The 438,813-nt window shown below is 40.5% G+C and overlaps 2 protein-coding genes across 2 annotated transcripts; one reads left to right on the top strand and one right to left on the bottom strand.

Annotated features, from left to right (window-relative positions):
• Positions 1-688: 688 nt before the first annotated feature.
• SLC25A21 (solute carrier family 25 member 21) lies at positions 689-356,348 on the top strand. Its single transcript, XM_089523558.1, has 10 exons — positions 689-841; positions 209,524-209,572; positions 257,134-257,217; positions 317,368-317,434; positions 327,401-327,460; positions 335,376-335,483; positions 346,651-346,815; positions 350,983-351,164; positions 353,064-353,116; positions 355,061-356,348. Exons 1-10 carry the CDS (start codon positions 775-777, stop codon positions 355,120-355,122), a joined length of 897 nt encoding a protein of 298 aa, XP_089379684.1. The 5' UTR covers positions 689-774; the 3' UTR covers positions 355,123-356,348.
• A 13,034-nt stretch (positions 356,349-369,382) lies between these two features.
• On the bottom strand, positions 369,383-419,967 carry PAX9 (paired box 9). The gene is made up of 5 exons (XM_089523160.1): positions 419,758-419,967; positions 419,474-419,522; positions 416,879-417,508; positions 405,352-405,485; positions 369,383-369,637 (listed from the first exon to the last, which is right to left on the bottom strand). Exons 1-5 carry the CDS (start codon positions 419,965-419,967, stop codon positions 369,383-369,385), a joined length of 1,278 nt encoding a protein of 425 aa, XP_089379286.1.
• Positions 419,968-438,813: the final 18,846 nt, after the last annotated feature.

Genomic DNA, 438,813 nt, shown 5'->3' with positions numbered 1-438,813 from the left:
ACGTATTATTTGTTTTGTATTCTTGTTATAAAACAAATAAAAACAGTTAATTATAAAAAAACAGGGAGAACTTCTTTGCATCGTCCTATTCAAACATATAGAAACTGAGAAAAACACAAGGGTCAACCATATATTAACTGTGATACAAATCTGTATCCTTAGCAATACATTTATAAGGACAACTAAAAATACACAAAAATCATTTGGCATGTTTTTGAAACTAAAGCGTCTCCATCCAGCAAAAATATTTGGAAGCAGGAGGAAGTGAGTGTTAGTTACTCAAAGCTGTGGTCCTTAGACTAGTATTAGGTCCAAAAACACATTGCACCCCCCCCCCCCCCACATTGCGGTGCCTTGTCCTCCAAACAGCATCTGAGGAAGTAGACTGAAGCCTAGGAAAGCTCCTGCTGCCAACTTCTTTCTTTCAGTGAGTCCCAAAGTGGCTACATAAGATCTCTCTGGAGTTGGAAGTGAGGACATATCAGGTCACTCTGCCCAAGTTTTGGCTCTTCTTCCTGGGGCTGCTTTTGGCGGGGCTCCCAGCCCTTTAGCAGTCTAAAGGTTGTTGCAAAACAAGGCACAATAACTGAGGAGGGAGATAAAAGAAGAGAAAGCAAGAGTGTGAAGTCAAACCCTTGTCTCTCTCGACCCTCCCTTGCCTTTTCCCGCCCAGTCGCTGTTTCCCAACCCAGGGCCTTCCTCCTCCCACTCCCTCCCCAAGCACGGCTTCTCTACACGGGTTTGTCTGGCATTCCCACGTACACGTGAACCACCATGGCAGGAAAACCTCGGGGGTTTTGGCAGGAGGCATCCCAACAGATTGTGGCCGGTGGCTCTGCTGGTGAGTCAGCTCTTTTCTCCTCTTCAGGGTGAATAATGTGCGGTTTGTTAGTGCTTTTAAGTGGCATGGCTCCATGTGGCATGCCTCTGGCGCCCCAACAAACTACCATTCCCAGAATTCCATAGCATGGAGCCATGCCACTTAAAAGCACTAACAAACCGCATCATTTCCTTCCTCTGGAGTCAGCCCTTCCCACTCTTGGAGCTTCAGGAAGTTCTCTTTGGCTCCTCCTTGGAAGGCAGTGTTGTTGTCGTTGTTGTCGTTGTGTGCCTTTCCCTACTACACTCCTAGTCCTACAGTGCTGCTATTCCACTTTCGACTGCTCTGGCTGCCTCCAGTTGCATTTTGGGGTTTGTAGTTCAGTGACACCATAACATTAGCAGAAGACTTTGTTCAGGAACTGGAGGCTGAGAGAGTGTGGCTATCCTCAAGGTCACTCGGTGGGGGTTTCATTGGTTTCTTTTCATGGGCAAGATTTGTTCAGACTGAAGTTGCCATAAAATGTTGGACATTAAAATGTGGATTTGTGGATTTTCTATTTTCTCCTGTTTGATTTTTAATACCTTTTCCTGGTGAAGAAGCCTGTGGAGCTTCGAAAGCTTGCAACATAAATTTTATGCATTTCGGTTGGCCCCATAAAGCTATTTTTTATTGATTTTGGATGTTGTTAGACTTAAGTGTGTTGTACAGGAGCTGCTTTATACTAAGTTTGGCAGACCATTGGTCCACCTGGCTTTGTACTGCCAACAGGAACAAGGATAACCATCTGTAGATCCTAGCACTTATTGTTGCTAAATAAGTTTTTAGACCACAGTGTTAAAATGGCAAATAGGAATTCCAGAGTCAGAAGCCAAGTTTCCAGTATCTGCTCCCTTACACATCTTTATCTTTACAGTGTGAGATGTAAGGTGTGTAAATTCAAATAGAAATAGCTATTAGTTCCTACAAGTATTTTCTAATTTATATTAAGTGGTGGGATGAATGTATCCCACTCTGAACAAGTGGTGCTAGTGGCAACTAGTGCTGAAGATACTTATGAGATGTAAATTCTATTATAATCAACAGGACTTATTCTGAATATACTGTACACATTTAAAAGTGGAACATAGAAAGATGTGGTTACTCCTGTAGTAATCATAAGCAATACATCATGGCCTTATAGGCAAATGCACATTCCCATTTGTTTTCAAAGGTGCATCCAGGTAGCTAAGAAGTGCAGCCCTCCTGTTGTTGTTGGACTACAATTCCCAGCATTAATCCAGCAACATTTGGGGAGGTGCACTTGCCATCCCTGTGGTATGGAAATGGGGGTGCATATGCTGGTTGTGGGATCAGCACTATACACAGATGTCTCTTGCTGAATCAGGTTCAGAGCAATGATCCATCTCACCCTGAGAAGCTAGAGTGATGAGTAGACAAAGCATGACTTTCTCTCTAGCAGCAGCTTAGGTATGAAACTTCCTCTCAAGGAAAGGCTGACTGGTTCACTCCCTTTTGAGTTTACGGGGATTGTGTGGCCTTGGTCTTTGGTTTTTGGAACTGGTGTTTTTTCCAATTAAAAAATGTTTTGCTTTTTTAAAAAGAATACCCCAATAAATACAATAAAACTTTTTGGCAGATTATGAGGTCTGAACTGATCCTAGTGTGAAAGACCTCTGGTTACTGAGAAGGTTGTTCAAATACCATTAAGGATGAAGCAAACTGAAAAGATGATTGGCAGCAAAAATATTTCTCCTCTGTTTTAATTGCTTGAGAACACTCTGCTCAATCACAGAATCCTAGAGTAGGAAGAGACCGCAAGGGTCATCCAGTCCAACCCCTGCCATGCAGGAAATCTCAATCAAAGCATACCCGACAGATGGCCATCCAGCCTCTGTTTAAAGACCTCCAAGGAGGGAGACTCCACTACACTCCGAGGAAGTGTGTTCCATTGTTGAACAGCCTTTACTGTCAGGAAGTTCCTCCTAATGTTGAGGTGGGATCTCTTTTCCTGCAGCTTGCATCCATTGCTCTGGGTCCTAGTCTCTGGAGCAGCAGAAAACAAGCTTGCTCCCTCCTCAATATGACATCCCTTCAAATATTTAAACAGGGCTATCATATCAGCTCCTAACCTTCTCTTCTCCAGGCTAAACATCTCCAGCTATCTAAGTTGTTCCTCATAGGACATGGTTTCCAGACCTTTCACCATTTTAGTCGCCCTCCTTTGGACACGCTTCAGTTTCTCAACATTCTTTTAAAATTGTGGTGCCCAGAACTGGACACAATATTTCAGGCAGGGCCTGACCAGAGCAGAATAGAGTGGTACTATTATTTCCCTTGATCTAGACACTATACTTCTATTGATATAGCCTGAAATTACATCGGCCTTGTTAGCTGCCGCATCGCACTGTTGACTCATCATCAACTTGTGGTCCACTTGGACTCCTAGATCCCTTTCACATGTAGCCTCATTCAGCCAGATGTCCCCCATTCTATATCTGTGCATTTCATTTTTCTGCCCTAAGTGCAGTACAGTGGACCCTTGTTATACACTGGGGTTTGGTGCCAAGATCCCCCATGCATAACAAAATCTGTGTATGCTCAAGTCCCATTAAATATAATGACATAGCAAAATGGTGTCCCTTATAAAAAAAATGGAAAATCTTGGTCTGATATTTGAAATTTATACTTTTTTTGAATATTTTCAAACCATGGATGCTTGAATCCATGTATAAAAAATCAGTGTATAAGAAGGGTCAACTGTACCTTACATTTCTCCATGTTGAAATTCATTTTGTTAGCTTTGGCCCAGCTTTCTAATCTAGTAAGGTCATTTTGAATTAAGATCTTGTCCTCTGGGGTATTAGCTACTCCTCCTAATTTGGAGTCATCTGCAAATTTGATAAGTATACCCCCAATTCTCTCATCCAAGTCATTAATAAAGCTGTTGAATAGCACTGGGCCCAGGACAGAGCCCTGTGGAACCCCACTGGTCACTTCTCTCCAGGATGAAAAGGAGCCACTGTTGAGCACCCTTTGGGTTCGGCTGGTCAATTACAAATCCATGTAACAGTTACTTTGTCTAGCCCACATTTCTTGTTTGCAAGACTGTCATGGGGAACCCTGTCAAAGGCCTTACTGAAATCAAGATATACTATATCCACAGCATTCCCTTCATTTACCAAGCTGTTAATTTTATCAAACAAACAAACAAACAAACAAACAAAAAACAGATTAGATTTGTCTGGCATGACTTGTTTCTCTGAAACCCATGTTGACTTTTTGTGATTATGGAATTGCCTTATAAATTTTCACAGACTCTCTGTTTAATGATCTGCTCCAGAATCTTTCCTGGTATTGATGTCAGACTAACTGGACGATAATTGTTGGGGTCCTCTTTTCCCCTTTTTGAAGATGGGGACGTTTGCCCTCCTCCTGTCTGCTGGGACTTCTCCTGTTCTCACTTTTCAGGAGAGCAGATACCTTGATGGCTGAGCCGTTAAGTTAATCACTGGCTCATTAAGAAGGAAGCCACATCTGTTGTCTTCCTTGTAGAGGTCTCTGCGAATCTGGTTTTGCAACTCCCAAAACTTCCTCTGAAAGGCTTAAATCTTTTTTCTGAGATCATGCCTTGGCAAAGCAGCTGGCTATGTGGTCTGCTTGCTTTTAGGTTAATGCCGGCTTGCTGCGGGATCAGTCAGGGGTCATAGCTTCAGACCGCATGGCATCCAAAATTTTATATAAAACTTTTTTTGAATATTTTCAAACCATGGATGCTTGATAACACCACCACTTGTATTCCATTAACTAGGTCATCCCTGTTGGTTAGGATCAGATCCAAAATAGCTGATCCCCTTGTTGTCTCTTCCACCTTTTGGACAATAAAATTGTCTTCAAGGCAAATGAAGAATTTGCTAGACCTTGAGGATTTCAAGGAAGAGTTCTGTGTAGTTCAAGGGCTTTTATCCATACTCTGAATACTGATGGTTTTGTCCTAGTAGATCAATAGAGTTCTAGTGGATCATTAAACAAATCTATATATATACTGGTTTGCCCTTCTTGTCAAACACATTTGTCTCTGTGCCTGCTGCTGATATTCAGTGGTATCATTTTTAATCACATTGCATTTCTTGACTATTTCTGAAACCTGGACTACCTCTTATTAATTCCCAGATACTGTAGTTATGTACTCTGTTGCAGCAAAAACAATGAACAGTGTTAGTTTTTTGTGGGGTTTTCGGGCTATGTGGCCATGTTCCAGAAAAGTTTCTTCCTGATGTTTCGCCAGCATCTGTGGCTAGAATCTTCAGAGAAATGAACAGTGTTATGGCACTCTAAAGATTTGTGCCTTAAGCTTCATAAGATGCCATCCAGTTAATCAAATACAGAGAGTGAGGTCCACTTTATATATATGTATGCGCATGCAAAGGTGTGGATGTGAGAAAAAGAAAATGCTACCAGCAATTAACATCCTGTACAGATAAACAGATTAGATTATGTATGGCAACGAAAAATCTTTTTTTAAAATAGTAGTAGACTATATCTTTCATTTGATTGTAAAAGTGATAGGTGCCTCTCAGGCAGCAATCTAGTATTTTGTTGTTTCATTGATTGGAGAATCATTCTCTGCACCCCTAGAGAAGAATGCAAACAAGACAGAAGTTCATGATCTTTCCATTTTGGAAATATTTCCTGTGCTTGAAGCAGAGGAGCTAACTATACACAGGGTGTACACAGCTGTGGGTTGGTAATGCTAGAAGATACTCTGCAAACAGAGTGAGGGGAAAGAAAGATTGCTGAGGGTGAAAGTAGACTGGCTTTCCAGAATCCTGTCATGTAGACCATGTAATATCCCCCTATCTCTGTTTTGCAGATCAGAGGTGACACAGGCTGAGGCTCAAGTCCATCTATGCATGACTAAGTCTGGGTTGTATCCATTGTAGTGCAGCCACTTGCATCCAGAACTATTGTGCGCCTACAGTTTACAGCTCTAAGACCACAGTGGTGTGTTTGTTTCCTTGTTTTTAATAAATTAGGATGAAGCAAAAGAGGTCACTACACTCATTCAGAGAGGCAGGACATTTCAGGATAGTACTACAGCCAACAATTAGAGATCTAGATAAAAGAACAAATCTGAGGCTTTTATACTTGGCCCTCAAACTAGCTGTTGCTTGTAACAATTTATGTTATGCATGCATACATACATCAAACATTTTATGTACAATGTACTGCAATGTAGGAGAACGCTATCTGTGGACCTCAGCTGCTTTTTGTGCAGCCCTCAACACTGACAGCATCCTTGTTTTCCTGCAGCCCAGGAAATTACTCTTCTTTGGCTTTTAAGAGCATCATTTGCCCATCACTATCAGCAGCAGATAAACAGCAGTCTTAGTGGAAATGGCTGGGGAATGGGAGTGCACTGAGGTATGCGCCACAGGTGTCACTAGGGATGTGTGAATGACAGCCTAAGGAGGTGACACTGCTGCTCTCCAGACATCTGCCTTTTTGGACAAATGGGCTGTGACATTCACCTGTGACAGCGAAGAGGTGGTGTGAGTGAGGCAAAGCTCAGTATGAGGAGAAAAATTTTAAAATGTTTTTAAAAACTTTGGCGGGTTACAGACCGCCATTAAAGTACGGACTCAGTCCGTACTAGGGTTAGGAAGGTGCGGTGCTTCCGTACCCCCCTAACCCTAGTACGGACTGAGTCTGTACAAAATGGCGACTCCCCTTCCACAAGGGGGCCGCCATGACGACGTCACGACCGCGCCGCCTCTATATGGGGCGGTGCGGACGTGACGTTGTTGGTCCGCGCCAAGGCGCCTAGGGCGCCCTTTCCGCGGACCAGGAAGGAGCTCCGAAACAGAGCTCCTTCCTGGTTTGCGGCGCCGCTTTGCTTCGCTGGGCGCAGCCTTCAGACGGCTGCGCCCAGCGAAGCAAGGGAGAAAGGGGCCAAGCGGCCCCTTTCTCCCCCTCCCCGCTGCCGTGGGGTGTCCTTGGGGTTTGAAGCCCCAAGGACACCCCTTTCCAGGCTGCGGGGAAGGGGCCTTTTGCCGCTTCCCCGCAGCCCGAAAAGCGGCGGATCGGGGCCTCAACGGCTGCCGCTCTGCACGCTGAGGCCCCGATACAGCATGGAAAGGGGCGGGTGCAGCCCGCCCCAAATGGGCGGTCTATAACCCGCCATAGTTATTCTTTTTAGATTTTCTTTGAAAACATCACATCTTACCAGACTTTTATTGTAACCATATGTAACTATGCACAGTGGGCCCTTGGTATCTGTTGGAGTTTGGTTCCAGGACCCCCCTCCCTCCTGTTTCAAATCTTTCTTCTACCATCGATTCAGAAGCTGGCCACTTTCACTTTCAAACAATAATAATAATAATAATTTATTTCTACTCTGCCTTTTCCTCATGGAATCAAAGCAGATTACTAGAGCATTAGATACAAAAAATAATGATACAGTAAACATAAGCCAGAATACAAAACATAAACCTAATGTCTAAAGCAAGGAATATATATATATATATATATATATATAGAGAGAGAGAGAGAGAGAGAGAGAGAGAGAGAAATACAAAGAACAAAATCTATAATATCAACATAATAAATTAAAATATACCCTAAAATAATTAATCTAACTAACAGATATCAGTTTTCCCCTAGCAGCAAAAAATACAGTTCAGTACAAATACTAGGACAATAATAATACAATAGCAGCAGGAGACCATGTAATATTCCCAAAACATTACATAATAATAACATATTCCCCTAGCAACAAAAATATACAGTTAAATGCAAATAATACAAGCCACTTTCTTCTCAGTCTCACCCACCTTCACCCTGCACTCTAGATGGTGACCACCAGGTAATGGACCTCTGGGCTGGGTGCTGAGTTCTGGCTATGCCAGTGTCTTGGAGGTCCATGTAATGGTGATGGAGGTTCCAGTGCAGGGGGGCAATGGGGGCAGGTGGTGAAGGGGAGGAGACTGGGCCAGACTAGCACTCCAGCTCTAGGGTTAGATAGCAGTATGGGTGGAGAAGGAAGGCAATGTTGAGAGGTTGTTGTCTGAGGGAGGCAGCGAAAGCCCTCTGGGAAGCAGCATCCGGAGCAGCGTGGCCTGCGGGACACCCTTGTTCTTGCTGCTGTGGAGCAGGATGGCATTGACGTGGTCCAGTCCCAGCGTAAAGAGCTTCTCCACCACTTCCAGGGCCATGGACGTGGTCCCAGTTGAGGCCAGGCCTTGCCATTGAGAACAATGGGGCTTGTCATCTGTGGATGCTCAGATCTGAGGTGGCATGCCTATGGATGGTGAGGGTCTGCTAATATTCATTCCATCCTCCTCTTCTGTCTGATGCTCTTCCTGGTAGAAGGATAAGTGGCAAAGGATCCTTGAGGGGTGAACGTTTGCCCATCCTCCTCCACCACCCAGTTCTTTCCTGGGAGAAAGCCTGGAAAGTGGGGGAGCCTTGAGGGTCACCCTTTTGCCTATCTCCCCCCTTCCATAGTCTGGGTCTTTCCCAGGAGAAAGCTGGACAGCTGGGGAGATTTGCAGGGTGAGCATTTGTCTGTCCTCCTCTTCTGTAGCCTAGCTCTTTCCCAGAAGAAAGCTGTGTGGCAGGGGAGTGACAATGGTGCACTCATGGCATCTGCTGCATGCACCAAAAAGAACCTGCTTTCAGCGGATTCTTTTGGTGCAGAGGGAGGCCACATGGTTTGGCTGCTGTGGTGTTCCTCAGGGGCAAAAACAAGCGCCTACAGCCCACCCTTTTTGGGGCGGTCTGTCGAGCCCCTTAGGGCCAGGTGCCAAGATCTGACAACCTTAAACTAAAGCAATTATATGGATAGAGGGGTTATGCTTATGCCTTCCTTTGTTGCTCTCCTCATACGAAAAATTACTTTCTGAAAATAAGCGCCTCCATATGTGGAGACTTTCCAGGCAAATGGGAATGCTGGAAAAACTAGGGTTCACAATCATGTGGAGAGTCTCCATGTTAACAAGAGATTTTATAAGAGGATGCAGAATGTGATAGTTGATGGGGCAGCACTAGCATGCTTTACTTCCTTGCATGATGTCCTTACTTTCATCAGGATTAGTGTTTGCTGTAGACTGGGAAGAGTAGCTGAGGTTCTCAAGTGTTAAAGCAAATGAACACATTGTCTTAGAATTCAGAATAGATGGCATATCGTACAAGAAGCTGGATGCCCTTATTAGATTTACTTCTGAGTAGACACTGTTACCTGCTTGAGGGAACTGGTTTATTGCACACCAACATATACCAACACAAAACAATATTGCTTCAAAATACATATTCTAGTTTGGCCACTAGATGGCAGTACGATGATACTCTAAATATATTAAGTAAAAATGTATGAAAGAAACAAATACCATATTCTTCTTTTTTTTAAAGTTGCTTTTACAGGTGAATATCAGATTTGTTTAACTTGGACTTAAAAAAAGATTGTAGTGGTGAAAAAGAGACTTCAGAGGGAATTTGACATTTTTATGGAGAAAAGGCTATGTTTGTTTATTAACTTTATTTAGAACATTTATATCCTACTGTTCTGGAAATATATTACTCTGAGGCAAATCACAACAATAATTAAAAACAATTTCAATAAAACAGTACCAAACGAAAATAAAGACATTGCCATTGTCACACAGCTGCAATAAATTACAAGTAAAATCATCTCATATTTGATCATGCCCAAGCCTGAATGGAGAAACTTTTCTTTCCTCTAAAACATTCATGACAGGTATCTAGTGAGCAGAAATGGGCATCACTTGATGGGGTCATTTCTCAGAGCCTGCTTCTGTCTGTATCACTACATTGGCACATCTTTAACTGTTGAGGTAGGAGGAAATGCCTTGGACAGAGAGGCATTTTAACTTACAGCACGCCCGCGCCATACATGGACGTGCCATATGCAGCTTTAACCTTACGTGGAAGGTTAAGCCGCCAGGCAATGAATGGTTCATGTGGCCATGGCACGTGCACTGCGCCGAACGCAGAAGCGCTCCCCCATTGCAGCCAATGGGGGTTGAGCTTACGCACTTTTTCCCCTACACAGAGGGATCCAGAACGGATCCCTGCGTATGGAGAGGGTGAACTGTATTAGGATTTTATCATATGGGGAAAATCAGGGGTTTAAACAGACATTATCCCATGAAAATCACGTGATTGCATTGAAGATTTTTACACAACGTTCCAATTAAAGAGGACTTATTCTGGTTATAACCAGGTAATAACCAGAAGCAAATCATTCTAGGGAAATCCCGTGAATGATTTGTTGCTGGTTATTACCTGGTTATTGCTAGGATAAGTCCTCTTTAATTGTGAAGTGTGTGAAAATCTCTAGTGCAATTGTGCAATTTTCATGGGATAATGTTAATTTAAACCCCTTACTTCCCTCCCATTTCCCCCCTGCATGATGAAGTCCTAAGTTAGAACGAGGAAGTGTGCGATTCAAAAGGTGCATGGGGACCAGTGTGGTGTAGTGGTTTGAGCATTGGACTATGGCTCTGAAGGCCAGAGTTCAAGTTTCCAGCCCCAGAAACCCCCATGATAGATTTGCCTTGGGTCATTAGCTACAATAATAATAATAATAATAATAATAATAATAATAATAATAATTATTATTATTATTTGTATACCGCCCTCTGGCAAACCAATCCGGGCGGTTAACAACAGTAAAATATAAAATATGACAATTAAAAACCCTTTATCCCTCCCCCCCTTAAGACAGTATTAAATAGTATAACATATTAAAAACACAATATCAAACATAAAAACAGCAATTAAAACTAAAAACCCTGATATCCCTCTGTTGATCCTCAACCATCACTAAGATGGGGCCACGGGAGGAATGAGGGAATCAGGGAACCTAGGAACCTGGGCCGGGATGGTTAATCTGGAAAGGCCTGCCGGAAGACATCCGTCTTGACCGCTTTTTTAAAGCTGTCTAATGATGTTATCTGACGGATCTCATCTGGCAGGTCGTTCCAGAGTTTGGGGGCGACAGCAGAGAACGCCCTCTGGGAGGTCGCTGCAAGCCTAGATTTTAGAGGCTGCAGTAAGTTCCTCCCAGAGGACCGGAGAGCGCGGGGAGGATTGTACGGGAGGAGGCGGTCCCTAAGATAGCTTGGACCCAAGCCATTTAGGGCTTTAAAGGTGATAACCAACACCTTGTACTGGGCCCGGAAGCTGATAGGCAGCCAGTGGAGGGACCTCAAAACTGGAGTAATGTGGTCCCTCCTAGATGTACCTGACACAAGCCTGGCTGCCATGTTTTGAACCAGCTGTAATTTCCGAGTCAAGCACAGGGGTAGCCCCATGTAGAGTGCATTACAGAAGTCAAGGCGTGAGGTTACCAGCGCGTGCACAACCGTGTCGAGATCCCTTACTTCCAGAAAAGGGCACAGCTGGCGTATCAGCCGAAGCTGATAACAGGCACTCCTGACCGTCGCATTTACCTGATTTGTCATCAGGAGCGACGAGTCAAGGAGCACCCCCAGACTGCGAACACAGTCGCTGGAGGAGAGTGTGACCCCACCCAGGACTGGAGGTTGCAACCCAATTCTTGGTTTCGGGGCCGCTACCATGAGCACCTCCGTCTTGTCTGGATTCAGTTTCAATCTGTTTTTCCTCATCCAGCCCATTACCGCCTGAAGACATTCATTGAGAGAAGAGATGCCATCGGAATTCGAGGCCGACGAACGAGATACGGAGAAATAGATTTGGGTGTCATCAGCGTACTGATAACACCCAGCACCATAACTCCATATTATCTCACCCAGCGGCTTCATATAGATGTTAAATAACATCTACAACTGATTTATAGTTAAAAATAAACAAATAAACTCTTTACCCAGTTCTTGTGTTCTATAGGATAGTTGTCAACACAGGAGCTGGACACAAATTTATGCTCTTTTCCTTACCACCCGAATATACTTAACATCTTTTTGGGTGCATAAGGGATGCAACAGACATGAGTCTGTTCTTAACCGCTGTAAAGTTGATTTCGACTTATGAATGAAAGGCCTCCAAGTCACCCTATAATCAACAGCCCTGCTCAGATCTTGCAAATTCAGGGCCGTGGCTTCCTTGATTGGGTCCATCCATCTTGAAAGATTCTTCCTCTTTTCCTACTGCCTTCTGCCATACTAAGCAGTACTGCCTTTCTAGAAAGGGCAATAGTGCCTGCGAAGGTAGAAGGCAGTAGGAAAACAGTCATATCTTTTTATATATCCAAATTATGACAGTCTCAATTTAGTCATCTTGGCTTCTAAGGAGAGTTCAGGCTTGACCTCCTCTAGTACCCCATTTGTTTGTGTTTTTAGCTGTCCACAGTATCCGTAAAACTGCAGCACCCCCTTTCAAATGAGTTAATTTTCTTCCTGTCAGCATTCTTCACTGCCCAACTTTCAAAGCCATACATAGAAATTGAAAATACCAAGTAGAAAATACCATTATGGTATATGTAAAATCTTGAACTATTACATTGTTTTCATTATCTGTGATAAAGTTATGTAAATCATCTATGCTCTATGGTCATTATTTTTGTTTTCTTAATGTTCAACTGTAAAATTATATATTTAGTTGTTTATGTGATTGGTATAAGTCATTTTTCTATAACTGGGATTCAGGCATACAACAAATTATATAAAAGGGAACAGATAACAAGGGGGCAGAAGAAAGGGGCAGATTGCCCACTCAACAAACAGAGCTTGGTGCCTCTTTATTTGAGTCTCCTGCAAGCTCATCTTTGCAACTGCTCAGCAAATTTACCTTTAGGATTCACAAAAGAATAATACCTATATTGGCCAACCAAAATGCACAAAACACATCATGCAAGTTTCTTGTGGGTTTTTTTGGGCTGTGTGGCCCGAAAAAACCCACAAAAAACTATGGATGCTGGCCATGAAAGCCTTTGACTTCACATCATGCAAGCTTCCAAAGCCCTACTGTCTTGTTCATCAGGCCACACACACACACACACACACACACACACAAGCAAGCAAGCAAACAAACAAACAAACTATACAGGCAAAGAACAACTCCTCTTGGGATCCAGGGTGTCTCTGTTTTTTGTGAAGCTGTACGCCCTTTTCTTAGGAAGGGACCACTCAGTATCTCAAGTGTCTCTGTACTGCTACATCTGGGAAAAATGCATATGAGCTGTATAGGTAAAACACAATCAATTATAGCCCCCCCCCCCAAATGTTTTTCCTTTGTTGGAGATAGAAATTTCAAAAAGTTGAAGTCCCAGTCCTTATTTCCCAGCCCTTGATCCTCCTGTTGTGCCTAAATCCCAAGATGATCCTAAGAAGAGTTACTTTACTGCTGTTAATGGAGTTTAAAATTTTGGCAGTGTTTGACTTCCAACAAATATCGGAATACATAGTTGATATCCCCATAACTACTATGTCTCTCCTTTCTGAATGTATGGTTATCAGTTCCAAGAAGGCATCATCCAAGCCCTAATTCTGGCTTGGTGGTGTGTAGTAGACCCTTACAACAGCATCCCTGTTGTTTCTCTGCCCCTTAATTTTTAACCAGATGTTCTCAACTGGCTTCCAGGATTTAAGTCATGGATCTTTTCTCAGATGTAAACATCCTTGACATATAATGCTCCTCCTCCTCCCTTCCTCATTGCTCTCTTGCTCTGAACTAGATTATACATCCCCCCCATTACTACATTCCAGTCGTGAGACTCATCACACCAGGTTTCAATGATGCTTATTAAATAGCTGTGCTGTGTTAATAGTTCAAGTTCATTTTGTTTATTTCCCATTCTCTGTATATTAGTGTAGAGACATCACAGACCATGGTCATTTCCCCTATTATTATTATTATTATTATTATTATTATTATTATTATTATGTACACAGAATATATATACCCAAGTCCTTTCCAGGCAAACATTCTCTGAAGATGACAGCCACAGATGCTGGTGAAATATCAGGAAGAAACTCTTCTAGAACATGGCCACATAGCCCGAAAACCCAACAAAAACTATTATCATATTTATTTGTATCCCACTCTTTTTGCAGGACTGGGGCTCAGAGCGGCTTCACAGCATTAAAGACAGTACAATTAAAACATTTTTTTAAAAGTACATTAAAAAGGAATTAAATTATTACGGTATTAAAACAGATAGTTATTAAAAGAATAAAACATATTTTAAAAGGATAAAACTATATATAGAGAAAAAACTTTTTAAAATGGTCCAACATCCCAGCATGTCCTTATAGCAATTCCTTAAATGCCTTTGTCAAAAGGTAGGTCTTCACTTGCTTGCGGAAGGCCATAAAGGAGGGAGCCATTCTGATCTCCCTGGGCAGGGAGTTCCAGAGTCTAGGGGCAGCCACTGAGAAGGCCCTCTCTCGTGTCCCCACCAACTGTGTTTGCGATGGTGTTGGAACGGAGAGAAGGGCTTCTCCAGAGGATCTCAGAGTCTGCGCCAGTTCATACCAGGAGAAATGGTCTGCCAAATAGTGTGGACCTGAGCCATGTAGGGCTTTATAGGTAATAACCAGCACCTTGAATTGTGCCCGGAAACAAACTGGCAGCCAATGAAGCTGTTTCAACAGGGGCATTGTATGGTCTCTGTAATCTGCCCCTGTTAACAGCCTGGCAGCAGCTGAATTTTCCAAACACTTTTTAAAATTTTTTTATTGAAATACTACAAAAAAGTACATTGTAAACACACTACAATATCATACAAAAGACAGTAATAATACAATAATAACAATAAAAATATAGACAAATATATATACATAAAAACATCACAACATGAATACTAAATCGTTGCTAATAATAGATAAGCACTTCCATTAGACCTTATAGCACTTTGCGTACTTAACTTAATTTGTTACCCTCTAATTATCTGTTGACAACTAAACCTCTGACCAATAAATAAATATATGTATCTTTGTCTTATTCTATGGTCTTTCAGCGACATAGGTCCTAGTGACTCCAAGTTCTATATTTATACTATTTCACATTGAAACAAAAGAACAAAAAAACAAACCAAAAACCTATAAATCATACCATTTTGTGGTCATCTTAAATCTTTATAAACAAAGAAACTCTTACTCAGATGCCTTTAAATGAGATACAGAAGTGATGAAGGTTATCCACTCACAAATCAAGTCATCCTATTCATATTACAATTCTATACATTCCCCATTCTTTCTGAATTATATCCATGTTAATATCTTTTAAGCTAGCTGTTAGAATATCTAGTGTCCTTGTTTCATTTAATTTAACCAACCACTCCTCTTTTGGGGGTATAAGTGGATTTTTCCAGTACTGAGCGTACAGGATTCTGGCCAGAGTTAACATATACAGTATAATACGTGAATATTTTTGACCGTGTTTAGCATCCAGTACCGCTACCATGTTCAACAGAAATAAATGCGGATCTAAGGGAATGTCAACCTTCAAAATATGTACCATTAATCTCTGGATTCTTTCCCAAAACAGAACAGCTTTATCACATTCCCACCATGCATTAAAGTAAGTGCCCTTCAATCTCTCGCACTTCCAACATTTACCATTTTCTGCTTTATAGATCTTATTTATCTTAACCGGTGTCATGTGCCATTTGAAGAACATTTTGGTATAGTTTTTTTTGTGGTTTTGACATAAAGTAAATTTCTTGGTATCCTTCCATGATTGTTCCCAAAGTTCAATATCTATTGGTTCACCTATATCCTGCGCCCACTGTATCATAGTATGTCTGATATATTCATCTTCTAGATCTCTCACATTTAAGATTTTGTAGTAATTAGACAGATGCTTTTTATCTGAATGACTTTATCCTTAGCTGCCTATTTAATTTTTTTGCTTCCCACTGTTGGGTTCTTGCAATATTTGGCTTGTCCTCTGTATAATAGTGGAGGTATTATCTCCAGCACTTGGTTAACTCTTGGCCTCAAAAATCTTTTTGCTGATGGGATGAGTTTCAACAATTCAAATGAACATGCTGCCAAGAATGCTCTACCTCTTCCAGAACTTGCCAATAATCACCAACAAAATGACAAGCCATTTGTTCAATGAAACAAGGAAATATCTAAATTCATGTGGCAAAGGAAGAAGCCCAGAATTAAACTCAAAATATTACAAGTTAAAAAAGAAAGAGGAGGCATGGGATTACATAACATGAAAATATATTATCACACTTGTGGTATGTCTTGGGTAAAATAATGGATAACGTTAGATAACGAAAGACTACTGCAATTAGAACGTTTCAATGTAGACCTTGGATGGCACACCTTCTTATGCTAAAATAAATTGAAAATGAGTAAAGAATTTGAAAATCATGTAAGGTGAGTATTACTGAAGATATGGATGAGATATAAAAAATGCTTGTGCCCAAATATACCGCTCTGGGCTTCCCCACATGAAGCATTCCATAAAAAAAAAGAAAACCTACACAGAGACAATTGACTAACCTACAAAGTATTACTAAAACAAAAATAAGGGAAATACCAAATGAAAACAAAGGAGGCGCTAAACCAAGAAGATGTAATATGCCACTAGTTTCTGTACTGCCAACTAAAAGAAGGTTTTAATAGAGATGAGAAACCCGAAGGTATAGAGACAAGCAAAACAGAATTAGATCAGTTACTCGGGTCAGAAAACAAACAAACCATAAAAAAATTCTATAAATTGTTAATAAGATATGGAAGAAGAAACGATAAAAAACAATAGGGTAAGATGGGCACAGAATGTTGGCCATCCGATACATTTAGAACAGTGGATTAAATCTTGGCGATTAACCAACAAGTTCACCAAAAGTAACGATTTAAATTAAAATTATTATAACCTTTTCTATAGATGGCATCTAACATCAGTGAAGACAGCTGTATAACAAATTAAAAAAAAAATTGACGGAAATGTGGGCAAACAAATGGTACCTTCTATCATATGTGGTGGAAGTGTGATAAGGCTAAAGAATACTGGAGGGAAATACACAATGGAATAACAGAAACACTAACAATTAATTTCCCTATAACCCCACAAACCTATCTATTAAATATGCTAACCAGTTTAGAAAATCAGACAGAGAAAGTATATGGGTGAATATTGCTATATGCAGTAACAGCTGCTAGACTGGTGTATGCTAAGAGGTGGAAAGACAAACAAACCCCGAATATAGATGATTGAGTCTAATGGAAATGGCACAGATGGACAAATTAACAATGTACCTGAGTAATAAGACACTGCAAACCTATGAAGACGAATGGGAAAAATAGCTAATTTATGGGGGGAAAGGATGAAACAATAATAAGAGAAATACTTAAAGTACCTTATGGATAAACAGAAGTGTATACTAAAGAAAACAATAACAAGCGATTGTGTAAGATTTAATAGCAGATGTTAATATAACGGTATGAATATAGATATGTAATATGGTTGAACATTATTTTGTTGTTGTTACCTTTAATACTACTACTACTAATAATAAACAGAAAAAAGAATCATTTTGCAAAAGATTATCCCAGTTGATAGGTCTACAACCATTTCATGGTTCAAAAAGCCTCTCTAACTAATGCTGTGGCAGTGGCAGGGTGAATTGATCAGAAATGTGAGTCTGCAGCCTCCTACATGCTATTGGACTCCCTTCTCCTCATACCTTATGTGAAGATCCCTGGTACTTTTGGTGATCTCCAGTCCAAGCAGTAGTTGTTTCTGATCCTGCTTTGCTTTCAAAAGTTAGATGTGATTGGGTTTGTCCAGTGTGGTGTATTAGTTCAGCCATATCATTATTATCCTTGAGAAGGGACTTCCGTTCCAGGGGAAGGCGGGATAGATGCATCATATCTATCTCGCCTTCCTGTCCCCCTCCCAACCTGAAGGACCTGAGGGTCTCTCCAACCGTGCCACAAACCCTGTCGCTGCTCCTGTGCAATGCCAGGTCCATTAATAACAAGACCCACATCCTCCAGGACCTCCTGGAGGACTCTAAGTGTGACCTGGCTTGCATTACCGAGACCTGGCTGGGGCCTGAAGGGGATGCTGTGTGGGCTCAGGCCCTGCCTGCCGGGTACTCGGTGAAGGACCAGCGCAGGTTAGGTGGGCGGGGGGGGGGTGTCGCCTTGGTACATAGGAACACCATGTCCCTCACCAGGAACCACCTCCGACAGACCACCTATATCGAGTGTATTTACCTGACCCTAAAGGCTAGGGACAGTCTAGGGATTCTGTTAGTGTATCGGCCACCCCGTGCATTAGCGGACTCCCTTAACGAGCTGACACAGCTGGTTGCTGAGCTGATGTTGGAGACGCCCAGGCTTCTTGTCCTGGGTGACTTCAACATCTCCCTCACGGCCAGCCTTGTTCCATCTGGTGCGGCTCGGGGATTCATGGAGACCATGACGGCCATGGGCCTGTCCCAGCTAATACAGGGTCCTACGCATTGTGCGGGTAATACTCTCGATTTGGTCTTCTGTTCGGAGGCGGAAAATCCGTGGGTGGAAATAGCCAATATTTCCCCCTTGTCATGGACGGATCATTTCCTGGTAGAGGTGAAAATCAAGGCCTCTACCCAGATCCCCCCCGGGGGTGGTGGACCTATTCGGATGGTCCACCCTCGAAGGCTGATGGAACCTGAGAGGTTCCAAGAAGCCTTAGAGGGGCTCACGGTTGGAAATGACGGCGACTCTGTTGATGCCCTTACCGGTATCTGGAATACCGGTCTTTCGGGGGCTATACACAGAATCGCTCCCAAGCGCCCTCTCAGGCCCGCTTCCAAACGTAAGCCCTGGTATACGGAAGATCTCCGGGCCAGGAAGCGGGTCCTGCGACGGTTAGAGTACCGTTGGCGGAAACACCTTTGCTTCGACGACAAGACTCTCCTAGACCGACTATTAAAGGACTACGGAGAGGCAATACGAGCAACAAAGAATTCGTTCTATGGTGCTCGTATTGCGTCCGCGGAGTCGCGTCCGGCAGAGTTGTTCAGGGTGGTCAGGGAGCTAACTCAGCTCCCTCCCACCCTGAACCAGATCCTTGAACCTTCTAAGGCCTGCTGTGACTTGTTTAACGACTTTTTCGTGGATAAAACTTCTCGCATAAGCGAAGGTCTGAACGCCGACGTTTTGGCAGAACCTAGGGTAGAAGTGTCCAGAGCCTCTGTGGACTATCTTATACTGGATCAGTTTGAGTTGGTGAGTACCGAGGATGTGGACAAGATCCTCGGAAGTGTTCGGAAGACGACCTGCTCTCTCGATCCCTGTCCCTCATGGTTAGCGGCCCAGGGGGGACCGGCGGTAACGTCTTTGTTACGCCGGATAATTAATACATCTCTCAGGGATGGGCGATTTCCATCGGATCTTAAATTGGCCATAGTAAGACCGATCCTAAAAAAGCCCTCCCTCGACCCCCTGGTTCATAATAATTATCGGCCTGTTTCGCTGCTACCATTTTTGGGAAAGGTGATCGAGAGGGCGGTTGCGATCCAGCTTCAGGCGGTCTTGGATGAAACGGATTATCTGGACCCATTTCAAACTGGCTTCCGGGCGGGTCACGGGGTTGAGACGGCCATGGTCGCCTTGGTCGATGATCTCCGTCTGAGCATTGACGGGGGAAGCGTGTCCCTGTTAGTGCTCTTGGACATCTCAGCGGCTTTCGATACCATAGACCATGGTATCCTTCTGGGGCGCCTGGCTGAGGTGGGAATCGGGGGCACTGCGCTCCAGTGGTTCCGCTCCTACCTCTCTGGGAGGTCCCAGATGGTGCAGCTGGGAGACGTGTGCTCCAGCGAGCGGGCCCTTAAAACCGGGGTCCCTCAAGGAGCAATTCTGTCTCCCATGCTATTTAACATTTACATGAAACCGCTGGGAGAGATCATCCGGAGACATGGGGCGCGGGGTTATCAGTACGCTGATGACACCCAAATTATTTTCTCTATGTCTCCGACTGATGCAGTGACCGGGGATGGCGTCTCTCCTCTCGTGGCCTGTCTAGAGTCAGTAATGGGCTGGATGAGGGAAAACCGACTCAAACTTAATCCAGAGAAAACGGAGGTACTGGTGATAGGTTCCCCTGGTCCAGGAATGGCGGTGGTTCCACCTGTCCTGAATGGGGTCACGCTCCCCGTGAAGGACTCCGTGCGCAGTCTGGGGGTGCTTCTTGACTCGTCCCTTCACCTGACTGCTCAGGTGAATGCGACGGTCAGGAGTACCTGTTATCAGCTTCGGCTGATTCGCCAGCTGCGCCCATACCTGGCCCAGAGGGACCTTGAAACTATCGTACATGCTCTGGTAACTTCGAGACTGGATTTCTGCAATGTACTCTACATGGGGCAACCCTTATACCAAACTCGGAAGCTGCAAATGGTGCAGAACATGGCAGCGCGGCTGGTCACTGGTGTCCCCAGGACCAGCCATATAACACCTGTGCTTAAAGATCTCCATTGGCTGCCCATCCGCTTCCAAGCTCAATATAAGGCGTTGGTTATTACCTATAAAGCCCTAAATGGCTTGGGCCCAGGTTTCCTGAAGGACCGCCTCTCCCCGTACATTCCGCCTCGCACCCTCAGAACATCTGGGCAGCAACTCCTGAAGGTGCCTGGGGCCAGGTTGGCTGTTACTGCCAGAAGATCCTTTTCCACAGCTGCCCCAGCCCTTTGGAATACGCTGCCCATGGAGCTCCGCTCATCTACCACCCTGGCCCAATTCAGGAAGGGTCTTAAAACCTTCCTATTTAATCAGGCATTCCCCGACTAAATATCCTATGGGCCTCCCTCCTCTCTCGTGGCCGTGAGGTTGGGCTAAGGGGCTTTTTATTGTTTTTAAGGATTGTTGTTATGTTTATGGTTTTGGCTGTTTTTAACTTTGTATGATGTTTGCACTTTGCTGCCTTTGTAAGCCGCCCTGATCGTTTGGAAGGGCGGGGTATAAATAAAAATTTTATTATTATTTATTAAGTCTGTATAATTCCCCAGTCCATATCACTGATAAAGAAATTTGTGTGATTAACACATTACAACTGTATCTAAAGTTGAGACCCTGCCAGCATGGACAGAGGTGAGGGATTATTGGGGATGCAGTCTATAAGCATCTAGACATCTGCTGGGCCATATTTACTCACATCTGGTCTAAATAGTATGGTAGAAGAAATAAGAAAGTTGAGATGGTGCTACTGGTGCTACTGGAAATGTGTTGTGTATTTTTTATAAAAAAAAAAAATCTTAGGCCCCACTGATTGTACAGGAGCATTCACATTAGATAATTATACCACTATTTTTCACTTTAATTGCTATAGTTCCATGCTATAAGATCATGAGGTTTGTACTTTGGTGCAGCACTGAAGTACTCTGGCTGAGAAACCTAAATGCACCTTCCTAAACTGCCAATCCCAAGATTCCACAGGATGGAACCATGGCAGTTAAAGTGAAATAAGAACACTATAATTGTCTAGTGTGACTGGGTGCCAGGTGTAAAATCATTCCATGTACAATAGAATTAGGCAATGAACAGAAATTATTGTACAGTGGGTCCTTGGTATCCCTTAGGGTTTGGTTCCAGGACCTGGCGTGGATACCAAAATTAGTGGATATTCAAATCCCATTAAATGTAATAGATAGTAAAATTGTGACCCTTATATAAAATGGCCAAATCAAGGTTTGCTTTTAGGAGTGTGTGTGTGTGTGTGTGTGTTTCAAGCTGTGGATGCTTGAACCTGTGGATGAGGAATCCATGCATACTGTAGTTGTGAAAATGTTAAACTTTTATGAATGGGAAGAAAAGTCCTAAATGGGATTGAAGGGGACATTTGAGGCAGCACAACATCCCATTCAAAAGTGAGCAGATGCAAACAGGGACTGCTGATTTTTCTTCCAGAGCGTGTCAGTTTTTAAAAGTTTCCCTCCTATTGAAATTGTTGGCGAGAAATACCTATACCATGTTTATGCTCCTTAGCTAAGAAGTCCAATCCTGCAACCTCATGTGGAAACAGAATGGCTTGGATCCAGTAGATTCAAACAGGTTCCCATATTTCCCTTGAAACACTCTGTTTAGGGGCCCACTGCTGTTTATAGCAGAGGCATCCCTGCCTCATCCAAAATCTGTCCCCCACCATCAAGTGTCGGTTAACATTTTACTCTTAATCTCAGAGTCTAAATAAATGAATGAATGTATCACCATTATACAAAATTAATATAGCCCTCCCCTCATATATTAAAATTGTCCAAGAACAGATTGCTCCTCAGGTATCAAACAGTGGATATTATTCAGAGTAAGAGTAAATATAAATCAGTGTCATACTCTTGGTATGAAACTATTTTAGTTTAATGTCAATAAACTTTAAATTCAGACTTTTCTTATTAGAATAAATGTTTCCTCTTAAAATGCATGATAATCATAATCAAGACTAAATTTGTTCTGTTATTTATTTTCTAAATGATTGTACATGTTTAGCAGACTTTTGATTTAAATCCCTATGGATATATTGGAGACAGATGTTTAGATGACCTCATGTTTAAAGTAATGTTATATTTGGACACCAGATTAAATTTTCCTTAAAATCTTTCCTTATAAGTGAGACTGTTGGGGTGCCGAAACTAATCAATGATTTAGCTTTGCAACATGCCACTTTGTTAAATAGCATTTGTTACATTTTGTAATTTTTTTAATTTTCTGCAACAATCTATATTATAGAAAAGTTCTTGTTGTGCAACAGTTGTTTACATATGAAAATAATGTTTTTGGCTGGAATGTTAAATGAGAAACAGATTTTTGAAGTCACTTGAATTTGAATGCAAATTTGCCATGTCATATAAACTTTTCTCCCTCTCCCTCACTAGTAAAAGATTTCAAGACCGTTTTCATAGCACTAATAAATATTTTATATTTAGGTTCTCTGATAAATTTTGTACATTTCACTTCTCTGACTAAAGAGAACAATCCTCTGTCCATTTGAATGATGGCTTGGATGATGCCTTCTTGGAGCTGATGACCACACATTCAGAAAGGAGAGACATAGTAGTCTCTGACTTTTTTTTGTGCAGCACTGGATTAAGTACCAGGCAGCAAACAAGAAAGTTAGTGGGAAAGGATTAACACATTAAAGGTTAATGAGCTACAAAATTTCATGATATAAAGGAACTTTTTTTGCAATTCAATTAATTTGAAAATAGCTTTTACATTTATTTTATGACAGTACACTAAAACCCTTAGCTTTACAACAGTCCCCCAGAGATGCAAAGAGAATCCTCCCCTTCCAAGATGCACATACTAGATATGACTGAAACCTTGTACAGTACGCCCGTGCCATACGTGGGCTCACCATATGCGAACTCAAGCTCATGCAGACTGCGAGCCCTAACAAGGTGAATGGGTGCGCACCACGCCACTTGCCACAGATGTGCGCCCCATTCAAGTGAAAGGAGCTTGAGCACATGCGAGATTTGCCTTACGCCGGGGGGTCTGCAGGGGGAGGGGGTCTGAAACTGATCCCCTGCGTAAGGCGAGGGCACACTGTAATTTCCCAATCCTGGGGGGAGGGGGGGAGGGAAGGAAGAAAAAAAGAGGGAGGGAAGTAAAAAACACTTTTGCAAAAAATTAAGTGAACTGAACTTCAAATATAAATCAATGTAAAAAAAGTAATGTAATACGGTATGCCCGCATTATAGGCGGGCACACCATATGTGGCTTCCAGCATATGCTGGAAGCCATGTTGGAAAAACTTTTCTCTCGCCCCGGAAGAAGTAATGGGGCACACACCTGCGGCGCACTACGGGCATGAGCCCCATTACTTCTAACAGGGCTCGAGCATATGCAGTTTTCCCCTTATGCCGGGGGGGAGGGTCCGGAACAGATCCCTGCGTAAAGGAAGGGGGTGCTGTAAAATTTTTGTTTTTTATCACAGTAACTCATTTAATTAATTAATAACTTGATAATGGAGAACTTAATTCATTCATTATAGTTTTCAAATATAATTTAGAGGCTGAATACAAATTTGAATGCAAATTTGCCATGTCATATAAACTTTTCTCCCTCTCCCCCACTGGTAAAAGATTTCAATACCGTTGAAATTGGGGGTGTGGTGTTTAGATGACACACGCCCCCAGGCTGGTGTCACGCCACCTGACTGCTCAGACAGCGGGCAACATTGCGGCACTCTACCAGCACAGTGTTCTGATGCCACACGCTGCAGGAGCGCAGAAGAGCCACCACTGCGGCAGAAAGGGTGGTTTTTTTCACCCCAAAAAGAAGTGCTTCTTTTTGGGCCGAAAAATGCCAGATTGATCCCATGGCACATGGTTGCAGCCCCGATCCGGTGCTCAAGGGGGCGGCATCAAGTTGCCCCTTTAGGGCCATCTTACTGGCCCTTAGTTCCTTTTTGCATTGGCAAATTTCCAACTCAATTAAAAACTTAATTGGTTTCAATTAGTTAATGTTACTGGACTTTAAGTATTTGCAATACTGAATTTAAGTATTAAAACACAAGACAGTTAACAATAGTGGTTTTTATAGAAACTCATCATAGGAGCTGAAACTTACATAATATCAAAAATTGAAATGTATTATTGCCTATATAGACAGTTCTGTAAAAAATGAAATAAGTGTTAACAGAACATGTTATTGGTAGTTATAACTAACGTGTTATAATATGTTTCACAGTTCATATGAATGGAATGTAGGCATCTTAGTGGACCATAAGCTGAACATGAGTGTGATGCGGCAGCCAAGAAAGCCAACATGATTCTTGGTTGCATCAACAGGAATATAATGTCCAGATCAAGGAAAGTTGATAGCATCTCTCTAGTCTGCTTTGGTCAGGCCTTACTTGGGATACTGGGTCTAGGTATGGGGACCTCAAATCAAGAAGGATGTTGAGAAACTGGAGCATGTCCAGAGCAAAATAATGAAAGGTCTGGAAGCCATGCCCTATAATGAGCGGCTTAGGGAGCTGAGAATGTTTAGCCTTGATGAAAAGGTTAAGAGGGGACATGATAGTCATGTTTAAATATTTGAAGGGATGTCATACCAAAGAGGAATAGACTTGTTTTCTATGGCTGCAGAGACACTAGGACAAAAACAATGGATTCAAATTACAGGAAAGGAGATTCCACCTAAAACTCAGGAAGAACTTCCTGACGGTCACAGCTTTCTGACGGTGGAATATATGCTGCCTCAGAGTATGATGGAGTCTCCTTTTTTGGGAGGTCTACATGGGCACCACCATTTTGATGTGACGGACACCTAGTGTCCACACGTTTCAGCGTGCTTATGATGCCGCAAGTGCGCCATTGGCGCATTGCAGCGTCACAGGCACACTGCAAGAATCCGCTTTTTGCAGGTTCTTTTTGTTCCGCAATGGAGCCGCGCGGTTTGGCTGCTGCGGCTCCCTCACAGAGCAAACTAGGGCAGCAGGAGACCGCCCTTTTTGGGCAGTCTGTATCCCACCATAGTCAGAGATTTTCTCTCATTGCTGTTAATGCAGTTCAAGTCATTATTGTATTTTGTATTAAATCTTTGGTTTTGGGATTTGTCATATTTCTTCTGTATTATTACAGCAAAGTTATAATGATACTTGTGGATATCTAATGTGAATATCATTGTTTTTTATAGTAATAAAGGTTTGTTTGGAGAAAATATAATTTCATGACAGAGCTACCAAACAACATGTTAAAAGTAATTTTTCCTATTATTAGTTTTGGAAAAATCTGGGACATAATAATGTTCCTTTTGCAAAGAGAACTAATGACTTGTAATGTGATTGCTGTTTTGTGTTACTCATGTTACTTTTTTTCATTACCTTTTAGGGACAAAAAAAAATCATTCGGAGAGCATTTGGATAGGATTTCCCAGCCCCAGATTTTAGGGCATTTTCTTTTTTAAATGTATTTTTTCCCAAAAAAGGGGAACTAAAACATTACAAATTATTTAACAGACAATGTATAGCCTGAGTCCTTTTGAAAACATTTTGTAAAAGGGACTTTGCTTGCTCTGTTTTGCAGGTGAATAATCTTCTGCTGAAGTGAATGTCCTTTATTTCTCTATAATCAGTTTTGCTATCATTTTAAACATGCTGGATTTAAAGCAAAATATTTCACTTGTGCTCTTTTTTAGTCCCCTGTCCCAGTGTACTCTAGTCTTTTTCCTTTTGTACTCAATTAATCAGCATTTTGTGACCACTGAGGATGTTCTGTTCTTTCTGTGATGTCTTTGGCGCTCACTTTAGAGACTTTTCTTTCCTTCTGTGTATTTTAAAAGGTTATTTTATAAAGGTTTCTGGAAACCTCAAGTTTTTCCCAAGTCTGCTGATACTTCCCTCTTCTCTATGAGTGATGCTGTTTTTGGAAAGACTGGAAATAATATAGACAAGTAGTTATCAGTGCTATTCATTTGTTTTTTAGACCAAATCTTGCTTTTAGAAAGCCAATATTCTGTACAGAAGCAAGAAGTAGTAATGCATACTTAGAATTTCTGACTATATTCTGACAAAGGAATTTGGAGCTTTAATCAGGGTTTTTAGTTTTTAATTGTTGTTTTTATGCATTGATATTGTGTTTTAATATGTTATACTGTTTAATACTGTCTTAAGGGGGAGGGATAAAGTGTTTTTAATTGTCATATTTTATATTTTACTGTTGTTAACCGCCCGGATTGGTTTGCCAGAGGGCGGTATACAAATAAATATTATTATTATAAATATTATTATTATTAAAAAACAAAATATGTGAATAATATCTTGTATGCTGAAATCAAACACCAGCACTATCTTGCATTTGGTAGAAAAAAGATATTCCATACTTAAGTTGATTTAGTGCTGACTGAACATGCTGCCTGACTAAATGGTCCCTGATATGATCTAAGGCTGCACTCCTACATGCTGTGCTAGTAGAGCAAGGTGTGGTTTGGTATCTCATAAAAACAAAATGTCAATGTATCTGCTTCTTACTTCCCTGGACACTTCTTTGCATTATATCTTGGCAGTGCTCTCTCTCTCTCTTTCTCTTTCTGTCTCATAACCAAGGCAGCTGTAATTCTATTTGAGTTTGATTAGCTATAACTCCAAGTGAACAAACATAGCTTTACTTCTCAATAAGCATGTATAGGACTAGGCAACAAACAGCGTACTAACAGCTCAAACTATGATTTTCTATAAATTTTGGCAACACCCCCAAATAACACACACAGATTCAGATTAGTAAAATATACTACAACCATCCTGATCATAAAATGGTTTCTTTTTCAAAAACAATGAGGTTGAGATATTCTTTAAATGTCAGCCTTCAAATGTTAGTCTGCAGTTCAGCTTCAGTGTTTAGTGGTAATTTTGACATGGCATTATGTAAACTGGGCAGCATTTTCTAGCCAGGTAAATTGTTCAGTAACTGTTACGTCCATATCCTAGAAAACTTGAATACTGCAGTTGAGCGGGGACTTTGCTGTAAGCAGATGTGGGAGGAGATGGATAAGAAATATACTATTTTTCTAGTATGCTTAATACTATTTTTAATGCCAGGTTTTCCCTCGTGGAAGAACTTTCAAATAGGCAAAACATTCTGGTAGATTCAGTAAATTTCAGTTTGCACCTATTATTGGATTTACTATGCCTTGACTTCTGATTATTTAGTGTGATTGGCTTATACTACTTGGAAATACAAAAGGGCTGAAGGACTGAATTCAGCAAGAATTTATGTGTATTTTGAATCCCTTCATTCCAGTGGGGCCAAGTGGGGTTACTCCAGCATTACTGTTTTGTGAATCACACTTGACACACTTTGATTTCATAGTGTTCTGGGATAAATTTAATGTGTTTTTTGAAAAGAAAATTCTTTACAGCTGTAGCCTCTCACTGTACATATTAATTCTTAACTTTAAAAATAAGAACATGCTCTTTTTTTATTAGAAGGATATGTTCTTGTGACTTTGAAATGTATCACTTTTAAAAGTTTCACGTAACGAGAGCATAACTCCAAAAGCAATGTCAGATCATGAGCAAGATTACCTAAAAGACTGAATATTTTAGAAATGTTTTCAATGCCGACAATATACATGATTAATGCAGTGCGTATTTGTGAAATACCTTGCATGTTTAGAGTCAGATATTAAAAAAAAAACTTCCAGTGGTATCAACTGAAGCAATAAGAGCGTAGCCCCGAGTGATTATTCGAACAGTTTATGTTACTGCCAGAATTTGCTTATTTTACCTTACAAGTGAAATCTTTGACACTTACAGCATTTTTGGAGAAGTATGCAGGCCTGAAATAACATATGTAAGGTATGTTTTTGTTCAGTTTATACTATCTAGTTTTCTCTAGCAGCTGAAACGTTATTTATGACTGCAGGTGTTCATGCAGGATATGCCTCTGAATAATATTGAACTGAAACTTAACAGGTGAGACCATTTTCCTTTCCAACTTCTTTCATCTTGTGCAGGGCCTTTTAAAGACACTGAGAGGCCCAGGGCAGAAGGGGCAGTTGAGATCCTTTTCCTGCAGTTATTGTGGTTCAGTAGTTAAGAGTGTTGGATTGGGATTCAGGAAATCCAGGTTCCTGTCCCAACACAGCCATGAAGCTCACTACAAGATTTTGGGCCAGCCATTGACTTTTAGCATAACTTCCTCACAGGGTTGTTGTGAGGGTAGAATGAGGAGGAAGAACAGTATTTGTAAGCCTCCTTGGGGTTCTTAGAAAGAAAAAGGAGTGATGTAAATACAGTAACAAACAAATGTCTGAATAAGATTTAGGCTGGACTGCTAATTTTCAGTCCTCTAGTTATTGTCATCTTGTTTACGCTGCTGTGTCAAAAAGACACTGCCACTAGCAGAGTTTGTTTTGTGATTTTTCTCATGACATTTACCCTGCTCAAGTTAGTGGTTTTCCAAAAGAAATGAGTTTGCAACAATGCAGAAATGTCAATGTTGATGTGGGCCCCCCTCTATGTGTGAGGCCTTAGGCAATTGCACCTCCTATGCCACCATGTCCCCAAAATGCGCTGATCTCATGGTTCTCAGTTTGAAACTGGAATTTTCTGAAATGCCTTGCTTTTTAAAGAACAAGACTCATTCAAGGGACAGGACACAAGCACATTTGAAATAAACATATGAAACAATGTGTAAGTCTTTTCTTCATTTCAGCCTAGGTTTAGAACTTAGTTCAGACTGCTGGACTTTCCATATATGGTACTTTTTCATTCTGTATAGTTTTTTTACATGGGAGATGGCAGACACACCGATGCTGTTTTGTAAATTGTGTATATCAAGAGAGTAAGACATATGACTGCCACATACACACCTTCAATTTTCAGCATTCATAGTTGTTCATTATCTGTAGTGATTTACCAGTGTTACAGGCTGAGCTTGAATTTGAATATAGATTTTGCAGATATTAAGCCTGAATATTAGGAAATAATCATGTCTACATAGAGTAAGAAACCAAATGTTTGTGTAAGAAATACAAGCTTACCAAGCCTGCTTTTGACATTTAATTCCAAACAAAAATGTAAGACAGCAGTCTTACAGAGAAATATTAAACAAGTGACCAAACTATAACTAAACATGTACTGGATAAGTACAGTACTTTTAATTGGTTGATGCAATCACCTGCAAATAGGCTGCAGCAATCTGATGCAATCATCGGATGGCAGACAGAAATAGTGGCTAGTGACAGTTTCAGAGAAATGGTCCCTTATGTGGCCTCTTATGTGGTCTAATATAAATCTCACTTTCCATTGGAGGGGAAGATTATTGTTGACATTCATGGGGATCAGTTAGATTTGTCTGATTGGACAGAATCTGAAGATGCTAATATGCTGTAAGAGTGATGCTCATTGGTTCCCAAACTTTTTTGAGCTACTGCCCCCTTTCCTCTAGGGTGACCATTCTAGCATCCCCCCATGCCTATTTCCGGATATTAGGTGTACTGTTAATTGCTGAAAATTCAAAACAACCAATCTCAGATACTGCAACCTTTCCACCTGGTAACCCTAGGAGCAGCAACCGAGCAGCTCTTTGAGCAGTGACCGAGAAGTCTCTTGCTCATGCTGGCCTTATGGTAATGCCAACATGGGCAAGAGGCTTTCAGTCAGCTGTTTGGTTGCTGCACCCTAGGTGACTGGGTGCAAAGGGAGAAGCTTCTCTATAGTGCGTAAGAACTCTCAATCCTTCTTAGCTGGAGTGAAGATAGGTGCACACAGCTTCCCACTTTTTCCTCCAATGTGGAAGGACTCTCAAACCTTCTCTGGGATGGAGAGAGGTGCAGCTGGGGTGTGTGTAGGGCACACCTGCACAACATGGCAGTAGGTAAGGGCCAAAATTAAAATATATACAGATAGGTTTTTAGTGACTCACTTTCCAAGTAAAGGTATAATAAATGATTCAACTATTTTATTCATTCATTCCTTAATAATTAATTATATTATATTATTATTAATATTAATTCCATTCTCCTGCTCCTCTGCCTGGACAGGTGGCGATGAATCCTTGAAGTTGTTCCACATTCTCATGGGCTGCCCAAAATCCTTTGGGGGGCAGCAAGCGGCCCATGGGCCATATGTTGTGCATGTCTGGCATATACAGAGGCTACATGCTCTGGAATTAAGGCTGGTGTGGATGGGGAAAGGGAGAGATTTTAACTATGGGAGCTGCTCCAAGGAATCTTTCCAAGAATCAACCCTGGATACTCCTCACCCTCCTTCCCCAGACATGTGCATTCCCCACACAGCTCCAAGTCATTCCCCTCCCTAACATTGTTTCTTCTGCTACCTCTTCTCTCACCCTGTCTGACAAAAGAAAGCACAAGCAGAGTGAAGCAGCTCTAGGCTTCCAGCCAAATCCTGGCAAAGCTCACAAAGCTTAAGTAGGATCCCAAGTTTGAAAGCATATTTTTGCCACTGCTTCTCCCCTGCCATCATGTGCTCTAACTCCTCACTACAGTCAATCAGCCTGTCCCAAAATGGTACCACTCCAAGCCACAGTGATGCCCTGATGCCCAAGCATTGCAAGAGTTTCCTAACCTCTACCACCAGTATTAGTGAAAGATGTGGCTAAGGGAGTGAGCTTGCATAGACAGGGAAAGAGCAGGAGACACTACCACACAAAGTGATTTGTGAGGCTGTGTGGTGGTTTTAAGGCACCCTGAAAATATTTATTTATTTATTTATTTCATTATGCCACCTTTCTCCCTGAAGGGACCCAAGGCGGCTCACAGATTTAAGAAACATTACAATAATTTTTTTTTAGAAAGAGACAGTTCATGAACCCCTCATTTCCTCCATGGTACTAAACGCTGGTGGTTCCCCTTGTCTTATCTGTGCTCCAGTACTCTGACTGAGGGCCCTTTCTATTGCCCCCTTGCCACCCATGTTTCTCTCACCAACCCTCTGGATTTTTCTACCACTCTCTGAGGTGATACTGCCCATTTTCGGAATCACTGCCCACTTTGGGAATTGCTGTTTTACATGGAACATAAAGTCTCTAAATAAGACATGTGTCCAGATAATGAGAAATCTGTACTCCTGCCCCTCCAGGGGAGTAGTAGGTGTGTATGTGTGTATGATTGTCCACTTTAATATAATAGCATAAAAGTTTATTATGCTGCCTGCTCATTCTCCCATGTCTTGAGATTCTAGTACTTAAGAATGCTGAAGGGAGTGTTGGTGCTTAATCTGCCTGTTTTGACTATATCATTATTCATGAGCTTTGGGAGCTCAGGAAACCAGACGGTGGCAAGAGGGATTTCCAAACAGGTACAGATTAGCTGACAAACAGCACACACAATTTTTTTTAAAAAAAGAAATAGGTATAGGGAACCATCCCTTTTTCATCAGCTGCACCTCTGATCTTGTGTTGAAATTAATGTGAGCTGTGGTTTTATGCTGGTAGATTTTATCAAGTATTTTTAGATTCTCTTATAATAAGAATGCTATCTGTCTGTCTATCTATCTATCTATCTATCTATCATCGTCTGTCTGTCTGTCTGTCTGTCTGTCTGTCCATCTTCCAGGCAAATATGGCCCATAACAGATGGGCAGGAAGGAGTGGTTTCCAGCCACTTTGGGGCAAGGTGCACGCCCATGGAGCATCTGGAAGCCAATTCACAGCCACCTAAGGTAGTCCGAAGCCAGCCAAAAAAGGAGTGCAAAAAAGCACTCCTTGCCGGTGGCTCATTCAGGGCTATGACAGCGGCTGGCTCTGGAACTGCTCCAAGTCGCTGGTCTGCTTCACCCCCATAAAATCAGTGATGGAATGAAGCATTTCATGCAATTTCTTCTTCAGAACAAGAAGGAGTTGTTGAAGTTGTCCTTTAAACAGTTTACCTCTTAGTAGTAGTAGTAATAATAATAATAATAAGATAGTAGAGTATCTTTTGTTATATTCTACTATATAAAGCTGATTTCAGCTGAAAGAATATTAATCAGGCAATGGCTTTCCTCTGTATACTTTATAGTCTATTCTATTTATACAGTAATCTGCATCCTGAATCTTTTAGCTAAACAAAACCCCTAGAACTCAATAATAATACAATAACAGATTTTGTTCCAAAACCTGTCAGTTCCAATCACCACCCAAATTATGTCTTGATAGCTCAGCCAACCCACTTTGGCACTGACTTTCCCCACAATATTGAAACATCAGAGACAGAACTTCAGGGACAGGCTCCCCACTACAAAATGGAATTAGAGAAACCTTCTAGAACAGTGATTTTGACCTCCTGTCACCCTTACAGATGACATTAGTTGTAGTAGTCATATTGTCTTTCTGAGTTTATATATAAATTCTGCAAATGAATGTCAAATGCCCTTGGTTTAGTCAAATTGCTCACAGCCCTATTAGTTGATATTGTTGTGAATCTCTAAAAACATAAGCCAAAGCTGATGTTGAAAAAAGAAAAAGGAAGCATCAGTGGGCTCAAAACAGTGCAGCCAGGCTGTTGACTGGGCCTGTGTACAGCATCATGTGTGTTGAAACAGTTGCACTGACTGCCAGTCAGATTCTGGGCAGAATTCAAAATGCTGGGTTTTGACCATTAAAGCCCTGGACAGCTTGGGTCCAGACTATTTGAAAAGCCATATCTCCTCCATATAAGCCAGGATCGCATCCCCACTACCTTCACAGGTGCAGTTGGTGAGGACAAAAGCCTTCTCTGCTCCTAATCTGTGATCCTTACTGAAATCAAGATAAACTACATCCATAACATTCCCTTCATCTACTAAACTTATCACACAATCAGAATGATTAGTCTGGCATGAATTGTATTTGAGAAAACTATACCTAATAAACTTGGAGGAAACCATACAAAGTATACTATATAATATAACAACTAAAGTACATAGGAACAGTAACTACTAATAATCTAGTGAACTAAAATAACACAGACCAAAAAATATCAATTATATAACCATATAAAGAAAATAACAAATAGTGTTTTGCAAACTGGACTTTATTGACAAACAATACTTAATATACCAGTACTTTTATTTGTACTTTTAGTTTTTTGCTGCTGTTGTTCATTTTTTATATTATGTTTGGTATCTTGTATGGTTTGTCCTGAGTTTGTTAGGTGTAGTTTTAATTTTGAGGCCCTCCTGTGTTTCTTGTGTTTGTTTTTGAAAAAAACACCATGTTGACTTTTTGTGATCATGGCATTCCTTTATAAGTGCTTACAGAGTGTCTGTTTTATTATCTGCTTTAGAATTTTTCCTGGTATCGATGGCAGTCTGAATGGGTAGTAGTTATTTGGGTTCTCTTCCCTCCCCCCATTTTTTTGAAGATGGGAACAACATTTGTGTCCCCCCATCTGCTGGGACCTCCCCTGTTGTCTAAGAATTTTCAGAGATTGTTTTTTGTGGGGTTTTCGTACTATGTGGCCATGTTCCAGAAAAGTTTCTTCCTGACGTTTCGCCAGCATCTGTGGCTGGCATCAGATGCCAGCCACAGATGCTGGCGAAACATCAGGAAGAAACTTTTCTGGAACATGGCCGCATAGCCCGAAAACCCCACAAAAAACTATGGATGCAGGCCATAAAAGCCTTCGACTTTACATTTTCAGAGATTAATTGCAGTGGTTCTGATATTACTTCTGCCAGTTCTTTTAATACTCTTGGATGCAGTTCATCTGGCCCTGGAGACTTAATTGGTTTAGAATAGCCAGGTATTCCTGTACTACCTCTTTACCTAGTCTGTGCTGCATTTCCCCATCTGCACCATCTGCTTCATGTTCCCCAGGCGGAGCACTGTTCTCTTTTCAGAGAAGACTGAGGCAAAGAAAGTGTTGAGTAGCACTGTCTTTTATCTGTTCCCTGTTAGCATTACCATCTTCCCCATGCAGTGGCCCTATCATTTCCTGGTTTTTCTTTTTGTTATAGACACAATAAAAAAAGCTCCTTTTATTGTTTCGAACACCTCTTGCAAACTCAATTGTGTTCTGTGCTTTAGCTTTTCTGACTTTCCTATGTGAACTGGCTATTTGCTTGAATTCATCTTTGGTTATTTCTCCCCTTTTTCATTTCTTGTACACCGACCCATCAAAATAGCCATTTCATACAACCAAGAAAGTGACACGTGGTCTCAAATCTTTTATTTTTAAAATAACGCACACACGCGCGCGCACAAACACACCCATATCTACCTTCCCAAACCCTATTTAGGATTCCAGGGTAGGGCACTATCAGTTGTATCACATGGCAGATACAGTAACAGAACAGCTAAAAATGCTTAAACTAAAATTAAGAATACAAGAAATTAAAGTGCTTGGATAAATAACATTTTTGCCTAATGTCTAAACATAGCAGTGCAAGCATCTACAGAGCCTCTTTAGAAAGACATTTCATAACCATGGTGCCAATGCTATTGATGGATCATAATAATAATAAAATATTGGATAATTGATTAGGTAAACTAGTCTGCCAGTGCTAAGAAAGATATTTGTCCATTCTAACTAGTCTTATGTTTGATAAGGGAGACATCTGGAGAATGGTCTCAGCAGAGATGCCCTGCATGGAGTCTACAAGTAACTTGTAACAAACATCTACTTAATTCCATTTACTGATAACAGTTATGATTGCAATTTAACAAGGGACAGCTTCATTCCTCTAATGTAATATTTTAGTTACTTTCATTGTTATGAGGTAGAAGCAGGAATATCACATGATTCAAGTGTTGGCTTCAGTTGTAACACTCAGATGTCTTTGGTTTTTTAAAACAACAGAAAGTATTTACTTAGTTGCTTTTAGAAACTAGAGAATAAAACATTACTTAGAAAAAGAAATTCTGGCAAGTTACTGAGCATCACCCACTGTTAATATTGTAATACAGTATTAGCCCAGGTGCAGGGTGTGATGGGAAAACCAGTGGTCTTTTTTGACCCTTTGCTCTCCACATATGTTCGTAAACAAAATCTTCACCAGCCACATATTATCCTTGCTGGCTGGAAATGAAGAGAACAGTAATCCAACACAGCTGGAGAACAATTTTGGGGAAGGCTTTTCAGTGAGTACTTTATTACACTTGAAGTAAATTGTCACCTGGCCTGTTGCAGTGTCATTGAGAGTTTCCGCATGCATTCGTGAAGATATCTCTGTGTGACTGGCATACACACGCACACACACACACATACACATCTCCACATCCCTGGATATTCCCAAATGAGAAGTATATTACAAGTACTGTACTGGAATTATCAGGACAAAGCATATTGTCATGGGGATCATATCATGTGTAGATTGATCCTAGTGCTGGCACCAGACACTTTGCTATCTGCATTAGACCCTGAATGAGAAAAGCAAAAAGCTTTAAAAAGTCTTGTACTATCCATCCCATCCATTTTTACCCATAGCTACATGATGGTGTTATTTCAAGCAAGCCACTTCACCCTGTCAGGGATAGTGCTGGCTTGCCCCCAGATGTCAAGCATTCCAACTTTTTCATAAAGTGGGCTACCATGTGTGCTTCTCTGAGTGTTGATCATTTTCTTGAAATGAGTTTCCAGCTCCTTAGCAAGTCATAACTCACCAAGGTATTGGATTAATTGCTCCATGTTATCCTGAAGTATTTTGATAGCAGACTAATGTTTTCTTTCCTTTCTGTTCTGCTAAAGAGAACAGAATCTATCTCCTAATTTGTTTTTCTTACATAATTATTCAATCCATCAATTTATTTCATCTTAAGGAGTGTGTGTGTGTGTGTGTGTGCACGCGCACGCGCACGCGCACCATCATAATGGGCAGTAGAAACTTGTCACATGGGCTGACAGCCACACAGATATATCCCATATATCAGGGATGACAACTTATTGGGATCAGAAAAAATATACTTTAATTCCCAGTCTTCTGAAATTACACTGGCCAATACTGGCACTTTTTCTACTTCAAGTTTTTCTTTGTCTTACTCTGTCATTACAAAATAATGAATTGCCTTCCAGTACAGCCAGACATCCCAGTATGCTGTGTGGGTAGGTTTGTTGTGTCTATTGACATTTGTATGCAATGCAAATCCTCTCAACAGCATGGGATCTCAGTATCTTTTGGATAAATGCCCTGATTACTGTGCTTGTCCCCTCCTGCTGATTATGTCCCCTCCTGCTGATTATGTCCAAGTACAATGAGCCCTTGGTATCTGGTGAGGTTTTGTTCGAAGACCCCCCATAGGTACCAAAATCTGTGGATAATCAAGTCCCTTTATATACAATGTCTTAGTAAAATGGCATCCCTAATATAAAGCGGAAAACTTGCTTTTTGGAATTTCCCCTCCTGAATGTTTTCAAGCTGTGGTGGGTTGAATCTGTGGATGCAGAATTCGTGGATACAGAGGGCCAACTGTAACTTTGGGATGAATATCACACAGAGAACATAATGTCACATGGCAGAACTTCAAGCCCTAGTTTCAGACTATGCTAGCTCAGAGTCTGTGCTATGCTAGTTCAGAGTCTGGGAGTTGGAGTCCCCCCCAAAAAGTAAATTTTCTATGTGCTGATGTAATGGTGCAGGTGCATAAATTGTCTTTCAGGAAAGGATCTGGAGCAATAACCCACCATACAGAATGTTGCTGATTGTGCTTCAGTATTGCTTCTTTGTTCTAGCAAGACTTGCAAGGTCTAAAGTAGTGATTTCTGAACGTTGGTCTTCCAGGTGTTTGGGACTACAACTCCCAGAAACCCTTGAAAGACTGGCTAGCATTCAGGAATTCTGGGATATTTCACGTTGAACATCCTCATATTTACCTCCCGTCTGCATTCCATTCCCCAAGAAGCCTCTATTCTAAACTGCATACACAGCAAAAGATAACATTAAGTTTCATTTCATCTACGTGCTGCTAGCTTGCTTATGTTAGTGTTGTTATTGTATAAACAGTGCCTTTCTTTTACCCTCACATTTTAATCTGCTAGTTGGCAAGTTTTTATCTTCCCATTTTTTAAAACAGAGTAGCTTGTTATATGTGTTATTAATTGGACTGTCCCTGCCAAATTGGGACAGTTGGAGGGTATGAAGGTAGCAACTTAGCAGTGCCAGCCTGCCATTTTGTAGTTTGTACTTCATTACTTTCACTGGAACAGGCTAGTCACACATTCTGCTAACTCTTACGATGGCCTGTTACAGACAGCCAAAATAAAGCTGCTTCGAGTCACAGTGGAAGTATGGTGTTTCAATGATGCATGCGTCCTAAGAGTCCAGAAGCCGCACCAAAGCCACGCTCGAGTTCTTAGGGCTGGAGCGTGGCTTTGGTGCGACTTCTGGACTCTTAGGACGCATGCATCATTGAAACACCATACCTCCACTGTGACTTGAAGCAGCTTTATTTTGGCTGTCTGTAACAGGCCATAATACATTTCTTCCCATACACACTAAATTAATCCCCACATTTTGACCAATTTGTGTCAGAGCTTAGAATACAGCAGAGCCATTGACTTTGCTATCTGTGAGACTCTGGCAGTGATGTCTACAAAAACAAGTTTTCTAAAGTCCAACTTTGGTGTAACTGCATTGAAAACAATAATGGATTGCATGACCTGTGAGGATGGTATCTAGGGAATCCTAGGATTATGTTTATATAAGATTAGATTTTTGCCCTTCATTTTGCCTGAAGAATGAAAGCTGATGTTCACTGTGGAAGGAAAGTTATATTAAGAAATAGGCACTGTCCCAAGGAGATGAGCAGGGATTTGAAATTGGATCTTCTCATCCAGTACTCTGACTACTACAATGCATTGGACCTGGATTGATGTTGAATGGAGGAAAGAGAGAAGTATAAGGTGTAAAAATGAAAACAGCAGTTAGCATTCTCAACAGCAGGCCAGTAAATTTTAATGGCCTAAAAAGAAATGTCTGTTGCTGAAAGATGCAATACAATAAGAATTTTGCTCATGACAGTTCTCATACCCACTGAAAAGTTCAGTTGTTGGCATGTCTTGCTCCACAATAATGAAATAAACTGCAATAACATTGTGATGACAAATGTTCCCAGGGTTTGTATGCTTCTGATTATATTGATGTTTATTATTTTCTTTTTAAGGAAAACCAAATGCATAAAAGAAGATATGGATGGACATACTAGCAAAACACATTCAAATCATATTTAGTACCCCATTGAACCTATGTCAAAAAGGGAAATAGTATAACTAAGACCAGTCTATTAAAATTGAAGTGTTTAAAACAATAGAGAAAAGAGAAATTAGAGGTTGTATGAGAATACGCAGAGCCATTGTATGAGAATATGCGGGGGGGGGGGGGGCACATTATCCAAGTGGCTGTGAATGAGCAAATATTTCAATATTTTGAATTTATATCAGTATTTAGTCCAGTGTGAACACTGGATGTCCATATCAAAGATTTGCAATGTTTGCAAAATAAAAGAATAATAGAGACCAATTCTAGTTTTTCATAGTTGTTGAAGCATAACACTGGCAATCAAAAGCAAAATGCAGATTTTCAGTGACTATGGGAATGTTTTGAAATTCAAATTTCACTCCTAATTAACAACAGTTTTCCCCATCAACATTTGTACTCTTTGCCTTATCAGAGATCAAAGCAGAGTGGAGTAGGAGAACTTTTACTTCTTCTTCCATAGTACTAGAACCTGAGACTATGCAGTGAAATTGGATGGTCAAGAGAGATAGTGACACTACTTCTCACAACAGCAGTAGCATTTACATTTCTATACCACTTATCAGTGAACTCAGCACACTCCAAGCAGTTTACAGCATTTAAACAACTGCCCCCAACAAGCTGGGTACTCATTTTACTGACCTACGATAGGATGGAAGGCTGAGTTGACTTTGGAGCCCTGGGATCAAACTCACAACCTTGTGGCTGCAGTACCAGCATTTAACAACAGTGCCACCAGGGCTCCTTAACAGCACATAGTTAAACTATGTACTATAAGTCACTACCATAAGAGTTAGTGATGATCACCAATATAGACAACATTAAAGGGGAATTAGATAAATTTGTGGAAATTAGACCATGTAGTGAACATGGCTATATATCACCTCCAGTATTGGAGGCAGTGTTCCTCTATATATTAGTTCCTAGAAAATGTACAATGGAGAGTGCACTTGCTTTAGTGTCCTGCAAGCCAACAATACTATGCTATTGTGGGAGCAGCACACTGGATTAGAGAGGGCATTGGTCAAATCTAGTTGAGCTCTACTTAAATAGTTATTGCTTTTCCATTAGCTCTTTTAATATTCTTAAATAAATAACAGGACAGGGCATATTTTAATTTAAAGCCTCTGGTTGGCATGGCACAAGGCTTAAAAAATTTCTAAAATTCATGTAACTATTTTTTCATGTTGAATTGTATATATACTTTCATTTTCAGAACTATGCACTAACTGTTTGTTTTTTAAAACATAATACTTTTCAGTGTTTTAAGGAAATATATATCACTGTTGTGCTGAATATAGCTAGATTTGAATAGAACAGTAAAGCTTTTTGGGATGTCTTGTGGTGTACAATCTGATTTATTTATGTTTATTTGGAAGTGTATCTTCTGGAATTCAGTGACAGTAATTTCCATGCAAGTGAGCCTACATAGTCAAGTGCACTTATTTTAGATTACTGAAAGTCAATGGGACCTCCTTTTGAATGAAATATGCATAGGATAAGGCTACAGATGTGTTGTTAGCTGTTCCTTAGGAAATTTCTGCAAGTAAAAGAAAAAACAAGCACCAAGTAATGGAAGCAGACAGGAAATGAGAATGGTTACTCTCCAGAGAATGATTAGAAAAGATTGCAGAAATTCCCTGATGTTCCCACAATCAGAGTCTTATGTGAAAACATATGAACACAAATAAGCTTCCCCATGTACTGGAAAGTTCTTCATGAAAAGATAGAGCTAATTTAAAAGCAGACAAACTGATTAATTACAATTATAATCAGCAGTAGACCCATGAGATTGTATTCATATTCTTCTTGGGGGAAAAAACCCCATATTTTAGAGCTTCTTACTCATGAATTACTTATCCCAGTGCTCTTTAAACTGTTTGTTACATTTCTTTTAAAAAAAATCTTCCATGAGCTTAAGGTGGCTTTTCTCCCATTTTTTTATAACAACAACACTCTGAGGTCAAGGAGGCTGAGAGAGACATTGAGTGGCTCAGATTTACCCCGTGAGTTTCATGACTCAGTGAGGACTAGAACTGGATCTATCAGTAGTAAGTCCAACTCTCTAACCAAGTACAATGCTTTGTAAAAGTACTTTTAAAATTTTCCCTTCAGCCTGCTAGCAAGGGAACAAGAGGAAGAGCAAGAAGCTGGAAGAGAGAGTTATGTTCTAGCTATTTGTTTATTTAATTTATTGTTTGGGGATTGTCCCTTAATATTACATCATTAATTCTAGAACTATTGTTCTAAATTGCCCTTGAATTATAGCACTATAGGATTCTAGTGCTAAGACTTGGAAGAGGAGCTCTAAAGGATAGGATCCTCAAGTAAAAAAGTTATATCATTGAATACCAAAGTCAGGATCATCTTTGCCACAGATTCGTATGTATGGTTGTAATACCTGGACAGTGAAGTAACCTGTTTTGTTGTTATGTGCGTTCAAGTCATTTCCAACTTGTGGCAACCCTAAGATGAACCTATTCTGGGGTTTCCTTGGCAAGATTTCTTACTCTGAGGCTGAGTGAACTTGCCCAAGTTTATCCAGTAGGTTTCCATGGCCGAGCGAGGTCCAGTGCTCAAATGACTACACCACACTGGCTTGAAGAAAACTGACAGGAGGACAATTAATTCTTTGAAATATGGTACTGGAGGAGTGGTATGGATACCATGGACTGGCAAAAAGACAAATAAATGGTTCCAAGACTGGATCAGACCTGAACTCACACTGGAAGCCAAATGACTAACCTGAGGCTATTATACCTTGGGCATATAATGAGAGAACATGACTCATTGGAAAAGATGATAATGCTCAGTAAAGCAGAAGCAAGTAGAAAAAGAGGAAGACCACTCTAAAGTTTGATTGACTCAATAAGGGAAGCCACAGACCTGAGTTAACAAGACTTGAGTTAACAGAATCTCTTACAGTCTTTTCATTCACAGGGTTGCTTTACGTTGATGCCAACTTGGTGGCACATAACAACAAATTCTGCTGGTAACTTTAAGGTACTCTTGAAGTGTACCTGTTTGCGCTCCCAGAAATTGCTCCATATACTCATGTATAAGTCTAGAAATTTTAGTCAAAAAACTGATTAAAAAAACCTGGGTTGACTTATCCATGGGTCAATGTAAGTATTGTACTTTAATTCTTATCAAAAAAAAGAACCATGCCCTGGTAAAATGTGAGAGCTTAATCTCTTTTTGGAGCACCTAAAAGAAGCATCAACCCCCTCTACTATCTCATTCATCCAGTCTTTAGAGTGAGCACAAATAGTTGTGCCTGTCAAAACTTTTAAAGATCTTTAGCGTCGTTTTCCTTTACTTCAGCCTTTACATCCTTTGTTACATGCTGCTAAGTTTTACCCTTGGCTTATCCATGGGTCATATCAAAATCCATAACTTTGGCCCCAAAACCTGCCCTCTACTTATACATGAGGTTGACTTATAGTCAAGTACCATATATACGGTACATCACAAATGTTTCTCAGAGGTTTCCCAGAGTGCTTGTAGCCTTTTGAAGAAGCCACATGTTTGCCACATGGGCCGGATTTTTGGTTAAAAGAAAGGGGGGAAAGAAAGAGGAAAGGTTTTTTTTAAGAATAGGGAAGAAGAAAGAAAAGTTTGCCCTCAACATGAAGAGAGGATGATCTGCAAAACATAGTGTGGTGTCCTCTTCTTTCTCATTATGGGGGAAGGAATGTCCTCCTCCCACAGTACGTGTCTCATGAAAAGAATAAAGTGAAAAATAACTTGTTACAGGGAACTAAGCTATGTGTAACTTGTTACCTCCCAACTCTGACTGAGACATACATTGCATGCAGAGTATCTATAAGGCAAATTGCCATTATGGCCAATATAGTTCAATATTGTATTACAAACAAACTCACTGAAGCAAGAACAACTTAGTTTCAAAGCTAAAGATATTGTTTGGTGCCGGTTCTATGAAGAGCAAAAAGTTCAGGAGCGTGATGTGAGGTTATAGAATCTCTTACACACAAATGCTGTATGGAGAGACCCATTTAAAGTATTAATGCAAACCCCCTCCACTGCTATCTCCTGGAAGGACAAGGAGGAGTCCATCTGGACAGGTCTTCCATCATCCTGCTGATTATCCACATATTTCCATTGTCTTCATGATATAACTCAGCCAAATAAAGGCATGAGATGGTAATAATCTTCTTGTTTATTATGCTTCTGCCTGTGCAAGATTACTCTCATTATCATGATTTCTAATGTGTGCCTAAAATGTCCCAAGTGACAAAGATTTCACCACTTCCTTAACAGACGACTTCACACTCTATAGAATTTACTGCCAGGAAGCTGTTGCTGATATTTAGCCTGCTTCTTCAGCTTAAAGTTGTCTTTTCATCTCATCTTCATGCTGTTGAGTAGTGTGGTATGCCAAAACAAACCGAGTGCTGGTGGCCAGACGTAAAAAATTTATGGCAAGGATACTGAGAAATATTTCATCAGCAAGCATGTTTAATAATAATTCTTACAAAGCTTTAAAGTACTGCAAGATAACCATCCTCATCATCAGTGGATTGGGGCCAGATTTAGTCATGGGCAAGAGGTCTAACAGAACAGAATAGTTTGTGTTAAAGGAGAAGGAGAGAACTGTTCGATTTTCTGGAATCTCGTCTCCATGTGCTATAGCCCGGTCCATTTCTCAGGTTCCCTCAACTTCATTTGTAGCATTTTCAGATTGTTGGGAGGACTAGACAGGGGTCTGGGGAAGACTATTTCCTCTTGCCCTTCTGGATGTGCCTAAATTCAAATCCAGCCCAGTTATTGATGATGATCATGATCAGGGGTTGGCAACCCCCCGCCCGCAGGCCGGATGCAGCCCGCGGAGGCGGCAGGACCGGCCCCAGCCCGGTCCTGCCACTGCCACCACCGCCTCCTCCTCCTCCACCTCCTCCTCATCCTGGGCCGCTTGGCCGCGCTGCCCTCCTCCTCCTCCACGGCGTGGAGGAGGAAGAGGAGGGCCGCATGGCCTGGGGCAGAGGAGGCAAAGGGGGAAGCCCTGTGCCGCCCTCCCCGCGCCGCCCTCCTTGCCTCCCCGCACGGGCCCACGCCGCCCACCTCCTTCTCCTCTGCCTCCTCCGCCCTGCCCCCAGGCCACGTGGCGCATGGAGGAGGGGGGAGAAGGAAGAGGAGGAGGGGGAGGAGGAGAAGAAAGAAGAAGAGGAAGAGGGGGAGCAGAAGGAGGAGGAGGAGGGGGAGCAGAAGGAGCAGAAGGAGGAGGAGGAAGAGGAGGAGGAGGGGGAGCAGAAGGAGGAGGAGGAAAGAAGAGGTGGTGAATGGCCAGAGCCCTCGAGGTTTTTTAAATTTTTATTTTGGGTGCTTTTAATGCTAACAAGTCTCCCTTGGTTTGGCAATGATAGTGCGATGATGATGATGTTGTTGATGATGATGATGATGATATGAGTCAGCTTGAGAGGCATGCAGGCACTGTTTCTTAAGCCGAGAGAGTGTCACCTTCCAAAGTGTGTTTTGGGTGCTTTTAATGCTAACAATTCTCCCTTGTTTTGACAGTGATAGTGTGATGATGATGATGATGATGATATGAGTCAGCTTGAGAGGCATGCAGGCACTGTTTCTTAAGCCGAGAGAGTGTCACCTTCCAAAGGTTGTTTTGGGTGCTTTTAATGCTAACAAGTCTCCCTTGTTTTGACAGTGATAGTGTGATGATGATGACGATGATGATGATGATGATGATGATGATGAGAGTCAGCTTGAGAGGCATGCACACACTGTTTCTGAAGCCAAGAGAGTGTGACTTTCCAAAGTGCCTTTTCTGTGTGTTTTTGGTTCTTTAATGGTGATATTGATATCAGAAAGCCTCTGAGGCAAGGCCAATGTAAATTGCTGTTATTTTTACAAACTCATGCGCAGTGAAGAAAAACCAAAGTCTCTTGACCAAGTACACACTTCTGAGAAGTACACTTGGTGCAAGATCTGTGAAACCACCTTGACATGTTCAATATGCATAGCCATGTGAACCCATGTTCAGTGTGAAACCCAAAGAGTTTGGTTATGCAATAAGCCTCTGAAATATGCAAGAGGCCATCTTAAGTAAAGCCATGTTCAATGCCCAAATGTGCTGTTTGGAATGGGGGGAGGGAGGGGGGGTTGGCCAGAAAGGGAAGTCCATTTCTGCCATCTGTCTAGGAATAATGCCCAAATGTCCTCCATTTTGATCATGCCTAAGAAACATGCATTTATATTACCATTTTTAAAAAAATCATCCAATTTTTTGGCATGTCCTCCATTTTTAAAAAATGTGTCCTACATTTGAAAATGTTGTCCTATATTATTTAATTATTTAATTGTTTATTTTTTGGCTCCCCCCCCCCCCCCCCCGTTGTCTTGGGGACACCAACCCGGCCCCCGGCTCAAAAAGGTTGCCTACCCCTGATCATGATGATTTACATTGCTATTGCATTATACTTCCCGAAAATAAAAAGGTGTCGCTTTTGTCCCTTTTACATTCACTTTATTTTCATGTTATTTTTGGTTTGCAGAAATGTTGTGTGAAAAATTTCTATTTGAGTTTTTTCTACTTTAAATCTACTTTAAATGCCATTTCTGAGAGGGATTTACCTAGTGTGATAAGGTCCCTAGACATGCAAAAGACCTAACATTTGTGCCCAAATGTATAGATGGTTTCTTTACTGTTTCATAAAACCCACAAAATATCTGCTCCTTCAGAGCAGCAACATAAAGCGAATTCAACTTAACAATTGCTGATTTGATGTCCAGGGTGGGGCATTTATATCTTGCTTATTTTATTTTCCCAGTCTTCTTGTTCATCATCAGTACCCCCACCACCCCACACAAACTAATTTTAGATAAGGCAGCGTTCCTTTCCAATAAGTCATTTTATGTTGGTTTCATCTTGCCCGTTTGTTAATAGTAAATCTAAAATTTCAGATTTTAGACAGAGGCCTATCTTAGTCCTTTCAAAAGTTAAAATAAAAATATTTAACTGTATAAAGTATTGGTAGTTAAACTTTTTTTGAAGTTGTGGCCAAATGTTTTCTTTAGTGGCTACCACCTGACTGTGAAACTCAGACCTTGGGCTAGCTATTCCATTGAAATCCACAAACACCTAGACACCTTCAACAGGAAAGAAGAAACCCTTAAAGTGAACTAAGGTGTGGTGGATTGGGGCCAGGGCAGCCTGTGGCCCCAATCCACCGTTTTTTGAGGCCAAAGAGAAGCAGAAAATGCCACTTCTCTTTGGCCTGGAAAAGTGGTGTCCTTGGGGCTTCATGCCCCCAGGCACCCCTGGTGCTAAAGAGGAGAAAGGGGCAGCCACTGCAGCCCCTTTCTCCTCTGCATCATTGGTGTGGCCATTTGGTTGCCATGCCAATGATGCGGAGGCCCAAAAGGAGCTCCGTTTCAGAACTCCTTCCCACATCTCCGCCAGGTTGCTGTAAGTGGCCTGGGGTGGCACAGAGACATCATGCACGCGCTGGGCTGTTTGGATATGGCATGTGCGTGAAATCATTGTTAAACGTGCCGCATATCAATGGCGCCGTGCACACGTACTAGGGTTAGGGAGCATGCAGTTGTATCAGCGGGAGTAAGCCGCTTTATGGCGGTCTGTACCGCGCCAAAATTTGGCTATCAGTCCTGAAAAACAACAAAATCAAGACCCAGCAAAATGCTAATGAAAACCAGCCATGGTCAGGGGTTTTCCCAGCAGACAAAGATCACTAATTAAACAGACACTAATCCTCTTTGCATATCCTCCCACCCTGAAACCTTGCCATTCAACACAGAACAATACAGAGATTAACATGGAAACCACTCCTCCCAACCCAGGTTTTATGCACACACACACGACTCTCTTCCATGCCAGCATTCTCTGAAGATGGCAGTCACAGATGCTGGCGAAATGTCAGAAATGAACTCTTCTAGAACATGACCACATAGCCCGAAAAACCCACAAAAAGCTATGGAAGCTGACCATGAAAGCCTTGCACTTTACATTGTGATGAAATTGCCTCTAAAGGTAATTCCTGCTGTCTTTCCACCAGCAGGCAAATATCTTTTTATTATGGTGGGCTTTTAGCAATTGACTGGCTGCTGAAAATGGAGCATTTAACAAGTGAATGCTGCACATGTTCAGTATCCTTTATCTAGAATTCTGAAATCTGAAATATTCCAGAATTGAAAACTTTTTGGGCTATGTATCTGTACAGTATTTGCAAGCCAGAAACAAGACATGGCTGAGAGATATGGGAGGATCTGTGAAATGGCAGGAGGCATTGATTTGCACCCAGCACTATGTTTGAATTCCCTCCATTTCACAGATCCTCAGCCTCTCTCTAGCCTCACTATGTCTCATTGTGTATATGCAAATACAAATATTGCAAAATCAAAAATATGCAACACTTCTGGTCCCAAGCATTTTGGATAAGGGATATTCAACCTGTATTTTTCTATTAAATAAGTGAAAACCCATTTTAATTTAACATTGTTTTAAAGTTATAATTTGTTTCTTTGTGTTTATAGTTTCTTTGTGTTTATACACAGGAATGCCACATTATTATAATGTATATCCTATTAGAGAAAAAAGCAAAGTAAATGGGGAAAATCTCACTGGAGGCAATGCAAGATTATTTTCTCTTAAAGAGTAAAATTCCAGTTTTGGAATTTGCTGCTTCTCTTCCACACACATTTTTAAGGAGCAGATGGAATAGAGGAAATAACACCAGTCAAAGAACCAAATGGCTGAAGTTATAAAGTCTGGTGCATTGTATACATAAAAGCATATGCTAGGGGTTTGTTCTTTGTGTAGTTTCAAAGATGATGTAGGATTCCTTTATGTCTTCAAATGGCTGAAGTGCCTTCCACCAATCTTTTTATTTTTTTACCATGAATACTGAGCATCCTCCCACAGTTTAGCAACATCTAGATGAATAGATTTATAATGTGATGTAGTGGTTTGACCATTAGACTAATCTCTTGTGATCAGATTTGATTCCCCACTTGAATATAAAAACTCACTGGCCAAGTCACACTCTCTCAGCCTCAGAGGATGGCAATGGCAAACCGCCTCTGAAGAAACTTGCCAAGAAAACCCTATGATAGGTTCAGCTTAGGGTCATCATAAGTCAAAAGTGACTTGGAGGCGCTCAGCAAGAGTAATCATCACAGGGACTGAGATGATTTGAGATTATTGCCTAGCCTGTAATGAGGGCACCAGACTGGGAAGGGCTGTCCTAGATGCATTCAACAGAGGTTAGAAACAGTGAAGGCATTATGCCAAACCAGACATATACATTTTATTGAATCCGTACATACCAGTTTGGCTGTAAGTGAGGTCTGCCTTTTTTTTTTTTTAACCCTAAAGGCTGGGGATGTTGGTTCAGGGGTTGGGGACTGCATATGTGCACATATTACACTCAGCCTCTTCCCTACTGGGATGCAGTGGCCTGTCCCTCCCCCCCCCCCAACCACCACAGAAATATATTTTAGCATAGATTTCTGAAGAATGGATAAAGAAACCTTTCTCCACTAGCAACCTCAGAGATCCTGATTGAGATTGCTTTTTCCTTAGTGTTAGCAGAAACAAGGAAAAAGTGATCTGAAAGAAACAGGTACATTGTGACTTTGGGTGGTGGTGGCTGCCACCCCATGGGAGTGTGTTTTAAGCATTGCTATCAACTATGTGTGTATGTTTGTGTATAAAAGTATGGGGGTGGGAGACCCTTTTCCCTGTGGATTTTTGGTTAGACCTTTTCCCTGTATTACTTTCCTGTTCTTTCACTTGCAGATATTTTTTTCTTTAGCTTTACTTCCTTTCAGTATGGGAGCTAGGTAGGGGCAAACAGCTTCAATAAAAGGAGAAGGGGAAGGAGGTTGATTTTGCTTCTGTCACCTGCCAATTCCCTTTAGTGCAAAAGTAATTCTCTCCATACTATCCAATTTATGTATTATATAAATTATATTATATATTCAGTGTGTGTGTGTGCATGCTTAATAAATGCATGCATACCTTTTGTTCTTGTATGGCTCTTTTCAAGTCATTTATAACTTCTGGTGACTCTAAGGGGATCCTAACGTTTCTGGGGCTAAGAGTTTGTGATTCATCCAAAGTCACTTAAAATTTCCATGGCTGATTGGGGAATTGAATCCTGGTCACCAGAGTCATAGTCCAGTGCTCAAAGCACTATATCATTCTGGAGTTCAGCTCTTAGAAAAGCATTATCATGCGTTTACTTGGTAGTTCATTTGCCACAGCATTAACTCTGGGGATTTGGACATATCTCTACTAAAATAAATAATGGTAGGAATGGGGAGAAAAAGACAAATGAGTATGTATCACACACACACACACACACACACATACACACACACACATGTTCATGTCAAGATTTTAAGCAAATTAAGGAACAAAGTAAGTCACTTAGAGGTTTTCCAGTACAAAATACATTAACACATATAAACAACTACATTCTGTGATTTCCACTCATTTAGCAGATTTTACAAGAAGATTTCCAGATGGATTGTGTCCAAAGAGTTAGTTTGTCCAATTAGTTACACAATAACTAAGGCAGGAGTTTTCATTAGATTTTAAAAGAGTTCTTGAGGCAGGATTCATCTTGCCTGATTGTAGTTTTATCAGGATTAATTATGAAGCAACTGCATGTTATGTAAAACTATGTAGTGTGCCGTTTAGGATCACTTTTGCATTCAAGTAATGGCAGTACATATGGATGCATCCTTTACGGGTGCTTTTAAAAAAGCTGCCCCTCACTCCTGGAACCTTCTTCCCCCACAAACAAGAGCCATCACTTCTTTAACTAGCTTCAAAACAAAGTTGAAAACCAAGCCTTCCCAGGCATTTCATAATTGTCGCTTACTATTTGATGTTCTTTTGGTGCCTGTTTATCAAACCATTTCCTGTATTGCTATGTACTGTATATGCATTATCCTACTTGAGAGTATGTATTTTCCCTGGAAAATGATTAACCATCCATTATGAAGCCAAGCCCTCCCTCCAGTCCATCTGCCTTGGTCCAGGCCTTGGAGGTAGAGAGGAACTGCTGGACCTCTTACCCTTTCCCTCCACCACTCCCTTCTCCTTCTGTGTCATGTCTTTTTAGATTGTAAGCCCGAGGGCAGGGAACCGTCTAACTAAAAAGATTGCATGTACAGCGCTGTGTAAATTTACAGCGCTTCATAAATAAAGGTTAATAATAATAATAATAATAAATACCAACACCATACCTTCCATTATTTCACAGATGAAAACTGGGATACAGGTGGCAAAGCAGCGTGTGGTCTAGAAAAGATTATTACGGAGGAAGGAAAAAGATAAGATCTAAAAGGTTATTAATGAGGAAGGACATAGCTAGGAGAGGGTGCAGAAGTTTTCTTTTGCCTGACCCTACAGAGTCCCCTCCTACCCAAGTTAACTGAATGTAAACTACTTTTGAACTTGAGGCTCTTTCACATGGAGGAGGCAAGCGTCATTAAAACATGAATAAATCGTGGTAATAGCACAATAGGGGGGAGATTATCACCCCCACACACTTTCCCTGTTTGTGTCCCGTGAATAAACAGTAATTATTATCATTAACATTTATTTATAGAGCACTGTAAAGTTGGTAATGGATGCATCATTGGGTAACAACGGGAGTAAAAGCAAGGCTTCCCGTTTGGAAGGGAGTATGTGACTTCCCCTCAGTAGGGGAAAGTTTAGAAACCTTCCACACCTGTGTGTGAAGCTCATATGCCTGACCAGGGATGCAGACTTTTACCTGAATGGGGGGAAAAAAGAAAGTGATCCTAAATGGCACACTACATATTTAACACAGTGCTCCTCCAGATGGGGCAAATGTGTTGTTTTTTGTTTGTTTTTGTTTACTTTAAAAACAAATAACATTACTGTTGTCCTTGACTATTTTCTGGCAGTTCCCTTCAATCTTTTATTTCCACCTTTAGGTGGGCTTCTTTCTAATTCAAAGACATATCGAAACAAAAAAGGATCCTTCATTTCTTTCCCTTTTACATTTTTTAAAAAAGTTACAGTGTATCAGTGAAATGGCACTTTTCCAATATAATGTGTAGTTTTGTCATGAGAATTGGATCCATTACTTGGGCTCTGACAGAGATTTCATGCTATTTCTTCATCCCCAATTGGTTACTGTCTTGTTCTGGTTGCCTCTCTGATGTATGTTGCATCGTTCTTTATGTGTAACAGCAAATAAACCACAAACCATTTATAAAGCTGAAGCCTGTGATGAATGAAGAAACCTTGAAACTTGGTGTGATAATTAATGTTGTTTAATACAATGCTAAGTGAACAGGCCTCATTTAGCTCCATTGTTTCATCATTTTGTTTTAAGTGTGTAACATCCTGCCTGCAATCGGTATGCTGACGGAAAACTGTCACAACACTGATCCTTGCAAGCTGGAAGTTAAATTTGACTGAAACATATGTCTTCAATTTTAATAGCTCAGCTTCCCAGATGCCCTAGAGGAGAATATTGCCTGAGAAGGAGCTTTTCATGTAAGAATAATTTGTGTTAAGTAGCTCAGTGATCTGTTTGTTAGGTTAGAGCTGACAGTTTGTTTATATTTCTAAAAGGGTATGATGAATGGGGGAGAAGTTGATGCTAATTAGCCTAAATTGTTCCTAAGAATGCAGAACACTTTGCCAGTTTCATTGTTCCTGTTTCTTTGCACTTTTTCAATAATTGAATGGAGCTCGGATCATTCATCATAATTTCAGGCAACATGGAAATAAGTGAATATAGCACGGGCCTGCTGGTGCGATGCGAGATGTCACCAGGGAGGTCAATTAGGTAAGACATCAACCTGGGACTAAGGCTGCATGTTGTAGTAAGTGCAGCAAGCAGGATCATTGCCCCCAAAGCAATTACTTCTGTCATTAGGCACTAGCACAAGGTGTTGCTGCTACTTTGAAATCTTATTTATATGGTAAACATATTACTTTCTTTATTCGTAGATATTTACACCGTAACATTAGGCTGGTGACATTCTGTACTTAAAACGTTTGCTACTTATCAGCATGCATATAAAAGGCAATTTGTGGTACAGTAAACCTGAAAGATAAAATCTCTTGAAAGGGTACATTTTGGACTGCAATTCCCAGAAGTCCTCTGATAACATGGATAGTGATCATAACTGCTGGAGAATTGTGGGAGTTGTTCAAAACTAAAATTTCCAGGCTGTGGAATGAAATCCCTTCTTTGATGGCAGTGGATCACAGACATTATAAAAAAGGAAGGAAAAAGTAGTCTTGAGGCACCTCAAAGACTAAGCAGTTTATTCCAGCATAAGGTTTGTGGGCTACAACCCACTTCTTCATATGCATGGAGTGAAATAAATTGCATACATTTCATTTTAACTTTTCTTAGTAATAAACAGTAAATGCATAAGCAAACTCGGACAGTTATTAATCCATGTTCCATGAGCAATTATATATTATATTTAGTAAAGTCAGTTCCCAATGTGTGTTGAATCTCATCACTCTATCTGGAGGAGACACTATCTGTATCTCTTCACACAATCTGGAGGAGACCCAGTCCAATAACGCCATGTGTACCAAACAAGATGAATGGATGATGGATTGCAAAGAAAGAATCTGACCCTCTTGAGATTGTTGATCTGTTTATGTTTTGCCTAAGTGTTTTTGATTGAGCAGTTTGTCCAGACTCTTTCCATCTTAACTTAAGTTGTAATGGTGGTACAAGACTACTATGTCCTTCCCTTTCTATCTAGAAATGGATTAATATGGCTGCCGCCTTGAAAATATATACTCAAACATTGTGATTGTAAAATGGTCAATATGCACTTCTGGGTGCTACTGTTATGACTACTGAACCCTCCTGACAATCCCCAATAGTTCTGAACCCACACACTTTTAGAAAGTAAAAATTAATGTGATTTTTGGCCAGTTCCTCCATACCATGTAGAAAATCCTCCCATGTGTATGAAAACACCCTTACACCCCTAAGAACCCCAGAATTTGGTATTGTCCTGAAATACCTCTGTTTTCATGTGCAATCCCACTCAAAATTGCATGTACTCACTTGTTAATGTCTTGAAAGTGATTGAAGAGGAAAAGTGAGGTATTTGGACATGATATGCAGTCATCGTTTCATATCCATGGATTCTTTATTCACAAATTTAAACATCCACAGCTTGCAAATATTCAAACATATATGTAAATTCTTTAAAAACCCTCTGATTTTGCCACTTTATATAAAACACACAATTTTCCCATCCACTGTATTTAATGGGACTTGAATATCCATGGATTTTGGTATCCACGAGGTTCTTGGAAACAAACTGTAGCAGATACCAAAGGCTCACTGTACAGTAGCCCTTTGTATCCGCGGACTTGCCACCCATGGATCCCAGAATCTGTGGATGGCAATCATGTGGCAGGGAGGGAGTAGAATGAGGAAGAGGAGGAGGAAGGGGAAGAGGGAGGGGGAAGGAGGCACTGAAAGTGGTGGCGGGAGAAGAGGATGAGGAAGGCCATGTGGCTGTACCACCATTGAGGACAATGGGACTTGAGCAGCCACGGATTTGAGAATGGATATTGTGCATTTTGGTTGGTCAGTATAGGTATTGCTCTTTTGTGTGTTGGGGGGGGGGTTGTTGAGGCAGGAAAACTGGCCCCAGCCCCCACAAAGTTGCCCACCCCTGATGTAAAGGAATGGATGTTTTTAACAGAATGCCAAAATGAGATGAGGGATGTCTATGGGAGGGGGATCGTGGATTGGATGAAAAGAGGCCCAATTTAAAATCATTATTTAGCACCAATGATCAGAGCCAGCTTGAGCTAGTTCTTATCACAAGTCTCGATCTAATTCAGATTGTTGTGAGGATAAAATTGGGGGCAGGGGTGAGAGAGTTGAGCTGAATCCAGTTGTGCCTAGAGGAATAGAAAAGGGCAATAGTTTTTACAGATTTATCCTTCCACCTACATCTCCTTGGAGCTCCCTGGAAAACTTCTCTGTGAGCTGGAGGATCCTGTATTTTCTCAGTCCATTACCATTACACCACTCCAGCAAATCTGATGTATTTGATGGCCATTTTTTGGATGAAATGTCATAAATAAAGGTTATAAGTTCTAGTAATCAAACTCAAAATGGTATCTTTATCACTTACTCTTTCTCTCTCTTAACACACTCAGAGGGAGAGAGAGACAGAGAGACTTCATGCAGGAGTTTACTGCATCTCCATTTAGTACAAGAATAAATCTACACATGTCCAGGTCTTACTCAAAACCATTCTTTTTTAATTTATGCAGCATATAGGATCACAGGAAGCGATGGAATAAATTTGTGGACTGTGGCGAATGAGAGAACATTTTTAAATCAGGATCTTTAAACGGGGTGAAATTTGAGTATGATTAAGTTAGGAAAAAGACTCATTTACAGCGGAAGTCAGAGACACTGTATACATTATAGGCATATCATACTCCCCTTTTCTTTTATAGCTAAATTAGGCTTTCATACAAATTATGAAGGAATTTGCAGTCCCGAGAATAGAATTTTCTGTCTTTGTAAGCTTTTCTAGAAGTGCAAAACATAACAAAATACAAAGACAAATAGCAATTAGTACTTAGTATTCAGATCAGGAGCTTGCTTTAGGGCAGACTGGTAGTTTATACTGCATGGGAGTCCTGCTCACCACTAATTTTCTCGGAAGGAAATGATCCCATGGCTTATGCTAGCCACGTTTCGTGCATATTTGCCCTATAATTGGCATTTATTAAAGAGACTTTTGGTTTGATGGATGACTGTCAGGGTACAGGCCGCCAGCTTTCATGCAAATTGCTTTTCTTTTACATTAACTCATTAGAACTCTGCTCTGTTTCAACATGTTCTTTGTTTACCCTGTGATAATTAAGTTTTTTTTTTAAAAAAAATCCAAGATTTGAAGAGAATTAGCAGAATTTTATTCTGTTATTTGTAATAGTAACTTTGACAGAAAGAAACTCCATTAAAAGTTATAGGGTTAAATTCCTTGTATTTAACCTTCCTTTAACACACACACACACACATACACACACACAAAACCCCAAATAAGACACAGTTGTAAACCCATAACATTGCAGGTCTGGATCCAATGCTATCATTTTGCTGACAGAAGCAGTTCTCTGAATGCAAGTGGGGAAGGGACGTTTCAGGCATCTAGGACACTCCTCATAACAGATATCTGGGTCTTGTAGATTATTGTATGAAGGAGGAGATATTGAAACAGACCCGTTACATTTGCAAATGTACAATGGCACTCGGTTAGATTTAATTTGGAATGCTTAGCAATATTTTCACAACAGGTTTTAAACCCATGATAATTTAGTCAACCCAGATTTAACACCTTACACACAATAAGACTCTGGACAGGTATAAATTTAACTCTTATGAGAACTTGTGCAATATTCCATGATATAGAAAGAATAAATACAATAGTTGATTATTTCTTTATAACACTAATGTTGAACAGCTTACAATCCTGTATATTTATTAAATTTATATACAACTAAAATAACAAATGCTCTCAGGGCAATTTACACACATTAAATAGTAAAGTCAATAAAATGACAGTCAAAACAAATGTCAGCCAGTTGATTCAGTATCAAAATTAGGATGCTGAGAGCAACTAATAAATCTTAGTAATTAAAACAAAAAAGTAAAGGCTAAAAACCTGCTGCAAGGTCTGATCACCAAGTGTATGCAATAAAGAGGCTTTCCCCACTTGTAACCACCATTTCATCATTGTGGATCAAAGTACCCTTTCAGTATGCCAACTACTGAACACAGATAAAAGGTTGTTGAACCCTCCATCCATGTGTGCTTCATAGGCTTAAACACAGTGGGGAGCATCAATGGCACCCTGAGAGGATTATCCAAAGATTATTTTAATAAGTGGACAGGAACATAAGTAGTGAGAAAGAATGCCCTGTTTGGGTAGCTACTTGTCTTGCAGCCAGCAAGCTTGTCATTCCCATTTCTGCTGTTGACATTGCATAGTAAGCTTGAAAGTTCCCTGAATAAAAAAATGAAATGCCCTGTAGACTTTGGTTGTAGCGACACTACACAGTTATAGCAGTTGATACTGATTTTATTGCTATGCCTCCAATCTTAGGAGTCATGGGATTTGAAGTTTGGAAGCCAGTGTGGTGTAGTGATTTATTGGACTATGAGATGGGGATCAGGGTTTGAATCCTGTCTTGGCCATGTAAACCCACTGGATGACTTTGGGCAAGCACATTCTCTCAGCTTCAGAGGGTGGCAATGGCAACCCCCCTCTCAAGAAACTTGCCAAGGAAACCCCATGAGAGGTTCACTTGAGGGTCTCCATAAGTCAGAAATGACTTGAAGGCAAGCAACACACATAACACAAGCTACGTAGACATCACTGTTAGAGAGAAATCTTCCCAACATTTCTTGAACAGTAGCTCCTGAGCAAATAATTCTAAAAACCTGAAAGCCTTACAGATTCCCAGATTCCAAAGGATGGAGCCACAAGAGTTAAAGTGGTTTCAAGCTGCTACAACTGTATAGTGCAGATCACCCTCTGAGAAGTCACTAAACATTTTTTTTTAACTTTCTAGAATGCCTGGCTCATCCAGAATAGAGCCAGCAGTGGCTGCAAAAAGAAAAAGAAAAGAAAAAGCTCTCACATCTTGGGAGCAGAGAGTCCTCAAGTGCCTTTCCTCAAATATAAAATATATGTAGCTTGTCAAATTCTGCCAAAGCAACCCCCTTATTATGTTTATATTATTTAAATTAAGCAATGTAATGTTGATTGGGCTGAGGAAAAAATGCAATTGGAGTGGCTAGATGGTGTGGTTAGATAGACTTTCACCCTTGGGATCATTAATTTAAATTCCACATTGAGCCTGAAAAGAGACTATGCTTGGTGGTATCCTCTTCAGTCCCTGTTGAGGCACATTATGAACCCACCAGATAATTTGGCATGGCTGCCTGCCTCTCATCAAGTGAATCAAGGAAAACTGAAACCATGTAACTACTTTCTATATAGAAGATGAAATACATCTGAGCTTGTTCCAGTTCTGAAGACAACTGTGGGCAAACTCCTACTTTATAACCATTCAGTTTCAAGATAAAAGGTTTAATGTGCCCCCCACATCATGTATTAGCCCACCACTCTGTCCTTGTATTATTTGTGTGTGTGTGTGTGTGTGTGTGTGTGTGTGTGTGTGTGTGTGTGTGTTTTAAGAGATATTTTAATTGTACATGTTTAATCCTGTTTTAAGGGGGGGAATTTGGGACATAATTTTGTAAATGTGGATTTAAATATGTTGTGAGCCACTTTGATTGTCTTGTAACAGAAAAGCGGGATATAAATAAAAGTTTTATGATTATTTATTATTATAAAGTTGTATCATTTTTATTTCATTTTTTCTAAATATAGGCTTCTAAGGCTACTACCTAAAATCAGAAAAACATCAGTAGGCCAAATTTTGAAAACACAAATTTTGAAAATAATTGAAAACCAATAACAGTAAAAGTTAAATTTGTTTCCATGCAGCAGTCCAATAAGTCTGTTAGGAGAACTTTGTACTGAAAAAAATTCATGCAGGGGAAACAGACGGCACACGCCGCAGCCCCACTCTGTCTTGAAGATGGCTGAAAAAGGAGCGACAAAGATCTGCTCCTTTTTTGGCCAGGAAAAGGTCATTTTTCCTGTCCTACTGCAGCTTGAAGCTGGCTGCAAGCCACTCTGGTGGCATGCAGTGTATAAATGCTGAGTTGCCAGAGCATCTTGAAGCTGCCCGGCAGCTTCTGGGTGTCATTAGAGCATGTAGCGTGTAAATGCCGCACTCTGATGATGCGCTGGAGGTGTCATTTATGGGCCATCTGTTCCAGTCCACAGTGGCATATACATGTTATGTAAATAAAATTTCCAATACAAGTATGGCATAGAACCAACATGGTGTAGTGGTTTGAGTGTTGGACTAGGACTCTGGACACCTAGGTTCTAATCCCTACTCAGCCATGGAAGCCCATGGGGAATGCAGGTCACATTCTCTCAGCCTCGGAGGAAGGCAAAGGCAGCCCACTCTGAACAGATTTTGCAAAGAAAACCCCATGATAGGTTCACCTTAGGGTTGACATAACTCAAAAACAACTTGAAGGCACACAGTAACAACAACATTTATGGTCTGTCCTGCCTTTTAAGTTTTAAATATTCTGATAGCATATCTTTCAACTGTTCTAATTTCATCTTCTGCCAACCCACTTTTTCAGCTGCTTTTAAAATGTCAAGTTTCTCCCTCATCCTATTTTCTTCCTTTGTCTTCAGCTTACCTCAATTGCTGCAAAACAGAAATTTACACTCAATTAATTCAGCAGAAAGGGGGGGGGGAGGAATGGGCAAATCTTGTTCGTCTCAGCAGGATTATGTAAAAGCAAACAGTGTTTATAAAACAAACAGCTTCGTTTATATACCGCTTCATACTGAACTAACAGTGTCTAAGTGGTTTACAACTGTAAGCTAATTGCCCCCAACAATCTGGGTACTCATTTTTGTGACCTTGGAAGGATGCAAGCCTGAGTCAAGCTTGAGCCCTTTTGCTGGTACTGAACTCGCAACCTTATGGTTTTGAGTGAGTGGCTGCAGTACAGGCATTTAACCACTGTACCACCAGGCAACTGTAACAGTCTGTATGAGTAAACAAGGGATCTTGTTGCACCTTTGAGGCTGAGGGAAAGAAATTTGTAGCACAAGCTTTCATACTTCATCAGATGCATTTCTGAACTGTTTTATGAAAAGGACAATGGTGCAATAATTTTGATGGCAGTTGCAGGTTGTAGCTTTAAGTTATATGGGAACTGTGATAAACTTTGAGAAGATAATGCTATTGAGTTACTTTTGGCCACATATATAAAACTAGAACTGAGTGATGGGAGAGAATTACAGTGGGCCGTTGGTATCCACTAGGGTTTAGTCCCAGGATCCACCATGGATACCAAAATCCATGGATGATCCAGTCCCATTAAATACAACAGATAGTAAAATGGCATCCCTTATATAAAATGGCAAAATCAAGGCTTGCTTTTTGAAGTGTGTGTGTGTGTGAATATATATTTTCATTCAAGCCATGGATGTTTGAATCCGTGGATATGGAGGGCCAACTCTATTGCCTAGAAAAGATTAAATGGGTCTAATTTGTAACATTTTGTTGTTTTGCTATGAATAAGATCTGAGACAAATATAAGGAAGCAGTTTTAAAAGTGTTTGGAAGCATTTTGCATAAAACCATTTTTAACACACACCTAATGTTGGAAGGGATGTATGGGAGAGGGTACAGATTACCACTTATAGTGATTATGCCCAGTTTCCTGTGTATATTGGCTAAGTAGAGTGGCAGCTGGTGCTTCTCACAGTGGGGTGATGAAGCTGCTCTGGCTTTTATAATGAACTTTAAAACATCTGTTTAAGGGTGTGTGTGCGTGTGCTTGCGCTCGCGCCTGAGGTTGCCTATCAACTTTTGGTGAACCCATCAATTTCATAGGGTTTTCTCAGGCAAGGAATACTCAGAGGTGAGTTTGCCACTTCCTTCTGCTGAAATATAGCCTACAGTACCTGGTATTTGTTGGCAGCCCTCCATCGAAGTACTAACCAAGGTTGATCCTGCTTAGCTTCTAAGATCAGATGGAATCTTCTGCCTTTAGGGCATTTAGGACTTTTCTGTCCAAGATACTAAACCCTATTCCCCCAACCAGAATGTATTCACTGTCCCACTGACATGGGGCCATCAACTGCTCCTAGCTTAAAAATACTTTGTTGAAAAGGATTTTTAGCTTGTGTTCCACCAAGAACCATCATCTAGGGGACTAAATATATATTGAAGTGTTGAATTCTAGTAGGAATTCCCTTTGGGCTTCATCCCAATTTTGGAATTATAATTGTTCTTATGTCCCTTCAGGTCATTTCTGACTTATAGTGAAGCTACCATGAGATTTTTCATGGCGAGATTTGTTTAGAAGAGGGTTGCCACTGCCTTCCCCTGAATCTGAGAGCAAAGTCACCAAGTGGGTTTCATGGCTGAGCTGGGAATCGAACCCTAGTCCAACATTCAAAGCATGGGGAAGGGATCAATTTAACATCACAACAATTAAATAAATACATCAGTGTTAACCAAGCAATTTGTTATGGTAACAATTGATTCTTCCTTTTCTTTTCCATCTTATATTTCATTCACATCCCATTTTAGTAGTTGCTAAAATCATAAAATAACATTAAATATTTAAATAATATTAAATAAAGTCAGAGTATGTTCTACAGAGCAAGTTTATATCAAATATGTGCAATACTTCACAAAGATTCAAAAATTTATAATATAAAATAATGGAGAATTATATTACAGGTTAAATCTTATAGAAATTTAGTTAGCATGGAGAATTCTGTGACTTGCTCTTATCTCATAGGTCTGTTTTTTCTTGTGGTCCAGCCATCACCACTAGTTGTTGTTGTTGTTATTGTTATATGCCTTCAAGTTGTTTCTGACTTATCACAACCCTAAGGTTACCATATTATAAGGTTTTCTTGTCAAGATTTGTTCAGAGTGGGGGTTGCTTTTGCCTTCCTCTGAGGTTGAGAGAATGTGACATACGTCTGTTCTGGTAGTCAAGGTCTGCTGTTTCAGCCCAGGATTTTCTCTGCCCTGTCCCAGCTTCATCCCTTTCCACTTGCTGCCCCTTACTCCTGGAACCTGCTTCCCCCATGAACATGGCTCATCACTTCTTTGATCAGTTTCAAAACTGAGTTGAAGACCATCCTGTTCAGGGAAGTGTTCCCAGGCATTGCGTAATTGTTATTTGATGTTTTTAATTAGTTGCCTGCCTTATTTCATTGAACCCTATCCTGTATTATTATGTATTATTTATATGTATTATGCTATTATTTCCTAGAATGTATGCCATGGGCAGGTTTAATTTTTTATTTATTTTACTAATTGTATGTACAGTGCTGTGTAAATCTACAGCACTATATAAATAAAGCATGATGATGATGATGATGATGATGATGATGATGATGATGATGTCACTGAGCGGGTTGCCATGGTTAAATGGGGATTTGAACCTGAGTTTCAATAGTTGTAGCCAAAGAATAGTTGTAGCCAAACATTCAAACACCTACACCAGGGGTCGGCAACCTCCGGCCCGCGGGCCGCATGCGGCCCGTGGAGGCCTGGCGGCCGGCCCCTGCCTCCCCTTGCCGCCGCCGCCGCCGCGGCCGCCCGTCGCAGCGTTTCGCTGCTCTGGGCGCCGCCATTTTGGGCGGCAAAATGGCGGCGAAGTCTCGCGCGACCTCCCTCGAGGTCGCGCGAGACTTCGGGGCCATTTTAGCTGAAAAAATGGCGGCGCCCAGAGCGGCCTCTGGGGCTATGGGCGCCGCCATTTTTTCACCCAAAATGGCGGCGAAATCTCGCGCGACCTTGGGGGAGGTCGCGCGAGACTTCGCCGCCATTTTGCCGCCCAAAATGGCGGCGCCCAGAGCGGCGAAAAGCCGCGATGGGCAGCCGCGGCGGCAGCGGCGGCGGGCCTTTCAGAGGCCCGCTGCCGTCCCTGGGGCCCTCCAGCAGGGCTCCGAAGGCGGCAGTGGGACTCTGGGAGGCCCGCTGCCGTCCCTGGGGCCCTCCAGGAGGGCTCCGAGGGCGGCAGGGGGCCTCTGGGTGGCCCGCTGCCGTCCCTGGGGCCCTCCAGGAGGGCTCCGAGGGCGGCAGGGGGCCTCTGGGGGCCCTTTGCCGTCCCTGGGGCCCTCCAGGAGGGCTCAGAGGGAGGCAGGGGGCCTGCTGCCGTCCCTGGGGCCCTCCAGGAGGGCTCCGAGGGCGGCAGGGGGCCTCTGGGGGGCCCTTTGCCGTCCCTGGGGCCCTCCAGGAGGGCTCCGAGGGCGGCAGGGGGCCTGCTGCCATCCCTGGGGCCCTCCAGGAGGGCTCCGAGGGTGGCAGGGGGCCTCTGCGGGGCCCTTTGCTGTCCCTGGGGCCCTCCAGGAGGGCTCCGAGGGCGGCAGGGGGCCTCTGGGGGACCCTTTTCTGTCCCTGGGGCCCTCCAGGAGGGCTCCGAGGGCGGCAGGTGGCCTCTGGGGGACCCTTTGCCGTCCTTGGGGCCCTCTAGGAGGGCTCCGAGGGCGGCAGGGGGCCTGCTGCCGTCCCTGGGGCCCTCCAGGAGGGCTCCGAGGGCGGCAGGGGGCCTCTGGGGGACCCTTTTCTGTCCCTGGGGCCCTCCAGGAGGGCTCCGAGGGCGGCAGGTGGCCTCTGGGGGACCCTTTGCCGTCCTTGGGGCCCTCTAGGAGGGCTCCGAGGGCGGCAGGGGGCCTGCTGCCGTCCCTGGGGCCCTCCAGGAGGGCTCCGAGGGCAGCAGGGGGTCTCTGGGGGACCCTTTGCAGTCCCTGGGGCCCTCCAGGAGGGCTCCGAGGGCGGCAGGGGGCCTGCTGCCATCCCTGGGGCCCTCCAGGAGGGCTCCGAGGGCGGCAGGGGGCCTCTGGGGGGCCCGCTGCCGTCCCTGGGGCCCTCCAGGAGGGCTCTGAGGGCGGCAGGGGGCCTCTGGGGGACCCTTTGCTGTCCCTGGGGCCCTCCAGGAGGGCTCCGAGGGCGGCAGGGGGCCTCTGGGGGACCCTTTGCCGTCCTTGGGGCCCTCCAGTAGGGCTCCGAGGGCGGCAGGTCGCCTCTGGGGGGCCCTTTGCCATCCCTGGGGCCCTCCAGGAGGGCTCTGAGGGACGGCAGGGGGCCTCTGGGAGGCCCGGTGCTGTTGCTGGGGCCCTCCAGGGGGCCCTCCAGCGCTGGTGGCCCCCACCAGCTTTTTTGCCGGTCGCTGACGGGGCCTGGTGCCCCGTCAGGGGCCAGCAAAGGTGGGGAGGCCTGGCCCCCGGAGGGTGGAAGCTCCGCCCCCGGCACACGGCCCCGCCCCGGAGGGTGGAAGCTCCACCCCCCGCACGTGGCCCCGCCCCGGAGGGTTGAAGCTCCACCCCCGGCTTCGGCCCCCCAGTCGCCTGAGGGACACCAACCCGGCCCCCGGCTCAAAAAGGTTGCCTACCCCTGACCTACACCATCCCAGCTGATGTTACTCCCCCAAAATTTATTTGAAAATAAAGTATGTGGGGATTGTGCATGTTATTTAAAAAGCAGAATTTAATCCTGGAAAGCATCTATTCTGCTTTCAACAAAAGCACATGTTTTTAAAGGGAAATTCTTAACTGTCCCAAATGCCAGGTAAGTACAGGGGCACCATGATGGTGCTGTTCTAATGTATCACTGGGTGCACCAATACAATGTACAGATAGTTGATCATGCATTCAAATGACCAGTCATATGGGTCGTTCAATGGACTGGTGGCTGGGCACATGCGTTTGCGATAGAACGGAAAAAAAATAATAGTGCAGTACAGCTTGTAGTCATGGGTTCTTACTTGCAGGAGGACGGCAGTATTGACTGCACATACATTTTCAGGCTGTTGTGGGAGCTGGCAGTGTGCTCAGTAGGTTCTCCCTGAAAATTGGGAAACCCTAGTGGTAAGCTGGCCTTTTCCCCTCTGTCTGCTCCTGGCCCAACTAGAAGGTTTTTTTTTTTTTTTTAACCAGCATCAGCACTGAGAGGTTGGTGGAAGAGGGCTGGTGAAATACTGAGTTTTGCTGTCTCCAAGAAAGTCTGAGTTGGGAAAGAGTAGGGTTTGATTTTAGTAATCCTAATCCTGCTTTAGTAATGTTCACCTCTTTACATGAGGCAAAGTAAGCAGCAGCTGCCAGCAGATAAGCATAATCTGTTAGTTTGGTTACCAAAATTGATTTCTTATAAAGGTGGAGGCCAGTGAAAGAAAACCTCATCCATAAATGGATTATGGGAGACGCTTTCAAGTGGTCTGTAGAAGTTCAAAATGTTTTTGTTTATTTATGTAAGGCTTATCTGACCTATTTGTTTAATTTTGCATGTGCATATTGTTAATTTTTAATAAAAAGTTTGCTGAAACATTTTGAAATGCTCTTTTTGTTGGTGATATAGGAACCTACCCCTATGCTTATATCCTGTCTTTCAATGTAGTCTAAATAGTTTCTGCTCTCTATTTTGTTTTTAAAATGGATTTTATTATTCTTTTATTTGAAATGGTTTTGAAGTTGAGATCAAGGAGCATCCTCTCTCCCTATGAGATGTCCCTGTAAAAGTTTTCTTGAGATTTGATGATCCTTTGGATTCTGGCAATTACATCCAAAGAAGTAACCCATTCAATATGGAAGGCAGATTCAGATGGAATATGAATTACTTTAAATTGTCCAGAGTCACTTTGGGCATGAAGAAAGTGCCTCTACCTGATTTGGGCAATTCCCACTTGCTATGTTCAATTTTAGACTTTTGAAAGAGACCCCCAGTCACATAAGTTATGAGAGGATGTGGGGTAGGGTGTGAGGGTATGGAACAATTCCTTTCTAGGAACTTTCACTCATTCATGGATCCAGTCATCAAACATTCAATTCTTTTTTTCACTGTGTCAAGGATTAAAAATTTAAAGAAGTTTACTCATACATGTTGTCTTAGTTTTAAGTAATCTGTAGGAATGTGATCCATACTCTAAATCCAAAACAGGAGGTATGCGGCAAGTATCTGGTTCCATTTCACTGATGATTTGTGTGTGTTCTTAATTCTAATGAATTACTTGCAACAAGTGAAGCAAGATGCTCTATAGCGGTTGTCCAAAATACAATATCATGATTATATGAAATAGATCTGTTTAATGTACATGTATTCTATCTTGTCTTTTGTCTCAGTTCTGGTGAATACCAGTTCTTTGAAAATACGGAGCTGTCTCAAAGAGTGCCAAGACAGACATGTATTTGGATTAAATATGCTGATTTTTAAAAATCCAAATACCATCAGTGAGGTGGGGTAGAGGAGGATGATTATGTGAATCAAAGCAGATGTGGTTATAGCTCTTCCCGCTGCTTTGGTCTTGAAGAATATTCATCTTTTGAAGCCTGTATTTACTTTGTTTGACTCTCCGCTCCTTCTTTGAGGTCCCTATGCTCTAATCCCAAATCTTTTTTGGACTGTCATGTTCTAGACAATATCCTATAGGTATGAAAAGAAAAGGAGGAAGGTGAGCAGGGAAGAAATCTCTCTCTGTGTATGTGTGTGTATTTGCATTCAAGTCACCTGTTTCCTTTTGGCAATCCTGTGAATATTATAGAGTTTTCTTAGGCAAGGAATACTCAGAGGTGGCTTTGCCAGTTCCTTCCTCTGAAATATAGCCTACGGCACCTGGTATTCATTGGCACTTTCCCATTCAAGTACTAACCTAGAGGAATTTTAAACTGAAATATTTTAACTGAATTGCTTTAGCATGTGTTTTCATGGATTTTAATCCACTTCTTCAAATGCATTGATAGACTACAGTCTTCAAGCCACAGGTATTTAAGTACTGTATAGTTGCACAGTTGTGGCAGTGGAATTAAAACAGGATACAGTAAGGTACAATTGTGACACTGGATATAAGTCTTCAATGAGATGTGCAATTTTATTTGGGTCTGTCAAGCAGCTACTTGACCTGTTAGTTATCTCTGAGGTGTCACAGAAATACATTTAGTTTATCAAAATATTAGTTCTATAGAAGTAAGAGATTTTTTTTCTGAGGAAGCTTCTTTTTGGTGATACATACCACTGTAATGAGAACCAGCATATTTATAGCTGTAGTGTACAAAGAAAAAATGAAAATCTTCTCTATGAAAGCCTGAAAAGAGGAGGCAGACATTACTTCTATTTCTTCTGTTCCTATCTGTTGCCATGTACTTTCAAGACATTTCTGACTTTTATTTTTGTAAGATTTGTTCAGAGGGGTTGTACCTGAGCTTTGCCCAAGGCCATCCAGTGGGTTTCTATGGTTGAGCATTCTATTCAGATTATGGCCTCCCAGAGTATTAGTCCAGTACTCAAACCACTACAATATGCTCACTCTCTTATCCCTGCTTATATGGGTTCAAATGTTACTGCAAGGATTGACTAGAGGTTCTATTCGCAGTTGGTATAACGGCAGTAGAGTGCTTTGTGTGATCAGAGATCCTGTTTTATTAGGGTCAATGGTTGAACCTCTGTTTCAGACTTCTGAAAAAAAAAGAGGATATAGATAATTTGCATAAAATTCACTGACACAAGATGTAGTGAGTCATTAGTTCAGATGGAAAAGTGGATTTTAATCACTGACTATTATTAACTATGGGTACCTGCAATCCCTAGGTTCAACTCCATTATGCTTCTCAGTTCTAGTTGCTGGGAATATCAGAAAGGTCTACAGTCTGTAGGTTTCCTATCTAGTGGAATATCGTGGATGTTGGACTAGATAGGACCTTGGATCTAATATGGCTCTTCTTAAGATGCAGTAGCTGTTTCTTTGTTTCCATGTTACTTGTCTTGTAAATTTCTAAATAAAACTAAAATATCATTTATACTTAATAATATGTAGCATCTTATTGCGAACTTTAAAAAAAGATTTTCTTGTGGAAAATGGAAGGCTATGTGTGTCTGTACAGAACATAATGTGAAGATAGCTGAATAGGGTAGTAGACAAAAGGAAGGGGGTGGGAGAAACACATCCATTTGAAATCCAGAGACCTTTACAATGCTTCAAGTAAGTAAAAGCAGATGTTGTAAAGTTTAGAAAATCAAGACATTATTTTCCTGTTTCCATTGAATTTTTCTAAACACATTATAAATAAGCTTTGAAGTAATACAAAATACTCTGTTTGTTTTGCTGATAGCATCTTTTTGTAAAAAACTTTATCAATGCTTGTTTAAGTTATAGACTAAATGATACCTTAGTCAGCGGTTAAACAATTAACTTTATCCCTTAACAAATACAATGCAGAAAGTCTGGCAAGGTCTTTGATACTAAATTGCAAAAGCCTATTGGAATGGTTTTGAATTTAACTTTGAGGAGTAAGACTATTTTGCCTGTTTTAATATGCAAAAGTTATGCTGATTTATAATTGACTCAAAATACCAGGACTCCCTTTACAGTTTTAAAATAGGTTCTCCTTCCTTTGCCACACACACATACAAAATATTTATGGTTGTTTAATTGCTTGAAAACTTTCCTAGCCTATTCTTTCTTGTTTTGCTTTGGAACAAAGGCGTGAAGAAGCTTAGTAGTGGAGGAAGGACAGGTGAAGAGCACTGATGTCTTTTCTCCACTGCACACTTTCCAGCTAAAAGTTCCCCCATTCATTTATTTTTCTCACAACCACTTCAACCCATGTATCTTTGAGAGGGGCAATTCTGGGATGGAAAATTGCCAGCCCGGGAAGAATTGATAGTCCCTTCCTCCACTCTACTGCAGCCTCCAGTGATGCTTTTCATTTTTAAAAAGTGAGCAGCAGCAGAAGGTAAGTTACACTGAATTCCATTTCAGTAGTTCAGAGCTCAATAAACAAACAAATATCCCCTTAACATAGAGCTCCACTAATTAAAATCCACCCATTCTGATTAAACAGCTAAAAGCTTTAGCTGATTCATCTACTGATTAAATGAATTAAAGACTGCTGTCTACATCTTCCCATTTTGTCTGGGGTGGCATGACACCAGCCTATTGCTTTTTCTAAGATGAAACCTTTGGTTTGCCTCATTGCTTCCTAAGGTCCACAGTTCCTAAGTCAAAGAAATCAAGAACCTGAAAAATTAGGTTGCCACTGTGGAAGAGTATATCCTGCATGAAAAAGTGAAACATGACTGGTGAAATGCAATGATCTTTTGTTAAGAATATCACTGATGTCTAGACATTTTGTGATATGCTTTTCATTAGGAAAAATCTGGGTCTCATCAAACAGTAAGATAAATTGATAAAAACATGCAGTAAATTGCCCACCCATTCTTTTTTATTCACTTCCAAGCAAAGAAAAAATGGGTCACATGTCTCTAAATTATTTTAATTTCTCCCCTTCCAGAATCCTAATTTAGAATTCATTAGTAGCAGGGGATACATTCTTAGGTTTTGGGCCTTATCTCCATGTTGAGATAGTTTCCAATAGCATGATATGATATCAGAGATCTGTTACATGGAGGAACGAAAAATACTTTTCAACATACAAAATGTATAGGTAGCTATGTGAGTTCATTAGAAGGATCAAATACTTACAGTAGGGTAATATCTTTATTAGAACCAACCAAAAGGTCACAAACTACTAGATTCCCTAGCTGGGTTTTAAGCAAAAATGTAGAGGGGAAGTAGGCTTGGATGCAAAGGCCTGAAGTGTGTAGTTTCTAACAGCCTTAAGAAGTTAGAGAAAGAAGTGCTAAAGTAGTTTTGTAGATTCTGCTAGGTACTAAACAAGGAATGGGGATGTTTTTGGTCTATAGCTCTGGTCGGCTTTCACTCTTGCCCATGATGTTTAGGACTGATGAGAGGTGAAGGCCCACAGACAATGCATCTCTCATCCTGAATAGGTTCCAGGCCATGTTAGTCTATAGAATCAGTATGTAGAGAGAGAGATAGCCGTGTTAGTCTATAGCAGGGGTCGGCAACCTCCGGCCCGCGGGCCGGATGCGGCCTGCGAAGGCCTGGCTACTGGCCCCCAGCTGCTGTTGCCGCCGCCGCCGCCCGTCACAGCTTTTTGCCGCTCTGGGTGCCGCCATTTTGGGCAGCAAAATGGCGGCGAAGTCTCGCGCGACCTTCCCCGACATTTTGGGCGAAAAAATGGCGGCGCCCATAGCGGCCTCGGGGGCTATGGGCGCCGCCATTTTGCTGCCCAAAATGGCGGCGCCCAGAGCGGCTGCTGCGGTAGCGGCGGCGGGCCTCTAGGAGGCCTGCTGCCGTCTCTGGGACCCTCCAGGAGGGCTCCCAGGGCGGCAGGGGGCCTCTGGGAGGCCCACTGCCGTCTCTGGGACCCTCCAGGCAGGCTCCCAGGGTGGCAGGGGGCCTCTGTGGGGCCCGCTGCCGTCTCTGGGGCCTTGCAGGAGGGCTCCCAGGGCAGCAGGGGGCCTCTACGGGGCCCGCTGCCGTCTCTAGGGCCCTGCAGGAGGGCTTCCAGGGCGGCAGCGGGCCTCTGCGGGGCCTGCTGCCATCTCTGGGGCCTTCCAGGAGGGCTCCCAGGGCGGCAGGGGGCCTCTGGGGGGCCCAGTGCCATTGCTGGGGCCCTCCAGGAGGGCTCCGAGGGCGGCAGGGGGCCTCTGGGAGGCCCGGTGCCGTCGCTGGGGCCCTCCAGGGGGTCCTCCAGCGCTGGCAGGGCCCCCCCAGCTTTTTTGCCGGTCTCTGACGGGGCCTGGAGCCCTGTCAGGGGCCAGCAAAAAATGGGGAGGCCTGGCCCCTGGAGGGTGGAAGCTCCGCCCCCGGCATGCGGCCCTGCCCCTGGAGGGTGGAAACTCTACCCCCCAGCACACAGCCCCGCCACGGAGGGTGGAAGCTCCACCCCGGCACGTGGCCCCGCCCCGGAGGGTGGAAGCCCCACCCCTGCCATGTGGCCCCGCCCCGGAGGGTCGAAGCTCCACCCCCCGGCTTCGGCCCCCCAGTCGCCTGAGGGACAGCAACCCGGCCCCCGGCTCAAAAAGGTTGCCTACCCCTGGTCTATAGAATCAGTATGTAGAGAGATCTTGTAGCATCATTGTTTTGTGGGGAGGAGGAAGAAGAGATGTGGCATACTGTCACTTTGCTGGACGTTATGCTACCTGTCCCTGTTCCAGGATCTTGAACATGATCTGGTGGACCATGACAGTTCTGATGAAAGTACAAAAGGAAAGAAGACACTGGAAAGGTAGATCTTGTAGCACCTTTGAGACTAACTCACTAACTGAAAGAAAAAAGTTGGCAGCATGAGCTTTCACAGACTTAAGTCTACTGCCTCAGATGCATTTGGTGGAGTGGTAAGACAGAGACAGACTTATATATGCCCTAGGTGTGTGAGAATGTCAATTTGAATTCAAAATCCTTTGTGTATGGAAATGAAGTGGCAAGCCCAGTTTTAACTAAGGTTGTTTGTGAACAAAGGCTTGTAAACTAGCATTTGTGTATGGAAATGAAGTGGCAAATCTAGTTTGGCAATGAAACTAGCCTATGGTGAAGAGAAGAGATGAGTGTAGGAGATCCCCATGAGGATGGGGTGAGATAATGTTGAAATGTGTGTAATGTGCCAGAAAGCTGTTATCTTTGTTCAATCCATTGCTGAGGGACTGTAGTTTGTGGATGAACTCCAATTCTGCTGTTTCTCTTTCCAATCTATCTTTGTAGTTCTTTTCTTCAAGAACCGCTGTTCTGAGATGGAATGCCCAAGGAAAGAGATACAGCAAAATTAGAATTCATCCACAAATTACAGTCCTGCAGCAATGGATTCAACAAAGATAATGGCTTCCTGGCATATTACACACATTTCAACACTATCTGACCCCATCTTCACAGGGCATCTTACACTCACCTAGTCTCTTCAGCACAGGCTAGTTCCATTGCCAAACTGGATTTTCTACTTCATTTCCACACACAAAGGTTAGTTTACAATGCCTTTGTTCACAAACGACAATAGTTCATAGAATCATAGAATCCTAGTGTTGGAAGAGATTCCAAGGGCCATCCAGTCCAACTCGGTGCCATGTAGGAAATCACAATTAACATATCCCTGACAGATGGCCATCCAGCCTCTGTTTAAAGATCTCCAAGGAAGGAGACTCCACTACCCTCCGAGGAGCGTGTTCCACAGTCAAACAGCTCTTACTGTCAGGAAGTTCCTCCTAATGTTGAGCTGGAATGTTGTTTCCTGTAGAACATTGTTCTGTGTTCTAGTCTCTGGAGCAGCAGAAAACAAGCTTGCTCCATCCTCAAAATGACACCTCTTCAAATATTTAAACAGGGCTGTTCTATCACCTCTTAACTGTCTCTTTTCCAGGCTAAAAATACCCAGCTCCCTAAGTATTTCCTCATAAGATATGGTTCCAGACCCTTCACCATTTTGCCACCCTCCTCTGGACACGCACCAATTTGTCAACATCCTTTCTGAATTGTGGTACCCAGAACTGGATACAGTATTCCAGGTGTGGCCTGACCGAAGCAGAATAGAGTGGCTCTATTACTTCCTTTGATCTAGACACTATACGTCTATTAATGCAGCCTAGAATCGCATTGGCCTTTTTAGCTGCCGCATCACACTGTTGACTCATGTTCAATTTGTGGTCTGCTAGGACTCCTAGATCTCTTTCACACATAATCTCATTGAGCCAGGTGTCCCCCATCTTATATCTATGCATTTCATTTTTTGCCCTAAGTGCAGTACCTTACATTTCTCCATGTAGAAATTTATAGACTGGTCCCAGGACAGAACCCTGTTGCACTCTACTAGTCGTTTCTCTCCAGGTTAAAACTAGGTTTGCCACTTCATTTCCATACATAAAGAATTTTGAATTCGAATTGACATTCTCATCACTAGGGCATATATAAATCTGTCCCTGGTTTACAACTCCACCAAATACATCTGAGGAAGTAGACTTAAATCTGCAAAACCTCGCGCTGCCTACTTCTTTCTTTACTTAGTCCCAAAGGTATTCCAGGCTGTAGGCAGAGCTCCTGAAAACCCAAGAACTTGCCTACAGCTTGGTAGTATATTGGTTGTTGCTTTTAATGCTATTGTCCAACTGACCCATTTTCAGTGTATCAAAATGATAGAACTGAGACCCTGAAAAAGGAATTAATTTCTCTCTCTCTTTCTTCTCCATTTCTATTGTAAGTAATTGTCAGGGTTTGTCCATCTCATCCCTTATTAAAATGCCTCATAAAGACTGAGGTGCTAACATTTTAAAATGCTGAAAGGTTTTATATTTGCTCAATAAGCAGGTTCATAGGTAATTGAGACTGGGCACGTGTACATTATAGAAGGGAGTGTACCATGTGACAGATTTGTACCACAGTGAATGTTGGCATATTTTGTCTTGCTTTTAAAAACAATCTACCCTTCAGCTTCCCTAAAGCTACAATGATCCTTGACTAGTATTCTGACCTCCATAGTCCACTTGGAATAACATACATCTTTTTCCTGGCCTTTCGTATCCTAGCTAGACAGGAAACCTTTTATGCAAGAAGTCGGAGAGAGATGGCCAATGTCATCTCCTTTTAATTAACAGGGTATTCCAAACCAAAAAGTGAGGAGAAGGAACTTCCTGTATATATGTCACATGCCTGATTGGGCAGCCAAACCTTAAAAATGTGGGATACATTCCTTTTCTGTTAGATCACACTTGATATCCATCATCAGCCGAGGATATAGTATGTGTTTTAACTCTCCACGTAATTCCCCAGTGTTTTGAGTATTTTACCTCAAGGAGTTTTAGTACAGGTTAACAGTTTTTAAGCTGGCTTATTCCAAGTTCCTACATTGCTTTCCCTTTTTTTCTTTATCGTGATGACCACAGGGTTCTTCCTGTCAAAGGTTTGACGTTTTTCTTTTAACCCTAAAACATCTTTTTAACCCTTGGTCCTGCTTCTGGCCCCAGTTATTTTCCTATTACACTTTCTTAATAAATGACTTAGGGGGTGGGCTTCCAGTATCCTTATTTTATATGTGTGTTATTATTTTGTTATCATGTTTATGATGTCTCTTTTATAAATTGCCAAGCCACTCTCCTTTTGAAACAACTAGAAGTATTCACTTTATTTACAGTCAGATGTTAAACTTGTATCTTTTTACAGTTGGCTCATAAATCATATGGTTAAAATATGTACTGCTCTTTACTTGTTACAAACGATTTCCTTTTCAGAGATGTAGCCCTGTTAGTCTGTAGAATCAGTACGTATAGAGATCTTGTAGCACCTTTGAGACTAAGGAGTTTATCACACAAAGGAGATCAGGATATGGACGTAGCTAGGATTTTAGGAAGGGGGGGATCCAGACTAAGTGCCACCATTATAATGGGGCTTGAGTGCGGCGGCACAGCAGCACACACCATTCATTTTTCTAATGGAAGGAGGGGTCCGGACCCCAAGAACCCCCCCTTGGCTACGTCCCTGATCAGGAGTTTATCCTGTGAATATCCTGGAAAAAATGTGTAATTACACAAAATAATTTCACATGGCGTTGCATGAAATCCGCCATTAAAGTGGCCACAAAGAAGCATTAACACGCATCTTTTTACTTTTGGGATTTCAGTGACAATGCATTTCCAATATCACTTTATTTGCACAATTACGGGTGATAATGATTTGTGCAATTACTCACCATTTTTGTTTATTTGCAGGATGTTTTAAATGAGCTTTAATCTCTTTTTAAAAACGAAATCAGCCCCAGTGTGATAAACTCCTAACTGAAATTCCAAATCCTTTGTGTATGGGAATGAAGTGGCAAGCCCAGTCTTAACAATGGTCATTTGCAGACAAAGGCTTTGTAAACAAGCCTATATGTGTGGAAATGAAGTAGCAAGCCCAGTTGTTTTCAAAGATGTACATACTCTGCATACTGTTGTATGGAAGGGAGAATGGCTCCAAAGTAATGATGGGCATATTTATTACTATTTTCCAGATATGTGCCATCTTGGACAATATGGAATTCAGAGAAATTGGAATCAAAAATACCATAGTTCTTTATTGCAACACAAGCTCTGTATAGACAGACATTCTTTGTTAATTTATATTACAATTTATGGTTAAGAAACTTAGGATAGTACAGTGGATCTCAAACTGTGGGATAGGACCCCCAGGGGGAAGCGCAAGTGTTGCTCAAGCAGTGAATGAGACTTGGAGGTCCTGATCCCTCTTGCTCCTCCTCCTCTTCATCTTCTGCTTTCCAAACATTTTCTGTCCTGGAGCGGAAAGGAAAGACAAAGAGGGTACCTGAACCCTCTGCCTAAGGGAGGAGGAAGAGCGCCATTGCCTTATAAAATGTTAAAATATTTATATATATGAATGTGTGAATGAAAATACAAACAAAATATGAAATGCAGAGGAGAGTATGATCAGCCTTCCAATCACAGATTCCAAACCTCTCAAACTAAGAACTATATTTTCATACTCTGGTCCTAGGATTAAAATAAAGTTCAACACAGCCATATAGAATCATGCATATGATTTGCTGTGGATCATATTCAATATTTATACCACACAGAGAGTCAATCAAACGGAGAAGGAAATTGGTATGCTTTCTTCTGCTGATGATTGAAGGTCAAAATGGTGCTGAACATGTTGTCCTAGGAGTATGGCAAAAAATATAAAGATTTAGTGCTTGTTAATTCATATGGGCCAATAATTTTTATCAAATTTAACAAAAAGATGTTAACTAGATTATTAGGAAATAGTCTGAAAAACACTGAGTACATTAATGTAATTTAAGCATTTCAGAGAAAATATAAAAAAGGATTTTTATCTGTGACTGGCTGCATAGATAGATAGATAGATAGATAGATAGATAGATAGATAGATAGAGATTTAAAAAGTCAATGTAAGATTTATAGATGCAGTAGGAATGACTGGGCTGAAATTCTAGTCAGGGGATGCAACAACTAATGAAAACCATTATTGCAGCCAGCCATTGTAATTACTGTGTTGCCGTTACTTATTTAATAGTTATAGTAAGATACAGGTATTCATGGTAAGGATGGTGGTAAGGAGCCTGTCCAGAGGAGGGCAATCAAAATAACGATGGGTCTGGAAACCATGCTTTATGTTATATGAGGAGAGACTTAGGGAGCTGGGTATGTTTAGCCTGGAGAAGAGAAGGTTGAGAAGTAATGTGATAGCCCTGTTTAAATATTTTAAGGGGTATCATATTGTGGCTGAAGCAAGCTTGTTTTCTGCTGCTCCAGAGAATACGCCCTGGAACAATTGGTTAAAACCAGTGGTGTCATTGGGGGATAGGGGTGCAGAGCGCACCAGGTAAACACCACTGCACCTCAAATACCTACATTTTGGCAGAAACAGGCTGTAACATTCATCTGCTTCCCTTAAAAAGCTTTAAGAGATGGTGGCAGTGAGTGGGGGGAGCTCATTAGGAGGAGAAAAGAGTCGCCCCATAATTTTTTTAAATTAAATTTTTAAAATTTCAAAATTTTAATTTTTTTTTAAAAATGAAAATTTTGAAATTTTTATTCTTTTTAAATTTTCTTTAACAACATCACATGTTAAACAAATCTACACTCTGTACATGTAAATACATTTAGGTTGTGTGTATGATACTGTAATTTGAAGTTATAATTTTAATTTTGCTAGTTGTTTATGTCAGAACTATTAGCATTACATTCAGTGACATATGGGAATTACGATTTATGAGTAACATGAGTACAAAAAAAGCATTACAAAGGATGGTGTGAAATGGGAGGACAAGGGCTGGTGCAGGGACGTAGCCAGGATTTTAGGAAGGGGGGGGTCCAGACTAAGTGCCACCATTATAATGGGGCTTGGGTACAGCGGCGCAGCAGCACACTCCATTCATTTTTCTGATGGAAGGGGGGGTGGTCCGGACCCCAAGATCCCCCCCCCTTGGCTACGTCCCTGGCTGGTGACATGAGCTACTGCACCGGGTGACACCAACCCTAGTGACGCCACTGGTTCAAACTACAGGAAAAGAGATTCCACTTCAACATGAGGAAGAACTTCCTAACAGTAAGGGCTGTTACGACAGTGGAACACACTCCCTCGGAGTGTATTGGAGGCTCCTTCCTTAGAGATCTTTAAACAGAGGCTGGATGGCCACCTGTCTGGGGTGCTTTGATTGTGCGTTTCTGCGGCAGAAATGGGTTGGACTGAATGGCCCTTGGGGTCTTTTCCAACTCTACATTCTATCCTTCTATGATTCTATGATTTTCACTGATGGGGACACCTCAAATATATCTTGTTCAATTAGTGCTCTCTTGTTGTTTTAAAACTCTAACATGTTACTTTTATTGAAAGTTATTTGTCAAATTACTTCCCACCTCACCTCCAGTATTACTCATTATTGACAAAAAAGAAGTCACCTGCTGCTTCACTCTTTTGTAGAAATAATGTTATGCTGTTGTGGTCCCAATATGTAGATCTGTGTTCTTATGAGCTTCTGACTGTATTTCTCAACCTAAAACTGATGTTATGCATTCCTCTAGTTCATAGCAGATGACCAGTCATAAGGAGAGCATGAACCAAAACTGCAGCTGTACTTGAGTATGTGTTTTATGGATTGTTTGCGTATTTGCTACTGAGGAGACCTGCTAAATGAGTTTGTATTTTGATTATGAAAAAATTAAAGTGGCAGTAAACATTGCAGTGCTTTGGGAAGGGAGCCTGACATCTGTTCTGTGAAGAGCTGCCCAGGGAATATGCTGCAATAATATCAGCTTTACAGTCTGCAGTACATTTGGCACAACATTTCTTATTTGACAGTGCAAATTAAGTGTATCGTATAATATTCAATAGCCACCATTACTTCTCAGATCTAGTTGCGGGCCAAAAATATTTCATGGTAGCTTGCAAAGAATATATGCTAATAAATTAGAATAATTTCATTTAGAAGAGGGATGGAGCTGACCTTTGAACAAGTAGTTAGCACTTCTCACATTTTTACTTGGTCACACCCAGAATGTGTGAGCACCCCCTCCTGCGTTGCCTCCAGCTGTTATGTGAATCCCTTCCCAGATGTGTACAATCCCTCTGATGTCACTGGAGATACTTGGATCAGAAAGTAGTAAACACAAGTGAGTCCAAATTTAACTGCAGAAGCACAAGCAAACATATGGCTAACTTGCCAAATTGTTGTGCTTGCAATGACAGATGCTATGGAAAGTATGATTTATTAAAAATAAGAAATTGGCATAAGAGATGTTTTCCTGAAAAACCACATTTTAAAATGTTTCCTTTTCAAGGCTTATTTTACCTCCTTTCCCATTATAAATGTGAACATATGAAGATCCTAATGACTTATACTGAGACAGACAATTCCCTGTCTTTGCCCAGTTTAGTTTTCTTTGAATGGCAGCATCATCCATGATCTCAAGATATTTTCCTACTATCAGATTTCCTGTAACTAGAGGTGCTGGGGATGGGATGTAGACTCTCTGCATACAAAGTATGTCTCTGTTTAGCCTTAGCCCTCTTCCAAGGAAGGAGGGGGAAATGAATGGCTATAGTTCAGCAAACTTTAGCTTTGTAGAAGCTCACTGTTACTATGGAATATTCCACCTTAATATGAGGAAGAACTTCCTGACAGTAAAAGCTGCTGGACAGTGGAAGACACTGCCTGGGAATGTGGTGGAGTCTCCTTCTTTGGGGATTTTTAATCAGAGGCTGGATGGCCACCTGTCAGGGGTGCTTTGATTATGAATTCCTGCATGGCAAGGGGTTAGGGTGGATGGCCCTTGTGGTCTCTTCCAATTCTATGATTCTATAATTTTATGATTTACCCAGATCCAAAGAATTACTCTGGGCAAGCCCAGTTTATGAAAAACTAATTGCAGATGACACCAAATTAGGAGGAATAGCCAATACCCCAGAGGACAGGACCAAGATTCAAAATGACCTGAATAGACTAGAAAGCTGGGCCACAGCTAACAAAATGAAATTCAACACGGAGAAATGTAAGGTATTGCACTTAGGGCGGAAAAATAAAATGCACAAATATAGGATGGGGGACACCTGGCTGAATGAAACTACGTGTGAAAGGGATCTAGGAGTCCAAGTAGACCACAAGTTGAACATGAGTCAACAGTGTGATGCGGCAACTAAAAAGGCCAATGCAATTTTAGGCTGCATCAATAAAAGTATAGTGTCTAGATCAAGAGAAGTAATAGTGCCACTGTATTCTGCTTTGGTCAGGCCCCACCTTGAATATTGTGTCCAGTTCTGGGCGCCACAATTCAGAAAGGACATTGAGAAACTGGAGCGTGTCCAAAGGAGGGCGACAAAAATGGTGAAGGGTCTGGAAACCATGTCCTATGAGGAACGACTTAGGGAGCTGGGGATGTTTAGCCTGGAGAAAAGAAGGTTAAGAGGTGATATGATAGCCCTGTTTAAATATTTGAAAGGATGTCATGTTGAAGAGGGAGCAAGCTTGTTTTCTGCTGCTCTAGAGAACAGGACCCGGAACAATGGATGCAAGCTACAGGAAAAGAGATTCCACCTGAACATTAGGAGGAACTTCCTGACAGTAAGGGCTGTTCGACAGTGGAATGCACTCCCTCGGAGGGTGATAGAGTCTCCTTCCTTGGAGGTCTTTAAACAGAGGCTGGATGGCCATCTGTCAGGGATGCTTTGATCTGGATTTCCTGCATGGCAGGGGGTTGGACTGGATGGCCCTAGTGGTCTCTTCCAACTCTACGATTCTATGATTCTATGATTCTATGATTCTAATGCAATGTTAACTTCATTTGAACAGATATCTCCCCATGCCACCACCAAAGCTTAAAAACATTCATTTTTTTAAACTCTCAGAATTCCCGTTCTGCAGCTTGTAGCCTAACAGAATAACTTCCCAAGTTATTCACCTCTTTTTATGCTTCTCTGTGTAAGTATAAATGTAAGTTTCATTTGTGCATGTGTATATCTCTCTTGCTTCTAAAGCATTGTAAAATATGATTTGTTATAACTAGCCCACATGATTTTAAGAGACTCAGTCATGGTCTTTATATGCCTTGTTGTCAGTTGTGTAGTGTCTAAATCCCACATTATAAAATAAAGACAGAGATTATTGTTAATAGCAAAAACTTTCCTTTACATCTAGAGCAAAACAAAAAATTGCTTTCATATTGAGGGGGAAAGTTCATATAAAATATCTTCAAATATATTTCAGTTATATTGAGTTCCAGCAGTATTAGGCTGTCATGTATAGGCTGACCAGAAGTTGACTCCTGCAGCTGGAAAAAAAAATAACTGAAGAAAGAGTAGCTGGCTGCATTTGTGAATGCCCCAGCTCCCTGTTATGTCCCTTTCCACTCAACATACAAACATGATGCCAGAGTCAAAATGGGCGCTGGAAGAAACTGTGGACTCAGTACATATATTGCACTCAAAACAAATTCCTGGGTGCAGAGTTCTTTAATTATAAGTGTACATTTTGTGTATCAAGTTTTAGTGGGGGAAATTTCAGGATTCTAGTTTTTAAAAGGAAGGAGATCCAACAAGCATAACATCTGGTTATTGTAGAGAATGGCTATAGTGGTGGAATTTAAAGTGTTTCTGTGAACATGTCTAACAATACTGATCTTCCAAATTAGGGATGGACAACTGTGGTGAGTATAGGGGATAATTTTCTGTCCCTCTGGACAGTAGCATCATTGGGGTGTGTGTGCGGGGTTGCGGACCTCGCCAGGTGACACCCCAGAAGGGGATGACACCCCAGAAAAAGGGGGTGTCACTCAGTCGGTCCCTGGCGGCTCTCTCCAGGGCCACGCAGCTTCTCCCCCACCCTCTCCAGGGCCAAGGGACTGCTCCCTGGGCCCATGCGGGGGCATCTCTGGTCTCATGGTGGCATTTCCAGCTGCACATGCACACTCTCACATGCACCAGAAGTCTGTCAGAAGTCCCGCCCCTGGAAGTCCTGCCCCCCATAAGTGATCGCACCAGGTGACACCAACGCTAGGAATGACACTGCCTCTGGAGATCGCACACACTGCCAAAAATGCTCCAAAAGGTTCTGATGGAGTTTGATGTTAAACAGTGTGGGGCATACAACTTTTTAAAAAGGCTAACTGCTTCTCTTGGAGGCTTACCTCCTTTTTTCTGATCAGATGGTCCAGGAAGCCTGGAGGGTTTGAAGGCCACAAAAACAGCTCTAGGGGGCACATGGAGTCCTAAGGCCACAGTTTTCCTATCTCCCATCTACATGGTAAAATCTGAAGGGCGTTCACAAAGAGTTTCAGGGCCTCTGAATCTCTTCCTTTCAAATTTCCTCCCATTCATGCAGCAGCATTATCACCACCACTAGCATGACATCCTTATATCATTATCAGTGTTTTGCCCATCATGGAAGGACAGCAGGGTTAAACAAGAAAAGAACCTACTTGGTGGACATCCTTATACTGCATTTTAATATTTACCTGTTTTATTAAAATATTTGTAACACCCCCCCCCCCCATATACAAGGATCTCTATGTGAGCACATGTGTGTGCAATAAAATCAATTTAAACAGTCTAAAACGATTTAAAACAGTAGAAATAATTTAAAAGCTGAATGCATATTAAACACTTGAAACTGGACAGTTTAAAAGAAGTCAAAACAATTTTAGACTACTCATCTGAGAAAATTTGGATGAAATCATTCAGGAACTGGAATACTTTGTTCTGTGTGGCACAGTTCATCCCCCTCCTTTGCTGTCTTCTGCCAGCTGTTGAAAACCTTTGGTTCCAGCAAGCTTTTATTCTGTTGACCTTGACTTTTACACTGCTGTTTTATGAAACTTAAAATAACAGCTGAGTGGTGCATTTGCACAGGAAAAGCAGGATATAAGTAGATAAATATAAAATTGTTATTATTACAGGGATTTATATTACATATTTTGCCCCATTGATGATTCTCCCTACGTGGCTCACAATTAAACATAGGGCTTGAACAGACAGGCCAAAATAAAGCTGCTTCGGGTCACTTTGGACGTATGCCAGCGGTTCCCAACCTTTGTTGGGCCGCGACCCCCACTGGGGACGAAAGTCCCGCCTGCAGCTTCCCTGATAGGTTGGGCGGATGGGAAGGGGCAGGACTTTCGGCCGCCTACAAACCCCAGCAGGTTTTGCAGCCAGAAGTCCCGCCCCTTCCTGCCCTCCCAACCAGTTAGGGTGGCCGCTGAGGAAAAAGGGGCAGGACTTCCGGCCGCAAAGCCCGCTGGGGCTTGCAGTCCCATCCCCTTCTCCGCGCGGTTGACTGGTAGCCACGGGGAGAAGAGGAGGAGGCGGCCCCCCGTCCCTCCTCACGGGTGTCTGCACCCGCAGGAATGAAGGGAGAGGAGGAGGCAGCCCCCTGTCCCTCCTCACGGGTGGCTGCGCCAGCACTGGCACTCGCAGGGAGAAGAGAAAGGAGGGAGCCCTGCCCTCTCCTCTTTTCCCCACGCGGTGCCTGCTCCAGTGCCAGCACCCACGGGGAGAAGGGGAGGGGGAGGCAGGGGGATTCCCAACCTGGCGACCCCCGAGAAAGGGTTGCACGACCCCCAGGTTGGGAACCCTTGAGGTATGCTGTTTAAATGACACACACATCTTAAGAGGCCAGAAGCTGTGCCAAAGCTGCAGTCCAGTCCTTAGGACTAGAGCATGGCTTTGATGTGGCTTCTGGCCTCTTAGAACACATACATCATTTAAACAGCATACCTCCAAAGTGACCTGAAGCAGCTTTATTTTGGCCTGTCTGTTCAGGCCCATAGATAATAACAAAATGTACTAAAATCAAAGCATTTAAAACTACACAATTCATAGATATAGAAGCTAACACATAATTAAAACAAACAAACAAGAAGGCAGCAAGATGAAAACTAAACACAGAAGGGCATTTCCATAGGATGTTCTCACATCCATTACTGAGTGCACTTTTGGGGTGGATCCAGATGAATTAATATTGATAGAATCATAAAATTGGAAGGGACATCAGGTATCATATAGTCCAACCCCTGCTATGCAAAAAAATATAACTAAAGCACACTTGAGTGATGGTCACCCAACCTCTGTTTAAAGTCTGCCAAAGACAGAGTCCACCCTCTGGGTCATCACCAATGTTGAGCAGCTGTTACCATCAGGGAGTTCTTACTAATATTTAGGTAGAAAACATCTGCAACCTCTCCTAGCTTTTATGTTCTTCCTCACTTTTGCTATCTTGACCACACTCTGATGTTGCTTGACAACATGTCCAGTTTTCATCTGTAAAGTGCTGTATGGTGTTAAATACATAGTGTACTGGTTTGAGGGATGGAGTACAACTCTGCAAACTAAGATTTGAATCACTGCTTGGCCATGGAAACTCACTGGGTAACTGTAGCCAAGTCACATACTCTCAGCCTCAGAAGGAAGCAAATGCAACCTCTTCTTCTGCAAAAAAAAATTGCCAAGAAAACCCTGTGATAGATTCTCCTGAGAGTTGTCATAATTTGGGAACAACTTGAAGGCAAATAACAACAACAGCAACAAAATGCACCGATCAGGCTGCTGCCACACTGCAGAATTAATGCAGTTTGACACAGCTTTAACTGTCATGGCTTCATCCTAAGGAATCCTGGGATTTTTAGTTTGCTGTGGCACCAGAGCTTTCTGACAGAGGTTAAAGACCTCACAAAACTACAAACCCCAGAATCTCATAGCATCAAGTCATGTCAGTTAAAGGGGTGTCAAACTGCATTAATTCTTCAGTGGAGATGTAGCCATCGAGGTATACGATACAGCTATGACAGACCATGTCAGATATAATAAATCTCTGCCTGTCAGTTTCACCCTTATAACTTAACTAGGCAAACATGTTCTGAATGTTCATGAGAAGAGGCTTTACTTATTCTGTGCTGAAACTCCCCTTTTCTGTCCTCTGCTCCATTATCCTCAGGTTGAGCACCCTTTTCCTTTTCTGAGAAGACTGAGGCAAAGAAGGTGTTGAGTAATTCTGCCTTTTCTCTGTCCCCTGTTAGCATTTTGCCGTCTTCTCCATGCAATGGCCCTACCATTTCCTTCTTCTTCCTTTTGCTGCGGACATATCCATAAAAGCCCTTTTTATTGTTTTTAACCTCTCTAGCAAAGCTGAGTTCATTCTAAGCTTTAGCTTTTCTGACGTTACCCCTACATGTGCTTGCTATTTGTTTGAATTCACCTTTGGTGATTTCCCCCTTTTTCCATTTCTCATACATGTTCCGTTTTAAACTTAGCTCAATTGAAAGTTCCTTAGTCATCCATCCTGGTTTCTTTAGACACCTCCCATTTTTCTTTCTCACAGGAACTGTTTGAAATTGTGCTTTCAGTATCTCCCTTTTGAGAAACTCCCATCCGTCCTGAACTCCTTTATCTTTTAGTATTTCTGACCACGGGATCACCCTCAATACTTCTCTAAGTTTACTGAAATCCGCTCTCCTAAAGTCTAGAATGTGTATCTGACTATGCCTGGCTTCTCCTTTCCATTGTATAACAAACTCCAGGAGAACATGGTCACTTCCACCTAATGATCCCACCACTTGCACCCCATTAACCAAGTCATCCTTGTTGGTTAGGATCAGATCTAAAATCGCTGACCCTCTTGTTGCGTCTTCCACCTTTTGGACAATGAAATTGTCTTCGAGGCAAGTGAGGAATTTGCTAGACCTTGAGGATTTGGCTGAGTTTGACTTCCAGCAAATATCAGGATAATTGAAGTCACCCATCACTACTACATCTCTGAGTGTGTAGTCATCTGTTCTAGAAAGGCATCATCCAATTCCTCCATCTGACTTGGGGGTCTGTAGTAGACTCCCACCATAATATCCTTGTTGTTTCCCTCCCCATTAATTTTTATCCAGATGCTCTCCACCTGGCTGCCAGTATTGATGTCCTGGATCTCTTCACTGGTGTAAATGTCCCTGACATATAGTGCTATTCCTCCTCCTTCCCTGTTTGGTCTATTTCTCTTAAAAATATTATACCCCTCTATTACAACATTCCAATTATGAGACTCATCCCACCAGGTTTCAGTGATGCCTGTTATATCATATTTGCTTTGTTTTACTAGGAGTTCAAGTTCATCTTGCTTATTTCCCATGCTCTGTGCATTAGTGTAGAAATATTGCAGACCATGGGTCCCCTTTACTTGCTGCCTGTGCATGTTTTTTTGCCTCCCACTATTGGGTCCTTGTGCTTTTTGTCTTGTTTCCTCTATGTCAATTTGACTATTTTCTCCATCCCTTTTGCCTTCCTTAATATTGTCTCACTCCCCCACGGAACTCAGTTTAAAGCTCTCCTGATCAAATTCTTGAGACTGTTGGCAAAAATATTTCTTCCAACTGGCGTGAGATGCAACCCGTCCGTTGCAAGAAGTCCCTCCTCATGGAACCGCAGCCCATGACTGAAGAATTCAAATCGTTCTTGGCGGCACCATCTGCGGAGCCAGTTGTTCACATCCGCTATTTTCCTCCCCCTTCGTGCCCTTCAACTGGCAGAAGAGACGAGATGACAACTTGTGCATCTATTTCTTTCAGCTTCCTACCAAGCAATCCTCCATATTGTTCATAACAATGGCTCAGCAGAAATGTTCTTTAAAAAGAAAAAGTAAATATTTGCTATGTTCTCCCTTAGCCATGTTCATTTATTAATTAGATATCTGGGATACACTACGGGCAAAAGGTATTGTTTTTATTAGTTCAACCTACCCTTTCTGTCTTTCTTTCCTCCTCTTCCTTCTTCTTGGTTTTAATATACACTATAAATTTGCCAGAGCTTTATGAAGTCACATTTTAATTCATAGCTTATTCTGGTCAAATTGCTTTCTTTCTTTTCTAATACTGTACACAACAGTATTTTTAAAACAACAATAACAGATCTCTTCAAAACAGTTGAAGCTATCCTTGGAATCAGAACTGGCATCTAGTTAGTTTGATATGTTTTTAACCTGCCATATGGCAGGAGAAACAAGGATATTTCATATTCTACATTCAAAAACACTTCAACAAGTAAGAGAGATCAAATTCACATGTCTCTTTTTCCAGGGCATGTCAGGGTTACCCAGAGATTATTAGGAAAGAAAAAACAAGCAAGGATAACACTGTTTTGAAAAGCAGTTCCTTAGCACCAAAGCTGATGTGAATCTTTCCTTTAAAAACATATTTTCTTGCCACTGTGGGTTATGAGAATGCAGACTTAGTGAGTATGGTTTTCCTGTAATACAGTCGGCCCTTCTTATACACTGATTTTTTTATACATGAATTCAAGCATACACAGTTTGAAAATGTTCAAAAAAAGTATAAATTTCAAATATCTAACCTTGATTTTCCATTTTTTATAAGGGACACCATTTTGCTATGTTATATTTAATGGGACTTGAGCATACATTGATTTTGTTATACACCGGGGATCTTGGAACCAAACCCCAGCGTATAACAAGGGTCCACTGTACTTCAAAGTCTACAACTAAAGTTAATATAATTTACCTTAACTATAATTCACTGATCAAGTATTTTTTATTTGGATACTTTTCAGCAGCATTTTAATTTAATGTAGTAAAACATATTATAAAATACATCATAATTATTTTGTAAGATAGGAACAAGCTAAATGCTATTTCAGAGATCTGCTTTCAACACCATTTTATGAAGTACGCGCAAAACAGGCTGCTTTTCTACTTGATAACTGCAACTGAAGTCCAGTGCCCAGGGTATTTTCCTTGAAACTCACTATGTACTAACTGTAATGTCTTTTGACCCACTTTTGGATCAAAAGACAGATCTAATGAGAAACAGGATATATAAGTGCCATTGATATTGTTACTGTAATAAAGAGGAAGTTTATACACATACCTGTGCCTGTGTCATATTTCTAACTCTGAGTTTATTGGCGCCAAGATAAAAATCTCCCTCTAAAATCCCCATCTTTAAATTTTAAAGATATTTTTGTTTCATCAGATATTGGCCTAAATCTTGTTCTTAGCCCCAACAAGAACAGACTCATTGAAACAATGGGATTTCCCTATATGTTGACTCACCACTCAGTTCATTGAATGGATCTATTTTAGCTGAGAGTAAACATTAGGATGCTAGCTATTAAGAGAAAATAGTTCATATCACATAATTGGTACCGACATTTGAAAGACTTTTCAATATTTTATAATTGGCATTTGGTTGCACTGATGTCACTAGGCTGATATGCAATGGTATATAAATATATCATAGTGAGAGTACCTGCTAATTGGCAATTTAGTCTGCAGTCCTGCACCTACTACAAGTAAATAAGCTCTATCAAACCCAGCAGATATACTTCAGAGTAAACATGACTAGACAGAATTCAGTTTTCACCTGTGAGCTTCCCACACGAAAGTAGTTGACCATGATGTAAATAAAATAATGGCTCAGATATGCCCTTGGACTGATCCAGCTTGGTACTTTGTATATTTTTATGAATATATAAACCAGCATTATATTAAATAATCAGTGCTTGATTTCTTGACAGTGAACAGATTTTGTGAAGTTGAAGGCTTTCAAGGACAGAATCCATAGTTTTTTGTGGGGTTTTCTGGCTATGTGGTCATGTTCTGGAAGAGTTTATTCCTGATGTTTCACCAGCATCTATGGCTGGCATCTTCAGAACATGACCACATAGCCCAAAACCCCCACAAAAATCTATGGACAGAATTTGATTCCATCTTCTCACCCCAATTTAGAATCATAGAATCATAGAACCATAGAGTTGGAAGAGACCAAAAGGGCCATCCAGTCCAATCCCCTGCCATGCAGGAACTCTCAATCAAAGCATCCCTGACAGATGGCCATCCAGCCTCTGTTTAAAGACCTCCAAGGAGAGAGATTCCACCACATTCTGAGGGAGTGTGTTCCACTGTTGAACAGCCCTTACTGTCAGGAAGTTCCTCCTATTGTTTAGGTGGAATGTCTTTTTCTGTAGCTTGCATCCATTGTTGCGGGTCCTAGTCTCTGGACCAGCAGAAAACAAGCCTGCTCCCTGCTCAATATGACATCCCTTCAAATACAGTCTGCCCTTCCTTTATGCAGGGGATCTGTTCCGGACCCCCTGCGTAAAGGGAATTCCGCCTATGCTCGAGACCCATTTAAATGAATGGGGCTCGTGCATGCGGCGGCACGTGCGCACCACAGGTGCACCCCATTATTCCTTATGGGACGCGCTGCCCCTTCTCCCAGCATGGCTTTCAGCGTATGCAGGCACACGGTATTTAAACAGGGCCATCATATCACCTCTTAACTGTCTCTTCTCCAGGCTAAACATTCCCAGCTCCCTAAGGCGTTCCTCATAGGGTATGGTTTCCAGACCCTTCACCATTTTAGTCACCTTCCTTTGGACATGCTCCAGTTTCTCCACATCCCTCTTGAACTATGTTTGCTGCAAAGCTAGGGTTTTTCTAAAAATGGACTTCCATGTGGACAAAGAGAAATAATGGTATATGCTTTCCTTCCTTAAAATCTTCTGCAACAGAAATCTATTTTTATACTTCTGTTTCATCTTATGCAAGTGTATTTATATTACCCATGTATGGAAATAAGTTCATAATAGACCCATCTGTTAAAATGTTTGGAAAAAATCTCAAACTATGACCTGAACACAATAATACGAGAGAGAGTTTAAAAAAAAACTCTTAGCAGAAGGATTGTGGACATAACAAATTTTTAAATAGCCGTATTTTGATATTTTTCTTTCCTTTTTGCTATATCCATCTTTCGCAAAGTCTTTGTATTGCTTTGTAGTAAATAGTGTTTGTTTCAAATGTTAGCTCCATGCCAGGAAAAAAAGGTGTTTAAAAAGGATTCCTGGTATTCCGTATCTAGAAATATCTATAGCTCTCCACTCATCACTCAAGAGTCCCTACATCAGCCTTTCCCTTTATCACCATCACTTTGAAAGCCATATGAAAAATAGTGATGGCCTTCCATTACTAGTTGTATTCTAAGTCAATGTGTCACTTCTCCAATCTTCTTGGAACACAAAACAAATGCCCCTTCGTGGTCAGCCCAAGGTTGTAAGGAGAGGAGTCTTTGACCCGTTACAGATGGGAGTAATAGTATGGACTGGGTCCGTACTACGGTTAGAAAGGGGCGTCCCTTCCGGACGCCCCTAAACCTAGTACGGATCAAGTCCATACAAAATGGTAGCACCCGTTCCACATGGGGGCTGCCATTGCTATGTGACCACCGTGCCGCCTCCAAACGAGGCTCCAAAACAGAGCTCCTTCCGTGATTTGCATTGCTGGCACAGCCTTTAGATGCTGCGCCAGCAACGCAAGGGAGAAAGGGGCCGAGCGGCCCCTTTCTCCTCCTCCCCTCTGCCGTCGGGTGTCCTTGGGGCATGAAGCACCAAGGACACCCCTTTTCAAGCCGCGGGGAAACGGCCTTTTGCCGCTTCCCCATGGCCTGGAAAGCGGCAGATCGGGGCCCCAGAGGCTGCCATTCTGGCAGCTGAGGCCCCGATCTGGCGGGGAAAGGAACGCTTACAGGCCGCCCCAAAGGGACGGTCTGTAACACGCCTTTACTTCCTTTTGGCTTGAGACATATTCAATACACAGATGCCTCCACTCACTTCCTTTCTTGTAGGATGTGTTGACTTCTTCCCCACTTCCTGCCCTATTGACACCTTCTCTTAATTACTTTCCTTTTCCTGGTGGCACAGTGGTTAAATGCTGATACTGCAATCTCATTGTTGTGAGTTCCATCCTAGAGGAGGGCTCCAAGGTCCACTCTTTTTTCATCCTTTTTTAGGTTGGTAAAATGAGTACCCAGCTTGTTGGGGATGATTGGCTTACACAATGTAAACCACTTAGGCAGTGCTAGTTCACAGATAAGTGAAATAGAAATGCACTTGCTATTGCTGTTTTTTTAATCTAGTACTTTTGCCTCTGTTTTTGCCTTATATTACCACTTTAATTGTTCTTTTTCAAGGGTTTTCGCAGGCTGTTTTAAGCATGCTTTTTCGTGTCCTCTGTTAAATAAACCTTCTCAGGATGCTTAGGTTTTGTTCCTTAGTTAAAATTATATTGTTATTATTTCCACTGTGAGCTACCTTGGGTCCTACTTCAGTAGAAAGTTAGGATATTAAATACATACATACATATTCTTGACCCATTTCAGTCAGGGTTTCTTATAGGTCATTCTACTGAAATGGCTTTGACTCATGTATTAAATGCCATTCTAGTGGCAAAGTTTCAGTATCAAACATCTGTGTTGACCCTGTTGGATCTTCTTTAGCCTTTGAGTCATCAGATTTTGCTATTGTGGTTGGCATAATTGGAAATAATAGGGAATGCTTTGCTCTGGTTTAATTTTTTTGTCTGACCATTCTTCCTCTGTTTCAGTTCTGGGATCTGTCAAAATATTTCCTTATAACTACTCGGGGATCCAAAAGATCAGTCTTGGCTCTTCTTCCTCTTTGTCTTTTCACTATATACACTTCCTCTTGTTTGTTTGTTTTTTAATTTCAGATTTGAGTTTTGAGTAGCGCATGTAGATAATACAAGGATTTTTCAAGGTTTTCAGTTATTTGATGCCTTTGTGTGGAAGCCTGTGATAGACTACTTGTTGAGCATTTCTCAATGGATGACCACCTGCCATCTTAAACTGAACATGGAAAGAGGGGCTAATGGATGGTTAGGCTGAAACTACAAGATCTGTTTTTTCCATGTTCAGCATAAGATGGCAGGTAGTCATCCACTGACAAATGGAGTCACAGTACAATCCTCTAAACACAGTGACTCTTTTCTGGTTGCCAGGAACCTCTGAGTCTTGCTGGATAATAATTTGTTCCTGTGACCCTTTATCAGGTTGACAGCAAAGGCATGTAATTTCCATCTTTTTACCATGCATAGGTTCTTGATCAGACTGCCCATCTGTTTGTCCAGGCTTTGCTTATATCACACCTAGATTAGTGCAGTAGCCTACTGTCTGGTTTGCCTTCTTGCTTTCTTCTTCTTCTGGCTTGAATTCAGAACAGTGTCATCCAGGTTGTATTGAACCAATGCACATTTTCACATATACCCCCATAGATCCCTTCATATAACAAACATAATATTTACACCAGAAGGGGTAGGATGATGGGAAGGCCATGCAAGCCCAAATGCCAAAATAGCTGATGGTGGGGAGCTTATAGTCCTCCCTGCCACACATGAGTAGGAGCCTACTGCCTCAACATCTGGCAAAACAATGTCCCACCCTTTTTGGTTCCTCACACTGACCACTTTTCCCAGAAGGCACACAGACATCTGGGAAAAAGACAGGCACGTTGACAGGAAAATGGCAGAACCCCCAACTCCCACAGCCCACTACCAGGCTTTTCTGGTGAGTGGGTGGGCCCTAGCCTGCAGTTGCAATGACTGTAGAGGTGCTAAAATAACATTTTTTCCCTTTCTCTAGTGCTTGATCTTTCATTTTCTGCCCTAAACATTTAACATGTTCAGTGCTTATATTCTATGCACTACTATAGATATGATGCATTGATACTTAGCGAAAAACTGTAATATACTTTAATTTCAAAGAAAAAAGAGGGACCAGAGGATGGGACAGGGCAAATATATATGATGTGTTAGTCTGAAATTAAAAAAAAATCCAGTTCTGATTTCCCTGCTCATTCATCTCTTAAATTAAAATGTAAATTTGGGAATAAAATTATTGTAATTATATAACAATGTTTTTTGGAGTATCCTCACTATTTTGTTTTGCATATCAGTGTTTAATGTTCTCATTGGTAGGGGAATCTTACCCAGGAACAATACTGGTGCAAATTTTACTGGTGAGATGGGAATACAAGCTGTAAACCTCTCAGTTTCGTGGTGCTTTATAAAAATAAATAAATAAATAAATGTACCGTTTGGCCAACAGGAATGAGTGCAGAAGAGCCAGAGGTTTTTAAATTTCCCCTTAACATCTGGGTATATAGCCGTGTATTTTTACTCCAAGCACAATAAAACAATCCTACTTGCTGGTGGTATATGACATAATGACCCAAATATGTTTTTAAAAAATCATTTATTGCTGTACATAAACAGCTAAGTTAGCACTAGGGATGATAAAATAACAGTGGTAATTCTTCCTTAAGCTGAGAACCATTGGTGGCCTATTAGGATTCCAGATGTGGCTGTGTGTGCTTTCCCATTTGTTTTCCAATGTCTAGTGCTTGGACCTTTGGTATCTTGGCTGTGGTTGTCAGGCATGTTGGCTTTTCAGCTTGAGGTCTTCCTGGAGCAACACACTGGCCTAGCTAATAGCTATAAAGCAGCTTATTGTCTTGGGCCTAGTTTGTTAGGAAAAGTCGGAGAGAGGGCAGCCTTTTGTCAAAGGTCAAACACCAGCTTGACCAGGTTTTTTTGCATGAAGGGGGGGGGGAGGCAATAGGTCTGTAAAATGAAAGTGATATTTCGACTGGATAAAAAGTCAGAGGCCTAGTATCTGTGGCTCTTTAAAATCATAGTCTGGATAAAACTACTTTTTACTATTACAGCTCTCAGAACCCCACCACTAATATTGCTGCTAGTCATATTGGCTGAGAGAGAAGACAGTTAGAATCCAAAAATAATAGTTTCTAAACACTGTTTAAGATTATGAACTCTACAATCCTAACATTTTTACTCAGCATTAAATCTTCCTGAGATTGATTGAATTTACTCCTGAGTAAGTCTGTCTAGAATGGTAGCCACAGTATCCTATGTGTCAAAACAACAACATCCTACATTTTTCCTGACTATCGGATCACAAGGCAGTTCACAAATGAGTTAAGACAAATTATTAGTAACAAAAGTTAAAACTCCATTAAATCAGATGCCATATTAAGGCAACACTTTAACACAATATAAAATCATTTAAAACCATGATAAAAATAATAAAAAAACCCACAGCTCACACACTCCATAATATGTTCTACACATGCTCCTTGTAAGTACTTTACAAAGAAAATAATGTTTTAGTAGAAATATTTGTACCATCAGTTGACAGAGAAATAAAGGAGGGCAACAAAGAATAGAAAATCAGTTCTTTTAAAGCAGACATCATGTGCTGTTAGCATGCCAGTCTAGTTCATTAAACAGATGTGATAAATATAATTCCAGCTAATATGCAATCTTTAATTCATTTGAGAGCCATTTTTCACATGGATATTCCCAGTGAAACTATTGGGCCCACCCATGTAAGTACTCACCAGAGGAATGAAGGAATTCCATTCCAACACTCTTTAGTGAAACACAGTTAATAGTGTCATTCAGGATGAGTAATGATTTCAGTAACAACAATGACATAAGGAATCTAAACAGTTATTTAATCATATATGTTCCTTAGTGAATTGGATGATCACGAAAGCTCATTTTAAATAAGTTGAGTGTGTCAGTCTTTCAATACCTCTGCAGTTTGTTAGTGCTGAACTTGAGGTAGACCTGCCTTTGAGTACCATCAAACGTCTTTTTACTGTTGTGATATTTTTCTATTGATGACAGTCTTTGGTGTATCCATATGGACTGTTGAAGGATGCATGCACAACTATTTCTTTCTCTTTTTATTTTATATCAAAATGAAAAGGGAAAAGAAATGGTTGTGTAAACTTACTTAAAAGACTTCTTTACATTTAGAAATGCACATTCTTATCACCTCAGTTACATATTAAATAAATAGCCTAAAATGTAGCCTGATTGACTGATCCATATAAACAAATCAATTCTAACATTTTTTATCTCCATCAGGAGCTGGTCTTTCATAAGGTTAAAAGCTCTTAATTGCCTATTCAAGACTAATAAGTTTATCGCATGGGGCATAAACCGTTCCCCAGCGCGTTCTAACGGGGGCGAGCGTGGGCGCGCACGGAGCGCAATGGGCTCCGGATGGGGCCCAAAACGCGACTTTATCGCACCGGGGGCCACCGCCGCCGCGCGTTCCCATCGCGTCCCAATTTGGTTCCAGAGGGCGCCATTTCTGGGGAACAGTCCCCAGAAATGGCGCCTTCTGGAACCGAATTGGGACGTGATGGGAACGCGCGGCGTCGGCGTCCCCCCGTGCGATAAAGTCGTGTTTTGGGCCCCATCCGGTGCCCATCGCGCTCCGTGCGCGCCCACGCTCGCCCCCATTAGAACGCGCTGGGGAACGGTTTATGCCCCATGTGATAAACTTAAAAGCCACACTCAGATCCCTTACACTACTCCTTACATTACTGCTCTTGTATTCACTCATATATATATAAAAGACTAAAATGAGAATCTACTCAGTGGTTGAGGAGGAGGGTTAATTTTTATAGCTTCACAGAAAGAAAAGTGACTAAGGAGGGATAGTGGAGCTGGACATCTTTTTATCTGCTCCATTTCTTACCCCTTTAGCACTACCATCTGGCTTAGTCCACATGGAGATCAAGAGGTAAAATCAAAAGGCATGACCCTGTCGCCTCTATGTACTACTTATTATAAAAAGAGCACAAAAATCAGAATTACTGTTTCCTGAATAGTTCAAATACATTCTGGTTTTGCCAGAATATAGTATCATTGTAAAGTTACTATACTATACTATAACAAAAAAGAGGACACTGTTACTGACTCACTATTTCAAACTACCCATCAATATGATAAGTCTCACTTTAAATACCCTGTAAGCTCTGGACAATTGTAAGAGGAGCCACTGCTCCTCAGCTGATTCAGTCTAACAGACAAGACAGATCTCCTTTGTGGCTGAGCACTGTTCTGGCAATGGTATTAGGGTGGTTTTCTCCTTTCCACCATCTTCTTTCCTCTCAGGAAGCTGCTCCAACTCACCTGGAAGTGGATAAGTCATTCAGTTAACTCCTATGAAGCTGAGGCTGGATTCTTTGGTGGCTTCCACCCTCCTGCTTTAACCTGGCATGTTCCCCTGCAACCCCTCTGAGCAATGCTGCCTCTAGTCCAGACCTTGTCAGAAAACCAAAATATTTGAAAAATCTGATCAGACAAAATATTTAGCTCTAAAAACTGTCTGAAAAACTGGAGAGTGGGACTTTTAGCTATAAAAAAGCGGACATGTCCTGGAAAAGTAGGATGTATGGTAACTCTAATTACTAACAAAAATAAACATCCGTAAATGAATGACCACAGAAGAAATACATAATTTCAATCTAGACATAAAGGAAATTGAAATAGAGAATTCCCATACCTAGGACCAAACATTGACCAGAGTTGTGACTGCAGTCAGGAAATAAGATAGGTAGGGCAGTTATGAAGGAATTAGAAAAGATCTGAAAAGCAAAGATATACATCTGAGTACTAAAGTCAGAACCTTCCAGGCCATTGTGTTTCCTATCATCATGTATGGATACAAGAACTGGACAGTAAAGGAAGCAGACAGAAAGAAAATCAATGTATTGAAATGTGGTGCTGGAGAAAAGTGCTTAGGATACCGTAGGCAACCAAAAAGACAAACAGATGGGCCCTTGAACAGTTCAAACCAGAACTCTCTTTGGAGACCAAGATGATCAAATTGAGGCTGTCATACTTTGGCCACATAATGAAAAAGCATGGATCACTAGGAAAAACAATAAGCTAAGAAAGATAGGAGGAGGAGGAGGGGAAGACTGTATGCCAGATGGATGGACTCAATCGCGGGTGGGCGGGCACAGGCTTGGGTTTGTGGGGTCTGAGCAGAGCAGTGGAGGACAGGGGAGCCTTGAAGGTGTCTCATCCATAGGGTTGCCATAAGTCGGAGTTCACTCAAGGGAGCTAACAACAACAAATGAAGAGTCAGACATGTTTCCCCCAAAGGTATTATCCTGAAAGTTTTTGAATATGAGAAACAGTACTACATATTGATGTCTTTATAGTAGCAGCCTTTTATTAAAATTCCCTGGAATACAGAAGCATATCTAAATACAGTACTACTTCTCCTAAATGAATATGAGAAACAGTACTACATACTGATGTCTAGGAGTGCTCTGGCCTCTGAGGAGGTCATATAGGACCGGACGGTTTCTCCTAGATTTTTTTCCAAATTGAAAGCATTCCTGTTATTTCAGCCACAAAAAATGCTTCCACTGAGGTTTTCTGGCCTGGATCTCTCTCTTAAAGGTGCAGTATATAGCAAAGCTCTCGATCCACTCCTCACGGCTGTACATGGAAACCCTGAAAGACTGGACTCAATTCTAAATGATATTATTATTCACCCCAAAGTATGAATTGGTTACTGGCAGGATGTTTGTCACCCAAATAATGAATGTTCTGCAAGAACTCCCTTAAACATGTTTTGTACAGTTTTAGGTAATCAATTTCCTGTGTTTTAAAAATCACCACTCTTGGCCTGTAGATCAATTTATGGACTTCAATCTTTTCTGCTTGGAAAACAGCTGACAAATGATTTGAAGAACTCCAGTCTTCTGTCAACTCCTTGGCTGGGTCTCATTCTAACCATTAAATTCCTAAATCATTTAAGACTGGATTACCTTAAGGACAGCTTGTTCCTGTACCTGCTCAGGAATGAAGATCAATGTCCAAGGCCTTTTTGATACCAGGATGGCCTTTTCTTGATATTGCATCCAATTCATACCATCCAGCATTTTACAGACAAAAGCTTTGGCCAAAAAACATTAGAATGTGGTCAATATTGAAAAAATTATTAATGAGGGGAAACAGACAAGTTAGGAGAGGATGCAACAGTTTGAATATAATTGAAAACTGAAGCCAGTGTCGTCCATGCTATTGTATTTCTGTGTAAAGTTTGAAAGCTGGAGAGTGAAGAAAGCTGATACAGGTTGAGTCTCTCTTCCGGAATTCCAAAATCCAAAGTATTCCAAAGTATTATTAAAATAAATAAATGATGGGGATGCTTAGTTTGGAACGTTAGGAAAGTAAAATCCTAGATTGTACAGAGAGGCCCCGACATACTTGAAGTGTTCAAGATCCTTGTAGGCCTTCAGATAGGTTTGTGAAAATTCATGGTATCACCCTCCCATGGATCTCCTCCCATATCACACCATACTGAATCTTTTTTTTTTGTATTAATTTTTTTGTGCTAATCTTATAAATTAAATTACAATATTATGCACACACCTTAAATGTATTTACATGTACACAGTTTAATGTGGTTAAAGTGAAAATTTGGTAAGATGTGATGTTTTTAAATAAAAATTTAAATGAATAATTTTTAATTTTTTAAAATTAAAAATTAAAATGTAAAAAAAAATAGGCCTGTGGTCTCTGCTTTCTCTTTTCTCCTTCCACTGAGCCTCTTCCCATTCAAACCATCTCTTCTGCATTTTAAAGGGACACAGATGAACGTCACAGTCTCTTTCTGCCAAAAGACAGATGTTTGGAAAGCAATGGCATTATCCCCCCCCCATTAGGATGTCACCTGGTGCAGCTCACACATCCCACACTCCCTGGTGATGCCACTGCACATTTGTAGATCTTCCTCCCAGTAATCACTATATAATATGTTGCATGCAGTACATGGTTTAAATATCTGCATGCCTCAGTTATTCTCCTGCAGTCATATTGTCTCAGAATGCTCTGAGGGGTGCATATTTGAAGATTCATCCATCCCAGAAGCCCCCTGCTCATGAAAGATAGAGAGAAGGATCAGGATCTAGTCTTCTTTCTCATCTTACTGTATATTGGTTTTCACTGAGCAGAAGATTTTTATTATCTGGTGAAGTATTTGCACTTGTGTTTTTGCACTTGTATTTTTGTGGTCCTAAAAAGACAGTGCCACATGCCATACCTCTATATATTATTCAGAAGGAAATAACAGATACTTTGTGTATACAGTTCTATGTGTGATCAAGAACCCTGATGCAACTTATGTTTCTAAGATTGATCTCAAATTCAGATGCCACACACATGTGTTCACAGAACTGACTCTTGCCTTCTATTAAATGCATGGAACAGACTTCCTCAGCCTTTTTTTACTCCGGAGGAATTCTTGAAATAATTTTCAGGTCTCATGGAACCTCTGCGTAAAAATTATTATATGTACAGCTAAAAAATTGTGTTTTCCCCCAATTGTAATCTCTTGTGGAACCCCTAGTGATCTCTCTTGGAACCCATCCCTGTTTAAGAGCTACCCATATTACCACCAGTTCTCCTTCACCTTCATGCCAATGAATGTCAGGAGAACAACTTAAGCAGTTAGAACTGTACTATTGTCATGAGGAAGCCTGGGCTCCCAGGGGAGAGACTGGGTTATAGGATTAGAGAAGAATTGCATTGAACATTGCTTCCTATATTCCACTACATTCGATTTTGGGGGATAGTTGGCTAAGAGCTTTAATCCATGACAATTTGATAGTGAGAGCATCATTTTTGGCCTTTCTCCCTGATGTATTTAAATAGCATGAATCTGGGAATCATTCCCACATTGAGAACCATGCAGAGAGGGTTTCAGATTAAGTTTCCATTTCAAAACAGTAGAATGTAGCCCTGTATATATTTAACAGTAAGATTATGATTCATTTCAAGAGAATTTGAGTAAGAATTAATGTCTGATCCATTTTAATAACCTACAGCGTACTGGAATCTCCCCCCCCCTTTTTTTTTCTTTCTTTTTCTTCTTCTTTCTTTCTTTCTTTCCATGAAACACTTAATTGCATTATTGGAATCTAAAACATACATGCTAATTCACCACACAGTTAGAATGCAGGCTCATTTGTCATAGGCTGTGTTGAAGAAGAGGAAAAATGGTTTGCCTGTTTTCCCCTGATGTTTTGTCTAAGTAGAAATTATTTGAAAGTATCAATGCAGGAAGAATTAACAATACTGGAAATGGAGGAGAAAGATGTATTGGATGCAGAACAGAAAGGCATAATCTACTTGTAAGTAGTCCCCTGAACCATTCCATCCTTCAGATTTGCTCATGGATTGATCTGGGCTGGTTGTTTACCATTCATCTGAGTGCAGTTTAGTGGCTAAGAGTCCAAACTATGGATAAAGAAATCTCCACTTCAAATGTTATACTTCCAATGAATACAAATTTATTCAGTGGCCTTAAACAACCCACTCTCTTTTATCTTCTGTCCCACTGCTGATTGTGAATATTATACTGGTCCATCATATAGAGTTGTTGTAAGGATTTCAAGGCAATGTATGTGAAAAAAAAATCTAAGAACTGTGGGCAGTTGTGAAATTTCATGTTTCAGAATCTTTCAGTATTAGGAGAGGGCAGCTCTCTCCCTCTCCACTGCAGCCCCTCTGCATGCACTATCATGCACAGAGCCCTGGTGGTGCAGTAGTTAAATGCCTGTTCTACAGGCCACTCATAGTCACAGGTTGTGAGTTTGATCCTGCAGGGCTCCAGGGTCTACTCAGTCCTCCATCCTTTAGTAGGTTGGTCCCCAGCCTGTTGGGGGCAATTGGCTTACACATTGTAAGCCACTTAAGGAGTGCTGGTTCACTGATAAGCACTATAGAAATGTACTTGCTATTGCTATGAAACTGGGTTCATAAGGCTGAGAATCCTACTTTAGGCCAGTATCTGAAAATCTTACTTTAAGTCAATTGTGGAGGAAAGGGAGTGGGAAAAAATATGTAGTACTCATTGGATGATATATGTAAACCTATACATATTTGATGATGGTAAATATATCATGCAGATCCTTTGACCTGGATGAGCATTTCATTCTGGAATTAATTTTGCACCTGTATATTCGATAAACAACTCTCCAAATTACATTAGGTAAAGACAAAGGTTTCCCCTTCGAAATGATTATCAAATCGTGTCCAACTGTAGGGGCCAGTGCTCGTCCCTGGGAGCCAGCATTGCCAAAGACAACTCTGTGGCCATGTGACCAGCAAGACTGCATGCAACGCTGTTACCTTCCCACTACTTGCACTTTTACATGCTTTCTAACTGCTAGATTGGCAGAAGCTGGGACTAGTTACGGGAGCTCACTCTGTCACTCAGCACCCGGGTCTTGAACTGGCAATCTGCCAGCCTTGTGATCGTCAGAATCAGTGTCATGTCCATCATGTCCATGGAATTACATTATATGTATTTAAAATGAATGCTAAACTAAAGATAATTCGAAATCTGTAGATGATATGAGATGTGGCTCTAAATTCAATTATTAGTCCCAATTACAGTAGATCTACTGAAGCAAATAAAACATACACAAGTGTTGTCTTACCAGTGATATGGTAGGTCTATTTTAGTTGGGTGTAAGTGCTGGAACCAAATGGTTTGTTTACAGAACTGAAATTCCAATAGAGTAAAATTGGAATGCAAAGTGTATAATAATAATTATTATTTTATTTTCTTATATCCCACCTTTCTCCCAATATAGGGGCTATATGTAAAGAGCTATCTCAAGGCAATTTTCTAGATTCTGTATTTCTTTACTGTTTAGATTATTAATGGGCTAGGATATTATTTATATAAAATTCCACTTGGATTTCATCATCACGTAGCATCTAATAAAGCAAATAAAATATCTAAAGGTGTTAATATTTTTGTTTATTAGAACAGCCTGAATATTGATTGTGAAACATCAGACATTTAGTACTATGACTCACTTTACAGAAATGCCATTTAACTTTTTAAAACAGCCAAAAAAAAAAAAAAATGGATTGCCAACTTTGAATTCTTTTATAGTTTCTAATCTTCAGCTTCTGTGTGCATGCTATCCTTTAAAAATGTGAATCACTCCAGGAACCAGTGTTGTTTTTCCTCCAGAATTAATGTTGAAAGTAGGTATTCAATCACTAGTTTGCAAAGTTGAGCTAGTGTATAATTTAAAAAGTGATTGTCTATATGTAATATATAATGTCCATATGAGGGGGGGGGGGAGCCAACTGGAGAGTCTTAGCATTTTAGACATAAAATATAATTTCCTTTGTTCAGATATTCTACCTGAGTATGACATAAGTAAGTGTTGTGTAATTGTGTCTTGAAAGGCAAAGTAAACTGGCATTTAGAAAAGCCTATAGGTATACCAATAGATGATTATGTTTCTAGATATTTTATATACATACAGTGGAATTTCTGATGCTACAATAAATTAAGAAGTTGGATGCTTTTCATATGCTATCCTATTTCAGTAACACAGAACAACCTTGAACCACACTAGAGCAATAATTACCTAACCTAAATCAGAGACATGCCCAGCCAAGCAGCTGTTTTTAGTTTGTTAGGAGATCCATTTGATTTACTCTCTTGGTCAGCTTTCATTACTGTATAAGACAAAACTTCAGTTTAGTTTTTAACCCTGAATTCCCAGTCTTCTTTGCAGGCTGCTATAAAATTGCATGCTTGAACTGTGAGAGCCATTCAGCATGCTAGAGAGCTACTGTCGTGTTTTGTATGAGGTTTGATTTTTAGAAGAGAAACATTTAAGATACTAGCTGTATAGGCAAAACCAAGCTTTGATCCCTGTATTACCTCTAAAAGAAAATTGAAAATTCGGCTTAAAAAATAATCAGAGTTTGGAAAATTACTTTTTTAGTTATAGCTCTCAGAGTCCTGGGAAATTCTGGGGTTGCAATCCCACAAAGATAACTTTTCCAAGCTCTGCTATTAATTCAAATTTAAAAAAAAATGCTAACTTCAATAGATCCCTTATAAGAGGAGCACAGAACTCATAGAGACTGACCAGATGTCATAAGGAGGACAAGACACTGTGAAAATTAGGACATTCAGGAAGAATGTAGGATATTACAAAATAAAAGCTAAAAGCACTCATAGAAATATAAATTCATGCTCCTTGGTCATGCTGAAAATGGAGGAGATGGTGGAATTCCTCCTGGACAGAAGGTTGAAATGTAGGATGTGCCTGCACCTAAAAGAACCCATTTTTTCTGGGTTCTTTATCGTGCAGAGGGACGTCACATGGTTTGGCTGCTCTAGCGTTCCTTGGAAGCAAAAACAGGCGGTTCCAGACTGCCCTTTTGGGTCGGTCTGTCGAGCCTCAAAGAATCACCAACAACAATGTCCGCAGCAGCCACAGTTTTGAGCTGGCAGCAAAAATTATCGCATGGATGGTGACAATTACACCTTTGTGCAGAAGGTACTCCACAGATAGGGGACCTCCTTGACACATAAGGAATGTGAGAGGAGAAGCCTCTACCCCTCAGACAGAGCTAGACATGGCTACATATGCAGATGCACCTCTTAATATTTGAGTCCCATGCAATTCAGAACTTCACCAATAAGCACCAATAACTCTAATTAGACCCAGAAGCAACTAGTCTATCTCCCTTAGAACTGGTGTAATATGATATTATTCAGCCATAGCCATTAATGTTCTCGCTGCTTCATTCTGCACTAGTTGAAACATAGCCACATAAGAAGAACACGGTTGCACCAGACTAATAAACCTTGTCAGATTCAGCATCCTGTTCACAAAGTGGCCAGTCAGTTACCCTTGGGGATTCCATATCCCTGCTGAAAAAAGGGTTCTCTGCACTTTAGGCCTTTTGCAATGTCATTCCTTTGTTGCAGTGAAGATAGGGTTGCCATAATTTGCTACCATCAAACTGGGACAAAACGTAGAAAAAATGTAGGGTAAAATGTAGGACAAAATTTGCCTGACAATGTAGGACATTCAAGAAAAATGGAGGACACAGCCATTTAGAAACCAAAAACATTAATTATTTTTTTAAAAAGGCACACAACAGTAGAATTCAAAGATATCGAGATCGTGCCTGAGACTGATGCATCTGAGGAAGCGGACTTTAGTCTAGGAAAGCTCATGCTGCCAACTAGTTGCTGCAGCGGCCCTGCACAGCTCCGCTGCCACCGGAGGAGGCCTTGCCATGATGGCCTCCTTTTTTGAGGCCCGGCCGGCCAGCTCAGGCTCCACGTAGCTCAGCTGCCACCGGCGGAGACCTTGCCATGGCGGCCTCCTTTTCTTGGGGGCTAGCCAGCCAGCCAGGCCCCTCATGGCTCTCCTGCCACCGGAGGAGGCCATTCCCATGGCAGCAGCCTTCTTTGGGGCTTAGCTGGCTGGCCAGGCCCCTCATGGCTCTCTGGCCAGGCCCCTCATGGCTGCCAGAGAAGGCTGTTGTCACAGCAGCAGCCTTGTTTGGGGCCTGGCCAGCTAGCCAGGCTCCTCAGCTCCATCACAGGTGGTGGAGGCAAAGAGGAGAAGGAAGCCTTGACGCGGCAAGGCTTCCTTCTCTCCCTCGGCTTTATCGCAGCTGGCAGAGCATCAGAAGGAGGCCTCGGGTTTCGGCCGCCACCACTGCCGCCACCAGTCTGCTGCCGCCTGCGAGTGAGCTGTGGCAAGGCCTCCTTCTTTGGGGCCTAGCTGCCCGGCTAGGCCCCTCCTCGCGGCTGCAGTGGACTGGTGGTGGCGGTGGCAGCAGCGGCCAAAATCCAGGAAATCTTGGAAAGCCGGGACAGGGCTTGCTTAAAGGCCCCAAACCCGGGAAAGTCCAGCCCAAAAGCGGGATATGGCAACCCTAAGTGAAGATGCAATTACTGTAGACCTTGTTATTATTATTTCTTGATGGTTATCTTGCCTTGTTAGATGATGACCTGGTTGCTTCCAGATTATCAGATTATTAACAAATTATTTTCCTTTGTCCACAGAATAGAATGAAATAAATAATCTTTTGCAGTGAAGAAGAGGAAAATATAAGGGCATCTTACCAATAACAAAGCTGTAGCAGTTTTTTTGTTTTGTTTTTTGATACACACTGTGCTTGATGCCACATACAAAAATGTCCTGCAACATTCCAAAAGATAACATGCAAATGAAGGAACAAACAGCAAAGCCAGTATGTTTTTGGATGTTACTTTCTTAATATTGCACACTCAGTGCTGAGGAACACATGTACCCAAAACCATGGTTTCCATTGAGGCTATAATTCTAAAAAGAAATATTAAGAACCATAGCGTAGTGGTTCATTGTTGGGCTAGGACTCCAGGAGACCAGGGTTCAAATCCTCACTCAGCCCTGGAAGCCTAGTGGGTAACAAAGCAGTGTGGGAAAGCAATGACAAAGCTTCTCTGAATCAGTCTTACCAAGAAAATGCTATGATAGGGTTATTATAAGTCAGAATTGACAGCAAAAACAAGATAGACCAGTAGGGGGACATCCACAATTTCCTTTCAGGGTGCATTTTCTTCTTTAACATTGTTGGTAGGCAAAAGACCAACTATTACATGCCTCCAAATGGTATGTTTCTAAGACACTTTGGTGTAAATTTAGAAAGTGACATATGCTTGTGGAGTATTTCTTTTGCACATGGTACAAAGAACTCAACATTGTGCACTGAACAGATTCAGCAGGAAATTAAGGAAGTGAAGGACTATGAAGCATGAAGATTTGAAACTGGCAAATTCAGGCGAAATTGCCAGAAGCACTGTCATACAACCAGTGACATTGTGTATTCAGGACTCAACATCAGAAGTATCATAGTGCAACCCACAATATTGTGTGATGTCAATAGCCAGCTCAACACAATGTGCATGACAGGTGCACACAGTGCAACAGGTGTGATTTGGCTGTTGTGCAACTCAAACATATATCTGTGTGTATTACTCTATGTTGCTATTCTGCATGGGCCTTGGATAGCATTGTGATGGTGTATGTTGGCATGCACTTCTTTATGCTACACTAAGGGCTTCTTTATTGAGGTTTGCATGTATTATTTCTTCTAGTTATCATTTCAGTAACTATATCGATATATGAATAACAATATTAATACCAGAGTGCTTGGTGTCTTATCCTCCCCTACATTGTACCTGGAGACCCATCAGTTCAGAAAGATAGTGTCTACATAGAAATGTTTCATATAGTGTGTGTGTGTGTGTGAGAGAGAGAGAGAGAGAGAGAGAGAGAGAGTGAGTAGTAATCACCAGAGTAACCAAAGTCAAATAGGTGACCTCAAGAAACAACTTTGGTTCAATGAATGTATACCATTAAAATGAAAATTTAATTATTTGTCCTAAATTTGTACATCTGGGAGCTTACTGCCAGACCATGTTAAATAAATGTATTACTTCCACTTCATTTAACTATTGGGTTATACTGTGACAAATCTGTTTTATATCCTCAATCAACAGTTGATTGTATTTGGTAATAATTTATCAAGAATAAAATCTGTTTTTGAAACTAATCGCCTCATGTTAGGTCTGCCCTTTTTCAAACCCACCATCTGATATTCATTTTGCCAGAAAGGCAAACATACTGTTGAAAATGCATATACCACATCATATGGATTGTGAAATGAAACTTCTTGCCCCTGCCCCTAAACATTTTATATTTTTTGTGACACATGGGGAAAAAATTCATATTGAATTGAAGGAAAATTAATTTTGCATACTCCCTTAAACAATTATGAAACCAAAATTATGAAATTCTGATTAGTCTTGTATCTTAGATTGTTGCAGCCCACTTCCAGGATGTTAAATCTGAGGAACAAAACTATTGCCCTTTCTAACTTCAACCAGAGATTTTCTCTGTTGATCAAAGAAAAATCACCAGCCACAAGATTATTTGTTAGATAGTGAACTTTGCAATCATTGTGAGGTATGTACTGTTCTCTTCAGCAAATTATAGTATTGTAGAATCCTGAAAAGCGGGTGCACAAATTTGCAGTTTCCATACTCCTATATTCCTGAATTCCCTCCAATATTTACTTTTCAGAAATGTCCCATATCAGATAGTGTTCATATTAAAAATTAAATCTCCTTCTCAAATTGACCAAAAAAAATTGAGATTAGGCATGAGTATTTCTGAAAATAAACATGCTTTTTCCTGAAGAAAATATAGTACTTCAATGAAAGAAATAATATCCCTCACCAAAACCCAGTCATAGACTGGTCTACATACTAGATATGTAATATATATTTATTCAATTTATATCCTATCTAGCTCCTACCAAGGGACCCAAAGTGGCTTACAAAATCTGAAATGGAAGTTGGCTCAAAAGTACATTATAGAAATTAAAAAATATTTAAATAATAATTCTATTAAAAACAGATAAAGACAGTTTAAAATACATTAAAATGTAATTAAAACAAACAGGATATCACTATTCTATCATATAATTTAAAAATTATTGTACTATTAATTTTAATTCACCTTAGCACTATCTTTCTGGGGTAGTGAGACTATATACCTCCATGAGGTAAGAGGCTGTGCTGATGGTAGCATTGCTACTGGCAGGGTCTCCCAAATCAGAGAGTCTTTGTCTGTCTAAAGGAGATAGCACTGTTCAGAAGAATGCAAAGGCAAACTGCTCCTGAATGCCTTTTATCTCAAAAGCTATATGATAAGACAATCCAAATGAACCAAGAGATTAAGAGATTTTAAAAAATGAATCAAGAGCTAGCGCTGGAAGATGAGGTTCTCAGGTCAAAAGGCGCACAACCAGCTACTGGGGAGGAGCAGCTATGAAGGAATTATATATCGCCCTCAAATGTAAAGACACGTTATTAAATACCAAAGTTAGAGTCATCCATGCCATAGCATTTCTGTGTATGGTTGTGAAAGCTAAATGGTGAAGAAAGCTGATAGGGAAAAAAATCAATTCATTTTTAATGTGGTGATAAAGGAGATTTCTGCAGCTACCATGGACTGGCAAAATGACCAATAATTGGATCCTAGAGCATATCAAGCCTTAAGTCTCCCATGAAGTCAAAATAACTAAACTGTAACTATCATACCTTGGGCATATGACTCACTAAAAGAGACAGTGATGTTTGGTAAAGGTGAATATAGTAGGAAAAAAGGAAAACTACATTACAGTTGGATAGACTCAGTCAAGAATATCACTGCCCTTAGTTTGCAAATCTTTAGCAAGACTGTTAATAACAGGGGCTCTTGGACATCTCTTATTCATAGGGTCACCATCAACCAAAGTTGACTTGATGGCAAATTGCCACAATGACAAAATAATTTTTTAAAAAGTATTATCATCTGCTTTGCTTTGATGGAAAACTGTGTTTAATGTTTTTTTTAAGAGTCAAGGGAGTGAGTAATTGTCACTGCTAAAGACACCAAGCCTGTAGCTTGTGTATTCTAACAACTATTAGCTGGTCAGAAATACCACCTTCTTAGGTCAAGGTGAGTAACCATATCACTCTGCTCATTCATGAGTAAAACAGAAAAATATTGTTTGGATTCATTTCGGTTTGATTTTAGGTCAGCTTGGGCACAGAAAATTCCACTGGAAACTGATGGATGATCTGGATCAAAACCCTGCTAATACTCGTGCATCAATTGGCATCTTTCTATATAATCAGCAATGGCATCCTTCTGACTAGGATATCTGGGTTGTGAACTGGGAATGCTGTTATTCAGTGTTTTTACTTTTACTTGAGTAGTTAATTTCAAATGGTGATGGTAAAACATTATCTTTATGGCATTTATGGGATGTTGGCATTCCCAACAAGACAAGTATGTTATTCCCCAGACGTTTTATGTTCTGCCTGAAATCACAGAACAAGGTCATGCAAAGTTGGAGTGAGGTGGCATCACTATGCTGGTGAGATCCCACTCTATTTTTTTGTTTCATCATATTGAAAATTGAATATGGAATGTGCTAAATCAGTGTACAGGATACAAAAGTAGTATGAGAGCCGCCCTAGCCCTAGCACTAACCACTTTTTGGGATCCTGGGGGCAATTTGACTGTTTGGGGGGTTCTCTGGCCTGTTTTAGGTTCAGGAGAAGCTGTTTACCCAATCAAAATTTAGAGATATAGCTGTATTAGTCTGGAATATTAGTATGCAAAGGGATCTTGTAGCATCTTTGAGAAAAAGTGTGTGAAAGAAGTTGTAGCATAAGCTTTTGCAGCCAGAAGTCTACTTCTTCAGACTAATGAAAGTCTATGAAAGCTGATGCTACAACATCTTCCAAACAGTCTCAAAGGTGCTACAAGATCCCTCACAAACTCACTCTGGATTTGGGAAAAAGTCCTGCCTGGAGTCTGAAATGACCTAAAATTGTCACCATGGACGTTAAAGGGCATGGAAAGCCTTTTCAGCTCCATTTTTAAAATGCATTTGGGAGAGTTATGGGCCACACTGGGACTTGCTGGCTCCACTTTGCTCACTTCTATCTTAGAAAAATTGGAAGAAACATCTGGCTTATACTCTGCTGTCCAGTCACCTTCAGCTACCCTAAGCATGTGAAACCTCCAAGAACCCCGGTCATCAACTGTTCCAGTAAGGTCTTGTAACAACTTAGGAACAATTAATTTAATCAACTGTTCAAAGTTTCCAGGCCTGGTGCAGACTTCTGCTTCAGAAGCTTAGAAACTAGCTATTTTTGGGCGAGCAAGAAATCTTATGAAACATAAAACCATCTCTCAATTTGTATATTTTGGGAATAAAATCTTTAAGTGTTAATTTGAGGCAATTATCAGAGCAGTATCATGATATTTAGTAGTGGATTATTGTATTAACACTTGCTCTGAAAAATCTAAAAAATCCAGAATATTTCATCGGTTGATGCCAATATTATCTACTGGCTGTGATACTGAACAAATTCTTCCTCTACCTACTTCAGCACTGAAAACCTGGGATTGATAACTCATACTCTAAATAGATGGTTGGCATTTTCCAAATGGACAGTCCATCAGGTTGTTTCCCCAAGTAACATTGTTTTATAAAGTAGTGGCCTTTATTTTCTACAATTCACTAATAGGAAGCTTTTACTAACTGTGGGATAGGAGTGAAGTGGAATTTCCATCTTTACCAGTACTGGAAACAGTGGAGGATGTATAAGGCACTCAAATCAGCACCATGCAAGTACATGGGCCTGAATCCAGTTGTTAGTTCTACCAGAGTAGATCCACTGAATCAATTAAATTTATTGAAGTATTGACTAACCTAGCTGGAAATCATGTTTAGAGCATGGAGGCTGGATTGTAGGATGACTTACACTCTCCTCCCTCTTGATACCCCCCACTGTCCTCATACATACAAACATACAAATGAATTGCTGGTCCTTCTTTTTCTGATTTTGTTAATACGCTGACCACCTAGCATTAAAGAGTTTCTTGGACAGAGATATGCCTTAAAAGTTGTTTTGGAAAACAAAATTCTGGGGGGGGGGGGGGGGAGATGAAATACAGCTGTTTTGGGAAACAAAAAGCACACAAAGCTTAAAATCCTTTACACTGATTGGCTGGATTACTTATAGTGTGGGTCACTGCTTATAATAATTGCCAGTTATTTTCCCCCAGTTAAAATGAGCACCAACTAAATATTAGAAACAGCCTTGAAAATGAACTGGGAATGTGGATATGCCTAGGGCCTCTATTTTCATTGCCTGCATAATAAGAGGATCTGAGAAAGCAACATTTCACATGCTGTAATGTCTTTTGTTATATAATGAAATGAAATGTAATTTGATTTTCCAGCATAGGGAATCCTAAATTCAAGTACAAGGAATAATACTATCCTATATTCCAGATAAAAGCTTAGTGGAAGATAGGTCAGAGTCCTTGTCTAAAATTCCAAAATGATGGCATTCTTAAATATCTTGTTAAAAATGACTTCTAACTCTTCAGGCTTCTCCATTTGCCTAAAATGTGTCCAAGTATTTTTATTTGTTCTTTCAAAAGTGTGTTCCTAAGGATAACATATTTCACCAATAACATTGATTGAGGATTAATAACTATTATATAATAGACATGATCCAGGCTGCAAACTAAAAGTGTGTGTTTTCTACTACATTATGTCTGCATTCAGTTGTTATTCAAGCATCTTGAATAGACATATGAGGAGAAGTATGCTAGCCCTGGTTCCTTTTGGCTCCGTCACCCCACCTGCATGGAAAGTGACAGACTGCATCATGGGTGAGAGGGTGATTAAATAACATGTTAATAGTCTGCTATGATAACTGACAAAATCTACTGTTAATTTTGCCTTCTCGTGCAACATATAATAAATTTGTGTTAGTTTCACCACTTTATTTCACTTTTCCATGTAAGACCCATAGAGGACTTGCAGACTCCTCAAAATTCCCAAATGATAACTGACACCATATTTAATGACTCTAAGCCTCTGGTATCTTTTGTCATATCAGTCACTCTTATCAAAGAGTGCCCTTCCCATCATTGTAGACACAAAAAGTCCACTTTTTTCTAAGAGAGATGCTTATAGGTTTACATTTTGTTTATAACTCTATCAATTATGGGAAGATTTAAGAGATAAAAATGGCAGTACAGTGCGCCCGTGCCATATGCAGCCTTGCCATACATGGACTTGAGGTCACGTGGCAAGCCCTAATATGGTGAATGTGGCATGCACCCATGGTGCATGCTGCACCACACTTAATCTTAGGCAGAATTTGCCTTATGCGAGGGGGGGGGGGGCCTGGAATGGATCCCCCATGTAAGGCAACAGTGCACTGTAGTATTCCTCAGATTAAACACAGACTCCTCCAAAAAGAAAATTGTAATGTAAGTTGTGTCTCCTTTATCTAAAATGCTTGGGACCAAAATTGTTTTGGATTTCAGATGTTTCCCCCCAGGGATACTCAACCTGTACTATAATGTATTAGCATGTACAATTTATGTTGAGCACATAGTTTACTACTGTAGTAGCTATAAAATACACAAAGACAAACTAAAAATTGCAGCAGTGTAATATTATTGTTCTGACACTGTTATAATTGTTCAAATGCCTGTATCACTTAGAGTACTTCTATGTCCCAAGGAAGATATATGGACCACTGGTTGAAAAGCATGACACTAAGGAACATTTAGTGATTGTGAAGAAATGGAGACCAGATAAGCACAGAGGTGACCTCTAACTCATTTTGTGGGCATCTACCAGTTCAGCTTTGTTTGCCCACCCCCAGGAGATGTAGCACAACTAATCATAATCTTGATCAAAGTGTGTGTGTGTGTGTGTGTGTGTGTGTGTAGCCAGTAAACTGGTTTTGGATACCATAAATATCTAATAGCAATCTAATACTGTAATTTAGTTGGCTAGTTGTGGGATTGACTAGACAACTGTTCCTCTGGGAGTAATTTAAAGTTTAATTTCAAGGAATGTGTCCTGTTACAGGTTAAACATCTGTATACAGAGGTTGTATCTTTGTGGTTTGTGCTGCACATATGCACTGCCTCTTTCCATATACATTTTAAATTAAATCTGTGTTCTATGAAATCCACATATTGCCTTCAGAGACCACCTACATCAAAACTCTGACATCATGTTTTCTTTGAGATTCATTGTGGTAAATTGTACAGATCATGCTCGCCAGCCCTTTACTATTGTTACAAGTGAGCAGTTTGCTAATCATGCAGAAGAGAGGTAATTGCAGCCCTGCTTTCTGGATGCACATTTGTTTATGCTTTCCAGAGAATAGAAAGAATTAATCTAATCTGTGTATAGCATATGTGCTGAATGCGCAGGGGATTCATCTGTTTGACTTCAATGTATCTATCAGTCTTCTCCATGACTATTTTGACTTAATAGCTTGAATCTAATGAAGTTTAAGTAAGTTTCCTTAGATTCATCTATCCTTTTGCACTATTTATATTTCAGCCTTTAATCCTACTAGCATTTAATAAATGCCATTCAAATATGCCCTGAAATACCAAAACTATCAAACTTGATTTTATGATTACTGTTATTCACTCTCAATCCAAAGTACATCTTTTCTTGCTCTAATCATAGGTGGCACTAAAACAGGAATTCAATCAGCTCTTGTAGTATTTACATAATAAAGATAATCTAACAGACATTTTGCTTAAATTCCTGCAGTCTATTCATCACAGTGGAACAGAATGGGTTGCATATATTTTTTAAAAAACACAAGGGAAGAACATGCTTTCTTTTGTATCATTATTAACTTCTGTAACGAAAAAATAGTGGAATGTAAATGATAATTCCTGAATTTTATGTTTCCCTGTGCTTTATAATGTTTAAAGAAGGCCAGTGGGTACAGTTGTTCAACAAAGATCTGATATGTTAAAGTTTATGATATCACATCTTTGTTGAAAGTCCAAGTCCAAAAAATTAGAATAAAAGCATATAATTGAGGTAGATAATGCACAAACATGGGAAGAATTGGTATCATGCCTGCTGGACTCATTTCTAATTCCATATCCAGAGCTAAATTGTTGTTGTTGTTACTGTACTAATAACAGCTCACAAAATCCCCTAGCCAGCAGGCTGAACAAGTAACCTTCTCCAAATTCTTAACCCAGAGCATCCTTCCACTGCTCAGTTAAGCATGAGTTCAGCATGTCATATTTATTTTTTACTCAAATTAATACCATTGCCTGAAAATGGTCTTTGGGACATTTCCACCCCTCATCTTAGACCATTATTTTCTCAGAGGTGACAGCAAGGAGGGAAAATGAAGGGCTAAAAGATGGAGAAATGAAGGGGGAAACAATAATTTTCTTTTTAAAGTGGCACCCCAAAAGTGTTCATGGGATTGGAATGTTAAAAAACAACAACAAACCACCTCCTGGTGAGTTGTATTAATGGGCAGTGGTGCAACCATAGGTATCACATACCTTTTCAGTTTATAACTATGGCCCTTCGAAATGTATGTTGAGGAAGAAAGAAATACAGTCAGTATCCACAGATTTTTTTATCCACAGATCCAAGCACCCACAACTTTAAAATATTCATAAATCCCATAAGCAAACCTTGGTTTTGCCATTTTATATAAAGGACACCATTTCGCTATGCAATTGTATTTAATGGGACTTGAGTATCCACAGATTTTGGTATCCATGGGGGAGGGGGGGCTGTTCCTGGAACTAAATCTCAGCGGATAACAAGGGCCTAGTTTATGTGGTTGTGGTCTTAGCAGTGGTCTGTGGAGCTCTTGGAAGAGGGTGCTTCTTGGGCACAGAGGTCCCATTTTTCAAATTCTGCAGGTACACAGAAAAGAAATCCTATTATAGATGATATTTTCTAAGTTATTATTTACATCTTAACTATAATCAGTGACTTTAGTTATATAGGCGGGATACAGACTGCCCAAAGCGGGCGGTCTCCCGCCACTCTAGTTTGCTCTGTGGGGAAGCTGCAGCCTCCAGACCATGGGGCTTCCCTGCGGAGCAAAAAGAACCCTTAAAAGACGGGTTCTTTATGCAGCGCACTTGTGATGCACAATGGTGCACTTGCGGCATCACAAGCGCGCTAGAATGTGTGGACGCTAGGCGACCGTCATATCAAAATGGCGGCGCCCATGTAGACAGGGTGCCGCCATTTTGACGTCCTGGCGACGTACTAGGGTTAGGGAGCATCTAAAAACTACGCTCCTGGGCAACTCTAGTACGTCAGCAGGATGTACTAAAAGGCCCATGTAAACAGGGCCACTATTTAATAATTCATGAACATAAATGGACTATGAGAAGTGGAACACAGAATATGATAAGAATAATCAAGAAACAATGAGCAAATCATGTCAACAGAAACATTTGTTTTTACCATAATTCATTCATATTATGTAGAATCAGAAGCAGTTGTAAACTGTAGTAATCTGGTGTCTGCTTTGGTGTCTGTGTCCTTTGTTTTAAATGTACTACTCTTCCTGATCATCATTTCCAATTGTAAAGAAATAACAGGATATGTGCAACAGTAATTGTTTGCATTTCCCCCTACCTACTGTTTCTTGCTCTTTCCTCCTTGTATTATTATATAAATATTTTTATAGTTCCTTGAGGCCAGGGGTTTATCATTCTAGGGTTTTTTGTGTATTCTTTTAGAGAAAAATTACTTTTGCCAAAATTTGGGTTAAGACAGTTGCCTCAACAAAGCATGATAATCTGGTGAGGATTTTTCAGCCCCTATGCAAGATTTTGGGTGCATCTGACCTGTAGAAAAGCAGTTTGACACCACTTTAGCTACTACGGTTCCATAGTACAGAATCCAGGGATTTGTAGTTTTGTGAGGCACCAGTACTCTTTGGCAGAGAAGGCTAAAGGCCTTGTAAAATTACAAATCCCAAGATTCCATAGGATGGAACTACAGCACTTAAAGTGGTATCAAACTACATTGTTTCTACAAGGTAGATGTACCCATGGTCACCAACATAAGTTTGAAATACAAGGCAGTTTTTCCCTGTCATTATGAATATTTGGTACAAAGTGTGTCTTTTGGGGTCATGAAAGCTTTACACACACATGCCCTGGAGAAAATGAAGGACAGACCAAGCCTTTTTCAAGACTCTAGCCAAAGCTTCAGGAATATGTCTACAGCTGATTCTTGAAGCTTCACTCACTTACCTCTTCCTGATTGATCACGGGATGGGAAAAACTGTACACTATTATTGCCTGTCTAAGATTGGAGAGAACACAAAGATTTCTCCCATGTGCTGTTGGCCTTACTATTGTGTTCAAGCAAATGATGAGATTCCAGTGCACAATAAGATAAGCCAGATAGTTCGGCAGCTGGAAGAGCTGTAGTTGCTTCAACAACAACATATTGACATGAATTACACACACGCCCCTCCACATGGTCACATTTCATGGCCAAGACTACTACTCTCAGGCTGTACCTCTTTCCATAAAGTGGGGAGCCTTTGGTCGGAAGCCTGGCGTGTGTCTCTCTAGGATTTCAAGCTTGGTATTCATGCACTGACATTGGTATATAGCCTTCATGGTCTGTGGAGCTCTTGGAAGAGGGTGCTTCTTAGGCACAGAAGTCCCATTTTTCAAAATCAGTGATTATCATCCTCCAGTGGTGCTTGGGGCTAATGTCTCCTAAGTTGCTTCACTGGTTCCTCAGTCTCTGTGTGTCGAAGCTACTACTGTAATCCTGGGTCATGACAGTTCCCATTGGGGATAGTGAGCAGTGCAGTGCGGGAATCCCAAGTATTCCCTCCAATACTTGAATGGAAAACAGTTCTCCATCTGTAATTAGGAGGGTGAACAGCAAGGTGGGAAATTCTGAGAATTTGATTTTGGGGTAGAGAAGGGATTTGAGGAGGCATTGGGAACACTGGGCAGGCTAAATTAGGCCTATAGGCTTGAAGCTCCGTTTCCCTGGGCTAGTCAGTACTGAACTGGATGAACTAATGGCCCATTTCAGCTTCTTATGTTTATAAGTACTGTAGTCAGTTTTGAAAATAATTACTTTTGGAAAATTCCTTATAGTTTCTTTGGTGAGGAGAGATTTTATTTTAATAATGCATTCAGTTCTAGTATATCTTTTTTGGATTTTTCCCACACAGAGTTTGGAAGTAGCTTGCCAAAAGTAACATCGGTGGGGTACAGACAGCCAAAAAGAGGCATCTCCTTGGCGCCTCTCTCTATGCGCAGGAGCACCACAGCATACAAATTGCACAGCGCTTTGTGGCGCCTCAAACAGGAGCCGCCTTTGGGAGCTCCTTCTTTGCTGCGCAGCAAAGAAGGAGCTCCCAAAGGTGGCTCCTGTTTGTGGTGCTGCAAAGTGCCAAAGACGGCGTGGTTTCATCACAGCTGCGCAGCACTGTTTAGAGGCCACTCAGCTGCGATGTAATCGTTGCGTGTGCCGTATGTATGGTGCTGTGCAACTGTGGCACATGCATGACATACTAGGGTTGCGGTGTGTGTGCACGCGCCACCCCAAGGCAACCCTAGCACACCGTGGACGTGCCGCAAAGGGCCCATCTGGACAGGGCCATCATTACTTTTCCCCCTTTTGTAATGTTGTTACAATTAAAAAATTGATTTAAAATTTTTTAAAATTACTTTTTGAGCAATTATGGGGGGGGGTGACTTGGGGGCATGTTTTACATTTTCACAGTGAGTTTTATTTTTAAAATTGATTTAAAAGTGTTAGTAAAGCATTACAAAAAAAGTGTCAATGCATGCCACTCAAATATACCAAGTAATAACTTAAGACTTGGCTATTTTCAATTCTATTTTCAACATATTAAGGTTTTTTTTCAGTAAAATTTTCCAACTTTCAATTTTGCCAGAGTTGTTTATATTAATAAATGTTTGAGTATGGTGCAAAAAAAAACAAAAAAAAAACCACCCTGTGAAAAATTTAAACATCACATTAAAAAAAAAGAATATATATAATTCCCCACAACAATAAATATGCAACCAGCCATTCTAATATGTTTGCTTGGGTATATATATATATATATATATATATATATGCATAAGTGAGTAATTAGATAATTGCTGCCTTGATTGAGCTTAATAGGAAACATTTCAATTAGGCTAAAGCTACACTGAGAGGAAGTAGGCTTTTACAAAGAGAAACATGCCTTGTCATGCAACTGTCAGCTTTTGCCCACACTAAGAGGTGGAATTAAGTGAATATATGCAAAGGGGGGCAAAAGGGGGGGATGATTGCAGTAATTAGACATAGTTGAACAGTTAAAAGCTAGACGTATTGTCAAACTGATATAATGTCTTGATGATTCCTTTTTTGATAATATTGGTCTTATAAAGCATCTGTCTGTAACAAATCAGGATATTTAATCCATGAGACTTGTTAGTTTTCTCCTTGATGGGAAAGAGGGAGGAGGGAGAGAGAAACTAATATTAGTGGGGGCGTTTGCAATAGGACTTTTGTGAATTCCCAAGTAATATACACTGGCAATAAACAAATTTAAAAAAACACTTACCTGTTAATATATAATTTTAATTACTTGTTGATAATATGTTTACTTAATAAATTGTTACAAGATTAATGTATCCAGTTACATGTAACTATTGTTTAAACATCCTAATAGACGTTTTATGAAGGACATGCTCTTCCATCACCATATTTGAGACAGAATATTTAAGGTCATCTCTTTTCTGTGGGCCCCTACATCCAATCTAGTGACCTGCACGGTTTTCCCATGTCATCTGTCCTGGCTAAGACTGTAATGATAAGCTCACCAAGGAAATCAGATAAAAGCCCTGTGCTATTGCTGGCGTGAACGTATCAGTACTGAACATATGAATCTGCATGGAATCCTGACACTGAGTCAGATCCTTAAACCATCTAACCCAGTATTGGTAGTTCTAGCAGCTCTGCTGGGCAGCAGCTCTTCATCTAGCCCTGCCATTAGAAAGAACAAGGTGATTGCCTTGGGAATCAGATTTGGGTTTCAAGAAAAAGCAGCTAATTGTTCATTATTTACTGTATGTACTTATATATAAATGTAGAAATTTTATTCAAAAAATTGACCCTGAAAAACTGGGTAGACTTATCAATGTAAACACAGTATACAAAAGGCTCTTCTTATCTGTGGGGGCTCTGTTCTAGAATCTCCCCCCACAGATGGCAAAACCCACAGGACCTCAAGTCCCATGATATTCCATGATAGCTCATGCACACATAGCTGCTCTCCATGGGCCATGTGCACACACAGTCATTGAAATCAATGGGGCTTGTCATTCATGGATGCTCAAATCCATGGATGACAAGCCCATGGTTGGAGTGGGCATAATGTACTGTACTTTAAGTCTTATCACAAAAGGAACCATCTTCTTCTCTGAGTAGAGTGGCAAAAGGAGAGAGCTTTGTCCATCACAGGAGGACATAAAAGAAGCACCAACCCTATGTACTCTTTTGCAGTGCCAATTCTGGCCTTTTTAAATGCCTGAGTGGAAAGACGGTTGCAGTAGCAGCTCTTTGGCACTTTCCTCCAAAGGAACACCAAAAGGAATTGGGCTTTGAAGAATCTGAATGAGACATTTGTGTATGTTGGCCAGCTTTTCTAGGTTAAGATCAGGCAAAATTATTACATTAAAAGCTATAAACACTGCTGACATGGTAACCATTTTCTTTGCTTTGCCTTTTCATCCATTTTGTCATGTTATTTTCCTAGCCACTTACACCTGGTCAGCTCCCCCACACATAACACAACCATGTTGTAGTTCCCTTCTCATCCCTCCAGCCTTTAGGGTGATCACAGTTATGCCTGCTGGAATTATGCTTGCTGGAATGCCTGCAGGAGCCCTGGTTGTGCAGTGGTTAAATGCTTGTACTGCAACCACTCACTCACAAACCATAAGGTTGTGAGTTCAGTACCAGCAAAAGGGCTCAAGCTTGACTCAGGCTTGCATCCTTCTGAGGTCACTAAAATGTTGGGGAAAATTAGCTTACATTTTGTAAACCGCTTAGGGAATGCTTAAGTGCACTAATAAGCGGTATAGAAATGTACTTGCTATTGCTACTGCTATAATTTTCCTTTGCTTCATCTTTTACATCCTTTGTAACATGCCCCTATATTTGACCCTTGGCTTACCCATGAATCATATCAAAATCCATAATTTTGGCACCCAAATCTGCCCTTGACTTATACATGAGGTCTTATAGTTGAGTATATACAGTAATTTGGTGTTATTGTATTTTTATTGCCATATTCCTGGGGGTTTTCCACCTCACATGTCAGAATGACTTGGCTGGCTTATTTTGAGCTGGATGTATGTATTTAGGGGTGTATTTGGTGCTTTGTTTCTGGCAGCAAAATATCTTAGACCTGAAGCAGATGGGCCAAAGGGACTGTGCTGGGACCGCACCAGCCTTGATCACACGGGAACTGTGGTAACTGCACTGGCCCAGTCTCGACCATGACAGTCCTGAACCAAGCTGCTGGAAGGAACAGATTATATCTGCTCCTTTTTGGCCTGGTTCTTCTCACTTCCAGCCACAATCAGGGCATGTGGTCTAAACAGTATGCTCCCGATGCAGCCCAGAGCTGTGTTATTTTGCTTGTTTTGTTTCAGGCGTTAGTCGGGCTATGTTTTCAAGATCTCAGATAGAAGTATTCCTATCTTAACAATCTTTAAGGAGACACAGTGGGGACTAAACCAATGAATGTTTGCATGCAAAGTTAGTTCTCTGCACAGAATTAGAATTCTTTCTGTCAGAGCCAAAATGACTGCAATTTGTATGTGCACCATTCTTAAAAAAAAAAAAAAATCACAGAGCAATTAACTTTAAAAATCATGTGTAGTATTTCTTCTTCCTCACCATTTTTTTAATTGAAGAAAAACAAGGCCATTGTAATGTGCAATCTTTCCTGTCAAAGTGTATCTGGGAGTGCACTGAAAGAGAGAAAGAGAGAGGGGGTGGCTGAAAAGTTTTTTTTAAAAAATACAAAGTACATTGAGCATGAAATTGGAGAGCTCAAGGGAGGGTTTCATTTTCCCTTCTTAAAATCAAAAGGAGACCTCCTGGCCCCTGATAATAATTTTAACAACAAAAAACAGACTGCGAATGATTTTTGGCATATTTCTTCTTCTCAATAATTTGAAAAGTGCTCCTCAAAATCCTATTTTCTAGCATTTCTTAAAAGTGAATGTGTTGCATGTATATATTGATTCATATTGTGTAGCCAGGAATGTCCCTTTTAAGGATCTATTAAACCCTGATGTGGAGTTTGTTTAGCCTGGAAATATTTGGCCTGAGGTAAAGAACCATTGGAGGTTTGCATATCCGCAGTTATAATTTTAGTCATTTGTGTTTGGATGGTGTATGACAATTTGACTAATGACTGCCCTGCAGAGGAATGCCTACCAAGTTGACGTTTGGAATGCTGTATTCTTCAGTCAGTGCTCAGGTGTGTTGTCTGCCACTGCTAAAGGACAGAGTGTATTTTGCTGGTATCTTAAACTTTGTATATTTTTTCCTCTTTGAATTCAGTTTGTCATCTTTGCTGCAGGAGCTAAATTTGGATGAAGTTCTGTATTCTGACAGAAGCTTGACAGGCTGCCAGAAAAACTGGAAATGGAGGCAACTTAAAGTAAATAGTGATAATATTTCTCTCTCCCTTTCTCTTACTCTTGAACATTTTTTAATAAAAAGGAAAAGCATATGTTCATAGCCTAACTTGTCCCAATAGAGGGTCAATTACAACCATTTGGCTGCAAATGCAATCCAAGAAAAATACCCAGTAAAGAAACAGCAACAGCAGGTACCAAGGGCCCCCACTACAGTCAGATGTTCTCAGTACATGTCAAATGTGAACATAAAGCCTATGGGTAAGATATTTTTCATCCTTTGGTTTCCCATGAAAGTCCAAAATGAATCAATAAACCAAGGAGACATTTTTGCATGGTTAGGTATTTTCCTGGAAAGCCCTATAAAAGTTCACAAAGATGTGCATTCTTTTAATGGGGTCATGAGAAGAATAAATTGATGTCAGATTTAGACAAATACTGCCTGGCCAGGTATCCATGTACAGATGCGAATACAAGTTTATTGGGGCAGCACATGTTCAGATACAGTTCAAATGGTGACCTTTCTTTAACTCATGATATGACTAGTCACTGAAAAAATGATAGGAAAGCACCTGATGCCATTCAGTCTCTAATACTCTGTGAACAGGGAGTGGTTTGACATCCACACTTCTCATTTACATCACACACATGTACAGTTCTGTGATGTTGGAAAAAAGCAGGGACATGGCTGTACCAGTGACTATACAATGTAATAGCTGAACAACTAAGACAAACCCATATATACTTACTTTTGAGTAAGTGCCATTGTGTAGGCAGTTCCATAATCGCTTGCACATACTCTTCGCACAACTGTTTGAGCAAGGATGTAATCCAGTGCAATTGAGTAAATACAGATTTTCACTCCACTGACATTAATCTGGATTTAGGCCACTAGGTCTTACCTCAGAGTAGATTTGCATAAACTTGCTGTATAAGTATCCAAAAACATAGTTTAAGAATCGTAGAGTTGGAAGAAACCTCAAACGTCATCAAGTACATGCAGGAATACACAATCAAAACACTTCCTACAGATGGCCATCCAGCCTCTTTTAAAAGAAGACTCCACCACACTCTGAGGCAGTGTATTCTCATCACCAATAGGACATGCTTTCAAATATTTAAACATGGCTATTATGTCACCCCTTAACTTTCTCTTCTCCAGGCTAAACATACCTAGCTGGATGAGGGAGAACAAACTCAGTGTGAATCCAGGGAAAACGGAAGTACTGGTGATAGGTCCCTCGGTTCCGGGTGGTGAGATTTGTCAGCCTGTCCTGAATGGGGTCACGCTCCCCTTGAGGGACTCGGTGCGCAGCTTGGGAGTACTCCTTGATTCGTCGCTTCATCTGACATCTCAGGTGGACGCGACGATCAGGAGTGCGTGTTATCAGCTTCGGCTGATACGCCAGCTGCGCCCCTACCTGGGCCGTCGGGACCTTGAAACTGTTGTACATGCTTTGGTAACCTCTCGATTGGATTTCTGCAATGTGCTCTACATAGGGCAACCCTTGTACCAAACCCGGAAGCTTCAATTGGTGCAGAATATGGCAGCCAGACTGGTCGCTGGTAGTTCCAGGACAGACCACATAACACCTATTTTAAAAGATCTCCACTGGCTACCCATTCGCTTCCGAGCTCAATACAAGGTGTTGGTTTTGACCTATAAAGCCCTAAATGGCTTGGGCCCAGGGTACTTGGAGGACCGCCTCTCCCCATACAATCCGCCCCGCACACTCAGAACATCTGGGACCAATTTGTTAGAGGTCCCTAAATCCCATTTGGTGAGGACCTCACAGAGGGCTTTCACTATCGCCGCCCCCTCATTGTGGAATAAGCTCCCTGTAGAGCTCCGTTCCTCTGCATCTTTAGTTTCTTTTAAGAAACAATTAAAAACGCATCTATTCCAGTTGGCTTTTTCACTTTAGGTAATAGTGTTTTTTCTCTGCTCCTTGCCCTCTGTTCTTCGACCCCGGATTAGTGCAATATATTGTCTTTTTCTTGCCCCTAGTGAATTGTGATTTGTATAGATTCCCATTCCTACCCCTAGTAATGATGTTTTTAAACTTTTTATATTGTGATGTTTTACTTGTATTTTATCGTTTTTTGTCTTGTAAGCCGCCTTGATCATGCAATTGGAAAGGCGGGATATAAATAAAAATTATTATTATTATTATTATTAGCTTCCTAAGCTACTCTTCACAGGACATGGTTTCCATAGCTTTCACCATTTTGGTCACCCTCCTCTAGACACACTCCTCCTTGTCAACAATATTCTGGATACAATATTTAAAGTGAGGTCATGTGTACAGTCATTCATGCACTAGTTATGTATCAGTTTGCAAAAAAAAAAAAACCCTACAATTTCTGCTAAAACAAATTGTCTTTTCAGATATGCACTCTTGTGCACATTGTTCTCTGAAATATGCATTTTTATAAATTTTCAGCCAATATTTGGATTGTATATCTTGGAGATCTGTGCAAAGAAAACTGCAGATGGTTTAAATATTAATTTGGGAAGTGCTAATTTAAAAATAAAGGCCAGATAAAACCTTACAAAGAATAGCTATTAGCTGTCTTGAGCCCTGTTAATTTCAATTTATATAAGTTGTTGTTGTTGTTGTTGTTGTTGTTGTTGTTGTTGTTTATAGCCTGATATTTCCCTGAAATTGGGACTCAATGCAGCTTACAATTGAAAAGCACAATACAATTAAAAACATACAGAGGTGACTATTCAAATAGAATTAAACTATTACAATATTAAAACCAATCATGTAGCAAAAAATAGAATACAATTTAAAAAGCTAAAAGCAATTAAACGTTAATAGCACTGCAAAGCTGCATTTGAAACTGAAATAAGTATTCCATGGTTAAAATTTCCAAATAACTTTTCCTCCTTATTCATTAACATTTAGAACAGTTCTGAAATGGATACATAGGTGGACATTAGACTGAAGTATTTGAAATTTTATATTTGTGTACCTTCCATATGGAAGGTCTTCATCACCTTTTGAACTAATGTTATAATTTATTACATTCCATCAGACTGTATTTTTCTTTAAATGCTGTGATACAGTTTTAGGCAGTTTAAATGTATAAATTTATCTAATTTTACATTTGGAGTCTGAGAGAAAATGTATGTTTAAATAGATAATTTGAGACAATTAAAATGATATTTGAAGATTAAAGCAAATATTGTACAGAACATAATGGAATTACTGTTAAAACATGCAAAAGAGATATGGACCTGAAATTCACCTGTCTCTAGCTTGAGGGCACAGTTGGTTGAATAATAGAGAGTAATTTTTTGTGTGAAATGTGCTCCTGATACTTCAATATAATAAGTGAAAGGAAGGGAAAGTGCAAAACAGGGCTTCAGTCTTGCATTTGCATTTTGTGGAAGAGAGTCCTTCCTTCCTTCCTTCCTTCCTTCCTTCCTTCCTTCCTTACTTACTTACTTCTTTCTTACACATCCAACTTTTCTTCTGATACAGAAGAATATAGTAAAAAGATACAAGCATAATGCACTTCACTAAAAGACCCAGTAAGTTAATAGCCAAAGGCTTGCTTAAATAAAAAGATATTTCCTTGCAGGCAGAAAGAGAGCAGAGAAGAAGCCAACTAAACCTCCATGAGAGAGAATTCCATAATTTGGGAGCAGCCACCAAGAAAGCTGTCTCCCATGTTGTCTAGTTTAAAAGTCTGTCTCTGGGAGACGTCTCTACAAGTCTGACCAGGCAACAGCCAAGATGTTTCTCTTCCCCGCATCATCGACTTTGGCTAAACTACAGGAGAAGCCAAACCCTCCCACACCAAAAATGTTGGGACAGACTTCAACCTCCATACTGATTGATGAAGCCTTGATATTGATGCCTGCAGTATCAAACAATCAGCCCACAGCCTACTGTGGCACTGGTGGTAGGGGTCTCTATAATGGTGGCTGCTTCTGATCATCAGTTCAGTACAAACGAGAAGTGTTCAGACAAAACATGACATAAGAAGGAGAAATGGACCAATAAAGAGTCCATCGACTCAACTTCAGCTGTAGTAAAATTTCAGATACCATCAGTTCCAAGTACTCATATTTGTCCAATCTTACCTATAACTTCACCTCAATTGACTTTGGTCCCAAGCAGCGCTATGGATTGACAATTGCCTTCTCCTTCACATCCAGGTAAATGATCAACTTTTGCTTCCATCTTATGTAGATTTCTTTGCCTGCTCTTCTGTCCCCTGAATGTCATAGATCATCCTATAGAGATCCCATCACTCACCACAATGACATTACCATGATTACGGATACCAGGAGGATTCCCCATTTACCTTTGTATCTTATATCAACCAGTACAAACAAGAACATCTTTGTAGGGAGGCTCAGAGGTCATATATTTCCTATTCCCCATCACCTAGGAGTTTATCACACTGGGAAAATTGGAAATTTAAAAGGGTCAGAATCCACAGTTATCCAGCATCTTAGGCACAATTGCACAAATGGTTTTCAGATGATGTTATGTGCAAACCACTTGGAATCTGACAAGAAAGTGACATGAACCAGGAAATAAGCATTTTCGGGAAAATATCGGAAATTCATTTCCATTTCATTCATGAATTTGCTTTTTTTTTGCACAATTGATGTAGGGCGAAGCTACTTCATTTGTGGTTTATTCATAGGATTCTCCCCATTTTTGTGTTTGTTGCCAGATTTCCCATGGGTCTTTGGGGTGAGTTTACTTCCAGTGCCAAGGCACGGCCTCTGTAAGGACTAAAAAGAACCCACTGAAAGTGGATTCTTTTTAGTCTGCACAGCGGGCGCCATGAGTGCACCAATGGCACACTCGCACGCAGCAATGTCACACGTGCAGCGATGCAACATTTAGATACTGCGCCACACTTGTGTCATTTTGGCAGCCTCCATGTGGACAGGCACGAGCCATGATGGTTCCGCCGGTGTGCAGTAGGGCTCGAGCGCATGCACTCACTCTGCATTCCCAGGCCTTAAAATCGGCCCCAGACCACTGCTTTCCAGCAGTCTGTACCGGGCCTAAGTTTGCAAAGAACAAACTGCTGGTTTCACAAAATTTGATGTCATTCTCCTGCTTCATTTCTTGGCTCTAGGGCCAAATTCTCCAACAATGTTTGGTTTTGTTGTTTCCTTCTTTTGCATTTTATAATGTCTATGATTATCAATATGTCCTGTTTTGGTGTGTGATCAGTTTCCTCCTATGCTTCTACATGTGATCTTTCCAGTTCTTCCTCTCTTGCCTATATAGTTGAAGCATAAACTTGAATTATGATTATATTATAGATCATGTTTCTGATTATGTTGTTGTTGTAAAGTTTCTGATTATGTTGTTGTTGTTGTTATTCTACAAGTCCTTTCTCATTTATGACGACCCCAAGATGAACCTATCATGGATTTTTTGGCAAGATTTATTCATTTATTCCTCTGTGACTGAAAGGGTGTGACTTACCCAAGGCCACCAATGGTCAAGAGAGGATTTGAACCCTGGTCTCCAGAGTCATAAACCAGTGGTCAAACCACTATATGGTTATACAAATAAATCAATAATAAAATATTTTAAAAATATAAATAAATAGTAAATGAAAACTATTATGAATTATGGTTATAACTGAAAAGTATACTTTTTACAAAAAGTCATAAAGTTAAATAATAAAATCAATCCATCAAAACATAAGACAACTTTAAAAACAATTAAAATACATCAACATAGGAATGAAAACAGAACTCCTCTGAACTAACTGTTTCTTTTCCAGCAGCCTACCTGTGGTCTGCTTGAATAAAAAGGTGCTTGTCTGCTGATGGAAAAACAACAATGGGTAGAGATGCGGTGCTCATAATTATCTTTTATTTAAAACCAACTCATAGCTATGCTGTTGAATAATAATGGATGTAGTGGTTCTGGACAGGATCCCACAGTGTACTTCAGCATACTTTTCCTCCCCACCCCTCTGCAGCTCTAGTGGGTTTTTGATCCATCTGCATCAGGCAGAAGGTGTGGGATCCATTGGAAGCACACCATTGGATCCTGGTCTTGTATTTAATTGCAAAGGGATCTTGTAGCATTTTTGAGAGTGAGTGAAATAAATTGAGTAAGAGAAGTAGCATAAACTTTTGTAGACAAAGAGCTCAAAACATCACCTTCACAGCAGCTTAGGGGCATGGTGTACGCACGACGCATGCCCCAACACTGCCTAGAAGCCACTGGACTGCCTACACATGGGCCAGCTCCACAGCGCTCCATCAGGGCAGTTTTTACACACCATATGTTGTAGGAGTACCGTAAAGCTGCGGCAGGGAGGGAAAAGCTGGCTTTTTGCCTGCTTCTTTTTGGGCCTGCAAAAAGCCGGATTGGGGCTGCAGCATGTGGTTGCTGCGGCCCCAACCCAGCTCTCTCAGGGGTGGCTTCAAGCCACTCCTTTGGGGTGGTGTGTTCCACCTCAAAGTCTACTTTTTCAGGTGCATTGTATTTAATTGTTAGACTAAAACAGTTTTAATGGATGGTTGTTTGTTGTTAACTGCTTTTGAGTTATCCCTGACTCATGGTGGCCCTATGCATGAGACATCTCTAAGACTCTTTGTCCTCCACTGCATTGCTTAGGATTCAGGCCTGTGATGTCCTTGGTTGAGTCCATCCATCTGGTGTGTTGTCTGCCTCTTTTCTTCTATCTTCTACCTTTCTTAGCATTATTGTCTTTTCCAAGGAGTCATCCCTTCTCATTATGTGGTCAAAGACAGACAGACTTTCATAATCTTGGCTTGCACAGATAGTTCTGGATTGATCTGTCCTAGGACCCATTTGTTTGTCTTTTAGGCTTTGCACAATATCATCAGCACTCTTCTCCAGCATCACATCTCAAATTAATTGATTTTCTTCCTGTCCACTGTTTATATTGTCCAGCTCTCACATCTGTAACATGGTGATGGGGAATATAATGGCTTGGATTGTTCTAACTTTAGTGTTTGGTTGTATATCTTTATACTTCAGGATCTTGTCTAGTTCTTTAATACTGCCCTTCTCATTCGTAGTCTTCTTCTGATTTACTGGAGACCCATGGTTTTATTTGGTTGCAAAACCTTTGATGCCGTACTTATTTTGCCCCACTGATATGGTGAATGATTGCCTGAGGTGTCAATATTTTGCCAGGTGAAAAAGTGACAACTCTGTTAAGAGAGAGATACATGAGTCAAGCAGTATGACTTGGTGGGAAAGGATTGCAGATTGGCTTTCTAGAGATCTGTGTTTTAGATTTGTGGTGGTCTACAGTTCCCTGTGCTACTGAAAGTTTTGGTTCTGAAATTGCAGCTGAGGTTTTATTTTGAGGTGGGCCAGGGCTGGGGTTAAGATATCAATACATTACTTTTCTTTGAAGGTAACATATTTCCCTCATAAGGCTAGGCTCATTCGATCTCACTCTTTTTCTTATTGATGGAATGGCATTTGACCTATCTGCAGCAAAACATTGCTCTCTCCTGCCTGTCATGTTTTTTTTTTCTCTTGTGGAAACTTCACTGATGAATAATTTTTAAATGTTTATTTATTCTTTTTTAGAATTCACCAGTGAATAAGACTGTCATTCTTGCCTAGTTTCCCCATCAGTGACTTCTATAAGGAGTTATGGAAGAGCTGTTTTAATACAGGAATAATTTGCTCAAAATAGATAGAACCAGCCAGAACTTAAAGAAAAAAGACATTACTCAGCAAAAGAGCTGGCTTTGCGGGGGGGGGGGGGGTAACATACTTTGATCTTATAATATCTAAGCGGAAAACATAATGGAACATTCCTGCAATCTTTACACATTTTCATCAGACATCCTTAGTTGAACTGGAATCTCTTCTGGTTTTGATTTGGACTAATCTAGCTGATGAGTTTTTCTAGTTGTGGAGTATTTTTGCGACTGAGACACACATCAGAAACTTTTTATTAGAAGCTATTATTTATTTATTTATTGGTTAAGATATTCTTTAAAAAACTGTTGGATAGACTTCACATGTTGGATAGACTGTTAATATCTAAAGACATACATGTAAAGATTTGAAAAAGCATATCAATGTATGGTGCTTTTGCAAAATCCAAGACAGCTTCTTTGGGCTGAGGTGGTTAGGCATAATAGAGTTGGGTGTCATCCACATATTGATGATATCAGATGCCAATACTCTGGACACCCCCTCTCAGTGGTTTTATGTATATATTAAATAGCTTGAGATATAAGACAGAATCTTCAAGGACAGGAGTCCTCCAGCACCACATTGTGGGTCTCCACCTCCAGAAAGGAATGGAAACATTATTAAAAAGGGATATAATCCCCCTGTCCAGTATCCAGTGTGGATTATCCACCAAGATAACCAAAGCAATCTCTACCCCCATAGCTAGGCCTGAAACCAAAGTAAAATGGATCTAGATAATCCATATCATCCAGAAAACCCTGAAGTTGAGTGGCCACCATACACTCCAGTACTTTGTTTAAAATGGAATATTGGAAACTGGCTGGTAATTGTCCAATATGTGGGATCCAGGTAGGACCTTTTCAACAACAGCCTTATTATAGCCTCCTTTAGCTATCATGAAATTGCATTGGCTTTTTGTCTGCTGCATCACACTATTCACTCAACTTCTTTCTTTCAGTTAGTCCCAAAGGTGCTACAAGATCCCTTTGCACATTGGCGTCAGTTAGGGGGTGAGGTGCTCTGGTCTGCACCAGATGACATCCCAGAAGAGGGGTGACACTCAATCAGGCTGTCTTCTCATTGGAGGGAGAAGCAAATGCCACACGGTGGCAGCAGCAGTTCTTCAGGATGAACCGCTGCCACTGTGAGGAAGGCCAAGGTTAAGGCAGGGGGTTGGACTGGATGGCCCTTGTGGTCTCCTCCAACTCTACGATTCTATGATTCTAAGGCACCCAGCCCTGCATTTCTGCCACCATGGCTGTTCCTCAGGAGCAGTTACTGCCGTGACAGGGAATGAGAAGACCAAGCACCCCTAGCCCTGCTTCCCTACTGTGATGGTGGTTCCTAACCACCACTACAGGGAAGAAGAAGGCCAAGTTTCCCTGGCCCTGCTACCCTGCGGCAGCAGTCTTTTCGTGAGGAGGCTGCTTCCACCATGGCAAAGGGTGGGTGCAGCCTTTTGGCCATGCCCCCTGGAAGCCTCTGGCTGCTAACGTCACTACCTTTGCATACTATTCACTCACATTTAGCATGTGGTCCATTAAGATTGCTAGATCCTCTTCACATGCACTTTTGTCAAGCAAAGTGACACCCATCTTGTATTTGTGCATTTCAAATTTTCTGCCTAAATGTAGTATATTACATTTATCCCTATTGACATCCAATCTGTTAAGGTCATTCTGAATCCTGATTCCATCCACTGCAGTATTGGACACCCCTCTTAATTTAGTGACATCTGCAAATTTGCTAGGCATTCTCTCAACCCATGCAAATTATTGCCCTCCGTTAATGAGGACAAATATGCAAGTACTAACAACTATGTCAGTGATACTGTCTATGTACTACTTGTGTAACTTTTATGTACCATGTATTTTCTATATTAATATGTTAAAATAAGGTAAGTTTGTATATTTTAAAAAGTTCTTAATAACCCATAGACACTGAATGTATATTTTGGAGTGGGGGTGGGGGTAAGAAAAGAAAATTGGATGTGCAAGGTTTATGGTGTGTTTATCACAGCAGCTCCTCCAGATGAAGAGGCAGATCCCTTTTTAAAAATTGAACAGTGGCTTCTCTCCTCAGCAACAGAACTTACTATGAAAAAAGCCCCTTGAAAGACAGCTCTGGCAATCCGAATTGTTCTTTTTTGTATTCATTTAGAATAGATCATGGCCGGGGTATAAGGTATAACCCCCCTTCAGGAACAAATTTCTTACATGAAGCTCTGATAGCCAGAGAAGTACACTTTCAAAAAGCTGACAAGGAGTTAATTCTTTTCTTGCACTTATTCTGCAGTTTCTCTAACACCATTTCCCCTCCAAAAAACTGTATATGCAGATAGAAAACTGTATACACTGATGCCTAACATAGCTCTGAGTGAGAACTGAAATATCCTCCTGCTGCATAATAAAAGGAAAAGACAACCAGTGAGTGGTTATACATATGTATACACACTGAGGTTACGCCACTCAATGGGATGCCGGACCCAGACTTAGACCTGGATAGGCCTGAATTGCAACATTCCTTTCCCTCCTCCTTCTTTTGCTTTTCCTTTGCTGCACTACTGGTGGTCTGCTGTACTATGTGCAGATGTTCCTCCCATGCTATTTCATGCTTACTTTAAAGTGCCTGTTTAGGAGAGGAATGGAGGATCAACACGTGAGGGACCATCTGCTCTGATGGTGTTTCTAAGCAAACAGCAGATAGCACTGCTGTTGTCTTTGATCCCGTATCACTGGTTTTGGCTTAAGTTTCAGGCTGCTGGGCAAAAGTGTGTGAGAGCCTGGGCCTTCTGCCCTTTTCTTCACAGTAGCAGTACTTACAGATATTTGCTCTGGGACCTTATAATCCAGTAGTTTTTTTCTGTCACTCTGATGATTGTTGAATTATTTGGTCTCCACTTCCCTCCTCAATTCTTCTTTCCTTCCTGTCTCTGAAGTTCTCCTAGAGATGGTTGCAGTCAAAGGTCTTCCTTTCTTTGTTATTTTTGCTCTACTGGAGGACCCTGAAATGCATCCAGGCCTCAAAGAAGTTACTCTTTTGGACTACAACTCCTAGTATCCACCAGCCAGCATATCCAGCATAGTTGGCCTCTCTGCCGCTTCCCCCTTCACTCAGCCCATCCGCAAAGAAAGGCAGCATGAGCTGCACTTTTTGTGTTATGTTCCTTCAAGTTGTTTCTGAATTGAAATGGCAACCCTAAAGTGATGAGGTTTTCTTGGCAAGGTTTATTCAGAGGAGATTTGCCATTGCCTTCCTCTGAGGCTGAGAGAATGTGACTCACCCAAGGTCACCCAATAGGTTTGATGGCCAAGTGGGAAATAGAACCCTGGTCTTCAGAGTTGTCTAAAAAAAAAAAAAAAAGAAATGTCCATGAGCCTCTCTGCACTCCTCCTGCCTCCCCAGCCCTTCCAGCCCAGAGATTATATGACTCCATCCCAGAAGGGCTAGGAAAGGTGAGAGCAGCATAGACAGGTTCATGCACCCTTCTTTTTTTGTTTGCGCCACTCAAGACTCTGACTATCACTAGCACTGGTGGGGTGACCATCTGAGACTGAAAAGGAGGGGAAGGAGCTCCGCCAGTGAGCAACTGGTTGCGCCATTCTCTTTTCCCAAAGTCTCACACCCTCCCAGCTCAAAACCTGGGGATTGTTGTGTGTGGGTGTCAGTGCAAGTCAAGAGTCCCCACCACCACCACCACCATCCTGCACCTCCATAGCCAATTTCAGACTTGCAGATGACTGTTGAAAGAGAAAGCCAGTGGCAAAGTTCATGGCACCCAAATAAGAAGAAAATGGCCAATCACGAGAGCAGGAAGGAAAAAGGAAAGGCACCGGAGCAGCTTTTTCTCTCTCGCTTTCCCTTCTTTTATCTTAGACTTTTAAAAATGTTATGAACTTTTACAGTTAAAAGCTTTAAATCTTAGAAGACTGGGGCTGCATCTACACTGCGAACATAATCCAATTTGACACCAATTTAACTGCCATGACTCAATGCTATGGGATCCTGGGATTTGTAGTTAAATGTGGCATTAGAAGTGTCTGACAGAGAAGGCTAAATGTCTCACAAAACTACAATTTCCAGAATTCCATAGCATGGAGCTTTAAAAAGCTGTTTCAAATTGGATTATTTCTGCAGTGTGGATGGAGCCTTAGAGCTGAAAAAAGCTCATGACATTTCTTCAAATCTTTGTGAACTCCCCTGTGATGACATCACACACCCTCGTGGGTCTGTGGACCACAGGTTAAGAATTTCTGGTCTAGTTCAGTTGCTCTCCTAAAGCTTCAGAACACTGTATACTTCCTTGGGCATGAGCTCCATTGAACTAAGTGGAATACAATTCATAGAAAACATATATAAAGTAATTCTGCCAATGAATCAAGTTCATTCCAGAGCTCTGTATCAGGCCAATGCTTATGCAAAAGAATTATCTGTTCTGTCTTTATATCTTTTGGAGGAGATTAATAAATAGAAAATTATAGTATGCCTTTTTCCTCCTACAGACAATTGGAAATTTCTGTGCTGCTGTTCTATTTTCCAGATGTGGAAAACAGCTTGTCTTTCTCCTTCCTGTTTGAGAGAGGAGGTTAGTCTAGCTGAATTTATTTCAGATGGCAGTGAAATTAGAGGCATACATAGCTCTGGCAATGTTCATTTTTTTCATTAACCCACTAATTAATCAAGAGTGATGAAAAATCAGCACAGATCTTTAGTCTTTACCAGCTTTTTAATCATGTGAAACCCAGACACACTGTTACTCCTTTTAAATGTCTCAGCCTGAACCTATTATTTAGTTCATTCTGGTTTGCACCTCCATCTGAATATTGTGTGAAAGACTGTATTTCACTGGAAATGCATAATTAAGCATAAACACATTCAACTTTAGTTGTTATGAATGAAGAATCATTCAGTAGCGAGCAACCGATTTCTCTCCAGATATTGCTGGACTCCACCTCCAATCAGCCTCAGCTCCCAGTAGTAATTGATGATGGAAGCTGTAGTCTGACATCTGGAGCGTTGCCTCAGCAGATATGTCTATTCCTGTTAGCATTAAGCACAGATCTTGTATAGATACTTTTTTGGACTACAGATTTCATTATCAAGAATGGTTCAGGAGGCAATGGACATGTGGCTAGGGTATACTGAGAGATGTCTTCCAAAAAGGTAACTTTTGGACTCCGATAAAACAGGAAATGCTGAGTAGAAAACAGATCTGCCCACATCAACTGCATATGTGTGCGTGTGTGTGTGTGTGGGGGGGGGGGGGTTTGGAAATAAAATAATCATTTCTTTACCTCACTGTCATACCACCATTTCTCATTCTTTTAAATGATGTGTTGGACTACAACTGTCATCACCCCAGCAACATGGACTCCTGGATGAGGCTTGTGGTAGTTATTGTCGAACACATCTGTAGGTCACCATTTTGGGGCAAGTTGCCCTAGACACTGATCATTGTGTCTTTACATTCCACGCAATTTCATCCTATCTGTATCTCATCATCACCTGATTTCTTGTAAAAGGGCCCTTTCTCCACTGAATGTTAGGCCTGCAGAAACAAGATTATGAAGAGGGAAATCCAGGGCATGTCTAAATGGGCCAAATAAAATGGTCTGACCAAATTTTCACAGCAAGCTGTCCAAATGACATACAGGACAATTGGGGTCAAATTCCTGGCCTTTTCATCAATCCAGAGAAACAAAAGTGGGGATTTATCCCAGTTTTGAGTGGAAAATCCAGATATTTGCATGTGTGTGGACTGCACTCCATAACGACCTAGGTGTGAGGTGGGGGGTGGCAGCAAAAATACATACATCTGCACGCATGGAAGTGGGAATTGGAGAAAATATTGGAGTGGCTACAGCCATGTAGCCAGAAATACTGCTATTTATTAAACCAGGGTGTGTTTGAAAGGGAGAACTTTGTGGACAGTTCTGAACTTGCTTCAGTATGTTATTAGGTGTGGACAAGTCTGTGGTTGCTGCAGATCAGGGTACACTAAGATGCACAACTATTATTTAAAATGTTTACATTTTAATGTAAATGATCTCATTGACTTAAATAAATCCCTAGACAGTGGGGCACTTTCTTCTGGTGCTCACCCAGTTCACTCTCCATTTTTCTCAATATTTGCATGGAGCTCTTTCACACTGAAATAATGTTTTTGCTTGAGAAACAGAGTTGCTTATCTGGGTCAGTCCCTCCACTGAAACATACTTTTCATGAGACTTTTCCTGAATTTTAGCACACATTGAATATATTAGTGAGTGTTTTTTGTCAAGCTGCTTTCCCTAGACACTGTATCTACAGGCTTTTTCCACTTGCTTTTTACAGAAGGGCATATAAAGTTGCAAAATTAGACTTTTTACTTTGAAAAATCTTGTGAAATCATCTGCTTAACGGCTAGTCTAGCACTGCCAGGTTTTCAGGGCAGATGACAAATGTGCAGTTTTAATCCAGTGAAATTATGGCGCTTATGGGGCATAAACCTACTGATTGTAAATTCTGCTTTCATCTTCTGGTGATGGTTGTTGTCTGTGCCTTCAGTTTAATAATATAATTCCATTTTGTTTTGGAAGAGAAAACAAAGGAAAATGGAGTGAAACAGTCTCGTATTTACATTGATTAAAGAAAACAATTTATTTTCATATAGTCCAGTAATGAAGTGGCAATAAGGCCACCGTACAGGTACCACTAATTGAAAAAAAAATTGTGACAATGTTTTTGTTGATTTTTTTTTAAAAAAAAATCAGGATGTTTGTTGGCAGTCCGCTCCCATGTTTCAAAAAACTATATTAGATATAAGTTCAGATGTTCATACAGTTCATCTTTTCATGTTTAAAGTCTGCTTGAATATGTGTGTGTGTGATTACAAAGTCACCAGTTTGGGGCTTTACATCAGTCACTCTGGCTGAGACAGTAGAACCAATGATCTAAAGCTGTTCAATTAATTTAAAGATGTATGGATGATGATGATGATGATGATGATGAGATGACTTTATTTTCTCCAAAAAATTGGGACTCAGAGTGGCTTAAATGACAGAAGATAAGCAAAGAATTGGGCCCTGAATAGCCAGATGTAGATACATGATCCAGAAGATACTGAATTGAGATGGGAGAAATTAGTCCAGGGAGAAGTGAACCTAGGTGAGTGGAAAGCTACGCCCAACACCATCAGGCCTTCCCTAAAGAAACTGAGCCCTCCCACAAGGCATCTGACTCCATCCTGGCTTCTGAGGAAGAGGAAAGGTAGGCCCAATGGCATCAGGCCTTCCGTAATCGGTCCTAATCAGAGTAAGAAGAAGGGCCCTCTCTCCAGTCCATCTGCCATGGTCGAGGCCTCAGAGGGAGAGAAGATCTGCTGGACTTTCCCCACTGCCATTCCCGTCTCCTTTTGTGTCTTGTCTCTTTAGATTGTAAGCCTGAGGGCAGGGAAATTTCCAATTAACAATTTGTAAGCCGCTCTGATAGCCTTTTTGCTGAAGACCGGGGTATAAGTGTGTGTGTGTGTGTGTGTGTGTGTAACCGAGCAATTAAGAAAATGAAAGTGAGTTATGCAAGATTCTCTAGACAACTCTAGCCTGGAAAATTTAACCCATTATAAAAACTGAATACATCCTCAAAAAATCGGGGCAAAAAGGCAAACCAATGCTCCAGAATAATTAATATATGCAAAATTAAAATAAGAAAAAGAGAACAAAAAGATAACTCCTCTTCCAGGAAGAAGCTGCTTTTTGATCCACTGACACTCCAATTTTTTCTGTCCTCAAAGTAGTTTGTTTTCCCTCATCACAAAAAGTCACCATAATTCTGTAGGGTATCGATAGATGGCAGGAGTAGGGACACGGTGGCTTAGCGGTAAAGATGCTGACTCTGATGACCGCAAAATTGACAGGTTGGCAGTTTGAGGCCCAAGTACCACATGACGGAGTGAGCTCCCATCACTAGACCCAGTTTCTGCCAACCTAGCAACCTAGCCTATAAAAATGCAAGTAAATAAATATGTATCACTTTGGTGGGCAATTAGAAGCATTCTGTGCAGTTATGCTGGCCACAAGATCAGAGTTGTTTTTGACAGTGCTGGCTCTTTGGGTTCGTAACGGAGATGAGCACCGCCCCCTATAGTCAGACACAACTTGACATCCTTGACAAAGAGGAAACCTTTGCCTCTTAGGAGGGAAAAAATCATTATGCTCCTTTTCTTTTTACTGTTCAAAACGGCATCCTTTTTTTCCTGGGACAAATATTGTGATTCTATGGTCTTAGGATACATTCTAGGCTGTGGTGTCACCAGGGTTGGTACCATGCCATATGGAATCCCTAGTACTAATGTTGCTCATAACTTGTAATTCCCATGTATCACTGAATGTAGTGGTAATAGTTGTGACATAAAACAACTAGCAAAATTAAAATTATACTTTTAAATTACAGTATCATACACAGAGCCTAAATTTGTTTACATGTTCATAGTTTCATGTGGTTAAAGTGAAAATTTGGTAAGATTTGACATTTTTAAGGAAAATTTACAAAAAAATGATTTTAATTTTTTTTTTCTAAACCTGAGGACTCTCCATTCTCCTCCCATTGAACCTCAGCTCACTCACACCATCTCTTCAGCATTTTAAAGGGATGCAGGCAAACTCCACAGACCATTTCTGCCAAAAGGCAGATGTTTGGGGAGCAGTGGTGTTGCTACACTTACTTGTTTGTTTGTTATACTTCTTAGTTACACTTATATGTTTATTTGTTTGTTTGTCATACTTTGGTGTGCCCTGCACTCCCTTAGTGGTGCCTCTGATTCTAGGCCAGTGGTTCTCAATCTTTGATTCTTCTAATGTTTTAGACTTAAACTCCCAGAATTCCTCAGCATTGGCCACACTGGCTAGGGCTTCTGGAAGATGAAGAGGCTTTTCAGACTGCCCCTGTACGACAGCATGCAGCCACCCCTTTCCTGGCTGGATCGGGACCATGGCAACCTTATGCCACAACCCCGATCTGGCCTCTGGAGAGCACAAAAAGGAGCTGCAAAAAGCGGCTCCTTTTTGCGCCCTCCAAGGGGCACCATAGCCATGGCGGTGTGGCTTTATGACATCCCTTTGGTGCTGCATCATGTGGATGCAACACCAGAGGTGCGGCATGATGGTGGACCAACACATGCCAAAATGGCACCATGGGGGCAGAGTTAGGGCATCTAGTGTCAGGATATTGCACCCTGACTTCACCCACAAGCCAGCACAAAGTGCTGGTCTGTATAGGCCCGAAGTCCAAAATATCTGGAAAACCACAGTTCTAGGCACAGAGCCTCTGAAACAGTCATAGAATCATAGAATCATAGAATCGTAGAGTTGGAAGAGACCACTAGGGCCATCCAGTCCAACCCCCTGCCATGCAGGAAATCCAATTCAAAGCATCCCTGACAGATGGCCATCCAGCCTCTGTTTAAAGACCTCCAAGGAAGGAGACTCTATCACCCTCCGAGGGAGTGCATTCCACTGTCGAACAGCCCTTACTGTCAGGAAGTTCCTCCTAATGTTGAGGTGGAATCTCTTTTCCTGTAGCTTGCATCCATTGTTCCGGGTCCTGTTCTCTGGAGCAGCAGAAAACAAGCTTGCTCCCTCTTCAATATGACATCCTTTCAAATATTTAAACAGGGCTATCATATCACCTCTTAACCTTCTTTTCTCCAGGCTAAACATCCCCAGCTCCCTAAGTCGTTCCTCATAGGGCATGGTTTCCAGACCCTTCACCATTTTTGTCGCCCTCCTTTGGACACGCTCCAGTTTCTCAATGTCCTTTCTGAATTGTGGTGCCCAGAACTGGACACAATATTCTAGGTGGGGCCTGACCAGAGCAGAATACAGTGGCACTATTACTTCTCTTGATCTAGACACTATACTTCTATTGATGCAGCCTAAAATAGCATTGGCCTTTTTAGCTGCCGCATCACACTGTTCACTCATGTTCAACTTGTGGTCTACTTGGACTCCTAGATCCCTTTCACACGTAGTTTCATTCAGCCAGGTGTCACCCATCCTATATCTGTGCATTTTATATTTCCGCCCTAAGTGCAATACCTTACATTTCTCTGTGTTGAATTTCATTTTGTTAGCTTTGGCCCAGCTTTCTAGTCTATTCAGGTCATTTTGAATCTTGATCCTGTCCTCTGGGGTATTAGCTATTCCCCCTAATTTGGTGTCATCTGCAAATTTGATAAGTATGCTCCCAATTCTGTCATCCAGGTCATTGATAAAGATGTTGAATAGCACTGGGCCCAGGACAGAGCCCTGTGGGACCCCACTGGTCACTTCTCTCCAGGATGAAAAGGAGCCATTGTTGAGCACCCTTTGGGTTCGGCCGGTCAACCAATTACAGATCCATTTAACAGTTTCTTTGTCTAGCCCACATTTTACAAGCTTGTTTGCAAGAATGTCATGGGAAACCTTGTCAAAGGCCTTACTGAAATCAAGATATACTATATCCACAGCATTCCCTTCATCTACCAAGCTGGTAATTTTATCAAAGAAAGAGATTAGGTTTGTCTGGCATGACTTGTTTCTCTGAAACCCATGTTGACTTTTTGTGATTATGGCATTGCCTTCTAGATGTTCACAGACTCTCTGTTTAATGATCTGCTCCAGAATCTTTCCTGGTATTGATGTCAGACTAACTGGACGATAATTGTTGGGATCCTCTTTTTTCCCCTTTTTGAAGATGGGGACAACGTTTGCCCTTCGCCAGTCTGCTGGGATCTCTCCTGTTCTCCAGGAGTTTTCAAATATGATTGCCAATGGCTCCGATATTACATTTGCCAGTTCTTTTAATACCCTTGGATGGAGTTCATCTGGTCCCGGAGACTTAAGTTCATTTAGATTAATAAGGTGTTCCTCTACTATCTCTTTACTTATTCTGTGCTGAAATTCCCCTATTCTGTCCTCTGCTCCATTATCCTCAAGTTGAGCACCCTTTGCCTTTTCTGAGAAGACTGAGGCAAAGAAGGTGTTGAGTAATTCTGCCTTTTCTCTGTCTTCTGTTAGCATTTTGCCATCTTCTCCATGCAGTGACCCTACCGTTTCCTTCTTCTTCCTTTTGCTGCAGACATATCCAAAAAAGCCCTTTTTATTGTTCTTAACCTCTCTAGCAAGCCTGAGTTCATTCTGCGCTTTAGCTTTTCTGACTTTACCCCTACACATGCCTGCTATTTCTTTGAATTCCTTTTTTGTGATTTCCCCCTTTTTCCATTTCTTATACATGTTCCGTTTCAAACTTAGCTCAGTTGAAAGTTCCTTAGTCATCCATCCTGGTTTCTTGAGACACCTCCCGTTTTTCTTTCTCACTGGAACTGTTTGAAATTGTGCCTTCAGTATCTCTCTTTTGAGAAACTCCCATCCATCCTGAACTCCTTTATCTTTTAGTATTTCTGACCATGGAATCGCCCTCAATACTTCTCTAAGTTTACTGAAATTCGCTCTCCTAAAGTCTAGGATGCGTGTCTGACTATGCCTGGCTTCTCCTTTCCACTGTATTACAAACTCCAGGAGAACATGGTCACTTCCACCTAATGATCCCACCACTTGCACCCCATTAACCAAGTCATCCTTGTTGGTTAGGATCAGATCTAAAATAGCTGACCCCCTTGTTGCCTCTTCCACCTTTTAGACCATGAAATTGTCTTCCAGGCAAGTGAGGAATTTGCTAGGCCTTGAGGATTTTGCTGAGTTTTACTTCCAGCAAATATCAGGATAGTTGAAGTCGCCCATCACTACTACATCTCTCTTTTCTGACTGTGTGGTCATCTGTTCTAGAAAGATATCATCCAATTCCTCAGTCTGACTTGGGGGTCTGTAGTAGACTCCCACCGTAACATCCTTGTTGTTTCCCTCCCCTTTGATTCTTATCCAGATGCTCTCCACCTGGCTTCCATGATTGATGTCCAGGATCTCTTCACTGGTGTAAATATCTCTGACATATAGTGCTATTCCTCCTCCTTTCCTGTTTGGCCTATTTCTCTTAATAAGGTTATACCCCTCTATTTCCACATTCCAATCATGAGACTCATCCCACCAGGTTTCAGTGATGCCTATTATATCATATTTGCTTTGTTGTACTAGGAGTTCGAGTTCATCTTGCTTATTTCCCATGCTCTGTGCATTAGTGTAGAGACATCGCAGACCATGGTTCCCTTTTACTTGCTGCCTGTGCAAGTTTTTTTGCCTCCCACTGTTGGGTTCTTGCACTGTTTGCCTTGTTTCCTCTGTGTCAGTTTGACTATTTTTGCCATCCCTTTCGCCTTCCTTAATATTGTCTCCCTTCCCCTCAGAACTCAGTTTAAAGCTCTCCTGATCAAGTTCTTGAGACTGTTGGCAAAAACATTTCTTCCAACTGGCGTGAGATGCAACCCGTCTGTTGCAAGAAGTCCCTCCTCATGGAACCGCAGCCCATGATCGAAGAATCCAAATCCTTCTCGGCGGCACCATCTGCGAAGCCAGTTGTTCACATCTGCTATTTTCCTCTCCCTTCCTGGACCATGCCCTTCAACTGGCAGAAGAGACGAGATGACAACCTGTACATCCATTCCTTTCAGCTTCCTACCAAGCGCCTCGTAATCCCTTTTGATGTTCTGAATGCTGTGTCTTGCAGTATCATTAGTTCCCACGTGGACCAAAAGGAAGGGGTATTGGTCAGTAGGCTTGACCAGTTTTGTCAGCCTCTCTGTCACATCACGGATCTTTGCACCTGGAAGACAACACACCTCTCGAGACATCTTGTCAGGCCTACAAATCACTGCTTCTGTACCCCCTCAGCAAGGAGTCCCCCACTGCGACCACACGCCTCCTCCGAGGCTTAGCAGCGACTGTTCCCTCGGGTGGGACTCTCAGGCTCCCCTGCTCCGTCCCTGAAGTCTGTCCATGCTGCTCTTCTTCATCCTCCTTGATAAGGGAAAGAGCTTGGAATCGATTCTCTAGCTGCAAGCTCCCAGAACAATTCCTTCTTGGCTTACTTCTCTTTGTGACATTCCTCCAGCTGTCTGCCTCCTCTGTTTGGCAAGTGACCTCTTCCACCCTAGCATCTTCCTCTGCGTGGTACTCATCCAAGATGGTTAGTTCTATTGTGTCCAGGAAATCCTCTTGTTCCCTAATCTGCTGAAGTGTAGCTACTCTGGACTCCAGCTGCTGCACTTTCTCCTCCAAGAGTGCTACCAACTTGCACTTGGTGCATGTGAAGTTCTCCACTTCTGTAGGCAAGAAGAGAAACATCCCACAAGAGTTGCAGGTGACTGCAGCAGATCCCTCGTTGTCCATACTGCAAAGTCTTTAGTAATGAGTATAACAGTCAATCTACTGGGAATACTTCTTTAAAGGAATGTACTGGCTGCTATCTTACACATTACAAAATATCCAACTTGCTAGCTTCTTCATAATTTTCCATTGTCTCCTTGACCAAGGCCTTGTCACTGCAAAATCCAAATATACATCTTTATATTCATTCCAGATTCCAAAAGATCCAAACTGAGACATCTCTCCTCTCGTTTCCCAAATAAAGGACTTCTTCCATTTTGTTCCATAGCTCCATAGTACAGTCAGCCCTCCTTATCAACAGATTTAACCATCCACAGAGTGAAAAAAGTTATATTTATATCTGTGTGTGTGTGTGTGTGTGTGTGTGTATTTTGCCATTTTATACAAGGCTAACCATTTTACTAGCCTGTTGTGTATAATGGGACTTGAGCTTCCACAGATTTAGTATCCATGGAGGGTGCACCGGTGGTCCTGGAACCAAACACCAGCAGATACCAAGGGCACATTATACTTGCTTCCAGTATCCAAGACCCCCAAACTAGAATGCAATTATTAATAGATCTCAGGAAAGTTAAATTTTTGTTAATTAGCTAGAAATAAAGGGGTGATGGATCCAAGGCTCAGCTATTATGGATACCACAGCACAAATAAAACACAGAGAACTTAAGTAGCTCATACCACAGCATCTGGACAGTTTGTGTAGGTCATACCACAGCACGTGGTGATGGCACACAATCCTTTTCCAAACCTGATGGAGAGTAATCATGGTCTGTATCAGATCAATTTGGAATGGCTAACTTTCTGGACCCATTTGAGGATGGAAAAAAGAGAAAGTAACTACTACTAAAATATTGCTATGGTCCATGTTGCCAGCCAGCTTTCTTTGCTTGTCCCCCCACCTCCTCCTTCTCCTCCTCTCCTTGATGCCACTTGCTTTTGAGGCAGTTCTTTTGCCTCTGTCCCTCCTTTCTGGTTTGCCCTTTAATGGCTTCTAGCAACCAGAGGAGCAGCAGCTCCCATCATGTTTCATTATGCCCATGTTCTGGCATGACATTAAATTTATAATGCCATTCTAATTCGAGGGATGCACTGAGACAGAAACAGTCACTGTTAATTTGAAAAGGACAATTGCATGTATTCATTACATCAGCGGGAACCAACAACCTAATGGCAAACACATTTTTCATACAACCAGAAAGAAGGTTATATACATGGACATCACTAGAGGGCCAACACAAAAACCAAATAGATTATATAATTGGAAGTAAAAGATGGTGAAGCTCCAAGATGGTGTCCAAGACTACACCAGGTGCCAATTGTACGCCCGCTAAAGGGTGCCATAACTGCAGCAGCACAGCATGCCGTGCGCCATCTGCAGCAACCCACAGCATCATAACGTCCTGGGCGCAGAGTCAAGGCATGCGTCATCAGGACGCTGCACCCTGACTCTGCCCACAGGCCAGCCTTTCAGGCCGGTCTGTATAGGCTCTCAGACAAAAGCAATCTACTAAAAAGCAAACTCTCCTAGCTTGGCTTTTTCTCTTCCATTAATAACTTCTGCCATCTTGACCACACTCTTATGTTGTTTGGCCACAGGTCCTGGTTTTCATTTATGAAATGGAAGAGGGGCTGGGACTATGATCTTGTCCTTGTGCCCATCCCCTTACCTGATTGTGCTTATTTAAACCCATGCCTTAACAAGGTTGTCTGCAGTGAAACAGCCAGAATATAGCTCCATGTGTAGGCTTCCATGTAGTTGCTTCTGCTCCCGTGCATCCTTTTTTATTTCCCATGCTGTAGAAGACCACACTAAAATGTAGGTCATCCTTGGCAAGGCTCTAGGGAGCATATCTGACTTTAGGAGAAAAGACAGCAGCACAGTCTCATTCTTCACGACCTGCATGATAGCTTGACAACTGTTCCTTGTTTTCACTACTTCAAGAATAAAACCCATGGAACGTATTAACTGCTAATGCTAGAAAACGTGGGATTAATTAATTGGTTTGTAAGATGCTAATCAGCAGCAAAAAAGTCGGGCTGGTGGATCCAATACTCTGCTGTTACTAATACCACACCACAGATGTAACACACAGAATACTTTTTTACATATATTGTATCACAGAACATGGAGAGTTTACACAATGGTAATGCCATCCAAATTTTTTCATGATGGGGAGTATCCACACAGTGAACCGCTGTACCCTTTAGTGCCACTGTGTGGAGCAATCAGTACATTGAAGTATTTTGAATAGGCACTCCTCTTGGTGGTTGCATTGTGAAGATATGCAAGTTGAAGTTCATTTTTTAAATAGAGGAACATAATTAGTCTTCTCTTTTGGTATGAGGACTTAATTTAAGCTTTTAAAACTTTTATGGCATTTTTCCCCCTGTAGGGCTTGGCATAGGACATGCAGATGCAGACCCTGAGGTCTTCAAAGAGTTTTATGGAAGACTTAAATATTCACCAAATGTAATTTTTCCTTCCCAGTGCTTTGGTGACACAACTTATTTCCCCTTCTATTAAGATCTTAAATGGTAAAGGATGTAGAAGCACCATCTGGCGTTGTAACAAACTATGTACATTGCTGTAAGTTTTCATGACAGAGAGCAAAATGCTACTGTCTTCTTTTTTTTTAAAAAAATATCTTTTGTTTTGCTATCTAGAAAGAACATTCCATGAATAGTGGTAAATGCAGTGTGGCATCAGGTCTCTCTGCTGGTGCTACATGGAAAAGATAACATCACTGAAGGCTTTAAATCCTCTGGTTGTTGTGGCTTCTTAGTTTTGTCAGGTGCTATGACTTGGTTCTAACACTGAGCTTGGAAGACAAAACAGTTGGAGGCCTGGAGAATGGCACTAAGGGTCAGTGACATTACTAGGGGCAGCTGCTGCTTCAAAGCAGCTCTCTGTGCAGAAGCCTATTAAGAAGTAGTAGGTTACTTTCCTGAGTTTCCCCAAGCATGATGGATGATGTTCTGAAAAGTGAAAGCGCTTCCTGTGCCATAGAGGATTCCCACTCCCAGATAGTGAGCTGCAAGATGTAGTTTATCAAGATGAATTTCCAAACACTGAATGCCACTGGGCTATTGGGTATTGCAGGTTTATCAAGATGAATTCCTAAATACTGGGTGCCACTGTGGTGTTGAGATTTGCAGTTTTTGCTCAGATCATTTCTGGCACACTAGCATTGCCACTTGTTCTTGAACATTGATTTAACACTTCTAATCCCTAACATGGTTCTTAAAGCTAATCAATAAAATTAATGACAAGACGTCAGTGTATAAACCATCACTATCAGAGACGTTCAACTTTCTGATAGCTTTTATGTTTCCAGATGTTACATGCCTGCTCTAATTATGTTGTGTGTTGGAGTTTTAGGCTAAAACAGTGGTTCCCAAACTGTGACTCTGCAACATCACTGCTTGGAGGCCAATAAGATAAATTCCATCAAAGCAGAGTTACTGTGGGTAGGTGGTCTCTGAGAATTAGTGGTCTGCTCTGGGGAGAGTTGCTTCTACCCACACTCACCAGAACTAGGAGCACAATCTGAGGGTCCACTTCAATTTTCCTTTTTCACTGGAAGCTACAGTGATGCAAAATATCTTTTCCCAGCTCTAACTGATTGACCAACTGTGCCCCTCCCTAAAGAAACACAACTTGGCCATACAATTTCAAACCCCTGTAACTCACACATACTGCAATGAGCTCTGTCTTGAAGGTGGACCAGAGATTACAGCATGAGCAAAAGACTGGTCTGTCCATGGAGGAGGAGGAAAATGGTAACACTGGATCCCTCCCCGCCATCACACCAGCTTCCTGCTTGTCTCCAACCATAATTCAGAATATCTGTTTTGATTTTAAAAAAGCACCTCTCCTTTTATATTCCTGCCTATGTAGTGAGATTGTGTTATTGTCTTGATCATTTACAAACCTATTTGGAAGAACCTCCCTCTCGTTGTTGTGTGCCTTCAGTTTGTTTCCAAATTGGTGAGCCTAAAACAAACCTATCATGGGGGTTTCTTGGCAAGATTTGTTCAGATGAGGTTTGTCGTTGCCTTCCCCTGAGGCTGAGAGAGTGGGTTTCATGGCCAAGGTCACCTAGTAGGTTTCATGGCCAAGCTGGGAATCGAACCCTGGTCTCAATAGCCATAGCTTAACACTCAAACCATTATGCCATACTAGCTCTCCTCTCTCTCGCGGTCACTTCAAATTGAGGTAAGATGGTTGTCACCACCCACCCATTTCCATCTATTTCTCCCGATATAAACAGGTCAGTTAGAATGCTACTGAGCTTGACAAAGATTGTAAGTAATGGATAGACAATCTGGTGTTTTACAGCTGTTTTAGGCTACAGCTACCATTATCCCTGGAAACTGGCCATGGGAACTGTGATCCAAAAAAACTAGAGAACAGCAGGCGGGCCTAACCCTGTCAGAGGTGAATGTCACTTTCAGTGCACAAAAATAATAGAAATTGGCTGCCTGTTACTGGTCTCCCTTCCAGTGTCATGAACACAGGTGAAATCTTCTGCATTTGTTTTATTTTGCTTTTAGGATTCATATTAAGTGCTAAGTAACTGGGCTAAAATCTCATGCATAAACCTCTACACCCAGCTCCAGTTGCACAATCTGTAGAAAATATGCAACAAGTCTCCTGTTTCCCCTCATCCTCATGCTGAGTTCCCTGCTACCAATGCACATTATGTTGCTTTCCTCCACCCACATAAGGCAGGGCAACATCCGGCCCCTGAGTGAAGAAATACTAACAATAAAAGTACAAAAACAATGTTCCAAAAGTGATGTCCAAATAACCAGATTTAGTGCAGTTCTTCCTATCTCTTTTGGGAAAGAGCATCCACACTATTAACTCTGTTTCCAGGTTTTTCTGGTCCTAAAATGGTTCATGGTTTCTTTCTTTGAGTCTTGTCTATTATTATCAAGAATTAATTTTCTTGTTGCTGGAAACTATTAAATTTTTAGCAGAAATTAGATTAGGCAAGAGAGTGTGCAAACCTGTGTGCATCTTTGAGAGAGTTATTACAAAAACTAGTTTCTAGAATTGTAACATCTCCCAGAGGGTGAACATCTGGACAGATCTGGTAACAGATGTCTTAGTTATCCCCTGATCAGAATACTCTAATGCACTCTGTATGGGGCTGCCCTGGAAAAGTGTTTGGATGCTGTAACTAGTACAAACTGTGGCAGCCAGATTTGTATCATATAACCAGATTGGTGACCATATAAAACTGGTCTTACACAAATTGCACTGGCTCCCAATTTGTTTCCAGGCTCAGTTCAATGTACTGGCTGTGACCTACAAAACACTAAAGGGGCTTAGTGCTAGAATATCTGAAAGACTCCCCTCCTCCTGTAGGAACCTGCCTGAAATTGGAAATCTTCAGTGGAGGCCCCATATAATCCTGGATGCCTCCTGTGTTGTCCATGTTTGTAATTTAAACAGGTAGGTTTCAAAATGGGGTGAAACCACATCTTATCGCTTGTGCGGACAGCCCAGGGTCTCACTAGGTCAGTTAAAGGGTTCCAGGGTAGAGTGTGTGGCTTATGAAGTTTTGTTCTTCAAAAGAGAAGCCATGGGCTCAAGAGGAACAATTGCCATGTCTGCCCTCCAAATCTAGTACCTGAGGTGCTTGTGTCACAGGGCTGAATGGTATGGAAACTCCAGTCTAAAGTCTTTCTGGTGATAACAAGGAATGTATGTTTTAATCCAGCTACCTCATTAAATAGCTCAGACACAAATAAACCCAAAAGTTGTGTGCACAGACATTTTTTAAAAAGACCTCAAGGGCAATTAAGCTTAATAATTCTTATAAATATGTCAAGGGAACCACTAGTTTTGTCTAGCAGCCATGTGCTGGGACATTATATGAGTAAATATTCCACAAACACTCTCATATACACCCAGTTACTAAGAAATCAAAATGCAGTCATTAGTCTGAATCTCTTAGCAGCCATAGAAAGATTGGGTTTCTTCCAGATTCTGTGAATCAAACGGCAGGGGTCCATTTTGTGAAGTGAGCTCTACAGGATTCAAACAGCTGTAGAGAGAAAACAAGTATCTAATCCATCTGGACAAAAAAAATCTGAAGGCCAGTCAAACCACAAAGCTTGCTTGCAAAACTTTTGTTTTCTGCTTTTAATGTTCATATATTGTATTGATTACATGAAAAAATATGGTTCTCTTGCCTTCTCTTTACTCAAAGAGATTAATAGACTCCCTGTCTTATTTGCATTTAATAACAGTATAGCACCAGAATGGAGAGTAACAGTGTACTCTCGATTGTTTCTTTTTTTAAATATAAACCAGAACAAAACAAAGAACAATAAAAAATATGCCTCTTACTCAAACTAATTTTCAGCAACAGTGCTCAAGCCACTGGGGCTCTGGCTTTAGTGCTCCATGTCCTGGTAACACCAAGGATAGTTTACTAAAATGTGTTATATCTACGGCTTTGAAATGGTTACTTTTTGGACTACAGCTCCCAGAATCCCCCAGTCTGTATGGAGATTCTGAGAATTTTAATCCAAACAAGTAATGCTACCAAGTTCAGTTTGTGGAGCTGCTCTTAAGAACAGAAACCTTATCTTGTACCAAAGTGCTGTCTCTGTATCCATGTTGCAAAGGTCTTGGGCTGGTATAGGCACAGGCCTTGTTCCCTGATCCTTTCTTGCATTTTGTCCTCTGCTTACAAAGCATTCATACACCCATAGACTGGTTATTGTTGCTTTCTCTGGCTATTGGGACAGATCTATTAGCTGTGTGAAAGCAAAGGAAAAAAGAGTTCGCCATGCCCGGCAGGACAAGCTTTGAGACTAACTAGTTAGTCCTTGTGTTTTGTCTTGTCTCTTATTTGATAATGTTGCAGTATTGTCACTAATGGTTGTGAATAGTTTTAGTTTGGTCTCTTAGTTTGAACAATCATTCAGTGCACGTATTGTGAATTTCTGCCAGCCTTTGAGTAAAGCTGGAAAAGATTTACATGTGTCTGAATCAACAGAGAGAAGTGCCTAAGTTCCCATAGTAATTCTCCTAACATACATACTCAGTAGGAGCTTAATTCAATTTTGTGACATTTGGAAAACTGCTATTTTTTTTAACAAGGGTTTATTCTGACAGACAGACGGTTGAAATAAAAACTTGAAAACATATTTTACAGGTGCAGAGAAAATTCATTTATAACAACTAAAAAACTTGCCCCCAAGGCTGACATCATGTTGGAAGGAATGTTTTATTTATATACAGTGCTTTCATTTAAGGACTACTATCAAAGTGTATGACCAAATGGAGATCCCCCCCTTTTGTTTTTCTTTTGGAATCATTCTCTTTAGTCCCCTGATCTCCAGCAGGTTGATTTCTGTTATTGCACAGTACTATTATTTCCAAATGAGACAATGGCCCTGTCCAGACAGGCCATTTTGTATGTACTCCGTATGTCCTAGGTTTGCCTTGGGGTGTCTCTTTTAGATGCCCGCAACCCTAGTACATATGGAGTACGTACAAAATGGCGGTGCCCTGTTCACACGGGCGCCACTATTTTGACGTAATGGCCACGTCGTGTCCAAGTGGTGCAGCGCGGCTGTTACTTCTTCGTGCCGCTGAAGGGCGCTTATGGTGCCCTTTCAGCGGCACCAGACGGAGCTCCGTTTTGGAGCTCCTTCTGTCGGATGTATTGCTGGTGCGGCCTTTAAACGGCCGCACCAGCAATACAGAGAGAAAAGGGGCAAGCAGCCCCTTTCTCCCTTTCCCCGCCACTGTCAGGGTGTCCTTGGGGCATGAAGCCCCAAGGACACCCCTTTACAGGCTGCGGGGAAGCAGCATTTTGCCGCTTCCCCGTGGTCTGGAAAAGCAGCGCATCAGGGCCTCTGGGGCTACCGCTGTGGCAGCTGAGGCCCCGATCCATCGGGGAAAGGGGCAGTCTGTACACTGCCAATATTTCTTAAAATGAAGAGCAAAGCAGAAGTTGTATGTTTTACAAAGGCAGATGTAGATCAGATATTTTATAATAGACTTACAATATTGCACCTAAGATGATGATGATGATGATGACGACAAAGCATTTACTAGTGCCATTACAGTCACATGTCTGAATGTGTATAACTGGGTTAGCTTTTGTGTGTGTGTGTGTGTGTAAAAAAAAGAGCTGGCTGCCAGATGGAGTGGCAAGCAGTAGGGAGGGGGAGTGTCAGCTGGAGTGCACAGCTGGAGTGATGTCATCACTCAGCACCAAATGCACAGCTGGCTGTAAATTTGGCATGAAGTGTTTGGGGCTCGGGGAGGGAAAGATGAGAGACTGAGGAGCAGTAGCCTTGGCCCTGCCAGTTCTTTGTTTTACGCCAAAGATATTCCGCTTTCTTTTGTATTGCCATTGGGCAAATTGGGAAGCAGAACAAACAAGGAAATAGTAGAAACCAGTCCTCTTTGGCAGTACATTAACCCCACACTAGATACACAGTTAAAATTGTATCTTGCTAGATCCTTAGAGACATGCCACATTGATTCCAGCCTCTCAGAACGAGAATTACAAAACAAATGAACAAAAGCAAGGAGAGGCCTCTGCTCAATTTTTGTTTGTTTGGTTTTTGCTTCAAATTCTTGCATCAGATTCTGAATCCTTGCTGGCTGTGACCTATCAATACTTCTTGTCCTACTTTTCCTCTGTGTCTGCATCCCCTCCAACATTTCACTTCAGTGTGGCAAAGACAGCAAAAGTTATTAAGGAGGAAAAACACACAAGCTAAGAGGGGTTGTAGAGATTTGCAAGATTCCACCCACTCCCTTATTCTTATTCTGCTATATTAATTGAGTGCAAACTGCTTTTCATTTTGAAGTCATTTTTCAGCAATGGAAGTAAACAAAGGAGGAAAGTGGGAGGATGAAAGAGAAACCAGGACATTTTAAAAGGAGATGAAAAAGTGGGATAGCAAGAATTAATCAGTGCTGCCTCTACAAAATTGGGACAGTTTGAAAATATGGTGTGTGACGCTAGAAAAGTTGCCTTTCTTTTTTGGACTGCATTCCTTGAATCATGATCACTAATCATGACTAATCAGCACGACCACCTTACCCTAAATTCATTGTGAATTTCTTCCCAATCCTGTCTGCATGCTTGCCCTTTGCCAATCTATCCTGTTTTCTCTAAAACAGATCTGGAAAAATGTGCTTCTACAGCACTGAGTCAACAAACATGGCTTACACCATGGGCAGTCTTGTAACACATGGCTAGGAGTCAATGAGATGCAGCACCTCCTTCAAAGTTAACAAAAGTAGATTTGTAGTGAAGAACTGATAATAAACATGTGTACCAAAGTGAAAGAAATCTTACGTTCATTATAAGAATACTTTTGGGGGGTCCTTTCTTTATACTGCCTGCTTAAGTTAAAGTGACATTCATTCATCTCCACTTAAATCTGTAGGATGAATGGATCCATCACTGCACAAGGTAATATATTTTGCACAGGTTGCCCAGAGTTTGTCTAACAAATTGATGAAGGGAGAAAATGATATATGGCTAGGTGCTTGGCTCTTTATGGCACATACATTAAAAACATCATCAGGTGTGAGTTTGAGTTCTGAAGACATTGGGGGACTTTTTGGAAAACTCTTATGTCATCATGCATTTTAGTGTAGACCTGGTAAATCTATTCATCATGAAATGAAGACCACCACTGTGTTTGTAGAGCTAAAAGCTAGCCTTTCCTTTCTGGATAATAAATGATCACAGCCCTGGAAGTGAGTCAGACTAGCCAGAAGACAAACTATCTTTCATACCAGTCTTTTGGATTCACCTGTAGACATTCAGGTGCTCAGCAAAAACAAGTTTTGTCTTCAAGGCTGAAAGACCCCTTGGTTTAATTTAAGGGCATTTCACTGGATTTCCCTGAGAAAGTAAAATAAATTTGCTAGTGGTTACAAGTTGTAAAAAGCTGTTAAAATACACAGGTTCTGCCTCATTTCCAGTGAAATGCTGTGACTTAAGAACACTCGTTTATTGTTACACACTATGCTGCCAGACTGTCCAGGTAGATGAAACTGGAAACCCCTTCATATTTCTTTAAGCATTTCATTATCATTTACAGTTTCTTTCAAAAGACAGGGGAGGAGAGGAACCCAAAACCAAGGTCCTTGGTGGGATATATAAGCTAACTATCAGCAATGTGCAGCTGAATGCATTAAGAAAGAAAGGAAGAATAAATGGACTACATTTGACCTTTGACCCAGAAGGGCCTTTTGGTTTTCTGTTACTAGAAAAACAGGTTTCCTTAATGGCAGCCCCATTAGAGGTGAGATGAGCAAAATAAGCTGTTATGTAATGAAACATGAAGAGACATACATGAAATATTAAAAACTTGACTGGGCAAGTCAGCCTGTGTCAACAATGCATTAAGAACATCTATCATAGTCTGACTGGGACACTTACACCCAGATTGGATACCCTGACTACACATTAGGTATGCCATCACTAACCAGGGTATGAATTATGAACTGGGTGTAGATAACTGTCCGTGGCCAGAGCAAAACCCCTTGACTACCATTAGGTTTGTGCAGCATTTCTATTTTTATAGAATATTTATTGGCAATCATTTGATTTTCATTTTATTCTGCATGGATGGTGTAAATAATGTCAGGTGACCATTTTTTTATCATAAGCTTGATCTAATTGTGACAATCTCAGATTTCATATAAGAGGCTCAGAGCATATATGAAATTGTTACTGTGTTGTATTACCATGTTGTATTACCAAAGGGCTGCTCATCTTTCTCATCTCCATCACTTCAGTCTTTTTAAGTTCCTGGAAATCTTTTCATAAGGTCCAAGAGAACCTCCTAAAAGTGAGCCTTAGAGAGAGGTAATCACCTAAAATTAGATGTATGTATGTTACATGAACAGAAGATGGGATGGGACAGATCTTTGCATAAGCAGAATTTCATCTATGCAGAACCAGTCCATATTAATCCCATTGATTTAGATGTGTCACCAGTGAATGAATGAGGCCAATGCATTTTAATTTTAATTTAAAATAATGTATTTTTTATATTTGGATGCCAAGAGGAGCTGCCACACTTGCAGAGTTGACATTTGAAGTAAACTCCACCCAGGTATTTGCCAGTTGTGACATTTCATCTTATCCCTTTAAACCCTTTAATGGGTACTGGTCAGATGTTTGTGAAGTGAATATGACTCTAACAGGGGAAGAATGAATTTAATCAACTATATGAGCTTTAGCCCTAAGTGGAACCAAAAATTAGTGGGCAAGTGTTTTGCTTAAATAAACTTAATAAAAAGTTGTTTCACTGAGTATTCACAATAGGAATTTCCCCCTAGTTTTTGGAATGTTAAAAATATCCTTATTTTATATACCTAATATTTCTTTCTGCATTTCTAGTTAACATTAACAGCATTTTAAGGCAGCTGTATGAGTAGGGATAGAAATGAACAAGAATAACAGATAAAACCTACTTATTTCAAAGCCAAGAGATAATTATTCAGGAACTGGTTAGGCCGTAGGCTTACAGGAACAGTAAATTCTTCACCTGACATCTAAAAGTCATTGGGAAGCACTACTTCCCAATGACTTTTTCTCCCTGACGAGCTCCGCTCGGCCCCCTCCCTCGAGTCTTTTAAGAAAAATCTCAAGACTTATCTCTTCCGCCAAGCTTTCCCACACATGTCCTAATCACTATTCTTCTGCTGTGTATTGTGTGTATTGTATTGATTGAATTGTCTGATTGTTTTTTAACTGGTTTTAATTATTATGATTGAATGATGCATTTTAATTGATGTATTGTACTGTTTAATATGGGGGACTTTTGCTAATGTAACTTGTATTTTTATTATTCTGTAAACTGCCGTGATCGAAGGAACGGCGGTATATAAATAAAGACTCATTCATTCATTCATTCATACTTGCAACATTAATGTTTAAAAGTAATTTGTTCTGTAATTCATTATAGTATTTGAGCAGTACTTTATTTTTGTTATTAGTGGCATTATTTTAAAAGTAACTCATTGTGTTACATATTGTATTACTCTTTGCTATTTCAGTTATGTTTCATTACTTTTGTGGACTGATACAGGAATGGCAAACGTTCCGGTCTCCAAAAATGCCATCAAAAGACTTTAGAAAGTCTTTTACATTTGTTCCAATAACAAAATTTTCTAATTAAAATAAAATAGAATCATAGAGTTGGAAGAGGACCACAAGGACCATCCTTGTGAAATTATTTTCTGAAGTCTTCATTCATACCTATTGTGCTACTTTTCTGGTATAACATTGCTATCTGAAATTTGTTATTTCAAAGCCCTGTTAGGGAAGAGATCAGTTGGCTCTCCCAGGACATGGAGCTTTGCTGGGCCTGTCTCCCACCAATGGTATCTCTGATCCCCTGATAATCTTATAATATGGGAGGAGGCCATTTTAAAAAAGCCTTCTGGCTCCACTTCCATGTAATGAGATAGATCAAGAGAAGGTTGAACAGAACTCCACTTACTCTGAAGGTCATTGAACAGTCTGGAGTGGCCTGGGCTAGGAGAGGGGCTTTCGCAAGTAGATATTTTCCCCACTCATGCACGTCATCCATGGATGCAAGCCCATGATTAGAATGGAGGGGAGAGAGACATTGTACAAACATAATGAATTATTGTGCAATTGTACAAGCATAATGAATTATTGTGCAAAGTATCATGATATTTTTTAAAAAGTTCATAAAAGGCAAAAAGAATAAAAACAGCTCTCCATTATATACAGACAGTCAAGCTCTGAAATCTTCAGAGAAGATCTGTTTCATGTAATGGAATATCACTTTCTGAAACAGATGCTGGCGAAACATCAGGAAGAAACTCTGCTAGAACATGGCCACATAGCCCGAACCCCCCCCCCCCCCAAAAAAAAAGAACCTATTCTCCATATACTGTATGGAAAGCAGAAAGTGTGATTATTTTTTAAAACTTTCTAGAAATAGATTTGTTCATACCAAATTTCTGTGATTTATAAAAGTGATTATACACACACACACACACACATGTTTAAGCTGTACTTTTATAGCATTTTTTATTTACCAGTAATTTGAAAGGTAACAACCAGACACAGACTGAAAGATACTGAATCTGGTATAACAACTGAGTTATGTACTGCCACAAAAATCAAAAAACAAAACCACAACTCCTCAGCTTGTTTTGCACTAGGTAAAATTTATGACCACAGCCTACAGGGATGCATGCAGCCTACATACTCTTTCCATATAATCAGTTTTGCAGATTGCATGAATAGGCCTCTTGCCATGCAAATTTAATACAGCTCTGTGCAGAAGAGTCATCTGTGCAAAGAGGCTGGGGGTGAAAACAGCCAATATGACCAGTGGCAGCTGGTGGCTTTCTGTGTCACTAGGCACACAGGTGCTATCCAAATATGCTTAATCTTATCCCCAAAATAGGTTTAGCATCATGGTTGGATCCTTTAAAATTCATACTGAAACCCAGAATGGATTAATTGCCCCCTGTTATGGGAGTCACCAGCTGCCATTGGATATTATCACACACTCCTATGTTTTCATTGTATGTGCTTTGAAAATGCATAAAAAGAGTGCAGAGGTGTATTTAAGTAGGGTACACATTAGCTGAAATTAATGTTGAGTAACTAAAAAGATTGTCTGTACAGCGCTGTGTAAATTTACAGCACTATATAAATAAAGGTTAATAATAATAATAAGTCCCATTTAGTCTCTGTCAAATGTGTTGACTTACCTTGCATGCTTCTTCTCTGGAATTATTGGTATTGAAAATGATATTATTGAAAATAACCTATATTAAGTGTTGAAATCATATAAGGTATAAAACAGAAATAGTGCAAATGTGTTTATGATGGGGCAATATAGTGAAATAGTGTTTTGAGCATTGGATTAGGACTCTGGAGACCAGGGTTTAAATCCCTGCTCTGCCATGGAAACCCACTGAGTGACCTTAGGCAAGTCACATTCTCTCATCCTCAGAGGGGAGGAAGCACTGGCAAAGAAAGTTTGGCAAGAAAACCCTGGCTTGCCATAAGTTGGAAATTACCTGAAGGCACACAACACAACAATATTGTTTTCATCCTTACAGAACACAATATAACACTATGTATTCAGAAATCCTTTCAGATAAATTTTTAAACATACTTTTAATTTATCTTTTCAGCAGCAGACATCTCTGACATAAGACACCTTTAACAGCATGTCACGCTTCACAATAGGATCACACCTACCTCACATAGGTTATAGCAGCAGCTTCCCTTCCTTTGCTGTTGCTTTAGGTGATTTTTACGAGGAGAAAGATGAGAAAGAAAGAGAGATGGAAAATTCTAACAGTATGTCATAAATTATCCAATTTATGCCATTTTAATTTTTTAATTATTTTTTCTAAACATCTAAACTGCTTTATTCTTGCCACATATTGAAATGGGGGGATCTTAAAGCATTTAAAAGATAGATGCCTTTGAGAAATACAGCACACTGCTATGAAACTGATTAGGAAGGAAGAAATTACATAACGAGAAAGAAAGAAAGAAAGAAAGAAAGAAAGAAGAAATGGAACTAGAGAAGAGCACTTCCATTTATATATACAATTGTAAAGCCACAGGAAGCAGAATACAAAAACATATAGTTAGTAGCAATAAAATTAGGGTAAATCAGTTCAAGAATAGCTTCATTTCACAAACTGGAATACATATAATGTCTCTATGTTTGCTTATATGAATGGAATTCAACTTGCTCTGTGTTTCTTGTTAGTGAAACAATTGTTTTCATAACCAGCTTTATAAACACGTTAGTCCATTGCATTTTCCCCACTGAACTGAAGTTATCCTTCCTGCCTTCACTAACAAACCCTCTTTTGGGAACCATTTCCCCCTTTTATTCAATTTCCCTTCTGTTATTTTATGCAACCTCTGTAGAGGCTACAGTTAGACAATAAAGCAGAACATTGGGAATGTAATTATTCATTTACTTTGTTTTTGCTTCAAGAACAAAGAATTTTAAACGTTTTCTCCCTGTGGGCAAATTATAAGATTTTGGGGGGGAATTTGTGCCTATCTGCTCAGCTTCCTTGAGAGCTATGTTTGAGAGGAAAATAAGATATAAAACCAAGAAAAGAAAAGAAAAAAGAAAATTTGAATTCAGACTGGCTGAACAAAGAATAGTAGAGGACGTAGAGCTAGCCACCAGCCACTCTGCCTAGTGGTCTCCTGAAACCAAGCAACATCACTATTCACATTTGTGCATGTGCAATACTGATCAATCCCAAATAAATAAACTCTGATCCAGAGAACCATACCCTTTCACTCCACCTCCACATTGCTCATATAGGAACTCAGATTATTTGTGCAAAGTTCTTCTCAACCACAGAGAAAGACCTCTTACCAGCGATGCTGCTGTTACCAGACTTGTTTACATGGATTCAAGAAGAATGCTCTTGCACAAGCAGGCCCACTGTGAGAAAATACTACAGTCAGAAGCTATTCTGTGAATGCATATTGCCCTTTTTCCAGACTTCTTTTATTAGATATACATACTACTTACTAGTCTCATCACACTTGTTTAAATTTAGCCTTTACTTAATGGACTCATAAAGTGAAACTTTCTGCTGCCATGTTATGTAAATTATAAAGACTTATTGGATTTTTGTTCTTATATTGCAACGGCTTTTGGCTGAATCAAAAATGAATTGGTTTATCTAAGGTGTCTTTCCTCCTGTGGCACTTACATAACAGTATATTTTTATTATCTTGCCATATGTTATTTTTGAATATTCTCCCATACTGTAATTTGTTTTATTTTCTAAGAGATAACTAAAATATCAGCAGCAAGGCCCTAAGAATAGCCTAATAAGACCACATTTATTTTGACAGAGAGACAGAGACAATACCAACGGAATGCTCGCATTAGGATGGCCACAAACAAGAAATAGATTCTATAAGAATCAAATGAACTTGACCAAGGTGAATTATCTTACTTTCAGAAATGTCATATACTTATCCTTCCTTGTCTGATTTCCTTGATGTCAAAATGTAGAGAGTTTTTTTTGTAAAAAAGAAAGAAAGAAAGAAAAAGAAAAAAAGAATAATCACCATTAATTATCCCACCCAGACAATCTGTCCACTATACACAAGAGAATTTCACAAGGTTAGCTTACTCTGTAATATCTGAAATAGCTGGGTTGACTGGAAATAACATATGTGCAATGAAAACTAATTTGTACTTGATAGTGGTGGTTAACATACCAAACTGCTAAAGCTAATGAGACCTAGAATAATCTAAAGGATTAATGTTAGTTTCACAATTGGAAGCTACAGCACTTGAGACAGCTGTAATTTAAGTCACTAGACTTTATCTGGGGAAAAAGGGTGGGTGGGTGGAATTATGTATAATTTTCATTCCTTCACAGGGAATGAAGCTAATTTCCCCAGATGAAGTATATGAAAATTAGAGTGAGGTTATAGTCACTTATAACTATGCTATAGATGATAAAACAAGAAGCCACAGTAAGACTGCATATATATATTTTTTTTAAAAAAATTAGAAGGTATGTAGTGGTGTCAAACTTGTTCCACGAGTGTATTTAGTACAGGGAAGTAAAGAAAACTCCAAAATTTCCTTAGGTTTCTTTTTAAACAGAGTCTGAATGATCATTGTGGGGGTGCTTTGATTGTTTATTCTTGCATGATAGGGAGTTGGACTTGATGACCTCTCCCAACTCAGTGATTCTATGATTCTTCACAGAAAGGCTCTCTCTCCTGGCACTCTGAGACAACCTGTTGAAAAATAATCATCTACCATGTGATTTTACCTGTTTAGGATCACCTTTTGATGGGGGTTAGCAAACATTCATTTGCAAAAAATAGCTGTTTTGCACAGGAAAAAAAAAGTGCTTTCTTCTGTGCAAAGAACAATTTACCCTTCCAAAAGTTGCAAAACATTTGAAAAATCAATCCCTGCTCAGTCCCTGAGCCAGCACAGCAATGGGTGGGTGTTTACACCCATGTTACCATTGCATGCCCCTTACATTCCTCCACCATTGCCTCTAATGAAAAGACCCCTGTTGTGACCTCTGATGTGGAAACAGGATGCCTAGCTACACTAATATTAATTACTATTCCAAGTAATATATTTCCAAGTAATAATTTTCACATTGCTTTCTTACTTCATGCAGAATGTTCTGAATTTGAAAAAATACCTTTTGGACAATAATCCCCATACTCTTCAATGACCATTATGACTATAGTATTCTTGTCCGAAAAAATAACTTCAGCAGCCAAGTGCCCCTTTTCCACATCAAAGACTGTGATGGAGATCTTCTCAGTGGAGACAATGGCGGAGGAAGGTAACAGGCATGTGGCGCCATCCAGTAGCCCGGCTGTTTCCACAGTTTCCTAGAAATTCCACAGCAAGCAGTGCGTCTTTTTGACCCGTGCTCAGGCCCCTATGAGCTGGGATCAAACCAGGACCACTGGATTACTATCCGGTCTGCCCAATCCTAGCATAGGGATATTGGCCTTCGTCATTGGAACAGGACAATTCCAGGCTGGGAGGAACACAGGCTAAGTCCCAGTTTCTCACTCCTCCTCCCACTTTCCCCCTTTGTCCTCAGCTTACTTCACTTGCTGCAAACGCTGAATGTTGGCATACCAGTTCTTCACAGCTAAATATGATAGGCAGTTGTCACTCAGTGTTTGCAATATACACTCATGAATTTTCTTTGGAGGTTTTTTTTTTCTTCCAGGAAAAGGAACTTCATGATGGCCTGGAGTTCAGTACTTGAAAATTCCACACTTTTTGTTGACACAGTTCTATCAGTGATCTGAAAAAAATCAGAAATAAAGCTATAATCTTGCAAATTGGCAATTTAGAATATGAAAGAACACTCGTTCAAGCTACAGTGACAAAATTATACTAGGAGTTTGGGAAGTAGGTTGGGCCAAGCACTTTTCACCACCCTCTCATACTGAGATGTCAATAAACAATTTAACATCCACCCTCCCGTGGAGACTGTATATGCAAAAAGAGGTGAGAACTTTGTGCGCCCTTGGCTACCAGGCATGCAACCTTGACTTTAAGCTGGGTATTTCAGCATAAATTCCTATCCAAGTAGATACCATTCATAGGATTTCTCTACTTAGATAACCTCCAGTGAGTGAAGACTACTTCGTTTGGAATTTGTCTCCATTTTAAGGTATTAACATGCATAAACAGGGAGTGTGGAACCCTAGTACTGTTCCTTGTGTGTCTGACTCCAGTCAATAATATCTATCTATCTATCTATCTATCTATCTATCTATCTATCTATCTATCTGTTAGGGGCCCGGTACACATGAGCCGTTTGTGACGCCTTCATCACGTGCTAGGGTTGCCTGGGGTCAGAGTGCCCACACGCCCCACAACCCTAGCACGTGATGAGGATGTAATAATGACGGCGCCCTGATACATGGGCAGCGATTTACACTGCCACCATGGCATAAAAAGAACCCACTTTTCATGGGTTCTTTTTCCTCCACAGGGAAGCCACGTGGTTTGGTGGCTGCAGCTTCCCTTGTGGAGGAAAAACAGGCACTGGCAGGCCACCCGTTTTGTGCGGTGTATACCGTACCTTATCTATCTAATATTTATTTTGCACTTTTCTTCCACAAATTCAAAGTTTTTTACGTGCCTCTCCTCCTCCCCATTTTATCTGCACAATAGTCCTGTGAAGTAGGGGATGAAACACACAGGCAAAATAAAGTGGCTTTTAGATGCTTTGGAGGTGAGGCATTTAGATGACACATGAGGCAAAAGTGGTTGAGAAGTGAAATGAAGCTGTGCTCTGGAGCTAAAAAGTGGAGCAAAAAGAAACTGGGATACTCTGACTCAAGACGTAAAATGTGCATCCTTGCACTGGCATTTAAATTGACCAGTGAAAGTGCAGGACTGCGACAAAGCAAAAAACATGATCATGAATGCGACAGTTCAACAGGGGGACATGAGGTAAAATGGGGTGAAGGGGGCATGTGTGTGGGCCCCCCATGATTATGCTTTGCCATTGGGCACACCAGTGCACATTAGGAGGAATAGCTAATACCCCAGAGGACAGGATCAAGATTCAAAATGACCTGAATAGACTAGAAAGCTGGGCCAAAGCTAACAAAATGAAATTCAACATGGAGAAATGTAAGGTACTGCACTTAGGGCGGAAAAATGAAATGCACAGATATAGGATCGGTGACACCTGGCTGAATGAAACTACGTGTGAAAGGGATCTAGGAGTCCAAGTAGACCACAAGTTGAACATGAGTGAACAGTGTGATGCGGCAGCTAAAAAGGCCAATGCAATTTTAGGCTGCATCAATAAAAGTATAGTGTCTAGATCAAGAGAAGTAATAGTGCCACTGTATTCTGCTCTGGTCAGGCCCCACCTAGAATATTGTGTCCAGTTCTGGGCACCACAATTCAGAAAGGACATTGAGAAACTGGAGCGTGTCCAAAGGAGGGCGACAAAAATGGTGAAGGGTCTGGAAACCATGCCCTATGAGGAACGACTTAGGGAGCTGGGGATGTTTAGCCTGGAGAAAAGAAGGTTAAGAGGTGATATGATAGCCCTGTTTAAATATTTGAAAGGATGTCATGTTGAAGAAGGAGCAAGCTTGTTTTCTGCTGCTCCAGAGAACAGGACCCGGAACAATGGATGCAAGCTACAGGAAAAGAGATTCCACCTCAACATTAGGAGGAACTTCCTGACAGTAAGGGCTGTTCGACAATGGAATGCACTCCCTCGGAGGTTGATAGAGTCTCCTTCCTTGGAGGTCTTTAAACAGAGGCTGGATGGCCATCTGTCAAGGGATGCTTTGATTTGGATTTCCTGCATGGCAGGGGGTTGGACTGGATGGCCCTAGTGGTCTCTTCCAACTCTACGATTCTATGATTCTATGATGCACTGTACAGGCAGTGCATCACAGGTGCAACTGTTTGGCCGATCATATGGTCCAATTTCAACTAGTGACCTTCATGACTCAGTGGGAAACCTGAGCACTGAGATAGGCAGTTTCCTCACATATTATCAGGCATACACAATTCTTTAGACTATCACTGTTATGCATGTAGAAGTGGAAGGAACAAGAAATCAAGTTTCTCTTTAGATGTTCCTTCCACATTACAGAAAATTTGTGCAGGATAGAAGGCAGATTATGAACCAAGCAGGTGCAGAGAACGTTGCTGATATGCTATCTGCCATTCCTACTACATAATTACTTATTGTACGTTGTGTAACATTTCATAATAAAGGATGAATAACCATACTGTAGATTGAAGGTGAACCTGTCAACCAACAGAACAGCAATACAGCCAATATAGTTAGGCCATCATAAATTTTCCCTTGCAGTTTAACTGCTTCTATAAAGACATTAACTTGACATGTAGTATATTTTTAACTTTTTAAAACAGGAATAAGTTGCAGAAATGAAATGCTAACTAGATACTTCTACTACCTTTATCCACTAGGTGACAGTACAACCCTTTAACCTATTTGTTATTAGACAAAGGTAATGGAAGTAAAAGAAAAGGTAACTGAAACGAAGCTTTGCTGAATGTGTGCTGTCCAGTTGAATAAATATTATGTAATAAGTGTATGGGAATTCTCTTTGGCTTACACATTACTGGGAGGATATATTTCTCTTGGAAAAAAATTTTTGGTTGATTCACACAGTAGATATTTAAAATAATAATAAAAAAGCCTATCTCTTTCTAAAAAGATCCCTCTCCATAGTATCTTATTGTAGACCATTAGTGAAAGAATACCTAATGGAAGCTAATGATGGGAATTAACCATACTTAAGGTAAGAAATATAGAATATTTGAATTTTGGATATTATTACCAATATATGAGAAATGGTAAATAATTAAGCATCTTATGACAAAATTAGCAACATGTGAAATTAACATTTTAAAGAAAACATGTCATTTTTTAGTATTTTAGTATTTTGTTATAATATTATATTTGTTATTTTTTTCAGAGTTTTGACATAATTAGAATGGCTATTTTATTTATTTATAAGCTTCCTCTTTGAACATGAGCATATTTATTCATACCTGCTGTGCCCCTAATAAGTATGTTTTGGATTACAGTGTCTGTCCCATGATACTGGGTTTAAATACTTGAATATTTGATGAAACATTACCCTCCACTCAAGAATTTTTATCTTGCTATTGCAATTTTGAAATAAAAAATATATAAGATTTGCAGGGTTAAAAGTAATACTGTACACAAGTACAGGAAAATAACATACTACACCCCATCCCATACATCCCATGACCAGTGATTATGGAAGTTGTCATTCAAAACTGGAGGGCTTCAGGTTGATTAGCAGTGGTAAGACTAACACTCAGTCTTTGTCATAACTTAATGTATGTATTATCAGTATGGAAAAGGATCTTGTGGCACCTTTAAGACTGAGTGAAAAGTTGTAGTATTAGCTTTTGTAGACTTCAGTCTACTTTCCCAGAAATAAAATAATTAATCTGGATTATAATATATAATTAATGCATTATTCTCAGTGCTTGGAAAAGTTACTTTTTTGGACAAGAATTTATACTATAGCCATAATGGTCATCGGAGAGTATGGGAATTATTGTCCAAAGGTTTTGGATTCCCCCCCCCCCCCCCAAATTCAGAACATTTTGCACATAGTAAAAAAATTGTGTAAAATTATATATAATGCACATACTACAGTTGCTAGTCCCCACTACCACTACCGGTTGAATAAGTGGAGCTTACATAGATGTTGATTCACCACTCATCAATTGATTCAGTGAGTCTAGCTGGGACAAGCAATAGGATTTAGACCATAGCACCGATTTAGGGGAACAGTTGACTGTTGTAAATTTAAGTAAAATTCTAATTAGTATGATCTACAAGTACAGACTATGCTCTTACAAATTTTTATCAAGACATTGCAATAAAAGAAGTCCTGTGTCTTGTATAGTACTTGGTAGAGCAATGCCATCTTTATCCCACCCATGGATCGGCCTGAAGGAAGGTAGAAAAGTTAGCCCCTTGTTTGTAATTGTTCGGGAACAGACAACTATGCATCATTACATAGATTCCCTTGTCCATGCTGAGAAATATATTATCTGCATCAAAAAAGCAAGTGCAATCCTTGGATTGCATAGTGCATAGATCTCTCTTTTGCGACTTATTTTAGTGTGTTTACATATATCTAGTCCTTTCACATTAAACATAGTTCATGTTATCAGGTATCCTCTTATTTGAGGATGAGAAAGTTTATCCCTTATAGGGCTGGCAAGTGTCCCTTATTATAAAGGATATCCCCTATTTGAAATTTGGCAAATTGTCATTTGTTGTAAGCGATATCTAGTAGCTTACTGCGGTGCTATATTGTCACATATGTAGGAAAGTAGCCTTTGCCCAGTGAGAGAGAGAAAACAAATCTATAAATTGGTCTGTATGAAAGAAAAAGTGTAACAACTTCACATTCATGGAACAAAATATATTTTTCGAAGAGCAACTTACTCATAAGTATGTACCTCCTTTCCCAACATAATTTTTATGTTGTAATTTTAAGAGAACTCGCATTAAATTGACATGCAGAATTTTGTCAAAGGGGGTTGTTTTTAATCAAATGTGGCCAATTATTGCATACCTGTGAATGTCTTTAATTTCCTTGTAGTTTGTAAGGGGAAATGATTTCCCTGTTAATTTTATAAAGGCTATTAAAAGATTGTAAACCTAAGTGGAAGCTTTTGTTGTGATTGATCCAGCTGCAAGTGTAACAACACTGTATAGTTAGCATTGTCATCTCCGCTACAAATTTTTGTTTTTAGATGTTTCCAACTAAATCCATCTCTTTTAGTGGCAAGAGAGAGTTACTCAAACAGGCCATAATTTCTCTCCTTGGCAATGCATTTATAGTTATTGTGTGTATGTGTGTGATTTTCATTCATTCTTACATAATTTATACAATTATATAATTTTAGCATGCTTGGTGTTGTTGCAAAAAAGCCACTGTATTGTAATGTCGGCAATTTTTTTCAGGAAAAAATATTAATAATTCATTATAGATAATCAGTTCTGACAGAATAAATCTATGGAATTTGTAGAATAAAGCAAATATTCTGTACATGCTGTGGGATGGGGAGGGGGGGTTCTTTCTTCCAACATTGACTTTATGCTATAGGGTGTCAGCAGATCTTGTTGAGCTTCACTATTCCTATTAATTTTTAAAATTTATGAATATTTACCAGGGCAATCCCCTTGTATACATGGATTATAGTTAAGAATTATTATTCTTTTTAAAAAAGAAAAAAAAAGGTTTCCTAGAAAGATGTGCAAATTAGCCACAATTTGTGCATATTGACAGGGAAACTGAATGTTAGTGTCTATCCATATTGTTCTTGCAGCTTGATCATTCTTACTTGAAGTAAATCCTGTTGATGCCATAGGACTTACTTCTGAGTAGACACATATAGTAGCTCCATACAGATTTTTTCTGTTTACACTCTAAAATATACTGTTAGATAACAGAATATCTTAAATGGTTAAGAATGCCTTGTACATACTTGGGGTTTTTTTTTACACCTGCAAGTATATGTGTGTTATCTGTATATACAGATATATCTACATGGGTGTGGGTGCATTCAAATTTGCATTTGTATATTTATAGTAAGCAAATGTTGACATTTTAATTTTTATTGGTAAGATGGTATTCTGTATATTATGCCTTTAATTACACGGAGAAAATAGTTGTGACAATGACAGGTATACAGTAGACCCTTGTTATACACTGGGGTTTGGTTCCAAGATCCCCCATGGATAACAAAATCCATATATGTTCAAGACCCATTAAATATAATGACATAGCAAAATGGTGTCCCTTTTAACAAATGGAAAATCAAGGTTTGATATTTGAAAATTTACTTTTTTGGAACATTTTCAAACTGTGGATGCTTGAATCCATGTATAAGAAGGGCCAACTGTATTACAAAATGAGTGGGTCCAAGTGTAGCCATTAGTTTGCATATTCTGATTGCATGAAAAAAAAGATTTAAGGGGCAGGCATCAAAGAACAGCTGGTTGGCATATGGCACTTTCTATTATATTGTATCACAAGGATGGAATGTTTCCTTGCAGTGAAACCATTTAAATGAAATATTCCTGTGTAAGTTTAAAAGTTGAACAACAAATGGAATTTTCCTTCCTCCCTATCTTTTGGGATGAACAATTTTTAAATTTAGCTTGGCAGTCTTGCGGACTAGTAACACATTTAAAATAAACAACTGAACATTGAGGATAACACATATAAACATATTCATAGGGTGTATGGAAGTGGCTTTCATGGATAACATGCAGCTCAAAAGTAAATGTTGTCTGCTTTTAAAATACACAAAATGAAGCAAACTGATATAGGATGGAGAATAAAGTACAGTAAGAGACAGGGAAGATCTTGTTAGATACCAAATAATAACATATACAAGGTTTAACCACAGCTGGTTCTGTAAAGTGATCCTTCATAGAATTTTGTAGTCACCAAATTGGATCAGTAAAATGGTAGCTTTTCAATCATTCACCTTTTCCACAGTTACTGAACTTATATTTGTGCTCAGTTTATATTTGCACAATGACTCAAGAACAAGTTGTTATTCTGAGATGGATCTTTTCAAGAGTGAGTAGACAAGGAATGTCCCCAAACAACTCCACTTTGTTATAAACATGCACTTTATTTGCAGATGAGATGGGGGGGGGGGGGTGATGAATCGTGCCCAGGTGTAAAAGAAGCAGACACGCCAAGGAGTAAAAATGTTCACTGTCTGTCCAGAAATAGCCACAACATTTTATTGGGTACACCATTAAATAGCCCCAGGTTTTCAGCAACAGTGTTATAATGCAAACAAATATATAAATTAGAAGATGGTCAATACATAGCATTAACACTGGTGGTGTTTGTCTTAGCAGGATTTCATTTTTATGACTCTAAATCTAAAGCTTCCTTTATCCATTTTGCTGCAGTGGTTCAATTTCATTACCCCCAGCCTCAACCACAGATTATATTCATTTGCCAAAAAGAATTAGCTGTGTTTTTGGAAATTTTCAGATTTTTCCCATCAGCCTTTTAAATGCCTCCTCCATATTTCATTTGTACATTGTTGGCAGAACACTGTGGGCAGTGAGTGACTGCTGTCCTTTTACACTAGAGAATCCTGCCTGCAAATTTGAGGTGAATTTGTAGATAAAATGTTTGCTGTATGCTAGGTACTTGTGTACAAAAGAAAACATTTATTTTCCTTATAAAATTCTTTCAAAATGTCTGCTTTAGACTTGAAAAACATTGTATATTTTCTCATGGTTTCCTTTTACAATGCACTTAATTTTTTTAAAATGTGTAAGGGACCACTTTTTTCACTGACATCAGTAAAATGAGAATAAACCAAGAGTGCAATTGGTATTCACTTTCTTTTCAGTCATTTACAGCGCTGTACTATAATGTTTAGTCTGAATGAACTCTTATTGAATTTAATGAGACTGATGGGCTGAATAGTGCCCCGATGTGGCATTTCTGCAGTGCAAAAATGAGCCACAAAAAGTAGCTTTTTTTCCGCCACAGAAAGGGCGCCTTTGCCGTGGCGGCAGCACTTTCTGGCATTCCTTTTGGTGCTGCATCATCTGGATGCAGTGACAAAGGAGTGCTGCAACACCGCCCGCTGTGCATGTCGTGATGGCAGCATCAAGGTAGTACTAGGGCATGTGTTGTATGGACACCATGCCCCCACTCTGCCCTGAGGCGGGCATATAATGACAGTCTGTACAGGCCCTTACTCTCACATAAATTTGTAAAGGATTGCAGCTTCAGTAAAATAGTACTTAAGACTGCAGAATCCCATAACTATTTCTTTTCATTAGACAAGTAATGTGTCAACAATATGTTAATTGTGTGTGGGGTTTTTTTACAGTAAAGTAAGGACACAGGAAAAATAACAACAGGAAAAGGGGGTATTTCTAGTGTGAAAGGCAATTTTTAAACAAAGAATTAAAATGCAAGTCCTCAGGAATAGTTTCAAAGTTCTTTTTGTGGGGTTTTGTTCTCCATAAGTCGATACCAACTTTGCAGTAATTAACAACAATAGCAACAAGATATAATACTTTTGTATTACAAATGGAAAGCCCTATTCCTTTGTTAGACTCTCTTACCATTTAAGTAACACATTTGTTAGCAGAAATACTGCCAACCCTTTGTTACAAAATGAAATAAGGAAGCAGGTTTGAAAACATTACAAAAGGAAATATAAAAATTGGTAAATTATGACCTTAAATTCTATAGAATTTAAATGCTTTACATAACTTGAAATTACAGGCTTCAGTAGAATGATTAGAATTTGTTTTCTTATGCAACTATAGCTATATACAGTTTTGCTCAAAAGATTAGTTTTGTAATTCGTATGATGAGTTAGTCCAGGAACTAAAAATGAAGTTTTTCTTACATCAATTCTGTACATAATTCTGTGTGGCTTTTTTGTTTCAGTAATTTAAATGAAATGTTATTTACTTACTGAATATTTGGTTGGGGAAACATTGGTCTACACTAAATAGACACATTCTTAGTTTCTGATATTATTCATGAAGTGAATTATTTTTATGATTGTGAGCAGGTAGTGAACAGAAAGCCTATGGTTGCCATCTTAAGCACACATCGGTTGCAAGCTGATTCCCATTTACCTGAGAATAAGTCACATCAAAGTCAAAGGAACTTAGTCCTGAGTGTACTACAAGATTGTTTGAAGAAAATTTTCAATGCAATAAATGAAAATTCCTTCCAAAAATGCAAAATGCAAATAAAATAAAATAAAATAAAATCAGGTGACTGGCTATAGGCTGGTTATATATATCAAGCTCTGCATTAGAGAACATTTTCTAAAGATTATAACCCTTACTTAAGTTGTTCTTAATTCAACACCCAGTTGTTTTTTTTAAAGGACCCACATTCCATTTGTTTCCAATTCGAATAACACTGATAACTGTGGTTGTTTAGATAAGAGGATTAGGCTTTTTGTAGTTTTCTTCTTCACACTCTTCACTAATAATGCTTTGGTGGGGGAGAACAATGAAGCAATGAAATGAAGCAATAAAATTAAGTGCTTAAGACTAATTTATTATAACATTAAATTTGAATTAGTTTATCTTTTTGTTATATTCAGGCCACTGTCTCATCACCCTCTTTGATGCAGCATTTTTTTTCTTATCCTTTTCAGACAAAAATGAAATTTAACATATATTGATAACCTACATCAGGATAAATAATGTTAAAGGTTTGAATGTCTTTATATTCATTCATTTTGCTGTGAGCCTAGACGTTTCAAGCTCCATCCCTTATTTGCAGTTATCCAGCACTTCCTTTAAAGCATGCTAATATAATTGTCTTATGATGCAAGTTGCCTGCCATAAAAGTAACAAGAGAACTAAAGACCAGACAACAGGCAACACAGAAAAAGGGGAAAATGTTCTTTTAAAAGTTTTTTTTTCTTTTAAAAGAAGCATTCCAATCCATTTAGCAGCTTCACAAGTCTTAATGAGAAGATAACTCAACAAGTCAGGTTTATTTGTTACTTTCAGGAAGTACACCTCATGTAAATGAAGGAATTGTTTGAAGAAGGATCATAGAAGGGTGGGGAGTGTTTGTGATTCAGCTTGGTAAAGGCTGATACAGATTTACTTTGGTGTCTAGTAACCCACTAGAATTGGTTCCTTCTGGTGTGGTTATCTAGTCTTTATCTGATGTGATTCATGGCTTGTGAATTGAGAAGATGGAAAACACTTTAGAAACTGATACCTTCATTCCAACAAATAAAACTCAGTGTACAAAAGAGTTACTTTTTATTTAATTTAAGAGACAAAATGCATAAAGAGTAAAAATGCCTGATAATTACTGTTCATAACATTGCCAGATTACTATGGATCTTAACTGTGTTCAAGTAAAGAAGTATTTTGATCCGTAGCAGTATGGTAAACAAGATGGTGTATTTTTTAACATTAACTAAAATACAACAATATTATTAAACTTTGTGGAGTACTGGTTTGATTGTTGGACTAGGACCTTGGGAGAACAAGATTCAAATCAACACTCAGCTGTAGAAATCTATTAGGTGACTCTGAGCAACTCACACTCTCTCAACCTCAGGATGGCAATGGCAAACTTTCTGAACAAATCTTAACAAGAAACCCCCTTGATCAGGTGACCTTATAGTAACCATAAGTTGAAAATGACTTGAAGGCATGCAAAAACACAAATAATATTTTAAGATTGGCTATGTGTGTGATTTACAGCATTTGCATCCTATTCTTCCACATACTGCCTTCCATCCTGGGTAAGGTCGTTTTTTTATCTTTGGTTTTTGTCCTCAGAACATCTGTGTGAATATGCTTGTAGTATAGTACAGGAAGAAGGACCCAGTTGTCAAAGCACTATCATGGAGCTGCTAGTTCACTGTATTTAACTTGTATTGTCTAGTTTACTATCAAGCTTCTGTAAAATCCACCTATACATGCAGGTACTCTAGGAAACATCTATTTCATACAGCTCAAACTAGGCTGACAACTGTTACTGAGAGGACTTTTGCTTCCACCATCCCCACGTAGTGGAATGTCCTGCTTGAGGAGATTTATCAACTGGATACACTGTCTGCACTTAAAACAGTAGTAAAACCTGTCTGTTCTGGCAGGCCTAGCCAGATTGTTTTTAATCTGGGGGTTGGGGCCAGGAGAGGTTAAGTACACTAAGTAGCTGATACAAAATACTGGGTGTTGTTATTATTTGTAGTGTTGAGCACAGAAAAGACTGTGAGAAAGTAGTCCATTTTATAGTTACACATGATCCATAGCAGATTCAAGAAAACTATAAGTGGTGGCCTATTCATATGAAGTTCTAACAGTGGTGGCCCTGACAGAAACATTGAACATGTTGAGTTAGGAGATCTCCCCACCCAAAAGAAGAAAAAAAGCTTCTACACACATTTCCTTGTCTAGAAATAGAAGCCAGGAACCCCAATAAAATAGAGTTACCAATTGCACAAAGGATTCTGATGTACAGCCCACCTTCCTTATCAGTGGATTTGCCATCCTCACATTTAACCATCTGCAGACAGAAAACCCCCATTATGCTTAATGGCAGTGTGGGCATGTGGATGGGCTAGCAGGCACATGCACGCCATGTTGCCATTAATTTTAATGGGATTTGAGCATGCACAGGTTATGGTATCCGGGGGGGTGGAGGTTCAGAACAGAGGCCCCACAGATACAGAGGACTAACTGTATTCAGGAAAATAGGGGGTAACAGCCTCTTTGCAATTTCCCACTCAAAATGGGAAGGTTGGAAATTGACTAGCTAGGGCTGGCAAAATTGAGGGGCTGTGTGTGTGTGCATGACCCATCGGTAGCACTCTTTGAATCCTTATACTGTATAAGCAGAGTGAACACCCTCCATAAGAAAATAGATTGCAGAATTCTCATGAGGACTCTTTGGATTCTCGAAAAGATGCTTCTATCTGGTTAGAAGCAGCAACTTTAGCATGTCTCAGTAGTTAACAGTTTGTATGTCTAAGTAGTTAGGCATAACATGTATTCCTGTCATTTCCTGTTTGGTTTGATTCTAGTCTCTTCTTGCATCAGTTAGTCCTGGCTTGATCATCTTCCATTTTGTGATTTGCAGTTCTGTATCTCTCTTCTGCATTTGAAGAGCACATTACAGAACCTCTCACCATATGAACTCCTTAGTATTTTAAAGTAAACCAATGTCATACATTTTTACCAAAGAATACAAAAGCTAATTTCTTTGCCAGACTCTGGAGTGGTATGTGTCATATGGTATTGTCTGTTCTCACCTTCTGCTTGAATATTTTAATTGCTCTACATATGAGATATAGTGCTATGTCACACATTCCCCAACAATCTGGCACCTACTCGCACAAGCAGGGAAAGCAGTTTGCATTCATTTTCCCTCGCACCATCTGAAAATATTTCTGGAGGATTGTTGCAGTTGTATAATAGCAAGGAAGTTGATGTGAGGGACTACATCCTGTGGTTGCCATCATAAGCACACATAGGTTGCAAGTGGATACTATTTAAACAGAGAGTATGCCCCATTAAAGTCAATGGAACTTAGTTTTGAGTCTACTACAAGATTGGCTGAAGAAGATCTTCAATGCAATCAATGAAAATTCCACACACACACCCCAAAAAAGCAAAAAAAGTGATTACTAAGTAATTAGGTACATACTGTAGTAAGTTATTTCCTTACAGTATTGTCACAAGTTTGGCAAAAATCACCCTCCTGCTCAGCTTTTGTTGGACCCTCCACTGGACTGTTCACAGCAGGAATCCAAGATGGGTGGTGCAGGGAGGAGAGAGTTTATCACATGTATTTTTCAGCTCAATCTGGGCATGGGAGGGGATCGGGCTGGAACAGGGGGAAATGGGTTTTATTGCACACAAAATTGCTGCTGCGCTGCTGCGTGACCATCACCCATCCATCAGCTGTGCTCTGCCAGCTGCTTTTGGTGGTATGGAAAGCTTCTGTGGCGGCAAAATCGCCGGAAGCAGCGTGGCTAGGTACGGGTGATGGTCGGGCAGCAGCGCAGCAGCAATTTTTGTGTGTGATCAAACCCATTTTTCTTCGTTTCAACCCAAGTAAATAAAATTATTTGTTTTTCAACATTTCATATTAGATTTGCTAGTTTCCTGAAACAGTTCATTTGTTGAAAAAAAATTGTTAGATTAATTATTGTGTGAACCCTGTTTAGGCATGATGCCATAGGATCTATTTCATCACTTTTGTTTTACTTCCTGCAGATAAACTCTTGTTTGGGTAGCTTAGAAAATGGCTTCACTTCCCTCCTTGAACAATTTTTAATCAGAGAAAGGGTACTTTTCAGAAAAAGCATTTTATTTGCACAAGGTACAGTCTGATGGATTAGCCAGATGTAGAGGAATAGACATTAGTACTTAACAGGGCAGCTCACTATTCTCTGCTGGATTCCACCTTAAGAGACCAAATAAAAAATGCAATTAACCAGTTGTGAATGGATGACTCTGTAGCAAATGTATATAGAGAGTTTCTAAATATGTTCCTTTGGGAATTGGGTATCTCCACCCTTTAACATATGAGAGATTCTACCATGTGACATATTTCTGAGGGAAAAGTTTGCATACCTGTTCATTGAATGAATATAAGTGACTATATCGGTAACCATCTAGGAATTCAGTCATCTGTAAAGCTCTTTCAAACACTAAAAGAGAATTTAATTACATATCAACACTTTGATTCAGATTCAGAGAAGGTGCGGTGGCAGGATGTTACGAGCAATGAAGTGGTTACTAAGTGGTTATGTGCACACTGTAGTAAGTTACTTCCTTGAAGTATTGTCTCATTTGTGTTACACTGAGGCGTTACAAACCGCCGCTGCTCTTTGCTCCGCGAGGGAGTCGCAGCATACAAACCGTGCGACTCCCTCGCGGAGCAAAAAAGAAGCTCCAAAATGGAGCTTCTTCCTGCGGCGCCGTTATGATGTCGCGAGGCGCCCATGGCGCACCCGCGACGTCATAACCGCCGCGACTCATCTGGACGCTATGCGTCAAAGACGTAAACATGGCGGCGGCCGTGTGGAACGGCCGCCGCCATTTGTCACGGACTGAGTCCGTGATAGGGAAAGGGGCGTCTAGAAGAGACGCCCCTTTTTTAAAATGGGACGTCCTGAGGACGTCCGAAATGGCGGTCTATAACCCGCCTCTCACTAGTTACTTCATTTACTTCAAAACCCTACCAGCAATACTACTGCATTGCCCTATGTCCTATGCTGCTTTTATTAAATTTATTAAAAACTATTGGCCCAGTCAACAACAACAATCAGTTCTTATTCTGTCTTAATTTTTTTATAATCCACCTTAGAAATTATAATGGTCTTTTATATTAATTCATAAACATAATACTATGTTATCCACAGCAAAACTAGCAATAAATAGTAGCTTAAAACCAATAGCAGCCCCTGCACACACAGGTGTATCAGCATGATGTTATGATATTCTGTAACTTAATTTTTCATCTTCTCAGGACCTTTTGTTATTGGTTTTTTAATTATTATTTGAGCTTGCATGTAACATAATAAAATAGAATGTTCTGCTACGCAAAGCTTGGAAGTAACAAGTTACAAGTTACCTGTAATGAACTTTAATCTTCAGTTTCCCAGGGACTGAGAAAATAGATTTCTTGGGGCAGAACTGCACATAGGTGAGGAATCAAAACACCGATGGCTTTATCTGCTACACAAAACAAATGGGTAGAATTGAAAGATATAGCCATGTTAGTCTATAGAATCAGTATGTAGAGAGATCTTTGCACCTTTAACACTAACTGAAAGATAGAAGTTGGCAGCATGAGCTTTCATAGACTAAAGTCTACTTCCTGGGATACATTTGCATTTTCATAAAACAAATATGTGTCTGTCTGTGTGTCAGTCTGTGTAATTTTAAGTGAATGTGGCAGGTGGAGGAGCAATTAGCTTCCCCTTTCCCCCACATCTCCTTCCAGCTACATTGCCACTACAGGGTTCCAAATGTGTGCTTACCTAACAACTACACACCTGCAACCTAGTGGGAGAAAATTTGCGGAAAGTTACAAGAGAAAGGGCACCTTTCTGCTTCAAGCTGCACTCTCAAAGCAACCATAATGGTTATATTGCTTGCAGTAACACCCAGTCTTGTAGCAAACTGCAATAAGCACAAAAGGAAAGTAACTTTCATTGATATAGGGGGAGGTACAGCAGTACATATGAATGCAGGCCTGTAGCCAGAAATGTTTCAGTAGAGTTGAGTGATGATGGATACTCAGGAGTGTCTGACTCACTACAGCACAGCCAGAACATAAATAGCTTAATGTTTGAAGCAGTGAAAATTGTATTTATTACATTGCAAGCCTAGTCCAAAGAACCCCTTTTGAATTTATTGATTATATTAAGAAGTAAATAAGAAAGGACAGCTCTTGTGTTTTGATATCTCATCCTAACACATGATGCCAGTGACAATTCAGGTATTCATATGATGCATATGGTATAATCCTTGTGGATTGTGCATATTAAAAAGGCAAGTAAATGTTTGTATGTTTGAACACAACAAAAATACCTTGTACTTGGCTTTCTTCCAGATATGCTTGGTTTGTTTATGCATTCTACTTTAATATAAGGGACACTGAAAAGTGTTGTCCTACATTGTCTTGTCTAAAAGCCCCCCATTCTCTCATATGAGCCTGTCTGGATTTTAAATTCCTCAGGAGAGGTCCTGCCAACATCTGAAACAGGTTGCTGGGAGCTCCTTGGTGAATGAAATATGCTCAAACATGATATTGAAGGGAGTACATATTCTCTATATTTGATGCATTTTCTTTCCCCCACATATATGTCTTCAGCAAGCAGACTTACACATTAATAGTAATCAGCAACATCATTTTATAGAAAGGCAGGGTATTATATTAAGTAACTAATTTTAAAAAGTAATGATACTTTATTATTTGGGCTGCATCAATAGAGGTATGGCCTCTAGATCAAGGGAAGTAATAGTCTAGAATACTGTGTCCTGTTCTGGGCACCACAATTCAAAAAGGATGTGGATAAGCTGGAGTGTGTCCAGAGGAGGGTGACTAACATGGTGAAAGGTCTGGAAACTATGCCTATGAGGAACGACTTAAGGAGCTAGGTATGTTTAGCCTGGAGAAGAGAAGGTTAAGACATGATATTATAGCCTTGTTTAGATATTTGAAAGGATGTCATATTGCGGATGGAGCGAGCTTTTTTCGGCTGCTCTGGAACAATGGATGCAAGCTACAGGAAAAGAGATTCCACTGAAACATTAGGAAGAACTTCTGAACAGTAAGAGCTGTTTGACAGTGGAACACACTGCCTTCAAGAGTGGCGGAGTCTCCTTCTTTGGAGGTCTTTAAACAGAGGCTGGATGCCATCTGTCAGAAGTGCTTTGATTGTGAGTTCCTGCATGGCAAGGTGTTGGACTGGATGGCCCTTGTGGTCTCTTCCAACTTTATGATTCTATTTTTCTTAATAGTTGGATATCCTTTTAATAATTTTAGATAGTGTCATGTATTTATTTGCATCTGGCATTTTCCCCATTATAAACCTTTACATATATAAATCATTATTTGTCTTGTTTTCCATTATGCATAGCCATCTTTCCATGCTGAATGTATTAAAAACAGCTAAGCCATAGTTTTATTATTTGATATTTACCACAATATTCATAGGATAAAACTGTAGCTGTCGAACTTCATTAATGTCTTGGATTATTAGCGTCTTGATAATATCTCCTTAAACTGACTCTGTTTGGGAATTAAAGAACTGACCTATTGTCTTTCCCTTCCTATAATCCTTTTATACAGATGGGCTTCATTAGTTCATCCTGTCAGGCTTACCAGGCTAGCATTGATAAATTGCTCTCCTTCTTCACGTGATGGAAAGGGAGAGATTTCAAATGTCTCCATGTTGTTTTATACTTAAAACTCAAAAGTAAAGGGTGAAAAAGCCTTTTACAATTTCACTCACAGAGAAGTTTAAGGGTGTTTCCCATTAGATATTTTAAAAGGTTGTTAAAGGCATGAGACAAAGTATTAGGCTGTTTTCACAACTGTTTTTATATCTGCTTACTTGAGGGGTTGACTATAAATTCTACTTTTTAACAACTGGCATTTGGTTGTCTAGAATGCTATAAAATTACACACTGCAGACACCTTCCTCCCTGCTCCTGGGAGGAAAGAAGAGGTCATAGCTACTTTGTCACCAGTACAGAATTCTTTTCTGTGTTAACCTTCATCAAATGATTTCTGTTACTTTTGATATATTTTTCACTAATATGGCCATGTGTGTGTACTTGTTATAAGGAGGGAAGGACATTCTCTAGATGATACCTCGAAATCAGATTGTATCTGTAGTTTTATTCCTGCATTAGCTCCACTCCAGTGCCAACTATTCTTTCCTCACATAATTGGGATTCAAAACTCTCTTTTGAATTTAGCAAATAGTTTTGGATGAGTGCCGGCTTTGCATAACATAAGACTGCACAGGCAGCAAGGAATTTAAACAATGATTTAAAACCTCTACAAGTTGAAACATGAAAATGTTCAACTAAAGTACTCTGCCTTGCTACTTGCTAAACTTTAATTCTCAGATGACCATGTTGTATGTAGGCTACCGCCAGAGATGATAGCACCTAATCTTTTATTCAGTCGACATGGACACTAGCGGGAAGATGTTTTTTTTAATCTACCTAGTCCATTTGCAAATGAGTCCAGAAAAAAAAAATAGCCAAAGGGCTCTAGAGAATTTTTTAGTGACTGACCCAGATGCCACTGGATTATTTATTAATTTTTTTGGGGTGCAAAAGGATGCTTTCTTAGTGGATGCTGTTGTCTCCAGGATTGCATGGTTTTATATTTTAGCTTATATTTCTGCCCTCAAAAAATGTTGAAAATATCTGACAAATTAAAAAGAGAGTTCAAAATAACCCAAAGCTCATGTTGAAGGAGTCCCTTCAATAGCAGACTAGCTTACATGTCCAAAATCTGCTTTAATTAAAAAAAAAAATCCATGTCCACCAGCAGAAAGACAACAGAGAGAGACAGCCAAGGTGGGTTGCATCCAGACTGCAGAAATAATCCAGTTTGACACCACTTTAACAGCCATAGCTCAGTGCTATGGAATTCTGGGAACTGTAGTTTGTTGTGGTACCAGAGCTTTGCTAAAGTGGAGTTAAATTGGATTATTTCTGCAGTCTGGATGCAGCCATAGTCTCCCACATCAGGGAGTTCCAGAGTCTGGGAATGGTCATGAAGATTCCCTACTTTTACATCTCCATCTCATCTAGAGAATTAGGACCTCAAGAAAACTGTGGTGTCTACCTACAAACTCCTCATTCATGAAAATCAGTGTTCCTATAGATCCCTGCCTCATTGTGTTGTGGAAGAACAGCCATTATATTTGCATATCAAAATATTATTAAACTAATACAAGAAAATTGTTGAAACACAAATTGAATTACAAATTAATGATACTATTAGGGTATATCCATGTTGAGTCTGAAAAAACTATCAATTTTCTTTGAAAATGAGAACTATAAACACTTAATTCTTATTGATTTATTAAAGATATTTTTTTAAAGTGTAGAACATCCCTGAAAGATATTCCTGCATTAGTCTTTCTGTTTTTACAGAACTTGACTCCATTCTTTTAGTTTTAGCTTGAAATTCCAAATTATTTGAATCCAAATGCAAACAAACATTCTTAGACTCATACATTTGGAACAGACCACAAGGGTCATCTAGTCCACCCGCTGCTATGCAAGAATACACAAGTAAGCTCTCCCACATGATGGTTATCCAACATCTGTTTGAAGGCATGAAAGAAGGAGTGGCACTGTATTCCATTGTTGAACAGCTCTTGCTGTCAATATCTTCTTTCTAATGCTCAGGTATAACTTCTATTTTTGTAATAAATCCACTGGTTTTCTGTCCAATCTCTGAGGCAGCAGAAAACAAGCTCACTCCATCATATTTTCTCTACAATAGTTCTCATCATACCGGTGTGTCTCTGTTTCCAATTTTTGTCCAATGTTAAAGAAAGCAATAAAATGGAAGCTGAATGAAAGCAGTTCATTGAAAAGCTCTGAGTCAGTCTGTTGCTGGCTACAGTGGTTTATCAGTGTCAAACTTTTTAAGATGGGATGGGTTGGGGAGGTTAACCTAGAGAGTTAGCCATGAAGAACTACAAGGAAAAAAATTTGCAACAGAAATGTTGGGGAACTTTGAGGTTTTGCTTGTATCTGTGTGAGAAGCATTCATAGCACATATTGTTATGACTTAGGTGTTCTGTTCATGGAAGATGGACCAGGATTTGATTTTGGTTGACTTGGTAAACTATTTTTAAAAATGTAAAATACATTAAAAGTGAGATTGAGTCACCAAGATATTTCCTTGCCTGAGGGAAAGAACAAGATGCTTCTTCCTCTCTCCCTTCCACATTCAGAAGCTGAATATATATATATATATATATATATATATATATGTCCTATTAGTGCACGCATGAAAAATACACAATTTCATTGCTTCTTGGACTTCCATGTATATTTAATTTTTTTAAAAAAAAGTTTTTACTTTCTCACATTTCTAATTCTACAAATTGCTATGAATTTTGCCTATACTCAGTTCACAGTACTTAACGGCCTTTGGATACCTATGGGAAAATATTTTGCTTGGTGATTCCTAACACTGACTCATAATGCTCTCATGTTCATCCAAAACCTTTCGCCAAGTTTCACTTGTTAAAATTAATGGAAAGGCTTTTACTAATACCAGAAGCTGGGTGAAATCTAACAATCTTGTCCTTAACACATTTATGCAAAAGGAGAACTCCACTGAAAACAATGGAATTTAGCTATCAAGTGAGTATGTTTACCGCAAGTGCTACAAGTGCAGGGGAGGAGTTAGAAACTTCTGAAGTTTTTGACACTGAACCCAACCCCCCCAAAAAAACCCCAACATTAGTCCTACCAAGAACAGACTCATTGAAATCAGACTTATGTTAGTTGTGACTGGTGAGTCTTACTCGTTTTAGTGGGTCTGCTTTAGATTGCACAAATACTTCATTTTGCCCACAATATGGAGGCTGAAGCAGACCTAGGTGTTCACTGTTACTAGGTGGTGTCATTTGGTAGAACTAGAGGTCCTAGGATGACTTCTGTCCTCTTTTAGTAAGTTTGGAGAACAGAAATTGGTAAAATTTTCTGAACTATAATGTATTGAGGAGTTGTTGTTGTTGTTGTTGTTGTTATTATTAGAAATTTCATTGTTCATATAATAGCATAACCATTGTGAGAAGCACTCCCTCAAATAACATAACTAATAGAAAGATGGAACTGAATTCCCTATACAACAGCATTTAATGCTAATAAGGTGTGAGTCTGGTTATCTTTGGTTGCATCGACACTGTAGAATTAATGCAGTTTGACACCACTTTAACTGCCATGGCTCCATGCTATGGAATTCTGAGGTTTGTAGTTTTGAGAGATATTTAGCCTTCTCTGTCAGAGAGCTCTGGTGGCACAATAAACCTCATATCCCAGGAGTAATAGGATGCAGCCATGACAATTAAAGCAATGTCAAACTATTAATTCTGCAATGTTGCAGTAGCTTTAGTGGGGCAGAAAGTTCTTTTTCATATCAAACATCACTAGACTCAGATGTGCAAACTATGCATTCAGCAGGAAGTTCAGATCTCTGACAAGTATATGCATGAGATAAGTGATGTAGAGGTGTAACCCCTGTGAATTATTGATTTGGCCCAATGAGTGGGGAAAACCTACTGAAGGGGCTTTACTTACTAGCTGAATTCAGAAAGAGAGAGAGATGGAGATGGAGATGAGCAAACCTCTCGATTGCATCTGTATCTATTTGATATATTTTTATTTAGGACTTTAAGGTTGCATCCAAAGTTGCAATACAGCTGAAGAGCACAGGCAGAAGAGTCCTTCAGTCCAAATTCTGCACTGGCTCCTCACTGGATGCATGAAACTTTTGGGACAGCACATACATTTTAAATTTAATATTAAATCTGTTGTATGGTATGTATATGTATATGCATGTGTGGGGGGGAGGGGAGAGAGAGAGAGAGAGAGAGAGAGAGACTTACATTGTGATTGTGTTTGCAATATTCAGTAGTGGTTGGCACCATAGAAACCAGAAAGTGGTACAGAAGCACACGCAGAGAGATGTTCTTTGTGGCTTCTATCCTGACCCTAAATCCAGTTGTTCATTCCTTAGCTAGAATAAATCCATTGAATTAATGGAATTTATCTACGTGTTGACATATGATACAGCAATTGATCAAGGCCGAAAATAGATGGCCCTAAAGAGGTGGCATCACGCTGCCCCTTTGTATGCTGGGTTGGGGCTGCGAGCCCACAAGGGAGTGGCAAAATACCACTCCCTTTTGGGCTGGAAAAGAGGCACTCTTTTTACCACCGCTGTAGCTTTTTTGTGCTCCTGAAGCATGTTGCATCTCGCTGCTCCGCAGGAATACCCCAACGCCACCCACCATCTGGTTGGGCAGGCAGCATGATGCCGGATTGGGCATGGAGTCGGGGTGTGTGGTGCGTGGTCACACCGCCGGGAAGCCAGATCAAATTGCCAGTCTGTTCAGCCCCTTAGTGAGTCTACTCTAATTGCAACGAGTAACTGGGTTTAGATTAGGCCCTAGTGTTTAAATGTTCCTTCCTAAATGTCCTTGGAAATTTGTGCCTAGGAATTTTGAGGGAGCAACACAATGTACTTTTCGTTATGTGCATGTGGTGTATTTGCATATATCTGTTTATTACATTTAACTACACATTTTTAGGTTTGAATACAAAACAATTGTAAATATCTAGATAAAGACTGCATGGATGAAAGATTTCACAGGGCTGCAAATTAGTGCACCTACTGCCACTGTCTATGTTGTCCTCTTGCTTTTGTGGCTTTGTTTTTCATAATCTTTTCCCCTTGCCACGAAAGCAAATTCCTCCTTCTCCAGTGTATGTATATATTTTTCCCTGAGGCTGGTAATCTGCTGATGTGGCATAGGTGCCAAAAGACAGGCTAATTCTAGAGATGGTTCTACATGCTGACATTTCCCAGTTAGCATACAACTCATGTTAGATGTCTGTTGAAATGCTGCCATGATATGCTGCCAGCAAATGGGAGTGGTGAAAAATACTCGGAAGACCAGCAAAGGCTAAAATAACACAAAATAATAATGCTGTCATCGCTTGTTTCCACAACATGGTATTCAGCAACACTGTGTGCAATATGAAGATCCCTGAACAGCCTTGAATAGTTGCCAATCATCCTCAGGATTTAGTCCTTTTGTACTCAGTCTGTCAATATATATGAATGTGGGATTGGTTACTGCATTAATATACAAGACAAGTTTCTCCTTTTCTATATGTATGTCTAGTTGCGCTGTATGTGTACCTTCCATACTCACACATACACACACACACACACACCTATACATGCCCTCTAACTACTTGCTGCACAACATTCCTTCCTGTTGTCAGCTGGGGGAAATTGTTTGATAGTTCTTTCTTTCCATCAAAGAAGAATGTGTATTGGTACACAGAGAGGCATTCTTGGTGGCCCCTTTCCTGGCATTTAACAACTTATTCCTAGACAACTTTGAAATCCATGCCTCAACATTCTGCTGAGGCAACAAAATTTTCCTTTAACAAGTTTGTGGTGGCTAGCGGGAGGAATAAAGCTATTGCATATTTTTGTTTGTAAAAATAAAATACTAATTACCGTGAGTACATATGGTGCTGTTTGACTATAGCTGTTATATTGTTTAGGGTGTAACGTTGCATTAAGGATCATGTTCAATAAAACAGCATGCAACTTTATGAATGAAATTCTGGTGGAAATCAAGTGACTTAAGTGGTATGCTTTAAACCCTTACCATAGGCAGTTGAAGTGCTGGACAAAAAAAAAGATTATTTCATATTATGAAATCATTGTTGATGAACTACAACATTTTATCAGAAAGGTAACTCTATGTATGGGCTTATTGTGGAATTCAGAATTTGCCAAATCAAATTGATTGTCCTGATATAGCAGCTATCAGAGTCTAAGCACTTCAATGCAGTATACAACGTTCATTCACATCAGTAGCATGACAGCTCAGTTTGTGCCATGTGATGTGTTATAGAAAGTTTGGAATGTGGTTCTCATATTAATTATTATAAAAGTGCGACATTAACTCCTACCTACTGTATGTAGTTAAAACACTCTTTTTCTAAATTCAGAAACGTTGAGGTGAACAAAAACTGTGGACATTTCTACAAAATAAAACAAATATAACTGTTTGCTGTGAGTACAGAATTCAATCTGCTTGTGTCACTGCTTCAGTGTGATTTTTTTTCATTGCTCCAGTGCAAGTTGTATGATTCTTCAAATTTGAACATGTATTAGTTCCCTGAATTTCAAATAAAATGTTAATATATCTCCCTCATTCAAATCACTGTGTTTGCCTACGATTGAATTTTGTTGTTTGTCTTTGTGTCATTATTAATCTTTACAAAAATATAAAACTGTATTTTAGCATCAGTATATGTGAAAATACATCAGTATATACATCAGTATCAGCAAAACTAACAGATATTAAGGAAGTACATAGAGGAGAGGTTAAAACAGTGTAATGTAATTCTAAATTTGCCTCAGTGTCCATGGAAATTGCACAATGTACCCAGATACTACGTCTGTAACAATAAACAATATAAATTCCAGAAATCAAGTCTAATATTAAATAAACTATGCCTTGGCTCAAAAGTACAGGTCTTACTCTTCCACACTCTTGTGTTACAAATCCTAATCACAATGAAAATGTTCATTGTAATGTTCTGCATTTGTGACGAAAGTTGTTGGTTTTCTGAGGGTTTTTCATGCTATGTGGCTGCGTTCTGGAAGAATTTATTTCTGACATTTCCCCTGCATCCGACATCTTCAGAGGTTGGTGGTGTGGAAGAGTGTGAGGTATATATACCTGTGGGAACTTTGTTTGGGAGGAAGCGGTTTACATGTTAATGGTGGAGTTACTTTGTGTGTTGTACTGTGTTGAATGGCACAGCCTGGAGGCGTGTTGTGGGGGAGTATGCAAGGGTGTGTGTGTGTCTATGAACTGGTTATCCATTGTCTGTAGGAAAACCCCTTGATCCTTTGACTTCACATTGGTGTTGGTTCTTTTACAATTTTTCCCTCCTTGTACACATAACCTTTCACCAAATTGAATATGTTTTACTTTTTTGAACATGTGTATTTATGTACCTATATGGGGGGAGGTCAGTTTGAGGTAAGAGGAAAAGGCTTTTTCTCAGGAAAAGGCAGTTATTCCATAGATTTTCCTATAAAATAAAATAAGGAAAATGTCATTGCAGTCTGGCACTAGAGCAGTTTAAGAGAAAGAAAAGTTCAGTCTCTATTTTTGCACAATCTGCACACTCAAGGAGCTGCAAATAAGGCTGCTCAACAATTGAAACATCCATCTGGAAACAAGCTATTATATGTGTGCTGGCATGACTTACCAACATTTTATATCTTTGTGGTAGAAATAGTTTCCCAAAGGAGAGGCTACAAAATGTTTGATTATGATTTTAGGTTAACCCTTAGCCTCATTGCCACAAAGGAAGCCAAAGCAGAGTAGGTATCAGTCAAGTACAAGGCCTGCTACGGACATCTTCTCACCCCCCCCCCCCCCGGCATGTAGGGGTTGAAAGTTATCATTCAGCACCACCTTTCTAGAGGGACCAGGCTGCCTATCTCTCATCAGTTCATCTACTTTTCTTCTGACCAATGAAAGGATAGCATAAGGTGACTGCCAATGACATCTCTTTGAAAAACAACTATAGACCTTTCTGTGAGACTTACAACAATGGAAAGACTGGGAAAGAATTTTTTCTGAAGCCTGGAGAACTGGAAACACAGTGCTGGGCTAAATGGATCAATAGTCTGTCTGACTGAATATAAGGCTACTTTTTATAAAACAGAATGATATAGCAATACCTGATTTATACAGGAAGGTCTGTGTATTTTTGTACTTAACCCAATGAATTAGTATTGTAAACTGATCTGAGATACATTGGGGCATGGCAAGCCACCTGTATACTGTGTAAATAACAAATTAAAAACATGGATATATTGTGTCATTTAGTTCTTCCCAGGCTGCACCACTTGAGATTATGGGTGGGATTATTTTGTTGTTGTTGCTGTTGTTGCATATTTCTTTATTTCTGATAAACTTATCCAACCTTTCCATGATAAGATCAGAGTGTAGCTTAAAATAAGACATTGAAGGGGGAACTGACATAAACAGTTTTCAAAATTGTTACAGTAAAATAGGAATAAAAAGAAAACATAGTAAAGTAGCATAATAACATTTATTCCAGCTACAACAGATTTAAATGCATTATCATATTACTGATGCACACAACATGGTAACGTAAGCCTTGCTATTATTTAAGCAATTATTAAGAGCGTGGTGTAACTGGACTGTGCTATAAAATCGTTATCCATTTGCTCTCAGTAGAAGATTATCAATTGCCTTCTCTCTTTTCTATTCAATTACAGCAAACAGGACATGTAATCTTGTAGTCCATCCAGCAGTTTGTCAGTAGAGATATAAGGGCTGTTCCTGAAGGAAATAGAAATGATCCATTTTAAAATATTACAGCCATTCAAGAAGACCATAGAAGAGACCAACACTGTGAGAAGAATTATGAGATTCATCTCAAGGACTTCTTCTTTGAATTTCATAAGAATATTAAAACATAAATTATGGGGAGGCGTTACAAACCGCCACTTTGCGGCGGTCTGCCGGTGCTGCTCTTTGCTCCGCGAGGGAGTCACAGCATACAAATGGAGCTTCTTCCTGCGGCGCCGTTATGACATTGCGAGGCGCCCATGGCGCACACGCGACATCATAACCGCCGTGCCCCGTCTGGACGCTATGCGTCCAAGACGTAAACATGGAGGTGGCCATGTGGAACGGCCGCCGCCATTTGTCACGGACTGAGTCCGTGATAGGGAAAGGGGCGTCTAGAAGAGATGCCCCTTTTTTAAAATGGGACGTCCTGAGGACGTCCGAAATGGCGGTCTATAACCCGCCATTGTGTTGTTAAATGAAGCCACTGGATTGCCTAAGACATAATATTTTTTTATAAATTATTTAAGTGAAATACATGAAGAAAAGAATTATTAGGAATTATTTGTTATTCATGTTTGTATCCTATTGCAGCCATGGATGGGAGGTCCACTGTTTCATTTGAGTGAACTCCGTCTAACTGTTATTGAATAGTGGGTTACAGTAAGGCATGATCATATTCTATGAGTCTATGAAATATATTTTTTCATGAAAATTGTCATGTGAGATGCCATTAGTTGCATAAAGCCCTGTAGGTGACAGTTTAATGTCTACTAGTAAAGAATCACAGACAGTAGGCACTGTGACACTAAAAACACTATTCTCGGTTGTCATGAATTTTGTTGTTGTTAACTGCTTTCAAGTCGATTTTGTCTCATGGTAGCCCTATGAATGAGAGACCTCCCAGTTCCTCTGTCATCAACTGCCCTGCTAAGGTCTTGCAGACTCAGAGCTGTGGCTTCCTTGACTGAGTCTATCCATCTGGAATACAGTCTTCCTCTTTTCCTACTGTCTTCTGCCTAACAAGCACTATTGTCTTCTCATGACATGACCAAAGTAGAGCACACTCAGTTTAGTCATCATGGCTTCTAGGGAGAGTCCAGGTTCGATTTGCTCTAGGGCCCATCTATGTTGCTTTTTGTCTTTTTAGCAGTCTATGGCGGGTTACACACCGCCATGAAAGTACGCGCGGAGCACGTACTAGTGTTAGGGAGGTGCGGTGCTTCCGCACCTCCCTAACCCTAATACGCGCTCTGCGCGTAAAAAATGACGGCGGCCGTTCCAGATGGCCACCGCCATGAGGACGTCACGGCCACGCTGCCTCTATACGGGGTGGCGCGGACGTGATGTCCTCGCTCCGCGCCAGGGTGCCTAGTGCGCCCTTAGCGCAAACCAGGAAGGAGCTCCGAAACGGAGCTCCTTCCTGGTTTGCGGCGCTGCTTTGCTTCGCTGGGCGCAGCCTTCAGACAGCTGCACTCAGCGAAGCAAGGGAGAAAGGGGCCAAGCGGCCCCTTTCTCCCCCTCCCTGCCACCGCGGGGTGTCCTTGGGGCTTGAAGCCCCAAGGACACCCCTTTTCAAAGCGGCCCTGAAAAGCGGTGGATCAGGGCCTCAGCGGCTGCCGTTCTGACCACTGAGGCCCTGATACACCGGGGAAAGGGGCGGGTACAGCCCGCCCCAAATAGGCGGTCTGTAACCCGCCTATGGTATCTGCAGATAAAATTCCAGCACCATATTTCAAAGGAATTGATTTTCTTCCCATCAGCTGTCTCACTGTCCATCTTTCACAACCATACATAGAAATGGTATGTACAATGCTAATTTTAGTATTCAATTATGTATATTTACATTTCAGGATCTTGTCTGGTTCTTTCATATCTGCCCTTTCTAATTGTAGTCTTCTTCTGATTTCTTGATTGCAGTTTCCATTCTGATTAATGATTGAACCAAGGTATGGAAAGTCTTGAACTATTTCAATGTCTTCGTCATCTACTTTGTTTTCTTACAAAACATGAAATTATTTTGTACATTATTTTGTTTTCCAAATGTTCAGCTTCAGACATGCCTTTGAACTTTCTTCCTTTACTTTGCTCAGTCTTTCCTATTTTCTGCTGGTAGTATGGTGCTATCTTAAACTGCTCCCCTCCATTGAGCCTAATCTTGTTTTACGTATTATACTGTATGTTCAGTGTACAAGTATATTGAATGTTTCTAATCTGTGGGTCATTGTTTTCCATATCTGTTGATAGACCATTGTTTCATTTTCCATATTTGTTGACTGATTTTAGTTAGAGCTAATGTAGATTCTGTCTTTGTAAACTGAAGCAGGTCTATTGTTATGCCATCTGCTCCTGGTGATTTGTTTCTCCCAATTGCTATGAGTGCAACTTCCACTTCATTTTTTGAAATTGGAGGTTCATCTTCATATGGTTCTTCTTGAAATGTATCATCATTTCATCTCTTTTATAAAGTTCTTCCATGTATTTTTTCTGTCTTCTTTTTATTTCCCCTTAGTTACAGAATGTGTTTTTTTGTTGGTGGTAGAGCATCCCTAATTTTAGATTAAATTTCCCTTTGATTGCTTGGGTCTTGTGGACGAAGTCTCTTGTTCTTCTTTTTTCATTGTCATTTTTCTATTTCTCTGCATCGATTGTTAGAGTAGTTCTCCTTGTTTCTGTACATTAGTTGTTGAACAGTTGCATTCTGACTTTATTTATGTTACCTTTTACTTTTGCTTCTCATCTGGCCTTAAATGATTGAAGATTTTCAGCTGTTAGCCATTGAGGTTTCCCTTTCTTTTTGGCTACTGATAGTGTCTTTTTGCATTCCTGCCTGGCAGTGTCCCTAGCTTCAGTCCAGAATTCATCTAATGGCTCCTGGTCATTAGACTTAATGATGCAAATTTATTTTTCACATTATCCTTAACAAGGGATGTTCTTCAGATTGTATTTTGGGCATGATGGCTGCCTTAATATTCTTTAACTTTACTCGAACATTTGCAATTGGTAGTTCATGGTCTGCACCACAATCTGCTTCTGGTCTTGTTTTCGCAGATAGAATGGCACTTAGCCACCCTCAGCTTTCACTTATATAGTCTATTTGATTTCTATATTGGCCATTAGCTGCTTGTCTATGTATACAGTCACTTTTTGGGTTGTTTGAAGAATATGTTTGTAATGAACAAATTGTTGGCTTCATAAAATTCCATCAGTTGTTTTCCTGCTTCATTGATCCTAGGCTGAATTTCTTTACAATCTTTGATTCTGCTTCTTTTCCTAGTTTTTTGCATTCCAGTAATCTATGATTGATAAGAACTCTTATTTTGGTTTGTGATCAATTTTCTCCTGGACTCTAGCATAAAATCTTTCAATTTGTTCTTCTTGTGCATCTGTAGCTGGCATAAACAAGGATTATGGTTATATTGATGGGTTTTCCCTGAGGCCTTATTGACATGATTCGGTCAGACTTTGCTGTATCCTGCTTTTGCTACATCCTTCCTCACTATAAAAGCCACCCAATTTCTTCTTATTTTTTCATTTCCTGCATAAAACGCTGTGTAATTATCTGACACCAAATGTCCCATTCCTGTCTATTTTAGTTTACATACCCCCAAGTATTGCAATGTTTATATGCTGCATTTCTTGTTTTCCTACATCTATCTTCCTGATTCATGCTTCTCACATTCCATGTTTCTAAAATGTGTGTTGTGTAGCTTCAGACTTTCTTTTCACCTCTGTGCACATCTGCATCTCAACATTCTTTCGGCTTGAATCTAGTTGTGTCATTAGCCACAGTGCCACTCATACTTGTCCTCTGCTGTTCCCTGGTAACCCAGGGAATCTCATCTTCTGGTGCTATCTCTTCTTTCATTGTGGATTGTCTCATCATAAGGTTTCCATGTTAAAAGATATTCAAAAGGATCAAGCCTCCCTCTGCACAGTACTAACATATGTTGTCTGTAGTGACACTGCTGTTGTCTCTGAGAGATCCTCCACCAGTGTTCCTCTCTACTACTGCTGCTGTTCAGTAGCTGTTTTACTTACCAAAAACATATCACTTGATGAGTGCAACATCCAAAGATGCAGACTTTCTCTTAAGTGCATATGATGTGTGACGAGAAGAGAAGCAAGTTGACTAACTAAACTAGACATGTTTGCTTGCAGTAATGTATTTTAAGAAGTGCCAGAGAAGTTCTTTCTTTTTATTTTTTCAGAATTCATTGTTTTCTTTTTGATCACATTCCATTGAATTTAATGGTGTATTTAATATCAATTTACATTTAATAGAAACAGTTTATTCCCAGGGAAGGAACAATCTATCTCTGCATCCTGGAATCTTCTAATTAACATTACAAAGAGATTTTAGTTTTTATAAATACACATTTCCATTTATGCTGTGACAATTGAATTCTGACAACATTTCCATGTCATAATAAAGGATTTTTACATAAATGTTTTTATTATAAAACTTCCTAGTTCATTTGAAAGGTCATGATCTTATATTCTTAATAAAATTTGGTTTTGATTTGGAAAACTAGGAGGGTTGTTAGTCCCAACCACAATAGCCCCATACAATCCATGGGGATTTAATTAATCAACACTTATATGAATTCTGTTAATTCACTGGGACTACTCTAGTTGCTAGTGTGGATAAACAGTACTTTTTGCTGACTAATGGTGCAATACTAAATCAAAGATTTACCAGCTGTAAAGGGTTAAGATTAGGCACACGCCTGCTTACAAAAATCCCTCCCTGACTTCAGAAATGCTCATCTGCTGGCAGACACTCTTCTACAATGTGATCTCAGATTTCTGTGTGATGTCAGACCTTTGAAGAGATCCAAAAAAGGGCCAGTGAAAGGGGTTCTCAAGGGGAGGAGCCAATTCCACTCTGGATTTTACCTCCACAGTTACTTGAAGTTGAACTGGACCTCTGCTGATGCTGAATTAGGATCTAGTACCTGTAGGCTTGATCATCAGTACCCTTTCAATTCAATAGTAAAATCTAGAATGCAGTAATGGATCCACCAGCCACTCATGGCAGAGAAGGGGTGGGCTGAAGGGTGTTCTACTCCAGATTTAAACCTCCTCCAGGCCAACATGCCAGCACAAAGTAAGGCCAGGGCAAGAGTAGTCCTAAATAAACAGTTTCCAACAGTGCTAGGCTGGAATGAATTTGGATTCAGCTAGCTGCCTAGCTCAGCTAGCCCTTGGCCAGTTTGTCCAGTGACGATTGCATTAGAACATTCCATCAAATGGCCTGGAATAATGTAGACAGTGATGATCTTCCCACTTTCCATTCCATTCCATTCCAAGTTCTAGAGAGTAGGGTTATTCTTGAACACTGACAGACCTTTTAGCCAGGTTCTTATGATGCAGGGCAAAGGGAAAGTGCTTATGTAAGAAGGTATTGGATACATACATGTCCTTATGTGTGAGTTCAATGCCAGCCAGGAGCTCAGGGTCAACTCAGCCTTGCATCTTTCTGAGGTCGCTAAAATGAGTACCCAGCTTTGACACTGCTTAGTATGGTATGAAGTGGTATAAAAATGAAGCTGGTGGCATAACCCAGTGTTGCTCTGATATAATATTGTGCCAGCATGTTTACTCATTGTGAGCCACCTTGAGTCCTGTATAGTAGGAAGAAAAATGTGATATTAAATACATACATACTCCAAAGGGATTTTGACCTAAACATTTAAAATTAAAGAAGAACCAGGGTTAAACTGAAAAGACTTGCTATTTCATGCTTGCTGTAAAAGCTTTCCTACCATATGTGAAATAATAATGAAAATATTGATCACAGTCTATTTTAAGTCACTGTGATCTTAATAGCAGGGATCTAAATGTCTGCCTAACATTACCATTGAAATCCATGGGATTTAGGAGAACTTAAGTTTAGTAGGATGGATACCCAGAGGGTTATCTTCAGTTATGTCCCTCTATAGAAGATTCATTTGATATCATGTGGGATTCCATTAATAGAAAGGGGAAACTGAATTTTTCTGGTTCTTCCTTATCTCTAAGGGATGTGATGCTCTCCCCTCCCCACTCAGTGGGTTAAATGATCCTTTTACAAGAATTGGTGTGGGGTTCTTCAGGGAAAGGGGAGATGAGCAAATTTTGTGTCTTTCTTCCTTCCTTTCACAGAAATGTCAGATAGACTAAAGAGCCTTTGATGAGTAGAAGGCATTATTGGGAACAAAGCAGAATTTAAAGGGCCCAAAAAGACAGGCCAAAATAAAGCTGCTTCGAGTCACTTTGGAGGTATGTTGTCTCAATGACGCACACATCTTAAGAGGCCAGAAGCTGTGGCAAAGCTGAGTTCCAGTCCTTAAGACTGAAGCATGGCTTTGGCGTGGCTTCCGGCCTCTTAGGACACATGCATCATTTAAACAGTATACCTCCAAAGTGACCCAAAGCAGCTTTATTTTGGTCTGTCTGTTCAGGCCCTCAGTTTCCTCGCAGGTAGTAGCATCTCATAGGGATCCATAAGAACTCTACATATTTTCTATGAATGTATTTCCAAACCTTAAAATGCATGAATTGACATTTATGCGCAGAGTAACTTATTCAGTCCTGTAAACAAACATTCTCACTGTAACATCCAAATTTTTGTAATGGTTGTAATATTTAAAATGCTTGGTGCCCCAAATGTTGACTCAAGTATGAGTTTGACAGGCTTTAAGGTGACTTTGCATTTTGCAGCTAGGGTGCTAATAGCATCAACTTACCATTTTCCAGCATAAACCATGCTGAAGGTTATTGGTTCTGAAGCAGCAGCAAGATTTCTTCCTTTTGCAGTATTTAGTCCAAAGATAGTTTTCAGATTTATATTTTGTTGAAATGTGTGCAATGGCACAGTACTTAGGAGCAGGTCATAGGGCTTATAGACTGTTGAATATGTGACAAGGAGGCTGTAAAAGATCTGGTCAGATGAAGTTAATTAACGGCAAATGAAGGACAGCTGCTTTTTATGTGTGTAGGACATCTTTGATCTGCTCTACCCTTCAGACCTCTGTGGACAAGGTAGTTAAATACAAACTAGGAGGCCTATTTTAAAGACATTAAGGCCCTCTGGGGCAGGGAGTGACAGTCCATGCAGCCATGAGCTGTTAGCTTTATTCATTAGAGAACTTTAAACATGTCAAAAAATAGAGTAATGTCCTTACACTGAGTTCAGCCTGAATACTGAAGATTACCGCAGCTTTGGGACATTTGAGTGGGTCAGTGTCAGAGAAGGGTTGGTTATAGAAGCAAAGAATGTTACATATACTGTGACTCTGTCTAGCCTTATTTAGGTATTACTCACCTCAGTTTCTTCAATACATGAGCAAAGAAGCTTCTAATTCTTGTCCTCTCCCTCACTGATACTTTCCTCATATGGAAAGCAACACATCTGAGGAGGAGAAGTTTCTGTTTGTGTAAAAGCTTTTCCATAGGTACAAGAGCTCTGATTATCTTGGATTCTTGCTCCAATTGAGCACGTCCTTGTAGAAAAGAACAATATTCAGATATTTTGTTTTCCACATGGGGAAAGCAATAGCAGAGGGGATGATTATGTGCTTAAAATGTTGAGAAATATATGGATGAAATATAAAGATAAGATATATAGACAGATCCCAGGATGGGTGTCACCCCAAGAGGCATTTTTGAGAAGAAGGAAATTGGAGGGAAAGGATTGGTTGAGATATAAGATTTTGCTGAAAAAAGAAAAAGGTAAGCTATGTATGAAAAGCAAAAAAGAATTAGAAATTGAAGACATAAGATTAAATTGGTTCCCATATAGACAGCTATTAGAGAGATATAAAAAAGATGTAATGCAAGAAGGGATTACGTTGGAAAAAACAGAATTAGACAAAATAATGAGCAACAGAAAAGGGGGAAATATTGCAAGATTGTATAGAATGTGTTTAAAATTAGAACTAGGAGAAGAAACAGTTAAAAACTGAATGATAGAATGGGCAAAAAACATTGGGAGAAACATACAACTTGAAAGATGGGAGAAGGCGTGGGGGAAAGATTTAAATTTCACCTGCTATATGGATATGAAAGAATATTTTATGAAAATGCTACATAGATGGTATCTACCATCCTCAAGATTAGCAAAAATGAAAAAAATAAGTCAGAAACATGCTGGAGATGCATTACAGTCATTACAGTTCTTTTTATCACATGTAGAGGACATGCCCTTATATAAAAATGTTTTGGAAAGATGTCAATAGAATAATCATGGAAGTATACAAAATTAATGTAAGATTAGAACCAGAAATAATTTTGTTAAACATGGTAGAGGGGAAAGAACTAAGGAAACATTTAAAATTAATTTTGTATTTAATAACATCAGCAAGAATTATAGTGGCCAAAAATTGGAAAATGTTTGGAGAAATATACATTGATGAGTGGTTAAATAAAGCACCAGAAGCAATAGAAATGGACAAATTAATAATGTTACTGCATGAGAATGAAAACTATGTGAGATAAACAATGAAATGTGTAAACCTTTGGTAAAATATTGCGAAGGAAGATAGGGAAAATATACATGATGTATAAGAGATTGATAAATAGGTAACAGTGGCTGAAAGAATTTGTTATAGAGGTCTTCTTAATAACAGTATAGCTAATAGGAGGAGAAAAAGATAAATGCCTTCATCAAAAAGGAAATGAAAATACTGTAGGACGATACTATATGAAAAACAATACATAGACTGAATTAAATCGGAGATGCCTATATATAATAGAGCGAGATGTGGACTTGTTAGAAAACTATGTACAGAGGAATATGTTAGAAAGAATGCTGTTTATTTTTTCTTTTCTTTAATATAAATGAAGAAGATAACAGTTGGGGAACAGAAAGGGGAGTAACTAAAGGGAAAACAGAATTGTTGAAGCTAACATCTTAGGTGTTTTATGTGTTTATTTCTTTTGAGTTTATTTCTATGAGTTTTTGATTTATGTAAATGGAATGTATATATGAAATAAAGTATTTTAAAAAATGTAAGTAACAAGTGAAACAGGCATAGTTTTGAATTTGAAAACCCTTTTATGCATTAAGGCTGTATGTTTCTTTCCATATGCACCTAATATCTATCTACATAGATATGTAGAGGTACATATCAGGTAAGGTACAGTGGTACCTAGGAAAAGGGCATTTTCAGGACTGGCATGGAATTTGTCCCTCAGAGCAGTTTGCTTACTTTCTCCTTTACTGTCCTAAGCCTTGTCATGTATTTTAGCCTCATATCTGATTTTTATCTTCTTCATGGGCTTTTATATTGTCCAGTGATAATTGATGCTTTACAGTTTGTGCAACCTAAGGATGGGGACAGGATGCATGGAGAGGCAAGCATCATCACGTGTGTCCTAGACACATTCTGATCTTTGCTTATTAAATAAGCCAGATGAGGGCTAGGTGAGTGGGTAATGAGAGTGATTAATGTATTTTTGCAGCAAGGCAGGGTCCCAGCATTCCTGAAGATGGCTTTGGTAAGACTTCTAGGCAAACCTTGGAGCTTACTATATTGAATATTTATCATCCATCTTCCAATATTACATTTTTGCTCAAAGTAACAGAGGCCCCATTCCCACTGGCAGGTTTGCTCCTGAAGGAACTGGGCAGATTCGGGGGGGCGGGCCTCCTGAATCTCTCTGTATGCGAGTGCCCACTACAAATTGAGGGGCATTTTTACCTGAATGCCTTCTTCAGAAATCGGGTTTAACCTGTTGTCAATCAAGCGATCGTCATAGGTGACATTTGCAGCACTCATTGGGGCATTGGAAGTGTGCTTCCCCCCTTCTTTTTTTTTTTTTTTAACGAGCCAGGCACCAGAATGCGCAGATTCTGTCAAGTTTAAAAACCTCTTTGTGTGTTTTGGGTATTTGGGTCAGTGCAGGTTATGATCTGCCCTTGGCCCCATTTTCAACCCCAAAATGAAAGCTAATGCATCCTGTATCCCCCACTCCTTGCCACCCCAGAATGCCTTAGACATGTAATAATAATAATAATAATAATAATAATAATAATAATAATGATAATAAATTCCTCACCTCGGAAATGCCAGAAAAGGCTGCGATTGCCATGCATTTTTTTTTTTTTTTTGCCTCTTAAAAGCAATTCAGGGCTATCCCTGAATTCCTTAGAGACAGTAGCAAAAACATGTATCATTTTGCCAATTGGCCAAATTGACAAGAGCAACAAATGTAACATTCAAATTGTAGCATTCCATTCGCAAGTCTTGCCCATTGTAACATATCCCCTTTGCTGGGAGTGAGCAAATGAAAGGGAAAGTGAACCAGCAGCAGCTACCCACCTTCTATCTATCTATCTATCTGCCTCAAGCAAAAAACAAAAAACAAAAACATTTGCATATTTTGTCAAAAATAATTTTAAAAAATGAAAAAGGGGGGGAGGTGCCTGATGGGAGCTCTGTTCGTGCCCTGCCTGTGACCTGAACTGAATGACCCCTTTCCTCCTGCTACATTCTCTTCAGAGGAGCTTTACCATTGCCTTCCACTGAGGCTGAGAGAGAGTGAACTGTCATTTCTAACTGATCCATGGAATCAATTGGGAATAAAAGGGAAATGCAGCGCAGGCATTCTGACTGTAGCATCCGCATATAACACTAATAATAATAATAATAATAATCCAGGAGCAAGAGGAAATGAAAGTAGCACAAGCAAGCACACAGACAAAAAATCATGCGTATAAATTGTCAAAAATAAAAGCCTGATTTTACAGCCTGATTTCCCTACATCCCTCCTCCAGCTTGGCCCCACAGCCCAATTTCCCTTGGCAATCCTTCTCCTCCTCTTTCCTTCCAACCCTCCCCTCCCTCTGGGAGCTACCCTGGCTCCTCCATCCTCCTCCTCCTGCTCCATGCCCTCCATGGCTCCCTTCTTCCCACGGCTCCTTCCTCCTCCTACTCCTCCTCCATCATCACTTTTTCCACTATCCCCCTCCCCTTTGCAACCCCTGTCAGTCACCCTGATTTCCCCTTTTAGCCTTTGCCTTCAGATTCCCCTTTTTCCTTCGGCTCTTTCCTCCTCCTCCTCCCCCTCCCCTCCGATAAGGGGAGGGAATGCTCTGACCTCTGCCCACCCTCTGACCTTAATCCCTCCCTGAATTTGCCCCGATCATGATCAAGGGCAAGTTCATATTTCGCGGAACCCGGATCTTTTCAGAAAAGATGGATTTTAGCCCGAATTTCGATAGCCCGCGCTAAGGGGCATTTCCTTGTGCAAGCCTCAACATGGATTGTGACAGAATCAGGCCCAATATGAACTTCACGTGGAAGAATCAATTTCAAAACCGGGTTAAAAGGTAGTATGAATGGCCCCAGAGTGTGTAGGGGGCCTTTCAGCTATAGGGGTTCATGGATGGTGCAGATTATCTAGATCTATTTCAATCTGGCTTCAGGCCTGGTTATGAGACCTTAGTGCATTATTTATGCTGGAAATGGACTAAGGGAATATTCCTTGTTGGTTTTACTGGACCTCTAGACAGGTTTTGATATCATCAACCATAGTATAGCATGGTACTGGTGGATTTCTGTTTGATTGAGGTCTTTGGCCTCAAGCTTCTGTTTTGTCTCCCGTGCCATTTAACATATATGTGAAACCACTGGGAAAGACTGTTCATAGCTCTGGAGTCAGGTGTCACTAGGATGCTGTTGGCACTCAACTCAATTACCCTTTTTCACCTAATTCTAAGGAAACTATTTCCCTGCTAAGCTAGTGCTTAGCATATGTAATGGACTTGATGAGGGAAAACAAATTCAGGCTTAATCTAGACAAGAGAGAAAGGTATATCTGGGAACTGGGATTCAGTCTGTGCTAAATGAGGCTGTACTGTTCCTGAAGATACAGGTTTGCAGTTCATATGTACTCCTATATTTAGCCCTGATGAGCCTGAAGGCCTAGGTTTCAGCAGTGAGCAGGAGTGTATTTGCACAGTTAAAGCTACTGTGCCAGCTCTACCTGTCCCATAGATGTTTGATCTAGCCATGGTGGCACATATCTTGGTTACATCCCATTTGGATGACTCTAATGCACTCCACGTGGGGCTGCCTTTAAAAAGTGTACAGAAATTTCATTTGGCCACAAGAGCTGCCGCCAAATTGTTAACTACCAGAAGCATAGTTGCAGCAGTTCCGTTGCAGCCAGCTTTCTATGGAAAATTCAACATGCTGGTGATTACCCATCAGGTCCAGGTTGTTTGAAGAACTGTATCTTCCCATTGGAGTCTGTTTGAGCTCTAAGATCTTTGAAAGAGGGCTTCTCTCTGTTCCACAGTTTTCCCAGACATGTTTGATGGGAACAAGGAAGGATGCCTTCTTTGTGTCTGCTCCCAGACTTTAGAACTCTTTCCATAAGGAGGCTAGGATGGGCCCCTCCTGCTCTCCTTCTGTCATCAAGTTAAAACTTTCCTATTCTGCTAGGATTTTAGGAATTGACCATGATATGGTTTCAATGGCATACTGTTTAGTTATTTTTTTTAAAAAAAAGTCTATCTTTTAATCAATTTTAAATGGTTTCAAGTTTATAGATTTTTATTTTTTAAACAAATAATAGATTGCTCAATCAATAGATAGACAGACATTTCTGTCCATTTCTAGTATGTACTGATTTTAATAATTTGTAAACCACCCTATTAAAAGTGGGGTGTAAGTAATGATGATGATAATGATTAGTGCTTGGAAAATTTATCTGTTTCAACCCTACCTCCCAGAATCCCTCAGACAGTGGCTATTCTGGCTGGAGGCTTGGGAATATATAGTGCCCAAAGGTTACTTGTCAAAGGTTTATGCATTACTGAGTTGGGATCTTAAGTGATTCCTTTAGTCTTACAATATAGTGAGATGACCCTTCCTTACAGATAGATTGAAAGAATGTGTGGTCTGTGAATGAAAGCAAGCTGCATGCAGTGCTTTTTTAAAAATGTAGAATTAATTGGAATTACAGATTCCATTTCACATTTACAGTGGTTCATATGCTTTCAAAAGGTACCTTTTCTACATGGAATTATTACATGCTGAATTATGAAGGGGGTCATTAGTGATTGTAAATAATAGTAATAATCCTTTGTTTGTTGCAACAATGAGTCTGTTCCCTGTCAAATAATAGTACAGAAACAACAAGATTTTCTCAGTCTTGATGAATCTTTAAATCCAACCGTTTATTGTGTTTCTCATAAAGTTAATTAAAAATATACTAAATCATGTTAAAAAGACTTGCTCTCTATATGTTATGGAGGGATGTACCACCTAAGGAATATTAAATAACTAACATATTCATTCTTGATATGCTAACTTAACAGGAAGCTGATTTTTCCTCTGTCGTTTTTGGCACTGAACCTATTCGTCCATAGTGCATATATGGTGTCATATTCTCATTTGTGATATACCATCATCTCTTAGGAAAACTACAGTCAGGCAGCCTGTCACAGTTGAACTGTCAGCACAACATAGAAATGTGGTTAATCTAACTTCTGAAATAAAGATGTCAACCAGACAATGGCTTTATTTCATAAGTGTGGACCAGAAATGAGATATTATTCACAAAGGGCCTACATTTAGCAGCAGAGAAGGGGCCGAGCATCCTGATCTTGGGTGGCTCCGCCCACTTGGCTCCTGGTAGGCAGGTAGGGAACAAAAGAGACAAAAGGTATGACCGGGGCCCTGGCCCCCCGCCCTTGCAGGCGGAGCTACCCAGGAACCCCAGTCTTCTTCCTGCCTCGCACCTGGTAGGACGTTTGTTTTTTGTTTTCCCATCCATCTCCAGAAGCTCATCGCTAGCTCCCTGGACTCGCCTGGCTCCCTTTTCTCCTCTCTCTCCTCTTCTTCCTTCCCTCTCTCCTCACCAAAAAAAAAAAAAAAGAAAAGCCTTTCTCCTACTGCTACCTTTGCCCTTGCCGCCTCCCCTTCCCCCCCCCCTTTTGACGGACATGGCGGCCGACAGGGAGACCAGAGCCACAGGAGAGCTTGCTTCCACTTTGCCCGGGCCAGCCCCGGCTTTGCCGGCTGCTCGCCGAGCGGCATCACCAGCGGCGCCCCTGGACGTGGAAGCGCGCCCGCAGCGGCCGGAGGAAGCCCTCCCTTCCGCTGCAGGCTCAAGGGACTCCCAGACGACCCATGGCTGGTCTGAAGAGGGAGAGCCCTCTCTTAACAACACCGGCGAGGAGGACGTGAGTAACTCCCCCCCGCCGCCACAGTTGGTGAGGTGGTTCAGGGCCTTCCTCGACCAGGAAGCTTCCTCCTCCACCGGGGCAGCCCAGGGAGGGAGCGAAGGCGCCGGCCTGCACAGCCGCGAGCCCAGCGCGGCGCCTTGGGGGGCTACTTTCCCGGGGCGCGGGCCGCTATTGATGTGGCCGGGATCCATGCTCCCTCAGCCCTTCTTCCCCAGCGGCTCCTTTCCGGGGGGGTGGGGGATGACCCCGGGCTTACCCCAGGCCATCGACGACCAGGGAGCCCATGGCGGGCGCCATCTTGGCCGGGCGGCGCTCCGCCCACTTCCGGACGACCCGGAAGTGCCCCAGCGGCGCCATGCGGCCGCCCATGGGCGCCGCCATCTTGGCCATGCGGCAAACCATGGGCGCCGCCATCTTGGCCACGCGGACGCCCATGGGCGCCGCCATCTTGGGCGGCCAGAAACCAATGCCCACAGTCACCCCAACCGCGCGGCGCTGGGATCAGGCGCCACCGCGCCGGCAAGGGCCCGCTCCGGGGGGATAGGGGAGGTCCCCGCCACAATAAGCCAGTCCCAGGCCCCAGGCCAGGCCAGGGAGGGACAGGGACACAAGGCTACCAGAAAACGGGGGCCCCCGGCCAGAGGCACACCCTCCCCCAACCAGACTCCTTTAAGCCACTCAGGGGCCGCTGACTCAGAAGGGGAGGATGAAGGGTCTTCAGGCTCCTCCTCGGGTTCGGAGCGCTCTTTCCTCCCTCCAGCCAAGCGCATCCGACATGACAGGGCCTCTACTCGTAAGCGGCCTCGCGCTGCACTGTCCTCCGAGGACGAAATCTCGGAGGACACTCACAACCTCTCAGCCTCTGAGGCAGAGGAGGGCGAGCTGTCACATGATGAAGGGGACACCAAGTTAGACCCCCAATTGTCCTCTCGCCTGTTTAAACAGGAGGACTATGCGCCACTGATAAAAAAGACTACCAAAACCTTAGGCCTTACCACTCCTACAGACCAGGCCACCCCTTCCCCAGACTCAGACCTCCCTAAAATGAGCGAGGATTTGTTCCCAGTGCCGATCTCCCCAGTCCAACAAATCCCATGCCCACTCAACATCATGCAGATTATTAGAGACGAATGGGCAAAACCAGCCTCGGCCAGATCCAACCACGGCATTACCCGCAAGTACTATGTACTTCAGCCAGCCGTCATGGACAGGCTCAGGGTCCCATCCGTGGATGCCCCTGTGTCGGCGCTCGTCTCATCAGCAGTGTTCAGCAGGGATGGTGAGGACACCCTCAGAAATCCAGAGGACCGTAGGGCCGAAGGAGCACTCAAAAAGGCCCATGAGGCCCTGTCCATTGCCATTAGGGCTGCGACCACCGTCTCAATGGTGATGCGAGCCAGCCTCCAGTGGTCCCGTCAACTCCTGGACATTCTACCCAACCCAGATACCAGGGTCAAACAAACCGTTAACAAAATTGCCAGGGCGGCAGCCTTCGCGGCCGACGGCACCCTCGACACCATCCAACAGTGCGCTAGAGCCCAGGCAGCGGCCGTGGCAGTCCGCAGGCAGTTCTGGCTTAAGAGCTGGAATGTGGATTCAAAATCCAAGCAGAACTTAGCTTTCACCCCTTTCCTCGGTTCCAAGTTGTTCGGGGAATCCTTAGAGCCAGTGCTAGTAGAAGGCAAGGACAAGAAAAAAGCCCTTCCCACCTCCAGAAAAAGAGACGATAAGAGGCAATACAAAAGCCGCTCTTCCTTTCGCTCCCAACCCTCCTACCCCTCTTCCTCCAACTCCTTTCGAGCCAGGGAGTCCAGACCCAACAGATCAAATTGGGGAGACTCAAGGTCTAACAAACAGACAAAACCCTCTTTCTCCTCCAAGGAGGGAGCGGGATCCAAGCAGCCCCGCAAGAATAACCCCCAATGACGGCGCCCCCCCAGTAGGGGGCAGGCTGCAGGGGTTCAGCCACATCTGGGAGACATCCACCTCGGACAAATGGGTCCTGGATACCATTCGACAGGGCTACAGGATAACGTTCCACCGTACGCCCCCAGACAAGTTCATACCATCTCCCAGATCAGCCGATCCCAGCAAGCACCTCCTCCTGCTGGAGGCCATCAAGCGCCTGCTAGACATCAAGGCCATCGAACCCGTTCCAAGACGAGAGAGGGGACTAGGTTGCTATTCCACCTTCTTCCTGGTTCCCAAGAAAAACGGATCCTGGAGAGCCATCTTGAATCTCAGGGGGGTCAACCGATTCGTCCTGAAGAAAAAGTTCAGAATGGAGACTCTCAAGTCCATCCTAGACGGTCTACAACCAGGAGACTTTCTCTCGTCACTGGACCTTCAAGATGCTTACCTACACATTTTGGTGCACCCTTCCTCAAGAAGATTCCTCAGGTTCAGATATGGCAAACGCCATTATCAGTACAGAGCTCTCCCCTTTGGGCTAGCCTCTTCCCCCAGGGTGTTCACCAAAATCATGGTGGCGCTGGTTGCCAGGTGGAGGAACCAGCGATTACACGTCTATCCCTACCTCGACGACCTTCTGATTCGGTCGTCCTCCAGGCGACAGGGGACTCAAGACGTCACCTGCATTCTCAGGTCTCTGCAGGATCATGGTTTTCTCCTCAACCTAGAGAAGAGCTCGCTGCTCCCGAACCAGCAGATCCACCATCTGGGAGCCATAATAGACACCCAGGCAGGGACGGTGCGCCTACCTCCAGATCGGATCCAGTCCATTCAGGAGGCCATCTCAAAGGCCCTGACCTCCAGGCGCCCCAGCCTTCAGCTCTTGGCTCGCCTCCAGGGTCTCATGATAGCAGCTATCCAGTGCCTTCCCTGGGCGAGATTCCACTCGAGACCGCTGCAATGGCTCCTTCTGCCACACCAACGGGCCATTGCCCTCAAAAGACACAAGACGATACAGCTCTCCAGCGAAGCAAGGGAGTCGTTTCGCTGGTGGATGTCCGATGCGGTTCACCAAGGCCGCCTAATTTGGGGGGCCCCGAGTGTCCAAATCACCACGGATGCCAGCCTTCGGGGCTGGGGAGCGGTCTGCGGAACACAGCTGGCCCAGGGCAAGTGGACTCCGGAAGAACTCACGCACAGCATCAACTGGCTGGAGCTCCGAGCAATTCACTGCGCTCTCCTCGCCTTCAAGCAGACGATCCGTCAGAGGTCAGTGCTGATCAGAACCGACAACACCACGGCCAAGGCTCATGTCAACCGACAAGGGGGAACCAGATCCAGGGCCCTGATGAGCGAGGCTCAATCCCTTCTAACATGGGCAGAGTCCAATCTCATAGCCTTGGAGGCAGAATACCTTCAAGGATCCCTAAACTCAAAAGCCGACTGGCTGAGCAGAACAGACATAGATCAAGGAGAGTGGAGCCTCCATCCTCAGACCTTCCAGATCATCGTCAGCAGGCTCGGCCAGCCCATCCTAGACCTGTTCGCCTCCCCCGCCAATGCCAAGACACCCAGGTTCCTCTCCAGATTCCTAACGGAAGGGGCCGAAGGAATGGACGCCCTCAACTACCCCTGGCCACCGGGCCTCCTCTATGCATTTCCCCCGACTCCACTTCTCACAAAACTCCTGGCCAGGATACGCAGGTCCAAATCGCAAGTTATCCTGGTAGCTCCAGCGTGGCCGCGGCGACCCTGGTTCTCAGAGATCCTCGCCATGGCGTCGCAAGGCTTCGCCCTTCCACTAAGGAGGGACCTCCTCGCTCAAGGACAGATCCATCACCCGGACCCAGCCTGGCTACGGCTTCACGCCTGGAAATTGAACGCCACATGCTAGGCGGCTACGGATACTCCCCAGAAGTGGTTGACTCCATCCTCGCATCAAGACGCCAATCTACGAATAGGATCTACGAATACACCTTCAGGTCGTTCAGAAGGTGGTGCAAGCGCAAGAACAAAGACTTCATCAAGGTTTCTGTTCCGACGGTGCTCCAGTTCTTACAAGAAGGCTTTCTCCAGGGCCTGCGGCCCAACACTATCAAGAGACAACTGCCAGCCATCACCTCCATCCTGCCCCATAAGGCGGCGGCCAGGATATCCCAACACCCCCATGTCCGTAGATTGCTAAAGGGGGTCGCCAACAAGGCGCCCCCAACCAAACATAGGTTTCCTTCATGGGACCTCCACCAAGTCCTAAAGGCCTTGACCATCTCGCCTTTCGAGCCGCTGAGGGAAGTAGCCCTCAAGTTCCTGACCTTCAAGACGCTGATGCTGACAGCACTGGCATCGGCTAGGCGTGTGTCTGAGATCGGCGCTCTCTCCGTCCGCAAGGAACTGCTAATCATCAGGCCAGACTCCGTTCTCCTGAGACCGGATCCAACTTTTATCCCTAAAGTCAACTCCGTCTTCCACGCCACTCAGGACATCGTCCTCCCCTCCTTCTGTCCTCGGCCTACAACTGACTTGGAGAGGTGTTGGCATACTCTAGATGTTCGCAGGGCCATAAAAGTTTACCTCAAGAGAACGGCCACATTTCGGAAGTCTGAGGCGCTATTTGTCTCCTTTCGACCTAGCTCTCAGGGCAAAAAAGTGTCGGTGTCTACCTTGGCAAGGTGGATCAAGCAGTGCATAGTCCAGTGCTACAGGTCACTCAACCTACAGCCGCCGGGGGACATCACCGCTCACTCGACAAGGAGCGCAGCTACTTCAGCGGCCCTATCCACCAACGCTCCGCTGGCTGAGATTTGCAGGGCAGCCACTTGGAAGTCCCCATCTACCTTTACCAGACATTATAAGCTCGATCTCTTCCAATCGGCAGAGGCGGCCTTTGGCCGGAGGGTGTTACAACAAATAGTGTCAGATCCGCCCTCCGCACCAGCCAGCCCTCCCTAGTATCTGGTCAGCTTTTTTATATCCCAAGATCAGGATGCTCGGCCCCTTCTCTGCTGCTAAATGGAACGTTGGACTTACCTGAGAGACGTCCCTTTACAGCAGAGAAGGTCCGAGCATCCTCCCCACCCTATCTGCCTACTGGCGCGGGTGGGCGGGAGACGAGTTTCTCTAGACCTCAATTATCCTAGGGGGCGTTCGGCTTAAAATCGACTGGGGTTCCTGGGTAGCTCCGCCTGCAAGGGCGGGGGGCCAGGGCCCCGGTCATACCTTTTGTCTCTTTTGTTCCCTACCTGCCTACCAGGAGCCAAGTGGGCGGAGCCACCCAAGATCAGGATGCTCGGACCTTCTCTGCTGTAAAGGGACGTCTCTCAGGTAAGTCCAACGTTCCATTTTTGTACTTTCTGTTTAGAGCAGACTATAGGGTTTGATTGCTTTTCTTTTCAGCTCCTAGCATCTATCTGATTGCCTCTTCTTTTATTTTGATTTTGCAAATTAGGATAAGTGGCAGTGGGGTGCCTAAGGCCTGAAACATATGGGCAAAAAGTGCCAGCTTCTGCCTGTGTTGGGGGGCATGGTTTTTAGACAACGCATGCCGGAACATGGCTGGAAGCTTTGCTGATGTCACGCCAGGCAAGAGGAACCTGGCCAAAAAGAAGTGGACAGCCAGAGTCCACTCTGGCCAGAAGTAGATCATGACTGTGTTAACTGCATGGCCTGCTTCCAGAGCGGCCATAGCCATGGGACCCAACTTGTGCATGAGGAGCCAAATTATTCTGGCTCCTGTTTGCTCTGGTCAAAAGGACTAGAGCGTGGCATCAGTACGGCCTTGGGCCACTTTGTAGGCATGCGTCGTTTGAATGTCGTGCCTCCAAATCATCCAGAACCAGCTTCATTTGGCCCATCTGTTCCGGACCTAAGAGCTTAATTTAAGTGCTGACTTTAGACAAAAAATATACTGCTATACATACATGCTGGTATGGACGAGATGGTTTTGTTTAAATGACCCCACAAATTGTCATAAGAAGCAGAATAATAGAATATTTCCTTTCTTGCAATCTTCTGCCTGTTATATTTTGGTAATATAATGTATTATTCTGCTTGCAAAGGGACTCTTGAGTCTGTCAGACTTTTTGTTGAATTTGAATTTTGTGGCTGGGGATTTAATGAATGCTTGCCAATAGGGTTTGCCATACTGGGACTAGCACAGCTCAAATTTAAGAGGGGAAAATTCAGCAGCACTGTTGGATGTACTGGTAGTCAGCATCTACTCTCTTAATCTCCACCTGACTTTAGAAGAAGAGCAAAATAAATTAAATGCAGTTGATTTATTTTTGCTGCCACTTGGATATTACTTTCAATAAAAGGGCATTTTAAATTTACAATGTTTGTAGGCAAATAATTTGCCAAAATATTGATATATTTATAAATTCTTATAGCTTTAGATCTGATACAATTTCATACTTGCAGGCTGGTACTTTCAAAGACCTGTATGAATGTTAGCAGAGTAACTTGTAAAGTTTTCTTAAATATTTTGGGGACTTTTCACAACCTACATTAGACAATATTGTAAAGAATGTTGTTAGAGCCATAATAGCTGTGTTTTCTTTGGCCGTTTCTCAAATCATTACAATTGGTTTGTTTGAACCTGTCACTTAGATTACTTATAGTTGCTTATATTTTTGTTACTGTGAAAAATTTAACAGTATACCTAATCCAGCATAAAATAAAACTAGCATAAGAATAAGGCATAGCTTGGTAATGAGAAAATAGTGTTTTCTTTTATCACAATCCTAACCATGTTAAATCGTGTATTCAATATATTTCTAGAGAGTGTGTTTACAATTCCATCCTATTTAAATTTTATAACTATCTAACCCAAACAGACCTATCAAAAGGAGCAAATTTATAAGAATTTCAGATGAGACCATATAGGAAAAATGCAACTTAAATGAATTAATCTATTGACTCATTTGGTCTTCATAAGTGTTGGTTCTCACTGATTCCATAGATCTACTCTGACTTGGACTAAGAACTTGATGTAGGCCTGGAACTATGTAAGCTACCTATATACATGTATATGTAAGCTACCATTATACTATGTAAGCTACCTGTATACTATGTAAGTTACCCTATTGCTCCCTTGGGAGTACCATTGAGAGGATATAGGATATTCAGAGCAGAGGGGGAGGTATGCAGCTGGCTGGCTTCCAAAACACTTCCACTGCCTCCTGCTGTGATGGAACATTCTCCGTAAGTGTCAAGGTAGTTCTCTGGATTTTCTGGGTCATGGATCTGCAGGATCCTGTGCCCCCTCATTGCCCCATCACACCAGCAAACAGATCCAAATCTATACAAGCCTTTAAACTAAAGTGGCTCATACACTCACATAATAATACACTCAAAGCATGAAACAGCAGAGGAACATTTTTTAAAGCCACCAGCAATGAAACATTTTTAAAAAAAACATGCCTTTTCACTTCCCAACCTAAGTACTGTTCTCTTGAAGGTATCTGTGTATGATGGTCCTGTAGAAAATATTGGCAATCTGGAGGGCCTAAGGTAACAAAAAAGAATGGGTTTTGAAAGACTTCATGTAGCCCCAGGGCCACACTTTGCTGACTCCTTGGGTGCACATGTAGCTTAACTTCATCTCTAATACTGTAAATAGATTTTACTAGTTTTTACAATATTTAAGAAATCTGCAATATCTGCTTTACCAGAGGTAACAGTGGGACAAGAAAAATAAGGATGTATGTCATGTCTAAAAATACTGTTGTTTTAAATGTTTGAAATATTGCAATGGTGCTACTTGGTCTAAGGACTAGGAATGTTTTCTGCTTAAACACTTCAGAAACCCAGTCCTCTCCTCACCCACCCCAAGCCCCACAGCTCCTCCATACCTCTCTCATTTCCTCTGCTCATCGTTCCTTGGCAGTTTCCCCAGGAAGAAAACCTTTTCAACCATGCACCATTACAAAATTTCATGTAGACCAAATCCAAAAGATGTGTGTCTTCATCTCTAACTCTGACTCTGTTTTCTTCCCACAGCTCCTCCAGTTCACTTTCTCTTTGAATTCTGTGCAAAATGGAGAAAGAGCTGGGAGCAATCTTGGGATGGAAAAAGGCTGCGAGGCAAAGGGTGAAGCCTCCTCCTCCTCCTCCTCTTCCCCTTGCTACTGTCACTCCCACTTCCACAATGTCTCCACTCAAAATACACTACTTTAAAGGAAACTGGGACTTTTGTCACTGTCCATACAATTAAGAATTAGGTGGATGAAACCCAAATAACATCAAAACATCTCAAGGGATAGGATGCTATGGCATAGTTGCCCAGTCCACAAGGTGCTTTAGTTATATCTCTGTCCAGATAAAGGCACCTTGAGCTGGGTTTTTGTTTGTTCTCCACCTAGCAGCATGGATTAAAGAGGCTACAAGAGCCTTATGTGATCTGTACTAACCATGTGTTCCATTGGCACAATGTCAGCAGTCAGTTCTCCCATATTGTTCTATATCTACCTGGATCAGAAGACCTTTCAAACAGCATTAATGATGTTGTTATTGTTGTTGATGCTAATGATATTTCATATCCACCTCTCCTATGGACAGAAGTGGGAAACAACAGATTAAAATACAACAACAGAGGGACACATGAAGTCAGTTTAAAACATGTAACAAGAATTAAAAATCAGTTAAAAGAGCATAACACCATTTAAAAGAGCGTACATATTAACATCAATCAATACATAATTTTAAAATCATCTGGATTGGTTTTCTGGAAGAGATTGGTCTTTAGTGCATTTTTAAACTCAGAGTATCCAGCTGTCAAATCTCCCCACTCAAGGGGTTTCTGGGTGAAATGGATTATCTAGATCCATTTCAATCTGGCTTCAAACCTGGCTATGGATGGAGACAGCTTTGATCACCTTGGTGGATGGCCTATGCAAGGAACTGGACAATATGTCCCTGTTGCTCCTGCTAGACCTCCCATCAGCTTTCAGTATCATTGACTATGGTATCCTTCTGAGATGGGACTCGGGATCACTGGACTTTATCACACAGGAGGCAAGTGTCCTCCTCCCATGATTAAATCACCATTAAATCCTGTTAATAGCGCAATCGGGGGGAAGATTATCATACCCCCATGCACTTCTCCCATTCTTGTCCGATTTGTAAAGAGTAATCGACGAGTCATTTGGTATTAACAGAAACTCCCATTAATACCAAATGATGCCTCTATTACTCTTTACAATCAGGACAAGAATGTGAGAAGCACACAGCGGTGTGATAATCTCTCCCCCCCCCCCCCCCGATCATGCTATTAACAGCATTTAATGGTGATTTCATCATGGGAGGAGGATGCTTCTTCTGGTCTTTCTTGGAGGGACAAACTCAAAAGGTGGTGTTGGAAGACTCCTGTTCAACTCCTGGCTGCTGGCCTCTCGGATCCCACAGGGTTCTGTTTTGTCCCCCACATTATTCAACATCTACACAAAACCACTGCGGAGAGGGGTAATCCAGAGTTTGAAGGTGCTGTGTCACCAGATAACACCCAACTCTATTTCTCCTTTTAATCTGATTCCAAGGAAGCTGTCTCTGTGCTGAATCAGTGTCTGTTCTCAGTAATGGACTGGATGAGGGCAAACAAACTGAAACTTAATCCAGACAAGACAGACATGCTCTTGGTCAGTTATAGGGCAGATTTGGGAATAGGGACTCTTTCTGTGTTAGATGGGGTTACACTTCCCCTTAAATATCAGACTCGCAGCTAGGGTGTGCTTCTGAACCCACCTCTGAGCCTGGATGCTCAGGTTTCAGCAATGGCCAGGAATGTGTTTGCACAGTTAAAACTAATGTTTTAACTGCACCTTTTCCTTGAGATGTATGACCTGGGTTCAGTGACACATGCTTGGATTACATCCCATTTGGACTATTGTAACTCACTTTATGTGGGGCTGTGTTTGGAAACTGTTCAGAAACTTCAGCAGGTTCAAAATACAGCAACCAGACTGCTGATTGGGGCCAGTTATAGGGAACATATACTGTAGCTCCCTTGTTGAAATGGCTTCACTGACTCCCAGTTCGTTTCCAGGCATAGTTCAAAGTGCCAGTCATGACCTATAAAGCCCTACATGTCTGCGGTCCAGACTATTTGAAAAGCCATATCTCATGCCAGAGTTTTAATATCATCAGAGAAATGTTTTCTGTTGGTCTGGCCACCATCACAGGCTCACTTGGTGAGGACATGAGAGAGCGCCTTCTCAGTGGCTGCTCCCATCCTCTGGAACTCCCTCCTCTGGGATGCTAGGCTGGCCCCCTCCCTGCTTTCTTTTTGCTGGCAAGCAAAAACATTCTTATTCAAGCAAGCTTTTTAATGCTTAAGAAGGGAAGGGTTTTGTTTTTTAAAATGAAGATGTATGTTTTATCTGTTTTTAAATTTTATATGGTTTTTAATCTGTTTTATAGTGTTTTAAAGTGGTGTTTTTTTAAAAAAAAAATTGTCTTGTACCTGTTGTAGATGTTTTTAACATGTTATGGAAGTGCCTTGGGTCCCGGCCTGGAAGAAAGGCAGCATATAAATAAAGTAAATAAATAAATATCTTTTGGGAAGTCATTCCATAATTTCAGGGTAGCTGATACCCAGTTGCCAGCCTAGTCCTGGCTGAATTTTGAGGTTACAACTGGCAGACTCTCCCAATCAAGCTACTTTTCCATGCTCTCGACTTAGAATTGCAAATTACTTTTAGAAAAGTGATCTGTAATTCCATTCAAAGGTTTGAGCTCTCAGTCTCATATGCACTCCTGTACTCTGATGGAGCTCCCATGGTGTTTGGAACTGATTTTCATGGGGATCTATTGAGCAAACACATATGAAAGTATTATGTTTTCATCAAAAACATCAGAAAGTACAAAGTTTATAGGTACAGTATTATCTAAAGCAAATGCTGTAATTTCAATATGCTATCTGCAAGTCGGACTGCAAGACTGCAGCAAGACCATCTGACTTCCTTGGCCAATTTTTTTGCAAAATTCTGTAATCACCTTACTACTATTGGGGAAATATATGCTGCACTTATGTGTTCTACTGTTGCTGCTGCTGTAACAGCAGTAGAGGAGGAGGGAGAGAAGAGAGATGATGGATGGTGGCGGCACTTTTGCATCTTTTGTTTCTTTCCATCCCTTTTTCATTTCTGCATATCCTTTCCTGGCTATTATGCAGAGACTGTTGCCTTGGGAAATGAACTAGCCATGGAAACCTACTGTATAATTAAATGATGAGAAGAAAAGATTTTTGTTCCTTAGGAAATGCAGAAAGCTACTAATAGAATCTCAAAGTTAACAAAACATATTTTTTGCCAGCAGAAGTGGAATTCATCTGATTTCTTTGCTGGAAAAATGCCTGTCTCAAAAAATTGTCCTGTAGAGGCCAAAATTAAAATTTAGTACTGCACAAAATTTTTATGTAATGTCATTTCTGATATAAAAAGTGAGATTTTGGAGATTCCAATCACTGCTTCATTTTGCCAGGCTTTGGGTAAATTTGGTGTCCATTGCTCATACAGTTAGACAGAGGTCCGAAGGGCTAGAGATCCCCAGTATAGCTAGGGACAGGCTGGGGGTGGTGGCATTAGGTTCAAATACAGAAGAATCAAGAATCAATAAACAGAGATGTGGTCACAAATAGCCAGGTTTAAGATACTAAATCAATAGGAATGAAAGAGGAGGAGTTTATATTGCTAGTAAGCGTAATGACTTCTTCAACTATCGCTTCTCTGCACTGCATTGAATAGGATGAGATGTGCCTTTAGCTGCTCATTCAAATACCCATTCCAGTTACCTTGTGTCCCAGGAGGAGGAGGGATCAAGGCCTCTAAGGCCCGTTCTAGACGGGCCTTTGCGCCGCCATCATCACGTGCTAGGGGTTGGCCGAGGACCTAGCGTCCATACCGCCCTCACCCCTAGCACGTGACGAGGGAGTAAAAATGGCGGCGCCCTATACACATGGGCGCTGCCATTTTTACGTGCTGGACGCTTAGCGTCCGCACGTCGCCCTTGCCTTACAACGTCATGAGTGCGCTATTTGCGCACTCGTGCGTCGCAAGTGCGATGTGAAAAGAAGCGGCCTTTTGCGGCTTCTTTTTCCGCCATCGGGAAGCCTCCCTGTTTGGAGGCTGAGGCTTCCTGACAGCGGAAATGGAGGCGGTGGCAGAGTGCCCTTCTTGGGTGCTCTGTAATGCGCCTAAGTCTCATGCCCCTCCGTGAGCAATTCGCACATGCCCCTGGTGTTTCCTACCCCACAGTTTGAGAACGACTGGTTGAGTTGCCTTTTTCATGCACCCAGTTGCACACTAGAATCCTGTCTATAATGCTTACCTGTACAGCAGTATAGCTTTACTCAAAGAACTACTGGCTGCTTTAGGAGTGATACTAGCACACCATTCCTTCACAGCTAAAATTATCCTGTTATTTAAGGGCTGTTTATAACTTGGCGTATAATCAAAATATAGTACAAATCAAAAACAAATTAGGCAAGAGTTGCTGTTTTTAATAATCATAATAATTTTTACCATTTCTTTTTTACTTTTTGGGTGTTCCATGCATTCCCCACAGGAATCATTACATTAGCGCTTTGAAGTAGACCAGCATTTTTATTCCAACATTGCAGATGGGACACTGAGTCCGAGAAATGTTGTTTCACCTTGAACATTTAATGTCAGAAGTGACATTTCTATATTATTGATGGGATTTGTCAAGCCCAATTTTATACATTTTCTTAGGAGCTTATCAGATGAACTTTAAAACCGGCTCAAGCATCCCGGGCTGCAGCTGCGATGCGGGATAGGGGTGAGGACTATCACATGCTAAATCGCCATCTAATCACCTCCCGCCATCAGCCCGGGTCCAACCCAGGTCCCAGCCACACTCCACCAGCAATTTTTCTAAGTTGGAAGCTTTCTAGCTTCAAAAAAGTGCTGGCGGAGTGTGGCTGGGATCAAGGCTGATGGCGGTGGCGATTAGGCAGCAATTTAGCATGCAATAATCCCCAGCTCCATCCTGCGTCCCGGGCTGCAGCCCAGGACACTTGAGCTGGTTTTTAAGTTAATGTGATAAGATCCTAATTCTAACACTGCTAAATTTGTTCTTTGCAATTTCCCCTCTGGATTTCAAATTACTATTATTATTATTTCTGTCTGCAAATATATATTTGTGTTAATGTTTCAAACATATATATCTTGGTAAGCGTTTAAAAATACATTTTAACCCATTTTTTTCAAACTGAGGAAAAACCTTTTATGCACAGTTTGTTGTATGCACCATTTCAAATGTACATGTTTTTATGCTAACTTTTCAAATCTTCATATTGCTATGTGTTTTGACATATTTTGAAAAGTCTTCAGGTTTGATTTTTGATTCAAAAAGTGTGCATGTATTGAATTCACATTAAAATGCTACCTGAACAAATTTCTCTCCCATCTCTACAACTGAACCAGTACCAGTGGCTCAGGAAATGTACTATAGCAGCCTTTTAGCAAGATTCTAGTTTTGGGTTTTTTTTTAAAAACAAAACTTTACTTTGTCTCAGCAGGAAGACTAGGAAAATATAATGAGGCTGTACATGTCTTTGTATTCTTCTTGTTCTCTTTGCTGAACATGCTTTGCACTGGAACAGTTGATACTTCAATAACTGTAGAGATCAAATGTATTTACCAGGCTTCTCTTCTCTATCATCTTACAGGTCTTGTAGAAATTTGCCTGATGCATCCCCTCGATGTGGTGAAAACCAGGTAAGGTTCTGCTTGAACAAGTTTTATTGACACTGGAAGGCATCCAAATTGGAAGCTGTCAGAACTCAAAACGCTAGAACTTGTCCTAGTAAGATAACTTCTCCCCTTAATGGCATTTATATTTACTTACTGTTTTTCATAGCAGTTGACAGGCAGAATTTGAATAGCTTGATGCATTTCTGCTCGGAGGTCATCTGGAGGTGCTAAATACTTCTTTATAAAATGTGCTCTTCATGTGACAGCCTGAGATTCTATTCTATTAAAAAAAAGGGAGGAGGAGAACGCAGCGCGGTTAGATTTTCTTTCCAATCATATTTATCATCTGAAGTAATGTTTTAACTTGAAACAAGAAATGTCATATTGCCTTAGAAATAAAATAATATTCATAGTAAATGTGACCTGACACAGCCAGCCATGTTTTCAAAAGTCAGCGAAAATGGGAATTCTTTAAACCTGTATTTGCACATGCCAGTTGGGTGGTTTCACGCTAGCTACCTTTCGGGCATGTCCCAGGACTTCCAAACATACATTTGTGGCTGGGCAAGTACCACCTGCTCAATTAGGCTGTGGGAAAAATCCCACTAACCTAAACATTTCATTTAGCTGCCTAGCCATAATAATAATGTTTTAAGTTAAGGGGATGGGTGTACTTTTGTTGTCAAGTTAAATGTTTTAGATTGTATCCTTAAATAACAAATGTAGTCATGGTTAGAACAGGGGGCTTAACTCGGTCAAACTGGGCAGGGTTGCGGTTTTCCTCTGCATTCTGTATTCTACTTCCTCAGATTCATACTTTCACATGTCTGTGGATGCTGAAATACTGACACATCATCAGCATGTGTGTAAAATCAGAATTTGGAAAAGTTCTTTTTTGGACCATAATTACAGTTTCCATGCTGGCTAGATTATTCAAGGGTGCTGATAATATGTCAGCATCTCTGTGTCCATAAAACTATTATTCTGAGCAATTGAATCTATCTTTGTGTGTTTATATAGTCTTTCCTTTCACTTGTAGCTCATTAAAAAAGTTGTATAATTGCCACTAGAGAGCCAGCCTGGTGTAATGGTGTGAGTGTTGGACTAAGGGCCAAAACAGACAGCCCAGAAGGAGTGGTGCGAGGCTGGTCTTGCACCGATTGCGCCAGGACCACTGCAACTGCACTTGACCCGTTCCCAGTCTGGGCTACCACTGTGGTCCTAAACTAGGCTGTCAGAAGGAGTAGACTATATCTGTGCCTTCTTGGCCTGGTTCTTTCCGGATGACACAGCCTCCGTACGGCTTCAGGCCATGTTCGGGGTGTGTGCATCATCTGAATGCTGTGCCCCCAATACGGCCTGAAGCTGCATCATTTGACACATGTGTTTGGGGCCTAAGATATTGGGAGACCAGTTTTAACTAGTTCAAATCCCTATCTGGCCATGGAAACTTACTCTGGGCAAGTCACAGCCTCAGAGGAAGGCAAGGGAAAATGCTCTCTGAACAAATTCTGCTAAGAAAACCCTGTGATAGACTTAGGGTCATTAATGCCTTGAAGACACATTTAAAAACAAAACAAAAAAAAAAAACAAAAAAAAACCCCAGCAGATTTGCCATTATTACCTGGGAATGTATGGTAGGAAGTAATGTCCTGTCTAATCCAGCTCGTTTCTGGTCACAGTGCTAGGCTGGGAGTAAAATGTTTCAAGCAATGGAAGGGAAAGATGGCTGATCCTTTTTTGTGTCCCACCGGTAAGGTAAATACACTGTGTGAGGATGTGGGAGAGGACCTCCTCAGCTGTAGTATCCCAGTTGTAAAACGTGCTCCTCTTGGAGGCCTGATTGACACTGCTGGCTTCATTTAAGCACCAGGTAAACAATGGCTGTTTATTAAAGCCTTTGGGGTCTAAGTCTTTTACTCTAAAATGTTTATGCACATGGTTTTAAGCTGTCTTAACCTATTTAATTGTTTAACATATTTAATGTGTTTTAATTCATTTAAATTATTTTACTGGTTTAAATTGTTTCAATCTGTTTATATTGATGTTTTTCATGCACTGCCCTGAGATCTCATGCTATAGGGTGGGATATAAATATTTTAATAAATTAAATTAGAATCATAGAATTATAGAATCATAGAGTTGGAAGAGACCTCAAGGGCCATCCAGTCCAACCCCCTGCCATGCAGGAAATCCAAATCAAAGCATCCCCAACAGATGGCCATCCAGCCTCTGCTTAAAGACCTCCAAGGAAGGAGACTCCACTACACTCCGAGGGAGTGTGTTCCACTGTCAGACAGCCCTTACTGTCAGGAAATTCTTCCTAATGTTGAGGTGGAATCTCTTTTCCTGCAGCTTGCATCCATTGTTCCGGGTCCTGTTCTCTGGAGCAGCATAAAACAAGCTTGCTCCCTCCTCAATATGACTTCCTTTCAAATATTTAAACAGGGCTATCATATCACCTCTTAACCTTCTTTTCTCCAGGCTAAACATACCCAGCTCCCTGAGTCGTTCCTCATAGGGCATGGTTTCCAGACCTTTCACCATTTTAGTCGCCCTCCTCTGGACACGCTCCAGTTTCTCAATGTCCTTTTTGAATTGTGGTGCCCAGAACTGGACACAATATTCCAGGTGGGGCCTGACCAGAGCAGAATACAGTGGCACTATTACTTCTCTTGATCTAGACACTATACTTTTATTGATGCAGCCTAAAATTGCATTGGCCTTTTTAGCTGCCGGCATCACACTGTTCACTCATGTTCAACTTGTGGTCTACTTGGACTCCCAGATCCCTTTCACATGTAGTTTCATTCAGCCAGGTGTCAACCATCCTATATCTATGCATTTTATTTTTCCACCCTAAGTGCAGTACCTTACATTTCTCCGTGTTGAATTTCATTTTGTTAACTTTGGTCCAGCTTTCAAGTCTATTCAGATCATTTTGAATTTTGATCCTGTCCTCTAGAGTATTAGCTATTCCTCCTAATTTGGTGTCATCTGCAAATTTGAGAAGTATGGTCCCAATCCTGTCATCCAGGTCATTGATAAAGATGTTGAATAACACTGGCCCCAGGACAGAGCCCTGTGGGACCCCACTGGTCACTTCTCTCCAGGATGAAAAAGAGCCATTGTTGAGCACCCTTTGGGTTCGGCCGGTCAACCAGTTACAAATCCATGTAACAGTTACCTTGTCTATCCCACATTCCACTAGTTTGTTTGCAAGAATGTCATGGGAAACTTTGTCAAAGGCCTTACTGAAATCAAGATACACTACATCCACAGCATTCCCCTCATCTACCAAGCCTGTAATTTTATCAAAGACAGAGATTAAATTAAAGTAAAAGATTAAATTAAATTAAATTAACTGAAAAATAAACAAAAAGGAAGATTTTTCTTCCCTCATCCACACACAACATGTAAGTTTTTTAAAAAGATCCCTACATCATAATTTATGTGAATGAAGCATAGTATGTGAATCCATACATATTTAACTCCTCCCTTCCCCCATCTTATCAGGTTTTTGGTTAAAATATTGTCTGGTCAGTGCCACCCTTTAAATGTTGATCCAACAGAGTAAACTTAGAAGTCCTACTTTTGTGATATTTCTGAGCCTGGAAAAATTACTTTTCAGATAGCAGCTCCCAGCCAGCATGGCCAACTGGGACGCTGGGAACTATTACTTTTCCAAGCTCTGAAACTGAAATGGCTCAAGGAAATAACATGACAATCAACAGCCATCAGCATCTGAAACCTTGACAACAAACCAGGACAAATACATTTAATAATAATATATTTTTTTGTAAATGTTTGTATGGGATTACATGTGATTTCTGTTCTTCTTTTGCATTATGTTTCTTTCTACAAATATTTGTTCAATCAAGTTTTGCTGGCGTTATATTTCCTAAAGATGTAATCTCGGTGTGATCTGAGTGAGTATTTTCAGTTTGCCTCAGCTGTTTGGGGTGCTTTTCAAGCAAAGAAAAGCAATATTTTTATTTATTTATTTATTTATTTATTTATTTATTTATTTATTTTAAAATATAAGTTATATAGATACCTGTACATCAAATCTAGAAAAAGGAGAAAAAGAAGCACAAATTAAGACATAAAGAATAAAGATTAGAGAACAACAAATAAAATGAAAAATATAACTTCTGTTCTTCCTTTTTGTGGTTATATAACAGTTTGGTCATACCAAGGCTCTCTAAGGCTCAGGATATCCTATGAAACAGCTGGTCCAAGTTGTTTACAGGTCAGTCTTCAGTTCAGGAGGCAGGGTTATCCAGAGGAGTTGTCAGATGTCCAGGCAGAGTTCAAGGCAAACAGGGAATCAGTCATGGAACATGGCACCAGGGTAGCTTTCGCCTAAGGAAAAAGTTGGTTATGTTATTTATTTATTTATTGCACTTATAGCCTGCCTTTCTCCCAAAATGAGATCCAAGGCAGCTTACAATAATTTTAAAAAGATCCAACTAAAACAATAATTTACAAAAGTTAAAAAGAAATTAAACATCAACATTATTAAAAATATGATTAAAACAGCTACAACACTAAAAAAATATTTAAAACATAAAAGACTGAAATACCACATACCACTTCACACACTGCAGCTCCATAGTTAATTCGAAAGCCTGCCTGAATAACAAAAAAGACAGGAAGGAGGGAGCCACCAAACCTCCTGTGGAAGGGAGTTCCACAGCCATGGAGAAGGCTCTCTCCTGAGTCCTCACAAACGGTGCCTGCAAGGTTGGTGAAACTGTGAGAAAGCTCTTCCCTGCAGATTTCAATGCACACTCTGGTTCATATAAGGCGATAATGGTTTTCAAATAGTCTGGCCCCAAGCCATGTAGGGCTTTAAAGGTCTAAAAGAGCACTTTAAATTCTGCCTGGAAATGGACCAGTAACCAATGCAGCTGTTTCAGGGATGGATCATATGATCCCTGTCAAAACTGCTGGGGGGGGGGCTCTTGTGCCTTGGCCTGCTATTTCCCCCCTTTGGTCCCACTTTGCAGCCTTCCTCTTGTGCCTTGGAGGTAAAAAGGGGGAGAAATGCTAATGAATGAATGAATCAACAGCCTGGCTGCAGCATCTTGAACCTTCTGAAGTTTTCTGACAGTTTTTAAAAGCAGCCCCAGATAGAGCACATCACAGTAGTCCAAATGGAATGCAATCAAGGTACATGTCACTGTAGCCAGGTCTGATTTCTCAAAGAATGGGTGCCGCTGGCTCACTATTTTTATTTGTGCAAATGCACTTCAGGGCACAGCCAAAACTTGGGCACCCAGGTTTAGCCCCAAGTCCAGATCTTATTCCATTAACAAATAAGCTGGTTTACCTCTTCCAGCTTGAATTCAGGATCTGGAATGCCCTGGATGTTATCATACATAAATCGCTGCTTATCTAACCAGGCTGCCGCCACCTGGATCCATCCTGGGTCAAAGCCTTGCTCAGCCGGCCAATTTTTGAAGTCAGAAGCTCCCAAAAAAGTGTTGGCTGAGTGAGGCTTCAACCTGGGTTGCATCCAGGCGGTATACCAGCTAGATAGGCGGTGATTTAGGTATGATAAGCTCCATGAGCACACCCAAACTGTGAGCCTGAGATTTCCGGGGGGTTGTAACCCATCTGCCGCAGGCCTAATCCCTGATCATCCCTCCAACATACATACTAAAATCACCTCTGTCTTGAGTGGATTAAGTATCAGTTATTTATTTATTTATTTATTTAGGTATTTATATCCCGCCCTTCAGCCCTAATGGCTCTCAGGGCGGCTTACAATATTATTTTTAATCAGACAGTTCCCTGCCCTCAAGCTTACAATCTACAATATGTTCACTCTCATCTACTGGTTCACCCTCATTCTTTGGGCATTGGTTTAGTGAAGAAACAGCTTCCTTGGAATCAGATGGAAAGGAGAAATAGATTTATATATCATCAACATATTGATTAAAAGATTGAAGCCAAATCTTGCATGGCTCCCCTGCCTTCATCTAGTTATTGTCTGTTTACAGCCACTCTTACCAATTTTGAAGAAATAAAGTCTCCATTTTTGCACAATATAATCGTCTTACTAAATTCAGTTCAATTCAGTTTAATTCAATCTTCTAATGGGTAAAATCCAAGCCATCCATAAAATGTAAATTACATGATTTCAATGTTTTGTTATACCCTTTTACTTACATCAATCACTAATTTTGAACATTAACTCTAATCTTGTAGGGTACTTCGCTTACTCAGCTCTTGTTTACTAAAAGAAAGCAGCTTAACAATGTTTCAATTCCATCACTTTAACCAAAATAATTTTTTATGTTAATAGTGCCAAGGTTTTATTAGAGTTTTTTAAAAAGCAGACCTGCTATGCTGCTTTTCACAGCGTGGGGATGAATGTAGCTTCCTTGGTTCCACCATGTTCATTCCACATTCAACCACCTCAAAGGGCAGTTTACTCAAGAATAACAAGGATTTCAGACCCATGTGGGCAATCCCCTTGCTTTTCCTTTAATCCAGGGAAAATTCCACTGATATGAGGTCCCTCTGACCAACACTTTCAATAATTTTCCCTGCCCAGAAGTCCTGCAAACAAAAGCAATATTATTAGGTTCAGTCAGTAACTTTCAAATGTTAAATCCATTTTATAGAATTTTTTATAGAAAAAATGAATTACGATTTGTTAAACAGAGTTATCTTCTCATTCATATTCTCCTGTGTTTTGAAATGTTCATTGGATAGAGATAGGGACCAACGAGCAAGAAACTATTTTCTTGCAGGAAAAGCACTTTCTTGTAAAAGGTATGAAGTACTAACACTATTAGCCTGAAGTTCTATAGGGACTTTCAGGACACAGGATTCTGTCTAGTTCTTCATTCAGAGGAGGTAGTTTTGTTTGAGGTGTTCAGTATTTGGGAATTCTCATTTCATTACCCAACTAATGTGCCATTGGAATGTGCAAATTCTTACTTACGCTACCTATAAAGTTGTGATTCATAATTATCATTTGTAAAAATTTTAGGTCTCTTCTCAAAAACAGAGCTTGGAATTAATAGTAATGTGTTACTTTGCAACATAGCCATATCCTTTTCTATATTTTTTTGTTAAAATTAACTTAGGTATAGAAAGTAATGATTATTATTACCCATAAAATACTCTTTCTAGGGCCTGTTGGCAGCCATTTGTAAAGCCTTTTGTGGGTGAAGAAATAAGAACAATAAAAATGTCCTAGTAATATACAGCTAACACATTACTTGCAAATAAAAGGCAAAGGCCAAAATCCTACATTGGAGTTGTACAGCACAAAACACTATGGAGATTATCACATGGAGAAAAAGACTTGAAAAAGATTTGGAATTGTGAACTCAAAAGCAGGAATTAACAGACATAAAATTACCACTGCTGCTGCCAGGCAACTAGAACCAGGTCGCTTTGCAAAAACAGAAAGCTCACTATACATTCTTGTGCAGTAATTCTGCATGCAAAACTCTGTTTCCACTGCATTGAACTGAATATGGAAGTTCTGCATCTAACAAAAATATCCAACTGCTTCTGCAGAAGACATTACACATGCTCAGGACACTAACAGGGTTCCATCCAAAAACACATATGAGGAAAAAAACAAATATATATTTTAACAGAAATTTGTATCTTGAGTAAAGAAAAACTGCAAATTAGTATAGAAATCAGATGAAAGGGGCTGATGAATAAAAGTATGTGAAAGTAATGCCATCTAAGAATATACTGATCCATCCCTCCCTGCCTGGAGATATTCATGTTGAATAAATTTACAGATTTATGTCTTCTAAACTAGTGTGCTGGCACAGTATATTGGTGCCAAGCTGGGTTGCGTTTTCCTTTCATTTTACTTTTTACTTAAATATTTATATTCTACTTTACATCTTAGGCTCTAAAGATCCAACTCTTTGGAAGGCTGCTCCTCAAATTCCTTGTGGCTGCTGCTGACATGACAACTAAATATGTGGTTAGAATATTCACATACGTAGACAAGGTCCTGTAGATATAAACACAGAATGCTGAAGGAAGGAAACAGACTAGTGTAAACTTCTTCCAGAAGAGCTAATATTTGTGCTGGTAGAGCAGACACTTTGTGCAGTACCCAATACCCTCTGCAGAACTTCCATTGACAGAAGAGCAGAATTCAGTGGAATTGAGAACAGTTATCTTCCCTTCCCATGCAGCACTTTATGCACTCCCAAAACCTGCTCAGAAGGCTGGGAGATCTTCTGAAGGAATCAGTTTTTGGGTGGTTCCAAGGGCTGCAAGGGAAAGGGAGAAGAATGAGATCTGTCACATACCAACATACTGTTTGGTTTTAGGCTGAGTTCAACCTTGGCACATTCTGCTCTCCCTGAAGCCCTGGAGAGACCCTGCCATTCAGGCTGCATACACACTGCAGAAATAATCCAGTTTGACACTACTTTAACTCCCATGGCTCAATGGTATGGAATTCTGGGATTTGTAGTTTTGTGAGACATTAGCCTTTTCTGTCAGAGAGCTCTGGTGCCACACAAACTACAAGTTCCAGCAATCCAAAATTATGAATGGAAGTATAGTATGAGGATTAAAATTTAAGGAGAAGAGAGGGACACCATAGCAAAGTAATTTTAGCCAGCTGGTAGAACATCCAACTTGGTATTGTTCAGCCACATCACATAAAGCATGGTCAAACATTCCCAAATTTGGGGGGTTTGAATGTCTCGTTATTGTCAAGGTTTCACAGCTTGCTACTGCCTATTACCTAAAACAACACTCTAGGTCAAAAATGTCTTGGATTTACTGAATGTATTGTGTGGCAAAGGTCCATTCGTATTGAAAGATTAAGCTTACGTTCTCTACTGACTATTCTTTTCCTGTTTATTCTTGTGTCCTAATTTCTGGTGTTTTGGACTTATTAGAGCTACTCTGTTTCCTACATGTGTTTCTGATCTCTTTCCAGCTGTTGTTTAGTAAGTCCTTCTTTCCTTTTATATCATTAATTTCTCTTTGATACCTTGCATTTTTCCCATTAAGTAAGCACCACTGAATTCTATTCTAAACCTATGGTAAAGTTTAAAATAATTCAAGTTAAAGATAATTATTTCTGAGATTTCTTTTTTAACCTTACTTACATGCACAATAATATTTCATTTTGTTGATTTAATTAAATGCAGTTTTTATATTTTATATAAAATATGGGTAATTCATCATCCTTGCATTAAATTTGAAGTCTTTTTACTATTATTGGTCTTTATTGAGTGCCTTTATACTCCATTTCTTAGTAGTTGTTCTGGTTTTAACACTCAATGTAGGGCTTGAAAATACATTCGTATGGAAATCTACTCAGAATCCGAGTACTGTAGAGATCTCATCACTCCTATCCTTGCATTAAAATGTGATAGCATATTTGGAACTGCCTATTTGTATGGGGAAATTGTATTTCAAAAAACTGTGGGCAAGCTTGTTTGTTTGTTTTTTTGAAATATAAACTTTTGTTAACCTAAGACAGGTGGCATATTTAGAGAAACAACACATAAAACTTGCTTTGAATTTTCTGAAGTACAGTTGGCCTTTTGTAGCCATAGACTCTTTATATGTGGATTCAAGCATAAACATTTGATGATATTTTAAATATATATAAATACCCAAAAGTAAACCTTATTTTTGCCATTTTATATAAGGGACACCATTTTACTATGCTATTGTATATAATGAGACTTGAGTATCCATGCATTTTGGTATCCAAAGGCAGTCCTAGAACCAAACCCCAGTGAATACCAAGGACCCACTGTATGCAGAAAGGATAAGTAAAAACAAATATGTGAAATATAAAAAGAAAGGTGGTTTCATGGTCTCTTCCATTATAAGATTTTGGGATGGGATTTTTTCACAACCAATTAGTGAAAGATATGCAAATAGGTCTTGGCCTTGGAATGGCTCAAATGCATTCACATATGAAAGAGATTTAGTTTTTGTAATCTTCTCAATATTTGCCATACAAGCTACAGGTTGATGATCATTCTAGTATTCAGTCATGTATGACTTAGGAAAAAAAACTGTGATAGTGGAAAAATCATAAATGGAAAAGCTGTTGATGTGAGACTGAGAACCAGAGGAATTTGAGTGCAATGGTGACTGAGGAATAACAATTCCTTCAAATGTATGTATTTTTCTCCTTTCTTTAGACAATTGTTTTTATTATATTTAAGCATTGCTATACAATAATTTTAATAACGTAGAATAAAGTCCACTGTTATTCATTATATTTTAACATTAATAACTTTGGCCTACATCCAGTATCAGACAAGAAAATGTCTGGTAACACCATAGAAATCTTCTCTCTTCCCTCCATTCTCGCTCCCTCCCTCCCGTTTACCCTACATACTTCTCCAATCCCTGAAAACGTGCTATGGGGGGGGGGAGTTTCTGGGTTTGGGGGGGGTACGCCGGTGGCTGCAAGAAGAAGCAGGGATTGCAACCCTCAATCCATTTTGCTTTAACTATTTTTATTATACACTATTAATATATTTGGGAGAAAGAAATTGGCAGCATGAACTTTTGTAGGCTTCAGTCTACTTCCTCAATGCAACTGTGGAAGTAGACTGAAGTTTCCGAAAGCTCATGCTGCCATTTTCTTTCTTTCAGTTAGTCTTAAAGGTGCTACAAGATCTCTCTACATACTGATTCTACAGACTAACATGGCTATATCTTTGAATTATATTAATATATTTGTTTTTGTTTCAAAAGGGCACCCTGGAAGTTCTTATAAATAGCATTCTACCATTATCATAATATTAACAGGCATCTAGTCAATAATTATGATTTTGTTATATTTTAACATGAATAACATTGTTCTTGCTGTACAGTGTTATCCAGTATCCACCAGTGATCCCTTACTGAGCTGACCAAAATGCACATTACACCTGTTGCAAGCTTTTGAAGCTCCACTGGCTTCTTCATCAGGCAAAGGTGTTAAAGATTATACAAGAGAAAGAAAGAGGGAAAATTGACAATGTCAGTTATAGCCCAGCATTTGGTCAAGCTGTTGCTGATGTTCCCAATTCAGATGATATTAATGCAGGTGGGCCCCTTCTCCTTCTGGCTACCTGGGTACTGGGAGATTCAGTCCAGGAAATAAACTTTAAATTCTATTAGCAAGACGTAGATAGGATATCTACCTGCTTTGGTCATGCCCCACCTGGAATATTGTGTCCAGTTCTGGGCACCACAATTCAAAAAGGACATTGAGAAACTGGGGCGTGTCCAAAGGAGGGCAACTAAAATGGTGAAGGGTCTGGAAATCATGCCCTATGAGGAACGATTTAGGGAGAAGGGGATGTTTAGCCTGGAGAAGAGAAGGTTAACAGGTGATATGATAGCTCTGTTTAAATATTTGAAGGAATGTCATATTGAGGAGAGAGCAAGCTTGTTTTTTACTGCTCCAGAGAACAGGACCCGGAGCAATGGATGCAAGCTACAAGAAAAGAGATTCCACCTCAACATTGGGAGGAACTTCCTGACAGTAAGGGATGTCCGACAGTGGAACACACTCCCTCGGAGTGTAGTGGAGTCTCCTTCCTTGGAGGTCTTTAAGCAGAGACTGGATGGTCATCTGTCAGGGATGCTTTGATTTGGATTTCCTGCATGGCAGAGGGTTGGACTGGATGGCCCTTGCGGTCTCTTCCAACTGTATGGTTCTATGATTCTACATACTGCCAACATGGTTAACCCTAGAATTGTTATTGCTGTACATATTATTAATATATTTTTTCATTTTTGGTAACACCATCCTTTAATCTCTGCTGAAAGGTGGCATTTAATCCTTTTAAACAAACATCTAAATTCTTTGAGAATAAAGTGTCTACATTTTATTTCTGCTATTTTCAAATATTATTTAATCCTACGATATCGGCACAATGCCTGTGGCAAAGGAGATACCATTGGTGATTTTTTGAGGAACCTAAAGTTTCCTTCCATAATCCTCATTGACAATTACATATTTAAAAAGCACATACCAGTTCCATGTGTTTGCTCGCCCTTCTGCACTATCTCTGCTATGATAGAAATGGAAGTTGCTTAAAATATGGGATGTATTTCCTTGCAGTGGAAAAAGCTGCAGTTGATTAAATCTGTTTTTATGCTGCAGTTACCAGAAAGGGCTTCAGAAAGTTGCAGGCTTCATTGTGGAAACTGCAGTTTTTCAAAAACTTTGTTTTTAAAATACTGCCTTTCATAATATAGCACTACACTTTTGTACTGTGTACAGTATGTGGTGTGATAATGTTGAGTGTCCCCTCATACAGCATCTCTCATGGGAAGAACAATTGTTGGCTTTTCCCCATGTTCTTTGCTGATTATTAATCTCCAGAAAAAGCAATGAACACAAGGAAGCACTGCACACAGGGAGCTAGAACTGGCTCCTTTAGAAATGGGTTATGTTCCACTCAGCATTCTACCTTCAACAATTCTATCAGTAATTTATTCTTAGGAGCTGCCTAAATACAGTAAATGCACCAGATCTCATCTGACCCTGGAAAATAAGTAGAGTCAGCACTGGTTAGTACTTGGATGGGGAACCACCAACAAACACTGGGTACTGTAGACTGTGGCGCGTTACAGAACACCCATTTGGGGCAGCCTGTATCCGGCCCTTTGCCCGCCGGATCGGGGCCTCAGCTGCCACAACGACAGCCTCTGAGGCCCCGATCCACCGCTTTCCAGGCTGTGGGGAAGCGGAAAAAGGCCGCTTCCCCACAGCCTGGAAAGGGGTGTCCTTGGGGCTTCAAGCCCCAAGGACACCCGGCGGCGGCGGGGAGGAGGAGAAAGGGGCCGCTTGGCTCCTTTCTGCTCTGCGTCACTGGTGCAGCCATGTAAAGGCTGCGCCCAGCGACGCAAAGGTGGAAGGAGCTCCGAAACGGAGCTCCTTTCGGGACCGCGGAAAGAGTGCCCCAGGCACCCTCACGCAGCCCCAGTACGTCACTTCCGCGCCGCCCCGTTTGGAGGCGGTGTGGTCGTGACATAGCTATGGTGGCCCCTGTGTGGAACGGGCACTGCCATTTTGTACGGATCCAGTCTGTACTAGGGTTAGGGGCGTCAGGAAGTGACGCCCCTTCCTAACCCTTGTACGTCCTGGGGACGTACTTTGTGCGCGTATGTAACGTGCCTATATTTCAGAGGAAGAAACTGGCCAAACCATCTCTGAGTATTCCTTGCCTGAGAAGACTCTAGGAAATTCATGGGGTCAACATACGTTGACAGGCAACTTGAAGGCATATATACACACAAAGTAGTGGGATCTGTGCAGGACCAATGGTTAGGATCTGATTGTGTCAAAGCACTCACATAAGAGATCATAGCATGACCGGTTTGACATTTTCACCACTTCTGTAAATTGAGGACCCCCTTTGCATAAGTGAAAGTTGCATTTTCACAATGACAATCATTGCATGCACAACAGCAAGTTATTGTTGTTGTTCTTTCTATCCTGCCTTTCTTCAAGGCTTCAGGCAGCATACAACATGTTAAAATCCAAACACAATTATAAACACATAAACCCACAGTTAAAATACGACACTATAAAATCATTAAAACACACTCATAAGAATACACATACAATTAAAAAGTCATTATTTAATATTGACTGGGTAGGCCTGCTGGAAGCGATTTGTCTTTAATGCTGTTTTAAAAGCAGTCAGCATTTTCAACTCCTGTATCTCCTCCAGCAGGTCATTCCACAGTCTGGGGGGCAGCAGACGAAAAGGTCCTCTGGGAAACCATTGCCAGTCTAGTCCTGGCCAGTTGGAACAAATGTTTCCCAGAGGACCTGAGTATACAAGGTGGATTATATGGGAGAAGGTGGCCCTGTAGATAATTTGGACCCAAACCATGTAGGGCTTTAATAACCAATACTTTGTACTTTGCCCAGAAACTAATTGGCAGTCAGTGGAGTTATTTTAAGATCACTGTGATGTGGTCATTCCTGTGGTCAGTCTGGCTGCCATATTCTACATGAGTTGGAGTTTCCAGACTTGGTACAAATGTAGCCCAATGTAGAGTGCATTGCAGAAGTCCAGCCTTTAGGCACGTGCACTACTATCTTTACGTCCTCCATTTCTAGGAACTAGTGCAGGTGGCATATCAGTCAAAGCTGATAACAGGCACCCGGCACCTCTGACCGTTGCATCTAAATGAGCTGATATTTGGAGGGATGGATCCAGGAGCACTTCTAAAATGCAATCGCAGTCTTTCAGAGGGAGTGTGACCCCATCCAAGTAGTGGCAATCTAGTGTTATTACACCATCATTCAACAGCATCTCAGTCATGTTGCCTCCAGGCACAGATATGAAACTCCAAAGAGCTGTAATGACAATGGGTATCTTTATTGTCCAAATGGAATATGGCTGGGCAGGGAAAATAGGAACCAGGCAGATGATATATAAACAGTTCAGGATGGTGTGTGTGTGTGGGAGGGGGGGTATGACTGTAAATCCACCTAGGTCAGCCTTGAATGTTTGCCTGTTATTCTTTCTCTAAGACTGTCTATCCATTAGTTTGCTTCATCTGTCTTAGAGACTCGACAGATCAGCACTTTGTGCCAGCCTGTGGGTGGGGCTAGGTCACAGTGTCTGCACGCTGTGTGTTCTAACCCCACCCCAGGGCCTAATTTTGGCACGTGTGGGTCTACACGGCGCACGCCATGATGATGCCCCTCTGGTGCTGCATCCACATGATGCAGCACCAAAGAGACGTCATAAAGCTGTGCCACCGTAACTATGGCACCCTTTGGAGGGTGCAAAAAGGAGTTGCTTTCCGCGGCTCCTTTTTGTGCTCTCTGGAGGCCGGATCAGGGCTGTGGCATGAGGTTGCTGCAGCCCCAATCTGGCCAGTAAAGGGGTTGCTGCAGACTGCCCAAAGGGGCAGTCTGTATAGCCCCTTTGTCTGCTTATCTGCTGTTAGGTTTTGGAATAATTACTTTTTTGAGTTATAAGTCCCATAATAGCTTGGCCAGTGCAACAGTCATATGATTTGGGATATATTTGTGATGTAGTCTAGAAAAGTAAATGTCTCAAACTCTGGGTTCTCTTTCAAGGCTGCCAGAGTCCCAATTTACTTGCCATTCATTCAGTCTGATGTCATCTGCCTGGTTTCCATTTGTTAGTTTCCATGCTGGCATTCATGTGGTTCTGCTTTTGTGTTCCACTTAATTCCTAGTCCTTCCAGGACATGTATATCCCATGTGCTCCAGCACCAGAGCTTGGAAACATTACTTGTTTGAGTAACTGGGGATGCAGGCTAGGGATTCTGGCAGTTGTAGTCCAGAAACTAACTTTTCCAAGCTGTGGGGGATATCTTTGGCTCAATGTGGCCAATAGGCCCCTCTCATTCTCTTGCCCCTCTTCTGTACACAAATCTGCTGGCTGTGTATTGTTAAGTTAATAGGTCCTCCCTGAAAACCCTAGAGAGAGAAAATAAAAAGATGTGGTGCTGATATTGAGATACTAGATATTAACAGTAGAATCAGCAACAGAGGAGGAATATTACTTTCTTTGAGTAGAAAAAGTGGGGATGTTCAGCTTCCAGCAAAAATGCATTATTTGACCGTGGCAAAGAGGTGAAGTTTGTCTCCATCAGTAGTCCTTTCAGGGTATCTCATATAGTTTTGTTGATTGATTTAATCAGATTTGTACTCCACCTTTTATTTAAAAAAAATGGGATTCAAGTCCCATTTGTTTTTCCTATGATTTTTTTAATCTTGTGTGTTTCAACAGATCAAGTGTAGGTAATATTTTATGAAGGAAAACCCAGAACATAATTTCAGATACCACACTTGTGAGCATCTAATTTTAAAGCCATCCTACTTTAGGCTTCTAACAGTTAACTCAGATTGAAAACAATTGTAGCATAAAAAGTGTTTATCCCATTTAAAAATATACAACTTCTATAGTTTGACAATGTGACAAACTTTTTATTAGTTTCTTCTAGTAGCTGTTCAGAGTTTGCTACATCAATTACTAATTTTTTCCAAAATGCATGCTTTCTGTCATATTTTTCTTCCTTCTATGTAGTTTCATATGCTTCTTTTTTCCAACAAGGTTTTGGAATGAAGAAATATACATGTAAATGAGGGGTTGTTTTGTAGAAAAAAATCCATTCCAGTCTACATATGAATATGATATGTGTGTGTGTGTCTTTTAAATCCTGCATAACAGGAAATCAGAAAATCAGAAAATGGAAAGAGATAGTGGAAAATACTGTGGTTTATATTTACAAGAAAAAAATACATGTTTAAAAATGGAGATGGGGTAGGGAAAAAATCAGATGTTGGGAGCTAAAGAAGAACAGTTGGAATAAAAAGGAGCAAGCATTTTTTTAAAAAAATATTGTTATGTATACATTTTAAAAATATTATTTAAAATAAGGATGAAGCAGCTGGGAAAGGTTAAATGGGATGAAGTTGGAGACATCTATAGTGCACACAAGATGTTTCAAAACATTTTAACAGAGAGACTGGGTGGGTTATTAACAGATGTTAATGATTTGTCAGTGGTATAAAACATTAAGTCACAATCAGGATAGACTGTGGTCATGCCTAGTTTCTTACTCATGGACAAAAATTCAGGGTTAGACCACTGTCATGCCTGATTTCTAACTAGTGACGGAACATGTCTGAATTAAGTAACCAAGGAACCACTTTGTTTTAAAGATAATATAAAGCTCCCTATATTTAACTTTTTTCCATGCATCTAAACTTAATGTGAGATAATTTATGGGTACAGCCTCTGTTTAACATATCCCTGAAAAGGAGGAATGGCCTACCTCTTTACATGTGTGTGTGTGTGTGTGTGTGTGTTTCAGTTCACTGGCGATTAGAAATTACTCATACAAAAGAGAGCCGCAAATGCTTGAAGAGCTGTGTATCTGTACTGCTGCCAATAATTCTCATAAAAGTTGGCCATTAATGCTGTATTTAAATAAGGCCCTAAAAATAACTGTATTAAGCTAATGGTTGCCAAATCAATCCTGTAAATAAATAAAAAGTCAGATAATATCTCACTTTATGAGCTTTCTGCGTGTTTTTGCTAGCAGATGTAGCGCTGTGTATTCTAGGCCTAGAGGGGCTTTTGAGAAACAAGAATCCTCACAGTGAGCCCCTTACGAGTAAAAAATACCATCTTCAGTGTGTTCTTGGCAAGAGCAAGTTCCATTTTTGTTATTCATTTCTCCAGAGGATGCAAAAAAATTTCTGAAGAAGCAGTAACAATGTTTTAACCCTCTGCAATTAGAAAGTGGCTGCTAGTGAAAGTATCGCAATATAAGCTCTGCTTTATAGGTAAAGCAGTGTGATTCCAGGACTATTTTTAATTATCCGGTTTAACATGCCTCATTATGAAGACTTGCCCATAGTTATATTGTTATAGCTATAACACTAAAAAGTTGTAGTAATAAAAAATAACTAGAGGTCTACAACGAATGTTTCAGGAGATGGCTACCTACATATAATATCATCCCTAGAACCTGGAAAAGATCCTGTTTTTATACTATAGCTCCAAGATTCTCTCATACATCTGCGATGATACAACTCCCAAACAACCATAGTCTTCCTTCTGAATGCGTAAACATTTCCTTTACAATGCTCACAGACTTATATTGCAAGTGTTTTTAACTCTGTTGTGATCCCGCCTCGATCCATTGGGAGAGGCGGGAAGATACAAATAAAAACTATTATTATTATTATTATTATTTATTTGTGAGCAGCACCTTTTTCAAAATCATTCACATACACACAAAGATCCTTCTTTAACTTACCCGTGATAATAATATATGCATTTCTACATGTCAAACACTGAGATGTAAAAAGTAAAGCAAAATCAAATTCCCTTCTTAGGCCTTTATTCCATGGTTAGACTCAACAAGAGTAGACTCATTTACTGAATTGAATTTACATCAGTCTAGGCTGACCACATTGGGTCTGTTTCAGTGGGGACTAACAGTAGGATTTATGGCTTAGAATTACAATTTTAAGCAATGACACCACATTAAAACAAACAGTATGCTTCCTTTACTGATGGATACATATTAATTTTCAGATCGTTTTGTGTGGAGCTTTTTTTACCCATTCTTATTTTCCCCCCTTCTGTATATGTGGAATGGACTGACCTTCATTGTGGTCTGGGTGTGAATTTAATTGCACTTCTTGTTGTTTTTGCATTACATATATAAATATAATGTACAAGAATATTGTATTGACATTTTAATATGCTGTCACTTTAAGATACTGCATGAAGTGTGAACAGAGTACAGGCACTTTAGACAGGTGGGTCTAATTGCTAGTTTGTTTCTTAGAAATTGCCGTCATGTAATGTTTGGTGAAACATGTATAGATCTAGGGAAGGTGTTTGGATGCTGAAACATGCTAACCAAGTTTTCTTTGCCTTCTGGTAAAAACAAATTGGACTGTGTAATTGATTTTTTTGTAAGTAAAGCTTTTATGTTTGCTTTGAGTTCAGGCTCCATCTTTTTCTTGTTATATTTTGTCCCTTAGGAGTGTTTGCACCACGGGTATCTCGAAAAAGCAAGCTTAGTATAAATTTGTTTATCTCATCAAATAGCCATGTTTCTATTACTTTCAGATTTTTGCAGACCCTGTTCCTGCAAAAATAATGGTGGTATATGTGAAAGGTAATTTTATTTAAAAATACACACACACACAAACATCCTTTCACCTTGATTGTTTCTGGGTTTAATTCACAAAATTTTTTCATGTCTGATGCTTGATGCTTGATGGGGAAATGTGCTGCTGTTAAAATGTCTTTTTATTAAGCTATTTACTGAAAAACAAATATGAATATGTTCCACTAAAACAATAAATAGAATTGTTTCATGTGTTCTGTCTGTTATTTAAGCGAAAGACTGTTTTTAGTAACATGTATGGTAACATGTACGGCAACTATGAAAGAACTAAAAAAAAAAAGACCCTGAACAGTAAAGATATTGAATTGAGCACTAAAATCAGACTCCTACAAGCCATTGTATTCTCCATTTCCACATACAGATGCGAGAGCTGGACAGTATCAACTCCTTTGAGATATGATGCTGGAGAAGAGTGCTGAGGATCCCATGGACAGCTAAAAACACAAACAAATGGGTCCTTGAACAGATCAATCTTGAAATCTCCTGGAAGCCATGGCTCAATGCTATGAAATTCAGGGAACTGTAGTTTTGTGAGACATTTAGCCATCTATGTATATGTGTTTATGTATATATTTGTGTAGGCAGCCTCCACAACCTAGTGCCTTCTAGATATATTAGATTATAATGCCTATTAATCCTAGATAATAGAGCCATTCGATTATAAAATTTGTACTGCAACACATCTACAGTACACTAGGCTAGGGATGTTGATTTAGCATGTTCTTTCTCCTTCTCCCTCCAGTCATACAGATAGGACTTTGAAATTTACAAAAGGTTTCAATTCCTGCATGGCATGGGGTTGAATTAGATGGCTGTTGCGGTCCTTTTCAGCTCTATGATTCCTGAAGTGGCTTCCAAATTATGTTTAAAGAGCAGAGCAAGTGAGAGGAGAGGATACATCTGGATGCTCCTCTCCTTTGAGAGAAGGTACATATTAGGCTAAGTGTATGCTGTTGATTTACTGCAACAGAGAAAGGACATCTTGACCAAACTCAGGTGTGTCGTGTCCTCCCCCGCCACCAAACAGATTGCAAGTGTTGCGCCTCTTGTGCCTCCAGGCTAAGGAATCGTATGGGAAAGAATGAGTTTTGGAGCAAGTATTTTTTAAAAGGGGAAATGGCAGCCCAGATCCTCAGTCAGCTGTGTGTTGATGATGAGCAAAATGCAATCCTCACCATCCTGATGTCTAAAATAGGAGTAGGAGCAAGTCACATTTCAGGCATTTCTGAACAAAAACCACAATGATACTTCCTTCTAGTGAAGTGTGTTCAAATGCTCAATCCTGCTTGTGGAAGTGTTATTCTGTAATGCTTGGGAAGCCCCATGATATTGAAAGGGCTCAGGATTTTTGTATTCATCAGCCTCAAAACAAAGTTGTCCTTTTTGCTGGGCATTCTAAGTGCAAGAAGGCAGACACCTCTGTCACATCACTTTAGAAACACATAAGCTAAAGCAGTGGTTCTCAAACTGTGGGGCAGGACCCATGGGGGGTTGTGAGAGTTGCTCAAGGGCAGAGGGGGCAGACTTGGAGGCCCTGATCTCTCTTGTTCCTCCTCTGCTTCCCAAACCTTTTCTGTCCTACAAAGGAAGAGAAAGGCAAGGCGGGTGCTTGGAGCCTCAGCCTGAAGGAAGAGGAGGCAGAGGAGGAGAGCTATTTCTTTACAAAATGTTAAAATATGAATATACACAAATGTGTGAATGAAAATGAGCACACTAAACAAACAAAATATTTTTATTCATATACTATATTGGGCAGGTGGTGTGACCACATGTAGATGCAAAGGAGGTCACAAGGGTAAAAAATGGGAGCCACCAAGCTAAGCCACCAAATTGCAGTCCTTCGAAAGGTGTAAATAATAGCTGCATCCACACTGCAGAAATAATGTGGCTTGATACCACTTTAACTGTCATGGCTCAATGCTACTGAATTCTGGGAATCTTAATTTGTTGTGACACCAGAGCAAAACTGGATTACTTCTGCAGGGTGGATGAGGCCACCAATAGTGCCTAGTTTCAACCCCTCCTCCATGTCACAAGTTAAATATGAATTAGATATTGCACTCTACACATAAATTGTGTTATAAATAGAATACTATAAAGTTGCATATTAAATAGGTCATGGCTGAATAGAAGAGTTATGATTTCTTGCAAGTCACAGAGGAGTTTATAGACTTTCTAAGCAACATAAAATACTGAATACTCACTTACTTGTGTATCTCATTCTTCATGCTACATTTTGAAATTCTGATGAATCACTTCACAATTAATGGGCTAAATGACTGAGAAGTAAGGATGTTAACATCATCTTTTGAGGATGGGACAAGGGAGAAATGAGCATATAAAACAATCTTCGTAGGTTAGTCCTTTTTTGTGCTAAGGTCCCAATACGTAACTGTAACATATCTCCGTGGTTTGGAAAAAATAAACCATGTCTGTATATTTTTTCTTTTCTCAGTCCTGTTCTTCTGTGATATACACATGCATGGCAAGTGGAGTTCATGCACATGTGTTGTAAGGAAGAAACGAGATAAAGCATGAAAGTCTGTGTCACCTTTGTTGTGCTGTTGTGCAAGAAGCAGCACAAGTGACTGCAGAAACACATGAAGTGACTGCAGAAATGCATGAAAGAACAGTCAGTCTGAAAAATTATATGATAAAAAAGTAAATTGCTAAGCAAGACCATAAAGAATCTTCCAGAACTGGCAAATACTTCAATGACCAAAGCATGATGACATAACTTGTTTGACATTACTTTGTATAAGTTGGAAGCAGGTATAAAACTTGCATTTAGCATCATTTGCAAACATTAGTGCAGGGGTAGGCAACCTTTTTGAGCCGGGGGCTGGGTTGCTGTCCCACAGACAACTGGGGGGCCAAAGCCGGGGGGTGGATCTTCCACCCTCTGGTGCGGAGCCGCATGCCAGGGCGGAGCGTCCACTATCCGGGGGTGGAGCCACATGTCAGGGGCGGAGTTTCCACCCTCCGGGGGCAGAGCCACATAATAACAATATTTGCAAGAAGCTACTAGGCAATGCCATAACACAGGAAAAATGCATGCACACTGTCTCAACCCAGAAAAGAGCAAGCAAGTCCATGTGGGGGGATTTTGCAAAGAGAATACCAAAGGATAACAACAACAATAATAGCAATATTTGCAAGAATTGAAGCCACTAGGCAAGGCCACGAAACAGCAAAAAATGCATGCCACTGTCTCAACCCAGAAAAGAGCAAGCAAGTCCATGTGGGAGGATTTTGCAAAGAGAATACCAAAGGATAACAACAACAATAATAGCAATATTTGCAAGAATGGAAGCGACTAGGCAAGGCCACAAAACAGCAAAAAATGCATGCCACTGTCTCAACCCAGAAAAGAGCAAGCAAGTCCATGTGGGGGGATTTTGCAAAGAGAATACCAAAGGATAACAACAACAATAATAGCAATATTTGCAAGAATGGAAGCGACTAGGCAAGGTCACAAAACAGCAAAAAATGCATGCACACTGTCTCAAACCACAAAGGCACAGGTAGTATAACCCCCCTCCCCCAATGAACAAACCTCTCACCTGGCTCAGTGGCTGTGGCTCTCTCTCTCCTCCCTCTCTTTCTCTCCCTTCCTCCCTCCCTCTCACTCCCACCGTCTCTCTCTCTCTCTGTCCTCCCCTCCCTCCCTCTCTCTCCTCTCCCTCCCACCCTTTCTCTCTCTCTCTTCCTCCCCTCCCTCCCTCTCTCTCCTCTCCCTCCCACCCTTTCTCTCTCTCCTCCTCCTCCTCTCCATCCCTCCCCCTCCCTCCCTCTCTGCCTCCTCCTCCTTCCCCCCCGGCTCTCCATTTATAGGAGGGAGGTGGGCAGAGCCAGGAGGGAGGTGGGCGGCGCCCATTGGGAGGCCCGCTGCAGCCGCCGGAGCCGCATTTCAGGGCTCCAGCTGCCACAGCGGGCCTTCCAGAGGCCCGGTGCGGCTCCTGGAGCCCCATTTCTGGGCTCCGGCTGCTGCAGCGGGCCTTCTGGAGGCCTGGTGCAGCTGCTGGAGCCCCGTTTCAGGGCTCCAGCTGCCTCAGAAGGCCTTCCGGAGGCCACAGCGGGCCTCCTAATGGGCGCCGCCATTTTGTCCTTCAAAATGGCGGCTGGAGCGGCCAAAACCAGGGGCCGGCGGAAAGGCGCCCGCGGGCCGGATCCGGCCCACGGGCCGGAGGTTGCCAACCCCTGCATTAGTGTGTGTGTGTGCGTGTGCGTGTGTGTAAGTGATATGTAAACTCCTTATTTTGTTTTCTTCGTACTCATAAATTTGTACAAATTTTAATTTATTTTTCTAATTCCCATATCTGCACACTCTACTTTATATTTGCAACTTTTCTCTGCTCACTAAAACGTTTCTATGTATTTTTAAAGTCATTTATATTTTACCTGTGCACATTTTAAGCATGACAAATGTACAAGAGCTCAGGGCAATCAGTGCATTTTCTCACAATATAGATGTATTCCTGTACAAACTAACACTGAAAAGAACAACCAGGTTAACCCAGTGCTGTGTCTTTTGCTCAGGAGTTTCATAGGCAGTGTTTCTATTTGCTACTCCATTTGTCTCCTTTAAATCTTCTTGCCTAATTTTTGTTTTGGCCCAATATTTCGGAGAAATACATTTTTAATTCCTGTATTTCATATATGTTTGGCTGACTTTTTTTAAATGGAGTGGTGGTAGAATACTTTAAAAGTATCTTATCTCATTTTTCTTTCTGAGAAGGGATTAAAACTATATGTGAATATGAAATTGTCTACTTGTGACATGGCAAAATTATGATGACAATATGGTATTCTTTGAGCACATTTGGTGCTGAAAGAAAGTCCTTGACAGGTAGCTAATAAAATAAAACAAAAAAGTAGCCCCTAATAAAAATATTGCAAAATGTTAAATATCCTTTATATCTATCTGTTTGAAAAGTACCTTGGCTATTTGGGAAAAGAATCATTACAGGGAAAGAAAATATTTCTTGAATATTACTTCCTTAATTCCATGATTCAAATAACCAGAACTTGCTAAAAGCATATTATGTCTGAAATGCAGGAACATTTTTGTGGGTTAAGAAGGCATAACTTTTCAGCTCAGGTTGTGAAATGATGTTGCAGCTTTTCATTAACCTAGAAACCTTCTATTTACATGGTTCACAGCCTGGTCTCAGCTCACTTGGAGGTAACAAAGGGTGTCGGGGACAAGACTACAGCAGGGGGTTTGCTCCTCCAGGGCTGCCATCTGACTTTCATCAGGTCAACTGTTTTAACTCCTGCCTCATTAGGCAAAATAAAATGGAGATTATGGTGTGTAGAAGGATCAGATTACCTGGAGCTGCCTTTGGCTTCTGACACTTGCCAATGACTCTGTATTTGGACAAGACTTTGCTCCCTGTGTTTTCCATTCGGCATGGCAGCAGGCTTTAAATTATACCAAAGACAAGATCATTTGTAATGTATCCCCTCTGACATTTCAGAGGTTGAGTGTGAAGAGAGTCTCCTAATAGGGGAAGACACATCAGTCTCAAAGGTAGTTTACCTACTGGAGAGATGTCACTGTCTGGCATTGCTTTAATACTGATAGAAGCAGTATTTCATGTCAAGTGAAGGTAAGGGTAGGCCTCTTCACTTTCAAAGAAGGCTGTAAATTGCCATTTTAAAAATAATACTAAGCATTGGGCTAAGGGGATTTATTATTGACCTGATACTGAACACAGTAGCACTATTTCAGAGAAAGTATTTGTTAACAAGATTTTTGTGACTATGGTTTGATCACATTCATTTGGTGCCATTGTAAAAGGTTGCCCTATTAAGGTTTAGCATCATAACTTAGATCATAAACTGTATGGCTTAAGGGCAACTATCCTGGGGCATATTTTCTGAATCGGTATAAGATTATTCACCATCTGGGGGCTAGTCAAGAGGGAAAGATTGGTTTCATGTCAGTCAAACCAAGAGACACAACTGACTGGGAAATATATCTGTACATCCATAACAGGAGAGAACACATATGATAGATATAGCTTGGTTAATAGCAGTCAAAAGTAAACGAGTGATGATCCAAATATACGCAAGGATGGAGGAAGCAATCACATATGAGACTTAATGAAAATCTGCAATAAAAATGAGTAACACAGAGGAAGTATGGGAAGAAATAAAACAATGGTAAAGGGTGTGGTATTGTGGTGAATGAAGGGTTTCTGGTATAAAATAATACTTACGCTTGATAGACTATCTGTCCTTACCACTGAACTATACTGATGCAAACTGAATATATACGGGGATTTACAGATAAGCAGAAAATCCAACACAGCCACATTGTACTTCAAAAGAGGGACATTTTCCAAAATAATGGGATTGATAAAAATGAAAATGAAAGGGAAAGTAAAGAAGGTAAAATCTCCCCACTAGAATACTTGAGGATTACTTAAAACCATAATAATAGAAACTGTTTGCCACAACATGGTTAGAGACTAATGTTGTGGTAGCTATTAAGGAAAAGAAGCTTTCCCCCAGAAAGTGAAAACCATGCCCAAGCAAGACCAAAATGAGCACATATTTGCAAAAAGAAATGCAACTACACAATAAGAGATGAGGAAAACAAGCATTTTGAGAAACATTATTAATAACATTTAGACTAGCCAATATTCTGATGCATTTAATTCTTTAAATATATCTGAAGGAGGAAACTATTGGGAGAGGTAGTTGCATGGGTAAGATACCAAAAAAATACTAAATTGAAGAGAAGTTGAATTAATTCTTTGTATGTATCTTTACTACAAAAGTTCCCTCAACTGACATTTTCGGGAAAGGAATATACGAAACTAGCCAAATGGTGCTGACAAGAGTTGATGTTTTAGATCTTACTAGGGATGCAAAGAATACTCAATAAACTTCTTGTTCTTGACGATTCTGTAGCTGCTGCAACAAATACATGCCTCAAAGAGCAGTATTCAGGGCCCATGAGATGTCTCCCTTCCAGAGCGAAAGCAAGAGGCGTACTTGTTTTTTTTCTTTTCGTTGTCAGCACTTTGCACAATTTGTGCAGAATATTTCAGGACTTTTTGCGAAGGGGAAAAAAAACCCACCATGTTTTAGGGTTTTCAGTACATGGTTTCTGTGCAAAAAGCAGGTGTTCTGCATAAAACCAAAGTTTTCTTGCAGACTAGTTTTCTCTGGTCTCCAGAGTCATTGTCCAACATTCAAACCACTATGCAATGCTGGTTCTGCACTTTAAAATATTAATGAGTAGAACTTTGTTTTGTTAGTGAAGCATCAAAAGCTCAGGCTTCGATTGCATGTACTAAATCCTTACAGAAATTGTAGTCCACCTGTAATGAGCTCGTATTTTTTTCCTAGGTGGAACTTGTAATCTATTGCAAATCATTTATGGAAGCTGCTATAACCCTAAACCTGGGTCACTCACTCACTCTTACAATTTCAACCAGAGAGACAATGTTTAAATGACCTCTTTCTTCATTTTTCCCCCAATGTGCTTTGTTGGTCAGCAGGAAATCTGATACAAGTAGCACCTCATGTTTTTTGGCATATACAAATGGTTAGGACACCACTAACTTATACTGATACATATTTTTGCAACCATTTAAGATGGAATTGCTGTGTTCACATCCTTCCTCTAGCACAGAGGCGAGCAACATCCTAGTGACAAGGAGGACATGTAAGAATTTCCAAACTTGCCAGGGCTGTATGACTTCTTCTCCATGTAAACACCCAACACTCTTAAGGTTTCTGCAGCCAACTGCTGCAACTCTCAGGGGTGCTAGAGAGTGCCAGTTTTAATGGGTTGGGCCTCTGCCACCAGGCCAATGACTTTGATAGTTCTTACTGGCATTATGGCCCAACATTAGCAGCTGTCCAATAGCATTCAGAAGGTTAATTTGTATTAATATTTTCATTTGATAATTTGGCAGTTTGCAGCTAGAAAAGGTTATGAAGGATGACAACAGACTGGAAGAGTAAATTTTCCTATGTTGCTGACATGCTTGCACAGTTCTCATAGCTTTTTGGAGGAGCTGGTTGAAGGAGATAGGTCACATTTGCACCCTTTTGATTTTCTTTGGCCCGTTCCAGACGGGCGTAAAGTACATCCCCAGGACGTACTAGGGTTAGGAAAGGGTGTGCTTTAGGGTTAGGAAAGGGCATACTAGGGTTAGGAAAGGGCATTCCACACGGGCTCTGCCATTTTGACATAGCGGATGCATAGCGCCCGCACGTCGCGCAACAGAAGTGACACCGCGAGTGCGTCATTGGGCACTTGCGGCGCCACTTCTGGGGCGCAAAAAGAAGTGCCATTTTCGGGCTTCTTTTTGCTCCAGTATGGAAGCTGCGGCTCCCTCGCGGAGCAACCGGTGGAACCGGCAGACCGCCGCTTTCAGGCAGTCTGTAATGCGCCTTTGTTTGGTTCTGTATTATATAACCCTTGGGAATCCATCTTCCATCGGACTTGACAGGAGGGGTGCATACCAGCCCAGAGGCACCATAGCTAGCTATGGTGACTGGAATGCCAGCCAGGGATAGTCTGAGTAGTATTAGTTGTTACGTACCCATTTCTATGATCGGCTGTAAGGAGGTGCTAGACCCCATCAGTGAAAGGCTGGGATATTTGCTTTATACCATCTGCTGCATCATTTACCACCAATAAAGCTGAACTTACAGCAGAAACGTGTGTTGTTGTTGAAGTCTTGAGAAGGCTTGGAATTACACTTAGTTCCAGAAGAACACCAGTGTTTTCCTGCACTATAATGCTTCCCTTCTAGCAAGAGAAGGGGGGAGGGGGAGAGGAAGTAAAGTTTCTTTTGAACTCTTGACAAGATTTCATGTGCACTTCTGACAGTGGGTGTACTATAAGTCTAGGTGATGATCACAATTATCAAAGGCAGCAGGAGCCTGAGACAGTTGTGGTACTGCATTGGTCAACAGGACTTAGGGAATTCAATCCTGGCATATGCAGAAATAAAGCAGTTTGATGCCACTTTAACTTCCATGTTTCTATCCAACAGAAACCTGAGATCTGTAGTTTGGTGAGGCACTAGCACTCTCTGACACACCAGGCTGATTACCTCACTAAACTACAAATTTGAGGATCCCACAGGATGGAGCCATGACAGTTCAAGTGGTGTCAAACTGCTTTAGTTCTGCAATGTGGAACAGCTGCCATGCTCTGTCTAAATGCTGTCTCCTTTATGTCTCTCAGATACTGAAATGGAATGTGAGTGCCTTAAGAGGTAAACACTGCATACAAGTATAAGGAAAATTTGGTGAAACCGACTATTGCTTTCTATCATTCGTATATGGGCTGTATATTGACTGTTGGAAATATATATAGGATGGTACAAGTGCGTAATTTAAAAAAAAATGTATTCTATATACTATATGTGGGGCTATACTGTTCATGATGTCCAGCTTGGCAGCTAATATATGTCAGTTTGGTTAATTTGTTAACATTAATACATTACAGGAATTTTTTTTCAGAATTCAGAGTTATACAGTATAACCTGTTTTGGAAATGATGTACAGAAAGACAGACAGACTGACTGATCCATATTTTACAATTAGGACATGTTTAAAATTTAATGTGTGTAAAAATATACACATTAGTACATAATATCTATCTATCTTATCATTAATTACCTTTGTAATCCACCTGAGCTCAGAGGGAAGCTTTGAGGAAATGAGAGAGAATAGTAACTGCACAGCTAAAGTAGAACATAGGACACAGACACATACTACTAACTAGATCCTTGAATCCAGAACAAACTTGTCTGAAGTGCTTATTGCTGCTGTAAATATTGTGTTTGTAGCTGTAAAGGATGAAATCCAATTGCCATTCATAACTGGACGAGACCTATGTAATGAATTGTTCACTGTTTTATAATTTTTTGTAAATTTCATTGATTCAGTGAATGTATTTTAACCATTGGGTTTTAGCCATATTGCTTCACTCTGCCTCTTTTTCTTCTTAATATATTTCTTATTATATTTAGTTGTATCCCACTTTTCCCTCAAAATTGGGACTCAAAGTGGTTGATAGTCTAAAAGCACAGTACAATTAAAATTGACTATTAAATATGAAATTAAACTATTAAGTTTGTTCAGACAATTAAAGTTGTTCTGACAATCATCGTATGTTAATTGGTGAAAAGATGGCAGGTAAATGTAATAGAATTAAGTAATGATAGTGCTGTCCCCCCTGCATTATAGCCAGGGCATTGCATGTGGACTGGATAGTCTGCTAGTTTTGAAATTTGGAGAAGGATTATCCAAATAATAATAATAATAATAATAATAATAATAATAGTTTTATTTATAAATGTAAAATAGGTCCAGGTCATACATTAAAAATATCCTTCAGGTAGGCTTTGAGATCAGAATGTCTTGGTTAATTTAATATACAGTCAGCCCTCAGCATCTACAGTTTTTTAAACCACAGATTCAAGTATCCACGGCTTGTAGATATTTTACATATATACATACATTCCAAAAAGCAAACCTTGATTTTTGGAATGTATGTATATTGATCTTATATTACCATTTTACTACCCCATTGTATTTAATAGAACGTGAGCATCCAAGGATTTTGCTATCCATGGAGGGTTTTGGAACCAGACCCCAGCGGATACCAAGAGCCCACTGTGGTTAATATTCTGTATGCTCTCAAGTATATGCCAGGTGCTACACATGTAAACATCTGTCTCTGTATGTATGTCTGTGGCTCTTTGCAGAACTATGGAAACATAAAATACTCGTGTTTTCTCTATAGGAGGTCTGTCCTTTCCAGCCAAATTGAATAAGTATTTGTACATTGCAAATATCTTATCTCGTGTCTTATTGGTTCCAGGTCGTTCCTAGGTTCATATTATGAAGAGAGAAATAGCAAGTAATTTGTTAATGTCATATAGGATGAACTTGGTTAGAAAGGGAAGTGTACACGCTTTATAATAACACAAGTGTTTCCTTGCTAATCCCTTGGCAGGTTCATTATCTCTAGAGCCTCAGGCAATAGGTGGCCTATCGTGAGAGAGAAATTTAACCCACAGCATGAAATTAATCCTCAAAGACTTCTGTCTGCCCATTCTAGAAATAATAACTCTGAAGTGGTTTTAGAATTCCCTTATAACTTTATGTACAGGTGTTAAACTGGCAGCTAAGTTCTGTGGCACATGCCACTCAATTGGTATACTTTTAGTAAAGGCATCTTAAGGAACAAGGAAATTAATGAATCCATGAATGTTAGCCAGAATGTAACAGACATTATGGGTAGTTTCCTGTTCTGGAAGATGCCACATTGATAGTAATTGGGGAAATGCAGCACAAAATGTATGTTTCATCATTTTCCTTACATTTTTTCATAAAATTACAAATTAAGAGAAAAAATATGAATGCACTGCCTAGGCAAGGCTGTTTTATAGATATATAGCAAATAGCAGAGAGGCTGGTTTTGGGGGTTGTTTTGTTTTGTTTTGTTTTTTACCAGAAGCTGGTTGATTGAGTTGCTGTAGCATGTTTTCATTTTTACAGTGTAAGGAATATATCAATAATGTTCCCGTGTTAATCTTTTTGGTAAATATTTCATCATGTTTCGCATGAGAGGCATCATTTCCTTGCAGTGCATGTAAGCTGAATGGCTGATCTCTCTACTTGTGTAACCTGCCAAATGTATTGCATGAAGTAGACAGCTTGTATGCAATGATTCTTCTGGACAATGTGTCCTTCACTACTGAGTACAGTCTTCGAATTAGCACCAGTTGAGAACTGCTGACAGCAGGATTCAAGCCGGCTTTATTTTTAATGAGATCAGGGATGGAAACATTTGACCTAATAATAGCTGACCAGTTGTTCATACTAAACAAGAACAGGGGTAATAAAATCAGGGTTTAGAATCAGCTTTTCTAAGCTGTTCTTTCCATCTGCCATTTCCTTCCAGTTTATGTGAAAAAGAAATAGACTTTTCTCATGAATGCAGGATGTCTTTGTGTATTAAACCTACACATTTCAATTTTTGTTAATCATATTTGTAGACAGTTCATTTTAGACATTTGATGTCACTGTGGCCAAGTTGCCCATGTAGAAGTATAATTACACCAATCACTAAACATTACTGATGGAGAAACAAGTGTATTATATCAACATTACACCTTGGGTATGCAATATTAAATATGTTTTTATAAACTTGCTCTGATATGAACAATAGGGAAAGCATAATGAGGACATAAGGAGTTAGGGTTTGTCAGAGATCCATGTAACTGAAAAAGAAATAATGCGGTGCCTGTACTAACTAACATTACTGCTTATAGAACAAACCAGAGGAATTATAAGGCACAGATGTACAAGATGAGTGTTCACTGAAAAAGAATTTTAAGAAACTGAAAAGGCTTTTGAATCTAGGAGAGAGGAGGAAACCGTCCTGAATTCCAGCTGATGGTTAAAATAACACTTTTTGAATTCCAGGGGTGAAAGAAGTATTAAAAGTTGTGAACAGTGTGCTAAGATGTTTCTTTGATCTGAAGATTTTCATGAGGTTGGAGACAGTTATTTAACTGGATTACTCCCCTTCCCCCATAAGCTTTTTCTTTTCTTTTAAAGAAACAAAGCTACAAAACAGGTAGTAAAATCCGTTGCGAAGTATATGCCTGGTAGATTGCAACAGTGTCTGTAGTCCACAAACCTTTGGCTAGAATGCCATTCTCTTTAACAACAACAACAAAATCATGTCGCTCTGTAGCTTTAAAATTATCAGCACATTGAAAAATCTTGTTAAAGCTCAAAGAAAGACCCTGTTTCCCTTTAGATTTAACAGCATTTTAGACGTGGATGAAAATAAAAAACAGGGAGGGGGGACTCTCCTTTTATTCCTGAAGTCAGTAAGACGTATTATGGAAAATTGCGTTAACTCTTGCAAATCCCTCTCCAACTATAAAAGTACAAATGAGATTGTCCCTGCTGTGTCAGTCAGGCCTGTGAACTTCAGAGCAATAGGATATTTATAAGAAAATTCCAGACATAGCAGTGGAGCCGTGATCCATATGACCCAAACTTTCCAGTCTTTGTCTATCCTCCTGTCTTTAAGGAAAAACAGAGGGGCATAAAATAAAAACTTGGACTAGCACAAATCATTGTTATGACTTGTTATAACGAATGATTTGCGTATTGCTTTATAGACTTGATAGGCTGAGCTTTTTTAAAAAAATCCTTTAAAAAACCTTTTTACAGTTTTATGCTAATTCTCAAGAAGCTCTTTTTTCTTTCTTTTCAAAATAACAGCGTCTCCCTCCTTTTTTTGGTCTACGTTATCCAGCCATCTCCTGGTGTTTTTTTGTTTTGTTTTTTCAAGCTGGGAAAGTGTGTGGTGTGTCATAAAGACACAAGTTAGCACTGTTTTTAGCACTGTTGTCAGGAGTCTGTTAATGTTTCCATTTTGTTATAAAACCCTATTTTCAGAGGTTTATAACTTGGTCATTTAAAAAAAGCCAAATGTTGGTATATCTCACAAATAATCCTGTTCCTTGATCAAGAGAGAAGGAGTCTTTCAAAAGATATTTTAAAAACTAAAAATTGGCAAGGGGGAAGGTTATACAAAATCTGCATCTGTACACCCTGCAATTGTTCTTTGTATAAAAATAGTATTTGCTTTCAAATTTCAATAAAATTTCAAATTTTTTTTTATGCTGTCCCTCTAGTGCTGGATACCTATTCTTACACAGTTACAACTTTTGTGCAGCTATGTTTGGCTAGTATATTTGGTAACTGGCCTAAATCCAATTCTTAGTCCCAATTTACTATTGGATTTAGATTTTAGGCTGCAGTTCTGCATCCATCTTCTTGGACAGCAATTCCATTAGTGAGACATAGCTCTGAGCAGAATTGTAAAGTATAGCTGTTTTAGTGGTTTTATAAAGGAATTATATTTATTTATTAAAACTAGATGTCCATTATCTAGTTGATCAAAATTCTTATTATCAGGTGTAGAGTAGTGGCCAAAATACTCTGTACCCCTTCATGAGAATCAGAATTTGAAAAGGTTAGGGTTTTTTTTAGATTACAGTTCTCAATCGCCCAGTCAGCATGGCTTATGAGAGCTGTAGTCCAGAAACCTAACTTCTCCAAGTTCTCTAGATCCCCTGAACTGAATCATTACTTCCTTCCAAGTAATGATGTGTAGAATTGTTCATGAATTTAAAATAAGAAAATTCCTAGAATTTGCTATCATGTTGCTTTTGGTCTTACCAAACTGCAGAAGTAGAAAGTAAAGGTCATCAGTTGGAACATGCTTCCTCAATGACCTTCTTGTACTTTTCTGAAGGGAAATGCTAAAAAGGTCTCTCACTTCTAGCTGATAATGAAAACCATGTATGTTTAATATTGGGGCACAGCTGGGTAGATCAGAATAGAACTTTAGCTATTAATTCTACATTTCCTAGCTTTAGTGAATTCTATTTCGAACTTTAATGGTGTTTTAATAGTGCTCTTTGTGGCTTGGCAATATATATTATAGCCAGACATATCAAATGAGGGTTATTATTTTTTCAATGAAGTACAGATCTGGTTTTCAAAATGCTGATGCAACCAACGACATAATTTGATATTTTCTAGAGCTGATCTCGGCCAAAGACCAAGAAGTGATGATCTGATATTTCAAAGCAGATTTTAGCTGCATATTTTATATAGAATTAGAATTAATATAATCTTTGTTGTTCTAATGCTGAATTGGAGATATTTTTTGAACTGTAGTACAGCCATTTGCTGTTCAGTTTGGGATGTTATTTTTTTTAAAAAAAATTTGCTTCTGGGGGAGGGGTGGAGAAAATATTCTGGTATGTGGACTCCTGTGCCACCATGGAGTTAATTTAATGGGTTTGATTTTTCTGTCTGCCAATATTTTTTTCTTCACTCTTCATTAAAACATAATATGGCAATACACCAGTGTGTAGCGGGTTAATCTTAAACACTCTCCTTCCCCAGAATACTAATGAAAACAGAAAAGGCACATTTTAATTCCACACGGCAAGAGTAATAAAATAAAACAACCTCAAACTATTTGCTGGAAATCCACAGAGGAGCAGCCATGCCTTGTCCTACTAGTCAAAAGAAAGATGTTGTGCCATAAGGGAAATCAAAACTGTATGAAACAGTCTTTTTGAAATATATGCATCCAGTTTGCTGTTTACTGTTGTTATTGGCTGTCAAGTCAACTTCAGCTTATGGCAACTCTATGGATGGGGAGAAGAAAGAGAGGGAGAGCTCTTTCTGTCAGAACTTTTCAGAGAGACATACATTAGGACTGATTCATTGTAATGCTGACTGAGGCCAGTTATAGGGAGCCCTTGTCAAAGCAGCATACGAACTTGCCAGAACTTTAAGATCTGCGGGGGAAGGCTTTCTCTTGGTCCCTTGTCGGTGGCTTCTCCCACACTCTGGAACTTCCTTGCATGGGAGGCTAGGCTGGCAACCTCCCTGCTTTCCTTTTGACAACAGGCAAGGACATTTTGTTGATTCAGAGTTTTATCTAGATCCATTTCAAACGGGCTTTAGGGTGGGATTTGAAGTTGAGACTGCCAACTTCAGCTGATGACCTTTGTCTAGGCATCAACAGGGGTAGCGTGACCCTGTTGGTGTTACTGGACCTCTCAGTGGCTTTCGGCACAATAGATCATGAGATCCTCTTGAATCGCTTGAGAGGATTAGTAATCAGAGGCATTGCACTCCAGTGGTTCCGTTCCTTCCTCTTGGGTAGATTTCAGAGAGTGGTGCTCAGGGACAGTTGCTTTACAAGAATAGAGCTTAAGTGCGGCATCCCACAAGGCACCATCCTATCCCCACTGCTTTTCAATATATATATGAAGCCGCTAGGAGAAATCATCCAGAGAGATGGGGCAGGGTGTTATCAGTACGCTGATGACACCCAGATATATTTCTCCATGTATAATCCACCTTGTACACTCAGGTATTCCGGGAGAAATTTCCTACAACCAATAAAAACTAGGTTATCTACAACTGCCCAGAGGACCCTCTCAGCTATTGCTCCCAGATTATGGAATGGCCTGCTGGACGAGATCTGTCATATAACCACTTTAAACAGCTTTAAAAAGACGAATCTTTTCCGGCAGGCCTTTCCTGAATAGACGTCCACCCAACAAAAAGGAAAAAGCAATGTACTGATCCTGTTTTCTCTTTTGTTCGCTTATTGTTGTTTGTCTGTTTATTTATTTACTGTTTTAAATTGTCATTTATTTTAATATGTTTTATATTGCAAATTGTTTAATTCTATTTTAATGGGAGGAAAGGGTGGGGATATATAATATGTATACTTTTAATGTTGTAAGCTGCCCCAGTTGCCTGAGTGCAAAGGGGCAGGATATAAATACATTTTATTATTATTTATTATTGTTGTTGTTGTTAAATATTGTACTGAGTGGGATCATACCACACCACCTCACACAAGAAAAGAATGTTCTGGGAATCAAAAAAAATTTTTTTTTAATTTATTTCGAGGATTTATATCCCGCCCACAATGGGATTCAATTGCTTTCCTCAACACCTTTTCCTTTTCCCATCACCTCTCTCTTTCACCCCTGCCCCCAAGAGCAATTTTGCAAAACAGTGGAGAGAGTCAGAAACAGGGTCTTTCCGTCTTTCTGGCATAGGCATGTGTGCATGTATGAACACAGAGAGTGCTGCAGATTCAACTAAAATGTGCACTAGAGAAGGAAAGGGAATGAAAAGGAGAAAGTTGTCAGACTGAAAAGTATAGGGTCTCTCTCTCTCTACACACACAAACACACACACATGACAACACTGTGGTGTTAGGGTCAAAAATACTCAAGAAAGGAGTGAGGAAAGCTTGAAATGTCTTGGAATTACCAGTACAACATTTGGAACTAGGAAACAAGAGCTGTAATCACAGGTGTAAAAACCATGATTTCCCTGATACATTTGACCCGTCTGAATGAGCTCTCAATCTACTTCATGAAATCTATGCACCAGTGGCACTATGATGTAGTGTCACTCCGAGGGGGCTTATGGCAGAAAAGGTAGTTGCCAAAGAGCTTTAATGAGGAAAAGAGGGGGAATGATATTGCTCATATTGCCATACAGCCCTCCCCTCCCCCACACACTTTCAAAAACTTCACCTTTTTCACCCCCTTTCCCTAGATTTCAAGCTAAAAATTTGCAGAGTGAAACTTTTATTCCAGTCTTAGTCCCATGTACTCCATGACTCTCAATGACCTCAGTCACAGCATTCAGTACTTCCATAAGTCAGCTGCCTCATATGAATATGACTGAAAACTATTAATACTGATTTTCATGGATAAAATGTATGAGAAAGCAGTGGGGGGGGGGGGCAAAGGGATAAGATGTATAAAAGCAATAAATAATAAAGGAGCATTCTGCTAAGACCCAATCCTGCACCATCTACACCCCATGCCAGATTGGCTGAATGCTGGACAATGTTCTCATTTTCTCATTAAAATAAAATGTTTGTATAACTGCACTGCAAACAGCTTGACTGACATATTTAATTTGGAATAAAACAGTGGTAATGTTCACTGAGGGGATGACTTAGTTCTGAAAAATGCTACTTGCAAATTAGAATATCAACAATATTTATGGCTAGAGCTGCACTGTACTGTGACTCTTTCTGAAAAAGGTGTTCAAGTATTTGCATGTCATGCACCAGTGAGACAGCTATAATTAGTTATTTTTGTTAACCATTAGTGTAATTACTGTAGCAGATCACTATGCAACTGTTCCACAGACAAGTTAAACCTGCTCCTGGGCAGGTTTAATTTATATATCTGAGACATTGCCAAGAACTCTAAGTGTCTTTTAATTATTTTCAAGCATAGTCCTTAGTTCTGTCTTTGGAAAGCTACTGTATTTTTAATGTATCTTACTTATGGAGTAATCTGGGGAGGGAGTAGTCTATGATGAAGGAACTACAGCTTCCGACACCCTACCGGCATTTGCTTCATCCAAGGTGTAAAGGGGGTGATGTTTTATTTTTCATTTAATTTTCCTTTCCCGATTCATTTAAAATTACCCCTCCTTTGAAAGTCACTGGAAAAGAAAATAGCTACAACACTTTCAGGCTGGTATACTATCCCATCATCTACTTGGCTATTTGTTAGGGAACAAGGAGGCCTCCCACAGTCTGCCCTGACACATACTCTTGAAGTCCTTCTCTGGCAAAACATTGCAAGTAGTACACTCAGGCTGACACATTTTCCCAGGTGTGGGATTCTCTCGTGATATGTATGCTACTTCATGGTGGGCCTCCTCACCTTTCATAGAACAGTGCTGATACTGTGTCCAATAATACACCCAACTGGCCTTTGGCATACTTTGAAATGGTGGTTTATATATTAAAGAGAATCAGATATGAAAATGATTTCATAATGGTCCTCATTACTATCATTTTTGTTTCCGGACATCTATGAAATTTATGAATTTGTCATGATTTAACAGACAATTTGTAGACACGCACACCAATGTATATATATCAAACATATGAAGTTAACATTCCATGCAACAGATAAAGCTTATTGTTGTTGTGTACCTTCAAGTTGTTTCCAACTTGTGGCGATTCTAAGGTGACCATATCATGGGTTTTTCTTGGCAAGTTTCTTCAGAGGGGGTTTGCCATTGCTATCCTCTGAGGCTAAGACAGTGTGACTTGCCCTAGGTCACCCAATGGGTTTCCATGGCTGAACCAGGATTCGAATCCTGGTCTCCCAGGGTCCTAGTCCAACACTCTAACCCAGGGGTAGGCAACCTGCGGCCCGCGGGCCGGATGCGGCCCGGGGAGGCCTTGGGACCGGCCCCAGCCCGATCCTGCCGCCGATTGCCGCCGGGGCCTTCGGCCTTTTTTTTAAAAATCAGCAATTTTTTTCGCGTGCCCTCCATTTTTTTTTATTAAAAAAAGTGTCCCCCACTTGAAAATTTTGTCCTACATTTGTCCCGGTTTATTTATTTATTTTAATTTTTTAATTATTTATTTTTTGGCTTCAGCCCCCCAGTTGTCTGAGGGACAGCAACCTGGCCCCCGGCTCAAAAAGGTTGCCTACCCCTGCTCTAACCACTTCACCATGCTGGCTCTATAGATAAAGCTTATGCTATAATAAATGTGTTTAAGATGCTACAAGATTGCATCTTGGCAACTTAGATCCTATTCTGGAAGAGACATGGGGTATAAATCCAGTGAATACATTAAATAAAGAAGATTATTTATTTTGCTGCAACAGACTAATTCAGTAGCTATTGCTCCAAAAATCCTAGCGAAAAATAAAACCAGAGCTTGCCTTCTTTCTCTCTCTGGTTTTGAAATTTAAATTATCAATTTTATGTTGTGATTTGGAACAGATAATGACAGCTGCACTTTTTCAAAATCTTTTTTTGAGTGCAGAATACAAATAAATAAGAGATGTTAAGAAATTTCATTTAGGTCACATTTAAGAGCCAATTGATCTGATTTGTCCATTCTGGACAAATATGCAGGTCAGAAAGTACCTATGCTTTGGATTTTGCACTTCCTGTATTTTGGAATGCAATGTATGTAATGTACCAGAAAGTATATTAAAATGCATATTTGGGGATAAAATATATTTAGAAAGATGGTATTTAAGAGAAACTATATCTAGAAGTATGTTTTGACAAAAAAATGTTTCTCAAATACCTTTATATTTTTTGTGCGTAGAGAGGATGTGTCAAATTTATGAACTGACATTTACAAAACTGATATGGACCAAAGAAAGACTGATCTGTTCATTATTTGTTTAGCATTAGAAGTCTCATGAAAGGCAGAAATCTAGCTGATCACACATTTGTCATTGGGGAAAACTATGGTGCGAAACAGACCGCCCCTTTGCGCTCCATCCTCTTCAGAGAGTGGCATTTTGATGATCTGAAGCTGCTCGGAAGATGGCTTCCAGCTACCTGGCTGCTTACACATGGGCCAGTTTCCAGGCGCTCCGGCAGTGCAGCGTTTACACACCACACACCACCAGAGCAACATAAAGCTCGCTTCCATCCGTAGCAGGGCAGGAAAAGCCATCTTTCTGCTGGCACAAAAAGGAGCGGATCTCTGCCGCTCCTTTTTCAGCCAGCAAAAAGGTAGATTGGGGCCATGGAGTGAGGTTGTCATGGTCCCAATCCATCTTCGGAAGGGGCAGCTTGAAGCCATCCCTTTGGGGTGGTCTGTTTCACCCCTGTCTTTATTGCATTTCTACATATTGGTGAATGTTTTGAAGCATAAGGACTTGCCAACAAGAGTCATGCAGTAGTCTAATTGTAGCTCTAGTGTCATATCAGTGTAGCAGTGGCCTCAAGCAGATGGACCCGATAAAGCGGGCTGCAGCCACTCCACCGCCATTCGTGCCAAAGCTGTGGTGACCGCACACGCCCAGCAGTGATTCAGTCTGCCACCATGGTTTTCAATCCAGCCGGCAAAAGGAGTGTTTTTTCCCCTGCTCCTTTTGCTGCCAGGTTTGGGCCACCTTAGGTGGCCCCTGTGCAACTTCCACATGGTTTGGGGGCATACACTGTCTAAATACCATGGCCTCAAATGCGGCCTGATGGCAGACATTTTGGCCCATCTGTTTTGGACCAATAATAATAATAATAATAATAAGTATTTCCCGCCTCTCCCTGCGGATCGAGGTGGGATTACAGTAAAGAATAAAAACCACAGTACAATACAAAATACAATATTATCTAAAAATGCAGTCAGTAAAAAACAACAGCAATATTACAACCAATCACTAAAAAGGCCAAATCATCGTCAATTTTCCATGCTATCAAGTCAGAGTGGGAATGTTCCATAAAATCACCTATAAAAGGTCAGGTGGATAGGGCCTCCGGAAGAGATCCGTCTTAAGTGCCTTTTTAAAGGCTTCTAAGGTGGTAATGAGACAGATCTCTTCCAGTACAGTGGAACCTCGGGATACGAAATACCCGGGTTACGAATTTTTCGGGACCCGAAAAAAACCCATAGGAAATTATTGATCCGGGTTACGAAAGTTTTTTCGGGTCCCGAAAAAACTTTTGGTGCTTTTCGGCGCGATTTTACACCAAATCGCGGCTTTTCCCCATTAGCGGCTATGGGGATTCGGCTTGCGAAAGCCGTTCGGGTTACGAAAGCGGCCGCGGAACGAATTAATTTCGTAACCCGAGGCTCCACTGTAAATTGTTCCATAAATTAGGAGCCGTGGCTGTAAGCACTTTATGGGAAGTTGTAGTTAGTCTAGTTTTCATATGTTCCAATAGTTTCTTCCCTGATGTTCTGAGAATGCAGGGCAGATTGTGTAGAGAGAGGCATTCCCTCAAGTAACTCGGGCCCAAGCCACATAGGGCTTTAAAGGTAATAACCAACACTTCATATTGCACCCAGGAGCTGATCGGCAGCCAATGAAGAGATCTTAATATCGGAGCAATATGGTTAAATCTTGATGTTTCTGTAACCAATCTAACTGCAGCATTTTGGATGAATTGAAGCTCCCGAACTTGGTACAAAGGTAGCCCCTTGTAGAGCGTGTTACAGGAATCAAGATGAGAGATTACCAGTGTGTGTACTACTGCTTCAAGGTCCCTCTTGGTCAGGTAGGGATGCAGTTGGCGTATCAACCGAAGTTGGTACCAAGCACTCCTGGCCATCGCCTCCACCTGAGATGACAGCTGTAGAGATGAGTCCAGGAGTACTCCCAAACTGCGAACTTCGTCCTTTAGGGGAAGTGTGAACCCGTGTTTCCATTGTCCTTTGTGCACAATATCAGGACACTTTAGAAAATGTTTAACCTGATATTGGTGCTTTATATGTATTGCCAGCAAGCCATCAATTTAAGATAATGACAAAACATATTAGGGAAGAAGATAAAGTGAAGTAAAAGAAAGGGGGTATTATTAAATAATGTATGTACTGTAATGCAGCACATGCATAAGTACCAATCAAAATTGCAATAGGTGTAAAGGCATACTAGCTAGAACAAAGTTTTACTAATTCCAGGGTCTACAGATGGACAAGAGTCTCACAAGAGCCCACTTGGTTTATTTTGTGGTTTTCATTGCTTTCCTTTGGCATGAGTAGGAAGACACACAAATAAAGATGTGTGGCTCCCCCATCACCTTACATTTAACATCTTACAATCCATTAGCCAATCTATAATTTACTTCATACATGAAATTTGATTGAAGTATATAATGGTGTGCATGAATCTGTGAACCTGCATTTTCACTCATGGTCTGCCCTTGTTACTGCTGAAATGATTACTCCAAAGATTATACACACAGAATATCCATTGCAGAAATGAAATATTTTACTTCTTATTTTGAAAATAATTCTGGAGGTGAGCATGACTTTTTGAAGAGTTATTAAACTAAAATGTCTTGCAGTAAATAACCAAGGTGCTACCAATCTAGAGAGGTCTTCCTGAAAGCAAGATTTGGTTTCCATTCCTTGCAGTGAGACTGAAGCCTGATTCTCACGAATAATAAAAAAAAATGATAACACTGTGGCTGGACTGTCACACTTCACTCTGCAGTGGGCATCATGGGATTTTTCTGCTCTTGTTTGAGGAAAAATGAATTCCTATGCATAAATTTCCATGGCAGGGAAAATGCTAAACTCAACCCTTTTCTGGTTAACATATAGATTTCTATGTGCAAGGAATGTTTTTATACTCAAGAAAATAGAATCCTGTAAGCTCCCACATGCATTCTAAAGTGGTATAGCCAGAACACACATGGAATGAAACTTTTCAAACTGTAGGTATACGTTTTCATGTTTTAATGTTTCTTCATTGAATTCTTGACATTATGGAAGATTTAAATATGTTACACACCCATCTTAAATCTGATAAAAGAAGTACTCATGACATGTTATTCCTGAGTGTTTGAATCAGTAACAAGATAATTATGTAAATATTTGTGTTCAGTGAATGACAGATTGCATGTCTTGAATAACTATGAAGCAACTACATCCTTTCCCCTGCTCAAACCACCCTGTCTTCTTACTTTAAAATCCTTGCATAAGAAAATGTGCACTTGCACATATAAATTCAAGTATGTTTGAATTTAACTTAATGTTGAATTTTAATTAAATTTCTATTTAGCTATGTGCAATTTAAAGATAAAAACTTGAAGAGTATAAAGCAGCATGTCAGAAGTAAAGGAGTATAGCAGAAATCAATTAGGGGTCGATTTATTGAAAGATCTGCTAGAAAGAGGATCATTTCCTGTTTCTGTGCTGCTTTGCTATGTTCTCTTCTAGGCTCATAATGTAAAGTATTATTGCAGTATTACAATAGTTAAAATATAAATCCCTGTATTGGTAGAATTTATACCTCTGACTTAAAATAATTAAGCATTAGTTTTGAGTTCTAATGTTCATATTTTCAACGGTTTATGTGATTTGAAAGATTTACCCTTCAAATAAATGGCAGAATTATACTCCCAATTTACTAATTATCCTTGGTAAGTAATATAAACAACCTGGAAATACTGTTCCAGATGGTGGAATAAGTTATCAGTGTTCAGTTTGTAATAACGGAATCCTAATGAACTCTTCGCAAAAGTAATGAAAAATGCAGTGTTGATATTAGCAAATATCTGAATCCTGAACAAAAACTACCAAGCAAGCTAAATTTGATAGCTTAAATTAAGATACCTGGTTTTATCTGAATGTAACCATATGAATTATAAAGATTATAGCTCTGGAATATTCTTGGGGTTATGGTTTTAGAAAGGTGCAAAATATAATTTAAAAAAAAATATGTTTCAAGACCTTACTTACTCAAAAAAAGGGGTAAGAACAGCATCATATAAAACAGGGAGATCCCAATCACCAGTACATTTGCAATCTAAATAAATATTAGCAATAAGTAATGATGGTTTTATTATCTTGATGCATTTTTATAATAGTAACCTAAAAAAACTGCCTTATACTAAGTCAGAGTCAAGGTGGTGAAGTGGTTTGAGGGCCAGACTGAGTGTGGGATATCAGGATTCTTATCCCCATTGAGTCATGAAATTTACTGGGTGACCTGGGGCCCAGTCACTCTCTCTTCAACCTGATCTACCTCACAGGGTTGTTGTCAGAATGCAGTGAAGAGGACGGGGGAAATGCTCCATTCTGAACTCATTAGAGGAAAGTTATGATACCAATGTAGCTAATGGTAAACAAACAAATTAATAAATCATTGGCTTATCAAACTTAGGATAGCACAGCTCTCCAGATTTTCAGAGATCTTTTCCAGACCTTTCTACAAATGCCAAGGATTGAACACAGGATCATTTGTATACAAAATGTGAGTTCTATGACAGCTCACTACTAGCATCATGATGCTGTTTTTGTTGTTTAGTATATATTCTTCTAAGATGTTGAGGAAACCCTATGTAAATACACTTGTTGTTGTGTGCCTTCAAGTCATTCTTGACATATGGTGGCCCTAAAGCAACCCTATCAAAGGTTTTTTTTGGCAAGATTTATTCAAAGGGCTTGCCTTTGCCTTCCTTGAGATTCAGAGAATGTGACTTGTCCAAGGTCACCCAATGGGTTTCCATAGCCGAGTGGTGATTTGAACCCTGTCCTCTAGAGCTGTAGACCAATGTTCTGACCATTACACCACACTGGATCTCAAAAGAACATTATAGAAATTCAGTAACTGTAAATCAGTCAATAACGTACTAAGTCTGTGGTCTTGAGCCTGAAATTTTAAATGGACATATTTAAATCAAGGGACCAATGGCTAAGAAATAAAGGGAAGGATACTCAAAATATTCAATGAAGGGCTCAAGCCAGGCAAACCCAGAAAGCCCAACCCTAGACAATGGTTCTTTCACACTTTTCTCCCAAAACTTTTGGGTCTAACACAGTGATGGCAAACCTTTTAAAGACTGAGTGCCCAAACTGCAAACCAAAACCAACTTATTTACTGTATTGCAAAGTGCCGCACCTCCCCAGACTTTCTAGTAATGAACTCTGACAAACTCTGATGGCACATATGACCACAAGGAGGGCTCTGAGTGCCAACTCTGGCATGTGTGCCATAGGTTTGCCAGCACTGGTCTAACACATTCACTATGCATGATGATGGGAAATGATCTGATGGAATTAATCACCAATATCAAGAGAAAGTCAGGAAAAGTGACCAAATACCAGTTTCTGTGCTGTCAGAAGTGCAAGAAGTATGGCAACAAGACTTAATTCATTAACAGTGCAGTCCTGTGGTGCCTGGAAGAGGATCACATAGTTCATAGTATTTGTTAAGTCTTCCTCGATATGGATCTCAGATACTTCATGACCTGAAAGCTCTGAGGCTAATTCTTTACCCGTGTCAGAACACCAATGTTAGAAATAGGAGAAAGGAGGTATATCACGGGAAGCATGCTGTGAGAATCACAGGATCTACAGCTCTCCTGGTCCGAAGACATGTCTCCAGACCAAAAGTTGATCTTTACTAATTTGGAGTCACAGATCAATTCTTTCTGACTGTAACCAATAAGAAAGTATTGGTTGGTGCATTGGTTGGTTGGTTGGTCCAAAGGGAAGAGAAAAAGGGAATTGCTGTTTGTCACTTTCTTCTGTTCTTCCAGGTCTTCACTGATAGTGATTTGGATGAATTGAAGAGTCTGATCTTAGAGCTTTCCCCAGCAGATTGTGTACATGTTGGTTTAGAATTAAACCCAGCTGAATTCAACCAGTCTTACTCCTTATATAAATAAACATGGGATTGCATCCTAAAGCATTAATTGGAGATTAAATTTTGATCACAATCTGTAATGGCCCAAACTAGCCCCTTCTACATGCCTAATGGAGTGTGGAGTTGTTTCTCAAGTAATGTTTTGTAACACCCTCCCCCCAGTTATGTCTCCCTTGATGGTCTGATGCCAATTGTAGGGCTACTGTTAAACATGCCTCAATGCATCAGTGCCTTTCTGCATCTCACAAGGGCTCATTTTCTCTGGTCCTTGGGGTGCTACTCTTGAGACTTCAAGGTATTTCAGGCTGATTGGGAAACTAATCTCATAATGAAGGAACCTTAACCTTCAGTATCATGCCCCTACACATTATTCTGCAGGTTAGAGCAGCTATGTGATGGAGATATTGGCATTTTCTTGTTAATGGTGTTGTTGGTAACTGAGCAAAAGGTGAACATTAAGAAAAACTTTTCAGTGTTGAAATCAGGTCAGTTTTCTTGCCTTATAAAGTTAAAATCAAAATGTCGTATTTCACACATATCATAAACATACATTTATAATTTGTTGCCTATTTTTTCAATATTATTTTGCATATTCAGTTTATGTTTAATCTTTCACTGAACAGAATGTATCTTAGAAGCAAGCTCTGCTTTCTTTTGTTAAATGAGCCGTCTATTCTGGTACATTGCCACTTGCGCCAACTGATTTTTTTTCTTTGTTTATGCATAAACTTTCTTATAACAAGTTCTAGCAATTAATTAGCTACTTTATTAACAACTTACACCTAATTTTATTAGCCTAACAAGTCCATATCAAAGAACTCAAGTAACAGATCTAGACCACAGCTCCTAATTGGCATGTAGTTTAAAGTTGCTATTAAAACTATAAAACTGATTTACTACATAGAGAACAAATCCAAAATACCTAAGGAAAGGAATTTGTTCTATATTGTTTCCTTTGCGACACTGTTAAACAAGTCACTAGCAGTAAATAATAATATAAAAAACTTTCCTCTTGTTCATTTATTTTAAACACTTTTTAGCCCCACTCTGTGAAAAATGGCTGTTAGAACAACTTTCAGAAAATAAATAAGAGTGCCCTCACTATATAGTTTAAAACAGGGGTGAGATTCCCTCCAGATGTTATTGGAGTACAACTCCCATCAGCCTTAGCCAGTGTAGTAGCTAGTAAGGAATGCTGGGAGTTACAATTCAACAACATCTCGAGGGCCTCATGATTCCCACCTCTGATCTAAGAGGAAAGAGATAAAAGAACACAAAATGAAAAATCAAATTACGGGTCTATGTTAGGAGACAATGGAATAGCAGCCAAACCACCCATCAACCCACAAAAAAGAACTTTCACTGGGCAAAGGGCATGGGCATGGCATGCCTTGCTGCTCCACAATGTCATTATATCAGTCTTAACATGTCTTCCACCATTCTTAACAGACTACTCCATGTAAGCACAGAACATTCTTAGCAGTCAAGAGAATTCAGAGGCAATGAGGGATTTTGCTAATCTTTCAAACAAATGAACAAGTAGAATTAGGGTCCAAAATCAGTATCTATACTTCTGCTTTGCATGCAGGATCTGAAAGTTATTTTGCATTCGCCTGTCTTGGTGGAGTATGATGCTGAAACATACAAGAAATTCACCTTAAAGGAGTGTTTTTCAATTGCTCTGTGGGTGCCTTCCTCCCCCGTTGCACAGATAATTCTAAAATCATTTTTGGCATTTTCTCTTTTTCTATGCAGTAGTTTGGACTGGATTCAAAAGACTGCTTTTGAGTGTAGATGTGCATACCTCCCATCCCTTCCACCAACCATTTTTGGTTCACAAGCATGACTTGCTGCCTTGGCTCTTCCTATTATAATCCATTGGCTCCACCTATTACCTACCTACCACCTGTCTTACACAGTGTGCTAAAAAAGGATTTAAAAAGCATTATTGACCACCACTGCTGCCTGAACATTTAGTATGCACAGATCACAAGAGAATTTCCAAGCTGTACACTTGGTTCTACAAAGAGAAGTACAGTTGCAAACATTGACTTGAATATTCCACAGGCTCCATGGAAAAAGTATGTGGGAAAGAGAAGGAAAATTGAGTACCAGTAATGGTGTTTGGAGCTCCCTCCCTGCATCCCCAATCACATTCAATATCCATGGCTACTCCTTGCATATAGTTATTGTAGTCAACAGAACACCTACAAAGGGCTTACAATAATAGCTAAAGTCAACATCCTTTTCCACATTTTATTTTACACATCTACATTGTACACCATCTGCTCTTCATCTCATAGCTTTCTGTCTTTACCTCCCTGTAACTCCTGATCATTTATTTTGGGCATTTGCACACCTCTACATCACTAACGTGAAAGTTATCCATTTAGTAATTCAGTTTATGTAATTCAGTTTATGTAATTAAAAGTGAGAATTTGATTCATCTTTCTTGTTTTCCATTTTAGAAGACTTCATATTTTGATTATTTCACTGTGTGATGTCGTACTTTATGCAGCACTAGTGCAGGATGTGAAAGTTGTAAACTTCCCAAAAGCTATTTGCAAAGAAAAATATGCTGCAGTTCTTACTGAAGTGTAATGCTGTTGAAGAGTGTTTGCTGCTCTGCTAACTTGGTAACAATCTTTTCTCTCTAATAAAATAAGTTACCTTAGACAAAGATGCCATATGTGCCAGAACTACTTTTATTTGGACTACAGAAGAGGTCATTCAAAAGAGGTGTGAACTTCTTTTTGGAACAGCCCATTGTACTTTTATTACATCACAGGAAATTATCTCTTAGCTCTTGGAAATGACAATGTTTGAAAGAGTGTTTAAGAAATGTGCACCATCCCCCCCTACAAAATTAATGTACCTTTATTTTAAATAAATGGTAGCATTTACACTGCAAAATTAATGCAGTTTGACACATACTGGAGCTTATCCCATGAATAAATGAGCCGGCTTACCTCTTATGGCTTCAATTCAGGATCTGGGATGTCCCCAGATGTTATCATACCTAAATTGCCACCTATCTGCCCAGAATGCTGCTGCCCAGATGCATCATAGATCAAAGCCTCGCTCACCCAGCACTTTTTTGAAGTTAGGGGGAGAGAGGGAGAAAGAGAATCCATGTGCTAGAACACATCCTTTAACATCCTTGTATGGCTTTTGACTTATTATAAACTATTTTTGCAGGTTCCAGATTCAAAGAGGAAAAACTGATCCATCAAATTACAAGAGCCTGAGGCACTGTTTTAAGACCATATTCCAGACAGAAGGGTAAGAATATATGTAATAATTATATTTTCATGTTTTCATTTGAAGACCGCTTTTAAACAATTTGTGTGTTCATTTCATGTTTGTACCTTACTTTTCCTTCTGAAAAGAAGCCCCCCAAAAGGACAAAGCTATCAAAATTGCAATCAGTATAAATGTAATGAAAGTATTAAAATAAAATATATAAAAACAAATTAAAAATTAGTACTGGTCCAAATCTGCAGTAATAAATGAAGTGGTTAATGCAGTTTGACACATACTGTTTGTTTGATTCTTGAAACTACTTTAATTGCTTTTATGGCCCACCAAGACTTCCCAGATGATGCTATATTTAATTTTTTAAAATATTATTTTATTTTATTCTTCCTTTTCACTATACCCAGTCTGTTGTTGCTGCTGCTGCTGCTGTTGTTGTTGTTGTGTGCTTTTACATCATTTACAACTTATGGCGACTTTAAGGTGAACATCTCAAGAAGTTTACTTGGCATGTTTTTTCAGAGGGGGGTTGCCATTGCCATCCTCTGAAACTGAGAGAGTTGCCCAGATTCCCCCAATGGCTTTCCATGATGGAGGGATCTGAACCCTGGTCTCCAAAGTCATAATCCAATGCTCAAACAACTACATCATTCATGTCTACATTGACACAAGTATAACTACCATGTGATTAAAATGGCTAATGTCATTTTTGAAAATACATTTATGAAATAAAGAGACAAGAAAAGTTAATATTCTTGTAACTCAAATACTTGAGTGTGTAGAATAAAAAATATGGAACTGTTTTCAGTGGTTAGTGAACACAGATCAGTGAAGCCCATTTTTTACTTACTCCCCTAACTCATGGACACCTCTCTACCATCACTCATTCTGTCTGAGAGGGACACCCAGTCCTCAGGAATATTTTTTTAGGAGACTGGGGGATCAAGCAGGTAGCAGGGTGAACCGAGCAAATGTTTCTGCCACGGGAAAGAGCCCATTGAATAAAGCCCAGCATTATTGTTTGGTGACTAATTATGTCAACTTGAAAGGTGATGGAAAAACCATGGTAGGTTCTTCATATCAATTAGAGTATTTCTTAACCAACCAAGATACTTCTGGTGCATAAATGTTTAGCAAGTGTTTTATGTGATTGGGGTTGAAGTGTTTAGAATATTTCCTAATTAACTATGAAAGGGACCTTATTTTATTAACTGTTATTGAATGACGAGTTTTATGCAGTGCAGGTGCACAAGGCAATGCTGACACAATGAGAAAGCTCATGGATGCAAAAAGCATAAAACCTTCTTTTGGAATTTTATTACATGGAAGATAATGATAAAACTTTGTTTCACTTAGGTTACATTTTCCTTAACACACTGATGTATAGCCTGAAGAATAATAAAAGTAAACAAACCCTCTAAGGAAATGTTCCCTGCAAGCTCACTATCTTGTTTGCTTCAGACTTGTAGCTACTGCTTCCCGACCACTCTCACCTCTTTCTTACCAGGACATTATTTGAAAAGGCTAGAAAAAGCAGTATCCTGTCATAAGTTTCTAAGCCAGAGTTTGGAAGAGTTACTGTTTGGGAGGATAGTTATTAGAGTCTCCCAGTTGCTATGATCACTGGCAATACTGGCTGGGAAATTCTGGGAGTTGTAGATCAAAAGGTAGCTTTGGTAAGCTTTGGTAAAATAGTTTGGCAATGCACTCTGGAGGCACAGCATTTATACTCTGCACGCCTATGGCTATGACGGGGCAGGGAAAGCCACCTTTTCCCTGGCCAAAAAAGGGGTGGATCTTTGCTGCTTCTTTCTTGGCCAGCTTCAAGGCAGATTAGGGCCATGGTGTGTATTTGCCACAGCCCCAGTCCATCTTTAGAAGGGGCAGCTTCAAGTTGCTTTTTCTGCTCTTCTGTTTCACCAGTTAGTCTCAAAGGTGCTACAAGAGCCCTTTGTATACTTATATTTTCCAGACTAACACAGCTATATTGCTGAATTCTACACACACAAAAGTTGGTGAAGAGGATAGAAGTGAGTATACATTTGAGTCTTGCAAGAAACCATAATGTCCCATTTCATTTGAACCTTCTCATAATGTCTATAGAGTGAACAGATAACAGGAAACCGATTAGGAATTTGAAAATATAGGGTGAACAGGGCAGATAGTTTCAGTTGCTTTTTCTAGCAACATGCATTAGTTTCCTACTAATACTGGGTGCTCTGGGTTGCTGGAAAAGCACCTGTATAAGTGTTCTATGGATGTCCCATTACATCAAATGGACTTCCAGCAAGTCTTAATCTATATGCATGCAGTATTAACCATACATTGGACCCTTGTTATATGCTGGGGTTTGGTTCCAAGATCCCTTGTGGGTAACAAAATCCATGGATGCTCAAGTCCCATTAAATATAATGACATAGCAAAATGGTGTCCCCTATAAAAAAATGGAAAATCAAGGTTCGATATTTGAAATTTATACTTTTTTTGAACATTTTCAAACCGTGGATGCTTGAATCCATGTATTAAAAAACCATCTATAAGAAAGGCCGACTGTATTATCTGCATGCCCACCTGGACTGAAAATTAATGTCATGCTAATAGACTGGTCATAAATAATAATAAATAAATAAAACTTTTATTTCTATCCCACTTTTGTAAAAACAATCAAAGCAACTTACAATGTTAAAAGAATACACCATATATACAAAATACCCCCTCCTTAAAAAGAATTAAACAGTTTAAGGTTAAAATTACATGAACAGTTAAACAATAACTGTGGGCAGGGTAATCAGATATATGTGGGGGGTCGCTACATGGCCGAGTAATTTATTCTGGGAAAGCCTGCTGGAAAAGATCCGTCTTACCAGCTTTCTTGAAGCTATCTAGATTGGTGTTTTGATGGATCTCATCCGGCAGGCCATTCCACAGACTGGGAGCGGTTGCAGAAAAAACCCTCTGGGAGGTCTGTACATTTGAACATAACAGTGTGTGAGATGAACTTTTGCATGGGTCAGTGCTTCACACAAATCAGGCCTGAATCAATTCTGTGTTGCAGCACTAGTTGTAACAGCTATGCATAAGATCGTTTCATAGCCCCAGTTATTTTCATGCATTTTCCCGTAGGCATAAAATATTGTTCTTCTTACCACTATGATTGTGTTGGTCTGAAAAAGTGACTTTAGGCACGTTATTTTTCATTTCAGTGATAACAGGCAGCCTCTTAAAACAATATAAAAATAAATAACTTACTAAATCTTAGTATGGTATAAGAGGACAATAACCTTTTGAAAAGCATCTGCTCCTAGACTTTTCTCTGTCAACACTAAAGATTAGCGAATGTAACACTTACTCTTTTAACACAGCAGACCCTGACTTTTCTAGTGAATACTTTCTTACTTGTTGTGAGCTTTTTGTGAGCAGTGTTGTTAGCCACTGCCAAACAATAAGTGAAACCTTTTGTACTGGTGTTGGGCTGAATGAGAACTGATTAGGAATCTGAGAATAAAACACTGGCAGACGGTAGTTTTGACAAGAAAAAAGCATGAAGAATTTTGTTTTCTTTTCTAAATCTCAGTATTTAGGGGAAGACTAGAGCACTTTCTGCTTTCTCAAGTGGTTGGTATCTGAATGTTGCTGTAAGAGAAATTATGATGTTTACAGTACAAGAAAAATGTTCCTCTTTGAACAATCCAAAATTAAGGCTGCAGGGTATTCACTGAAGGAAGCTGCTTTATACTGAGCCAGGCCACTATACTACTTGCTTAGTATTGTCAGCTCTGGGGCTGGAAAACTGTAGCACCAATTTTGGTCTCATAGGGAAGCACTTTGGCATTTTCAGCCAAAAACTAACCAATAATGTGATTTTGAATTGACCAGAAATCTCTTCCCTTTATTTCTCTCCCCCCCACCCACCCTACATTTGGTGTGTGTGTGTTTTAAAAACATAATACCAGACAGGCTATACCAGATGGGTGTTTTACAGGGAATTTTTCATCCAATTTTAAAAATGATTTTTAAAATAATTTTAAAAATAAATTGGAAAGGTAGAAACCGTTGGGAGACTGCATGCAGTCGATGGGCCACTCTTTTCCTAACACTGACTGGTTGCAGGCCTTCATAGCAGCAGACTAACATCTTTCTCAGCCTTACTGGAGTTGTCTAGGGTGAACCAGGTAAATTCTTCAAGCAAATCAGGTGTGCTGTGCCTTTCCAATACCTTCCAACATTACACAGATGAAAAGAGGGGCATATGTGGCCAAGCAACAGTAGAGTTGGCTCAAGATGGCAAAGGTTATTAATGAGGAAGAATACACAAGCTAGAAGAGGCTGTAACAGTTTGCTTTTGCCTGAGCCTGCTGAGAAGGACAAGATTCCACCCTTTCTCTCCTCTCCCCCCCTGCTGAGTTAATTGAATGCAAACGACTTTAGCACTTGAGTTTAGTTTGCCGCAACTGAAATGGTCTAAGGACAAAAGGGGAGGAAGAGAGAGAAACTGGGACATTTTAAAAGCATCTGAAAAAGTGGGATGACAGAGGATTAATTGAGACTGCTCTGCCAGACTGGGACAGTTGAAAGATACGCTTCCACACTTTACTAGTTTTAAATTACTTGACTTACTATGGCAAAACAACTTATTTTTTCCTATCCAATATAAAATCCAAATGGAATTTGAACTGAGAGAATTTGAAGGTTTATGAGAAGGAGCATCATTTCAATTCAACGGAGAATTCCCATCAAGGAGAAATGTATTTGGATAGCATGGCATTCCCCATACTACTGCTCTCAAGGTGTGTCAGACTAGAATTCTGATTGTATCCAGACATGGTCACTGTTCATGATAATAGTTCAGTAGTAATATGCATGACTGACTGGATGACCACTTATATTATTGAAGACACATTGGTTAGGGAGAACCAGCATGGTGTAGTGGTTTGAGCGTTGGACTGTGACTGGAAAATAAAGTTTGAATTCCCGGTTGGTCATGAAAACTCACTGTGTGAACTTGGGCAGATCAAAGTCTCGCAGTCTCAGAGGATGGCAATAGCAACTCCCCTCAGAAGAACCTCCCCCCCCCAAAAAAAAAAAAACACCCCAGTAATAGGTTTTCTTCAGGGTAGCCATAAGTCAGAAACTACCTGAGGGCAAACAACACCAGTCAGCACCTAGAATAGTTTAAGTTAGGAAGTGGGAAACTGCTGAAGTGCCAACGACAGATGATTGGATTCTAAAATTACTTGATATGTTTGTAATGGACAAGCTAACTAGTCTGAAAAAAAATCTAGGGGTAGCTGCGTTGGCCATATAGCAAATCCAATAACATCCAAATAATGATACCTTTAATGGGATAACCAAAATTCACAATTACCTTGTCTTTGACAATTTCCTTGACTTTGAAAATCTACCAGTGACTGCACAGACAAAGGAGGAGGTGCCAGCCTGCAAATAGCCCTCCCTACCATCTGAACTAAGTGTTAAGGAAAAAGCAACATGGGATATACAGTGAAAGAAATAAAACATGTATGTGAGAGTCAGGATGACTCAGCAAAAGCAATTAGAAGCCACACAGGTGTAAAAGGTAATGTAATTAGCAAGTCCTAAATGCCAAGGACAGAAATGCAAAGTGGATAATTGAACACACCTGAGAATTGTTAAGTAGACAAGGTGAAATGATGAAATCATTAATTGTGGGTTGAAACAAGAGAACCAATGAAAATGGATGTACACGCCCACTGGGTGGAAACTGACAAGAGTGGGTGGTGTTTTCCAAGGGCTATAATAATGGCTGTGATTCCCAATGTATTTTGTGGGTAGTATTGGAGTTGTGTTGGATAGTTTTGGAGCTGTATATAGTAGAATAAAGTAGATCTTTTATATAAGACTACTGAGTTGTCTGGTGTCTTGAGTCAAGAGACAAGAGCCAGCTGAATCCTGAAGAAGTGTGGAAGACAGTTTTGTGGAAGCAAGAGTGAGAAGGCTTGGAGAGTTTGTCAGGGTCTTCAGCCTATTCTCTGTAACTCTGCTGCTCTAGAGCAAAGCTTTAACCACTGACCAAAACTGGTCAGCGCCGGTGCATAACAAGGTGGTGAGTTCGAGCCAGAGGTGAAGAGCTACAACTCCCATCATCCCTGACACTAAGACCAGAAACAGAAAATGCAGGCCTATGACTAACATCTTCAATTTTATTTCTCCTGTTTACCTGATGAAGAAGCCAGTGTGACTTCAAAAGCTAACTACTCTGTTAATGATAAGACAATGAATCATAGAATAGAATCATAGAATCATAGAGTTGGAAGAGACCACAAGGGCCATCCAGTCCAACCCCCTGCCATGCAGGAAATCCAGATCAAAGCATCCCCGACAGATGGACCTCCAAGGAAGGAGACTCCACTACACTCTGAGGGAATGAAACAACCCAGAGATTATTAGGAATGTATTATGCCTCTAAGGGAAGGAAATGGGGGAACCTAGCAACAATAAGCTTCAAAGAATGAACTTGATTATCAAATATTAAGGTTCCTATGTTTAACTGGAATAAGAATTGATTAGCAGAGCATTGGTTTTAAAGATTATTAGATTAACATTTAGAGCAGAATGGGAAGGGGTAGAAATATTGAATCTCAGAGGTAATACAAAAATTGCTTTTATTGTAGAAAAGGACTAAGAACATGAACTGATAAGCCATTTTTGATAGGAGCAGGAAATTCTTAGGATATGTTACACGAAGTTTGAGTATGTTATGTCTTTCCCCCCTCTTTTCTGTGAAGTTTTGATGTTTTGTATTTGTAGATTTATCATATTTATATTGAACACACACACACACACACACACACACACACTCACAAAAATTATGTGAATTCAGTGCTGAATACACTAAGGCACCAGGCTAGAGGAAACCTGAAGTATCTCACTGAAGTCTTTTAAAAAAACTGGTCAAAATGTGTGGTATTTCTTTCTGTCTCTGTCTTTCTTTTCTGAATGTATATTACTCTGAATGCAAATTAGATTGATTGTGTTCAAATATATTAAAAATAATCTTTAAAATTGGTCAAAATGCATTTGTTTAGAGGAGGTTTTTAAACTGATAATTTCTGGATTAAGAAACATCCCTATTGCAGAGTTGTTTAGATACATTCTGGAATTTGGCTTACACATTGTATTTTAGCACCATTGATGTGTATCCAAAGGGCTGCTTGCCTTTCATTTTTTAAAAGAAATAAATAACATAAAAGTTTTTACTTCTATGATTAGTCAACATGTCAAAAGTCATTGGGGGAAAAATCCACTGCTCCACATCAAAACTGTTGTGTGGACATGCCTTTGTTTACTTATGTTAGACATATACAAAAGAAGTATTTAAAAATACATCCAGTATTTTCCTCCTTGAGGTTTATACATATTTTAAAGGGGAACATGGCTATCTCTGCACAGATGTACAGTCCAAGACTGGCTTATTATGCATAAAATATTTTATTTGGCTATCTTTACCCAAATACGGAATGTAATAAGCAATCCTTTGCCATTTAAGAGAAGCATCAACATTTTTGTTTCTCGGAATTGTGCACTTATGCCAGGAAACTCTGACCACGGCAAACACATACAAGTGTCCTGACCAAACCCCACAGGATTTCCCTTTCCCACCCCCACTGACCGATAACTTTCTTCAACATTAGCCACCTTTTAACCAGCAAAGACTTTATGACATGTGAATGCTAATTAACCAGACACTTAACATGCAAAAACATTACCTAATTTTTCCATGTGGGTGTATGGGGGCATGAAAGGTCACAGATGTGGCATTCACAAGGTATATATTAAGCAGTCAATCACCTGTTTTGTAGGAGAAAAGAAACTGAGATGAAGCTGTTGTTAAAAAGAAAAGTGTTTCACTTGAGCAAACGTTCACAACTTGGGTTGAAATAACAGGAAAGGACCATTAAAATAGCGTTTGGGTCTTGGCAAACTGTCTGATAAATAGAACCATGGAACTAAAGGAAGCATGGTAGGGTGGCCAAAGCAAGAGAAATCTAGTAGAAGGTTCATTACTGTGGTACTCCCAGCAATAACCAGATGTGGGTGTCCTAGGATACATTCTGATAAAGACCTAGTAGTCATCAGCATTCCTGGGTGCTGGAAGGGAGAAGAGAATGGCCACTCAAACTCTCCTGGCTCCTCTCCTGGAACCAGTAAAACACAAGAATTTGTTTTGTTGCAAATACACAAACCAAGTAACCACTGTGTACGTAGACTCAGTTAATGCCAAATCATATTAAGAAGCCCAATGTCAGAACAAAACCCATAAGTTGTTGAGCTGGCTTCTCAGAATTGGCAGGGCAAGATGTAAGTTAAGATGTAAGTTAATTTGGAGTAAACCAAATCTGACGAGGAACAAATTGAGACTTGCAGAATGGAACCAAAGGGAAAGCAAAGACACAGGAAGTTTGATGATGCAGAAAAGAAGAGCAGCAGTGATTCCTGGGATGAAAGACATGGCCCTGGATAGAAAGAAGCTGACAGATGGTGAGATGCAGATGCCTGCAAGGCATGTGTGTTAATAGGAAAAGAAAATCTGCAAAGCTTAATGTTTTGGAAGCATTTCTTCACGCAGCACAAACCTGAACTGTCTAACTATAGGATAGTATGGTGGTTGCCAATTGAATGGTTTTAAAGGGGGATTAGACAAATTCATGGAGAATAAAGCTATCAATAGCTACTAGTCCTGATATATATATTGTCTCTTTTATCGTACATCTGAATACCAGTTACTGGGGGACAAAACTGGAGGGTGCTCTGACACTCATGTCATGCTTGTGAGCTTCCCGTAGGTGTCTGATTAGCTACCATAGGGAGAGAAGGCTAGACTTGATAGGACTTTGGTTGTATCCAGTGTCAGTTTAGATGAACAATCAGCTGGATATATGCTGAGATGTGACCACAGGAGATGACTTTCAGCTTCTTGGTCTGGTCATTCAATTAGGTCATGTAGGCATTAATTCTAATGCAATTTTTAAAAGAGAGAGTTGTGGGGTCCTTTCTAATGCCTCATGACAACCCCAATGCATTCAGGATTAACGTGAGAGTTGGCACTGTGGTTAAGGTTAGAGTTTGACATTTCCCACTGAAGGAGGCCAGTCTGGCGCATGTGTTCTTTCTTAAAGACTTCACACACACAAAAAGACATGGAACCTCCTCCCCCCATAAATAATAGAAGCTTGGACAATAAAGTATCCAAATGTCAATAAATTTCCTCAGAGATTTTGTTAGAGCTGTTTCTTGCTATTTTTTTTTTAAAAGCTGGCTAAAATTAAGGAAATTGTCTGAAACTGTGGCAGTCACAATTCCACAGATCGTCTACATTGTAGGTCTACTTCTGCATGGATTCTGACAACAGAAAATGGATAACTAAAATATCCTTTCGTGGGGCATGTGGGTTAATCTTTTTGCTTCCTGAAGTTGAGATTGGAGGTAAATGATTGTTTTACAAAAAATGTAAGCCCCCTTAAGACTTGAGAATCAGTAGGATTAATCACAGAATCCCTTAGGGTCAGAACAGAGTAAAGACAGGTCCCTTTGTTCATGATAGACATATGTGCATTATAGATATTTGAATTAGGTGTTTTTTTAAAAAATCTAGAGTAAAATAGGAGGCTGAAGGGACACTAGCTCTTGCAAGCCTCAACTAGCAGGGGGCAAGGGGAGCATAAAATCTGTAAAGCCAAATGTAAACTTACATAGTGAAAAAAATTGTTCAGAGCTCAGAAAATCAGGAGGTGGAGGTTCAGTTTTATCATCCAAAAAGGTAATTTTGCCAAACTTTAGTTTGGGCAATATTTTGTCAGCAGTTAAACCTATGTCTGAGGGTTTATAAAGGGCATGGAAGACTAGTTTGTGTTCCTGCGCTCAGGGCTGAATTACTTCTTACAAGCTCCTAATCCGTGATTCAGCCAAGTTTAGAATCTACTAATTTTGCAGGTTGTTCTGGGGGGTGGGGAGTGGGGGAAACAGATTTTTTGGGGGAAAACAGATGTTGTTTTGGCCAACCTGGATAGTACTTCTGGAGATAATGAATCAGGCAACCCTAATTGAACATTGGCTATTGTGAATTGCTGAAGCATTTTTTTTCATATTGCAAGTGGTATTATGCCATGTATATAATTGAAATGTATCTTGAAATATGTGGTCATCATGCCTGATCAGAAGCCAGAAATGTGCAGCTGTAGGGGTTTTTCCCCTTCTCCTCCACTAGCTGATAATATCATGTTGACAGTGCTTCCCATTTGACCCATCTCATAAAAGTGAAGCTATATGCATACATAAAATATAAACTATCTTTATTTTTCAGTTGGTAGAGATTTCAGTACTCATTTAGATTTTTCCCCCTCTTTGCAGTTAAAACAAAAGAACAAACAAAAGAGAATATAAGATTTATTTTATTCTGCTTAGATTTCCATAACACCCTTTCCAAAAGATACCACTATTCTGCTAGTGAATGTCAGAGCATGGAAATTTTACTTGTTAGACTACAACTCATAGCCTAAAACTCTAAAAACTAAAAAGACTTTTAGATTGGGTTTTTTAAAAAAGAGGGAGACTACCTTTTCCAAGCTCCAATGAATGTATTAAGTATGAGCTGTTCCAGTTGTTCAGTTCCTGTCTTCCATGGCCTTTGGCCATAACTGCTGAGGATGATGGAACTTAGACTCTGGCAACATTTGTGAATCTATTGGTTCTCTAAACAGCATTGTGAAATGTAGACAGTTTTATTTTTCACTACACTGTTTCTTGTCTCCCTTCCTGAAATCATCATTAAGACAGGGCAAATGGCACATTTGGTTAAATACAGCATGTGTTCCTAGATCTAATAAAATATAATACAGGAAGAAAATGTTCTGTGGCACACCCTCTCTCCCTCTCTTTAAACATAATTTTAATCATTTCATTTGCCTAATTTCATTAGCTATTGTTTCCAAAATAGTTGTAAATGCTGCCAGATTTCTGAAATGAGGCACCATTTTCCTTCCTTTAGCTAAGAAGCAGCTAAAAACCTATTGAAAGAGTAAATGAAGTCCGTACATGTTTAGAGGAAATATACTATTATTTTCACAATCTCTTGAGAGAAGAGAGGGAGACAATCACCTGCATCTGTTCAGAACTAAAGGTCAATAAGCACAATTAAGAAACTTGGGAGCGATATCAGACATACAAAGCCTGCTCTACTGGGTCAACAGTAACATGCAAGTCAGCTACAGCAAACAGATATGTTCATGCATCATCTTTCTCTGTTGTAAGATCTGTCACTGAAATTTTCTGCAGTACATACAGTATTCTTTGGGTCTCCCTTGGATATGTCTCATGCCATTTCACTGTACAGTCTTGTTGAGCAGTTGGAGTTACCTGATTGGCCTCTCCCTTGTAGTGTGAAATCTGAACCCTTGAGGACCACATTTCTTGCGCTTCTTTTTCCATGTTAAGTGGAGACATCTGGCTGTAAAATATACATATCTGTGATTAGTTCTTGTGAGCATATGCTTAAACTGCCATGATTTTTCTTGAGAAAAGGAATGAAAGGTTCTGTTTTTGCCCTCTCTTCATTTCTGGGTCTTCGCTGAAACAAATGTCGATTTAAAGTTTAAAAATTAATTCTGTTTGACAACTTTGTGCTAGCATATTGGTTAAAGCCTATCACCACTCCTGAGTAGACCTATTGGATCAGTTTGATTATCTAGGTGTAGACTCACCAATTGATTCAGTGGGACCCTTTATTCAGAATTCCATTTGGTGTGTGTGCTTTACCCTTTTGTATCTAGTTTGGGAAATAGGATTATCCTAATCCTGTTGATTTTGACTTTGTATTAATCTAGTCATGCTCACCTTCACAAAGGCTTCCAAACATGGGATTTACCAGTTCCAGCATCAGCATTTTACATCTAGGAAAAGATTTCAAGTTTCATAGTGCTGAAGGAAGAAATAATTTTATGATGACCAGGATGCAAAGAAAAATCTACATACACCCAAAGGATATCCAGATTTCAGTGTGGTGACACTTACATAGATCTGAAGCAGCAAAAGCAATGGTGTATTGGAGGGAGGACACAGGAAAACACAGCTGTGGGACTCTTTTTCAGAGCAGAAACAGTGTCATTTGCCAGAGAGCCAAGGTCATTGATGGGTTATCCTTGTTCTGGCTAGTCATGTGGTGGTGATAAAGTTTTAAAGTTTCATTATTGTTTGCTGTTATATAGCCATCTTCCTCAGCCTGGTGTCCACTGCCTGTGTTGGACTCTATTTGTTATGATTCTACTCTGCATACCCAATAGCTATTCTGGCTAGGGAGGATTGGATCTAAGACATCTGAAGTTGTCCAGGTTGGAGAAAACTGGCACATAGGAAGACGAGAGAGAGAGAGAGAGAGAGAGAGAGAGAGAGAGAGAGAGAACTACTTAAGGAATAGCTGGGTATGCTTTTCCTTTCCTTTCCTTTCCTTTTTTTGATGGGGTTCTTATTTCACTTTAGCATTTTAAATGGGAACATTTCCTTGAAATGAAGGAAATTAAGACTAAAAACTATAGTTCAGCAGGCTGGAGATTTTTTGATAGACTTCAGTGTATATAACAGGGCTGCCCCTAATGGTGGTGCGGCCATGTGCACATGCTGTCATTGAAGTTCCATTGTCCCTTATGGCAGCGTGACCATGTGCACCTGCTGCCATTGGGGACAACAGAATCTGAGCATCCATGGATTTTGGTATCTGTGGGGGGATCCGGAATGGATCCCCTGCAGATAATGAGGGCTGAGTACACAAGTTATGCAGTTAGAAATGAATATCACTGTGTCCAGTGGGGCTTAATTCCAGGTACATATATCTTCAGTTGTATGAGCCAGCATAATGTAGTGATTTGAGTGTTGGACTATGAATCCCAGTTGAGCCATGTACACCTACTTGGACAAGTCACACTCTCTCAGCCTCAGAGGATGGCACTGGTAAACCGTCTCTGAAGAAGCTTACCAAGAAAACCTGGTGGCAGGGTCACCTTAAGGTTGCCATAAATCAGAAACAACTTGAAGGCACACAACAACAAAATATCTTTGCAAACATGCTTCATAAATATAATGAGATTTTATTACTGGCTTGTTTGTTAGAACTGTCTGTGTTTTTCAATGGAGATTTTAGTTTTAAAAATGTTTGCTGCTTTATGTACAAAGCAGAGTTTAAAGTACAGGTTGAGTATCTGTTATCCAAAACTCTGAAATCTGACATAGGCCCTTTATAGACCAGCGAAAAACTGGCCTGTGGGCAGGGTGAGGGCTGAGCGTCCCCGTGCTCAAAGCCCTCACAACGCTACCTGAGTGCCATCTTGGCACACGCCCGTTCAGATGGTGTGCACCATGATGGTGCCCCTTTGGCGCAGTGCCCAAACAGTGTTGCGCTAAAGGGGCATCATCAAGTCGTGCGGCTATGGCACCCTTTCGAGGGCACAAAAAGGAGCCGTTTTTTCTGGCTCCTTTTTGTGCTCTACGGAGGCTGGATCGCCGTTGCCACAGCACCGATCCAGAGCAGAAAGGGGCAGCGTCTCGCCGCCCCTTCCTGCCCATCTGTAGAGCCCCATACTCCAAAATCCAAAATTGTCCACATTAGTGGCTGAAATAGTAACACCTTTGTTTTCTGGTGGTTCAATGTACACAAACTTTGTTTCATACACAACATTATTTAAAAAATATTGTATAAAATTACCCTCAGGCTAAGTGTAGAAAGTATACATGAAACATAAATGAATTTCATGTTTAGATTTTGGTCACATCTCACTATGTACAGTATATGCAAATATTCCAAAATCCCCCCCAAAAAAGAAAGAAAGAAATCTGAAAGATCTCTAGTCCCAAGCATTTTGGATAAGGGAGATTCAACCTGTAATTCCGATACTTATTACTTGTGCTTTCTCCTCCCTCCCCCCCCCCCATTCTTTCTGGGTTTTAAGTGGTGAGGGACAACACTCTTATTTTTAAAACATCTTAATGACCGCAATGTTAACATTGGATGGATGGATTTGTAGACAAACGCTAATGCTTATTCGATATTTTTTTTGAAATAGTGCTTTGGGGAGTTGGCCTATTTTTATAGCGTGTTGAGTTTTGTTTTGTTTTGGGTTTTTTTTGGTAAAAATAACGTTAAAGAGTGATACATTGATAACATGGAACATTATGGGCAATACATTACCCTTAAAAAAACTATAGCCAGTGAATAATCCATCCCCTAACCTGGCACTCTCCAAAAGTGTTAAGACTAAAATACCCACCTTGACCAGACAACATGACAAATGGCCAGTAGCCATGTGAAGCTAGGAGATGATAGGCTGTTTTAGATATATAGGGCACTAAGTTGGAGAAAAGCTGCTCCACCAGATCGTTTAGCAGCCTTGAATATTTATGGCGGATAAGTGGAATAATATACAAACAAATTTTCAAAAGCATCTACAACCAGTCTACAGCATAGGAGTTTTTGATGAAACATATTCCAAGTTCTTTCCTTATTCTTAACATATTCTGACCAATACAAAAAGCATGATCTCCAAAGAGCTCTTGAGATCAAAATATATTTTCTCAATAGGGAATTTAAAGCTTCAAAGTAAGAGTCGTCCCTTGAACTTTGTTCATGTATTACAAGAAAACAGGAGCCACGAAACATAAAATTTAATTGAGACTTGCTAGAGTCAGGCTCCATCGAACAGAGTATTAAAGGTCACATTAGCTTTTAGTTAAGGAGAAGCAGATCAGACGTTTGTTGAAATTCCTATGGAACTTTTCAGTCACTAGCTATGATGTAATAGCCATTCTCAACTGCCAGGGTGAAATTTTTGCCGAGAGATGCTTCAAATGGGACTGTATTTGATAGGGTTTAATTTAAGAGTTGGTGTGCATTTTGGCAGTCCTTTGACAGGAGAGCTAGAGTCACCTGAATATATCTGTTTATTAAGGACAGACAGCTTTATAGCCAACATAAACATAATCTGATGTTTGTTGTAGTAAAAGCTTGAAACTGAGGATTAACGAAAAATATTGACCAAAGAAAATCCTTTTAGCATGGTTAGATGCTATAAATAACAGCTAGTGTTTTGTTATGTTTTTAGCTTATTACTGCCCATTATTAATCAGTTAATAATGATGAATTGTGGGAAGGTGGGGACATGATGATGGCACGTGTACATTCCGTAATCTGTTTTCTGTCCATATGTACCATTTTTAAAAAGCAGAATGGTAACAAGATGCTTACTATGAAGTCCTAATTTAGCCAACAAATGTTATTGTACGTTTTTCTGAAATATTAAAGTAATTTTTAAGGTGAAGATTGATGTAAATTATTTAAAAGAGTGAAATCAGGTAATAAATGCCCTCACTAAGTCTAGCCCAGACATGAATTAAATGAAATAAATAAAATACCTTTCCTCTTCAGCTCTCAAAAATCTGAGACACATTTGAAGCTGTAGTGGTTCTGCAAAGTGTTGATTTCCTTGCTCATTATGTCACAGTGAAACTTCATCAAGGCAGTTTTGTATGTTTAGAAAGTTTCTTTTTAAAAAACATCAGTTGGACCATGTGTTTTATAATAGTGGCCAAAGGAGGCAGCCAAAAAAAAAAAAAAAAAGGCTGCTGCCAAGTAAAATGGTTTTAATAGTTGGTTAAATGCCCAAAACATTTGTTAATGAAATAGTCCTCCATCACAAGATGAAGTATTTAAAGGTTCAACACCAATACTCTCTCTCCTGTTTGTGAGAGGTTTATCATATCACCACAAGAAAGGTTTACACTTTATGGTGGTGTTCTTTTAAGAATCTCAGGACCAGACTTTTTGTCCTCCCCCCCCCCCCACAGCCCCGATCCCATTCTCTCAGGAGCGGCTTCAAGCCGCCCCTTCGGAGAGGTCTGTTTCACCCCTATGCTTCCCTAGGCACTGAGACTGACTCAAAAAACCCCAATAAACACAAGTAGTTCAGTCAAAAGTGTACTAATAGCTTTAAACTATGGCCTGTTACAGACTGCCAAAATAAAGCTGCTTCGGGTCTCTTTGAAGGTATGCTATTTAAATGATGCATGGGTCCTAAGAGTCCGGAGATCGCACCAAAGCCACACTCCGTTCCTAAGCACTGGAGTGCAGCTTTGGTGCAGCTTCCGGATTCTTAGGGTGCATGCATCATCTAAACAGCATACGTCCAAAGAGACCCGAAGCAGCTTTATTTTGGCAGTCTGTAACAGGCCTATATTTATATAAAAGGCTATATCCTAATCGAGCTAGTGAATAGTTCAGGTAAAAAGAAATCTTTATCTCACCATCTTTCCACAGAAAGCTGAGAGGAGGAAGATGGAAAACATGCAGTTCAATTGAAAATCTTTCAGAGAGTCACATGGTTAGTTTGAATGAGAGAGAGAGAGAGAAGAGAGTTTGCATGTAGGAAATCCTTATCTATCTAAGGACAGGGAAAAAGAATGCAAAAATCTTCCAACAATATGTTCTGCTCTCCCAAGGTCTACACATACATGCCAACTCAAAATTATTTCAGCAGAGATACAGGACTAGAAATGTCACCTCGCCTCACACATCGTGAAATGTGATTTTTCCTTCATTGTGTTGCATCTTTATGAAATGGATGGGGCTTAATCAAGAGCATCAGTATACTATTTTGTGTGGTTTCAAGGGGAAGTTAGATTCTAAGGAGTTTTTCATATGACACTTTATATCACAATTGTACTTTGGTAGTCCTGTCTTTGTCTGGAGCTCTTTACATGATATTGTGACTCACCTAGTGATATACTGCACTGTTCCACTGTTGGTTTGTTTGGAAATTGATTCTTTTCCCACTAGAAATAACCCAATAATGACCTCCTATTCCACTGTGGTTTAGTAATGACTTTGAGGGTGAATGTCCCCTTCTGCTTTGTTATGATATTGGGACCAGAGCGTGGGTGTGGTTTCATTGCACTTCACCTGGGGATTGTCCAGCTATCTACAGTAGGAAACCTCAGACTCCTGCTTGTGGTTGGCCTGGGAGGACATCAGGATTTCCAAGAATTCCTGATAAGTGCTATACATTTTCTTCTCTGTTCTCCATTATTTCCCCCTCATTGTTTTAAAATCATTCTTTAAACAAGGGGAATAGTACAATGCCACTATTTCTATTTCAATGTATTCTTATTGAGTATTAAGGAAAAGTTTACACCAGTCAGAGAACTGGTGATTCTATGATTCTATTCCCCTGACCATAAAATCATAGAGTTGGAAGGGGTCACAGTGGCCACCCAGTCCAAACCCCTGCCATTTCCACTCTGACAGCTTTTTAAAAAGCACTCAAGACAGATCTCTTCTGGCAGGCCTTTCCAACTTAGTTACCCTCCCCAGATACAGAGATATTGTCCCCTCATTTGTCTATTTCCCCCCGCCTATGTTTCTGCCTTTTTAAAAATGTTTTTAATGTTTTTATACTATTATTGTTTAATTATGTTTTAGTATTGGGTATGGGGGGGTGGTAGGTCTAGGGTTTGATTTTTAACTCTATTGTAATTGATGTATTTTATTGTTGTAACCTGCCCAGATTCTTTGTGATTGGGCGGGCTATAAATAAATCTTTATTATATATTATTATTATATAGAAATGCACAACTGAAGCTCTATATGGCTCAAGTCCAGGCTATTGAGATTTCCTGTATGGCAGGGGGTTGGACTGGATGGCCCTTGTGGTCTCTTCCAACTCTATGATTCTATTTGGCAGCCCGTATATCCCTGTATCAGTCAGCCGAGAATTTGAGATCATCAGCCCATATATCCCTGTATCAGTCAGCCCCTCTCTCACCCACCGCTATCACAAGCACAGCTGGTGAGTTCACCAAAAAAGGCCTTTTCAATTGCTGCCCTTAGGTTCTGGAACTCCCTTCTGAGGAGGCCAGAATGGCCCAGTCCTTGTTGTCCATCCCTGTTGCCCAAAACCTGCTTATTCAGACAGGCTTTTAAAATAGAAAATGTTAAAGATTGGGCTAAGGGGTCCTGTAATATGTTAACAACTGTTGTTAAGAGCTTATATCTTTTTATTGTTTTAACACTGTAATGATTTAATAGTTTTAAGGTTCATTTTTGTATGTTTTTAATTTTATTGTTCTTTTAAATTGTGAGCTGCTTTGCATCTCAATTTTTTTGGGGGAGAAGCAGGATATAAATAAAACAACAACAACAACAACAATGGATTATGAATTAATACTTTTTGACTTAAAGTTCTACTTGCAGATGTTGGGAAGGGTGGAAAAATATTGTACCTGCATGTGTGAATCTCCTTTAGTTGTTTTCTATAGTTAAACTCAACAATGACCTGGTGGTGTTTTTCCTACATATGTTACTAATTTGGTTCATCGTTTCTCACCATATACACCTCAGCGTCAATTTTTTAATGGTGCCTCTGGCCTGCTGAGAATAGACTCTTAAGTTACAAAGTACACACATTACCTTTCTGTATTATTTTGGTATCTTTCTCTTTTGTAAAATCTACAGTCTCTCCCAGATTTTTCCTCTCTTTGACTCAAATATTGCAATTAGAAAACTGGGCTTTTATTTACTTTCACTATTTCATTATTAAAATGTACATGTCTATGGATATAACTGCCTTAAATGGGTATTCCTAAATGGGTATATCAGTTTATTTTATTTATTCTTTGAGGGAAATCCTCTTCAGGACAATTTACAAGGTAAAATTCTAAAGTGATAAAAATACAGTTAATTCAAACAGCAGCTCAAAACACTCAAACAGTAACAACAGTGAACATAATAAAAATGCATATCCAGTTCGCTTTATATGGTTTGCTTATCAAAGTCCCCTCAAGGAGACAACCATACAAAATTGCAAAAACAAAACAAAACAAACTATATCACCAAGTTAGGAACATATACGCTTATACTGAATTGAATTCATGAGCCACCTGGCTCAGGGGTAAATTTACTGTTATACAGTATAACTTATAAGGATGACTTGCTTTCCTTTTAATTTGCAATTAAACTTGTGGTCTGTGCTCTGGATTGAGCTCATCATGTTAGAATTAACAACCTTTGCACAGAATCATAGAGTTGGAAGAGACCACAAGGGCCATCAGTCCAACCAAAGGAGACTCCATCACATTCTGGGAGACTGTGTTCCACTGTCAAACAGCCCTTTCTATCAGAAAGCTCTTCCTAATGTGAGGTGGAATCTCTTTTCCTGTAGCTTGCATCCATTTTTCCAGGGAAGGGGTGGTTCCTCCTGGAACTACAGGCCCCAGAGGCCTTTGGGCCCAGAGGTCCCACCCCTCCCTCCAGCTGGAAGCCTCTTTGATTGGTTGTGAGGCCGGGGAGGGGCGGGACGTCCGGCCAGGCTTCCTAGGGACAGAGGAGGCACACCTAAGAAAGAGGAGGACAGTGGGCTGCAGGACAAGGGCGGCAGGGTGGAGGACGGGAGGCTGAAACTCGTGAATGTCCCGCCTAAAATCGGGACATGGCAACACTACCCCTTCCGTGTTTCCAGCCAAATTTTCTGTCCATTAATCCGGGGGTTATCCTTATCCAATCACTGTTTGTATTACCCCAAAGTTAAAGCCATCAACCAATCCCATTGTCAACTACTGGAAAAGCATTCAAGACTTTGTTACCTTGCTAGATAGAGCGAGTCTTGGGCCCGTTACAAACGGGCAGGAAAATACTTGCTCAGCACGTACTAGGGTTAGAAAGGGGCGTCTCTTCCAGACACCCTAACCCTAGTACAGACTGAGTCCATATGAAATGGCGGCGGCCTGTTCCACACAGCCGCTGCCATCTTGACATAGCGGACGTGCTGCATCCGCACGTCACACCCTGGAAATGACGCCCCGAGTGTGCGCTTTGGCACTTGCGGCGTCTCTTCCGGGGCGCAGGAAGGAGCACGATTTTTGCGCTCCTTCTTTGCAGCGTCCGGGAACCGCGCCGTTTGGCTGCTGCGGTTCCCGGATGCTGGAACCGGTGGCGGCAGCAGTCCGCCGCTTTTCGGCGGTCTGTAACCCGCCTTGGTTACCTTGCTAGCCCCCCATATCCTAGTTTTCAAGTATAAATATTTATCCCAGAACCTAGCCTTTTCGCGCACACAATATGCATACTATTAGTCCCCAGTCTGTGCTCTGTGTATGAGCTGTGTCTGAGCCACACCCCGCTTTCCAATGTCTACACTTCAGACATGTAATTATCACCCTTCTTTGAACTTTTCAAACTCCACTATCCAATTTAAATATTTCTGTTTTGGTTAGCTCTGAATGCTGTGTCTGCTTGAATTGCTAACATATGTGTGAATTCACTCTGCATATTTTATAAATAAAACTTTCATAATTCAGTCAGACTTGGAGTCCTCCTCTGTAAGGCCCTGTGCAGACCGGTCTTTTGGCCTGGACTGGGGATGGAGTCGGGGTGTAGCGTCTACACCACGCATAACCTGGCTCTGACCCCAGGGCGCCGTGACTCTACTTGCAACAGCACATGGTGTGTGGTGTCATGGCGCTTGTCCAGAGCTGCATCCGCAAAACGCAGTGCTGAAGGAGCGCTGTATAGCTGCGGCGCCCCAGCTATCGTGCCCATTCCAGGGCGCAAATAGGAGCCGCTTTTTGCAGTTCCTTTTTGTGCCCTGGTAAGGCCAGATCGGGGCCATGGTGTATGGTTGCTGTGGCTTCGATCTGGCTGAAGAAGAGGTGGCTGGAAGCCCCCCTTCGGGGCTGTTTGCACAGCCCCAATGTACTGGTATACACAGATGCCAAAGGTCCTAAAGTTACCCATCCTCTTGCAAAGTTTAAGCTAATTTCCCCAGCATTTAAACCGAAGCTGATACTTGATGGGGCGCTTTCAGTCTCCCCCCACCTTTCATTGGGTAACATCTTCTCCATATTTTATCATGTCGAAAAGGCAGAGGAGAAAAGTAGTGCTCTCAGGAAGCATTTCCAAGAACTGGTTTATCCCTAGCTTTTGTATTTAGCTGGCATCTGAAGGTGCAGCCTGCTTCATTCCTCTTCTGCCTTTCCCACAGAGGGAAGGAAGAGCACAACTGTTCTCATGAGACATGTGCAGGGGTGGTGTTGCTCTTTATATCTAAGAAGTCACAGTGTAGTTGTGTTGTTGTTTTTAAAAACAACAAAGAGGGCAAACATCTTCACAGATTCACTGTTATTGACAGTAGCAAACCACAAAAATAATTTAGCAATTTAGTACTGAAGACATGTTGTCAACACTCACACCCTGACAAAATTAATCTCAAGATAGAGAATGAAGTTAAGGAATCATCTGAAGAAGGAAATGCTGTAGTAATGGGCAATACTTGGTGAAAAAGAGGACAGCTTTTCTTTGACAGTAGTTTAGAGCTTGCGGTCAGCAACTTGATCACAAAGGTATAGTGCACCAGGAACAGCTCCTGAACTTGTCCAACTGAAAAGAATATGAGTTCTGCAAGAACATTACTATTTAGCAGTATTATCCTTTCTCACATTTGTCTTCCTTTGGTAGTAAAAACAAATTTTACATTTTCATTGAAAGGGAAAATATGTTTTCTGCTTCTTGGGGTTATGAAGGCAGAAAATATCTCCTGTTAAAGTCAAAGCCTTCTAAACTGTGTGATCTGCAAAAAAATTAAAATAATATTTCTCAGAGAGAACCCATACCCAGTTGCATTTCAAGGGAGTGATAACTCTGACACCTAACAATGATGTCATTCACTCAACTGTTAACTAGTTTGACCAAAAAACAAAACATATCCCTGCACAAACTGGTTCAATGTTTACATTTCCTCACCTTTGCAAATTTCATTCAAACAAAAAATGCTGTTTGATCCATTTCAGAGTCCATTTCAAATGTGGTAGTGCTGTTGCTTTTAAAAATGAACAATAATGTATTTTCTGTAATTTGAGGTTCTGATTGCTGTTAATAATTAACTTCTCCCATAAAAGAAAACTTCCATTGTGTCAAGAAAAAAACCCACTGAACATAATACATGTCTCATAAATCACTTTTATGTCCTTAAAACAGCTGACTTTACATTTTTATTACATTATTTGAAAAAGTATCATTTCATCTGGAAAGAATCAGTGTAAAATGTGATTGTCAATACAGCTAAACCAGTTTTCTGAAGAAAATGGCTGCTTGCAAAGCTAAGGACTATAATTATGACAGGATTTTCTTCACAGACATTAGTTACAAGAACCAGGAGATTTAGATGGGGATGTGCACAGGAAATACCTGGCAGACAATGTAAAATGTTCTCTCAGTGCAAAGCTGTGCTGTTCCTTTTAGGCTTCAGAAAGCAAATATGTCATGATGAGCAACAATTGAAGCATTTGATGGTGAACTGACTTCTCCTTAAGTTGTTCAAATAATACCACATGTATGTGCTTGTAAAGTTATGCTTCACAGAATTATTTCTGTTGGGGGAAACTATTTTGTAACAAATGTAATCATTATTTTCTTTAGATTTTAGAAGGAAAGTCACGGGGGAAGATGCTCTTGTCTCCTTGAACTAGGGCCATTCCGTGCCATTACGTCACCTTGCTCTAGTTCCATTTCTATTCTATTTCTACAATGTTCTCAATATTCATCGCTTCTTTCCTGAACATTCCTGGAAAGACCTTACAATGAAAAAATGGGGTTGATTACTGACCGCAAAATCAGTAGCAAACACTGTAGATTGCATTGTGTGAGACCTGGTGATGTGGCACAGAATATATCTGAGCAGAACACTATTGGCCTCCAAGACAAGAAAATGGTTGGTACAGGAAGGAAAGGCAAATGCCAGCATCTTCTACAATGGCTTCCTTTAACTTGAATAACCCAGTCTGGTTTATGTGATTATGGTTGCAATCCTATACAAGTTTACTAACATAGGAATCTCCCTTAGACTTATAACATTATTCTACCTAGTTCAGCATTATCAACTTTCACAATGAAGTTTATCGCATCGGGGATAAAACGTTCCCCGATGCGTTACAACATGCACATGTGGGGGCACGCACGGAGTGTGATGGGAACCCGATGGGGCCCAGAGCTCTAGTTTACTGCATGGCAGAACGCCGCCGCTGAGCATTCCCATCGGGTTCCAGGGGGTGCGATTTCTGGGAACGCTTTGAAACAGTTCCCAGAAATCGCGCCCCTGGAACCCGATGGGAACGCTCGGCGGCAGTGCCATTCCGCCGTGCAGTAAACTAGCGTTCTGGGCCCCATCAGGTTCCCATCACGCTCCGTGTGTGTCCCCCGCACGTGCACGTTGTAATGCATCGGGGAACGTTTTATCCCTGATGCGATAAACTTGAATGTCTCTAGGGGCTCAGACTCTGTAGTAGACTTACACCAAAATTCCTAGTAATTCCTAGTGGTCTCCTGTCCAACCACTAACCAGGTCTGACCCTACTTACCTTCCAAAACCAGACCAGGGCTGCATCTACACTACAGAAATAATGCAGTTTGACACCCCTTTAACTGCCATGGCTCCATCCTACAGAATCCAAGGATTTGTAGTTTTGTGAGGCACCCACATTCTTTGGCAGAGAAGGTTAAAAACCTTGTAAAACTATAAATCCTAGAATTCCATAGGATGGAGCTACAGCACTTAAAGTGGTTTCAAACTGCATAATTTCTACAGTGTAGTTGCACCCAAGGGTAGGTATGTTTCTGGCAGTATAGTAGTGTAAGGCCTATTGAATTTCAAAGGAATTTACTTCTTAGGGGTGAAGCATATGGACAATGAAGAGCGACCTTTGGCCGCTCTGGCTGTAATCGCACCAGGATGGTGGTGACCGCACGGCCCGGATGGTCCCAAACCAGCTGCCACAAAGGGATAGATTATTTCCGCTCCTTTTTGATTCGGTCCAGAGAACCAGATTGTGGCATTGGAGTGGCTTCTGGATGCTTTGGTGGTGTGCATCGTTGGAACAGCATGCCTCCCACAGCAGCTGGAAGCTGCTTTATTTGGCCCGTGTGTTTCAAGCCTTAATAGATATGCATAGGATTGCATCTTGCATCTGAAATATTTATATTTATTTTGGATTAATTTGCCCAGAATAAATAATTTGGCCACTAGACACATACTTGTGTATTTCAGGTTTATGATTTAAATGGAAAAATTAAGAGAAGGAAGAAAACGCAAAGGAATGAAAGAATATGAAAGAAGTGCATATTATCAAAGGCTTTTATTGTGAAAAAAGCAGCAAGAGATATGTGCTAAAAGATCATTTTCTAAATATTCATAGTTTTCAGTGCTGTTTTAATGCAACCTTTATTTTCTTATTAAATCAAACCCCCCCCCCCCCTCGCCATTTGTATTAGATCCAGACTAGTTTCTGCATAGATTTACAATGAAATTGTTATTTGTGGCTGATTATCCCACTGATTTCAATGATATTAAAGTGTAACTAACATAGAAGCCTATTGTTGTTGGTGTGTGTTAATCAAGTTGATAGTGAATGTCAGTGAAATAGAGGCTGAATATCTGGTGGAAACCTTGCTCAATTTTATGGTAACTATTAACGAAACACAAATCCATCAAACAGTGATACCTTTATTGGCCAACTGAAATGCACAGTATACTCGTTGCAAGCTTTCGAAGCTCCACTGGCTTTTTCATCAGGCAAGATATTACATACCAAACAGGAGAAAAATTGGAGATGTTAGTAAGATGTCTGCATTTTGTTGTTTCTTTCCTTAGTTAAGATGATATGGGGAGGGTATCTTTAGCAGGCTGAAAGTCCAGGAAATGTAAAGTCCATTTGCATATCAACAAGGCCTCCTGTTTTGCAATCCAATATGTCTCCATTCCTGTGAGGAAGATTTTGGTAGGTGTAGAGGTAAAACATGCCAATCCAGTCCAAATTTGAGAAGAAACAATTATTAAAAAGTATTAAATTATTATTTAAAATTGTTGAAATTATTAAAGAAACATGCATAGGATCAGGGCAGGCTGCATGAACAGAAGCCACAAATAAAGCTCTTAGCACTCCTACTTCTTTGGCTATATGTCAGACCACATGGAAAAAGAAAAAAAGAAACCAAACATAATTAATCCTACTATTATTCTTACTTTGAATGTATGGCTTTATAATCTGAGATTTCATAAAGCAAAAAAGCAGGCAATGCTAGGAGATCATAAAGTAATGATTTGGAAGAGAAATAAAATTTCAACCTTTTTTATTTTATAGGCATTGCGTGACTATTATTTGTTATTTGACGTTTTTAATTTGTTGCCTGCCTTATTTTATTGAACCCCTTCCTGTATTGTTATGTATTATTTATATGTATTATGTTATTATCTCTTAGAATTTACGCCATGGGAGGTTTACTTTTATTTCATGTATTTTATTGTATGTATGTACAGCGCTGTGTAAATCTACAGCACTAAATAAATAAAGCATAATAATAATAATTAATAATTTTTTAAAATTGTGTCTCTCTTTTTGCCACTGAAGATAAATAAATAAACAAATAAAGCTGTTACAGTGATTATTGCTGCATCTGCTAATGTTTCAGCTTTTACTAAATTCTGAAAATGATGTTTCTGTTTGCAATTTTCTTCATGTTAAATGACAGAGCATTTGAACATCTCTGATATCTCCTCTTTCTTATGTGAACTAGATCATTGAAAATCAGCCTGGTTGATCACCAGAGACCTATTAATCTAAATTCAAAGACTGTGAGGGCATTTTCTGTGTCCAAATATGGATCCAATTAGTCAGAAATCCTGGACAATCATGAAGGTTTTCCACAGGATAGACTTTGAACAAATGGAGATAAAATGGAGGATTCTTGTATTACATATTTTGTTTCCTTTTGAGTTTTAATCAACGGCGTTGGTGCAGAAAGAATTGTTTTCTGCAGGTGTGTAAGAAGTTTGCATGATTTTTTAATAAAATTTAATAAAATTTCCATTGTTCAAGGAATATGATTCATTAGATGAGGATACTGTTGTTGGTTTCTTTTTATTTATTCTTTATTTGGTGTATGTGTGTGCAGGGAGAGATTACAGGCAGCACCTTGGTTAACAAAGCCTCTAACATCTTTTTATGCCAGATTAGACCCCTCTTCCTCCTCATTCTCTGGATGCATTAGAAAAGAATGCTAGAGAATCAGAGACTTTCATTGTTAGGTTGTGGCAGCAAGTAAGTTTGCAATAAACAAGGCAATAAAGCTTGAGTTGGGAAAGAATGGGATTCTGCTGTAGCTAATCTTACTGTAGCTTTGTGTCCTTGCCTACAACAGACAAGGTAAACAGCAACTGCCTCCAGTTTGGGGGGGATCATGCTGATTCTGATGAAACATAGGATAAATAACACTACTGAGCCTATTCTGTGGCAGTGAGACTGGCAAAGAAGGATTTGTTTTCAAACTCCATTGCATTTTCACACTGTCATCCATTAGGGCTTTTCTTAGTGGTGAGGTGCCTCTCATAATTTGTTTTAGAGAAGAGTTGGTTGTACTTTTGGTGGCATGAATTCATAATACAATTGGCCCTTCTTATACACAGATTTTTTATCCATGGTTTGAAATTTTTCAAAAAAAGTATAAATTTCAAATATCAAACCTTGATTTTCCATTTTTTATAAGGGACACCATTTTGCTATGTCATTATATTTAATGAGACTTGAGCATCCACAGATTTTGTTATCCACAAGGAATCTTGGAACCAAACCCTAGCGTATAACAAGGGTGTACTGTACATTTGAAAAATGCTTTGAAAATGAAATCTGTCCCAGTCTTTGTTACATAGACTCCACAGCTTCAACTGCCCCTTGGTTCTAATCTAGACCATGGAGGCTACACAGTAGTACAGCTGTTTTATTTGGAATCCCTCCTTCTCTCCCCTTTGAGTGAGAGATTTTAGCATTGTGTCATATCCATTTGGTGGGAAATGAAGCCTCTCTCCCATACTGTTTGGGGATCCATGTAAGGGATTTTAGGATGAAGACTTTCAAGGATACAGCCAGCTCTGAGACTGTATCCCCTGGTACCCCAGTGTTTCCTCCAGCAAGAGAACACAGATCAAGGTGTTCGTCAGTTGACAGGTGGGTTGTTAAATGCTCGAATCCATTGCCCTAGGCTGTATCAAGGCTTTAACAGCTGTTACCAATAACACTGTGACTGTTTTATCTCCAGCATTGTGTCCATGTGCCTTCTTTTTTTATATGTTGCCTTTATGTATTTTCCCTTCACCACTGTGTCTGCAATTCCATACCAGAGATGTCCAGAGTACTGTCTGGTCTACTTATGTTGACTGAGTGATGTTCAGTCCCCTATACTGTTCTGGTCCTCCCCCAGCTTTATTGTGGTTTTATTATGTGTTTGCACTGTTTTTACTCCGTGCTGCTGGTTTTATTTTGTGTCATTTCTATCTCACACTATATTATTACTGTTTTATAGTGATTTTATATTTTTATGATTTTGCAATGTACTAAATGGTTTCATTTAGAGAAAATTAGGGGGAGGGGTGTCTGAAATAATAAATATCTTGGGCACCAGAACAGGGTCAGCCCTGGTTATTACTTAGATATAGTAATCTAAGGCACCAGAGCAGGGAGACTGCCATTGAATACCAGGTACTGTAGGTTATATTTCAGATGAAGGACCTGGTAAAACCACCTCTACATATTCCCTGACTAAGTCATCACACACACACACACACATCTGTTTGTGACAGAACTGCATAATTTAGGTTTTTCAAGAAAAGTATGTGTTTCTCTATTAAGTTGTGCTGCGTCTATAAAGCATCGGAATTTTTTTAAGATAAGGTAACACATATAAATTCAATATCTGTGCAGGAAGGAAAAAAACCTGCTGATTTTGTCTATTTAGTGTTGTGTGACTATGACTGACATGTCTTAGATGTTAGGGGGGAAATTTTGAAGAAATCAAATATTCCCTGGTAGTGTACTATATTGACAAGACAAAACATTGGTAGCCTGCTGTGGAAATTCCCAAGGCTCAAGACCACATGTCAGCATATTGTTCCTTCACTGTTGGTGGGAATATTGCAAGCAAATTCTTTCAGGATTGCAGCACTTATTGTAACGGGTGTTTTCCTGAAACAGGATTTAATTCTCACTACTCACACAGAATAGTGCCTGCTGCTGACAGGAAGAATTAGGATTTGTCTTGAGAGCAAATAGAGAGGTATGAAAGCAACATTTTTCAGGTGCTTTTAAAAATGTCTGCTATTATTATTATTATTATTATTATTATTATTAGTAATAGTAGTAGTAGTATTTTGCTTATAAAATTATCATGTATTTGTTTTAACACAAACAAAGCATTATAAGAATATCTCTTCGCATGTAATTATATTGGAGAAAAGACGTGAACAAGCTTTGCTAAAGCTGATAGAAACGGTTGCGCTCAGTATTCAAAGCTCACTTACCACTATTAATATTTTAAAGTTATATTGCAATTAGATTATTTTTCATGAAGACAATGCATCCTAAGTCAAACCAATGGAATCATTAGGGTTGGTGTCACTCATTGACCTCCCATACCAAACTATACAAAATCCTTAATAATGTTTTTATACTAATGTTAAATTATCATAAATCATAATTCACGTATAACACTGAAAGTAATGTCAATAATTGTGACATAAACAACTAGCAAAATTAAAATTATACCTTAAAACTACAATATCATATGTTGTCAGAGCCATGCACTACTCGTGGTCCTTCTCTGCAAGCACCTTTAAGAGAAATGAGTCCTAAAGGGCAGTGGCAACAAACCATTACCCCTAAGGGATACATAGTAGTGCAGCAAATGGGGAATCTTTACCAGTAATACATCTCCTAGATACATTTGCTGCCTAAACTCTGCAAACTCCTTAATAACTCTGTGTATCTCTTCCTTGTACTGGGAGGTAGGGACATATTAATGGCCCTGACTACCTCATCCTTCCAGTTATCCACAGTTCTGCTGGCATTGGATCTGGCATGGCAGCTGCTTCTGGTGCCAACTATCTGAAGCATTCCATTGGCATGTGTGAAAGAGCATCAGTTAAACCATTGACCACCCCCACAGTATGGAGTGCCATGAAGAGAATATTATAATACAGGCTTTGCAAAGTGAATTCCCTAACCAGTCTCATCACCTCAGCAGATCTAGAAGACAGGGAATTGAAAACCTGCACAGTGGTCATGTTGTCATACCAGAACTGAACCAAGGAGTTGGCCAGCTGCTCAGCCCAAATCTTAAGTGCATCCAAAATTGAGAAAAATTCAAGAAAATTCATTTCCTGTATTGCTATGTATTTTATATGTATTATCTTATTATTTCTTAGATTGTACACCATAGGCAGGTTTACTCTTTTATATTTATTGGTTTTATGTATAGCACTGTGCAAATCTACAGTGCTAAATAAATAAATAAATAAATAAATAAATAAATAAATAAATATCATGTTAGTAGTAACATCCAGTCAGCTTGCACACACCAATGTCCCCTAATATGAACTCCAAACCCCGATGAGAACTGCAGTGCACGCCTTCACTTCCTCCTCTCATTGAACTCAGCCAAAAATTCCTATCTTTTGAAACCGCCTTTAAAGTCCTAACCCTGTGATGAGGCTTGCTAATCTCACAAATAGCATCACATAGAAGCCTCAGAAGTATCCTACCTGGTGTCACCATTCTGCATGAAAAATTCAGGTGACCAATAAGTTCCTGAAATTCCTGGAGCATAACTTTCCTATGCACCAGAAAGCCAGCCACTCTTTCCTTCATATCCTGAACTTTATCCATGGGCAACCTGCATAACTGATTGACAGTGTCCATTTTAATGCCTAGAATACCAGTTGATGGGAAGGACCCTTTATCTTTTTCTGTGCAAAAGGGATTCCACATTCCTGCATCAACAAGCTGAATTCAGCCAGCAAAATGGCACTCTCCAATAAACATGAAGTCACCTTCTGGTGGGGATGGGGTGCTGCTGCTGCCCAGCAGATTCTTCCAACTCTGGTGGGGCTACTGGGTGAGTGGAAACTCTCTTTCTTGCTTGGCCAGCAGCATCACCAGGCAGGAGGACAATCAAGAGGGCCTTCAGAAGGATGGAAGTGACCACCCCACTTGGTTTTCACCCCCCAGCCATGAGGTGTCACCTAGTGCAGTCTGCAGTCCCTCTCCTGCATCTCCCTAGTGACACCCCTGCCTGTGATTAACAAAATCTCCAGTTTAGGTATGTGATCAGTTTCCCCCTGGACTCCAGAAGAGAATCTTTCAATTTTTTCCTCTTCCCCCACCTCTGTAGTTGAAGCATAAACTTAGATTATGGTTATATTGATAGATTTTCTCTGAACTTTTATTGATATTATTTGGTCAGCCTTTGCATTATATCCTTTGACTGCTTTTGCTACATCTCTCCTCGCTGTTAATGCCAGCCTATTTCTTCTTAGATTTTTATTTTCTGAATAAAATCCTGTGTAATTATCTGATTCCAAACATCTCATTTCTGTCCACTTTAGCTTGTTTACCCCAAGTATTGTAATGTTTATACAATCCGTTTCTTGTTTTACTATGAAGATTATCACACTAGGCTGAAGTGCTGGTAAATCATCTCTCAAACTTTGAAGAAGTGTGCATGTGTGAAAGCCTGTCATGCTTCCTCAACATCAGGGAATTGTCGGCTTCCTCTAGCATCCTTGAATCATTCAGGGACGGGGAATTTCCTCTGAATGTAAAGTTTCCATTCAGAGAAAATTCCCTCTCCCTGAACGATTAAGTAATGCTAGAGGGAGCCGACAATTCCCTGACGTTGAGGAAGCACGCCAAGCTTTCTCTCACACATGTTTCCTCAATGTTTGAGAGACCATTTACCAGTGCTTCTGCCTGGTGTGATAATCTCAATTGTCTAATTTCCCCTGATTCATGATTTTCACATTCTGTGTTCCTATAATATATGTTGTGCAGCTTTGGAATTTCCTTTCACCTCTGTGCACATGAACAGCTGAATATCCTTTCAGCTTCAGTCCAATTGCATCACTAGCCACAGAACTATTCATACTTGTCCTCTGCTTTCCCTTGTAACTCATGGAGTGCTTTCCAACCTGGGATCTCATCTTCTGTTACTATCTCTTGTTTCATTTGGGATTGTCTCATTTTAGGGTTTTCATGGTAAAATACAATCGGCCCTCCATTTTTGTGACTTTGACTTTTACGGATTTGATTATTTGCGATTTTGATTAATATGTTCTCTCTAGGAATCTCTAGGTCCTGTAGAGCAACTGTGCCAGAAGTTAATCGAGAGTTGTGCTGGAGAACCTAGAAATTCCTAGAGAAAACACTTCTCTAGGCATTTGTAGGTCCTTCAGCATGATTCTATGATCAGCGTCTGGCAGATGTTGACCTTAGAGTTGTTCTGTGGACCTGGAGATTCCTAGAGAGGTGTTTTTGGTCTCAGGCAAAAAGAATAGTGATTATTATTATTATTATTATTATTATTATTATTATTATTTGTGGTTATTCCACATTCACGGGGGTCCTTCACCCCTAACCCCAGCAAATGTGGAGGGACCACTGTACATTCATAGGGGATTTACTGTGCTCCTTCTGCACCATACTAATAAGTATTAACTATGGTGCAACTGTCATTGTCTCTGAGATCCTCTGCCAGTGTCACACAGCCCCACTCCTGCTGCTGCCCACTAGCTGTTTGGCACATTAATTCTGGCTCCTCAGAGCCTCCTGCTCTATTGTTGTATATTGTGATTGTAAAAAGGTGTGTGTGTGTGTGTGTGTGTGTGTGTGTGTTGCCCTTTGGTTTGATTCATAAATGTATTTAGTAAATTGATTGGTTGGTTGGTTACATGATCGTGCATTTTCCCTTGTTCTCACAAGTTCTCATGAGAGAATTTCTGTGATTTTTCTTTCTTTCTCTGTCGCGGGTGAGAACAGTTTTCTGTTGATAGTAGTTGGTTTGTAATGTTGCTCCTCTGTTGAAGGCTGGTGCACAGCTTGGTCTCAGGTGATCCATAAAGAGGAATGAAATCTTGGGAAGTCAAAGCACCACCTGACAGGCTCAGTGCATCACCCTTCCTTGACAGAAGCTCTTTGTTTGGAACTGTTGGCAATTTCTAACTTAAGATAAGAGCCAACGTTCTCAGGTAATGTCCTCGATCACACCCGATGACAGACTCTGGCATGCAAGTTTTTTCAGGTGTTCTGTTTGTTCAGTAATCCTTCAATGCCAAACTTTTCTAAATAGTCCCATCAGTAATGGACATCAGCCATTAAGCTAGTAATATTTGTTATATATCAGATTACAGCTTTGTTATTCCAGTGTGATGAATGCCTACTATGCTTTGAAAAAAATAGAGTGAAATATATTTAGCAGTATTCTAGAGCTGATGCTTCCTTTGCTGCTGTTTTAGAACTTGATTTCTAGGAAGCTGAAATCAACAGGGAAAACGACATTGATTAAAGTAAATTTCATGGTGCCCTCTGTTGTTACACATTCACTTTTATATATCTATTATATGTAGAAATGTAGGTGAAACAACCAGCACTTCTTACAGATTTATTGTGTTTTCTGGAAGGATACAATTAATCATAGATGCACACATACACGCATATATATGGAGAAAAAGAGAGAGGAGATAGAAAGAGAGGAGTGATTTTAAAAAGAGAACTTAATACACAAAGCATTTTGGCTTCCACCCTCTTCACTTGCTTAGCTTGAACAACTCATTGCCAAACATTTTATTTCACAGCCTCTTTGATGTGTCCCTCTTTGGAACTAAAGTGCCATCTCATTCAAGCATTTTAGACAAGTGGCAAAATTTCTGGGTCATAGACTGAAGACTTGAACACTACATGGGATTACCCAAGAGGCTAATACAGCATCCACTTAAGAGTGTTAAAACTGGAATGCCACCTTTTATTTTAAGCAACTGAAGAAGATGAGGTGGAAACATTTTGCTTATTAATGGAACTATTAGGTTCTGTTCTGTTTTCTAATCTGTATTTTTAACAAATATCTATTATATATTCTCTCTCTTTCTTTCTCTCTCTCTCTCTCTCTCAAATATTACAGTTGCCCTCTGTATCTGTGGGTCATTGGTTACAGGACTCCCTGTGGATACCAAATTCCATAGATGATCATGTCCCTTATATAAAATAGAGGGATGTGAGTTAAGAGAGACACAAGGCTGGAGTGAGACTGAGGATCTGTGAAATGGCAGGAGACATGGATTCACACTATGTAGTAGTGTAATTAGAGGGGAGCAGGAGGTGCGCATAAAAGAGGTGACACCACTGCTCCTCAAACATGCCTTTGGGCAGAAACGGGCTGTGGCATTCACATGTTTGCCTTTTAAAATGAAGAAAAGATGGTGTTAGTGGGGTGAGGCTATGTGGGAGGAGAAAGGAAAGGTGCGTGTGTGTGTGTGTGTGTGCGCGCGTGCGTAAAATTTGTTATTCTTTTACAGTTTTCTTTAAAAGCATCACCTTTTACCAAATGTTAACTTCAGTCACATGAAACTATGGTCCAAAACACACTGCAGGAATAATCTAGTTTGAGACCACTTTAACTGTCCTGGCTTAAGGCCAAGGAATTCTGGAAATTGTAGTTTATCATGGCACCATTGCCCTCTGACAGACAAGGCTAGATGTCTCACAAAACTATCACTCCCAGAATACCCTAGCACTGAGCCAGGGCACATAAAGCGGTCTCAAACTAGATTATTTCAGCCATGTGTTTTGGACCTTCATTATGTAAATGTGTTGAGGCTGTGCATATGATATTGTAATTTAAAGGTATAATTTTAATTCTGTTAGGTGTTTTATGCCATAGCTATTACCATTACAGTCAGTGATGTGCAGGAATTATGGTTAATGTGTAATGTTAGTACAAAAACATCACTAAACATTCTATACAGTGTGGGATGGGAGGATGATGCCATGAGTTACTGCACCAGATGACGCCAGCCCTAGACTCAGTGAATGGTGAGAGCTTTTAAACAGTCCCTGATCAGTCAGGGCCACCACTATCATTCCAGGAGTTATCTGTTACTGAATTTAACTTTCCCCCCTTTCCCCATGGTAAATTGAATCTGATTTAGATTGTAAACATGAGGGTAGGGACTGCCATATTAATTATTTGAAAGCTGCTCTGGCAAAACTTTTGGCAAAAGAATACAAAGCTTTCAAACAAAGAAACAGGGAAAGATTATTCTAATCATGTGAGTTTCCCAGAGCATTTCGGTTTTCCACTGTTGACTGCAGGCTTGTATTGAGGGGTGTTTTGTCTGATGCAGTAGGACAATATTGGGGGTTGTAGCCATGGTTTGAATGTTGGACTAGGACTCTAGGATTTGAAATCCATACTTTGCCATAGACAGTCACTGGTGACCTTAGGCAAGTCACACACTCTCTCAGCCTTACAGGAAGTCAGTGGCAAATATTATTTGATTAAATCTTGATAGGTTTGCCTTTAAGTTACCACAAATTAGAAATGCCTTGAAGGCACACAACAGCAGCAGCAGGAACAACAAATTAACCCTTGACACACCATCCTGCTAATGGAATTATTTCCTCCCGCACAATGGGGAGGGAGGTGATTCCTTCATCACACTTCCACAGCCTTTAAACGTGCTTGCAAAGGACTGAGTTACCATCCTAAGGTTTTGGGGAAAGATGAGCACAGTGTGGAAATTTTACTTCTTTTGGACTACAGCTTGCAGAATTCTCTAATAACCATTAGTCATGCTGGCATAAGTATTCTGGGTTCAAAAATATATTTTGGGTTAAAAATATATCCCCCCCCCAATCCTGTAGAGAGAGGTGCAGAAGGGAGGAGGGCTGGGATAACTCCTGAAATCTGAGCAGAAGTTCAACCACATGATGTTGGATTTCATCCTTTGTGTTCTTATGAAACACATTAAGTTCAAATAGAATGGTATGCTGTGCAGCTCAAATAATAGAATGCAAAAGGAGAATGTTTCTTTAGTTAATTTTTGTTTCCTGTTTGGTCATGTATGACTCGACCTATCCAAAAGAGTCAAGAGTAAATTAAAACCAGAAATGATTATCATCAATACCAAGAAGGGTTGTTTTTTCATATCAGTTTTGTCTTTCTTGTATACTAATTTCTCATACAATATTTTCTTTGATTTGAAGCCAGGTTATAGGAAATACAGGGCAAGAATCTGAAAATATATGGGAACAGAATTTAACCTTTAGTGTTTTGGGCATTCTCAGAGAGAAAAAAAACACCCACTGGATTAATGGAACGAAGTGAACAGAGGGATGTTGAAGCATTCCTGTAATTTGATTATTTATGCATTTCCCCTGAATTCAGAATCTCTTTAGAAGCAGTTTATCTGTGTGCTTTATTTACTTAGCTGTAAAATTTCCTTGGGCATCTACATCAGTGCTGAACTCCTGACCTTTATAAAGAAAGAAAACAAAATATTGTGTCACCAGTCACACAAGTAATAAAATTACTTCGACATCTACTAATTTTTACTACTCTTGTTGCCAGACCTTTTGTATTTGTTCTTTTCTGGTTTCTTTATGAACAGTATGCTCAGATCATTACAAAAGACCAAGTGGCAAAAAAAAAAAAATGTTCAGGTATTATTCAATGTCACTTCACCAACATGCAAGTGGGATAAGCAGCCCCATGCTCAATATTGCACTTACCCCACGGTTCTGCCCCCATGTATCCACTTATACACCATAGAAACCTGCTTTCACATATACATTTATTCTCACAGAAGCTTCCACATGCACCAGGACTGCAAGGGTACAGAATTTCAGCAAGCCTGGAAATCTAATACATAGCTGCAACATAGGCACAAAAGTCTCTGTCCAGCAAATGTTTACACTGCAGGTGTGAATACCTGGGAACAGAGTTAGGTGTGCACAGGATTTTATGGATTGTCTTGTGCACATGCACACTACTGCCTCTCAACTTTTAATTGCATGTAGGTGGGGTTATCCAGAATAGAGCTAATATACACATATGGATTCTACAAAGAACTGTGAAGACTCACCTTATATGTCTTGCATTTGGCCAGATAAAAACCTGACAGACCACATTCCTAGATACCTTCACATTTTATGAACAATTTCAATCAGTGTCCCATATTCGCCCATAGTTTTTGGTTTTAATCCACTTGTTTTTCTCCAGAGGAAAAGACATATTTTATTTCAAATGGGTAAAAATATATCTGGAAATGCTAAGTTTTGTTCCTGTATGTTCCTGTTTCTGATATCTAGAATCATGCAAGCCAGTATTTTGTAGTGGTTTGAGCATTGGACTATGACTGGAGAACAGGATTCAACTCCTGGCTTGGCCACGTAAACTCACTGGATGGCGTTGGGCAAGTCACATCCTCAGAGGGTGACAATAGCAAACCCCCCCCCCCCTCACGAAGAAACTTGCCAAGAAAACCCCAAGATAAATTTGTTTTTGGGTCACCATAAATCAAAAATGACTTCAAGGCACACAACAACAAAATCTTGAGTCATAAACTGCTGAATGGTCAGTCTAAACTTCAGTAAATCCTACTAGTTCAAGTGGGATTTAAGTTGGGACTAGCAATTAGATTTAGCTTTCTTAGTTCTACTAATTTTGCATTGATGGCCCACCACAGCCATAAAATATGATGTCCACTCACATTGCCTGACCTCTTCTTTAGCATTCCTGTTTGCTAGACAGCTGGCTTTTCCTACCCATCCAACCCCATATTCCATTACTTGAGTGCCCCTGGATATGACACTGAAGTCATCTATGCTTCTCTGGGCTTGACCCTGTTGTGCTCTTGTACAGCTCAAAAAAAAAAAAGGGGGGGGGGGAGAAGTTGGCCTATAGCTCCTAGACCCCCAAGAAACATTAACAACATTACCAAAGACTGTGCTGGCTAGGCAATTCCGGGAAGTGAAGTGAAGGCAACAAACAAACAAAAAGGCAAGTTCTGGTATGCCTCTCATGTGCACTTTTTATGTCTGAATAGCTTTCTAGTTTTGGAAACATTAAAAATTGTCTTTGACCACAGTAAACTATTTGTCCCTCCCAGAATTATTTACTTTGGTTGCCAGAAGCTGTCCAGCTTCTTGAGCAGAAAATCTACCATATTACCAACTGATTGGGTTTTAACTGCATATCACAGACAATAAACTCAGTTGTTTATCATGCATTGCACACTGTATGTTCTACTATTATATGGCCCATCACAGTTCTGAACCATTACTGAATAAGCACAAAAACGGGCATACAATGAGGTGCAGGTAGAAACCAATAATGTATTGTTTTATTTATACCCCACCTGTTCCCCAAAGGTGAGTCTCACAACATATTGCAAGAAAGATAAATATAAGAACATTTAGATTAAAACATGCAGTATCAGTTGGTGTCATATAATGGGTTGAGTGCTGGACTACTAAATCCATCTGAAAAACAGGGTCTCTTGATCTGCCTGTGTTTGTGCTATACTGGCCAATTACTTTGAACTAGCAGACCTCTAGCACATTTTAATGTTCTTCCATTCTTTTGCCATATTTTCAATCCCAGTTGGTAGCTGACCAAATCCATGAACCCCATTCCTGTATTTACTTTGGGTTTCTCCTCAATTCCTTATGGAGAACTGATCACGTGTTCATTCTGTACTAAAAGCAAAGCAAAGATTTTGCCGAGGTATGTGCTGCTTGAAAGGGCATTAACGTTTGACATAGGTAAGCACAGTGGCTTGAGGAAAAACATCTACTACTAACAAACAGTTTTTCAGACATAAGGAAAACAAAGTTACATCATGGCCCTGACTATATTTACCAGTCCCATTGATCTTACAGAATGTACTTCCACATAAGCATGCTTAGGATTAAGGTACAAGTCATTTATGGCTCTGGTGTCTCATTTTTTAATGTCCAGGAAAAAGGGAGTCCTTACCCTTGTCTTGGCCAAGAGATCATTATTTCCATTAAAAACAAACTCTGCAGACTCCCAGCACCTGGAGTGCTGGGAAACCTGAGGTCATACCTGAACCAGAGATTCTTGTGTGGCAGCAGGTTGCATTACTGCTAATTGAGTGAAAACCCCAGCTGTGTTTACCTATCTCAAGCCATTCAAAGTTAGTGATCTTTGTTCCGGTAACTATGGAGTGTGCTTACTTTTTTTTCATCAGTAATTTTTTGGGGAGGGAGAACCCATCATTTGGCTACCATCCAAATGACAATGGGAAATGCATGATGGAAAATTGTCTGTTTTCTTCATTTTTAATGATGAATGTTGCTTTAAGTGTTCCCACATTAATGGACATATTATTTAGCAATTCCCCAGATGGTCTAATAGATATAGAAACATCAACTGACAAGAGATTGATCTCAAAACCCCACATCATTATCTGCTGATCACAATGAAATGTTGTCATACCCCCTAAATGTTGTTAGGGGTTTGTGGACATCTCTTTCTCCAATGCACATTTGTTAAATATGCATCTGAGTGAGAAAGTTAGGGAAAAGAAAAGGCTAAGAGATGTTTCTTGACCACTCTATGAAGTACGTACAGGGACTGAGTGTTGTGCACAAGTGTTGCTCTATTGCTCCTAGCAAATACTGACAGCAAAGAAGAATGCGACAACAGGCTGAAGGATTGTGAACAGAGAAGGACCATAGCTCAGTGGAAGAGCACATATTTTCTATGGGAAAAAAATCTCTCTTTCAAAATCTGGCATCTGCTAGAACTAGAATAGACTCAGATGTGAAATCTGGAGACCAGTCAAAGTTAACCAGGGCTACCCGGACTCTAAGAGTGTCTTTGAGACCTTGAGAAAGTGCAGTATGGTGGGGCGATAATCACAAGATTCATGCCAGAGGAGGGCAAAACAAAACAGAAAAAAAGTCATTATTGCAAGAAATAGAAAGGGGCTGTGAGCCTAAAAGGACAAACCACACTTTTGACCCTTCATGGCATGAGAAGATTTCCATTTCAAAGAAACCAGGTGACTCTAAAGGAAATGTGCATAATTCAAAGTGAAGGGAGAATGAAGCCTGAGCCTCATAACAGATCATCATTCTTTTGCTTTCTCAACCAACAGAACACCAATTTCACAGAAAGTGAGATGATTATTTTGTATAAACCACATCAAAATAGAAATCCCAAATCATATCTATGGCCTGGTACAGATGGGCCCGAAATGATGCCCTCGTCACATGCTAGGGTTGCCTCAGGGCAGAGCGCCCACACGCCTTTCAACCCTAGCATGTGATGAGGGTGTAAAAATGGTGGCGCCCTATATACATGAGTGCCTCGATTGTTACGCAAACCATTGTTACACGTGGTGCTTACGTAACAAGTGTACCACTGGGACACTTGTTACACTGCCCTTGCGGCATAAAAAGAACCGACTTTTCGCAGGTCCTTTTTCCGCTGGAGGGAAGACGTGTGGTTTGGTGGCTGCAGTTTCCCTCTGGTGGAAAAACAGGTGCCAGCAGGCCACCATTTTTCAGTGGTCTGTACCGTGCCTAAATTAATAGCAAGAATCCATCCAATTCCATTCTATCTCATATCTCAGCTTTCAGTCCATTCATTTCCCAACTGACTCTCTCTCTCTCTCTCTCTCTCTCTCTCTCTCTCTCTCTGTTTCACTTTCTAAGTATCTCTCTAGTTCTCTCTCAGCTAGCCAACTCTCTTCTACACAACTCAGCCAAGTCTCTATCTGTCTGATAGCCAACCTTGTTGTTGTTGTTGTGCTCTTCCAAGTCATTTCCAACTTATGTCAACCTTAAGGCAAACCTTACTTGGAAATATTTGTTCAGAGTGGGTTTGACCTTGTCTTCCTCTGATACAGAAACAATGCAACTTGCTCAAGGGGAAGCAGGTATTTGGACCCTGGTCTCTAGAGTCATAGTCCAACACTGAAACCACTGTGGTTTTCCCTCTGTCTACCAGGCAACCAGTTAACAGGGGGGCATATACTATAGGAGAACATGGGAGAGGACCTTCTTTGCAGTGGTGCTCCTGTTATGCCTGTAGAAACACTAACAGTGACTTCTTTCAAATGCCAAATAAAGCATGTCTCTGTATTCATACCTTTGGTTTGATTTTACCCAAATCTAAACATGTGTTATGGTTTTTCTGTGGTTTTCTATTAGAACTCATTTAATTGTTTTTTAAAACTTGTCAAATTGTTTAATAAGCCTTTAGTCTTATTACAGTCGTCCCTTCCATTCCAGACCCCCCCCCCCCCCGCGTAAGGGGAAAAACGTGGATGCTCAAGCCCCAAGCCATGGGCATGTGTGCCATTGTTTTTACTGGCACACGGTACTGCTTCTTCCGGCATGGCTTCCAGCATATGCTGGAAGCCGCGTATGGTGCACCCATGTATGACGCGGACACACTGTACATTACTTTTTACTGTTTTCTGTTGTTTGTGTTGATTAAACTGTTTTTAACCTATTGGTTAAAATGATTTAAATTGTATGTTCCCCTGAGATCCTATCACATAGGGTGGTACAGAAATCTTTTAAATAAATAAATAAGTAAGTAAGTAACTGTCTTACGATAAAGATATTTGTTTAGATTCAGGATAGCTCCCCTGGTTTCTGGTCTGGTTCCAGATACAATTCAAATGCTGGGTATGACCTATAAAGAGCTGGATCAAATCTAGGATATCTCAAGGACTGTATTCTCTCATAAGAACCTATTGGTATTTTGAGATCCTCCACACAGGTCCTTCACTCTTTCCCAATACTCTCTTAAATACACAGGATAGCACCTCTTTGGTGGCTGCTTCAAGGCTGTGGAATTCCTTTCCCTGAAAGTTCATGCTGGTACCCTGCTTAAGATCTTTCTGCAGGCAGATGAAGACTTTTTTTCTTTCGGCAGGCCTTGAAGGACTGATAGCTTAGGGGGAAGGGATCGTTGTTGTTTTGTTTTAACTGAATTAAATTTTTTCATAGTTTAGTTATATTTTTACTTTGTAACTCATTTTACTGTAAATTTTTAGCTTGTGTTTGTTTTAACTCTTGTAAACTGCCTTGAACCCTACACTGCAAAAAGATAGGATAACAATAATAAGAACAATAAATGCTATAAGGTGAAGACAACTATGGATGATGTAAAGTACAGCTTGGCCAAAAAAAGTGTTTGCTGACAACCAGGGAATGTATCAGGCCATCAATCAAAATGCAGATTAGTCCAAAAAAAATCAGAAGAAGGTTAGGAATGGGCAGGGCAGCTATGAAAAGAACTAGCAAAATCCTGAAATGTAAAGATATACAGCTGAACACTAAAGTTAGAATCATTCAAGCCATTGTATACACCATTACCATGTATGTATGTGAGAGTTGGACAGTGAAGAAAGCAGATAGGAAGAAAATCCATTCATTTAAGATGTGGTGCTGGAGAAGAGTGCTGAGAAAACTGTGGATGGCCAAAAAGATGAACAAATGGGTCTTAGAGCAGATCAAGCCTAAACTCTCCCTGGAAGCCAAGATGACTAAATTGAGACTGTTGTACTTTCGCCACATCATGAGAAGGCATGACTCATTAGAAAAGACAATAATTCTGGAGAAGGTAGAGGGCAGTAGAAAGAAAGACTGCCTACCAGATGCATGGACTCAATCAAGGAGACCATGGTCCTGAGCCTGGAAGACCTGAGGAGATAGCAGACAGAGGGGCGTGGAGATGTTTCATTCACAGTTGCCTTGAGTCTAGGTCGATTTGAAGGCAGATAACAACAACAACAACAAATTTCCCCAAGTAAAAGCAAATGCTCCTACTGCACTGTCCTAGTAAGCAATCTGTTCCATTATTCATTATCTTTATAATGCTTATTTTTCTCTCTCATCTCTGTTCAGAATGAAGGGTCTGAACAGACAAGCCAAAATAAAGCTGTTTCAAGTCACTTTGGAGGTATGCTGTTTGAATGATACATGTGTCCTAAGAGGCCAGAAGCCGCGCCAAAGCCACATTCCAGTCCTAAGGCTTTGGCACAGTTTCTGGCTTCTTAAGATGTGTGTATTATTTAAACAACATACCTTCATTGGTTGATTGGCTATGTTGTTTTATGGTTTTATCATTGTCTCAATGTGATTCCTAGTTGGCTGGGACAATGTAGCCAGCAAGAAGAACACTGTTTTGTTGCCATAAAAAAACACATCAGTGATTAACAACTACTGCTATAACTGGCAAATAAGCACAAAAATGCTCACTTCTGTTGGGCTTTTATGAAAATTTTCAGTCTATTAAAACCTGTCTTTTTCTACCACTATCAACCCACATTTAGTGGAACTTTTATGTAAATTACATGTGAAAATGAATCTATCTTCCTAAAGTAAACTGAAGATAAAATTTGATATATAGACATATTTAGGCATAGACCAGTTCCTTTGGCAAGGATACTTAGATATGGTTAAGACAGAATTCTGAATATTACTGATAGGAAACTAATATTCCCACAACATGAAATGAGATTACTTAAGTTCTTTTAGGTTAAATACTTTTCTGGGGTTCAGTTTGGCTAGTTTCCAGAGGGCAACAGACGTATTCCCAGTATCTGATCAAAGGTTTCTGCCCTTGATACTTCTTCAGATTTGAAAAGGAAGCAGCAATGTGTGAACATGACCAGTGCCTTCAGTAAATGGGGAGCATTAACAAGACATAAATCTAGACACCCTCTCTCTCTGCCAAACTACTCTGAGCAATGAGTTTAAGAGTCACATCATGCATTGTTCATATATATAATATATAGGGGGGCTATGGAGGGAGGTGCTAGGTAAGCTGCCAGACAATCATTGCTCAGGGAATACTGTGAACACAGGGAAGAAAGAATGCAAAACTGAGGCTTGTCTCTGACAGAAAGCAAATATGGGGAAGATGGCCTAAAAGTAGGGAACGGACTGCAGAGAGATAGGGGGAAGATGGCCTAGAGATAAGGCAAGGATTGCAGAGTAATGGGAGGAGATGGCATAGAGGTAGGGCAAGGATATAAATTATTATTATTATTATTATTATTATTATTATTATTATTATTATTATTATCATTATTATTATTATTATGGATTGCAGAGAGATGGGAGGAAGATGTTCTAGAGATAGGAAAATGATTACATAGAAATAGAGGAAAGATGGCCTAAGGATAGGAAAAGGATTGCAAGAGGATATAAAGAAGATGGCATAGCAGTATGAAAAGGATTACAGAGTGATGGGGAAGGTGAAATAGAAATAAGGAAAGGATTGCAGAGAGATAGAGGAAAGATGGTTGATAGATAGAAAAAGGATTGCAGAGAGATGGGGGAAGATGGCATAGAGTAAGGAAAAAACTGCAAAAAGACAGGTGGAAGATGTTCTAGAGATAGGAAAAGGATTGCAAAGAAATAGGGGAAAGATGGTGTAGGGATAGGAAAAGGACTGCGGAAAGATATGAGGAAAATGGCCTAGAGATAGGGAAAGGATTGCAGAGAGATAGGGGGAAATAGCATAGAGGTAGGGAAAGGGCTGAGAGAGATTGGGGAAAGATAGCATAGAAATAGGGAAAAGTTGTAGTAGAGATAGATCAGGCTGCGGGGGGCGGTGGTGCAATAGGGTTTTGGGGAGCTATGAATGATTCAATAGTTCAGGGGGTTAATGTTTGATCTAATTGTATATTAATAGACATCAACTTGTTTGTTGCTGGGTTGTTGTTGTTGTTTACAACTGTATGTGGCTGTTCCTGTTAAGGTTTAACAGAGAGTCTGGCATGCTTCCCACAATGAGCCCACAGAAGTAAGTACAAATCCATTTTATCATCTAAGGATCACCTTAGGGCCCATGTACCAGATCAAGGGAAGGATTTTGAGGGCAAAAAGGTGCAAGGAGAGTAACAGGAGCCCAAATGTTGGAATTGCAGGGCCAGCCTGGAGAGGGGATCTGTCACAGGGGCATGTATGCTGTATTCACTCATTTCAAAAGGGGTAATCATACTAGTTGCACCAAAAGCCAGAGTCTTATGACACCTTAACATCTAAAATGTTTTATTTAACAAAAGCTTTCACTTCTACAGATTTCACTCAGTCTTCCCTGTAATGTATGTGTGGACATACATACCACAAGCAATCAGGTTCAACAACAATATCCTAGTATGGTAGGATGCAATGGTAGCCTTTCTGTCTCAGTAGAAACCAATCAGGCTGTAGTAGTTATTTTCTAACCTACCTGCTAAGTTGCTATGAGGGTCAAATAGGGAGCCAAAATACAAAGGGTGTTGTGCCAAGTCATTTAGAGGATAAAAATGTAACTGAAAGAGTGAGTGAGTGAGCGAGCGAGCGAGCGAATTAATAAAACAGTAAAATTCAATATGATCCAGGAATGCTAAATAGATGTAACATGTTTGATTTAGTGTGATTTAAAACCATTTGACTAAACAGTGGAATCGTATGAAAATGATGTACCTAGAGGCTAAAACAGTTTTAGAAAATGGGAGTTAATCAAACAGTAATATAAACTGAACTTACAAGAAAGGTTTCATTTTTCATTCTTTAACAACCTCTTCCCAGTATGGATTTCCAGTTCTTAATTTGCTGCGGCTGGTAGTGGCAGCAGGGAGATGGCTCACCTACTGAGAAGAAAGGGGTTCAATCTGCTCGTCTGTATGCATGGTTGATGAACAGGAGTTAGAAATCAAAATGTGGCAAGTATTCAAAGGAATGGGTTTTGCAAATGAGAGCCCTCCCCAGGTGAAGTGGTAACAGACTCCTCTCAAACAGGCCTTTCCTTAATGTAGGGCTTACACCCCACATTTCTCCTTATAAATTCTTCTAACCCAAGAATAGAGTACATTATTTGGGAATGGGGGATAGAGATAACAGAGAAAAACCATCAGCACAGGAGCGGAAATGGCATCAACATAACTCACAATGGAACAAGATGCTCTGTGAATTCTTTGTCCATGAACTGATGTCTGGCTTCTTCTGCTTTCTCTCTAGAATTTACGGTCTAGCTAACTTGCAATTCTGGGTATTCATTTGGATTGATTAATATGAACTCTTTAACTCCCAATGTATTTTGTAGCCACTTTTGGAATTATTTTATATATTTGCATATAAGATGTATTACAGAGCCTAGAAAAGTAACTTTTGGGGGCTACAACTTACTATCTTGGCATCTGCACTGCAGGAGTAATCTGGTTTGACACCACTTTAATGGCCAGAGCTCTGCTCTGGTGCAGCAACAAACTACAATTCCCAGAATTCCATAGCACTGAACCAAAGAAGTTAAAATGGTGCCAAATTGGATTATTTCTGCAGTGTGGATATAGCCTACTCTGGGAAGTGGGAAGGTCATTTTTGGACCCTCCCGATCTCCAGACACCCAGTCACCCCACACACATCCCCCATGCTCTGCCTGCCGTATTCGCCACCTGGTCCCCTGGACACATTCGCATCTCCCCCGTGCGTGCACCTGCCAGTCCCCTGCATGCCTCTCTCTCCGCATGTGCAAGTCTCTATGCAGTGACACCTGGTGCTGGTACGCTGCTGGTTCTGTGCTTTTTTCCCCAGACACGGGGAAACAATGCTAGGTGGCCTGAAACAGTGCAAATGGGTGTAATTGTATCTCTTAGGGTGCATCTGCACTGTATAAATAATGCAGTTTAATACCACGTTAACTGCTGTGGCTCTAGCCTACAGAATCCTGGGATTTGTAGTTTTGTGAGACACCAGGACTCTGGCAGAGAAGACTAAAGACCTTGTAAAAGCACAAATCCCAGGATTCCATAGGTTGGAGCTACAGCACTTAAAGTGGTGTCAAACTGCATTATTTCTACAGTGTAGGTGGAAACGTGATTACATTTTGGGTGTTTCTGTCAGTTCTGGAGCCCTGATTATACAGGGTTTCAGGAAGTGGACAAACCTCCATATACAGAGGATAATATATATAAATTTCCTCACCACAGGTGTCTGTACTAATGCATGGTCAGTTGGGACAGGACTGAAAGAAGTTGTTCATTATGAAATGGGGTTAGCAGTGCATTCTCACAGCATTTTTCAATACGCTTTGACTCTTTACCCAACTAACATTTGAAGGGGACTTCATTTTTTTACCTCTATTTTTTCCCATCTGTTTGTAAAATAAACAGCACATTCCTGATTCCCAAAATATAAATTATTCTATGTGTTCCTTTCCAGAGTACGCTCATATTGTTCTAGTAGACTTGTGGGATCTTTTCCAGAAGATTATTTTTGTGCATGTGGGTGATTCTGATATTAATTATTGTGGAAATTTTCCAGTTTCTTTCCCTTTCCTCTGTGCACACATCACGCTTTCTAAGTATTCATTACACCCCCACTGAAATGCTGAATTCTGCATCTTAAGTGCAGGGACCTGCAGTTTAAACCTGAAGGAACCAAGCATGCGCTAAAGAAAGGTAGCAATAAAACTCAGATTCAGACTTGGTTACGTTTTCATGGGAAGGAAAGCAGGCATTATGAGGTGTGATTTGGGAGATGATGTGATTAGGAGGAGGAGAAGCAATAGCAAATTCAGATCTTGGCACTATTATAAGATTGTCTTTGTACTGGTCTCTTCACAACCTAATCTATGTCATAGGTGTACTGTGGAGATTAAAAAAAGCAATGAACAATGAGGTTACTATAACTATACTGTATAGTAACTCCCTATGAGCCATAAGGCTAGGATAAGAAATTAAACCGAATGTTTATGGCCTGGAAGAAAATTTTGTCTCTTTTCCCTTGGCAGAGGTATGGGAAAGCATTTTTGCAGTTTGCAGAGAAGCCTGTTTGTTTTGTATCTCTGAATCTCTGCTGCATAAAGACAGATAATCATTTAGTCATGCCCAATGAGCTGCAATTTGTGTTGGCTTCACAATGGCCTTCTGATGATGCCAGATGGTTGCAACCAGCTTGTGCAACCACTGTGCATTACAAGAACCTGATTTTAATCTAGTTCAAAATGAAAAGTCAATTTGCAAGCAAGTTGACTAATATTTTCCTTTATTCTTGGTTTTATTAGAAAATATGTACTGTAATTTTGGATGTGAGCCAAAAGGCCTTTGGACTATTGGTTTGTTTTGAAGAAATTTGGAACAATAGCAACAACAACCATCCTGCTGCACACTTAAGATTCATTGACATCATTTTGCTGCATGCCAGTGTAGCAATTCTTTTTAGCTAGAGCTGGAGTATTTTGGCTGCTCAAAAGAAACACAGATAAAGAAAACATTTCACATTTCAAAAAGGGATCTAAACTTGCTGAGGCAGGTTTGCTGTTCAAAGAAAAGCAGGGTGTTGAAAAAATTAAATCTAGGAAGACTGTCACATTACACAGTGTGTGTGTCATTGTTAAGCTAGATGGATACTTCTTGATAAGAAGAATGGGGAATGGGATTTCTATGCTTGGTGGTTTAAGGGACATGGTAGTTGGTGGTGCAGGAGGTGGGACACTTTGCAGTATAAATCACAGTTGTTTTTTTAAAAGTAAACAAAGAACAAGCCAAGGCAGTGTTGTTGTTGTTGTTATCATCATCATGTGCCTTCAAGTTTATTATAACCCTAAGGTCATCTATCAAGAAGTGTTCTCTTTGTTCAGAGGGGGATTGCCTTTGCCTTCCTCTAAGGCTCAATGTGATTTGCCTAAGGTCATCCAATGGATTTCCATGGCCAAGCAAGGATTTGAACTTTGATCTCCTGAGTCATAGCTGATTGCTTAAATCACTACACTATGTAGGGCAATGTAGTGCACTGGCTACCATGCGAGATTTGGATATACAAAACCAAGCTTTAAATCTTTGAACATGGAGATTGCTGTATGGTTCAAAGCATCTCTTTCTTTTTCTCTCTTTCTCACCTCAAAAGGAGAGGGAAAAATGCAGGTAGCCATGCAAGGTGGGGCAAAAGTAGCAACACTGTGATACCTTTATTAGAAATGATTAAAAAGTCAATTGATTGATTTATTGATTGAATTTATATCCCACATTTCTCCCAAGATGGGATTCAAGGTGTTTTTTTAAATTTTTTTAAAAAAAATTTTTTTAGTATCCATTTGAACTCTTCAGGATATTAGCTGTTGAGCAAAATCGAAATAGAAGTGGCTTGTAGGAAGGAAGTATTATTATTATTATTATTATTATTATTATTATTATTATTATTATTATTTCTAGCCTGCCTCTCCATACGGATCGAGGCAGATTACAATACAGAATAAAAATACATAATACAATAAATCAAAAATTATCACAATCCCCAACCCTCCACCCACATAAATATAAAACCCGTTAATTACAATTTCAAAAACATACTTAATAACAATTTTAGCTTAAAATTAATTATTAAACAATTAAAATTAAGCAGACAGGGTTATCTTTTTAATGGAAGGTCAGTTGGGGAAGGCCTGCCGGAATAAGGATGTCATACAATATTAAAGCATCTTAGTATGCATTTTGTAACAGTTTTTAAAATGGCTGGGGGTGAGGGCGGTCTAGAGACCAGCAGTTTAAACCAGTCTTCCCCAACTAGCCTTTCAGATGTATTGGAACTTGAGTTCCATTACAATCATCCCATCCAGTATCTCCAATGAAAGTTGCAGTTCAACATCTGGAGAGCACTTGGATGGAGAAGGCAGGTTTAGATCATGCTTGATGTAAAAGATTTCTCAGGTTGCATCAAAGAGTACTCAAAGAGAAAAACATAGCTGTTCTCCTTTTGACAATAGAGAAGCAAGCAATTATTCTGTTCTTTCCCTGACATTGATTGGATCCTTGATGAGAACAAAAGGAAAAGAAAAGAAAAAAGTTTTCCTTATAGGAACAGAGGCCAATATGGTGTAGTGCTTTAGGACTAGGACTTGGGAAGACCAGGATTCAAATACCCACTCAGCCATGGAAGCCCATTGGGTGGCCTTGGGCAAGTCATACTCTCTCAGCTTCAGAGAAATGTAGTGGCAAATCCCCGCTGAACAAATCTTGCTAAGAAAACCTACAACAGGGTTGTCTTAGAATCATTATAAATCGGAATTGACCTGAAGGCACACAACAATTACATGTCTACAAAGATGTACCTACATCTGAGGAACAAAACATGCATAAATGCTACACATGGTTGGACCCCCTCTATGACAGAGTGTTCTGAGCTCTTGGAGCATCTATACACACTCAGCAACTCAATCTATTGCAGGCATCCATGCTAAATGCATAGATGTTAAGGGGTGGAGTCAGTAGAGTATCCATCTTTGGATGGAGCCATCAGTTCTACATAGGGATAATCCATCAATGAAACAAATATGAACAGTCATCACACAAGCCAATCCATACCATTTTAATGCTTTTATTTCTTTGAAATAAAATTTTAATGTTGAAGAAGTCCTTGAACGTTACATTTCATTTAGAAGCTGTGCATGACATATTTGTTAGTAGGTGGGGGCAAGACTTGAATCAGTAACTAGCCTACATTCAGGGAAGTTGGGCATGAATCCAAGAGTTCATAATGCAGATATAAGCAAATATAGAGAACATATGAGTTTGTAGGCAAGAAAACTTGAACATAATTACCCCACCATACATGTAAATACTTTATGCTTGTTTCTGTGAACGTGCAAATCATTTCAGGCAGTTGTCTTGCACCTGCCATTATATTTGCCTAGAAGAGAGTGCACTGAGACAGTGAGGTTATTGATTTGAGCTGTGAACTGGTAGATTTAAGATAACCAGAAATCCAGGGGCCAGTAACTGCAAAAGTAAATTGTGTGGCCACAGAAATGGTTGCAAAACTCCATTATTGTGGGGCCCACTCAAAATTGTATTCTGAAAAAGTCAGAGTGATCAAAGAAACATCAAAAGCAGACATGATAGTGTTCAAAATCTTTTTTATTTTTTCTTCAGATGTGAGAAATACATGTAACCAACAGGGTTGCATAAAGAGCATAGGAGAATGTCTTGACTCAGAAGACTATATATATTTCAACTGGGCTTGTACCTAGGTAGACATCCACCAACCCAACACCTTCTTACAGTGGAATGAGGAGGAAGCAACCTCTTTGCCGGCCCTTGCCTGCCTATTAAATCTGTTCTAGAAGTTCAAGGGACACCCTGAAACCAATTTGGGGGGAAAGAGGAGATGAGAAGAAAGTCCCATTGTACAAGCAGAAGCCTGCCCTCAAAAGGTTGGATTTCAGCTGATGAGAGGTTAAGAATTTTCAGTAAAAACTTTCCTGTCCTTGGCCATCATTTTGTGATGATAATTTAATTCTCTATCATTTAGGCATAACTTACCTTCTTATTTGATGTTTAGCAAATTATATAGTTCACTTTTTAGGACATCAGAGAAAAAATCAAAATGATGCCATACCCTTTCACAAAACAAAAATTCTAAGTACTTTTTCTTACATTCCTTAACTTAAGTAGGCCTAGGTGTGGCACAGAGTTTAACCGTGGACTGCTTCCTGCTGCACCTGTTATGCTAAGGCAGTTTTCTTAGCAAAAATCTCAAAAAAAAAAACACCTTTCATTAATTTTTGTCCTGTTTCAATAAGAAAAAATAAAATAAAATAAAATAAATGCATACCTTAACATACAGCCAGTTCTGACAATCTGAGACAGAAAGAGGAATTTTACTGTTCAATAAGCTTTAGGCAAATTTGTTTTGGCGTGCCTGAATGTTTTCTTCCTATTGCAAACAGAGGGACAGTTGTAGAAATGCCAAGTAGGTGTGTCTATTAGTATGTGTCAAATTAGAAAGGTGAGGCAGCATACATAGAAATTTCAGTGACTGTACACTCCAGTATTTTTACTGAATACATTTATATTCCATTTTTCCTCTCAGCTTAGAATCAATAAGATGAACAATGATGATAAAATATCACTGAATAAACAAATGCTTGAAAACAGTAGCAAAAAACTAGTATAATCCCCAAACCATGATGCAACAAAAAGATTTTACCCACTTTCTGAGACCCAGAAGCAAGCCAAGACTGTATATTTCAAGGAGAAGATTCCACCTGAAAACTGAAATAATGATAACAACAATTGGATTACAGTTCCCAAAATCCTTGTTAGCTAGGAGATTCTGGGGTGCTGTAGCCCCAAAAATAACTTTTTAAAACTCTGTGTTCCAAATATTAGAGTGTGTAATCCTGTCATATCTAGGTATCCTATTTAACACTGTAGTCTTCAAAATAGCACCTTGAATTATGCCAGAAACAAATTGGCATCTGCTGCAGCACTTTCTGCACTTACCTTGTAGAATTTATTATGACAACACAAAAATACAACAAAAATGCCCATGAAAGCAGTCAACAATACAAAACTAGTAAACACACCAATTCAGTATTTTATATATACTGTGTATGTGTGTGTGTGTGTGAATATATATGGTGGTTTGCAATATTTTACAAAACATAATACAAATACAAAAACTAAGATGGCTACTGGGTATAAGAGTTAAAACTGCAGGAGTTACATTTTTGTTAAAAAGTTGCAGGGGTTAAATAAAAGTCTTAACCATTAAAAATACTGAAATGCCTTTAATGCTTGAAAGAAAGGAAAAATCAGAGTATGTTGGTGAAAAGACAAATTGGCACCAGTCTTTTCTTTTCCTTTTAAACTCTTTTTCTTCTTGGCACAAACCTTTTCCTCAATTGCCACACACAGACACACACACACACACAATTATGGTACAGTGTTTCCCAGTGCTATGGTGAGAAAACTATATAGGCTATCTGGGATTTCCTGGAAGACAAGTGGGATATAAACTTAATACATAAATGAAGAAATGAGTGGTGCAAAGAGGGACGTTATTACCTCGACTTAGGTTATTACAGTGTGGTCTTCATTGACCACGCCCCACCATACCACAACTACTTACTGGTATCAGCAAATGGTATAATGTTCCATTATACCTCAGTAGATACAGTTGTTGAGTGGTCAATATTTATGAAGCCTAGAAAAAGTGTTATTTTACCTATAGCTCCCAGAATCCTGAGGGAATAGGAGGGAAGTGATGGATTTGCCAAGCCTAACCCAGAGGTGAAGATTACATGGATTTACCACCACAGCCACTCACTTCAGCAGTGTTTTCCTTTAATTTTATCACTTGTTGCTTTCACTGGAAATGCAGGATGGTATAGGTATGGGGCCCTCATTTTGAGGTTTAGTGGGAGAATGGATTGTGCCAGCCTGTCCTCCCTCAAACAGCTGGCCAGGGAAATTAGGGATGCTTTCTAACCAGTTTAATGAAATAAGCTGTTAGGTTATCAGTAATGGAGCTGGAGGAGTGGAGTGGAACTGTACGAAAACTCTATATTCTGGCAAACTGGATCTATAGTCCTGCGTTTTTCCTTGGCTCCATCTGGCTTCTTCCACGTTATGCAACGGACCAACACCAGACCTGCCAAACTCCCCTTTTCTTAACCTGCGGGTTGTCAAATTCCATTCTGACTCCATTTGCTATCCCAGCTGGAGCAACAGGAGAGCCTGGCTGATGGTTTTTTGTTTTGTTTTTAAGCAGTGGTTGTCAAGTCCTCAGATATGTTGGCCTGTAGCACTCACAGTAAACTAAGATGACAGAGTTCAGTTCTGTTGCTGCCTGATACAGGGGAGAAATCCTGAATAACTGTTTGCTTTATAGCTGCTCTGAGCCCTGAGTGTATTTACTTAAATGTTTATCTGCTACAAGCACAGTACATTCACTTCCATTTTATTTTCTTGAGTTGAAAGAGCAGAAAAGCAAAAGAATAATTAAAAAAAATCTCTACACTAAAATTTTGAACAAACCATGGATATCTGAACCACTAATGAATACATTGCATATGCCGAAAAGCACACAGTTGAGGTCATAAAAAGTATTTTCCCTCTAAACTTAATAACAAATACACTCTTACCCCGGGATACGAATGCGCCGCGATACGAAATTTCCGGGTTACGAAAAAAAAATAATAAAAAATATTTCCGGGTTACGAAGGTTATTCCGGGTTACGAATAAAGTTTTGGTGCTTTTCGGCGCTATTTCCCACGGAATCGCGGCTTTTCCCCATTAGCGCCTATGGCTTTTTCGGCTTACGAAGCCTTCCGGGTTACGAAAATGGCGGCGGAACGAATTAATTTCGTAACCCGGGGGCCGAGTGTACATATACTTTGATCATTGTATAGAGTGAATACAATTAAAAATCACTTTGGCTGCATCTGCACTGCAGAATTGATGCAGTTTGATACCACGTTAATTGCCATAATTCCATGCTGTGGAATCCTGGAATTTGTAGTTTTGTTAGATATTTAGCCTTCTCTATCAGATAGCCCTGGTGCCACAGCAAACTACAAACCCCAGGATTCCATAGGATGGAGCCATGGCAGTTAAAATGGTGTCAAACTGCATTAATTCTGCAGCATGACAGCAGCTTTTGTAAATGGAAAGGGCAGGGATGTAGCTAGGATTTTAGGAAGGGGGGGGGGGTTTCCAGACTAAGTGCCATCATTATAATGGGGCTTGGGTGCGGCGGCGCAGCAGCACACACCATTCATTTTTCTAATGGAAGGGGGGGTCCGGACCCCAAGACTCCCCCTCTTGGCTACGTCCCTGGAAAGGGAGTGTGGGTATGAAGGGCAGTTGTTTCCAGTTTCACTTTCTGTTGCTGAAGAATGGACAACTTTCTTTGTATTTCCTTAACTTCCTCGGTTTATTTATAGGTGTGTCATGTATAGGACAGGCAGCCAAAAATTAGCAAGGGTTTTGAGCAAGAGATTGAGGGGTGGTTAATAACTCTGGAAGGGAGGCTTGATTCTCTGCAAGAATAACAAAGTCACATGGATGATGGCACACAACTACTGCTTAATCTGACCCATATGCTGTAAATATGGTGATGACTGTCATTCTGAATAAATTAGATTGATGCTGACTATTCATCAGTTTGTCGGCCAACCAAGTGGTTCCTGAGCCAGTTCTATGCTGGAATCTTCAAAAGTAGTCTAAAAATATATTTCATTAACATTCTCTTAGTCTTAAACAATCCTCCCCCATTTTTTATTTTTTATTTTTTTGCACTGTGTGCATTTCTTTCTCATTGTGATTGCTTATTGTGACTTTCATTTGGGCACTGTTTCTTCTAAAGGGGCAGACTGTAGCATGAATATAATTTAAAATGGCACACTTCCCTTTCAGAATGCAGCTTTAATTCATGTTCATAGGATCACAATAGAGCCAAACCAAATATTTGCAATAAATATTGAAATTCATCAGATTTTCATATCTGGCCACTCAATTATTAAATATAAAATTTTAATTAGAAAAAGCAAATTTGCATTCTAAATGTGACATTTTACCTTGCAATTAAAGTGAAATTAGATTTGTTGGTCTCTTGATTGAATAGACACACACACACACACACATTCCACATGAAATCTCATAAACTGTTGACTCTCATGCTATTTGCTATTTGCCAAGTATCAAATGGTGTCAGATACTACATGGCATTGCATGTCAGGTTTTAAATGTGGTGAAATTCTAGTGCCATTGCATGGCAGCACTCAAGTACTGCCAAATATTTTTAAAAGACTTAAAAATACTTTGAAAGAATAAAATATTACAGGATGTCAAACTAGACACCATAGGCTCAGTGCCTGTTTGGTAACACTTAAACCTCCAGAGAGTATCTGCAAAACATTCAGACATAAAATTAGCAAGGGAGTAAAATGCACTGAATTTTGTGAAGCAAATCCATTTCCGCTCTAGATGATAGACTGGAATGTACTCTACTTCAGCATTCTGAAATGAGTCAGGATAGCTCCATGTCTAACAATATGAAATACCCCCCAACACAGAGAATTATAGCTGGAGGCACTGGAACATACAAACAGCAGAAGACATGAACCTCCAAACATTAGGTCTGTGATACTGTGTTTGATTAACTTCTCAAGATGTATTTTGTATACTTTATTTTAAAGTTTTGCTGCTAAATTTTGTTCATGCTGTAGAACTCTGTTTATGGTCTTAAGGTTAGGATTACATTCATTTTCACTTTAATCCCTTTGCTTATAAATTTCTAAAACGAATTTGTGTAAATTCATGCATACTCAACTTGGCTGACATGCAGCTAGTAATAATTGAAATGCGATCAAACCACATACAGCAGACAATGATTTTTACTATAAATAACATCTGATTTATGTAGGCTGTTGTCGACATCAGACTGTAGCAATTGCAGACAAGGAGTACCTGTTGCCAACAATGGATTGGTCTGTGCCTTCCAGCATTGGGCCCCAAATGCACATGTGGTTCACTGGACAGGAGAGCATTCTGGGTAGTGTGGTTTAAAGTATGTCAGTTGTAAGAGTGAAATTATATGTAACCATTAAATTATGGTTTAATTTACTGATATAGTACAAAGTACAGATCAAAGACAGACCATACTCCTTGATATTATTTATTGGCAGTGTATATCTGCCAGTTTATACTGTAGTTTCCTTTTTATAAGGATACTTTTCACATTTGTTAAGCCACTTAATTTTATCTTATATACCCGCTCCAATAATGTTTCTCAAAAGTCCATGGTAAAACATCAGGTCTTCCATATCCATGGATCTTGTGTCCATGGATTCAACCATCCACAGATTGAATATCTTTTTTAAAAATCCAAAAAGCAAACTTGATTTTTGCCATTTTACTACAGCATTGTATATAAGTATATACTCGACTATACGTTGAGAATTTTTTGCCCAAAACTAGCCTCCAGAATCCTGGGTAGACTTATGCACGGGGCAATAGGTATTTCGATCAAGCCTCTTCTCAGCCGGGCTGCCTCAAGAGCAGCCCAGTTGGGGAGAGCCTGGGAAGGATGAGCATTTGCTCCTCAGCCTCTTCCTGGCTGGGCTGCCTCCACGGGGGAAAGCCCAGGCAGGGAAAGGCTTCCAAGGGCGTGCATTCACCCTGGGGACTCTCCCTCTCTGGGCTGCCTTTGTGGGGGAAAGTCCAGGCAGGGAAAGGCTTCTGAGGACGCGCGTTCGCCTTGGAGTCTCTCCCTCTCTGGGCTGCCTCCGCAGGGAAAGGCTTCCAAGGGTGAGCAATCGCCAGCAGCCTCTCCCCTGTTGGGCTGCCCCCTTAAGTCTGACCCTTGATGTATCCACGGGTCATATAAAAATCCATATTTTTGGCACCAAATGTTGACCTCGACTTGTACACAAAGTCGACTTATAGATGAGTACAGTGCACCCGCATTATACACGAGTGGAAGTGAGGGAGGCGTGCGCATGAGCCCCATTCATTTGAATGGGGCTTGAGCATCTGCATTTTTTTTCTTTATGCAGGTGGATCCAGAACAGATCCCCCGCGTAAGGGAAGGGGGGGCTATATATACAGGAACTGGACATGAGCATCCACAGATATTGGTATCCACAGGAGGTCCTAGAACCAAACCCTAGCAGATACCAAGGGCCAACTGTACTTGTCATAGTAGTAATAAATAGTAGCAGAAGTAGATGTTGATAGTAATAATAGAAATAGTAACAGTAGTATTAGTACCCAAGCTGATTCATTTAAAAATACTCTAAATCACTATATTGTTTTAAAAATGACCCTTTAATTTTTTTTTACTAAACAACTAGCTTAAAGAAAGAAGCTATTGTTATACCTAATAACAATAACAACATTATTGTTATACATGGCCCTTTGTTGGTGAGGAAGGTAGGGATTTGCAGTGCAGTAACTGCACAAAAAGACACATGGAAAGGTAATACACCCCCCTCAAGATTCCTGGTTTATTTAAAAAAAATTGGGGACAGAAGTACTCTCATTTGCTTAGTTATACACTTTACACTATATTGCACTATATACATTTTAGGAACACTTAACCTCCACTTTGCTTAACTCAGACTGGTGTCAGTAACATGGTATATTTCACACTGCACATTCTGTGCATCTTCATTGGAAGGGTTCTGTAACTCATCTAAATTATATGGATCCCTAATTCATGCAAAGCAAGTGAACAGGGCCCTAAAGGTACTTTCTGTCATTGTTTCAATTACAAAACTATGTGGGTAACAGGCTTAGATTTGACAGCAACTGAAGAAAGAGGATATTATATGCATGCCTTCAATCAGTTTCGTATTTGATCCTTAAAGGGAAAATTATGTGAGAGACAGGGGAGGAAAACAACAAACTAAGCAAGATCCCAATTTCAATATAATTTGGAGAAAATAACTGATTTGGGTTGGACATGTTGCCAAAATGGATGACTCAAGGCTTCCAAACAAGAAATGGAAACCAGAAGGATGCCTAAAGCCTTAAAGAAGAACAAATTGAGAAGATATGATTGACTGTAATGTTTCAAAATCAACTATTGCAAAGACGAATTTGGGTGGTTGCCCAGAACACAATTGAATGGTGATGTTCATTTAGATGCTTAATGCTGAAACAAAATAATGCATTTTAACTGTGTCTTGGTTACTTGTATCTGTTAACTCTTTCCACTTTGCTAAACTTTAAAGATGTGGTAACACTTTCTTTTTCCTCCCCTTTGGTACTGAAAATTTCCTATGCTATTCTTAGAACAACAACAAAAACTAAGGGAAATACAAAACAGAAAGTCCTAGAATGTTACAACCATATGCATCTCATTTGTCACCATGATAGTATATTAAGTATTAGAAAATTAGCCAGTGTTGCCAGAGTTGGTGCTGATGATTTCACTTATTACTTTTATTAAACAAACATTTGAATGATAGAGCAAAAAGAGTTTTGTTTTTTTTAAAGAGCAGAATTTGCCAATTGGTTCTGAACTTGCACAAAAATGTTTGGCATATCTACCTAAGGTTAATGTCATGTGTGCATTCACAAATGTCCATTCTACAACAACAATAAAAACCCAGAAATCTAGTGTTTGTTCAGGAGATACCCAAAATAGTTGACAGATTGGATCCAAAACTTTACCACATTTTGGTCCCATTAGATGGCACACCATGTTTGATGACTCTGTGTTCAAGCACCTAGATTTGTACAGTATAACAAACAAAACATTTTATAGTATACCCTGTAGTTTATAATAAATATAAATGTACACTATAGATAAATGTATATTTGTCAAAGGCACCAAAAAGGCTCCAAAGTTTGGTGACTTGGCTTTGAGACAGCTGGAGCTGAGTACTAGTTGCCAGCCTACTATCCCTCATTGCATAGCTTTCTTCCTTTACTTCCACTTCAGCCAATCGCAAACAAATGCATTACTCTGGTATACTTTAATTCCTTTCTTTTATGTCCATATGTGTCTATTGGGTTTTTTAAAGTTAATATCAACTAAATCTGAACCAAATGGGAAAAACAGAAAAATGGCAAGGGATCCAAATCAGGAAGGAAATTGGCCACCTCACTGAATAGCTTGGGGGGAGCAGAACACCCCAAAATAAATACTGTGTTTTTAAGTAAATATACAGTCTTAATATAGAGTTGTTTGTAAATCATGTTCAAACACCACAGCTTTGATCCAGAGCTAACACTAGCTGGCTGTGCCTAGTTTTCTCTCTTTCTCCCTCCATCAACAACCTGCACCATCTACTGGACCTTCCTTAACAGTCCTTTGGCCCTCCAGAGGAGACACTGTGGTGAAATGGGAGCATCTGTGGTGGCGAGGGGGTGGGACTAAGAAACCCATCTGTACAAGTGGCTTCTTCCCAACCATTGGTCAGTCAAATATAGATCTTCTAACAATAACAATTGTGAACATCATCATAAGAATTAAATTCTTTATCAGTCACATGTTTAGATCCAAATTGTTTCCTTGCTCTGTCATTAACTATTTATGAATAACAGATTTAGCTCTTGCTTTGTTGATACAAGACTTCTCTATTATCCTTTTTAGCACAAATCTTAACAATGAAACTTTGGCTAGTAATACATGCTGAACCTCGCTGTTCCAAATCTACAGAAATATTAATGAGACTATGCTGGAGCCATCTCTCAAGGGCTGATAAAGAGCCACTGTTAAGATTACTTGCTGGTACTTTTTCCTTTTCCATTCTCCTCTCTGGCCCCAAGATCTTTGGCAATGATATAAATGTCTACCAACTAAGACTACACTCCATGCATCTGATGAAGTGGGCCGCAGTCCACAAAAACATATACCAAATAAAACATACTATAAGATTCTTTTGATTTTGTTGCAGCCATCTAACATAGCTGCCTTCCACTGTCCTAAAAATGTAATATTCTAGACATTTTGGTTTTCATTCCTTTCACTGCATGCACTTTGCCTTATTTATCATTTCACATGTTCCTAAATCTGATGTATGTTTTCTGTTTCCATGTTCATTGACTTGATCTGTCTATTGACGTACACAGGTAAATTTCAAGTTGAACTGATTTTTTTAACCCAGCATCAGCAGATGTTTCAGGAACACAGAAGTTGGGTAGATTGTGTGTTTCACAAATTATTCTCTGTTAGTAAATTGAATGAAACTTCTGCAAACAAATCTTTTAAATTAGGAAATTGTATGGGTTACATCCAGATTTTCCATGGGAAAATATGTGTTTGCCTGAATTAGAGGAGGTCATTTTCCAGAGTTGAATTTGATTTTCTCCCACTGAATTAGAAGGGATGATTTTCCTGAGTTGATCCTTCTCTGTGCTCCTGAAAAACTATTCCAGAAGATGGGGGACCTTCTAGGAAAACATTTATCATTTCCCCTTCATTACAGCCATGTCAGCGTGCTGCAACAAAATAATAAAGAGCCCTGTGATGTCTTAAAGACTAACCATTGAAGTGAGGTCCAGCACTTATGCAGTAACAAATTTATTAATCTTTGTGGTACCACAGAACTCTTGTTTTAGTTTTTTAATTATATATTTTCTGTTTAAGAATTGATTTTCTTGTTCACACACAATTACTGTTCTCTCTTTATAAAAAGTTTTATAAGCTGTATTTGTGGTTACTTAATGGCAATTATGCTTCTTTTTTCGTTGGTGTAAAGACAGACTTGGGTCATAGTCTTGAATAATTTTTTCCCACTTTAGTCCTGCTGAAGTCAGTGGCATTATCTCAGGATAAGTAATTTAAGGAGTGCAGCACTAGTTGCATAATTCTTATGAGAACATAAATTCACTGTTGACAATAAGGACTGTTCATAATAATTAAGAATTTCTTGCGATTACTTTTTTTTCACTCTGAAAAGAAAACAGAATTACCACTTGGCTAATATTCATATATATGTGACTAACATTTTTTCTTGGTCTTTCCTCCCTCAATAGATTATTTGGTTTCTATAAAGGTATACTCCCTCCAATCTTGGCTGAAACACCGAAAAGGGCAGTAAAGGTAAGTCATTCTCTTTCATCCAAATGCAGAGTTAAGTGTAACATGAAACAGAAGGTTAGTCTACACATAACTGGTGTGCATTTTCACACATTTGCACTGATAGTTAATGCAAATTCACACCTATTCGCACCTATTCGCTCTCCCTTTGCTAAAAATGCACAGCCTTCAGAATACACGCAAAGCAGACAGACCGCCACACGTTAGATAATGTGGATTTTGGTGGATTTCACTGGATACTCTGGTAAAAACTGCAAAGCCTTTTCCCATTAGGTTTAAGTTGTTCTTTGGGAGTGGGTTCAAAAAGCTGATATGCATGTGTCCAGATTACATTCTATTCAACTGGAATGAGAAGTACTATAAATGTGTAAACTATCCAGAGCAAAACTAACCCCAAGATCTAAGCCTGGGGGCTAAATGCGATCTACTCTAAGCGCCCCCATTTCTATCAATATAGCCCCCAAAATGAGTTTCCTGTAAGGGACTGGGCCACATGTTAAAGCTTTTTTACCCTGCATTTTTTTCTCCATTTTATATTTGTTTGAGTTGAGATTGATGGAAGGTTTGGACAGACTAGTACTCAGTTACATTAATGCTTTGGATTTTCCCCATTATTATCTATTGGCAGCTCTTACTTCCCTCCCTGAGGATGTTTAAAAAGTAGCTCAGTAAGAATCAAGAAATGATCTATCTATGTTATCTTTATGTATATATCACTTTCGCCTTCCTCCCTTTCCAGTTGTGCTTTTCTATTCCCTCTTCCACTAGTTGTCATTTTGCTTCTGCTCAGTAGTGTAACATTCCATGCAAGAAAGTGTTAATGGAACCATTTTCACCCTCAACCCCAATGTTTTCCCTTGGCCGCATTCCCACTTACAAATAAATTGCTTTGCAATACAAATTGATGGATCGATTTGGCAGCGAGTCATGGTTCACTCTACATTTGCCCTGATCGCATTTTCTTGCTGCAAAATTTTAAAAAAATAACCCACTTGTGATTCACATTGATGAATTAATCGATTCAAAATGGACACACTCCAGCCAGCCAAAGGACAAATTTAAATCGATTCCAATCCACATCTGGTTCACACTTGCTTGGACTTGATTTATCCAAAAAGACGTGGAAAAAATTGGTGTCAAAAAGATGCGAATTAAATGGGTCTAGCACATGGCCCCCCTCTCCTAATCGGTTCAAGTGTGAACCAGGGTCACTTAAACCACTTCAGTCGCGGTTTAAAATGTAGTGTGGGAATGCGGCCCCTTAAAGATTTTCTGGACATCTGCAAACCTTGAATCTTTATGTGCCTCTTATGTGTACAAATCCACTTGTAGTTGACTGTAACTACACAAACATGAGAACATTTGAACTGGAAGTGCAGGGGTTTACTGATGATGCTATCAGTGTTACAACTAGACATTCAAGTCAAGGGGAAACCTTTACCGTTATCTTTTAATACCTGATAAAGAACCAGCATGGTGTAGGGGTTTGAACGTTGAACTAGGGTTTGAATCCCTGTTCAGCCATGGAAATCCTCTGGGTAATCTTGAGAAATTGCAGTCTCTTAGCCTCAGAGGAAGGCAGTGGCCTCAGAGGAAGCCTGAGAGCAACCTTTGAGTAAATTTTCCCAGGATACCTCAGTGATAGGGTTGCCATAATTTGGAAATGACTTGAAGGCACACAACAACAACCACAAAAACAACATATCAACTAAGTGTCCAGTCCACTTTAGACCATGTTATGCTTAGCATGGTATTTTACGCACATGACACAACCAATGGTTCTGTCATGTATGAAGTTAGCAGTAGGAAGGTGAATAGGTCCATGGGTGCCGTCATGGTGAGGAAAGGAAGGAAATCAACATGATACAAGTAATTGTCCAAACCAAACCTTCCAGAGCATCTTTGCTCTGGGGTACTCTTTCCCCCTTCATGACAACCTGCACTGGAGATATAGGCTTCTCAGAGCCTGTAGCTTTCTATCTCACTGCCTTCAAAACTGCACAATCCTAGAGAAAGGATAACCACTTAACATGTATAGTGTACAACAGCAGGATTTCATCCTCAGTATGTTTTAGTTGCATGACAATGGCAGCCTTCAACTTTCCTTTCTAATACCTCTAATACCTAATGGTGTCTCTGCATTGCAAACAGAATTATCCAACTCCTTCCTAAACCTATCTTGAGAAGAAAGGGAAAATGTCGAGTGCTTGGATAAGGGAAATAGGACTTGTGGTTATGTCCACCTGCATCTATACAGACACTGTTCAAAAATCAAGTGACAAACACATTAAGATTTTTCTATTTTAAGTTTTGATTCAACCAAGAGACCCTGTGTGAAAGAAATGTGTAAGTGCTCAGTTGTGACTTATTCACCAAGATGTTGTACATTGTTCCAATTTATAAGTTACACAGAAAATAGACGTGGTTGGTTGGTTGGTTGGTTGGTTGGTTTTTGCTTGGTAGCAGTGCAATTCCATCCATGTCTCCTCAGAAGTAGTCCCACTGAGTTCAGTAAGACTTACTCCCCAGTTAGGGGCTGTAGAACTGCAGTCTTCAATTCTTAGCTGATGGAGGGAGGGCAGGAATCGTTTTCAAACTCAGTACTATAATTCAAGTTCCATTGTGGTAATGTTACACAGCTGCATCTGTACCTGCCATTCACATCTCGGAAACTTATAGAGAAAGGCTGACTTGAATTATAAAACTGCTGTGCTGATAAAAGATCACTCAGATAAACAAACATGGCAGAGTTCCTGTCGAGAAGAAAAATATAATTGTCTATTCCTTTGGTAAATCCATTTGCATGTAAAAATAAAGCCATTATAATTAAGGTAATATGTCACTTGGACGCCATGTGTCAAAGACAATTTCGCTTTGAAGAGTTCAGATCCTTTGTCTGTCTGTTTGTGCCTCTTTCAGTATTTCATTTTTTTCTCCTCCATTCTGAACGAAAGCTGGTAATTCTGAAGGATGAAAAGCCAAACTTTATAGCCCTGATTTAGTTTGGACTTGAAGAAAAGACATGAATAGTGCCAGTACAATGGTTAACAGATGATCTTGTTGGGCAAATACATATTTTGCATGTGTTCCCAGATATTTTTTTTTACCTTAATGTTACTGAGACATATGGTAAGTACTTTGTCTTTTTTCCTTTCTGTGAAACTTAGATTTACATGTGCCTTTGCCAGATGGATAGCACTGGTTATTAGATACACAAAGACATATATTTTGCAATTATTTTTCCTTGGAGCTGGGAAAGCAAGCTATTTTTTAAATTTAACCAAAAAAACCCAAATAACTGTTAAATAAAAAGATGGTTTCATTCTATCATGATAAAGATATTTTGAGCCCTTAAATGCTGTTAGTCATGGAAACAAAGATGTCTACATTTTCCTGACAAACTAATTTATACTTGGTTTGTCCAATTCGATTCTTTAGTTGGAGTTTACTAATATTTGCTTTGGTTTTCTTCAGCCTCAGAATTGTTCATTTAATATGAAACAGAGTTGCTGCATTCTAACTTGTTCTTCTGTTTATGACTTTAGGAAGCAATTGGTATTTTGAAGGAAAATTTTTAAGAACAAAAGATTGCTAGGTAGCATAGATGGAAGGCATGGAAAACATTAACTAATACCTAAAATTCCATGAAGAAAAAACAAAGAGAACAAGAGAAATGTTGTTTGTATTAGTTTAATGTGCAGTGTAAAAATCTGTTTTGATATTTATTATTCTAGTTAAATTTTATATTCCTTGAGACTATAGTCCTTGATGCACTCTTTTTTACATAACCCCTTTGATTGTCTTTGTTAGCTGAACAACAGAGACATCATATGCTTTTTTACATTGTAATTCCCCTGAATTCATAGGGACTTACCTCTGAGTAGGCATGGCACAGATTGTACTGTTAAGGATTATTGTCTGAATGAACTCATCATAAGAATTTGTAAGTAGCACAGTTTTTAATCACAGCAAGTCTTATTCTTGTTCAGTGAATTAACTCATCAAATTACAATTGACAGAGATATTTTTAATATTGCAAAATGCCATCCCAGCAGTATAAGATGACATACTTTATTCTTTGTATCTCTTTCATTAGCAAATATTTTAAAGAGTTCTAAAATACTGTAGATCATCATACATTAAAAAGCAAAACAAGTCTTGGGTCTCATTCATTTATACATGCATGGTCATATTAAAATTATTATGGTAAATCTGCAACAAATGGAATGCTGAATTTTAATGCTTAGGTAGTCAAAGTCAACCTGGTCCTAGAAAAGAAAGTATTTCCAGTGTTAGTCTGGGGCATTCTGTATTCATATGCACATAGTATTCATATTTATTTCTATTTTACAATTTCTATATCCTACCTATTAATAACAGGTAATGCTCAATAAGAAAAGTTACAACAATCATATTTAAATATCTCCCTTGCCTTGATAATGTTGAATGGGGGGGGGGGCAGGGTTGCAATCTAGAGACACATACTGAGATGTGTGAAAACATACTGCAACTTAAAACTGAATGCACAGCTTCAAAAATTTATTCCTGAAATATAAAAATCCAAGCACTCTTGTAGACAACTTTTGTCCTTGGTTGAAGTGAGACTGATCCAGAAGGATGTAACATAGGAGTAAAAATGACACAAGTATGATGAAATTTACCTTAGTGTTATGGCTGCCAGTCTGTTCTAGCCAATAGGTCAGTTAACCATGCCTCAGTATCTTGTTGCCTCTTAAAGGCTGCACATGCATACATCCCAATGCAATCATTTTGCAAGAATAATTCAATTTCCAATTCCTTCCTCTTTCAAAAACATACAAAAAAGCCTTCAGCAACCCTTTTTTAAAAGCTCAAGACATACCCAGGGTGTAGCTGTGTTGGGGCAAAATGATGGCATTGCCTCTCCAGATGAGAATTCTACCGCTCCAAATGAAATTTTCCATCAGTCCACAAATGTCTATAATTACAGAAAGCAAGACTTTGAAAATTGTTCACATTAGAACTCATATTTGCTCTTCAGAGATATAGCCATGTTAGTCTGGAATATCAGTATGCAGAGGGCTCTTGTAGCACCTTTGAGACTAACTGAGTGAAAGAAGTTGTAGCATAAAATTTCATAGATTTGGCCTACTTCCACAGATGTAATGTATTTACTGTGTTTGTATTCTTTTGGGAACCTTTGCTGCTCCATATCTCTGGATGCCTAAACTGTATTTGTAAATGTTCAACTGAAATTTGAAGAGTGAAGGAAAAGTTCATTAGGGGGCAGAATTCTTCTTGGGAAGCGATGCCTTTTTTTTTTTTTTCTCTTTTTTTGCTTCCCTTTCATATAGCTACACCCCTGCCCATACCTCTGTGGACTTATTGTCAAAAAAGAGTTAAACCTTGGAAGAAAACTAAGAGAAAAGTATAATATTTATAGAGGGCAAACCAATGGGGTGACTTATAAGGATTGTTATCATTGTATGCCTTCTGTAGTGATACCAGTCAGCTGTCTACACACATGTTCCTGCTGTGTTGCCCACTGCTACTGCCATTGGTATAAGTCATTCCCCAATGCTAGAAACAAGGCACCCAGCATCAATTACATGGCTAGGCATCTCATTGTGACCTTAGAGGGAGGGGTTCTTGCCAGCAGTGATGCCGGCACCAAGTGACACAGGGAGAAAACATGTGTCTGGATGAACAGCCACCCATCATCACTTCCTGCAAAATTCAGAGCAAAAGATAAATTAAAAAAAAAACAGTTTAAGGGAGGGATAGGACAGATTCAGTATGAAACTGGCCTTATGTTGTGAAGATAGTCCATGCTTGAAAATGGCCCTTCATTATGAGGACAGGTCGCCATGAGGATGAGGAGGGACAAACTGCTTCATTTGGCTCATGTACCTCTTCAGGGTAGTTCCAATGGGGAGGGAAACATAAAACTGAGAAGGGAATGTACAAAGAGGCAGCAGTAGTGGGAGGTGATGCTAGCAGGAGCTCTCTTAAAGAAAATGACAGTAGCACTATTTAGCTAACTATTGTTAGCTCATAAGGAGGCACCGAAAAACCACTTCTGAAGGTCTTCTATCTGGAAAACTCTGTGATAAAAGAATCCAAATAAAGCAAGAGGCAGAAGTTAGAAGATGAAGCCTCCTGATCAGAAGGCACTCAACCAACTAATGGGGAAGAGAAAAAGACAAGTATGAGTGGTGCTGTGTCCACTGATGCAATTGGGCTTAACCCAAAAGGGCACTCAGCTTCTCATACAATCAAATGTAAAAGGAAAGTCCAGAATTGCACAATGCATATAATAAAAACATGGTTTATGAAAAGTATGAATCGGGCAAAGCTAAAAATTCTATATCAAGGAATGGAACAAATAAACATTGAAGTCTTTGGTCCTAGTGAACTAAAGTGGATGATAATGGAACACTTTTATTCAGATAACTGCAGTGTTTTACTGTGGAAATGGCAATCTAAGAACAAAGAGGTGCCATTAATAGTAAGATGAGATATAGCCAAAGCAATCATGTGCTGTAATGCAAAGACTTAACCAAATGATTTCAATAAGACTTCATATGCTCCATTTACAGAAGCAGAAGACAAAGAAACTGAAACATTCTATGCAGACATCCAAAAAGAAATTTATCACAGACCAAAACAGGATGTGATGATAATCAGAGGTGACTGGAGTGCAAAAGTAGGAAACAGTGTAGAACCAATACTGTTGATGAATTTGACCTATAATCAAGAAATGAAGGAATAAAGTGACTTACCAAATTTTCTGAAGGTTTGTTGGAAACACATTCTGCAGGAAACCATACAGAGGACCGTACATGTAGATGTCACTGGTTGGCTAATACAGAAATAAAATAACCCGTATAACTGAAAGCAGAAGATAGAGCTGCTCCATTCTCTCTGCAAAGCAAAACTTTTTATTAAGTTCAAATGTGGAGAACTTTACCTTAAGCCAGAGATGGCATTCTAAAACAAAGAACCCAAGCCAAAGTATCAGTTACCAGGACTGGAGACAGGACTATAGTTGCAGGACAAACTGCTTGGACAAAGGATAAAGAGGCATAAATCCCACATGACTGATACTTATCCTAACCAATACAGAAATGTCACATTGCCTTCCAATCTCAATGCAAAATATGGCTCCTTTCTGTAAGCTAAGATCGCTCTGGAGGTCACACACACATAATCCTCCCTCCAGAGCATTCTGGAGAGAGGTTTGGAAGCCTGAGACTCCTTGCTCAAGCCATAAATCTCTGACGTTTGTAAAAATAAATGAATAAATAAATAAAAATATAATGTCATATGCTTCCTGTCATTTTTCAAAAAGTCGTAACTAAAGTAGACTCACTGAATGAATGGGACTTAATAAGTCAACACTTACATATTTCTCATGGAGTCAATTAATCTATTCTAGATGAGATGAATAATTGGATTTAGTCCTGTATCTTGCTATTTCACACACACACAAAGAGTGGGCTGTTCAAGGTGGCAAATTGTAGTAATTGTTATGTCAAATCACCACTAGAGGCATTGTCAGCTTGGTGTACAGCCTACTTTGTATCAGAAAAATGCAAAGCAATATACTGAAAGCTTTATGTTAAAACAGGCTGGCAATGGGAAGCATCATCTTAAGATGTTATCGAAATTACCAGACATACAGTACATTGCAGCCAACCTGCCAGTAAGGATCTGATTTTAGCAGCTATTCTTAGAACATTGTAGACTTGGGTGGGCAATGCTCTAGATTAAATGCATTTTAAAATACATTACAATCTTAAGGTCCCACCTTCTGTTCCAAACTTTTATCCTTTAGAAGGGAGCTGGTAGTGGTGTTCATTCAAAAGCCTAAAAATACTGTGTATTTCCAGCGTATAAGACGACTGGGCATATAAGACGACCCCCAACTTTTCCAGATAAAATATAGAGTTTGGGAAGTACTCACCGTATAAGACTACCCCCTCTTCCAACGCACATCAAATAAAAATTTAAAAAACATCAGATCTGATTTCTATATGGTAATTTAAATTCAAATGCTTATGACATGCAGGTACTTAGCAGGAAACCTTGTTGTACAGAAAGCCTGCTTGGATTGGTCAGTTCTCGCTGCCTGCCCAGTGCTCCCTGTCTCCAAGACTATCAGAGTGGTAGCTGCTTTAATACGTTCGATGCATATGGCGGGGATGCGGCCACGGCCGTTTTTGAGCTCCCCCCACATATGCAGTGACCGCAAATTCTCCAGTCCAGAAAGTACCTGACTTATAATATGACACCTGGCGTATAAGACGACCCCCGACTTTTGAGAAGATTTTCCTGGGTTAAAAAGTAGTCTTATATGCCAGAAAATACAGTATTTGTTTTAAATGGCACAATGATCTATGAATAGGTAGCTAGGGAAATGATGGGAAGGAATGATTCCAAGTTAGGGATCATTAAGTATGATAATGTTAAGCATGTCAATTGATATTGTAGTATAGTATGTTTATTTTATTATAAATAGTGAGTGCTGGTGGATGAGCAGGAGCATTTTCACTGTGATCACAGATGCAGAGGTTTTTTTTTCCTTCCCTCACTGTGAGTCCTGACAAAATGCACCTTTGCCACCTCTAACTTCTCTCAGACTGAGATTAGGAGCCTACACCCTTTTAAACAGTTCTGCAAGACATAGTGGTTTGAGTGCTGGACTATAACTCTAGAGACTAAGATTTGAACCCCAGTTGTCCATGAAATTCATTGGATGACCTTGCACAAGTCAGGGGAAGGCAATGGCAAAGCTCCTCTGAACAAATATTTCAAAGAAAAACCCATGATAAGTTTGCCTTAGGGTCACCAAAAGTGACACTAAGGCTAGTGTATCCACACAATGGCCACTATGGAATGGCCTATGGATCGAGTAGGAGGCTGCCAGCAGACTCATGAGACCACCGGAATGGCAGGGAAATACTGATTATATGCATCCACATGGGAAAGTGAACAGGGGCAGATGTGAAGACAAAGATAGCATCAGTAGTCATAGAAATAATGGTGGCTCTGTGAGGTCTTTGCATATAAATTTGTGGAGTTTAATAATGAGTCAGTCAGCAAAGGTTAATACAACTGACAGTTTGCAAACTTTTAGCAATCACAGCCTATATGGAATGCCCTCTGCCTGATGTTTACCAATTGTGCCCTCCCGTTCAACTCCCAATTCCACATCCCACAAGAGACATAGGGGAGTGGAGGGCTCAGTTTGGACAGCGGAGAAAGCTCTCTTGTATGAGCAGTTTTCTACTCCTGTACCTCTGGATCCAATCCATTGTTTTGGAAGTCAGTTGTGGTAGTGCTAAATGAAACATTTAAGGTTAATAGTCTGCCTGATCCAGTAATAGTGCTCTTGGGAGATTTTAAACATATTATCCCAGCACCAAAGTCTGGCTCAGTTTTGAATTGTTTGTCAGCTGCTAAAGTAGTGATGGCGTAGTTCTGCTGATCTCAGCACCAATAGATTTTACTGAGATATTTCTGTTCACATTAAATGGAAAGAATAAAAAGAAAAGAAAAATTGCCATGTAGTCATTAAATGGAATATTTTGGAAATGTTTTCACAGTTTATAAAGAAAATTCTGTGTTCTAGATAAGAAACTATGCATGTGACAGATGCCTGATTTTTGAAGAAATCTAGAAAGAAAAAATTCAATTGTAGCATTACCAAAGAGGAGGACATCAAGATATGGAATTGCCATAAATGGACCTGAGTATTTGTGTGGCATCTGTGGATTCTATATATTTCTAATAAATGTTTTGAAATAACAGGAGATCAAAATCTTGCTGATTCCAATGTAACCAAAGCCATGTGTGCTGCTGTAATCATTCAACAACTAGATCAAATAATTCTTTGCCTTTTGTTAGACTAATGAAAGTAAATAATTTTCTGTAACAAAATCTATACTCTATTTTTGTGTTCTAAATTCCACTATATTTACTTCCCAGTTTTTCACCTTTGAACAATACAAGAAATTACTAGGAAATGTTTCATTATCACCAGCATTGGTAAGTAAGAATATACATCGAGGGTTGTGATGGGTGGGTCTTCTTCCTGTAATCACTTTTAGGTTCATAGGGGAAGTAAAAAGACTTACTGCCAACAGAGATTCCTCCTATAGAAAAGGGAGAGAAGACAGGTTCAGAGAGATCTAAAAACAATGTGCGCTAATGGAAAATGTTTCTATTCATCTTTTTGGAAGAATAAAAATTCCTTCAACAACAACCCCTCCTAAATTTTGGACTGACATCTTCCTTCTCCTCCTTCTTTATACCCCATCTTTTCACAAAAACTGAAGTTCAAGCCAGCTACCTTCTGAGCTTTAAAATCTCATGCATATGTACAGGCTTCACTCTTGTTGGTCTGAGTCCCAGGGGGTTTTGTTTGTTTATTTCAATTATGGAGGAGAATGTGGGCCTTCCGATTCTTGGACAATATGCATCTCATGGGAACTTGGCCACCCAGATATCAGTCCATATAGCTGATTTCATGTTGTTACTAAAAAACAAATTGGAAGAGCGCACTAACAACAAATCCTGACCATCTGGAGTATAGATTTCTTGGTTAAATGAATTTAGGGTTGGAAGTCTTTCTGGATTTTGGCTCTTCCAGTGGAAGCTTTGTCACAAATACAGAAAGTATATTTTTGCTTGTCATATAAAGTAAGAGTCCTTCTAGTAGAATGTACATAATTAGCCCATGGAAGTGAAAGTCTGCATGAAATGAGATGTTTCTATGTACTGAATATATATGTATTGTATTCCTTTTTATTGCTGCATTTATCTCTGGATCTTAAAGGATCCCTTTCCCCTGTTTCCCTGACTCTCTTTTTGTGGACTTCTACATTTCCCAGACAACATGAGATAAATCCTTAAAGTTACCAAATATCTTTTTAACAGAGAAGGCACTAATTCTTCTTGCAGATGTACAGTACTAGGAGAAAACTCCTCAGTGTGGCTTGAATAAATAATACAATGTTTCCCCGAGCTTCATGGACTGCAGGATACTGGTCATGTTCTAAAACTATAATAGCAGGGGATGGCCGTGGCATTTCAAGAGATGTTCTGCGTGAAAATGCTGGTGGAGAACAAGATATGTACTTCCAAATCAAGGGAAATGGCTCTGGATCTCATTTTGGCAAATCACACCCCAAAATAATATTCTTATTTGTCCAGCAAGAGTCTGGGAAGTTACCTAAATGTTTAAAATATTTAATTGTTTAGTTTTTGTCATTACCATTTGGCTTTGCTCACTTTTTTATATTTTGCTTTCTAGTTACTTGTACAAGAGATCTATCCTTAAAAAAAAATAAAAAAATGACTCAAATTATGGTGGGAGAAGAATCCTTCAAACTGATCCCTTAAAGCAATGCTTCGTAAGCTGTTTTATATGCAATGTTTTTCCCCAACATACTTGGAAACTGCACTATATTTTTGCCCATTGGCTATAACTTTTTATTTCTTTCCTGGAAACTTGTTATGGACTAATACCCAATAGGCCACCAACTGGCATGGGTCCACAGACCACCATTGCCTTAAAGCATTTTAAGTAAAAATACATATTTTGCATTTTACACACACACACACACACACACACACACACACTGTTACCAGTAATTATGTTGCTTTCAAAACAAGTATCTTTATGCCCTCATTATCCCAAAAGTAGCATGTTAAAGGCAACATGTTTATTTATAATGTATTAATTCAACTCTCTAATGGCCTCTACAGCATCCACAAAAGTGCTGCATTATATTTAGCAAGAGAGATACTCAGGTGAGATGTTTTCTAGATTAGGAATCCCTACTGCAGAAGATGACTCCAACATGTAGTTTCATCCCTAAATCCATCCCTCATTTTATTTATGCCCCACCTTTCTCCCCTGCTAGGGCTCAATAGTTCCCATTGATGGATGGACTGTCACATAGGAAAGTCTGAATTGTATACACTGGGGATGGGGTACAAGTTTGGAATGGCAGACAGAGATCCAACCCAGAAGTCTCCTCCAGGTGAGATGATATTCCTGGCCATGGTCGCAACCCTGACCTCAGGGGTTTGGCCATGTCCCCTAATGTCATAGGCTCCAAGACCTAGATGGGTTCCATTGCCATCTTCCAAGCTAATTGTTGAGGAATTAGACTGACTTAATCTCTTCCTCCCTTAAGCCCAAACAGATGATTATCAAATCTGTCAGCATACATATTTGTCCAGTGGATTTTCATGTACAGTCATTTGTGAGGTACTGTACATAGAAATATCCAGCTCTTTCAGTCTCATCTTCACCAAGCACATCTCTGATGAAGGCAGAACTAAGAGAAATCCTTTCCCCAAAGATCTTAAAAGTCAGGCAGGTTCATAGGAGATACAGGCAGGATACAGACGGGCAGCTCCATGGTGCCTGTTTTTGCCCCTTGTCGGCGCCACGCAAACCACACCGTGCAGCACCCACACGCACCCTAAAAAGAAGCCGCCTAGAGTGGCTTATTTTTAGGAGTGCCATAATGGCACTTGCATGCGTTGATGACGATGCTTCCGGCGAACGGCATTTGGGAGCGCGGATGCCTGTGTGTCATCATCGCATGCCCCATTTATGGATGTCCAACCCTTCTGAGCCATAAAATACCCCCAAGATGGAGCTTTGCACCAGTCTGTATCGAGCCACAGTCTTTCAGATAGTCTGGACCCAAGCTGTATAATGCTTTAAAGGTCATGTGCGACACTTTGAATTGTGTCCTGGTAGCCAGTAAAGATTTTTCAATATGGAAGTTTGGGGTTCTTTGAAACTAGGCCCAGTCAAGAGGTACAAAGAGATGGCTGCAGTTCCAACTATTGATACTCTTGTGGAGAAAATGCTTGCTGGCGCTTGTTAAAATTCGTTATTGATACCTGTTTCAGAATAGTCACACACCAATCAATATTCATTTGTTCTCATGACAAGAAAAATAAAGCAGGGTAACATCTTGATTCTCTTTTTGTTTAATTTTTTGATGAATAATGTTATTGAAGATGATTTACAGCAGAGGTTCCCAAGCTGGGGGCCGCGACCCCTTTGGGGGTCACGCGACCCTTTCTTGGGGGTTGCCAGGTTGGGATTCCCCCTGCCTCCCCCTCCTCCCTTTTTCCCTGAGGGTGCCGGCGCTAACACCAGCAACCACAAGGAGAAAGGGCTGGGGTCGCCTCCTCCCCTTCCCTTCTCCTCGCGGGTGCCCTCGAAGGCACCCGTGAGGAGAAGGCGAGAGGGCTGGGACTACAAGCCCCAGCAACCTTTGCGACCGGAAGTCCCGCCCCTTCTTCCCCGGTGGCCTCCCTGATTGGTTGGGAGGCTGGAAAGGGGCAGGAGATCCAGCCGCAAAGCCCGCTGGGGCTTGTAGGCAGTCGAAAGTCCCGCCCCTTCCTCGCCTCCCAACCAATGAGGGAGGTCGCAGGCGGGACTTTTGCCCGGAATGGGGGTCATGGCCCAACAAAGATTGGGAACTGTTGATTTACAGGGTCCTTTGTCTCTGGCTAAAATCTCTCATCCCACAGAAAATTTATCTGGCATGGCTCTTACCTCAGTCATGCAGATAGGAATAACAGGTTTTTCTGAGGACACTGGTGGTGGTGGCTTCTTCTTTAAAAAATGTTTCTAACAGAATTACGACTAAAGTAATAATGTCTAGAAAATGGATGATAGATAAATATAAGGACTATAACTATTAGGAATCAAGGAAGTAGACTGAAGCCTATGAAAGCTCATGCTGCCAACTTCTTTCTTTCAGTTAGTCTCAACGGTGCTACAAGATCTCTACTTATTAGGGATCAAGTTTAATATAAAACCTGTGGAAGGGTACTAGGAAATTGTAAGATTCCAGGCCTTTAAAATGACAAGTGCCGTATTAACATTTGCTGTCTGAGGAAGGTCATGTACTTTACATGCCCATGCTCATATAATCAAATGCACACACAAATTTTTTAAGGAAAATTGTCCCACAAATGTTCTCTATGGTGCCAATGTTTAGGGGTACCAGTGATCTCTCAAAGCAAGAACCATTCCAGAAGTGTTTTCCAAGTTCTGATCCAGTACATCTGTGATGGTGCTGTGGGCTGGCATAGGCCTATAAACTATTAAAACTCCAAATCATTAAGGTTTACAGAATCTCGCTCCCTGGGTGGCTGAAGTTACAGCAGATGGAGGATGTACCAAAGTAGTTATTTGGATCAGCTTGTAAAGCTCATTGAGCACAGCTGGGTGTAGAAATGTCATTGTGTTAAATTGTGGGTTGCTCCCTGATGTGCTACAGTCTATGGATATTAAATACAGACAGAAAATGTATCTTGTAGGCATTCTGACATATATGTAAGGTACTATGATATACTGTCCTCTTTTCTGAAAGCAAATGCAAATGAATGGCTAAAACTGTATTTTTGAAATATAACACTTAGCTTTGTAAGAGAGGTATTTTTGGTGTATCTGATATCAAGATACATGATGATACCAGTTATATACACTAGTGTATCTGTGGTCATATATGAGGAGGTGGATTATACCTTGTATTGTCTATTATATTAAATTTCCAGAGGAGGAGTTTTGTCAGGATTTGTTTCTGCACAAACATTGAAGGTCACAAACTTAATCACTGTCAAACAAGCCATCACAGGTTTTCTCAAAAGTATTATTAAATACACTGGCTTTTATTCCAAGGTGTTAATGTATGGAATTTTATGAAGGGAAAGTTGACTAATGTTTCACAATCCATCCCTTCCTTTACACTGTAGCGATGTGTACATTGTGGAAAGCCCTGCAGAGGATCTTGAACAGGCATGAAGAAAGCACAGCCACAGACATCCTAGTACACCCAAGACCATTGTTTGTAGCCCATAGACCTTTTGTATGCCCTCCAATGTTCTTCTGAATTTCATTACAAATATAGGTTTCCATTCCTGGAAGTCTCTATAAAATGAAGTGTAGGCCCCTTTTTTGTCCCTCTCCCAAGACAAAATGGGAAGCAGACATACAGTCAGTTCTAGTTTTGATTTTACCTAACCCCATTTTGCAGACTGGTGAAGCCTATGCTGGATCCTGGAGTGGAAAATTGCCCCAGGTCATTGGAATGTCCCTAACCCTGATCTAGAAGCTCTCCTGAACAGTGGCATCACCACCCGCAGTGACACTCAGTGCAAAGGGGGGGGGGGGGCTTCTGAGCAATAAAAATCAGATTCATTCATACATGGTTGATAATTATTCTTTTTAAGAAACAACCAACAAAAACAATTCTGTTATTCTCATTCAGATATATTTTTGAAAAAGGGTTCAGCAGTGATATCGGCTCTTGCCAGTATCTACTGCCTCTAGGATTGGTTGACATCATTCTACAGCTGCTCAGCTTGTCTTCTCTATTCCCTTCTATTTCTAGTGACCTCACTAGCCCAAAACAGATGGGCCAAACAGAGTGGCTTCTGGCTGCTTTGAGGGCATGGCATTTAGATGATGCATGCCCCCAAAGCATCCAAAACCTGCTCTGAGGCCTCCTAAAGCAGCCCGAAACCACCAGTAAAAGGAATGGATTTAATCTGCTCCTGCCAGTGGCCCATTTGGGACTGCTGTGGCCCAATTCAGGAGCAGGCTGTGCAGTTGCCATGGTCCTGGAGCAATCATGGCCAGAACAGCTGGAGATTGCTCCTTCATGCCTATCTGCTTCACTCCCATGATTTCTTTCCATTTTTCAGTCTGTACTTTCTGAAGAATGTAATGGCTTGAGTATCATGGCTTCCATGATACTGGGGTACAGGGTTCAAATACCTGCTGAGCCATGGAAACCCAGTGGTGACCTTGAGCAAGTTACACTCTTTCAGACAAAGGCAAAGGCAAACTCCCTCTGAACAAATCTTGCCAAGGAAACCCCATGATAGGTTCACCTATCCACCTAAGTTGGAAATTACTTGAAGGCACACATAACTTTCTGAAAAACACAATACATGTGTCCTTCGTATCAGCAGTGGTTCAGTTCTGGATTCCCCTGCAGATTCCAAAAAATTCTTAATTCCCATTACCTTCAATGGATGCCAACATACATGTGGCCACATTAGTGCAGCTGCATAAATGGGCTGCCATTGATGATAATAGGGCTGGGCCATTCATGGATACTCCAATCCATGGATGGCTAATCCACTGATACAGAAGGCCAACTATAGAAAGAGTTGTGCTAAGGCAGTGTTAGAAAGGTTCATAACATGTTCAAAACACTGAGCACATTCTTCTTTGTTATATGAAAATCAAAAGCAAACAAAAGGAAGACACACATTCTGATCAAGGCTTACATTCAAATTTTGCTCCACATGAGGAGCTTGTCTCTGAACAAATGACTACATAGCTGGTGACAGCAAGAATAGCAGGTTTTTTGCATTGGTTGTAAGGATTTCCACTGTAACAGCATGCTTTATTGATCAAACCAAGAGTAAATGGCACCGCCCCCCGGCACCTCTTGTGTGATGCCTGGGAGAACAACAGTGATAGCAACAGCACCTGGAAGAAGACAGAACAGTCAGTTAATTTTTCTGTTTAAATCCACTAGTTTCTAAACAGCCCTAAATATTGCAACAGAAACATGCACTCATGTGCATATATAAAATTTGCCTATAGTATTACTAATTCCCTATTGACCCAAATATTTGCAATAATTCTTTATTTTATTTTATTTTATTTTATTTATGGTATTTATACCCTGCCCTTCAGCCCTAAAGGCTATCAGAGTGGCTTACAATTATTATTTTTAATTAGACAGTTCCCTGCCCTCAGGCTTACAATCTAAATGACACGACACAAAAGGAGAAGGGAATGGTGGTGGGAAAAGGGATGAGGTCCAGTAGTTATTCTCTCCCTCTGAGGCCTAGACCAAGGCAGATGGACTGGAGGGAGGGCTCTTCTTCTTTAGGCTAGCCTGAAATCTTGGACTGAAATTTAGACTGAAATCTTCTTTATCCTGCAAAAGAAAATAATCTTTTATCTCTGAGATAGTAGGCTTCTCCCCGACTTGATGTACCTAGGCAACAGACAATGGTCTAATAGGGTATGGGATATCTATGGGTGACTCTTATATCCCTGCCCAGTCTTTCTGCTATGCACAGAACAAGTGACTCATACATGAGAGTAATTGGCTTCCACCCAGTAGTTTTAAATACACCTAAATCTGTGTCACCAAAAAAAAAAAAAAAACCACAAAAAATTATTTCCATTTAACAGCTTTTAAAGTGATTTTACTATATTTCATTGCATTATATAAACACTTTGAATGTCATTTGCAGATTATTGATTGCTTTATTGTGCATATGTATCAAGTGGTTGTCATAGGTCATGTTATATGTCATGGTTGTTATATAGGTTGTTATAGGTAACATTATTACGAATATATTTCTCAAGCGTTTTCAGAAATGAAATTTGAATGGGGACATGCCAATTTTGTCCTTTTTTTCCCTTTGTAATAAATATATTACCTCATTAACCGGTTGTTTTATATTCTGCTTGTAAGTAATTTTAAGAGCTATCTTTGTGCTTAGATTATACTCATAATAATGTGTAAATTCTTCTTCACAGGCTAATACTCTCCTTAAATAGAATGTGGAAGGCATGCTCCCCCCACCCCCTGGTATACATTTCTTAAATCAGTCACAAAGCTTTCTTTCCAGCTGGAGAGAATGTGTTGTTGATAGGACTTTGACATTTTATTTTGAATATTTGGAATGTGGTTTGTGGCTTTTGTAATTTCTTCTGCATGAACTGTCAACATCTAATCAAGGACGAAAGCTGTTTAGTAATGGTATACTCCTGCACAAGGGTTGGTCTCTCCACTTTCATCGTATCAGTCAGCTTAATGCTCAACTTCAGAATGTGATGTGCGGGATGTTTTGCTGCAGTATGCTTGAGAACTGATTGATTTAACTCTTTTAGACATTTGCAGTTGCTGGTTTGGGATCTGGACTAACAGAAGCAGTTGTGGTTAACCCTTTTGAAGTAGTCAAGGTTAGCCTGCAGGCAAATCGGGATGCTTTCACAGAGGTATGGTAGCTGAAATATCTTTTTCAATAAGCTGTGAAACAGAAGAATTGGATAATATGTATAAAATTGAGACCTGAGCAACATGGGAGCTGGGAGGGAATCACGTGGGACAGTTTAAAATAACAATAGTCCCATTTTTATTGCCATTGGAAAATAGCTGGGGAAATAAATTTGATAGGGATTATGTGGTGGAAAATATCTATTTGGGAAAGGCTCACTTCTCTATTAAAGTCTGAAAATTGATTTCAAACTCTACAAACAGAGAAAACAGGACAGAGAATCATAGAAACATAGAGTTGGAAGAAACCACAGGGACCATCCGATCCAACCCCCTTCTGCCATACAGGAACACAGAATCAAAGCACCCCTGATAGATAGCCATCCAGCCTGAGTTTAAAAAGCTCCAAAGAAGGAGATTCCACCATACTCTGAGGGAGTGTGTTCCACTATCAAACAGCTCTTACTGTCAGGAAGTTCTTCCTAATGTTGAGTTGGAATCTCTTTTCCTGTAGTTTGAATCCATTGCTCTGGGTATCTCCCATGCAACAAAAGGGATTGAGTGGAGAAGGAATGGGATTATATGTCCACTGGCCATTCCCACCAGATCACAAACATTTTTGGAAGCTGTACACTATATCTGGGCAAATGTAGATAGGTTAAGGGTGGAGAAAAAGTGGCCAGATGCAAAAGGGGGCAGACCTCTGTTCATTTGATAGTTAAATAGAGGACATTTGAGCAAGTGTAGCTAGAATAATAAGTGCACATCTTGAAATTCTCTTTTCCACCCATCTATTACATGTATAGGAGCCCCATCTACTTCCAGTGGGACCACTTGGCACAATTTCACTTACTTCCTCATGTATTTATATCTACATGCATGTAGATGTCAATCTATGGGACTTCAGGGACTGGGGCTACTCATAGAAAGGTGTATCTCAGTTATAAATATAAATTTGTAATCAAATAAAATAATTTAAAGACAACTTTAACATCGGGGTAGTTATGAGGGGAGGCAAAATGAGGGAATTGCTGCCCCAATAACAATCCCCCCCCCCCCCCCCGGAATTACCCTAAAGTCTCCAAATTTCTATCATTGCAGAGAGTGAGACATTGAAAGTCATTCTTGCCTAGGACTCTTACACTCTGTTGTGTCTGGATTCTTTTGGTAGCTTTGTTTACCCCCCTTTTTAGATGCTTGCCTTGAATTTCTAAATACCATACAGGGATCATGTACAAGGTGAAAGGCAGGATAGTAATTAATTAATTATTTAAAATAAACTGAAGTGTTATGGTATTGCAATACTAGAAATTAGAGGACTGAAGGAAAATTTCATTGGGGGCAGAATTCCTGTGGGGTGGGGCAATACCTCCTCACCCCAGGGAAACATGAGAGACTCTCACACTGGGCAAGGGGGGAGCCAGGAGTAAAAGAATACGTCTGGCAAAGTCGCATAATCACGACTAAGATTTTCACACACATCACAATATGAGATGACTTATCCAGGGAAGAACAAGGAATGCTCCAGCAACAAACCATTCATGGAGAAGTCCCATGAATGGTTTGTTGCTGGAGCTTTCCTGGTTCTTCCCAGGATAAGTCCTCTCTGATCACAACATCGTCTGAAAATCTTCACCACGATCACCATGATTATCTTCACCGCGACTTTGCAGGAAAATGCCTTTTGAATCCCTGACTTACGCTCATGTGATAATCTCCATGGTTTAGATTGAAGTACTTAGACCAAAACATTAGTCCTATATCCAAATCTCTGCTTTAGTAGTAACCCAAACCTTGGCCTTTCCCAGTGGATTATTGGAGTTTTTCACGCTCTGAAGAATAGACCACTATGCTTTATCAGAAACTGTTTTTATTTTATTATTAATTTAAACTTTCAAGTACACATCTTAATAAAAAGAACACATATAAAACATTGACAATTAACACATGTAAACATACATATAAAACATAAAACTACAATATTTGTGTCAAGAATACATGAAAGAAGCATTATCACTAATCTGACTCGTGTTCCAATATGATCTTAAACAATATTCAGCATGTACTCAAAACAAAACTTCCTGTAACTTCAGTATCTCATTTCGCTCACCATGTTGATAAATTGGTTTATCATATTATACTAAAAAACATAAAGTAGCTAGTCAAAACTAAAAACACAAACTAAGACGAAAAGTTTTCCTAGCAAGTCTAGCTGTTACACTGATAGGTATTACTACAATTTTTTAAATATATTCATTAATTTACGATGAAAATACTGTGTCCACAAAGAAACTGTTTTTTAAAAAGAGTCCTTTATTTGAAAAGATGTTTATAGTGGAACATGCTGAAGACAACAGAAGTTGCTATCTGAGAAATATACACACCCAGCATCTTCTTGGGTGCATATTATTAATTCTGTAGATTTTTGGATCATAATTGTTCACAAACACTGGTCTATTCAGTCCCATCCACTGAAGCAGTGTTCTCATCTAAACTCTCCTTACACATTTCAGTTTTACAGTCCAATAGGTTTCTGTTGTCCAATGCTGAGATGCCAAACTAGACAAGGTAATAAATATGCTATTTGCATTTCAGAAGAAATCCGTTTTTGTATTAAGTGGTGGAGTCCCCCCTCACACTCATAAAGGAAGAACTAGATTGAGAAAAGAGAGTTTTTGCAGAACTGCATCAAGTAAAGGAAAGATTTTGAAAATGCATGTATTAGGGAAAATGGAATTGTTCACAAATTCTTCCGCAAACTTCAATCTCCCTTATCCAGAATTCTGAAATCTGAAATGCTCCAAAATCAAAAACTTTTTGCACGGATGTCTTAGACAGTGACATTTTGCTTTTTGATGGTTTAATGTACATAAACTTTGTTTCATGCACAAAATTATTTTTAAAATATTGTATATAAAATTAGCTTCAGAGTATGTATATAAAGTGTATATGAAACATACATGAATTTAGCATTTAGACTTGGGTACCATCTCCAAGATATTTCATTATGTATTTGCAAATATGCCCCAAAATCTGGAAAAAAAATCCAAAACACACAAGGTCCCAAGCATTTTGGATACTGGAGATTCAACCTGTAATGATAAACTGGTGCAGAAACAAGATGGAACAAACATAATATTGGAAATCCAAGAAGAAAGTTAAGAAGCATTGTATGTCACTTTGTCTCATTTAGGAAGACCCATGGTACACTTAAGGGTCAGAGAAACAGTCTTCTCTCTTAGAACTGTTCCACTAATAGCTAGAGAACAGGTAAGAAATAAAAACAGAGAAGCATATGGAATATGCTTATCCCCCCTTGCCCCCCCCCTTTCACAAATGGAATTATTCTCCTATTCTGTATTGGCCTTTTATCCAAGTCTTTTACATAAACAAACTTGGTCTTTAACTTCAGACATAACTGAATCTAAGAGGGTAAGATACGTCTTGACATGTTTGAATATGTTCAAGTGCTTTCTAAAGAAAAGGCAAACAGAAAACGGGGGGGGGGGATCTTCTCATTTAAATAAATGAGGTTTTATATCTTTTTTAATTTACAAGAAGGATCTGTTTGTGGAAAAAACAATTAGTGGGACACAGAAACCTATTTAAAAACATGTGGCGCACAGAGCAGTTTGAGCTGTAGCATTGTTGGTTAAATTTTCAAGGCAAGCAGAAGAGTCATGCAATTAAAATACATAATTTATGATAAACAAATGGGAAAGAATGAATGGATTAATAAAAATATGGAGTACAGTTGGCCCTTGGTATCCACAGATTCTTTGTGTATGGATTCAACCATCCATAGCTTGAAAATTTGTTTTAATAATTATAGTCAAAAATGCAAATGTTGATTTTACCATTTCATATAATGGACACCATTTTACTGTGCCACTGTATTTATTGGGACTTGAGCATCCATGGATTTTGGAATCCACGGGAGGTCCTGAAACCAAACTCCAATGAATACCAAGAGCCCACTATATTTGCTTTACCCCACTGAATTTTGTAAGATAAAGAGATCTATCCCAACTCTCTAGATCTACTAGCTGGAAGGAGTGAGGATGGGCAGAAGCAGTGGTAACTGGTGGCTGCCATGTCAGTAGGGTAGTTAGCAGTATGACCCCCATGTTTGCAGGAAATACTTTCCCAGACTTACCATAGATAGTGAAAATTGGAGGTAATAGCAAACCCTACATTTCTGGCAGAGGTTGGCCACAGAGTCACACTGGAGGACCTTCAGATCCCTAAAGACACCATATTTTTTTCAGACATTGGTAAGTGAAACCATTGGAACCAGTTCCACAGATAAAGGGGTCATACTGTATTCATTCCAAGTTTTAGTCTAAATTTTAAAGAAAGTGCTGGATCCTATCCTTAAAACAAATTTGGCAGCCTGAATAGCTCTTTAAAGTTCAGACTAAAACCCAGTGTGGATTCAGTCCTTCATTGTTATGGAAGCCACTAGCTACCACTGGCTGATAGTGTCCCTCAACAGAGCAGAAAAGCTCCATTGATGCAGAAGCTATCTGCTCCAACAATACCCACTATATCTGCAGAGCTCTCCACAGTCATAGATCTACTGCTGACGGTGTTTCTGTTAGCAGTGTGACCTCTAAATGGGACATCCCAGAAACCGTACCCTCCATTGTTTCTCAGATTACAACTAGGGCTGCATCTCCACTGCAGAAAAAATGCAGTTTGACAATGCTTTAACTGCCATGGCTCAATGCTATGGAATCCTAAGATTTCTAGTTTTGTGAGATGTTTGGCCTTCTCTGTCAAAAAGCTCTGGTGCCACAACAAACTACAAATCCCAGGATTCCATAGCATTGTGCCATGGCAGTTAAAATGATGTTAAACTGCATCATTTCTGCAGTTCAGATGCAGCTCATCTTCTTCGGAGCTGTCCCTGGGATGATGCTGTTCTTATTCTTTAAGGTGGCCCAGATCAGCTCTTCCAGTTTTTCCCCACGCTGTAGTGCAGGTGAAGACTTAAACTATGGCCAAGTCCAAGAACCACACCACCTACACAGCCAGTCTCACAAGAGTCCCAAAAATAACACTAAGAAAGCCAGGTCACATATATAGTATATGGATCTGTGAAAGGAGTCAGTCCTAGGTTCCTGATGAACATGTGCTTTGTAAAGAGAGAAAAAACTGGGGGGAAATGCAAGCCATTGATGTTAAAAATGGTGAGTAACCAGCACATCTATAAGCAACAAAAGGGACTGACTTGCTGGGAACCTGGCTGAAAGTTTTTCTTCCTATTCTTCATTTTCATTCAAGGTGAAACTTTTGTGTTAAAATAATAATAACTGAGTGTGGTGTGCAGACATTTTTTAAAAAGTAAGCCCAGACCATGCTTTATGATTCTGTCTGAGCATCACATTAAACAAGGTAATTGAAGCATCTAGTTAGGTTCTTATCACTTTTTGAGCATAATCTCATCAAGTTCTACAAAATTAGTTGCATGGTGGTGGTGGGGGGGGTGTTTTTCCTTTAAATCATTTCCAAACACAGTCAACCCTCCATACTCATGGATTATTTATTCATGGATTTAACTGTCCATGGCTTGAAAATATTCCAAAAATATATAAATTCCAAAAAGCAAACTTTGATTTTTGCCATTTTATATAAGGGACATCATTTTACTACCCATTATATATAATGGGACTTGAGCAGCCATGGATTTTGGTATTCATGGGGGGAGGGCAGTCCTGGAATCAAACCCCAGTGGATACCAAGCATCCACTGTACCTCTTTTTCTTGAGATCATTTTCAGCATAGTAAGATTACTTGACCTCTTTCCAGACCAGTTCCACAACAGCAGTCTAATATTATTGTTCTTTAAAAAAAAAAACAGTTTACTTTTGCACACTGAGTCATAAATACATGCTAAACACATGTAAATCAGGGTGAAACAAAATATTAAAAGAAAGCTCAGCTTGACAGTCACCTGAATAAGCATTCACCTGTTGGACTGGCTATTACAGGGATCATTTGGCTGTTTCTCCTGATCATTTTGCTGGCATTTTTGCAATGGAAACATATTAAACAAATAGGTATAGTGAAATTAGCACCGTTTATAGAGCTGTAGTCAAAATTGCCCTCATTTCCCTGTTTAAGCATCCTTGTGGAAGCTACGCTTTGCCTTTCTCATTAAGTATTTGATTACGCAAAGGTAACATTAGTGAAAAGCAAAGCTAAGTAAGCAAACAATTGGACAGCAAAATAAACTTTAATGTAAGGCTAAAGGCACAACAGTTAAAAGGTTAAAAGCAATCTTCCACCTTGATGTGTTGTTCCAGATTAGAGCAAAGTACAATAAAAATGATCACTCAGACTAAATACAAAGTCCCCCACCCCAAAAGTTCCTCCTACTTGAATTAGTTTACACAGATGGTCTATGGAAGAAGGGTCTAGAAGGTCTGGAATTCCTGGTTAGAAGAAAAATCTACATAGGAGAAGTGACATATTTCCTTCATCTTGTAATTCACGTATAACTTCAAAGCAATAGAGGAAACATTTTGCCCTGAAAACTTAATGTGGTTCAGCAAGGGTCAAAACCTGACCTGCCAGAGCCTCTCCACCATTCCCAACCTCTCTCCAAAGTGCTTTCTCCTCCCTTGAGTTATCTATAAGTGAATCCTCACAATTAACTCTGAACTGAGATATTGGGTACTGTTTCTGCCCCTGCCAGCTGGTGATTCCAGAGCAGGAAGTGTCCTAGGCTAGGCCTCAGCTGGCTCTTAGAAATGAAAGCTGAGATTGCTCTCCCTCCTGCGTCTCCACCCAAACGAAAAAGAAAGGGGGTAATCCTGCTACATCTCAGCACAAGTTCCCAGGGCACTGGTTCAGAGCAGCTCATTCCAGTGCCCTCCTCCTTATGAAAGGAAAAGCACGAGGAAGTAAAACAGAGCATACCAACTTGGCAATTCTAAGGGGATCATGGAGGCATTGGCTAAAACCATTTCATTCCCAACCCCCATAGGGAAGGGAGAATGGTGAGCCCAAAGCCTAGGTTCCCTACCAAAACACTAGCTGAAAAAGTTCTATCCAGCCTTTTGGCTTGGAACTTGCCAGTGTCCAGGTCTGTGGCCACACACCTGATGTCAGGGGTCATATCTTCTGGCTTCCTTTGACCTTTGTAGAGTTTGGGAGGTAGGGTTGTAGCCCTTCATTTCAGTTCCCTAAACAGTTTCCTACTGGCCTAAAGTGTGAAATTTTACAGTTCATGTAGTCAAGATAATCCTCTTTGACATTTCAGATTGTATGAATGAATTATGGAATATTCATTCCATATATTTCCAAATCCGTCCATACCTCTCTGCTTCTACTGCAAAGACTTTGGTCCATGCCCTAGTGGTCTCTCGACTTGACTACTGAAATCTTCTCTTGGCAGGGCTTCCTCTCTCTCACCTCCACCCATTGATTTCTGTTCAGCACTCAGCTGCTCGTATTATCTCACTCACTCGCCAGTATGACCATGTCTCCCCTCTGTTGTCATCCCTTCACTGGCTCCCCTTTCCCTTCTGCATTCGGTACAAGCTTCTCCTGCTCACCTTTAAAGCCCTGCATAGGCTGGCCCCTCCCTATCTCTCCGAACTACTTTCTCCCTATATCCCCACTCATTCCCTCCGTTCTGGTAGCCAAGGTCTCCTATCACAGCCCAGGATTTCCACTGCCTCATCCCGGATTCACCCCTTCTCGCTTGCCGCCCCTCACTCCTGGAACCTCCTCCCCTTACAAGCATGACTCAACACATCTCTAACCAGCTTCAAAGCCGAGTTAAAGACCATATTGTTTAGGGAAGCATTCCCAGGGAGTCTGTGATTGTGTCCTGGTTTTTCAGACGCTTGACTCAATAGTGGATATTGCTGTTTTAACTTGTTTTATATGATGTTTTTAATTTGTTGCTTTAACTTTTAGATTGTATGCCATAGGCAGGCTTTTATATTCTTGATTTTACTTGTTTTTGTACAGCGCCGTGTAGATTTATGGCGCTTTATAAATAAAGTTAATAATAATAATAATAATAATAATATCTTCAGTGTTAGTCCTACCCCCTCACACCACACCATTCCCATCCTTGCAGAGTTGAGCTTTAAATTAAAGGACAAAAGAAGGAGCTATGTGGATGGGACCAGACATCTAGCTAGTATGACTTCCTTTTCCCACAATGGACAACCAAATACCTGTGAAAAGTCCACAAGCAGGAAAGGACCACAATAGCAACCTCCTTTGTATTGCCTGCAACTAGAGTCATAGAGTCATATAGCTTTTGTGACTAATAATTACTGATGGTTTTATCCTTCATAAATTTGTCTCATCTGGTCTAATACAAAAATGGTGTGCATCACTACATCTGTTGCTACTCAGTGTCCTCAGTCATAGAGAAGTGGCAATAGAGCTTTTACTGAATGCACTTAGAAGCTTCCTTCAGACTTCTGTGAATTCCTGAATATCCTCTGACCAGATTGGAACAACAAAGTAAGACCTTTTCTGCATGGCCCCACTTCTCAGCACAACAACAACAATTTATTTCTTACCCCAGGGAACAATAACAGACCAACAAATACATACTATCAGTTAAAAATGCAACAGCAGTTAAAAGCACATATGAGTTTAAAAGAACAGACAAGACACCTATTTATTAAAACAATCCCCATTAAATAATTCATCATTTAAAATGTACAATTTAAAAATCATCTGGATAGACCTGGCCAGTCTTTAAAGCCATTTTAAATTCATACAGCATATTCAGCTGTCGAATCTCTTCCAGCAGGTTGTTCCAAAGAATAGGGGCAGCTGAAAATAATTTTCTGGCTGACAGTTGCCAAACTAGTCTGGACTGAATGGAGTAAATGACCCATAGAGGACCTGAGTGTATGGGGCAGATTATACAGGAGAAAGAGATTATTTAGGTTACTTGGAACCAAACCATGTAGGGCTTTAAAGTTTTCCTGAACAGAGAGATTGCCATTATCTATGGAGGCTCTCCTCATGAATTGAGAGCCTAGAAATTTTTTATTCTTAATGATTTGGAGAGACTTTATTGATAGAGAAGGCTCCCAGCTTCACAACTCTTGCCCTCCATGTGAAGAAACTGACAACAGAGATGGAAAGACTAACATATTTCCCTTCCTCACACATTTACTTGTGTCTCATGCACCTCTGTGTTGGTAGCTACTTGGTTCACATTGTGAAACAAGAGCCCAACTTTCTGGTGCACAAAGAAACAGAGGATTATCCAAATTAATTGTCACAGTAGTGGGAGACATTACTCATGCTTTATGTCTTCCTAAGCTGTTAAACAGGTGCATTCACAAGAAAACAAGACTGCCCTCTAGGCTTATCCATCCTTAGAGCTTTGTGATGTAGGAGCATTCCACCTTACTGGGAGCACCAGCAGCTGCTATGAGAGAGCTGTTTCAGTGCCCCATTTTTGTGCCAAAATATGTTCATCAACACAAAACAAAATAAATCACATGCATCTTTGTTCATGTACACAGGCATTTATATGGCCTTGGCAGTACTAAATTCTGAGGGGTGTGTGTGTGTGGGGGGGGGGGTCAGTATGTCTCATGGGTCCAACAGCACTTGTTTCTTCTTATAGAAATAACTACATGATACTGGTACATATATTAACATGTTGCATATGGTTTGGCCTTAGACTTGCTCTGTAGGCAAAAGGTCCTGGCTTCAATCCTTGACATCTCCAGTTGCAGCTGGAAATGTGTGACACAGTGGTGAGCTCCTGCCAGTCATTGTAAATAATACTGACATCGATGAACCAATGGTTAATCATAAAGCCTATGACAATGGAGATTATCAGATGGGGTGGGGTGGGGGGTGTAATGATAGGGGAAGGACATGGGCAAAGTGCCATGCTCCCGTCATTGCATGATCAGGTGAAGATTATCAGACACATGGCGCTTATCCCATGATTATCCCTTCAGTGAAGAGGAATTGTCCCATCACTTCAGTATGAATGGGTTATCCTGTTATTAAGAAATGCGGTTAAATGACAGGGCAATTCCTCTTTATTGACAGGATATTCATGGGATAATCACGACATCATCTGATAATCTTCTCAATCACACAATAAGGACAGGAGCATTGCGCTTCATCCCCGTCCTTCTCTTGTCATTACCCCTGTCTGATAATCTCCAATATAACAGTTGGGGCAATACTCATTGACAGTTGTCTAAGGGTGCACCTGTCCTTCAGAAATAAAGTGTAGTTCCATCCTATGGAATCGTGCGATATGTAGCTTTCTGAGGTCTTGTGGTGCCTTACAAAACAATAAAATCCCTGGATTTTGTAGGAGCCATGACAGTTAAAGTAGTGTCAAACTGCATGATTTCTACAGTGTAAATGCATCCCAAGAGAGATCATTGAGGAAAATAAGAACTCTGTGGTCAACATGTTTGATAACTGGCAGTGTTCAACATACAGTAAATACTTATGTGAATACGTCGGAGCCCTGGTGACGCAGAGGTTAAAGGCCTGTATTCAGCCATTCCCTCAAAACCATAAAATTGCGAGTTCAATACCAGCAAAGGGCTCAAGCTTGACTCAGGCTTGCATCCTTCCGAGGTCGCTAAAATGAGTACCCAGATTGTTGGGTGCAATTAGCTTACAGTTGTAAACCATTTAGACACTGTTAGTTCAGTATGAAGCGGTATATAAATGAAGCTATTTGTTTTGTTTTTCTGAATAGGCAAGTAATGCAACTAATCTCTTCTTATTAAAAAATAGTGATTGCAGATGGCCTCCATGTCAATGGGGCAGTCAATCTGTTTTGGGTTTTATATCATTTCTTTAAAGTTCAGACTGAAAACTGAAGTAGGTTCACCACCCTATTGACATGGAAGCTAACAGCCACCACTGTTTCTGCCCATTTCCCACTCCCTCCAGCTATCCACAAAAACAGTCTTAGCACTTTGATAGCACCATTGAAGTGTAGGTCAAACCCTGGGCTGGCCTTACTGCCCCAGACAAGGAAGCTAAAAGTTGCCACAGCTTAAAATGTAGCTAGCATTTTGGTAGATGTTGTACATCCTCTTCACAACTAAACTTTGTTTAAGATCACATTCAGAATAAGGCTGTGATATTTTATGTTATGTTATGTTAAGTGCCTTCAGTCATTTTGCTTTGTTTCTGCAGCAACCATCCACCTTCGCCAAAGCTCGGCAGATTATTCAGACCCATGGCTTGGGTCTCAATGGGCTCAACAAAGGGTTACCTGCAACCCTGGGACGGCATGGAGTGTTTAATATGGTTTATTTTGGATTCTACTTCAACGTGAAAAACATAATTCCTGTCAACAAGGTAAGCAGCACATAGCATAAAACAACTACAACAACAATCAGGGCAAGGATTTGGCAGCCATTGTGCCTTTTTTTGAAATGGTGATGATTGATGATTCCAGAAAGTGGAAGTGTCATTCACCCTGCAAAGCTTCTCCGTCTTATTTTCCCACTGCTCCAGGTTTCCCTCAAAGTCCCTTACTGGGGTTGTAGTTGTTGTGTGCTTACAAGTCATTTCTGACTTCTGGCGATCCTAAGGCGAATCTGTCATGGGATTTTCTTGACAAGATTTATTCAGAAGAGGTTTGCCATTGCCTTCCACTGAGACTGAGAGCATATGACTTGCCCAAGGTCACAAACAAACAAACAAACAAAAAATCCACTAGCTGAAATGCATTGGAAAATTCCACCCTAGTGAAAGTATACAAAGGCCCCAAACAGACGGGCCAAAAGAAGCAGCTTCTGGCCACTTTGAGGACGTGGTGTTTACGTGAAGCATTCCCCCAAAGCAGCCAGAAGCCACACAAAGTCTGTGCCAAGGCGGCAAGAGCCCACCCAAAAAGGATGGGTTAAATCCGCTCCTGCTGTCAGTCTGTTCAGGAGTAGGCCATGCAGTTGCTGCGGTCCTGGCCCAATCAGGGCCAGAGTGGCCAGAGGCTGCTCTTTCCAAGCCATCTTCTTCAGCCCCATATTTCCCTTGCAGCAGGACTCTGCTACCTCCTGTGGGGGCCTCCTCTCACAGCCATTTTGTGGCTGGTGCTGAGCAGTGGGCAGTAGGGATCCCAGAAGATCTCAGAGGATGGCTTTATTGTAATGCATCTGGTTATAGCAACATTAAATGGTAGTGGAGAGGAGGTCCCCACAGAAGGAAGGTGAATCATAAAGTCTGGGTGTCATTGCACAAGGAAGCTATAAAGTCCTCAGAGCCATGGTTCCATGGTCTATCCATCTGGAATATGGTTTTCCATTTTTCATACTACCCTCTACTTTACCACACATTATTGTCTTCTCTAGTTAGTCATCTCTTCCCATGGTATGGCCAAAGCATGACAACCTGAGTTTAGTCATCATGGCTTCTAGGATTTCAGGTTTGATTTGCTATAGGACCCATTTATTTGTCTTTTTAGCAGTCCATCGTATCTGTAGAACTCTTCTCCAGCACCATATTTCAAATAAGTTGATTTTTCTTCTGACTGCTTTCTTTACTGCCCAGCTTTCACAACCATACATAGAAATGAGAAATGCAATGGCATGGACAATCCTAACTTTAGTATGTAATGGTATATCTTTATACTTCAGGATCTTGTCTAGTTCCTTTACAGCTGTCCATCACGTAATCTAGGAGATTATCAAATGGGTAAAGGATGGATTACTCCTGCTCTTACCCCATCCTTATTGTGCGATCATGTGAAGATTATCAGATGATATCTGTCCTTATCCCGTCCTTCAGTTGTCCTTATCATGCAACCACGATAAGCTTATCTGAAAACATCATGCTTATCCTTCAGACGAGAGATGAGAGAGATATAAGATAGAGCCTTCTTGGTGGTTGCCCTTAGGCTCTGGAACTCTCATCCTGGGAGGCCCTTCCATCTGCAGGCAATTTTTTGTTGTTGTTCTAATAGGCTTAGTACTGACCATTTTGAAGGAAAGTGCTCTTAAAAGGGTAATATATTGTTTTTATTGAATTGTTTTAACTACTTTTTCCCATTTTATGTGAATGTTATAAATTATTTGCTTTAATATTTTGCAAAGTTTAATTCTATTTTATTTTGACCTTTCTATGTTTTTAACTATATGGTTGTTTTTGCTAAATGCCCTCAAGTTGACTTTGATCTCTGGTGACCCTGTGAATGAGGCATCTCCAAGTCTCCCTATCTTCAATAGACCTGTTTAGTTCTTGTAAACTTAGAACCATGTCCTTTTCGTGACTCTATCCTCTTCCTCTCTTTCTGCTGTCCTATGCCTTTCCAAGCATTATAGTCTTTTCTGATGAATCATCTCATGATGTGGCCAAAGTAACCCTCAATTTGGTCATTTTAGGTTCTGGTGAAAGTTCAGGTCTGATTTGCTCTTGTATCCATTTGTTTGTCTTTTTAGCTGTCCACAGTATCCGCATAACTGTTCTTCTGCACCACATCTCAAATGAGTTGATTTCCTTTCTATCAGCCTTCTTCACCATCCAACTCTCACACCCATACATAGTGATGGGAAATACAATGGCATGAACAATCCTCGCTTAAGTGTTCAGCTGTATATCTTTGCACTTTAAGATCTTTAATAATAAAGTTTATTTTTATTTCCCGCCTCTCCCAAAGATCTTGTCTAGTTCTTTCATAGATGCCCTTCCTAGTACTAGTCTTCTGATTTCTTAACTGCAGTTTCTGTTCTGGTCAATGATTGCTCCAAGATGTGGGAAGTTTTTGACTATTAAAATTTATGAATACCTTCGGTGATCATAATTTTAATTTTCAACATTAAACCTAACCTTGCACTTTCCTTAGTAGTTTTTCCAAGTCTTTGTTATTTTCTGCTAGTATTATCATGTCATCTGCATATCTTAGGCTACATATTTGATATTACTTCCTCCAATTTCTACTCCTCATTCCAAATCTAAACCTGTTTTAGTACGATATTTTCTGTGTATCAGTTGAACAAATAGGGTGATAAGATGCATCCTTGTCTTTTGTACCTCTGGAATTTATCTCTCAATAGGTTGTCCAATATTTCTTCTTTATTCCATGGTTCAAGTAGTATGTGTCTTGTCTGTACTACATACTGTAGTTAAAGAAGATCAGTACTGGGTGGCTTCTAATTTGGCTCTACAGCAGAAGAATCCTGATGGTAATACATCATAATAGTTGCTCACGAATTCAACTGTGAAAAATGTTTCCATCTATCTTCTGAAAAATCTGTAAAACAAAATGGTGTTTAACCAATAGAAATATCTAATTTGACATTTTAAGGTGCCAAATCCAAGCTGTGCAGGGGATGCAGGATGCATGCAGATTTTGCCACCCGTTTGCTCATTTGAAAGGTCTGGCTGAAAAGCCGGGTATAAATGCTCTAAATGAATGAATAAATAAATAAATAAATACATCTTCTTGCAATGCATTGCAAGAAATATACTATGTATGTAGCATATTGTTAGCATGTCATGTTTGTGGTTTCCATGACATAAAATGGAAGATTTTAAAGTCCTATTATAAACTGCATGGGAAATTCAGTACGTCAGTATTCCCTTTTAGTTTCCAGTGTTCACACATATGGGATTAGAGTTTATTAAGGAAAAATTTGCTTCCAAATAAACTAATTGAGCACTTTGATGTTCTGGGGAGTACCTGGGTAGGAAAGCTGTCTGAGGGAATAGGAGCACAGTTGGATTGTCTCAGCTCATACAGAAAAACGTTGTTTCAAGGTTGACTTTACAACTAGTTTTTACCTTTTTAAAAAAACCAGGGCAAAATAGGAGGCTTTGGGAACAATGTGTTGTAAATTCTTCAGCCAATTAGCTTAGTGAGTTACTACTGTTTATAATGCGCAGGGCACTGAAGTCTGCTTTGCAGTAGTACCGCTGCTGGATTGTTAATAGCAGGAAGCTTAGTACAGTGCATCAGCTACACATGAAGCTAAATGTAAAAAACCTGGAGGGGAAAGCAGCAGACTGAGATTAGCCTTTATTTAATTTAACATTTGGGGGTCCAACACACAAATGAGCATTTTAGTAGGCTTCATGGTGGAAGTTGCTGTCATTTGTAAAATATTCTGGCCAATTAGCTAATAGTGTGCTTGGATTTCTCCGGTTTTGATACAGTAATACTAAGTACATTGTGAAGCCCAATTATACAAATCATCCCCATATGCCGTACCGACCTTGCTTTATGAACTGTGTTTATAAATCCTGTGTGAGGAAATGTGTACTTCAGCAATTTAGACCATGTGTAAAAACATAGCCAATAGGATTGTCAAGAAATGGAGCCCCACTGTAGGAAATCCTAATGTGTTCCGCTAGAATAACAGGAGTGTGTTGTATCATGCAAGCGTTTTGATTAAATGCATATTACTTTATACTTTTTAACCAACTTAAGTGCTTCTGTTCCTCTTTTGCTTGCTTGCTTTTCCTTCCTTCCTTCCTTCCTTCCTTCCTTCCTTCCTTCCTTCTCCCATCATTTTCTCTTTGTTTATCTAGGATCCAACTTTGGAGTTCCTAAGAAAATTTGGGATCGGCCTCATCTCAGGAACAATAGCATCCATTATTAACATCCCTTTTGATGTTGCAAAAAGTAGGATTCAAGGACCACAGCCGGTTCCTGGAGAGATCAAGTACAGAACCTGCTTTAAAACTATGGCAATGGTCTATAAAGAAGAAGGGTAAAGCATTCTTATTTCAATCATAAATATCCAGGCCTCTTGTTTGTTCAGGCGAGTCCATAAAACCACATTGTTATATTTCAGATTTGATGAGGCCCATAAAAACCACCCTTATGTATCAGGAAGGTACTGAAAGTTCAGCTTTACAGAAATAGGCATATAAAAATTACACAAAAATGTCTTTCTTTCTTTAAATTTTCTGGATTTTCATTTGCAAGATTATTGATTTTTTTTTTAAAAAAACCTCCAAATGTATCTACAGCAGGACATTAATATGATACATGCAGACTTCTTTTAAACTTGCTCTCTTCGATAGTAAAATTAGAAAAACAAGATAACCTTTGTTCAATTCCTTCAGTTGTGTGTGATGAAAATAAGTAACCTCTGACTGACATCATAATGATTGATAATTTGGCTGGTTTGTGTGTTATGAGGAGCTACGAAAAAGTCCCTGTTCCCTAGACAACTGATTGACCAGTACAGAAGGAAAAGACCATGGTAGCCTTTCCACCCCCTAAAAGATCCACTGCAAAATGTGTTGAAGGTAGCTTTTAAATACCCCACCCAAATCTGAAAGCCCATAAACTGAGTGGAATGCATGTCAAAAAAAACATAGAGAAGTGTTTAGACAGAATCTATGACTACTGCTACATCTTACTTAGCCCCAATTTGACTGTAGAATGGATTATTTCCCCCCTATTTGACACCTCATGCCTGAGGAGAATGGGCACCCTAGAATGTGTGATGAACATCTAAAATTGTGCAGATTCCTTAACATGTTCGTAATATGTACAGACCAGGAGGGGGAGCAAATTTACTTTGGACATATCTCCCTGTTCTTCTCGTTGTTGTTGTTGTTGTTGTTGTTGTTGTTGTTGTTGTTTTTGAAGCTTTGAATATTTTTGATCATCACTTGAATATGAGGACAAGAATGCAAACTTCATTTTTATTGGTGCTTTCATACTAAACTGGCACCAGATGCTAGGATAGCAATAATTCTGTTGTTGTTTGGTGCCCTCAAGTCATTTCTGACTTCTAAGGGGACTCTATCATGGGGTTTCCTTGGAAAGATTTACCCAGAGGAGACTTGCCATTGACTTTCTCTGAGGTCAAGAGAATGTGGCTTGCCCAAGGTCACCCAGTTGGTTTTCATGGCTCTGGTCTTCCAGAGTCCCAATCTAGCTCTCAATTCACTGCACCACACTGGCTCTAATATAGTGGGGTTTAATTCTAGGACGTCCCATGAATACCAAAATCCATGGATGCCCAAGTCCCATTAAATATAACAGTATGGTAAAATAGTGTCCCTCAAATAAAATGGCAAAATCAAGATTTGCTTTGGGGGATTTATATATATATATTTAAATATTTTCAAGCTGTGGGTGACTGAATCCATGGATAAAGAATATGTGAATACAGAGGGCCAACAGTAATCTTTTGTGCATGTGTGTGTCTCTGTGTGTGTGTATTCCTTCATGCCAGTCATTGACTATACCAATTAATTTTGTTTATTACCAAACCGGTCCAGTACAAGAGCTATTTTATGTGGTAACCAGCATGGCTGCTTGATCCATGTAAATGTGAGAACTCAAACACAATTGTATTATTCATGTATGGCCATCACACTGCATGTGTAGTGCAGCTGCTATTAACAGAGTTGTCTTGCAAATGTCTCATTAATTAAAGTCATGTTTTTCAGTGGAAAGGATCACAACATGGCCATTATAGCTGAACATTAATCAGCTGTTTATTCTTGTCTAAAATGTTAAAATCCAGACTCTGTGTATTTGTTATTTCACGTAACTTTTTCCATGCATTGTCTAAGCAATGGAACAAATATAAATCATTTTTCTATCCTTTAAAAATAAAAACATCCTTCTTTTATTTATTTTTCTACAGATTTTTAGCTCTGTACAAAGGATTGGTTCCTAAGATCATGAGGCTTGGCCCAGGTAATTTGTCTTTCCCCAACCATTTTTAATCCTGCCTTGATCATTTTAAACATTGTTTTTATTCAGTAAGTATTGAGAACAAAAATGTGTACATGCAATGTACGTACTTTAACAGAAGATCAAACTGCTGCTTAAATTATTCAGAGCTTTGGGGTGGGGTACATTTTAGACTATAGCTCCTAGAATCCCCCAGCCAGCCTGGCCAGTAGAGTTATGATCCCACTGGTAACTTTTCCAAGCTGTGCTCCCATTGCTATGTTGTGTTTTTCTTATAGCTCTTGATTCTTACTCCTTCCCTTCCTCTCACCAGCTCACTACATGGGCTATAACCCTGTCATGAGTCAGAACTAAAGAAAAATACAGGTGAGAGTAGAGGGCAAAGCCTATTTGCCTTACTTTGTTAGTCAGGAAGAGGATACAGATTTAATTCTAACAATGCAAGTTACTACTTGCATATCTTCCTTTATTGCTGTTGATCCAAATAATTGGGCAGATAGCTTTTTGTGTGTCATGTCACTACTCTACATCTTGTGTACTTTTTGGAAATATTGTATACATACAGATATGTATAAAATACATTTGAATTTTAGACTCCAGTTGTATATACATTAACCCCATGTTGGTGGCCAAAGGGTAGAAATAGATGAGCTTAGAAAAGTTGTTGTTGTTGTTGTTGTTGTTTTAATCATAATTCCTACAGTCAGCATTGAAGAGTTAGGATTATACTACAAACAAGTATGTTTTCCTGACTCTGAAATGGACACCTAGGGTGTGTAGTTATATCAGTTTTATAACACTTTAACTGTCATAGTTCCATCCTATGGATTTCTGAGATTTGTAATTTGGCGAGAAGTACTTAGAATTCTCTGCTGGGAAGTTTTAGTGCTTGACTACAGATAATTCTAACTGCTCCTCATCCAATACAAATTCCAGGATTCCATGAAAGTTAAAGTGATAGGAAACTGATACAATGTATAATGTAATTAAACCCATGAAGGCCTCTGTCTGAGGAGCTTCAAGCCCTTGTCATCACATGTAACTTCTAAAGCAACAACCTGGCCCATGGGCAATTGTCTGTTGAAAGGAAATACAACCTTTTCCCTGCTTCTCTGAAGATGCCAGCCACAGATGTTGGCGAAACGTCAGGAATAAACTCTTATAGAGCATGGCCACATAGCCCGAAAAACCCACAAAAAAAACTATTTCCCCTGCTTGTTTAATGGCTTCATTTTCAAATACATATCCACATATATGTCAGCTCCTTATATTATATAATATTTATGTGGTGTTAAGAGGGAAGTCCATATCTTTGTTTCTACCAAAACAATTTACATCCCAGGTAAGAGTAGAAAGTGAGGCATAAACATAGCATATTTTTCACACTTGATTTAAGGAGCTTACCGCTTGACTTATTAATTTGGTTTACCTCTACCAGTTTAAATTTCAATTCGGGGTGCATCCTGATCTTATCAGAAGGTTTTTGCCACTGAATTTGCTGCCCAAATACAGCCCGGGTGCTTCCCGCTTCCAGGAGTGCTCCAGGGGCCATTTTCTTGAGCCAGAAAATTCCCGAATCCGAAAAGAGCCACGTGGAGCACTCCTGGAAGTGGGGGTGCACCTGGGCTGTATTCAGGTAGCAAATTTGGCAGAAAAAACCCTTCTGATAAAATCAGGATGCAGCCTGAATTGAAATTTAAACTGGGAGAGGTAAGCCAAATTAATACATCAAGCAATAAGCTCCTAACTGTACATCCTTAAAGCCATGAGTGCATTTAAGTTCATATCAGTGTTTGGAATTTCCTACCCAACGTCCTACCAGGACTGGATTTGTTCAAATTTGCACCAAATTTTATAGAAGTGTCCGTTCTGTGTCATATCAGAAGTTGCATAAATCCTTAAAGGGATCTGATTTTCTATTTCATAAAACAATTTTCTCTTTTCTAGGTGGTGCAGTGATGCTTCTGGTTTATGAGTATGCTTATGGGTGGCTTCAAGAAAACTGGTGACCAAAATATGACTTTCAAAACAAGCATGCATAACTGTGCCATCCAGCTGTTTCTTGATTGCAAGTTTGATCAGCCCTAGCTGCCATAGCCTGTGGTGAAGGCTAATGGAAGCAGAAGTCCCCAAAACATCTGGAAGGCCACAGTAGCCCATTTCAGACTTCAAACAATGTATATTAAGTTACATTTCAGTATTAAACTGGAAGCAAATATAACACAGGGTGTATCCACATTAACACAATTAAAGCAGTATGATACCACTAACTGCCATGACTCTATCCTAAAGAATCCTAGGATTTTTAGTTTGGTGAGGTATTCAGCCTGGTCCCTTAGAGAGCTCTGGTGCTACACCAAACTACAAAACCCAGGGTTCTGTAGAATAGTCATAGCAGTTAAAATGATATCAAACTGATTTAATTCTGCAGTGTGGACACACCTAAAGTCTGTCTATTGATGCAGGTATGTAGTGCAGAATGGTTTTTTCTTCACCTATCGTGGCAGTTAATAAAAAGTGATGTCATAGATTTTTGTGGGTTTTTCGGGCTATCTTCAGATGCCAGCCACAGATGCTGATGAAACAACCAAGAAAAAATTCTTCTTGAACATTGCCACATAGCCCAAAAAACCCACAAAAAACTATGGATGCCGGACATGAAAGCCTTCAACTTCACATTGATGTCACAGAACTCTTTGCTAGAATGAATCCTAAGATTATATTCCAGTCACAGAGACAAATACACATTCCATTTCACCAGACAAAGGCTGCAGAAATAATATGTGGGCCAAGCTCCTGCATTAGAGGCTGCAGTATATAACTTTAAGATGATGGAGCTACATCACTGACTAGTACACAACTATGCTAGTAAATTGTTATGATGCACAACAGGGCACCATGCAAGCTGTGCTTGTGCATAACAAGGGCTTAAGTTGTGCATCAGGACACATTGTGCTTTGGGACATATTACACATCAAGGCATGTTGTCCAATGGGAGACCTGCTGTGCATTGGAACACATTGTGGATCAGAACATGTAGAGTGTTGGGACCATTGTACAACAGCCACACTGCTGTCTCTGCTTGCATAATGATAACAGTGACATAGTTGTGTCTTCGCTCCCTTCCTGTGAATATGAACATTATGCAATGGTGCAATTCAGCTTTAAACTTAAGCTAGTTTATGATGATGTTACTTCCCAACAGGATGCCAGCCATGTTTGACAGCATAATTAAGCAAAGTATAAACTGAATAATCATATGTCTTTCATTAACTGATCAACTGACTGATTATCTACTGATATTAGATAAATTTATATAATGCTACTGTTGAGAACCATCTTGCAGTACTGAAGAAAATGTAAGAATTTACAATTTAATAAACAAAAGCTGCCACTATTGATACAGTCAATTCATTCTTGAATGGTGAGTCAACAGGCAGGTAAACCCAAGGGTATGGCTACGCGAGAGGAGGGGACAAAATGAAGGCATTGCCCTCCCCCCTTAAGAATTCTCTCCCCCCACCAAGATTTTTTCCCTCAGTCTCCAGATTTCTAGCATTGCAGAAAGTGAGACATTTAAAATCATTCACACTTAGAACTCCTGTGTTTGCTGTGCTGACATTCCTTTGGTAACTTCGCCTGTCCATTTTCTTTGGATGGCTGAACTCTACTGTATTTCTCAACACTCAACTGAAGTTCTAAAATGCTAGAAATTTGGGAACTGAAGCAAAATTGCATTGGGGGTGCAGAATTCTAATGGGAATGGCAGTGCCTTAATTTGTACATAACCCCATAGCTACACTTCTCGGTAAATCCCATTGATCCAAAGTGTCTATTCTACTGGGAACTAACAGGATGATTCAGACCTCTCTGACAGCCTTCATTACTACCTCCCACATCACCCCACAGTTTTTGGTAGGTGCTATGGTCTGTAGGAAGGAGACAGCATAATACCATTGGTGGGAATGTCAGCAGAGCAGAAGTTGGGGCTAAACTCAGACAAATGTGAATTTAACGTAAATTCGCATTGCAACAGGTTTTGTAAATTCAGTATTTAGTGAATGTACCCATTTTGGGGATGACTGTCTATTGTGTTCTGATCAGCACTGGATTCCATTCAATGTGGTATGATAGGCTCATACGAAAAAACGTTAACCCCATGAATGACTCTTGATTATATTTTATGTTCGTGGGATGATCTCATTCGAAAAAACATTAAAACCCATGATTGCCTCCTCATTGCCCCTGGGATAACCTTCCAGTTTCCCCCGTGTGAAAAACTCCTAAGAGAATGCCTTCTCTCAAGTCCAGTTGGTAGAAAAAAATTTAAAATCTGGAGTGTTCGTTAGGAGCTTATTTGGCTAAGCTGGGAGAGTGATATTTGGGCTGTGCAAAAATGGTGGGGCTGCATGTGTCGCATAGGCTCATGTTGACCATCCCTGATCTAATGCTTCTTACAGCTTGTGGATGCACACAGAGGCCTTCTTATAGCAGTAATGTTTCTCTTTTACATTGGACAGTGCTTTCTATGTACTGTTAGGATCCTCTATTACACATAAAGAGTTTTCTCTGATTCTAAGAAAATAATGCAACAACCTGTTCTTTCCACCGGGAATTATGACAGAGGCATATATAAATATAATGATAAAATTTGCTATTTCTGTATTGGATAGACTTCCACTTTGTGTCAGGAATAAATATGATTATATATCCCCTGTGAAAGCAGTGTCTATCCATCCATAGTTTCCTGGGACTGTACAAGAATCTGTTTGAACGTGGATAAGATTCTCCCATTCCCCTTTCTATTTGGCCCATGATTCTCCCTTCACAGGGCACTTCTGATGTCCTCCATGCAGTTTGGGAGGAGAAAGGAGGTCCAGATGACCCCCCTCTCCCTTATTCTGTCATTTTGGGCATACAGTAAAATTGTGTTTACATATTTATGGATTTGGACCAGATTGTATAGAGGGTGGCATCTCTTTGATGAATTACAGTTGTGTAAATCAGATTTATGCCATCACAACTTATTTTTTTAATTGTTGCAGAAGCTGGCCAGAAACTTCTATCATAGTGTATAGTATATAACTATATACGTAGCGACATTGAAAAGCACTAAAAAAAACCCTGCTAAGAAATTGTAAATACAGTATGTGTAACAGGACACTGGCAAGAGTGTTCTGATGTGTAGCAGCCCTCACTATCCAGTGTGCATCGGTCATACTGTGCATCAGGCACTTTACTGGCTTCCATATGTAGTAAGGTAACCACAGCTCTTTACTGGATATGGACATTACGGAACTGTCCAATTCTAATTCCCACAGATATAACTCCACTTGTAAAGATGTAAGTCTCCAACAGGATTCTGATCATGCAGTGACCAAAATCCCTCCAAAACTCTACCTTTTCTCAGCTGCAGCCCTTTGAAACTGGCCATTTCCTGGTCAGTGGAGAGCAGGGGGAACAGCAGTTAAGAAATGTAGCAGCGTTCACATAGTGGACATAATAGAGCAATGACATCAGTTGTACAGACCTCCTGAGGACCCGCAGAGCTCCCTGCAGATGCCAATTGCTGTGCATGCCACTATAAGAAAGCAGCTGGATGTTTGTCTGCTGTTCCTTCAGCTCACCACCAACCAGAAAATGGCAGGTCCTCTGGCAGGGGGAGGGTGACTGCCACTGAGAAAAGGTGGGTTTGAGAGGGTTGGATAGACATTTTGTAGCTGCATCTCTCCATGCAGGATCTTACCTAGGATGTGAGAAATCCCTGATCAGATTTCTCAATATTTAAACAGATATTAAGCATCATGGAAAATCAAGAAGGCTCTGATTTTGAATGAAAGCAGAAGTTAAGGGTATCTTTCCCTGGTACCATTTCCCCAATCGAAATCCTATCTCTTCCTCAGCTGCTATTAGCCAAGTAGGAGAGAAAGTTCAACAGTTTGTCCCTGGCATTTAATTTCCTGTAAGCAGAGGGGGTTTGCTTTTGTTTTTTGGAAGCCTTCACCCATGCCAGTCTACCACTTGCAGTCTAAAGCTGTCAAGCATAAGAGGAGTTTTGAAAACCAGTCTTCAAAGCCTAATTGCCTGCTCCTTCCACATCTGAAATAAGCAGTTATTAGAGGCAACATACATAGTCTGACCCCTTGCTAGCACTGAGGAGCAATTGCTAATGTAAACAGCATTGTTCACCATTTTCAGCTGAAAAGTGGGATCCAAACCTAGTCACACATAAAGATGACTGGTGAGATGAGTGATATTTTAAGTTTGGAGTCAAGCTATAAGTTTTTGAATACTATCTTAAAGATGTTTTCTCGACAAGACTGCAGCTTTTTAAAAAATGTATAATGAAAGCAGTATAATAATATGATAAGCATGGAGATTGTAACCATTTCTGACATGTTTGGATTGTGTAAATAGCAACTGAAGTCACACTTCATAAAACTGTACATGATTTTAAAGACATGTTTGAATTCTGTGCATGAAAGTTTCTACATATTTCTTTTTGTAAAATGCAGCTGCAAGAGAATAGAGAAGATGTGGTGAACTCTTCTCCCCCTCTGCTTTACTGATCACAATAACCCACAAGTAGCAGCTGTTTGCTACCATTTTGTTTTGCAGATAGCAGCTGCAGGAAGGGAAGCAGATCCAGGGAAAAAGTGAATACCTACTCCCTGCGTCATGATCACCTTTAGGACCTGGAGCTGTGCTTTTATATACTGTAATGGAAGAAATGGAATCCCAAGCAAGCATGAAATTCAAGCATACTTTCAATATAATGTATACAATACAATCCGATACATGTCTACTCAGTGGTAAACTTCACTGAATTCAGTGGGTGTTGAATAGTGAACTAATTTTCTTAATTATCATATTGCATATATAATTTTCCTATTAGTGCCATGTTTTCTACCATTTCTGTGAGATAGGGCATATGGGATATTGCCTAATTTTATATATTGTACCTTTCAACTGTACATTTTTGAGTAAAACCTTTTTTTTCTGTAATAAACTTATATTTAACTTTGTTTTCTCCCTTTTGTGTACATGTTTTAAAGTTATTGAAAGTATTGGGGAAATTAGGCCATTTTCAAAAGATAAAATTGAACTCCTGCATCACACTCTGGGGTGAAACAGATGGTCAAAATGAAGCAGCTTCCGGTTGCTTTGGAGGCATGGCGTTTAGACAACACACGCCTCCAAAGCAGCTGGAAGCAACACCAAAGCCACACTCCAGTCCTTAAGACTGGAGCAAAAAAGAGCCAGGATAAACTGACTCCTGGTGGCACTGGTCAACCCCTTTGTTCAGCTCCAGTCATTGGGATTCCAACCCACTTGTGGCTGGAGCGGACTCAGGCCGCTCTTTTGTGCCCATCTGCTCCGGCCTTATGATGCCTAACACTATGATGATAGAGTTCAATTACTGACCCAGCATGTAACCATGCTGCTGAATTCAGGTTATTTGAAGGACTGTATGTCCCTTCATGGGCCTACTAGAGTGTTAAGATCATTCAGAGAGGTCCTGCTCTCTATCCCACCACTTTCTAAGGCTTGTTTGGTGGGAACAAGAGAGAGGGCCTTCTCAGTGACTGTTCCCAGGGTCTGGAACTCCCTCCCTAAAGAGGCCAGGTTGGTTTCATCCCTGCTCTCCTTTAAGTAGCAGTTAAACTTTTTTGTGTCATCGGACTCTTTAAATTAAAGGTTCAGTTTTCAAATGCTGTCCAAGTCAGATATCAAGTTTGTATATAGTTTTTAGTACATTTAAGATATTTAATGTGTAATTGTTTCAACTTTTTAAATAGTTAAAATGTTTTTTAAACTTTACACTTAAAACTTTTTTAATGCTTTTGTATTGTTTTCAAATTCTACTTTTTGAAATTTGTTGTTAGCCACTTTGAATCCCTATATTGGGAGAAAAGTGGGCGTAAGTTGTTGCTGACGTTGTTGTTGTTATGACAGTTATTGTGTAGGGCAACGTACACAATAACGTACACAGTTATGCAAAAGGATCTCCCATTACACAATGGGACACACTGTGCATTGGGACATGTGCAGAGAGATGTACTGACTATAGGGATATGTTGCTCACTGGGACACATTATGTATCAGGATTGTTGTGCAACAGTTGTGTTGCTGGTTCCTTGCAAAATGGTCCCAATGGTGTAGATACACCTCTCCTCCCCTCCTGAGAATACTAGTGTTGTGTAACAATGCAATTCAAGTTTGATCTATCTATTCATACCAGACCTATGGTATGAATATGTAATTACATTCCTTGTTTTAAAAAAAGGATTATAGTGGCACACACTGCACAATAAAAGCAGAAATGCCTTCTCAGCATTTTTTAAGATACCTGTGCAAACATGAAAAGTTAAACATCACTTTTGTCTGAATTTGACCACACTGACTCTTTCAAGATATACTTCAGTCACTAAAGTCAACAAAAATACAATTGACTTATTTTGGCTCATACTTTTTGGGAGGGTCATTTTTTTCGTCAGCTATATATTGGACACCTCCGGTGTAGGAGTGAAAGTGTTTAAAAAAATGTGAAAGGAAAAGGAAAACAGACCTATTTCTATTATTGTTTTCTTTATTAATTTAGAGCATTCAAAATGTAAAAATAAAAGGCTTTTCACATACTGTATATACACACATAGCCTTCTCTTGTACAAATGCTTCTACCAAGTTCTTAATTATATTTTCTTCTACGTGTTTCAATCAAATAGAACCACTTGATAACAGAGATCTCCAAATATGTATTTGTGTTTTAAAAGAACATTCTGGTTTTCTATCTAAACAACAGATCTGCACTGGTCATGATGTTCAATTTTCATTTATGTTGGTAGATTTCTTTTACCACACTGTAAGAATGAAAAACCTTGATCTCAATAGTGTTCTTTAGAAGAAGTAAGTGCCATTGGTTTACATATGATTTCTCGTTAACTTTTCTACTCCAAGAATGTATTTTCATATACAGAGACACCACATGCAAGCTATTGGTCTTCCTGCTAAGGGATGCTAACAGTTATAGTGCAACCATCTGGAGGGTAACAAAGGAAGAAAATACTCTAACCTATAGCAGTTGGCATCAGTGCTATAAATATAGCATAGTGTTATAAACAGAAATATTGATGTCATGAATATCTGCAAATCAAACACAGCAGAAGTAGGGACACCTTTATTACACAATAAGCCCTGTTGCACACACATCCACAAAGAATTGGGGATCTCTGTTGCTGCTGCTGCTATAGTTGTTTTTGTTGTTATGTGCCTTCAAGTCAATCCAATGCATAGCAGCCCTATCAGAGAGTTTTATTTGCAAGATTTCTTTAGAGGAGGTTGGCCATTGCCTTCTTCTTAGGCTAAGAGAGTGTGGCGTGCCCATAGGCTTCCATGGCTAAGCAAAGCTTTGAACTCTAGTCTCCCAAAGTCCAAGTTCAACACTGGGGCTGCATCTACACTGCAGAATTCATGCAGTTTGACACTGCTTTAAAGCTATGGTTTAATATGAAGTCGAAGGCTTTCATGGCTGACATCCATAGTTTTTTGTGGTTTTTTCAGGCTATGTGGCCATGTTCTAGAAGAGTTTATTCCTGACGTTTCTTCTATGCCAGCCACAGATGCTGGCGAAACGTCAGGAATAAACTCTTCTAGAACATGGCCACATTACATCTCCTTGAAACATCTGTTCCATTCATGTTTGTCAGAAGATGCCAGCCACAGATGCTGGCAAAACGTCAGGAATAAACTCTTCTAGAACATGGCCACATTACATCTCCTTGAAACATCTGTTCCATTCATGTTTGTCAGAAGATGCCAGCCACAGATGCTGGCAAAACGTCAGGAATAAACTCTTCTAGAACATGGCCACATAGCCCGAAAAAACCCACAAAAAACTATGGTTCAATGCTTCCCTGATGGAGAGCTCTGATGCCACAATAAACTACAGATCCCAGGAATCCATAGGATGGAGCCATGACAGTTAAAGGAGTGTCAAACTACATTAATTATGTAGTGTGGCAGCAGCCACAGACAATTACACTGCACTGGCTTTGTGCTGTTCAGAACATGAAATAAATTTATGTCTGAGGGGCAACAACTTTCAGAATTCCAGCATGAGATTCTACAAACTGTCATTCCCAAAATGCATTTCTGTACTCTGTTCCAGAGGTGGGAATTGTGCAGCCCTAGAAAAGCTGCACAACTGACATCTCCAACATTTCTCACCATTGACTATGCTGATAGGATTGCTGCATGTTGCAGTTGCACAACCTCTGGGCTACATAATTCCTGCCCTGATCTACATAGCCAACAATTAGACAGGATGATAGTATAGGGAGAAGAAACAGTAGAATGAAGCAGAAAGAACTTCCTGACAGTAAGAGCTGTTCAATATTCCACCATCCTCTGCTGCCTCAAAGAGTGGTGGAGTCTCTTTCTTTGGAAGCTTTTCAGTGGACAGGTTGGCTGTTTGCCGGGGATACTGTGATTGTGTCTTCCTGTATGGCAGGGGGTTGGACTGGCTGGATCTTGAGGTCTCTTCCAACTCCATGATTGGACTCTGCCACATGGCCCCTCTCTCCCATTTCCTTCCTGACTAGTACAATAAAAGCATTTAGACCTTCCTAAGTGCACTGCCATGTCTGGAGACAGATAATTGTGTCCTCAAAAAGGAAGGCTGGATCTAAGAAGGATCACTGCTTGTAGCCCACACATGCTTCTCACTGTCCTCTCTATCTCTGACTTAGTGTAGCTGGTTGGAGGCAGCTAGCAACATTATGTGCCCCCTGCATCTAAACCTGCATCCTCCTCTGTATTTGTGTCCTTTGTTGCTTCCAGCCCATTCATCAAGGCTTAAATGTTCATCCAGATAGTTATTTTTCTTAGCAATCTATTTTCCTTAGCAACCTGCTGTTGTTATTTTTTGTTTTGTTTTTGCTTTGCTAAATCAGACTTGTTTCCTGCTTTTTCAGGGTTTCACTATACTTGAAAAGGAAGGATTGTGTATATACTAAGCAATGGTGCCCCATGACAAGGTGGAGAACTTGCATATGTTCTACCTGCTATCATGTCACCTTCAACTCCTTTGAAGTCAAAGATATATCCATTTAGTCTAGAAAACCAGTATGTAAAGGAATCTTGTAGCACTTTTGAGAATAATTGAAAGAATGAAGCTGGTAGCATGAGCTTTTCTAGACTCGAGTCTAGTTCCAAATGCATCTGAGGAAGGAGGCTCAAGTCTGCAAAAGCTCATACTACCAACTTCTCTCTTTCAGTTAGTCTCAAAGGTCTATGAGATCCCTTTGAAATGCCCCTCTGGCTTCTTGCATAGAAATGGAAGTGCTTTGAACAGACAGTGAATGTTTAAGCCATTCATTTGGAAGTACATTCCACTGGAACTGATGGGCTTTGCTTCCAAGGAAAATGCTTAGAATCAGGGTGACAGTTTTAAAAGTATCCATGCTTGTGTCTTGGATGCTTCACCATCCTTTTTTACACCATACAAAATATCTATTCAAAAGAACAAACACAATAAAGCAATCTAATTACTGGTTTGGTTCTGCAAAAATACTTGAGCAGATGTAATAGCCTGATGTGCATGAAATCAAGCCTGGACTCTGGATACATTATTCTTTTAGTAAATAGGACCATTTGCATTTATTTCCCTCTTTGATGGGCTGATATTCAAAGCAGTTTTCAGCTGTTATTGGACAATAGCCCCCATTATCCCTGATTACTGGCCGGGTGGGAGTAATGGAAACTGGAGTCCAAATGACAGATTCCCCACCTCAGTGGCTCTGGCTTCATCTAACAAGATTCAGTTGCGAGTGCTCTAAGTTCATCTTTGCAGCTTGCCTGCAATGCATGCCATATAATGTTCTCAGGCAGAGGTAAAGTCTTCAAAATAATATGAAGTTCAGATCCAGGTTAAAGCAAGCAGAAGAAACCAATTAAAAATAGTGCAGAGTACATTGGCTGGTGATTACATCTCCTTGAAAAGGACCAAATTTTCAACATATGTTTGATTCATGTTTGTCTAGTTACCAATTGGTAGGTATAAAGGTATCAAGGCCTGACCTTCACTAAAAGAAGATCATGTAAAACAAACAAACAAACACCCAACTCTAACATCATTAATTTGTATTTCCACAAGAGGAATAATTGCTTTAAATATTATTTATACACATTGATCCCTTGTGGAACTCACAGGTTAGCTGATATTTATTACAAGCATGAAAAGCATTTAAGAAAAGGAAAAATTAGTTTGCATTCTTGGAAAAGGAAAAGTTAGCTTGCATGTGTATGAAAGAAACTAAATATGTAGGTGTTGTTTTAAAATGGTTTCTCTTCATTTCTCATCTCTTTCTTTTGTTGTATCCATGGCTGCATGTCATATACCATATAAAGGGCCATTTATTATAAACACTTGGCTTGCATTTAAACAAATAATCATTAACATTTTAAAGTAGGAGACCTTCATGTGGCCCTCCAAATGTTACAATCAAATCCTACACATGCATACTCAGGAGTGCATACCCAGTTCAGTGTTTAGTCCCCCCATCCCACCCAATTGTGAAAATTTGAACCAGCTCTCCACTTGTAGGCTGCAATTCCATAAATGCTTTCCATTGAATTCACTAGGATTTATTTCTGAGAGGACGTGCATGGGATTGCACTGTTACTCACTCTAACCACTATAATACACCAGATAATGTTCATACATACTTCCCTCCTATATGGATCAGGTCCCCAATTCTGTCTGAACATGTGAACCAGATTCCTGATTGTTTTCAATTACAACAGAAAAAATGTAGCTTGGAGCACATCTTTTCACGTCAAAGGTCCCAGGTTCAAACCCAGCTTCTATACTTCAGAACACATTCAATGACTAGAGAAGAACTCTGTATGAGACCCTGGAGAACTGCTGGCAGTCAAAGTAAATAATACTGGCCTAAAGAGACATATAATCTGGTCTGTCTTAACCTGCTTCCTATGTTCAAAAACACAGAGAAGCCATTGTGGTTACTAGGTATATACGATTTCATGAGAGCATCTCAACTCTTCAAAAGTTGAAAATATAATTTCCACCAATCAACACAGAAATGTTTAACTCCCTTGCATCCTCAGCACATGGAACATCTCAAAGTTCATTGCTGACCAGATGCTTTGAGGCTGTATTCAACAGCAATGATATGATGTCCAATGTTGATGATACTAAAATTGCTTGCTCTTAAATTCAGCATGATAGTACTTCCACACATCCCAGTTTTTTCACATGAACTCAGTGGCCCCCTTTGCAACCTAAGAGTTATTTGAGTGTGGGGAAATAATGCCAAAAATTCTTAAGGGCCATCTGTTATTTGGAGGGGTCCACAACACAGCTCAGTCTTGCATCAGCTTTGTCTCTATTTCTAGGAGGGGAACAGGACATGTGGTGTTTACTGCTTGTGAAAGTTCTGCATTATTGTTGTTGTTGTTGTTGTTGTTACATAATGTTTGAAAAGGCTTTTTGTTTTATCATCATCTGAATTTCTGTTGAGTTGAAAGATAATTTTTGTATTTTAGACCTGAGCAGTGCAACGTTATACAGTACAGATATATCCAGAGGTTGGTCCTACTAAATCCCATAAGATTTATTCTTAAGCAAAGATTGGAAATTTGTACTACAGTTTACAGGATCCATGTCTTCTGGAAGATTTGTAGTGTTTTTTTAAACCTTTTCCAACCTCTCTTCCTATCTAGGTGGACATAAGATTACAACCCGAGTCAGTTGATTTCAGGCACAAATCAAAAGAGCTCTCCCCTTGTAGTGATCACTAGCCCTTTGATTTTATGAATGTCTCTACCATATATATCTGAATATCTGAAGCCCCACTACTACACATCCTTCATTCATTTCAAGCAGACTTGTATTTGATTCCTGGTCAATTGGTTCAAGTGCTGCTCTGTGCCAAAAGAAAATTGTAACCCGGAAACTCTGCCTGCCTATACTGATTGCATCTCACAAATATTCTCAATTCAACATGTGACATGACTAAATGATTGCAATAGAAAAAAAATATTTTGGAAAACTTCCCAGGACGTATCGGCATGACATCACACATTATTTTCTTTGCACGGCCCTAGAAATCTACCTTTGTTGGCATTGTAAAATAAAAGCATGAAATTCTCATAAAAGAGACAGGATCTTATCTTGCTGTCCCAGCAGTATGTGTAATATGGCTAGGAAGAAACAGAGATAATTTTATTAAATCAGTCTTTCAAAATCTGTAATGAATTGTGTATTTTTACATTATTGCACTAGACTTACAAAAATACATAATATATTACTATCTCATAACGCTAGGAAATATGTCAATTTTCAAATCTTTCCTTTTTCATGGTTAATCTTCAGCACACATCTGTAAGCTTGAGGAGGCTTTCTAAAACGATATTCACAACTTTATTATTGTCCAAGGGAAATAGGCCATCTTGAAAAGATTATACTGTTAATGGAAAAGAATAAAGGAAAGCAGTTGGAATCCAAGTGGCCATGAAATGATTCTTGATAAAGGATACATTTTTTAAAAAATGAATTCGTAAACATTATAAATAATATCTGTTGTACCACCACCAATATGCATAGGAGTGAAACATGCTTATGTACAATAATGTAAACTTTACCAAAATCCCTTTTTTTTTACATTCAATAAAGCAGTAATTAAAGACAACTTTTCACGTTTTGTGTTTTGTTGCAGTTGTTATTTTAAAATGGCAACATAACTTTTGGGGCTGGAGTTACTGAACACAGGTAAGCCACACACACAAATACAGTACAATTTTCTTTCACAGTGGTTTGATTAACTCGGGGCAAAACTCAGGGCATAAGCACCCACTGAAATGAATGTAAAGTCCACAAGAACTCTGCCATGCTTGAGTTGGAGAACGTCCTGGTGGATTCTATCCTTGGATAATTAAAAATATCTGCATAAAATTTCACATTAAATGTAAGTTTCCACTTTGTTGAGATCCTTTTTGTCCATCTTTCATATTAGCTGTGGTGCTATCATGATTTTAGGATAACCTATGAAAGACTAACTGAGCCATAATCCAAAGAATGAATCATGCTGAAGTGCCATTGAAATCAGCAAGTTGGAACTAAATGTCCAATTATTGGAATTCTATTCATAAACACGCTCCAACTGAAGGGAGGAGGGGAGGGATTTTCACCAGTTCCTTTTTTTTCCTTTTGTTCACCCATTGCTCCTGAAAAGCTGCTCTGGAGGATTGGGAGACCCTCCAGTACAATGGGAGGTGGCTTGGGGAGGTTACAGGGAGAAGGAGAAACCAATAAAAAATAATCTCCCCATTCCCTCTGACAGGACTTTCCAGTGGATCTCAATTCCTCCAGTGAACATAAAGAGGCCTTCCATTTGCAGATTCCACCCAATGAAATTACAGATTGGTCACTTTCAGTTCTTTACTGAAGAACCCAAATTCTCTTTATAAGATGCAGGTGTCCCCACCCAGTGCACAAAACATTCCCAACAAACTGCCAAACCTTGAACCATCTGAGGCAAATGCCACAATCTAGAAAAGAAACAGCAAATAGCTAGGATGTCACCCTTTAACAACAAAAAAGAAAACAGACAACAGTTGAGTAGTGACCCAGATGAATATTTACATACAGAAAACAAAAGTATTACTGCCTTTGTAATCACAATAAAATACAGGATAAATAACAAGAGTTGTGTATTCATTTGGTTCTATAATTTGTTACTATAAAAAGTAATCTGTTAACCAAAACAACTGTTCACTTGCCCATACATTTAAAGATAGGAAGTACCGGGTAATCAAGAAAAGAATCTGTGTTTGGTCACGGTTTTCAGTTAAAATTGTAGACTTATCTACCAGTTTTCCTTGACTATTTCCCCCCTGCAAAAAAAATCTGAAACAATTGCACGTTTGAGAAGGTCCTGTTGATTTAGAATAAATAGGTGTGGTTTTACCAATCAAACAGTCACACAACAATCCCTCTGAGGGTTGTACGATCTTCCTTATGCAAAACAGTGCAACAATACATTTATCACTTCCTTACATTATTTACACTTATAGAACTGCCATCATCTTTCGCTTTACCCGCCACCCTTTTTTGGAAGCAAACTGTCATAGAGAAAAATGGTTGAAATATCATCAACCCACAATGTCATTCTATAAGAAGAAATTATGGGGAAAGTGAGAAAACAAGAGGCAGGGCTGGGCTGAAATAGTTCTGCCATGCTTCCGATATCAGAGTGCAGAGGCTGCAACTGAGTGACTACCTTCTCTGGCTGTTGGCATGCCCTTGAAAGCCAGTGATGCTGGGATATCACAGTTGTGGGGGGAAAGTGGAGTGCTGCCAGCATGCTGCCAGCCATGACTAGCAACGTAACCAGAAGAAGCAGCGCTGTATGCCATATAAGGGGACACTTGTGCTGTGGTGGGATATGGTGCCATAGTTGGTGTGGAGACAAAGCTTCCGACGGTTGGAAGGCCACTTGGTGTCTGGAAGAGAGGAGGAGGAAAAAACATGAAAATGGTTGCATTTTTCAATCACTTCACTTTTGTTAGCCCGTTGAAACAAAATAATGAAGAGTCGGCAGACACTTTCAAGGACTGATTGATTCTAGTGTGAGGGTTCAAGGACACCTGACTCACTTTCTCAGTGTAGTCTTGGAAGTTCTGGTACATATAAATAATGTATATTGGGGTGAGCAATTGCATAGGTGACAGGGAACAATTTTTCCCATATCCTCCAACTGTCCTAATTTGGCAGAGACAATCCCAATTAATCCTCTGTCATCCCGCTTTTTCACCTGCTTTTCACATCCCAGTTTTCCTCTCCTTTTCCCACTTCCCCCTGTTGCCCTCCATTTACTTCAGTTGCTGCAAACTTGAGTTCAGACTGCAAAAGTACTTCACACTCAACTCTTTGCCCACCCCCATTTCATATAATGGCAAGTAGGATGTAGGCAATGGGGTAAGAGAAATTAAATCCAATTAAGGAATTAAAGGAGCCTGTTGGTGCAGTGGTTAAATGATCATACTGCAGCCATGACACTGTGAGTTTGATCACAGAGGGCTCCAGGTTGACTCAGCCTTCCATCCTTTCCTAAGTCGGTAAAATGAGTACCTAGTTTCTTGGGAATAATTGGCTTACTGATTGTAAACTGCTTAGAGAGTTCTGAGTTCGCTATGAAGAAGAACTGAAATGTTAATACTATTGCTATTAAATCCAGAAAATGTAATTGTGAGCAACAAATGGACAGCATAAACACAAACAGCTTAGCATTAGAGGGGGTGGTGAAAACCTGTTATCTGACTACAGCTGTTAGAGCCTTGAGCATGCTTGATTAACATAATTCAAAGCTGGCACTTCAACTTTCCAGGACAGGACGGGAGCAAGCAAAATTCAATACATTAAAGGACCAATGACTCTTGGATATGTTGGGTTGGGTCCCTCTCTCTTTCTCTCTCTTTCCCTCCTTTCCTCTTCTCTCCCTTGTCCCAACTTCCCTCCCTTCCCTCCCTCCTTCTTTCCCCCCTCACACACACACACACACACACACACCTTCCCTCACTGCAGTCGCTCGCCTGCCTGTCTCCCTGCCTGTCATTCTTTCAGCCAATCAGGAGATGGAGGAATGAGAGAATGGATTTCTCTCGGCTTGAATTGACCTCTGTGGAAAATGTTCTGGGAACGGTTTCAAGAAAAAGGAAGCGCTGTGCGGTAAAATGCGTTCCAATCACGTTCTGATCACGTTCCAGTTTACTCAATGCGGTAATATCCGTTCCAGGAACGTTCTCATCACGTTACGATGCAGAATGTTCTGAGAACGATATGTGATAATCTCCCCTGTCCCTACATTGACCTGTTTAGACAATGCACAGGTCCAAAACAGGTGGAACACAGGTCCAATCCACACTCCGGGGCAATTCTCCAGAATAAAAAGAGCCCCCATTTATTCTGAATCAGTCCAGACATTCCCCTGGGCATGAGGATTGCATTGCACATGTGAGGGGAGAGAGAGGAACGTGTGTGGAAGGCAGAAGAGGTCAGGAGGGCGCCCCCTGAGCTGGGTGAGCCACTGACCCACGGCAGTGTGTGAACAGTGCTGCCAGTATCAACTGTTGTGCAGACAGCTCATCCTCCCCACAGACCCAAGAGGCCCCAGTGATACACCAGGTTTTCCCCTTCAGTGCAAACTTGAGCAAAGTGCAGGAAATAGATTATTGGGATTTGGCAGTGGTGATAGAACTTTACTGTGGTTGAGCTTCTTTTCTTGAGATGTGATTAGACAATGGGGTTCTGTAAGCGGTTTGAGCAGGATGAGCAAGTTCAATGGGAGTTGTAGGGTTTTAGGACACTAAGAAGCTAAGACTTCAGGGCAGTGACAGGAATGGGAGAAGTCTTGACTTCTAATTTGATCATTTACTTCATTCTGTGAGAATGATAGGCCTAAATATCCTAAAGGCACTAGGTCCCCTCTGATCTTGGAAATGAAGTGGGATCAGCTCTGGTTAATATTTGAATAGGAGACTGCCAATAAATACCAGGTGCTGTAGGTTATATTTCAGAGGAAGGAACTGGCAAAACCACCTCTTGGGAGGTTTCCCTTGCCTAAGAAAACCCTATGAAATTCATGGAGTTGTCATGTCAACAGGTGACTTCAAGGCACATACACACACACACACATCTGAGAATGATAAGAGCTGTTACATTTGCTACATATTGAGTGTAGAAGAAGTCAGATTCCACATATTTAGGCCTAACAGTGTTTTTAAAAAATCAACAAAAGTTATTTCTGTGTACTTGTAGGTAACAGATTGTAGCAGTGTCCTGGTAATGGCTGCAACTGATAACCTTCTTCCCATTGCATGAGGTGTTATATACAGCACTTGGGAAAATACCAGAAGCCTATTCTTAAAGTGTTGTTGTTGTATGCCTTCAAGTCATTTCTGACTTATGGTGACCCTAAGGCGGTCCTGTCACAGAGTTTTCTTGGCAGAATTTGTTCAGAATTAAAGTATTAAAAATATGTGTGTACTCAACACACACGCACCCCCTTCCCCACTCTGTTATACTGGAGGCTTTCTATCAGTAGCAGTTAGCGGCTTCCATGATCTAATCTGCACTGTAGAAATAATTCAGTTTGACACAGCTTTAACTGCCATGGGTCAATGCTATGGAATCCTGGGATATGTAGTTTGTTGTGGCACCAAAGTTCTCTGACAGAGAAGGGTATATATCTCACAAAGCTACAAATCCCAGAATTCCATAGCATTGAACTATAGCACTTAGAATGGTGTAAAACTGCCTGAACTCTGCAGTGTGGATTAAACCCACGTTAGTGAGGTTTTGAATCTATTTAGGAGTTCTGCCTGAATTTTCAAAGAAGTATCTACTGCAGTGGTCCCCAAACTGTGCTCTTTAAGAGATTTTGGACTTCAGCTCCCAGAAGCCTCTGCTACGTTGGCCAATAGTCTGGGATTTTGGGAGCTGAAGTCCAAAATCTCTTAAAGAGCACGGTTTGGGGCCCACTGATCTAAGGTGTTGAACTCTAACCCCACAGTGGCATGAGCATCTTGATTAGTTCCTTTAAAATTCAAACTAAAACCCAAAAGCAGCCCCACTGATGTGGAGGCCACCAGCTGTTATTTCAGACCCACTGGTTCCCAAGTTTAGAGGGCAACAGCAGTTATGACAGAGGAGGCTGGGATGGCCCACTTCCTCTTCTGCAGTGCTGAGTATCCCCCAAATGTTTAACATCTGAGTAGGGAGCTTCACACAACCATTTTCATGGAGTTTGTGTAGGAAAGAAGACTTTCTGGTAGATTTCCCCTTCCTTTTAGCATAAAACCTAATTCACATATTTGAAGAGTGATGACTTGGAAAAATAAAAATACTAAAAGATACAAACAAACAAAAAAAGCAGAACACGTGAGCAGGCACAAAAATGATCCTGCTTTGAATGTATTTCAGTGAGGACAGGAGGCATTTGCGATGGTTTAAAAAACAGGCCGGCTTTATTTAAATAAAATGTCATTCACTGTGAATTCCTACTGTGCCTCTCCCTTCTTTATACAAACAGACACCTGGACCACCAGCTTACACAAACACTCAGAGAATAACAACAACTCTGGGCCCAATCCTGCTGTCATTCTGTCAAAGGAAACAACCGGGAGACAATGAAGTTCTCAAAGCCAATATTATACATGTGTTATGTTTAGATTCAGCTTCATGGTGTTGTGTCCAGGTTTAGTCATGCAGAGCCACTGAAATAAGGATCTGAAGTTTTTAGCCAGATATGGCATCCCCAAGTAGACTCTCACTCAGAAAGCTAGTCAAAGTTTGGAAAAGTTATGTTTTGGAGTACAACTCCCAGGAACCAGTGGTCATGTTTATCAGAGGATTCTGAAAGTTAAAGTCCAAAAAGTTTCCAAGCTCTGGCTCCAGTTTTAGAAAGACAGAGGATTTTTATTAGTTCCTGCTCCCTTGGTTGTCCCCAGAGCTAGTCCCCCCCCCCCCCCCCCGCTCCCCATTTTGGAAGATGTCCAACTCCCTGGTTCAGATTTTCAAAGAAACAAAGAAACTGCAAGGAATGGGAAACTGACAAAGATCACCTTCCCACCCTTCAGCCAGTGGAACAGCTCAAGACTGAAAGTGTCCTGTGAAAGGTTTTTGGAGGTTTCAACCCAGTGAAAGTGAATTATGACTGGCTTAAATCCCATTGATTTCAGTGGCTAAATTCTTATCATGACTATGCTTGAATCTAACCTATTGGCTGACATTCTGTTCGTAGGTTACAATGCCATTAAGTCCAACTTTTACCACTGTAACATGCTGTTTTGGTTGTTGCAGAAGTCGGACTTCTGTATGGACCATAAAATGACCCAAATCACCCTCAAACCCACTTTTGTCTGATACAACCTCCTCCCCCAATCAGCCATTTCTTGGCTGGTGGACAGCAGAGAATCATCTGAATATCTATCTATATCTGGATGTTCAGCAGCTGGTATTTTCCAGGTTTTCCCATGGATCCTTCAGTGGTCCCTAAATATGATGTCATTAGTCTGTGTCCAGCTATAGAAACATACCTGGACACTTTTATTTGCTGCTCTCTTATCACTCCCCCCTGCTGTCCACCAGCTGAGAAGAGTTTGGGAGTTTAGATGGGAGACTTATACAGTACAATATGTCTCCTGATCCAGGATCCTGACCTTCTTTTTAAAGAAGAAGAAGAAGAAGAAGAAGAAGAAGAAGAAGAAGAAGAAGAAGAAGAAGAAGGGCAATCTACAGATATGGATCATCCAGCACTTGTCATTTAGTGTGTAAATGACTCTTGTCACTTACATACTAAATATTATTAAATAAAATATTAAATACTAAATTAAATATTAAATATTATTAATGGCCTGAGACACACCGGCCAAACTAGGGTTCCAGAGCGTGTGGCAAGCACACGCTCTGGAACCCTGGTCCATACGGGCGGCGGCATCATGGCGGCATCCTGTCCACATGGGTGCCGCCATGATGATACCGCTACCATGCAGCATCTCCACATCGCTGCGTTTTGTGTACATCATGAGTGTGCAACACACCATGAAAAGAACCCGGAAGAACTGGGTTCTTTTTACTATGGAGGGACACCACGTGGTTTGGCAGCTGTGGCATCCTTCCACAGTTAAAATGGGCAACTGCAGCCCACCGTTTTGGGGCAGTCTGTACTGCCCCAATATTATTAATGTTAAATCTTAAATTAAATAATAGCTTTATTCCATATATTCTCTCCTCTTTTCCAGGATTTCAGAGTGGATTATTCAGGTTTATCTTATTTTCTCCCCAGAGGGGTGTTTGTTGATATAATTAACCTCATTTATCCCATTAGGCAGGCACCCCAGTGAGACACTGATTTTCTTGAGATGCTCTTAGACCCTAGGCAATGTAGACGCCACACAGGAATATGCAGGGCACATCATGACACAGTTTGGATCAGGAGGAAGTAGAGTTGTCCTACAGTAAGGTCACACAGCCAGTATGATTTCTCATGTCAGTGTGGCCATGCTTTGAATGAGATACAATGATGTAAAGTTGCACACATTGCAGCAAGGCCATACTCATTCCTTCATAGTGGTTATTCAGTGGGCATTAGCCCTGTTACAGTCTCAGTGTCTACAGTCAATAATGTAGGGAGTCCAAATGCATTTGAACTGGACTGGTGATATGCTAAGAACTCACCTAATGAGCTTTTAGTGAGAAAACACATTAGAACATGGATTTCTCCAAAACTTGGTGAAGTTAATTATTTGGGTTAGAACTCTTAGAATTTACCTAGATAGCCATCAACCATAGTATACTGGAAGTTCAAGTCCCAACAACAAGGTTTTTTGTCCTATTTTGGGGAGCTCTAAAATTATTATCAGCCTTGTAGCCAAGGGAAAGGAGGTAGGGAAGTTGCAGTTCCAAAATATCTAGAGGGCTACTATTGCCCAGCCCTGATCCAACTACTACAATGAAGCCTTCAACTCAGAGGGAGTGTCTTTTGCTATACATGAGGAACTGAATAAAGCCACCAGGCCCCATTCAGCATGTCTTTAAAAATGCCCTTGAGCATCATTTGTTATGTGGCATACATTAAAGCTTTTAGAAATACACACATCCAGATATGTCATTACCAAGGAGAGGCAAAATGAGAGCATTGACTACCCAATAATAATTTTGCCCCCCATGAAATTTTACTTCAGACCTCAAATTTCTAGAATTGCAAGGAATGAGGCACTGAAAATCATTCTCATCTACAACTTTAATGTCTGCTGTGTTCACACTCCCTTGGTTACTTTGCTTGTCTTTTTTCTTTGGATGCCTAAATTCTATTACCTAAATGTTCAACCGAAGTTTGAAATTACTGTAATCCTAAAAAGTGGTGCCTGAAGGAAAAGTCTGTGAAAGGCAGAATTCTTATTTGGGGGTTATTTCCTTCATTCCCTCCCATAGCTCTACAGCTTCTACACCATCTTACTTTGCCCCAAATGAAATAATATTAGACCCCTCTGTGACAATAACTTTACTACCATCTGATGCATGAAATATTCATGGATGTCACTCTAGCACACATCCCTTGTGAACTTTGTGAACCTTGTGAACAAAGATAGAAAGTGGAAGACAGCATTTGTTTTAAAAAGCATATGTACAATGGGCCCTTGGTATCTGCTGGGATTTGGTTCCAGTTATCCCCCTGTGGATTACTAAATCAGTGGATACTCAAGATCCATTATATATAATGGCCCTTTGTATGTATTTCTCTACATATTGAATCTACAGACTAACAATGGTATAGTTAAATGGTGTGCCTTATGTAAAATAGCAAAATCAAGGGTTGCATTTTTGGATATTTATTTGTTTGTTTGTTTGTTTGTTTGTTTGTTTTTGGGTGGGGGATATTTTCAAGCCATGTATGGTTGAATTGGATTCACAAGCAATGTAGCTCATCCTGATCGAAAATATTTTTTAAAAAACCAAATTTAAAATCTGATTCAGATATGAAAATAGTTGCGCTCTACAGTCCTTAAGCTAAATCCAGTTGTTACTCCCAGATTACACCCATATAGACATATAAGATTTCTGAAAGTTTAAATTTTCTCTATCTCTTTTCTCTATTGCATCATGCAGGCCTAAATACTGACACAAAAGAAATACAGGGTCTCAAAAAGAAAACATGGGGAAAACTACACAAAGTATCAAATATAATATAAAATTTAAAAATGAACAAAAAGTAATGAAAGAACATACATAGAGCAACTACAAATTATATAATGAACTAAATTACACAACCCACAACATATCAAGAAAGTAACTGACAATTATGTAATCATATACAGGACAAAACAGTGTTTTGCAAAATGGATTTTATTGACAAATAGTATCTAAAGTACTAGTACTTGACTCTGTGTTTAAAGTGATAAATAGAAGTCCATGAAACAGCAACTTCAAGTCTTGTATCCTGGAGTAAACACTATTTCACTTCCTCCAGTGTCAAGCTGTAGTAGTGGAATAATAAAGATACCAACTTCACAGATTATTGTGTCTATCACAACTTCCAGTTATCCTGGAGTAAACACTATTTCATTTCCTCAGATGTCAAGCTTGAATAAACCTCCATAACATATCTCCTTGAGTAGTTTCAATAGGAAGCTGTATGAGCTTGCATAAAGAATAATTACATATATTGAAAACCAGTGGTAGCTTACAACTACTTCCAAAGCTCTGGAATCATTTTGAAAATATCTTCCTTGATAAAAACAAGTCAGTCAAGTACTAGTATTGTAAGTTCATTATATAATTAGTAGTTACTCTCTGTATGTTCTTTAGTGACTTTTTGTTCATTTTTATATCTTGTATCGTTTTCACTGTGGTTGTTAAGCATCTTTGAACTCCATCTTGGGAGAAAGTCAAGATATAAATTAAAACAAACAAACAAACAAAAATAAATAAATAAAATTAAAGCACTTATTTCAGTTTAAAAAATAAAAAGGAAACCAAAACTAGACATTGCAGTATACACTATCTTACATAAAAGTCTTCCTTGCATAGGTTTCATAAATAATTTGGGGGCACTAAATACATGAACATTTTGTCTTAAACATTTTATTCATCATTCTAAAAGAATGCACTCTATATTGTATTTTCCCATCCCCATCCCTCCCACTTTTCAATTTTTCCCATTTTTTTCCAGGCCTTCACATCTCTAGACCCATTGAACCAATAGAATTTACATCAATGTATGTAAATACAGCAATCGATTCAATGTGTCTATTCTTGTTGGTACTAACAATTGGAAGAGCCTAGTGGTTTGAGCCACTGAATGGCTAGTCCATTTAAATCCACTGGGTGACCCTGGGCAAGTCATATTCTCTCAGCCTCAAAGGATGGCAATGACAAATCCACACTGAACAAAACTTGCCAAGAAAACCCTGCCTTAGGGTCACCATAAGTTAGAAACAACTTGAAGACACACAATACCAACAACTACTAACAACTGGATTGAGGTTTTAGAAGCAAGTCCCACTGGTTTGACTGCTTTTACTGCCATGTAAGTGTAGAAAGAATTGCAACCATATACTGAGGGCAAGGAGAGGGAATTGCTTGTAATTTAAAGTATATGAGTTAACAAATGAAAACTGAGTCCCATTTGTTAATCTGGCACTTCTTACAAGAACTACATTCACTTAAGGATGAAATGGAGGGGATTAAATTCCAGGGCCCTGTATATATTGGGCCAATAATTTATCCAGTGCTTTTCAGTTGAAGGAAATGAATACCAAAATGCAAAATCAGGGGTTGGGAGACCCTGTGGTGTTTATGGGTTTGCAAGGAACTTAGAAGTCTTTTCTTAAGTGCTGGGTTTTGAGAAACATTTTTTTAAGTTCTGTAAATATTACTACCATAATTGAAGCCATTGTTTATAAAAGGAAATTTAATTATTTTAGAAGTGCTTGAAGCGGAATGTAACCTATGTTCATTTTTATTTTATTTTTTTGCTCAGTATCTAAGAGGGAAAAACCACAGGGGAGACGTTTTGAATTGTTTCAACAGCTCAGAATTAATGTTTTGCAAGGGTCAGAGGGGAGCTGGAACCTCAGAAGAACTAAGTCTAATCCCCATGTCTTTTCCACAGTGTATATGTTTAGCAAAATGCATTTTTACACTTCTATTTCAATTGACACAAGATTTACAGGCCAAAAGGCCTCCTTTGGAAGTTACCCTTCAGTTACACCAATTTAATCAAAATGGGGTAGAATGAGGAAATCAAGCTAGTACTGTAATAGAATTAAAATGGGTTAAGATCTCCAGTCATAAGTGTAGTGCTGGAGATGCTGGAGGAATTGCTACATACCTGCTAGAGAGCTGACATAGCAGCTTCATTTTGACACCAAAGCATGTAAATTTAAAGTCCCTGTTTGGGTGGGTTGCATCAGGATCACACCACTGGCCCTATTTCACCCACCCCCACCCCATTATGCACATTCAGTCTACTGTCAAAAAAAGCAAACACTTTTATTGTTACAACACTATCACTGTACTTGGCACTTTGCAAAGAGAAGGTAAGACAGATTGCTACCCTAAAAACATACCACAAATAGACGCAGAAGAATTAGAGGTAGAGCGAGGAAAGAATATGGAAATATGTCAACTGTGGTTCAGGTCCTTTTCAGGTGAGTATATATACACTAAAAAGTTTCCAAATCCCATCTGATCTTGGAAGCTAAGCAGGTTAGCCCTGGTTAGTATTTGGATGGGAGGCCAACATTGGATAACAGGTGCTGTAGGCTACATTTCAGAGGAAGGAACTCACAAAGCTGCCTATGTAAACTATGAAATTGATGTGGGTCACCATAAGCTGACAGGCAACTTGAAGACTATACAGTATGATATATATTGTGACTTGCCTTAACATAAAAGGAAGCCACACCACCACATATGCCAACTTCCCAGGCACTATGCATGTGATGGTGAACCTCCACTCAGCATTCCTGTCAGTAGCACACATACCTAAAGGATGGAGCATACGTGCATACTGCCAGAAGTCAGAAAATTACTTTTGACAGTAATTTTTTTCCATTATTTATTATAGTGCTTGGGAAATTATTTACTTCTGTTGCTTATTACAATGTGAAAGAATTATTCATTGTGTTAATCATTACCTTTATGTTTGTTTTTAATTCCTTTTGGGAAGTGAGGGGATTTAGATTTGATAAGTGCATAAAACGTGGGGGGAAATCATACCAATTGCCTAAAAATGCTCTTTCAAAAGTATGTAAAGAGTATTATTTGTTACATCAATAAAGTCCAGCCATGTCTGCTTGCACTACTCTATGAATGCAACTTCACTGTGTTTCCATTATGAACAAACAAAGAAATAACTCATTGCTAGTGCCTACATTTACTTGTAATTTCTTACTTCTGAGATCTGCCTAAAAACAATATTTTAGTTCTTCACGTGAGCCAGAAATCCATGTTATTGAATTTCTGGCCTGCATAGAGATATACTGATACATATGTACATAGATCTCTTTTTTGCAGACAATGTAAGGGAATGACAAGGCTATGCAACACAATCACTCTCCTCATACTGAAGTAAGTCACTATTTGCATACCTATATAGGACTTAAGATATAATTTAAGCAGAATATTTTTTCCCACTATAAACCTCCAGTTCCATTCCTGGCCTCACAAAATCTGAATATACATTATACTACTGAAGTAATTACAAAAGAAATTCATCAATGTACTTGTCTTACATTGTACAGTAGGAACAGCTTATTCAACGGGTAAGGGTGACCATGGGCACGTCTGAGCCTCAGAGAATGGCAATGGCAAATCACCTCTGAATAAATGTGCCAAGAAAACCTTATAATAGATTTACCTTATGACTACCATAAATAAAAAACCTTGGTTCTGTGTATGACACATCTAGAAAATGGTTTGGTTCCAAATGGAACTTGTATCAAAAAGCTTGCCTCAGTTTGACAAACCTGTCATGTACACTTTTGACTTTTCACTTAGTGGTATGGAATACATACAAAGCTGCCTAATACCAGATCAAATTATTTGCTTCCACTGAAGTGTTGATCTGTGTGGACTAGCAGGAATTCTGTACAACCTCAAGCACTGGCCTTTCCCATGGCCTACTACCTACATAGAATCATAGAATCATAGAGTTGGAAGAGACCACACGGGCTATCCAGTCCAACCCCCTGCCATGCAGGAAATCCAAATCAAAGCATCCCCAGCAGATGGCCATCTAGCCTCTGCTTAAAGATCTCCAAGGAAGGAGACTCCACTACACTCCAAGGGTATGTTCCTCTGTAACAGAAACATACATGAGCATGCCTGTCTTGATATCAACAAGGCAAGTCCAGGAAAACATAAACACATAATAACTTTTGTACTAAGTTACAGATAATACTTTGGCACTTCGCATAATTGTGAGTTTCATGTAGGTTTTGGCGAAGGGAAGAGAAGGACAATACCGTAGAATATGTCTTTCATGACAATAGACAGTAACCTGGACCTTGGTCTCTACAAGCCCTAGCAAAGCCATATCATACTATAAGCATGTATACCATGCAGACAACAAAAAAGACAGAAAGTCAATCTGAGATAAATTGGGGAACAAAATTCAACCTGTGATTATGTTTCTGGAAATTCCCAATAATATATAAATTTTGTTTTACTCAGATGAATCTACTGCTGAACAACATGGCTTGCTGTTCTTGGAAACTTTACATGTAAGTCAAGCTACCATTTCATTTGTTAATGCAGTCATTTGTTAATGTCAAAATTAATGTCAAACTGGGAATCCCCAGGCTCAAAGTTCAGCTTAGTCATAAGCTTTCCTAGTGGCCTTAAATAGATCCCCACTGGGGTCAAATAAAATACTTAATTTACAGGGTGGTTGCACAAAATAGCCACAATTGATAAATTATATCTGATTATGTCTCTGTTACATCTTTATGTCTAAGGTGGGCAAATCCTGAAGGTCACCCACTCAACATTTTTCCTCTCACAAGTCTCTGTGGCCCACATACCCCCACTCTACCATCCCCAAATAAAAGTCAGTCCTAGAAAAGAAAATCGGAAGTATCTAAGGGATAAGCTTTGCCCTCTAAAGACAATTTCCTCATGGTCTTTTTAACAAACAGGAAGTTATCATCCCAAGGTGAGTTGCATTTACAGAAGCTTCCAGGAGTTAGTTTGCCATTTGCTGGACAGATGGGTGGGTTTTGGGGAGTAGAGAAGGTCTGTGGCATCCTCATGGCCACATGTCATCCATAGGTCACAGTTTACCCACTCCCTGTTTGTACTCTACCCTAATCCGGCTACTATGGATTGGATTTGGGTAAATCTGCAGAATTCGGTTCCTCTCACATTCTAATTATTCTGCAGTCAAATTCTTTCCCTTCTGAATGGGAAAAAAGTTGTAAATAGTGATAAACTCATTTAAAAACATAGCAATACCAAGTACATTTCTATATTGCTTATCAGTGAACTAGCACTCCCTAAGCAGTTTACAATGGAGAATATCACACAAGAGGCTTACCATGAGTAACTTGCCATGAAATTGTCTGAAATCGTGAAAAAGGCACAATTAGGGTTCACACTCCCGTGAGCTTCTCCCATCAGCAAATTGTCATGGACACGTCAGTGCTCGCTTGTCCCATGAGTAAAGTGTCCTTGGAGCCTCCTGCCAAATGGCAGCTCCAAGGACACTTTACCCATGGGACAAGTGAGCACCGACACCTCCATGACAATTTGCTGATGGGAGAAGCTCACGGGAGTGTGAACCCCGATCGCACCTTTTTCACGATTTCGGACAATTTCATGGCTATTTACCCATGGTAAACCTCCCATGTGGTGTTCTTCAGTATGTAAGCCAAATGCACCCAACAAGCTGGGTGCTCATTTTAGTGATCTACAAAAGGATGGAAAGCTGAGCGGATCTTGGAGTCTTCTCTAGGATGGCTGCAGTACAAGAATTTAATCACTGTGCCACTAGGGCTCTTTACAAATACCATGCCATAGTATTTTTAATTTCTATGTATGATTGTGAAAGCAAGACAATGAAGACAGCTTAGAGGAAGACACTCATTTGAATGTGGTACTGGAGGAGAGTTCTGTGGATTCTATGGATCACTAAAAAGACACATAAATGAGTCCTAGAGCAAATCAGGCATGAACTCTCACTAGAAGCCAAGATTATTAAACTGTGGCTGTCATATTTTGGACCCATCATGAGAGGATGTGACTCACTGGTAAAGATGATAAGGCTAGGTGAATTGAAAGACAGTAGGAAAACAAAACCGCACCACAGGTGGATTGATTCAATCAAGGAAGCCACAACCCCAAGTTTTCAAGACCTGAGCAGAATAGTTGATGATCTGGGTTTTTGGAAGTCTCTCATTCATAGCGTTGGAAAGAGTCAAATTCATAGCAAATAACTACAATAATTCGTAATCATACTCCAGCTAGAGTAAAAGTCTTAAATTCCATTGGTTTAAATCAAAGAGATTTAAGCATGTGGCCAATTCTCTCTCATTCTTCTCCTGAAAATAATGAGACATTGTTTACCTTTGGTTTGATTGTATTTATTGAGAGTTAATGCTGCAATGGCCAAATAAATCCAAACTAGAGGGAAGTACAATAACATCCCACATCCACAAAACAGTCATACCTTTCTTGGGCCAACCAAAATGCACAATATGCATGTTGCAAGCTTTGAAAGCCCCACTGGCTTGTTTGTCAGGCAAAAGTGTTAAAAATCATACAGGAGAAAGGGAAAAAATGATGATGTTAGTCATAGTGATGCATTTTGTCAAGATGTTGTGGTTGTTGCCCTCAGTTCAGATGGTATAGAGGGGTACTCTTTCTGGCCATGTGGGTACTGGAAGTAGTCTAGGAAATAAACTTTGAATTCCATTAGCAAGACAAAAGGCTGCTGCTTTTAATTTAAATTGAGTTGGAATTTAAAGTTTTATTTTCTGGACTTTTTCAATCTCCCATTTCTGGAGTTTCAAAAGACTGCAACATGTACATTGTGCATTTTGGTTGGTTCAATGGAGGTATCACTATTTTAAGGATTTTGGATATTATTCTACTTTGCTATATGGCCAACATAGCTACCCCTGGATATGTAAACTAGAGGGAGGGAATGAAGTGGCAGAGCATCTGCCATCCAATGAGCAGTAATGGTAATGGGGAAATCAACTTTTTCTTCTGTTTACTGAAGTTTTATTTCCATTCTCTCCCTCTTTCATTCTAGCTGGAAGAAAAAGACCTACACCGGCATTTTGAGTGTGATCTTGTGACTTCAAAGGGGAAGGAACTGGTTTTGGATCAAGTAGATTCAAGGATGCCTTTTTTGTTCAAGACTGTCTGTCCTTGGAATATCCTGGAGAGTTCCTCAGCTAAACTGGTACTCCAAAACAGATATGCCCCCTGTACTCATGAAGCTCTCCCTCTTTGACAGAGCCACCCAATGCTAACTCCCTCTCTAGGTAGCAAATTTGGGAATTAAGATTGTAACCCAGTTCTTTAAATCCATATGGTTTGTGTAGCACTCCATAGATGCCAAAACTGTCACCCTCTTCTATACTGACCTGTTTTCCCCACTGAAATCTGCACCTCATGCTCTTCTCTAGTTCCTGTTATATTCAGAAATTCTAACAGTGACTGGAAATGGGGGTAAATCTGCAGGGGCATCCCAGATGTGGAATGTTCCCCCCAGGTGCCCTCATTATTATCTTTAAGACACCAGACTGAGGTTAACTTTGTTTGCCTAAGCTGTTAGCACCAATTAATAACTCTTTACAGAAACAGCAATCATTGAGATGAGCTGCTGCTGTTTATATTAACTGCACAATTGGTTTTAATGTTACTAATCTGGAGAGCCACACTGCTTCCAGGATTTTACAGTGGAAAGGCAGAATATATTTTGTAAAATAAATTCACACGTACACATGCTGCTCCTGGCCCACATCCCTGCCTCTCACTAAGGCTCATATGACCAGGCTGTAAGATGATGCAAGAAACTTCATGATTTCCAAGGCACGGTTATTCTCTGAACAAGAGCTGCATGCAGTGAACTGTGTGAAGCATAGGTTTTGCAGTTGAAAAAGCATTCAACATTGAAAAGCCATTCTGTCCTCAGCCTTAGCTTTCAGGACTTTCTTTCTTTCTTTCTTTCTTTCTTTATTTATTTATTTATTTTGCCATTCCTCCACAAACAGATAACTTCCAGACTGGTCATTTGAAACCTACTGCTCAGCAAAATTTAAAGATGTGTGCCCAACAGATTCAATGCCATATTTGCAAAACAGTCATTAAAACTGTATGTTTACATAACCGAGGAGCATGGCAGCATGCCTGCATATTTGTAATTCTAACAGAAAATGAAGACATTATCTTAAACCCTTTAACCTATTTCTTGAAAGTACAGCCTCATGGGATCTCAAGAAATTGTATTTCTGAATGAGGGCTGAAATGCTGATCATATATGTGTAATATTAGAGAGGTAATGTAATAGGAAGTTAATGTGAGCCAAGTGTAAATACACAGGATGTGAGTATGCTACATCACTTCTCTTTATTGGATGGTAAATATGATTTATATAATCAAACCAATGTATGCAGACCCAAGAGAAGACTTAACACATTACCCACTATCATCAGCTTACATATGATGGAAACTTTATTCACAGATGTGGTGTTTAGTAAAGATGCAATTAACACAGCTATATTTTTTAAGGCTGTGATCCTATGCACACTTATCTGGAAGTAGGTCCTAAAAAAACTCAGTTGGACTCACTTTTGAGTAGACATGCATAAGATCACACTGTCTCATTACCTGGCAGTCAGCTCTTTACACATTTCCACAGGAGTAGGTCCTACTGATTTAAAAACTGAATTTCACCCCCCCCCCAAAAAAAAAAAGTTGCATCAGCATGCTAGACAGAATTCTACAGTCTTCTCCCACTATTGATTTTGGACAAGGTGGCAGAGAGTACAAACATTTATGCAGCTAAATGGTCAATTAAAAGAGACTGAGCTACTTTTCTAAGCAAACTCATTTTATCTGCCTAAGAACATGCATGCACACATGTAAAGAAAAATGAGAATACAGTTCTCAACACCACTTATTTGCAGCATCTAGAAAAAGTGGTATGAAAACAGCAGTATATTAGGAGGTAAAGGGAGATTTGGCCTTTATATGCTAAAGCTCTTCATGCAATGCATGCTTTGAAAGTTGTAAAAAGTCTCATTAGGCTATCCAGAAAGAATTAGTGCCATCAAGGTGGGACTTGGGGGCAAAAGCATAAAATCCCTCACTGAATAAGTGATGAAATACGTTATCTAAAGAATAATCTCTGCCAACATCATACTAAGTCCATAGTCTAAAATTGTTGTTGTTGTTGTTGTTGTGTGCCTTCAAGTCATTTATGATTTATGGTGACCCTATCATGGGACTTTCTTGGCAAGTTTCTTCAGAGGGGGTTTGCCATTGCCATCCTCTGAGGCTGAGAGAGTGTGACTTGCCCAAGGGCACTCCAGTGGATATATATGGCTGAACTGAGATTCAAACCTTGATCTGCACCCATAGTCCATCGTTCAAATCACTACATCATGCTGGCTCTTTAAAATTACTCCACATTATAAAGGAAAGGGTGGAAATTTTAGCAGCACCTTTGAGATTTGGTATGAACTTTCATAGATTTAAATCAATTTCTTGAGATGAGCTGTGAAATTAATCCCTTGGCATTTAAGTGCAGATAAACAGTGCCTTCACTGTCCACATACATGACCTAGAATTTAGGAGCTGGCATCCAGTTATAACAGCAGAGCACTATTGCTGTTGTGTAACAGGCCCACATTTTGAGCTGTTAAGATTTGCTTCTGCAAATAATACAAATGTGTGTGTGACATACATAAGCAGTGGCTTAGTGGTTAAGACACCAGTTCTGACGATCATAATGTCAGAAAGTTGTCAGTTTGAGGCCCAAATGCCGCATGACAGAGTGAGCTCCTGTTACTAATCCCAGTTTCTGCTGACCTAGCAGTTTGAAAGCATGCAAATGCAAGTAGATATAGGTACCAGTTTGGTGGGAAGGTAACAGCATTCCATGCAGTCATGCTAGCCACATGATCACAGAGTCATCTTCAGACAATGCTGACTCTTTGGCTTAGTAATGGAGATGAGCACCACCCCCTACAGTCAGTTGTGACTTGACATTCATATCAAGTGAAAATCTTTACCTTTGCCTTCATGTGTGACTTACTAATTACTGTCTTCCAGCAGACAAGAAGCTTGTTCAAAATGAGATAATATGCAGAATATAAAAGCTAGTGGAAAGAGAACTGATATTTCAAGAGAAAAGAATAGGATAATTTGAGAGAGGCATCACTTCCCATGGCATACAAATCTTTATTTATTTGAGCCACTCTCAGTTCTAGGATAGTGGGATTTGCAGGTTTTTGAGCAATATCCAGCTAATATGAAAACCTGCTACCATCAAATAAGGCAATTATCTCATCTTGGACAAATTAATCTTTGACCTGAGGGATCCTGGGAGGTGTAATCCAAATAATAACATTTCCAAACTCTGATAACCATATACGTGTCATAATGATCCAACAGATAACCAATGCAAAGCTTGTTTCCCAAAGTTAAGAAAGAGATGTCTGTACAGATTATGAATAGCTTTCCTTTTTCAAACCAATAACAGTTCTCAGGAAAACAATATTGTAGTCTTCAGCCCAGGTGAAAGCATCTCTTCAGGAATGAGAAGAATATGAAGTAACACTGCAACTTCTCCATCATTCAAGCACCACAAACACAAATGGTACAGACTTGATTATCTAAGAAACTGCCTTCTTCTGTATAGACTATTTATGGCTTTCCATTCTCCTACCATACCATGGCTTTGTGCATACTCTCCAACTGTTCCAGTTTCATAGGGACAGTCACGATTAATCTTCTGTTGTCGTATTTTCTCATATGCTTTTAAAATATCCCTGTTTCTCTCTCCTCTTTCTACTTTTCTCCTTTGTTGTCAGCTTATTTCAGTTGCTGTGAGCTGAGTTCAAAGTGGGGAAAAATAGTTTCCACTCAAGTTATTTCCTGCCTGTCTCAGTAGGTGCATTTGGGTTGTTGTTGTTTTTCATTTGTATTGCACAGTTCCAGGGCTTCTCTCCTTAAAATAGTAGTTTTGTGTGGTTTTCCTCATCAATAATTTTTGTTCTCTTGTTGACTAGCCACACCTTTTTGACCACACTCTGATGTTGCTCAGCCACATGCTCCAGTTTTACCTATTAAATGTTGGAGGGTATAGTATATACTGATGCTGACTTGGTCATTGTGCAGAGGAGAATCTTCTCCTCTGTGGCACCCACCAAGTGGAACAATTTCCTCTCTGACCTCAGATGAGCTCCTCACATGGAGTTTTTCCACCGACAACCTGAGACACATTTATTTGCCCAGGTATTTTCCCAGGCTAACTACCCCTGACTATTTTACCAATTTTAAATTGTTTTTAGACTGTTTTATTATTGCATTGGGTGGTTTAATTGTATTTGTTATGGTTATATTTTGTGAATCGTTTGGAGTTTTTCCCCTTCCTAAAACAGAAAAGCATAATAAATATATAATAAATAAATAAGTAGCTGTTTCTTATAAAAGAGGGTTTTTTAAAAAAAAAAATCTTCAAATATCAAGGCGGACATTGACTAGAACCAAATATCAGCAGAGGTCTTCTTAAGACAGGCATGAAAAACCACGGAAAGTTCCAGGCTTCTTCTGAGAGTACAAAACTCTGTTTTGTAACTGACTGATATTTTGTTTTGTTTTACTTTAAATAAGGTAGAGCCACATAAAACCATTGGTTAGAAAATCCTCTCATCATTTGAAGGACTTCTATTTCCAAAACTAGTCTGTTTAAATTATGAAGATTAACTTCAAGGGGATTCTTGCTTCTTCAATAGCAATCCAAGACAGTGCAGTCTCACTTCCAGAAAGGCCTTCTGAAAACTGGAGGGAACTCTCCTTTTTTGAGTAGGCATTTAGCATGTAGTTTTTATTTACTACTTTTAAACATTACATGTTTTTTTCTAAAAATGTTAGAAACATTTTGATGGTTTTTGCATTGTAGTTTCTGCTGTTGATGATGTGTTTTTCATCTTTCGTTTTTATATTATAAAGTGAAAGGATATCTATTGTTAAATTAAAATTGGTGTAATTGTGAATCAGGTTGTTCTATTTTTGGTGTAACTACTTTGAGCTCCTGGAAGAAAAGTGGGACATAAATGTTTTAAAATTAATAAGAGATCTGCTCTTCAGAGTATACATGTACATTTCTGTCATAACACAGTGTGCATTTCAAGGGCTAAAATAATTAAAATTGTAATTGTAAGCTGCTCTGAGAGCCTTTAGGGCTGAAGGGTGGGGTATAAATACTGTAAGTAAGTAGGTAAGTAAGTAAGTAAAATGCAAGCTAAATTTACTTCCCTATCAGAAATTCTGGAATGTTATCATCATTCCTGCACTACAGAGAGCAACAGAAATCAGAAAAGACACAGAAAAGCCCACTGAAACTGATTAGTCAGTGTACTTTTCGAAAACAAACAACATGACTGTTACAGTAACAAATTGTTACAGCTGGCATGTCCTTGGCATTCTGAAATTATTACCTATAAATTGCCATTTGAGCCAGTAATTAATCCATACTTTACAATAATAAATCCCTATATTTGCTTAGAATGGAACTTAGTTGCCAGTAAGTTTGCTTTAGGACTAGTACACCATCATTATATAGCTTCTAGACCATAAGATTCACTACTCATGTATGGCTGACTCTCGTGAGATAAAATGGGCAACTGCCTCAGGCAGTAGATGTGGGAATGGGGAACAATGGCAAACTTCCAGCTGATCTTTCTGAATTCTCTAGCTATTTTAAGACTGAGATGGGCTCCTTAAACTGGCCTGCTGTCTTGGGTGCAGTGGGGGACACTTCCTATTGCCTGTATTGAAGCTCCAGTGAAATCAGCTTCTGATATGTGGACTAGGAGGTGTAGGGGGTGACACCACTGCTCCCCAAACAGCTGTCTTTAGGCAGAAAACAGACTGTGGTGTACACCTGCATCCCTTTAAAATGCCTGCACACACAGGAAGAGATGGTGTGAATGGGGCAAGGCTCGGTGGGAGAAGGAGAGGCCTCATTTTTAAAAAAATAAAATAATATTTAATATTTAATATTTAAAAGTCTTTTAAACTTTTCTTTAAAAATATCAGATCTTACCAAATTTTCATTTCAACCAAATGAAACCATGTAAAACCAAAATACATGTAAATACATTTAAGCTGTATGTATGAAATTGTAATTTAAAGGTATAACTTTAACTTTACTAGTTGTTTATGTCACAATTATTGTCATTACACTCAGTAATGTTCAGAAATTACAATTTATGAGAAACATTAGTACAAAAAAACCACTAAGAATTCTGTATGGTGTGGTATGGGAGGAGATCAATTACTGCACTGGGTGACACTAACCCTAGTGATGCCACTGGGGAGGGGATGCCATCTTTTCTTTTGCCTCTGATAGAAAAATGTGTTTAGTTGGCCATGAAAATGTATTAGCTTGGCCATGGTGGCTTTGGTTAAAGTATATTGGCAGTCTTAAAACATGAAAATGTCACACTGGCACTGCTGAAGCATGACAACAGCACTCCCAATGCCTATGACAGCTTATTCAGATTTGTAAGAGTCACTGAATATTGTCAGTATGACTGCTTCATTTACAATATATTGCATGATTATTTGCTTATTGTGTTTTAAATCAATCTGCCATTATGAAATAGCAATCATAAATGTAATTGACCCACTGATAATTACCCACTTTGAAAAATATAGTATAAACAGTAGGATACAACTGGAGTACTGAACAATCGGGAGTGGGAAATGCTTTCTTCAAGAGTCAGTCAATGAAAACCAAACCACAGTCTCTATTAGAAACAGCTTAGGAGGAGAAAGAGCTACAGAAGAAAGAGGGTAATAAATTTGGAAACCCCCTGGGAATCAGGGGCTAAATATTTTCAGACAATCTCTGCTGAAAGAAGAATGCAGAAGGATTTTGTAGTGGAGACAGTCTCACAAGTAGGAGCTTTCAACTGTGGAAAGGAGGCAAAAATATTCAGCAATCTGAGAGAGACTACCTTCGCAGAAAGGTTTGCAAGTGTTTCCACATGCAGACAATGGAAAAACTTCTCAAAAGGTGGGATTTTTTTTCTTTCCTCTTAAAGACAATGCAATTGTTTATCAATTTAGGATCTGTCAGCAACCAAAGGGAAGGCAGCATGTCTGCATAGTGATGTGAATCTGACATATTAAACACGGCAGCAAAATGTCCAACTTAAGGCTTTTCTTGATACTGTGATAATGAAAGATTTATGAATTTAATGGATACATTTACTTTATTTTGAAAGTGTGTGAGTGTGTGTTTCCATTTATACACATTTGCATGTGGACCAAATTGTAGAACATCTTGTAATCAAATTACATCTTGTAATCAGCCAGTCCTAAGCCTCATGTTTAAACAGAGCCAGTTTTCTTGACACCTACTGGCTTGTAAGCCAATAGTCATCATAGTTCATAGCCTGCCAATAAATAACTGTGAATGCAGACACTAGTCTCTTTCATATATTGCACAGTTACAGTATTTTGAGCCCACTTTAACTGCCATGGTTCCATCCTTTGGAATCTTGGGGTTGCAATTTACTGAGGTAGTTAGAATTCTCTGCCAGAGAGTTCTAGTAACCTCCCCAAACTACAAATCCCAGGATTCCATGGAATATTTTTAGAGTATTTATACTCAGCTCTTCAGCCACAAAGGCTCTCACAGTGGCTTCCAGATTCTTAATTTGACAGTTCCCTGACCTCACCCTTATGATCTAAAATGTCATGACACAAAATGAGAAGGGAATAGCAATGTAGCCATGTCATGCCAGTTAAAGCAGAACCAATGTTGGACCCCAATGGGAATCACTTAATCATTTAACCACTGAGAATACACCATTGTGCGCATGAAACTTCTTGATAAGTTACTCACTCATACAAAATAAATAAATAAAAGGATTCCACCCAGAGCTTTCTCATCCTCAAGTAACTCAGTTTTTTTTTCTGTATGAGTTTGTAAAGAGATAAAGAAATCTTTTAGCACAGGTTGGGAACAAATGGGTGTGGCAAACTATGGGTTTTGTGATTCTTTATACCATCTATAGTCTTGTTACTAAGCTTGCAGTGATACTTATTTCCTCCAAGTACTTTACCAGGTAGAACAGAAAATCCTTCCACTTTTTTCCCAAAATTAAATTCCTAGTCAGTGAGGTCCAGGCTATGAGCAGATGGTGCTCAGTATAAAATAGGGCTGGTACCATCTACTCACCTCTTGGGCTTTCTTTCTTAGGTTCATCCAGACGGTGTACCCTGAAGTTGGGTGACTTGTCGGGCACAGCATTGTGTTTTGGGCATAGAAGCAGGTGTTCAGTAAGAAGCAGGTCTCACAACTAGGATTCAAATGGGGTTCAGTGCAGCTCACCTGGGAAGGAATCAGGTGTATGTGGTGGGATCAGCTCATACCCCTTCATCCACAAGATACAATGACATGCGGCACTGACAGATACCTTAGTAACTATTGGTTTGGGTGGCAGTTCTTTTCTTTATGAACAGGCCAGTTTGGTCAAGATATCTAGTAGACAGCTTAGAAGAAATATACAGCCAGGAAAGTTCCTCACTATGAACCATGAGATAGATGCCTAAGTCCAATTAATTATACTATGTCTGCCATAATCCATTCCAGAAAACCAGCAGAGAGCCAACCAGTTTCTGAAGGAGCACTTCTTCCTTTATATTTTAAGGTTGTGCATTTATGCTACTAACTATTTGTTGTATATTTTAAGGTCATATGAGTCTAACCCCACTTATCGGTTGCATCTTACAGATAACAAAATAAGCGATGCTCTTTGTATATCTTCTTCAAACCTGTCATTGTCAGACATCAGACTGTGACTATTGGAGTAGTATTTTCTGTTTTACTTATATTACTCTGTAAAGTCCCTTCACCATAAAATAAAAGGAGTTATGATACATGCATTTAGGAGAAGGACTTTAGTAAGAAATACCTTGAATAAATAACCTGCAGTATTCTTCCCCAAATGAAATGAAGTGGCCATGCTGGCTAGGGGATTATGAAACTTAAAGTCCAAAAAGGAAACTTTTCCAAGCTCTGCATGTGATTCTTTCATTTTTGAAAGCATCACACAGGAGACCTGAGGCATTTTTATTAATAAACAATAAACTATTTTATTATTTATTAACATTACTATCCAGGACACTCTGTTCCACTAGTCAAAATACAGCCTACTGGCCTTTATATTGTGGCCATATGATGCTTGACAGTCCCCAGTTTTATAATCCCAAACAGAGAGCAAAACAAGAAATTTCTCAGATGGCCTTTTCTATATAGCTGGTAATGTACCATTAGCTTTTTCTTTCATAAATTCTGCAGGTTTCTTTGTAATTCAAATGTAAAACATACATGTGCACTGGATTTTAATTTTAGACGATCAGCTACATTCACAGGGTTCAAATACTACCAAGAGGCTCAAGAGTATCACTTGAGGGAAGGGGCCATCTTTGTCTTGCTTATGAGATGCCCTTTGATGGTGTTCTGCAAAGGAGAATTAAAAGGGGTAACTGAACCTGAACATGCTTGATGCTTTATTGACTGTCATGTACTGGGAAACAAAGGCTTCACTGATATATAACAGACTGGTCCACAGTTGCTTCACTCTGCTTTTATTCTATAGACCAAATTACAACAAAGGACATGAGTAGCGATGAAGAAACTGGCAAATTTGCTCACCAAATTACAAATCAAATGCTTTAGGTTAAGCAAAATTATTTTGTCGTTTCTTATAACAGAATTTTGTAGTAATATGGCAGAGTCCAAAGGCTTTAAAACCATTTAATTTATTTAAAGTTAAAATCCTCTCCAAGAGCCCAGATACATCTGTATGCACTTGAATGTCATCTGTACTTTTTTCTATCATGTGCTCATAAGGTGTTGAAAAAACACCTCAGCCCCAGTCCTTTGTTCAAATGTTTTCATTTGTGCAGGAAATGGTTTCAAAGTTCTTAGCTCAGAAAAGTTTTGATTCTCAGTACGTACAAGCTGTTATGAGTCAGCATTGTCTAGTGGTTTTAGGATCTAGTAAAGATACAGCATTATACAGCCAGTGTGGCGTAGTGGCTTGAGCATTGGACTGGGACTCCAGGAGACCAGAGTATGAATCCCTGCTCAGCCACAGAAACCTACTGGGTGACTGTGGACAAGTCATATTCTCTTAGTCTCAGAGGAAAGTATGGGCACATCTCCTATCAATAAATCTTGCCAAGAAAACCATATGATAAGGTCATTATAAGTCAGAATCAACTTGAAAGCACATAGCATCAAACAATGTGCAGGCCATATACAACAATATTGATGTTATTAAATGTGATGTTGTGTGTTTATGCAGTGTATCTGTAAGACTTTATATAGCCCACAAGAAGGTCTTAAGAGTATTCTTGCAACAAAAACCATCAGGCTTTAAAACTAATAAACAGACCACCTTCTGAGCATCTTGAAATGTATTCATTGTTTCTCTTCAGCAGAATCTCTGCAAGTCAGAATTGACAACACTTGGTAGGACAAATAGTGTTACCTGGTATTAGGCAGTTTCCAGTGTTCCTAATGTTATACCACAAATGCTTCCAACCAACATGGAGTATAGATTGAATATTCCTTATCAAAATGCTTGGGACGAAAAGTGTTTTAGATTTTGAATTTTTTCAGAATTTGTGAATTTTTAAATATAGAATCATAAAATCATAGAGTTGGAAGAGACCCCAAGGGCCATCCTGTCCAACCCCCTTCTGCCATGCAGGAACACAGAACCAAAGCACCCCTGAGAGATGTCCATCCAGCCACTGTTTAAAAACCTCCAAAGGAGACTCCACCACCCTTCAAGGGAGTGTGTTCCGTTGTTGAACAGATCTTAGTGTCAGGAAGTTCTTCCTAATGCTGAGGTGGAATCTCTTTTCCTGTAATTTAAAACCATTGCTCTGGGTTCTCATTATATACACAATTAGATAGGCTGGAGATATCTAAACAAATCTAAATATTACACTCATTTATGTTTCACATAAACATAAGGTAATTTTATACACAATATTTTTTAATAATTTTGAACATGAAATAAAGTTTGGGTGCTTTTGATTGACTGAATAATCAGAAAGCAAAGTATCACCATCTCAGCCACCCATGCAGACAATCTATGGTAATATAGCCAATCCTGCTGGAGAAGGTCTATGGTGACAGGGATTTCTGGGAGCTGCAGCCCAAAAGTAACTTTTCCTAGCTCTGGAAAGCTCTATGTTCTTATGTTGAGGGCAGGTTTATCAGTGGCGTTAGGCATGCTAGCTAAATGAAACTTCCACTGTCAGACTATCAGGTGAAGAACACCAACAAGTGGGAAAGAGAATTGCTTTATTGCAGAGTTTCTCAAGACCTGGCAGGGCCTCACCATTAGGAAGAGTGAAGGATGAAGTCATTCCATCTCAAGCCCCCAGCTATTCAGTTCTTTCACAGAACAGATCTGGGTGTGCCACACCATCTTCTTAGCCTGTAGCATGGGCATGGTGGAGAATGCTAAATCACTGCCAGGCTTCCTTAGAATCACTTGCCAGTCCAGTGTGGAATGGAAAGGGAATAATATTGTCCTTTATCTTAGCAGAATCATAAGGCAATGTCTTGGACCTGATCTGCCAAAGACATCTCTGTAGATGGAAATCCAATTTGGAACTAAATAGGCCTTTGACCTAGTACAGTGTTCTTATAAAATGCAATCTGGCTAAGGATTATGAGACAAGTGGAGGAACAGGTTCATATTGCTGATACTGCAGAAGAGCCAACTTATAAACAATGAGAAATGCAGTTTTCAGACAAAGTTTTCACACCTAAACTCAGTAGCAACTGTTTGGGGGGTAAGGCCACTTAAGACCTAGAGGGAATTCATTGCCCTTCTATGCCTGCTGGCACAGAAGCCACCAGGCATCTTTGAATAAATCCATTTGTGAATTAATATCTTCAGAAAGCACATGGAAGGCCTAAATCAAATTTCTTGTCCCAACTAGAGTATAGCTATTAAATTAACTGTGGTTACATATCAAAATTCAGCTGTTGATTCAATGAGTCTAGTTCAGTTGGAACTAGCAACCAAATTCAAGCCAGAAACTTGAATCAGTTAACTGTCCCAGATGAACTATTCAGATATTGCACAAAATCCTTTGTAATAATTCCCACTAAATGCAGGGTTACATTCTCTATATTTTTACATTGGTGACAATTTCAGTGACCCATGTATTCAAGTGGTGAATCTGTCTCACTAACTTCAGGTCAGCCGATATTCTATGGATGCAATTACAAAACCACCGCTTCCTGAACAGAATTTGAGTCATCAGGTTTCATTCAGGAAATTCTGGAGATTAGGAAAACAGCATTCAGCCCTTAACCCACAGGCAAAACACGTATTTGACTATAGGAAGGCAGGAAAAATGCCTATAACGACTCTAGATCTCATTATCTGCTCTGTTCATTGAAAGGGCAGGATATAAACTAATTAAATAAATAATCAATCAGTCCTAGTTTGACATGTATAAAGGCAACATGCAACTAAATATCACTGGTGAGTGGAGAATAGCATAAACACTGTATCTTTCTGTTCAGACATATAAACAGAGATGAACAGCTTCCTATTTTCATGGAGAATAATAACCAAAGTTGTGAAACAATTCAAGTTTTTTTCCTGAGTAATTTTCCCCTTTTAATTGACCAATCAGTTAATTAATTTGATAGACCTTAATGTATCACAAGATGGCAGTCTAATAGGGCTGGGGTCTTTTTCCTGAGAAACAAGTGTGAGATTACTTTCAACCAGAGTTCAGAGAAGTTATTGGGGGGGGGGGGGGTTCAAATCCCAGACTAGCATGTCATGACTATGCTGGCTGGCAAATTATGGAGAAAGTAGTACTAAAAGGTATCTTTTCTGAGTTGTACAAGTGAAAGTCACCAGTCACTACTAAACAAAAAACTCTCTTTTTTACATGCCTACATAACAGGCTGTACGGTAAATTAGAATAACCTCAAAAATACACAAGTTCGTCCTTAATTTTCATTCTTCCCAATTCAAACTAGCTTTCCAGGGTTTAAAATGGCAGTTGCCAACTATCCAACTAAAGCCAGACTAAGCATGATTATAAATGAGCCACTTTTTCATTCTAAGGATATCTGCTGTTGGTATCCTCTTATCAAGGTCTTAATCTTATTCTCTTCTCCTCCAGGAGATGATGTGTAGGCAGCCCCTCATGTCATCTCTGCCATTAATAGCTCTAACATCTGTTGCATTATGAACTATTTCCTGAAAGTGGTTAATAATATTTGTGGCATAGCAATAGAAAGTACAGTTTTAGTTATAAATGGTAGCCTGAATGAAAACTGGCATTAAACACAGTTGCCTTCATCCAGCAAGAACTGAGATTTATGTATGTGAATTTCTTTCACCTTATATAAATGTGGATCTCCTTTCCTCACCACATCCCAACTGTAATATGTTGATAATTATACTGACTGGATGGAGTGGGGAGAGAAGACCCAAATTCAGCATCTGAGATTATATAGTAATTTACCCTGAGCATTTCTGTTGCACCTTTTTTAACTGTTCCACATATTGGTTTGGGGGGAAAATGGCAACAACAAAAGAGTCTTTGTTGCTTTCACCTCACTAAACAAACTCAGCTACTAGCCTTCTGGAAACACTTATTTTCATCATTCTTACCACTGCATCAAGAGATAAGCCAGTATAACTATCCACATAGTATAGTCAGGATGGGGGAGGGGGGAATACATGTTGTTCTGCCTAAGACCTCTGAACAAGGCTAAATTAAAATCTTAACAGACAGTATGTTGGCTCATAGTTCATGCACTCAGTTACTCAGTACAGCATTACCAAGACACATCAAAACTCTATAGTACATAGTGGAAGAAAATCTAACTTTGTATTCGGAAACACCAAGTTTCTACTACTAAGCAAAGGATGAAGAAGGATGGTTTTATTTAGGATACAATCCTTTACCCATTTTGTGGAAATAAGCCCCACTGAACTTAGTGAAATATACTTCTGAGCAAACAAATGAAATGTTGCACTAGAATCACTCTCCCAGATGCTGTTGAGAAAGCTAGGCCTTGCAGTCTAGCAATGTCTGGAGGGACATATCATTCCTTTCCCTGCAGTACAGCAATGCAATACTATGCATATTTTCTCAGGAGTAAATCTTAGGGATGTGGTGGCTCAGCAGTTAAGATGCTGACTCTGATGACTGCAAGATCATCAGGTTGGCAGTTTGAGGCCCAAGTGCCTTGTGACAGCGTGAGCCCCTGTCACTAGTCTTCTGCCAACCTAGCCATTCAAAAGCATGTAAAAGTGCAAGTAGACAAATAGGTACCAGTTCAGTGGGAAAATAAAAGTGTTCTGTGCAGTCATGCTAGCCACACACTCACAGAGTTGTCTGACAATGCTGGCTCTTTGGCTTAGTAATGGAGATGAGCACCACCCCCTACAGTTGGACATGACTTGGCAACCTTGTCAAAGGGGAAACCTTTACCTTTAAATCCTATTATGTTCAAAGATGTTTGTTCGATAGCTAAGTATTTAGAATTCAAAGTCTGCAAAATCAGTATGAAAGAAAGAAGCTGGTAGCATGATGCTGAGAAAGTAGGCTCAGGTCTACAAAAGCTCACACTACCAGCTTCTTTCTTTCAGTTAGTCTAAAAGCTACTACAAGATCCCTTCGCATACTAACTATATTTAGGACTACTTAGGCCAGCTCTCTAGAATGGGGAGTAGTCATACCAATGTAGTCAAGGGGAACATCAGGCTCACAGGGAGAGCTTCCCCATCTGACTTATCAGTTTGTCCTAGTTTACAACCCCACTTTCTAGCTCCCATTCCTTCCTGCTGTTTTTCTGTGCAGCAAACTGATTTTGTCCCCACGCAGCAAGGAATAGCTGCAATAAATGGACAAGAACAAGTTAAGGGCACTGTTTTGAATCCATCTGTTTAGTTTAGTAGATCCATATGGGTTACATCAGTGGGGTTCAAAGTGTGTTGCTAAAACCCCAGACATTTATCAGAAAAACTTAGTGGCAGATGAGCAAAATAGAACAGTGAGCCAAAAAACTGGTGGCAAATGAACGGTATATTACAACTTTGCCCATCTTTCAGTGTAGATTACCCATTTTGCTCTGCAACACAGAGTTGCAAGAGAGTACTTGGTAAATGCTAGGGTGCACAGCTACGCTTGATGTGGGAATAGTCAGTTACCTGTATGGATTGGAACTGTTCCCCAAAGAAACCTTTGTAATATGGAGGAGCTCTGCAGCAGACAATACATATGAATGTTGACGTTGGTTCCTTATTCCTAGTTCCTTATTTGCACAAAAATTTGAAAACACAGAGAGATTATCTTGATGAATAAGAGCTTGCCATATGGTAGATAGAAAATCTGAAACCTACTTTGTTTCAGTCAGTTTTTAAAACCATTACAGTAACAATAAAACTAAGAGGTTTTTTTTTTTTTTGTCTGCTTACATTTTAAATATTCACGTTCTGATTTTAAAATGTAGACAGTATGAGCTGGGCTGGGCTTTCTGTGTAGACCAAACCAAACCAGATGCCTTCCATACATGTTAGACTAGAACATCTATCCTCATGGGGATGATGGGAGTTTATGGATATTTATAAAATGTTTAGATCTGAAGATTTCAAAAGTGTGTACACCATAATAATAAAACATGTCAGAGTTGCAAGAAAGAAATTAAAATACAGCATTTAAATTGTCCATGCACTAGGTGGCAGGGAAGACTCCTTTTTTTAAAGGTACCTTTTCAACATGTATCTAAAATTAAAAATGGTTGTGGCATGTCCAGTTTCATTGTGTAAACTAACACAACTGAAACATGCCTGATTGGAAAAGTTGCTATATAAATAGCTTGGGTATAGCCATGGGGGACTATGGATCGTGATGAGGGATCCAGCCTAAAATAACTCCATGGAGTAGGTTATATTAATGCAGAATGAATATATAAACAAATCAAATTTTCATTTTTAAAAAACCCACAAGGTTGATTTATAAGCAAAAGACCCCAACAAACCAGGATAATATTCCACTGTAGTGGTTTGAGCATTAGATTGGGACTCTGTTAGATCAGGGATGGAATCCCTGCTGACCTTCAAGGTGACCTTGGTCAAGTCACATTCTCTCTTCCGAAGAAAAAGGGATAAATCTGGCCTCTGAATAAATCTTGCCAAGAAAACCCTAGGATAGCATCACTATAAGTTAGAATTGACTTGATGGCACATACGACAAAGACGTAGCATTTGATTTAAATGTGTATTGTTTGTATATATAGCATATGAACATTATAGATCTGAAAATCTTTACAACAATATACCTGAAACCATTTTAGGTGTGTGGTTTTTGTTGTTGTTCTTGTTGTTTTTGATTACACAAAAAATAGAGCTGGATAACATATATTTTGATATCTTAAATAAACCGATAGCTATTTTACTAATAGAAATACTCTGCTGTAAATAAAAAAGGAGTTCCCCACCTTGTAAAAGCATTAAAAGCAACCTTGTGCTCAGTGCTGCATGAAAGCAGAGCAGCGGTATCCTCTTTTTTACAGGATGACTGGGACTCAGTTCAATGCAAATATGAATGTAATATTGTCATTCCTTCTTTCCTTCAAGGAGGTGGAGTTCAGTAGACACCCATTTTAAACAATGTTTGAAAAGGAAGACTATTACCAACAGCAAATGAATTGCCTCCCCTGCATGTGGTGAGTGTGCTCAATAAAATCTATGTTGGAGAATTGTGCAATGTATGCTTTCAAAGTATGTAAACACTAGACCTCTGTATCCATCGATTCCGCACCCACCGATTCATCCATCCACTGCTTGAAAATGTTCAACAAAAGCAAAAATTCCAAAATTCCCCCCCCCCAAAAAAAAAACCCTTGATTTTTGGCATTTTATATAAGGGACACCATTTTACTACAACACTGTATGTAACTGGATCTGAGCATCTATAGATGGGGGATCCTGGAACCAAACTCCAGCGAATACCAAGGGCCTACTGTATAACATTTGACTGACATGTAAAAAGAAGCCTCCTTGCAAAGCGTCCTCCTAGGTATGTGGGCAACTGCATGGGGGAAAACATGGTCAGTGTGCATGTATTTTTTGCCTACAGTCATGGATCCCCAGTGGGGCAACATCAAGCTGGACATTTCAGGGACTGCGGTTTACAAAATAATCAAGGCATCTACCTAGCACCACAGTTCTAAAAGCATCCATAGGGTTGGGCAGTGGGATATAAATGCAGAAGCAAGCATATAAAAACAAACAGTCAAGGCTATGTGATAGCCTTAAGGACCCTCCAGGGCCTCTTCAGCTGACCAATGAATGTAGGCCTTATGTGGAAGTCTCCACAAGTCCCCATTCAAAGGGCCAAAGTCATGAACACTGAATTCCCAACTGGTTTCAAGTTAAAAAGTAAAATAGGTGCTCAGGACTCTCCAGTGTACTTATTCAGAGGTAATTCTCACAGGCAGCATCCAGTTTGGCACCACTTTAACTGTCATGGCTCCATGCTATGGAATTCTGTGCATGGTAGTTTGTTGTGGAATTAGAGTGTGGTGCCTTAACAAACTACAATTCCCAGAATTCCATAGCACACAGCCATGGCAGTTAAAGTGGTATCAAACTGGATTATTTCTGCAGTGTGGACTAGAAATGCAACAGATATATTAATTTTTTAAAAGCATAGGAATCCTTCTCACTTAGCCTCATTGAAGCTGGTGGAATTTGCCTCTGAGTAAACATGCCTGGGACTGAGCTGTATGTCTCTCTCGTTTAACCAGCACTACTTCAAAATGCTCTGTCTACAAAGACAAGCACAGTGTCTCAATTTGCACGCAAGGGACTGAAGAAGGAGGAGGACTTTCTTTCTCCAAAGAGATAAACCCTATTACAGTTTGCAAACCATTTTAGTTGCCCTCCTTTGGACACGCTCCAGTTTCTCAACATCCTTTTTGAATTATGGTGCCCAGAACTGGACACAGCATTATTCCAGGTGGGGCCTGACCAGAGCAGAATAGAGTGGCACTATTACTACCCTTGATCTCTCTCCCGCTATTTTAACAAAAGAAGTGGGTAAAACTTGTGATGGGGAGAGGAAGCAAAGCAAGGCTTCAAAGAAGGAATTAAAAGCTCAGCTCTTGATCCTAAGAACCATTTTAGTGGGAAGAACAGCAGTCTTGTGTATTGACGGTCTGCCTATTATTGGGAAGAGCCAATGTGGTGTAGTGGTTTGAGCTCTGGACCATGACTCTGGAGACCCAGGTTCCAATCCCCACACAGTCATGGAAGTGCACTGGGTGACCTTGGGCAAATCACACTCTCTCAGCCTCAGAGGAAAGCAAAGGAAAAAAAACCCTAACGAAATTGTTCCAAGAAAACCCCATGATGCAGTTGCTTTAGGGTCACCATAGATTTCCATAAATCGGAAACTACTTGAAAGCACAACAACAACAAGCAACAACTGTTATTGGGAAGCTAACTTGAGGACTCTCACTCCTCCTGCAACAACCTCTGAAGAAGAACTAAGGTCCAAAACACACTGCAGAAATAATCTAGTTTGCGACAACTTCAACTGCCCTGGCTCAATGCTAGGGAACGCTGGAAACTTTAGGCTTGTGAGACATTTAGCCTTCTCTTTCAGAGCACTCTGTGCCACAATAAACTATAATAGTTCCCAGGCTTCCACAGCATTGAGCCTGGGCAGTTAAAGCGGTGCCAACCCTCATGGTTTCTGCAGTCTTTCTCCCTTTCTCCCGACCCGAGGGAGAGAATACGTTTCACCTAAGGAGTCCTTGGGCTTCCTAATGAAACTCCTCTTCCCCTTCCCGTCACCAGCGCGTCTACACGTAGAAATAATGCAGTTTGATACCACTTTCGGTGTTGTAGCTCCTACTCATGAAAGCCAGGGGTTTGTAGTTATAGGAGGCCTTTGGCTTTCTCTGTTGCCTCCCAAAGCTACAGCTTCATGAGTTCTGGAGAATGGGAGTTAAAGTGATGTCAAACTGTACTATTTCTACAGTGTAGATGCCCTCTCGGAAATGAACGGGATTGTCGCTTGAAGCCGCTCCGGCACTCAGTGAGCCTGAGGCTTTGCCTCTAAGAATAGGCAGCTAGGAAGTTCTCGGACCTTTCCTGGTGGCTTTCTCGGAGTTTCGAGCTCAGATCCAATTTCTTTAAATCAAAGCAAGAGGAAGTCAAGCTTGTTCTCATGGGACCGCAAGGTTGAAAGGAGATCTTCTCCTTTCCAGATATTCTGGGTCAATTCCTTGTCTTGATCGACACCGTAGAGATAAAGCAGCTTGATTTGCAGCGCTATTTGACCCGGAGGCCCTCCAGATGTTGTTGGACCCCACGTCCCAGCAGCCTTGGCCAATAGTGAAGAGTTCTGGGAGTGGCAATCCAACAACACCTGGAAATCCGCTTCCTTGTACAAATATGACCCAATCTAGCCGAACCGAGAAAACAAATCTGAAAACCATGAAAGTTAAGTCCTTAGACTAGCATGAAGAAGTAGGATCAAGTCAAGGAAACCTGCTCATGCTCCCAACTTCTCTCTTGCAGTTAGTCTCCAAGGTGCTACAAGATCCCTTTGCAGACTGATCTTCCAGACTAACACGGCTAGGACTTTGAAAGTTAAATCCTACTCACTTTTTTGCAAGTAAAACTGCATACGATTAGAAGCCTGAGGCACAAACCTATGCCTATTTCTTCAACAGCATGGATGGGACTTTAAGAGCGATCCTATACATTTCTCGTCGACTTCGATGAGACCTGCTCCTTAAATGTGGGCAGGTAGGGCTGCAAGCCACAGCCGCTATTTAGCACACGTTTACCGGTGAGTAAGATCCAAAACACACTGCAAAAATAATCCAGTTTGAGACCCCTTGAACTGCCCTGGCTTAATGCTAGGGAATCCTGGCAATTGAAGTTTATTGTGGCACCAGAGCTCTCTGACAGAGAAGGCTAAGTGTCTCACAAAACTACAGTTCCCAGGATTCCCTAGCACTTAACCAGGACAGTTCAAGCGGTCTCAAACTGGGTTGTTTCTGCAGTGTGTTTTGGACCTGTCGCAATGAACACATCGGGAGTTGTGTAGAGGGTGCAAATAACCAATCTGAACCAGTTCCCAGTTGCTCAAAGCTCTCAGTTTAACCAGACTCCATAAAATAACATTTAGACCTCGAACCTGAAGCATCTCGAAATTCAGTAGGGCTTCTAAAGACATCTGAGATCCTATACATATCTGTTGCCTTGTAAGAAGCGAGCAGCAGACACCCCAAAAAACGTCCCACACAGAAAGACACATAGCTGGGAGAGTCTTTCCTTGGAACCCATTATTTGAATCTTGCCTTTTTTGTTGTTCTTTTAGAGACTTGGGGGAGGATTTGTGAAGTTGAAAAAACGTGAGCGGTCCTGTGTCGCAGAGGAGGAAGAAATAGTGGCTCAGTTTTTCCTTACTGGGGGCCTTCCACATCGCACAGCCATAGCACTATGATCCCGCTGTAAATGCATGGGCTGAATCCTGTGGTTTGTAGTTGGATGAAGTAGAGGATCCTAAATACTCTCCCGACCACCTCTGAGTATTCCTTGCCTGCTGTTGTTGTGTGCCTTCAAGTCGTTTCGGGCTTATGGCGACCTTAAGGTGATCCTATCATAGGTTTTTCTTGGCTAGATTTGTTCACAGGAGGCTTGCCATTGCCTTCCCCTGAGGCTGGGAGAGTGTGACTTGCCCAAAGGTCACCCAGTGGGTTTCCATGGCTCAGCTAGGAGTTGAACCCTGCTCTCTAGAGTCCTAGTCCAACACTCAAACCACTAAGATGGCTCTCTATTCCTTGCCTAAGAAAACCCTCTCAAATGCATGAGGTCGCCATAAGTCAGACAGGTGACTTGAAGGCTCGCTTGCACACACACACACACACACACACACACACTGCAAACCAAGCATTCCATAGGACGGCACCAAAACACACTGCAGAAACATTTCACTTTAACTGCCCTGGCTCAGTGCTAAAGGGAGCTTTGGGAGTTGTCGTTTGTTGTGGCACCTGAGCTCTCTGAGAAGGCTCGATGTCTCACAAGACTACAGTTCCCAGAATGCCCTATCATTGAGCCAGGGCAGTTCAAGCGGTCTCAAACTGGATTCTTTCTGCAATGTATTTAGGACCCATGACAGCCCAAGTGGAACCATAGCGCTGATACTATATGTAGTAGAAGGCCCCCAAACTTCTAGTCCCAACTAGAGTAGACCCCCATTGAATCAACTCTAGCTGGGACTAGCAAGGGGTGGGTAGTCATTCTGTTCTAAGAGAGCCCCCTTTCCCCCCAGCCAGACTCCCAGCCCTTCCTCCTTCCCGGCCACCAGCCCCTCTTACCTGGCTGTACTTGGCTTCTTGCTCCAGGGAGCCTTTGTCCAGCCCGTTCACTGCCACGTGTTGAGCCGTCGCTGCGAAGCCGCTTCTGCTCCATTCCTCCACCTTGGGACTGTGGTAGGGCGAGCTGTCACTCACTGCACCCCAAAAGAGAAGGAGGAGAAGAAGAACCGAAGTGAGGGACAGGCAAAGGAGCTTTCCTAGAAAGGGAGGAGGGAGCCAATCTACTCAAACGTTAATAATAATAATAATAATAATAATAATAATAATACGATTTATTTATATTCCGCCTTTTCCCATTGGGAACCAAGGCAGTTTACAGCAATTGTAAAAAAATCATGAAATAAAATTACAATTCAAAATAAACAGTCCCCTATTCCAACCCTCCCCCCAAATCATAAAAACCTTGATCAAAAACCGATTAAAAGAGAATTAAACAGTAGAAAAAGTTTTAAAAATATCTTTATCTGGGGGGGAGGGAACGGGGATAAAGCTCTTGGTGGAAGGGATATTTGGTCAGACATATTATTATTATTATTATTATTATTATTATTATTAAGAATAAATTCATTATAATAAAGATTATTATCAATATTAATAATATCAATAATACCAATAATGTTATCAATATTGTTATTATTAAATTCATTATAATAAAGAATGTTATCAATAATATTATCAATAATATCAATAATATTATAAATAATATCAATAATATTATAAATATTATTATTAAATTCATTATAATAAAGATTGTTATCAATAATATTATCAATAAAGTCAATGATATCCATGATATCAGTAATATTATCAATATTATTATTATTATTATTATTAAATTCATTAATAATAATAATAATAATAATAATAATAATTTTCCCTACCTTTCCCTAAACTGGGGCTGCTGTTGTTGTGGGCCTTCCTGACTTATGGCCAACCTATCATGAGGTTTTCTTGGCAAGTTTCTTCAGAAGGGGTTTTCCATTGCCAGCCTTTGAGGCTGAGAGAGTGTGAATTGCCCAAAGTCACCCAGTCGGGTTTCCATGGCAGAGACAGGATTCGAACCGTGGTCTCCAGAGTCATAGTCCAACACTCAAACCACTACTCCACTCTGGCTCCCAAAAATACATAAACTCACAGTTAAAAATGCTAGACTATACAAGCATGAAAATACACTCATGAGAGTTCGTATACAAAAGGCCCAGTTAGGGTGACCACGGGACAACCTCCTTTTCCAGGACATGGCCTACATTTCAGCCTTCCGTCCAGGAGGAATTCCAAGTGTCCTCCATTTTGAGCATGACTAAGAAGCATGCATTTATACGAGCGTTTTAAGCTTTTATGGTCCTACATTTTTCTGTACTGTCCTACATTTTGTGGTGCCTTGTCCTCCTTTCCGGCTATGGTATCTAGTCACCCTGGACCCAATGCACCATCTCTAAAGAGGGACTCAGAATACATCTTCTAAAGTGTAGAAACAATGCAGTTGGACACCATTTTAAGAGCTATAGCTCCATCCCATGGAATTCTATGATTTGTAATTTTTACAAGGCCTTTGGCCTTCTCTGCCAAAGAGTTCTGGTGCCTCACAAAACTGTAGGATGGAGCCATGGAGGTTGAATTGTCAAGCTGCATTATTTCTACAGTGTTGGAAACACACCCTCAGAACCGTGCCTTCACCCGCCTTTGGGTCCAGGTTACTTGAAGGAATCTGTCTCCCTATATGAGCCTGTTGCAGCTCTAAGATCTCTAGGATAGGCCCTTTGCAGGTTCATTGGGTGGGAACAAGGGAAAAGGCCTTCTTGGTGGCTACTCCTAGAATTAGGAACTGCCTTCTTCCTTGCTCTCTATCCTATTTCATCATGTACTGCCTTGGACTTCTTTAAATGGTGTGCTGTTTGGTTGATTTTTAAAAAACCATTCCGTCCTTTAATACATTTTAAAGGGTTCTGAATCTATAGATTGTTTAACTCAGCTATTTTTTTAAAAAAATCAATTAACTGGATAGATATACAATGTTTAGGTATATTTTAATGATTTGCAAGATGCCTTGAGTCCCATGATTGGGGAACGGTGTGAGATAAAAAAAGTGCAAATATCTTTTTTGCGGGGAAACAAATGAATAAAATGATGATTTCCCATTTACTTGAAAGTAAATCTTTTGGCTTTCAATTGAACAACTTTTCTTATTTTGCTTATTTATGCTAGGAATTTGCATATATCTAGCAAAGTCATTCTTCCTGACTCTGTGTGTGTGTGTGTGTGTGTGTGTGTGTGCCTTTAAGTCGCCTGTCAAATTATGGAGGCCCGACCCATATATTTCCTAGGGTTTTCTTAGGCAAGGAATACACAGAGATGGTTTTGCCAGTTCCTTCCTCCGAAATATAGCCTACAGCGCCTGGTGTTCATTGGCGGACTCCCATCTAGGTGTTAACCAGAGCTGACCTTCCTTAGCTCCCAAGATCAGACCAGGTCTAGTGCCACAGTCATCGTCCAACACTCAAACCTTTACTATAGGCATTTATATTGAAGTAAATCTTGCCATAGTCAGTGACGATTATCCCGTAAATAAGACTTCAACCTTGCGCATGTTTACTCAGGAGTCCTACTGATTTCAATGGGGATGACTCTGGAGTAAGTACATGGCTTGGGATTCCGTTGGAGCATATCGGGAGTCGGCTGTGTTTGAATTCAGCAACAGCTTTGTTATTTTTGTTGTGTGCCTTCAAGTCGTTTCTGATTTATGACCCTTAGGCGACTCTATTATGGGGTTTTCTTGGCAGGTTTTTTTTTCCAGAGGGGGTTTGCCATTGCCACCCTCTGAGGCTGAGAGAGTGTGACTTCCCCAAGGAAACCCGGTGAGCTTTCATGGCCGAGCTGGGAATCTCCAGAGGTCTCAGTCCAACGCTCAAACCACTGCTCCAGGCTGTCTCACAAGAAGTACTTCTATGTCATATATTCCGGATCATGGGCATAAAAGCCTCTTGGGTCCCAACCGAACCGTAGCAACAGACTTCCAGATAGACTTACTTAAACCTGTGATTGTCAGTCCTAAGGTTTAGAACTGCAGGCCTGCTGACACCTGGAGTAAACTCCATTAAACACGGCCTGACTTTGGTTTCGTGTATTTTGTTTTGTGAACCTAAAAAACGCTAATAAGCCGGTTCTTTGGGGCTGTGGATCGGGTCTCTTCTTCTCACCCATTCTTGTTTTTGGGGGATTTTTTTTTCATTAAAAGCATAGGAATCTCAGATTTAATCTCTTCGGGATTATACTTTAAGAGTCGTGCGATGTATGGCTGCGACCCGAGGCATACTTCCTCGGGAGTAGGTCCCATTGGACTCTATGGGGCTTACTTCTGAATAGGAAAAACAAACAAACCCATAAGTGGGGCACCATAAACCAGAGCCAGCATGGAGTAGCAGTTTGAGCGTGTATTTTAATGATTTTATAGTCTTGTATTTTTAAGAGTGAGTTTATGTCTTTCTGACAGCCAGAGTGATGTAAGGGTTTGAGTGTTAGACTATGACTCTGGAGACCACGGTTCGAATCCCAGCTTGGCCATGGAAACCCACTGGGTGACCTGGGTCAAGTCACACTCTCTCAGCCTCAGGGGAAGGCAATGACAAACCTCTTCTGAACAGATCATTCCAAGAAAACCACATAATAGGTTCCCCTTAGGGTCGCCATACATCGGAAAAGACATGAAGGCACGTAACAACTAAGTCAATGCCTCCTTGAGGGCAAATGACAACCACAATCATGCAGTGTCCTCAATCTGTAGCCCCTCTTAACAATATTCGGATCCATGCACAGACATCTAGAGGGCCTAGGGGAATCTATCCAAAAGCATAAACCCTGTCCAAGTCAAGATGTTCCTTAGCCAAGAACAGGTCTTTTCGAGACAAGTCTGGTGGGCCATGATCTGAGCAAGATATAGAGTGGGGGTGCCCCTGATCCTCTTAGAGGCCCATTTTATCCTCCACCCTTCTTTCTACTGAAAACTCCTGCTATTGGATTCGTCGAGTCCAGATCTGGCCTACCGGACAGGCCTTAGGTGCTGAAGCAAGAATGTGCATCACCTGGAAATGGACTCTTGGGTTGTGAGTGTAAAAACAATTAATAACAAATAACAAACTAGTGAAGGACTGGTGGGTCATTTTTTTTAGAATAGAATAAAACAAAAGTTATAGTTACATAACAGTTGTTGTGTGCCTTCAAGTCGTCTCAGATTCATTCCGACCCAAAGACGATCGTATTACGGGGCTTTCTTGGCAAGATTTGTTCAAAGAAGGGGGGGTTCCTCTGAGGCTGAGAGTGTGTGACTCGCCCAAGGTCACCGAGGGGGTCGCCCAACGCTCACACTACTACACCACATTGGCTCTCTAAAATAATAGATTGTCATGGTTGCTGTGTGCCTTCAAGTCGCTTCCGATGTATGGCGACCCTATCCTGGGGTTTTCTTGGCAAGGTTTGTTCAGGGAGGTTTGCTTTTGCCTTCTTCCGAGGCTGAGAGAGAATGACTTGCCCAAGGTCACCCAGTGGGTTTCCATGGCCGAGAAAAACCTTGTCTACAGGAGGAATGAACTGTGTGTAGGATGCAATCTTCTGGTAGGTAGGGATTGCAAGCCAAGGCCATCCAGGATTTCTGATTCCCTGTTTTTTAACAAGCCCACACACAGAGATACACCTATACTACTCCGACCTACAGTGAATGGCGTCAGAAATGCATTTTCTATGTAGAAGAAGTACCTATGAGTCCTTATCCCGGAATATAAATACGGAGGACCAGGTCTCACAGACCATACTGATTCACTGCCGCGTAAATACGGTTTTAAAAAGGTTGAGAACCACCAGCTTTCAGAGGGATGTAAATTCATAGTCTGTGTGCTTCGCAGTGAAGGGGAGAGACCCCCAATCCGTTTCATTGGGACCCAACGTTGGAAAAGGGGCACCTTCCACTGACATGCAAGGAATAGTCTCAAAAAGAAGGTATTTCAACGTATATCTTGGTGGGGAAACATTCATTTCTATGCTGGAGATAGTTAAGGTGAAATTCTTATGTAAGCACCAGTGGTAGGCTGAACATTGGACTCCAGCTCACACTCTCTCAGCCTCAGAGGAAGCCGAAGGCAAACCTCCTCTGAACAAATCTTGCCAAGGAAACCCCATGATAGGGTCACCATAGGTTGGGAACGACTTGAAGGCACACAACAACAACAAATACACAATGTAAGTATTCTCATCCAGTTAAATCTCAAAGTACAAATCCCCTGACTAGGAACATATGCAGGACCTACGTCGAACTCCCACTTATTCCAATACAAGTTATTTTCTCATAACATTTGGCCTAACTACTGTGTGGATGGTGTTGCATCCCCTACCATACAGGCTTCGGCTTTCCAAGCCTCAAAAGCCCGGCCACTACCTTTGGCAGGAAAGACTGGATGCAGGTGACCAGCCAGGAATAAATGAAAATCTGTAACACGTTATATATTTAATGCAGAGTATGCAGTTCATTGAATTTGGGGACAAATGTCACAGTGAAATATTTAACACGCTCTAGGACGGTGATGCATTCAGTCCAAATGCCGCTTACTCCAGAGTAAGTAGTCCATGTAAAAGAGTTGTGTGTGTGTTTTAAATTAGGTCCACCTGGCATGGCTGGAGTGGAGCCTTCCTTCAGAGCAGGCTTGAATTTGCAAGGTCCAAAAGGAAAGACTGGGAAGGCATGGAGAGAAACTGAAAGAACTTGATCCCCTAATCAAGTTATCCGCGGAAATTAAGTTTTATGTAGGACAAATGTGAATGGAAAGATCTGGCATTTCGTCTTCCCGACAGTTTCCAACATCCCTCCCTCCCTCCCTGGAGTTATTTCATCCTAACACGAAAGAAGGAAATTATAGGGCCTAACCGGATTAAAGAAGAACCCCAGAGCTGCTGAAATTTGCCCATCATCCCCTCTCGCTGACAGCCACTGCGGAGCGATAACTACCTCTGGCACAAGCATCTCCTAGGTCGCTTGGGCGGAATGGTGTTAAGTTCTTGCTTTTGTTTTGTTTTTCTTCAAAGGATGGCATGAGATCCATCTTGGCCAACAATAAAACATACCTCGGGAATGACTGGTTTTAAACTACTGTATATGAGAGAAGCGTTGCTTCTGAAGTCCTCGGTCCAAAACACACTGCAGAAATAATTGAGACTGCTTGAACTGCCCTGGCTCAGTGCTAGGGAATCCTGGGATATGTAGTTCATTGTGGCACCAGAGCTCTCTGACAAAGAAGGCTAAAGGTCTCACAAAACCGCAGTTCCCAGGATTCACTCGCACTGGGCCAGGGCAGTTAAAGCGGTTTCAAGCTGGATTATTTCGGCGGTGTGTTTTGGACCTACTACTCCATTGTAACACCCCCTAGAAAGGAGCAATGTAACAGAACCCCTCTTCCCATTCAACCACACCGGCATCACAACAAAATACAGGCCTATGACTAATAGCATCATTTTTTCTTTATTTCTCCTGTATGGTTTTTAACACCTTGCCTGATAAGGAAGCCTGTAGAGCTTCAAAAGCTTGTAACATGTATATTGTGCATTTTGGTTGGCCAACAAAGGTATCACTGCTTGGTGGATTTTGGATATTATTGGTTTGGCAACAAAGCTGCGGTCCGCAGCTCTTTTGCAACGAAGGAAGGTCCACGAAAATCATTGGAAACCGTGGCTGACCTTTCAAGTAAATGCACGGAGGAGAATCTAGCATGGCAGAGGGGTTTCAGTAGTGGACCATGACCCTGGAGGCCAAGGTTTAATTCCCAGCTGGGCCATGAAAATCCTCTGGATGGACCTTGGGCAAGTGACATACTCTCAGCCTCAGGGGAAAACAAGGGCAAACCTCCTCTGAACAAATCTCTCCAAGAAAACCCCTGGGTCGGAAACTTGAAATCACCCAACCACAGAATCTAAGCCTTACACTGTTGATGGCGCGAAAGCCCTATGGATTTCACGTGGATGCCACATCCACGTCTTTGGAAAAGGGGAAAGTGTGGATCAGCGGGAGCCACACAACAGTTCACTTGAAACATTTGTCTCGTAGAAAGCCAAAGGGACAGGTTTCATGAGGGGTGATGCAAAGCTCTGTGTGAGAGAAAGACAAATCCACTGAGGATGACTTGCAAGGCAAAAAGCAATTCTTGGAGTGCTCTTCAGGGCCAGGAAACAATAGCACTCTCGAAGATTCAAAGGATCGTCACCGCTAAGCACAAAGGGAAGGGATCCTTCCGGATCCCTCTTGATGGGACTGGGGTGGGGGGACCCGACAGGAGTTATTGCCTTCCCCTTTGGCCGGCGACCACCCTAGTTCGCCCGGCACATGTCTGAAACAGCCTTCGGAAACCGATCTGTCTCGGGTGAGCTCCCAGTTCTGCTGATCTCTCACTTTCCCAAGAACAGGGGCTTCCTTTCCGTGTCAGCGAGGTCAGCTTATCCTATAAATCAAGGGCAAACAGCCCGCAGATGCAGGCAGCCTCGACAAGCGGGGTGAGCAAAGGCTGAGATGGGATCGTCCCTTTCTCTCTTGCTGTATAGGAGGCCTGTAGAGCCACGCTGGGGTTCAAACTCTCAAGCTGCTTCCGCACTGGAGAAATAATCCGGTTTGATACCAGTTTAAATTGGTATCAAACTGGATTATTTCTCCAGTGCGGATGCAACCTCAGTATCTCGGACAGATTCCATGACAAATATATCTCGAATTCAACATAGGACTTTTTTTTTTTCAGTACTGTAAAAAAACATTTCTAGGAAGGGTCTGCGATAAGGGAAAACGAGGCACAATTTTATAGTATCAATTTTATAAATGTATTAAAATGTTTACCCACAAATGCCCTCACCGCCAAGGAGGGCAAGGCACCGCAAAAATGTGGGGCATCCAAAGAGAAATGGAGGGCAAGACCAAAGAAAAGCTTAAAACGCTCGTGGAAGATATATTTGTGCTCCAAATGGAGGGCTTTTTTTTGGGGGGGGGATTCCTCCCGGACAAAAGGTTGAAAGAGTGGACATGCCCAGGAAAAGGAGGACGCCTGGTTACCTTGCCCACAGGAATTAAAAGGACTTGGATTACAATTTTAAAACTGAAAGGGCTTTTCTCTGTGTGCGTATTGACAGGATCATCTAGTTATTTAGGGAGTAAAGACCAACGGGGATATATATATAAATGGAGGGCTTTGGGGGGGGGGGATAGAATACACACACACACACATATATTTGGGGGGGGGGGGGATAGAATTTAACTGCAGAGACTTTTGCTTAGATTCCAGGGACACTTTTTTCTGAGTTTAAATCCCACAAGAAGCTAAACCTCACAACAACCAATAAAAACCATCTAACTTGTCGAGGGCCATCAACTTTAGGCAAATGTTCTACGGAATGTGTTTAATTCGGGTTTACTGTCACAGACAATCAGGGTTTACATACATATATATATATATATATATATATATATATTAAAAAGTGAAGTTTTGAAATCTGGAGCAAAGCGAGCCCAGCAGCGATCTTGCGGAAGAGGCTAAATGCTAGTTAAACATCAGTAGTTTCAGCTTTCGGGACCACCGCTTGGGAGGAAAACAAAGTGAAGCAGAAGAACGAAAGCAATTAGGTGACATTTGAACTTCCTGTCTGAGCAAATTTGGCCTGATTGCGAGAAGCCGAGGAGGATTTGCTTGCAATTGCAAGGAGATGCCTTTCCTGCAGGAATCCCTCTGACTTGAAAGCAAACAACGGGCACAAAGGCCTGGCAGGAAAAAAGTCAATAGACCTTGCTCGCAGGATGGGGAATAAATATACCACGTATAATATATAAGCTGTTGCTGTTGTTGTTAAGTGCCTTCGAGTCGACTTCGACCCATGGCGGCCTTGTATACAAGTATAATATAGAAACATCTAATGGCCTAAAACCAGTTAGTAACCCCCAAACAGAGATCCACTGAATCAATAGGAACTTGGGTCCAAAACACACTGCAGAAATAATCCAGTTTGAGACCTCTTTAACAGCCCTAGCTTTATCCTAGGAAATTCTAGGAACTGTAGTTTTGGGAGATATTTAGCCTCCTCTGTCAAAGAGCTGGGACCACCATAAACTACAATTCCCAGGATTCCCTAGCTCTGAGCTAAAGCAGTTAAAGCGGCCTCAAACTGGATTACTCCTGAAGTGTGTTTTGGGCCTTGATTAGTCAAGGCTTCTGTAACTTCTATTGAATCAATGTCTACTTGAGGGGATAATAATAATAATAATAATGTATTTATACTCCACTCTTCAGCCAAAAGGCTATCAGAGCAACTTACAAATTGTTAATTAGACATTAATTGTTAATTAATTGTTAATTAGGTGGGACTAGCAATCAGATTTAAGCAACTGTTATTCTCATACAAACACACACACACACACCACAACTGGGGTGTCATTTCATGCTGCTAACACCAATCAGTTCTAGTCTGAATCTTAAATACAATAAAACACCCTAATTAAATCACTACAGACTCCCATTGAATTATTGCTAGCTTTTTGAAAAGTCTAGTAAGGAAAGCGTATGCATACAATTAATATTATGATGTACATCCATCCAGCATATTATTTTATATAACTCTGATTGGTAAGTCAGGAGATACATCGGTTAAATATCTGTGGGAAAACTAGGCTTTCCACAGGTAACATGATGCAATATAACACTAGCAACTATATTTACAATTATACCAATAGGTTTCAATGCCATATCCCTCACATGTAATTTGCTGGCAAATCTACCGAGAAGAGCTGCAGCACTGTTTATCCAGGTTACCTCGGATCAAATCTATGGACAGCTCAATCCAATGCGTGGTCTCTCAGAGGTCAGTATAATTAAAATCAATAGCATTTACTTCCTATAAAAGTGCACTGCGTTGGGCCTTTTCTGTGTACATTTGGATCTAAAACGGGAATCCTACATGTTGTACCCAATTGAACATAGTGGGGCTTAACTCCTACAAAAGCTTTGGTATGTGCTGTACATTGGTTTAAAGAAATCAATTTCACATAAGTTGTTATATAACTTTCCTATATATTTGATACTAGCTAACTCATTAACCTGAGCAATTTAAAAATGTGACTATACATTTTTCAGTAGATAAATATAAGATGTATGTATGCCTCAAAGGTTTATGCTTATTATTATTATTATTATTATTATTATTATTATCAGATATTAAGGAGGGTAACCTCTTCCAGTATTGTAAAATCACACAGAGTAACTCTATACAGTTCAAAATAACAGAATGTTATTTCTTTGAAAAATCAAGGGTTACATGCTCTGACAACCCAGAAAATATATTTTTTAAAATGTCTTCTTTGTTTAAATTGCTATTGGCTAAAGAGATGCCTGTTTAGGAGATAATATACAATATAGCTCTCATGGTCCATGAGGGGAAAAACTTCCAAAACTCACAGCCAGGAAATATTTTTACCAGGACCAAACAAACGTTGGGCAGGTTTTTGAGACTTCCAGATCTCTTCATCAGGCAAGAGTTTATCCCTAAGAGAAAAATACTGCCAGGGATTCATTTGAAAATAAGAGAACAACAGAGAGGCAGCACATTGCAGTGGTTTGCATGTTGGACTAGGGCTGTGGAGAACAGGGTTCAAATCTCCACTAGGCCATAGAAACTCATTGGGTGACTTTGGGTAAGTCACACTCTCTCGGACTCAAAAGAAGGCAATGACAAACCCCGCTGAACAAATCTTGCTAATAAACTCTGTGAGAGTATTGCCATAAGTCAGAAATGACTTGATGGCACACAGCAAAAAATAACAACTTATTAATATAGTGCCGTCCAAGTACTTTACAAACTGACTACGACTCTGAAGACCAGGGCTCTCGACTCCCAGCTTGGCCATGTAAACCCACTGGGTGACCTTTGGCATATTATACTCTCAGCCTCAGGGCGAAAAGGCCCTGGCAAGAGCCTCCTCTGAACAAATCCTGCCAAGAAAGCCTCATAGAATCAGAGAGTTGGAAGAGACCACAAGGGCCATCCAGTTCAACCCCATTCTGCCATGCAGGAACTCTCTCTCTCTCTCTCTCTCTCTCTCTCTCTCTCCCTCCCTCCCTCCCTCTCTCTCTCCAGTCCCTATACCGAGAGGAAGGTGCGATAATAATAATAATAATAATAATAATAATAATAATAGGTTCGCTTTAGGGTGGCCATAAGTCGGAAACGGCTTTCGTAGACTTAAGTGTGCTTCCCCAGATGCATTTAGATTTCCATCTGCATTTCGATGTCCAAACGCATCTGAGGAAGTAGACTAGGAAAGCTCATGCTGCCAACCTTTTTCTTCCAGTGAGTCTCAAAGGGGCTAGAAGATCTCTCCACATACTGATTCCACAGACTAACAGGGCTATATCTTTAAATTCTAACCAAGGGAAGGCTTCTAAAGAGATCAATGGACCCCCACCCCCAGCCCTCCATCTCTGGAGAGGGACTGGAGCCCTTTGGGTTGGGCTCTCCTTACCTTGGTCTGTGATGGACCTGATGCCCAAGATGTCGGTGACGGAGTGGGAGGAGGGCCAGGTGCGGGGCAGGTGGACGGCGCTGTGGATGGCGGCCATCCCGGGCGGAGTGGGCCCCTTGGCCCCCGTGGCAGCGGCGATGGGGCTGGGGTAGGAGTAGATGTGGTTGTAGGGCAGGGCGGGCTGCGGGGGCCCCTGGTGCTGCTTGTAGTCCTCGTAGTGGCCCTGCTGGGCCAGGTTGCCGATCTTGTTGCGAAGGATGCGGCTGATGGAGCTGACCGAGGGCACGTTGTACTTGTCGCACACGCCGTCGGCCAGGAGCCGGTCCCGGATCTCCCAGGCGAAGATGCCCGGGTCCCTTTGTTTGTAGGTCCGGATGTGCTTGACCACCGTCGGGGTGGTGACCCGGGGCTTGCTGCCCCCGATGGCGCCGGGCAAGATGGAGCCGGTCTCGTTGTAGCGAGCCAGGATCTTGGAGACGCAGCCGTGGGAGACGCGGAGCTGGCGGCTGATGTCGCAGGGACGGATGCCTAGCTGGGCCAGCTCCACGATCCGGAGCCGGATGGCGTTGGGCAAGGGGCGCCCGTTGACGAAGACGCCGCCCAGCTGGTTCACCTCCCCGAAGGCAGGCTCTGCGGAGAGGAAAGACAGGCACGTCGGGCTCCCAGGAGATATGGCTCGGGGGCAAAGCACCGAGGTTGCTTCTCTCCACCCCAACATTCCCAGAATCCCCCAAAGTAGCTCCCTGGCAAAGCATGGGGATGTTCCTTTGCTGGACTGCAACTCCCAGATTCCTCCAGCATCCGCTTGGGAAAGCATGAGGTTCTTTTGGAGGGCTACAACTCCCAGAATCCCCCAGCAGCCGCTTGGGAAAGCGTGGGAATGTTCCCTTGGTGTACTGCAACTCTCAGAAACCCCTTGCATCCGCTTGGGGAAAGCGTGGGGATGTTTCTTTGGTGGACTGCAACTCCCAGAACCCCCCAATCTCACCATACCTATTCGGGAGAATCTAGAGACATTTCCTAGGGAGTTTCTGGAAGTTGTCGTCCGCGAAAAGAACTTTCCCAACCTATGATCGTGAGGATTTCAAGGGTCGCATTCTACAAAAGCAACTTTCCCAAACAGAATCATTCCCTTTTCTGGGATTCTGGTAGTGGCAGTCACCAAAGCAACTTTCCTAGCCCGGGATTGTGGGGGCAGTTATACAGGAGTCACTCCTATTTCGTACAATGGAAACTTCCTCCCGAAGAGAAAGATGTAATGGGACTGGGCTTTAAGCCACTGGCTGGGATTAAGACTTGGGCCTTATCCTTGAGTCTAAACACAGAGACGGCGATCTCTTTGGCTCTGGAAGCCCCCAAAGCCCCGACTTAAAGGCTTTCAGGATCCAAAGAGGCTTCTGCAGGCTCTCCCTCGCCCATCTCATGCAATGCGCCATTGAACTCAATGGGACTGAGCGACTTCTATGAACCAGCGAAAGGCCTTCGCCCGGGAGCCCATGCCAGGGAGAAGAAAGGGAAACGTTGCCCAAAATGTCTAGGAAGGGTGCTATTAGGATGATTGCCCTTTCGAGACAAGCACCAACTTGGCTTGGGAAGGCCGCGATCCTCTCACTGTTAGAGTCAAACTTTCACAACTTTCCCTGCGAGGAAGGAACTCTCCTGGAAACGGGCCTCGCATGGAAGGAGAGGGAAAGCCAGGCCTGCAGGCTTTTTGTTTTTGAGGTGGGGCCTCCTCCTGGCCACCCTTTCCTGGGGTTTTCTTGGCAAGATTTGCTCAGAGAGGGGTTGACCTCTGAGGCTGAGAGAGTGTGACTTGACCAATGTGGGGTTTCTATGGAGGAGCCGGGATTCGAACTCTGGTCTCCAGAGTCTCAAACCACTCCTGGGACGCTAGTCGTCCTGCCTTGAGCCACAATCCGTACCCTTAGAATCGCAGGCCCACTCCAGATGGGAAAAACAAGCGGGAGGAGGAGGAGGCTTTCCGACTCCTTCCTCCCATCCCTGCCTTTCTCCCCCTTTGGTTTCATTTTTCGGGAAACGATGTATTATTATTATTATTATTATTATTATTATTATTATTATTATTTTGGGGCTCAACAGTCGGCTCCTCGCCTCTTTTACCGGCAACTGCAGGGTGACCCAGGTGTCCTCACTGCCAAGGAGGACAAGATGGAGGACACAAGGTAGGACATCCCAAACTTTCAAAAGAAAAACAAGGCAAGGCATTCCGAACTTTTTTAAAAAGCTAAAATCGCTTATATAAAGATAAATCCGTGCTTCTTAGCCAGTCAAAACGGGGGCACTTTTTTTTAATTCCTCCCGGAGGGAAGGTTGCAAGGGAGGACCTGTCCTGGAATAGGAGGACGTGTCTGGTCGCCCTGCGCTTAGGGAATCCCACTCTTGGATGTAAGGGGGGGGGGAGGGGAAACCTTTAAAAGGGGGAGGGGAAGGATCTGAGAAGGGTGGACCAAGTAGGGGGTCCCCAGTAGGGGGTCCCCTGCCCCTCCCCAGGACCAGCCTCTCATTCCAGGTTGTTGTTGTTGTTGTTGTTGTTGTTGTTAACCTCAGGGTCCTGGGAGGGGCTGGTGGGCTCACCATTGACTCCGGATGGACAGATCTCCTCCCCACCAAGGAGGACAAGGCCCTGCCAAAGGTAGGACCTTTTAGAAAATAAATAAATAGAGGACCCGACTAAATCAAAGCTGGAAAAACAAGCAAACGCTTCCAGCATTACGAATCTATGCTCCTGCTCAAAATGGAGGGCATTTTGGAATCCCTCCTGGTCCGGAGGCTGGAATGGAGGACGCGCCCTGGAAAAGGAGGACGCCCGCCTTGAGGACTCCCTCCCCGGCCCCCCTCTTCCTCCCAGCCGGACTCACCCATGGCTGGCCTCGGGGCTTGGAGGATCGGGCGGCTGTCGGTGGGAGCTCCCCCGGAGGACGGCGGAGGGCCGACAGGGCGGATCTGCTCCCTCCGGCTGGGGAGAAGAAGGCCCTGGGCTTCCTGGGCTTGCCGTCCCGGGTGTCAGGGCTTCTCCGGAGCCTGAGGCAGGCGCTTTCCCCGGGCAGGAGACCGAAGAGGTTCTGCATTTCAATCGCGCAGCAACGTGGGGCTGGGCTGGGCTGGGCTGGCTGGGGCCTCCCAGGCCATCACTCACCCCAAGGCACGCCCCCCGGAAGGCGGACCCGAAGGGAAGCAGGCCTCCCGATTGGGAGCCCGCCTTGACGGACGTTCCCGCCCGGGACGCTTCTTCCGTTCGCTGGGGCAGGATCCGCACCTGGGTCCCAACCCCCCCTTCCTGCCTTCCTTCAGGCGGGATCCCTTTCCCAGTCTCCCCACCGAAACCTTTGCATCTTTACCTGGAGTGAAGGTACTTTTGTATATTTTTATGTGGTTCTATACTGTTTTTAGATGATTTTAGCTGTTTGCAATTTTATCGTATTTTTTTAAAAAAATCTGTGAGCCGCCTTGAGCCCCTTCTGGGAGAAGGGCAGCATACAAATGAGATAATAATAATAATAATAATAATAATAATAATAATAATGTATGGCAGCTTCAGTTTAATCACCTTGGCTTCCAGGGAGATCTCAGGCTTGATTTGTTCTAGGACCCCTTTATCTAAGACCCATTTATTGGCTGTCCACATTATCCTCAGCACTCTTCTCCAGAACCATATATATATATAAAGAAACATCTTCTGCAATTCGAAAAGACTTTGAAAGGATTGCAGGGTGGGAAAAATGCATACTAGAAATATATGGTCAGTGATACACCTGCAAGCCTGCCATATTATTATTATCATTATCATTATCATTATCATTATCATTATCATTATCATTATCATTATATCTATTCCTCTTTCCGCCCAAGACTGGGACTCAAAGCGGCTACATAAATAAATAAACTAACACTTGGTAGGCTTGCAGGTGTATCACTTGATCACATCTTTTCAGTAGGCATTTTTATCAACCCTGAAATCCTCTCAAAGCCTGCATTTCATGACATAGATGACAACGATACATTCATGACATAGATATGCTTGTGTACCTGTTTGAAAGATACATGCTAACATCTTCCACTGTGTGTGTGTGAGTGAGAGAGAGAGAGAGAAAGAGAGAGAGAGAGAAAGAGACAGAGAGGTGTAGTGGTTTGAGCGTTGGACTAGACTCTGGAGATCAGGGTTTCATGTAGGTCCATGGAAACCCACTGGGTCACCTTAGGCAAGTCACACACTCTCAGCCCCAGAAAACCCACTTTAGGGTGGCTATAAATCGGAAACGACTTGAAGGCACACAATAAGAGCATATATTTTCCTACGGAAACTCCACATACATACACACATCCCTTTCGTTCACTACTGATACCCAGAGCAATTAGTGGATTTCTAACGGCCTCGCTTTCCCGCAAGAGTCCTTCGGATTGAAGGCACAGCCTCCGAAAAGGATAACGCGGAGGTGGCTGGCAGCGGTGTTCCCCCACCACCACCAGGCACACACACACACACACACACACACACACAGGGCCCTCAGAGATTTTAGCCTTTTGGCTGTGTGATTCTTGCAGGGCCTTAAAAGGAGGAAACCATCCGTCCAGGAATGTCCCCTTTTCTTTAAACATCGGCTTAGTATTTGAACACCCACTCCCTCCACATCAGATTTTAACTCTGCTAAAGTGATACTACAAACAATATTGTAAGAATAAGAAAGAAAGAAAGAAAGAAAGAAAGAAAGAAAGAAAAAGGAAAGAGAGAGAGAGGAAGGAAGGAAAGAAGGAAGGTAGAAAGAAAGAGAAAGAAAGAAAGAAAAGAGAGAAAGGTGGGCAGGCAGAAAGAAAGAGAAAGAAAGAAAGAAAGAAAGAAAGAAAGAAAGAAAGAGAGAGAAAGGAAGGAAGGGAGGAAGGCAGAAAGAAAGAAAGAAAGAAAGAAAGAGAAAAGAAAGAGAAAGAAAGAAAGAAAGAAAGAAAGAAAGAAAGAAAAGGAAGGGAAGGAGGAAGGAAGACAGAAAGAAAGAAAAAAGAGAGGAAGAAAAGAAGGAAGGAAGGTAGAAAGAAAGAAAGAGAAAGAAAAGAAAGAAAGAAAGAAAGGGAAAGAAGGAAGACAGAAAGATAGAGAAAGAAAGAAAGAAAGAAAGAAAGAAAGAAAGAAAGAGAAGGAAGGAAGGAAGGAAGGAAGGAAGGAAGGAAGGAAGGAAGCTCTGTGTGTGAGAGAAAAAGTTTGGCTTGAGCTTGTGGCGATCAGTTCTGTGACACTTTGGTGAACGCGAGAGGCTGCTGCAGTGTGTGTTTTGGCTGGGAGGGCTGTGCTTCTGAAGCGGGACCCAGGGCCAAAGCACAACCTCAGCCACAATTTTTTGGAGCCGCGAAACCTCAGCCATCCCTTCCCTCCCCCGCTGGCCCCGACGGTTAACGAGGAGCCACATTCCCTGCAAACCTCCTCCGAGCCACAAGCCCGTCCTCTCCGGAGAGGCTTTTGGCTGGAGGTGGCCAAGGCGATCCATCTCCTCCAAGGCACACTCCCGGAGCCATTAACGGCGGCGGATGGCAACTGCCCCAGAGTCAAGGGAGCATCGGGTTGGCTTTGCATGCGGATCTGCCTTCCCTCCGGCATTTCCAAGGATGAAGGCAGTGAACCTTGCATCGGACTGAATCTGGGGAGCCTGAGCTGCAACAGCGGCCGGGTCTTGAAACCCAAACCCGATCCGCTTAACTGGAAATGACTGGTGCTGCTTCAGGAGCTGGGCATGAGCAGATCAAGCCTTGGGGACGAAGGAATGGCTGGTTCGTGTGTTTCGGGGGTTTTCTACTCGCAACACGGGGTCTAAAAGCTGATTTTTACCTCAAGCGTTTTTACCAAGCGTTTCTTTCCATACTCGGACGCCTATCGCTTGAGGCATGGAGCAGCTCCGCATCAAGGACCTGTGGACGCACCCTGAGGACCCAAGCGCCTCCAGAGATCGGTGACGCGGATCAAAATCCGTTTTATTTACAAAATCACAAAATCTCTTTGCTTCTTTTGCGTTTTTCTTCTTTGAAATGAAAGGGTGTTTCCCTGGATTGGAGCTCATTTGGGGATCTGGATGTTAAATATCTTGATTATTATTATTATTATTATTATTATTATTATTAAAAGAAAAAGGATTAATTAGTTGACGGGAGAATATAAGTAAGCCTAAAAAGCAGTGAAGAATTCTGAGTAAATTAATGGTTTGCATATGATTTCATCTACTGAATGAATGCCACAGTTTCGACTAAACCATCAATCAACAAAGTTCATCCAAACTATTTAAAAAGACAGTTTGCGTCCAATTATTCCTAAATCTCACCCGAATGCATAAAGCAGAAGAAGTAGGGTTGAGGGGTTTTCCTTTTCCTTCCCCCACATCATCGTTTCCTGTAATGTTAAATCCATCGGGTGAAAGAAAGGGAGAAAGGTAAAAATTACCTCCCCCCCAAAAAAAATCTTTTAGAATTACTTAGTCACTGGAGTTCAATGGGCAAACGGTAGTCTGTCAAAGATCCTGGGTCATTTTAAAAAAAAACTTTCCCGTTAAAACAAAAAAGTTCTGCCAATAGTAGGAGATGGACTTAAAATCAGCCGAATTCCCTCTAAATCTAATCCAAAGCTGGTCTGCAGAGATCGGGCTGCTAATGTCCCAAACCCCCGACAGATTTCACTGGGGCGCGAAGTTCTTTGACCCGCGACCCGAGAAGACCAGCTCGCTCCGAGTTACTGCACCTCCTCTAGCCTCGTGACGTTTACACAGACAAAACAAATCTCTCTCTGTGGACTTGAATAAAACCTCTTCCCAAGAACCACTGTTTTGTATCAATGTACTTGAAGCCCTTCGACATCCTCTAGCTCTGTTTTTGCTTGCTTGCTTGTTTTTGTACTTGTTGTTGCTGCTGCTGCTGTTTTTGGAGGGGGCTTTGCTGGGGATCGGGGCCTTGATCCCTACCAGCCGCCCCTCCCTGGATTTCACTGAGACTTATTTTCAAATGCATCTGAGGAAGTAGACTTAAGTCTAGGAAAGCTCATGCTGCCAATTTCTTTCTTTCAGTGAGTCTCAAAGGGGCTACAAGATCTCTCTCCATACTATATTCCTCAAATGCATCTGAGGAAGTAGACTTAAGTCTAGGAAAGCTCATGCTGCCCATTTCTCTCTTCCAGTTAGTCTCAAAGGTGCTACAAGATCTCTCTGCCTATTGATTCTACAGACTAACGCGGCTATATCTTTGAATTCTACCACTTATTTCCACTTATACACACTGATATAACAACAAACCCCGTTGACCTAGGTGAACTTTCATTTAAATGGGCTGTTTGAGCGCATCCTTAGGATCTCAAACTTAACATATGTGTGTGTGTGGTGAGGGGGGGAGGCTGTCTTTTTAAATAGTTTGGACAAACCCGAAATAGATGCCTTCGCTCAAGACTAACCTCAATGAGTTAGGAACTTACTCCCCACAATATATAGGATCTGTCTTGCTCTCCCTCCTCCTAATCCTACCTACTTGGTCCATTGATCCCTGGGGCTTCCTATAGCCTGAATTTAAAAAATTTGGCAGACAGTTCTTTCTTGTTTCTGTTCCCCATCAATAGGGCCTACCCAAGACATTTTGCCACCTGAGATAAAGGACAAAATGGTGCCGAGTACCATTCCATATACAGAAACTATACAGAAGGGAGTTTGACTCCAGTTTTTCCAGGACATCTCCTCCAGTTCAACCTTCTGTCCGGGATGAATGCCCAAAGTCCTCTATTTTGAGCATGGCTAAGAAGCCCATGGAGCAGCACAATGTTTGCTGTCCTTTCTCCCTCTGTGCAGCAAATACACCCTGAGTCCTAGGAGCAAGTCTTGTCTACTGCTGTTCCTAGGGAAGGAATAATTAAAAAAGGAACTTCATAAGGATGAATCCTATCCCCCTATTTGAAGTCAGGACAGGATAATAAATAAATAAATAAATAAATAAATAAATAAATAAATAAATAAATAAATAATAATAATAATAGGAAAATGAAATGCAGAATATGTAATATACTGAATATGTGAAATATATTCATATATATACCATATATACTCAACTATAAGTTGACCTCATGCATAAGTCAAGGGCAGGTTTTGGGGCCAAAATTATGGATTTTGATATGGCCCATGGATAAGTTGAGGACAAAACTTTGGGGCATGTTACAAAGGATCTAAAGGATGAAGCAAAGGGAAACAATACCAAAGAACTTACAGAATTCCAGCAGGCATAAACTATTTGTGCTCACACTAAAGACTGGATGGTTGAGATAGTTGGGGGGTGGTGCAGTTCTTTCGGGAAAGATTACCCTATTTTTCACCAGGGGATGGTTCCTTCTTTAAATTAAGAGTGAAAGGACACTACTTACACTGACCAATGCATAAGTCGATTCAATTTGTTGGAGTCATTTTTTGACTAAAATTTCTAGACGTATACATGAAGTAACATACATACAATATACGTAATATAGCTGAAACTGTATGAAATAAATTTATGTTTATATTATTGCGTTTTGCCTTTATTTTGTAACGTCCTGCATTGTTCTTCAGCATGTCCTACATTTTGAAATGCCTTGTCCTCCCTTGAAGTTAGGACCTCTGCTCATCCTGTGTAAGATTAGGGCCGGCGCTACTCACCAGCTCCACCATCCCTCCAGAATTTTCTTTCTGTTGCTCTCTCTGTATCCCTCCATGGCCTTTTTTCTTTTTCCGACCTGCCTATCTCTGCCTCTTTTGTCCCCCCAACTCCGCTTCCCCATCTTTTTGCTCTCCAGTTCTTTTCTTTTCTCTTCTCTTCTCCATGTGCGTTCCTGATGTGGCCCTGTCGGAAAAGCCCGTTTACTCGGCCCAGGTCCCCGGTGGTTTAAGGATAATGTTTATCAGGATCGAACGTGCTCAACTTGTTTCCCTTGAACTGCTGAGTGTGGGCTGAAATAACAAAGGTCACATCCAGAGCGAGCCGAGAGGCGGAGGAAAACATGGCCATAAACAGCAGCCTGTTGATCGCGCTGACCTGTCTGGCAAAAAGATTAATTTCAGGTACGAAATAATAATGTAAGAATTGGACGGAGAGGGAAAGGAAAGGAAAGGGCCGAGAAGGAAGAAGGGGAGGGAAGAGGGGTTTCTTTCTTGGAAAATCGAATTAGGAGTGGGGCAGAAATGGAGATAAACTAAAATGCCCCTAGAAAACCCCACTAACGATTTTACCGGAAGGCTCCAAAAGACACTGCACTAATCATCCCGTTTTGAGACCGCTTTCACTGTCCTGGCTCCATGCTAGGAAATTCTGGCAACTGTAGTGTTTGTGAGACATTTAGCCTTCTCTGCCAGAGAGCTCTGGTGCCACAATGAACTACATTTCCCAGGATTCCCTAGCACTGAGCCAAGGCAGTCTCAAACTGGATTATTTCTGCAGTATGTTTTGTACCCTGGAGAGTAAAAAGTGTTTTGGGGGGGATTTTTAAACTATAGCTCCCCGACTCACTCTTCCCACAATGGCCTTTCGTGGGTTGTTGTTGTTGCTTAAATGTTTTTCCAGGCTCTGCTTTAAAAAACAATGAGGCAAGTTTTAAAAAGTAGCAGCTTCTTGGTGGGTTAGGAGAACTGGATTTTCGCTAGAAGTCCCATTGTCCAAACCTGGACAATGAAGCCAAAGACATAGCTCGGTTCTGTTCCAGCATAAGAAGATAGGGGAATCCTGTAGTACCTTTTGAGACTTGGGGGGGTGCATCTGTACTGCAGAAATAACCCGGTTTGGCACCAGTTTAAGTGCTGTGGCTCCAGGAATTCTGGGAATTTCTGAGAAAAAGACATTTCTAGCGTAAAGGTTCGTAGGCTCCCTTGGCTTTAACAGCAGGATCTCAGGCAGGAACGAAAGAGGCTGTATAGTCCTGCGAAAAAGGAAACTGCAAAGTACTCTGAGCAATGGAGAAGTTTTGTAGAGAAACGATCTTTGATAAGGATGTAGATAATTTGCAAGAATATAGCCTGTGGGACCGCACTAGACTCCCATTGCAAGAGCCGTATGTGGCCAGTGGACGGCAGGATTCCCAGTTTAAGGCTCCATCTGCATTGTAGAAATAATGCAGTTTGACACCGCTTTAACTACCATGGCTGAATGCGATGGGATCCTCCTGGGATTAGCCAGCCTAGTGCTGTGGTTTGAGTCTACACAGTACTAGATTCCCCGGTGGGCCCTACAACCCACTGGGTGACCTTGGCAAGTCACATGTTCTCAGCCTCAAAGGAAGCCAATGGCAACCCTCCTCTGAACAAATCTTGCCAAGAAAACCCTGTGATAGGGTTTCCATAAGACACCCAACAACGACAACAGAGGCTCTCTGACAAAGAAGGCTAAACATCTCACAAAGCTACAAATTTCAGAATTCCATAGCACTGAACCGTGGCAGATGGTATGATACTGGATTGTTTCTGCAGTGTTCACATCTCCCATGTGATGTAAGGGTTACAATGGTGGGGGTGATAACACAACCTATACGTGCGAAGCAGGTCAGTGAATAGCTTCCTAGTGAAAAGGGTGCGCAACAGATGGCACCCAAGCAATCAATTCAAGTTTCAATCCCGAACAGATTTACCCGAGAATAAGTCCCATTATTTCCCAATGAATCTGGCGTCTGAGTAAGCACAACGAGGCTCGAACTGTAAAACAAAAGAGCTGGTGTACAGCATATCTGTGGCAGTGGTTTGAGTATTCGACTATGACTGTGGAGACCAGGGTTCGAATACCAGCTGGGCCATGAAACCCTCTGGGTGAACTTGGGCAAGTCACACTCTCTCAGCCTCAGGGGAAGGCAATGGCAAACATTCTCTGAACAAATCTTGCCAAGAAAACCCCATGATCGGTTCAACACTTTAGGGTCCCCTTAAGTTGGAAACGACTTGAAAGGCACACAACAACGAGTTTCGGCGGATCACGTTGCTCCTCCAAAACAGAGTTCTCCTCTGGCCTTTTCTGTTTCATGGGGGTCTATATCAATTGCATCTTAAGAAGACTTAAGATGCAATTGATCTCTGATCAGACACGGCTGGGATTTCTCAGCCAGGCGTCCATTGAAACCATGGACATCAGTGCACCCAATTGTGGATAAGACTGGGCGGGAATGAGTTTAGCGTTAAAGTAACGGATGGGCCTGAAATCAGGTCTCTGTTTGGCTGACTAATGGATGGGTTGTTTGTCCTTGGAATTAATAGGGTGTCTCTATGTAGGCTGCGGGACCCAGTTAAACGAACTTGTGGCCTAAACACCCTAAAGGCACCGGATCCCGTTTCCGTCTTTGAAGCTAAGCAGGATCAGCTCTGGTTAATACTTGGATGAGAGATCACCAATGCATACCAAGTGTTGCATTCCAGAGGAAGGGACTGGCAAAACCGTATCTGGGTATTTCTTGCCTATAGAAAACCCTGTGGAATGCATGGGTTTGCTTGGCTGAACCCATCTGTTTTTCTCAACTTGTCAGGCCATGGGGCCCAGTGTTACTCCCCATCTGGCAAAGCTTAGACTAAAAATAAGGGGATCGAGAGGAGGATCCAGGGCCAGACTGGAGCAAATGTGTGTCTAATGGACCAGACTCCTTCCCTTTTCTCTGACCTTGGTTGCTGTTGTGTGCCTTCAAGTCTTTCCCAACTTCTGGAGACCCTAAGGCAACCCTATTGGGTTTTCTTGACAAGATCTGTTCAGAAGAGGTTTGCCATTGCCTTCCCCCGAGGCTGAGAGAGTGTGACCTGCCCAAGGACACTCAGTGGGTTTCATGGCTAAGCGGGGGACACGAACCCTGGTCTCTAGAGTCGTAGTCCAACACTCAAACCACTAGGTCATGCCGGCTCTCCGTGAGACACAGTTTCCTGAAGACTCCTGGGCTACCTCACAAACCAGTTAGGCAGGACCAGCACTTAATGGTTTAAAAAGCAACTGTGCTGTTTGGAAGCCTAGTTCACACACCAGTCATGTTAGTATGTTTCAATATAAAAAGAAGTCTTGTGACACCTTAAAGACTAACCCATTTATTTCATCGTAAACATATGCTGAAATAAAACTGTCAGACCTGAAGGTGCCACAAGACTATTTCTGTTGAAACCAGCCAGTCTTCTTCCATATAGTTGGCACAAGATCCATCCAAAGGTGCAACCCTTTGTAGACTTAGAAGAAAATCCCACTAAGTCGAATGAGACTTACTCCCAGGTAAAGTTGCAGGGGACTACAGCCTTACACCGATTGTCAAGCAACCCAGCAACCCTTTAAGAAATGGAATCCCATTGTCGGGTGGGATTGTTTAGGACCAACCCTCAGACTGTTAAACCAGCTAGTGGATCACAAGCTACTCTTAGGATTCTTGTCCTACCTCCCTGCTCTTCCTGTATCAATCTGCTAAGGTCTCATCTGCTTAAGGGTGTGATCCAAATTCAATGAGTAGTAAATTCCACTGAACAGCCCTACCTGTACTTGCCTGCTACTCTTGCCTAGTAGCTGGTAGAGCACCTTTTGACCTGAGACTCTCCCTTCTAAACTATCACTTGCTTCATAGGATTTTCAAAGTAATAGGCTTCAGGAGTGGTTTACCATTGCCTTCTTAAAACTGATGTGTATTTTACAGTGGAACACACTTCCTCAGAGTGTGGTGCAGCCTCCTTCTTTGGAGGTCTTTAAGCAGAGGCTGGAGGGCCATCTGTCCAGGATGCTTTGACTGTGAGTTCCTGCATGGCAGAATGGGGTTGGACTGGATGGCCCTTGTGGTCTCTTCCAACTCTATAATTCTATGATTCTTCTAAACAATACTAGCTCTTTTGGAGTTAACTATGATGCCACTGCCCTTGTCTAGGAAAGATCCTCTGCCAGTGTCCGCCTCTTCCCCCAACACACACTGCTGCCCAGTAGCTGTTAGACAAATTTGGTCTGTCTTCTCTCCAAAAACCTTGTATTCTATAAATCAACCTAGTTGGGACTATTTTCCATGTAAATATGCATAGACTTGGACTGCTTAGGATCGGGGCTTATATACCAAGGAACAATCCTGAATGCTCTTCCCTGACTGTAAATCTCCTTGACTACATGGTTCAGGAACTGCAGTGGTAAAACTCTTGACATTTCCCTTTCTTAACAGGAAGCACAATTTACAGAAGGAGCAGCAATGCGCGCCTGACAGTATACCTTACCAAAGCAAACATCTCCAGGGCTGGTTTCCTTGCAAGATTCCCTTCAGCTCATCTGCTGTTGCTGAGCACCCCCAAGAAGGGGCCCACCAGCACTTCTGGGTATCTTTCAGACTCAAACTCTGTAGGCCTTGACTGGGGTGTAAGTCCCATTGAATTCTATAAGACTTCTATCCAAATCGGATTGCAACAGTAGGTTAAAAATAAAGACTTCATGGTATCCTGGTTAAAGTATTGGGAAGTTCAGAAGTCCAGTTTCAAGATCCATGTACTGCCTGGAGGTCCTTAGGAGGGGAGGGAGGCTGGACATGAATGCAACTTTTCCACTTCACTTAGCATTATGGTGTCTACCAATGAATCATGTCCTCTCATGACATGTCCAAAATATTTGGACAGGGATTGATTCAATCAAGGAAGCCACAGCCCTGAGATTGCAAGCCTTGAGCTAGTAACCAGGGCTCCTGAAGCTTTCTCTCATTCATAGGGCAAATAAAAACAATTTGTAGATAAATAAAATAGGTATTTCCCCTTCTTGGCCCACGATGCTTATCTGATTATTTCTGGCAAAACAGATTAGACATCTTTCTGACAACATCTTTGCTGGGAAGATGTCACCTGGAATACTGTGTCCACTTCAAGGTGCCACTATTCAAAAATGATACTGACAAGTTGGGAAGTCTCCAAGGGAAGGCCACCAAAATGGCCCAGAAGCCTTGCTAATGAGGAGCAGCTTAGGGAACTGGGTATGTTTAGCATGGAGAAGAGAAGATTGATTGTCACATTTCAATATTTGAAAACGTGTCACACTGAAGAAGGAGCAAGCTTGTTTTCTGCTGCTCCAGAGACTAGGACACAGACCTTCCTGAGGGCAAGAGCAGTTCCACACTGGAGCCTTCCTTTTTTGAAGATTTTTAAAAAGAGGCTGGATGGCCATCTGCCCAGAGTGCTTTGAATTGTGTCTTTCTGCATGGCAGGCGGTTGGACTGGATGTCCCTTGTGGTCTTTTCTAACTCTATGAACCTAGCTTTCTAAGATAAACAACACAGGACTGATTCCTGGCTCAGTGGGCACAGGACTACAGCATTTGCCTTATAGCAAATGTCACTGGAGCCTTGTCCCCTTGATCTGATGCCAGGCCTCTAGGCAGAGTGAGCTGCCCTTAATCATCTGATTTTAGTCCTTAAGCAAATTGTTAGTTATATAATTTATTGTGATTGTATTTTTAATGCCAAGAAGGTAGGAAGGAATATGATGTTTAGATTTTCTTCTTCAAATGCCAAATAATTTAGCCCGACTTGGATAGGATATATCTTGTCTGGAAGAGGTGTGGAGTGGGAAGCCATTTGTCACTCCTCATAGGATTAAATAATGTCTCAAAGGCCTAAGAGTCAATCTGGAATATCTCCCATTCATGATTACAAAATGGTGGCTGGTGGCTTCCATGTCAGCGGGTGGTGAGTAGATTTTAGCCTGAACTTTTAAATAACTGTCCAAGGTACACAAGCTGATTACCCAGTTTGGATGTCTTACATGTCTTGGATGTCATTTATGGCTGGAGGTACCAGCCACAACTTTGGAAATTTTTCAAGATTATATAGCAGCAACATCATCTTCAGGAATTAAATGTCTCATCTGTTGGGCTATAACTCTAGGCTCTAGTTGTAAACAGCCTGACTCAAGAGTGGAACAATTTGGGGTATAAATCCATCTTAGACCACTGCTTCTCATATAATAATTCTCAGCTTTTGCCTTTGGAAAGATATCTCATTTGAACATCTGCATATGAATCTAATATGGGTCTTAATCCAATTACTAGTCCCAACTATTGCAGACTCATTGAATCAATTGCTGAATTACCATGTATGCAAATCTCATTTATGTATATGCTATTAGTACAATTAAATAATTGGTTGAATGAACCAGCATGGCATAGTGGCTTGAGTGTTGGACTATGACTATGGAGTCCAGGCTTTGATTCCCAGCTCAACTATAAAACCCACTGGATGACCTTGGGCAAGTCACTATGCCATGCTGGTTCATTCAACCACAGCCCAAAGGGGAAAGCAGTGGCAAAACTCCTCTGAACAAATCTTGCCAACAAAACCCCGTGATAGGTTTGTCTTAGGATTACAAGAGGACACATGCCTTGCCTAGAGGGTTTATAATTGAGAGAATGAACTTTATTCTCCAATGGACAACATTTAACTCAAAGGGGTGTTGGAAGTGAGGATTGTGTCAATGCTTGTCTCTATGGTAATCAGGAGTAGAGAGAGAACCTCCTTCGTTGCCTGTCTTGTTTATTTTTCTATGTTCCTTTGGTCAGTGTGATTTCAAAGAGGTCACTCCCTATCTCCTCCCTGTCTCTTCTGAATGTTAAGAGTGAATTTTATGACTTTTTGCTCTCCTCTTCCTCCTGCCTTACGTATGAGAAGGATGAGGATGAAAGCATGAGGCTCTGCCTCAGAATGCCTTTCTCCTCTTAAATTCACTCATGAGAATCAGCTTTTAGGGGCTCTTGCATCAAGTATAGATTACCCTTTCTATGGACTATTTACCCTCCTAGATATTGGATGGATTCTTTGTAACAATAAAATAAATCTTGGTGTTTTTTTTTAATTTACCAGAGTATCCTGTTTTATTACCAAAAGCTCAGATATACTGGGGCATGCTGCTGTTTTGCTTAAATGACCAAATACATAAACTTCAAAAGTCTGGCATTCAAAACCAAAATACTACGGAGAAGCTGATATGATAGCTAAACACCTACAAATAGACTGCCAATAAAAGCAACAAACAAGATCCCCTTTGAACTTTGACACAACAGAAAGCCAAGTATGGACCATATCAGAGTTGTTAGTTCTATAGACAATGTTCATGTTCCAAGGGAGAAAAGGTCCAAACTGGATGACAGAGCTGAAGCAGGCATAATGGTGAGCTATGAGTCAGGATCTAAAGGCTATAGAATCCTGGATCCAGAAACTGGAAGAATCACAATGAGGAGTGTTATGCAGTTTAATAACACTGAGAAACCAGGTATGAAAGATGCAAGCATAGACCATACAAAAGGGGAGGCACACAACACAGAACAACTAATGGCATACTGGCCTATATACAGAAATAAAGAAACTGAAGTAAATAGTGTGGCAAAATGGTTAAGTGTTGGACAACAACTCTGGAGACCAGAGTTTGGTTCCCAGTTTAGCCATGAAAACCACTGGGTGACCTTGGGCAAGTCACATCTATTCAGCCTCAGGAGAAGGCAATGACAAACCTCCTCTGAACAAATTTTGCCAAGACAACCCCATGCTGGGTTCACCTTAGGGTAGCCATAAGTTGGAAATGGCTTGAAGGCACACAATAACAAACAACAAACACACACAGAAGGGCATGCAAAGCAAGCAGAAGCAGGTTTGGAGCTGGAAGTCACCATGGTAGCAGATGGAGTTCCAGAACCAGAAATCAGCTATTCATCCCAAACAAACAGAGGAGTACCACCTCTACACTTTTCCGGCCTTACAAGGACAGAGGCACCATATGAACCTTCTGCATGGGAAGAAATTCAAGGACTGCCTGAAACAGAAGCAAAAAAAGTGGAAAGAAGCCTCACAAGAGGATATAAACTATCTCTACAAAGACCATGCCACAATAAGGACATTTTTACATGCGGAAGCATCAAGAAAGATGGATGTTGAACAAGCTGCAGGAGCTTGGAATGAGAAACTAAATGAGATGCAAATCAAAGAAGGCTTCACACAAGGCAAAGCTGATGCTTGTCTCTACACATGATACAAAAATGACAAATTGACTTACTTTCTGACTTGATTTTGGCTTACCAAGATGAAGCTGATTGTGAAGAAGTCATAACTAATTTCAACAAAGAGGCTGATATCAAGAGACTAGGGCACATCACTTATTATTTGGGAATGAAGATAGAAAGAGAAGAAGGTGGAAGCTATCTTCTTGGTCATGAAGAAAGGATTTATAAGGTTGTGGAATATCCAGAATTTAAGGAGGCCAACCCTGTGCCATACCCATGGAAACAAACTACTTCATGACAGATGAACACAGTGAACTTCTACCAAATAATGGTCAGTCCAAAAGTGTTGTAGGAAAGCTGTTGTACCTAGCCACAAGCACAATACTAAATATTACCTCAGCAATTGTAATTCTTTGTAGAAAAAAACAATTCACCTAGAAAGAAGGACAGGAGTACAATGAAAAGAATAGGCAGATACTTTAAAGGTACTGCACACTTGAAGTTTACAAACCACCAGCAGTCCCAGACTAGTAGCTTATACAGATGCTGACTGGGTTGGGGACCCTTCACATAGGAAATACACCAGTGGAAACTTGTTCTTCTATAGAGGTGGAGTAGTCAGCTGGACAAGCAAGAAACAAGATGCTGCAGCATTTTCATGTACAGAAACAAAATATATTTCAGTGGCTCAAAGCAAGTCAAGAAAATTTGTGATTAGATGATCAACTGCTGGAAGAATTTGGAGTGACTGAACCAATGCCTTATGAAGACAATCAGAGCATTCAACTTTCACAAACTGGAAGGATCAATTCACATACCAAGCACATTGATGTGAAATATCATCTGTTGAGATATCTTTCAGGAGAAAAAGTTTATTGAAACGAAGTATTGTCAATTCAAAGAAATGATTGCAGATATTCTTACCGAGCTACTTCCTATAGATAATATCCAGTTCCTGAAAGAAAAGATTAATCTTGTAGAGCTAAACAAGCATCCATAAGAAGGGGTGTTAGAAGTGAAGATTGCGTCAATGCTTGTCTCTGTGGTAATCAGGAGTAGAGAGAGAACTTCCTTAATTGCATTTTTTGTTTATTTCTCTATGTTCCTCTGGTCAGTATAATTTCAAAGAGGTCACTTTCTATCTCCTCCCCTTCTTTCCTAAAGGTTAACAGTGCGTTTTGTGACTCTTTGTTCTCTTTTCTTCCTTTCCTTATGTCCGAAAAGGATGCAAGCATATGGCTGTGTCTCAGAATGCCTTTCTCCTCTTACATTCACTCATGACAGTCAGCTTTTAGGGACTCTTGTACCAAGTATAGATTACCCTTTCTATGGACTATTTACTCTTGTAGATATTAGATGCATTCTTTGTAACAATAGAGTAAGTCTTTTTTGTAAACCTTATCAGTGTATTCTGTTTTACTACCAGAAGCTCAGATACTGTATTCTGTGGTTCTGCTTAATATAAATTACAAAATATATAAACTTCAGCAAAGGACTGAGTAGCCAATTGTAGATGGAGCCTGATCTGATGGATGGTGGAGCCAGAGCCCATAGGAGTATAGCCATAGCCAAAGGATTTAGGTCTTTGCAGAAATCTTGCTTTCTCCCTGCCACCCCAACCTTGCTTTCTGCCATCCTCATTGGGGCCAGAGTGGCCTGTAATGGTTAGCTTACCTGTCCTCATGTTCTAGATTACATGAACAAAGCAGGACTAAACAGGGAAAGCATTTGTGTTGATGCCCATGGAGGTTCAAAAGCTTGCGATTGATGTCTCCTAAATTGGCTGGCAGTGATGGGAATTGTAGTCCAAAACATCTGAGGTGCTCTTGGTTGGAACTAGATATTTTATTTCGTTGTGTGTGAAGATGATAGGAAGAAAATCAATTCGTTTGAAATGTAGTTCTGGAGGAGAGTTCGATGGATGCTGTGGACTGCTACAGTGACAAATAAATGGGTATTATTGCAGATTAAGCCTGAACTCTCCCTATAAGAAGTCAACATAATCAAATTAATGCTGTGGTACCTCATCATGAGAAGGCATGAATCATTAGAAAAGACTATAATGGAGAGGGTGGTAGAAGGAGAGGAAGACCACATGACAGATAGTTGAATCATAGAATCATAGAATCATAGAATCATAGAGTTGGAAGAGACCACTAGGGCCATCCAGTCCAACCCCCTGCCATGCAGGAAATCCAAATCAAAGCATCCCTGACAGATGGCCATCCAGCCTCTCTTTAAAGACCTCCAAGGAAGGAGACTCTATCACCTTCCGAGGAAGTGCATTCCACTGTCGAACAGCCCTTACTGTCAGGAAGTTCCTCCTAATGTTCAGGTGGAATCTCTTTTCCTGTAGCTTGCATCCATTGTTCCGGGTCCTGTTCTCTGGAGCAGCAGAGAACAAGCTTGCTCCCTCTTCAATATGACATCCTTTCAAATATTTAAACAGGGCTATCATATCACCTCTTAACCTTCTTTTCTCCAGGCTAAACATCCCCAGCTCCCTAAGTCGTTCCTCATAGGGCATGGTTTCCAGACCCTTCACCATTTTTGTCGCCCTCCTTTGGACACGCTCCAGTTTCTCAATGTCCTTTCTGAATTGTGGTGCCCAGAACTGGACACAATATTCTAGGCGGGGCCTGACCAGAGCAGAATACAGTGGCACTATTACTTATTGGAATCAATCAGAGAGGCCACAGGCCTGATCCTACAGGACCTGAGCAGAGCAGTGGAGGATGGAGGGGAATCTTAGAAAGAAGTCTCATCCATGGGGTGGCCATGAGTCAAGGTCCATTGGAGGGCAATTAACAACAACAATAACAACAAGTGTGGCTATATTATGAGATGACATTACTCTTTAGAAAAAAGAAGAATGCTTGGTGAAGTGGGAGGCAGTAAGAAAAGAGGAAGGGCTTATTGCAATTTGAAAGACACAAAGAAGGATGTCAAAGTCCTGAGTTTGCAAGACTTGAGTCTAGTTATTGATAACAGGGTCACTTGGATATCTCACATCCATAGAGTCACTGTGAGCCAAAGCCAATTTGACTGGGATTAACAACACTGGGGGCTTCCATTCACTTTAGAACCCCATGTTTCCGAGGGAGGCAACCAGGGAGAGCCAGCCAGTTGTAGTAGTTGGACTAGGACTGTGGAGACCAGGGTTTGAATCCCACGTGGGCCATGTAAACACACTGGGAGAGGCTGGTGGTTTTGAATTAGTCACACTCTCTCAGTCTCAGAGCATGGCAAAGGCAAACTCCCCTCTGAAGAAATTTGCCAAGAAAATCCCATGAGAGCTGGGTTTTGCATAATGTACTTGTCACAAGTTTTTGAAGCTTCATGGGCTTCTTCATCAAACAAGATGTTACAAACCAAACAGGAGAAGGGGAAAAACACACACACAATTGAAGGTGTTAGTTAGGCATCTCCAACATGCAGGCATCTGACTAACATCTCCAGTTGTATTTTCTCTCTCACTCCTGTTTGGTTTGTAACATCTTGAGCTTGCAACGAGTATATTGTGCATTTCGGCTGGCCAATAAAGGTGCCACTGATGGCTACAAGTCCCCCTGTGTGCGCCTGTCAAGGGCTGGCCTACCGAGCAGGGTGGGTGGGCAGCTAGCTTGGCTGCTCAGGGGAGGCACTCCCAGCCTGTGTGGGGTCCAGCTTCTCCAGAGACCCAGATGGAGATATTCAGGGAAGAGGGAGGGAATGGGGGAAGCCAGGCCAGTCAAGTCAAGGCTTGCATAATAGAAGAAGCCCCTGCCAGATCCTGCCAGCCCCGGCGCTGCACAGGATTCCTTTAGCCCAATCGACCAAGGTTGCCTGAGTGTGATTGTGTGATTGTGTCTGCATCTCTGGCAATTGCCGGAGAAGACGGCCTCAGTAGTGATGAGTGTGTCAGGGTAGGTGCGTGAGGAGGTTATTCCAAACTCCGAAAGAGAAGAGCACTTCACAGACGGAAGGAGGGAGGTGGAGAGGCCAGGATTTAGGGAAAGGACAGCCAAAGGGGGCGCCCCTCCTGGGGCGGAGGACCAAGAGGATCGGCCCGGGTGGGGGTCGGAGTGAGGGGTGCAGCCGATGGGGAAAGTCGGAGGGCGAGTTTCTCCCACTCTTCTTGGCAACCAAGACAGGAAGCTTATAAAGAGCCCTGCTCGGAGGAGCTAGTCTGAATCCGCACCACTTTAACTGCCAGGGTTACATGCGGTGGAGTTGGGTTTGTTGCGGCTCTCTGACAGAGGAGGCTGAATGTCTCCCAAAACTACGCATCCCAGGTTTCCAGAGCTTTGAGCCAAGGCAGTTAAAGCAGCCTCAGACTGTATTGTTTCTGCAGTGCGGAGGAAGCCCCTGTCTTCGTAACAATAAACATCTGTCGTATTCTTTCCTCTTTATTTCTGCAGTGCGGATGCAACCAGTGAATGCAGAGCTCGGGGACGGTAAAAAGAGGAAGGGCATAACACCCAGAAGCCCCAGGTTGTTATTATTATTTGAAGGTAATTTTCCCGAGCTCTGCATTAATCTGAACTAGGAGTTTCACGGGCACCTTTCTCAAGGTTAATCTTCCCAGTCTTTGAGAATAAGCAGAGTGGATTTTCCCAACATCGGACAGGGGCTCTTTTTGGGAATTAAAGGAACTGGAAGGATGATTTCGAGGAGTCCTAGGTCCCGACTACTACAGCTTCATATTAGCCCTAAAATCCAAAACACACTGCAGAAAGAATCTGGTTTGAGACTGCTTTAACTGCCCTGGCTCAGTGTTAGATAATCCTGGGAATTGTAGTTTATTCTGGCACAAGAGCGCTCTGACAGCGAAGGCCAAATGTCTCACAAAACTACAGTTCCCAGGATTCCCTAGTATTGAGCCGGGGTAGTTAAAGCAGTCTCACACTGGATTATTTCTGCAGTGTGTTTTGGACCTAAATCTCGCTGGGGGGGGGGGGGGGGGAGAGACTTCGAAAACGTATGCGAAGTAGCATCTTTAAACCACAGTG

Source organism: Sceloporus occidentalis, unplaced genomic scaffold (assembly GCF_023333645.1).
Source record: "Sceloporus occidentalis isolate IW3139 unplaced genomic scaffold, rSceOcc1.0.p SCAF_4, whole genome shotgun sequence".
Classification (NCBI taxonomy): Eukaryota; Metazoa; Chordata; class Lepidosauria; order Squamata; family Phrynosomatidae; genus Sceloporus; species Sceloporus occidentalis.
Note: the sequence above shows the minus strand (reverse complement) of the source record. Positions and strands in the feature narration are given on the sequence as shown.

Excerpts from the sequence above, each read along its gene's own strand:
- SLC25A21 (XM_089523558.1), top strand. The coding sequence starts at position 775 with ATGGCAGGAAAACCTCGGGGGTTTTGGCAGGAGGCATCCCAACAGATT. Across the intron at positions 842-209,523 it reads TGTGGCCGGTGGCTCTGCTG|GTCTTGTAGAAATTTGCCTG; the intron begins GTGAGTCAGCTC and ends ATCATCTTACAG. Across the intron at positions 351,165-353,063 it reads ATGGTCTATAAAGAAGAAGG|ATTTTTAGCTCTGTACAAAG; the intron begins GTAAAGCATTCT and ends ATTTTTCTACAG.
- PAX9 (XM_089523160.1), bottom strand. The coding sequence starts at position 419,967 with ATGCAGAACCTCTTCGGTCTCCTGCCCGGGGAAAGCGCCTGCCTCAGG. Across the intron at positions 417,509-419,473 it reads CTGTCCATCCGGAGTCAATG|AGCCTGCCTTCGGGGAGGTG; the intron begins GTGAGCCCACCA and ends TCCTCTCCGCAG. Across the intron at positions 405,486-416,878 it reads CAGGTCCATCACAGACCAAG|TGAGTGACAGCTCGCCCTAC; the intron begins GTAAGGAGAGCC and ends TTTGGGGTGCAG.